This window comes from Plecotus auritus, assembly GCF_963455305.1.
Source record: "Plecotus auritus genome assembly, chromosome: 8".
Classification (NCBI taxonomy): domain Eukaryota; kingdom Metazoa; phylum Chordata; class Mammalia; order Chiroptera; family Vespertilionidae; genus Plecotus; species Plecotus auritus.
The window spans coordinates 144,212,620-144,789,335 of NC_137782.1; the positions used below are offsets into that span (position 1 = coordinate 144,212,620).

Sequence of the window (576,716 nt, forward strand, 5' to 3'; positions counted from 1 at the left end):
AATGTATCAAGAGGCCACATGTTTGATTCCTGGTCAGGGCACATACCTGGGTTGTGGGCTCAGTCCCCAGTAGAAAGTGTGTGGGAGGCAGCTAATCAGTGTTTCTCTCCACATTGATGTTTCTCTCTCTCTCTCACTCCTTCTCCCTTCCTCTCTCTCTCTAAAATCAATAAAAACCGAATTTACAAAAATATTTATTTTAAAAATAATTTACAGTAAAATGAAAAGAAATTCTACTTTGTATTCTATGTAACATAATCATGATACAAGTTGTTTTAGTCATTAGTATGTACCCATTTACATATTAAAAATCTTTTGATCCACCAGTTTCTTCCTTAGTGCATTATATACACACACCCATATACACAAACACATATTTATTTGTTTGTTTCAGATACCTTATCTGTTTTTATATGCCTAGTCTTATAACTAGTTAATGTATGGGAAAAATCTTAAGTAACATTTTAATGCCAGGTTTTTGAAGTCACCTACTCCCTACACATTACAGTACCCTACGACGGAATATTTATTGGAGGGCTTTACTTGGTCATAGACATGTAGAGAAGTGCAGACCCAGGAAACTTGCCAGTGATGGTGCATTGACCTTGAACTAGTCACTTATGTCAAGGGTTCCCCACGATGTCAGTGTTGTCATGGTCATTTCCAAAGGACCATGATGTAATGAGAGAAATAAAGTCAATATAAGAAGTTTTCATAAAACCAAGTTTATTCAATTTTTAAAAACATCAAATTAACATCTTCTTTACTTTTTGGAAGTTAAAAGTCCTTTATTTTATGATATGGTGGTGACAGTTTTGATAAATTTTCCCCCTAATAGATTTACTTGACAAAAATAAAATGATTATATCTTTCGCTCAAAAATTTTCAGGATGCTTAGGGATCATTGGAATCTCAAAGCCTGGAAAGTGGATAATTTACTTCCTTGTGTTCTTCTAGTTGCTCACTCTCCCTCCAACACACACACACACACACACACACACACACACACACACACATCCTCTGCTCTCCTCACCATGGCATTTACTATCCCCAAGTCAATTTTGAAATTCAAGGTCATGCCTGCACTGGTATCCCCATGCAGAGCATGACCGCGAGTTCAGCCACTGACATAGCATTCCTTCTTAATCACCCTTCTCATTCTGAAGGCTTACTTTCCTCTCGGGTGGGGAAAAGAGAAAAACATTTTTTCAGAGATTCTGGCTCTGCTCAAATTCCAGGATAGATTCAACCCAGTCTCCCTCTACCTAATCATCGTAGATGAAATGAAATGATTTCCCATTAACTAGGTCAGTGAACTGTTAAACAACCCTCCCATCCCTGTTTTAGACCATTGTTGTCTCTAGAGAGTGTCCGTTTTTTCTCCATGGGTTTGAAAACCATTTAGAGAAGCAAAACATTGAAAAAACAGCTTCACGTGGGGTTTCTCACATTCCTGTTCTATTGAGCGATGGCTGTGAAGGGGGCCTGGAGGCTGCGGAAGCCTGCAGGAAGAGTAGGGAGCTGTGTTCTTCCTTATTACAGTCATTGTTCTTATTCTACTTTTGTATATCATTTTAGCAAAGGCATAAGATAGAACAAACGTATTGGATTGGAATTTGGGAAAACCGAATTCTGTTCCAAACCCTGGGCGAATCAAAATCTCTTGACGTGTCAAAGTCCCTTCAGTAAATGGGGCAGGCCTACCTGTATTCGCTTCTAATATGTTAAAGTATAATTTTTAAGAGAGTAAACATCATATCCCCAGGGAAAATATAAAATGAATACATGTCAAAGATTTTATTTATTGAGGGGAACATTTAGGATATTAAAACTGGTCCAAAAAGCATTAGCGATTGTGCATGTGTGTGTGTTTGTGTGTGTACTATTTAATTTAAAAAAATTTATAAGATTGCCAAGTTAGATACAAAACTGGTTAATGTTCAACAGGACGATAAAACTGTAATCTTTGTACTTATCTGCTCTATTGGACAGAAATTATTTGCTTCTTCACCACACCAACACTCTCCGTTCTCACAGAGTTATAAAGTCAAAAGAAAATCAAGGCCGGTAGTGCACTGAAAGAAGGCCCAGTAATCTTTTCTGCCTATTTTCAAAAGTCAAACCATATTTCCGACTAACACGTAGAGAAATAATACTGGTTAATATTTCTTGAGCACTTACTATGCGCTGGGTAACACTTGGCATGTATTTTCTCTTTGGATGAGGTAGGTATTTTTTTTTTAAATCCCCATGTTAGAGGACAGAAGATTGAAGCTCAGGATGTTTAATTAACCAGCCTAAGGTCACACAGCTCATAGTGGCAGTGTGGCAATCAAACTGAGGTCTTATTCCCAAATCTTAGCCTGAACGCCTACCTATGATTATTGTTATTTTTAAAGGTCAAAAGGAAGAATGAGTGTGAAAATGCTATAAAGATCGTGAATGTGCTATAAAATAAAAAGCATAATTGTTAAGTCTAGAACTCTACTAAAGAATAAGTCAGTAACAGTTTTTGCCAGCCCAGTGCACAGGGAGACATGTTAATTATGGAAAAGGCATGCTGCACCTAGAATGCCTCTGAGATTTTATCTTAAATCTGTTCTTGCATTGAATAGAGTTTACTTAAGTCAGCCTACTTTTTTCCTTCCTTCTTCCTTTTTTTATTTTTTATTTTTGACAGTGGATTTCATTCTGAGGGTTTCTTCGCCCATTTCTTTTTACATGTGTGGAGAGGTATCCCTTCCCTCATTTCTCCCTGTGTTTTCTTTTCGCGGCCCAGTGGAGTGGAAAGAACACAGGTCTCAGAACTGGATAGGCCTGGCCCTGAATCTCAGCGCCGTGACGAACTCAGTGAGACGTAGAGTCAGTCTGAGACTGAGCCCAGCTTGTCTCAGAGCCTGTCCAGCTGCATCGCAATCCCGTGGGGGCAGAGGGGATTTGCTTATATCACAGGCAGGACAGGGTCCTGAAGGCTCCGAAACTTCAGGTTCTCATGGTGAAGGCGCAGTATTGGTCCCTACCTCAAAGTTGGTTTTGAGCGTTGATATCTAGTAGGACGTCGGAAATGTTCTCTTCTTCCCATCTTCTTCAGCATTTGCCATTCTCCTCTCCTCCTGCCCCCTCCCTGTTTCTGTTTTCTCCCCTCCATTCCTCTTCTCTCCCTTCCTGTCCATCCATCCCCTCCTCACCAGTCCCCTTCCCTTTCCTTTCTCCTCTCATCCCCGCCTGCTCCCTTTCCTCCCTCCCTCCACTTGTTCCCACCTCTCCCCTCCTGTGTCTTCCCGCCCCTCTCTCCCCTTCACTCACTTTACTAATTTAGAGAAACTAGGGACTCTCAGTCTCGAAGGAACTGCTGGGGCCTCTTTCTTTCTATTCCAGCTCTCACTTTATTAATGGAAGAACTGAGAACAGAGAGGTTACACCCAGAGCCATATATCCTGACTCCTGGTGGGTGCTCCCCCACATATCCCTGGGGTGCTCTGGGTCTGTGCTTTCAATGCCATGTCTCCCCTGCCTTCACTCCACAGCTATCAGGAGGCCGGGGAAACAGGGCAGGGAGTCACTGTGAAGAGTAAGTTCTCCTAACCACTGAGACCGCCAAAGAGAATGTGCCCTGGTGACAAAAAGGTCAAACTTCACCAGCAAAAGTGCGCCGGCCTCCTTCGCTGGTCAGGAAACCACAGCCAACACAGATGGCAAGGAAACTCGCAGGCGCTCATGTCCAGCGAGAAGGGCAGCTTTTACAGCCCGTGTTCCTGGGAAAGGAACAGAGTGGCGTCCTGCGGGAGATAAGGCGGCAGAGGAAGAGAGATAATGAACTTGGGGAAGGCGGCCAGAGACCGAGCCCCCACACTAGCCGTGCCTCCGGCGAGGGCCTGCCGGAGTGGAAAATGGAAACGCACCCCAGGTTTCCTTTGCGTGCGCTGGCCCCGGAGGTGTGCTTCCTGCCCCGCCCCAGGCTCTCCCCGCGCTGGTTTTCACTGGTCCCCGTGTTATGTCTGAGCCTTTAGCAGAGTGGTGTTGGCTGGTGTTCAGATATGTGCACTCGGGGAGGGCCGGTGTCCGGTGTCCGCACTGGAGCCAGAGCTCCGGATAGGTGTTGCCCCTACATACCCAGGCCTGGGGCAGAAGGCAGGGGTCTGGGAGGCTTCTCAAAGGGCCAGGGGAGGTAGAGGAGTGGTTGCCAAAGGCTGGGAGCCATGGGGCGTGCCTGCCCATGGGCTCCTTCTTCAGGTGATCAAATGTTCCGGAATTATATAGTGGTGGTTACTGCATACGTTTGTGGATATATTAAAGGCATTGACCTGTATACTTTAAATAGGTGACTTTTACTGCATGTGAATTATATTTTAATAAAAAGAGGTTGACGAAAAGAAGCAGCAAAGGTGAATTTTGGAGCAATGCATAGGGCTGTCAAGGCCAGATGCTGTCCTGCCTGCATATTGAAAATGTTTTAAAGTCTCTCATACACTGTTCATACCTTTCATTCATCTGGTGGGATAAAGGCCCACTGTGTACCATAATTCATAAAGAATCCAGGGCAATAACGCTCTCTTTCCACGCTGCCACCAGTCTTCGTTATCCACAAACCTCCTCCTGGAATCTCTGTTCCCACAGTGCTCGGCTGCCCTCTGCCCCATTTTAACTCTCTGTGCCTTTTATTCCAGAGGTTCACCCTGTCCCCTTAATACGCCTTCTCTCAACCCTGACTGCTCTCTGCTCACCCCCATCATCAAAACCTGGCTCATCTGACTTCGTCTCGGTGTGTATGGCTGGACTTACTGCGCTATTTTGTAATGTATTTATTTACCTACCTGAGCCTCTGCCAGACTGGGAACCCTCTGAGGTTGGATACAGTGTCTTTTCGATTTCTGATTCCCTGTTGCCCTGTGTGGCAGGTGGAAGGTGTAAAAGATCTGTTAATTGAATTTAATCGCCAAGACTCTGAAGAACAGTGCTCTGAGTGTGTCCTGTTGTCTCTGCTAAATTATTTTCCTTAGTGCTAATTGCAAAAAACTGGAATTACTGGGCCAAAAGGCAGAGATGTGTCTCCACGCTTGCCAAAGGTAGTACTAATTTGCTTTCTCAAAGGTAGTACTAATTTGTAGCGCCACCTGAAATGAATAAGTGTGCCAATATTGCTGTCACCTTGCCAGCCCATCATTTTTAAAAATGCTAATTTAGTAGGTGTCAAATGACATTTCCAGGTTGCTTTAATTTGCATTTCTTTCATCACTACCAGGGCCGAAAATTTTCTCAGGTTTTTATTTACTGTTTCTATTTCTCCTTGGGGAATAGCTTGTTCATATTCTTGGCCTATTTATCTATCAGAGTAAAGAAATATAGCTAATAAATTTGAATAAGCTCCTTTTATATTTTATTGATGACCCTATAGTCTGTCATATTTGACATATTTCTTAATCTACCTTTTGTTTTCTTATGTCTTACTGTTTTTCATTGTTCAGAAGTTTAAAATTTATGTATGCTTTTACCTATCTCTTTCTTTATGATTCCTTATAAAGTTTCAAGGAAAAAAAAAGTTCTTCCTTGCAGATCTGCTAAATCTTTTATTCAGTATTCTGTTCTGTACTTTTCTCAAAATAAAAAATTAGCTCATTAATCCATTTGGAATATATTGAGTACTTAGCTATGTTTAAAATTGATACCGCTTATCAAGTATCCCTTGTATCAGTTCTGAGTACATGACTGCGAGTAACAGAAATCTAAACAACAGTGGCTTAGATAAATCAGGGGCTTATTCTTTTCACTTTACAAGAAGTCCAGAGGTTAGTAGTTGTCCTGAAATGTAACTGTGGGATTTTAATTTATAGGGTGACGTGATGTCATGGAGAGATCAAAGCCACTGAAAAAAGAATTTAGTACTTACATTTCCTGATTGAAGAGGGCTCACCATGCCATGCAGGACCACGGGAGATGCATCTGGCTTTGATCAGAAGCTGGAGTTAGGAGAAGCCTAGGACAGTGTCTTTATTGGGTTTTCACGGGAAAGGCAAAGGCAAGGCAGAATAGACAGTTTAGGATTGGCAAGTTCGAATAATTCTGGTGGGCTTTGGGCTGCAAGATCTGGGATTTGCCTGCCCCTTTCTCTGTCTACGCTATTGTCTACGTGTTTATCAGATCTCACTTCTGTATCAGTTAGGTTGAGCTTGATTGTAAGTAACCGAACACTGAAGCCAAACCGCCTTTGACAAGAGAAGCTCGCATCACTGGGGTTGTATTTTGGTATCTCTACCAATTAAGGGAGGGTTGAATTTCTTTATAACCTTTCGGTCTGCTGGGCACCATAGGCTTCCTGCTGAGGCTGGGGTCCTTGGGGTGATCAGATGGCCATCAGTAGCGAGTAAGCCTATGTGTTTCCTTATTCCTGTTCATTCAAGCAAAGTTAGTGTTTCTTTTCCAGGTCTCCCGCCCCACCTTCTCTGCCTCTCTCTTTTCCACCCCTGAACCAATATTGCTCACCTCTGAACCAACAACTATGGCTGGGGGATGAAATTATGCTATGTAGCTTAGACTTGAGTTGCGGCGGGGAGGAGGGTGTTGTAGAATTGTTTCCCCAAAAAACATGTGGGCTTCATGTGGAAGGTATGAGTATCCCCCCGCTCCAACCTCCACCAGCAAATTAGGGTAATTACCAAGAACTGAACTCTGGACATCAAGGAGGCAACCATATGGTCCACCCTAGTTTGGATGTCACTTTTTCCAGGACACCTACCCTGCTGCCTAAGTCCAGGTTGCAAGTTCCCTTTGTGCAGTCTTCTAACATAGGGGATCATACCCCAGTAGATCTGCCTGTTCGATTGTAGGACCAGAAGAAAAAAAGTAGTGTATTTATCCTCCCCTGGCCATCTTCCAGGGAGGAGATATCTTGCTAATGGGAGGACCTGTGACATCTGAGATGTAAGATTTAAGTAGTCTAATAAGGAAGGAAGAGCCATAAAGTGTTTCCAGGGCAGACCCTGGGAGACTGGGGGTAGAGTGGGGTGAGGAGATTAAGGATTGATGTGGGGAGGACAAAGATGTTTATGGGGAATTTTGGAGAGAAATTTTGTGAGTTGTAAAGTATAAACCCCTTCCCCTATGCATTCTTCAGTAAAATATCCTTTTCTTCCTGGCCTAATAGAGTGAATTTATTTTAGGAGGATGAAGAGAAGGGTAGAGGTTTGCATTCGTAGTGGCAGGACAAGAATGAGGGTGGACGGGACATTTGAATTCTGCTGGTCTGTCCTCCTCCCTAGACTCCAAGACTTGTGAAAATGGAGACCATTCTTTCTTGTTTACCTCTTTGCCTAGCTCAGTGCCTAGTACACAGTAAATTTTGTGAGTGAGTAAATGAATGAATGAATGAATGAGCTTGCTATAATTGGAGAAACCTTTGTCTAATCCATTATTAACTCTTTCCAAATTCTACCAGCTAACCTACAAACACTGATAATAACAACCACACTCTGATTTATTGAACAAGTTCTATGGTAAGCACTTTACATATGTTACTTCCTTTCATTTTAATCCTCCCAACCACCCTGTCATTATCCAGATGTCAGCTATTCCTCCAGAACATCCCATATGACCAACGTCCAACAATATCTCTCATCACTCACAGGCACCAAAACCTGGATAGGACAAGAAGGATTCCTTGGCTGCTCTGTTATTTGCTACTCCCCGCCCTAGAAATGCACAGCTCAGTTGCTCTAACAAGACTGGATAAAATGTGAGTGTCTGGCAGTTTGCATTTAACAGTGAAATGTGATAGATTCACGGTTGTTGTAGCAATGGAGACCACATGACCTTAGAGGCAGGCAGAGGCTAAGCCTGTGGTCACGAGTGATGGGAAAAGCCGAGGGTAGATTTGGGAACATCAGGAATCAGACTTTACTCTCTGGCAGGCTCTATTCCTGGAACAGCCGAAAATACTGAGGGCTAAATTCAGACTCCTGGGTGAGTCTAAAAGATTGCCTGGTGAGAAGGAGAAGTGAAAAAGGGACCTTGTTCCTGTTCACATAGGTCCTCTGGGTATATTAACACATTGGGATGTTAATTTTCTCCTTTATAGAATAGGAATAATACTACCTGACTTCTCATCTCTCACAGGAATATGTGGGTGTTTCATGAAGTGATGTTCAGAGTTTCTTTATAGAAAAATGCTACAGAAATACAAATTGTTTTAGTGACTAAATATGTACATGAGCTCAATGTATACTCTAAACTGCTGAAGGAAAGATAATACCCATTGAAGATTACTCTCTCCATGAGTTTCGGATTTGTGTTGTGCACTGAAATCTCCATAGTAATACATTTACAATTCCACAGGTATATCTAATGTATAATAGATGTACTCTTGTAATCCTGGGTGCTCTTAGATGTAGAATTGTGTGCTCGTTGCTGTTCTTAACTCCTTAGATTTCTGACTTTTCAGACAATAACAAGTGATCAATTTGCCAATATTGTCACTTACTTTACAAGTCAAAGGGACTGCTCAAAGCTAAAAGCAGCTGGTAAAGAAAAGGCATCAATAAAATCCGATTTTAAGGTTTTCAACTCTTCTAGATTAAAAAGACTCCATTGTGCAGGAGAAGCGTTTTAATCAAAAGCAGTAGAGGATTTTAATCAAGAGGATAATGACGATCATAATGGTTGTCATTAAGTTTTGGTGGTTAAAAGAAATAAGCTTCAGTTATCTAAAACAGGTCCCCTGGCGTGGGAAGACTATTTTTTAACCATGAACTTTGTTGTAACTAGTTCTAGAGGATTCAATGCTGGGAGACCTGTGTTCTCGTCTAGTGGGGGAACTTGAGAATGTCATCTAATCTTGAAAGGTCTCTGTTTTCTTATTTGTCAAGCAAAGAGGATGGAATAATTAATCTCTACAGTCCTTTCAGCTCTAAAGTGTTATGATTACTTTCAATCATATCCAGAAAACTTGTGCTAATCTTTGGAACACTGCTAAGCAACAGCCTGAAATGAGAACTAAAAGTTAAATGAGACTCACGGGGGTTACAATAATCACTAACGCTGACATTATGGAGTGATTACATGCATCAGACCCTGTGCCTCATACTTTGCATTTATTATCCATTTAATCCTCAGACCAATTGCAGGAAGACCCGAGCCTACATCTCAGACAAGGAATTACAACAACCTGTGGGACATCCTCCTACTGGCCAACTAGTCCTTACTTACAGAAAGACAGATCTAAATCTTGTCAGTGTCACACTTTGAAATAGTCTAGGGAGAGATAGATGATTGCTGGGAATTCCTTATTTTTTAAAGATGTATTTTTATTGATTTCAGAGAGGAAGAGAGAGGGAGAGAGAGATAGAAACATCAATAATGAGAGAGACTCATTGATTGGCTGCTTCCTGCACACCCCCTCCTGGGGATTGAGTCCACAACCCAGGCTTGTGCCCTGGTACATAGGTCGACGCTCAACCACTGAGCCACACGGGCTGGGCTGGGATTGCTTTCAGTGGCTCTTTATGCATCTTATGTACTTGGCAGTTTACCAAGCATCAGAGCATACTTGCAGATCAATTCTTAGTCTTCATCTTACTAGACCTTTTGGTAGCATTTGATGTGGTTAATTGAAACAGCTCTCGAAACAATTTCCTCAACTGGCTTCCAGGACCCTGAACTCACCTGGATCTCTTCCCCCTTCTCTGGCCACTCCTTCTTATCTTTGCTGGATCCGCCTCATCTTCCCAGACTCCCCTTGTGAAAGAGCCTCTTCTCCACCTGCTCTCACTCTCTTGATGATCTCATCCAGGCTCTGAATACTACCTATTTGCTGGTGATGCTAAAATTAAACCTCCAATCCGGCTCTCCGATCTGAACTCCAAACTAATACATTCAACTGCCAACTCAATATTTTCACTTGGACAACTTGATCTCCGACTTAGTAAGAGACCTGAACTTCCTCCTACAAGCCTGTCCCTCCCCCAGTGTTCCCAAATGCAGTAACAGGCACTACAGATTCACCTAGCCAAGACCAGGAGACATCCTGGATTCCACCTTTTCTTTCCTTATAGGCAACATTTAATCCACCAGGAAATTCTGTCCGCTCTAGTCTGAAAAGTTATCCAGAATCTAGCAGCTATTCACCAGCTCGATCACCTCTACCTTAGTCCGAGCCCCTAGCACCTCTCACCTAGACTATCGCAATAATCTCCGACTGGTCTCAGCTTTCACCCATGCCTCCAGCATCTTCAGTCAATCTATTCTCCAAAGAGCAACTTGTGATTCCTTTAAAATGTAAGTCCTTGCAAACCCAACCACCTTTCCTCATACTGGGAACACAATCCCCAGTTCTTACCTTGTCCTAGGAGAGCCTGTGGGATCCTGCTCACAGGTTTCTCTCCATTCACATCTCTTACCACTCTCTCCCTCCCTCCAGCCACACTGGACTTGTTCTTTTCCCCAACACATACAGTTTGCTCAGGTCTCAGCACCTCTTCTCTTTCTCTTCACTCAGTGTGGAAAACCATTCCCCCAGATATTTGCATGTCTCATTTCCTCACTTCATCCAGGTTCCATTCAAATGTCACCTCATCAGAGAAGTCTTTCCAACCTGCTATATGGGAGAGATTCCCTCTTCCAGATATTCTCTCAGTCCTTACCCTTCTTTTTATTTCTTCACAACAGCTAACCTTCCTCTTTGGTTAAAGACTTTTGTCTATTGTGTTTAATGCTGCACCCCAATGCTTACAACAATGCTTGGTACGTAGGAGGTGCTCAATAAATATTTGTGGAATGAATGAATAAATCAATATTATAATTACAAATGCACATTTTAGGATGTGACTAGATAATTCACTCAAGCAGAAACAGTAAGAAAACACCTTGGAAGTAACAATCAAAGGAACAATCTGTTCTTCCTTCTGCCTTGAACAAGTCTGGTTTGTCTCCCGCCTTGCTCAGAAGCTCATGAGAGCCAGCTGCCTGCAAGCCCTTGTTCCCAGTGTCCCATCTGCTGGATTAGCATGCTGCTTCGTGCTCTGATCTCTGTGCACTCCCCAAACCTTGGCTGTATATCCATCTCTATATTCCTGTCTTAGTTCTCCACGCTCTCATGACCTGTTGGGACCCTTTCCTTCCCTCACACACCGTGCTGGTACTATTAAACTTCCACTCATTAAAAGTAAAATAATAGCCCTGGCTGGGTGGCTCTGTTTGTTGGAGCATGGTCATGTACACCAAAATGGGTTTGATTCCGGTCAGGGTACATACCCAGGTTGTGGGTTTGATCCCCAGTCAGGCCGCGTATGGGAGGCAAGCAATGGATATTTCTCTCTTTCTCCCTTCCTCTCTCTCTAAAAAATAATTTTAAAAGATATATCCTGAAAACCTGCTCAAAGTCACTAATCATCAGAGAGATGCAAATCAAAACAACAATGCGGTACCATCTCACACCTGTCAGAATGGCTGTTATCAACAAGTCAGCAAATGACAAGTGCTGGCGAGGATGCGGAGAAAAAGGAACCCTCGTGCACTGCTGGTAGAAATGCAGACTGGTGCAGCCACTGTGGAGAACAGTATGGAGTTTCCTCAAAAAACTAAAAATGGAACTCCCATTTGACCCAGTGATCCCACTTCTAGGAATATATCCCAAGAAACTAGAAACACCAATTAGAAAGGATATATGCACCCCTATGTTCATAGCAGCACAATTTACAATAGCTAAGATTTGGAAACGGCCTAAGTGCCCATCAGCAGATGAGTGGATTAAAAAACTGTGGTACATCTACACAATGGAATACTATGCTGCGGTAAAAAAGAAGGAGTTCTTACCATTTGCAACAATGTGGATGGAGATGGAGAGCATTATGTTAAGTGAAATAAGCCAGGCAGAGAAAGACAAATATCACATGATCTCACTCATTTGTGGAATATAATGAACAACATAAACTGATGAACAAAAATAGATCCAGAAACATCTATCAGAACGTCAAACCTCAGGGAAGGTACAGGAGGGTGGGGGTAAGGGAGAGAGATCAACCAAAGGACTTATATGCATGCATATAAGACTAATCAATGGACATAGACAACAGGGGGGTGGGGGCATGAATGGGAGGTGGGGGGTAAGGGGGGAATAAGGACACATATGTAATACCTTAATCAATAAAGAAATTTAAATAAATAAATAAATAAAAATAAAATGATATATCCTTGGGTAAGGATTAAAAATAAATAAATAAATAAACAAATAAATAAATAGATGTAAAATAAGAGATTGTAATTGCTTTATCCTCATTATCAAATTTTCAATTTATACTTAGAAAAAAAAACAGGTTGTATGTACAAATCTCTTTCACTCTCTAAATGACTATTAGCATTTTAGTTTAACTCAGCTCTGAGTAAGAAACTAACTTTCCCCAACTATGGTCATATAAGATCCACCCTGTCTATTTAATCTCTTGGTCTCCTAGGCAGGAAAAAGGAAAAGAATAGAAATAATATACAATGTAACATTTTATAGTGAATCAGCAAAAAGAAAAAGAGAAGCGTGTAAAGAATTAGCACCATGCTAGTGAGGTTTTGATAAAATTTTCAAATATATATCACTAGTAGAATTTTAAACTATAGCAGTCATTTTGGGTGCTTGAGACAATGACAATATTTTATGTTATAAATATATTCATAGCTTTTTTGCACTTAAAAAAATCTACTCACAGCCGAAACCGGTTTGGCTCAGTGGATAGAGCGTCGGCCTGCGGACTGAAGGGTCCCGGGTTCGATTCCGGTCAAGGGCATGTACCGTGGTTGCGGGCACATCCCCAGTGGGAGGTGTGCAGGAGGCAGCTGATTGATGTCTCTCTCTCATCGATGTTTCTAGCTCTCTATCCCTCTCCCTTCCTCTCTGTAAAATATCAATAAAATATATTAAAAAAAAAAAAAATCTACTCACAGGAAAAACTTACATGCAAAAACATGTTATTGTTGTATAATCTATTTTAGCCAAAATATGGAAAATCATCTGTGAGTTCAATAATGGGGCATAATTAAGTAAATAGTGATATATAAATCTTAATGAAAATTATTTTTCCATTAATAATTACAATTGTGGAAAATATGTAGAAAAATGATTATGATGTAATAGTAAATGAAAAAATACAAAATTAGATTATAAATAGCTAAAAATATTTATGAATATGGACTAGGGAAAGTGAGTAGAAGATAACACCCAAAAAAGAAATTTTTGTAAACAGTGATTGGGATTTTTTTTCTTTTTTAAAAGTACTATTTGAATATGTTTACTGCTATTATGTTTTGATATATTTTTTGTTTTATTACAAAAGGACTGAGAGAGAAAATAAAAGTTTGCAATTACTGAATTCTGGAAGTTTATGTTCTGTTGCAGAGATGTTCATGGCCTACTCAACAACTATCCCCAGTGCCCTTCCTCCTGGCCTGCCTCTCCTACAAAAGGTTGTAAATGCCATATTGGATGTCCCAGCCCCTTTGTAGCCAGTGCTTGCCATGTGAGCCATTCCTAAACAGTGAAATCCACGCGTAAACCTTTGAGGTGCTGCTGCAAAAACAATTTCCTCCCTGATGAAGATGAACAAAATCCTTTTTACCTTTGCCTTTTGGCTCTGACTTTTTGCTAATTTTGGAAACTGTGACAGCCATCTGGCAATATCACCAACTCTTTGAGGAGGGCAGGGTGGAATGAAGGAAGACCCTTAGTACTAGACAGCAACATCCAGTCACTGAACAAACTCAAGGACAGACTGTCTCAAGACTTCCTGATGACTAAACAATAAATGTCCTTGTGGTTTGAATCACTATTAGGTTTTCTGTTACTTGCAACACAATGCATTCTAATTGATACATATTCTAATTGATATAGCCAGTCAAAAGTAAAATTCACTGGCACACAGATATCCAAGTATATAGAAACCACAAAGTGACAGGAAACATCACAACAGGTATACAGATTAATTTAAAAGAATGTTATACTCTTACAGAAGGAAGTGAAAAAACAAAAATCTATTAATGCCCTGCCAGTGTGGCTCAGTGAGCATAGATCTATAATCCAGGACATTGGTCGGCAAACTGTGGCTTGCGAGCCACATGCGGCTCTTTGGCCCCTTGAGTGTGGCTCTTCCACAAAATACCACGTGCGGGCACGCATGTACAGTGCGATTTAAACTTCGTGGCCCATGCGCAGAAGTCGGTTTTTGGCTCTCAGAAGAAATTTCAATCGTTGTACTGTTGATATTTGGCTCTGTTGACTAATGAGTTTGCAGACCACTGATCCAGGAGGTCATGGTTTGATTCCCAGTCAGGGCACATGCCTGGGTTGCGGGCTTGATATCTCATCAGTGATTCTCTATCATTGATGTTTCTATCTCTTTCTCTCTGAAATCAATAAAAATACATTTTAAAAAATCCATATTAAGTACTTATTTGTTGTAAAGTTCCTTGGATCTGTTAATATTTATTGGTAGAAAAATACTATTTAATATTTTGGATTAAAATAAGACAAGAATCCAGACATCATTTTTGGCTTGTAAGCTTTTTCAAGTCTGTATATCTCAGGAAGCAGTCAATTAGGTTATGATATGGCGGTTGTTTTTCTCCCTCTTGAGATCCTTTGACTTCTTTCATTAGCCTGGAATACTGCTAAATTATGTAAGGTGGAGCTCCCTGGGATTTGAGAATGGGGATGAGAATGTGATTTCTTTATTGATCTAGTATCAGGAGTCCCTTCAACTCATCCTCTGTCTGTACTCAATACAAATCTGGTTTTGAAGATGATAATGAGTTATTGAGTTTGCTGAGAAGGGAACTGATTGCCAAAGCTGGAGAAGTTGGTGACAAAATAGCTTGTTATAAATGGATGCTTTATTTGAAACATAGTTCCCACTTATCCTATTTTTTCTAAATGGTAAACGACATAGCAAGTTAGCTGACTTTTAGGTTAAACAAGAAAGCCAGGAGAATAAACTCTGAGGTGGTGAATCCTTGGCTTGATATGGGCAGCTCTGCCCCACAGTGTTATTAAATGATGAGGAGCAGGGATGAAATGGCCACAACTGAGTCATCCCTGTGGTGACTGGTGTTAGTCTGGGTGCTTGGGTTGGCTGGGGGATGAGGGGAGACACAGGGTAAGGAGCTTCCATCGTCCTTTCTGCTTCATGAAGTTCTCCCCTGAAGCTGCTTGAGGAAACGGGGTTGCCATCACTTCAAATCCCAATTATCAGCAAGCAACAGCAAACCCATATTAAAGTGTCTTGTACAAATGTCTTTCTATTTGGTACCCCTCCCCCGCCCCCGCCCCAATAACAGGAAACCCAGGAGTAGGCCAATGCTTCGTTAGCTCAGCTGATCAACATTACCACCAGGCACCTGGTCTCCTTCTCTGTATCTGCTGCTCCATCCTTAAGGTGCCAGTTTTCATCCTTGAGTCCTCATGATTGCAAGATGGCTATAACTCCATCATTTCCAATCCAAGGCAGCAAGAGGGGAGTAGCAGGAAGGCCACTACTAGCCATATATATATATATATATATATATATATATATATATATATATATATATATATATAAAATCTGGAAAGCAGAAAAATTCAAGAGAATTCTGTTTATGATTCATTGGTCCAAATTGTGTCACATGGCCATCCCTTCATGCAAGGGGGCTGGGGAAGAAAATAGCTTGTTACATTGCCAGCCTGAGCATAATTGAGATTCTGTTAGCAAGATGCCACCGCAAAAATGTAAAAAGAATGAAAACATTCTCTCGTGCTTTGTTAAAGATTATTGGGCCACTTTGGGCTCCTTGAGGGCTCCAGAAGCCATGGTGGAACCTGGTAGGAGACAGCAGCAGAGCCCTGGAAGGGGAGCAGTATCCATGGGGAGGAAATTCCCTAGGATAACATCGTGGCCTCTCTCCCCACCCCTTACTCTCCTCTTCCCATGAGAGGAGTAGTGACTTCTCTAACGGGTATTTTGAAGAGAGGAACTGGGCATGCTCAGCTCCTTCCTTTCTCTCTCCACTCCTTGGAGATCTTCTGACTCATCTGTTCCTCATCATGCAGGAAGCTTAGTGGACAGTTCTTGACCCTGTGTGTAAGGGCTGAGATTGTGCAGCTGTGCCTGTGACTGGGGACAATCTGGAATACGCCTATTGTTGTACAACTAAGCCATGTCCTCTAACAGCCTTTCTCAGTTAGAAAGCCAACATTTTTAATCTTCATTTATCTGATACCTGTGTCTAGCTATTAATTATTATTGAACTCAGATGTGTAAAAGGTAGGTAATATGTATGAACAACCCAATACCCCTACATGCATGAGCCCCTGTGTATCCCCACACTGCTATGGCCCAGGGACACTCAAGGCTATAATGATCCACACTGATCAACTTGATATGAAAAATAACATCAAAAGATAACATCCTTTTTTTGGGTAATGTTTGGCTTCCATTTTTGTGACCTTTTCCCTGCCAGGATTATATAGTTGAACACCGCAGGGCCAGCTGGGCTGATATTTGCTTGAACTTATACAAAGTGGACCCAGCATAATTTAGCTAAAGTGTAAAGATGATAAGGGTAGCAAGACCACCCAAAAATCACTTCAAGAATAGATATTTGGAGTTAACAAAAAATAAGCCTCCATTCTTGGATTGAGTGAAAAATAAACTGCACAGGAAAGAAAACAGATTTCTGAAAATCTCCTTTCCTTCCCTCATAAAAAGAACGTTGGTAATCTCCGTTGTTAAACAGCTGTGTTTGGAAAGGGCTCTTATTCATCTAGGTTTAGGGTTATTTAAGATCTTGTACAAGTCATGACCCGTATATCTAAGTCTGATCCAAAAGAAACTCTTACGCTTTAAAAACAAAAGCATTATATTCAGGCAAGTTCATGGCTGGGAACCACAACGAGATTTCCGAGCGTGTTTCCCAGATCTCACCAGTTTTCTGTGTACAAACATGCACGGAACCAAAATGTAGTTTTGTGGCTTCTGGGGAGCTCTCATAATTGAAAGCATATCCTTTCATATCAACAGACCCACCCATGTAGAAGGGTCAAAAAAATTCTCACTGCTTGGCTGCCCAAGAGATTATTGTTCCTAAGAAGGCTTGGAAGGAAGAGAGAGAGAGAAACATGAATGGGAGAGAGAAACATTGAACCCACAACCCAGGTATGTGCCCTGACCGGGAATTGAACCAGCAACCTTTTGGTGCACAGGACGACACTCAACCAACTGAGCCACTCCAAGTGGGCAAGAAGTCTTCTTCTTAACACCCCCTGTAATGTGGGGAGGCCGACTGGGTAGATCAGGGAGCCTTGGTGCGCCCTGAACTGCCTAGCTCTAATGAAAGACTGGCAGCTGGGCACTCCCAAAGGTGAAGGTTATACCCTGGCCACTCAATGCTCACATCACAGAACCTAAAGCAAAGTTGCTGAAAAACTTTAACTGCTCTGAGCACAAGAAGGGAAGCGGATGACACTGTTGGTTCACATTCCAGGTGTTTGGCCCAAATAGAAATATGTTAAGTCTGATTGGGGATCTCCCATCCAGGTGAGACTAAGGAACAGGTAACCTCAAACTTAATGGCTGTAGCCTAAATCCTTGTTCCTTTACTTGTCAAATGCACCCAACCAAGTAAAGTTAACACTAACTTTAAGGTTTTACCAGAGAAGTACAATCACTAGGGGTGACATCATGAGAAACTTATTTTAGAGATTTGACTTTATTTGATTGTGGGAGCCAATGAAACAGTCTCTGTGAGGCTTTGCTTCTGCCTCTGGTACTGGGACTTGAAGTTCGAAGTCAGGCAGTTGGGAAGGAAAGGTGACCCGAAGTGGGGAAGCACAGACACATGTGAGGATGAGGCAGAAGCTAAAAGATATCTGGGCCTCAAATTGGACTCTCAACTACCTACAAGCCTCCAGGTCTGTGATGCAGGTGATCTGCAGGATAAGCTGGTGACTCTCTCCCACGGAGAAGAGGGCACCTGGCCCTGGGGCCAGAGAAGCTGACATAGGAGACCTGGCAGGAGCTGGAGGAGCTGTGGGTCGCAAACAGCAACCAGTGGAGACACCAGACCTGCAATGACATGTGCCAGTATCAGCCTTTGAGCACAAAGAGAATAGGGCTGCTTCATTTCTGCCTTCTGAGTCTCAAACAAAATTTCTCTTCTGACCCAAGCCAATTGTACAAGGAACAGAATGCTGGGAAATGTAGTCCCAGCTTAGCTAAATGGACACAATACACATCCATGATGGAGAGGAAGAATGCAGCTAGGTAAACTGAGGAAACATTCATATCTAACTAGTGTTTCCAGATGGAAAACACTATGTTCTTTACAGTCAGGTAGCAAGATTAAATGAGGGTGGGAAAATGCACGCATTTTCATTTTATACGGCAAAAAGAATCTGAGATACCTGAGATGGAGTCTATGAAAGCTAAAAGTCCAGCATAAATTATTCAACATATTAAAAAGATACTGAAAAAAATTAATAAACGCCTTGAGTAGAATAAAAGTGCTAAAGGCAGATGAATGGTCCTGAGGAAGGAAAAAGCTTCCTTGACGCATCTTTAGTAACAACAGCTCCAGATGAGAGGTCTACACTGACATCCCTTGGAGTGAGAGCGGGGATGCATGTGCACGAGCTAAAACCAGGGAGTTACCTTAACAGCCTCCCTGTGAAGGAAAGGGATTCGGCATCTCCATGTCTCTAGAGAAGGTGCCTCTGCTAAATCATCCCAAGGGGTAAGCTGAGGTATGGACCAGGATCCATGATCTGCCAGTATCATCACACCATTAGCAGCGTGGCGGTCCCAGTGGTGGATTTCTGATTGGCTTCCTAGAATTCTTTTTTTAAAAAAATAAATCCTTATTGTTCAGATTATTACAGGTGTTCCTCTTTTCCCCCCCCCCCATAGCTCCCCTCCACCTGATTCCCCACCCCACCCCATGCCACTGTCTTCATCCATAGGTGTAAGATTTTTGTCCAATCTCTTCCCGCACCCCTCACACCCCCTTCCCCCTAAGAATTGTCAGTCCACTCCCTTTCTATGTCCCTGAATCTATTATATTCATCAGTCCATTCTGTTCATCAGATTTTTTATTCACTTGATTTTTAGATTCACTTGTTGGTAGGTATGTATTTGTTGTCATTTTGTTGTTCATAATTTTTATCTTTACCTTTTTCTTCTTCCTCTTTTTAAAGAATACCCTTCAGCATTTCATATAATCCTGGTTTGGTGGTGATGAACTCCTTTAGCTTTTTCTTGTCTGTGAAGCTCTTTATCTGACCTTCAATTCTGAATGATAGCTTTGCTGGGTAGAGTAATCTTGGTTGTAGGTTCTTGCTGTTCATCACTTTGAATATTTCTTGCCACTCCCTTCTGGCCTGCATAGTTTCTGTTGAGAAATCAGCTGACAGTCGTATGGGTACTCCCTTGTAGGTAACTAACAAGATAGACGTTTTGTCTTTTAGTCGTAGTTTTGCTGCTTTCAAGATTCTCTCTTTGTCTTTTGCCCTTGGCATTTTAATTATGATGTGTCTTGGTGTGGTCCTTTTTGGATTCCTCTTGTTTGGAGTTCTCTGCGCTTCCTGGACTTGTAAGTCTATTTCTTTCACCAGGTAGGGAAAGTTTTCTGTCATTATTTCTTCTAATAGGTTTTCAATATTTTGCTCTCTGTCTTCTTCTGGCACCCCCATAATTTGGATGTTGGTACGCTTGAAGTTGTCCCAGAGACTCCTTACACTCTCTTCATATTTTTGGGTTCTTTTTTCTTTTTGTTTTTCTGGTTGGGTGTTTTTTGTTTTCTCATATTTCAGATCTTTGGTTTGATTCTTGGGGTCCTTTGATCTGCAGTTGAATTTCTGTATATTCTTCATTTCAGACAGTGTATGCTTAATTTCTGACTGGTCCTTTTCCATTTTTTTGGCATTCTCATTAAGGTCCTTGAAGGTCTCACTAAGCTCCTCAGAGGTCTCATCAAGTTTCTCGGCAGTTTTTAGAAGATTCTTGAGTAAACTTATAAATGTGGTTTTGAACTCTATGTCCAGTAGTTTGCTTTCCTCCATTTCTTTCATTTGTGATGTTTCTTTGTCTCCGCATTTTGTTGCTTCCCTGTGTTGATGGAGTGGTTTTCTGTGGTAGGTGACCAGTGGTTCAGCCTATCACCTGAGGTGGACACTCTTGGCACACCCCTTTGTGGGCTGAGTGCAAAGTCTTGATGTAGTTAAGCCTTGATTGCTGTTGGTACACTGGGAGGAATTGACCTCCAGGCCAATTGGCTGTGAGGACCCGCTGTGTCTATAATGGAAGAACTGCTGTGCTGGAGACATGCTTATGGGGCAGGACTTGCTTCAGTGGGGCTTTGGTGCTCACTGAGTCTGCCTCTTGAATGTGTCACTTATGGATGTGAGGAGTTGAAATCTGGTGTCATCTCACACTGACCACTAGATACATTAGCTTCTGGATCTCCCGTGGGGTGCAGGTCAGCTACTGTCTGAGGCCACCCAGCAGGAGCTACAACGAGAACTACAGTTTTCTCCTCTTTGCTTGGGGTTTGGAGGTTTTGGAGCTGTCTGACCAGAGCTGCAGTTTGTTAGGTTAAGCTGTGATAGGGCAGACCATTTATATGCAAAAGCCACTGTGTGGAGCTTGGGTGGGTTTGTAGATTGTGTGGGGTGGGGTCTCAGGGAGTCACTAGGCTAAGGCGTGGCAAACAGCGATGGCTGCCAGTCAGCCATCTCTGCGTCTCCGTGTTTCCAAGTCCCCGCGTCCCCCGCCCCAGCGCAGAAAACAATGATTGCTGCGTACACCTCTGCAAGAAAGCCACTCTCACTTTCCAACCCGATGGCAGACAGCCCAGCTTCTCCTTGTAGTTTCTCTTTGGATTCCTCTTGTTTGGGGTTCTCTGCACTTCCTGGACTTGTAGGAGTTTGGGTCCCCAGCGTCTCCCCAGAGACTGGAGTTCAGAGTAATCAGGAGCTTGTCTCCCTTAGGGTTGAAAAAAGCAGCGCACCCAGTCGCCCGCCACCAGCCCAATTCACGCGCCTCCGTACCTCAGCTTTGCAGCGCTTGTGCACGTCTCAATGCTCTTTTCTCTTTTCTTCTAGTTGTAGAACTTCTACTCAGCCAGCTTTCCTGTGGTTCTGGGTGATAGACGTTTTGTCTTTTAGTCGTAGTTTTGAAATTGTTTTGCGAGGCAGCAGTTTAGGTGTTTACCTATGCCGCCATCTTGGTTCCTCCCCGGCTTCCTAGAATTCTTAACACATTCTCTTTCAGTCTCTCTCCCTTCTCCAACTCTCTCATATTTTTCAACCCCCATAATCTTCCCTAAGGGAAACTAGAGCCCTGAGTCCCATTCAGATGGGCAGAACGAACCAGCCACTCACTTTTATGAAGGGCAGTCCTTTAGAACCAATACTGTGATGACTGCTAATGACAGACATTCTGAAACATTTCGGAGACATTTGGAAGATGTATATTTAGCTTCAGAGGCTTATGTTATTTGCAACTGTCACTTTGTCTATATATCATTAGGCTGTGCATCCGGCTAATTGCATACATACCATCACCCTATAGTGCACTTACCCGTGACCTGCTCTTGTTATAAATATTTCAGACCCATGTGCTTCTTGTCTGAGAAGAGGACGGTGATTCATCCTTTCCTCTCTGGATTGCAAGCCAGGTTGCTCCTAACAACTTGAATAAAAAGCCGGGACTCATTATATTTTGGTTTTCATAATAATATTTTAAGGGGAAAAGAATTTTAATTAATATGAATGACATAAGATATAAATAATGACTGCACATTTGAAAGGGAAATTAATGCCATGAAAATTTTAACTATTAGAAAAAAATTAAATATATGCTTTAATTAGTAAAAAGAGAGGCATCTGTTGACCCTATAAAGCAACAAAAAAATTATCCCTGTATTATCCTCAGAACGTTTTTCTTTCTTTTTTGAAAATATGTTTTTAGAGAGAGTGGAAAGGAGAGGGAGGGAGAGAGAGAGAGAGAGAGAGAGAATCATCAGTTGGTTGCCTCTGGCACATGACTGGGGATCCAACCCACATTCTGGGTATGTGCCCTGACCAGGAATTGAACAAGCGATCTTTCGGTGCATGGGACAACGCTCAACCAACTGAGCCACACCAGCCAGGACAGAACATTATTTTCAATGTTTGCCAGGTGCAAGTGCAATTTAAATGGAATGTATGTCAGTTCTGCAACTTCTGACCAGTGCAAACTGGAAACATCTTCAGAGCACAGAACACGTATCAATTACTGAACATCTCAGCAACATAAAAATACTGAAATGACATTAATACACGCATTGCAGTGCTTAGCCAAAGTAGTCCATGGATTATTTCAAGGTCTATATAGTTCAAATCAATTTCTATCCAGAGATATATTTGGCCACCTTCCTAAGGCTGAAAATTTTTGATACTAAAAATAGAACTTTAAATAAAAACTCATAAGAAATGGAGCCTTGTAACTGCTTAATGTCTCTGAATTGAAAGGGCTTAAGCTATATCAGGTTCCATCTGATATGGAAGGTTTCTTACAAGGTCCAAAGAGCCAAACAAAGCTGGCACTTGGTATGAATGGCACTCTTTAGGGACGGGTCCCTTTCAGGGGTAGAATGCTCGCAGCTCCCTTGGCACGGAGGAACCTAAGACCCAGGCCAGCCGTAGGCAGAGCCTTCATAAAGTGAGTCAGGGGCCTCGGGTATGTTTTTCTGCTGAAAACATAAATCTAAAATTCCACACATAGGGTTGAAAATATGATCCTCTTTTCATTGACTTATGTAAAGTCAAAAATACAAATGTGTCAAGGTACCAAAGTCCAGGGAGCCTTAACATATAAGCAAGACAGAATGTCTTTGCATTATTTTGGAACACAATTACCAGCTTCACTCGTAAAGAAAAAAAAAAAAAAAAAGAAAAGAAAAGAAAAGTTTTATTGTATCTCGGCAGTAGCATAATATTTTAATACTTTAAGATGAGATTTTTGCTCAATAGTCAAGATTTTTAATTAAAGTAAATATAAAATAGTATTTGAGACTAAAATAATAAGCATATTTTGATGGTTTTTAAAAATCTGTTGCTTTAATGTAATATTATGAAGAACGGTCAACATTTGCAACTGCACTGCTTTCTTTGTACTCAATAAAAAAGACTGATTTAAAAAAAAGTGAGTCAGGGATGATAGTAAAGGCTATTAGGGAGCAGATGTGGTCAGATGAGGGGACCACTCTGTCCCCAGAGGCAACTTCCTGGTGACCTTTCTTTTATAAATTGATTTTTAGAGAGAGAGAGAGAAAGAAGGGAGAGAGAGAAACATCGATTTGTTGTTCCACTTATTTATGCATACATTGGTTGATTCTTGTGTGTGCCCTGACCTGGCGATCGAACCCGCCACGTTGGTTTAATCGAGGATTATGCTCTAGTCTAACCAGCTGAGTTTACCCAGCCAGGGATGTGACCTTCTTTCTTTAAAAAGAGCTCTTTGATTAGAACAGGCACTCTTCCTTCCCTCCACTCTTTTCCTTCCTCCCCACTGCCAAACAAAGTAGCTATTTGAATGGTGCTTTGAGTGCTTCCCCTCTCACCTTTAGACACCACCACCTGGATGGGTGAGGCCCATTGTTCCTTTTCCTTCTTTCCCTAGCTCCCCACTAAAGAACACTGATGCAGTTACTGATAAACTATTCATTGGGATTCAAAGGCGTCTTAGTTTAATAAAATAAAACAGGTCCCTCTCAGGGTAAAAGCAAGGCCTTAACTGAGTCTGTGAGCAACTCAACCTTTCCCGCAGCTGCACTGGATCAGGGCAGGGCCCTGGTGCCCCTGTAGGCTTGGAGGGCAACGCAGCCTGGAAAATTCATGTGTGTGTAGCCGGTGTTCTCCACCTGTCTGCTCCATGTGGTACCCTTGGCCTTGAGGGGCATGACCGAAGAGCCTGGACTACTCCTGTTGATGACTTAGGGCAGTGGTCGGCAAATCGCAGCTCTCGAGCCACATGCGGCTCTTTAGCCCCTTGAGTGTGGCTCTTCCACAAAATACCACGTGCGGGCACGCACGTACAGTGCGATTGAAACTTCGTGGCCCATGCGCAGAAGTCGGTTTTCGGCCTGGGCGAGTCTATTTTGAAGAAATGGCATTAGAAGAAGTTTAAGTTTAAAAAATTTGGCTCTCAAAAGAAATTTCAATCGTACTGTTGATATTTGGCTCTGTTGACTAATAAGTTTAGGGGAAAGCAGCACAAGGTGTAAAACTTGCTCACCACTCAGAGGGCTCCTTGGAGGCACCTGTTGTTCATTGGGCCAGAAAGCTTAGGGCAAGCATGTCAAACTCAAAGGCTAACCTCCTGGGCCAATAAATGAGGCATGTGGCCTGCGGGCCTCGAGTTTGACTTGCTTGCCTTTGGGGTTCTGGGTAGCTCTGAAATTAACAGAGGCCTCCAGTTTCAGAGAGAATCTCAACAAAACAGTGTAATACTGGCCACCCCCATCCCTAACAGAGGATCGGGAGATACAGAAGCAGACTCTGAAGCCTCCGTTCCTCTCACAACTTCCTGAGAATCAAGGGACTGACAGGTCAGAGCCAGGCCCCACCTACCCACACGACCAAATTCATTCTCTCTCTCTCCCTCCCTATCCCTCTCTCTCTCTCTCTCTCTCTCTCTCTCTCTCTCTCTCTCTCTCTCTCTCTCCCCCTCCCCCCCCCCCCAAGCCTACCCTGGAGGAAGGAAGAGCTTTGAGTCTCTTATGAGATTTGTTGGGACAAATTTTATTCATTAAAAGTGATCCAAGAGGCATCAACTCTGCCTAAAATGCTAAGGGTTGGAAAAACTATTTGAAATACATGGTTGAAAGTGGTGATTAAAAATATATATAAAAAGCCATTTTCTTCTATTTCCTTCCTCAAGTTGGGCTTCTCACATAAACTGGTTACCTGAATGTGTAATGGCTTAGTTTCTGTATTTTATAAATGTAGAGGTAAAACAGCATCCGAGAGAGAAAAATAGATGGGGGTGAGGAGAAGGAGGTTCAACCCTTTTTAGTTTTCTCCCCTGAGGCTGTTTCACCTGCCCATCAACAGCAGCACCTTGGCACCTGGGGTCCCTGAGCACCGCGCAGGGATTGGGGAGACCAGGGCCGTGGCCCCAGCAATGACCAAGCTGTCGCTCTGGCAGCCTACTGCCTCTCTCCTCTCGGTTTCTCTCCATCAGATGCCCCGCAGCTCTGACTCCCCAGCTGCTTCCCATTTTCCCTTGACTTGCTCGGGAATGACTCATAAGCTGATCTTTTATAAGGGCCAGAGCATTTGAAACACATCAAATGTAGGTTAAATATAACTCCCATAGTTGTCCCACATAAAACACCAATTATATAAGGAAAGAGGTTCTTTCACTCCAGCATTGGTGTGGTACCTGGAAGTCAGATGAAACCTCTCCCACGTTCTGACGTGGAGTTATTGAGTGCATGCAGATGATGCGCCAGGAGCCTGATGGAAGTGATGGCTGCGGTGGGTCACCTGGGACCCCTGAGGTCTCCGCCCCTCCGAGCGTGCAGCCAGCAGCCGGCTTCTCCACCGCAGCTGTTTGCCATCTCAGTATTAAAGCGGGAGAGAAAACACCGAAGTGCCTGCTGAAGAGACGTTCCGGGCTCCTCATTTTTTTATCTTATAAAGTTTTTAAAAAGTTAATTAGTATTTCCTATGTACAAGATAAAGATAGAAATATAACAGCACACATTGACCTCTACCCAGGTTTTTAAATTGTTAACCTTTGGCCACCTGTACTTCAGATAAAAAAAAAAAACAATGGAAGGAAGGAAGGAAGGGAGGGAGGAAGGAAGGAAGGAAGGAAGGAAGGAAGGAAGGAAGGAAGGAAGGAGAAAAGGGAAGAAGGAAAGAAAACATTTTAGTTGGGGTTGAAATGCCTTCCCAATCTCAACTGAGGAGATACTCCCTCTTCCCAAAGGTAATAACTTTTCTTATTGTTCATGTGCATTTTTCCTGCTCCTGCTTTTATAGCTATTCTACATATCTGTTTGTGTGTTTTACATAAAAGAGATCATACTGAAAATGGCTTTTGTAGCTTGCACTTTTCATTCAACATTATGTTTTTAGATGAATCTGTGTTGGAATATGTGGCTGTTGTTTTTGGGGCATTTTAACTGAGTGTGCTGTGTCATTGTATGGTGATCAAGCCACAATTATCGGTTCTGCTGTTGGAGGATATGAACCCGTCCAACCTATTCATGTCACAAACAGAGCTGCAATGTCTGAGTGGCACATCCCTGAAGGGGAAATCGAGACCTTGAAGGGTGTGCATACGTCCCACGTTAGCAGATACTGCACAACTGCCCTTCTGAGCTGGTTGTGCGAATTGACAGCCATCTGTGAATTCAGAGCTCTTGTTGCTCAACATCCTTGCCGAGTCTTGGTATTACCAAACTTTTGGATTTTAATCCTTGTGATAAATGTGAAATGGTATCTGTCTCATTTGATATTATAATTGGCGTATCCCTAAATGCCGGAGAAGTTGGGGATCTTTTCATATATCTATAGGTCTTTAGGGGCTTGTCTTTTATTAACTGTTCATATCCTTTGCTCATTTTTCCATTGGGTTGTTGCCTTTCCCTTGTTGATATATAGTTACTTCTGTTTTGGGATACTCGTTCTTTCTTGGTTGAAAATGAGTTGCAGATATGTCCATGTGGCTGCCCCTCTTGTTGAAGGGGTAACCACGGAGGCTTGGGTTTGGAGTTGGGGATGGAGAGGAAGAGTTAACTTTTCCTTTGGCTTTGTTCTGGGCTATTCAGGCGCATGCAAAGCATTCTTTTTTTTTGTCGTTGTTGGTAATCCTTACCCGTGGATATCCTTCCATTGATTTTGAGAGTGGAAGGGATAGGGAGAGACAAAGAGACACATTGACTGGTTGCCTCCTGCATGCATCCCAACCAGGGTGGGGGAACCTGCAACCAAGGGACATGCCCTTGAACAGAATTGAACCCAGGACCCTTCAGTCCAAGGGCCAATGCTCTATCCACTGAGCCAAACCGGCTAGAGCAGTGGTTCTCAACCTTCCTAATGCCACGACCCTTTAATACAGTTCCTCATGTTGTGGTGACCCCCAACCATAAAATTATTTTCATTGCTACTTCATAACTGTAATTTTGCTACTGTTATGAATCGTAATGTAAATATCTGTGTTTTCCGATGGTCTTAGGCAACCCCCGTGAAAGGGTCGTTCGACCCCCAAAGGGGTCACGACCCACAGGTTGAGAACCGCTGGGCTAGAGCATGCAAAAGCATTCTTCATTAGGCCCAGCCTCGCTCACTCCAGTGCTGCAGTGAGATTGGGGACCGAAGCTCCTGATCAAGGGTTACTTGTTTTGATATCTTCTCTATGCACCTCAGAGGAAGGGGTGGTTTTTAAGGAAGGCGTTAGAATCAGAGACCTCTCACTGCTACTGTACATTCAACTCACCTGGGAACTTCTAAAAATTATATGGATAACCTGGCCTTACCCCAGAGCAATTAAATCAGAGTTTCTGAGGATGGATTCCGGGTATCAATATTTTAAAACTCACCCGATGATTCTAATGTGCAGCCAGTGTGCCGAACCATTGCTTAGACAAACACTCTCTTAATCACATCCCATGATTATTTCCAACACTTTGAACTTTAAGTCAAACACCTGAAGATTAAGAATTATTAATTGGCTATGGGGAGAGGTTAAGAGTTCTTTATGGCAATATGAAATAACAATTAAAACATGTATTTTTAAAAGGCCTGATTACTGTGTGATAACAACAAAGCTTTCAAATCACTTGCAATGTTAAGGTCAAGGAGCTAAGGAGTCTGTATTCCCACTCCCCACCCCCTCCATTATTTGATCTTTGTTTTGGTCTCCTTGGAAGACAAAGATGCTCAGTCTGGAACATTTTTGCAGCTGGAGGGGTGGTCCCTGGGGTCTGAAGCCTTCCTTTGTCTGAGGGCTGCAATGGTGATCCTGGAGGATTTGCAGTATATTTCTGTCCTCATTACTCTCCTATCTATTTTCCAGTTAACCCCGCTACTCAGAATCTTCTCTGCTATGTTGTGCTGCGTTTTAGTTCCACAAAAGACCCCTTTGGCACTGACCATTCTAGGTCCGGTTCTCCAGGGCACCTGTGAGCTTCCCTTTTTTATTTTTATTTTTTATTTTTATTTTTTTATATATTTTATTGATATTTTACAGAGAGAGGAAGGGAGAGGGATAGAGAGCTAGAAACATCGATGAGAGAGAAACATCGATCAGCTGCCTCCTGCACACCTCCCACTGGGGATGTGCCCGCAACCAAGGTACATGCCCTTGACCGGAATCAAACCTGGGACCCTTCAGTCCACAGGCCGGCGCTCTATCCACTGAGCCAAACCGGTTTCGGCTAGCTTCCCTTTTTTAAAGCCTTCGGGAGGTCAGGCCAAACGTCTCTTGCACACGTCACAGGGGAGAACAGAGGTTCTTGGAACATGCTGGGTCTCAGAGGACAAGCTGTTCCCAAATTTCCCCTTTGCATTGGCAGACTGTTCAAATGCAATCCCGGACCCTTAGTGTACATCAGGGGTGGGGAATGTCCGGCCCATGGGCCATTTAAGGCCCTGGAAATCACTTGGTTTGACCCTGCCAAGGCATTAGGGGTAGTTAATGAAATGTTTGACCAAATACAGCAGGCTAATTTTTAAGTTGATAATTTTGTATGGCCCGAGAATGATGTTACAAATATCCAAATGGCCCTTGGCAGATAAAAGGTTCCCCACCCCTGGTGTACATGAACAGAAGGGAACTGGATGTATTTTCAAAAGGATGTGTGGCTGAACTCTTCTAAGAAATGTCTGCTGAAAGGAATTACTATGTGCTCTCTGCCCTATTTTGCTATTAGAAACTCAGTAATCAATTATGGAAGGCCTAAAATTAATTGTCCCTTACCCACCATCTACCAGGTCTACCTGGCTTATGGATTGTTCTTCACCATTCCCACCTCAACAGCATTAATTTAAAAATTCAACTACAGCTATTTGCCTCTTCCATGAGCCTTTATCTTGCCTTCCACTTCATCTCTTAATTTTTTCTTTTCTTGAAAACAGGATGTTCTTTATCTCATGTTACTTGTTTGCTTTGAGATTTGGATTTCTTTAAAAACCTCTTCATCACTCCTTCAGAAGGCTGACCCCACACTGTACACACTGGTGTACCAGGAGGATGTCTCTGGAAGGGAGCAAGAGTGTTTGCTTTTTCTTTAGAAAACTTTCTTAAAATGGGCACATATTACTTCAGCAAGTTGATATTTAAAAATACCGTCACAAATAAAACTTTGGAAAAGTGCACCCCTTGTTGGAATTTACACAATCCCAAGTTGTGGTAAGTGTACCTATATTTGTACATGCATACATACATTCGTGTTTATAAAGCACTTAGGACACTGCCCAGCACACAGTAAACCCAGCACATAGTAAATTAACAAAAGGAAGAATGTGTGCCATCATGTAACTAAAACCGCATTTGCGTTAAACCTTAAGTGAAAGGAAATTCCGAGGGAAGGGTGAAAATACAGTGCTTAGCCCAGCATGGAGCGCATTGCACTGCGGATGGGTAACTTCTGTTCTCTTTGTTCTCATTTGTGAAACTGGAATGAGTTAAAGTCAAGGATCATGCTGAGGTTTAACTCGTTCCAAAGTGACACAAGGCATGATTTAAAGCCAGACCGCCTGTCCAGGTTTTCAGTTATTAGTGGAGGTTGTCTGTCTTTGATTGATTACGTAGGGCCAGGGGTTCTGAACACGTATTGTGATTGTCCCAGGGCTGATGCAGCCCGGCAGATGGTTTGCTGCATTCCCACAATTTTTCTGGTTCTAGTTAAAGCGTTTGGATTTGAATAGCTGTGTGATTGATCTGGGCCTCCTTGGCTGGTCCTGGACCCAGCACCCAAATGGTCTGGGCCAGTGGTCGGCAAACCGCGGCTCGCGAGCCGCGGTTTGCCGCTCTGTTGACTAATGAGTTTGCCAACCACTGGTCTGGGCTATTTCCAGGCCAGATCAGGGCATCCTGTACCCTGAGACTGACAGTAGGCTGTGGGCTCTGACCAGTGCCTTGGTCACCTATGAACGGGAGGTGGGCTCTAAGCTAAGCACCATTGAGGGCGGGAGGTAGGGTCAGCCAGGAGCAGTGACAGTGGGATGGCCTGAGACAGAATCCTACTAAGACTTCTGCCCAGCGGGGAGGTCAGGCTGGACCAGCTCTGACCTCGGCTCAGTGGGTCCTGCTAACCCTGGCTCAGCTTTGGTTTGGGCTCAGTTGAGTGAATGTCAATACTGCTCTTCCAACTTAAAGTTTTTCTTGAAGGCAACCAAAAATTGGAGAGAATTGCATTTGCAATAGAATTTTTGCAAATATATCTTTCTGATCTTAGTGCTTTGTAGCTACATTTCTTAATTATTGAGGAAATTTTTTTCTGAATTATAATCAACAATTTAAAAAGCTTATCAAGTGATTGATTACATTGGTGGTTGGAAATGGTGCTCTTGCTAATTTTTTTTTTCTTTTTAAGTATAACTTGCTTTTGTTGGAAAGGGACATTCCACAGGGACTTGTGAAAAAAGTACAGAAGTTTCTTTTGTGTTCTTAGGCACTAATTCAAAGAATTCAATTGTTCATGGGTCAATAATGCTTCAACTATTACAACTTCTGAGAGAATTGATCCTGCTGGGGTTTCTTTAAGTGTAAGGGAGAATATTTGTATGAAGCTGACTTCAGTGGGGAAGAATGAAGTGTGCATTCATGATTGCTTAGGGAGGGGTAGTTCTGGAACTTTCCTAATGACTCCATTCAGAGTGAGGAGCCAAGTCGGGCCCCTGGGACTACACGCTCATGTCCTTCCGGCCATTCTAGCTATGGAGGGAAGTCCAGGAGCACCGCCTGTCTGGAGACAACCAGTTAGGGTGGGGACCAGTCAGAAATATGAAGTGAAGGTATCAGAAACCCTTCTCGGCTCGGCCTTGTCCCAGGCTTAACTTCTTACTTGGCTTGTTTAGCCTCCTGCAGCCCCCTGAAGAGATGCCCTCTGAGGACCCGGCTTTCCCAAAGGGATAGGAGTTTATTTATAATGACTGCAGCAACAAAATCAGCCAGGCCTACAATAATTGTGTGCACGTTTAATATATCAGATATCTAAACATTTCCGTTTCATTCTCATTTCATTTCAGATCTCCAAAGACATTTCCTGGCCAAAATATTGAGTGTAATATTCAGATATGACCGGGGTACGTCTCTTTTTTATTAAGGACAGATGTGCTCATAGTTAAGAGTGATTTCTCTTATAAGCTGTGCCCACCTGATAGCCTAGCAGAGATTCAACATATATGTGTTAAGCAAATGAGCAAAGAATAAAGGGTAGATTCGATTCTGTTTCAAAGCATTTATCAAGTGCCTTGTATCACCAGGAAGAACAAACACTGCCCCCAAATCTGGCCAATCTCAACCTCACACTAGGTGTGTCATCCAAACCATTAAGACATGATTCCCTCTCTCCTCCATCTAATCAGTTATTCCATGAGCCTGCACTTTAGGATGAATTTTTATAGATTTACAATAGAATCGTCATACCTGTATCAGGGTTTCTCAGCTTGGGCACTGTAGGCGTTTTGGACCAGATGATTCTTTGCTGCGGGAACTGTCCTGTGGGATATTTAGCAGCCTCCCTGGCCTCTAGCCACTAGATGCCAGCAGGACACCCCCCAGCCCCCAGTCATGACAATCAAAAGTGTTTCTGGACATTGCCAAGTGTCCTCTGGGGAAAACATCATCCTGAGTCTATATAAAAGAGTACTATATGGTCATACCATGTTGAGTGATACTAAAATCACAAACCCCTATATAATAACCCCCCCCCCCCCATTTTTTTCTGTTCAGCGAAGGTGTTCTGTAATATTCTCTTCCAAGGAACACACACGGAATGCACTTTTCTCAGAGAAGCAAGGATTTGTTTATGGCAGTGGTCAGCAACTGTGGCTCGCGAGCCTATTGACTAATGAGTTTGCCGACCACTGGGATAGCGGCTTAATCACAAGGAACAACAACAGCCTGTAATTATTGGAATCGAGAGTCTAGGTCAGTGGTCGGCATACTTATTAGTCAACAGAGCGAGAGCCGCAGTTTGCCGTCCACTGGTTTATGGGAATAATAGAGATTGATTGTTTTAGGGCAAAGGTTTGTAGTTTAAAATTTACAAAAAAAAAAAAAAAATACTTGATTTCTTTTGAAACCGAATAATAGAAAAACGAAGACCCAAATGGTCGCAATCCTCACTCTAATTAACTCTAACATTATAAAAGTGAAATTAGTAAGTACACATGATAAAAAATTAACACAAGATAAAAAATTAACACAAGAAGGTAAAAATGGACAACAGACGTCTCCCTCCTTGTGCTCCAATCCTCCTTCCTCTCCCCAAAGCTGACCACTTTCAATGGTTTTCATTTCAGAAACGGAAAGTTTGCAGTATGGGACGTTTATGCTCCCTTTGGGAGAATTGGAGGAGACCTAGGTGTGACCTTGAGGCGGAAACAGGGTGGCAGCTTGAAGCTCATGCCAATTCTGAGCAAATCTGAAGGGAAGACCTGGGCCCTGCTTTCATGAAGGGTTGAAGACGGTTCACTGCTTATCTGCCTCCCTAGGAAGGGATAGTCTTCTTTTTCCCCTGGTGCCCTGGCTGCACATTCTGGAACTTGAGCTGCCCTTCGTTTAAATCTGATAAAGTTTTCCCTCCCAGAGCAAGCTTGCGGAGCCCGCTTTTTTGGCAGAGAGTGCAGCCCCATCTTTGTTCAGGCGGACCTGCCATGGTGGTGCCAGGGGCTCCCTTAGTGCCCCTTTGCCGCAGCACGCAGGGCACCCACCCTCCCCCCGCGCTCTCGTGTTGTTCTGGAGTGAACAATCCGGCCTTTGTGATGCTGCTGAGGTTCCCGGCCAGGCCCTGTGAATGGATGCAGGTTTCTGGCGAGCCGGCACGGTCATGGGGAGAGCAGTTACTGTCCCCGCCTTCCAAGGTGCCGGTGGGTTTCAGCAGCTTCCCTTCCTGAGCTGGCTCCTCAGAGAAGTCCTGGATTTGTGTGATGTCCTGCAGTGCTGGCTCCTCTTTCTCCGAAGAGGCAGGCATGATGAAGCATTCCCTAAGCATGCGTTCCATCCCGTGAATGAGTCCCTTTATGCGTCCTCGCCACTGGCACCCTAAAGTTCAGATGCGCACAAGGAAAAAGGGGCATTTGTATGAGGAAAAGAATATTTCAGGACAACAGCGTGTTCTGATTATTTGTGAACTTTCATGGTATTTCCCCTCGTAACATATTACCATTTGTTCATTCACTTATTCGTGCACTCACAGACATTAATTAAGCAACAACTGTATGCAAGAGACTTTGCTGGGTGCTGGGTGGGATACAGGATCACCAGGGGGAGCAGATCAGAGCGGTGAAGAGCTTGAATTTTGGGATCAGAACACTTGTCAGCTTTGCCTCTTCTGGGCTGTGTGATCTTGAGCAAGTCACTCAATCTCTCTCAGGCTCAGATCTCCCATCTGATAAATCAGAAAAATAATAGAATCAGCTCACAGGGTTATTGTGAAAATTGAGATAGTCTGACAAAACCCATACTACCAGGTATGTTCTAATCACTCATTTGATGCTTACTTTAAAAAGACAGCAACTTGTAGACTAGAATGAAAAAAGGACATTTGTGCCAATAATTACATCTCATGTGATAAAGAACAATAAATGCTATGAGAGAGAAAGGGAAGGGAACACAAAAAGAGTAAGCAGCACCAGCTACTACGATACACAAGCCCCAGGCCTGTGGTGTAACATAATAAGGATGGTTTCCCAGGGTGCAATTGGACATCCACGTGACTCAGATCATGGCCTCTTCCATCTTATGGCCTTTGGTAGCTTCGGAACCATTCACTTCAGGGCACCTGAGTCCTCAAAGAGAGAGTATGTGTGAAATAGCGCTTGGGATGGTTTGTAACTAGGATGACTCGTTATCTGTTGTTGTGTAACAGATTGCCCCAATTTAGAAGCTTAAAACCACTCAGGTTCTGTGGATCAGGAATTCTAGAGCAGCTTAGCTGGGTGCTTCTAGCTTCGGGTCCCTCACGAGGCTGAAGTTATCTGAAGACCTGACCGAGGTTGGAGCAACCTCTTCCAAGACAGCTCATGCACATGGCTTTTGGCAGAAGCTCTCGGCTCTTTGCTGGCTGTTGGCAGGGGGCCTCAGTTCCTTGCCACACAGACCTCGTCATTGGTGTTTGAGTGTCCTCACAATATGGCAGCCGGCTTCCCCCAGAGCCAGGGATCTGAGAGAGAGGAAGAGCACTAATGCCTGTTGTGATCTAGTCTCAGAAGTTCCATGCTGCCACTCCGGTTACATGTGTTCATTAGAAGAGCATCAGTATGTCCAACCCACACTCAAAGGGAGAAGGATTAAGCTCCAATTCCTAAAAGGAGGATTATCAAAGAATTTGAGGACCAAATATATATTGAGCACAGAGCTCCTGAAACCCTTGGGATTTCCTAAGTGATCAGAGCAGATAATGGTGTTTGGTTATTTATAAGAGGCCCTGTCAACCGCACATGAGTTTATTTCAATGAAGTGACTTTTGGAAAGCCCCTAAGGATGGTGGGGCTAATTGCCACAGGGACTGACCAGGTGATTAGAGGACTGGAACTTCCAGCCTTACTCTTTGCAACCTCCAGTGAGGGGAGAGGGACTAGAGGTTGAGTTAATCACCAATCATGTCTACACAAGGAAGCCTCCATAAAAATCCATATGGTGTGGAGTTCGGAGAGTTTCCTAGTTGGTGACCATATCCATGTACACCCCAGGAAGGTGGTACACCCCAACTTCATGGAGACAGAAACCCCTATGCTGGGGACCTTTCTGGACCTTGCTCTATGTATCTATCTCTTCATCTGGTTCTATATATCCTTTAGTACATCCGTTATAATATGATAAACGGAAAAATGTAAGTAAGTGTTCCCCTGAGTTCTGTGAGCAATTCTAGCAAATCATTGAACCCAAATTATGTGAACTCTGATTTATGGCCAGTCAGTCAGAAGTGTGGGTGACAATTTGGGATATGCATTTAGTGCCTGAAGGGAGGGGGCCAGTCTGTGGAACAGAGCTCTTAACCTTGTGGGAGCTGAATGCTGATTCCAAATCCACAGTATCAGCACTGGATCCAACTGCAGGATGCCCAGCTGGTGTGAGACTGGTGTGTGTTGGGGGGGCGGGGGGGTGGCGCGAACCCACATATCTGTCACAGAAGTGAGTGGAAAAGTAAAGGAAAACAAGGCTCTAATTCCCTCTTTGCTTCTCACTAGCTGTGTACCTTTGGGCAATTTACTTAACCTCTCTCAGTCGTGGTGTCCTCATCTGTACAATGGGAACAACAATGTCCCCTTCGCTGGTGTTTGGAGGATTTGAGAAAACATGCATAAAATACTTAGGAAGTAAATGGTAGCTCCAATGATCAATGGAGCCTCTTTATGGTGAATGAAGAGTTTTAACAACTTGCTCAAAATTACGTAGGGAGTTAGTTAGGAATGGGATTGGAATCTCACATTAGAACCAGCATGAACAAAGGCATAGCGGTCAGAAATACCACCTGCGTCTGGAACGGAGGTGGCAGAGGAAGATCTGGGCTGGGAGGGGTGGGGCAACACCAGCCCAAGAAAGCAGGAGAGGAGTTAGAGCTGGAGCCTGATGTGATGAAAAGGGCTTTAAATTCTAGAGCAGGGTGGTGTTTTATGCAAACACATTCTGAGATTCAGTTGCGAAAAGGTGAATGATATAATTAATACAGTGGCCTTTGAATCGGGACTAGGAATACGGTCATTCAGTCACCAAGCTCCGTGGAGAAACATCTACTAAAAAGCACCCAGAGGCTTTTCATCGTTCTCAACCTGTAGTCAGGGAAACAAGGAGACTAAAAAAAGATACCACCAGAGAAACCTATTTTTTGACAACATCTATAAAGGAAAGAAGGAAACCAGCTGCGTATTCTGTGACCACGTTCCCATGGTAGTATGAGTTGTTATGTTCCCATGGTAGTATGTGTCGTTCACACCCACACTGCACGGGTGTAATCGTGTGTGTGTGTGTGTGTGTGTGTGTGTGTGTGTCTGCCAGGTGTGGAGAACCCATCCTAGTTCACATGGTACTACAGTTGGGAGAGAGAGTATAAGCACATGGTCCTGCTGTAGTATCCCATATGGATGGTTGTTGTTTTTTCTCTGAAAACTCCCAAATTCACACTGAAGCCAATACTTCTTTTCTGAGCTCCAGACCTAAATCTGACCTGCTTAGCAGACATTTTTTATTTTGGATCTCACATAAGATCTCAAACCTCACATCCAAATCCAAAATCATGATTAAGAATATTCCTTCTTAAACTATTTTAATATAATCTTCAGCATCTTAGTAAAAGACACCACATCCATCCAGGTGTTCAATCCAAAAATCTGGACATCATTTTTGTTCCTCCTTCTGCCTCAACCAAGCCTTATAGTTTTAATATGCCAGATGGAAGCAGCAGTCTTTTTATAACCTCATCTCAGAAGTAACATATCATCATTTTTGTAGTGTTCTTTCCATTAGAAGTAAGTCATTAAATCCAGACAATACTCAAGGAAAGGAGGTTCCACTTTTGGGAGTGTTCTTAGAGCAGGGGTCCTCAAACTTTTTAAACAGGGGGCCAGTTCACTGTCCCTCAGACCGTTGGAGGGCCGGACTATAGTTAAAAAAAAAAACTATGAACAAATTCCTATGCGCACTGCAGGCCCGGGACGAGTCGGCTGCTAAGCAGGACAGGCAGCGGCACCCGGCGGGCCGGATAAATGTCCTCGGCGGGCCGCATGTGGCCCGCGGGCCGTAGTTTGAGGACCCCTGTGAGGCTGCTCATAACACTCCGCCCCTGTAGGGCAGTCTGTCCAGGTTGCTCTGATCCCCCGCAGTGCTCCAGCCTCCCCAAGGGCACCTCTTCTTACGTTGCAACAACCTAGTGAAAGCAGTTGTCAGTGTTTTCTTTTAATTCCAGTGCTCGGCTTAGGGCCCACCAATGACCTGTTGATCTGAATTGAATTGCACGCCTCTATGCTACGGCCAGAGTATATAAATAGTGCTCTCTACCACCCAGGTCTATAAGTTTGGTACCTATATTTTTTTCTATGTGACTTATAGTTTTGGGTCTTATGTCTACGTCTTTGACCCATTTTGAATTAATTTTTTTACACGGGGACAAACTGCAATCATGGATGGACCTTGAGAACATTTTGCGAAGTGAAATAAGTCAAACAGAGAAAGCTAAGAACTATATGATTTAACTCATATGTGGAATATAAAACTGAAACTTACGTACATAAACAGCAGTGTGGTGGTTGCCAGAGGGAGAGGGAGGGGAAGAGAGCAGTCCTAATATGAGGTGACAGGAGAAGATTTGACTTTGGGTGGTGGGCACATGGTCCTATATACAGATTTTGTAAATTAGTAATCCACACATGTAACCTGTATGTTCATGTAGACTAATGTCACCCCAATAAAAATAAAGATACATAGTGCTGATGGTGGGAACCAAACTGAGTTGCTTTTTGAGATTTTAGCTCTTATGGCAAGTGTGCTGTGGAGTAGCACCTCAGAGGTCATTTTGGGTCAATATAGAAAGTATCAGCTGGAACCTGGGATCTCAAATGCATACAAATGGAAGGTGGTCTGAGAAGTAGTGGGGTAGGCAGTGTGTTGTCGTGGAAAGAACTGAGGACATGGGTCAAATAGACTTGCTTTGGAAGCCAGCCTTCGTTCTAACTCACCATGGGGCCAAAGGCCACTTGTCTCATCAATATGTTAGTGTCTGAGACTTATCACTGAAAGAAAATAGTAAAATCTACCTTCAGTGGTGGTGTCAGAATAAACACAACACCGCACATTTATTTCTCTTCCCTCCCTTCTAAGAGTCTCAAACTTTAGCGTACATAAGAGTCACCTGGGAGATGCAGGCCTGGCCTCACCCCCCCTTCATCTGCATGTTTAATTAGGGCCACAGGTGGTCCGATGAGGTGATCATACAACCACATTGGGAAACACTGTACTAGAGGAATTAGGAACTAGAGAAGAAATGGAAACCAAAGGGCAAGGTCTCAAATGAATAGCAAGGGTCCCTTCCCGGCTACTTGCTTTTCCAAGCGGATGAGGAGGGGTTGGTAGGAGCAGCCAGATCACTTCCAGAGATGTCAGTCCCAATGGCCTGAAGCCAATAAACCACATTCATAGCAAAAGCCTCATTTTTAACTTGAATCAATGTCATCTTGGGTAAGGCCAGATGAGGACACTGAGGGCCACAGAAGTTGTACTTTGCCCACATCTGTCGTTGTTCATTCATTTGTTGATTCTTTGGTTCATTCATTCATGAATTGAATCGCCTGTAACATGAAGTTATATAAAAGTACAGTGCATGTTTTCTGCCCTCAAGGACAGATGTTCAATACGACTATTTGAATCTCTGCAAAGGACAACAGTGCCGAATGAGAGGAAAGGACGCACCAGGCAGTACCGACCAGTTGTAGAGCTGCAGGAATTCAGACGTGGGTCCATCAAGGAGCCTCAGGAAACGAGGCTGGGACTTGAAAAGGGGCTTAAATGTGAACAGATAGAGAGAGGGGAGGTCATTCCACCCCCCCCCCCCCGCCTTCGTTGAAAAGTTCTTTTTTATTTACTGTTTTGTGAATTGTTACATATCCTTTAGCCTATATTTAGATGTGTTCGTAAGTTTTCTTGTTGTTCAAACCAGTACCTTGCACTTCATTGTTGGTTATAATATTCTCTATTTCCTGGAAAAGTTGGGCACACCTCCCTTTCTTCTTTTCGAGGCAATTTTTTTTATAATTTCTTTATTGATTAAGGTATTACATATGTGTCCTTATTCCCCCATTACCCCCACCTCCCATTCATGCCCCCACCCCCCTGTGGTCTGTGTCCATTGATTAGGCTTATATGCATGCATATAAGTCCTTTGGTTGATCTCTCCCCCTTACCCCCACTGTCCCCTACCTTCCCTGAGGTTTGACCTTCTGATTGATGTTTCTCTGTCTCTGGATCTATTTTTGTTCATCAGTTTATATTGTTCATTATATTCCACAAATGAGTGAGATCATGTGATATTTATCTTTCTCTGCTTGGCTTATTTCACTTAGCATAATGCTCTCCATCTCCATCCATGTTGTTGCAAAAAAAAATTTTTTTTTGTTATTTCACCTGCATATTTTCCCCAATACATTTTAAAGCAAATTTCTGATGTTCTAAAAAAAATAATAATCTACTAACATGTGTAAAGCATGTGACTTGATTACATAATTAGGGAAGAAAATCGCTGCGATACATAGTTTTCCTATTTAAAACATTAAAAACTCCTTTCACGCTCCCTGAGGTGGAGGCCTAGCGCCCTGGAGAAGCGTGTGCAGCCACACAGCTGTGTGAGGCTGAGATTTTCTCCGAGAAGGAGCAGTGCTGGTTATCCAATCTCGGTGACTCAGAAGAGTATTATCATCACAAAACCGGGACGCTTCTGTGTCTAGAAGCTTCTATCCCACAATGGCAACTCTAATTAGCAGGATTAAACTGCAGACGGTTGCCAGGCACCGGAATGATAAAGTCAGTGTTTCTCCCAGTCCGATTCCAGCTCAGGTAAAAAGAAAGAAAAGGAGAGACGGGTTCAGCCTGCCTAGTCCTGCAAGTCTCTCTAAATAGCTCCAATGAATTACGTGGGGTTCTGTGGAGATGTGTGTTGGAGAGAAAAGTGCTAATATGTGTGAAGCTCTTGTGATGTGCCAAGGGTTTTACGTATGTCAGTCCTTGAACCTCACACCTGCTCTCAGTTTAAATATATTCTCTACCTGTCTTACCTCTTTCTCTTTACAACAGTTTCATAGGTAATATCCCCCGATGGCTCCTGGACTGTGAAAGGGCACAGGCCGGGCTGAGGGACCCCCGCCCCCTGACTCCCTGAGTGCACGAATGTCATGCAGCGGGCCTCTAATTATTATATAATATGCAATCCTCCTATCTAATAAAGAGGGAATATGCTAATTAACCATCACTCTGTCACAAAGATGGCTGCACTCACAGCTGAGGCCAAGTTCCCATAAGGAGCCTTAACAAGCAATCAGCAGGGACCTGAGGCTACACCGCCCCCACCCCCGTGGGGCTTGACAGGGGACCTTAGGCAGGCAGGGCTTGACAGGGGACCTCAGGCCATGCCCCCCACCCAGCGGGGCTTAACGGGGACCTCAAGGTGCGCTTCCCATCCTGGTGCTGGGCTAGGGGACCTCAGGCTGCTCCCCCCGCCCCAGCACCCAGCCAGGGGACCTGAGGCTATGCCCCCTGCCTGGCGGGGCTTGACAGGGGACCTCAAGGTGCACCCCAGTGCTGGGTTGGGGAACTCAGGCCGCGGCCCCCGCCCAGGGGGGACCTGAGGCTGCACCCCCCTCCTGGTGCCGGGCCAGGGGACCTGAGGCTGCACCCCTGCCCCCCACCTGGTGGGGCTGGACGGGGTACCTCAGGCCATGCTCCCCACCCAGCAGGGCTTGACAGGGGATCTCAGGCCATGTCCCACACCTGGCGGGGTTTGATGGGGGACCTCAGGCCATGCCCCCTGTCCTGGCGCTGGGCCAGGGGACCTGAGGCTACGTTCCCTGTCCAGCGGGGTTTGACAAGGGTAGGACTAGCCAGGTCTGGATCTATCCCAATGAGTGTGTGTGGCGGGGGGAGCGGCCGGGTCTGGGTCTCACGCGACTTTGAGGCGCATGTGGGTGGACGGGGACTTGACTCTGGGTCTCATGGTGTGCCCCAGACTCTGACAGGAGGAAGGTTTTCATATACATTTTACTAATTTTCTTTCATCTCTGACACTTCTATTATAGAGAAAGAGCAAATAGCAATATTAAATTATTTCCTCTAATTAATCCCCTTTTAATGTGCACAAATTTCGTGCACCAGCCACTAGTATAAAACATTAAATTAAGAGCCAAAGGTGAATTAAGTTGCACATTGGCATACAGCAGTCACTGATCTGTTTGATTTTAACATTCTGCCTTTCCTTATCTACTGCGCTGACTAGCACCCACATCAAGTGCAAGGAGACGTGAATACAGACGCACAACATACAGACACCTCTGTCTACATACAAACAGACATAAATATTCTCCAAAACAGGGAGATCTGGGTTTTGTTAAGGAAACAATGACTGAGGTTCTTCCAGGAAAAAGAATACCCATGATACCTTGCAACGTGGTAGTGGCAGGGTAGTGCTGGCCCAGCTTGTATTGGCTGGCAAGCGCTAGTTGTTAAATTTTCAGGAATTTTGTGAACCAGCTGTTAGACCCAGCCATTGTTAGAAATTAAATTATAGAAACGTATGATTAAATCAATTACATTGAAATGTCATGCATACAATTCATCACTTCCTAATTATTTTATTACACTTTACTATTACCTCTGCTCTTGAGGTAGGAAATACTATAGAATGGTATGCTATTGTGTGTACATATATCTTCCCAACTGACATTCAGTGACATTGTTTTGGTATCTCGAAATTGGTCCTGGGAGTTGCAGCTACACTACAGAAATCGGTAAATATTATACACCAGGGCACAGTTTTTCTAGGAGAACTGGGTTTTAAACCTTCTGAGGCAGTAGTACCATTTCCCCCAGCACACTATTGGGCAGTATCTTTGCAGATGTTGTGATGAATTCCCTAAATAAGGAAATACATAGTCCACAAGGACTAATAAATATCTTCTATAGTCCAAGAGTATATCCACTCAACAGAGACTTGCCCAGTAGAGTAGAAATCAGAAAAACAAAGTATGTTGGAACGTTGGTGAGTAGGAAGAACACTGTCATTCACAGACTCTTGTGTGAGCTTACAGTGATCCTGGAAGGTAGCATCTTTGCCCTCAAGGAAGACCAAGCCTAAGTTCTTGTGGTTAACAGTGCCCAGCTGACAGAAGCCCTGGAGTGTGGCCAAGGTTTTTTTTTCTAGAATAGCCCTGGAGTGTGGCTAAGGTTTTTTTCTAGAATACTTGTACTTCCTGGGCCTCAGAGTGAGTTGCCACACAACATTAGCCTCGCTGGGGAGGTGTGTGAACACATTCACAGCAGGTCATGCACGTGGCGTGGTATCTGGCTGGTTTCTTGAACTCACTCTGTATGACTCCTGACTCAGGCACTTCCAGCCCATTGCCCCAGACTGTGCACACCGATTTATTCTGCATAACTGTCACCAAAGGTCTGATTTCCCTCTGTGGGATACGACGTGTGGAAATGAGTAAGACAAAATCATTGGGAAAAGGGTCAGACACAAAACACAAAATCATGTATCTCTTCCACTGCCAAGAGAAGGGGCCATAAAGGGAACTTGAGATTTAAAGGTAAATGTGGTCTTTTGGGGGGTCTCAAAACTTGGTGAGTTGATATTCATGACAGTAATATAGATAAGATTTCTCTTCAATTTTTTGTTAAAAAATTAAAAAACAACTCATGTCACTGTAAAAAATTGAAACAATATTCAAGAGTATAAAGCTAGAAAGGGAGTTGCTTCTTGATACCTGCTTTCTTGGAATATCATACTGTGGTGTAGATCCTTTTAGAACTTTATTTGTGCATATGCACATAAACACTTACCTACATGATTTGCAAATATTTAGGTAAAAAATTGGATCATATTATCTGTACAAATTGTTTTGTGACTTGCTCTATTCACAATATATCTTGGAGAAGATCTAGCCCAAACTTTGAATGTATAATAGAGAATTGTGTAGATGTACCACAATGTATTTAAAGAGCTCCCTATAGAAGCGCTTTGAAGTTTTCTTCAATTATTTGCAAACTAGAGGCCCAGTGCATGAAATTTGAGCACAGTGGCGGGGGCTGTGGGGGACAAAGGTCCCTCAGCCCGGCCTGTGCCCTCTCGCAATCTGGGACCCTGCATGCACCAGTGACCATACTTTCCATACTGGTGAAAGGCATCTTGCTGTTGTATGGGCAGCTACATTTTTTTGCCCTGATTATAAAAAGTAGTACATAACATGATCCTTCTGAGGCAGTAGTACCATTTTCCCCATCTTATGGGTGGAAAAACTGAAGCAGAGAGAAGTTAATAATTGGCTTTGTCACACAGTTATAAGTGTCAGAATCAGGGCTGACCACAAAATGTGCAAGCCAGAGTCCATGCATGTCATCGCTGCATCATCCTGGTTTTTCAGTGTTAGAGTAGCCTTGCCAGGTTTTAATTTTTAAATCTAAGAGACTGTTCCCAATATATAGGGTAGGGTCCCTAGGCCTGGCCAGCGATCAGGGCCATCTGTGGGGTGATGGGTGGGCGGGGCAATTGGGCCCCCCCCCCCCACTGGCAACTGCCTTGGCTGGTGGCCTGGCACCACCCACTGGCCAGCCCCGCCTCCTGATCGCCTGTCGCCTTCCTCTCAGGGGGCAGACACTCAACACAGGAGCTGCCCCCATTGGTGGTCAATGCGCGTCATAGCGACCGGTCATTCCGCCATTTGGTCGATTTGCATATTAGGGTTTTATTATATAGGATAAACTAATCCTATATAATAAAGAGGTAATATGCAAATTAACCCTCACACCCTCACAAGATGGCTGCCTACAACCAGGCCGGCAGGGGGGTTAGTGAGGGACGACCAAACAACTGAACAGCAGGCTGCATGGGGCGACCAGGCCAGTGGGGGTGGGGGGGAGCAGTTGGGGGCGACCAGGTTAGCAGGGGGGGCAGTTGGGGGCAACCACGGCGGCAGAGGGGAGCAGTTGGGGGTGACCAGGCCAGCAGAGGGGGCAATTAGGGACGATGAGGCCAGCATGCAGAGGCAGTGAGGAGAGATCAGGCTGGCAAGGGGGAGCAGTTAGGGGCGACCAGACAGGCAGGCAGGTGAGCGATTAGGAGCCAGCAGTCCAGGATTGTGAGAGGGATGTCTGACTGCCGGTTTAGGCCCGATCCCAGGCAATCAGACATCCCCCAAGGGGTCCTGGATTGGAAAGGGTGCAGGCTGGGCTGAGGGGACCCCCCACCCCATGCACGAATTTCGTGCACCAGGACTCTAGTGTAGTAAATAAGCATCCATATAAACATGCTCCTGTACAGTTATTTCTGTAGGATAACTATCAAGGAGTAAAATTATAGGGTAAAAATGTGTGTGCATTTACAATTTTGATAACTTTTATCAAATTGCCCTTTACCTACTTATATTCAACATTATTTTAAATATCTATTTATATCCTCTTTCTTACAAGCATTTAATATGAACAATCTTAAATTTTGGCCCATCTCGGATGAAAACTTGTGTTTTGTTCTTATTTTGCAATTATTTGACATTGTTTACTTCTCTTTTTTTGTATTTCTTCTTTGAATTGCTTGTTAATGCCCTTTGCTCATTATCCAATTCGTTTGTTTAACTGATTTACGTGACGTCTTTATATAGAACTTTTTATATCTTTATATATTAGGAATTTACTATATCATGATGTGCTACAAATATTTTCTCTCTTCTGTTTATCTTTTAACTTTGTTAAAGTTATATTTTTGGTCATATTAATATTTTTCATTATGTTATAGATAAATCTAATCTGTTCCTTCATGGCTTCTGGGTTTGGGGGTCTTCTTTTGGATATTTTTAGATGCTGATAAGATAATCGAAAGCCTCAAGGACAACAACAACAAAAGGCCTTGAGAGTTTGATCAATGTCATAAAATGATAGCCAGTACTTACTTAATACTTCACTAGATATTCTATTAGGTATGGAAGCAAAACAAATAGTTTTTTCCCAATGGTAAGATATGTACACATATAATACCTTAATAAAAATTTGAAAAAAAAATAGTTTTTTCCAATAAGATCAATAGATGCTCTTTATAGATCAAGGAAGAAACTGCAGAGTAGAAAACGGCATTGAGCCTTCTGTACACTGCAAACATGCAGTGGAGTGGAGTGAGAGACAAACAGGAAACGGAAAGGGTGTCTTGATATGTGTATTTCATCTGCTCTGCAGCCAGAATTTTGCTCTGTCTTTATCTGCCGTGTGAAAAGAATAGAAAGGGAATTAGAAATCTGTTAAATGCTCTATGTTTGAAAAGTAACAACTGCTTTCCAGCTCAGGCTTATCCCAGCTTGTTCTTTCTACACATGTTTTGGGAAATGTGTATAACATTTCTCTAAAGGGACCAAAGTGTGACCTGGTTTATGTTTTAAGTTCTCTAAATGGAAACAAACAATACTGTTATTTTTGGAAGGAATTAGTTATTCTCTCCGAAATTTAGGGTACATTCATTGGTTTCTAAGCATTATTTTGCCTTCACTTAAAATATTAAAATCCTCTGGGGTTAGGTCAATGGGGGGAAAAAGGAGATAAATGTACTACTATTTGTAATACTTTAAACAATAAGAAATAAAAATAAATAAATAAAATAATTTGAAATGGAAAAAAAATATTAAAATCCTTTTGCTCTGAGATAGTGTTTTTGTTTTTTTACTTTAAATGCCATCAATGACCAACGGAACTGTTATTAAATATCATTCCTCAACCAGAGAACTCAAATTTAATTACTTAAAATACTTTGTATTTTACATAGGATTCCCAGTACATGGATATGTAATTGCTTGAAATATCTCATAATAGAATGAGACAAAAGGAAAGAAAAAGGATTCCATCTATAAGAATTACAGTTTATAGCAAAAAAAAAAAAAAAAAAAAAAAAAACTCAGATAAAACTGTGAAAGCAGTTACTATGGAGAGTATTGAGTATAAGAGAAAGGAACATTGCAGGAGGCACGTTGCACAGTAAGATGCAGATTAAGATAATTGGAAGGGAGGCAGCAAACAATACTTCTGTTCTCAGCTGTCTATATGCCATTGTCCAGCAAATGGGCAATGGAGAAAGTGAACTTACTATCTAACACCCAGAAATAAATATGACCTCATGGGCACTCCTGAGAGTTGATGTGGGGACTTGAGGACAGAATATGGGAATGAAAGAATAGACTTTGTCTTTCAAAAATGATACTATTAGGAAGATAAATGCATGAGTATAAGTTTAAAACTCAGAACAGTGCTATGGTGGAGAACATCCGGGTATAGACAAGAGAGGTGGGCATTATGTGAACCTTCCGAACTTACTGAGTGACTACAGCTGTTTGACTATTACTCTAAGTCTCCATCAGCCCAAGACACAGGGTAAGTCAGTCACAGATGCCACCTACATTTTTGATGGAGAGGCGACCTGTTGGGGGGCTGTATTTTGAGAAGACAAATTGTGTCAGGGTGAAGATTATTCTGTGATTTAGGACAGCAGCAGTGGAAATCTGAGAAGCACTGAATCCATACTGCATGCCAGACAGGCTACGCAGTGAGCTCTGCAGATGCAAGGTGTGAGACAACGAAAGTGTCACCCAAACTGGGAAACAATGGGTAGGAAGGAACGGTTTGTTCTGATGGGGGCTGGTGGAAGGGGAGCTGCAGAGATTTGATATCTGAGCGAGGCCTTGGAGGAATGAAAAAATGTTACAGACCTGGGGGAGGTGGGAGGCACAGCCAGTCCAGGCAGAGGGAGCAGCCTGGATAAAGGCACAGCAGCACGAACGAATGTGTCAGCACGTACGTGCCTCCTTGTTCTGGAAAGAGTGAATGGCTCCAGGTGTGAGCACAGGGCGTTGGGTGGGAGGCATGGCTGGCTGGAGAGAGGCTGCCTGGCTGTAAGATCTTGGCAGTCCTTCTGGCAGCAGTGGGGAGCCTTGGGTTTCCAGCAAGGCTGAGACCGATCAGACTTAGGTGAGTGTGCAAAGACCAATCCCAGCAGCTGTGCAGAGAATGGACAGGGCGTGCAGAGTTAACGGCAGGCAGGTCAGTTAGGAGCCCGTTGCTTGTAGATGAGTGTGTGTAAATTCCTCCAGTAGTAAGGCAGAGGCAGTGGAAATAGGAAACAGGAAACAGATGGAAGAAATAAAACTTGGTGACTAATTGGAGATGGAACATGAACGTTTCTGACCCATTGGGTGACCTATGATGTCATTAACTGAGAGGCAGAAATAGAGGAGGGGGAGCATAGGAGGCAGGGATGAGTCTGGCTTGGGACATAATGAAGTTCCAGTTATCTATTGCAGTATAATAACCCCAAATTTGCGGCCAACAATAACCGTTGTATTATGCAGTGGTTGGGGCTCATCTCTGCTCCCCAGTCTGGAGCCTCCCCTGGAAAGACTGTGGATGGCTCCAATGGCTGGGACTGGAAGAGCTGGGCTGCAGGAGCCAAGTCCAGGATGACCTTTTCATTCCTGTGTCTGGCACGTGGTGAAGAAGCCTGGGAGGCAGGGCTCAGCCAGGACTGTGGCTCGTGATGCCCACATTTGGCCTTCCCTGCCTGGCAGCCTCAGAGAAGTCAGACTCCACACGTGGCGGCTTCGTGTACTGGTGAACAGTGGCCTCACTGTGGAAGTCTGATGTCATCACTTCAACCTTGTCTATTGGTCTACCAGGGGTCCTCAAACTTTTTAAACAGGGGGCCAGTTCACTGTCCCTCAGACCGTTGGAGGGCCAGACTATAGTTTAAAAAAAAACCTGTGAACAAATTCCTATGTGCACTGCGGGCCCAGGACGAGTCGGCTGCTAAGCAGGACAGGCAGCGGTACCCAGCGGGCCGGATAAATGTCCTCAGTGGGCCACATGTGGCCCGCAGGCCGTAGTTTGAGGACCCCTGGACTCTAAGCAGTCACAAGCTCACCCAGGTGCAAGGGGAGCTGACACAGACTCTTCTCTCACTAGGTGGAGGGTCACAAAGTTTCAGGCCATGCTTTAAAGCCACCACCACGAGTTGAGGGAGTAAAAACAAGAGGACAAATCTGAGACACGAATAGACTCCACAGACCTCAGCAACTGATGGATATTCGGTTACGGGGGAAGGAAGTCTCAAAGGTGACTGTGCGCATTCATAGTTCCCACATTCTGATATTATTTCTGGGATAAGAAGTCAGACCTGGAGTTGGACAGCCTGTGTTGGAATACCAGCTCCATTCCATATTGGCAGTTTGACCACAGGCAACTTACTTAATATCTCTGTGCCCCATTTTTCCTTCCCTGTTATCCCATTTTAAGGGCGATAACAATAGTAACCTACTTCAAAGGGTTGGTGAGGATTCTAGTTAAGACATGTAACGTTTATAGAACAGTACCAGGCACACAGCACCCTCAGTACGTGCTAGCGGCCGTTATTGTTTACGAAGCATTCCACGTTTATTTTCTCATTCATTGCTTTCACTCACACCGTGATGTAGCTGTCTGTGTTATCATCATTTAACAGATGAAGGAACATGACCCTGAGAGGTGAAGTAACATTGTCAAGGTCACACAACTGGAAAGTGACAGAGCTGGAACTTGGAGACCTGCTTTCCTGCTTCCCTGGCCTTGGCTCTTCCCACGGCAGTGCAGCTGCTCCAGCGGGAGCATGCTCAGGCCCCCTCCTGCGCCCACCCACACTGCGGGATTAGCTGCCTGGCACAGCTACTGTGTTTCTGGCATTGATGTCGTCCTCCTGGGAGACGCCACCACGGCTGCATCAGCCCTCACCCACCACCAGCATGTCTGAAATTTACTAGAAGCAAGAAGCAGACAACTGTGACAGCAGGTGTGATTCCTGTGGGCACCCGCCGCCCTGCCCGCAGTCTGCAGACTGGTGCATTTGCTCTGGTGTGGGGGTGGGTTGGTGGGGAATAGCCCTTTCCCCAAAGCCAGCGAGAACCCAGGACTGGACACATCACTGTATTGTGGGCTCTCTCAGGATCTAGCACCAGAACAGATGCCAGGCCCAGATGTTCCTGCCCCTTCTTACCTGGCTGGAGGAAGAGGCCCAGGTGGCTGGGGGGGAGGTAAATGCTGAATAAAGACAGGCCTGCTTTTTGCCTAAAAATCCAACACAAGCCTGCACCCTGGTGAAGGCTGTCTGCTCCTAGTGGTGGTCCCCGCAGGGCCGGGCCGGGCCTCTCACACTGAGGGTGCTCTGGCCGAGTTTAGTACTTTTCCCAGTCTCAACCCACCCCATCTTCCTGTTGTGGGGACTGGAAGTCAAACAAGGAAGTATTCAGAACAGTGACAGGTTTTCTCTTCCTACTTGAACAGCCTAAGACACTGACACATCTGTGAGAAAATGCACCCACCAACCCATCAGAGACCCTGCAACTGCCTGGAGAATAACAATGTCCGCTGCTGTCTGCTAAAGGTCACCCTCAGGGCCCAGAGGAATTTCTCCTGAATCACAAAGGAGGCACAGATCAAATGCCTGTCATAACACCCTTCAGAAAACAAGGCTCAACCAGAAGTTCCCATTCATCTAAGGAATCTTTGAAAATCCTGCCTTGGGTGGAGTGACATTTGGTAACAATAAAAACAGTTCCCTTGGCGGGTGGCCCTGGGTATGGCCAAGGCTGCCGGGTAGACTGCCCCCTCCAGGGATTGTGTCTCCCTCCCCTCTCAAGCTTTCAGGAAGTTTCCAAGAATGTCAGGAACCCTGTCTGGCCTTGGTGGGTCCCAGCCCACCTGCCTACCCAGGCTTCCTCTCCGCCCACATCGCAAGGGAAGGGGCCTTAGGAACAGCACTTTCTTCTAAAGACCAGTGAGGCTGCTTCACCTTTTCCCACAGTATAAGCCTGTGGTGGGGAACGTTCGAGGGCCTTATGTGGCCCACGAAATCTTTTGGTTTGGCCCTTCCAAGGCATTAGGGGTGAGTTCATTAAATGCTTGACCAAATACAGCAGGCTAATTTTTCAGTTGATAATTTTGTATGGCCTGCGGATGATGTTGGCAGAAAAAAGGTTCCCCACCCCTGGTGAAGCTGACCCGGGTCAGTTTAGGAAGAGTCACCAAGCAGAACTACTCACAGATGTGTGTTTCCAACAAGTTATTTAGGCTCCCACCCCATTCAGATCCTGAGGGGTGTAATCCTGGACGGCAAAGCCAAAAACATCTCATCGGCTATGCAGCAGTGGGTCTGAGTTAGCAAACCTGCTGCTCTTCTTTCATTTTTTTTTTATTATTATAGCAACTAATATATGTAATGTACTTTCAAAGGCATATGCAACATACTTTTTATAATTAACATCTCGCAATTTTTCTACCACCTCTATGAGAGGTGGTAGAAATTTTACCTTCTTTCCTTCTTCCTCATCTGAAAATGTGATTTTGACTTTTTTGGGGTATAGCTGGCAGCACTGAAATAGAATGTGGGACTAACGTAGGAGAGAATTACTGGTTTTGTACTGTGTGAATTTACTGGCAATAATGGTAGAAGCAAGATGAAGAAAGGAACATCTCCCTGGACCATTTTGAGGTGGGGTGCCCTTCATTGCTGAATTCCTTGAGCAACTCTAATACCTTTGGTGTGATTGGTGTGATGAGAAATGTCAGCATGATATTCATTTACAAACTACTCTGTGGCCTAGGAAGGAAAATTTTAATATTTATACATATATTATGAAAATATATTTTATATATGCTGTTTATAAATAATATTAAGTATACAACATGGAAAATATAAATATACTAGTAGCCCTGCACACGAATCTGTGCACCAGTAGCTCGCCAGTAGCTTTCCGCCCACTGCCCCCTCCTTGTAGCTCCCCCTAGCCTCCCTCCCCTTCGCGCGCGCCCCCACCCCCCATAGCTTGCTGCCCTGTCCCCTCCTGTAGCTCTCCACCCCACCCTCCTGCTGATCCATGATCCAGTCGTTATGCAGTCAGTTGTTACGCCTCAGGATGTAAGGGATAAATAGCTTATTCCTCTCTTATTATATAGGATGTTACAAAATAAAAGCATTTGGTAATGTTCTTTTTCCTCCCTTCAAAACACTGTTTCACTATAACCGAGGAATTGGCCTACTTATTTAAACAACTATTTTAAATGTTTATTAAATTTTTGTAGGGTCATGACTTCAAAGATGAGATAATGAAACCATACATCTGAGAGAAACCAAGATGGCAGCATAGGTAAACACCTAAACTGCTGCTTCGCACAACAATTTCAAAACTACAACTAAAAGACAAAATGGACATCATCCAGAACCACAGGAAGGCTGGCTGAGTGGAAATTCTACAACTTGAAGGAAAAAGAAAAGCACACTGAGACTCAGAGGAGCTTCAGGAGGCAGAGGTACTGAGATGCGTGCGCAAATAAGACTGGCAACTGAGTGTGCGGCTGGCTTTCTCAAGCGGGAAGAAGACAAAAGCTCCCAACTGCGCTGAACTCCAGTTCCGGGCAAGACTCTGGGGATCCAGACTCATACGGGGTGAAACTGGACTGTCAGGAAAGAGAAAAGCACACTGAGACTCAGAGGAACTGCGAAAGGCAGAGGTGCCAAGGCGTGCACGCAGAGAGGGTAGGCAACTTAGTGCGCGGCTGGCTTTCTCAAGCAGGAGGGAGACAAAAGCTCCTGACTGCAATGAACTCCAGTTCTGGGTGAGACTCTGGGGACCCAGACTCATTCGGGGAGAAACTGGACTGGCTGGCAGCGGGCTGAACTCCAGGGCGGCTTTCTCTCAGAGGTGCTTGCAGTGATTACTGAGGGACACTGAGACCCAGGGGCCTCATAGGGCAGGATTGACAGGAAACCAATGCTGTCTGCTACGCCCTGAGATTCCGCCCCATCCAAGCTGAGCACAGAGGCTATTGCAAGTCTTGTCTCATAAGGGTGTCTCCAGCACAGAAGTTCTCCCAGTGTAGACACAGCTGATCCTCACAGCCAGTTGGCCTGGAGGTCAATTCCTCCCAGTGATACCAACAACAATCAAGGCTTAACTACAACAAGACTGTGCACACAGCCCACAAAGGGGTGCACCAAGAGTGTCAACCTCAGGTAACTGGGGAGGCTGAGTCACTGGGCCCTATAGGACACCTAGCACACAAAGCCACTCTATCAACTCAGGGGAGCAGCCAAACTGCGGAGACAAAGAAACAGATCACAAATGAAAGAAATGGAGGAAAGCAAACAACTGGATATAGAGTTCAAAACCACAGTTATAAGGTTTTTCAAGAATTTTCTAGAAAAGGCTGATAAATTTAGCGAGACCCTCAAGGATATGAAAAAGGACCAACTGGAAATTAAGCATACACTGACTGAAATAAAAAATATTATACAGAGATCTAATATCAGACTAGAGGATTGCAAGAATCAAGCCAAAGGTTTGAAATACAAAGAAGCAAAAAACACTCAGCTGGAAAAGCAAAAAACAAAAAGAATCCAAAAATATGAAGATAGTGTAAGGAGCTTCTGGGACAACTTCAAGCGTACCAACATCAGAATTATGGGGGTGCCAGAAGAAGACAGAGAGCAAGATACTGAAAACCTATTTGAAGAAATAAGGACCAAAAACTTCTCCCACCTGGTGAAAGAAATAGACTTACAAGTCTAGGAAGTGCAGAGAACCCCAAACAAAAGGAATGCAAAGAGGACCACACCAAGACACATCATAATTAAAATGCCAAGAGCAAAAGACAAAGAGAGAATATTAAAAGCAGCAAGAGAAAAACAGTTAGTTACCTACAAGGGAGCACCCATATGACTGTCAGCTGATTTCTCAACAGAAACTATGCAGGCCAGATGGGAGTGGCAAGAAATTTTCAAAGTGATGAATAGCAAGAACCTACAACCAAGATTACTCTACTCAGCAAAGCTATCATTCAGAATTGAAGGTCAGATAAAGAGCTTCACAGATAAGAAAAAGCTAAAGGAGTTAGTTCATCACCACCAAACCAGTATTATATGAAATGCTGAAAGGTATTATTTAAGAAGAGGAAGAAGAAGAAAAAGGTAAAGATAAAAATTATGAACAACAAATACAATAAAGATTTATTAAATTAAAAAAAAAAGGAACCGCACATCTATACATTGTAAAGCAACTTCAAATCAGTTTCCTTCTCCAATTTGATCCTTAAGATCACCTGTGGCTTAGAGCTGAATATAATTGTTCTTGCTTCATGGATTAGAAAACTGATGTTTATATAGATGAGATGACCTGCTTTGGGGATAGAAACTAGATTTTTCAGTATTTGGTCCAAGCTGCCTTCCTAGAGATTTTTGGCATGCATGCATGCATTCATTCATTCATTCATTCATTCATTCATTTATTTAGCTTCCTGAGAGGGGATTACTGTTAGGTATATGAGTCAAAATGTCTGTAAGTCTAGTATCATTTCACTTCAGACAGACACAGGACCATACACACTGCCCACACGAATTCTTGAACGTTTTGTCTATGTCGATTATATTTTACCTTTCGGTGAGCTGAGATTGTAAGTGCTTGTTATGAGAGGAATATTACTCTGTGGCCTGGTGTGGTGGTTGAAGTTTCTTGTGGCCAGGTGTGCTCCATTTGCATCAAGTCTGCAGCACAGAGGTGACAAGGAACATGAGTGGCATGACAGCTCCTGGGGAAGCTGGGACTTGGTGCTCAGAGGACTCAAGATTTCCAAGCAGGTTGGGAGGACAGTGGTGCTAGACTTGATTGAGCCACCTACTGGAGTAGAGTTGGAATCAATATTCCCAGGTAAGGCTAAGAGGCATCAGAGAAGGGTATAACATGGTTAGGAAAGCACCCCAAGCTCACTCCGGGTGCTCTCCTGACCAGGTCATGTAGGAGACAAAAGGGGGTGATAGAAAGAGGTGGAACCCACTTGAGTGGGAAAGCCTCTCCCTTGTGGGTCCCGGCCCGGTTGGGAGGCCATTGTGTGTCAGGAGGCAGGTGTGAAGAAACAAAGACTTTCGTAGAGGATGCACACTTGGGCCTAAGGTGTGAATCTGACAGCAGTGATAGTCGATTTGTTGAGCCCTGTATTTAAAATGTTTCTGAACTACAATATCTTTAGAAGGGGCCAGGTTTCCATAGTGTGTTATACTAGTAGGTTCAAGCACCGCCTATAGACTTTCCCTTCAAAACATTATTGAGATATAATTCACATGCAATAAAAATTCACCATTTTAAAGTGTAGAGTTCAGTGGTTTTTATTACAAGGTTGTGCATTCATCACCATTAATTGCAGAACATTTTCATCACCTCAGAAAGAAACCTTGTACCCATTAGCAGTTATATTCCCATTCCCCATCTCCTGTCTCCAGGCCCCAGCAACCACTAATCTACTTTTGGTCTCTATGGATTTACCTATTTTGGACATTTTCTGTAAATGGAATTAATACAACTCTGACCTTTTGTGTCTGGCTTCTTTCACTTAGCTTATGTTTATACATTTGTTCATGTTATAGCATATATCCATACTTCCTCTTTATGCCTGAATAATATTCCTTTGTATGGATAAACTGCCTTTTGTTCATTCATTCATAAGTTGATGGACATTTGGGTTGTTTCTACTTTTTGCCTATTATAAACAATGCTCCTATGAGCCTTTGTGTACAAGTTCTATAGTACAAGTTTTTATTTGGACATATATTTTCCATTTTCTTGGATATATACCTATGAGTAGGGTTGCTGAGTGGTATGGTAACTCTATGGTTAACTTTACCTTTTTAAGAACTGCAAAAATGGTTTTTAAAGTAGCTGCACCATTTTTATAATCCTACCAGCAATGAATGAGGGTTCCAATAACACTCTTGTCCTCCTTTTGATTTTGCCATCCTAGGGGTTGTAATGTGATATTTCATTGTGGGTTTGATTTGCATCTCCCTAATGACCCAATGATGTTGAGAATCTTTTTGTGTGTCTATTAGCCGTTTGTATACCTTCCTTGAAGAAATGTTTATTCAAATCCTTTGCCCATTTTTTCAGTTGGATATTTTTATGCTGTATAATATTTTTGATTTTGAAATTAAATTTATTAAGGCAACTTTAGTTAATAACATGTAAGTTTCAGTTGTACAGTTCTATAGTACATCGTATATTGCATTGTGTGCTCACTACCCAAGTCTAGTCCCCTTTTATTACCATATATTGGATCTCTTTTGCCCTCTTTATCCTCCTCCCATCCCCCTTCCCCTCTGGTGATGACCACACTATTGTCTGTGTCTATGTCTGTGTTTGTTTGTTGCTTTCTGTTTTATATCCCACATATGAGCAAAATCATATGGTTCTTGTACTGACTTATTTCACTTAACGTGGTTCTCTCAAGATCCATGCCTGTTGTTGCAAACAGCAATATTTCATTATTTTTTTATGACTGAATAGTATTCTGTTATACTATATATCACCTCTTCTTTATCTAGTCATCTGTTGAAGGACATTTAGGTTGTTTCTATGTCTTGGTCATTGTGAATAATGCTGCAATGAACATATCTTACTAATGAGTATTTTCAAATTTTTTGATTAGATAAGGGATTGCTGTGTCGTATGGTAGCTCTATTCCTAATTTTTAAGGAATCTCCATATTTTTTTCCATAGAGGCAGCACCAATTTACATTCCCACCAGCCATGTATGAAGGTTCTTTTTTCTCCACATCCTCGCCAACTTGTTATTTCTTGTCTTATTAATAACTAGAGGGTCTAGTGCACAGGATTTGTGCACTGGTGGGAGATGTGGCCTGAGGGGATCGGCCTGCTGTGGGAGCAGCCGCTCATCGGGTCAGCCGAGCAGCGGTCCCACTGTGGGAGCACACTGACCACCATGGGGGCAGCTTCTGCATTGAGCGTCTGCCCCCTGGTGGTAGGTGCGTGTCATAGCGACTGGTTGACTGGTCGTTCTGCACGTTCTGTCATTCAGTCGCCAAGCTTTTATTATATAGGATAGCCTTTCTAACAGGTGTTAAGTGGTATCTCATTGTGTTTTTTTTAAAAAAATAAATCTTTATTGTTCAGATTATTACAATTGTTCCTCTTTTTCCCCCCCAAAGCTCCCCTCCACCCAGTTCCCACCCCACCCTCTGCCCTTACCCCCCGCCACTGTCCTAATCCATAGGTGTACGATTTTTGTCCAGTCTCTTCCCGCACCCCCACACCACTTTTCCCCCGAGAATTGTCAGTCCACTCCCTTTCTATGCCCCTGATTCTATTATATTCACCAGTTTATTCTGTTCATCAGATTTTTTTATTCACTTGATTTTTAGATTCACTTGTTGATAGATATGTATTTGTTGTTCATAATTTTTATCTTTACCTTTTTCTTCTTCTTCCTCTTCTTAAAGAATACCTTTCAGCATTTCATATAATACTGGTTTGGTGGTGATGAACTCCTTTAGCTTTTTCTTATCTGTGAAGCTCTTTATCTAACCTTCAATTCTGAATGATAGCTTTGCTGGGTAGAGTAATCTTGGTTGTAGGTTCTTGCTATTCATCACTTTGAATATTTCTTGCCACTCCCATCTGGCCTGCATAGTTTCTGTTGAGAAATCAGCTGACAGTCGTATGGGTGCTCCCTTGTAGGTAACTAACTGTTTTTCTCTTGCTGCTTTTAATATTCTCTCTTTGTCTTTTGCTCTTGGCATTTTAATTATGATGTGTCTTGGTGTGGTCCTCTTTGGATTCCTTTTGTTTGGGGTTCTCTGCACTTCCTGGACTTGTAAGTCTATTTCTTTCACCAGGTGGGGGAAGTTTTCAGTCATTATTTCTTCAGGTTTTCAGTATCTTGCTCTCTGTCTTCTTCTGGCACCCCCATAATTCTGATGTTGGTACGCTTGAAGTTGTCCCAGAAGTTCCTTACACTATCTTCATATTTTTGGATTCTTTTTTCTTTTTGCTTTTCTGGCTGAGTGTTTTTTGCTTCTTTGTATTTCAAATCTTTGACTTGATTCTTGTGATCCTCTAGTCTGCTGTTGGATCTCTGTATATTATTTTTTATTTCAGTCAGTGTATGCTTAATTTTTAGTTGCTCCTTTTTCATATCCTTGAGGGTCTCACTAAATTTATTGGCTTTTTCTAGAAAATTCTTGAAAAACTTTATAACCGTGGTTTTGAACTCTATATCCAGTCGTTTGCTTTTCTCCATTTCTTTCATTTGTGACTTGTTTCTTTGTCTCAGCATTTTGGTTGCTTCCCTGAGTTGATAGAGTGGCTTTGTGTGCTAGGTGTCCTATAGGGCCCAGTGACTCAGCCTCCCCGGTTACCTGAGGTAGACACTCTTGGTGCACCCCTTTGTGGGCTGTGTGCACAGTCTTGTTGTAGTTAAGCCTTGATTGTTGTTGGTGTCACTGGGGGGAATTGACCTCTAGGCCATTTGGCTGGGAGACTCAGCTGTGTCTATGCTGGGAGAACTTCTGTGCTGGAGACACCCTTATGAGACAAGACTTGCTTCAGTGGGGCTTTGTTGCTCACTGAGTCTGCTCTCTGAATGTGTCCCTTATGGATCTGAGGAGTTGTAATCTGGATCATCCTACTCTGACCCCTGGGTACACTGGCTCTTTGATCTCCAAGGAGGTGCTAATTTAGCCTCTGCCTGAGGCCACCCAGCAGGAGCTACGGAGAGATCTGCAGATTCCTCTTCTTTGTTTGGGTTTTGGAGGTGCCCAGATGAGGCCCAGCTGTGAAGCAATGCAAGCTTCTGCAGGGCCTTGGGCTTTCTTTTGGATGTTCTGGGTCTCACTGACTCAGCTGCAGTTTGTTAGGTAAGTTTAGAATTCAAAGGACCAGGCTATTCATATGCAAAAGCCTCTGCGCTCAGCTTGGATGGGGCGGAGTCTCAGGGCGGAGCAAACAGCAATGGCTTCCCATCAGCCCTGCCCTAAGAGGCCCCTGGGTCTCAGTGTCCCACAGTAATCACTGTAAGCACCTCTGAGAGAAAGCCGCCCTTCAGTTTCGCCCGCTGCCAGACAGTCCAGTTTCTCCCCGAATGAGTCTGGGTCCCCAGAGTCTCGCCCGGAACTGGAGTTCAGAGCAGTTGGGAGCTTTTGTCTCCCTCCTGATTGAGAAAGCCCACCTCATACTCAGTTGCCAGCCCTCTCTGCGCTCGCGCCTCCGTACCTCTGCCTTCCGCAGCTCCTGGGAGTCTCCATGTGCTTTTCTCTTTCCTTCTAGTTGTAGAATTTCCACTCAGCCAGCGTTCCTGTGGTTCTGGATGATGTCCGTTTTGTCTTTTAGTTGTAATTTTGAAATTGTTGTGCGAGGCAACAGTTTAGGTGTTTACCTATGCCGCCATCTTGGTTTCTCTCTCATTGTGGTTTTGATTTGCATTTCCCTTATAGCTAGTGAAGTCAAGCATGTTTTCATATATCTGAATGTCTTCTTGGGAAAAATACCTATTCAGGTAATCTGAATTGGGCATTTTTTTATTGTTCAGTTTATGAGATGTTGATATGTTTTGGATAAAAGTCTATTGCATGTTTGTAAATATCTTCTCCATTGGTTTGACTTTTCTTTTTTTTTACAGTATTCTCTGAAGCACAAGTTTTTAAATTGATGAAGTCCAACTTATCTATGTTTTCTTTTGTTTCTTGTGTTTTGGGTGTCATATCTAAGAAACCTTTACCTAATCCAAGGTGATAAAGATTTATACTTAGGTTTTATTTTAACGGCTTTCATGGTTTTCACTCTTTACATTTAGGCCCATTTTGAATTAATTTTTGTAAGATATAAAGTAGAGGTCCAACTTTATTCTTTTGCATGTGGTTACCTAGTTGTGCAGCACCATTGTTGCAAAGACCATTCTTTCCCCATTGAATTTTCTTGGCACCTTTGTTGAAAATCAATTGGCCATGGTTGTATGAGTTTACTTCTGGACTCTTAATTCTATTCCATTGATTTATATGTTTATTCTTATGCCAGTACCACATTGTTTTATTGTAGCTTTGCAGTATGTTTTGAAATTGGGAATTGTGCGTCCTCCAACTTTGTTTTTGTTTTTTTCTTTGTTTGGTTTTTCTGGAGTTCTTGCATTTCCATGTGAATTTTAGGATCAGCTTTCATAGCTGCAAAAAAGGTACCTGGGATTTTTATAGGCGTTGTGTTGACTCTGTAAATCAGTTTGGGGAGTGTTGTTATTTTAATAATATTAATTGTTCTAATACATGAATGTGTAAGGGCTTTCCATTTATTTATATTTAGATAGTCTTTCCTATCTTTTAACAATATTTTGTAGTTTTCAGTGTAAAATTATTATACCTTTTTGTTAAATTTATTTTTAAGTATTTTACTCTTTTTCGAGAGTAGAATAGGAATAGGGCTAGAAGCTCACTATTCTTCCCAGAGATTCAGCCTTTTTTTTTTTTTTTTTTAATTGATTTTATTGATTTCAGAGAAAGGAAGGGAGAGGGAGAGGGGATAGAAACCTCCATGATAAGAAAGAATCATGGATTGGCTGCCTCCGGCATGCACCCCACTGGGGACTGAGCCTGCAATCCTGGCATGTGCCCTGACCAGGAATCGAACCATGACTTCCTGGTTCATAGGTCAGCACTCAACCACTGAGCCACACCAGGTGGACAGAATTTTGACTATAGGCCGACTCTTAAAAAAACTTTCTTGTCCAACTCCACCCACATAAAAAAAACATAAGCTGCTGCTGCTATAAAGAAACAAAAGCAAGCAAACAAAAGCACCTTAAAAATGAAATTGTTTTTAATAGAACTTAACCAGAGATTTAATTTCTATGAGAGCTACAATTAAGATTCTGGCCATAAAAATTGCATTAGGTCATACATTTCTTCAAATCATTTGCTTATGATTGTGAAACAAAGAGCTAAGAACCCTGGGGAACATTTTTGGGTGTCTCTTTCTAGTGCAAAGTTGACTAGAGAATGAGGAAATCATGTGACCTAGAAGGTTACTTAGGAGTAAACATTAGGCATCCTCAGTCTACAGAATGAAAAAAGGCAGTTTGCAGCATCATTAGAAGAAAATTTTATACTGAAGGAATTCAGTCTGTTCGGTGTGGTTATCCATCTTTGACTTCGGTGGGCATGTGGCAGCACTTGGCTCTCTAGCTTCCTGGCTGAAATATTGTAGATCATCTTGATATAATTTATCAACCCAAGGCATTCTCTCCATAAGTCTTAATACATTAGCGATGAATTTGTGTGGTGGAAAGGCTTTTTTCTCCTTTTTTTTTTTTTTTTTTTTTTTTTTACATTTTGATTTACAGTATGCCCTTTGCTTGAGGCCATGTTTCTGGGAGAACAGTGATTCTCACTATTGATTACATGCAACCTATCCTTACATCATGACTATAAATACCCAACAAAATATCCTATTACCAATACATGTATTTTTTTTTGTTTGACACATTAGCAATCAGCCTTGCAAATTTGCTCTTTTAAAAAACAAACAAACACAACTTTTGTTGCATAGTAGATTGAACCAATAGTTTCCAGATTTTGTGACTTCATGGATCAGGAAACTTATGAAAAATTTTTTGGAAACTGACAGAGAGTTGTCAAATATTTTCTTTTGCCAAATAAATACACTACAAGGAAAAAATGCCCTGAAATCTAAAATCAGAATCATTTCACAAAAGAACATTTTTTTTAAAGTTAATACTGTCTTGTTTTCTGCTTACAACCTACAGTTTCTGTTCAGGTCCAATATTGATCTTTTATATGACATCTTTTAGCAGTTATTTCAAAGAAGATTTGTGAGTAACTAACTCTCCTAGTCAAGGAGACAGAGTAGCATAATGATGAAAACCATAGAATCTGGAGCAGAATGCTTGTGCTTGAATCTCAGTTTGGCCATTTACTAGCTATGTGGCCATTGGCAAGTTCCTTAACCTCCCTGTATCTTAGTTTCATAATATTTAATGTGGCAATATTAATAGTATCTACCTCAGAGGGTTGTTGTGGGGGTTAACGCTGTGAGTTAAAATGCACAAAGCACTTAGAACAGTGCCTTGTAAAATTGTATTATATAAGCACTTGCTGTTACTGTTAATCTATGTATGTCTGGAAAAAAGTTCATATTTTGTTCTCATTCTTGAATTATAGTTCAGTTAAGCATGAAAATTCTATGTTGGCCATTTTTGCCTTCAGCATTTTCAAGATATCACTCCACTACCTTCTTGCATCTACTGTTTAGAAGCCTGCTCCCATTATAATTGACTTTCCTTTCTAAGTCAGAATCTCCTCTCTGATTTGCTTTTAAGGCTTTTTTCTTTACTTTTGATGAGCTGTGGCTTTACTCTTGTGTGTCATGTGTGAATTGAATTTCATTTTTCAAAATTCAATCATTGTGTACTTTATGATTAGGTTCTACTGCAAGTGATTTAAAAAACTCTCTAAACCAGAGTGGTTTATACAAGATAGAAGTTTCTTTCTTTCTCACATAAATTAGGCAATCCAGGTGGTACTTAATGACATCAGGGGCTCAGGGACCGTTCTATCTTATCATTCTACCACTACCAGCAAGGAGAGTCTCCACTCAAATGACAATATCTGTATTCCAGCTACTAGGAAAGGGAAAGCACAGAGAAGGGCTACCTCCTTCCTTGAAGGACATTTCGGGACGTTGCACATGCTGCTCTAGTTCTATCCCATAACATACTCATTTGGTCAAGCCAGCTACAAGGGAACCAGGAAATATTGTTTTCATTTGGGCAGCCAATTCCCAGTTAAACATGGGTGATTCTATTAATAAGGTAGAGGGGGAGATTTGTTATTGGCAACCAGTAGTAATCTCTATTAGAGCTATTTTTATTTCAAATTTCTCCCCCTCATAGTCCTTCTATTATATCTTCTGGAACTCTTAATAACAGGCTATTGTTTATGTCTCTTCTTTTTAGGATTTCTTTTTATCTTTTCCTATTGTAGTCTGTGAGGTTTCTTCAGCTCTATCTTCCAGTTTACTGTGTTTTTTCCTTAAGCTACTGTCTAAGTTTTTTTAAATGACATTTTTTTTATCCCTAGAATTTCTATAACCTCCCCTCCCCCACCCACCAATATGGCTATTTGTATGGTATTTTGGCTTTTCTATATAGTTTTTATTCTTTGATGTCTTGAATCATTTTATGCATAATTATCTATAATTATGCTCTATTGTCTGTAATTCGTGGGGCATGAATTCTGCTAACTCCCTTCCCTAAAAGTTTCCTTCTTGCAGATATACCCATCTCATCATGGGTATTTCTTTCCATGGTGGCTCATGTATCCAGGACTGAAAAGTGTTAGAATGGGGCAGTTTCATATTAATCTCTACCAGGGTCCTTCAGGTTTCCCTGGTTCAAACAGTTTTTTGTTGCTTTCTTGGTTTGGGAACTGGCACTGCTCATGAAGGTACATTTGACTCCCACTCCTGTGTGCCATCTGCGTGGTGATCAGTCCACTTCCTCCCCTAATTCTCAGCTAATGGGAGGAGATATCTAGAGTCCTTTTCACAGCAGTAGAGTTCTTTTAGCATCCTGGCTCTATGCTTAGCTCAAATTCCACGGCACGTGGGCCTCAAGTCCCCCTTCCAGCTCAGCTATTAAAATTCCTGCCACCAAGTTCAACTTCTGATTCCACTTCTTCAGTTGCCTATTTAGCCTCACCTCTTGCTCACCACTGTCGTGTTCTGTTTCTGGCACCTGAGGATTTCTATTTCTTGCTTTAGTGCCTAGTTGTACATTTCAAATGTTTTTATGTTTTAATGGACATATATCTGTGTTAGAAATGACGGGTGCTTCCCAAATCAACTTAGTTCGTTATAAATAAGAAGTCTAACGAAGAGTATCTTAAATCCCCCAAAGCAGTAAAATTATAATCTCTCAATAAAAACATTGAAGTCATTTTCCTGATGCTTCTTACATGGGCCTTGGGTGTGTGTGTGTGTGTGTGTGTGTGTGTGTGTATTTTTTCATTTATCCTGTTGGTTGGCATTTGGAAATAAATGCACTGGGCATTGAGAAGCCAAGGTTCTGGTCCTCGCTTTAGTGCTTGCTAACTGCCAACTTGGGGAAACCACTGAAGTCTCTGAGCCTGTAATTAACCATAAAATTGGGATATTAGTATTTTCTCTGCTCCTAGCATTATTATATGGATCACATGAGATAATGGATTTGAAAATGCTTTCAAACTTAAAACATATAATCGTATGGTATTAGTAATAGCAATGTTATTGGCACATTCATTAAGGTAGTCTTAAATATTAAAATATAGAAAGGTCATATTTTTTGTTTGGTTTGGTTTGGTAAGCTGAAAAAATAAATCCTGTATCTTGGTAAGGGCTTTTTATTCTACTAAAATACCTAATAAGGGAATTACTTGGAAAACATTTTTCTTGTGAAATTTAAGAGCACTATCTGTACTGACAGACTGTTATAACTTTAATAGGCTATGAAATTCATCGTAGAGAGATACACCCTTATCAGTTAAAAAAGAGATTTGAACCTGGAAATCATCATTGCATTTTGTTATTATGTGTTTTCTCAAACTATGGGTACTGAAAGTTCTATTACTGTTTTGTGAGGGACCATAAATATTTTTCTAATGCAGAAAAGATGTCCTCTTTTTTAAAGATGTTGAGAACCACCAACCTAGCCTATGGTAGTGGCCCACTAACTAAGCTATTTGGCTCCAGATCCTCTATTTCTTACTAAAACATATTCTCTAAGAAAGAGGAATGTGTTACCCTGGCCAGTTTTCTCAGTGGTTAGAGCATCAGCCTGAGGACCAAAGGGACATGTGTTCAATTCCTGGTCAAGGGCACGTACCTGGGTTGCAGGTTTCGATATCCAGGCCCGGTCGGGGTATGTGTGGGAGGCATCCAATCGATCTGTCTCTCTCACATTGATGCTTCTGTCTCTTTCTCTCTCTCCCCTGCCACCCCTCTCTTCCACTCTCTCTCTAAGAAAAAAAATTAATGGAAAAAATATCCTCAGATGAGGATTGAAAGAAAGAAAGAAAGAAAGAAAGAAAGAAAGAAAGAAAGAAAGAAAGAAAGAAAGAAAAAGAAAAGAAAGAAAGGACTGTGTCAATTCTCAGTGATGTTTGTCAGTCAACTGTGAGGCTTTATTGCAGAGAATTTATTTACTAATATTTAAGTATGTAATTTTCGAATGATTTACTTAAAAGGAAATTAGAAATTGACTCAAAATGGCAGACAGATATACACATCTGCTTATAAAAATACATACAGATATATATAAAATAGAGAATAAAATAGAGTTTAATAGCATTGAAAAACAGGGAAACTTATATCAGAATAAACACATTTTTAATAAATTTAAAAAGCTATTACCAGAGAACAAATGTGTGGAGGAATAAAACTAAATGAAGTGAAATCTGACACGTGTAACATGTGTAGTGATGACTGCTGTGGAGGTAGGTCTTACAGAACTCTGCTGAGAGTCAGTGGATATTAGGAAGGAGAAGGGACCCTGGGACATTGATCACTTTGGGAAATTAGGGAACCGCATGTGGAGCAGCACATCCCTTTTCCCTTCCCCGTTCTGCGGTGCTCAGCAATGGGCAGCTGTGGTACGGATGGATTCAGACACTGGGTCTGAAAAAGCAAGGCAGTGCCCGAGCAGCTACTGACCCCCAGGAGGATCAAAGAGCCTCTCAGACAAATCCTCTCAGATCCTGTCTGACTACATATCCCAGCCCTGTCCCAAAGTCAGGCTGTGATGGACAGAAGCAGCTTCTACTGATAAGGATCTGGAAATCTCATACTCAAAGAAGAGTATACAACCAAGAAGCACCAAACGTTTAAGGAAGAAGTACAATACCAGGTAAGTGAGGCATTGCACTAAAGACTATAATATTATTCTAAGGGGATAAGAGAGGCTGTCCTACCTATACTATAGGAAGAGTCTTGTGTGTTTAGAAAGCTTGCATAGATTTTGGAAATTTAAAATACTAAAATTTTTATAAATTTCAATAGATGGCCCAGCATAATAATGGACAAGGCTGAAAAGCAAATTAATAGAAACTTAGTGTCCCTTAGTGGTAAAGTACCATGGGAAGCATAATGAGAGGAAAGTTAAGAGGCATAGAAGATAAATCCAAGAATTCCATCATTCAGCGAGTAGCTGTTCCAGAAGGAACGAAGAGAGAGAATGGAGGGGGTGGAAATGATAGAAAAGGCTAGAGAATAAAAATTCTTAAGACAACTCTTAAAATTTTGATATATTGTAATTGTCTTTTTTTAAATTCTCTCGTTTATGTAAATGATATGTTTTGAGGTTATTGATAAGAGAAAAAGCAAATGCAAGAGCCTATATGATGATTCTGGAATTTCTCTATGTTCCAAGGGTTATGTCCTTATCTGAAGAAGGAACTTTATCCTGACTTTTCATTAGCTGATTTGAAGGATCGTGCCTGGTGGTCAGAGCATCCGCAGCAGTCAGAGCACCGTCCACAGACTTCCTCCTCACAGGACTCGTGGGGCAGGCCTTGGCCGCCTCTCCGACGTCTGTTTCTGATAAGGGGGTTTTAGTCTCTAACAGCTCTGAGGACTTTTGTTGGCCGAGACCCGGTGAGGTCATTTTGCTCTCTGCTGAATTTCCTTTCTCTGGTTTTTTGGACTGTTCTGATGAGCGTGACCCTGGAGCATTCAGTACGACCTCTGCCTGAGGAGCTGTTGGCCTACTCCCTGGTTTTATCTCTATCTGCATAAAAACTCCATGCCGCTGCAAAGGAAAACAAAGTTGACATTAACCAGGGAATACAAGTTGCTGAGACTATGAACTGAATTCATGTGTTAGATCAAGTCCTGGTGATTCAGGCACTTATATCGCTGCTGCTGCTGCTGCTGCTGCTGCTTTTTTCCCCCATCTCTGCTTCTTCATTGGCTGTTACCTTCGTCCCAAAATTATTGGTGAACTTTTAAACAAATTATGAAATAGGCGCACCAGGAAATGAACAGGAAGGAAAAAGCAGAAAGTCAGAGAAGCAGCACCTCATTATCTGTTATTCTCAACTCCTATTCCTTGGATTGTATAAGACGATTCATATCAAATTTTATTTCTTGCTCTATAGATTGCTATGGATACTATAGAAACTACAGTTCATCAACATGAGGATTTATGATTGCATGCCAACTGTCTATTAGTTCCCACAAAAGACTTAGTTATAGTGAAATACAAAAACAAACATTTGTAGTTGGAAAAAATCCAGCCATTGACTATTATTATATTTGTTTGACTTTGTGAACCTTACTTGCATCCCCCTGCAACACACATGTAAGCATATCAAAAGGTTTATCAAAATGTTTTGCTGTTACCTTAAGTGAATGATTTAATAATTTAAACCAAATTCTAAACACTGTGATCCAAAATTATGACGTCATTTTCTAGTGTTAACTGTGACGTGGTCGAGATTGTATAATAACCATGTTAACGTATTTAAATCGACTTTGAGAAAGATGATTATGACTTAAAAAAGGCTTAAGATTCTATCATAAATATATCCCATCCTAAAGTATTAAGTAATTGATTCTAAATACTGTCTCACCTTACCCCGCATAGGCTCATTGGGAGTTTTCCTGGAATCATATTGATGTATAAAGGAGATACGTTCTATAAAATTCTTTTGAAGTTCTGCAGATGCATCCGGAGAGGCAAGTGGAACTAAGGGGGTGGGGAGAGATTTGTGAAGTCAGGGCAAAAATTAGATTTGTGGATGGATATAAAATCAGCATTCATAATATTCATGCTTTATAAAAATGCTAATGAAACCAAGTTCTCCTAAGTGTGAAAGGTTACCACACACATCTACATAATAAATATGATTCAGCATTCTTTCTCTATGAAAGGAACCAAATCAAAACAATCAGATTAGCCCCACATGTGAAATTACTTGTAATTTAAGAAACTACTATTAATGCAATAATGACTTTAGAAATCTGTTAGATACATTACTTGCACAGATACCAACCAAAGTTTGGGAAAAGCATATGTACAATATATTTTTCAACTTGTTTTTGCTCCTAGGAAGGCTATGAGAAATTTATGCCTAAGTTGCTCCCAGCTAGCACCAGCAGAACGAACTGGGAGACCCTGGGGCTGCTGCAGTTGTAGTTGAAAACATAATTTTTTAAATTTCCCATTGACAGAAGCTCTGAAAATTTGCAAGGGTATTAAACCCTGACTTGAAAATAATCTTTCAATCTGGGGGAAAGGCATATAAGGGATTTTACATTGGTTTCTCTATCCTATGTTTAATATTTTAAATAATCTTTAAAACTCACTTTATTTTTAGCATACAAGGTTATGTAAGGAGTAAGGGTAATTCCCAATTTGGTGACATAAAATTCAGTCAAGCCGCAAAATTTAAAAAATTCTTTCTTTTATAAAAAATATGTACATAAGTCTCTTCAATAAATGGTGTTGGGAAAATTGGATAGATACATGCAAAAAAAATGAAACTAGACCACCAACTTACACCATACACAAAAATAAAATGGATAAAGGACTTAAACATAAGATAGGAAACCATAAAAATACTAGAGGAATCCACAGGCAGCAAAATCTCAGATATATGCCAAAGCAATTTCTTCACTGATACTGCTCCTAGGGCAGTGGTCGGCAAACTCATTAGTCAACAGAGCGGCAAACACTGTCCTAGGGCAATGGAAACTAAAGAAAAAATAAACAAATGGGACTACATCAAAATAAAAAGCTTTTGCACAGCAAAAGAAACCATCAACAAAATAACAAAAAAGCCCACTGCATGGGAGAACATATTTGCAAATGTTATCACCAATAAGGGTTTAATCTCCACCATTTACAGGGAATTCATACAACTTAACAAAAGGGAGATAAACAACCCAATCAAAAAATGGGCAACGGACCTAAATAGATACTTTCGAAAGAAGACGGAAGGAAGGCCAAGAGACACATAAAAACCTGCTCAAAGTCACTAATCATCCGAGAGATGCAAATCAAAACGACAATGCAGTACCATCTCACACCTGTCAGAATGGCAATCATCAACAAATCAACAAACGACAATCATCAACAAATTAACAAACGACAAGTGCTGGCGAGGATGCGGAGAAAAAGGAACCCTCGTGCACTGCTGGTGGGAATGCAGACTGGTGCAGCCACTGTGGAGAACAGTATGGAGTTTCCTCAAAAAACTAAAAATGGAACTCCCATTTGACCCAGTGATTCTACTTCTAGGAATATATCCCAAGAAACTAGAAACACGAATCAGAAAGGATATATGTACCCCTATGTTCATAGCAGCACAATTCACCACAGCTAAGATTTGGAAACAGCCTAAGTGCCCATCAGCAGATGAGTGGATTAAAAAACTGTGGTACATCTACACAGTGGAATACTATGCTGCGGTAAAAAAGAAGGAGTTTTTACCATTTGCAACAGCATGGATGGAAGTGGAGAGCATTATGTGAAGTGAAATAAGCCAGTTGGAGAAAGATAAATACCACATGATCTCATTCATTTATGGAATATAATGAACAACATAAACTGATAAACAAAAACAGATTCAAAGACAGAGAAACATCGATCAGACCATCAAACCTCAGAGGGAAGGTAGGGGAGGGTGGGAGTAAGGGGGAGAGATCAACCAAAGGACTTGTATGCATGCATATAAGCCTAACCAATGGACACAAACAACAGGGGGGTGAGGGCATGAGTGTGGGGGATGGGAGGGTAATGGGGGGATAAGGACATATATGTAATACCTTAATCAATAAAGAAATTTTTAAAAATATGTACATAAGACATTATGTATACCTACCGTATCTATGAAATGCTAACAGAAGGCTGAAAACAGGGTTTTTGTATGGAGAGAGAATTACCTGGCTGGATGATAGAGGTGGAGAGCGGTAGATTCACTTTCATTGTATATTCTGTTTTACCATTTGAATTGTGTATTGTATGCATGTATTAGCTGTTAAATATAAACTTAAATTTTTTCTTTATTTTTTTTCCATCACTATTTAGCCCCATAACCTCTTCTACCTCCGCCCACCTCCCCTACTCCTGCAAACACCACAGTGCTGTTTGTGACCCTGAGTTCCTTCTCCTTTTTCTGTCTTTCTTTAAATATGCCTTTAAAATACGGGAGGATAAATAAGAAGGAAAAATATGTTAGTAAATCACATTTACTAAACATTCATGAATTCAATTCAATATTCAGACACTGATATAAACTAATGTTACCAACAAAAATGAGAGGTCAAATGTATATTACATGATATGAAATGGCTGCCTTTTCTCAATTAGTAGGTCAACAGTGCTAACTGATAATATTTTCTTGATTTTTAACTGAGGTCAGATATTCAAAACTCATTTTCTACTTCATCGTTACCTTTCATTTAGGATTTGCTAGCACACAAAAGAACAGCAGGTGCCAAAGATTTACTAAAATTTGTGGGAAAATATGACATTGAAAAAATTCTAACCATAACATATTTTTTTGCTACCAATTGGGAAAAGACTACTAGTTTTTGGATGCATGCCTTAGTCCAGCACACAGAAACACAGTTTGATAACTTTTTAAGTAAAATAAAGCAGCTCTAGATTTAGGCCTTAATCAGAAGGGGTGAATGAAGTATCCAAAGCATGGCCTTTGGGATAAGAGAGACATGTTTTCACACTTGGCTCTATCACATTTCTTAGCTGTGAGACTTTGAAGAAAATCACTTAATTTCATTGAGATTCATTCCCTCCTCTCTAAGAACCGGGATAATAATTTGCTTTCAGAGTTGTGAGAATTAAAGACAAAATCTCTAGGATGCTGGGGTCAAAACAGAGAGGGTCTTCAAAGTTAGGCAGAGGCCAGCTCTTTGGTATCCTGACAAAAGGGGAAGCATGGAAGGAAAAAGAAGCATGGATCTGATGAACTACCAGAAAACTGTAAGGCTTTAGTGAACTGCTATGAAGTGTTGGTGGCAGCTTGCTGGAGGGTAGGAGGTCAGATGCAGCCAATAGAGAATAGGTTGGGGAAAGCTTTTGAAATCTGTTCTTGGCTTTCCCCCACATTGCCTTGGGAAGACTATTGCTTGCCCCAGGCCTGCAGAAAATGGCAGAAACTGTCTAACCATCTGTTGTCAATTTAATAACATCAAAACAGCACAGAAGTCCCTCTAGGGGTAAGATGGTGATAAAAAAAGGGAGGTGTATGTTGCCCCTTTGGGCATTTCCTCCACCATTCCCCTAGCAACCGTCAATGCTGGGGGATTAAAAATACCAAGAGATTGCCTTCTTTGAGTGATGCCTCTTTCTAAGAGTGTAAAGGGGAAAGAAGTAGCGTCCTGACTTGAGGACTGGTCCAGACAGCAACTGGAGAGGGTCCAAATGGTTTTGTGGGGACTGATGCTCTCTAGCCTGCATCTTATTTTCTTTCCTTAAATTCACTGGAAGACACATAAGCCAGACCTTGTCTTTAGCCTTTGTCTTCACAGGGTTGCTGATTCCCTTCAGGGAACATGACCTAAGATATACTAGACAGATGTTATAAAAGAAAGACAACAAAATTTAAAATATATATAATGTGAAGCAGCATTACTAGAATCTATGCACTAAGAATTTAAAATAAGCATAATATCCTCAAAACTATAGAAGGTATTATAATATGAAGCAAGAATTAGAGGCCATAAAAATGAATCACGTAAAATATTAGAAATGAAAATGCAATAATTAAAATAAAAAAGATGAGAACAACAGCAAGATTCATGAAGTAGAAAATCAGATGAAGAAGCTCTCCCAGAAGGCAGCAGAGAAGGATAAAGAAATAAAAATATAAAATAGAAGCTAAGAGACATGGACAGTAGAAGTACCAAAACTAAAATTCAGGAGACCTAGAAGAGGAAATAGAAAGAAGGAAATACTTAAAGAAATAATGATGATAAATATCTAAGAATTAAAGTTCAGAGACCTCAGATTGAAAGGGCTCACAGATTACCACACAGGTAGCAAGGCCAAGAATAAGTGAGACAGGCCAGTCAGTCCCTTGGGATGCAAAATTTAAGGAAGCACTTGCATGATCCTGGGAGTGAGTGCCTCCTTAAATTTTGCACCCTCAGCTTCTTATTGCCCCACTCTCCTCCCAATCCTGCAGGGTAGATAAGTAAACACTCACATCTAAGACATTTATAGACAGATTTTTATCTGAGACAAAAAAAAAATTCTAAATGCTTTTAAATAGGAGAGGTAGATTGCCAACAAAGGAGTAAGAAGCAAATTTATATCAAATTGCACAACAACATTGGACAAAATGGTAACTTAGTTAATATTTTTTAAACATTAAAGGAAAAAGGACTTTAAGCCTAGAATTATTATACCCAACTAAACTGTCATTTAACTCTGAAGCCACAATAAAAAATATTGCGAGATAAAGAAGGCCTCAAAATGTTTTCCCCTAAAACAGACCTACTTTGAAAAATTCCTAGAGGAAGAACTCAATAGAAATAAATCAAGGAGAGTGCCTAAGGTATATAGAAAATTAAATTATTTGTTTCCTTAAAAAGAGAAAGACTAAAGGACAGAAAAATAAGTACTATACCCATAACAACTCAGAACTAATATTCTGCTGTTTAACATATTAATTGAGAGTCTGGTGAATATTATTTAAAAATAAAAATAGTATAATGATTGCAATGGGGGGAAAAAACCCTCATTATTTGTAGGTTCTATAACTACCTGAATGGAAAAGCCACTAGAATCAATAAATTATGAGAATAAGGGTGTGGCAAAGTAAGCAGGTAAGTGTATAAAAATCAAAAGCATTTTGCTGTAGTAACAGTAAACTACTAAAAAATAAAATGAAAAATAAGATACATTCTCCATAGGAACAAAAAATAACAAAGAATTAGAAATTAACAAAGAATCCAGAAGCTCTCTATCAAAAAAAAATATTAAACTTTTTTTTAACTTAAACAAAAAAGTAGAAATTAATAGACTCCATACACTTATATAGAAGGGGATAGTATATTACTGCAAAGGTGACCATTTTTCCTAAATTAATCTATAATGTCAATACAACTGAATAAAAGTCTTGCTGGATATTTTGAGGAATGTCATGAGTTCCAAAGTTTAAATAGAAAAATAAAGGTCATAAATAGATTGGTCAACTCTGAAAAAGGAAGAGCAAAGACTGGGAACTTTCCCTATCAGATATAAAGACAAACTAAATATTTATGTAGTGAAAACATTTCCATATTGACCAACTGAACATTAACCTAAGGAACAGAGCTCAGAGAGAGAGAGACCCATTTATATAGTGAACCCTAACATACAATGAAGGAGGTCCCACAAGTCAATAATGGGGGTGTAGATTGTTTAGTAGACAGTATGCAGAAAACTCCATGGAGAAAAGTGGAATAGGTCCCCTATTTTATACTGCAAATACAGGTAGGATCTAGGATTAAAGAAATAATTATGGAAGGTAAAATTATAAAATCAAGAGAAGAAAATATAGAAGAAAATTTTTGTGACTTAAGGGTAGGAAAACTTATCATAAACTATCAATGCACAGCCCATAGGTGAAAACCTGATAAATTTAATTACATCAAAATGTAGGATTCCTGTTCAATGAACAACACTATGGGCAAAGCTAGTAGAGAAATAGTAGGATGGGAGGAAATACTTGTAATATGAAAACTGAAAGGGATAGGAAATCGTTTACTTCATTCAGTAAAGAGTGAGTGAGGGCAATTAAAAGATGTTTTCAGACAAAGATAGGTGAAGAGGTGGTCACTTTAAACTCTCACAGAAAAAGCGATTTAAGGACATTATAGTAGTCTGTTACATAGGTGGCCCCAATAAATCAGGCATCCCAGTATTCACATCTTTGAACAGTCCCCTCCTAGTGAATGTGAACTGGCCTTGTGATTAAATTTAACCAATAGGATTTGGCAGAAGTGACATGATGCCAGTTCCAGGTATAAACCTCAAGAAAGCCTTGCAGCTTCTGCTTTTGCACTTGGCGGGGGGGGGGGGGGGGGGGGGGAGTCCTGCTACCCTGCTGGAGAACTTACATGGAGAGACCACCTGGAGATGGAGAGGAGCAATCAGTCCAGTGTCTTACCTGAGTCCAACCCTCAGACAACCTGCCAACTGAATGTGGCCACACAAGCACCCACCAGCAAGACCAGCCAAAGAGCTGCCCAGCTGAGCTCAGTCCAGACTGCAGAATCACGAGCAAATAAAATGGCTCTGCTGTTACGCCACTCATTGGAGTGCTTTGTTATGCAGATAACAGAAATATTTCAGAAGGAAGTCAATTAAATAAATCTAATGGATCATCTTTTATAGAGTGATCTAGAACCTCTCAGAATTTCAAAAGTAATAACTCAAGAAAATTTCTTCCTGGGACTAATAAAAGGAGAGGAAAGAGAACCTGAGCTATTATAGAGAGAAATTTCTTACTCAGTACATTATGCCTATCAGAATTAGACACAACTACCATGTTCACTTATGCAAATATCTGAGTCTTTTAAAGAAGCCCTCTGCAGTGAAGAACATCTAAGTGGGAAAACATCAAAGAAGATATTCAATTTCTTAGTGGTTGGTTACTCTACATAAGAATTCAAATTGGACCCAAACTAATTACTTTAAAAAGAAGCCTTGTTAGATGAGGCTTGCCAAGAAATAAGGCAAAGTCTATGAAGAATGTTTGAAATCCATTCTCTGTTTCTTAGAAACCAGATCTAACTAAAATAGGCATTTTCTAAACAAGGATACAACAAGCCAGTTGGTGCTAGCCATCTATATTTTATAAAAAAACAACAACAACCAACCAACATAAGATTTATTCAAATATACAACTTACTCCTCATATTGGAGGAAACTTAGCAGCTTTTACTTTGACAAATTTTCTTAACATTTTGCTTGTGTCTACTTAAAAAATATGAGTGATACTTTTCTATTAGAAATCCCGTTCTTCTAAATAGTATCTATTTTGATCTTATATAAAAAGATTATTAATGTAAAAATAATAGTATAGATATAGTGGAAAAACAGAAACTTGGACATAACTATAGCAAAAAAGTGGTTATGTTACCCCTTGGTGCAAAAACAGCAACACAAATGAAAACCTAGTTTAGAAAATTATTTTTACCACTGTATCTGAGTTTGAAATTCAAAAGAACGTTAAAATATCAAGTAGTCGATAAACAGCCACAGTATCATATAAATATGAAATACCTCCCTCACAAATTAGATCAGCTTTTCCAATTTATAAAGATTTATTACATAAAACCAAAAGTTAATACTTATTCTTACAGGGACTCGGATATGATGGAGCATAGTCATTTGTTGAATTGACTGTGGAAGGCAGCCAGGAAATTGCGTGGTGGTACAAGACATAAAGGGCACTTTCACTGTCAGCACAAGATGAAATGCCAAAGACCAGGCGTAACTAAGTGGGCTGATGGAACAGAATGACTAGGAGATGACTTATAATTGGCATTAATGCATGTTTATATACACATTTTCCATGTCCACATGCATAAGCTGGCATATACAGACTCGTTTATATAAGTACTTCAAAATGTTACATTAAAATATTTTCTTTTAAAGTCATGTTCATCTATAATCCAGATATCATCTAAAATATGGATAAATTGCAAGCCTATATTGGTGTGTATGTTAGTTGAAATTACAGTATGACTTTATATAATCTGTTGGATGATATGTATTTATCATTAAACTAACCAATAGCATTGGTTGACTCTGGGCATTGTGCTAGGACTTGGGTACAATAATGGTCTTGCCAATAAGAAATACCAATAAAAGAAGAGGAAGAGACAGAAGAAAGAAGAGGGAGGAGGAGGGAGGGAAGGCAAATGGAGGGAGAAAGGAAGACATCTATGCCAGGTTCCCAAAGTTAGATTCCAGTTCAACACCTCATTGGTACAGTACAATCTATAATAATAAAAGCGTAATATGCTAATTAGACCGGACAGCCGAACAACCTTCCGGGCATCCTTCCGGAGCCGGGGCTGCGATGGCCGAGGCAGGTTGCCACGGCAGCAAGGGCTGAGCCCCTTGTACGAACTTCGTGCATTGGGCCTCTAGTTATTAATAGAAATATCTACCGTTTGTTGTCTGCTATGTACTAAACATGGTGATAGGCATTTTTTTTTCTCATGACAAACAAGAAGTAACTGGAGGCCCTAAATAGGAGAGTGATATCATTTATGTTTTTAAAAAATCCTTCTGATGATGGTGTGGGTAACAAATTATAGAGGGAAACGGATGGGGGTGGAGAAGCTGTGGCTGCACTACATTGGCAAGAAGATTTGGGATATATTTTGAAAATTGAAATGTCAAGATTTGCTGATGGGCTGGATGTGGAGGGGAGTTTTAGAATGACTTCTAGATTATCAAAACTTAAGCATCTGGGGGCATAAAAGTGATGTTTATTGAGATGGGAAAAGCTGGTGGAGGAATAGGTTTGGATGGGAGAAATGAGATGTTCTATTCCAGCCACGCTAAATTTGAAAAGGAAGTTAGCTTCTAAGAAGAGATGTCAAGTAGGTGGTTGGCTATGTAGTCTTAAAGTTCAGTGAAGAGGCCAGGGCTGGAGAGAAAATTGGTTCGTATATTAGGTCCCTTCATTTTAAGCTTAATCTTCTGTTCCTTGTTTCATCTACTTTGGGTAGCATCTCTGGAGTGCTCATTTCAGTAATGATATTACACCCTTCTCTTCTACTCCTCATCTTCTGTCAACTGTATATTTACCTTTCTTGTGAAGGCAGGTAACATAATTCTGTTCTATAAAATTTAAATTCTGTTCAGTGTTTATTGTGTTTCTAGATGGATGCTAAAAGTTGAGACTTGCTAAACAGCATTTACAATATAAATGAATGTTGTTCACTTATGGTCCAAATATTGTTGCAGGACTACATTTGTTTCTCAGTGGGTCCAATGCCCAGCACCACTTGAAAACAAATTTCTGGTGTCCATGTCATACAATTCCTCTTTTCTTGGTTAAAAAAATTACTACTCCTGAGAACTTTGTTTATGCTTAGAATAAGAATTTTAAGAGTTCTGAATATATATACAGATATCTATATAGATAGATAGATAGATATATCTATATATATATATAGATATATAGATATCTGTATAAATACAGTTTTTGCAAAACTTATTTAACCACTTCCCCTGTTGTTTTTTTAAATTAAATTTATTGAGGTGACATTGGTAATAGGGTCATATAGGATTCAAATGTATATTACTATAATGCATGATCTGTATATTACATTGTGTGCTCACCACCCATAGACAAATCATCTTCCTTCATCATTTATTTGGCCCCCTTTACGCTCTTCCACCCACTCATCCCCTTCCTTTTAGTAACCCCCATACTGTTCTCTATTTCTCTGAGTTTCCGTTTGATATCCTTCATATGAGTGAAATCATATGGTTGTTAGCTTTCTTTGACTAACTGATTTTGCTTAGCATAATATTCTCAAGGTCCATCCATGTTGTCGCAAATGGTAGTATTTCATCTTTTCTTATGGCTGAGTAGTATTCCATAGCACATACGTATGTACCACATCTTTATCCAGTCCTTTATCGAAAGACACATTGGTCCTCTCCACATGTTGGCCACCCTGGGTTTTTTGTTTGTTTGTTTTTGAGCATCTATAAACATCGCAAAAACTAGTACCCTTCAGACTGCACTTTGAGAAATATTACCATATAGTATTGCCTACTATTTTAATAGTTACAATTTTTAAAGTTTGGTGCAATAAAGAGCAGAATGCTGCTAAGTTTCTGACTTGGAGGCTAGTGTTTACTAATCAGTACAATTTTTATGATGGTATATTAAACGTGTTTGGAGATAAGCTGTCCACGAGGAAGGGATAAAGAAAAAAACATGTCAAGGGCTGCACTTGCATGTCTATTTTCACCTTCTGTAGAGAAGAGGTTTTCTCAGGAGGTGCCAGCAGATCTAATACATCGTAACTTGATATTAGTAACCTGAGATAATCGAGAAGTTTTACCACTGCTAACCTTACCTATTCCACAAGAAGGCTTTTGCAACTTGCTGTGTTTGACTGGCAAAACCAATGGACACGTTGGTTTTTGAAAGTCACTCCTCTGGGTGCTCTTAGTGTCATAAGGTGGTTGAAAGTGATGCTCAGGTTCTTTACCATGTGACCACCAGTTATCCTTTATGGAAAAAAATTAAAAACATAAAATTGGATACTGTAGGCCATTTTTGAGTGCTGTTTAAGGTCTTTTAATGGACAGTCATTTGGTTCCACAAGTCATTGGATATTCTAGTATTAAAACAAAGTTCTGAAATCGAATATATTTTCACAAAGACTGTATTTCTTAAAAGACACCTAAAAATGAAATATCACACATTTTTAGCTAAAATACAGATGTTAAATTCTTAAACTACCTTCTATTAACAGATGGAGTTATAAAAATCAACAAAATAGTTATATTTCTGTTTTATACAATTTTATTATATGCTAGAGGCTCGGTGCATGAAATTCGTGCACGGGAGGGGGGTCCCCTCAACTCAGCCTGCACCCTCTCCAATCCAGGACCCCTCGGGGGATGTCTGACTGCTGGTTTAGGCCTGATCCCAGAGATCGGGCCTAAACCAGCAGTCAGATATCCCTCTCACAATCTGGGACCACTGGCTCCTAATGGCTCACCTGCCTGCCTGCCTGGTCGCCCCTAACTGCCCCCTCCTGCCGGCCTGATCACACTCACTGCCTCTGTGTGCTGGCCTGATCACCTAATTGCCCTCCCCGCTGGCCTGGTCACCCCTTACTGCCCCCCCTGCTGGCTTGGTCACCCCCAACTGCCCCCCCTGCCAGCCTGGTCGCCCCCAACTGCCCCCCCCACTAGCCTAGTCGCCCCTCATTGCCCCCCCTGCCAGCCTAATCACCCCCAACTGCCCCCCCTGCTGGCCTAGTTGCCCCCAACTGCACCCCCCTGCCAGCCTGGTTGCCCCTAACTGCCCCCCCACTGGCCTAGTCACCTCTTACTGCCCCCCCTGCCAGCCTCGTCGCCCCCAACTGCCCCCCCTGCCAGCCTGGTCACCCCTTACAGCCCCCTCCCCCCCCCCCCGCCGGCCTGGTCGCCCCATGCAGCCTGCTGTTCAGTTGTTTGGTCATCCCTCACTAACCCCCCTGCCGAACTGGTCATAGGCAGCCATCTTGTGAGGGTGTGGCGGTCAATTTGCATATTACCTCTTTATTATATAGGACTAGAGGCCTGGTGCACAAATTTGTGCATGGGTGGGATCGGCTGGCCTGCCCCAATCGGGGCGGTTGGGGGTGGGGCTGGCTGGGGGGAGGGGCATGGGCAATTGGCCAGCCAGCCCCTCCCCCTGGTCAATCTCTCGGTCCAACTCCCGGTCGAGGGGACAATTTGCATATTAGCCTTTTATTATATAGGATGTACATATGTATGTCTATAATATTAAACACAATTTAATTTAAAAGTTATGTTCTATACTTTTTATTATGACAATACAAATAATGTATTATCGTCTAAGAGGGCGGATTTCAAAGCTTTTTGTCCATGACCCACACCATGAACTACATTTTATGTCCTATAGGAGCACACAGTGCATACACATGCATAAAACATTTTAGTTTCACAAAACAATACTCTTACTACATGCAGTGCAGTTGGCTACTTCTATATTCTCCTAGAGGCCTGGTGCCCGAATTCGTGCATGGGTGGGGTCCAACTGGCCCACCCTGATCAGAGGGCCCATCGGGGGTGAGGCCAGCTGCAGGGAGGGGGCCACGGGTGGTTGGCTGGCTGGCCCCGCCCCCTGGTCGAACTCCCAGTTGAGGGGACAATTTGCATATTAGCCTTTTATTACATAGGATTTTACTGCTTTTCTGTTTTATTTCACAATGCCTGTTGCAACCCACATTGACTTATAACTAATGACTTCACTTGAAAAACTTAGTTCTAAGTGGAAGTATCTCTGATGTTACTGAATTTTTTATGAGAAACCCTGAACACAGGAAAGGGAGAAGTGATAGGTTCTTCATTAGCATGTAAGACAATTTGATCTCTTAGAAGCTGAGAAAACTGGGAGGGAATTCCTTCACAGTTACTTGACTTAATTCTGACTAAAATGTTTGTGTGTGTTTTTTTAGAAACTGATTGATCAGGTACAAGTGAGAGACCTTGAGAGAAGGCAACTGTGACACTTAGGAGTTCTTGGTTATTATTAGGGAATAAAACCTTAGGTATAACCAAACACGCACCTTAGCTTTAAGAAAGACTTAATAAGTAAAACTCTGACAATGCAATTGAAGCTACATTGATATAAGAAGCAAGAGGCATCTAAAGAACTCTATGTGGCCGCATGGGAGTCAGCTCTGAAATGAGCTTAGTTTCTAAAAAGACAGGCAAGTATAGAAGGGAAGCACACGATCAAACTTGAAAGAAATAATTTAATGCAGTCAACTTGTCAGAAAATTGTCAAGAAGCTTAGCTAGGAGAAATTCATGAATATGCCCAAGGCAGCAAAAGGGTTTTCTGTGGGGGTAAATTCTGTTGCAGCAAGACATCAAGGAAAGGCTAACAGTTTGGAGAAGAGTACACCCTTCGGGACGTTAAGTCAGACCTTCTCCACATCAGGTTCTTTGTGAAGGGAGATTATCTTCACACTGAAAAGGATGGGAGGAACAGGCAGAGTCGAAGAGAGAGTTAGACCTCACTTTGCAACTTGAAATGAGCCTTTAGGACAACGACAAATTGTTACCAGAGGTAACCAATAAGTTTGCAGAGATCAAAGAAATTTAAGAAAGTAGGGACTTGGGGAGAATAGGAGAAACCAGCTGCCTCATTTTTTCAGAACGGGTTAAAAGGTGAATTACAAAAAATAAAACTACTTGGTGTAGGTCCTAGGAATTCTAGAGCAGGTTACTGAAAATAGTCACACCCTACCGTTGTCAGCATGCCTCGCTCTTGCAGCTCCGCGATTACGATGGTGCTTCTTATGCCCAGAGGTCTGGGGCGTGCAGGCCTTCTCTCTCTCTCACCACAATGCTGACTGAGGTCCACCCACCTTACAGATGAGAAAACTGCTGGCAGATTAAGTCACCTCGCCAGGGTCTACCACCTGCAGGCAGCAGAGCTGCCACAGTGCGAACCCCCGCCCACCTGTGCACACACTGATTTCCCTGCCACGTTGCTGCATCAGATCAGCTGGCGAATGCAAAGCCAGAGGAGCACAAACGCACTGAAATTACTTTAAACATAAAAATAAAAGGGCCGAGTGAGCGGCCTGAGGAAGATCTCCTCTGATAAGAGTGCATCTTCTTTTCTCGACCAGATATTTTGCTAACACCCAGGAACTGGGGGATGACTCTGGGATAAGTGAACCACTAGGAACCTAGCACCTGGCAGGCTTCAGTTCTTTTCTCTCTCAAACTAGAGCAAAAACTGTATTTAAAGCAGAGATACTGGTTCACCTTTCAAGAAGAATTCTTTTGAATTTAGAATTTTACCAAAACGGTCTCTTTAGTTTCACAAAGGAAATAATGAACAGTTTTTCTTAAAGTGTGATTGACTTTAAGATCCCAAAGTTAAGTGCCCTGGTTAGTTAATTGGATGAATTTTTACCTCAGCGGGATGAAATCCTACAGTTCAAAAATGTCTTTTATATCGTTTCTGTTTCCGGAGAGTCTGCCCTATCCCTTACAAGTCTGGCCTGTTCCTGGAATAGTGAGAGAGAGTTTGCACCCATACACATGGGCTTGCCTTTTTGATCCAAGCATTTGCTGATAAGAAATTATGATTAAAGGTATAGGTGGAGGTTTGTGGGGTGTGTTTTTTTCACCTCGTGCTCAAGGGGAAGACTAAGAATTTACTGCCCTGTCTACCATCGCTTACATGGAATTTTGAGAGCTGACACAGAGTGATGGATGATGAACTTCGTCAATCTGGGAAAAGCCCTCTAGTATGATTGTTGGGCTCTGGAGATGAGGCCACATCTGGCAGATGGCGGAAGGGGTTTTGCCTAAAAAAAAGATAGTTGTTCCCAGTTCAAAACTTGGGATCCAAAGAGAGAAGGAAGTCCTTCCTCCCTTCCAAGCCTGTCTCCTTTCCTGCCCCAGGATGACCGTGCCTGGGTCCCATGGCAGGGAGATGCCTGGAGATTCCTGATGATGAGGCTCCCTTTAACCCCGGACCCCTGGAAGGCCTGACAGCGGGTGTGCCATGGACCGCTTAGCCACATTTGGAAACCACTATGTTATATCTGTGTTCTCCCTAAGCCGTTAGAAATGCATTAGTAAACATTGCTTAGTTTCTATTCTTCAGGAATTTAAAGGAGAATCCTCAGGGGATACGTAGTAAAAGCAAGTGAGGCATCCTGAAAAACCAGTGAAAAGAAGCAGGAGGTGGTAAGCCGAGCGCTACACCAGCAGCCACAGCGGCCTGGCCAAGACAGCTAGCTGCTTGTGGGGGCGATCTGTGGACCATATACGTGAAGGGCCCGTGGGAAATACGGGCTTTTATTAACACCTTTCTCAGAGACCATCACATTTTATTTACTAGGGCGGCTTAGTGGTGTTAAAAAAACTCAAGTGTTATCACAAACATTAGAGTTACATTCATGGAAGGGATTACTACATCTCTAGTGTGCTGGGGATACCGGGAGTGCGGAAAAATACCTCTTTTTAAAAAAGCAATTTGTAATGTCCCAGCAAGTTATTTCTAAATGGTGGTCTGTGGAACACCAGTTGAGGAGCATATTAAGAGGTGCTATATGAAAGAGGTTTCCATAGCTAAATACTGGGAAAGGGTGAGATAAAGTTAAACAAGCTTATCACAGGATTTCTCAGAACCTTTATATGCTAATGTAAATTGTGAAGCTCTGAGAAAAGTCGATAAAAATACGGTTTTTTAAAAACATTGGACTTTGGAACTTTACTTTATTGAGCACATAAGGAAGGCCTCGTGCTCTGAAAAGTACACTTTGGGAAAAAACTCATTTTGGAAAACAGTTAAAATACCAATATTTAAAACTACCAGACAACCACACTGGTTTTCACTGGGAGTGACTGAGCTATAGCACCATTTTACTGCTGCTAGCACCAATTTTATGTCCCCAGGCAGAACTGTGACGCTAATTATTTCATTTAAAAGTCTTGCAATTAAATACAATCATCCAGTCTGGTGTTCTAAAGATATTATCTTAGCAAAATACATAAAACAACAAATATGTCAATTTAAATATTTAGGCAACTTTATTGTCTTTCCTCTTAAAGCCTGCATTACCATAAACCAGTATGTTTGTTTTTTTTTAAACAAGCTAACTTTATTAAAAAAATCTGTTATCTAAAATAATGGAACAAAATTTACAAGTATGTGAAATGAGCACTTTTAAGGGTTTTTATTGTTGTGTTTGTTTTCTAAACATAAACATTCCCTTCACTCCACACTGGAGTCAGACATGCTTTTAACTCTGTGAGGCACCTTCAGTCTTTGTAACTCCTCATTCACGTCCACTGTCGACCTCTCCTACCTATCCCCTTCATTTCAGACTTACTTTCACCATCTCGTAAAGGGTTAGCTTTTAGGCAGTGGTAAAGCAAAGATTCTACTGATGCTCTGTCACTTGCTGACAGCAGCTCCTAACACTTTTGTTCATATTTTTTTTTTCCAAGAGACATATGAATTAGGAGTAAGAGAAAATTAGTTGGATTTAATTGTGAAATTTTTATGTTTCATATCTCTATTTTCAAACCAGCATCTTTTCCTTAGCATCTCCAAGGTGAGGATGGGTTCAGTTAATAGTCTGGTTTACATTCAGCCGAAACTAGAGCTCAGGAGAGTCATTCACTGACTTTTGTAAAGTATCTGGGAACTTCACTAACCTGGATCTCAGTACCAGGCTTATTTCCCCAGTGTAGGCCTCGTCTGTAAATTTCTTTTAAGTCCACCCTCACCAGTTTGGCTCAGTAGATACGGTGTTGGCCTGCAGACTCAAGGGTCCCAGGTTTGATTCCAGTCAAGGGCATGTACCTTGGTTGCGGGCACATCCCCAGTAGGGGGTGTGCAGGAGGCATCTGATCAATGTCTCTAACTCTCTATCCTTCTCCCTTCCTCTCTGAAAAAAATCAATAAAATATATATTTAAAAAAAATTTTTTTAATCACAAATAATTTTTAATAAAATAGTCTTAAAACTGCCCATGTAAGGGTTTACCACATGATATTAAAGCATATCTGACCTCAGAAATTCCCGCCTCACATCCACACATACTTGTCATGGTGTGCAGTTTTATAAAAACAGTTGTTATCATTGTAAAGAGAACCCTCTAAAACAAACTTCTATTCAAATGTTAAGTTAAATCACAGCCACACCTAACTCACAACTATACCCAAATTTACAAAAGGAACTCTGTGGCTGTGATTGAGTTAAGGATTTTGAGGAGGAGAGATTATCTCAGATTACCTAGGTGCGTCTAATGTCATCACAAAGGTTAGGCAGGAGAGTCAGACAGAGAGAGAGAGAGAGAAAGAGAGAGAGAGAGAGAGAGAGAGAGAGAGAGATATGACGATGCTTTGCTGCTGGTTTTGACCAGGAAGGGGCCATGAACCAAGGAATGCAGACAGCTTCTAGAAACTGGAAACAGATTCTCTCCTCAGAGCCTCAGAAGGAACCAGCCCTGCCTATAGCCAATGAGACTGATTTGAGACTCTAAGCTCCACAAGTGAAAGGGAATAAATTAGTGTTGCTTTAAGCTAGTGTTTAAGTTTGTGGTTATTTGTAACAGTAGCAGTAGGAAACTGATAAATTATACCTCAAAAAAGCTGAATTTAATAAAAGAAGATAATGGAATATATTTACTATAATAGTGTGAATAAGAGTGTGGTTTGGCTAAAGCAGTAGTCCTGGACCAGAGAGATATGACTATGACATTTGCTTACTTTGTAATCTCAGACATGTTAATTTACTTTTTGGAGTATGTTATCTGTAAAATATTTCCAGTGATACATCCTAGAAATTATTGTGCAGATTCAGGGATATAACATATGAAACACTTAGCTCATTCCTAACACTTCATACACTTTCAATAAATGGTAGCTATTATTTTATAGAAAGCATCTGAATTATCCGGTACATGGGAAGTTTTTATATTAGAATATGTTACAAATACTATAGAAGATATTTCTTTAGTAACCTCCAAGCACTACTGTGTGGCTATATATATATATATATATATATATATATATATATAGAAGGAATCTAAGTCATTTTTTTAGAATGAATATGGAATATATATACAGTAGGTCCTCGGGTTAGGTCGGAGATCCATTCCTATGGTGCGACATAACGTGATTTTCGCCGTAAATCAGAACCCACCTACATAAGCACCTACGTCACTCACATGGAGCACATACACAGCAGTAATGAAGTGAAACTGAAAAAAATTTAAAAGAAAGATAATTCCTGACCTTTACTTGTGGTAAATAAATAATAAAAAACATAAAGCACATATGTACATACATCGAAATGATGGAATTTTTATTTTATAAATAAATGGGAGATGGTGACGTAACCACGAAATGACGTACGTCGAGTCTGACGTAACCCGAGGACTGTCTATAATGAAATGTATGTAACGTATATTAAATATGTGTGTTTGTATATGGTTTGTATGCAAAAGTTATATGAGAGTAGTTCCAGGCTACTGCTTTCAACTATATATATAAAAGGTTAATATGCAAAGTGTCCCCTCGGGAGTTCGACCGGGATTTTGATCGCTCATTATGATGTGCACTGACCACATGATGTGACCAGGGGGAGGCGGCGTGGAATGAAAGAAGGCCCCGGCCGGCAGCCGGCAGCTGGGGAAGGAAGGCCCTGGCCCGCAGCTGGAAGGCCCCAATCAGCCCTGATCGCCAGCCAGGCCTAGGGACCCTACCTGTGCATGAATTTTGTGCACCGGGCCTCTAGTTGGATTATAAAAAGTATTAGTCTGACATATGTTACATCCTTTAAGTAGTCTGTGACTAAATTATCTTGCAAAAGAGCTTCTGAATCTAAATCTTAGTTGTATATAATGAACATCTGTCCAACCTGATTTTTTGACCCTATCTTGGGATCTATGTAGGGAACTGGTTCATTGCATGTTCTTGCATTTGTGTTAATGAATTTAGCATAATATACACGGCGTCTCCTGACACATGGTTTTGAATGTGGTGTGCTCTTTCCAGGTTCTGGTTCTTTTTCATGTTTGAGTTCTTCTTTTTCAGTTATATACACTATACCAGCATCTTCTATTTTATGCTGTCTGAAAAACAGAATAAAATAGTAAATCATTTATCTCAATGAGCATTTTCAGTACTGAGTTATAATTATATAAAATAAGAGTTAAATATATTTCAAGTATCGGTCAAGACTATTTAGGCTTTATTATAGTTTATAAGGGGCTCCTGCTATTAAAATTTGAGAGGGTATCTTCTCACTCTAAATTATATGAGATAAAGGGATTTGTGTGAATAATGATTATGTATTCCAATATACCAGTGCAGTGTATGGACTCTCGCTGAGAGGAGAGTAGTAGTGATTTGATCACACTTACAAAGCATGTTTGTAGTATTTTGTCATGTGGCTGTTACTTACTAATCGTAACCCATCTTTAAAAGTTAGTGACCTAGTAAATTCTCCAATCTGGATGAGGAAGACTATTAATTTTAAAAGCTCACCTGGAAAACTTATAAAAACTACCAAATGACCAAAAGAATTAAGAAAAGACCACTGTGCAGGCATCTAAACAATTCAATTTCTTATCACTTGTTGCTTCTAATAACTACACAGGTATTTTTTTAAAAAATGAAGGTTACTAAATTCTTTAAAATAAAGGAATGACTAGAATGAAATAGTTTATAGATTTTTCTTCTTTTAAGTAAGTTGTAATAGACATTATAAAAGGGAGTATTTTAAATGTCATGTACTTGAAAAGTAAAGGTAAGAATGGAACATATGAATTAGAATACTTTTACATAGAAGCTTTTAAAATATAATCCCTTAAAATATAACCCCTACCTTCAAACCAAATCCAGGTCCATCTCCTCTATCAAGTCCTTTTCCAGTTAAACCCTCCAATATATTTTCATTGCATTTACAATAAATGCTGCCTTCATACCGTGGCTCTGAGGTCCTGGGAGACCCTGTCCAGCTGAAGTCTTCAGTTGCACTCAAGACCCTCCCCCCTCACTTCTCCAGCCAGCCCCTCTTCCTTCAGCACCAGTCTCTTTCCCTGCAGGTATTTGCATATACTGCCTTCCCTCTGCCTGGACTGGCTTGTTCCCAACTCCTTGCACACCTGCCTCCCTGCACACCTGGTTCACTAACATTTACGTCTCAGCCTGGAAGTCATCGCAGAAGCGTTTCCCAAGGTTTCTCCTTCCTCACTCCATGTAGTCTCCATTTTAGTATTTCGTTCATTTCTTTCATAACACCACAATTAATTATTTATGTACCTACTTGTTGTTTGCATGATTTTGGTAAGCACTACAATACCTTTTACTAATCAATAAGTTCCATGAAGGCAAAGATTGTGTTTCATTTGTCATTAGGTCCCCAACATCTGGACCATTATATATTTACTAGAAGCCCAATGCACGAAGATTCGTGCTAGAATGGGCTTTCCTTTCCCTGGTTTCTGGCACCGCCTTTCCACTCCGGCCCAGCCCCTTTCCGCTCAGGCCCGGGAGCCACCTCTTTCCGTTCCGGCCCCGCCTTCCCATGCTGCCCAGAGGCACTGAGAGACAGGGGAGGGGCAGAATGCCTGCGTCATCACCATTGCAAGCGTCCTGCCCCCCGTCACTCAGCGCCTGTGTATGCAAATTAACCTCCATCTTTGTTGGGTTAATTTGCATATGGCTCCTGATTGGCTGGTGGCGTAGCGGAGGTACGGTCAATTTACATCAGGCATCCTCAAACTACGGCCCCGCCGGCCGCTGCCTGTCCTGCTTAGCAGCTGACTCATCCCGGCCCCGCAGTGCGCATAGGAATTTGTTCATAGTTTTTTTTTTAAACTATAGTCCGGCCCTCCAACGGTCTGAGGGACAGTGAACTGGCCCCCAGTTTAAAAAATTTGAGGACCCCTGGTTTATATGTTTGTCTATTATTAGGTAAGATATGCAGAGCCATTAAAGGATTTACTATTGCTAGTGAATCTCCTGGAATTGTTTTGCTCTGGCTTTGTTTTAGCGGTACACTCCCAGCCCTTATGCTAATACACACAAACACCATTCAGCATCCTGGGACCCTAGTTCCCTGCATCCCAACAAAAAGTGCTCTCTGTAAAGGATTTGGAAAAGCTGATTCCTGGTAAAGTGTAAATAACTTCTAAGGCAGTGGTCGGCAAACTCATTAGTCAACAGAGCCAAATATCAACAGTACAACGATTGAAATTTCTTTTGAGAGCCACATTTTTTAAACTTAAACTTCTTCTAATGCCACTTCTTCAAAATAGACTCGCCCAGGCCGTGGTATTTTGTGGAAGAGCCACACTCAAGGGGCCAAAGAGCCGCATGTGGCTCGCGAGCCGCGGTTTGCCAACCACTGTTCTAAGGCTTTTCCAATTACCTTTCCATAGACGGAAACATTTATTTAAAGGTTGTGATTGAGTCATCATTGTAGACTTCTGACATTCGTTTTTTTCCATCTGCTTCTCATAGCTGTAACCCAGCAATATGCTTGTACTGGACCAGGTCTTCGGAGGAAAGGACTGTGGCCGTTTACTTGCATACGTAAGCATCCACCCAGTTAAGTACTCGTGGTGTGAGTAACTATACATCAATGTCAAGTATATGATTCTGTAATAATCTCTTATTAGAAGGAAAACACAGTTAAAACCTGTGTTCGAATAACTCGAAGTAAATCAGAGCTGGAATTCCAGCCATTTACTGTCTGAGCCTTGGTTTCCTCATTTGAAAGATAAGGACAATGATACCTATTGTGAGAGATGTGAGAATAACATTGAATAATTCATTCCTTCAACAAATATTTATTGAGTCATGCCTCTGGTGCTGTTGTGAGGCACTGAAGATGCAGGAGTGATCTAACAAAAATCCCTGCCTTCACAGAGCTTACATTCTAGTGGGGAAGGCAGATGGAAAATAAAATAATAAGTAAAACACATACAGGCATACCTCAGAGATATTGCCAGTTTGGTTCCTGACCACCACAATAAAGCAAGTATCGCAATAAAGCGAGGTGTAACCTTTTTGCTGGTGGAGGGTCTTGCCTTCAATTTGTAAGAAATACAACCTCTGTGGAGCGCAATAAAGTGAAGCACCATGAAAAAAAGTATGCCTGTATTCTGTGAGATGGTGTTACGACAATACTAAAGAAAGGCAATACTAAAGAAGGGAAGCGGGAGAAGGGAGTGTGTGTATATAGGAGGTAATTTGCATTTTTTAGGTAGTGTGGAGGCTGCATTATGAAGGTGGCAAATGAGAAAGACGGAAAGAGGGAAGAGAATCCCAGCAGGGTGAACTTTAACTGCCAAGGCTGTGCCGCAGAAGCGCACCTGTCCTCACAGTGGTGCTCAAGGTGTGGGCCCTGGAGAAGCAACATTGGCATCAATTGTCAGCTTGTTAGAAATATTTCCTACCCCAAACTACTAAAACATAATCTTTGGGGCAGGTTCCCAGGAACCTGTTTTAACCAGCTCTCTAGGTGATTCTTATATACGTTCGAGTTTGAGAACCACTGTGTGGTGACAAAAATACAGGCTTTAGAAGCAGATAGTACTGGCTCCACATCATAACGAGCCATGCAGTCGTTCTCAAAATTTAGGATCCATCAGAATCACCTGGAGGCCTTGTTCAAACCCAGATTGATAACTGTGCCCTGCTCTTAGCGTTGCTGAGTCCGTATGCCCGTGGTGGGGAGCGTGCAACAATTGTATTTCTAATACATTCCCAGGTGATGCTGGCCTGGGGACCACACTTTTTTTTTTTTTTTAATATATTTTATTGATTTTTTACAGAGAGGAAGGGAGAGGGATAGAGAGCAAGAAACATCGATGAGAGAGAAACATCGATCAGCTGCCTCCTGCACACCCCCCACTGGGGATGTGCCCGCAACCAAGGTACATGCCCTTGACCGGAATCAAACCCGGGACCCTTCAGTCCGCAGGCCGACGCTCTATCCATTGAGCCAAACCGGTTTCGGCTGGGGACCACACTTTGAGAACCATTGCTGATGACAGCAAAGAGGCCTGTGTGCTGGAGCAGAGTTGCGTCAGAGGGCAAGTAGTAGATAAGGCCAAGGAAGGGTAAAGGGGCACAGTGTGTAGGCCCCATAAGCCATTGTTGGAGCCTTAGCTTTTTCTTTGCAAGGGCCAGTGGAGAAGCATGATCTAATTTGTCTTGTAAAAAGCCCACTTGAGTGATGTGTTGAGAAGGCTGGAAAGGGACAAGGAGCGAAGCAAAGGCCATTGTCTGCCCACGTAAGAGACTTCGGTACTTAAACCAGGTGGGATGATAGTGTAAGGCATTGATCGTGGTGGATTCTGGATATATTTTAAAGATAAAGCCTACATAATAGGGGGGGAAAGGAGGACCTATGTAATACTTTCAACAATAAAGATTTTTAAAAATAAAAAAGAACTGAAAATAATAAAAAATAAAATTACATTTATATCCTATAGAATTGGCTAGCAAATTAGATGTGGTTTGTGAGAAAGAGTGGATAATTCAAGATGACTTCAAGAATGTTAGGCCAGGCAATGCCTGTAAAGAACCTGACACACAGTAGATGCCCAGTAAACAGTGCGTTTTCAAAAGGAGTACTGGAAGTGCTCAACTACTAGAAATGAGACAGTGATGGGGGATTGCCCCGAAGGAGGAAAATATTTTTTGGAAGAACTAGAAAACCAAACCCAGCACTTACTGCTGCTGATCCTTCTTTTCCTCCATGGGCTCCTAAGACCTGACACGAGGCAGCGAGGAGCCTCAGGGTCGATCAGGGACTAAGCTCTGCCAGGAAAAGGGCATCGGAGCCGCGATTGTGACTCACGCGTTGCTAAGCGACGGAGGCCTTTGGGAGCTCGGCCTGGGAGCACGGTAGGGGTGTGGGGGGGTGTGTGTGGTGTGGGGGGGTGTGTGTGTGAGGGGGAACCCGGTGCTCATGCGCAGTAACCCGGCTCCGGCTCCGGCTCCAGCTCCAGCTCCAGCTCCAGGCTCTAAGGGTAGCTGGCGTGTTGCGCTGGCCGGCGGGGGAGGCTGGCCGAATCTCTCGGCTTCCTTCCCGGACCTACCCCAGGCTGGACACCCTGCGTTTGAACTTGGCCTTCCCGCAATCTGGCCAGGAAGCGTATTTATCAGGGCCCACCCCACCCTTGGGATCAGCGAGGGGCCGTTCTGGAGCCTCTCCTTGGCCCTGGGGCGGCGCTGCTGGTGTCCCTGTGCCCGCAGCTAGAGTCTGTCTGGACCTCACCCCGGCGCTGCGGGAGCGGGCGGCAAAGGGCGGGCAGGCAGGCAGGAGAGAAACTTGTTTTCCTGGGAACCATTAAACACTGTGCGCGTCATGATTCTCTGCTCCTGGGCTGCCTAGTCTTTGCACGAGAAAGCTTGGCTCTCAAGGTTCACCATTTCTGACAAAACCCTTTTCCCAGGCCCTGCGGCAAGCATTAAAATAGAGCAGGGGAACACTCAGGTCTTGCAAATGAGACTCCCCGCAGTGTGTGCATCTGCTCCAGCCCCAGCCGGGTTCAGAATCGGGCCAGGGGACTGCAGGCTCTCGCAGCGGGAGGGCCTTGTTCCTGCAGCGCTTATCCAAAAGAGCAAGCCCCGGGGAAAAGCAGTTGATGACCTGCGTCCACCTTCTGGCCCTGGAATTTCTTACCTCATTTCACCATTGCCTCCCAGTTTCCACTACCAGAGCCAAATGTCTTTGGCATCTGTCATGGTAACTCATGCATTTCCCTGGATAATGGGAGAAGAAAGATCCTTATTGAGTTGAATTCTGCTATGTGTTGGGCTATGTGTGTGCGTGTGTTTTGTAACCCAGAGTCAGTATTAGTTTGTCTTTACGTTTACCTTGAAGAAATGTGGGAGAGTGGAGGTTGGCCCTAGGACTCATTGTACATATGTGAGCTTAAGTCCTATGAGGAAGAAGAGTATATGAATAGAGGTAAGACTTGAATGTGTGGGAATGTGTGGTTATGTACTAGTATATGTGTGTTTGGGGATTAAGGGGTGGGTGGGTAAATAAATATGAAGACTGTGTTAAACACTGCATACAGTCATCCTCAATTTCCCCAAATCTTACTTTATATAAGTAAGTCCCTTATATAAAATGGCATCATATTTGCAAGTAGCTCCACATATCCTCCTGTGTACTTTAAATCACCTCTAGATTACTTATAATACCTAATACAATGTAAATGCTATGTAAATAGTTGTTATGCTGTATTGGTTAGGGAATAATGACAAGGAAAAAAAGTCTGTACGTGTTCAGTACAGATGCAACAATCATGACCTAAATACATAGTGCACGTCAGCAAAAAGGTAATATTTTTTATTTGCAATTGGTTGAATTCTGGGGCTAGAAACCTGAAGATATAGAGGGCCAACTCTGCTTACCTGGTTTTATCCTAATCATTATACTGTGAATAGGGGCATATGCCCTGGCTCCACCACTTAGGAGCTGGTTTGCTTGGGCAAATGATCGAACTTCGTTGTGCCTCAATTTTCTCATCCACAAAATGGGATCAGTGCTTGGGGTTGTTGTGAGGTGTAAGATGGTTTACTACAGTCAGAGTATTGAAAGGAGTGCCAGACACCTAGTCACTCCTTGGTCATTATTAGCTACTATTTTATTGAGCAATTTGATTGGCATATTTTACCACATGTCTTACTTAAGGCTTAGTCAACGATCTCATCATTCCCTCTAATTTCTATTCCAACCTTTACCAAGCTCCTCAAGCTCCTAAAACGACTCACCATCAGGGACAATCTCAACTACTTGATAAGAAGAAATGAGGACTTTTCTCAACTTTCTCCCTCTCAAAACAAACTCACCTGCAGCCATACAGAATGACAGCTGTTCAGTTTTATTTTAAGTCTTGGAGTATTAGTCTAAACTATAAATATACTTTTGTCAATCTCTTTCCAACTGTTATGCAGTTTTATGTGTGTATATTTATTGAGGGATATAGGAAACATTAAAGATATGTGCCTACCATTGTCACAAATTAGATATGGATTCAAAACAGACATACAGGAAATAACTGAGGGCAGCAAAGATGCGTAACCACATTGTATAACCAGTTATCACAAGTGTTAAATTTCAGTAGTGATGATAATACAGTATTATAAAAACTAGCCAATTATTTATGATTGCTACCTCCTCTGCCAAACAATGTAGATTTTAAAATAATACTTTCATTTTAATGTAGAAAAAGCGCTGGACAGCTATAACTTTTTCCCCCACTACTAACTACTGATCTGACCTAGGAGAGACACTTGAACCTCTCTGCTATAGATTCTCACTGGTAAAAAGAAGTAGCCAGATTACATCTTCTTTGTGATCTCTTCCATCTGTAAAATATATTGATTCTATTGGAAAATTTATAGCTGAAAGGCAGTGCACACACTAGCCTAAATAATACATGCAGTTTTCTAATTTGTGTTAGGTAATTTGGATACGTGTCAGCAAAGAGTAATTCAAAGTAGTTTACTGATAACTGTGCAAGTTAAAAATACCAATGCTATTTGAGCTAGAACACCATATGTGAGGAAACAAAATAGGATGGAAATGGCTCATCCAAAATGTTATAGATGCAGAAAATTGTCACCACTTTTCTTTGAACCGTAGGAAAATGCCAAAAAACCCCACGAGTGGTACGTCTGTGTAACCTGACAGGAATGCTGAAGCCCAGGCGGCCCCAGCTCCCTCTCAGTCATTTCTTCAGCGATGTACTTGTGATACAGGTAAGGACCTCAAAGATACAGCATAAACCAAAGCTGTCTTTATTTTCTTTTTAAAAAGATAGTTTATTTGCCGGATACACATGTGTTATAAGGATTATGTGAGAAAATACATGCAGAAAACTTACCTTGCACATAGTAAGCACTCATTAAGCGTTGGCTGTTAGTACTCTTCCTGTTATAATTAGTACAGTAGAAAGTTCAAGTGCATACATTACATTGTTTTTATTTCATTACCTTAGGTTATAAGAATTTTATCAAACTAAAATACACATTAGGGGGCAATGAGAATGACAGATGTTAGCATTAGATTTGCCTATCTTTGAAGATGGATAGGTTCAAATGAATTACAGGTATAAAAGGGACCCTTAATTTTCTTCTGGTGTAACTTCGAAGCTGAGTGATTTTTAAGAGAGAGAGAGACATTACAGAACAAATAATCATGAGGTATTGCATCTCCTAAAAGGTAAAAATCTCTAGTATAAATCATATAGATCACTTCTGATATATGTGATGCTGGACATGTGCATGGGCATATTTGCATTTGTTCATATAGCTGTGTAAATAAAAATTGAATTTTATGAAATCTTTTGAGATAACATATAAATACAGTCAGCCTGAGTTACTCCAAAATCATTGTTAGAAATCTCTAGTTTTGATATTCACCTGATTGAAAGAAGAAGCCTGTATATACTTTATGAATTTGGAGAGTTCTAGCAGAGTGATCATGTAATAAAGATTGGTTGAATGAATAGCCACAGGCATATAGCTTCTTGTGGAAGGAACATTGCAAAATGAAAGATTGTTGGAGTGTCACCATTCTCAAAAGGTTAGGAATTACTAGTTTAAGCTGTCTAGTTTTGATGGTGTGTGTGTGTGTGTGTGTGTGTGTGTGTCTTGTAGCAACCTTTAAAGGCTATTTTCCTTGTTCATTTAAAGAATTCCAGATCTATGTGATCATCTTCCTTACAGGCCATCTTATAATCTAATTATTGAGAAATATAACATGTATTGAGCATCTTGTCTACCCTGGCCTATTCTCACTGGACCATGAGATTTTAGTTTATTCATTTGAGATCCTTTGCACCTAGAAAAGTACCCTGCAAATAATACGCCCTATTAATGAGATTGACCTAGAAAAATTCTTCCTTGTATCCTACAAAATACACACAACTTTTAATTTGTAAGTGTTTTCTTATGGACACAGATAATAATTGTGTCAACAAATTCCTGAGAATCTCCACATTTAAAAAATGGTAATTAAAACTTCATTTTAAGCTAAGCAATTCAGTTCTTCAACGTTTGCCCATAAAATCTGCCTTTGATCCCTTTTGATGGTACAAATTGCCATGGCTGTTCTTTCCCTCAGGCAGGAGAACTAATATTTATTGACTTTGTGAGTTAGACCTTAGTTTGAATCCTAGCTCTGTTATTAAAACTCTGAGGCTCTGGGCAAGTGATTTAAATTCTTTGAGCTTTAGATTTTAAATATGTCTCTTGTTAAGCTTTAAAAAAAATAAATGAATAAGATCCCAAAAGAGTAGGGGTAAAGGAACTTATTTTGTAAGGTTGTTATATTAAATAATATATGTGTAAAGCACCTGGCACAAGGTAGGCACTCAATAAGTATTATTTCCCACCACCCTCTGCCACCCTTACCCATTGTCAGAGCACCAGCTGGAGTGTGATACAGTTAGGACTTGTTTTGGGTCCACTTCTCTGTTTCTTAGACCTCATTGCCTCTACATCTAGTTTCTCCACCTCTTTAAATCGTGGCAATAAAAACTGAGTGTAGCCCTAACTGGTTTGGCTCAGTGGATAGAGCATCGGCCTGCGGACTGAAGGGTCCCAGGTTCGATTCTGGTCAAGGGCATGTACCTTGGTTGCGGGCACATCCCCAGTAGGGGGTGTGCAGGAGGCAGCTGATCGATGTTTCTCTCTCATCGATGTTTCTAGCTCTCTATTCCTCTCTGTAAAAAAATCAATAAAATATATTTTTTAAAAATTGAGTGTAAAATTCTAAATGAGGTCTTCCTAATGTCAACTAGACTGGAAAGATTAGGAACACTACGGTATGAGAGTGGGTGCAAATAACAAGAAAGACAAAAATTGGCCCAAGTTATGAGTCCATGGCAAATGAAAGCTTTTCAAGACAGGAAGGCTGTGATAGGGGCAGAACATGATAACTGTTCAGTGATGGTGGGGTAGGGGGGTGGAACATCACAATACACAATGCGTTTTGACCAATGTGCAGTAGTTAGAGCTGGCGTTTAGGTTCTATGGTTGGTAAAACAGAAAAAATAGCAATCAAGAATAAGCACGCAAAATCACCACCACTCAGACTCATGACCTTACATAGTGCCACAATTTGAGACAAAGCTAATGAACTGATAGACAATGGTGATTCTTTTTATATGAATGGGTGGATCTATGATAAATTTAATAATGCTTTCCTTCTGTAACAAAGTGAAGAGTTGGGAGATAACTTGAGCTTCCATTTAAAGAAAAAGAAAGGTTTTGACTGAAAGTTAATATATATATACACCTAAAAGGAAATCACAGTTGAAGTTTTAAATAGAAAAGTGCAATACTTTTCATTAGTAAGGGCTAGTTTAGTTCACCTCAAATACCCAATGGTATTGCAAATAAACACTTTACAAGTCATCACTTTTAAACTATTATTCTAATCTATCTTCCCCCCTAATGTAATTATAATGGTATTATGTGCTTCAAGTTATAGTTAGTTATTTTGATTTTTATAAGCTTTTCAAGAGTTTGGAAACTTAGCCATATTTTTATTCTCTTATAAGTCTGGGAGCAAACTACTTACCTGATTGCAGTTTTCCCTCCCTCCCTCACTCCCTCCCTCCCTCCCTCTCTCCCTTCCTTCTTTCCTTCCCCAACTTCTGAGGCTTTAATAATGCATTGTAAGATTCAGGAAAAGAGATCTTATAGGATTGTCCCCTGTTTTAAAGAGAAGCTAGGCAACATTAGAAGGAAATCTGGCATGTCTGCAATTTTTTTTGCCATGTAGAGAATAGATACGGGAAATGCTACCGTCCTTACTCTATCTGGATTATGGCTAGTCAAACTCATGGCCTGGGGGAGCCTTGTGAGCCATTGTTGTTGCAGGTAATGAGTTACCACAATGAATACAAACCCGGGCTCAGGTATTGGAAACCTAGATTGGGCAAGTCTGACCTCTCTGAGTCTCCGTGCTTTTGAAAGGAGCAGTTTCACACAAAAGAGCTTTGTTAAGCTGCCCTTCATTAAATGCATCAGTTCGGCCTTGCTAGTGAACTAACATCACCTTCTTGGGGTAGTTCCATAGTACAAGGCAACGCCTGTAAAACACAGTTTGCATCAGCATGTATTTTGCATCAGCCTCTTCTGCAAAACTTTTCATTTTGCTTTTTGTTTATATTTTCTATTTGTTGAGCCTTCTATGAATCCTTATCTTAAGCCATATTTCATCTCTGTAAGAACATTAGGCTGAGAAGCTCATCCACAAGATGATCTGCTCCCAATTCCCATTTCCCTCCCTGAACATGGGCCTGAATAGTGCAGACCATAGGATCAAATAATTACCTTCAGACTTTTGCTTTAACTGGAATGTGGTTTGATGGATGAGAACAGAAAACCTCACTAATGGGAAAATATAGTAATTCTAAGTATGTTATTTCCCTAATGATTGCTTCTGGTTATATAAAATAAAATATATAGAAACCATATAATTTTATCTTGAGCATACTTCATGGGGTTATATCCTAAACTTATTATTTTCTATCATATATAGTAATATGAGACTTGTGATTTTTTTTTCTTATGGTTACTACTCTTTAAACTTTTTATTTTTACCTTCCCTAAGAAAAAAATGTTTATACTTTTTTACTTAATTCCAGGATAGTCTTCTTTCTGAACTGAATGCTGTATAAATAGAACTAAAATTTTGCTTCCCTTTTTAAATACTCTCTTTGCTTCTCATTCATATATGAAAGGATATAGCCAAACTGTGCCCTGGAGTTGAAACCACTTCTTAGCGACATGGCTTTGAGCAAGTTTTTATCTTTCTGAACCTTAGTTTCCTCACCTGTAATGGTAATAATTACTGTACCTGCTTTCCTCAGAGTGCTGCTTTTGTGAAGCTCAGAGACTCCCTGGCACATGTAGGTACTCAGCCACTTGTTATCTATTAGCATTATTAAGAATATAAATGTCTTAAAGGTTGAGATTGTCTCATAAGTCTCTGTGTGCCGAGCCCCAGGCACAGTCGGGGCGTCTGGCAGATTCTTAGCTGTTTTGTGAATGAATGGCAGAAGCATCCAGTCAGTTTTGTTCAGTCCCTGCTCTTCCTCTGCCAGCCCACTGCTTTCTCCTCCTCTGGAACTGGTCACTGAGAGTTATGGGGAGACTGGACTCACTGGAGTGTCCTGAGACCTTATTGTTTAGGCAGGAAAGACTTCATGTTTTTCATCAGGCTGTGTATTTTTTCTCCGGGAGTTTCTCAGCCCCGTCTGGCTTTGGACTTCACACTCTCAAAGGGCATAAATCTCAGTCTTAACTCTGGCCCCACTGATCTCACAGCCCCACAGCTGGCTCCTCTGGTCCAGTCTGTTCATCCTCGCTTCTGTTTTACTCTGAGTATGGATATAGTTATACTTCTGCGAACTGCTTTCCCTCCTATCTGGGGAGAAGAACTTATTTTAGCCTCAGTTCTTGGGTTAGAAGGAAATCGTTGCTTCATTTCCGGTATCCCTCTCTCCACCCACTTTCACTGCACTGGAGAACAAACTCATCAGCAGACTGTCAGAAATGGACATTGTGACTGGGACATTTCACAAGAGGGTTGCTCATTGTATTCAAGGTCAGTGCTCAGAGATGTGCACACCCTTGCCCTCTCTAGCTCAGCTGGCCTGGCCATCTCAACCCTCTTGTTCTACCTGCAGCTGGATGCAGCCGATGGACCTGTCATTCATGACCATACAGCTATTTGGAAAGAGGGTAAAACATCTTAGGGATGGTGCCTAGGAAGTAAGAAGGCTCACCTTGGCCTACTACCTTAACTTAATTTCTGTAATCTAGCTTTTTCTCATGTTCTCCATTGTCGCTAGATCCTTGTTCCGTTAATGAAATCCGTACTTTGTTGCTACTTAGCTATCATTCTTGTCTGTATGCTCCTTCAGAGAGAATCCCAGAATGCGACCAAAGCCACATGCAAAACCAAATTCTTCACACCATTCTTCATCTAGACCAAGCTACTTCACCAAACCTTTATAGCCAGCCACCAGAAGGATCTTTCTCTAAATTTGGCTCTTTTAAGAGAATTAGCCAGTTCTAACCACCTCCCATTCACCCCACTGATGAGGAAGAGGTTCCTGCCCTAGGATTTTGGGGGTGGCAGAACACATGACACCCAACACTGGCAGCAGTTTATTAGCGACATATACTCACAGCCAAGGGGCGTGGGACACCATGCTGCGCGGGGCCACATGAGAACGAACAACAGAGGCTGTTGGAGGCAGGCTTGGTAGTGGTAGAAAGGTGAGGTCACCTCTGGTTTCCACTGGAGGATGTGATTGGCTTGTGAAATAATTTTGAAGGCTGGCGAGGAACTGAACCTTGCTATTTAGGGATGAGCAGGAGGTGCATCTGGTCCCCGGTAAGGAGGGTGGTTAGGGGATCTTCTCCGTGGGAGCCAGTGGGGGAGAGAATGAGCCATTTGAGGCCCTGCAAGATGTAAGGCAACACAGAATATCAGGCCTGGATGTTAGGACTAACGCTATACAGGCCACAGTACCATGACATCATTTGTTTATTACCTGGGAATTTTACTCTAGATCTGTGATTGGGAATGTCTTGTTTCCTAGTCAAGTTGTGAGCTACTCAGGGACAGCCAGCACTTAAAAAACAATGCACGTTATGGTTTGGAAAGACATGATTTGCATTACAATGATCTGTCATATCTCAAAGTGATGTTTTCAAATTTAATCATACAAATGCCATCTAAAACACCCACATTTTGTCATTGGACAATGTTAGTTTTAATTTTTCAAAACGTTGACTCCTAAAGGACGTGCTGGTCGAATTTGTACTTGTATTGGTAAAGAGTTTGCACTCATGGCTGGCAACAATGCCCATGTATACACATCCCGCCAAGTTAAAACCCTGTGATGTGCCCTGGATGGACAGCTCTAAACATTGAGAGCCACCCACATTTGATGACATTTGGAAATAGCTAATGTTTTTTCCCCCATTCTGTTTTCAAACAATGGGTGAAACAATAAAATGAATGGGGCATTGGCATTCTTTTTAAAACCGCAGTTAAGCTATAGCTTAAATCTCAGAATGCTGAGGTGTCAGATGTATTATTCAGACTGCATATTGGAGGCACTAGTGGGGCCCATTAGAGGTTTAGTGTTGCTAAATTGAAACAAATTGGTATGAAGGAGGGATGAGGAAGAGGTCATAGACAGATTGAAAGAATTTACAGTATGTCCTCTCAATTTCTAAAAATCTAATATTAAATTTTTTATTCATCTCAATTTTGGTCCATTAAGGTAATTTTATTTTCTACTTTATTAAAATATTTGTTAAATTATATGGAACCATAAATGCAAAGCTCTTTCCCTTTTAAAATTGTTATATACAGTTAGGCAAATGACAAAGTTTCGACATGCAACTGATTTTTATATTTTCAGAGTAATCCATTATGTCTCTGACATAGAATGTCTTTTCTTGTATTTTTTACAAATAGTCCTACAGTGCAGAAAAACGGAGTGACTGGATTACATCAAGTATAGACAACATTTTTGGAGGAGTTTCTCTGTAAAAGGGAAAGAGATGTGGTAGCCAGAGGGGTCAGAGAGGGAGACATTAATAGCATGTTTGCGGACTGATGGGAAAGAGAAATTCAGTGGGAAATGGAAATGGATGATGTAAGAGTGAGAATTGCAGGAGCGGCGTCCTGGAGGAAGTGGGATCCAGAACAGATTGCAATTTTCCTATACCCTCTTGGGTTTCCTATAGTTTCCATAGCTAAGTGTGTAACTGTATGTGTGTGTTGGCTGCTCTTCAGAATGTGGTTTTTATATTTCAAGTAATTTTCCTTAATCCATATATTTTCTTTTAATCTGCACATATTCTCCCCAAGTGGCTCCCTGCTCTTCTTTCAAAGATCAACTTTTATTACATGCCATGGAGGTCATAGCATATCTTTCCTGAAACTTTATTGTTTTCTTATAGCTTTTAAAGATACGTACTTCCCCTGATTCCAAAGGATAATGTTCCATTTACCTTGGGTATGGCTTTTTTTTTTTTTTTTTTTAATTTCAGGGCTGATTTTTGTTTCCGGTTTATTCCGCTTTTCATGAGGAGAGTTTGGTTATACACGGCATTTGCTGACAGAGTGTATCCTTCTCAGATCTAAGGCCTTAGAATGGTTGATCTGCCCTAATCTAGTATTCTGATCTCTAGGAAACTTAAGTATTTGTTTAAATTATGAAATACATCATACACTTAAAAGGATGTGTAAAATAAGTTATAAAGCATAAATAGACATCTAGGAAACTCTCTTGCCTTGACTTCCATGCTGTAAGTAATGGGACTACCCACTGTGCCACTCACTCCCTGTGTCCTCTCCCCTGTGTGCTGTGCTTTAGGAATTATAATACGGAGAAAGAAGGGCAGTTAGGATCAGAGAAAAGACAAGAAGGTAGATATTTCTTTTGCTTCATAAGAAAACAGTACCCGAGGAGTAGAATTTTTGCTCCATTTTTTTTCTGGTTGATATAGATACTGCATCTAAAAAACAATGTTATGTTGTGTCTGTCCACTTTATGCCAAGTGTCTGGTTAAGCATGCTCTTAATCCAGATTAATCTGACCAGAATTCAGTAGAAATTCTGCTTTAATGCTTGCAAATGACCAGGTGATGGACGTTAATCCTGGCTTTTCAGAATTGTTTTGAAATAGAAACTCCATTTCCAATACAATGAATCTACTGAATCTTTCTCTGTGCTGCTTCTAGTATTTGTAAAATGAGAAAGTAGGGGAAAGTCATATCGGAGGTTTACATTCATTGCTACTTGTAGCTTCCATTGTGCCAACATAGAAAATAAAACTAAGACAAGAAAAATGTAGTTGGAGGATGAAAGAAGTATCTTGGACATCCAACCAAGCGTGTGTACAGACCTTCAAACAGAGGAGAAAGCAGAAAGCAGGCTCTCTGGGAGAAAAACTCGTTTTCTGTAGGAAAAACTGCTAATGAGATCATAGGATAACTAGATTTTTAATTCTAAATTTAAAAATTCTTATCAGATTTGTTTAAAATTATTCGAACCAGTTAAGAAAAAGGAAAATTGCCTCTTTCACACAATTCTAAACGTTAGGTTAAAATCTGCAAGACATGCTTATAACACTTTTTAATTAAGTCACATATATTTGTATTTTGTCTTGCATATTTTTCATTTTGGTAACATCAAAATAGAAACAAGAGACAACTGAAAGTCAATTACAGAAATATTTTAGCGACCATGGACCCTTCTAGGGACCACTATGAAAAATAAGAATCTATTTCCAATAGTACTTTTCACAGAGTATGCGTTGTTTCAATGCAAATGGCTAAAGGTAAAGTAGACATACCACACTGGCTTGACAGAAGTAATCAAGAGGATAGGAAATAGGTTTAACAATTACAGAAACTTAGAAGACTCCAGGTATGAATTCAGTGTCTTTGTTGTTATTTCTTTGAGGCAGAATTCTTCTCAAAAGATGTTTTATGGAGAAGCCTAATATCTGATAGAGATGAGAGTAGGGCTGCTCTGACTGGAGCAGGGATGAGGGCCCTCGCCTGCCCATCTTTCTCGTGGCCCTTCTGCAGCTGCCCTGGTACCACCTCCTGGGATGCCTCTGGCTTACTGGAATCCTGCCAAAGTCCCGATTTAATCCAAATTATGGGTTTAGGAGTTGAGGGTACCTAGGCACTCAGGAAATTAATGGGTGGGCTGGGCCCAGATGCAGGTCTTCTGATCCCTAGACTCTTTTTTTCTGCCATACTATGCTGCCTATTTTCAGTTCCTGAAATTAGTTCCAGACATGACAATCTTTTCCTTTTAACCAAGTAGTGAGCTTTCTATGGAGGTCAAGGAGAGCTACTATATGAAATATATTTGTGGACTATATGCATCCAAATACAAAGCTAATTTTTGGAAGTAGATTCTGTTTTTCTGTCATAGCTAAGTATGAGTATAGAGATACATGTTTCTGAAATTTTCCTTTGGTAGACAAAATTGAAAATATTTAGTTGACACAATGGTGACCAGTTTCGAGCAAAGTCACATTCACTATTCCCCACCTGCCCCGACTGCTGGTTTCCTCCTGCAGTGCTTCTCTGCTCTTAGCACAGCACCTGCCTTGCAGACACAAGCTTTCTCAGGCTTCAGGGTATTCCCAGAAATTCACAGTCTCAGATGAAATTTGGATTGCTTCTTCTAGAGCAGTGGTCAGCAAAGTCATTAGCCAACAGAGCAGCAAACCGAGGCTCGCGAGCCGCATGTGGCTCATGAGCCGCAGTTTGCCGACCACTGTCTAGAGCTTAGAAGCCCATACCCTTCCTAATAGAAAAACCTCATATCTCTCCCACATCCCTGTTGCTTCTATGGACTGGCCCACCTGGTCAAGACTGTCATTTACATATTCCCTCCAAAATTCTATTGAGCTTTATTTCATGAGTTAACTTTGTAAAAAGACAGGCTTTTTACCCTCCGGTTCCCTTTCCCATCGAACCTGAACGCCGATCTTGGTAGCCGTAAAAGGAGGAAAAGTAATACTGAGGTTGGCCTCACAGTGCTTATAATCTGTGGGCTAGTTTCAAACAAGGTTAAAAAAAAATAAAATAAAAAGACAGCCTTTTAAAATTTTATTTCATTTCTTTAAATTTTTTAAATTAAAAAAAATCAATTACAGTTATCATGTTAGTGTCAAGTATACAACAGTGATTAGACATTTATATAATTAGGAAGTGATCGCCCTAATAAGTCAAGTACCCATCTGACACCATACACAGTTATTACAATATTATTGACTATAATCTCTATGTTGTAGTTTACATCCCATGATTGTTTTTATAACTCGCAGTTTGTATTTCTTATCCCCTTTACCTTTTCCTCCATCCCCTCAACACCACCACCTCTGCCCCACTTCCATCTGGCAATCGTCAATTTATTCTCTGCATCTAGGTTTTTGTTTGTTTTGTTGTGTGTTTGTTTTTTAGATTCAACATATAAGTGAAACCTTATGGTATTTGTCTTCCTCTGACTTATTTCACTTAGCATAATACCTCTAGGTCTATCCATGTTGTCACAATGGCAAGATTTCATTCTTTTTCATGACAGAGTAATATTCCACTGTTATAAATGTACCACATTTTCTTTATCCAGTTGTCTATTTTTTAAAAAATATATTTTATTGATTTTTTTACAGAGAGGAAGGGAGAGGGATAGAGAGTTAGAAACATCGATGAGAGAGAAACATCGATCAGCTGCCTCTTGCACACCCCCTACTGGGGATGTGCCCACAACCAGGGTACATGCCCTTGACCGGAATCGAACCTGGGACCCTTCAGTCCGCAGGCTGACGCTCTATCCACTGAGCCATACCGGTTAGGGCTCCAGTTGTCTATTGATAGGCACTGAGGTTGCTTCCATATCTTGGGTATTGTAAATAATGCTGCAGTAAACATAAGGGTGCATATATCTTTCGAATTAGAATTTTGGATTTTTTTTTTAATAAATATCCAGAAGTGGAATTGCTGGCTCATGTTAGCTCTATTTTCAATTTTTTGAGAAACCTCCACACTATTTTCCATAGTCGCTACACCCATTTACATTCCCACCAATAGTGCACGAGGGTTACCTTTTCTGAATATCCTCAACACTTATTTGTTGATTTATTGATGATATTCTGATAGGTGTGAGGTGATATCTCCTTGTGGTTTAATTTGCATTTCCCTGACAATTAGTGATGTTGAGCATCTTTTCATATATTTATTGGCCATCTGTATGTCCTCTTCAGAGAAATTTCTATTTAGGTCCTCTGCCCATTTTCAAATTTGAATAGTTTGGATTTTTTTTCTTTTCTTTTTTACTTATTTTATTTACTTATTTATATTTCTTTTGGTGTTAAGTTATATGAGTTCCTTATATATTTTGGATATTAACCCTTTATTAGATATATCATTGGTAAATATATTCTCCCATTCAGATTTTTTGTGCTGATAGTTTTTTGCTGTGCAAAAACTTTTAAGTGATCCATTTTCATTCTTTTGCATGTATCTGTCCAGTTTTCCCAATACCATTTATTGAAAAGACTATCTTTACCCCATTGTATATTCTTGCCTCCTTTGTTATATATATGCACATGAGTTTATTTCTGTGCTCTCTATTCTGTTCCATTTATCCAAATGCCTGACTTAATGTCAGTAAAAATATAGTCATTTTTATATAAATATGAAAAATAATTAAGTTTGCTTTTATAAATAATACTCCCGTAATTCTGATATGTTGCTTGCAGACAGGTGTGGACAGGTGGAATGTTGAGACTCCTGGTTGATAGTTACTGAAGTAGATACCTACCTTTTGCTTAATATTTTTGTTTTTTAAAATGTCTCATTCTAACAAAACTAAGTGTATCACAGTTTGTTATTATTCAAATGTGACATATGAATTAAAACTTCTTTGTGTAAGTCCATATGAAATTTGACATATTAAGTTTAATGTTAAAATGTATCTGGCCTCTACACCACATTGCCTTACCATTTTTTTCTCTTGTTTTCTACCCATTCATGAACACCTACTTTTAATAATTATTTACAACATTTCTCACGCAGTAATAGAATTTAGTTATGTATTAATCATTAAGCAACCTTAATCATTATTTGTGCAGCTAGAAGATTGTGCCAGCAAAGTGTGATTTTCTTGTAATCTGAGCTGGGAGGGGAACTCACAGAACATAGCAGGGTAATAAAAAGTGACATATTGGTGTCACATCGGAGATCATCTTTTTCCAAAATTACTTAGCCTTTTTATGCATAAAGACATACTTTTTTTTTTTTTTCAAACTTGACTGTGCAAGAAATGCCCCTTTTATTTTCTCTAAATGAAGTTGAGCCCACTTCAAGCCCCACCTGTCTGGTGGGTGGGAAGTTAAGTGTGCCATCCTGGTGTTTCACACCCTCTCGCAGAACGACCATGTCAAGGTCCTCATGCAGAGAGAGCATTAAGAGAAGTCTCCAGTCCACACCAGTTACCACGACTACTGTCCAAAGCACCACGGTCCTTTGTAATCAGGATACTTTGCAGCACTTTTGGGGACAGGAATCTGGCTGGGAACCCCTAAGGCTGGGATCCAGCTCTTCTGATTGTACCACAGGTGCTCCCTTCTCAGGCTTAACCATCCTACAGAGGTGCCCATGAGGAGAAAGGTGCAGGTCTCCATCTCTTAGGAAACCCACATCCTTTCGTCCCTTTGCAAAGTATTGAATAATCTTCTTGTCTCTTTGGCTTCTCTTTTACCTGCCAAAGGCCTATGTTTGTCTTTCCCCTCAACTCACAATGCAATGCTTTCTTTAAAATGAAACCTTCCAAGGAAAGTTGTCTCCAGGGGATCTGGCACCAAAACCCTCCTGAGGTGGGGGAACACAAAGACTTGTCCACCTTCCTTGAACCAGAAGTGGGTAACACCAGGAGAGCAAAACTCAAATGAGTATCACAATAGATTCTCCTGTATAATATTTGACACACAGAATACTTAACGTGATGATGGTGTTAAAGTAACAGGAAAGTTTTTTATTTCTTTACGTGAATTTTGAAAGTTTTAAAAATATCTTTGTCATTCCCTAATGTGTTGTCATATATATGTGGTATCAATATTATCATCAGAGTTAACCTTTCAATTGAACAATGTCAGCCCACCCTTTATCTCCTTTTCTCAATTCTGATCTTGCAGCAGGCTATAGGAGAGGGGCCCAAATTCTTTCTCTAAGCCATGGAGTGCAGCAGTGGACATTTCTTCCATAGATAGAATGGTGGTTTCTAACCTGTATCCCCAAGGAGGACAAGACGCAGGAGGGAAAGTGAGACCAAATGTGCCGTGTTCCAGGGTGCCCCAGCCCCATTTCAATCAAGCCGGTTGTGTCTTTTCACCTTCTTTACGAATTAAATGCCAGGTAAATTTCTTTTGAATGAAAGATTTCATTGTTTTAAAATGTTGGAAGTCATTAAAGGATCTATACAAGTATATACCTACAACATTTGAAATTATCCAGTATTTTGAGTTAAAGGTCTTCCTTTTTCAGTAGTGTAATTCTGTAGTATAGAAATAAAACTTCCCCTTAAAATACTTCGGTTGCTTAAAAATCATTTACATGTGAAAATCCCCAAATGATAGGCCAAATTTGGGGGATAGTATGACTATTGAGACTCTCAGTTGTTCTGGGTAAGGGATATCCACCGTGGAGAGTTGTTGATACAAATCTTGCTGCTTACTATACTGAAATTGTGGGTTCTCAGTCAGTTGCCATCGCTCATCTGTTCACTATACAGAACAAAGTAGTTCTCAGAATGCATTAAGGAGCGCTAACCCAAGTACTGAACCACGTTCTCACTTCATCAGAACTTAAAAAGTTAACTCTTTCTTGATACTATTTTTTGGGTTATATTAATCACCATATACGTTTATATCTAACTACTGGTTCTTTTTGAGTAATTAAAATTACTCAACTTTAATAACATTATTTTGAAGGTTTTATTTATTTTTGGAAGGTTTTAGAATTGAAATCAGATAACAGTACTTAAAAATACTTTTTAAATGGTTAACTTTATTATGTCTAGCCTAGCCAAATAACATGTAAGCTATAACATTCATTAGTTTCCATGAGACAAGTTTAAATTAAATATTCATATTAAATATTTTATAATGACATTTTTATTTTAGATACTAATTTTTGCTTGTGAAAAACATAGTTGAGTAAAGCTATTTCAGTGTCAGGTATTTTTAGTAATTTATACAGATTATACAATGTAGCTTTCAGACCAGAGTTCCTTTTCTTACTACTCTGCTACTATTACCCTACTACATAAGAATATATAGTGTCTATTATGCAGTCTATACATTATCATTTCTATTAGTATCGAATACTAAAATTAGAATATTCAAGTTTAGAGATGGTTTTTTCATTAGAAAAGTCCGTGCGGTCAATGCGAGAACTAGGACTTCCAACCTTGCTCAGCCAGGATTTCCTACAAAAAATAAACAAATAAAAATTAGCATGTAAAGTATATATAGACTAGCTAAAATGATCCTACAATGGGAGTTTATATGCAAAAGTAACTTAGTAAAAGTAATGTAAAATATAAATTTTTCAAAATTTTATAATTTTAGAAAATATAAGATATCAGAATACCATAGAGTTTAATATATAATTAAATATGGACAAATAACAAATTAAGCACAGTCAACTACTGAGATTTCATATTGAGGTTATTTCCCCCCTTTTAAAACATCCAAGGCTATTACTACCTAGCCGTTGAGCTATACACAAGAGTTAAAAGTGTTTTTTCTCATTACCCAGCACATGGTAGGTGATATACTAGTATATAAATACACACACGCACACACACACACACACACGGGAGGGAGTAAAGTGTAGGAAGATATGAGAATGGATAAAAGAAAAAATGTGATTTTCCATGAACATTGTTTATTATCCAAAAACCATCTCTTACCATATGTATTAGCAAACCATATGTATTAAAAGGCCAAGTTAAATGTTGTGAAATTAGTGATATCCATGTGTCTAATTTATGCATTGTGTACTTACCCAAGATGCTTCCTATATAATTAAGGCTTATTTTAATGTACTTGATAACTCAGATACTACTGTTAATAGGTAGAAAGTTTCTAGTAAATTCTTAATAATTAGTTGGGATGACAAAGTAAGTGGGACTGCAGGTTAATAATATGAGGCCACTTATCCCAGCTGTTGTAAAAACATTCCATGACTTTCCTCATATCCCCAAAATTCTTTCAGGTTGTGAAACTAGAGTTGTGTACAGCTGTGAATAGCATATTAACATCTCATATAACCTTGAATTTAAATTATTTTCTAGGCTCAAGTTGTCTGATTAGCTGAAAATTACTGCTAGGCAAGAGATTTCTAATGCTTCAAATTGCCATTGTGCTATGTAACATTTTCTGTGGTTCTTATTTGTGACAGTTTTACTGGGAAAGGTGACTTTTCTTCTTTTTCAGAAGCTAAGCCATGAACACAGTAGCACATTTTACTTTCTTCATCTCATTTAATTGAAATCTTGAAATTGCATATGTTTAAGAATAAAATTTAGTTATTATGAAAAGGAGCTGATAACTTCAATTTTACAAGTCAAATCTCCTTGAAACCTTCTAGAAAAGCCAGAAATAATAGAAGCTAACATTTATTGTGCACTGACTGCTCAGCAGTATGCTAAGTTCTTTACATATTCTATTTCCTTTAGTCCACCCATGGCATTAGGGTTGTTTAAAAAAAAAATAGTTGGATGGTTGTCATCTCCTGAAATGGAGAGGCTGTGAGAAGATCAGATTTGGGGGAAGAGTGGAAGTTCAGCTTTGGAATGGAAGTCTGAGCTGTCTATTAGACAGCTAAGTGAGTTGTTGAGTATGCAGTTGGATCCATGAGTCTGGCTGGAGAAGGTAAAATTTGAAATTTGTCTGCAAATAGAATTGAAAGCCATAAGATTGGATGGGATAGCCAAGAAAATGAATATAAGTAGAAAAGGGAAGCAGTCCAAGGACTGCACCTTAGGTACACCCAGTGTTAAGAGCTCAGGAAGAACCATCCAGTGAGGTAGGAGAAAAGCTGGGAGAGCAACGTGTCCTGAGAGTCAAATGAAGCCTCTGGGAACAGTGAAGCGTGAGGTGGGTCAATGCTGCTTGCAGGTCAAGTAAGGTGAGGACTGAGAATTGACCATTGCATTTAGCAACCCAGAGGTCACTGATGGCCTTGACCAGAGCAGTTTTGGTGGATTGAAAGCCTATTTGAATGGGCTCAAGAGAGAATGAAGAGAGGAAATGGAACCAGTAATTGGATAGAGGGCATAGAAGCTGCAATGGTCTAATCCAGTGGTTGGCAAACTCATTAGTCAACAGAGCGGCAAACCACGGCTCGCGAGCCGCAGTTTGCCGACCACTGGACTAATCCATCTGAGCTAATAACTCAATGTATTTAACTAGTTGAGAGCCTGCCTATCTACCTATATGCAGCTGGTCTTTGACATCATCAAAACTTCACCAGTCAGACCTATGACCAAGGCGGAATCTATGCCACTACTGGGGGCAGAATGGTCATGCTGTTAGGTGATTCAGCTCCACTGTGTGTGTTTGTGTGCATGTGCTCATGCCACTTGGTGCTATGGCTCCACACTAGCCACCCCTGGTGCTAGGAACCCCTTTGCCTGACCTGCCTACTCACTTAGGTATTCTGGTCACCAGCCCTAGAACCCCAGTCTCATGTGCTGCTCTTAATGGGTGTGGCGCAGGTCTAGAGAGGGCAGAACAGTTCTTCGAAGCAAAAAAGAACTAGTCACAAATTTTCACATAAATTTATATCTAATTAGTGAGGACTGGATATATACACAGTCAAACAGTACCAGTTAATTCAATTACATAAATATCTAAGTAGCACTGTATGCAAGGCATATTCTAGATATTTGGATACATACACAGATATCCAAAGTGAGGTTTCTTCCCTTGGTTACTTACAATCTACTAGAAGACTTCGGAGAATACTAAAAATAACTGATAATAAGGCAGGATGCAATGTGATCTTTATATAAAGGGAGAGAGGAGTTGGGGGGGCTAACTTCTGGTCAGGGACATCTCTGTGAAAAGGCATTTGAGCCAAGTTTTAAAGAAAACACTATGGAATTTTTCAAATCTTAGAATGGGAATTCTAATTCAAGCATGACAGGGAACCAGTAAACATAGGAAGACTACTGATAACATTAACTGATTTAAAAATGTAAAACTTTTAAATGGTCTTTATTTAGATTTTGTGCTTTGCTTAATTCAGTTCCTGTATATTGCTTGTTAAGTTTATGCATAGACATAGCCTATTTTTCTTTCTGTTTTGAACAAGATGCCTCTTAATCATCATGTTCTTAAACTGGTACGTAGGTAAACTATTGCTCTCTTATATTGTAAACAGATGCCTTACTGAACTTCCCTGGTAATGTAAGTTTTTCTTTTCTTTGGGGTTCCCAGGTAAACCGCTTTTTGTATTTTTCCTGAATTCATCCTGTCAGTCCGTTGGTATCACATCGACTGGAAAATTTCAAATTGCTCTTTATTTTAGGCCATCTAACCACATGTTGGCTATTTACATGCCTCCCAGAAAATTGCCACAGTAACTATGCAGAGAAAGAACATTAGCAGCATTCACCCAGCCCGGGGGCCAGCCCGCAGGGCCATAATACACCTCTGGCTCCAGCATGTTCTTTCTACGTATAGCTTTAGTGGACTCAATAAATATTGAATGCATGGTTGGATAGATGGGTGAATTACATTTGCTCGGAAGAGACTGAGGTCTAGTATTTCTACTGTAAATCTGAATCTGCTTTGTCTGCATATATCTTTCAGATATTTTTATTTAAGAAACATGATCCACTGACTGGCTTTAAAAGAACAAAAGTAAGAAAGCTCAACTAATAAAAATGAAAGAATAGCAATGGAAGTTGGAAAATTCTATTAACAGAAGTCATATTACTTGATAACCATGTTCTCTTTTTAATATATTTTAAATGTTATGTATATATTTTGAAAATTAAACCAATTTTTAGAAAGTCTATTTTATTCCTTTACCACTAGTACAGTAATAACATAAGAAGGACTTTCATTATAGATGCATTTCTTACATGTGTGATGAGGATTCTCCACAGTTGTGAAAACAATATTATAGGGCATGCTGAAGGACAGATCTTGCATATATTACTTTTAAGTCCTTCAGGCCATCTTTGCATGAAATAAATGAATAAAACACAGTGCTGATAAATGGAGGGAAAATGTATGCATTTAATAAATTAACTGTGCCGTGTTTTTCTGTTCCTATTTAGGCAGTCACCAACTATATTGGCCCCTCAGGGCGCCCACAGCATTTTAATTCTTTGGTGCAGATGGCACACATTTAGCTATCAAGTGCAGTAAGTGCCACTCATTTATGGCCTTGGCAGTCGGCAGAGGCCAGCTGCGGCCTTCTAAATGCACTTAGGCTTCTGCCTCCCAGAGGCCTTTCTTAGACAGCCCCTATCTAAAAGGACCCACCCTCAACCTGTTGTGTGCATCATGGGCATTATCACATTCTATAATTGCTATGTGTATGTATTCACTACGTGCCCACTCCACATTAGAATACAACTTCTAAGGCAGGGTTGGAGTCTTATTCACTATTTACCCCCTACATTTACCACTATGCCCAGTGATAGTGGGCACTCAATAAATATATACTGAATGAATGAATATTGTCACCTGCCTCCCTTCTTCTAGTCTATAGCTGCCAGACATGGAAGGAGGGAACATTTCTAGGGTCCTACACAGTCCACACCCAGAAAGGAACCCTGAGCACGACCTTTAACTCTGATCTCACCTTACATGAAACAAAACCCTTCTCTGTGTGTGTTTTTTTTTACATTCTTTGAAAGGTAAAGAAATAGTTGCTCTTATTATAAAAAATGATAATTTACTCATGACAATCCCCTATGAAATAACACAAGTATTGACTAGATTTATCCTCTTAAAGGAAGTTGGAGACCTATAGATCTGACCTAACAACATGAATATAAGAATGTGAACCAAGTTTATTCATAGGATCGGTTCATTTACTTTTGCCAGCCCCAAAATTTTACTGTATTTGTGCATGTCAGTTTACTCATTATATAAACAAGCATGAAAATGACTTCACCCGGAGTTCAGAGTGAGTATGACACCACCAGAGGAGGCCCAGTCCAGCCCGCAGACCCGGTCACGTGACATGCTGCCTGCTCAGTCAAGTTCAGTGCCCGGGTGGTTGTATATGCTCAGGACATATTGTGGTTATCAAATACAAATCCTTAGACACTTTTCCTATTATCCCAAAGATGTACAAGTACCTACTATTGTATTTGTTGTATTAATTCAGGATTTTTAAGCTTTTTAAAGAGAAGAATCCTTTCTTCCAACATAATCTTGCACAAAAGCTTAATGTTTATAGTGGAAGTGAATTGCTTCTCTGAAGCAAAGGAATGGTTGGGAGGTGGGGTGCAGAATCTCCCCCAGCTGTACCTCGAGCACCTCTGGGGAATCCCAAAGGCTCTGAAGAGCTCAATTGCCCTATTAGCCCATCACTGAGCAAGGCTATCGGGGAGTGGACTACGTGGGGAATCCATCACATGTGGAAGTGGAAATCAACATAAGACTGTCTTTTCTATAATTCAAGTCGGTTAGTGTCTCCTACAAAATGTAGTAAGCTCCTGAGGCGATATAAAAATTCCATCTAACTAATATTCTCCTCTGAAACAAAGAGGTGAAATTAAAGCACTAGAAAGCCACTATTAATAATTCATAGCAGTTCTATTTCCTGGGACTAAAGTGGGGCAGCATAGTCCTTTTGGACATCTCTGCAGCAGCAGTATTAATGTGGCGCAGAGCGAGAAGGCAGACAGTAGAAACAGTCAGCTAAGGAATAAAAGCTAACGTGGTGCATGCCAGAAAGTACTGAGTTGCCTGCCCATTTCAAGCTTTCAAGCTAGCATTAATAATGGAAGGATAGTACATAGTATCTTTGCTATTCTACATTCTTTAGCAAGTTTTCTTATTCAGTTACATGTGGGCAAATAATACCATATACTTCTTTATCAAGATAAGCATTTAATGGTATTTGGATATGATGTCTAAAACTTCTGTCAGATAATAGCCCACAATAAGTAAAGACTTCAGTGATTATCAAGGGAATCACAGGACACCCATCACTAACCTGAGACCAGATTCCTCATCTTTAAAATGGGGATAATACTTCACTGTGTTATTGAAAGGAATAAAGAGAATGTGTGTAAATCGCCTAAGACAATGTCTTACACACAGTAGGCCCTTAATAGCAGTTATTACAGTGTAACTGTTCTCTGCCTTTGCCTGTGTGGGTGGGCACCCTGTTTTGCAAACTCTGTGACCCTTAATCAAAGTCACACACTTGTAGTGCAATTCCACTAGGAATACCTCTGGGTCTTGGCAGAGCTACTTCTCAGCTGCAGTGGGAAATGGCATGTCATGATCCTGAGCTGAGAGAGTCTAGAAGAGCTACCTCCAGGCAGGAGTTATGCCCAGGATTCTGAGAACCAGCAACTGAGTCCAAGGGCCGGGGAGCAGAGAAGCAGGGAAGAAGGCATGACCGAAAGCTCTACCTTGTCTGCCACACACCAGTTTCCAGACCAGCAAGGTGACAGATACACTCTTCTTTACGCTTTATTTATGAAGTGGGAAGAAATTAGATGTTGGCACAGTGGTCACAAGATCATTCTGCTTGGATATGAATCCAGCTACCATTTCTTAACTGATCATCGTGGGCACGTTCCGTAAATTCAGAGCCTCATCTGTACAACAGAGATTATGTTGCCAACCTCACGGAGTTGTTATGAAGATTAAATGAGATCATCTGTGTAAAGTGTTTAACACTATCTAGAAAATTATAAACACTCAATAATTTTTAGCCCTTGTATCAGTCAGGGGGCAGGTAATGAAAGCCACCCTAGCTATTTTTGAATGGAATTTCACATAAGGAAGTAGGTTCTTACAAAATCACTGAAAGGGCTGGGAGAACAGATTTATATTGGGCCTGTTGGAGCAACTCTGTAGAGTTGGCTGCTAGAGTACCAAATGTTAAAGTGATTCTCACGCAAATATGATGTGGGTCAAAGATTTTAATTTAGTGCATTAACTAATGAGGGAACCTAGAGAATGTTATGTCTGGTTCAGATTGTAAGTATGTATATGTATGTATATACACACATGTGTATATATACTGTATATAAATACATACAATCAGGAATGCTAAACTCAACTTGCTAATAGATGTAGCACATCCATTAGAATCTAAAAGTTTCTGAGCATTCCACTTGACCAGTGGTCGGCAAACTCATTAGTCAACAGAGCCAAATATCAACAGTACAACGATTGAAATTTCTTTTGAGAGCCAAATTTTTTAAACTTCTTCTAACACCACTTCTTCAAAATAGACTCGCCCAGGCCGTGGTATTTTGTGGAAGAGCCACACTCAAGGGGCCAAAGAGCCGCATGTGGCTCCGCGAGCCGCAGTTTGCCGACCACTGCACTAGACAATACCCAGAACCTCCCTGAGCGATGCCCTGTAATCTCTATTTGTAAGCCTTAGACAATTGTTTCCTGATAGGCCCACTCGGGGAACTGCTGGGAATCAGGAGGCTGCCCTCCAGATCACTGCATTTTATGAACATGCTACCCTAACTGCAGTCCAGGCATCAGGGAGCCCCCACCAGACTCGTTGGCTCCACGTAATGCCTGCTAAATCCTCACGCCAACTAAACGGAGGACTCAAACACTTCTGCTTCTCTCCCCACCTCAGTTCCAAATTTCACAGGAGGACTTCTGATTGATGAAGCCTAAATCGTATTTGAAGGCTCTAGCTGCAAGGGAAATCAGGAAAACAGCTCCTCGCTCTCCCAAGTCTGCAGTAAAAGGAAGGTACCACAAAGAGCTTGGAACAGAGGTTGAGCAAGACAATACACCACCATATCTACCACTGTCATTATTCACTTAGCCAGAACTTCTTGAAATTCTACACTATGGTAAACGGAAGATTAAAAATGTTTTTTGCTGGCCTGTATCATAGCAACATTTTTATGGGCTCTGTCAGATCTTGAGTTCTTTTCAGCATGAGAACAGAGAGCCCAAGGAACACCACCATTGAAGGGTCAGGTAGCAAAGGAGAAGCAGACAGAGCACAGGTCCAGAGAATGATCAGGGAAGAGGGAGAGGACCACGAAGAGGGGCATTAGGAAAACTAAGGACACAGTATTTTAAGGAGAGAGCAGTCAACTCCAAATGCTGCTGAGACTCAAGTGAAATATGAACTAAAAAATGCTTTGCAGACCTTCGCAGGATCAGCTTCAGTGGAGTGATGGGGGTGGGGGTGCAAGCCATATTAGAATGGTTTTAGGAGTGAGGGGGAAGTGAACAAATGGAGAAGCATGAACAGATCAGTCTCTCTAGCCGTCTGACTCTGAAGGAGAGGAGAGACACGAGGCAGCTTTATACAGCTGTAAGGCTCTGTTCCTGGCAAGCCACGCCCACCTCGATTCTGGATCCAGTGCCTTCCAATAGTTACGGGCACCTTGTCTGAGAACAATATTTGAGCAAGATTGCTTTAAGGACACACAGTTTAAGATGTTTTTTATTCCAGATATGTTAATATCTGCTCCCACAGGAAGCCAAATGAAAAGGAGTTGGCCAGACTCCCCTGTATTTTCCGCCCTCGCTCTGACCTCTTCCACCTCCTTCCCAAATGCTCATAAGCAAATTGAGTTTTTGGGGTGATGCCATTAGCTGATAGACGGCTACCAGATAGTTTAGAGCCAAAGTGTGACCCACCCTGAGCAGAGGTCATTATTTTAGACTTTTTAAAAAGCCCTGTTCCTGGTTCTATTTTATCCCTCACCCTTGGGTGATTGTTTTTAGATCCTTTTTCACTTTTAAATGCACCTCCTGTTACAGTTTTACGTATCCTTACAAATCACTTTAAATCCTCTTGGCAACAAAGAGAGCTATAAACATAAAGCTGTGAGGTTATTTTTCTTCTTCTTGCTGATACTGTTTCTCTGATTTTATACACGAAATTATTGGGAAGAGGGATAAAGATGATTGGGAAGAGGGATAGAAATTTATTTATCGAGTTTTGCTTCACAACCGACTTTCCTAGACACTTTTTCCATTACAGTGAGGCATGCATCCCTCGGAGGTCATCAAAACATGTATCCTCAGGCCGCCATCCGGGCTACAGCTTTGAACTTGGGGACTAAGAGCTCTCAGCTGCAGCCCATGGGCAAGAGCTGTTCAGACTGGACCACTCAGCTGAGCAACACTAGGTGCTGAGGGAGGTCCCGGGCAGCGCTTTCCTGTGGCTGCTGGGGGAGGAGGGTGGCTCCCAGGCCGGGTCAGGCTAGTGGAAGAAGGGCAGACAGATTCATGCACAGGCTTTTCAGACATTCATAAAGCATCTCTCTCACAGCCACTTGGAAAATAATTTGTACAGAATCAAAAGAATAATTTGAAGGCAGAATGGAGAGGTAGCTAATGACACAAGAACCACTAGAAAAAAAGATTCACCAGGTGGAAAATCAGAAGAAAAATTTTTAATGTGCCAAAGACTGTTGAGCTGTGTTTTAAAGGGATCGTCTGTGAAGGAGCATACTGCACTACAAGTTGATAACCCTGAAGGTGAGGGCTGTCAGCATGCCTTTAAATATTTGACAATAATTCAAAATAGTGAAACTTTCCTTTCTGGGTATGTCTCATCATCAGGGAAATGGCTTATCTTTTCAACCTCCCAGGGTTTTTAAAAAATTATTCTTTTTAGCGTCTCATTTTCCCGTAGAGAGGGTATTTTATCTTTAAATTCAGGTATGTTCCTCAGTTCATAGGGAGGCTCACGATAGGAGGTAAGAATGCCATTGTAATGTATCAGCTCATAAGTGGTCACCTGCAATTGGTATTTGAATATTATACTCTGAATTTTTTTAGCGTTAATGTGTTATATTAATTTCAGTCTGTAATACAAATAGAGATTCAGAAAATAGCCATTTCTTAACAAAATGGTTTTCTTTTTGTACTCATAAAAACCCATGCCAGTTTATTTCCTTATTTTCTAAAAGTAGACAATAAAATAGAAGATGAAGAAAAAAATATCTTTCTAATATTAATGATTTTTTTTGCAGGTTGTTAAAAAAAAAGTCATTGCTAAATCCCAATAAATGTGTTTCTGCCTATACTTTTAAAACAAAAATTGAGTGTACTGTTGTCACCCTCATAAAAATTTGAATAGTGTGTGCTTATTGACTGAATTAAAACTGTTGTTTTTCATAAAGAAATCTATTAACAGCTTGATGAATCGCAGACAAATAAAAAGGCATCATCCATATATTCAAATCGCTGTCTAGTGGGAGGTAACAAGGTGAAAGGGAAGGATTAAAGGCTGAAAGAAGAGAAAAAGATTTTATGGAAGAGGTTAAGAAAAACTCTTCATAATTATAATATTGCATTCTAAGATATGCTCAATCTCTCTGACACCGCTAATAAAATGATCAAAGAATGTCTAATCACCAGAATCAAAATGCAGTTTAATTAATCATATTATGTCTCCCTCTTTTGAATTGAAAGCTACTTCAACAGTAGATAGATGGCTGCCATGTTTAGTTTTCCAAATGACTTTCTGATGAGGCAGCTCAAACAAACCAGAGTGACTGATAAGCTTGCATTTGAATAGAATTGAAAGTCTGAGGTCTCAGAAGTTACAACGAAGAAGTGAAAGCCAGAAAATGGGTCCTACCACAGAAGAAACTTCACTCCTACTCTGAAGGATATATGCACCCCTATGTTCACTGCAGCATTATTTACAATAGACAAGATATAGAAGCAACCTAATTGCCCATTGATAGACATTTGGATAAAGATGATGTGGTACATTTATACAGTGGAAAATTACTCTGCCATGAAAAAGAATGAACTCTTGCCATTTGCAAATACTTGGATGGACCTAGATGGTATTATGCTAAGTGAAATAAGTCAGACAAGAAAAAAAAATACCAGATGGTTTAACTTACATGTGGGATCTAAAAAAACAAAACAAATCAACAGACAAAACAGAACCAGACTCAGATGCAGAGAACAAATGAATGATTGCCAAATGGGAAGGGGTTGGGGAGATGGGTGAAAAAGGTGAAGGGATTGAGAAATACAGATTGCCAGTTCTAAAAATAGTCATGGGAGCCCTGGCTGTGTAGCTCAGTTGGTTAGAGCCGTGGTCAGCAAACTGTGGCTCGCGAGCCACATGCGGCTCTTTGGCCCCTTGAGTGTGGCTCTTCCACAAAATACCACGGCCTGGGCGAGTCTATTTTGAAGAAGTGGCATTAGAAGAAGTTTAAGTTTAAAAAATTTGGCTCTCAAAAGAAATTTCAATTGTTGTACTGTTGATATTTGGCTCTGTTGACTAATGAGTTTGCCGACCACTGGGTTAGAGCATTGTCCCCATATACCAAGGTTGCAGGTTCGATCCCTGGTCAGGGCACATACAAGAAGCAACCAATGAATGCATGTTTCTCTCTCTGTCTCCCTTCTTCCCTCCCACTAAAAAATAAATAAATAAATTTTTAAATAGTCACAAGGGAATATAGCCATTTATATTGTAATAATTATGTATGGTTTCAGATGGATACCAGGCTTATCAGGATGATCACTATGTAAATTACATAAATGTTTAATCACCATCTTGTACACCTGAAACTAATATAATGTATGTCAACTATAATTGAAAAATTTTAAAGATTATATATATTTTTTAAAAAGATAGTCACCAGTCTAGTTTTCTTATCCACCAAATGCTTGCTTCCAGTGGTCTCACTGGAGTGACTAGCTCAGTGTAGTTGGTTAGTCACTTGATTTGGTCTGTTAATAAGAAAGTATTTATTCAGTGCTTTTTCTTAAACATTCATAGGGTTATATGGTGGGAAACTAAGACTAAATCAAGCATAATTGTGCAACAGCTCAGAATTAGTTTCTTGAAAGATGACCACAAACAGGGTGACCTGCTTACGATGGAGGAAAATAAAGGCTGGAGCTAGTACAGGACACAAAGGAGGATTGGGATAGGGGTTGAGAATTGTCTGAAAATGTTAATACTGATTTTAAGTTCCTCGTCATCCCTAATGGTAGAATTTGCTGGTAACTTATTGTTTTATTTATAGCCCCTCATCCCCTCCCCCAACAAACATGGGAGTTGTATTCTGTGATTTGGAAAACTTGGATATTCTTCTGTTCTTTCATAAGAGACTTTGATTTACCAATTAAGTCAAACTTCTGAGGCAAGAATACTCAAATTAACATAAAATTTATTTCCAAGAGAACTGGGGTCTCCTATGTAATGAATTGTGAGTAAAACAAATAGCAATAGTCACTTTAGCTCCTGTGTGGGACACAGGATGAAAATAAATAGTAGTTAAGCTTGCAAATTATGTTGCTTGCTTCATTCATTCTAAAGAAGACAATAATTAGATGATGGGGTATAATTATTATTTTGAAAACTCTTTCTTATTCAAACAAATTTCATTGAATTTGTGTAATGGGGAAAAAAGTGGAACGTGGCAAAACATTTTTAATAAACATCTAAGCCGAAACCGGTTTGGCTCAGTGGATAGAGCATCAGCCTGCGGACTGAAAGGTCCCAGGTTCGATTCCGGTCAAGGGCACGTACCTTGGTTGCGGGCACATCCCCAGTGGGGGGTGTGCAGGAGGCAGCTGATTGATGTTTCTCTCTCATTGATGTTTCTAACTCTCTATCCCTCTCCCTTCCTCTCTGTAAAAAATCAATAAAATACATTTTTTAAAAAAATTTAAAAAAATAAAATAAACATCTAAGTTCTGTATTACCTCAATCTACATTTAATGCCTTAGAAAATGACTCCACAATCAAGATCTTCCTGGTTCTCTCAATAGGTGTTACAACACTCTCATTTACAAGAATATGGTTTTGACTTCGGCTTTTTAATTTTGCTTCATGATACCAGAGCATAGAATTAACTTCCACATCACAAAATATTGAGCACAAGGGTTTCCCCAAACTCCAGCTCTGGTGATGTCTGTCACATGATGCCTCTGCTACCCTAATTCCAAGAAGATGGCAAGTCTTAATCAACTGAAGTTTGGCCCCTGACATCAGCCTGTCCTTATCTTTCCATCTTTAGGCTAATAACTGGCAGCTCTCAGCCTATTGACTGAGACATCGGTATCCACGTAGCATATGACAGTGCCCAGTACACGTGCACTGTAGTAGCTCCATTGACTTACTTTGTACACGGTACTTAATATGATAAACTGAATTAAATAAATTATCTAAATATGATCCAGAAATCCCATTTCTGGGTATTTCTATAAAAGGATTGAAATCATGATCTCCAAGAGATATCTGCACTTTCCTGTTCATTGCAGCACTACTCGCAGTGGAAACAACCAAAATGCCTATTGATAGATGAATGGACAAAGAAAATGTGACATACAAGGACTGGTGGTTGTCAGAAACTGGGGGAAGGAGAAAATGAGGAGTTATTAATCAACAGGCATAAAGCTTCAGTAAAACAAGATGAATACTTCCTAGAAATCTGTTGTACAATGTAGTACCTATACAGTGGTTCCCCCCCCCCCCCACTTTATCCATTGTTTTACTTTCCTTAGTTTCAGTTACCTGGGATTTCAGTTACCTTGGGTCAATTGCGGCCCAAAAATATTAAATAATTCCAGAAATAAACCCTGTTCTGAGTAGCGTGATGAAATCTCTCTCCATCCTGCCCAGGCCATTAATGATCCTCTGTCCAGCATATGTGCTCTATGCTCCCTGCCAGTTAGTCACTTAGTAGTCACCTCAGTTATCAAATCGACTATAACTGTCTCACAGTGCTTGTGTTCATGGAACCCTTATCTTAATAATGGCCACAAAGCATAAGAATAGTGATGCTGGCAATTCGAATATGCCAAAGAGAAGCCGTAAGTGAAAAGGTTAAAGTTCTTGACTTAATAAGGAAAGAAAAAACATCTTATGTGGAGGTTGCTAAGATCTATGGTAAGAACAAATCTATCCATGAAATGTCCAATAATTAAAAATTGGTTAAATAAGTTACCATATTTCCATATGAAGGAATAATAGATAACCATTAAAATTATGAAGATTAACTTTTACTAATATGCACAGTGTTTCTAATATGGTATTACGTTTTTAAAAAGCAAGTTACAAAACAAGATGTGTAGTATGACCCCACTTTTGTAAGAAGATATATATGTATATATATACAGGAAAATATTTGAAAGATGTACATCAAAATGATAATAATGGTTATCTCCTGAAATGTGGGTAGTTTTTCTTTCCCTTTTTCTTTGCTATTTTCAAATGCCTCCAATAAATATGTATCAATTTTAAATTAGTAAAAGATTATGAAATTGAGGAAATGCCTTTGGAAATAAAAACAAATTTTCTTCTTTTTTGTCCTGTTTGAAATAATGATCTGAACAGAGAGAAATATAAAATGTGGCTTTTGTGATCAAAGTCATTAGAATGAATGCCGAAATTTTATTAACAAATCTCTTGCTGGGAGGTAATGATATCCAGGGGCAAATACGATCTTCTATTTTACCAATGGCATCAAATCTTTTCAGTGGGTTTAGTAACTCCAGCATGGTAATGCAGAGCGATCCCCCCTGTGCCTCCGCCCCCGCCATGTATAAGTTACTTTATAATATTGAAAACTATTCGACTAACATATTTACCATGTACAATTCACAAAAGAGAATAGTAGCTAAAATACCTGAACTAACATTTAAGACACCAGACATTTTGAGTGGAAGACTCTTATGGATTAAAATAGGTTACTGGGCAGGATGGGAAGAGATCAACCAAAGAACTTGTATACATACGTACATGCATAACCCAAGGACACAGTCAATAGGGTGGTGAAGGCCTGGGGGAGGGGTGGGCTAGAAGGGGTCAATGGGGGAGAAAAGGGGAACATATGTAATACTTTCAATAATAAAGTTTAAAGAAATAATAATAAAATAACAAATGTCACAAAAAATAAAAAATAAATGAATGAAGCAGAAAAAGTAAATAGGTTATTGGGGCTATGGCTGGATGGTGAGGCATCGTGTACAGCTTGCTAAGGATTTAGACTTTTCCTGTAAAGACACAGATCAAGTTGTATTTCAGAATGAAAATTCAAGGTGCCCATGGAGGACAGATTAGAGGGAGTAAAAATTAAAAACAGAGTACATTTATAATTGGGACATTTATAATAGTAATGTCTTTAAAGGAATTTTTCCTAACAAAGAAGGGTGACTATGGAAGCTACTTAAGTTTTAGCTTCGATTTTTTTCTCCCGAAAAAGGATATATAAATATAAAACCCATAACAACTATGTAAACTACTATAATATATACAGTATAGGTTAGGGATATGCTTTTGCATTTTATGATTTGACTAAATATTAACTAATAAAAATATATTAAATCAGAACTTATTTTGTCCTTAACAAATCGGCAAATCTAAGCAGAGCTTGGATATTCGTTATACAACAATACGAGCTGACATTCCAAATTCACCTAAATGGAATTCACTTAATATGTTAGATTCTGTAAATCTGCTTAATCATTTCTTAGAGCTTCTATAAATCTGCTTAATCATTTCCCTAGAAAGGGGACTGCTCAACCCAAGGCTGACCTGCACTCTTGAGAGCTGTCAGTCTCTCCCTGTGGGAGCCCCAGGAAGCATCGCTCTGGGGTGCAAAAAGAAAGCCCTAGAAGGCTTCCCCATTCCTGTCATATTCCAAGGTTTTAGGGAAAATGTTAAAAAATGGTTTTCTTTCCTGACCTAATACCAGAAGCTAGAAATAGTCAAGCAGTACTAGCATCCTTTCAAAATTAAAAACTGTTGAAAACATATTTGTGAGATTTCCACCTCTGTCAAATAGTCCCACAGAGCTAGTCCTGGATTCGTGTTTGGGAGTGACATAGGGAGATACACGGCAGATAATGAGATAATGGTACCAAAAGGTCTGCTTTGATTTTGTTCACATTGTTCTGGCTCTCTAACTCATACAATCTAAGGGCTTATATAAAATTTAACATGAATAGGCACAGAACAGCCCCAGGATGGTCATTCAGTACAGCTAGATCATTTTAACTCAGGGTCAGAATGAACTTTATGGGAGCATTTACTAAGACCAAGGTTATTTAGGGGAGAAGGTTTTTTTCTCCTTTCATCTCTTACCTTGCACAGAACTTTAAGGTAATGTTAGGAAGCCTGAAACACAGTCTAGAGGATTCAGGACCATCTCAGTTTAGGTTGCCATGACATCCTATATCATAAAGAGCTAATATGCTAATTAGACTGGACGGCGGAACGACCTTCCCAATGACTAGTGGGCGCGAGGCGGGGCCGTGGGGCTGTGAGGGCCTACTCTTGCGTGATTTTCGTGCATCAGGCCTCTAGTTTTCTATAAGTAAGTCCTGTGTTTTCTCTTGCAAGCGAGAACGACATTGAGAATGTAAAAATGATCCACACAAGGATAAGTTATTACCCAAATTTAATTGACAGGATGTTTTTCCTTTTCCTGTTCTGGGACAAGAAAGCTAAATGCTAAAACAAAGTGGTTGAAAAAATTGGAAGTCAAGACACTGTGACTTTATTGTCTGTGTCTCTGATTGAAAGTGAATGTGGAGACTGGATTTAGTTAAAGGATATGGAGAGCACCACTGGTGGTCTATAATGTGGCAGCACAGAAGAGTTTGAATCCTTATGGCTTCTTCCCCCACCCAAGCTGCCTTTTACATAAAAACTTAGTTGGAAAAATTTGACATTCTAAATTTAAGCAATTTTCAACAACAAAAAATAATGTTTAACTTCTCCAGATTTTTCTTTTCGTTTCAGAAAGACAATAATTTTATAGTTTCAATATAATGCTGGCCTTTGTAGCACTCAAGAGACAGAGCCAGACACCGGTGCATGCTGCTGACTCCTGTTTTTATTCCAGAAACAACCTTCGTAACTGTTGGCAGCGCAAGGCTTGCCTCCCTCCCGCTTTGGCTGGGGATGGCGGAGGAGGCAGGAAGGCTGTAGGGATATCTGCTCGGAAGTTTTCAGGCATAAAGGTTTAGAACTGTTAGCTAATGACTTCAATGAGATTTTAAGTTCGAAATCAGTAACTACAAAAACCCATAGATTCTGTGCCTCCTGAGGGCTGTATACCTTCCTTTGGATTGTTTTATTTTTGGCATAAAGAAAGAACACTATTAAATAATGCATAAGTAATTGTATTATGTCTTCCAAGGGTACATTTAAAACACTGTTTAAATTACAGACAGGAACATAAGATTTAGTAGTTCTCTCTGTTGCATGCCAAACAGAGATGTTCATAGTTCATAATTTATTCAAAATCTGTTTGGACAGGCTCTAGTTGTATTAGATTTGAATAGTCAGTTTGTCATTTTGTTGCTATAACAGCAGCACAAAGATAAAAATAGCCCAGTTTTGTTACAGAGACGTCTACCTACCACAGCTCTTACCTTGATCCTTTCTAGGCTTCCTGCTTCCCTACCCTCAATTCTTTGCTCTTTTCAGATGAGAACAAGCTGACCCTGGCTAAGCATCTCCCTGTGAAAAGGCTCATGACAAACGCAGTCTTTATAAAAGACTCCACAGCTGAAATGTGAACCCAGAGATTTTAGGGTCCCCACAGGCGCTTGTGTTCTAGTGTTGAAAATCTGTTGTGAAAAATCATTAAACCTATTTTCTCTGTGTCACTCATTCATTCTACACCAACAAATGTTCATGGAGCACTTGTTAATTTGCAAAGCAATTTTAGTGATTCAAGAATGTGGAAAGTATAGTCTCTGTCTTAGAGGAATTTTCAATCTTGAAGAAAACAAAAGAACCCTGTAATGTGCATTTAACAACAAAGTCAGCCTGGATCATCTATTTACTCTTTCTTTGCACAGGTGAGGGAGTTAGCAACACAGAGAGGTGGAATGACCTGTCCTAACCACAATGCTGGCGTAGAGATCACTGGGAGAATGGAAAGACCCCTGGCTGTGAAACAAGCCACTTACTTCACCACTCTGATCCTGGACAAATTACTTAACCCACTGAGCTAAGCCAGACTTCAACGGGCTAGTCTGGGTTAAAAGGCTTATGAGAATGAGAACAGATGGCCTTCAGCCGGAAGTATAAGGCACACTTACAACATATGAATAAAAGTGAACTGATAGAGCTTCTCCATGCCTCCCTAGTTCCTCACAGACCCTTGGCCAAAGTTCAGTGGCCAGTGCAACCCTCAGGGAGTGATAAACCTGCTGGGTCAATGACCCCAGAGCCACAGGCCCACAGCCTTCCCTACACAAAGTTAGGCACGATGGTGTTCCATTTCTTACTGCCTCTTTAGACAACACGTGGAACAGCCGCGCCCTGCTATACCTGCTCACCTTCAGCTTCCTCACCTGTGATATTTAATGATATACAGACTCTGGTGGTTTAATCCAAGCCTTGGGCAAGACGGCCTGTGGAGCGTGCCTGGCTCAGTGCCTGATGCAGAGCAGGAGCTTCACAGGTGGCTTTCTTAGCTGAGGAACTGAAAGGAGGATTCAAGTTTCCCGGCTCTCCAGCCTAATGCTCTTTTCCACACACAAATGATGGCGACTGCCATTATGTAGGTATTCACTTTGTGCCAGTGGGATGACACATCAAAGGGTGATATGAAACTATGATTACTTGAAGAAAGCAGTCTGTGTCTAGAAAGCCTAGGCAGTAAAATCTTGGGCATCTCTCATGGCAGTATTTTTTCTGATATGTCTCCTCAGGAAAAGGAAACAAAGGAAAAAAATAAACAAATGGGACTACATCAAACTAAAAAGTGTTTGCACAGCAAAGGAAACCAACAAAATTAAAAGACAGCCCACTGAATGGGAGAGCATATTCATCAAAGATACATCTGATAAGGGGTTAATATCCAGAATTTATAAAGAACTTACAACACTCACACCAAAAAAAACAATTCAATTAAAAAATAGGCAAAGGATCTGAAAAGACAAACATATGACCAACAGACATATGGAAAGATGCTCAACATCACTAACCATCAGAGAAATGCAAATCAAAACCACAATGACTTACTACCTCACACCAGTCAGAATAGATATTATCAAAAAGTCTGTTGACTAGGGAACCCTTGTGAACTGTTGATGGGACTGCTAATTGGCACAGCCCCTATGAAAACAGTATGGAGATTCTTTAAAATATAAAAAAAAAAACTAAAAATATATCTACCATACAACCCAGCAATTCCACTTCGGAGTATTTATCCAAAAACAAACAAACAACAACAAAAAACAACAACACATGAATTTTTAAAAATGTGTACCCCCATGTTTATTGCAGCATTATTTACAATAGTCAGGATAGGAAAGCAACTTTGATGCCCATCAATAGATAAATGAATAAAGGAAAATGTGATATATACATGCAATGGAATACTACACAGCAATAAAAAAAGAATAAAATCTTGCCTTTTGCAACAGCATGTATAGACCTAAGTGAAATAAGCCAGACAGAGAAAAACATGTGGAATTTAAAAAACAAAAACAAAAACAGATGAATAAAAACAGGGATCAAAGGGATGGTTATCAGAAAGAAGGGGGTGGGTGGATGGGTGAAAAAGATAAAGGAGAATATCTACCTATATATATAAAAGCCTAAGTGATCGAACAACAGGTTGACAGGTTGCTATAACGTGCACTGGCCACCAGGGGACAGATGCTCAATGCACAGGATCGTGTTCCCTCCTGTCTGTATCGGGCCTGTGGGGATGGGGCTGAAACCGGCTTTCCAACATCCCTCGAGGGGTCTCTAGATTGCAAGAGGGTGCAGGCCAGACTGAGGGACCCCATTGGTGCATGAATCCGTGCCCCAGGACTCTAGTAGTCAATAATGTTGTGATAAGTTTACAAGGTGACAGATGATTATTGGAATTAGTGAGATAATCACATTACAAGGTATAAAAATGTCAAATCACTACATTGTACACCTGAAACTAACATAAGTAATATAACATTGTCTAGTAACTATACTTAAGTAAAAAAAATTTTTTTAAGGGAAGTTCTCCTATTTTTCTGGTCTGTGTTTGCTTTTAAGGATGCCTTGAATCCTTTATGGAATGAATGGAATTATGTGTAAGGAGATGGATAGACCAAGTTCCTTAATCATAGCACCTAAATGAAAATTTTCATGTACTAAAACTGGAGAAAATACAAAGAGGAAACCACACTTATTCAACCCTGGCCTTAAGACTTTATAGTCCACAATCTCATTTCAATTACTGAAGCCTGCAGGATGATCAACATCAAAGTATTACAAGTATTTGCTATAGTTCATATGCAAACTTTTGAAAATGAAAGCGGATCTCAGTTGAAAAGTTCAGGTACGGAGGAAGAAACATTTTAAAGGAATTAAATGTTGTGGCTCAGGCTCAAAGGAACTAGGGTGGGCAGGAAATAAATGCTTTCCATATTGTGTCTTAGGCAGTGTCAGGGACTCGAGTTTTCTGTATGTGTGTTTTTTGAACACTCCTTGAAATCAGTAAGTGTAATATGAGCATTACTTGAACTTTATTTGAATTTCAATAGCTACCAACAGATGTGCTTAGGATGACTAGGGCCCCGATTCCAAAACAGCACAGTACTTTAAATCTATTTTAGACTCTGAAATGAGAGCCGATTCCAGGAAGACAGCTCCGAACCTTTTCCCCAGCTGCGGAAATAACTCCTCTTGCTGCCCCTCTGACTTACAAAGGAAGCTGCAAAAGGTGTTCCTTTGCCAATAATCATTTTACCATATAGCCCACAAATGGAAAAATAAACTGTTGGCTACTCTTCAGAAAACGTATTCTCACATACCCCAGAACCAGGTAGATAAAGAAAACCATAGTTATTTTAACTCCTTTCTCATTCTCCAAAGTGATTTTTCATATTTTTATTACTTCAGCAAGCTTATAAAACAGGGTTTATCTATTAACAATTAAGTCACTATTAAATTTCTACAAAATAAGTAATTCATTCAAGGCTCTGAGAATGTTCCCCTCCCCGCTTTACCCCTGCTAATTTCTTGGGCCTTTGCTCCATTGGTTAATTCCCACTTGCCTAAACGAATTCATTCTCCCACCCTTTGGTTTCTACCCTTCACTTTAGGATGTACAAACCCCTCTCAATGGAAAGTGAAACATCTAACCTGAATTCACCTCTGCTATTATCTTATTTCTTCCCTTCACACCCAAGCTTCCCGAGTTGACAAATCTCTATTAAGTCAAATGGAAACTCTGACTTTGCTTTTAGACATAAAAACAATTACTTCATTAGGTGTCTCTCTGTGCCAGGCACTCTTATAGGCCTTTTTTTTCTTGATCAAAAAATGCATGAATAATTCATGTTCATTAAAAAAAATTAAATAATACAGAAACAGATCAAGACAGCATCAATGCATCCCCTGCCCAAACACCCTATCTTCTTTGTCACAACCATAAGATAAGAATTATTGACCCTATTTTACAGATGAGAAAATTGAGCCTGAAAAAGGCTCAGAGTGTACCCCCCAGTTTTTAAGAGTGAGAGCTTTTCGGTCTGACTGCCTGGGTTCATATCTTGACCTTGCCACTTACTTTATGTGTCCATGAGCAAAATTACTTATTATTTCTGCACCCCAGTTTTCATATCTGTAAAACGGAGCTAATGATAGTACCTCGTTCAAAGGGTGTAGTGGGGATGTAATGTGCCAAACATAAAAATATTGCTGTTTCTAAAGAAAAAAAAAAGATTTTTAAATGACAGCTGAGAAGATATACTAGGAATCAGGGCAAAATGCTGTTCACCATTCTGCCACTACTGTAGAGGAAAAAAACTGTTTTTAAAGCAGCTGGAAAATATTGCTCAAAAATATGCTCTTATTGCAATGATAACACCATCGATGCACTTAGTTTTTAAAGGTAACACTTTTTTTAAAGATTCAATATTATTTCAATGTTTCATGATTAAATTTTATTCATTTGATACGGTATCAATTTCATTATTTTTATTGTTATCTCAGTGTGCTAGAATGAGTATGTATGTTTAACATTTAGATATAAACACATTTATAATATGTCTACTATATTTCAAAGTTTTTGTAATGGCTCTGTGTAACCCTAGGTCAGTGGTCGGCAAACTGTGGCTCGCAAGCCACATGCGGCTCGCGAGCCGCGGTTTGCCGCTCTGTTGACTAATGAGTTTGCCGACCACTGCCCTAGGTGATTTGAGTCATTCCTGCCATCTGACTCTACCACTCTGGGGCTAGTCTACCCTGCCAGCACGCTACATAGACAGGTAGCCTCTTATAGTTTCAGTAGGCACCATAATTTATATTTGCTCTCTATGAGTGAAGTATTAGAAAATGATTAAATAATGGGCATTAATTTTCTTGGTAAGTCATTACCCACACCCCAGTAACTCAAATATTTTCTTCCCACTTCTTATACGCTGCTTCTGAGAGGCAATAGATGTTGATGGCTGCTGTACAGCTACTTGGTTAATTCCTCAAAGCCTCTTACTTACCATTCTCTTTCCAAGCACAGTTTAATGGACTTTCTATGGGAAACAGGAAACTAACAACATGTTCATCTCCTTCTCTTGCCTGCCAACATTCTTTCCAATCTTAAGAAAGTAACATTGCATTGAGGCCCTCGGCTTTCTAAAGAGGTGGCTGGCCCAAGGAACAATAGTTCTATAAGCTAAATCACTAAACAAACACACTTGTTTAAAAAATTTAAGTCAAGAGTAGGAGATCCCTTTCAAAACAAGTAAGAACTGAACAATAACACTTGAGGAGTGAAAGGACAATAAGATTAAACAATTCACAGGCTCTCTTCATTCATCTTATATTAAGTTTATCTTTTAAAACATCATGCTTTTTCTGTTTCCCAGAGAACTTAGTAAACACTTCATTATTATATGATTATACTCTTCCCAAGAAGAGCACATTTTTCTTTTCCTTTTTCTTTCTCTTTCTTTTCCTCTCCCTTCTCCTTTCTCTCTTCCTATCAGTTTCTGCCTCTGATTGGCTAGATATTTCAGAGATTGTATATTAGCTCTCTTTATTCTCCCTTAAAAAATTTTTTTATAGCAAGCCCCAGGTATTTTGTTCTTTTCAGTAGTTTCTAGTACAGAAAATACTCTAGGACGGAAACAGAATGGCAGACCCCAAAAGAAAATAACATGTCACAGTCATATTATCACTATTCACGTTCCAATAAAAAAAAAAATACATGTTCTTTATTTTTGATCAGTTCATATATGTGTAACTTTCTTCTAAGCACCTTGAGGAAGAAAAAGTAGTATAATACAGGATCTGGGACATTAAGTAACATGAAATTCTAAAGGCATCTGCCTTCTTACTAACTGATTTAGCCAAAGATGGCATTGCTATATAATTAACCTTGGTCCTAGAGTACAGACCCAGCTTTGAATCTCCTGTCATCAGTTTACATTACCTAATGCCCTGCACTGTTGCTACTCCCACATCATTCCCCCTCGTTTCTCCAGGATTTTACTCCTGGCTCATTCTCACTTCTCTCTAGTCTTATCTTTCAATATGCATAGAGGTGATCCTACCTTCCCCGACCTTCTGGTTCATTGACCTCTTCCCTTGTAATGACCTCATTCTCTTCTTGCCTCCCTAGACCCCACCTGGGATGAATGAGTAGGATGCTGGCCAATGCCCGGCAACCTACTCTCAGACCACTATCGTTCATCCTTCCAACTCACTCTGGTACGTGACCCCAGTGACCCTTCAATTTCCTGGGTCTTCCAATCCATTGATTGGGCCACCTTTTCACTGCCCCTCATTCTATATGTCCTCTATTCCTCCAGCTTAAATTCTAAGATCAATTATTGTAATCATTCTCTTGCCCTTCTCATTTCAGCTCTAAATCCAACTGCTTACTCATTCTGCACCTGTAAACTGAATGGGGCTGGGGAAAAAATTCACAGACATGCTTAGGTGCCTCACTTCAACTTCAAGACCTTAATGCTGCCATACATCAGAGTCCAGTCATTCTACCATTCTCTAGACAAGTATTCCATACCTTCTTTCTCTTCAAAAAACACGCTGCCTCTCAACCTCATCCTCACTCTCACCTAATAATCTTGCTCCTACCTTATTGAGAACCCTGAAACAATCAGAAGAGAATTTCACAGATTCTACTATCACTTTGACCCACTGGCCAGGATACACACCCTCATACTTTGCCTACCTGCTGGTTCCCATAGATTAAGTTGTCAAGCTCCTATCTAAAGCCAAGTTCTCCTCCACTCAGGAACTAGATTCCATCTGCTCTCACATACTCCAGGACATCCCTCCAATGATTCTCTTTAATTTTTGCTCCCTACTGAATCATTCACCTCAGCATGCACACATAATTCTTTTTCTCCTATTTAAAAAACATTTTTTGACCACTTTATGGGCCATCATCCCATTTCTTTGGAGCAAAAGTCCTCAAAAGTCGTGTATACTTGCTGTTTTCATTTTGTCCCTTCCCATGTTATCTTAAACTCATTACAGACAAACGGTCACCCTACCACTCCTCCAAAACAGTTCTTGTCAAGTGATGACCCCGTTTCTTTATTTCCTTTTGGCGTAAATTCCTCAAAAGAATATTCACCATCTCCAATTTCTTTTCTCCCATTACCTTTAAAATATATTCCAGCCCAGCCGGCGTGGCTCAGTGGTTGAGCATCGACCTATGAAACAGGAGGTCACGGTTTGATTTCCAGTCAGGGCACATGCCCAGGTTGCGGGCTCGATCCCCACCAGGAGGCAGCTGATCAATGGCTTTCTCTCATCATTGATGTTTCTATCTCTCTCCCCCTCTCCCCTCCCCTCTGAAATCAATAAAAATATATTTTGAAAAACTATTTCAACCCCTACCACTCCACTGAAAGTGCTCTTATTGAGTCATCAGTGACCCTTTGATTGAAAATCTAATAGTCAATTCTGAGACTTCATTTTACTTGATCCAACTGCACCACACATCATGCAGTTGAACACTTTACACATTTGGCTTCCAGCGCGTTGAACACTCTCAGATTCCCTCCCGCCTCACTGGTCTCTTCTTAGTCTCCTTTGTTGGTTCTTCCTCTTCTACCACACTTGAACTTTGTAGGCCCCAGAGCTCAGTCTATTAATACTCACACCATTGGTGATTTTATCCAGCCCTCTGGCTTTAAATATCATGTATACTGATTATTCCAAAGTATGCATCTCTGTCCCAGACCTTCCCTGGGCTGCAGACTCATCATGCCTACTTAGTATCTCAACTCTGTTGTCCAACAGTCACCTCAAATTTAACATGTCTAAAAGCAAACTTCTGGTTTTCATGCAAAGATCTGCTCCATCATAACCTTCCCTATTTCTGCTTCTGGCAACTCCATTTTACCAGGTATTCAGATCAAAATCCATGGATTCAGCCCTAGCTGGTTTGGCTCAGTGGAGAGAGCATCGGCTTGCAGACTGAAGGGTCCCGGGTTCAATTCCAGTCAAGAGCATATGCCTGGGTGGCGGGCTCGATCCCCACAAGGGGGCGTGCAAGAGGCAGCCAATCAATGATTCTCTCATTATTGATGTTTCTATTTCTCTCACCCTCTTCCTTCCTCTCTGAAATCAATAAGAATATATTTTTAAAAAATCCATGGATTCATCTTCAGCTTCTCTTTCTCTTATATCCCATATCCACACTGGTTCTACCATCATACTGTATCCACCGTGGTCTGAGATATATCATCTTTCACCTGGATTATTTTGATAGCTTCCTAAAAGATCTCCCTACATCTACCATTACACACACACACACACACACACACACACACACACACACACAGTTTATTCTTCACTGGGGAAGCATAGTGATCCATGTAATATTTTGAGTCCTCTGCTCAAAATCCTGTAATGGTTTCTCACAGTATCATATAAGACCCTACTTCATCTGGCCTCTCTCATTCACTCTTCTTGAACACTATAGGTATGCTCTTGTCTTAGGACCTCTGCTTAGCTCTTCTCTCTTCCTAGAATGCTCTTCTCTGAAATATCCATTTAGCTAACTCCCTCATCTCCTTTGAATCTTTGCCAAAAACTTACTCAATAAGGCTTCCTCTGACCACCGCATTTAAAACTACAATCTGTTCCCTACTCCCTACTTCCAGAACTCTCAAATCTCCTTACTCAACTCTACCTATTGTTTTTTTTTCCATAGCACTTATCACTGTCTAATGTTTTATTGTTTGTTATTGTTACTATTTGTTGTCTTTCTCCTCTGGCAGAAACTTTATCAGGGAAGAAATCTTTGTTCAATTCACCAATATATATCCTAAGAGTCTAAAACAGTGCCATGCATGCTACAGGCACACAGGAAATATTTGTTGAACATTTAATAAATATAGAAAATACGTTATGTGTTCCTTGAAGGTATGGCAGTATTTTCCTCCATTTAAGCCTCAAGCTATCTTTGTGGGAAGATTTTTTTCAAACTGATTCAATTTATTTGTTTCTGTCTATTTAGTTTCCTACTGCACTTTAGTCAACATTGATGATTTACACACATGTCTAGCATGTATAATGGGATTCTTACAAATATGAAAAATATAGAATACCCAATAGAAAAATGGGGTAATACTTCACAAAAGAAGATATTCAAATGGCCAAGGAACACATGAAAATGTTCTCAAATTGTTAGACAATGGGTAAATGCAAGTTAAAACCACCTTGGATAACATCACACACCCACCAGAATGGTGAAAGTAAGAAGGGGAGAGGCCAGGGAAACAGACTCGGGTGAAACTAAAGAATGGATGTTGCAAGACTGAGAGGTGGCCATCAAGATACTGACAGGTGGGTGTCGTGAGACTGAAGGGTGGGTGGTGCAATGGCTGGTTTGTGTGAGTTCATCTTTTGTGAGGAAAATGGATGCTAAGCAACCACTGGTCAGGCTGCCACCAACATGAGCATCCTGGATGGGGTCCAGAGAATCCCTCTCCCCTAAGCCCCAACCTCACTACTCCCGACCATGCCCTGGGAGACCCAGAAGCTCCGAAAGGGAACAGGTGACACAGGTGATAATGGAGACAGTGAGGGCAGCTTGAAGACCGTTGCAAGCCTCCCACCCCAGCTTTCAGAGGAGGGGGCGCACCCCAGGGCCCCGAGGACTGTGGCCACACACCCCACATCCTAGTTGATGGGGGTCACAGTCATGCAGTGGCCACAGTGGGGGCAAGAGGAGGCCCTGCTGTCCGTGGAGGCCCTGCAAGCAGCCTCTGCCTCTTATAAATGGCTTTCAGTGAGGAGCCACCAGCTCTGGTGGAGAGAAGGCCCTAGAAACCTTGGCACAGAGAGGTCGGGGTCTGAGGTGGTGACTGGAGTGAAGGCTAAGGAAACAAAGGCTGAAAGATGGCTATCTTCCCACAGCAGTGGATGAGGAGGAGAGGGCTGAGGTGGTGGAGGTGAAGCCAGGAGGAGAGGAAATGCAGTGATGGAGGAAATACAGTGGTGGAGGAGGTGCAGGGAGACCAGCAGTGGGCCGCCTGGTCTGGGTGATTTATGCAACTCCATTGCTCTTCCTGGTCACCTACTGCTGCCTGCCACGGGCTCTGCCCCCACCCCTCAGGCTGCTGCGTGCTGGATGAACATTTTCAAGTCTACTGTCAGCTCCATTTCCTGGTTTTTGGTAAACAAGGATCTCCAGAGCTGGTGATGGGCCCAGGTTTCCTGCCTGGACATAAAAACCTTTCTATTCCTCCCTTAAAAGACCTAAACCCCTTCCTACCACTGCCACCATCACTCAGGAACCCTAGGGGTTGGTAACTGAGAGCCTGCGAGGAAGGGATACTTACTTTACTCTGTCAGTGGTGGTGGGAGGAGAAATACTTTTCTCGGAACTGGGGCAGGAGAACAGAAGGTGGTGGAAGTAACGATGTTGCCTAGAGAAGGCTTCTTTAAAGAAATAAGGCAACTTGAATGTTTTCTCTCGTTTCCATAGGGCCTCACTTATATGGAAGATTAACACTTCTCTTATTTCACTAGTATTTAGTAATATCCTTTTATTTTCTCTGTTTCTGGTTACTGGGAAGATTCAGCTATATAGAGTTTATTTTGCTGTCAACTGGGACTATTTGGAAAACTCGGTCTCTTTCCTGTACAATATAGACTTATGCAAATATTCATAACAGTTTTCAACTGGTTTCTGTTAAAACTGTATCTTTACATGCATATCAGTATAACCAACAGACACAGACACTGGAACAGTGGGGGCTTGCCCTCGGGGGTGGGAGTGGCGGGGGGGGGGGTCAATTGGGGAAAAAGGAGACATATGTAATACTTTAAACAATAAAAAAAAAAGAAAAGAAAAAAAACTGTATCTTTAGAAATATAATTCAAATAACCTGGTCTTGCTAGACTCTGAGGACTTTGGAAATTGTCTTCATGGAAAAATAACAAAAATTTGTGGCTCTAATTGTCTTGACAATTTACTCTTTTCCTAAATAGCAAAAATACTTCTGAGATTCCTCTGTAAAATTGGAAGAGTACCATTGGCATATTTATCTTTCCTTATAGGCACAATTGCAAAACAAAAGCATGCCAGTCTGAAAACAAAAACAAAAACATCTTTTTGATGGAAAATAACAAGGATGAAAAAGTACACAGAGAAACCAGAATGTTCGTACACTGCTGGTGAGAGAGTAGCTTGATACAAACTTAGGAAATTGTTTGTCAGTATCTATGCACACCCTCTGATCCGGCTCTGGAAATATACTCAATAGAAATACATATATTCACAAGGACATGCCTAAAAGTGTTTGTAACAGCACTATTCTAATAGTTCACACTGGGAACTGACCCACTGTCCACCACTAGGAGAAGAAAATCAACAAATTTTTAAATATTCACACAGTGGGATATGATGAGAATTAAAGAACTATGCCTCTATGCAGTAATATGAATGAATCTCACAAACGTGATGTTCGGTGAAAGAAGCCTGACACAAGAGCACATGCTGTTTAATTCCATTTCTATATGAAGTTTAAGAACAGGTAAAACTAATCTATGGCAGTAGAAGAGATGACTACCAAAAACGGGGAAGCGTGTGAGATTTTACTCTACTTACAAACTAACAAGTTAGCCTGCTCCCATCATGGATGCTGAGTCAGAGATAAAGGACATTACAACACAACAGCCAGTGTCAGTGCTTGTACCAGCTTTTTGAGCCCTAATTCCTAATTCTGCAACATAGAGAATATGTAGGTGACACACAAACACATAATGAATTGCATTACAGGAGAGGGCCCCTGGGTTTGGGGAACCTGAATATTTTGTAATGGGAAGTAAGCATGCCTGTCCTTTTCTGTGAAGAGAGAGATTATTATACTGAACAGTATACTGAACAGTACACCTGTACTTGGTTCCATAAGAGACACAATCTCTTTTTTCAAGGCTATAAGCAAACTTGCCCTTTGCTCTAGAGAGAAACACTATCTCTATCTTCCAAGGCTACTCACAGATGTCCTTAAAAAGATACTCTGAACAAATTTAGCATCTCTGCTCCCAAGCTGTGCAGAAACATCAGAGACCCATGAGAATTGTCTCCCAACAGTGTGGATGGTAGGTACCTATTTCCTGGGAGGGAGTATGAGGATGGATTCTAGAGGGCTGGTGGTGGTCTGTGTCTTGGTCTGGGTGCTGTGTACACGGAGGTATTTAATTTGTGAAAGTTCTACATGTGTATTATATGTTAATAAAATATGCTTAAGAAAAACAAAAATTAAAAAGAAACCCAAAGTAACCAATGAAAAATTTTAAAACCAAAAATTCCATCATTTTTTTAGAACATCTATGCTAGAAAATGATTGGCCAATTTCAAAATATGTTTGAGATATTTTGGAGTAGGCCATGAGTCCATATATGAGAATTCTAGTAGATCATTTACTATGCCACATTCAAATGGCTAAAACCCATTTTTTTAGAATAAAAATGTAGGTATGGGCCATCAACTTTTAGTAGTTAGTGCCCCTGCTCACTTTATCAACAGACCTTTATCTGAACTTTTTAGTTATAAACAATTCATTAATCAGGGCTTGTGATGGTTCATTTTCAAAGCTCAGTTCTTTCAGCAAAATAAAGGATAATATCCACATATTATTTAGTTCTGTTGTTCAGCAAGGATGATGCCATCCTGAGAATTAACCCCACCATATAGTACTTGCTTTTTAAGATGATATGTATCGAAGTTTCATATCTTTTCTCCTCAGGCCTCCCACTTTGTGGTATAAATATTTCACTTGATAATTAAACGTTAAAAGAAGAATTTCAAACCACACATTTGGGACATAACATTGAAGACTACAGTATTAATAGCAACAAAATCTGTAAAACTTCTGTAATGAAATCATTTGGTTTGGGCTTACTTGAGCAGTCTTTTCATGTCTGTATATAGCAAGGTATTTGGGGATAATATAGATAATGCAGTGTGGAAAATGCAGGGGTTTTATTTTTATTTTACATAAAAGATATAAAAACAATTAGGAAAAGATTAACTTATTGCCTTTGAAATATAAGGAAGATTTAATTACTTTTTTATAATTCCTACTATCAATTCATATTGTACATTATAATTTTAAATGATGTCCATATAGATGGCTTGCCCTGTAGTTTCCAATGGCAAAATTTTCTTTGCTGGTAGAAGCATAAGAAATATAGGGTACTGCCCTGGCCAGGTGACTCAGTTGGTTAGAGCATTGTCCCATATACCAAAAGGTTGTGGGTTCGATCCCCCATGCTAGAGGCAAACAAGCGATGTTTCTCTCACATCACTTTCTCTCTCTTTCTCCCTCTCGCTTATTGTCTTTCTTTCCTCCTCCCCTCTCTCTAAAATCAATAAAAACATAGTCTCAGGTTAAGATCTAGAGTAATAAAAGCGTATTATGCAAATCGACCAAATGGCAGAACAGCAGAATGACCGTCCAGACAACCACTCTATGACACGCACTGGCACCAGGCCAGCTAAGGTGGGTGCGGTGCGATTGGTCCGGGGGCCCCACAGAGGGAGGCCCAGGCCAGCGGGGTGATCAATATGGGAGGGGAGGGGGTTCCGCAGAACCCGGGGAACGGGGGCGGGGGGGAGGGGGGCGGAGGATGCGGGCAGCACCAGACCAAGGCGGTGCAGGCAGGGGGCAGGGCCAAGAAGCCAGGACCAAGAAGCCGGGGCCACGAAGCCGGAAGCCAGGGGAAGGGGCTACCCTTGCAACGAATTTCATGCATCGTGCCTCTAGTAAAAAGTAAGAAATCATATTTTATTTTATACAAAGGAATCCAAAATCCAAGTTTTTAGTCTGTCATACCAAGATTTTCAATGTTAACATTAAACCAGAGTCTAGAGCAGCCGTGGGCAAACTACGGCCCACGGGCCAGATCCAGCCCGTTCGGCTGTTCTATCCGGCCCGTGGAGCCAAAAGAGCAGAGGGTTCTCTTGCTCTCCCCTCCGCTCCTTTACTTTGAATTTATATTAGTTCACACAAACACTCCATCCATGCTTTTGTTCCGGCCCTCCGGTCCAGTTTAAGAACCCATTGTGGCCCTCGAGTCAAAAAGTTTGCCCACCCCTGGTCTAGAGCATTAAACTAATAGTGCTCTGAGTTACAAGTTAGGGCACCAGGGTTTTAAGAATGCTCTACCATAAACTGTAGACAAACCACTTAATGCCAAAGGCAGTTTTCCTTATCTTTTTAATAACAGGTTTGAAACATCACTTCTTCTAAATCTGAAGATTTACCTGCCCCTTAAATATAAGCTCCCCATAGGTTCTGTGGCCTCCACTGGCTTGCTTCCTGGATGACCTCAGCCACTGCCAGAGTTTCAGCCATCACCTCAGAGATAAAACTCTAAACCTGGAATCTCGAATCCTAAATCCCGATCAGGGGCCGACATGTCCATTGGCACACTGTCTCCAGGACTGCCCTCTTCCATATCTATTTTCACGTCCACATCTCTTGTCTACATTCCTAGAGATTTCCAGATTGCCCTTCCTCAATCTGACCTTTCTCTTCCCAATCACACTGCTCACAAAGTGGTAAAGTCCCTTTTGCACAAATATCCTTGTCAGTGCACCACTGCCTGCAGAAGAAAATCCAAACACCCTAGTATTGCATTCAAGATCAGCCACAACCACGCCCCTGCCTAACATTCTTGCCAGAGGCCACTCACTTGACACTCTTTTCTGTTTATTCCTCAAGCAACCTATGTACTGTTCTGCCTTTGGTCATGATGTTCCTTCATCTGGGATTCTCTTCCCCACATCCCTACCTATGGAAATCCTACCATTCCTTCTAAATGCCAGCCCCTCCAAATAACCTATAAAACCTCCTACCTCCCACAGCACACACTTGGCAGCAATTATTTCATGCAAATTTATACTGAAGTTCTTTCTATATGTTAGTAGTTTTATATATGTCTTTTTCACCCAACTAGATTATTTAAGAGCTGAGATCATACTTTAGTTATCTTTTTCTTCTGTGATAAATAAGACACAGTACCTGCCCTCAAGTAGCCTATAGTGTAGTATAGTGTGATAAATGCTAAAATAAGTGCAAGCATAGGGTGCTATGGGATACATAAGAGGGCTAGTTCCCTCCCCTGAGGGTTAGGGGTATGAGGGAAGTCTTATACTATTATAAGAGGTGGCTTTTAAGTTACTTTTAGACACAAGCCTTTTCAGAGTAGGGATCTATCGTTTCATCTATGTATCTGCAGGGCATTATCACTGTATCTAGCACGAAACAGACACTCTAAAACTACTTAATAAATGTGTAAATAAAAGATACCCAAGTCCTCTATGGCTATAAATATGTCGAGTAGGAATCATACTAGTCTTCTGTAGTACTTTTGTATTCCACTTATTAGTCAAAATATAGTAACTGTCTGATGAAAACCTAATTTTAGAAGAACACACACGTATTTTTAGGCTTCAGGTTTTGGCTGCCCAAATAGTTCCTAAGAAAGAAGAGCCAGAGGAGAGACTAGTCAAACCCACACAAGTACCTTGGTTCTATCTCAGAAAAGAGGAAATGTGGCCAAATGAGTGGTTCTGCAATTATATATATGAACTGTATCAAAACCGTGATATTTGCTCATTAATCTCTACATTCATATGCATTAAGGAAAAACATTCTTTATTACAGGCCTTAACAATAAGCTGTACTAACCATAGCTTTCATTTATTAAGGCCCTACATCAGAGCACCACTGTCTAAGCACTGTATGTGCAATTATCCTTCTACTTCTCATATAACTCTGCAGTTTGCAGATGAGGAAAGTGAGACTATGCTGAGATTATGTTACTTGTATCTGGCCACTCAGCCACGCAAGGAGTGGTAAACCCAGGGTTCAAACCCAAGTCTGACTCCAAAGTCGGATAACTATACATGAATAGAAATGCTATCTTTTGTTTTGCAGTAAAAAAATTATTAATCAAAATAATTTACCAAATGGCTTAGATTTTTTTCCATTTGTACACAAATTACCTTAGCATTTAAAACTTTTACTAATTTTTATGATTATTCATGAAAGTTATGACACAGAATAAGTGCAAAATGTAAGTACAGTACTGCCTGGCCAGTGTGGCTCAGTTGATTGGAGCATCGTCCCATACACCCAAAGGTGGTGGGTTTGCTCCAGATCAGGGCACATACCCAGGTTGCGGGTTTGAGCCCCAGTTGGGGTGTGTGTGGGAAGCAACTGATCGATGTCTCTGACTTTGTCTCTCTTCCCTCCCTCCCTCCCTCTATCCCTCTCCATTCCTAAAACATCATATGCATTGTAAAAGCAGCATTGTCGCTTTTTTAAAAAAGTACAATACTAACATGTAATTGCTTATGTTTTTCCCTTTGAATATTATAAACATGACCTAATTTCTTTTGCAATCCAAATACCACCCACAAATGAATATAAGGTACACTGGCATTTATGACACATCGACTGTTGGTTCAGATGGTTTTGCTAAAGGCACCGTCACAGCTGAAGCATTTTTTCAGGTGTTCAGAGGCTCCAACAAGTTTTCTGCTTCAATTCCAGAAGTAACCAGCGGAAGACATTGCACTTTGTCCAGCAAGACCAAATGGCAGAGGTCTTTTGGGGTGGAAACAGGATTATGTCACTGTCTGGAAATCTTTGATAAACTTGGCTCCTGATCAGTAGCCAGCTGGGGGAAGAATGCACAGCCAAGCAGCGCATGTGAGGTCCCAGAAGTGTGATGAAAAGAGAAGGACAAAATGGGGAAACTCTCAAGGAGAAAGCACAATGGGAGAGAAAAATAGTCGTAAGAGCAATTTTCAATGTTATAATTTTGTAAACCCAAAGGAACACTGGTGTGAGACCCAAGAGACAGTCATTTTTTTAAAAAACAGTTCCAGCTTGCTTTCTAAAATAAAGTTGTGACTTCTGGGGGAATTGTGGTTGAAATTTATTACTCAAGATTTGAGGGAAGTGGACTAGAAAGTCTTAGGTCTCCTTTTAGAGCTTTGATCCTATCATTCTAGGGAGGCTGCACATACACCTGGGGCTTTACTATTATTTTGAAATATGGTTAAATTCAATAAAGTAGAAATAGATGGATGCCTTCTTAACTTGATAGAATACACATTGGTGCTATAGTGACCATTGCACTTTCTGAGGCCATAGTAGGCAACATTCCCAGTAAAATCAGGAACAAAGAAGGATGCTCACTTGTCACCACTATTACCTAACAGTGATGGATGTTAGACAATGAGATTAATAAGAGAAAGAAACTGGACAGATATATATTTAGAGAAAGAAATAAAACTATCACAATTTGTGATTGTTATAGAAAACCTGAAATATTCAACTGAAAATGTACTATAAACAGTAAGAAAATTTAGTAAGGTAGCATGAAGCAGAATTACTGCATATCAATAAATTTCCGATGAACAAACATAGTGGGTTAGAAAGTGAAGTAGTACAAAAGCAAGAACCAAAGACGAAATATCTAAGAAAAAACTTTGAGAAATATGTAAGATTTATGAATGCAATTTTAAAGCATTCCTGAAGGACACAAAGACTTGTATAAAGGGAATGGCATACCAAGTTCTTATACAGCAAGACTCAACCTCATAAAGTTGTCAGTTCTTCCTTAGTTAATTTAGAGATATATTGTAATTACAATAACAAAGCCAAAAATTGAGGAAAGGGTGGGGAAGAAAATTAGACAAGCAATTCTAAACTACGTATCTTTTTAACAAGTATTCAAAAAAAGAATTTCAAGAATACCTAAAAAAAAAAGAAGAAGAAATGAGAGGACCATTCCTAATGCTCACTATAAAATAACATACAGCAACAATAATTAAAAGCATAGCCCAGGGGAGGATCCAAGATGGCAGCGTAGGTAAACACCTAAACCGCTGCCTCGCACAACAATTTCAAAACTACAACTAAAAGAAAAAAACGTCTATCACCCAGAACCACAGGAAAGCTGGCTGAGTGGAAGTTCTATAATTAGAAGGAAAGAGAAAAGAGCATTGAGACGTGCACAAGCACTGAAAAGCTTAGGTATGGAGGTGCGCAATCCAGGCTGGTGGCAGGCGTTGCTTTTTTTCAACCCAAAGGGAGACAAGTCCCCGATTACTTTGAAATCCAGTTTCTGGGGAGACACGGGGGACCCAAACTCCTATGGGGAGAAGCTGGACTGTCTGCCATTGGGTTGGAAAGTGAGGGTGGCTTGCTTGCAGACCTGCGTGCAGGAATAATTGTTTACTGTGCTGGGGCATGGGACACGGGGACGTGGTGGTCGAGACGCAGAGCCGGCTAACTGGCAGCCATCACTGTTTGCCACGCCCTAGCCTAGTGATGCCCTGAGACCCCGCCCCGCACAACCTACAAACCCACCCAAGCTCCAAGCAGCGGCTTTAGCATATGAATGGCCTGCCCTATCGCAGCTTAACCTAGCAAACTTGCAGCCTGGGTCAAACAGCTCCAAAATTTCCAAACCCCAAGCAAAGAGGAGAAAAGCTGTAGTTCTCACTGTAATGCCTGCTGAGTGGCCTCAGACAGTAGCTGACCTGAACCCCATTGGAGATCCAGAAGCCAGTGTACCTAGTGGTCAGTGTGAGACACCAGATTTCAACTACTCACATCCATAGGTGACACACTTAAGAGGCAGACTCAGTGAGCACCAAAGCCCCACTGAAACAAGTCCTGCACCATAAGCGTGTCTCCAGCACAGCAGTTCTTCCATTATAGACACAGCGGGTCCTCACAGCCAATTGGCCTGGAGGTCAATTCCTCCCAGTGTACCAACAGCAATCAAGGCTTAACTACACCAAGACTTTGCACTCAGCCCACAAAGGGGTGTACCAAGAGCGTCCACCTCAGGTGATTGGGGAGGCTGAGCTACTGGCCCCTATAGGTCACCTACCACACAAAGCCACTCCATCAACACAGGGAAGCAGCCAAAATGCGGAGACAAAGAAACATGTCACAAATGAAAGAAATGGAGGAAAGCAAACTACTGGACGACATAGAGTTCAGAACCACATTTATAAGGTTAGTTAAGAATCTTCTAAAAACCTCTGAGGAACTTAGTGAGACCTTTAAGGATCTTAATGAGAATGCCAAAAAAATGGAAAAGGACCAGTCAGAAATTAAGCATACACTGTCTAAAATAAAGAATATACAGAAACTCAACTGTAGATCAACGTACCCCAAGAATCAAACCAAAGATCTGAAATATGAGGAAACAAAAAAAAAAACCCAACCATAAAAACAAAAAGAAAAAAGAATCCAAAAATATGAAGATAGTGTAAGGAGCCTCTGGGACAACTTTAAGTGTATGAACATCCGAATTATGGGGGTGCCAGAAGAAGAGAGAGAGCAAAATATTGAAAACCTATTAGAAGAAATAATGACAGAAAACTTTTCCTACCTGGTGAAAGAAATAGACTTACAAGTTCAGGAAGCACACAGAACCCCAAACAAGAGGAATCCAAAGAGGACCACACCAAGACACATCATAATTAAAATGCCAAGGGCAAAAGACAAAGAGAGAATCTTGAAAGCAGCAAGAGAAAAACGGTTAGTTACCTACAAGGGAGCACCCATATGACTGTCAGCTGATTTCTCGGCAGAAACTATGCAGGCCAGAAGGGAGTGGCAAGAAATATTCAAAGTGATGAATAGCAAGAACCTACAACCAAGATTACTCTACACAGCAAAGCTATCATTCAGAGTTGAAGGTCAGATAAAGAGCTTCACAGATAAGAAAAAGCTAAAGGAGTTCATCACCACCAAGCCAGGATTACATGAAATGCTGAAGGGTATTCTTTAAGAAGAGGAAGAAGAAGAAAAAGGTAAAGATAAAAATTATGAACAACAAAATGACATCAAATACATACCTACCAACAAGTGAATCTAAAAATCAAGTGAATAAAAAATCTGAAAAACAGAATGGACTGGTGAATATAATAGAATCAGGGACATAGGAAGGGAGTGGACTGACAATTCTCAGGGGGAAGGGGGTGTGAGGGGTGCGGGAAGAGATTGGACAAAAATCTTACACCTATGGATGAAGACAGTGGCAGGGGGTAAGGACATGGGGTGGGGTGGGGAATCAGGTGGAGGGGAGCTATGGGGGGAAAAAAAAAAAAAGAGGAACACCTGTAATAATCTGAACAATAAAGATTTATTTAAAAATAAATAAATAAATAAATAGTAGTAATGCAAAAAAAAAATAAAAATAAAAAAAATAAAAAATAAAATAAAAGCATAGCCCGGGCGCAAGAATCCACAGATGACTCAGATGACTACATGGAACAGAACAAGTCTAGAAATAGACCCCAACGCATACGGAATTGTGTGTCCAGTAAACACGGCATCTGAAATCAGTGAAGAAAAGATGGACAACTAAAAAATTGTCTTTAGACAACTGGAGAGACATCCTATCTAATAAAAAAGTAATATGCAGATTGACCATCACTTCAACACACAAGATGGCTGCCCCCATGTGGTCAAAGATCCTGACCCCATGTGGACACAAGATGGCCAGCAGGGGAGGACAGTTGGGAGGAACCAGGCCTGCAAGGGAGGGCAGTTGTGGGTGATCAAGCCTGCTGGGGAGGGCAGTTAGGGGTGACCTGGCCGGCAGAGGAGGGAAGTTGGGGGTGACTGGGACTGCAGGGAAGGGCAGTTGGGGGGACCAGGCCCGCAGGGGAAGGCAGGGGCAAACAGGCTGGCAGGGGAGCAGTTAGGCATCAATCAGGCTGGCAGGGGAGTGGTTAGGGGGTGATCAGGTTGGCAGGCAGAAGCCATTAGGGGCAATCAGGAAGGCAGGCAGGCAAGCAGTTGGGAGCCAGCAGTCCTGGATTGTGAGAGGGATGTCCGACTGCCCGTTTAGGACCGATCCCAATTGGTGGTGATGAACTCCTTTAGCTTTTTCTTGTCTGTGAAGCTCCCAACCTCCAAGGGGTCCCAGATTGGAGAGGGTGCAGGCTGGGCTGAGGGACACCCCACCCCGTGCACCGGGCCTCTAGTTTTTAATAAAATTAAGTTGGGTTCATGCCTTATGCTGTATACCAGATAAATTTCAAAGGAGCAGGCCTTTCTATTTAAAATCTGGAGGCATAAAGAGATTAATACATGAAAAAATTTAAAGATATACATGGTTAAAAAAAAATTCCACAGAAGAGTCAAAAGAAAAATGACAAACTGGGAGTACATAAACTCATATCAAGCAAATTCTTAGAATGGTGATAAAGGGCTGCAAATCACTGATCCAGGTATTTGCCAAAGAAGGATGTTAACTTCAGATTATTTATTTCACCTGAAGTGCCAAGTATATATTTATTCTGTCAATTATAACCCTATTTTCTACTTTAATGGGGGAACCAATAACCACCAAGCCACCAGGAAAAGATGGGTAAGACAAGTCTGAAATTGTCTCATGGGATACCAGTGACGGCAAGGTCACCTGGGGATTACTAAATTCTGGAAGGCTACTCTGTTCACAAGCCTGGTTGTTTCCATCTTGTTTGATGCTGTGTTGTAACTGCTGCAGACAGCAGTGACTGCAGCATGAAAGTCACTTCTGTCGTGGTGTGCACGGGTTTGCACAGATTAACTCAAATGTGAAGAATACGGTAAACCTACCGTTACCTTCACCAAGCACACCATAGTCATGACATCTGCATTTCTACTAGGCCCATTATAGCTCATTTCTCCATATACTATTATTTCATCTGAAATATTTTCGTTCTCTTCAAAGCAATACATTTGATGAATAAATCTGGTATTATTGGAATATGGTTGATCTCTTGAACAAAAACTTTATTTGATCATTCAAGAGAAGAATATGGACTACCTCCACTTCTCCAAACTCTATCTCATGGGGCGGGGTTGGGGGGGGAATGGCAATACATTTTAGCAATCCCTTCACTGTTTGACTTCAGATGGAAACAACACAACAATATCAGAGGTTTAGATTAAAGAAGTTTGAGAGAGAGCCCAGGGTTATTGCACCTTTTCGGTGAATTTTTTCAAGTCAAGTCTACCTCCTGAGCACGTGAGTACATATTTCAAATGTCTTTTGTTAGTAGAAGGTTTCTTTTTCTTAGGTTCAATATCATACTTAAAGCAGCTGGAAATTTTAGAATAGTCCAAGCACATACTTTGTTATAAGACCGCTATTTCCATGGTAATTTGGATGAGGATCAGCTGGCATATATTATAGTTTCCTGTGATATGTCTAAATTAGAGATTGATTCAACGTTTATACTAATTGAATTGACTTCATTTCAAAAATGTTTTTCATGGCTTGTCATTCACAGGCATTTTGGGGAGGGGATGAGTACTCCACTATGGTAGTCCTTTCTCCAAAGGTAAAAAGAACATACAGTTTGGACCATTCAATGGCACTTAATCTCCAGCTAACCAAATGAAGAGAAAAGAACACACAAAAAAGGCTGCTAGATGAAAAGCGAAGACATTACCAAGAAAAACAAAATGAGAACAGAGATTAATCCCCTCAGCCTAAATGTTTTCTCTCTAGAATTACTAAAATAAAGTGCTAAATCTGGGTTACATGGCAAAGGTGACATTGCAGCATAAGCCACTGGAGCCAGAAAAACATACTCAAGGTCAGACTGTTAGGTAGTAGAAGCCTAGGTCTAGCCCTCAGGTTTTCTGACCCCTAACATCGCCGTTATCCTCACCTCATCTGCTCATCTCATCAGAGAGTTGCTCTTGTAAACTGCACCCTTTGTAATAGAAGCCTCAGTCTTGGGAACTTTTTCATGCTAAGGCAGGGGACGCTACCATGACAAATTTCAGGGGACCAATAAAAATGGGAAGTTGGAGAAAAAGTTACTGATGTCCTTAGGTATGATAGAGGGGTTCTGATCAGAGACAGCCTTCTCAAGTAATTAGGAAAAGAGACATCTCCAGAGTGGAGAGAAGAGCGAGTTCTCTAGGCCACAAAAGTCTGATGTGTTACTTTTTGGAACAAGGCAATTTTCTTTTTTGATTCACTGTTTGCTAAGAAAGTTTCGGTACACATGCAGACGGATTCCTGAATGAGGTATATTTTCCACTCGAATTTAATAAACTGGTATCTAGTTTATTTATCATTCTCTTCTTAGTTAAGGGCTGGCATTTCATGCCTCATCTGAAATGAAGTTTCTAAAAATGCAACACTGCGATTGTGGTGACCCTTTCTCCCGCCTCCCTGGTCAGCCCTGTGGAGTCTCAATCCTACCCAGCTTCATGAGAGTAACCCCAGATCCCTCTCCGCCATCCACTTGGTCACATAGGGAGGAGCACACCTGCAGCTTCCTTCTGAGCAGAAATTCCTACCCCTAATGATGGAACCCTCAGCCCCTGGACCACTGCAGTCAGACTTCCTTCCAGGGGACACTCTGACTTTCATTGGTGAGCATATGTACACTTTATGTTACAAACACTTTAATGTTAGCAGATATTTATAAAATACTGAGCTCCCACAAGAGATGAATTCTAAAAACAAATGCATAGGTTCAGAGGTAAACATGTGACACTTAGAAATATTTACTGGTATCTTCTTTCCTGAGACATGTTTGGCTCTTGGGTGAGCTGTGCCTGAGCCCCTCTCCTTAGAGCTTGTCTGCCATACCACCTTCTCAGGTCACCGTGGGTGGTAAAGTAAGGTTCATGTTAGTTTTAGCTCAGCTATGATCACTCTGTGCCCTTTATAAACTTGGTAGCTTGGACAACCCCCTAGAGTTTCTTAGTGATTATGAGCTCAGTGTTTCTAACAGGGACATATGGCGCAGCCTCAACTACTCCTCTAGTTCCTATCAGATGCTAACCATCCTACTCCAGGGGTGAGGAATAGGGGGAGTAGAGGGGGAATGGATGCTTTCCTCCTTAACCTTTCCAGGAAGCATTTATTTACATCGTTAGCTTCATTCTAGACAAGGAAATACATGGGTGGTGGGAGAAAGCTCTGATGACTTTATCAGTTCCATTTCTGTTTTTAAGCTGGCTAAGTTTGCTTTAAGCTAACAGAGTAAGACAGAGGCCATTCTTGCTCCCTCTATAGGTAGTTACAGTATGGCAGAATCCCTTAGAGACATTCCTGGCAAAGCAGCACAGTCCATGAACATCAGGAAGGCATGCTGACCTCAGGCAATCTAGCAAATTATGGTTGATGCCAGGGAAAGAAATTAGACCAGAAAGTAATAATGAAAATATGCTTAGAATGCTTGTAAATGAAGAAATATACTTCCTAATAACCCATGAGTCAAAGAAGAAATCACAATGAAAATTAGAACATATTTTGAAGTGAATGTTCATGAAAATGTATGAGATATATTAAACCCATTTTAAGAGGAAAATTTATGTCCCCAAATGTATTTAATCTAGAAGAAGAAAAGCTATAAGGCAATGAACTAAACATCTATAATAAAAAGTTATTAAAAGAACTTAAATCTAAAAAAAATAAAAGACAAAAATAAGAACAGCAACAAGTAAAATAGAAAAAAAGCATACAAAAGAGAAGACCAACAAAGATAAAACTTGGTTCTTTGAAATGACAAATTTATGGAAAATGATAAAAAAAATACAAAGTAAGCTTAAAAAATTAATATCAGGAAAAGAAGGGATATCATTGCAGAACCTACAGATATTAAAAGGTAAGAGAATATTATAACAACTTTACATCAATAAATTATATATTTGTAAACAAATCAAGTTTTATGCTTAATATTATGCACATACTATGTGCCTGTTATATTTCAATTTAAAAAATCAAGAAAATATGCATTTTATAAAATCTGGCAGCACAAGAAGAAACAATAGGTGAACAGTTCTGTATCTATTTTAAAATTGAATCAGTAATTAAAAACCTTAACCCAAAAAAATATTCTAGGTCCAGTTGGTTTTGTTGGTTGATGCAAACCAAATACTTAAGGAAAAAATAACATCTTACACAAATTCTTCTAGAGCATAGAAAAGAGAATAGAAAACACCCTCCAGCCCACTTTATGAAGCCAGCATAGCCTTGATGAAAAAGGCATTAGTAGAAAGAAAAAAATGCAGCCCAATTGCATTTATAAACATAGATGCAAAAATCCTAAGCAAAATATTAGATAAATGAATACAGAAATATGTAGGAAAGAGAGCTAATATGTAATGATTAAGGTAAGTTTATTTCAGAAATGGAGGTTTAGTTTAACATTCAAAAACTCAGCCAGTAATGCAACTAATCTATAGTGACAGAAAACAGATCAGCAGTTGCCTGGGGCCTGTGTGGAGGGGTGGGTGGGAGGATGGGACTGCAGAGAGAATTGAAGAGGAGCATGAGGAAACTTCCAGAAGGGAGGGATAAATATACTCATTACCCTGATTTCAGTAATGGTTTCACAGGCATAAACATATGTGGAATGATCAATAATATTAAAAATATGTGCAGCTTACCGTATGCTATCACACCTCATTAAAGTTGTTTTTAAAAATCAGTGTAATTTATCACATTTACAGAAAAAAGAAAGAATCCACACAATTATCTCAGATTTAGACAAAAGTCAACTTCCATTCATGATTTTTAAAAATAACTCTTAGCTAACTGTGAAGGCAATTTCTTTAAAATGATAAAGAATATCTTTTCTAAAACTCCTATAGCAAAATATCATAATTCAAGGTAAAATGTTGAAAACTTTCCATGTGAGGCTGGTAACAATTCAAAGATACCTTCCCAGTACCACTTCACCTCCTGCTCCATTATGCCCCTCCATGACCTGGGTGACATTGACCATGACATCAGGTCTGTTTCACTAAGCATATTAACACTATTCCTTTTAGTGTATGACTCAGAAAGGGCAGGGATAAGCCAGTCAATGCAATCCAACCCTCTGCTCCCAGTGATTGGGTCAAAGGCAACACAAGATTTAAATTGGTCCAGTCAAAGGAAGCCAAGAGTTTTGTATGGGAGAATAGAAGCTCTCCATTCCTACGGTGAGTATAGTACAAGGATGTCATGTCGGAAATGGTGGCAGCCATTCCTATCAATGAGAGAGCCATCAAAGAAGACAGAGTGGAAAACAATCACAGAGAAATAGAGTGCGGTGAAGAATTACTCAGTTGTGTGTGTGAAAAAATATTCCCTTTATTTTTTGAGCCAGATCACTTCTGATTCTCTGATATCTGCATCCCAAAGCCCCTTAACTAACTGGCTGCATAAAGTACCATAATTAGTACAAAGCAGTGGGTAGAATAAGGGAGACATAAGTAAAAAAGAATGCAAGTTCTAAAAGAAAATACAGATAGTAGAAAGTCCTGGTAGAAAGTCAGAGACCAAAAATTTCCTAAAAGGACTGTTATGATTAAATAATTTATGTAAATCACTTCACACAGAGCCAGAGGCACACCAAGCTGTCATCATTATCTGCAGACAGCAAGAGCAAATAGTGCAGCAGGCTGTGTGGAGTGCTCAGGGAGCCAGGAAACAGGCGTTTATAGCAAAAGCACTTTCTTATGATTTGAAATTATATAACTCTCTTGAGTGGGTAGTTTTAGAGTTGAGGTACCAATGAGTGATAACAGTTAGCTTTTACTGAAAACCTACATTTGCAACTTTATATACATCTGTTTTTCATAAGGATCCTGGAAGATAGGTATGATTCGAAACTAACAGAGCAGGAAACAAATTCAAAACTGACTTAGCAGCATTTAAATGGTGATACCTGCACTTTGACCACAGATCCCACCTCAGACCCTCGTTATACTCCATCTCAGGCCGACTCTGTAATGTGAGATTAGACTCAAAGATGCACGTGAATAATAGCACTTGAGAGAATTCACGTAACAGAAAGTAACTGCATTTCCTGGGTGCATCATATATTTTAGCATTTTTCCTTTCGTAAATCTCGGACCCATTTCATAATATGGATTTAAATAACAAAGCTATGTACTGGACAGAACTTGACAAATGCACAGATTAAGCAAGAGAAATATTTTTTGGATAAAAACCATCCTATAGTATGTCAGTCATCTGGAGAACATCTTCCTAGCACAAATGAAACTAATCTGGCTTCTTAAAAACATTTTTGGGAGATTTCTAATAGCACTTACAGCTAGATCTAGGAAAGCATGAGCTTTCGAAAGAACAGATAATTGGACAGCGTTTAGAGCTATTATAAGATAAACATGGAGACGGATAAACAATACATGAAAGAAAAAATAAAATTGTGGTTTTTTTTCTTCCACAGAATAGAGGACTAGACTAGCAAATGAAAACTCTCCTAGGTACAGCTATATTGAAGGTTTATCTTTTTTTAATTATCTTTTTTTTTATAGTTTTTATTTTATCAATTTCATAGAGAGAAAGGGAGAGGGAGAGAGAGATAGAAACATCAACGATGAGAGAGTCATCCATCTTCGGCTTCCTGCCCACCCCCTACTGGGGATTAAGCCTACAACTCCAGCATGTGCCCTGACCGGGAATCGAATCACCACAATCTCCTGATTCATGGGTCAACACTCAACCACTGAACCACACTGGCTGGGCAAAGGTTTATCTTTTAAAGATACAAATCAAGAGCTCTTCAAATCATATATATTATCCAAAAGTTATTATAAAACAGAATAAACAAGTAATATGAATAATTAAATAACAATTCATATCTAATTATTTTTCCTAATAACATTCTAAATGGCTTAGTGAACTCTACAATCAATATATTACATAACATGCTGTGTTTCTAAAAAAAAAAATAATAAGAGAATAACAACTTAATCTGAGTCATAAGGTATATATGAAAGAATGTTATTGAATTTTATAATTATAGTATGAAAATTCATCTGCCATTCCCAGTCTTTGGATATCCAATGTCACTGTTACATGATGCCATCTCCCATAGAAGCGGCACTGCCATGGTGAAAAAATAATGCTAGTAAAACTAGTAAAATTAGCCTCTTATCTGGAACTCTAACCCAGTTGGGTTCATGTGTAATGGCCTACCTGGCTCCGTGCCCTTTCTTCTCTTTCTCTCTGAGCCGAATCTGTTAAATTAATCCTGACTTATAGCTATGCATGTGATTCTGGGGCCAACTCCAGCCCTTAGCAGGGGAGATAACATAAGAAATGCTTTGTCAAGATATTCCTGCCTCTGCCCTCAATTTTACTACAGTCCGCTATGACTGGGTTCCTTGCCTTGTATACATTTCCAATGGCTGGGTTTCTTACTCTGAAGTCTCCATCTCCTTGTTATGGGTCCTTAATACTTAATGGGGGACATTCTAACAATATCCAATACTCAATTCCTGTTGGAATTAATCCTTTTTTTAAATTATTACCTTGCTATTTGGGCCACTTCCTAAGTAACTTAGAACTTGGTCTATTTTAGGACCAGATTTCACCAGTCCACACCATCTCCTCCCCCACACCACCAATTGATGAACTATGAATCTACTTTTCAGATTCATGGGAGGCAGTATGGCATACTGGTTAAGAGTGTGGTTTCTGCAATCAGGTTCTCCGGGTCTGAAAGGTAGCACAGCTATGTATGACCTTGAGGAACATTCTTAATCTCTGTATACCTTGGTTTCTTTATCTCCAGAATAAAGACAAACACAGCACCTGCCTCACATACGAATAACCTACAGATAATGCATAATAAATACCGTGTCTGGTAAACAATGAACACTCCATAAATGTTAGCTGTCGCTACTATTATGGTTCCATCTTCCCTTCTAGAGAATAATAGGCGACATTACTATCTTTACACCTTGCTTAAAGTTCAAGATTTGCCTGATCCTGTATGTCTATGCATTTCTGATCTGCTTCCGTCCTTGTATGATAAGTCTTCCTTCCTAATTTCTAGTAAATGTGATCACTTTCCCAGAGGAAAGTAATAAGGGATTCATTACTTTCATCTATCGTACTTTCCCTTCAAAGAGGAAGAAGCTATTTTTCAAGTTCTCTACATCTATGAGATGTTACTTTTCTAGCCACTCTGTCATCATGGCTTATCTTGACGAGTGCCTGGGATTTAGCCTTCTGAGCAGATGATTTGAAAGTTTTGCAAAATCTAGCCAAAAGAGTAGTAGTTTTGCATACTGGCCTACTTAATTTCCACAAGGTTGCTTAGATCCTCAACCCTGAAAATTTAAAGCTATAACCTGAGGTAGAATCTGAAAACAAGACATATATAGACTTAGATCCCCTTTTTACAGTTTCAAATACTTGTGGATTTTTTTATAAAATATGAATAAGTATAAATGTTTATTAAATATGGATAAGAAAATGACATAGCATTCACTTATATGATTTGCTCTTATTTTAAGCAATATTGCTATTATTATTCATATACATGAAAATACCTTGGGTTGATAAAGTCTTAAAATATCACCATTTATTTCTGAAAACTTGGGTGACATGTGTGACACCTTCAGACGCAGGGGGCCAGAATTAGTGTGCATATTTTATAAGTCAAGTGAAAAAGATGATAGATAGAAAGTGAGTGATTTCCTCCAAACTCGTGCAAGGAAAGGCTGAACAAGAACCCCCGTCCCTAAACACCTAATACTTAGCTAAACTGCCTTTGGAAAAAGAAAAACATGTTCCTCATTCTCTGAGAAAAGATACTCAAAACACACATAGATATTAAGGCTGGATTTAAAACTGAATATATCCCTAAAGGTCCAATTTGGAACCCAAAGCAGTCAACTTCCAAATTCAACTCACATTCAACATTTGTACCTAACGGCTTGCAGACAGACCTTCAGGAAATATGTATCTTCACAAAATAACAAGCTCTTACCCAATTTCATAGACTCAGGCAGCTTTTCATTATTCCAGCCAAAGGTATTAATAAAAATTCTAAATCGGTTTAGAAAAACGGTATCAATTTCTTCAAGCATCGAAGTAAGTGTGCCACTAAGAGTTAGCCTGGGTAGCAGGAATGCTGAATAACTTTCAGTGTCATTTCTGCAACTCTAACTCAGGAGTAATTTTACACTGTGCTTCCATAGTTTCATAAATGTTGATTCACCATAAGGGGCGAGGGAGGGGGGGTGGAGAGGGCTTTAAGGAGGGGTGTAGCTGCTGCCAAATCTAAACCTGGGTAAGAAAACCAATTCGTGAAAGACTCTGTGTTCCACTCCCGGGGCTGAACTCTGTCACCTCTTCTAGTATTTACTTCTCGGTTTCACTTAGGGATTGATTACTCAAACTCATCTTGTGACCCACGGCCTATGAATTACCCTGCTGTTGCTTTACAGGAGTAGGTCACAGAAAGAACACTCACAGCTGTTTAAAATTAACACTTCTTTCTTATCAGAAATGGCTCCTCTCTTTTCCTGACATCAATACATGATTGAAGGTTCTGTACTGTAAATTCTTTGTCCCTCCTGACTCTGCCCTTTCTTGCTGCCCACAGCCAGTAATCACAAGGAATTGTCTGTCGGGAGAAGTGGTAGCTTCACAAATGCACATAAAAATTCCAGACGCTCATCATCTTTAAAAGATGGGCCCAGACTGATCTGGGAGAATCCATTTCTACTCACTTGGGTATTGAAATATTTTTTGTTTTGAATTTTGAATGTGGGATTGTCTACCATCTCCCGAAGCAGCCAGTACATCATGTGAATGTACTTGGGCCGCACTGGTGCCACTCCGGGATTTCTACAGTAAATACAAATAATTGAGACCTGCCTGTTTATACAAGACTTCATTTTCTCACCAAATTCCCCATATTTTCTCTGAATATTTATACTAAGTAGGCACCAAAGTAGCAACTCTGCTGGAGTAAAACATTAGTTAGATTCAGTAGAGAATTCACTTCAACACCAGCCTACCCCCCACTCCCTGGATTTTCTGCAGTGAATTTTTGTTGTTTTTAATCCTCACCCCAGGATATTTTTCCATTGACTTGTAGAGAGAATGGAAGGGGTTGGGGGGGTAGTTTTTTTTTTTAATATATCTTATTGATTTTTTACAGAGAGGAAGGGAGAGTGATAGAGAGTCAGAAACATTGATGAGAGAGAAACATCGATCAGCTGCCTCCCGCACACTCCCTACTGGGGATGTCCCCACAACCAAGGTACATGTTCTTGACCAGAACTGAACCTGGGACCCTTCAGTCCGCAGGCCGACGCTCTATCCACTGAGCCAAACCAGTTAGGGCTGGTAAAGTTTTATTTAAAGGGACGAACGCCTGCCAAATTACTAGGAAAATTGTTTCCTAAATTAAAGATCAACCAATTAGATTGTATTAGAACTGAGTGAGAACTAAAGTTCTTTTAGTCAACTGGTTTTCAGCTTTCTCCCTTTAAAATTAATTCTCACAGGCCCTGGCCAGGTGGCTCGGTTGGTTGGAGCATTGTCTTGTACACCAGAAGGTTGTGGGTTTGATTCCCAGTCAGGGCACATACCTAGGTTTCGGGTCCGATCCAGATTGGGGCACATACGAGAGATGTTTCTCTCTCACATCAATGTTTTAATCTCCCCGCCCTCCCTCAACATATCCTCAGGTGAGGATTAAAAATAATAATAATAATTCTGACAGGAAGTAAAATCATGCAAGACAGGTCAGTAGTCTGGGCTTAGCCAGAAGCAGAAGTGGCTCTGCAATCATTTCTAACCCAGTGTGGTAGAGGCAAGTTCTTCAGACTATTTAAATTTATACCACCATCTAAATTCTAGGCTCATAAACAAACCACGCTCGCAAACTCCTGAAATTCTCTCGGAATAGCTAACAGGAAAAGTGGTTTGGAAAAAGTCCAGAAAAGCTCACACCCAGATTCATTCCACAATTTTTGTAAATTACATTTTTGTAAAGAGGTAGGCAGTAAGTAAAATCCTAAAGATAGGCTTTTTGTAGTTATGTGAAATATTTTATTTCTAATCTAACAAGAAAAGAGTAGTTTTTGCTTATATTAGATGTTTTCAGTTCTCACCACTGAAAAGTTAGTTGATCAAACTTGATGTTGAAAATTCAATGAAATTCTACTTAAAACATTAAAATTGGACTGTCAGATTAATGGGACTGATTCCAACTTTTGTTGTTTTTCCCAAGAGAATCCCACTATGTTTGCTGTTACTGAGAGAGAGACAGGAAGGTACACGCGGATACTCCAGTGTGGGGGGGTTCAGATGTGACTCCCAAAGTTGTGGTGCCTGGGCTATTAAGGCTCCCAAGGAAAAGGGAAGCTATTCTGCAAAACAGAAGAATTTGGGGAGGGACAGTCAACAGACAAGGCTGAGCAGGAAAGAATGGTGAAAACCTTGTGTTTTGCAGGGGGATCCTTACAAAAACTCAAAATGCTTGGTCAAGGTGTGTGCTGTAGAAACCAGGAAGGGCGGAGCTTTACACCAGATTGACATGGTAAATCAAGGCGGCCTCCAGAGACTCAGGGTGTGGGGAAGGGTGGGCAGGCCTAAGATTTAGAAATAGTGGGAAGAGCTTCAAATTTTCATGGGATAAGGGGCTGAACAATAATAAAAAAGTATCCAACAATGAACACTAAAACTGTAACTAGTTGGGTGTAATTGCATTATTTCTACATGGAGTTAAAGTCACATTAATGAGACTCTGAAAGGAAAGATCTTATTGTAATTGAGAAGATTCTGGAGAGATGAGGCACTAATGAAGATGAAAATTCTAATATTCCAATTAGTAAATAAAAGAGGTAACTCAGACTTCAGATATTCATTTATAATTATATAGGAAACCATTTCAAGTATGTTTTACGTATTTCAATTCAGACACTCTCTCTTTACTCAAACTGCTATGTCAAACCACCAAAAGTAATTGATCTCATTATTAAAATAGAAAATAACAAAACTTGCTATTTTATGAAATTTTAGGTTGAATAAACACCTGTCATTTAAAAAAATTAAGTGTATCTAGGAAAAGCTGTAACATGGTTATATTTAACTTTATATATTTATTTAAAAGAAACTTTGTGGAATGTATTAAGATTGATTTAAAAAGGAAAATAAAACATTAAGCTAGTGTAAGTGCTTTGAAGTTTAAGTATTTTCAGCAAATTAAAAATTCTAGGTTGAAAAATAATAAACAAAAGTACTTTAGTCCAAGAGCACCAGTCTGTTTTCAATCATTTTATAAATTATTCAGTGGAAGCTTAGAGAAATGATTTTAATTAAGAAAGATCACACTTGGGTATTAATATGATAAAATATTCTGACATAATATTTAAAATCTATGTGGTGATAACAGAAACAAAGAATTCCTTGGCAATATAAAAAAATAAGTTCAACAGAAAATTTGATTTCTGGTGTTCCATTGTTCTATAACTCAGGGCTTCAATTATAACAATAGCAAATATCTATTTTAAATGCTTCCTAGGACCAATGGCTTTGGTAAAAATCCTATGAACTACTAGGTAGGAGGTAGAGCATTCTATGTACAATTGGGTGTTTGATCTATAACTGTTCCCTTTTGTGTAAAAGGCAATCCATCCATGTGATTATCCAAAGAGCATTCTCAACCTATCAGCCTTAGCCAGAGGAAGCTACAAATTTTCCAAAAGATTCCTGCATCTCTCAAAATAAGTAATACTTTAGGCAATGCAAAGATTAAGTAAGACAATGTTTTCACAGTCCAAAGTGCTTCTGCTAAAAAACTAACATGGCCACACCAATACCACTAGTACTACACCAAATTTATTTATTCATTCATTCATTCACCCACAACGAATACCTACCTACCAAGTGCCATGCACTATGACTGGCAGTGGGTAAAGCTTACAATCAGCCCCTTATCAAATATAAACATATTATGCCCCTGATTAAAATCCTGATGGATACAAATTAGCTAAAAATAAATTAGAAAAAAAGGAATAAAGCAGAATTTCTGGCATCATGAAAGCTATGGGTTTGCTCAGTTTGAATTTTCAAGCACTGATTATGTCCTACCCTTCTGGTCCATTAGAGATGTAAGTATTAAAGTTGAAGAAGACAGAGTACTGTAACGCAATACATAGAGAAACGGTAGGTGTCATTTCATTATTTAAAACACAAAGAGTAGGGGGAACACTGGTGAGACGAATTAAATTTATTCTTTGGTAAACAAATCACTTCTAATATTTAGAAGTTAAATATAACCAATTAATTATACATGAAACTTTGAACATCTTAGTTCTCAAAGTAAAAAACAAAAATTATGAACTCAAACACAAAACCAACAACACTGCCCACACACAGATCTAAATACAGGAGACACCAAAGCGGGGCTGCGTGGCCTTTTCAGCCCCGCTAAGCAGGTCAGGCCCACCACAGCCTCAGCGGAGCTGGACCAACAGCAGTTAGGCTTGTCTCTTCTAAATTCCTTGTAACACACGTGTCACAACAGGTCCTGGACATCAGATGTAAACATCACTGCAATGCTATACACTAACGGTGCATCTAGAATTGAGAAACTATTTACAAATTTATTTAATTAGACAAATTTGGATATAGAGTCCCAAACCTTATTTTCACCATCAGGAAAATGTTGCATTCTCTCTCTACAGAAGTATTTCTCAAACTAAGATCCATGGATATATTATTAAAGGTCTTCAAATTCTTGATGATTTTTTAAATTTTTTTTTAATTTTTAGGATAATCTTCTAAAAAAAAAAAATTAACAACAGTGTGTATCTTTTGCATGACCCAAGCAACTGCATAGTGGAACAATCGTTTTATGCAGTAGTTTGCGGTCCAGCTGAGTCTATTCCAGTTGGCATCAGGGAAGGCTGTGTGACTGGAAGGCCCTGGGGTTCAAACAAGGAGAGTGGTGGGAGAGCCCAGAATCATCTTTGCACCAACTCCTATCAACTTATTAGAAATACATATGGTCATAAAACGCCAAAGAGAGGTTTTTTATACCCGACTGTAGCAATAACTGCATCTGATACCTAAGTTATTGAAAGGCTAACTTTAATTCAATTAAGCTAACTTAATCATCAAGTGATGAAGCTTTACAGAGTTGCCAAGTGATACATCTTCAATACACTCTTTCGAAACTACTCACTGAAAGAGTCTGATCAAAGATGAGGCTTGATTAGCCTAACTTCCCATTAGAGACTTAAAGAGGTTAATATTGTTCGAATACCATACTTATGCAAACAGGCATTTGTTGAATAAGTATTTTCAAAATCCCAATACAGCAACAGGTGAACCACAGAACGAGACTTGTGGTAACATCTTTCTACTGTAATTCCCCAAATCAACAGCTATTTCAGCAAAGCAGCATCACCCATCCCATTAAGTCCATGTTGATCTGAACTGAATTGTAATGTTCATTTGAATTATAATGGTTTTGTAGTCCTATTTACATTTCATTTGTAAATTTGTTTTGATTTTAGTATGAGTTATAAGCATAAAGTAGTATATGTAATTTTATGTTTGTGCATATTAAATAGCATAATAGCAATGTTGATAAAGTAAGCTATTTAAGTAACATTATAACAACAACTAGAGGCCTGATGCATGAAATTCATGCAAAAGTAGGCCTTCCTTCCCCCGGCTTCTGGCACCGGCTTCCCTCTGGCACCCGGGACCTGGGCTTCCCTCGCAACCCTGACTTCGTCCAGAAGGACGTCCGGTCTAATTAGCATATTATGCTTTTATTATTATAGATTTCAGTCAACCATAGAAGTCCACAAAGATTTTCTTTTTCTTCAAGAGATTGGGTTACATCCCTCAATTTGAGGAGCTCTGCTTTATGAATACATTAGTTTTATCTAGGATTTCAGAGAAAAGGCAGTGTATTAACGTGGTTCTCTGATGGCAGCTTAAATTTTACTTCTTGATTTGAAAGGAAGTTTCTGTGTCCTTGCTTCTGCTTTATTCCCTAACTTCAAAGCTCAAATTGGAAGACCATCTGGAGTTGGCCTGAAATGGTAAGACACAATCAGGAAAAGGAACCCCTTTTGTAACAGTCACTATGTTGAATTTTAATTGCTTTCAATTTTTGTCTAAACTGTCAGTTTCTGTAGGGACAGGGCAACATCAAAGCCTGGGAGGCTTAATAAATGTTTGACAAATGAAGAAATGGACTGTTCCAAGTCATTTTCTCAACTCATCTGGTTCAAAGAAAATTCATCAGAACAATTTCTTAATATAGGTATTTTAACTATAAGAAATACTCTTATGAGAAGTATATTTGACTTGTATAATTTTGTTAACCAGTGTCACCCAAGTAAGTTCAATTTAAAAAAAACACAAAGAAGTGTATTTGGGCCTCCTGATGCTTACCACAGGCTGTGTTCTCACACTGATTGTACAGAAATAGGAAGCAGAGTAAACCTACCCCATATACACTTCAGCTCAGGCCCTTTGCCTGGTCTGTATTGTGAATGGGGAGACACTGAGAAAACATGTTATTTGCAGATTTTTTAAAATTTCCTATAACTTTTGTGATATTATACTATGTTAGTACAGTTTTGATATTTAAAATCTTTTCTCTTAAAATATTAATTTTTATTGCATGTAATAATATATATAAAATTTTTTCTTAAAATATTGTTTATTGCGCCGAAACCGGTTTGGCTCAGTGGATAGAGCATCGGCCTGCGGACTGAAGGGTCCTGGGTTCAATTCCGGTCAAGGGCATGTACCTTGGTTGCGGGCACATCCCCAGTGGGAGGTGTGCAGGAGGCAGCTGATCGATGTTTCTCTCTCATCGATGTTTCTAGCTCTCTATCCCTCTCCCTTCCTCTCTGTAAAATATCAATAAAATATATTTAAAAAAATAAATAAATAAAAAATATTGTTTATTGCATGTAACTTTATTATATTTAAAATCACTTTCTTGAGATTAATGTTTATTGTATGTAACATTATATTTACAATCATTTTTCTTGAAATATTAATGTTTATTGCATGTAAAAATAAAATGCATATGGAAAAATGGAAAAAAAAAGAATGTATTTGATGTTGACTGATCAAATAGTCACAAATGATTAGTAATTATCAATATCCTTGGAGACCAGCACTCTGTAGGAGGCTAAATGATAATTCTGAAATGACATGAATAGTATATTCAAATTTACCAAAGAAGATAAACATGAGCAATTTTTATCTCCTGTCCACAAAAAATAATCTATAAAGAGGTAATATGCAAATTAGACCAGGACACTGTAATGGTTACGACCAGCTCAGGAGGAGGAGCCAGGTGCGGGAGAACAACAGACAGGGCAGCCCACACCCAGCCCCAGAGCCGGAGAGAACAACACACAGGGGGCTGGAGCGGAGACACAAACCTGCAGGGGGGCCTGGCCCCCAGCAGCTCCGTGGCATCCGTGGCCTCGGCATACCAGCAGTCCTGCCTCTGCTCGGGAGCTGCAGAGGAAACACCTTTTCTGACCGCTCATTGGCTAAGCTTGCGGTACACCATTTGCTTGGGTACTAAGAACCCAAGAAGGTGATGTAGGGTTTTTCCTCCTCACTCCTGGAGGAAAAAACGAAGCTCCGCTGCTGGAGGGGCTAAGAAATGTCATATCCTGCCCTAGCTGGTTTGGCTCAGTGGACAGAGCCTCGGCCTGCCAACCGCAGGGTCCAGATTCGATTCTGATCAAGGGCATGTACCTAGGTTGCAGGCTTCTCCCTGGCTGGGGCCCAGGTCAGGGCTCATGCAGGAGGCAACCATTCGAAGTGTGCCTCTCACATTAATGTTTCTCTCTATCTTTCCCTCTCTCTTCCTCGCTCTCTAAAAATCAATGGAAAAATATCCTCAGGTGAGGATAAAAAAAAAAAAAAGAAATGTCATCAGCAGCAGGGTGATGAGGGTGGAGCCTTCCCCTGAGCCATCAGTAGGACATCCCCTGAGGGTTCCTGGACTGTGAGAGGGGGCAAGCTGGACTGATGAGCGGTCAATGAGCAGTCATGCCCCCCCCACCCCAGTGCATGAATTTTATGCACCAGGCCTCTAGTTAAATATAAAATAATGAATGCATCAACCTAAAACAAGAGTAAAAAAGCAATATAGGCCCTAGCTGGTTTGGCTCAGTGGATAGAGTGTCAGCCTGAGGACTGAAGGGTCCCAGGTTCGATTCCAGTCAAGGGCATGTACCTCGGTTGCAGGCTCTATACCCGGCTCTGGTGGGGGTGCATATGGGAGGCAATCAATTGATGTGTCTCGTTCACATTGGTATTTTTTTCTTTGTCTCTTCCCATCCCTTCCACTCTCTCTAAAACTCAACGGAAAAATATTCTCGAGTGGGGATTAACAAACAAAAAAAGCAATATGGAATTAAAATGCTGCATATTTAAAAGCAGCATTAAAATGCATTATTTAAATTTATTTTTAAAATCTACTAGTTCACAAAAACAAAAAGATTGCCTACCTCCCCCAAATACCATATTCTAAGAAAACAATTTTTTTTTAAATTTCTGGGTGGTACTAACCAAGAAGCCAGGAAACATTCCTAGCTTCATTCTTAAGAACTGATGAAATACATCTGCAAAAATAAACAGCCTGAAAAAGCTGAGCTTGCCAAAAAAAATAAAAAGTGTTTGTCATTTCCTCAATACTTTTCTTTAATAAAGGAGAAATCAAATAAAAGCTAATAAACTTTATATTAGGGATTGCCTCAGTGAACATATACGACCCTCCCCCACTACACACACACACAATCACATGATAGAGTGTCGGCACACAATCTGACAAATTATTAATCCTATAAAGTTTGATTTATGATACAGAATATTGCTCAATACTATTTGCAAGTAATTGTTTTTCTTCTTACTTTTTTCTATGACTTGGACCTATTCAGAGCCCCGGAAAATTTTCTCCCTTTCTTCCAAAGTCTAAACATAAATTCTTATCAGCAGGCTGTCTAATGAGTTAAATCAATCACTGAGCCACTATTTCAATTTGTGTTCCTGCAGCAAAGAGGCTTTGGAACTAAGAAAATCATTTCTGTTGTGTCCTGCTATTCTGGACAAAAACTCATTTCCTGCTCAACCCAAGGGGTCACATGATGATGTCAAGCTAATGGAAAGTCACGTAGAGATCAAGATCCCACAACTAAAGACCCACAAATAAACACATATGCGCAGCACACACACAGACTAAACACCATTCTAGGATTTTAAAAATAAATTGTAATAAACTTTGGAAAGGAAATATAGATGAAGACTGTCACATAAATTGAAAATAAGACATCCAAGATTAGGGACAGTACGTTTTGAACATCAGGATCAGAACTGAGAGGGAGAGGAGAGAGGACAGAGAAGAGAGGGAGGAGAGAGAAAAGGAGAGTGAGATAGCTACTTTAGAACTGTAGGGAGAAAGATAACTAAAAGATTTCTTTTTAACTTGGAGACCAAAAAAAAAGAAGACTTATAGGATGAGGGCAACTAGAAGATATCCAAGCTTGACATCTCCTTGAACTGGAAACTTACACAAAACAAATGAGGAACATAACCCACAAGATACATTTTATGGATCTGTGTGAGGTCCTGGAACATTCTGTGTTGTAACAATTTTAGGATTTTAGAAATTCCACAGGAGAGCAAGTTGATTAGCCTTCTCTCTTAAATCCACATTTTGGCCACTATTCTAATCATGTGTTCAAGGTTGCCTAATATAAAATGCACACGAAGAACTTGAAAGCTAAGTTTCAAAGAACAAACTTAAAACAATACCATTATAGGACACTGACCCCCCAAAATTAGAGAAAAAATCCAAACTGACAAGAGGTATGGTTTATATATTTCATGTCCTACTTTGGAGTACTTCAGTATAAGTTAACATTTTCATTACTGCAGAGTTCTATTAAACAGTAAATCCAGGCTACCAAAAACCTAGCAACCATTATCTTTTTAAAAAATATTTTTTTCTTGATTTCAAAGAGGAAGGAAGAGGGAGAGAGGGATAGAAGCATCAATGATGAAAGAGAATCATTGATCGGCTGCCTCCTGCACACCCCCTACTGGGGTGTGTCTTGACTGGGAATCAAACCATGACCTCCTGGTTCATAGGTCAATGCTCAACCACTGAGCCATGCCAGGTAGGCTAGCAACCATTATCTTTCATTTAGGTTCATGCCTACATTGATATAAATGTATGCAAGATGCCAATGATGATTAATTTTATATGCCAACTAGTTTAGACTATAGAGCTCAGTTGTCTGGTCAAATACTAGTCTAGATGTTGCTGTAAAGGTATTTTAAAGATGTGATCAACATTTATAATCTGTAGACTTTAAGTCAACAGATTGTCATCCATATGTGGGTGAAACTCATCCAATCAATTGAAGAGCTTAACGGCAAAGACTGAAGTTTTCAAGACAAGAAGGAATTCTGCCTTCAGACTGCAACTTAGAAATTCTGCCTGAGTTTTCAGCCTTCAGACCAAGACTGCAATATCAACTCCCACCTGAATTTCCAGCCTGTCCTACGGATTTCGAACTTGCCAGCTCCCACAGTAATAAATCAATCTCTCTACCTCTATCTCTACCTCTACCTAAATGTAGTATGTGTTTGTATAATAATTTATATAAATTTAAATGTATACACATATAAGTAAGAATATATTATATATACATACTAGTGGTTCTACTTCTTGGGAGAATCCTGATTAATTCAGTGCCCAAAACCATAAAAAATAAACGTATTGTTTTCATCCTAATTATTCAAATTTTATAACCTGAGGGAAACACTGGCTATCAAATTCACATGGTTTTCAAATCGCTTAAGAAATCTGCATTAATACACAGAGTGCCTTTGAATGTGCCCTCTATGGTTTACAGCTTTCATTACACATATTTAGAGTTTAAAACAGATTGCACCCCCTACAGGGGAACATTTAATTTGCATTTCTAAATTACATTTTGGAGTAAGTGAATTTTATTTACTCCATAAGTATGGAAAAGGTCACAGAGAGGATTTCATTTAACTGAAGTGAAATAAGTGGTACACCTGTTTCAGGAACAAAAAAGAGACAGTGAGCCCTGACCGGTTTGGCTCAGTGGATAGAGCGTAGGCCTGCAGACTCAAGGGTCCCAGGTTCGATTCCAGTCAAGGGCATGTACCTTGGTTGCGGGCACATCCCCAGTAGGGGATGTGCAGGAGGCAGCTGATTGATGTTTCTCTCTCATCAATGTTTCTAACTCTCTCTCCCTCTCCCTTCCTCTCTGTGAAAACATCAATAAAATATATTAAAAAAAAAAAAAAGAGAGAGAGAGAGACAGTGATACCAGCAAGAATTTATATAACGCTAACAGGCACCTGGTATAAATAACAGATGCCATCTGTGAAAAGTTTAAGACTCTTAGGCCTGTCAAAGCATAGAGAGTAAATTATCTTGTTTTCAAAGTGCCTTTTAGTATATTAGTTTTTAATCAAACACAATAGAGATATCACTAATTGTACCTTTAGCTAAGTGACAGGCAACCTAATTAAATGAATCATATAATAACACGTTTTGGGTGGAAACATTTTAGAAACAGCATAGGACTTGTAAAAACAACTTTTTTGTTGTTGTTCATCCTCACCTGAGGATATTTTTCCACTGATTTTTAGAGAGAGTGGAACGGAAGGGGAGAGACAGACAGAGAAACATTGATATGAAAGAGACACATCCATTGGTTGCTTCCCTCAAGTGCCCCAACCAGGGCCAGGGATTGAGCCTGCAACAGAGGTACATGTGCTTGACCAGAATCGAACCCTGGACCCTTCAGTCCCCAGGCCGATGCTCTATCCACTGAGAAAACTGGCTAGGGCAAAAAAAAAATGTTTTTAGTTGGACAGGAAAACAATTCAACGTCATTTTCTAGGCACAGCCAACAAATAACTGATATAAATTGAAATTCATGACATGTGCCTCTAATTCACAGCATCGTCCATTATAAGTATTTAAGAAAACTATTTTCAAGTAAATAAATTACAATGACATTTTGAGCTCAAGGTCCAAACTTAAAATCCAAATGCCTTCAAGGAGAGGGGAGTTAACAAAAATGTGGGAAGTACCAGGTGTAACGGAGAGGAGAGGTGAGCATGCCCCATCAGAATATAAGTTTACATGAAAACAACACAATAACTACTTTATTCCATCCCAACAAAATATATCAGTCCCAGGTTGAATTCAACAAACAGCTGCCAGTTTGTGATCCTTGAACTAGACAACAGACATAAATTAGAAAAGTAAATACATGAATTAGTAAAAGAGAATATAACCATAAATATCTAGAAAACATATATACTCTAAAAAGGGGTTTGTGTTTGATAAGTACATTACTCATAATTATTGGTATATATTTAAGCCTAAAGCAAAGCCTGTAGCACATGAAAAGTGCAAAATTAGCTGCAGATGAGTATCCCTGACCTAATTATGTGAGACACACTGGTAAATCTGTATAGATTCAAGTCTCTAGGGAGAGAGTTAAACTCTGAGGAGTGAAGGAGAATTTCAGGAAAAGGGATTTAGTAAAGGAATAAAATTATTTGGAAGAGATCACTTAAAAGGAGATACCTGGTGAGATAAATCCAAGTCACTACAGGAGATAGTGCGGTGGGTCCTCACTCTCTCCAGAGCCCTGTGTGGAGAGGAAAACATCCCACAGCAACAATGGTGTGCCCGCTGCCGATCTGTGAAGAGCAATCAACTCAGGCAAAGAAAGGGGTACAGGGTGGGTGTGTGGTAGGAGTGGGTGGGAAGAGGAGATATATACAAGGATATGCAAAATTTTTCTGAGAAACCAAGGACAGTAACAAAAAACAGCCAGTTTCCCTATCAAGAACTAAGCCATTTCTTCCTCACAGCTGGCCTATGTGCTTGTCTCTGGGTGTTCTCTCTTCAATGCTAACTAGTTTCCTCTGGTTCTTCATCTTGCCTTTGACTAAAAACGCCCTCCCTCTCTAGGCCCAGATGATGTCTCACAATTTTTTAGCTCAGCACCCATCACACCTATAAAGTTGCTTGGGAAAACACACTCCCAGACCCAAAATAGCAAAGAAACTTCATAGACATCAAAGGGACTTAGCAGTCCAAACTAGGAAACCAGAATAGACAGAGTAGGTTGCTTCTACCTAGACCAAGTTAATGGAAGAAACAACAATGTTTAAGGGGATACACATAGAGAATAACTACAAAAATTTGGGGGGAGGGGACTAAACGAAACAAACTCTGGGGATAAAATACAAATAAAGAATGTAAAATTTATTGTAACTTTACAAAGCAACAGGAAAAGAAAAAATGTCATTAGAATTTGTAAATAGGTTAAATATTTTAAAAAGAAAAATAAAGTTAAATGTTAAGAAAATAAGAGTCTTTGATGTTGATAGTACCCATCACTCTACAGATAGGATTTGTACCATGTTTATATAATATATTGCAATAATATAGTTTCCTGATAAAAGAAAAATATAAATTTATCAGTACACTTAAGTTTTGAATAGCATGCCTCATGGAAGAAAAAGCTGGGTTGCACAAAAGCTTTAACTCAATAAAAGTATATAGTGAAATTATTTTCATTTCCAATTACTGACGTCTTACTTCCTGTAGAATTGACTAAAACCCATTACACAGTGTTCCCAAAAGAAAATGCTGATGGAGTGAAAGATGATCAGTCTTGAGGTTTCATGTATCATGCCTATAAAAACTCTGGTTTTAATCTTTTGAACACAGTACAAATAAAATCAAATTAATGGAATATATTACTCTGTATTTAACAATTTACTTTTGACCATACATTTTTATTATGGTATTCTTTGGCATATCAAGTTTTAAATACTTCAAGACTCTCCTACATTTCCTTCACATTTTATTTGACTTCCAATTTATAAGGCCTTTATCAACTCCAAGATGTGGTATCTATATATTCTTTCAGTTCTTGATTTAATCTTTTACATTTAACTCTTAACCTAGACAGGATTTATTTGGTAGAAGGAAGAGGACTAATGTTATTTTGTTGTTGTTGTATTTTTTCCAAATAGTTACCAATGGTCTCGGCATTGTTTATTAAAATAACCCAACTTTATCATATAGTAAGTGCATGTATTAGAGTCCGTTTCTGAACTTTCTATTCTATTTCATTGGCTTAACTGGTCAATATTTGTTAATAGTATTACAATGCTAAAATTACTGTAAAAAAAATAAATTTTTCATTCTTTAAGTTTTAAAAGCATTTTGTCATTTCTTTTAAAAGGAAATCCCTGAGAAATAATGATTACCATGTCAGTTAGCATGCTCTATGCTGCAAAACACTGGAAGCCCAAGTCAAAGAGGCTTAAACAATAAAGGAATTGATTGGCTTTCATAACTATAAGTCCAAAGGTAGATCAAATTTCAGTGGTGCTTGAATCAATTGCCCATCAATGTCATTAATAACCCCTGTGTTTCCATCTTCCAGCTCTGCTATCCAATGTCAAGTTCACCCTTCAGCTCATAGATGTGGGATGGCTAACAGATGCAACCCAAACCACTGCGTCCTGGCTCACATCTAGCAGAAGACAACAAGGCACCAGAGAATCGTTTGTGTGTCATTAGCCTGAATTCTCATTTTTTTAAAAATCAATCACAACAATGAAGGACAGAATCAAAATGATCTAATTGGATTAATCGGGCACACCCACAGACCTGGAATGGAATAGATGTTGGTAGATAATCACAGTTTTCACTACAATTACAATTGCTTTAAATGCATTAGTTAATCTGAAATGAATTGATATCTTGCTAATATTGAACCTTTTTATCCAAAGAAATAGCCCCTCTTCCCATTTATTCATGTTTTCTGCTTTTCTAACATGTATTTTAGTAGAGGCTTGTATATATATGAAAAAAGTCTATTTTATTCTAGAAAATTTTTATTGCATGATTTAGGATTTTTTTAAAGTGGCTTAAGCAAAGTAAGAAAGTTTAGTGGTACCCAGCGAATCATGGTACCCAGGGAATGTGGGGCCAGGACCAGACCAGCAGCATCTTACACCCACCCCTTGTATCTGGGAGTTGGTAGGGACACATGAAGTTGAGAGAGGAGTTCCCTAAAGAAAAAATGAGAACAAATTTCTTGTCACTAATGAATAAACAACTCAAGGAACAGTTCTACCCATAATATAGCAATCATTTTTTAAAGTGTTTGAGAGTTTTTAATGGCATAATAAATACTTTGCTATGTCATGATAAAAATCAGTATGAAGATTGGATAAACACCCCAACAATAGGGAAATAAAGAAACACCGGTAAGTCTACATGATGGGATTTTACATGGCCAATAAAAAATCACGTTTAGAAGAATACTTAAGAAGTAGGAAATGCTTTCAGCTCATTTTTGTATGAGTCATGGTCCTTCCAGGAAACAGATGGCACACTCAAATGGGGTGATTGAGCAAGAGTGACTACAAGGATCGGGCAGGACTAAAGAAAACCAAGGAGAGATGGGGTGCTTCATTTCCCAAAGAGGTTGGAGGGGGCACGCCACCTGTCCACTAAGATAGTTAACAATGGCTGACTCTGGCAGATAGAATTATAATCAAGTCCCCCCCTCCTCTTCTTTGGTACTTTTTTTTTTTTGGTTGTTCTAAATGTTCTAAAATGAGTATTGTATTAATTAGGATACAGAGCAGTTTAGATGCTAACAGAAAGACTTAAATAATGGATTATTAGGTGTACCAGTTAATAATGTGGATTTTTTTCAATAGATGGAGTTACACATATGTTGATATATATGGGATTTGATATGTATGCTATTTTGTTGTATTGACAACAAGCTTCAAAACTTCATATGTCAAATTTGCTGACGGTGTTAACATCATAGATATTTTTACGCTTAAAAATGTCGAATTTCGTGCCAAAAAAGAGCATTTGCGGGAAGTTATAATTCATTATTTTGAAGAAAAGTGCTGCTGAATACGTCGGGAAGCTTATGGTGAACATGCTTCATTTCAAGATACTTTGAATCCTGTTTTAAACGCTTTAAAAGTGATGATTTCACCCTAACTGGTTTGGCTCAGTGGATAGAGGAGGGTGTGCAGGCGGCAGATGATTGATGTTTCTCTCTCACTGATGTTTCTAACTCTCTAGCCCTCTCCCTTCCTCTCTGTAAAAAAATAAAATATATTAAATAAATAAATAAATAAAAGTGATAATTTCGATGTGAAAGACAAAGAACGTCCAGGTCAACCGAAAAAGTTTGAAGACCAACAGTTACAAGCATTACTGGATGAAGATGCGTGTCAAACTCAAAAACAACTTGCAAAAAGATTAAACATTGCTCAGCAAACAATTTCTGATCATTTGCAAGCAATGGGGAAGATTTTAAAGGAAGGAAAATGGGTGCCACATCAACTGAACGAAAGACAAATGGAAAACCAAAAAGTCATCAGTAAAATGTTGCTTCAACGACGCAAAAGTAAGTCTTTTTTGCACCAGAATTGTGACTAGCAATGAAAAGTGGATTTATTTTGAGAATCCCAATTGCACAAAATCATGGGTTGATCCAGGTCAGTGGTCGGCAAACCGCGGCTCATGAGCCACATGCGGCTCTTTGGCCCCTTGAGTGTGGCTCTTCCACAAAATACCACGTGCGGGCGCACACGTACAGTGCCATTGAAGGAGTACCCTAATTAAGTTAATAACAATGTACCCACCTATATAGCTTAAGTTTAAAAAATTTGGCTCTCAAAAAAAATTTCAATCGTTTTACTGTTGATATTTGGCTCTGTTGACTAATGAGTTTGCCGACCACGGATCCAGAGTTTGCCGACCACTGATCAACACTGACTGCAAGGCCAAATCGCTTCAGAAAGAAGACAATGCTCTGAATTTGGTGGAATCAGGAAGGTGTGGTGTATTATGAGCTTCTAAAACCAGTGAAACCATTAATACTGATCGCTACCGACAACAAATAATCAATTTGAACCATGCTTTGATCGTGAAATGACCAGAATGTTCCAGAAGACACGGCAAAGTAATTTTGCTTCATGATAACGCACCAATCACACACTTCAAAACCAGTTAAAGACACGTTAAAAGATCTTGCCTGGAAAGTATTAACCCACCCGCTGTATTCACCAGACCTTGATCCTTCAGATTACCACTTGTTCCTATCGATGGCACATGTACTTTCTGAGAAGCACTTCAAAACATACGAAGAAGTGGAAAATTGGGTCTCTGAATGGTCTGCCTCAAAACAAGAAAAGTTCTATTGGGACAGTATCCACAAATTACCTGAAAGATGGGGAAATGTGTTGCTAGCGATGGACATTACTTTGAATAAAGCACTTTTGATGTTTCTCTTGAAATTATCGTGTTTTCTTTGATTACAAAATCCACTATTATTAACCAGTACATCTAGTAAATGAGTTGGCATTTTTTTCTCTGTCCTGCAAACATCTGGACAAGCTGTCCACAGCTAATGATCACTTGACAACCATCCAAGGCACCTGGTTCTTCTATTTGGTTGCTCTGCCACACCCTAAACATATGGCATCTATCTCATGTTCCAAGAGAGGTGCTCCAGCTCCTGTTTTCACATTCACGTTCCAGCAGGGAGGAGGAAAGAAGGGAGAGGAGGGCATGCCCTTTCCCTGTAAGGGCACAATCCAGTCATAACCCCAGACACTGCACACACTGTTTTCATTCACAACCCCTTGGCCAATTTCTTTCTTTCTTTCTTTCTTTGTTAATCCTCACCCAAGGACATTTTTCTATTGATTTTTTTTAATATATTTTATTAATTTTTTACAGAGAGGAAGGGAGAGGGATAGAGAGTTAGAAACATCTATGAGAGAGAAACATCGATCAGCTGCCTCCTGCACACCCCCTACTGGGGATGTGCCCACAACCAAGGTACATGCCCTTGCCCGGAATCGAACCTGGGACCTTTCAGTCCACAAGCCAACGCTCTATCCACTGAGCCAAACCGGTTTTGGCTCCATTGATTTTTAGAGAGAGTGGAAGAGAGGACAGATAGAAATATCGATGTGAGAAAGACACCATCAATTGGTTGCCTCCCTCAAGTGCCCCAGCAGTGCCAGGGATTGAGCCTACAACTGAGGTGCATGCCCTTGAACAGAATCAAACCCAGGATGCTTCAGTCCACACAGGCTGATGCTCTATCCACTGAGCCAAACCAGTTAGGGCTAGGCCAATTTATTTCTATGGTCACCTTGACTTTAAGAAGGCTGACAAATACAGTCTTATGAAAGAGGGCCATATGTCCAGTTTAAATTCAGAGCTTCTATTTCTAAAGAAGGGAACAGTTGGATATTAGGAGACAACTGGTTGTCTGTATCCCAATATGTATGAGTTTAATAATAAGCAAATTTTCAGTTTAAAAAAAAAGGAAATTAAGAGTTGTTGCTGTCTGGTAATCTGCATACACCCAGGCCAAATACAGAGATATCAAAAGAGGATCTTATCCTTCCAGAATAATCTATATATTCAGGATTGATTTATAAAAATACTTTCCCATTCTATGTTTAGGAGTAAATATATTTTCTTCATGTAAAAATTCCTCCCTATCACTCCAATGTATTATTCACAATAATAAACTTGCAGTAAGGGCCAGCCAGTCAATGTTCTTTATCAGGGGTCAGTTAACTATAACCTGCAGGCCAAACTTGGTTTTTATGAAGCTCACAAGCTAAGAATGGTTTTTATATATTACAATGGTCAGGAAAAAAGAAAAAAATAATATGGATAACACATAAAAATTACGTGAAATTCAGATTTCAGTGTCCATGAAGTTTTATTGGGACCCAACTTCATTCATTTGTTTACATATTGTCTATGGTTGTATTTGTGCTAAGGTGGCAGAGTTGAGTAGTTTTGACAGAGACTATTTGGCCAAAGGAGCCTAAAATATTTGCTCTCTGGTTTTTCACATTAAAAAAAAAAAAAAGGACTGAATCCCATCAACAAGTCAGGAAATAGGCCCAGTTTTTATGGAGCATATATTTTGGAGCAATATAAAGAATAAACGAATAAATATAAAAATATCTAATGGCAACAAGTGCTATGGTTAAAGATAAGGTGATATGACAGGAAATGACACTAGATCTACTTTGATTGGAGTGAGCAACAAAGTCCCCACTAAGGAAGTGATATGTGAGTGGATAACTGAATGACAAGGAGACAGCCATGTGAAGATAGTGACTCCCCAACCTTGAGGCCAATGGGACAGGTGCACAGCAATGGGGGAGAGTGACAGAGTACACATACTCCCTGTGCCTCTACAGTTTGTCAGAGCCAATAGCAATCTCCCTGGAACTTGACAGCAACTGAAAAGATCATTGTAAAAGACAGTATCAGGAGGGGAGACAGGCTGAAAGATTGTACCATTTCCCTTGGTTTGCAACCCCACAAGAGGTAGCAACTAGTCTGAAAAATGCCCCTTTCCTCCCACCTTTTGTCTCTAAAGTATGTAAGAAAAGATGTGTGTAGCCAAGTGGAAATCAGTCACAGAAACCCACCTTGCAATGTGCAAGGTCCCCAAACTGTAGACAAAGGAGCTGAGAAATGACTGCAGTTCAATTTCCCCACCACCGCCCCCTCCTCTCATCCTGCTTGTATTCCAGGAGTGGAAGCTAACTTTATCTCCACACGCATCCCCTGTTGTGGGTTACACACACAGTTGGTGTGGCCGATGATTTGCAGAGATGAAGGAAACTTAACCCAGGCCATAAATTCAGTTGTGACAAATGTACTCACAAATAAACCATGTGACCACACTAAACAACTTCAGTTTCAAAAGCTTTGCTTAAGCACCTGACTTTTGTGTTGTCCTTTTGCAGGATTTATATTCAGGGGTAGGCAAAAGTAGGTTTATAGTTGTGAGTACATGAGTTTATTCTTGTATAATTATTTATTCCTATATTATATATTTTTCCATTTGAACAACTGTAAACCTACTTTTGCCCACCCCTGTAATTTATACATACTAGAGGCCTGATGTATGAATTCATGCACAAGTGGAGTCCAGCCAGCCCACCCTGATCAGGTTGATCAGGCCAGCTGGGGGGAGGGGCCATGGGCAGTTGGTGGGCTGACCCCGCCCCCGATCAAGGTGGGAGTGAGATGGGGTGGGGCCGGCCAGGGGGAGGAGCCATGGGCAGTTGGCCAGCCAGACCTGCCCCCTGGTCGAACTCCCAGTCAAGGGGACAATTGTTAATTAGCCTTTTATTATATAGGATATGACTATGGATGGAGGGGATATAATTTTTTAAAACCAATATTCCTATCAAAGAACTCAACACCTTTTTAAAGAAAAACAAGCTTCTCAAAAGAGGAGAAAGAAATGTAATTAGAAATGTATTAAAATCTAAAGACCTTTTTTAAACTTGTTTCCTAAGAAACCAAAAATAGAACTGACAAGTACAATTTCCAAAGAAGCTTAGATCTACTTACTCTATTATTAAATTTTCCAGTTCAAAATTTTTAGAATCACTAATTTAAGGAGTGAAAAAAGCTCTTACATGAAATAAAATTAAGTTCCCCAGTTAATTTTGTTTGTAATCCTTCTGCTACTGAAAATCGACTTTCATGAACAAAAAGTGCCAGGGTTACTCTCAAACAGGTTAATAATATATTTAGTAACCAACAACATACTGCAACCACAAATGCTACCAAAGACAGTTAAATGTACTTACTAAAAAATATATAAATTCAGTCATCAGTAATTAAAACTCTTAGTAGAGAGACAAAAGTTAATTCATTCTTCTATCACATTCTCTTATTCCACGCCATACCTTCAGCACTGGGAGGAAATCAGTCACTGGAAACTGAGCCCATGTATTTCTTTATTTTTAAAGCTCTTCTAAGTAGTTTTACAAAATGAAAGGATTCATATTTGAGGCTGGAGAGAGCAGACATGAAGAAGGCCACCAGGAAACTGTGGGACTCTGAGATAACCCTCGAGCCTCAAAAGACACATGTTCAATCTCACACCCTCCAATTCCCAACCGATAAGCTATAAAAAGAGGAGCAGTAAATGGTTAACCATGAATGAGAACCCTCCTCCCACCTCTGACTGCATAGCTATTCCATTCCAGGAGTCCCAGGGCTTCAAATTAAAAAGGACCAGAGACCAAGTGTATAACGTATACCCTTCTTCCTTGTGCCTAGCCAACCTTAACCTTTCCTTTTCAAATCCCTCTTCTTTTTAAAGCCATATTCACAATCCCTGCCCTCAAGACTCCTCACAGTCAAGCCAGAGATATGAGCATGCCTCCAACCATCTAGGAGATATCTATGCTGTCATAAAAAGTATTTTAATAAAGTATTTTAATAACAGGACTTGGAGATAAAAGTTTTCTTATTGCCTAGAAATGACAATGAAGGATCATTAAGTATCACCAAATTCTAAAAGAAATGAACAACTGGAGCCCGTATCCTTCTTGGGGTTTCTTAGGAGGAGGATGAGCAGCTGCCCCCCCTTTTAGACTTTAAAAGAATATGAGAAGCAGAGGCAAGTCATCGGCACCTGCAAGGGCAGCCTCATGAGTGCCATGATCTTGAGGAACACACTACCTTGTTTAGCAGTGAGCACAGAGTTCTAAGAATATGAAAACCAACTGTTGATACATTTAACTGAAAGTCAGATGTAACTGTACTAGGGAAGTGAGGGAAGGAAGGTGTGGTATAATCAGTAAGAGAGTTACGTTGTGTACAGAGAGGTTATACAGAGGCTAAGTGGTACAAGAGTTACGTCTTAGGACAGAGCTCATCTGTCCTAGTAGAAAGTCAATAGATTCATCTATCAGAACACAAAGTTAATAGATAATGTCTAAAGTAATGATTTTCAGAGATACCACTTTAAGTATATTATTTTGAAATTGGGAGAAATACCCAAATCTAAAATAGTTGTTGAGGGATGGGATAGGTTGGAGGGGGTAGCTGCTGGGTCTTTTTCTTTTATACTTTTAGAACTATTTAACTTTTTAAAACATGTGCAGGTATTATTTTATTAAAAAACAAAATCTACACTAATAAAAGAGTAATATGCAAATTGACCATCACTTTGCAACGCCCACCAGCCAATCAGGAGTGAGTATGCAAATCAACCCGACAAAGATGGTGGCAGCCCCACCCCCCAGCTGCTCTGGGCCTCTGGGTAGCACGCATGCCAGCACGGAGCTGCCAGGTGGAGCGAGACACCTGCTATGAGGGGGAGGGCGGCGGAGCGGAGGGAGCGGTGCTCTGGCTGGAGCGAAGACTGAAGGCTCCGGCCGGAACGAAGGCCTGGGTCCCGGGTGCCAGAGGAAAATGGGTGCCAGCAGCCAGGGGAAGGAAGACCTATTGCATGAATCTTCGTGCAACGGGCCTCTAGTTAACTTATAAAAGCAGAGGCAGTATTTTTCTTTAGGTAAAACCTAATAATTTTTGTGGGCCTTTCCCGTGTGCTGTTTGTCAAAAATGCCAGGAATAACATGGATATAGATATAGTTGCTAGATCATAACAAGTCTTAAATTCCTACAGGTTGAAGATTTTTTATCAAGAAGTCTAATGTGGGGACCAAAGAAAGGTGATTCTATGTGTGTATATATATATATATATATCGGTAATGCCCACAGATTAGAAACTGAAGCGAGTGGGGAGAGGGTAAGGCTTTCATGGGCATGCCCTAATAAAAGAAACAGAAAACAAAACAGGCAGACCAAACACAGTAGAGAACACAGTGGCCATTTGGTTTGGCACAAATGGCACTACACATGTCAATTGGCTCTGGAAGATTTACTACTGAAATTACAGGCTGGAGTCATTTAAAGAAGGTCCACCTCTGCTAAATAGCTTCTAACTCACCATAGGGAGGAAAAATAAAAACAAAAACAGTAAGGGAGGAGGGGTGTAGAACCATCAAAAATGATAAAAAAGCCAAAACCGGTTTGGCTCAGTGGATAGAGCGTCGGCCTGCGGACTGAGGGGTCCCGGGTTCGATTCCAGTCAAGGGCACGTAACTTGGTTGCGGGCACATCCCCAGTGGGAGGTGTGCAGGAGGCAGCTGATCAATGTTTCTCTCTCATCGATGTTTCTGACTCTCTATCCCTCTCCTTTCCTCTCTGTAAAAAATCAATAAAATATATTTTTAAAAAAATGGTAAAAAAACAAAATAAAAAAAATTCTTCTGTAACATTTCTAATTGTCTCTGGGCAGGAAACCCACGTTTTATAAATCCCAACAAGCGTGTAGGAATGGAAACTGGTGCCAAAAGTAAAGCTCTGGCTCATCTTCCCAGTGTCTCCCTTGGTTACCCATAGCCTATGCTATTTAAGTGAACGCATGCAATACAAATTTTGCCTTTGTCATCCTCAGCCACCCAGAAAATGGCAATACTTAAAAGTTTTATTCCTAATAGTTATAGACACAGCCAGACTAGTCTTATCCCTTTTACATTTTCCCCGAGATACTTTATATTCATTTTCACTGCTCTTCCTCTTTATTAAATTCATTAAGTTTCTTAAAGTCAGTGATTGCCATACATATATATTTTAAAATAACTCGGCAAATATATAAAATAATTGATCCTACTACTTGTCTAAATATTATCTTAGTAATATTTCTGAAATTATATTAATAATGCTACCCTTGGTAATATCCAATTATTTTTATGGTCCCTCGTTCACCATCATGTAGCTTTCTTACTTGATTAGACATTCGGATGCAGCAGATCTGGCTCAGTGCTTCTGGGTAAGGCATATTTTATGGAATCAATGGTCAGAGTGGAGAGTTTGACAAAACAGTTTTGAGAAGTCTACATCAAAATATAGAAACAATTTTTATTATAAACAATAGTAATATTAAGGGTAAAGAAATGAGATGGAGTGAGGCTCTGAGCTGGCTTGGGGCCCAGGAATAGGATGAACATTTCTTTTATTGCACATTATGTGGTAATTTTTTTAAGTTGGCTTATTTAAAATTTGTGAAAATATCCCAGATTCAAAACAAATGCATCAGTATAGACTGACAAAAGGCCATTTAGTCATTACTCTGACTCTCTTTAGGTTTCTCCTATTCAATAACTCTCTATTGGATTCTCATGACAGTCTGAAGTACTATAAATAAAATTATGGACATCATGACAATTTATTCCAAAACTTCAGTACAGAGCTGTGAAAAATAACATTTTCCTACATAACCATGATACTACTATCACACCTAACAGATTTAGCACTAATTCCTTAATGTTTGTGAAAGCCAGGCCATATTCCAATGCCCTCCAACAATACCTCAAATGTCTTCATTAGTTTCTATATGTGTGACTATCTTTAAAATTACAACTCTGAAAACTAGATGTAGTTGTTCATTATGCTATTTCCTCACTTTTGAAAAATACTGTATAATGCCCTAGAGAATTACATCATTACATCTTTGCCAATATGTCTATATATGTAAAAGAGAAGTTTCTAAAGCATGCTGAAAGCCCTGTACTGTTGAATATTGTTATCAACTATTTGAACAATGATATAGAAAGGATGTTTATAACATTTCTCAGTTGGCAAGCTAAGAGGAATAATGAATATGCTACATAACTGAATCAAAATCCAAAAATATTTGACAAAACTACATAGAACAAGAAATGAGTAGAGATACATCAGAAATGTTAAAAGAAATGAGTGGAGATACATTAGATATATGTTTATGTTCAGCAGGAGCTGGAAACAAAAGGTCACAGGTCAATAGATGTAGTAATTATGAAGGGACCTAAGGATTACCGTCTGGCTTTTGTGAAGGTAGACCAAATGCAATTGTTGAAAGCAGTAAAAGGAACAAAGCAAAACCAAAATAGAGTCCCTTGTTAAGAGAGGTCACTGCCCTCCTCTGTGAGCTACATCTCTCAGCCTTGTCAGGTGAGTGTTACCATAGGCTGGTACCAGGATGATAAATGTAAAGCTAGGAAATGGGAGAGGAAGGTGGTATGGAAGGTGGGGTACAAAAGCCAAATTGCCATAGAATCTTGATTTTATGTTTGCATTGTTATGGAAAAATGCAAGAAGTCTAAGCTCTATGTAGTCTGAATTATTCCCCTGTTCATGAACACCTATGGTTCACTTTTGTAGCTTCACCTTGGTCCATATTTAGCTGGCCAATATCATCCCTGCTCAAAGTGCTATCCATGACAAGCAAAATCCACATTTTGTAGGAGCTTATTAAAAATACAGTCCTGGCTGATGTTGCTTAGAGCGTCGGCCTGCGCACCAGAGGGTCTCGGGTTCGATTCCTGGACAAGAGCATGCACCTGGGTTGCAGGTTTGATTGCCCGACCATGGTTGGGGCATGTGCGGAAGGCAACCAATCAGTGTGTCTCTCTCTGCTCTTGTTCTCGCTCTCTCCCACTATCTCTAAAAAGCAATGGAAAAAATATCCTCGGGTGAGGAAAACATCCTCGGGTGAGGATTAACAACAACAAAACAGACTATCAGGCACCTCAAACTTACTGAATGAGAATTCTTTCTTTGACCTAAATCCCTAGGTGATTTAAAAAGCACTGAACAACCCTAAAATGGGCATAGCTGATTGCACAGAATGAGTATTTTATGTAGGCACCAGTGAGTATAGGACTTGCATCCTTTCAAAATCGCATATGCCAGTGGTTCAACACAGATTGCTGGACCATACCCCCAGAGTTTCTGGTTCTGTAGGTCTGGGGAGGCCCTGAGAATCTGCGTGTCTAACCCTCTCAGGTGATGGTGTTGCTGCTGGTCCAGGAATCACAACCACTGGCTTACACTATCTAAAAATAACATGCTGCATATTCTGGGAATGTCCTTTCAAGTGCACGCCCAGTAAAAGGGGAAATACTGAGCTAGTAAGGAGGAAAGAGAAAAAGAAATGGCAGCAGATGTTTCACTTACATTACAGGAAAGGAGCTGTTGACACTCCTTTGTACAAAATTGGGTAAAAAATAGCTGAAGAAATTACTATAGCAACAACTGTGTCATCTGCAAGGTCTTTCTCTACCAACATTATTCAGAAAAGGAAACCCATCTTGCAGAAATTCTATTTCAACATTGAGACTTATAAGAAACAAAAACCATGGGAAATATATCCCATTCATTAAACACTGTGAGATAACATTACAGCTTCAAGACAGATCCAAAAGTGACTCTCACAGGCCTAGATTTGGATTTTTTGGTCAAGTAATGAAACAAATATGAGTTTGTATCCAAATGACTCTATAGTCAGAAAAAAAAGGGAAGCTGAGAAATGTTGAGAATACTTATTATAAATGTTTAATTCTTTTAAAATCCAAAATAGCTCCTTTTTAAAACAAAGACTCTCAAAATGATACATAAAACAATATAAACCAAAGAGCTCCACCTAGAGTTTGAGAAAGGATTATTTTACTTACACATAACAAAGCACTATTTAACTAATATTTTACTTACACATAACAAAGCACTAATGTAACAGATAACATATCTTATCTGTTACATTAAAATATACACTTTTTTAACGTAATCTTTATAAAAAGGATAACTTCCTGAAGTGTGAAATGCTGTTAACTAAAGGAGAACTGAGTTTTTTATAATTCTGTCTGCAACCTATTTTTCTTCTAAAATTTTGGCAGTTATAATCGTTACTGTGAATGATTTAGAAGCCATTATCTTAAGGCAAGTATTTAAAGTATCATGGAGAGAACGGCTTAAAAGGTTGATTCTTACCTGAACTTGCTGTGTGACCTTGAGCAACTCATCTTCCAGCCCTGAGCTTTGTCATCAATGGGGGTTAGACAAGATCAGTGATTTTCAGGCCTGGCTGCATATTGGAATCACCTGGGAGCAATGGAAATAAATTGATGCCTGGATCCCACTCCTAGAGATTCTGATTTTAGTTGTTCTGCTGTGGGGCTCAGCATGAAAAAGCGCCCCAGGTGATTCTAACAGGCAGATTGGTTGCATCAGATCAGGTGACCTGCAAACTCTCTTCACCCAAGTGTCTACTGCTCTAGGTAGTGACTTTCCTGCTTCAGGTACCTCAGAGTCACCTGCAGGGCTTGCTAAAGGTCTGGAGTGGGTCCCAAGAATTTGCATTTTTAAGAAATTGCCATAATGCAGATGCTACTGGTCCAGGAGTCATACTTTGAGAGTAACTGTTCTAGAGGATGACTTCAAAATTACATTTCTAAATCCCCCAAATTATTCTCACTCTACTTCATCAACCCAGAGTATAATATTGTTAGTCTCCCTGATTCCCATCTCTTCCTCCAGTTCCCAGCCCACACTACCAACAGTTAACATTAACCCCACATCCTGTGTCACTCCTTGGCCTGAAATTCTTCAATGCCTCCCCAAAGCTGACAGAAAGAACTAACGTGATGTGCAAGGCTTTCCACAGTTTGACCACAAACTACCTTTCAAGCCTCAATTTCCAATAGTCCCTGTCATCTGTCTAGGCCCCAGTCACTTGTCCCCTTGCACCTGACTTTCCCTTCTCCCGAATGTCCTTGGTCTGCCTTCTCTTTCAAACAGGCACATCACCGTTCATTCTGTGTGCCAGCAATCTGCGAGGCATTGGGAATTCGAGGAAGAACGGAACAGACAATCCCTCCCCTTCAGTAGTCTTGAGAGGTATGATAAACACTGAGTGGTGAACCCAATACCAGTCTTAATTACTCCCCCCTCCCTCACTGTATAGAATATAAATTTTATTTTCTGTATGTTTTGATATCTTAAAAAACAAACAAACAAACAAAAAAAAAACACCTTTCTGGCTGGGGAAGACTGCCCTTTCTGGGAGATCGTAAATTCCGGAAGATACCAAAGAGCTCAGCCCCGAGCATGACTTTAATATGCAAACCAGTAAATCCAGAGCCCTACCTCCTCCATCAGGCCTGTGCATCCCAGGTGGCAATATTCCTCTCTATTAACATCCCAGGGCCAGGGACCAGGCAACTAGGGACCACCCCTATAGGCCAAAACCCTCTGGAACTACTCAAACTAGCCCACCTAAACCACTTACCCTGCCCAGCCCTGCCCTGCCTTTTCCCCAGAAACCCCAAAGAAGGCTCCAGCCTGCACCTCGCCCCTCACTCCCTTCTGGCCACCCAGGTGTTTCCCATGAAGCTGCGTGGCATGCCATGCCTTGTCTCTGGGACTGTGAGTATAATAAACTCGTTTGCTCCTGAGCCTGTCTCCTCCTGCAGCTGCACCTGCCCATCTGATAAAGAAACACAAAACACCTTCCTCACCGGTGGCTGGAAACGCTCACTCTAGCAGGAGCAGGCCAGGAGCACACATATGGAAGTGTGCTGTGGGCTTCTGGAATGTTTGCATTCCAGATAAAAGAGAACAGGCCCAGAGCCACCCCTTCCTCCAGCCTTGAGTGCGGGTGTGATGCTGGAAGCTGGAGCAGTCATTCTATCTACAACCATGAGGGAAGGAACAAGAGGATCAGCCAGTTCCCGGATCCTGACGCTGGGAATCAGCTGACCAAGGGCAACCTCCACTGACCTCCAGCCCTCCTTATAGCCAAGGAGAACAAAGCCCCGTCTGCCTGAGGCACTTGTTCATCAGGTTTTCTGTTACTCACAGCTGAAGGCATTCTCTTGGGGTAGAGGTAGGGGATAATAAGTAATTCCTCGTAACAGCTGTGCTAAGTGAGGTGAAGAAGCAGAGCATGCGGTGAGAGGACTTAACAGGGTGAGTGGGGAACAATCTCAAGGTGTGGAGACAGAAAGAGGCATCCATTCCAGGAAGAAGATGGAGCTGCTGCACATGTCCTGTCCTGAGGGAGGAGGAGCCTGGGCAGGGGGCGGGGGTGCACGTGGAGGGACTGAACACGTGAGAGGGAAAGCAGTAGAAGAGGCCAGAAAGACAGGCCTGCCCTGCTCCCTAAGGCACGGGGAGCACCCTTGCACGTGCACAACACACACACACACACACACACACACACACAGGAAAAATTTGTAGGACTATGGTGTTATGAGGACTGGCAGGGCTTACATATGTTACTCCATATAACGCCACAGCATTTGAATTTTTTCGAACAACCATGTAAACCTTTTGCAAATTAAAAAAGAATTATCACATTTATTTTGTAGTGAGTAGACTGAAATAGGTTTCAAGCTTTTGGAAAATTAAGCTATCTTTTTGAAAATAGTTCGTTTCATATTTGTGTATTGTAGGTTAACTTTAAGAAACATGAAAGTAATACTAAAAACTGTAATTTATTTACAGTATCAACTTTTTAAAAAGTAATTCGTTTAATAACTGCTGAAACTTGGACACAGCTAAGATGTTCTTCAGTAGGTGACTGGATAAACTAATTGTACATCCACGCAATGAAATTTTATTCTGTGATAAAAAGAAATGAACCAAACCCAGGGAGTGTACAACACAAAGGTGAACCAAAAGGTACACTATGGACTCTGGGTGATGATGTATCGATGAAAGTTCATCTTGGTTTAAAAAAAGAAGTACCACTCTGGTGAGTGATACCAATAATGGGGAAGGCTATGTGTGTGGGGGGCAGGGGGTAAATGGGAAATCTATGTATCTTCCTCTCAATTGGTTATAAACCTGAAACCTCTCTAAAAAAGCAAAATCAGCCCCAGCTCGTTTGGCTCAATGAATAGAGCGTCGGCCTGCGGACTGAAGGCTCCTGGGTTTGATTCTGGTCAGAAGCACATGCCTGGGTTGTGGGCTCCATCCCCAGTAGGGGACGTGCAGGATGCAGTTGATCAATGATTCTCTCTCATCACTGATGTTTCTATCTCTCTCCCTCTCCCTTCATCTCTGAAATCAATAAAAGTCTATTTAAAAAATAAAAAAACAAAATCCTTCTTTTAAAAAAAGATAAATGTTATACTTCAAACAATAAATAAATAAATAAATAAATAAATAAATAAATAAATAAATAAAAATAAAAAAGAGAAATGTTAAAAAAAAAAAAAGTAAATGTTCCACGTTATACAATAATCATCTATTCAAAACCTGTTTTTTGGAATAAATTCCAAAACCACACACACACACACACACACACACACACAGCTATCAAGTAACAAAAAGACACAGAGGAATCTAAAAGGCATATTTATTTCTAAGTGAAAGAAGCCCATCTGAAAAGGCTATACACTGTATGATCCCAACTATATGACATTCTGGAAAAGACAAAACTATGAAGATAGTAAAAACATTAGTGGTTACCAGGAGTTGGAGGGGAGGGAGGGAAGGATGAACAGGCAGAGCACAGGGGATTTTTAGGAGTGGAACTAGTCTGTATGACACTATAATGGTGGCTGCAACTCATTATGTATTTGTCAAAACCCACAGAATATACAACACAAAAAATGAGCCCTAATGTAAACTATGGTCTTTAATTAATAATGGTATATCAATATTGGCTCATTAGTTGTAATAAATGTATCACATCAATGCAAGATGTTATAACAGAGGAAACAGTGGGGGAGGGGAGGGCAAGTGTGAAGGATTATATGGGAACTCCGTACTTTCAATTTTTCTGTAAACCTAGAACTGCTCTAAAAAATAAATTCGATTAATTTTTTAAAAAGAAATTACTGCATTATGCATTTATTTTATTAAATATTATTCTTACTAAATTCACATATTTAAATATAAACTTTAAAGCAAAAACCATGCATTTAAGTAATTTTAATAAAAATATATTCCAAAGGAAAATAAATGACTTAGTATTTGAGGTCTAAAACCTGATGTAAGAACTCCAACTCTACTATAGGTATTTTTCATGTTTCTACTTCCCCAGTAGAGTAATTTATATTAATTAGGTTACACTAAAATTATTTTCCAAAGTTATAGCTCCTCAATGAATGTTTGTTCTCCTGAAAAATGCCCAAGTCTTCTATATTTCAGAACATCCAATGGAAACCAGACACAAACAGAACATCCAATGGGTACTTTCTTACTAACCCCATCTGTTTGTGTAAGAAGGACCTTACGAATAAGGTATAAAATATTAGTAAAGTGCTTTGGTATTCTCAGGTGAAAAGTCATAAAAAACTAACAACTCTGGTTACATAGAAAGTAATGCCACTAATGGTTTGCTAGAGGAAAGTTATTTTTTAAAAATATTAAATAACTTTGAATCTGACACTACTGAATTGTTCACAAAATCCATTGCTTCATTCCAATCCACTAGTGTAACAGCTGGAAATGGTGAAACAGCTGGGGAAGGGGTGGGAGTTGGGGGGAGGGAGTCCATGGGGTAAAAAAAGAGACATCTGTAATACTTTCAACAATAAAGATAAATTTTTTAAAAAGATAAACAATGGCATTTCATCGTTAAAGCAGAATGCTGTTAAAATTTCACATTTCACACAAATGCTAAATATCTGTGGAAGAGATAAATACAATTATATTGGTGACTCTATTCTACTTCTAGCTCTTAAAGCTGTGAACACATCGTAACTACATGTATATTGTTGACTCTGTATAGAACCACAGAATCTTAGTTGGACAGGATCTTCGAAGTCACATATGCTAATTTACCATCATCCAATGAGTTATAGCTTCTGTAAACCCCTGACTTGTCTGAAATCTACACTAGGGGTCAGCAAACTTTTTCTGTAAAGGGCCAGATAGTAAACATTTTAGGCTTTGTGGCCATCCGGTCTCGGGTGCAACTACCCAACTCCTGGTAGTAACACAAAAGCAACAGCAGACAAAATATGAATGAGTGGGTGTGGCTGTGTAAACCCTCATTTACAAAACTGGCAATGGGCCAGATCTGGCTCATGGTTGTAGTTTGCCAACACCTGATACAGACTCCTAGTTACTGATAAAATTCCACCGTTAGATACATTAGGTGCCTTTACAAGAACATTCTTTATCAGGTGAAATAAGTGAATTCTCTCATGGCCACAACCAAAATGATTACCTCTGGAACAACAGGGAACATCTACCCTTCAGAAGGAAACCATCGTTATTCCCTCAAGTATTCTTTTTTCCAGCCTACATATCCGCAGTGCCACCAAGCATTCTTTGTATTATGGCGTATTTGATCATCCTCTTTTACACATACCCCAGTCTGTGAATGATGCTTTGAAGTGCAGAGTACAGATGCATGACATACAGTTTGAAAAATATGTAGCAACCAAGATGTAATTTGACTTTTAGAATGTGGCTCACTGTCTCCAAATTCAAATGTTTTCAGTTTTGTAGGGGGATTTTTTGGTTGTTGTTTTTGTTGTGTGTGTTTTTTTTTATTTTTTTGCAAAATTACTATTTAGTCTTTAAGAAAAATATATTTTGTGTAGATTTAGTCAAAGGTTTATGCTCAGTGTCATAACTCTACACATTAATTTAAAATGATTGCCAAGAAACAGAAAATATTTTTTGTTTAATTTTGGAAAAAAATAGGTTTAATAAAACAATGAATTCAAAATGGTTTCTATGCATCAAAAATGTTGGCAGAATCTACCTCTACAACTCAAAACATATAATGCAAATTGCTAAAGAAAGCCATCAGTCATTGTTTCTGAGAAAAAACACAGACGGGGAAGAAGACACACACACACACACACACACACACACACACACACACACACACACACACACCCTGCAGTGCATTCTTGGATGCTGCTAGCTCCTTAGCAAAAACAAAGTAGGACTGTTATAATCATAGCCAGGCTGCCTGTAAATGTTGATCCCTGTTGAATTCCACATTTCAATAATTTGGGAAGATATCACACCTGTATTTTTAAAGGCAATTTAACTTTGATTTCTGTGACTTACTGTCATAACATTCTAAAAAATAATAAAAAAATTAAAAAGGGTTTTTGGTAACTAGCAGAAAATAAGGCAATATTCATATAGCTTATAAATGCACCACATTTAGTCTGACCTTACAACCTATTTCCGTAACTTCTCTTACTGTGTTTTAATTTTTTGGTAATTCAGTACCTTAAGCACTGTACTGCACATAGTAGATGCCAGAGGAATAGATTCATTCTTTAAAATCTAAATATTTTTCATTGTAATGGCATTTTATCATGTTTGCTAAAACATGATAAAATGTTTGATTTACATTTTCTGGTGTCGGGTTCCTGCTTGCCTGTCATCACATGAGCTCTCCCTGCAAAAACCCAACCAAGTACATGGTTTCAAACACTGTCCACATACTGATGACAACCAAGTTCAGAGAACACAGCACAATCCTTTCCCCTTCCTGCCTTCTCCTGCCTTGACTGTGGATGTTAGGTGCTGCTGCACTTTTCCATTTCTGACCAGGAGGGAAAGGCCAAGAGAACCACAGAGTCTGGTCCTCATATCACTGAGCTACTGAGCCAAAGGCCAGTAACCACCTACCCCTAGACTTCTTGTTACTAAGAAAAAAGAACCCTTAACTTGTTTTATCCATTTTAAGTCTGGTTTTCTATTAACTTACAGCTGAAAATATTCCTAGTTGATACAAAACTATAACCTGAAAAAAGATATTTCAACAAATCAGAAGGAAAACAGATGAAGGAGAAATCAACAACACAGAAAAACAAAGGACATTATAGCCAAAGTGGCTGCAGAAGCAAAAAAACAATTGGAACCCACAGAAGACTTGGGGTTTGAAGGGACAAGGGACTGCAGACAACAAGACCTATTGATTTAACATTTGGAGGTTCCCCAACAAGAAGGCCAACTCTCCATCAGTCACCACTGTTCCTCGAGCCAACAAGTCTACAATTACATGTTGGAAAATTTCCTTAGAAGTCTGTTTATTCTTGGCTGTCTGCTCATATTCATGAGTAAGTTGCTGAAAATATGACTGTAAGGAAAGACTGCAGTATGAAAGAGAGGAGCAAAACAGAAAACAAAGAAAAGGCAAGGAGAGGTAAAAGAAAAGGAAGTTAGAGGAAACAGAAACAATGCAAAAAGCAGAAGAAAACTTCAAAAAGAAACACACACACAATATCCTCAGAGAGAGATGAAAAAAACAAGATGCTATAAAGTAAAAAATTAAAATATAGCAATAGAAAGAAAAAAATTAATAGGGGAGAATGGAAGACAAAGTTGAGGCTGTTTCCCAGATAACAGTTTGGAAACTAGTGAGAAAAGTTGAAAATTAGAGGATCAGGTCCATATAGAAGTTTCAAAAGAGGAGACCCAAGAAGAGAGAGGGAAAGAAAATTGTCAAAAAAGGGACAACTCTCTTCTTCCAAGAGCCCAGCATTTAAAGTGAAATTAAAACATGGACAGCGGACAGTGGAAATGCAGAAACAGGGATAAAATGAACATCTTAAAAACTTTCTGAAAGGAATAAACAGGCATAACTCTCACTCCGTTGTGTGGGAATGATATCAAATCTCTCAACAGCAACACAAGAAGCTATGGAGCTATGCCTTTAAAATTCTGAATGGGAGATTATTTTTGGCATAGATTTTTATAACAAACAATTAAGTATGAGAGCAAATAAAGGTGGGCAATAAGACAATTTTTTTGTTCTCTCGTGCACTTTTCCTTGGGAAGTTTATAGAGAACTATGTTTCAATAAAACAAGGGATTAAATCAAGAAAGATGAAAACGTATGATTGAGGAGACAGGAACCCACTCCTGGTGTGGAACAGGCTTAAACCAAGACTATGAGGAAGACAAGCTCCCAGGGATAGGGTCACTGATATGGGATGCACTTTGACATTTGGAGATAGACCTGCTGTGGGGTTTAGAAAAATATATTAATAGGTTCGTAGTACTTCTGTTAGAAAAACATAGGAAAATATTAAACAATCTGAAATTGCCATTTTATAGGTAAAAATGTTGTCAAATATTGGCAGTTTCATATTATTCAGGCTTACAGATGAATAATATGATACAGAAAATTTGCTTTAAATAATCGAATAACAACGACAAAGTTGGAGGAATATGGGAAACAAGAAAGTCAGAAATTAAATGTTACTGAAACTGGGTAATAGATACCTGGGGTTCATTGTCCTGTTCTCCCTATTCATGTATATATTTGAACATCCCATAATAAAAAGCTGTAAAAGAGAGTCATGACAACACCAAAATATGAAAAATTTTCAATATCTTTCAGGAAGAATTTCCTCAGGTGAAGTCCACTTCTAGACCCAATGGACACGGGGGTGGGGGTGGGGGTGGGGGTGGGGGTGGGGAGTCAGGGAAAGAGCCGATCCACACTGGACCCTCAGTCACAGTGGAGCAAGAGACATCAGGGATGTTCCACACCCGCCACTCCAGCCCTTCCTTTCTGAGCGGACTCCACCGATTCCAGAACCAGTGAAATGAAACAGTGCCCGAGAGCTGTGACACATTGTTAGACCCAAAATCCACTAAGGCAACCATTTCTCACTGCCCAACCACTGACTCCCAGTTAATTTCTCTTCTTGTCCAAACAAAATTCCAAAATTCATCATGATAGTCACTCCCTTGTAAATACCCTCAAGTCCCTGCTCTCTCACCTCTGCTCTTTGCAGTTGGCAATACCAGCCCTGGATGAACCCCGACCTCATGCCTTCTCGGCATCGGTATTGTGAGAACTACTAAACATTACCAGGGAAAACAAACCTAAACCAACGGACAGGCCTGATGTTATATTTATTACTGCAAATTGTAAACGGCAATTTTATTATTGTTGCCATCCTAAATGTAGCTAAGTTACTTTAAAGAAGCAACATGTAAAACTGACAGCCAACTTTAAGACAACACAATGAGAGACAGAACACTAAATGGTATATCCATAGAATACTGGGGAAAAAAATACCTACCATGTTAGAATTCTATACACAGCAAAGCAGGTATTTTTCAAGAATGAAAGTAAAATAAAAACATGTAGAACTAACAAAAACTGAGATAACACATCACCAGCAGGCCCATCCTATCTAATAAAAGAATAATATGCAGATTGACCATCACTCCAACACACAAGATGGCTGCCCCTATGTGGTCAAAGATCCTGCCCCCATGTGGACACAGATGGCCACCACAAGATGGCCAGCAGGGGAGGGCAGTTGGGAGGAACCAGGCCTGCAAGGGAGGGCAGTTGGGAGGGACCAGGTCTGCAAGGGAGGGCAGTTGGGGGCGATCAAGCCAGCAGGGGAGGGCAGTTAGGGGTGACCCAGCCAGCAGAGGAGGGAAGTTGGGGGTGACTGGGTCTGCAGGGAAGGGCAGTTGGGGGGGACCCAGGCCTGCAGGGGAGAGCAGTTGGGGGGACCAGGCCTGCAGGGGAGGGCAGTTAGGGGCAAACAGGCTAGCAGGGGAGCAGTTAGGCATCAATCAGGCTGGCAGGGGAGTGGTTAGGGGGTGATCAGGCTGGCAGGCAGAAGCAGTTAGGGGCAATCAGGAAGGCAAGCAGGCGAGCAGTTGGGACCTAGAAGTCCTGCCTAAACGGGCAGTCGGATATCCCTCGAGGGGTCCCAGATTGGAGAGGGTGCAGGCTGGGCTGAGGGACACCCCCCCATGCATGAATTTCGTGCACCGGGCCTCTAGTATTAAATAAAATACTTTAAGAACATATTTTAGCAGAATGAAAATATTCCTACACAGAAGACCAAAGAATTAGGAAGGGAAAAAAAGCAACAAAAATGTCAAATATATGGAAGTCCCCCACTTCAAAAAATATTTACTTTAAAAAATATTAATGTCCTGTCAGGTTTAAAATACATAATTAAAACACACAACTGTAGCACCTAAATAAATAGGGAGATGAATGGACTTAAAGGATGCTAGAGCCCTGGCCAGGTGGCTCAGTTGGTTGGAGCATTGTCCAGTATACCAAAAGAGGTTTGCACGTTCGATTCCTGATCAAGGCACATACCTAGCTTAGGAAGAAACTCAGCAAGAAGAGCATATGATGACAACTATAAAATCATATTGAAGGGTAAATTTAAAAATCTGAGCAGCCCTAGCTGGTTTGGCTCAGTGGATAGAGCGTCGGCCAGTGGACTGAAGGGTCCCAGGTTTGATTCCAGTCAAGGGCACGTGTCTGGGTTGCAGGCTCGATCCCCAGTAGGGGGCATGCAGGAGGCAGCCGATCAATGATTCTCTCTCATCATTGTTTCTACCTCTCTCTCCCTCTCCCTTCCTCTCTGAAATCAATAAAAATATATTTTAAAAAGTAAATAAATAAAATAAAAATCTGAGCAAATGAAAAAACATCCATCTTCTTAGATGGGATAATTGAATATCAAGCTTAATATCATAAAAATGTACAATCAAAAAGCAAGTTAAATTTGAGTTCCTAGCCCTCACCGGTTTGCCTCAGTGGATAAAGCATCAGCCTGCGGACTGAAGGGTCCCAGGTTCGATTCCGGTCAAGGGCATGTACCTTGGTTGCGGGCACATCCCCAGTAGGGGGTTTGCAGGAGGCAGCTGATGGATGTTTCTCTCTCATCGATGTTTCTAACTCTCTCTCCCTCTCCCTTCCTCTCTGTAAAAAAATTGATGAAATATATTTTTTTTAAAAAAATTGAGTTCCTAAAAGAGAAAAGGAATATTAGATAAATGCTGAGAAAATATGAATGAACTATGTATGGATAGTAGTTAATACTAATGCATCAATATGGATTAACTGTATCATACATCATACTAATGTAAAATGTTAATAGGGAAAACTGGGTAGAGAATAAGTGGAAACTGTTCTATCTTCACAATTTTTCTGTAAATCTAAACTTGTAAAAATAAAGTTTATTTTAAAAAGCATATTTATAAGACAATCTGGTAAGTTTTCAATAACACAAATGTAATTCCAATTAAATGGATAAAAATATCTTAAAGTTTAGAGAGAAAATACCCAGCAAAACAAATAAATGAATGAAAAAAAAAGAAGATATACTAGAAAGCCACTTTAATTAAATCAATATGGAACATTACTCTAGGCATATAATCAGTAGAACAGAGAATCCAGAAATAAAACCCAGTTGATATGAGATTTTAATATATATGACAAAAACGTATTTCAATTCAATGGAAAAGAGTGATTATTTAATAAACGGTGCTGGCACAACTGGCTATCCATCTGGTAGAATATAGTCAGTCCCCAATCTCATAAAATAAAAACAAATTCCAGATGGAGTAAATAAGCAATGTAATAAATAAAGCATCAAAAAGTGAGAAGGAAACCGAGGAAACAACTTTTACAGTCTGTTTATTAACCGGAAAGAAAAGAGAGCCATATTTGAGTTTATAAAAGTTAAAAATGCAAATAATAGTAAAAAGTCATATATTACTCTGTCCCCAATCAGATAAAAGAAAAATTTGACAGGATAAAGAGAAAAATAATGTAATTTGTTTAGAACTGTTTTGAAAGCAGTCTGACAAATATTTTTAAATTAATAGTACACAGACACTTCAACCAACAAATCACACTCCTGGGAATCTACCCCATAAAAATAAAATCACCAATAAAATGTTTATTATAGTATTGCTCTTATGGCCAAAACAAAAACAAAAACAAAAAAAATGAGGAAACAAGATGAGTTCCCAACAATAAGGTAATAAATAATGGTACATTTATACTGTAGAATAATAAGCAGCTATTTAAAAGAATACATTAGAGCTATACCATTTGACTTGGATAAATTTTTCTGGGTGTATTTTTTAATGATAAAGGTGAGATATAGAGAAGTGCATATACAATAATCCCATTTTTAAAAAACAAACATTGATCACAGCCCAAAAGTACGTGCCGGCCAGTGTGTGTGTGTGTGTGTGTGTGTGTGTGTGTGTGCGTGCGTGCGTGCGTGTGTGTGTGACGCATGCACATGAAAGGTGAACATGGAGCAAATACAGAAGGAAATGCAGCAGGTTGCTAGCACAGATGACTGGTAGTGTGAGGGGGTGGGGGAAGGGCAGGGATGCGCAGAGGGTGGGAAGAAAAAATAAGCAGAATGTGTAATACGATTGCACTGATATTAATCAGAAACCTGCTACAACAAGGGTTAGGATATAACATAATTGGCATGAGTGTCCCTCCTCCACAGAGTCCCCATCCTCAATCTCCCTCCTAGTCATTTGACATTTCCTTGTACAGTGAACTATTAGTCCTATACAATATTAAATCCTATCAATCCTATTCAAAAATATTGTTTTCCATTAACATTTAATAAAATTTGAATTTTTGTACCCCACTTTTCAAGTTGGGGTGCAGTTTTACACACAAGCACAAGTAAGTACCTATAAATAAAGAAATTAGAAAAATAAGGAGTTGGTAGTTATACATTTATTGATGAATGTCCATCAAATGATAAAACTAATTACAGAAAAATATGCTTTAAGTATTCTATTTCAGCAAAAGCAAGCAAAACCCTAATTATAAATGTATTCTTAAATACTTTTTTTGTGCTTAATCCTCACCTGAGGATATTTTTTCCATTGATTTTTAGAGAGAATGGAAGGGAGGGAGGGTGTGGGAGAGAGAAAGAAATATCAATGTGAGAGAGGCACATCGACTGGTTGCCTCCCACACACGCCCTGATTGGGGCTGGGGATCAAACCTGCAACCCAGGTACATGCCCTTGATCAGGAATCAATCCCGAGACCCTTTGGTGCACGGGCTAACACTCTGACCACTGAGCAACACTGGCCAGGCTTAAATACTTTTAAATGAAAGTGAAAGCTTCGGAAAGTTGGCACAGGTTACCCAAAGGGAAGGAAGCAGAGGAGAAGGGGCAGATTACCAGCTTTGCTTTTATACTCTCTGTATCTTACTATTTCACCTATTACAATAAACAAAAAAGCATTGCTTTTTAAATCTGAAAATATTAAGCAGTGAAAACAAAGATAAATTGCAAACAATGAAAGAAAATAAATTGGGTATTAATTAGCACCACCCTCATAAGATCCTTGTAAAATTACATAAGATAATCTATGTAAAGTGTTTAGCATACTGCCTAACATATTGCATATGCTCAATAAATGTTAGCTATTTATTTATTTTTTTTTTTACAAAGACTGCAGACACCAGTAGAATTTACAAACCTAAAAAGATAAGGCCTTTGAAAATGACAGGGCACTTTTTCCTGTATTTCTGAATTTGGTCTCCTTTGGTGGGCAAGGACTCATTATGGTAACCATGGAGCTCATTAAACATACTTTCACTGATAGTAACAACAAAATTACAATTAGATTTTTTTTTTTTTTTTAGAATTTTTATGCTTTTATTTCAGCCAAACTGATGACATGTTGGAAGTAAGATCTCAAATGCTCCACAATTAGATTTTTTAAAAGATATTTAAACAATGAAAAGGAGATGATAATCTTTTTGCCTTGAAGGCTACTTTAAGAACTTCAAGCCTGGCTGGTGTGCTCAGTGGTTGAATGTTGACCTATGAACCAAGAGGTCATAGTTCGATTTCCAGTCGGGGCACATGCCTAGGTAGTGGGTTTGATCTCCAGTAGGGGGCATGCAGGAGGCAGCTGATCAGTGATTCTCTTTCATCATTGATGTTTCTATCTCTCTCTCCCTCTCTCTTCCTCTCTGAAACCAATAAAATATATTGGGGGGGTGGGGGGTGGGGGGGAAGAACTTCAAGCATCTTAAGGCATATGCTTCTATCACAACCACTTCAGATGAGAGATACGTGGATCCTGGATATTTCCCACATGTCAGAGGAGAATTAAAACACAATTCATAGAGATTGGGGAGTGGTGCCAGTGATCTTTTTGAGAGCCTGTTCACATGGGAAATCCATTCCTAAATGCAGAAATTCCATTCCCAATTCTGAGAATGTCTTTGTTGGTCTGCCTAAAAGAGCATGTTAGTGTAGTTATAATCTGCAAACCGAATTTGGCACATCGATACTATGTTCCTGTTATCCAAGGAAACATAAAATAATTCCATAAACTGCATGAGTGTGTTAGTGTCTTGCTACTTACATGGAGTTGACTTTCTCCTCAGGGCCTTGCACTTGACCTGTAACTGTGCCTTTGCTGGTATTCTTCACCCAGCCAACCACTCCTATCTTCTTAGCCTCACCCTCTGTGTACTGGTTTCAGGAGAGAACAAGGGAAAGAAAGTCCATCACCAAAAGTCAGAATTCATAACACTTGATTCTAACATTCAAAAAGCACTAAGCTGATAATTTTTTTCCCAAAATTGTACAACTGACCAGCAGTAATTAATACCTCTATTGATAAGAAACTTCACTTAAGTGGAATTTTTGTTAAATTCCACTTTCAGTAAAGATAAGCATGCTGTGAGAAAATAAACTGATCCTGGGAATTACTTCCAAACACAGTTTTTATGTTGTGTTTGGGGATTCATAAAATTCAGTTGCATTCCCTTGCATCAGCTAACACAAAATTACATTGTTAATCTGAGTTTCAAATGATGACCACTCTAAAATTCTCAAACACTAAGAGAAAATATTCAGTTATAAGCAATAGAAAAGTACTGGATTAAAATATTCTGTTGTTTTCTGAATTATAACAAGTGTTGTAATTCTCTAGGTAAATTTATTTTTCCTATTATTCTTTTTTAAAATATATTTGTATTGATTTTAGAAAGGAAGGGAGAGGGAGATATAGAAACATCAATGATGAGAGAGAATTATTGACCAGCTGCCTCCTGCACTCCCCATTCTGGGGATTGAGCTCGAAAACTGGGCCTGTGCCCTTGACCAGATTCGAACCCGGGACCCTTCAGTCCACAGACTGATGCTCTATCACTGAGCCAAACCAGCGAGGGCTTCCTATTATTCTTAATAGGTTGTGTGTTTTTCAAGTTCTTTTCTTGGTTCCAAATTCACTTATGCTACTGGCAAATAAAAACCTAGAAATATTTTTTTTAATTTTGTTTAAATTTATTTTTAGAGAAAGAGAGGAAGGGAGAGGGAAAGAAAGAAATATCGATGTAAGAGCAAAACATCGATGGGCTGCCTCCTGCACGCCCTCTACTGGGGATCGAGTCCAAAACCTGGGCATGTGCCTTGACCAGGAATCTAATTGCAAACCTTTTGGTGCACTGGATGGTGCCCAAAACCAAGCCATACCAGCCAGGGCAAAATCCAGCAAAATTTTTATTTTGAGTCATTTTAACTACATCATACTAAAATTCTTGTGGACCCATTCTAACTAGAACTTTTTAAAAACATGTTCTTCAGCCGAGACTGGTTTGGCTCAGTGGATAGAGCGTCGGCCTGCGGACTGAAGGGTCCCGGGTTCGATTCCGGTCAAGGGCATGTACCTTGGTTGCGGGCACATCCCCAGTGGGGAGTGTGCAGGAGGCAGCTGATCGATGTTTCTCTCTCATTGATGTTTCTGGCTCTCTATCCCTCTCCCTTCCTCTCTGTAAAGTATCAATAAAATTTATTAAAAAATAAATAAATAAAAAAATAAATAAAAATAAAAACATGTTCTTCTGTTTGGAAGCCAGGGTGACCACGATCTCTCTCTGCGTTCCAAACAATATGAAGCAACACAATCCGAGATGGTGATAGCTAGGGTTGATGTATGAGCTGGTTCTGAAAATAAATCAAGCTCTCATAGGTAATAACGAAGAAGGAGACAACCTGATCTCAAAATGTGGAGCCCTATAGGTGGGACCTGTTAGAGTACTCAGAGGTTAGGGACAGAGACCTAATCTAGTGTCTGCCAGCTCAGATAAATCGGTGAAAATACAGGTCACGTTTAACTTTTAGGAAAGGAGTCTGATAACAAAATAAATTTTTAAAGGCAACAAGTAGCTTTAACTTCTAAAAACCGGGGACACTACCTTATGCAACATGAGCGTGTTTCATTATGCAATTTGAGACACGTGCCTTTGGGTAGAGGGCTTCTTCCATCCAGAACAAGTGGAAGATCCCATATTTTGTATTAATATACCTAGTCAAAAGGTTTAACTTAACCACCTCAAGAGAGGTACTTTGAAATTCATAGAAAATATTAGCTAAAGGCTAAGAACACTGTAATGTTTTTAATAGACTACTTTGTAAAGACAGCTCTAATAAAAATCTCAACCAGTAATTTGTATGTGAAGAAATAAAAATACATTTTTATTTGCTGTCAAGGATGGAAAATAAGCAATAGACGAGCACTAAGTAGAAAGCTGCTTTATGTTTGTGATTAGAAATAACTGTGGGAGAAAAAAATGCACCCCCACACACACCAAAAGCAGATTGTATTGACTTACCATTCTGAAGCAGACACCTGTATAAAAGATAAAAATAAAGTCAGCTTGTCTACTTTTTAAAAAAATTATATATTTCCTAACTTAATTTTCATCTATTTATTCAATAGTAAGTAAATGAAATGAACAAAATTTTTAATGTCTGAATATATTCAAAATGTGTTGTAAAAAATTATTTTATTTTAAAATAAAAAGATAAAGGAAAGATTACTTTTGGGAAAAATTAGTAATCTGAATATTTCATTTTATTTGAATATTTCTTTCAAAGTATAATAAAATGCCAAACGGTATATTTAGTCTATTTTAAAATGCTAACTAAAATCAAATGCTTATTACAAGGTCAGTTGAGTATATTTGACATCACATTTACCTATCCTCAGCTTTTAGAATTTCTTCTTTAAAGACAAGGACCAAATCCAAGTTGAAATGTAATAAAATGTTTGTTTTAATGTTAATTTTACATTCTGGAAAAGGCAAACTACAGGGACAGGACTCATCAGTTGCCAAGGGCTGGGAGGGGAGAGAGGAGCGCAAAGGGGCACCAGGGAACTCTGGGGGATGATGACACTGCTCTGTATATCTCAACTGCGGTGGTTACATGACCGTCTGCATGTTTCAAACCTCATGAAACTGTTCACTAAAAAGGGTGAATGTTAGCCCGGCCTGTGTTGCCCAGTGGTTGAGTGCTGCCCTATGAACCAGGAGGTCACGGTTCGATTCCCGGTCAGGTCACATGCCTGGATTGAGGGCTCGATCCCCAGTGTGGGGCATGCAGAAGGCAGCTGATCAATGATTCTCATCATTGATGTTTCTAGCTCTCTCCCTCTCCCTTCCTCTCTGAAATCAATAAAATTATTTTTAAAAGAGGTGACTTACTGAATTTAAATTATATCTCATTTGAAAAAAAAATTAGAAGAAAAAACTTTGGAAATCACAGGGGATTAATCAGGCAAAAGATATTGCTTCAATATACAGCAATTGAGCCTGGTTAAGAAAATACAGGATTTCAGTGGATTAGGTAATTTTATGTAATTCTATAAGTGGATTTATAATAAGAGATATCATTTGTTTCCTGATGATAGTGTATTGTAGCACCAAAAGAATGTAAAGAAAAAGAGTAGTAAAGCAATAAAGACAAGATAATCTCACAAATGGAATTTTTGTAGGGCTATAAAAATATTTTAAATGCTACATATAAAAGGTGGAAGAATTGATCTGAAAGGGAATCTGTTATATAGATGGAAGAAGACATTAGCTAGCAGATATAAAAAAAAGTGCCAGAAAACTCAAGAAAATTTTCAGACCATCTAGAAGAGAGACAAAACAGGAGAGAAAACAGCATAACTGGGTAAGTGTGCAGTCGTTTACCCTAAGAGTGAGAAGATCCTGGAAGGTCCACGTAGAGTTGAAGGGTTTGGTCACCACTGAACTGTGCATATTCCCCTCTGAGTTCCTCAACAGTGATGCACTGCCTGAGGTTAGCATCATGAAAAGTAAGTGCATGCAACTGAAGTAAACAGAAATTGGAAACATCTGGTCCAGCTCTTTCCTGCTCCAAGAGTGGTCCATGGACCAGGAGCACCTGAGAGTATTTTGCTTTCCTTTTTGTGTGTGTGTGACTTTTTCAAAAAATTTAGATATCCTATCTAATAAAAGAGTAATATGCAAATTAACCATCGCTCCGCTACACCCAAAAGCCACGCCCATCAGCCAATCAGGAGCAAGTATGCAAATTAACCCAACCGAGCTGGCTGTGGCCACAGAGCGAGCAGGAGGCTTGGGTTTCCCCGGCAATGGAGGAAGCCAAGCTTTCTGCACACCCTGGTCAGCCCAGGCCTCCACTCAAGGCTACAAAGTTTCAATTATAAAAGATAAATAAATCCCATCAAAAATGGCTGCGGCCACGGAGTGAGCAGGAGGCTTGGCTCCGCTACAAAGTTTCAATTATAGAAGATAAATAAATCCCAGATCCCAGGGCCTCCGCTTGGGTCGCCGGGGGGCGTGGCCAGCCTGCAAACCACCACAGGCCCCTCACCCAGGCCGCCCCACACCCCAAGGGAACCCCCACCCTGATCTGGGACACCCTTCAGGGCAAACCAGCTGGCCCCCACCCGTGCACCAGGCCTCTATCCTATCTAATAAAAGAGTAATATGCAGATTGACCACCAATCCAACACACAAGATGGCTGCCCCCATGTGGTCAAAGATGGCTGCCCCCATGTGGACACAAGATAGCCGCCACAAGATGGCCAGCAGGGGTGGGCAGTTGTGGGCGATCAAGCCTGCAGGGGAGGGAAGTTGGGGGCGACCAGGCCTGCAGGGAAGGGCAGTTGGGGGGGACCCAGGCCTGCAGGGGAGAGCAGTTAGGGGTGACCAGGCCTGCAGGGGAGGGTAGTTAGGGGCAAACAGGCTGGCAGGGGAGCAGTTAGGCATCAATCAGGCTGGCAGGGGAGTGGTTAGGGGGTGATCAGGCTGGCAGGCAGAATCGGTTAGGGGCAATCAGGAAGGCAGGCAGGCAAGCAGTTGGGAGCCAGCAGTCCTGGCTGAGGGACACCCCCCCCCCATGCACGAATTTCGTGCACCGGGCCTCTAGTAATTCATATAATATGAAATACCCCCTTTTAAAGTGTTCAGTGTATACTAAATATACAGTGATATTTAGTAGATTCAGAGAGTTTTGCAACCATCACCAGTAGCTAATTGCAGAACATTCCCATCACCCCAAAAGGAACCCCTCCCTAACATTTCCCTTTAGCATTCATTCCCCATTCCCCACTTCCCCCATCCCTCGGGGACGTCAGGGCTAAGGCCCCTGCGATTTCCTTGGCCTTTCCCTCTAGGTTTTCGGAGGGCTGCTAGAGTGCAAATTATAGTCACCCTACAGTCAGGAGTAGGGAGAGCACAAGGGGAAAACCTTGGCTGGGGACGCTCCTGTCAAAGAGCTTTCCTGCGAGCCTCAACCAATGACCTGCTGGTGTTAGTCCTTCCCACCTCCACCTGTGAGAGAAGAGCAGTCCTTCTCCAGTTTGGGACCACACCACTTCCCCGACTTCCTGTCACTCCACACCAAAAACCCTGCAGTCCAGATCATCTTGCAGTACTGTAACCAGGACTAAACAAGTTGTGCTCCCTCTAGATTTTATAACTTCTTTCTGGAGGAGAAGCTTCTTTGCCCTCATGATAGTTCCTTCTTTGAGGAGGAATATCCATCCATGTGCCACCCTTTGCCACTCTCTACCCTGTTTCTGATTCCTCCTCTGAGATAAGGAGTGACTAATCTAATGGGTAAATTTGGAAGTAGAACTGTGCACAGCCCACGTGCACCTTTCCCACCTTCTCCTGGGAGTGAGTTACCCTCAGAGGTCATGCCTTCTGCTCTGCCCACAGGAGGCCTGCCAGTGCCTGGTGGCTGTGTCTACTTTGGCAGTACAGATTATAACAAGGTGCACTTCCCTGAAGAAACACACCACATCCCCAAACCCTGCTTTATTATTTTTTTAAAATATATTTTTATTGATTGCAGAGAGGAAGGGAGAGGGAGAAAGAGATAGAAACATCGATGATGAGAGGATCATTGATCGGCTGCCTTCTGCACGCCCCTTACTAGGGATCGAGAGAAACCTGGGCATGTGCCCTGATTGGGAGTGTAACCTGGACCTCCTGGTTCATAGGTCTATGCTCACCCACTGAGCCACACCAGCCAGGCTCTGCTTTATTCTTGGTCTAACTTGTCAATCAGTAACTCACACAATGAAGAGAGGTGTTATTTATTCAGTCCCTCAACCACAACCCCTATTTTAAAGCCTTAGAAGGAATTCGCAGCAAGAGGTGTCAGGACCTCCAGCCCATTAACTTTGTGAAGCAATGAACCACACAGGAATTAGCATTCAAAGCTCCATAATCCACTTGGAATTCCCCCAGAATCTTTCTGAGAGTCCTGATCCCTAGTTTGAAGCACACTGTGCAACCGAAGGAGGCACACAAAGGAAACAAGAAGCGAACGTGGGACAGATTTTCTGCAGCCTATCGGCACTGGCTGGAGCAGAGCACTCGGGACGCGGCCTGCGTGGGAGATGTTCCCAAGGGCTTTTGTGGTCTCTCTGCATCGCTTCCACCTCCTCTGCTAAAGAGCAAGGAAGCTGATATGACACGGACAGGTTTTTGACAGACACACTGCTCTGGAAACTGGGACAGACATCAGCCCCTTCAGTTATGAAAGACTCGAGCGTGACACCTGCTCAGCTGAGGCTCAATCAGCTGCAACGGCACCTCCCTCTGTGGAAAGGTGTGTCCGTGAGAAACTCTGAGGTGAATACTGCAAAGGAAACACTATTTTAAATCTACAAAGAAATACTGGTAGTCAAGAAATCATAGGATGTCAGCCTCCTTTCATGCAAAATCAAGTTTTCCTATTGTAATGTACCCCTTTATGCTGAGATCTGACTGCAGGTGTCAATTTTGAATGCAGACAGTCATACAGTCACCACCTTACAAAGCAGCCCTTAGTGATTTTAAACACCTTAGTGGTTAGAAAGGCCTTCTTTATATGGAATAAAATTCTGCCTCATTTCAACCTTTCTCCATCCATCCAGGGTCTGTCACCTGGGGCCACACACCACGGCATCTTTCAAATAGTTAAGCTGGCCACCACTCTAAGGTTTTTTCTCCAAGTCAACTATCCCAAGCACTTTAATTTGAGACACTTCTAAAGTCCCCACCACAAGCACAGTGTGTAGGGGATATAAAAACAAGCCACCAGCCTGACCTTCAAAATACTGTCCTTATTGTCTAATGAGAGACACAGACATGAGTACATAAATAACTGCAGAGGAAAGCAAAATGGGTTAAAGTAAAATCAAGAAGTAGAACAGAACTATAAGTGAAACGCTATAGGAACAAAGATGAGAAAAGGAATTAGAAGCCACTCCTAACACCAAGCTAACAGTCAAAAACACACTGGTGCATTTCTAAAGCACAGGGAACCCAACAGATGGCCACAATCCACGTGCACGGGTGCCATTAGCATTCACCTGAGAGCTGGTAAAACATCAAAGACTCCATGCACAGCTTAATCAATTTCCCTCTCAAACTTTCGGAATATATTAGTCTAGATGTAACTGTAATGAAACATAAGGAACTTTAAAAACCATGCCAGTTACAAATGCTCTAAAAACGCAGGTGGTCAGCCCACTGATCCTCATCTCAAAGCCCCCAACGCAACAGAAGCTGGGGCGGGGAAACATGGAGCTCCTCAAAAATGTGGAGATTAAAAAGTAGGGGGGGCCGGGCCCTCCCCTCCCCCTCCCCCCGCACCCCTCCCCCCGGGCTTCCAGACCACCACCCTCACCCCGCCCGGCCCCGCTCTCCAGCGCATGCGCGTCTCGCCGCCTCCCCCCACCATCCCCCCCCCCGCGTCCCCGTCGCGGCTGCTGTGTCACGGCCCAGCGGAAGTCCCGGCCCAAGACGGGGAGCCCCTCTCTCAGTCCTCTCCCCTTCCTCTCCTCACACCTCCCTGGTCTCCCACAGTAGGGGGTCCCCTACCCTGCACTCTCCCGAACACCTCGTAGTCCACGGATTTGAGGGGCCCCGCGGTAGACATGGCGGCGAGCCCGCTGCGGAGGAGCCGGAGCGAGAGGAGCGGGGTTCGGGGCGCGGCGACTGCGGCGGCCGCGAGCAGGAGGGAGCACATGGGGCCGCGCGGCGCACCCCGCGCCGGGTCACGCGCAGGACGGCGGCAAATGAGACCGCGGGCCCGCGAGCGAGGGCGGCGGGACCCCGGAGGACAGAGGCCGCTCGCCCGGCGCCTCGGGTCCCGCCCCTCCCTCTGCTGGGACCCGACCCGCCTCAGTGTTTGTAAATAAAGGCCGGTGCTGCGCCCAGGCGTCAGTCGCTCGGTACCCCAAAATGAGTGCTTTTGAAAGGAAAGATCTGCTAATTCGGTGATGCAGAGTCTTTGGTTAGTGAGTTTTTACTAAACGTGTGAGCGTCTGCCAAACCTGTCGGGATTTTGAGCCCATTCTTAAGAGGATGTCTGCATCCTCCCCACCGCCTCTATTGAGTCAGAAAGACTTTGGGCCTGAATCCATATTCTACATGAAATCTGGCATATTTGGGGATAAGACACTTTTTAAAATCTAAATTCTTTTATGTTAGTGGAAACAGAAAAGAAAACTTATCTCCTGTTTACTATTATAACATTTTTGTAGTTTTGATTATTGTTCAGCTACATCCCAATTGCCTAGAAGGTTAAAGCAGTTTATGCTTAGGACATTTTACTTCCTGGCAAGCTAATATGGAGTCTTAATTTAAAGCAACCCATCTCTCCAAAGAATCTGGATACAGCTATTGATCAGCTGCAGCCATGTAGAATTCCAAATCCTTTCACTCGTGAGAATCTGCATTTCTCAACATATTTGTTGGCTTCCATACCTTTACATATGTCTCTGCATCTGGTCAGAGAGCTAAAATAGTCCTCTGCAATCTGATTCAATATTATGTGCCAGTTCTATTAGAGAACACCACAAATCATCTAAAACTTGTTTAGAATGTGGTTAAATCATTTTAAAGTAAAATATATTCTGAAAGTTCTAATTTGGATAATTTTAAGTAATGCGGTTCTTGGTTTATTACAGAGACCTCACAATTTGTCTTCCTCTCATCTCCCTTCCAGTTCATTCTTTTCAATACCGTATCTTCAAAGTCTCTCTACACTACATTCCAACAAAATCAAAGGCTTCAGCCTTCACTAACCTCTGATTACCTGCTTAACCCCACCCTATAGGTTATAGGTAACCTATAATCAAGACACTTTGAATTATTCTGCTCTCTGAACACAAACTGACCTTATTTAAAAAATATATTTACTCTGCCCTAGCGGGTATAGAGCGTCCGCCTGCGGACTCAAGGGTCCCAGGTTCAATTCCAGTCAAGGACATGTACCTTGGTTGCTGGCACATCCCCAGTGGGGAGTGTGCAGGAGGCAGCTGATTGATGTTTCCCTCTTATCGATGTTTCTAACTCTCTATCCCTCTCCCTTCCTCTCTGTAAAAGTCAATAAAAAATATATTAAAAAAATATATTTACTCTCGGATCTACTTTATGTAGACTACCTCCTGACACTCCCAAATCTTCCCCTATCCTGTTCCATGGCCTGTGCAAGTATTTACCAGATTTCATCCTAATTATTTAGTGTCTTTCCCACTAGTACTGTGCCTTCCAAGAAGTAAGATCTCAAGCTGGATTGAGGTCCTGTCACTATCACTAATCCTGCCACTGCCTGGAAAAGTTGACATTTTCCTTTTCATAATTAATCTTTGACTTTTCCCCACATTTACCCAAGAGTACCCCTGTCAATTATTATGTAGCGTTATTGTAATTTTAGTAGTGCTATAGCAACAATTGACATTGCTTAGACAAAAAATGTACTGTGTCTGCCAACAGCAGTACATCAGCAGACAGAAATTTTTATGTACCATTTAAGCATGGAATGCCAACAATATGTTATTTGAATACTTTAGAAATTTTAAGCAAATGTTACTAATATTTAAGCTAATTTTAAATAACAGAAGGAAAATTTTATAACTCTAACACAACCTTTATCATTTTTTAGTATTCTCTTCATATATTACATATGCATAAATATGTATATGTATATATGTATATTTATCTTTTTTTTTTTCATTTCAGAGAGGAAAGGAGAAGGAGAGCAAGATAGAAGATAAAAATATCAATGATGAATGAGAATCATTGATTGGCTGCCTTCTGCACGCTCCCTAACGGGGATCGAGCCCACAACCGGTACGTGCCTGACAGGAATCGAACCATGACCTCCTGGTTCACAGGTTGATGCTCAACCACTGAGCACACCTGCTGGGCTCTTCATACATATTTTTAAGTAGTTAAAAATCATAGTATAAATTTAATTTTTATTCTTTCTTTTTCCATGTTATAGTTTTTCCAATGAATAGTTTAGTAGTTTCATGATATTCTATTTTTACTGAATTTATTGGGGTGACATTGATTAATAAAATTAAGTTTCAGGCATACAATTATACATCACCTGTTTATTGTACTATGTGTTCACCACCCTAAGTCAAGCCTCCATTTATCCCCCCTTTATCCTCTTTTACCTCCCCCCACCCTACCTTATGGTACTCTGAGTGAATATAACCATAAATTTACCTACCAAGTCCCTATTGTTATACACTCAGGTTATTTCTAATTTTTCACTACCATAAAAAAGTACTGTGAAGGAAATATTCATACATAAATTCATTCATATTCGTGTTGCTTACTTCCCATATTATTCAATTATTTAGAATAGAAGTCAGAATTAAAAAAATCAAAGTATATAAGTATGTATTGTTCTTGATATATATATGGCCAAATTGTTTTTCAAAGGGCTGTGCTAATTTAAATATACCACTACTGGCACTATATGAGTATATGATTTTTTTAAATATTTTTATTGATTTTTAGATTGAGTGGAGAGAGACACATTGATGTGAGAGCGAAAATCTATTAGCTGCCTCCTGCATCTCCCCCAACGGTGAAATAGGTACAGACAATACCGTCTCTGTGTCTAAATCAGCGATCACCAACCGGTGGTCCGCAGAACACTGATGATCCGTGAGGTCTGAAAGGTTGGCGACTGCTGGTCTAAATGACATTGGGACAGAGGAGGCATCACCTATAAATCTCTAAATCATCCCCACAAAGGGTTAGTTGGGAATGATTTCTAACGTGATGTCTCAGAAATTTGATATTGAAGTATAATTGATATCAAGGACAACCAAAATTACTTTATCCATCAACATATTTCTATTCCTGAAATATTTTTGTAACCATTAATTATGTGGAAAGAACTGGACTCAACAGGATAAAAATGATTAAATTTCACAACTGAAGAGGCCTCAACAAACCAACTCGATGCTTCCTTCTTGGAAGAGATACTTTATAGTAAAGAAATGGTTAGGTAATTATTACTCAACTGGATTCAAGATCATTAGACATCAGGCTGTTAGTCAACTGAGAAAGTAAGCTGGTTTCCCAGAAGAGGCTTATATCTTATTATAAATTATCAGAAAATTGCTTAAGCATTTTTATCAGGGAAGCATATTTCTTCTCAGAGGATATTCTGTCCTGGGTTTGAACCACTTTTTCTTTATCACAGTCCAAGTTAATATTAAAAACTCAGAAGTACATTTAACATTAAAGCTTCTTTCCTCCCCCAGCTTGATATTTTAAAATCCTGTTACATATTTCCATAATAACATTTCAAAATAAAATTTGAACACAGATTGACTATTAAATACTATAGAATTATCTTTAACTTTCTCATGTGATAATAGAATTATTAGGTATATTTTTTAAAAGGCCTTATCTGTTAGAGGCCTTAACTGAAATATATAAGGGTGCTATCACATATTTTGCTTTAAATCTTTGGGAGTTACCTGGATGGTATGGCTCAGTGGTTGAGCATCAAACTCTGAACCAAGAGGTCAGGGTTCAATTCCTGGTCAGGACACATGCCCAGGTTGCAGGCTTGATCTGCAATGTAGGGTGTGCAGGAGGCAGCTGATCAATGATTCTCTCTCATCATTGATGTTTCTATCTCTCTCTCCCTCTCCCTTCCTCTCTGAAATCAATAAAAATATAGTTTAAAAAATATCAAAAATAAAATCCTTGGGAGTTGAGGGCAGAACAGTTTAGACAGAATAAACATCAGGTGGTATTTATTAAGCTGGGTCATGGGTACATGGGGATTCATTATACTATTTCTAATTTTGTACAAGTTTGAAATTTTTATGTAAAGTTTTAAAATAAAAAAAATAAAAGTCCATTTTCATTCTGTAAAATATGTGACCAGTAATCCTCAAAACTGTCATGGCCATGAAAAAAAAAAAAAAAAAAAAAAAAAACACAAAGAAAGCCTGCAAAACAACCCAGAATTGCCCTAAGGAGATGGGATGACTAAATGTAAGTGTATTCTGGATGGGATTCAGAAATGGAAAGAGGACTCCAGGTAAAAACCATGAAACTCTGAATAAAGTATGGACTTTAGTTAGGTATCAATACCGGTTCATTATAACAAATGTACCATATTAATGTAAGATATTAATAATAGGGGGAACTTCCTGAACTATCTTCATAATAATTTTATAAATCTGAAACTATTCTCTCTCTCACTCTCTCTCTCTCTCTCTCTCTCTCCTTTCCTCTCTAAAATCAATAAAAATGTATTTTTTAAAATCTCTTAAATCCCATTAAGAAATTAACTTGTAGGGTGTCTGAGAGATAGAAGCAAAATTGGAAGCAGTCGAATGGAATAAAGCGGAATCATTCTAAATGAACTGAATTTTAACCAAACTGCCTTCTGAAAAGGGAGGATGAAGTGGAAAGCTTGATTGGTCCTGGGAGTCTAAAGGTAAAGGATGGGAACAGACTTTGAGCTCAATCACTGGTCCCTGAAGAATAAAGAAGAAAAGACAACTCAGCTCATCTATTTCATGATGCCTTTGGTGGAACACTGGATTGGTATAAAACATCCACGTAAATCTCTGTCTAGCTTGCTTTCCTTCTGCAGGGCTGGAAAGTTTAAAGCTATATCTCCCAGACATTCCTGCAATTAGGATTCTTTGCATGACAGAGACTCTGCCATCAGAAGTACCGTGCTACATGTGGAGGTGAGCAAGGCAAAGGCTCTCTGCTTTTCCTTCTGAGATAAGCACAGTTACGGGGGGAGCTTCGTTTTTCTGGGCATTGTTCATTGAGGTCACCATGACTGTAGCTTCTTGGGCACCTAGAGGCAAGGTGCAGGGCACCGTTTTACTAGTTAATATTAGCAAGTGTGATAGGTTGTGGAGTGGCAACTTCCTGGATGTGGCAGTTTTAAAACCAGCAGCTTCTCAGTTCAGCACATTCCCTGATTGCAGAAGAATCCGTAGCTTCCTTGGTGGCCCAAGGAAGTGAGAGTCGATCCTGAAACATTAGCCTCAAAGTGTTCTCCACCCCAGTGCACATTAGAATCACCAGGGGAGCTTATTGACTGTACACATATACATGCCCAATATGTGAATTCAATATGTGAATTCCACAATCACTACAGTATTCTTATAAGCAACCCAGATGCTGGTGATGCGAAGCTAAAGTTAAGAACCACTGATCCAGAGACTCTTTCATTAGTCTTCACAACAACTTCATAACCCAACCTGTCTAATACCCAATGTTAAATCCATGTCTGTTTAAATGTCTAAGATGGATTATTTTTTCTATAACTGAAGCTTGGCCAATGCCTGGGGGCAAAATCTTCACAATCAGAGTAAATCAAAGTTTAAGCAGAATGAAAGTTCAAATATGCCATTCCTACTGTCAATAAAGGAGCATTAGCATTGTCAGTGCTTACAAAGAGAAGAAATAAAGATTATAAGAAAGAACAAGCTAAAAATGCTAATAAAACTAAGCCTAGAGTTTTGAAAAATAAGTTTTTGTCAAGAGACTATAGCATAACGGCTTAGGTAACATATATTCTGTAAATCAGCCATCTCCTGCTTATTTATATTTATTTTTAGTGCTTTGCAGCTATAATGTTTTATTTTGAAAAAAATTGCTGATATAATAACATTAAAAATAACCCTTCCAATGCCCTGTTTAAATGAACCATAATTTCTAGTCGACTGCTGCCACCTACCAACTATCCCAAGGCAAGGCAGGTCATGTGAATATTACTATTCCAATCTTCCAGCAAAGTCAGTACCACTTAACTTTTCTCTCATTTCAGTGCCATACTTCAAACATACTTTTAGGTGCATGCTAAACCCTTAAATGCTAAGCAGTTTAAGTGTTAGGGGTCTTTACTCAACAGATCACTTAAATATGATTTTATCTTGATCATCAATTACTATTAGTTATGGATGTTATAGGAAATGCAAACTTACAAGAAAATTCATTCAGTAAATGTTGATTGAACTCCTACTATATAGTAGGCATTATGGGTTACAATATACTTATCTACTGCAGCCTTTAAAATTAGACTTTTTTTCAGTTTTTATTGATTTTTTAGGGAGAGGAGGGGAGAAGGGGAGAGGGAGAGAAAAACATCAACTGGCTGCCTCCTGCATACCCACTACTGGGGATTAAGCCTGCACCGCAGGCATGTGTCCTGACAGGGAATCCAAACGGCGACCTCTCAGGGCATGGGCCAATACTCAACCAACTGAGCCACACAGGCCAGGGCAAAATTAGCCTTCTTCAAAGGGCATGTGCTTCAGATATAGCTTGTTCTATAAATAAAGTGATGATTGCCATAGTGAGAGTGACTCAGTTGGTTGAGCCTCGGCCCATGCACCTTGAGGTCACCAGATCGATTCCCAGTCTGGGCACATGCTGGGAACCATGTTGCCAACAGGCAGAGAAAGCTTGCCTGAGAATAACCACGACAGGGAGGAGAGCCAGCTGAAAAAGAAAAATCAAGTGCTGATGTCATTGTTTGAGCGCCAGGATCTAGCCGTTCCTGAAAGCAGGCACTCTCCCTAGACTTTCCAGTTCCATGGCCCATATATTCACTTTTTTGGGGGGCGGGGGGTGGGGGGTGGTGGCGCTTAAATCAGCTGAAATTGGGTTTCTGGCATGGCAATAAAATGAGCTCTGATAAATGTAGAATTATATCAAGAGGCCTCCTGAACTAAAAATGGTAATAAAACTAAGCCTAGAGTTTTGAAAAATAGAGCTGCCTGCAACCATATCTCCCTCCTTAGAAAAAGCTTGTCTGCAATAGAATAAGAATTGCACATTCTCTGACATCAATTGAATTCCTGAATCAAGTCAACCCTGAGGCCAGCCTCCAGATGAATAAGACAATAAGTCCCATATTTTGCTTAAGCTGGCTTGTATTAAATCTCTGGCATGTAACTAAGAGTCCTATCTTAGTTGTATTTGTCCTAACAGGAATGAGATATCAAGTTCCCTAAAATAAAAAATAATAATATCCAGTATTACTGATGTTGTGCCAAAATGGGGACTCCCACACATTGCTGGTATTTGGATACAAACATTTTGTAAAGCACTTTGACTATAGATCTCAAAAAGCCTTAAAAATTACTTGGAGGAGGAAAAGAAGGATAAATAAATAGAACACAGGGGATGTTTAGGGCCATATAACTATTTGTTTAATACTATAATGGTGAATACATAGTATTCACATAGCTCTCTGGCCACATAGCTCTCTGATGTGGTGAGCACTATGTTACTCTGGAGTTACCTTGCCCTGGAAGATCGCCCTTTTCAGGAGATAACTTCCAAGAAGGCTTAGGCCCAAGTACCTTGCACTCCTAAAAAATCCTCAAGAGCCCCCTAGGATCTACAAAGTCCAAGCTTCTTGGCATGGTATTTAAGGCTTCCATTATGTGATTTAAATACTGTTCCAGACTCATTTCCCATTCACTGGGTCTATTTTTTACATTTTGAAAATACTAGTCTGTTCCTCCATCATTGTTCAAAAAATAGTCCCTTATGAAAAGGTTGAGGCTGGAATGGTCAAATCAAACCACAGTTTCATACATCATTCCTGACATAGACCAAATAGAAAGCAAGTTAAAATGTGACATGGTTTGTACAATTGGTAGAGCGGAAAAAATGAGGATCTGTTTCTATGTAATACAAGAGACATACTTCTGTGACTAGCACAGGGGTTCTAACACTGACCCCATAAAGAGGAAACCAAAGGGTGATTTTTGGCTCTACAGTGAACTGAATCTGAAAAGCCATGTTCATGTAAATGGTCATTTAAATTTTTTTACAGTTTTAGAATAAACTCTTAGGCAAATCACAGAAGACTAAACTGTGATTACAGAAAAGAGTATGTTATCCACCTAGAACACTTAAAACAAAATTTGCCGCTGACAAAGATTGGGAAGTAAAAGGGGAGAAGAGCAGGTAAAGGGGACCATCCGAGCACAAATGTCCTCAAGAAGAGATGCTCTCTTGGTTAGTGGAACAGATAGAGGTTCAAGGATATTGTCTGAAATCAAAGAGGTGACTGGAAGAGAAAGCAGCGATCAGTGACAAAATTATCTTGGGAGGAAGGAGGCAGAACAAGAGGGCTAAATTTGCAACCATCATATCTAAATCAAGAAACAGCACATTTAGAGATTTCAAGGTAATCACAAAAAAATCTAAAAACAGAAACTGTTAAAGTTGTTTCCTCTGGAGAATAAGTTAAAAAGACACCATGAGGAAGCAATCAGTCAATCTAGAATATGGGACATTCCGCAAGACAACTGACTTAGTTTCTCTAACTAATCAATGGCATGGGGGGGTAGGGGGGAGGAAGTGAGTTACAGAGTAAATAACACTTAGGAGAGAAAACAACTGAATTCAATGTGGAAACTTCATTTGGGATCCTTATTAGAACAGTTTTGAAACATTCAGAAAATTTGATCATGAACTGGATATAAGATGATATAAGAAAATTCATTTTGATATAATAATGGCATGGAAGTTTGATTTTAAAATATCTTTTGCAGTGAAGTATTTCTAGGTAAACTAGCATGATGTCTGGGATTTGTTTTTAAATACTGAAATGCCACCCCTTCCGAACCCCCAGAATATAGGGGGATAGAGAAACAGGGCTGGCCAAATGTTGATAACTGTAGAAGCTGGGTTCATGGGGTTCACTGTACCATTCTCTCCACTTTTATGTATGCTTGAAAACTTCCAACATAATATACTGTCTTGTTTTTATTTTATTTTTTTAAGCAGGTTCCTCTGAGGAGTGAGATAGGGTGGGGTGGGGTGCAATAGTGCCAGGAAGATTATTTTACATTTTTTATTTGCTGAATGAATATTTATTGAGTCCCCACAATGTGTGAGGCACTGTGACCTAGTGGAGTTCACATTCCAGTCAGGGGAAAGAAAAAATAAACCATGGACATAATAAATAAATTTTAATGTGTTACAAGTTAATAAGTGCTATGAGGAAAGAAGAAAGCAGGGTAAGCAGGAGCAGGAGTGAGGCCAAGGTCACAGTTTTAAATAGCATGGTGCCTGGGAAGGGCTCATTGAAAATGTGACATTTGAACAAAGACTTGAAGGAGATTATAAACCCTTCTGAATTGTTGCTTGTAAATTATGTCCCTGGATTACTTTGATAAAAAGAATTTTAAAAGATTAAAAATTAAATTAAATCTCCTTCCTCACTTCTCCTTCTCTCCATATCAAAATCCCTCTTTCTTCTTGGGGCCAACTTCAAATAACCATTCGCGAAGTCTTTTCATCCACAGCTAGCAGCTACTGCTCTTTTGTGTTCTCCTGTACATTGCTAGTGACTCTAACAGGTATTTCTTCCACCTAATATGGCTCCTTATAGCGTTACTAAGCATCTTCACTTTCATTATTTTATTTATACCTCACAATAATTTTAAGTGGTTTTTATTTCAATATTATTATTATCCCACCTTATTGCGTGAGAAAACTCTGAAAGGCTCTGAAAGAATAAGTGATCTGCACCAGACAACATCCGAATCCTAGACCACACCTTCTGAAGACATTATTACTCCTCTGCCTCATTCCACTACCTCTCCATAATTAGTTGTTTCTAAGAGTCATTTCATGTTAAAATTATATTTGAATCAAAGTAATATTACACACGATAGTAAATCAGATAGTTCAGAAAAATCTTAGCAGGAAACATACATCTCCAACTAATCAATCCCCAGTCTCTATACAAGGACACCCTTTTTCATCATTTCTAGTTTTAGTTCTGGTGGTTATCTGTGTAACTTCAGATAATATTTTCACATTGTTATATAGTGATCTTATCACCTTTAGATATTATCTGCTGATTTTCTACCATAAAAGGGGAGGATTTAGCTCATTTGAATTGATCTAATGTCTTAAGTTAGGTTCCTCAGGACACCGACTCTGAGGCAAAGACTTGCATGCAGGAGGCTTTGGGGACAACCCTGGAAGAGTGAAAGCCCCAGGGTTGAGCTGTGGGAGGAGTTGACCTCCTGTGCACTTGAGACAGAAGCCTCAGCCCACCCTAGAAGCTCTGGGCTGGGATAGCCCTCCACTGTTGTCCTGAAAAGAAACAAGGGTTTCTGGGCCTTTATACCTTACCATCAGCCAGTCATTGGATGCAAGCTGAGGAACATAAAATTGGGCAAAGTATCTCTTGTCAGCTGAGAACAATTCCAGAAAAAAAGGACTGAGAGGTAAGCTGTCAGCAGCCAGTACTCCTGGCAAATGGAGAATGAACATTTTGATCCTGAAATGAGCAGAGCAGAGCCAACCTCTAGCCAGACTCACTAAGAAAAAAAGAGAGAAGACTCAAGTAAATAAAATCAGAAATGAAGGAGGAGAAGGTGTAATGAACACCAAAGAAATACAAAGGGTTATACAAGAATACTGGGAAAGGCTAAACGTCACCAAATTGAACAACCTAAGAGAAATGGACAAATTCCGAGATGCACACACTCTCCTACACTGAACCATGAAGAATTGGAAAACCTAAATAAACACATCACTAGTAATGAAATTGAAACAGTAATCAAAAACTTCCCCCAAAACAAAAGTCCAGAACCAGATGGCTTCACTGGTGAATACTACCAAATATTCAAAGACGACTTAATACCAATCACTCTCAACCTCTTCTAAACAACTGAAGAGGAAGGAATGCTTCCTAACTCATTTTATGAGGCCAACATTACCCTAATACAAAAAACAGGCAAGGACATCACACACAAAAAATTATACATCAATATCTTTGATGAGCATAGATGCAAAAACCCTAAACAAAATATGAGCAAATTGGCCCTAGTGTGTTTGGCTCAGTGGTTGGAGCCTCAGTACATGAACCTTAAGGTCCTGAGTTCAATTACAGTCAAGGGCACGTACCTCAGTTGTAGGCTCGATCTGAGTTCGATAGGCAACCAATTAATGTGTCTCTCTCACATCAAAGTTTCTCTCTCTCTGTCTCTCCCCCTCCCTTGCTTCCACTCTGTCTAAAAATCAATGGGGAATATATCCTCAGGTGAGGATTAACTAACTAAATAAAATTTTTTAAAAATTCCATACTCCTCATTTAAAAATGAGAACATTCGTCCTGCACCAAAGCCTCGGTTTAAGAACCCATTGTGGAGGAGAAACCAAGATGGCGGCATAGGTAAACACCTAAACTGCTGCCTCGCACAACAATTTCAAAACTACAACTAAAAGACAGAACGGACACCATCCAGAACCACAGGAAAGCTGGCTGAGTGAAAATTCTACAACTAGAAGGAAAGAGAAAAAGCTCACAGAGAATTGGAGGTATGGCAAAGGGGCTTTGTGCGCGCAGAGAGGAAGGGCGGCTGAGAGCCTGGCTGACTTTCTCTGGCGGAAGGGGGAAGGAAGCCTCCGACTGCACTGAACCCCAGTTCTGACTGCACTGAACCCCAGTTCCGGGCGAACCCCTGGGGACCCACGCTCTTGTGGGGGGAGTCTGGACTCTCGGGCGGAGACTCGGGAGCCAGGGAAGGCGGAGGACTGAAAGTGCGTGCGCGCGCCATTGCGCACAAAGGCTGCGGAAGTTGCCACAGGCTTTCCCTAGTGGAAGGGAGTCAGAGGATTCTGACTGCACTGAGCCCCAGTTCTGACTGCAGTGAACCCCAGTTCCAGGCGAGCCCCTGGGGACCCACGCTCTTGTGGGGGGAGTCTGGACTCTCGGGCGGAGACTCGGGAGCCGGGGAAGGCGGAGGACTGAAAGCGCGCGCGCGTGCCAGTGCGCACAAAGGCTGCGGAGGTTGCCACAGGCTTTCCCTAGTGGAAGGGAGTCAGAGGCTCCTGACGGCACTGAGCCCCAGTTCTGACTGCAGTGAACCCCAGTTCCAGGCGAGCCCCTGGGGACCCACGCTCTTGTGGGGGGAGTCTGGACTCTCAGGCGGAGACTCGAGCTGGGGAAGGCGGAGGACTGAAAGCGCACATGTGTGCAAGGGCAAGGCTGACAGGAAGCCAAGACTGAGACTCCACCCCATCCAAGCTGAGCACAGAGCCTATTGCAATTTGGCAAGTCTAATCCTATAAGGCTGTCTCCAGCACCGAACTTCTCCCAGCATAGACACAGCTGATCCTTACAGCCAACTGGCCCGGAGGTCAATTCTTCCCAGTGATACCAACAACAATAAAGACTTAATTACAACAAGGCTGTACACACAGTCCACAAAGGGGTGCACCAAGAGTGTCCACCTCAGGTTAACTGGGGAAGCAGACCCACTGGGCCATATTGGAAACCTAGCACAAATATCTACCTTACCAACTCAGGGAATCAGTGAAAATGCGGGGTCAAAGAATCAGATCACAAACAAAAGAAATGGAGGAAAACAAACGACTGGATATAGAATTCAAAACCACGGTTATAAGACTTTTTAAGAATATCCTAGAAAAGACCGATAAATATAACGAGACCCTCGAAGATATGAAAAAGGACCAACTAGAAATTAAACATACACTGACTGAAATAAAAAATATTATACAGAGACCCAGAAACAGAATAGAGGAACACAAGAATCAAGTCAAAGAATTGAAATACAAAGAAGCAAAAAACACTCAACCGAAAAAGCAAAAAGCAAAAAAAAAAATCCAAAAAGTTGAAGATAATGTAAGAAGACTCTGGGACAACTTCAAGCGTACCAACATCAGAATTATGGGGGTGCCAGAAGAAGAGAGAGAGCAAGATACTGAAAACCTATTTGAAGAAATAATGACCGAAAACTTCCCCCACCTGGTGAAAGAAATAGACTTACAAGTCCAGGAAACCCACAGAACCCCAAACAAAAGGAATCCAAAGAGGACCACACCAAGACACATCATAATTAAAATGCCAAGAGCAAAAGACAAAGAGAGAATATTAAAAGCAGCAAGAGAAAAAGTTAATTACCTACAAGGGAGCACCCATACGACTGTCAGGTGACTTCTCAACAGAAACTATGCAGGCCAGACGGGAGTGGCAAGAAATTTTCAATGTGATGAATAGCAAGAACCTACAACCAAGATTACTCTACCCAGCAAAGCTATCATTCAGAATTGAAGGGCAGATAAAGAGCTTCACAGATAAGAAAAAGCTGAAGGAGTTCATCACCACCAAACCAGTATTATATGAAATGCTGAAAGGTATTCTTAAAGAAGAGGAAGAAGAAAAAAGTAAAGATAAAAATTATGAACAACAAATACATATCTATCAACAAGCGAACCTAAAAATCAAGTGAATTAAAAACCTGAGGAACAGAATAATCTGGTGAATATAATAGAATCAGGGGCATAGAAAGGGAGTGGACTGATAATTCTCAGGGGGAAAGGGGTATGGGGGGTTCATGAAGAGACTGGACAAAAATCATACACCTATGGATGAGGACAGTGGGGGGTAGGTAAGGGCAGAAGGTGGGGTGGGAAATGGGTGGAGGGGAGCTATGGGGGGAAAAAGGAGAAATAATTGTAATAATCTGAATAAAGATTTATTTAAAAAATAAATAAATAAAAATGAGAACATTCATCTACATAATCACAATACTATTATATCTAAAAAGAATGACATAAATTTAATAGTGTCATCTAATATAGAGTCCATATTTAAATGTTCCCAATGAGGAATTCTCTGAGCACCAGCCTCCAGGGTCCTTTGTTGTTCTGGTTGGACTCGGCTGGGAGGAAGAGGGCAGTGCAAGGCAAGCGACTGATGGTGTGATGACTCCCCCAGAAATTGGAGCCCATTTTTGCTGATTCTTAAAGTATTCTTTTCCTAATAAGTAATATTATTAAATGGTTAAGAATAATCAAAATTCATGCTTAAATGATGTGATTTTTACTTGCAGTTTTAGCAAACCCATAAGAAGAAAATCAGCCCTATCCGGTTTGGCTCAGTGGATAGAGCGTTGGCCTGCTGACTGAAGGGTCCCAGGTTCGATTCCGACCAAGGGCACATGTCTGGGTTGTGGGCTAGATCCCCCCCCAGTAGGGGGCATGCAGGAGGCAACCAATCAGTGATTCTCTCTCATCATTGATGTTTCTCTCTCTCTCTATCTCTCCCTTTCTCTCTGAAATCAATAAAAATACATTTAAAAGAAAAAAAGAAGAAAATCAAACCTAAATTATTTTTAAGGTAAGAGATAAAACAAATCATAATTTTTGGATCTAATCCTTACACAGGCAGTCCTTAATTCTCCAGGCTCTTAAGGATGCTGGCATATAAACCATTCTAGTATTTTTATAGTCAGGGATCCTAATTCATCAGGTCTACCTTACACCTAGAATGTAGAATTTATTTTTTATTTTTGTTTTCTTAAAGGTGGTTTTGTCCAGACTCCAGAAGGTTGTGAGATCATATTGTGCCCCCTTTTTTTGGGGGGGTGAGGGGGTCTACAGTTATTGGCAGGACCCTGGAGCCTCATGTCAGCTTCTTGTGGAGAAAGTCATTCTCCATGACATATGTTTGGTTCTTTTCATCCTCCTGGAGTCACCACTACTCTTTCCTACCACTCTGTTTACTACTGACCACTCCACCAAAGGCTGTTCTCTATACACTTAGGACTTTTCATTTCTCTTGAAAGTAGCAACCCACTGAGACATGCCCAGTTGAACATTCTGGGTCAGCTGTGGGATTTAAAATCTCTATGGCTCACAAATAAATGTAATGGAACAAAGAAAGCACGTGTCCTGCCATCAGAACTTCAAATATAATGGAGAAGGAAGATAATGCATCAGCTTCACATGGCTTGCCATAGCTGTGGTCTCTGTCTGGGAAGCTAATGCACCCATTGATTAGTCGTCAAGAGAGGCATCACTCTCAAATTGATCCCTGGCTTGTGGTGGCAGACTAACATTGTTTTACCGGCAATAACCATAGGAACAGATCCTGTTGCTGGGAAGGCATGGCAGTGGTTGCCTTGACAACACAGCATGAGAGCTTCTAGTTCCCTCCATAATTTCCCTGAGAAGATAGTGATTACTTATCAGTCCTACATAGGATCTAGGTTTTGCCTACAAGATAAGGATTGTTAACCCATAACTCAATTACTGAAAGTGTGTCAGTACCAGGAAATTTCATCTAGATTCAGATGACAAACTTTATAAAACAAGTTTAAAGACATGAAAGGCCAGCTTGATGTACTGGTCATGGGAACCGTAGGAAGGACTCAGCGAGGCCCAGGGAACCTGGAAATGGACTCAGTGGCCTTTGAGGCTGTGCTGTGAACTTCACCCTGGAGGAGTGAAGGGTCCTTTACTGGGTTCCTCCCAGGAGAAACTCTAGAGAGATGTGATGCGGGAAAACTTCAGGAACCTGGCCTCAGCAGAAGTCATATGATAGAAAGGCTGTGAAGTGGAAAAGGCTAGTCAATGTAGAGAAAACTACAGCCTTGTTTCAGATCTCAATCTGAAGAAGAAAACTCTTCCTGGAGTAAAACCATGGGAATACAGTGCGTGTGGAAAAATCTTCATTCACCCCATCAAAGGCACACCAGCTGTCACACTGGACACAAGCCATCTGAGTATCAGAAATATGGAGAGGAGCCATATAAATGCAACGTATGTGGCAGAGCCTTTGTTTATCTCCAGTGTTTTGAAAATCATGAAAAAAAATCACGATAGATAGAAAACATAAATGTAAGGAATGTGGGAAAGCTTTCATGTGGCTCCAAACCCTCCAGATACACAAGATAGACATACTGCAGATGGTCCTTATAAACATAAGGTGTGGGGGAAATCTTTAGTGGTTAGACCGAAGGGTCACAAGTTCCATTCCCAATCAAGGGCACTTGTATCTCAGTTGCAGGTTCCCTAGCCCCAGTAGGGACGAGTGTGGGAGGCAACCAAACCATGTGTCTCTCTCACGTTAATGTTTCTCTCTCCCTCCTTCTCTCTCTCCCCCCACTCACCCCTCCCTTCCATTCACTCTAGAAATCAATGGAAAAAATATCCCCCAGTGATGATTAAAAAAAAGATTTAGAGTATCATTGTTCAAAAAAATTTGAAATGTCCTAAAATCTTATAAATCACATATGAAATGTGACAAAATTTTCCAAATTGACAAATCCGCACAATTTGCATGGGATTACAAGTATGCTGTAAAACTAAAATAAACTTTTTTAAGTTATCAAAATGAAACAAAACAAATTTTGATCAACCCTGGGAGGGGAAACATTGGATTCTCTACAATAATACAAAATCTCTCTAATACTACTTTCTTATGAAGAGGACATCAAAGAAAATGCATCCCAAAATGTAGGAGGAAAGAACCATAAAAATGTGATAGGCAGGTAATAAACAAAAAAAAAAAATATTGCTGATTTGGGGATATTTGTGACGTTTTTCAGCTTTTCAAAATTCATGGTTTGGTGTGATTTTTCATTCTAATGAAATATTCACATATGAACTTAATTTTGCATTTGTAATCTTGTGTTCTTTTTCATAAAGAGAATTCTCAAAATTGTATAAGGTTTAAGCCACTCCAAATCTAAACCTGGTCAGATTTCAATGGTTTTTTGATGGGACTCCCTTGACAGAGGCTCAACAATATCACCAAAGAGTTTTCTTTCCTTCTCTCTGCTCTGACATCTATGGTGAGAGCATCATCCTAATGCTGGCTTCCTCATTGTCACAAAATGACTGCAGTAGTTTCAACACTCATCCAGAAGATCAGTGACACCTGGCTTTCTATTGTTCTCTCAGAACAATTAAAAACCTTTGTAAACAGAAGCACCTAGTGATGAGCCTAAATCGGTCTGAGTCACTAGTTGGCTTAGTTTTGGATGACCTAACAACTCACTGTGTCTAGGTATGGGGTCAACCTCCACCCAGAACCTCCTGGCTGTGGGTAGTGAAGGTAAACCCCCTGGCTGGGGAGACAAACCACAATGTCCAGTGGAAGATATGAGAAGGGTGAGATGGTTATTCATTTATTCAAAACCATCTCCCTAGAGCACACCTGGGCTCAATTCTATGTCAAGTATCAGAAATCAGGAAGACAGGAGAGGGAATAATGGCGGCGGAATAGACAGACGTGTTCCGAGCCTTGTCCCGGAGCAGAAACAAAGAACAGCTGAGGGTCGCACAAGGAGTGTTTGTTGGCTGGTTGGGAGACAGCTGAATTCCAGAAGGAGGTGGGGGACTGCTGAACGGGGTTCCCCTGACCTGGCAGCACCAACTGTGGCTGGGTCCCCTCCCGGAGCTGCGGGGTTGGACGCGGAGTCTGCGCCATCTTGATCCGGAAAGTGGAGCTTATCTGAAGCCTGAGAATCCACAACGGCGGCACCCCAGGAACAGCTGCGAGCCCCAGAACAACGCTCCCCAACTGGCGCAAGCACACGGGTTCAGAGGAGCTCTACACTCCACCACGGAAAGGTCAGATTTCGCCTGGGATAAGGCCGGTGACGAGTGCCACAGAGAAAGAAGGCTCTAACACTGCCTAGAGAGGCCATAGATAGACCCGGAAGTTAATCCAGAAACACTGCCACCCAGGGGCTGAATCACAAATCGACTCTTGTGTAATCAAAAATAAAGGAATACGAGAAATTAAGACACACCGCCTGCTTAAAATCAGGACTGGCTTACAACACCGAAGAGCAGTGGATCGCAGGGAACTGCAATACTGTCTGGACTGAGAAACAGGCGTGCCAAACAGAAAAACAGAGGAAGTGAATGACCTTCACTACTTCACATTTTATTTTTACCTTTTATTTTTTTATTTTTTTTTATTTTCATTTTTTGCATCTTTTAATCAAGAAACTTTTTTTTTCTTTTTTCATCACTTGATTTTACCTTTTTAATGATTACATTTTTATTTTCAATCCGTATTATTACTACTGCTATTTTATCTTTTTTTTTTTTTTTTTTTTTTTGAAAGTGTCATTTTATTTTCTCTTCATTTTATTTTGGGATTAGGGCTCTACATTCTATTTTTATCTTTCCTTTAGCATCGTTTTACTCTATCTCAACTCTACCTTTAGGCCATCACTCTCTTCCTAACCTCCCCCTTTTCAGTGTCCTGTTTATATTACCCTTTTACTGCTTTAGATTTTCCCTATTCTTTCTGTTTACCCCTTGTTAAAATTTCACCCTACTTACATATCTAATCTCCAATCCTCTGCTCCAAGTCCACATACACCTCTCCCTTCGCTGTCTGAGCTATCCATAAACTTGTCCTTCTCTCTGTCCTTTTGTTGTTGTTTGCTTGAATGTAGAATATATCCAATTTTTATGCTTTTTTGTGAGATTGTTTTGCTTATTCTTCTTTTGTTTATTTTTTTGTTTGTTTTGTGCTTCAGCTTTCCCTTGCCTCACTCCATATTAGTTGGTGTGGTAGTTTGTACTAATCCCCAGGCACTTGTTGCTGGCATTTTCTGGGATTAGTGATTGTTCTATTGGAGTTTTATCCCCAATATATATAGTCTGTTCCCCTTTCTCTCTTAGTCACTTTCTTGTCTCTCTTACTTTTTTTTTTTTTCTCTTTACTTTCCCTTTTCCCAATTTCATTTTCACACTCCTTTTTTCTTTTTTTCTTTCTCTCTTTCTTTCTTTCTTTCCTTTTTCCTCTTCTTCTTTCTCTCCTATCACCTAATTTGCCTTTCTCTGGTGGTCACCTTTATTGGAGGTTATTAATATCGTGAATACATTCCTGTTCAGTGCCTTGTGAGTTGTACCTGGTAGTGCTGTATTTTGTGCCTTTAAATCAACCCAGGAGAGAGAGAACTACATAACCAGACACCCAGAGAAGAGAGACCATGGGGAGACAAAGAAGCAGCCCGCATATGAAAGAAAAGCAGGCATCACCAGAAAAGGAAGTAAACGAAATGGAGGCAAGCAACCTTCCAGAAAAAGAATTCAGAGAAATGGTCATAAGGTGGCTGAAAAGAATGGAAGACAAATTCGACAATATGAGCAAGAACCAAGAGGAAATGAAGAAGAACCAAGAAGAAATGAAAAATGACATCGCTGCTGTAAGAACTCAATAGAAAGCATCAAGAGTAGACTAGAAGAAGCAGAGGACCGCATCAGTGAGCTAGAAGACAAGATGGAAAAAAATACCCAAGAAAAGCAACTTCTAGAAAAAAAAATTAAAAGGCAGGAGGAGAGTCTAAGGGAACTTTGGGACAACACGAAACAAAACAACATCCGCATAATAGGGGTTCCAGAAGGAAAGGAAGCTGAGCAAGGAATAGAAAACCTCTTTGAAGAAATAATGACAGAAAATTTCCCAGATATAGGGAAGAAAAAACACACACAAATCCAAGAAGCTCACAGAGTCCCAAGCAAAATGAACCCCAAAAGACCGACACCAAGGCACATTATAATTAAATTGGCAAACACCAATGACAAAGTAAGAATCTTAAAAGCAGCAAGAGAGAGACAGAAAGTTACATACAAAGGAACCCCCATCAGACTAGCAACTGATTTCTCAACAGAAACTCATCAGGCCAGAAGGGAATGGAATGAAATATACAAAGTCATGCAAAGGAAGGGTCTGAATCCAAGAATACTGTACCCAGCAAGGCTGTCAATCAAAATTGAAGGTGAAATCAGGAGCTTCACAGACAAAAAAGGACTAAGGGAATTTATTACCACCAAACCAGCAATGCAAGAAATACTAAAGGGTCTGCTGTAAAAAAAAAAAAAAAAAAGAAAGAAAGAAAGAAAGAAACAGGAAGCGAAGAAGTAACACAGGGGTAAAGAATAGGAATGGTGACAAATAAGTACCTATCAATAATAACTTTAAATGTAAATGGATTAAATGCCCCAATCAAAAGACATAGGGTAATGGATTGGATAAGAAAACACGACCCATATATCTGCTGTCTACAAGAAACCCACCTCAGAAAAAAAGACGCACACAGACTGAGGGTGAAGGGATGGAAAAAGGTTTTCCAGGCAAATGGAACTGAAAAAAAAGCTGGGGTAGCAATACTTATTTCTGACAAATTAGATCTCAAACTGAAGGACATAACAAGAGATAAGGAAGGCCATTTCATAATACTAAAGGGAGCAATCCAACAAGAAGAAATAACTCTGGTAAACATATATGCACCCAATACAGGAGCACCCAAATACATAAAAAAACTCCTGGAGGATATCAAGGGAGAGATTGACAGCAATACAATCATAGTAGGGGACTTTAATACCCCACTATCACCACTGGACAAATCCTCTAAACAAAACATCAGCAAAGAAACATCAATCCTAAATGACTCACTAGACCAGATGGAATTAATTGACATCTTCAGAACATTTCACCCCAAAGCCACAGAATATACATTCTTCTCAAGTGCACATGGGTCATTTTCAAAGATAGACCATATGTTGGGACATAGGCAAAGTCTCTTCAAATTCAAGAAGATAGAAATCATATCAAGCATCTTCTCAGACCACAGTGGCATAAAACTGGAAATCAACTACAATAAAAACAACCCAAAGAAATCAAACACATGGAGACTAAACAGCATGCTATTAAACCATGACTGGGTTACCAGAGAGATCAAAGAAGAAATAAAAAACATCATGACAACAAATGACAATGAAAACACTACAATCCAAAATCTATGGGACACAGCGAAAGCAGTCCTGAGAGGGAAGTTCATAGCTCTACAAGCCTACTGCAAAAAACAAGAAACAGGGGTAATAAATTACCTAACCCAACAACTCAAAGAGTTAGAAAAAGAGCAACAAGAAAAGCCCAGTGTAAGCAGAAGGAAGGAAATAATAAAGATCAGAGCACAGATAAACGACATAGAGACCAAAGAAACAATACAAAAGATCAACAAAACCAAGAGCTGGTTCTTTGAAAGGATAAACAAGATTGATGAACCTCTAGCCAGGCTCACCAAGAAGCAAAGAGAGAGGACCCAAATAAACAAGATCAGAAATGAAAGAGGTGAAATAACAACAGATCCCGCTGAAATACAAAGGATTGTTAAAAAATACTACGAACAACTCTATTCCAACAAACTGGACAACCTGGAGGAAATGGACATATTCCTAGAAAAATATAACCTTCCAAAACTCAATCAGGAAGAATCTAAACATCTCAACATGCCAGTAACTATGGAAGAAATTGAAGCAGTCATCAAAGAGCTTCCGGCAAACAAAAGCCCGGGGCCAGACGGCTTCACAGGAGAGTTCTACCAAACATTCAAGGAAGAACTAAAACCTATCCTCCTCAGACTATTCCAAAAAATTCAAGAGGAAGGAACACTTCCAAGCTCCTTCTATGAAGCCAGCATCACCCTAATACCAAAACCAGATAAAGACAACACAATGAAGGAGAATTACAGGCCAATATCCCTCATGAATGTAGATGCCAAAATCCTCAATAAAATTCTAGCAAATAGGATCCAGCAGTACATCAGAAAGATCATACACCATGACCAAGTAGGATTTATCCCAGGAATGCAAGGATGGTTCAATATCCGCAAATCAATAAATGTGATACATCACATAAACAAATTGAGAGATAAAAATCACATAGTCATATCAATTGATGCAGAAAAAGCATTTGACAAAATCCAACACCCTTTCTTGATAAAAACTCTCAACAAGGTGGGAATAGAAGGATCATACCTCAACATAATAAAAGCTATATATGATAAACCCACAGCTAACATCATACTCAATGGGCAAAAACTAAAACCATTTCCCCTAAGAACAGGAACAAGACAGGGATGCCCACTCTCACCACTCCTGTTTGACATAGTACTGGAAGTATTAGCCACTGCAATTAGACAAGAAGAAGAAATAAAAGGCATCCAAATTGGAAAAGAAGAAGTAAAGCTGTCCCTATTTGCAGATGACATGATATTGTACATAAAAAAACCCAAAAGACTCCATCAAAAAACTAATAGACTTAATAAAAAATTCGGCAATGTAGCAGGATACAAAATTAACACCAAGAAATCTATGGCATTTCTATACACCAACAATGAACTTACAGAAAGAGAGACTAAAAAAGCAATCCCATTTTCCATCGCACCAAAAAAATTAAGATACTTAGGAATAAACCTAACCAAGGAGGTAAAAGACCTATATGCGGAAAACTACAGGACACTGAAAAAAGAGATAGAGGAAGATGTAAACAGATGGAAGAACATACCATGTTCATGGATTGGTAGAATCAACATCATTAAAATGTCCATACTACCCAAAGCAATCTATAGATTCAATGCACTCCCCATTAAAATACCAACGGCGTATTTCACAGACCTAGAAAGAACTCTCCAAAAATTCATCTGGAATAAAAAAAGACCCCGAATAGCCACAGCAATCCTGAGAAAGAAGAATAAAGTAGGAGGGATCTCAATACCAGATTTCAAGCTGTATTACAAAGCCACTGTCCTCAAAACAGCCTGGTACTGGCACAAGAACAGACATATAGATCAATGGAACAGAATAGAGAATCCAGATATCGACCCAAACCAATATGCGCATTTAATATTTGACAAAGGAGGCATGAGCATACAATGGAGTCAAGACAGTCTCTTTAATAAATGGTGTTGGGAAAATTGGACAGATACATGCAAAAAAATGAAACTAGATCACCAACTTACACCATACACAAAAATAAACTCAAAATGGGTACAGGACTTAAATATAAGACGGGAAACCATAAAAATACTAGAGGAATCCACAGGCAGCAAAATCTCAGACATATGCCAAAAGAACTTTTTCAGTGATACTGCCCCTAGGGCAATGGAAGCCAAACAGAAAATAAACAAATGGGACTACATCAAAATAAAAAGCTTTTGCACAGCAAAAGAAACCATCAACAAAACAACAAGAAACCCCACTGTATGGGAGAACATATTTGCAAATGGTATCACTGATAAAGATTTAATTTCCAACATCTACAGGCAGCTTATACAACTTAATAAAAGGAAGATAAAGGATCCAATAAAAAAATGGGCAACGGACCTAAATAGAATCTTTTCGAAAGAAGACAGAAGGAAGGCCAAGAGACACATGAAAACATGCTCAAAGTCACTAATTATCCGAGAGATGCAAATCAAAACAACAATGCGATACCATCTCACACCTGTCAGAATGGCTATCATCAACAAATCAACAAACGACAAGTGTTGGCGAGGATGTGGAGAAAAAGGAACCCTCGTGCACTGCTGGTGGGAATGCAGACTGGTGCAGCCACTGTGGAGAACAGTATGGAGTTTCCTCAAAAAACTGAAAATGGAACTCCCATTTGACCCAGTAATCCCACTCCTAGGAATATATCCTAAGAAACCAGAAACACCAATCAGAAAGGATATATGCACCCCTATGTTCATAGCAGCACAATTTACAATAGCTAAGATTTGGAAACAGCCTAGGTGCCCATCAGCAGATGACTGGATCAGAAAACTATGGTACATCTACACAATGGAATACTATGCTGCCGTAAAAAAGAAGGAATTACTACCATTTGTAGGCACTTGGATGGAATTAGAGAACATTATGCTAAGTGAAATAAGCCAGTCAATGAAAGAAAAATACCACATGATCCCACTCATTTGGGGATAATGAAAAACATTATAAACTGATGAACAAAAAGATAGTTACAGAGGCAGTAAAGCATCAAACAGACTGTCAAATTACAGGGGTAAGGTTAGGGAGAGGTGGGGGAAATAAGAGATCAACTGAAGGACTTATATGCATGTATATAAGAGTAACCAACGGATGCAAAACATTGGGGGGTGAGGGCATGTATGGGAGTGGGGTGGGGGTGGGGGGCAATGGTAAGATATGTACACATATAATACCTTAATAAAAATTTGAAAAGAAAAAAAAAAACAAAAAACAAAAAACAAAAAACAAACAAAAAAAAATTTTACACGGAGCTTCCACAAAAAAAAAAAAAAAAAAAAAGAAATCAGGAAGACAAAGATTGAATAAGAACTAGATACTTGCCATCTCTTTCTAACTGGGACAGGCTCTTCATTTTAAAAGACCATTTTGGGTTTGAGATATTTTATTCTAACACTACAAAATGAACTTAGAATCTACAATAAATTCCACTTTTAAGTCTCCATTTATTCAGTAAATATTTAACACATGCCTACTGCCTACTCATCATGGAGTGGGATATAAAATTTAGTTTCTGACATCATGAGTTAAAAAGCTTGTCGAGATGTCTTAAGTGAAAAATTAAGATGATAAAATGTTTAAATAGCTAAAATAAATAATATCTGTTCAAGATGGCAATAGAAGAGATACTTCAAGATAATACAGATGAGTTGTACAGGTAATAAAGCTACAGGAGTTTAAAAGAATTTCATATATATATAATTATATGTTTGTATTAAATATAATATGAATATACATTTATATGGAAGCTATTCCTTCTCACTGAGAAAGTAAATGGCTGGCATTGTCGTAAAGTGTATTCTTGAACTTCCACTTTCAGTCCGGATTTGCTAACAATGATTATAAATAGGAAGCAGATATAATTATGCACTTTGGCCCATAGGGTTACTTTCAGTACTCAGTTCTCTTGTAGGACAACAAACTTCCCTGTGTCACAGATGAGACAGAAAGCACAAGAGATGCTACTGAAGTAGGCTGAGGGTGGGGACGGAAGGCGGCATTTGTTGAACACAGTCCTAGTCTGTATGTCATGACCTTGTCTCTTAGTCACTAGAGAAAGTGAAGTGGTACACTGTAAAGAATATTAGTCCAGGAGCCAGAAGACTTGGTTTCTATTCCTAATCTGCTTCTACTTTACCTGACACCTTGGGATACCTGTCACTCTTCCTTCACAAGCCATTTATCTATATAGTTGCCACCTCTCTGCTCAGAACCCTTTTTTCCTTGTATTGGCTGGTTTTGCCCTTTGTTGATAACTATTTGCCCCTCTGGCAGCCTCGCCGCAATATTCCATGCACTGAGAATTGTTTAACCTCTGTCACTAGCTCTAAGTTTAGCCTTTGGATTCATTCATTGCACAAATATTTTTTTGAGCACCTATTATGTGCCAGGCACAGCGTTTCAGATAAAAGGTTGAACAAAAAACATGTTTGCCCTCATGGAGCATTCAGAGGAGGTTATAGTGGAAAAGGGGAGTCATAAATGCAGGCCTTTTGTCCTTTAAATTCCTAGGTGAGTTAAGTTAGCGTAAGTGATTCTAGGACTTCTTCAACTCTAAAAGTCTCTTCTTCTGCTTTGACTTTGTTCTATTTTGTGGAAGTGTGTCTTATATTTTGACAAGATAGAAAACCAGAATATAAGTGTATTAAAAATAACTCAAAGTGCCCTGACCGGTTTGGCTCGGTGGGTAGAGCGTCGGCCTGCGGACTGAAGGGTCCCAGGTTCGATTCTGGTCAAGGGCATGCACCTCTGTGGCGGGGACACCCCCGTGGGGGGTGTGCAGGAGGCAGCTGATCGTTGTTTCTCTCTCATCTATGTTTCTAACTCTCTATCCCTCTCCCTTCCTCTCTGTTAAAAAAAATATCAATAAAATATATTTTAAAAAAATAACTCAAAGTGAGGATAGATAATATTAGTTTTGTATACAAAGAAAAGCATATTATTGAAACCCTGACTTATATATATGTATATGTGTGTGCTTAATACAATTAAGTACTGTTTTATTTCCAAATAACACTTAACTAGAAGACCCTAAAAACCTAGATTCAGGTTCAGAGTTCAACAGAAATCACTTATATAAATAATTAGATCTTTATGCTCACAGAGGTAAAACTACTAAGACAACTTTCAGAACTCAGGATAGGCAACTGCTAAGTCTTTTTCACACTCCAGGGGACCCATATTTGACCACTCACTGTGTGCCACCTGGACTCCAGCCCTACGAGGTGCCTGCTGTGCCCTCTTTCCCTCCCTCCCTTACCCATCTCCAGGCCCACCAGTTCTTCAGTCCCTTCTCCAAGACTCTTTGCTCCTTTTTCCCGCTGGTTCAGGAAAATGAAATTAAACTTAGATCTTCCAATTGAGTTTCTATATGAAAATCTACCACTCTTCTAAACTAGCTAATATTTTCTGTATTCAATGTCTGCAAAAAATCCATTTTTGATCTTTTTAGTATATTGCTGACTGGATAGATATTTAGACAGAGCATGGGGCTGAGTGTCAGGAGACCTGGCTTCTAGTCCTGTCTCTACCATTGACTAGCAGTGTGACCTTCCTTGAGCCTCTCAACCTCTCTAAGCCACCATTCTGCAATCTGCAAAATAAGGGAGTCAGACCAGATATATTATTATTTATTGCTAATTACACAAGTGATAAGAGCCTAAATTCTTCGTATCAATGTTTCATACAGTATAATTCAGATACGTTTAAAGTCCTCTTTGAACTTCCCCTATTTTTCTCAACCCTAGTTCCCTTTTCATCTCCCCATTATCTCTTTGGCAAATCTTCTTCAGAACTTTTTTACACTTACATAAGTGCCCTACAAGGTTTAATATCTTACATACAGAAAACTAAGCAGCCTTTGTGTAAAGAAACTATAGGTTAACTTGTGTTCAAATGTATGATTTTCCATATGGGAACATTTTCATTTCTGGGCCTTAGTGAATATTTAAGAAGGAATGCTAAATCTAAATTCAAAACACTTATTAAAATGCAAAACTCACAATATCTGCTATGAGGAACTCATAAAATATAAATGTTAATAAAAAAGAGAAATGTCAACATGAATGACATTTTAAAACCTTTAGTTTTGTAAAAAGTTCAGGAAAAAAATTTCTAGAGGTAAATATGTCTTTTTATTATTAGAAATTATTTTTATCACCCCCATTATTAACTCTACGATAGCCTAATTAGTTTGTCAGGTACATACTGTTCTATTTATATGAAACATCAAGAGAACTGCATTTTTGGCAAATTAACAATGCCATTTCCTAAACTTATCCAATCTCTGAGAAAATGAGAAGAATACCCCTTTGGATGGTTAATTTCATGAGTCAACTTGGCTGGTCAAACATTATTCTGAATGTTTCTGTGAGGGTGTTTTTGGATGAGATATTAAGATTTCAGCCTGGCCAGTGTGGCTTAGTGGTTGAGCATCAACCCATTAACCAGGAGGTTACAGTTCGATTCCTGATTCAGGGCACATGCTGAGGTTGTGGGCTCAATCCCCAGTGTGGGGCATGCAGGAGGCAGTTGATAGATGATTCTCTCTCATTATTGATGTTTCTACCTCTCTCTCCCTTTCCCTTCCTCTCTGAAATCAATAAAAATCCTATATAATAAAAGGCTAATATGCAAATTGACCAAACAGTGGAACAATGGGTCGCTATGATGCACACTGACCACCAGGGGGAAGATGCTCAACACAGGAGCTTCCCCCTGGTGGTCAGTGTGCTCCCACAGGGGGACCACCGCTCAGCCAGAAGCTGGGCTCTTGGCTGGCGAGCTTAGTGGCAGTGGCAGGAGCCTCTCCTGCTTCTGTGGCAGCGCTAAGGATATCCGACGGATGGGTTAGGCCCACTCCCCACATCAGTCAGACATCCCCCAAGGGCTCCCGGACTGCAAGAGGGCGCAGGCAGGGCTGAGGGACACCCCCCAAGTGCACAAATTTTGTGCACCGGGCCTCTAGTATATATTTAAAAAAACACCATTAGCCCTAGCCAGTTTGGCTGAGTGGATAGAGTGTTGGCCTGCGGACCAAAGGGTCCCAGGTTCGATTCTGGTCAAGGGCATCTACCTCGGTTGCAGGTTCCTCCCCAGCCTGGGCCCTGGTTGGGCCTGTGTAGGAGGCAACAAATCGATGTATTTCTCTCACATTGATATTTCTCTGTCTTTCCCTCTCTCTTCCACTCTCTCTGAAAATCAATGGAAAAATATCCTTGGGTGAGGATTTAAAAAACAAAACACTATTAAATACCACATTTATTTTCGTATTATAAGTATTTTGTAGATATTTTGACAAGGTTGAACAGATTACTCCTGATCCCCAGTGTGTGTCTTCTATCAACATTTGATTAATTTTTCTCATTAACTCAACTGTTTTCTTCCACAAATTAAACAATATCAAAAACCTCTTTAATTAGAAATATATTTCTACTTAATAAAACTGGCCAGATTTGCTTTAAAAATACATGGCCATATTTTATGCTCTCTTTACATATTATAAATAACTAGAGGCTCGGTGCACGAAATTCGTGCACGGGCGGGGGGTGTCCCTCAGCCCAGCCTGCACCCTCTCCAATCTGGGATCCCTCTCATGATCCAGGACTGCTGGCTCCCAATTGGTTGCCTGCCTGCCTGCCTGATTGCCCCTAACCGCTTCTGCCTGCCAGCCTGATCACCCCTAATCACTCCCCTGCCATCCTGATTGATGTCTAACTGCTCCCCTGCAGGCCTGGTCGCCCCCAACTTCCCTCTTCTGCCGGCCTGGTCACCCCTAACTGCCCTCCCCTGCTGGCCTGATCACCCACAACTGCCCTCCCTTGCAGGCCTGGTCCCTTCCAACTGCCCTCCCCTGCTAGCCATCTTGTGGTGGCCATCTTATGTCCACATGGGGGAAGCCATCTTTGACCACATGGGGGCAGCCATCTTGTGTGTTGGAGTGATGGTCAATCTGCATATTACTCTTTTATTAAATAGGATAGAGGCCTGGTGTACAGGTGGGGGCCAGCTGGTTTGCCCTGAAGGATGTCCCGGATCAGGGTGGGGGTTCCCTTGAGGCATGGGGTGGCCTGGGCGAGGGGCCTGTGGTGGTTTGCAGGCTGGCCATGCCCCTGGGTGACCCAAGCGAAGGCCCTGGGATCTGGGGTTTATTTATCTCCTACAATTAAAACTTTGTAGCCTGGAGTGGAGCCAAGCCTTCTGCTCGCTCCGTGGCGGCAGCCATTTCTGTTGGAATTTATTTATCTTCTATAATTGAAACTTTGTAGCCTTAAGCAGAGGCCTGGGCCCGCCAGGGTGTGCGGAAAGCTTGGCTTCCTCCATCACCGGGGAAACCCAAGCCTCCCTCCTGCTCTCTCCGTGGCTGCAGCCATCTTGGTTGGGTTAATTTGCATACTCACTCCTGATTGGCTGGTGGGGCGTGGCTGGTGGGCGTGGCTGGTGGGTGTAGCAGAGTGATGGTTAATTTGCATATTACTCTTTTATTAGAAAGGATGTTTTATACCAATAAGAATATTTAAAATAAAATTTCATTACATCACCTAACATGGCTATACCAATAAATGCATGTACTAGCAGCCTCTTTCTCAAATAGCTTGTGTAAGATTACTTATTGTGTTAACTACAACTAAATAAAATTTTAGTTAAGATACTTTAGGCACATGTAACAGAAAACGATTAGTGCTACCTTTATAAAAAACAAAAAGAGAGGATTTATTATAAGGACACAGACATCTCATAGGACCCAATGCAAGAATTCAACCAGGCCCCAGAAAAGAACTGGAAGTAAAAACTAAAAAAGTCACCGGAACCCAGGCAGTTATCTTCTTTGAACCTAGTTTATCCTCCTCCTCCGGCAAAATAGCTTGGTCTTCTCTATTCACCTGGGAGGGAAACAATGGTCACACCCAAACTCAGGACTAAGCAAACCCACTTCCTCTCTCTAATTCAACCAAACAGTAAGTCATCCCTCCTCTCTTGGAATGAAGTGACCAAAGAAGCAGAGGAAAGCCCAGGAGTTGTAAAGAAATACATGTCTTTCCACTTAGAAGTATGTTACAGTGTAAGAATAAGTGAAACCAACTTAATGACACTTTCATTTGGACAACTTCCATGCCAAAATATACCTGTCAAATGAAATTCTTCCATGTTTTACTTATATCCTATGGGTTATACAAACAGAGCTAAAAATATTCATTGCTTAAGATAAGCAAAGCACTTAAGCTAATAATAAAACAATTTGTGCTTATAACCTCTATTTGGCAAAGGCAAACAATTTAAATGTTAAAGAGTCACTGAGCTGATAATTATCTGTTGTTTGTTAAGTTTTACTTTCCCCTGAGGGTTTGCTAGTCCACTGCCTGAACATATCAGTAAGTAGGGAACGTCTTGCATAGAAAAAAGTATATCGCTTTCAGATATGAATTCAAAGTTGTTTTAAAAAAAAGTATTTTAGGTACAGTTATAACACGAGTTCCCCCTTAGTGATGAATAATTGCTAGACTGAGCTCTAGGAATGCCTGAAATCCAATTTTCCCCCAGCAGATAACAATTCATGTTAAGTAGGCTCTCTCTAAATATATTCTTCTAGTCTCATCTTTCAATATTATCTGCTAAATTTAACCACAGATGCTTAAGTTACATTTCTTTTTCCATAAATGGTGTTAAGCAAAAGTATTCTAAAGAAGGGAAGTGCACTGTGAAAGGTAGAATTAAATCCTAATTTTATTTCTGGTTCTGACACTGGAGGACTTCTTATTGCAGCTGTTCTGTAAATTTTGTACAGTGGCAGTGCCTCACAGCACTGTTGTAAGAGCAAAATAAAATGTGAAAACTGAGCAAATATAAAAATTGCCATGATGGTTGGTACTGCTGTTAGTAATATTGCTCTGGTTATGGGAACACAGATATTCATTTGCTCAAGACTTGAGTTTCAGAAATTCAACCATTAGGGCAAGTAAATTAATAATGATATCTACATTTGCATAATGCTTTATTGTTTATAAATAATTCCTGTAAATGTTGCTCATTTAATCCTCACAAATATTATAGAACAGATGTGTTACCATCAGAGGCTCTGAGGCGTCAAGTGCTTTGTCCAAGTTCATTCAACTGGTAGTAAATCTAGGGCTCAAAGCTAGATATAAGCCATGTCTTTTGACTCCAGGTCTAGCGTTTTCCCTTTTTTGTAGTGGAGCTTATCTAATGTTTAAAGACACAGAACAAAGAAGAACAAATGTAAGTCAGATGATTTTGTGGCACAGTCGTTACGTATGGGCCCAGTGACACATATCTGGGTTTAAATTAGAATTTGTAAACATGGACCTCAATTCCTCATCAAATGGGGTCAGCAGTACCTACTGTACATGGTTAGAGTGAGAAATACACAAACACATGGAATGTGAGGGTGTATAAATATATATTTATTAGTGGTTGGCAAAGTGATTGGTACAAAACAAGTACACAAAAATTGAAAATTTCATGCCTTTGGGGAAAGTTGTAAATAAGTCAGATTTGGAAAAGGTATCAAACATGGCTTGACTCACATTTGAGGAGACGGTGAACACCAGGTAGCAACAAATATTAGTTACAATTTTGGGACGTTAGGTCATGTGTTAAGTGCTGATGGTAGTGGACTTTAGGTAATAATTCATTCAACTGAGGATACATAAACAAGCCTAGAAGGACATTTAAACAATGTCCTTAAACAGAAAATAAAATATGTAATTTTCTCATGAATGGAGATGCTGCATATCACGTTCCAGCTACCCCCTGTTAAATGTTTTATTCACCAGTTATGCGTGAAGAGCAAAACCCATGCACGACAGATGGCAGCCCAAATCTGACTTCTCTAAAACGGTTTTCCTCCCACTCATAGGAGCCCAGGGATGTACTGACTCAGTGTTGCAGATGAAGCCTCAGCACTGACTACTATTTCACAGTGTGACTCAGAGACCAACTATATTTCTCCTCGTTGGTGAGAGCCAAGCATTAAAATATGGACTGAGCCGAAACCGGTTTGGCTCAGTGGATAGAGCGTCGGCCTGCGGACTGAAAGGTCCCGGGTTCGATTCCGGTCAAGGGCATGTAACTTGGTTGCGGGCACATCCTCAGTAGAAGGTGTGCAAGAGGCAGCTGATCGATGTTTCTCTCTCATCGATGTTTCTGACTATCTATCCTTCTTCCTTCCTCTCTGTAAAAAATCAATAAAATATATAAAAAAATAAAATAAAATAAAATAAAATATGGACTGAATTCACGGATCTAAAGGCAATTTATGAAAAAAAATAAAAATAAAAAAATAAAGGCAATTTATGTGCAATTTGGAAAAATCCATTTGACACCCATTAAAGCCATGATAGCAATCAAGGTTGTAAAACAAAGTAGTTAGCCCTAGCCGGTTTGGTTCAGTGGCTAGAGAGTCAGCCTGCAGACTGAAAGGTCCCAGATTCTGTTCTGGTCAAGGGCACATATCACAGTTGCAGGCTCAATCCCCGGCCCTGGTCGGAGCACCTGTGGGAGGCAACAAATCAATATGTCTCTCTCACATCGATGTTTCTCTCTGTCTCTCCCTCCCTCTTCCACTCTCTCTAAAAAAAAAATATATATATATATCAATGGAAAAAATATCCTTGAGTAAGTATTAACAAGACAAACCAAACAACAACAACAAAAAACCTCAAAGTAGTTAAATTTATGTAGCCAACACCAACCAATTCAGGAAGCAGGAAACTGCAAACAAACCCTGATGCCTCTATTTTCCTTTTATCCCCAAACCTTCCAATCATAGCAGGTTCACTTGCTAAACAACCCTTACGTCCATGCACTTCTCTCTGTCTTAGTCTAAGCCAACGTCATCTATTTCTTGGTCTCCCCACATTTAATCTAGACCCTGTTCATTGCAGTCTGAGAGAATTCTGCAAATGCAGACTTCATCCTGTTTCTGCCATCCCAGCCATTCCTGCTACTTAAAAGCCTTAAATGGCTTCCTTTTGTTCCTGTGATAAAGGTCCAAACACTTAATATGGTCATTAAGGCGCAATGTTCTTAGTTACTACAGTGCATTTAGTTATCAGGGTTCTTAGTTTCCAACAACAAAAATTTACTTAAAGAGCAAAAACAATTTATTAAAAGAAAATGGCCTCTAGGAAGAAATGGACTCTGGCCCATTCAGACAAGAAAGAAGTTTACAAAAGGATGTAAGCCACCAGGATGGTGGGGGGGGGGAGCGCGGGGGGGGGGGGGAGTGAGGAAAGGGGTGCTGCAGCTTGCACTGCTAACACCCTGGAAACCACTGCTGGAGACACTGTCACGTCTGCCAAGAGGAGAAGAGAATTCTTCACTGTTCTGCTCCGGCTCCAGATCTATACACTGGATTGTTCCTGATATGAAGGGCCTCAATAAATATTTCATAAATTAATGAAGTAATCTTCAGTATGAAAGATTGTGCTTTAAATAGTCTAATTCTTGCGCCTTTAATAACTAAAATAGGGGAATTATGGTTCCTACTTCCTTATCAGACAGGGTCTTCCCTAGTTTCCTTTTTGTCCAACTAGTAAAATGGCCTGTTATCATAAAGTATCTGAGCCCCTGCCTAGATTGAGCTAAAATTTTAAAATTTTGCCCAAAGTTTCTGCTCAGTTAATTTTTCTAGGTAATTTTTTGGGAGCTCATTCTATGGCATATACGTAGAAAGCTAACATTCAAAAAAAAAGTTTAAAAAAGAAAGCTAAAGTTCTCAGGCTTCGTGACAACCAGAAAGTTTAAACCACAATACACAGCAAGCCTTTCCGTTTAAATCTTTTGCCTTTGTGCTATATTAAAATATGCCTTGAAAACAGGCATAATGCCATGTGGTGAATAACATATGGTACCTGACAGTCCCTATTCGTATGGAAAATATGCTAATGAGGCCTGTCCACACACAAAGTAAAAGTGAAGTCAGATTTGTTTTTTCTTTCTTTTTTTTTTTTTTTTTTTAAAGATTCAAACCCTTGTGTCGAGGGCTGACTTTCAATAGATCGCAGCGAGGGAGCTGCTCTGCTACGTACGAAACCCCGACCCAGAAGCAGGTCGACTATGAATGGTTTAGCGCCAGGTTCCCCACGAACGTGCGTTGCGTGAAGGGCGTGGGGGCGGCCCCCTTTCCGGCCGCACCCCGTTTCCCAGGACGAAGGGCTCTCCGCACCGGACCCCGGTCCCGACGCGCGGCGGAGCGGCGAGGCGGTTGGGCGCGACGGCCCGCCGGCGGGGACGGCGGGGGACCGGCTATCTGAGGCCAACCGAGGCCCCGCGGCGCTGCCGTATCGTTCCGCCTGGGCGGGATTCTGACTTAGAGGCGTTCAGTCATAATCCTAGATTTGTTTTTTCTATATGGGTTTATCTGGATTCAGCATCTAAAAATACTGATTTCCATTGTCACGAAGGGAATAATGTGGAAGCTGAACAGAAATGGCTGGTGTGCAAGGTCAGTTACAAAATAATTCACCGGAGGAAGACAGGCATAACCCGTGCCGGGGCTGGTCAGAGTCAAGGTAACGTTAAGGGCTAATAAGAGGCGTTTAGGGAAGCCCCTGTGCCTTTTCAAAGGAGTCCAAGGCTCAGCTCTACCCAGGCCCACAGAACTCATGCCAACCTATGGGAAACAGACTCAACATCCTCCAGATGTTATTTCCACTCGTGGATTGTGTTTATTTGTCTGTTTTTTGGGCTTGTGCTTGTTTTTACTGGCCAGAGTTCTATCAGGCGTAACACCCCTCTTTATTTATTTATTTTTTAAAATATATTTTATTGATTTTTTACAGAGAGGAAGGGAAAGAAATAGAGAGCTAGAAATATCGATGAAAGAGAAGCATCAATCAGCTGCCTCCTGCACACCCCCTACTGGGGATGTGCCCGCAACCGAGGTACATGCCCTTGACCGGAATCGAACCAGGGACCCTTTAGTCTGCAGGCCGACGCTCTATCCACTGAGCCAAACCGGTTAGGGCAACGCCCCCTCTTTATAACAAACATTTTATAATACTGCCTCTGCTATCCTGAAATAAAATGCATGGGTAATATAATTTACCCAAAACATTTGTAAACCAACATAATAACCTATACTAATAAAAGGGTAATATGCAAATTGGTCATGACACCCTCACAGTAACAACCGAACAGCAGGCTGCATAGGGAGGTTAGCAAGGGACGACCAAATGACTGACCAGCAGGCTGTGTGGGGCGACCAGGCCGGCAGGGGGGGCAGTGAGAGGCGACCAGGCCAGCAGAGGGGGGCAGTGAGGGGTGACTAGGCCGGCAGAGGAGGGCAGTGAGGGGCAACTAGGCCAGCAGGGGAGGCAGTTGGGGGCGACCAGGCCAGCGGGGTCAGGCTGAAACCGGCAGTCAGACATCCCCTGAGGGGTTCCGGAGTGGAGAGGGTGCAGGCTGAGCTGAGGGGACCTCCTCCTCCCATGCATGAATTTTGTGCACCGGGCCTCTAGTCTAACTATAAAACAAAGGATAACTAAAACACACTTATAATAAAATAATACATATCAGAATGTAAACTCTTAGGCACTCAGAGGCTCAGACCTATGGGTACTTTCACTGTGAATCCAACAACCACAAGTATGATCAGGTACTGGAGATGCACATACCATGGACCCTGTTGGCAGAGCCATGAGTTTTCAAAATAATGAATGCTTCTTAGTAATGTTCCCAGCAAACAATGTTTAATCTTCTCTTGGCTCACATAGTAGCTACATTCCTAGAACATTTAATGAACTTAAAAATATATAGAACTGTATATAAAACTAGGGGCCCAGTGCACAAATTCATGCAATTTGAAAGAAACTGTGGGCCGCGAGGCTGCTGTGGGCACAGGAGCGGGTCTCAGCTCCTCCGCGCCCCTGCCCGGCCCCTCCCGCCACGGCCCCTGGTCCCCTGTCTGCTAGCAGCCCCACTCCTGCCACCACCGCTCATACCCGCTGACGGCGCGGAGCAAGTGGGGCTGATACCAGCAGCAGGTGTGAGCAGGGCCAGCACTGTCAGTGGATGCGAGCGGCGGCTGCTGCCCTGATAACCCCTCAGGAGCAGGGGGAGGTGGAGAAGCCCTCAGGGGTGATGGTGGCCAGCAGCGCTTGCACCTACTGATGGAGCTGAGTGATTGGGGCCAGCGCAGGGAGACACAGCGGGTGGGAGTGCCGGGCAGGACCGCAGCGCGCGGGAGCAAAGAATTTTCAGTAACCACCAGAGGCTCACCCCGATGACAGCGACTGGTGCCCCGCCTGGGTCTGGTGCCCCTGCTCAACTGCTCCACCTCCCGCAGCAGCCAACACTGCTGCCGCCTGCTGCTGACACTGCCATGTTCTGCATGCACCCCCTGGTGGTCAGCGCACATCATAGTGACTGGTTGTTCGGTTGGTCCACTGTTCAGTCTATTTGCATATTAGCCTTTTATTATATAGGAGGATGGAGTTGGGTTCTAGGCACAGATCATTATAAATGAGTTTTATATCTACATGAAAGTCCTGTAGAACATTCAAAAGTCTCATTCAATTCCAGAACAACTTTTTGCTTTATGAGTTTGTTTTGTACATTGCAGAACAGCTAGCATTTCTAGTCCCAGCCCACTAAATGCTAGAGCACCCTCCATTCATTTTAAGAAGCCAAAATGAGTCCACACGTTTTGCAAGTCCCCCATGGGTATACAGTATCTCCTCTGTTGAGAACTGCTGGGCTGAAGGATTCAGTAATCAGTTTTCTGACTATGATAGTATCACCGTGAAGCTATCAGTATGTGACATTCTAAACCTTCCTTTGGCTGTTACAATTCTTTCCAGCAGGCTCAGAAACAAAATCTTTCTTAACTTAAGAAAAAAAAAAAAAGCTTATGAGAACGATACAGGAACAGCTCACTGAACTGAAGGATGAGCTAAACAAGTGTACCATTTAGGATTAAGTTCCACTAAACATGATAGAAAACCCATAGCAGTGGCTTAATCAAGATAGAATTTTAATTCTCTCTCCCATAAACTGAGCCTGGGGACAAGAAGTCTAGAGTTGACATAACAGCTCTGCCCCAGGGGCATTCTGCTCATCGCACACACCTTAGGGTATGGCCCTGGTCCTCAAGGTCCAAATTGGCAGCAGAATGCAAGAAAGGATGAAGAACCAGGAAAATCTCAACTATCTTCCAAGGAAGGTTCTCAGAAGCATCATAAGACAATTCCACTTATACCTCATTCTCCAAAACTTGGTCACATGGCCATGTGTAGATTCAGGAAGGCTGAGAAGATGGTTATTCTGGGTGTACATGTGACCAGCTAAAAATTCCATTACTAAAGAAGAGGATGGATATTGGATGATAACTAATCATCAATGCCTCACTTGGGAAAAGGGAGAACAGGGCAGCTCTGCAGTCCCAGTTGACAACATAGTTTGTGCATATTCAGTGTTGATAGCACGGGGAGTTCATGACTATGTTGTGCTGCATTCCAGCTGTGCTCTTGGCTGTTTAGCCTTCCTTGGTATAGTTAGCTGAATAATGGTTCCCCAAAGATATCTATGTCCTAATTCCTGGAACCGGTGAATATGTTCCCTTACATGGTAAAAGGAACTTTGAAGATGTGATCAAATTAAGCCTCTTGAGATGGAGAGATTATCCAGGATTATGGGATATGCTTAAAGTCGTCACAAAATTACTTTTAAGAGGGAAGCGGGAGATCAGAGGGAGAGATGTGTCCATATAATCAAGAGGTTGGAAGGATAAGAGGAAGAGGCAGCCTCTAGAAACTGCAAAAAGGCAAGGAAATAGATTTTTCCCCTGAAGCTACCAGAAAAAAATGGATCTTCATTTTATACTTCTGACATCCAGAACTATAAGAAAATAAATGTGTTTTGTTTTGAACCACTACATTAATGGTAATTTGTTACAGCAGCAGTAGGAAACTAATACACTTGATAACTGATTATTTTCTGAGCCTGATTCTAAAGCATTCTCATAAATTTCATGAACTCCTAATAAGTATGGTCTCAGTAAATCCCTTTCCTGTTGAAGCTAATCAGAGTTGGTTTCTATTATGTCCGACAAAGAACCCAGCCTGGTACAACCACAGACAATCCTGCTAGGGGCTACCAATTAGAAAAGTCAGCATCATCAGCAGCCTTTGACTCCTTTACCCAGGAGTCATATTCCCATGAGAACAAAACCAATTTTCCAGATTAGATCACTTGCCTACTCTTGTGGTCAGAGGACTAAGGTCCTATGATTGGCAGCCCCATCAGAACAACAAAGACTAGGGCAGGGGCAGGTCACTCAAAGTAATAAGGCAGGAGCACTGGAGATCTTGCTCCCCGGCATGTTGTCAGTTTGGCTCAAATAAACTCATTTTTTTAAAAGTAAGAAGGCAAGTGCTTTCATCAGAATAAGTAGAAAAATAATAATGGCCAGTCAAAACCAACATATTTTTATTAATTTAATATTTCAGAGACTCATCTATGAGCCGATTGCCAACTTCCAGTTAAATATGGCAGATTACCTCTTTTTTTTTTTCTGAAATTCCACCAAAAAATGATTTAAACCTTCAGGGCAAATAGGAAATGAATAATGACAGACAAAAACAACAAATTTTTGAAAGCTGGGAAACAGATGGAAGACTGTTAACAGATATTGCTGAGCAAAAAATAAGCTAAAACCTAAGTACCTACAGCTATTCTGAAAAATTTAAGGACTTAGAAGCATGAGTACTTCCTATGCATAAAAAGAAGCATTTTGTGCCTCATTATTAAATGTGGGTAAATAGAGAATTTGATGAAATTCTGTCTTATAAATACATAACATGTTTGAACAAATAAGTTAGTATACCCTACTTGCCTCTGGAGAAAATTGTTAGGTTATTAAAAATATAAGTAGATAACCAATAACTATGAGATATTTGAAGCAATTCTCTAATATCAACAACAAATCCTAGAGAAAATAAAGATAATGGAAGGAGCAGAACAAAACTATTGAAACCTGTAATTGATATCATCAGAGAGCAAAAATTTATGTTCATGAGACAAGAAGAGAATGATAGTTTTAAAAAAATAATCAGAAGAAAACATTTATGAAAAATAAAAATAAGGTCTTGAAACAAACAAAACAATAAATGGGTTAGAAGATAAAGGCAAGGAAATATTCCAGATAATAAAATCCAGAGATAAAAAAGATGGACAATGGGGGGTTAGGGGAGTGGGGAGGGAAATAAGAGGCTTAGGTTCATTCCAGAATGTCCAACATCTGCCTGATAGGATTTCCCAAAAGAGAACAAACACGGAAAAAAACACTGCAATGCAGACATGCAATTTCAGATCAAAAGAACCCACTAAATACCAGCCCACTGAATAATAAAAGACTTATACCAAAGTCACGGAATAAAAATCTAAGAATCAACTTAAAACTTCTAGGAGATTGCAGAAGGGGTGATTACAAAAAAAGGATAAGGAATCAGAACAGACATCAAACTTCTCAATAGCAACAGAGTTCAGAAAACAATAAAGCAATACCTTTCCAGTTCTCAGGGGAAACCATTTTCATCCTAGGATTCTATCCCTATCCTTACGTAACAATAAACGGTGAAGATAAACACTCAAGGACACCCAGGCACCTTTTCTCAGGAAGTACTGAAGGATGGGTGTCAGCAAAATGAGGGACCTAACCAAAAAGAAGAAAACATGGAAGTGGGGAAACATGGAATGTCCCACATAAAAATAATAAAGGGTCATTGGTTCTAGGATGACAATCAAGGCAGTGACAAGTCCAGACAGAGCAGGAGTTCAGAGATAATAAATTGATTACCTGAAATGTTAATTGTATTGATAAGCATCTGAAAATCTAATAAAGCATTTGGTTACATTGATAGAAAACTGATAATATGAGAAGCTAGGCAATTCTTAACTCCAAAGAAAACAAAACATTGTACAAATGAAGGGAAAGTAGTCAGAGTATATACTACCCAGCTTACCAATGACCAATACTTACATAGTAAATACCAAATAGTGGGTTAACTAGAAATTGGAATAGAATTATATTAAGAGGATGAAGGGAAGTATATGTCTGTGGGGAGTTAGTAAAGTATAAAATTTATAAATCAAGAAATAGCAGTAGCTATAGGCATATTATATCAGAAAAAACTGCCAAAGATTTAAAAGCCTCAGCTGGGGGCAAGAAGGTAGCACTGCCTTTTTCTTTCTTTCTTTTTTTAAATATAAGCTTTGTAGTATTATTTAATATTCTATATACCTTACTATTTTGATAAACAGTTATAGAACCAACGAGAATAAATTCAGAGATTTTTCACATTTCAGCTTTGTATCATGCATTAATGCCTACACTAATTTTGGGCAAATTCTCTTATGAGATCCAGCATCTGCTGAGTTTAGTTAATCATTGCTCCATATGCCTTGTTGCTCCTCAGCAACCAATATTTGAATTTTTAAAGAACTACGCACAATGGGAAAAACAATCTTTTCTATATTTGTGTGTGATTATTGAATATCCCAAAACATAAAATAGGATTTTAAAATATTTGTTTCCCAAATGTTCGTTTATATCCCCCGTATTTACTGCACCACCTCTGCTTGGCACTTGAAACCAAATGAGAAGTCTCCCTTGCGTTGCTCTGCCTTGACCTGGTTCTCATCCAGTCGCCTTGAAGGTTGTGATTTCATTACATCATTCAGGGCTTTCTCTGCTCTAACTCCAAATTTATATAATTTCCACATTTCACCTTAAAAGTTACCAAATATTCAGTGTTGACAATAATATTGAACATAAGTTTGCTAACAATAGATTTAGGTATTGCAGAAGTTTATAAACTCAGGACCTATGCACAATCTAGAATAAATACACTTTTGCATAATAAAATGTCCTTTTCTGAGAGATAAAACAAAGTCTGTCAGTGACTAAAGTGACAGTAAACAGCTATCTTAGAATTGAATTAAATATAGTGGACTCAGTATGCAATTCCTTTTCTTTTTTAAGTATTAATTTCATTACATTGGCATTTCCTCCTCAAAATGTTTCTAATTGATAAATTCTGCCATGAGAGGGTATTTTATATATCAAAGCTTTCTGAAGGAAAGAGGACATATTCATTAAAATTCAATTCAGTGAAGGCCTGGGGTGGGGCCGGAGCCTGGAGGAGAGGGCAATGGGGGAAAATGGAGGACATCTTAATACTCTCAACAATAAAGATAAATTAAAAACAAGCACAGAACTTATGTTGAAGATTCACTTTATCAAATTGCTGATTTTAAGAAAACAGTTGGAAAAAAAAAAAAAGAAAGCAGTCGAGAAGCAAATAAAATGTTCTCAGTCCACGATTTTTCACTTCCAATTATGACTCAGCCAAAAACAAACTCTGGCACTTGTACAGATTTAGAACTGGAAAACAAATATGAGAATTCTGGCTAGAAAGCAAAATGTGAGAACAGTAAGAAAAATTTCATCACCAAGAAAATCCAAGGGTCAGGTTGCACAGTTGTCTCATGAAATCAATTAACCTAGACAGTATAGTTTATGGTTCAAGTAGAAATTCATGTCTTTGTGTCAACCCATGAAATAGAGGGAAAAACACACTAGAAAGCTACTTTTCCTGAATTATTTGGATAACTATAATTTCCATTTAATTTTGCTAATTGAACTAATTTTTTAGTGTAGGGAAGGTTTGGGTGAAGCATTTGTCATAGACTGCTCTCTAATATTCCTAACATAAGAATCCACAGATAATATGGAAGAAAACTGTTCAAGTATAGATGACAGGTGGAAAATAAAATGCCTTCAGGCACAACATGCAATATAACTACTGTTTTCTTTTTCGGGGGTTCTTGTACTTTATTTATTTTTTATGTTTTTGTTAATCCTCATGTGAGGACATTTTTCCATTGTTTTTTTTCTTTTCTTTTCTTTCAGAGAGAGAGTGGGAGAGGGAGAGACAGAGAGAAACATTGATGTGAGAGAGACACATTCATTGGTTGCCTTCCCCACCTCAACTAGAGCCAGGGATTAGCCTGCAACCGAGGCATGTGCCCTTTACCGGAATCGAACCCAGGCCTCTTCAGTCCGTGGGCCAATGCTCTAGCCAAGTCAGGTAGGGCATACCTACTGTTTTCTTAACAACAAAAAAAGTCTGGATCTGGATAAGCAGAAATGCTTTTTGGGGAAAATAAGTAACTTGAACTGTCCCAGAAAATCCAGAATGTGTCATTGAAAATACACATCATTATAAACACAGGAGAGACACCATTCAATCACAGAATACAACAGGGTTCCATTTTATGCTCATTTAATCATCTAGAATTCAACTGCACATTCTCAGCAATTTAAAAAAAAGAGAGAAATGTAAATGTAAGTAGCATAGGCAAATGTGCTTTTGCTAAACTCAATGAGCACGTGCCCTTGCTGATGGATACAATCAAACCTACATTGCTGTATTGATGTTGACAAACATGTGGAAAGAATGTATGATTTTATTTAAACTGTATCCTTGACCACAGGCAAAGAAGTCAAGCATCACTGGTGTCACCAGGCCACGAGTGGCGATGCCTTATTTGCTGCTTACTAGCTCGACGATAACTAGCTCCACCAGTGGCTTGCCTAGCCCCACTCTCTAATAACACACTAACCCTCTTCAAAGCAGGGCCTCCCCCTGTGGTCAAGCTGACGGAAGAGGGCCAGTTTTTTCACTCTGTTCCCTGCAGAGCCTACCCAATGGATATGTCAGTTATATTACTCCAGAAAGAGCACACATTTTGAAAATAGAGGAATCTGGATTTGGATAATTTACTTAACTTCTCTAGGCTTCAGTGTCTATGTCTATAAAATGAGAGAAATAAAATCTACATTACAGTTGACCCTGGTTCAACACAGGGGTTAGGAGCACCAAACCCCCAAGACCAAAATCCGTATATAACTTTTGACTCCTCAAAAATTTAACTATTGCCCTGGCCAGGTAGCTCAATTGGTTAGAGCATCATCTCAAAATGTCAACGTTTTCAGTCCCACCCCTGGTCAGGCACATACAAGAAGCAACTAGTGAATGCGCAGGGGTCCTCAAACTTTTTAAACAGGGGGCCAGTTCACTGTCCCTCAGACCGTTGGAGGGCCGGACTATAGTTTAAAAAAAAAACTATGAACAAATTCCTATGCGCACTGCGGGCCCGGGACAAGTTGGCTGCTAAGCAGGACAGGCAGCGGCACCCGGCGGGCCGGATAAATGTCCTCGGCGGGCCGCATGTGGCCCGTGGGCTGTAGTTTGAGGACGCCTGGATAAGGAATAAATAGATATTTGTTTGTTTGATTGATTGATTATATTTTTATTGATTTCAAAGAGGAAGAGAGAGAGATGATGAGAGAAAATCATTGATTGGCTGCCTCCTGCATGCCCCCTACTGGTGATCAAGCCTGAAACCCTGCATTTATCAGATTATCTTTAATACCTGAGTGATGGAGTTAAACTCAAGGTTAAACATTTAGAGAGAGTTGGAAGACCAACTTTCCCTGCATATACAACTGTGGAACTAGCCTTGGTTGGGAGAAAGAACTCACCTCCCACATCTTGGGGGCAATTTTGTCCTCCTAGCAATTGAAGAGTTTTCTTCCAGAACTGTGCCTCAACTTTTCTGGGAGAGGTTTTTTTTGTTTTTGTTTTTTATCACATTATGGTAGCCAAGTTATTTCCATTAAATAGAATGGTCACTGCATATTTAATATATTAACAACTTTTTTAAAAACCCATTTTACATTTTAAAAATTTGTTCTCAACTTCAGAAATATTTTTAAAAGAACAAGTACTGCCAAATACTACTTTTAATTATAGTAATAAGCAAGGAACTAATAGGGGGTATTCAGTCAAAATGTAAGAAAATGCTTCTTCTCCACCTCACTTCTACATTTTTTTCCTCAGCCCCAAACATATTCTAATACAATACCTTCGATTTATTCATGACAAGGTGATAATTAGTATGTAGAACTAGCAAAATAGGTCTGGTGATTTTTGTTTGATATGCAATTTCTTTGGTTGGGAATATTGCATTAAATAACAGTATGGCAAATAAAATGACTTGGCAAGCCCACACAGTGAGGGAAGTATTTTCAGTAGCAAGTTGCCTTTATATGGGCATATTTCTACATTCTAAAATAATATCTCTATTATCTTGGTTAGGGTTCATCTCTTTTAAATCTATAAGAAATATGCGATGTCTGAGTGTGTGTGATGATTCATAAATTTGAAATAACATCTACTCTACTTCAGTTCTGGCATAAAATGTGTCAGTGAGGCCTGAAATTAAGAAAATTATATTGCACCCAGCCAGTGTGGCTCGGTGGTTGAGCATCGACCTATGAACCAGGAGGTCACGGTTCTATTCCCAGTCAGGTCACATGCCCGGGCAGGCTCAATCCCCAATGTGGGGCGTGCAGAAGGCAGCTGTTCAATGAGTCTCTCTCATCACTGATGTTTCTCTCTCTCTCCCTCTCCTTTCCTCTCTGAAATAAATAAAAATATATTAAAAAAAGAAAAGAAAATTATCGTGGTCCACCTTGCCAAAAAAATGGTGACATCAATATACACAGCCAGAGTAGAAACGTCTTGGCAAAAATGAGTTCAGAAAACAGTTCTACGCCAGCACTGGCTGTACCATGTCACCTAGATCTTTGTCATTGATAATAACACTAGTAACATCTACTGAATACTGCTCTGTTCTTTCAGTCTTGGCACAGTCCTGTGACATGGGTACTACCATAGTACCTATTTTTTAAAAAAATATATTTTTATTGATTTCAGAGAGGAAAGGAGAGGGAGAGAGAGATAGAAACATCAATGATGAGAATCATTGATTGGCTGCCTCTTGCATGCCTCATGTTGGGGGTGGAGCCCAAAACCCAGGCATGTGCCCTGACCAGGAATCAAACTGTGACCTCCTGGTTCATAGGTCGACGCTCAACCACTGAGCCATACCAGTCAGGCCACAGTACCTATTTTACAAATGAAGAGAGGTTAAATACATCCCTAAGATCATACAGCTAGCCAGTGGTAGAGCTGGGATTTGAATCCAAGTCTCTCAGATGTCCACTCTCCTGACCAGGACTGGCTACATAATTTGAAGGGCCCATTGCAAAATAAAAATGTGAGGGCCCTTGTTCAAGAATTTTTAATAATTTCAAGATGGTAACCAAGCGTGGAGCCCTTCTGAGCACAGGGCCCTGAGCACCGGGTTGTACACTCATGAAGCTGGCTGTGCTCAGAGCTGTATCACTTCCCTCCATCACGACTCAACCTAATTCAGCAAATACTTTGTCCAAGCCACAACTCCACTCTAAGAGGTCCCACGGGGGTTCGTGAGAGACTCCCATTCTGCCTGGACACAAACAACATTTATTACTCAGTCAATCCTTTTGCTTGCTGAGATTTCATATGATGTTCAATAGCAAAAAATACCCATAATTTTATGTTTTGAATATCAAGCCTTCTCTTTGGTTGATCCCTAAGACCTCCCTTTTAATTAGACTGTTTCCTCTTTAAAAAAACACACACAAAACCTGTAGCCGTTTCCCACTGTAATTTTAAGCATAGAATATCACAGTCATGCATTGCTCCTTCCTGCTGTGACTGTTTGCAGGTGCTTCATCCTAATGATGGGAAAAGGCCTCAGTCTTGTAATTGTAGGGCCCTGATTAATGAACTCTGCCTCTCAGGATCTTCTTTTGAAGATCTTTCCAAACCTTTCATTTGGCACCTTCATTCAAGTGGAATGTCTGAAGCTTGGTGGATGGCGTGTTTTAGTGTAAACCTTTTACTGTCCAACACAGGCCCTGAGAACAAAGGGAGTTTGTTTGCAGAGGGTACAGAGTAATTGGGACATGAAGTTTACATTTCTAGGGGCAGGACTGGGCTGAGTGTGTATATCTGTGGAGGAACCAGGGGGCAAAGGGGAGGTGATGGAGGTGGAAGACAAAAGACAGAGAAAGCATGATCTCTGCCCCTGTGGGGACTGCTATGGAATTTGATGCCTAGCCCTAGACTCTCCCATCCTCACATCCTTTTTACTGTAATTTCCTTTTCCACAAGAAACGTTGGCTATTCCTGTATTTAATTTCTTCTTAATATGGATCAAGGAGGCAGAAATCACAGGCAACTTCCACCTGGGACTTCACACTTTAGGACTTAAATGTGGACTCCTGGGATTGCTGCCTCCCTACCTTTTATGGATAAGGTTGGATGAGATTATAAAAATTTGTAAACTTGCCATAAAAAGAATAAGGCACAAGCAAGTATAGAACAGTAGTTTTCAATCGTATCAGACCCACTATCCCCTTTTTTATAATGAAACATCCACTTCACTGTCCTGAAATGAAATTCATATATGATATAATCTACCCACAGACACACAAAAGTTTAACTAACATAAGGCTCTAAGTGTAATATAAAGGAGAAATAAAATTAGAGTTAAGGTTTATGTTCAAATAATTATAAATAGGTTTTTCACCCACATCAGTGCCCGGAAGGATATTTGAAAGTTGGACAGGGCCCGGTCGGCATGGCTCAGTGGTTGAGTGTCGACCTATGAACAAGAAGGTCATGGTTCAATTTCCGGTCAGGGTACATGCCCAGGTTGTAGGCTTGATCCCCAGTGTGGGGTGTGCAGGAGGCAGCTGATCAATGAGTCTCTAAAAATACTAGTATGTTTTTTTTTTTTTTTAATATATTTTATTGATATTTTACAGAGAGGAAGTGAGAGTGATAGAGAGCTAGAAACATCGATGAGAGAGAAACATCGATCAGCTGCCTCCTGCACACCCCCAACTGGGGATGTGCCCGCAACCAAGGTACATGCCCCTGACCGGAATCGAACCCGGGACCCCTCAGTCCACAGCCCGACGCTCTATCCGCTGAGCCAAACCGGTTTCGGCAATACTAGTATGTTTTTTAAAAAGAAAAAAAAAAGAAAGCCTTAGCTGGTTTGGCTCAGTGGATAGAGCATCAGCCTAAGGACTGAAGGGCCCCAGGTTCAATTCCGGTCAAGGCACATGCCCGGGTTGCGGGCTCGATCCCCAGTAGGGGGCATGCAGGAGGCAGCCGATCAATGATTCTCTCCCATCATTGATGTTTCTTCCTCTCCCTCCCTCTCCCTTCCTCTCTGAAATCAATTAAAAAAAAAAAACATTTAAAAAGAAAAAAGAAAGTTGGGAAGGACAATTTCTTTGTTCTATGGAATTGTTGCACACATCTGTCAATCCTGGCCCCCAGCTACCAGTTGGTATGCCTTCAATTATTGTGATAACCAAAAATGCTCCCACAACCCACAGAACACATCCTAAAAGGTGATACTGCCCCTGGTGAAAACCATTGGTCTCAGTAAGAGTGCTGTGTACCTTGGTTGGGATTTCCATGTATCAGCACAAGATACACTTGTCATAATCCCTGGCGAAGAGCTCCAGGGCCTGGCAAGCCTGAAGTCAACAAGTGTGCCTTTTCTATTTGTATACAACTATATTTAGGCCACTGGTTTTAAAATAGTACACACTTACACACCCCTTATTCATCAAGGTCTCTAACCACGTGGAGTGATGAGGCCTTGTTCAGGGAGTGGCCATGCTATGCATGTACTGATAGTTATGTAGAGTGAAGTAGAAGCATTTATTTTGTGCCATATTTAAAACGCAGGAAGGTGGAAATGATGGGTGTGTCAATGTGGTAAGTTGCTAAGAAGGGCTAGTTGGCTTTGTACGTTGTTTCCTGGTTCTGGCTGACCCTCAATTAAAGGAGACTCTGAATTGTAAACATTTTTTCCCTGGCCAAGGACAGGCACTAGTATTTGCTTCTTTTTCTGTCTGCTGAATTCAAAATTGAGACCAAACAGGGATCCAAAGGGAATAAGTCCCCTTACCAATATGCCCTTGACATACATCCCTAGTTAGGATCAATTGAAATATTTACAGACACTTATAAAGATACTGAGTTCTGGCCAAAAAGGGGAAAAAAGTATGTTGTGGAAACTTCTGTAAGTCATCCACCAGCATTTACCAAGAGGTCAGTGTTTTGCTGCCAGAATAAGCTAATATTTGAATGGAAGAGGAGTTTTAAACAATCTAAGGGAATACTTAAACAGCAACATCACTCTACACCATGACCTATAATATTACATTTGCCCCTTTTCATCCAAGAGTACATTTGCTAGCTTAACCCCAAGTATGGTTTCTGGGTGGTAGCCCATCCTGTATAATAAAAGCCTAATATGCAAATCGACCGAACGGCAGAACCACTGGTGGAATGACCGGTCACTATGATGCGCACTGACCACCAGGGGGCAGATGTGCAACGCAGGAGCTGCCCCCAGCCTGCAGGCCCAGGCCAGCTAAGGCAGGTGCCAGCAGGGCCTCCCTCCCCCGCCCCCACCATCGCCCTGCTGGTCGCCCCACAGAGGGAGGTGACCGGAGGTGGTGGCGGGGGGTGGGGCCCGCGAACAGGCAGCACCAGTCCGGCCAAGGCAGGTAACCAGCGCTCCCCCCCATCACCCCACTGGTTGCCCCACAGATCGGCCCTGATCACTGGCCAGGCTTTGGGACCCTAAGAATTTTGTGCACTGGGCCTCTAGTTAAGAATAAAGTGGATTTCAAGTCTACATGTGTTTCAGGAAACCCTGATGACAGCTACGTGGCTCAGCTTCTTTGCCCTGAGAGGCTAAGTAAAGCTCAATCGTGAGATTCCAGCAAAGCAGATTTTAAGAAGCCTATGTGATCAACTGCTATTCTTATTGTGTTCATGCAAACAATCAGGCCAGATTGAAACTAGACTTAATACAGTAAATAAATTGGTCTTAATTTGGCTCTTTAATAAAAATGAGGGTAATTTTAGAGGGAAAAATTGTGTTTCAATAGACTCTATAATACACAATTGTGAATACTGGATTCTAATTCAAGTAATTGTCTTCTAAGTTTTCTTGTTGTTCTCGCTTTTGCCCCAATAACACTGTCTGTCTCCACCAGTTTACAAGCTGTACTAGTACTCAGGGAATACCACCTCTAGACACCATTGCCACCTCCTTCTGTGACCAGGGCTCACTGTCTCTCTGACAGAGAGCAAATGCAGTCCAGCAGGATGAGACTTTTCATCTGAAACTAATCTCATAGATATGAGATGATAGAAATAGCAGTGGGGAATGCTAGGGGAAGAAATAGAATATTGGGGACTAGCTATGGTTATAGAAATATTAACCATGCTCTGTTAACCATGATTGCTTTGTTCTGATTAAAGAAAGCACATTCTAACCTAGCTGGGAGTTGTACACCCCTGAGACCTGGGAGTCAACCTTGAATGTGGTCCATTCTCATTCAAGAACTGCTAATTGATCAAATAAGATGAAGTTTGAGTCTTGGCCATTGAATATAGCCCGCATTGCCTATTCCCCATGCCTGTAAAACCCATTTTGCTTGCCCATTCATATTTCTTTGGCCTACTTCCCCATTTTTGCCCCACCCAACATAAGCAGCTGGCTTATGAGGGGGGTGTAGAGCAAATTTTCATGGATGTCTACTGCTTTCCCAGACTACCAGCATTACTGCAATAAATGTTCATATATGATTTTTTAAAAAAATAATAAAGTGTATTTGAATCAATGGATGGGAGAGGAAAATTTATTCCAAGTGTATGTATTCATTTGATTTCTTTACTCAGCTTAAATCCACTTATATTACATTGCATGTGCCCTCAGCTCCCTGATCCCTATGACACTTTGAGATAGTCAATCGATCATGCTGAGAGATAGCACTTTAAATTATGATAGTAAACCTCAAGTAGGCCTTAATGCTGCTGTCAATCGTATTCTATTTCCCTACTCTCCCAGGTGACATTTCATGCTTCTCCTCTGTGCACAAATTCAAATGCCCCCTCACCACCCATTGTCGTTCTCTGCTGATGGCTTTGCTTCCTATTTCACTGAGGAAATAGAATGAATCACAGGACAGCTCCTACAAATACCCACCCCTGCATCAGGGCCCCTGTCCTGGACTTTTCCCACATGGCCATAGATGAACTCTATGCTCCTAGAAAAGGCCACTTGCTCTACTTGTAAACCAGATGCCACTTATTCCGACCCACTCATGGACATCACTTTAGTAAATCTCCTCTCAATTCTTTCCTTTTTACTGGAACTTTTCCATCAATCTAGAGACATCATTTCTCCCACCTTTGAAAAACCCTCCCTTGACCCCACTTCCTCCTCCAGCTATTACCTTCATTTCCTTCCTTTTTTGGGATTATCTATATTCATCATCTCTAATATCTCCCTTCCCATTCTCTCTTAAAGCTTAAATAATCAGGTACTTACCAATCCATTCCAATTAAATTGCCCTTATCAAGGTTACCTTGACCTCCCTATTGCTCTATTAAATGGCCAAGACTCAAGCTTCATCTTACTGGATCAATTAGCAGACTGTGATCACTCTTTTCTTCTTGAACCACTTTTCCACTTGGCTTTCAGGAACAGACTTAGCTGGTCTTCATCTTACCTCTGTGGTAGCTCCTTCTCAGTATCTTTTGTTGGCTCTCTTAATTTCTCTGACCTCCCAAACTTGGAGTATTCCGATTCCGTCCTTGGACCCCTTCTCTTTTCTCTTCACTCGATTTTTTGGTGATTTCACCTAGTCTACTGGCTTTAAATACCATCCAGTATATGCTGTGTCCAGCCTGCATTTCACACCTGAACTCCAAGCTCACATATCCAGCTGACGCCTCAATATCTTCACTTGGATGGCTAGTAGACACCTCCAATTTAACAAGTCTAAAACTGAGCTGACTCCCCTGGCAATGGGCAAGGAGACACCTGATTGGTGGTGTTGCTCTTATATCAATCAGGGGCAAAGCAGATGTATAGTCCTTAGTTCATCCCAGCTTGATGCCTCTGTCAGTGGCCAGAGCTGTTTCCTGCCTGAGGCACATAAAATTATTATTCCTAGGTCTTGGAGGGGAAAAGATCAGAAACAGTGGTCTCATAATAGATTATTAATATTAACTGAGGCTTAGGAAGGGATGTAGTTTTAAAATGTTTGTGTAGATGTTGTGATTACTCTAGTAACTTCTAGATAACAGTAAGTAAGTAGTTCTAGCACAACTCCATTAAGAGTGAACATGTCACCTAACAGTTTTTGTGGCAGTGGTGCAATAGGACATGGATATATGTCATTCTGCACATATAACTGGATGCTATGAGAAAAATAAGTGGGTCACTATTGGCTTTCAAAAAGTTGGGTGGGGGTCTAGTATGGTAATATTGGAATTATTACAGAGGGCAATTACTGTGAATCATGTATTCTCAGGAGCCAGAATGTGTTCGAATTTAACTGTCAGTGTGGTCTTAGATGCATTTAACCTGTCTGTTTCTCGCCTGAAAAGTGAGTTTTAATGATAGTGCATATGAGTTGTTGGAAAAAAATAAAACATGAGAAGCACTTAAAATGGGGCCTGGCACAGTTTAAACTGATCCTATATAATAAAAGCCTAATATGTAAATTGTCCCCTTGGGTGGTCATTCCACCAGGAGTTCGACTGCTTGCTATGATGTGCACTGACCACCAGTGGGCAGCGTGGAACATGGTGGGCATTGGCAACACGGCGCTGGCAGCAGGCAGCAGTGGAGGCACTGCTGGCCCCCATGGGTCCCAATGAGAGCAGACCACGGCAGGATGGTGGAGCAGGTGAATGGGCGGCGCCAGGCCAAGGCAGGTTTGAGCAGGGCCTGATTGCTCAGCTGATCAACTCACAGAAGGTGAGTGGTGGGGGGCGGGGCCAATGCCCAAAGCCCAGGTGCTCAGGGAGCTGGGCAGGGGGCCCGCCCAGATCCATCACCCCGAAGGAGGGATGGTGGAGCAGGTGAGGGGGCGTGCCAGGCCAAGGCAGGGTGCCAGGCGGGGCTGCGGGGCTGCAGGGCTACGGGGCTTCAAGGCTGGGAGTGTGAGCTGGGGCCTGATCCCCGCAGGCCACCCTGAGGGACCCCACCTATGCATGAATTTGTGCAACAGGCCTCTAGTAATATAAATAAGCATTTACCTTTTTCTGGGTTTAGAAAAACAAACAAACAAATAAATAACTGAGTTGATCTCTTGCTGCTTCCCTCCCACCAAACTCTGTTTCTCTTCCACTCTTCCTCAGGTACTCAGGACAAAACCTTGAAGTTATCCTTGATGCCTCTCTTTCTCTCACACTTCAGATCTGACCTGCCGGCTTAACTTTAGCATATATCCAGAACGGGACCCCTTCTCACTCCTTCCAATTCTACCACTGCTGTCTCTCACCTAAACGAGTGCAGGAGCCTCCAAACTAGTCTCCCAGCTTCCACTTTTGACACCAACCAGACTCTTCTCAACACAGAAGCCAGAATGATATTCTTAAAATACAAACAGAGAGAGTCACTCTTCTGCTAAAGAACCCTCCAATGATAATTTTAGTAAAAGGTCACCTCCTTAAATTCCTTTAAAGCCATGCATGCTCTGCTCCCTGCCCATTCTCTCTCCAACTTCACCCCTTGCTTCTTTCTTCCTTGCCTGTTCCATCCCAGCAGCACACTCCTCACCCTTTGCTGTTCCTTGAACCTTCCATGCACCTTTGTATTCACTGTTCCAGGAATGTTCTTCCCTCAGACACAACTCACTCACCTCCTTCCCTCAGGTGTCACCTTCTCAGGGAGCCCTTCCCTGTTTGCCCGTCTGTGATTGTTCATTTCATGTATCAACCTGAGTGGGCCATGGGTGCCCAGACATTTGGTCAAACATTATTCTGGGTGTGTCAGTGAGGATCTCATTCTGGATGAGACAAACCTTTGAATTGGTAGATTGTTCTCCCAAATGTCAGTGGGCCTCATCCTAACGTTTGAAGGCCTAACTAGAACAAAAAAGCTGGAGTAAGAGGGAACTTCACCTGCCTGACTGCTGGAGCCCTTGGACTGGAACTTACATTATCAGCTCTCCTGGTTCTTAGGCTTTCAGACTCAGACTCAAACTCTACTACTGGCTCCCCTGGGTCTTTAGTTTGCTGACTGCAGATCTTGGGACTGCTTAGCCTCTATAATCATATGAGCTAATTTCAATTTCTTATATATATTCAATTTCTTATTATATATACTATATATTTATATATAAAATTATATACATATAAAGCCTATTGGTTCTTTTTCTCTGGAGAACCCTGAATGATACACCAAAATTGTAACTCCTAAGTAACCCCATTTTCTCTTCCCTGCTTTATTTTTTTTCCATAGAATTTATTGCCATCTATCAGAACATACATTTATTTTACTTTTTTTGTTTGCCTTTATCTGCCAATCAGACTGTCAGCTCCTCAAGAGAAGGATTTTGTCAGCTTTAGTCATTGTTAATGTCCTAGCACCTAGAAGAGTACCTGACATATATGAAGTACTGGATAAATATTTATTAAATGAATGACTGCCTACTATATGTAAAGCATCAGCTTTAGGTGCCAGTAGAACTTCTGGCTCCTCATTTATACAATCAGGATAATAATATACTTCATTGGACTGTTATGGGGATTAAATGACTGAAGATTTACATATTGCTTGGAATAGTGCCTAGTATAGTACTGTAGTAAGTGCTATATTAAGTAAACTAAATTTTCATACATGCCTTTAAGAGGTTCACATATAGTGGAGAGGAAACATATCTGCAAAAAAGTATAGAGTGTGCAGTGATAGCACGGAAGATGGGAAGGGTCCATTTTCCCTTAGGGTCAAGGAAGCCTTCCCAGAGAAGGTGATATTTAATGTGAATCTTGGAGAATGAAGAAGTATTTACTAGGCCAACAAGAAGGGCATTCTAAGTTGAGGACACAGAAGAAATACTTGAATCAGGAGATTCAGAGGTACAAATAAAACTGTCCTCCCACCTTCCAGAAAGTGATGATCAAGAGTTGTCTCAATATATCCAGCTTGTTTTTCCTACTTTATGCTTTAATTTCTTTATTATGTAAGGGAAGGCATTGGTAACACTGAATATTAAATTGTGGTATTTTTATTATGTAGGAGAGAAAGTTTTAGCAATTGATACACCTTGGGGAAATATTTCTCCCACTCTGTTTGATGCATTTGGTGAAAAGAATCTGCTAGCATTAACTCACCTTAATATTCTTAAAAGAATCTTCAAGTTTCTTATAGTTCACTGATATTTCTAATATCTTATCTGCTGGCATGGTTATTGATAACCCTTTTGCTTAAAAGTGTTACATTGGAATTCATTTGTTTAGGAAAAGCACACTGATTTCAACTTTACCATATGCTTTATTCATTTAATTCATTAGTTAACTGAAAACAGATCTTATTTTTGTTACAATGCTAAAATTATTATTACTAATTATTTTAAAAATAAAACATCCCTAATGTCCATTTAAATGTTTTCCAAGAGACTTTTTTTCTATTAAAAATATTATACCGGGACAACATTACTTTACACACCTTTGACTAAGTCCTTTCAAATGAATGACTTAGAAATCAGTGAAAAGGCCACTTTATTCACTTACAATGAGAAGTTGAATTCTCACAGGGACCAGAATATTCCCATTGGCATAATTTGTGCATTTTCTCCTTGAAGTCAAGGCAAACAGAGGCAAATTCATACTCAGAAAGTACTTCACTGATTTTCCATGAGAAATCCCTGTCATGGGAACAGAAACTTCAATTTCTGTATGACTTGCTTAAATGGGTGTCAAATCATAATCAGAATGTTGGTAAGTAATAAGAATAAAGATCGGTCATCAAACATGGAACTGGACCAAAAGACTCTATGGCAGGCAGAATACAGGCCTCCAAAGATGTCCACACCCTAATACTCAGAAACTGTGAGTATGTTACCTTACATGACAAAAGGGACTTTGCAGGTGTGATCACATTGAGGATCTTGAGATGAGATTATGCTGGACTACTGACGTGGGCCCAATATGCTGGACTACTGACGTGGGCCGTAAGCATCTTTATAAGAGAGAGGAAAGAATGTTACAGGAGGTAGGAATGTACGTGATGGCAAATAGCAAGAGAATGGAGTGACACCAGGAGGGGGCTATGAGCCAAAGAATACAGGAAGCCACTAGAAACTGAAAAGTCAAGGAAATGTATTTCCCCTGAAGCCTCCAGAGGTATACAACACTGCTGATACCTTGATTTTAGCTCGTAAGACTCCTGACCTTCAGAACTATAGTAGAATAAATGTGTATTATTTTAAGCCATTAGGTTATGGCAATTCATTATAGCACAAAAAACAAAAAACAAAACAAAAAAAAACCCCTAATACTGACTCTGAGGCATTTTAGGATTAGATTCAGCAGTGAGTTAGTATTAAAGTCAGCGATGACAGGTAAAACCCCCTAAATGTCAGTAGCTTGAACAAGATATAGGTGAACAAGTTACAATCTCTCAGGAAAATAAAGTCCATATTAAACAATCCAAGACTGATCTAGCAGATTCAGCATCGCCAGGTACCCAAGCTCCCTCTATCTTATTGCTCTGCCATCCTTAACACATGATTTCAACACCACAATTCAAGATAGCTGCTTAATCTCCAGCCATCACATGTACATTCTAACCAGCAGGAAGAAGGAAAAAGGTAAAAGTAAGCATGCCCTTTCTTTATAAGGAAACTTATTGAAAGTAGCAAATACCATGTTAGTTTGCATCTCATAGACAATCATGTAGCCACACCTAGTTTCAAAGGAAGCTGGGAAATATAATCCTTATTCTGGGTGACTTTGTAGCCAGTGAAAAATAAACAGTCCTATTTCCAAGAAAAAAGAAGAGAAGAAGTAACAGGTACTGCTTATAATACCTACCACAGTATCAATCTCACTTGAGATTACATTACAAAGAATCAAAATCCTCAACAATCCATTAGCTATCACCCCTGCACCCATCTCCACCAGAACCAGAAATAGGCAAGCTAAGACTTCCTTTCCTCTACTCTGAGTTTAGATGGGTACTGCTTCTTTGGTCTACATGTCTTTTTTTATCTAGGAAAAATCTAATCAATTCTTTTTTAACTGATATCTTTAGAAATATTAATATATATTCAATCAGGTTATTGACATTTTAGCTGGCCCAAGTCAGTCTGTCTCTCTTTCAGGTAATTACAGTTTATTCTCAAAGGGCAGCCTTATTTCCTTATTCACAAGTCCTTGGAAGGTATTTCTCGATGGCCCTACAAATTATAAAGGGGAAATGTCTGCCAAAGGGTTAAAGCCTGGTGCCAACAGATAAGTTGCACTCTTTTCTATGGTCATTAATCATGATCAGCCATTCCAATTGTGGACAAAAAGGGGCCACATGATAACCTGACTAGCTCAGGGAAGGCCTGCATGGAGGTCTAGCAAACTCAGAGACCTAAGCAACCACAAAGGATGGTCTGAAATTAAAAAAAAAATGTTTAAATATATTTTTATTGATTTCAGAGAGGAAGGGAGAGGGACAGAGAGATAGAAACATCAATAATGAGAGAGAATCATCGATGGGCTACATCCTGCATGCCCCCTGCTGGGGATGGAGCCTAAAACCTGGGCATGGGAATGGAACCATGACCTCCTGATTTGTAGGTCAACACTCAACCACTGAGCACACTGGCCAGACTAAAATTTTTTAACCAAAAGTATTTTATTGGTGGGTATTCATGTTCTGGGTTTCTATCTTCCCTGACAAAGGTCAATCTTTGCCTTAACTGCGTCTGTCTATTCTCTTTTTGCATCTATGATAACGTATCGTTGGAATGTCAAGGTAATTTTCCTTTCCTGGACCCCTCAAAGCACAGACACTGCTCTGAGGAGACCACAGATCCCCTCGCTGTTATTGAGTTAATTGTTAACTGTTAACTATCATGCAGCTACCTAAGTAAAAGAAGTATGTGTCTATCATTTTACTTTTTATCCAATCCCAGAGGTTTCCCCACTTTGCTTTCTCCCACCTCCCTAATCTATTACCAATGTAGTTCATGTACCCCAATTATGTCTCCTCCTTTGATTGTAATGTATAAAACAAGGTGCAAAACTGACATTCTCCGGGGTATTATCTCAATTTGTTGAGATTCTGCTTCCCAGCAATTGTTGACAGTTTGGCTCAAATAAACTCACAAAAATTCTTCACAGGTTTGAATGTTCCTTACATTGACACAATCATAGAACTGTCTGGAAACTGCCCCAAATGGAGCAAAATGTGATCATATAGATGGTTGAGTATAACTCGAATACCTCTACTTGAAAGACAATTTCAGGCCCAGCTGGCATGGTTCGGTGGTTGAGCCAGGAGGTCACGGTTGGATTTCGAGTCAGGGCTCGATCCCCAGTGTGGGGCATACAGGAGGCAGCTGATCAATGATTCTTTCTCATCATTGATGTTTCTATCTCCCTCTCCCTCCCCTCTCCGAAATCAAAAATAAAAATATATTTTAAAAAAAGAAAAGAAAGACAATTTCAGGGTTGGCCTAACGAATAGGTGAAGTGAATATCTATGTTCATGAAATTACAACATGGTAGGTATAATTAATATCCTCATTTTTCTGATGAAGAAACTGAGGCCTAGAGAAATTAAGCAATTTGCCTAGAACTAGGGTTATTAAATGTCAAAATGAGAATTAAAACCTTTTAACCAGAGTCTGGGCTTTTAACTATTATATAATTGATATTATTGGACAAATACGGAGGATGTTTCTACTCTAAAATATTGGCCCACACCCTAACCGGTTTGGCTCAGTGGATAGAGCGTCGGCTTGTGGACTGAAGGGTCCCAGGTTCAATTCTGGTCAAGGACATGTGCCTTGGTTGCGGGCACATCCCCAGTGGGAGGTGTGCAGGAGGCAGCTGATCGATGTTTCTCTCTCATCGATGTTTCTAACTCTCTATCCCTATCCCTTCCTCTCTGTAAAATATCAATAAAATGTATTTAAAAATAAATAAATAAATAAATAAATAAATAAATAAATAAATAAATAAAAATATTGGCCCATTATTTTTCAAAATGCCTGAAATTTCAAACATTCTTTTGGTCTGGAAAGCATATTGCCTTGGCCAGTTAGTTCAGTTGGTTAGAGCATCATCCCAACATGGCAAGGTTGTGGGTTTGATTCCCCAGTCAGGGCACATGCAGAAGCAACCAATGAATGCATAAATAAGTGGAACAACAAATCGATGTCTCTCTCTCTCTCCCTAAAATCAATCAATAAATTTTTTTTTTAAAAAAAGCAAATATATGGGAAAAGTAGTTAACTCTTTCGAGAACCCAGGAGCGAAAATCATCATGTTCTTTCTATCTACATGACCAATACTTAATATTTCAGGCCACCCTGTAATACCCATCCAGGGTAGGCAGTTAGACAGACATGGGCAGAGCAAAGATGGTGAGCCAGGTACTGAAAGTCACCAGGGCAGAAAGCAGTGGGTGCCTAGCAACGGGTAAAATTGGGAAAACAAGGACCTCCCCACAGGGTGACCTTTTCTCCCCTAGCATATGGCTAGTCATGCGGTTTAAACCTCCTGACCTTTCAGGTCGCTGGTTGTGCAGTTCGGACCATCCCCTGACCTTTCATGTCGTTGGTCATGCAGTTGGGACTTCTACAGTTTTTGTACTCAGGACTCTTCCTCACTTCGCCAGCTGATATTCTCACTGATCAGCTTGACTTGGGCTTTAATCTTCATAAACTACCTGAATACCCAATACACACAGCGGTCCCTTACTGGTCTTTGTAGAAGCCACTTTTCCTGCCTGGCATTCTTCCTTATCCTTCCTCCCACTTTATTTGGCTAATACCTTCTCATTCAAGTCTCTGCTTAGCAGTAAATTCCTCCAGAAGGCCTTTTCTTTTCTTTTCCTCCCTCCCTTCCTTTCTTTTCTTTTTTTTTTTTTTGTTTTTTGTTTTTTGTTTTTAATGTATTTTTATTGATTTCAGAGAGGAAGGGAGAGGGAGAAAGCAACTCTCTCTGAAAATCAATGGAAAAAATATCCTTGGAAAGCTACTGAATATTCTATTGAGATCTTCTTCTGGGACCTCCCCTAAAATCTCCTTAGAGTGGAGGACCCAGTGCACCTGGGAGCACATCCATGCCTTCCCCTTCCCCCTTCTCCACACCGTCCCGGCATGTTACTATTAGCTTCCTCACTCTCAAGTTCCAAGGGCCCTTCCTTTACTTCTATAACTTGTTTGCAAAGTCCATTTCTTCTAGGAATTACTTCTTCTACCTCTGTGATTTACTCAATAAATGTTCTCTTACCATTTGGACTTGGAATTCTTTCCTAGCCAGAACCCAAGTACTGAGGTTGCTGAACCCAGGTTTGGTCCTACCCTACCGGTCAGACAGCTGGTGCCATTCCCACCACCTACAACAGTTTAGATTCCCCGAACTTTCAAATTGATGATCACGTGGTACAGACCCTCCCCTGATCTTTCCTTCCTGGACATGTCACCAGTCATGCGGTGGACCTCCTTAGAGGAGAAACAAGGGGGCCAGAGAACAGCCTCATAGAACTCCTTTGAATAACTACTCCCTTATACATTAAGCCCTCAGGACAATGAGGTTCTGATCCACATCAACAAAGCCTCAGGTCTCTGACCACAGAGACAGAGTTTTAGTTAAATTAGAGTTAACATCTAGGCCTCACTTATGTTTTAGCTCCAGTCCCAGAAGAGCAGCAAAACCAGACAAAATGACACCATGACTGACATCAGGACCAGATGCAATGACTAATGACACCCTACCCTGGTGCTGACCAATCAGTAGAGACCATGATCCTGAAAGGACACATCTGAAAAAGCTGATGAATTCTATTGAGATCCTCCCCCGAGACACCCCCCCCCTAAAATCCCCGCCTTTGGAAACTGATAAAACCCTTAAGATAAAGGACCCAGTGAGCTCTCTCTCGCTCTCTCTCTCTCTCTCTTTGCCCCCCCCCCCCTACTGATTGATTGGCGGGCACCAGAGCACGAAGTCATTATTCAATGCAGCTGGTCTTGACACCATGGCTGATTTTGTTGCTTATATGGGCCTGGAGCTGAAATATAACTGAGACATAGATGTTCTCTAGGCAGGAAAGGTCAGGAGGTCCAAACCTCTTGGCCATCAATACGCTAGGGGAGGAAACGTCACCCTGGGGGTGAGGTTCCACCCTACAATAGATTGTCCACTGCTAGGCACCTGGGGCTTTCCAACCTGATGACCTTCTGTACCAGGCCCATCATCCTTACTCTGCTCAGGTCTGTCCAACTGCCTACATTTATAAACCACATGACCAATGATATACTAGGGGAGGAAAGGTCACCCTGGAGGCAAGGTCCCACCCTACAATACTTGTGTTCCAAGGCTTTTGTGTGTGTGTGTGTGTGTGTATCTGTTTTTAATCCTCAACTAAGGATATGTTTTTGTTGTGTTTTTATTTTAGAGAGAAAGGAAAGAGGAAAGGGAAAGAAGGAGGAAGGGAGGGAAGAAGGGAGGGAAAGAAAGAGAGGAAAAGAAATAAGGATTTGAGAGAGAAACATCTATCGGTTGCCTTCCGTATGCGCCCCAAACCAGGGATGGAACCTGCAACCTAGGTATGTGCCCTGACTGGGAATCGAACCCGAAACCTTTAAGTGTATAGGATGACGCTCCAACCAACTGAGCCATCCAGTCAGGGGGAAAAACTTTTTTTAAATAAATAAAATGTAATCAGTGGATCAAAACACTATTATATATGCACTGTATTGTGAGAAGCATTAGTGAGGGGGAGAGGCTAAAAACTGAAAAAGAAAAAAGGGTTTGGATTCCACTCCTGAGAAAGCCAGTTAAGCAGCAGGAGCCTCTGGGCAGAAGTGGAAACTGAACTGGTCTTGGAAGGAGGAATGTATGGGGAGTTGGGAAAGAAAATTCCAGACAGGCAAATGCCATGAGCAAGGACCCTGAACACACTTGGCATATGTGGAAAATAACTGAGTAGCTTGAGGAGACCAATTTACCTGGAGTAAGACGTCCATACAGGAGAGAGTAAATAAGTCGATTAGGTCTATTTTACTGTAGCCTTAAATGTCAGGCTGGGACATCTGACTTATTCTGAGCGCAATGAGGAACCATTTACAATTCTAGGGACGCGAGGAAAGCAGTATTTATAAATGTGTAGAGAGAATGACAGATGGGTTTCTCAAGCAGCCACATGCACACTACATCACCTGGGGTACTGTTAAAGTACAGATTCTGATTCGGCAGGTCTGGGGTGCAGGCTGAGAGGCTGCGTTTCTGACATGTGCCCCAGATATGCCCAGATTGCTGGTCCTCAGACAGACTGTGAGTAGCGGGGGATTAGTGTATGGTTCTAAATTCAAGACATCCACTGAGCTGTAATACTGAAACAGAAAGAGAAAGCATGCCATAAAAAAGAAAAAAAAAACTTTTTACAAATTTATTATTCTAGTCTGTTCATTTGTTTGCAAGGAACAAACATTTCTCACTCAACCCGCTGAAGTAAAAAGGGTGACTCTAGCCCTGGCCGGTGTTCTCAGTGGTTAAGAGTGTCAGCCCGTGCACCTAAGGCTCGTGGGTTCGATCCAGACCAGGCCTGGGTGTGTAAAGGAAGTGGTCAAATGATGCATCTCTCTCACATAGATGTTTCTCTCTCTCTCTCTTCCCCAACTCCCCTCCCTTCCACTCTATCTAAAAGCAATGGAAAATATCCTCCAGTGAGGAGTAACAAAAACCAAACACACACAAAAACAAAGGCAGTGTCTCTTGAACCCAAAGAAATATTTTCCATCCTGGTTCTCATTGCTCTCTCTTTCCTAGAACCCAGTCCTGTTGGTACACCTCCCCCCAAAACACAACACACAAAACCAAACCACCAACAAAAACAAAAAACACCTAAACAAACAAACAAACAAACAAACAAACGAAAAAGGGTGTCTCTAAAAAGAAACATGGGAGAATCTTGCAGAAAGCAATGCAGAGTATGGCAGAATGTCTCCAGGAAATGGAAAGGCACTGTTCTCTCCATCCAGCTGATTCTATGCTTTCCTGTCTCTTCTGCTTACTCATCAGTTCGCCCATTAGGACTCTCAGTCCTGACTCTAAGTAACTGCCGCTTCAAGCATCGACTACCATCTTACTGCAGGGTCTTAAGTCTCAGTTCAGCTTATCAGGAAAAGATCAGAATGGACCCGTCTTTGGACTGGTCCCCAGGATAAGGAGTCCTTCTCTGGTTCAATCATCTGTTACTGTGGCACAGTCTTCACATAATATTTCAGTGATGAAATGAAGGAGAGTTGGAAACAGCAGGCAAATTGGCCAACAGGATGCTAAACTGGAGAGACTCTCAGGTTCAGCTGAGGCCTCTAGATGTCTAGCAATTCCCATGCTCTAAAGGTAGGTGTTTCTCTGAACAAGTTAAAACATTGAGAAACCAGTTCTGCCAGCCTTAAGCCTTCATTCACTTCCAGACTATATGAGTTGGTGAACAATTCAGAGATTGAAGAAGCAGGTGCTGAGGTTTGTTCCCAGCTTTTCTGTGCATTTCCTCTCCCTACCTCCTGTGCAAGAGATTGAAGAGGGGAGCTCATATCATTCAAATGTGGGGGTTTTCAAGAGAATCATTTGGAGAGCAAGAACCACTTTAGAATTTGGGGGTACATGGAAAATGGTATCTCACTTTGAAAAGTCTAAATGTGAAAGGCTGTGGCTACATCAGCCAGGGATAGCAGAGCAGCAGAAGGGAGGGAAAGACAGAAGGAGAAAGAGATGCAGTCCCAGGAGTAAGCTGCACTCACACTGATGGGAGGTTGCGGGCGACGGACCTGGACAAAGGGGGATCCTGCAGGAGGAAACTGGCCTGTATTAAAAGGGCCCCCACCCCTTTTAAGGGCAACACCACCTCAAACTTCTAACGTGGACTAGACTTTTTACTATTTGAGAATTACCAGGAAAGTATGAGACGGGCCCAAGATTTTATCCAAGGTGTGTGGAAGGTGATTCTTCAGAGCTGGTTTAAATAGAGAATGGGAGTGGTGGTGGAGGGGTCCCACCAGCGCCCTTCTAAGTCCAACATGTTCTTTAGACCAGTTACAAATGCAAAATTATGTCACTCCAATGGTGTTTGCAGATTCCAGGCGCTGATTTACTTCAGTGGGTTGAGTGAGAAATGTTTGTTCCTTGCAAACAAATGAACAGACTAGAATAATAAATTTGTAAAAAGTTTTTTTTTCTTTTTTATGGCATGCTTTCTCTTTCTGTTTCAGTATTACAGCTCAGTGGATGTCTTGAATTTAGAACCATACCCTAATCCCCCGCTACTCACAGTCTGTCTGAGGACCAGCAATCTGGGCATATCTGGGGCACATGTCAGAAACGCAGCCTCTCAGCCTGCACCCCAGCCTGAAAACAGAACTTGAAGTTGAAAAATATATATATTTTTTAAATCCTCACCTGAGGATATTTTCCCATCAGTTTGTAGAGAGAGTGGAAGGAAGAGGGCAAGACAAAGAGAAACACATCCATTGGTTGCCTCCTGCACACACCCGACTAGGGCCCCAGGGCCAGGGAGGAGCAACCAAGGTATGTGCCCTTGACTGGAATTGAACTCAGGACCCTTCGGTCCATAGGCCAATTCTCTATTCACAATTCTCTATTCACTGAGCCAAACTGGCTAGGGCTGGAGTTGAAAATTTGTTTGCTTGTTAACTTATACTTCTTTCTTTGAGATAAAACAGTGCTTCATTTGTGATTTAGAACCCAACAAAAAACTCTCTAGAAGCTCCAATGAAGTAGATCTGTAGAAAAGGGACTTATGAATAAAAAAAGAATGACAATGACAGAAGGAAAGAAATAAATATTCTCACTTCTATAAAAGCTGCACATGGTTTGCTACTGAAAATTATGACGGACTGGAGAGTGGAGAAGCTAGCTGAATAGTAAGTATCATGTAAAGTAAGCCCTCACTTAATATAGGTTCTGCGACTTGAAGCAAAACGGTATAAGGAGAAACTGAAACCGTACAATGAATGGATCCGGCCTGCCTGTAACTACTCGAGCCAATAAACCAGAGACAGGGTTGAATCATATGTAAGCATTTATTCCAATAATGCTGGCAGTATGCGGGAGAAGCAGATCATCCATGAAAATCTGCTCTGTCCATCCCCCACCCCCATAAGCCAGCTGCTTATATTGGGTAGAAGGACAAAGATTAAATGGGGAAGTAGGCAAAAGGAATAAAAATGGGCACAATAGTTACAGATTACAGGCAATTTGGGCTGGAGAGTTGCAAAGGGCTCCATGGACTCCATTTTTGGGGTTTTTTTTTTTTAGCAACAAGGTTGTTAATCTTTCCATGATAATAGTGTGGATGAAAGGGGCCACATGTTAACCTGACAAGCTCAGGGGAGGCCTGCATGGCGGTCTTGCAAACTCAGAGACCTACAGTAACCACAAAGGATGGTCTGAAATTAAACTTTAACTAAAAGCAGTTATGGTGGGCAGTTACATCCTCCAAACCAGCTAGGGCAGAAATCTGGACTTTTTATGTATGGTGATCAGATTTATGTTCTTTCTGATGATGTCTTGTATGTGTAAGTCCTTCCAAATGCAGAACAAAACGGTCAGCTTACACCAGTTTGCTGTCCATCTCCCTTACAAGCTCAACCCCAGGAGGACATGGACCATCCTGATTTGGCCACCATCATCTCCCCAGAACATGAGAGACAGTCTGGATATTTCTGGGATGGTTGGAGGGTTGGTTGGAAACTCTCACTTGGTAGCACTCAGCAGAGCATTATGATTTTCACAAACAATTTCCCAGGACTAACTCAGCTACAGTTGAGCCTTTTTCATTCAAGCAACTGTCTTCTCTGTCCTTCACTGAATTTCACCGACCATAAAAACAGAGCAGAACGAGACCGTATCAGGCCAGTCTTATCTCCTAGCTAGAGGGAATTCCCAGGCAAGGGAAATAACCATGCCACCGGAGTCAGGAGTTCTAGTTCCTCTGATGGTTGGTTTCAGGTCAACCTCTACTCAACTTAAGGTCATGGTGTATTTTTGTTGAACATTTATCTTTTAGGGCCATAACTGTGAAAATGGCCACACACAAAAGAAGGATGGTACCTCGTTCTCTTGACCCAGATGTCCATTATCTGGCTCAATTCAATGTTCATTTAAACCAATATCCAGTGAGCATCTACCATGTGCCATGCACTGTACTCAGAGAAAATATGACAGAGAATTTATCCTATTCAAGCTATATCCTAGTCGGGAGACCAACAAGCCAATTATTACAATACAGTTTGAGAAGCAGGAAAGCAGAGGTTGAAGATGAGGTTCACAGAGGGACATTGAAGCCTGTTGTGGGATTTATTGGTGGTGGTGGTGGGACTTCCTGAAAGAAGTTTAACCTACTGATATCTTCACTGACAAAGTCAACCTTTACCTAACTGAGCCTATCTGTCTTTTTGCATCTATGATAACATACCCTTGAAATGTCTGGGTAACTTGTAACTTCCCTTTTTCTGGACCCCTTAGGGCACAACCTAAAGTTCTGAGGCACCAGGACAGATACCACAAATTCCTTCATTGATATCATGTTAATTGTTCCTGCACCCACCTAAGTATGTATCTATCATTTTACTTTTTATCCAATCCCAGGGCCCACACCCCGCCCCTGCTTTGCTTTCTCCCGCCTCTCTAGTCTATCACCAATGGATTTCATGTAACCCACCTACATCCCTCCTTTGATTGCAATGTATAAATATTGACATAACCCACCATTCTCCAGAGCATTATCTCAATTCATTGAGGTTCTGCTTCCCGGCATTTGTGGACAGTTTGGCTCAAATGAACTCACAAAAATTCTTTACAGGTTTGAATGTTTTTATGTTAACAATAGGCAGTTCTTGGATAAGGAGAATGGACTAAGGAGGATGGACCACAATTACAGGTTAACTCCCAGGTCCTGGGGAGTACACTCCCAGCCAGGTTAGAATGTGCTTTCTTTAGTCAGAACACAACAATCACAGTTAACAGAGCATGGTTTCTTATAACTATAGCTAGTCTCCACTATTCTATTTCTCCCTCCCACCCCTAACAAAACCAATTTTACCATACACCAGTTGATATAAACAAGAATTAAATTCCTATGGCATCTCATCGATGTTGTAGCAAAACATTATCCAAGGACCTGTATTTTGAGATCATCAGGTAAAAGAAGTAAGACCCCAGCCCCACTCTTATCATGAACACAGGAACCCAGAAGCTGAAGAGGGAGGTCAGCCATACAAATGCAAAGGTCTGCATTCCCCAGCATGCTCCACCCTCAGGGAAGGAAACTTCTCAGATTCCACGGGAATCATAGATTCTTAACCTGTGTCCCAATGTTTTCCTTTGTTTACTAAACATTTTCATGCTAAATCCTAAGTTAATGCATTCCAAATTTTGTTTCTTACAGAGCCTTCTATGTGTCTGGCACTGTTCAAGCAGCTTCTCATGGAACTTATATTTGAGTGTGTGGCAGTGCAGGTAATAAATTACACATCCAAGCACCCAGGTGATTATTTTGATCAGACAATTTTGGAAACACTAACTTCAGCTATTCCATAGTTGAAAGCAGTCACAGCAACTGATAGCTGAGAACTAAAGTTGTCGGCTCACAGGATATAACACAAGCAGTGTTAGTAGACAGAGCGCACCTGAGATGTAGCACTGAATGGGTAAGAACTTGTCCTTCCATGTTCCCTTTGAAGTTAGAAGGCCACACAACATACTTTGGCCAATGGAATGTGAATGGAAGCGATGTGAGTGGAACTGATGTGCTACTCCTGGGCAGAAATTTTAAGAGTCAAAGTATAACTTGGCACATTCCCTTGTCCCTGTTGTGAGGATCATGGAAAAACCTGTGAAGATTCTGTCATCCTAGTTCCTTACGTGGATACAATATGAGCATTACTCTCTTCCAATCCAAGATGGATATGTAGTATGAGTGAAAAATAACCTGTTGTTATTTCAAGGCACTAAGATTTTCAGGTTCTTTGTTATTGCAACATAACTCAGCCCATCCTGATTGACAGTCTTCAAACTCTACAAGCTTCTAAGCTTTGCAAGAAGACAATGATATCTCAAAAGTCACTTTTGAAGAGAGGAGTTAATGTTGTTAGGTAAATTTTCTCCCTAGAAAAGGAAAACTTGTAGTGCCAAATTTAACATCTCCCAATTAAGTTTATGTTCACAGGACATAGATTCCAGATCCTTATCAGATCAACCATCTTGGTAAAGAAAAAACTCAGACTTTCTTTCCCTTTCAACCCTGACTCGAAAGTCTCTGACCTGGTGTTTGACAACAGTAGTCAATAGGCTTGGGGAGGGGGTCGATGGCGGAAAAAGAGGGACATGTGTAATACTTTCAATAATAAAGGTTTTTTTTAAAAATAGGCTTTGGGAACATAATTTTGCCTGAAATAACTACACTAGAGATTGGGGAGTAGCTTTTGCTAAATTTGATAGGTGCAGAGACAGTGCTATAATAATTTTGTGTGTTTTATTGACTTTTTGTACCCTCTAGAAATTCAAAGAGAGACTTGATATTACTTCTGTCTAAGCTACAAGTGCTTGCAAAAAAATTCCAACACTCCCTAACCGGTTTGGCTCAGTGGATAGAGCGTCGGTCTGCGGACTGAAGGGTCCCAGGTTCGATTCCGGTCAAGGGCATGTACCTTGGTTGCGGGCACATCCTCAGTAGGGGGTGTGCAGGAGGCAGCTGATCGATGTCTCTCTCTCTCATCGATGTTTCTAACTCTCTATCCCTCTCCCTTCCTCTCTGTAAAAAAGTCAATAAAATATATTAAAAAAAAAATCCAACACTGTTTAATCCTTAAGAACCCCTCTAATTAAGAGTGAGTGAGATATGAAGTGGAAAGAATGAATTCTGGACATTAATTTCTTTGAAGTTTAAACCTTAAGGGCAAGAGAATTTGACTTTAGACATTAATTTCCTTGGATTCTAATTTGTAAGGGGTTTTCATCTTTAGACTTTAATTTTCCCTGGGAATTTGATAATGGAAGAGTTTATGGTCAAATCTGGAGGGTCTCTGTGCCGACCGCATTTTATTATTGAAGTATTATAATGGTGCCACGTGATTTCATTGCAAGCCCTCTCTACCTGAGATCAGACAACATTAATGAATATAATTGGTATGGAAAACAGACAAGGAGATAAATTTTCAGATTTAGAATTTCTATAATTCACATACTATTTGTAGTAGTTATAAAACATGGTCTGTTTTATGTCCTGTTTAGCAGCTTCTCTCTCATGCAGGTTCTTGGTCCTGGAGGGGAGCTCAGGTGGGCTTTGAAAAGTCATGGAATCTAGACCATTCTAGCACCATCTGATCATCCAACAGTTCCTTTGTGTTCACCTGAGAAATGGAGCACACACAGCTTCTCCCCAATGTTGACTGCTGCCTCAGATGAAGTCTCTAAACATGACACACCCAGGGGAGCTCTGTCTTTTAGGGGCATCTTTTGGTCAGATGTCTTGTCTTGGCTCCCTCTGCTTCCTCCCACATATAAATCTTGCTGCTATCATGATGTGTTCCCACCTATCTATATTTGGGAGCTCATACCTTGCTACCTAAACTCATTATGGATGCTGTTAATGAATTTTAGCACTTTCTATCCAACTTGCTCTCTGTCTTTGTAAGAAGATATGGGAATATTAAAAAAACAATGCCACTCCTAACTTCCCAGAATTCCCTTCGCTTTTTTCTTGATCCATCCATGGTGCAAAGATAATTATATGCTCACCAAATACACTTTAAAAAAAAATATATATGTTTTTTAGTGACTTTTAGAGAGAGAAGAAGGGAGGGGGACAGAGAGATAGAAACATCTTTTAGAGAGAGGAAGACATCAACTGGCTGCCTCCTGCATGAAACTGGGAATTGAACCATCGACCCCTTCGTTCCTGGGTCGACACTCAACCACTGAGCCACACCGGCTAGGCCACCAAATACCTTTTCTTATCTCTTCTACCTCTCCTGCCCCACAATTGAGTGTGGCCATGTGACTAGGTCTAGCTAAGGAAACATGAATAGAAGTAACAGGTGTTACTTCAGGGCAGTGAGATAGATCCCTCTGCATCACCCCCTCATCTCTCCCTTTCTGTTTCTCTTTCAGCTCAAAGACTGAGGCAGCCTGGATCAATGGGTCTCAGCATACAGCATAGTTATCTACAGCAGAGTCTGCACCAGCAAGAAATAAATTCATGTTTTAAGTCACTATTCTTTTGGTGTTGCTGCTACAGCATAAAACCAGACTACCTAGACACTTGCACACCTACTTCCTCTATTAATTATCCATTTTTCCTCTGTAGATATATTCAAGTATCTCCTAGCCAAAAAAAACCAACAAACCAAAACACAAGAAAACCTTTCCTTGAGCCTACTGTTTCTCAAATTATCATCTATCTCCCCTCTCACTCACTGATACATTTCTGGAAGGAAAATCTATATTTGCTACCTCTGCTTTCTCAGCACCCACTCACTCCTTAATTCCTGGGGATCTGGCTTCTGCTATCATCATTCTCCAGAAATTAAATTTTTTAAGATTACCAATGATCTACTTGCTAACCCACACTCAATCCTGCCTTCTCTGGTCAAGTGGTTTTAATTTTTTTTTATTATCACAGACCCATTTGAAAATTAGATAAAAATTATGGATCTTATTCTCAGAAAAATAACATATACATGCATACAAACTTTTCATAAATGTCAAGGTTTTTTTGTTTTGTTTTGTTTTATTATCATGCTCTCCCAAAGCCCATCCATAAACAGCCTAATCATCTCTGTGCTCTGGGTAAAGAATTCTGCTCTGGTGTGTACTTAAGAAAGAAACAGAAAGCAAAGAAGTTTATTCATTCCCACAAAAAAGTCACGTGGAGCATTCTTTCACTTTCCGATATATTTTCCTATGTCACCCTAAAGTTTTGTCTCCCCTCTATTTTTTGCACTTCTGTAAACGGTAATGTAATTTGCATTGCCATCTATTTCTTTGTCTTCCCCCTCCCCCCCACCTCTTTCTCTCATCTCTCTTCATTCAGTTATGGAGTACTTGCAGAGTACAAAACCACAGTGTGTTTCTTATCCCAAAGGAAATGACAGCATAGCTGGGAAAGAAGCATGCTTACATAAAAACCTGAGTAATAAAATAAGAATATGAATAAGTAGGAGACATATTGAACTATTTCTAAGGAAAGGTCAGACACTGCTTTCTGTAAGATAGGGAATGTAAACTGGACCTTGAAAGATGGGCTGGTGTTTTGTTTTCTATTGATTTCAGAGAGGAAGGGAGAGGGAGAGAGAGAGATAGAAACATCAATGATGAGAGAGAATCATTGATTGGCTGCCTCCTGGATGCTCCACACTGGGGATCGAGCCCGCAACCCAGGCATATGCCCTGACCTGGAATTCAACTGTGACCTGGTTAATAGGTCTTCACTCAAGCAACGGAGCCACGCTGGCCGAGCTGGGCTGGGTTTTTGATAGGTAGATAGGGAAAATGATGTGACAAGTAGAATAGGAAGCATTGTGTGAGCAACAAAAAATATGTAAAAACTAGAGGCCCAATGCATGAAATTTGTGCAAGGGGCTTGGCCCTCGCAGCTGTGGCGGTTGCCTCACCCTCGCAGCCCTGGCTTCATCCGGAAGGTTGTCTGGAAGGATGTCCAGCTGTCCGGTCTAATTAGCATATTATGCTTTTATTATTATAGATAAATGAAATGTTGACGTAGGTTCCACATGGATTGACCAGAGAGAACACAAAGTTAGATAAAAACAGAATAGTCAGGTGGGGCCAGTCTTATGTTAGCCTTGAGTACCAGGTTAGAGTGTCTGGGCATTATTTTGTGGGCTATTTTAAGAGGGAGACACTGAATAAATATTTTTGAGCAAAGGACTGACAGCATCAAGTGATCTTTTAGGAGATTAAAAGATCTCCTAAAGGCCAGAAGGAGAAGAGTTAGGATAGTGTCTCCAACAATCCATAATCTGAACGTGTGAGCTGCAGAACTGAACTGCTTGAGGAGAGTGACATTAGCAACAATGGCAGAGCTGATGTAGCAGGCGTGAGGGCGCGTGGCTTGGATAGCCCTTCAGCTGGGAGAATGTGGTTAGCTAACAATAGCCTCTGGCCGCAGCACCTTCGGGTCCTACCACAGCGGCATTCAAGCTGCGGTCACCATCCTCCCGGGACGCTTGCCTATGACTGAGCATGGCGATGTGACTAGGGTCTAGCGGGGCCATTTCTGGCCAGTGCAGGACTTCTCTACCAGGCAGCCTTTGCCCCGGAGCTTCCCATTGGCTCAGACTTTCCTAGATCTCCATCAGAGTCTGAGGCTCTCTTTGTCCAATCCTGTTTCCTCCCTTTTCTTCCACAGGTGGCAGGTCAGCATCGGGGTCTGTAGAGCTTTCCCTAATTAATCCTCCTTCCTCCTCCTTTACCTCTCATAGGTTTCCCAACTACTGGGCGGGGGCGGGGAGGATCTTTGGAAATACAAAAAGTTACACATTGTTCAAGTGAAAATTAAAGTGATAGCCTGAACTGTGTCTAATAAAGGCATTTCTAACTTTATTTCATGGGCCAGAAAACTAAGAAATGTGATAATAGTGATTTTTGGATTGAGAACAACACCAAGGTCACACTGCAGATTTGAATGAGATTTCTGCATCCTGAAATCTTTTCTCTGATTTAACTTGAGATTAAGTACAAGACGAAAGTAGCTATTTGGACATATTTTTATTTTGAGAAACCAATTTATTTTAAAGAGAACGTTTTCATCTCACAACTGAAAGTAATAATGGGGTAAGTGGGAGGAGCCGAGCAGTTTTCTGAGACAAGTACTGCAGCTGGGGTTCAGCAAATATGAGAGTCAGTATAGACACTAGAACTATGTCTTTCAGATAGCAAAGATCCCTGGAGCTTCTTTGAAATACACTTTATGTCTGTGTTCATGAGACACTTCTGGAAAAATGGAAAGATGCTCCTGTCATGGCAGTGTTGAAAAAATATATCTGAATATAAAAAAAACTGTCTCAAAATACACCAACTCGATATTCAGAATTTAACGGAAACACTAGATGACAGACATAACACTATCAGCTAAACATAACCACTCTTCCTGTTTTGTTTGGTGGGGGAGGTTATAGTGCAATGTTAGAGTGTATTTTGTGTGTGCGTTAGGCTGGGGGAGAGTAATTGGTCACTGAGTTTCAGTTGTTCAGGGGTAGAGTAACTTGGGAATAAAATTGTTACACTAAAGTAGCTTTGAGCTAATATATAACTATTTGGTTAAATGCCTAATCATTTCATTCCTATTTTTAACTGCTACCCAATACAACAGTTTCCTTGAAACATTTCAATAATACAAATTCAAATTGTTGCCTCTCAGTTCTTAACCCCTGCCTAGCATGACCTCTCCCCTGCCAGTTTTCTATTTTACACATTTACATTACGATTCCTAACAGTAGCAAAACTACAGTTATGAAGTAGCAACGAAAATAATTTTATGGTTGGGGGTCACCACAACATGAGGAACTGTATTAAAGGGTCGCGGCATTAGAAAGGTTGAGAACCACTGGCCTACACCAGTGGTCGGCAAACTGCGGCTCACAAGCCACATGGAGCTCGCGAGCCGCGGTTTGCCGCTCTGTTGACTAATGAGTTTGCCGACCACTGGCCTAGACTATATAAACAGTGTGGTTTATGCTAAACACCTGCTTTCCTTCTGGGAACCTGGACTTTTGCAGGCAGAGGGTGCCTACACGATCAGACCCCAGTAAACAATCTTGGGCGCCGTGTTTCTAATGGGCTGCCCTCAGCAGAAACATCACAAATATGTTGCTGGCCATTTTCATTTCTGGGGGAAAAGCATGCTCTGTGTGGCCCCTCATCGGAGGAAGAAGACATAAGGAAGCTGCCCGTGGATTCCTCCGGACTCCAGCACTGTGTTTCCCCTTACAGTCCAGAGCTGTGTGTTACTCCATCACTGTGATCGATCTTAGCTGGGAGTAAAATTACATGCTGATTCCAGTGAGTCTCCGAGAGACTATCCGAACAGAGAGTGCTAACCTGCCCTGGTTTTCCTTCTCTCTTGCTATCTTTGTTGGTTTCTCCTGCTCTGTCCCACTTGGAGGCCTCAAGGCTTTACTGTCTTCTCTTCTTTATAGTCTTTTTCAGGTGATCTAATTTAGTCCCTTAACATTAAATATAATATCATCTATATGCTGACAACTTCCAAATTTCTATTTCCACTAATTCTAGAAACTGAAATCCAAGCGCCTACTTGAATCTTCACTTAGGATCTTGTACTGCGGTTGTTTGTTTGTTTCTTTGTTTGGTAAGACTTTTCCATTTATGTTCAAAAAGGATTAGTCTAAAATTTCCTCACTCCATTTGGGGGTCAAGTTTGAATTAGCACTAGTTCCTAACTGCAAACTACCAAAGCATATTTTTAACCTTCATCATTTACCTCTAAAGCACCTCACTGTTCACCACTGGCTCTCTCTTCAATGTACTGGTTATTTTTGTTATGACAATGGCAATGACGTCCAGAGTTATCTTTGTAAATGACAAGGCTCCTCATGTGATGCCCCTGCCTCATTGCTTACAGGATAAACCGCAAACACCTTGGGAAGGCATGCATGACTATTTGGAATCTGGTCTCAGCTTTCCTTGTTGTCTCTTCTCTTGCCATTATCCACACTTTCTGTGCTCTCACCACACAGCAGTCCTTGCTTCCTAGTCTACCCAGGCCTACTGAAAACGCCAGGGCTTTCTACACACTGATGCCTCTGCCTGGGGTATATGTATCCACCTGACTTCAGGACCCTAATGACACTGCTCAGCTTCTCCCAAATATTTGGTGACTGCCCATAGCACTGTATTCATATAACTGAAATAGCTTTGGGGATAAAAATCTAAAATTCTTAACCCAACTTACAAGGCACGGTATGATTTAACTCTGTTTACCTTCTCAGCCTTATCTCCCTCTTTCCCCCTCCCTCCCTGAGCACATAGGTCTTTTCAGAGCTTCTCAAACAAGCCAAGTTCTTCCGCCATGTCAAACTTCCACTCGTACTGTTTTCCTAGCTGGATCGTTTCTAACTCCTTCTGAACACTTCATGCACCAAATGCTGCTTCCTCAAAAAAGTCTTTCTAGGTCCCCCTGTTCTACACAATCAGAGCCCTCTTCTTCCTATTAAAGGATTTATTGAAATTATAATTAAATACCTGGAGAATGAGTTGTTTGATGTCTGCCTGCTCCACTAGACAGAGAGCTCCATGATACCAGGAATTAGACCGAAATGGATCTTTTAGGAAAAGAAATATTTTATGTTAAATTTTAAATTGTGCATATGTTTAGCCTATAAATCTCTTCTTACCTGAACCTGTCTATATTTTATTTACACACACATAGAAAGCATAGTGTGAATGGTTTGTGATATGAAAGTTGTTAAATTAAGGGGGAAGCCCTGGCCGGTTTGGCTCAGTGGATAGAGCGTCGGCCTGTGGACTGAAAGGTCCCGGGTTCGATTCCGGTCAAGGGCATGTGCCTTGGTTGCGGGCACATCCCGGTGGGAGGTGTGCAGGAGGCAGCTGATGGGTGTGTCTCTCTCATCGATATTTCTAGCTCTCTATCCCTCTCCCTTCCTCTCTATAAAAAATCAATAAAATATATTAAAAATATAATAAATAAATTAATTAATTAATTAATTAAGGGGGAAAATGACAGTTCCATGTTTGGATTAAAGCATTACTAAAACAGGGGCAACAGAAGCCTCATGGTAAGATGATGACTCAAAAGAACTAGTTTGGCAGAAGCTGAAGTTTATAGCTGAGAGTGACTATAGAAACAGAAGCCACCATCCTCCAAAATTAACACAATTATTGGATGAGGCATTAAGTATTTCCATCTGTGTAAGGGAGTTTGAATTATAGTCAGTCCTCAATTAATGTCATCAACAGGTTGTGCCTTTAAGCGAACCAATATTAAAAAAAAACCACAATTTCACCATAGGCTAACTGATATAAACAAGAGTTAAGTTCCTATGGTATCTTATCAACATTATAACTAAAGGACATTGAGGACCTGCAGTAGTTTCATCTAGAGAGTAAGAAGATTCCAACTGACATTTAGTTACAATTTTATCTGTTTGTTTGTCAATCCACTAGACAGTGAACTCTTTGTGGACAAGGACTGTGTCATTCATTTTAAGATCTCACACTTGGCACTCAGAAGGCAGTCAATACATATTTACAGAATTAATGGATATATATTTCACGGCAGAGAATTAAGGATTTAACAACAGATCAGATACAGATGATTATTCTCAGAACTAGCCCTAGCTGGTTTGGCTCAGTGGATAGAGCATTGGCCTGCGGACTGAAGGGTACCAGGTTCAATTCCAGTCAAGGGCACATGCCTGGGTTGCGGGCTCGATCCCAGTAGGGGCATGCAGGAGGCAGCCAATCAATGATCCTCTCTCATCATTGATGTTTCTATCTCTCTTCCCTCTCCCTTCCTCTCTGAAATCAATAAATATATATTTAAAAAAAATATTCTCAGAACCAGAAACAGATCTGATAAAGTTATTGACAATGAGGTAGAGAGACAAAGATTTGAGAAATATAAAAAATATGAAGATCAGAATGAAAAGGTACAGATGTCTAATAGGAATTATATAAGGAGAGAACAAAAAAAAGTTGTGAAAAGATAATAGATGAACATTTTGTCGACTAACAAATGATTTGAATCTTTTAAGAAACACAAATCCCTTGCAAGATTAAGAAGAAGAAGCCCACATCATGTTACATTGTAGTGAAATGGCAAAATGCCTAACAAAAACTGTAAAATAATAATGGAAAAATCCATTCTTTTAGCTATGATAACTTCCTTGTTAAAAACTGAACTCCATATTTGAACTTTAGTTCAAATGAAGTGAAATGGATAGTATGACTGGATAAAAAGGATTTTTGGATGACATATTCAAAACTTAAAAATCATACAGGGACTAGAAAAAGTCCTCCTTTCTCAGATCCAATATTCGGGTGTCTTTTAATAACTGTAACAGCAAGAGTCTGGATATTTTATTATACTAGAATGACTCATTTTTAAAGATTATGCTCTGGCAACAGAGATTCATTCACTTGCCAATATATCCTCAGGCCTAACTACATCACATATAGAAAAAAAGTAAGGCAGGAGATGCATGAAACTAACAACCTATCATTTTGTTCACTGCTAAGAAGTGAATTATCAAGTAGTGGACCATTAAGTACATCAAAGACAAATATTTGATTGATAACTACCCCTGCCAATTCCTCCACAAATATTTTCCATGAAGGGATATTGTATTTTCTGGGTCTTCTAAGAAGGGTGATTACAGTCGGCTTCTTCAGGGGTCTGATAAGAAGCCAATGTCTCCCTCAGGGTCTGACTGAAAAAGTAATGAGCTGTTATCATTGGCAGAGTACTCTGAGCTCTAAGAGATACAAAATGTTTGGAAGTTGGTCTGATGAGAAAACTGACCTCTGATTTTGGGTTATTGTCTTCAGGGATGAGAAGACTATGTCACCCAGAGAAACTTAAGGTCTCCTCCAACCTTCTCACTTCCAGGGGTTTCAATAGTATTTTCTATTAAACTTCACAAGAATAACAGAAAGAGATTTCATCTCTTTTGCTCCAATAATTTTTTAAAAATATATTTTTATTGATTTCAGAGAGGAAGGAAGAGGGAGAGATGAAAACATTAATGAGAATCATTGATCAGCTGCCTCCTGCACGCCCCCTACTGGGGATCGAGCCCACAACCCGGGCATGTGCCCTTGACCAGAATAGAACCTGGGACCTTTCAGTCCGCAGGCCAATGCTCTATCCACTGAGCCAGACCAGCTAGGGATCCAATAATTCTTTTTAAAAATATATTTTTATTGATTTCAGAGAAGGAGGAGAGGGAGAGAGAGATAGAAATAAATGATTAGAGAGAATCATTGATTGGCTATCTCCTGCATGCCCCACACGGGGGATCAAGCTCACAACCTGGGCATGTGCTCTGACCTGGAATAGAATCATGACCTCCCAGTTCATAGGTTGACGCTCAACCATTAAGCCACACCAGCTGGGCTCCAAGAATTCTTTATTCTTTGCCAGTACAGACATCCACTCCCAGGAAACTTGGCTTCATCTGGAACTGCTTCTTTGAAATAGTAAATCCAAACATTCCTGTTCCTCCAGATCCCATGCTCAGGCTAATCCTTGTACCGCATCAGGATCTGAGTCCTTGACTTCTACACTCTCTACCTATCTGTCCTTTTCTTCACTTTGACTTTGTGAGAAACAGTTTGCTACCCAATACACCTTTTTTAGTGTATTGATTTTTTAAGCTGATCATTTTTTAAGAAACAAAAGACTCCAGAAGAATCTTTGACCTTCTCCCCCTAACTACCTAAAAAAATTTAGTAGAGGACCTGCTCCAGGAAGAGAGATATTATTATAGATAACTATAGTTTAATCTGAATTAAGTGTGATAGACAGGAAAGAACCTAGCCAAGTCTTTAATCAAAGTCCTCTCTGTGTCCCATTGTTAAAGATGGTCCAACAATCAGTTGTTTACCAAACATTTGCTTTTCCATCTCCATGTGAATTGCCTTCTCCTTTGAACCCTCAAACCACAACCACCTCCCCCCTCCCCTCCCACCCTTTAAGGCCTCCCCCGCTACTCCAGAATGGCATATAAACCTCAACTGCCCAATTTGTCTTTGGGTCCCACATTTTTATGGAATCCCGTAAGTACAAACCTAAAAATGTGGTCATTTTCTCCTGTTAATCTTTCTCATATCAATTTGATTATTAGACCAGCCAGAATAACTTAAAGGGGTAGAAGGATGTTAACCACTCTCTATCAAATATTCTCAATTATCTCTATTTAGAGAAGAGAATCCAATGAGATCATGTAAGTAAAGCACTGGTGAGAGAAGTGCTCAGCAAATGGTAACTAACACCACTGCCTTCACCACCAACAACATACATAACATTCCCTTACTCCTTTGTCATCCTATCATACCAGCCTGTAGGTACACAAACTGGGCTGCTAAACGTTATTGGAGAAAACCACTATATTGTACAGACAGATGATGGTGTATTATACTTCCAACCTTCAGTGTCAACAATTCTGTTTCTATAATTCGTTTTTTGAATTTTGAGACTACTCTAAACCTCCCTCAATCTCCTCAAATCTCCTACCCATTCTCCTTCTCTTGCTTCACAGAAAACAAAATACAAAACAACAACAATAACAACACCCCCCCACCCCAAACATACACACACCAAAAACAGGAACCATTGGAAAGAACTTCTCCAATTTCCAGCTACCAAATCTGTAAACCTTTCTGAATTTGCACCTCCCTTCCTTGCTTTTCTCCTCTGGCTATGGAAGTAAACTGGATAACTACTAAGGGCCAGACTCCACGTTCTCTTCCATTCTCTGTCATCTTCACTCACCTCTCTTCAACCTCTCTCTCCACTGGCTACATCTAGTCAATCTTTAAACATTTAAATACAGTCGACCTTCAAAATTTCTTTTTATTTCAGCTAACTCCTTATATCTTTCTTGTTCTTCTCTAAGTTTCTTAAAAAATATTTTGTTGATTTTTAGGGAGAGGAAGGGAGCGGGATAGAGAGATAGAAACATCAATGAGAGAGAAACATCATCGATCCACTGCCTCCTGCATGTTCCCTACTGAGGATCTAGCCCAAACCTGGGTGTGTACCCTGACCTGGAATCAAACCAGTGACCTCTTGGTTCCTGGGTCAATGCTCACCACGGAGCAACACCAGCCAGGCTCACCCAAAGTTTTTTAAAAACATAGTCCACATTTGCTGTCTCTATTGGTTTACCAGTTCTTCCATTTTTCCATTGTCATTGTCATCTGGATTCCATTCCTACACTCCACTGAAATTATTCTTTTAAAAAATATATATATGTATTTATTGATTTCAGAGATGAAGGGAGAGGGAGAGATAGAAACATCAATGAGAGAGAATCATTGATCAGCTGCCTCCTGCACGCAACTGGGGATCGAGCCCACAACCTGGGCATCGAGCCCACAACCCGGGCACGTGCCCTGACCAGGAATTGAAAGGTGACTTCTTGGTTCATAGATGAATGCTCAATCTCTGAGCTATGCTGGCTGGGCCACTGAAACTCTTCTTAGCTACTTTATCAGTAATTCCAAGGAACCCTTCTCAGTTCTCATTCCATTTGACCCATCAGGACCTTTTGTGGGGTTACTTCTTCTATCTGAAACACTGTTTCCAGGAATGCCACTTTCCTAGACCTCCTCCTACCGCTCCCACTGCTTCTTGAGCACTCTTTGTGGTCTCTCCTTTTTCTCTCTCAAACCCTGAGTCCCTCAGAGTTTGGTCAAGGACTCTATTCTTTTCATGCTGCTAAATTAGTTAAACAAGGAGATCATTAGACTGAGGTGGCACTAATGCTTTGGCAGCCTACTTAAGCAAACCAAAATCTAGGTGTGCCTCAAGGTTATGAAATCTAAATACCAAGGACAATCACAAACAGCCCACTAGGCTTAAAGCTATAGCCAATCAAATAGTTTCCTTTATTGGCTTCAACACCTTCTCTACTGTCTTCCCCTGGGCCGGCTCTTTGGCCCCTTGAGTTTGTAGCAAAGGCCAGCTTAGGAGTACCCTAATTAAGTTAATAACATTGTACCTACCTATATAGTTTAAGTTTAAAAAATTTGGCTCTCAAAAGATATTTCAATCGTACTGTTGATAGTTGGCTCTGTTGACTAATGAGTTTGCCGACCACTGCCCTGGGCTATAGCTCTGCTGGACTAAATCCCTGAAAGGCAGACACCTGGAGCTCTTTAGTGCCATCTTAAAGGTCAAAAAGAAGCATTTGGCACACAACATAGTCCAATGAATAACTACTCCCTTCTTCGGAATGAGGGTGGCTGAAGATGAGGGCTTCAAGGGGTCAGAGTAAAAACAAAAAAACAAAAAACACACCTATAAATATCACGTGGGGTGAACGCCGCGCGGGGGACAGGCCGACTGCCTGGCCCCTGCGGCTCCGGGGAGGCGGCCGCGGGAAGGAGCGCGCAGCCCCGGCCCGAAAGGACAATGGCTTGGAATCCGGCCTCGTGTATCCGGTGGGGCGGTCGGGCGCTCGGCCGGTGAAGCCCGAGGGTGGGGGCTCCGAGCCGGGCCCACCGGAGGAAGGCGCGGCCCCCCGGCTCCCGCCCAGCCGCCACCGCCCCCTCCGCCGTCGCCCCGCCCCGGAAGTGACTTGCGGCCCGTCCGGAACCTCCGGCCGGCGGCTGCAGCGTCACCAGCCGAGCCGGTGCGGGCCGAGCAGAGCGGCCGCTGCCGCCGCCAACGAACCGGGAGCGCGCGGGGCCAGCAGCGCGCCGGCCGGGGGAGGGGGCCCAGCGGTCGGGCCGAGGGCGACGGGCCGCCGGCGGCCGCAGGGCGACGACGCCGCGGAGGAGGCGGAGCCCGGAGAGGGGTGGGGGCTCGGGAGGGCGCGGGGGGGAGGGAGCGGGCGGGTGTCCCCCGGCTCATGGAGCCGGCGGAGCGGGCGGGCGGCGGGGACCCCCCGGAGCCGGGCGGGCGTCCCGGGCCGGGCCCGCGGTCATTCGTCCCGCAGAAGGAGATCGTCTACAACAAGCTGCTGCCCTACGCCGAGCGCCTGGACGCCGAGTCCGACCTGCAGCTGGCCCAGATCAAAAGCAACCTGGGCCGGGCCGTGCAGCTCCAAGAGCTGTGGCCCGGGGGCCTCTTCTGGACCAGGAAACTCTCCACGTAAGTGCGACGGGCCTGCGGGGTGGGCTCGGGGCTGAGGCTCGGGGAGGGCGTCCGCGGGCGGGGGCGGCTCTTTGTCCGCTCCCGATGGCTGGACCAGCTCTGCGGTGCTCGAGCGGGGGTCCCCCGGCAATCGCCACAGCAGCTCGGGAAAGCACTCAGCCCTCCTTCCTCCCTGCCACTTTCCTACGGGACGTCCCCGGTTCTCACCAGCCCTCCTCGTCCTCCCTGGCTGCTTTCCCCCAAGGGTTCGGATTGTTGTCTTCCGACCTGCGGGGTCCCCGGGGAAAGAGATCAGCGGTTCCCCCAAGGGTGTTCCTCGGACTTGTGCTCCTGTGCGCAGGGGTGCAAGGAGGACTCGTCCTTGGGGGAGCAACTCTTGACTTCTAGTTCCTCCGGTTCTTTCTTCCCCCATGATCGCCGCCGCTTCCTAGCTCTCCATTCGCGTCTAGTAACTTTCTGAATGGGAAGGAAACCGAAGGGAACTTCTAGTTCTACTTTTTGGGGGGCCTGCTCAATCTTTGTGGGTTTGATGGAAAAGACTGGTTTAAAATCAGCCCTCTTCGCACACTTGGGCTGTATCCTAGACGTTAATGTCGAGAAGGGTGAGTCTTAGGACTTGGGGGAAGTGTCTATTGCTCCTGTTCGGAAATGTACGGTACTGAGGAAGATAGATGGAGGAGAGAGCTGTCAGGTTGTCCTGAAGTTACTACGATCGGGCGGGTGTTAATTTTGAGTCGCTGAGATGAATGTAGATTGCCGAAATCAGTTTCAGGAGTCCTATCCTTTTGTTACTTTTATTTATTTATTTTTGGCATAACCTGGCTGCGAACTAGAGTGCAACCGAAATTAGGGGGAAACGGGTAAAATACAGTTGCTCGAGGCAGGTTAGAGACTTTATTTGCTAGATGGACATCTTTACTGTGTTAGAAAAACTTTTTAAAGGATTTTGCTGTATCTTGTTTAGTTAACTGGACACGAAATCTGGTAACCATTGCATGTTCATGCATTGGAGGTATGAATGGTTGAACACATAAGACGTCACTTATCCACTGTTTATCCAAATCTGCTGAGTGAACTGGGTAATGACTCAGGGTTTTGTAATGAAATAGTTTTTAAATTTCCTCCCAGGACTATGACTATTATTAGGGAGTCTGACAAATTTCTCCCATCCGCTTCAGGTGTTAGTGGTGGGAGTGATTACCTTTTTAATTAAAAAGCAACAAAAAAACCACTTAAGTTGCTCTTTTCAAAGAGTGACCATAAAATGTCAAGGTTAACAGCTCTCCTTTTGCTTAGAGAGTCAAATTTATGGTGTTCAGATCCATAGGAGACTTGGGGGGGGGGGGTATCAGGGGGAACCCAACGGGGAGAAGAACCACTTTAAGTCAAAATAGAAGAATGCTTTATAAACTACTAGAATTAATAGGATTTTTCAAGTGCGCCTCCTAGCTGTTTGTTACTCAGGCACAGTAAAAATCGTTACTCTGTCAGTTCCAGTAATTCCCCACTTTAATCACTTGGATTAGATTTGCCAGAAAAGAACCATTTTGGGGGACACAAACAACTCCTTTTAAATGCACAATATATAAATATACCAATGTGTGAATGCATGTCTAATTTGGATTTCTGAATCTAGAACCTATACACGCATAGTGAAACATTGTTTTCTGACATTTACTGTTACTAAACTTGGCAAATTATCACCTAAGGTTTTATTATTTTTGGCTTATTTAGGTATAAGTAGCTTTTGCCTAGGAAAGGCTAGAACTACATTGGACACCGTCCTTGGTGTTTAGGGCAAGATTGAAGTTATATGGCTTAATAACCTATGAACCTGAAACCATTTATATCTAAATTACCAGTAAGAAATGCTATCAGAATTTTATTTTGGGACAGTGGTTAAATGCTGAAAACTGATTCTTGGGATTGCACTATGAGACATTTTGAACTTGGTGGGACATGTTGTGATCTTGGGTGAATTTTTTTTTCTCCTAAGTCATGTTAAGGTGACCTGTTTATATCTGTGCTTGTTTATTAAGCCTTGTATGTGTTGCACAAGTTTACATCTAAATGATGCCAGAACATGTGATGATAGCTGAGTAGTGATCATATTTAGTACTTTGTAGAAGAGTGGAAAGTAGTAATGAAAATAAAATCTTATTTCTCCCACTAGCTCTCTGTGACTGTGCAAAGTTACTTTAATCATGTGTTTCAGTATTCTTGGAAGAGAAGTGGGGGTTTGGATTAAATAATTCCTGAGAAACAGTGCTCTGTAATTTTATGATATTTTTTATCTGAAGGGAACTTCTAGGTTCTACTTTTTTGGGGCCTGCTCAATCTTTCTGGATTTGATTGAAAAGATTGGTTTAAAATCTTGTTAAAGATTTATCCTGTAGAGCTTCAAATAAGCCAGTGTGTATCTTTCTACAAGGACAGTGAGCAGTTTGTAGAGTATCAAGTACATTCCTAAAGAAGACCTGAATGTAAATGCTGTTCAAAGGCACTGGGAGTGGGTCCCCGACCAGAAGTGTACACCCCTAATCTAGCCATCACAGACCTGGGTGGGGTAGAGTTCTGGTTTGAGAGGCACTCACGCTCTCCTTTTTTTACTTTTTACCTCATTTTAGTAGTTGTCATAATTCTGTTTCAGTCCATTTCAAGACTTCTGGGTCTGTTTAGCATCTCTGGAGAAAGCTTGCTTCTGTGTATTTAAAAAATTGGTCCTGTAATATGACACAACTTCCTGCATACAGGTTAAAGTATCAGAACCTGTTCAAGAGAGATCATGTGGCATAACATATCACAGGACCATTTTCTAAGAAGTGAGGAAACAAGAGAGGCACAAACTACTTTGGTGGTCTTTGGAGAACGATAGTAAAGATAGCTCATGGACACTGAGTGAAAGGTATTGGTGATTCCTGGTATGGCCAATGTAGAGAATGGAATTGAAGAAAGGTAATCCTGAAACTTGCTTTTTTCTCCCCTTGCCCTTCTGGACCTTTCATGAGAAGCACTGAGGTCTAGTCCTAAGACTGTACCTGGCTTTGACACCAACATTATCATCTCAGTCTTTGCCTAACCTCTCTTAGCTTTAGAGTCTTCTTTTGGAAAATGGGAGTTTAGACTACTAGTGGTGTTTCACACTTAAAATTTAGCAGAGGTCTTAAGCAAAATCTTAAGCACAGAATTGGATTCCTCCGGCCAAATAAGACTACACTGATTTTTTTCTTTGTAACACTTCATTGAACCCCTGATGTCTACTTAGGGCACCAAAACATACTGTTTAAAAAGGAAAAAAAAAAAAAAAAATCACTGGACTAGTTTCTAAGGGCCTTTCCAGCTAGCTCTCTTGTTACTTTCAATTGGCCTGAAGGAAGGGCAAAAGGAGGAACAATTAGTGAATGGGCTACTATTTCCTACAGGCTTACTCCATTCATGATTGGTTCTTTCTTTCACAGAATTTTTATTTTAGTGAAGTGGGCTTGGTGTATTATGAAGCAAATTTAGATGTCTTGTTTGTTATAATAAAATGTTATGTTCTTTGCTGTTTTACAATGAAATTACTGTGTTATACTGAGGAATCATTTCATTTGTTAATGAAACTGTAGCTCCCTTGTTTTATTATTAATAACAGTCTGTAGTCTTCCTCCTGGGCAGGAATTGGATTATCCCATTTGAAACCACATAATGTATTACATTTAGTCAAGATATGAGTTATCAAATAAACTGACTGACTCTTGTGGAAAGTAATAATGTGAACACTGGAGTGCCCAAGTTCATACTATCTCTGTTGGGGAAGAAAGTAGAAATGCTATCCACTGAATCTCAGTTGCCTAGTAACATGATGTACTGAATAGGGTATCTAATGTTTGAGTATTGAAATTACAATAAATACACACGCTTTTTTGTTGTATAAGAACCTTGAAATCTTGACAGATTACCATATTCGTCAGGGAGAAACAGTTGGAGAAAGTAGTAGAAAAGATTTGTTTTTATTAAATGACCACACTCAAAATGGGAACCAAAATTTCTTTGTAGTGAGAAAGTTGTTTTTCTGAAGAAAAGAACAAAATAAGTGAATTAAGTGATTTTGGGGACATGAATTTTTCTGATAAAGTTGTCTAATAGCACACACAATAAGTTGTCTTTCACATTAGATTTTTTAAAAATTAACACTTTATTTTTAATTTTTTTTAAATGCTCACTCGAGGGTATTTTTCCATTGGTTTTTAGAAAGTGGGAGAGTGAGAGACGTTGAGAGAGAAAAATATCTATGTGAGAGAGATGCATCAATTGGTTGATATACCCCCTATTCCTACACATGCACACATTTGATTTTTCATAAGTGTCATACTTGGGGCCCTTCCCTTTTTCCAGGGACCGCTCTTAATCATTCTTTCAAAACACCTTATTAGCTTTCACTAGTTAACTGTCTGTTTCTGCCAGAATCTCATTTGTCAATATATATGATTTGAACAGCTTTCTAATATTCTTTTTGTTTTTTGCTTAGACATTTTTTTCTGTTATGGAAACTGGCAAGCATACACAAAGGAAGACAATAAAATGAACTCTATGAACCCATCATTATCAAAGTTAAAAAAATTCAGCAATAATCCATTGCCACTTTGATTAACCTCATGAAGTTATTTTTTTTGCAAAATTTGTGATTTTACTTCTAAGTTTTCATTTGTGTTTTGTCTAAGGTTGACTACAGACAGACTTCATGGACAGTTTTAAAAATAGCTTACTAATGAACATTTTTATATTATGACATTCATTCCCTTCCCCCCCTTTAATTTTGGAGCTATAGAATAAATTCTGGGGTAACAAGGACTCCCTTGAATTATCTTCACTTTAAAAACATAAGACACTGATGTTGATAGGGTTAATAGATAGTTGGATACAAAGTTGTAGTCAGGAGTCTTTGAACAGATTATTTTCTGAGTGCCTTGTGTGGATGGCACTTTTTGGCTGTCAGTGAAAGACTTCTGCCCTCAGGGAGTTCCAGTGTGCTCTTGCTCTTAGTCACATTTTTGTTTATTTGGGACAGACTAGTTAAGGTGTGTAACTCCATCAAGAAATTTGGGAAAATATGAATTTTAAAGTTAATTGCTTTAAAAAAATTTCTCATTCTGACCAGTGTATTTTAACACAGTACATTGAGAAAAGGAAGTTAGTAAAAAAAAAAAAAAAAAAATTAGTACAGCATTACCATAGTTCTGAGATCTGAATATATTTAAAACATTAAAAAAAAAACATTTAAAAAACATTTTTAAAAACATTTGTTTTTGCAGTGTTGTAAATAAGTTTTTTTGAACTGCGTGTTCATAATTGAAGTGAAATGATGGCAGATTCTTGTTTTTTAAAGGATGCTTATTTATTAGTAAACAAGTGCACAACTTGTAAACCTATCCTCATTGTGGAATCTAGATGTTAACTTTCTAGTAAGCAGACTTATTTCTGGTGAATCTTCCTCTCCCAATACAAAATCCAAATCTATTTCCCTCTAATCTTTGCAGAAAATTAGATCAAATATCTCATTCTTACTGTGTAAACAGCTAGCCGAGAACAGGTAATAAAAGCAACAGTGAGCAAACAACAGAAAACCTTTACATTTACAGAGATCACGACTGGAATGTTAAAAGCAGCACATACTATAAATATTCTCATTTGGAATCTTGAGGTTGGTTACTTCCATATTTGGCCTCTGCTCAGCATTTCTTTCCTTTTAGTGCACTCGCTCTTGATCCCTTGTTCCTGCTTTTCTATTCTTCATGTACACATCTTCCCTCTGCTGTGCGCTTTCTTCAGATCAGCATCTTCCGTCCGTATTTACCGCCTTTCCTCTACTTCTAGCATTTAGTGCAGTGGCATATACAATCATAGGTCCTCAGTAATATTAGAATTAACTCTTTTTTGTTTGAAAACTAAAAGCATTTAATACTGGGTTCAAAAGAAAGTATATTTTTAACCAAAGAAGTGGAGAAGCATTTTGGTTATGGAAGAAATTGTGTTTCATAACCAACCCAAAGTTAATTAGACAAGAAAGCCGATTATATTGGTTGTATCAGCAAGTTTGACTGAGATCTCACTGTATGATTAAATATTTATTATTAAAAATGTAGTTAGATGAACTATAGAATTTTTGTAGCCGTCATCACCTGTTTCATAATACCTAGACCCCAAATTTTAGAGTTTAAAAACATAATAAAGGCTTTTCTCCTTAAAAAAAAATTTTTAAGCCCTGGTTGGTTTGACACAGTGGATAGAGTGTTTAGCCCATGGACTGAAGGATCCTGGGTTTGATTTCGGTCAAGGGCAGGTTCCTCAGAACACCCACTTCTGCCTCTCAAGCTCAGTGAGACTCATCCTCTGCTTGGGGCTTTGCTCAAGTCGGGAGTTTTCAAATTACATTGAATGGTACTTTTAAATATTAAAATGGAACGTCATCTTATCATTAAAACTCACTGGAAAGGTTCTATAATGTGCCCAAAATTTCTTTTTCAAGGACAACAAAGGAAAAATCCCTGTGATGGCAAATGTTCCTAAATTTGTTGTATGAATGAGTTATACTTGTCATAGTTGTTCAATGAAATGTTTACTATAATAACAAAAAGAAAATAGTAATGCAAGGCTAGAACCATGTATCAGATATATATTAAAAAACAAAAAATTGTTTATTAATTTTAGAGAGAGCAAGGAAAGGAGAGAGATAGAGAGAGAAATATCGATTTGTTGTTCACTTATTTATGCATTCATTGTTTGCTTCTCGTATGTGCCCTGACCTGGGATCAAACCCCCTACAGCTTTGGTGTATGGAGATGACACTCTAACCAACTGAGCTACCAGCCAGGGCAAGGCCTTTTCTCTTGCTAAGAACACTATTGCAGCTATGAAATGGGTTTGAGAATAGTAATGTACTTTAAATAAGTTGGAGATTGCTTAAGAATTGTTAAAAATGCTTTGTAATCTAATGGTATACAGTCTAAATGGAATGTGTTGGTAATATTTGAGCTGTTCATTTCATTGTCTGACAATTTCTTTTTTAAGCGAAGGATTAAGTCGTTTTTAAGAGCTAGACATTTTATGAAGGCAGCGTTTTGCATATGAGTGTTTATATTTTGGGCAGATTCCCGAAAAGTTTAGTTGGGACAGCTTGTGTTCTGAGGGAAGGTAGGTAACTTCCTAGAGATCCCAATAAATAAAATGTTGTCAAGTTTCTGTCAATATACCAAACAGAGGCCCCCATTATGTGTATGGCAGGAGAAAAATTACCATTTAACAAATCCAAGAATGATTTAGAAATGTAATCTTTTTAAAAATTCATAATTTAACAAATATCTTAAGACTTTTCACATTGTGGTTTGTTTGTTTTTTCTTGTGGGGGGTCTCACTGTTGTTTTTTAATCTCTGTTCATTTGTGAGTGTGTTTAATAGAGAATTTTTCAAATTGTGGATTATGACCAGAGGGTGTGTGTGTGTGTGTGTGTGTGTGTGTGTGTGTGTATAATTTAGTAGGTCTTGACCCAGTTGTTGTATTCTTGGGGAGGTTTTATTTGTTGGTTGGTGAACTGAATTAGAATTATTAGACTGAATTTGGAAGTAATAAGGGGGAATGTTTATGACTCTGTTTCGTGTGTGTGTGTGTGTGTGTGTGTGTGTGTGTGTGTGTGTGTTTATTACTGTGGGTTGTGGCCAAACAGTATGAAAGCTCCTGATTTTACAGGTTTCTTTCTTTAGTTTAGATCATATCACCACACCCATTTATCTATAATAATGAAAGCGTAATATGCTAATTAGACTGGATGTCCTTCTGGACGAAGCCACGGTGGCAGGGGCCGAGCCTCTTGCATGAACTTAGTTCATTGGGCCTCAAGTTAAGCTATAAAGATATAAGGGATGAAAATGAAAAGTTGCAACAGTTTAAAAATATTAGTAACCTGAGGTATCTTACAAAATGTCAGTATTATAGACACTACCTGCCGTATGTTGAGGGCTCAAAATGTACTAGCACTGTGCTAAGGGTTTACATTCATTATTTCATTTCATTTTCACAAACAACCCTATGAACTGTAAGTATGTTTATTCTCCCAGTTTTACCCCTGAAGAAGTGAGACTTAAGCAAGGTTATGTAACAATAGATTTGCCTGATGACCACAGGACTCTTGCTCTTAACCACATGGTCAGAGGAAGGAAAATTCCTGGGCTGCCAGCAGTCAGACATCCATCTCACAGTCCAGGGCTCTCACAGTCCTGGACCCCTCACTCCTTACCTCCCACCACCGCCGCTGCACTCACCAGTCATCAGCCTGGCTTCTGGCTGAACCAGGGGGCAGCTCCTGCATTGAGCATCTGCCCCCTGGTGGTCAGTGCACGTCATAGCGACGGTCGTTCTGCTGTTCGATCAATTTGCATATTAGCCTTTTATTATATAGGATTGCTTGTTGCCAATGCCTGACTTTTAAATGACACTCAGTAAAGCATTTTAAGAAATGGATGCCCACTTAAAGAAATGCATGACTCCAGGGAGAACCAACTGGGGAGAAATGAATAGACACATTATTATTAGATGTTAGTAGTGAATGACCATTACTCTAAAATTGTCATGTCAATTTGAGTGTCAGGAAATTCAGTATGCTGAAACTCCAAGTGAGCATTGTTCAAGCTGAGGAGGATGGGGATACAGAGAAATGTACACCTCAGACCTCCTTGCCCATATGCAGCCTCCCATTAGAAATACTGTACTTGATAAAGATGAGAGGCCTGTTTTCTACTGTGTTTTGGAAACCTACTTTTAATGTTTTAAAGGCAATTTGCTCAGTTTGGTCAAATATTTATTGTTAGTTTGAAAGTGCTTTTTTCTTTTTTCCTTTTTAAAAATAGAATTAGCTCTGGTGAGCTGTTTGTATACTTGCATATTCAATCTGTTGAAAAAAAAAATGTTTCTCAAAATGTCTACCTTGTTTCGTTTCTGGTTAGAGCTGAGGGTTAAATAGATGTTGTAGAGGGGTGGTCCGTGCCACCAAATATCTTTCAGTCATCTAAAGAAATACAGTAATGTGTACATAAACAACTATGGTATGAGAGAATATGAAAAATACTCAGTTTGGTACAAGCTATTAAGGGACAGAGGACAGAGGTAGCACCTTAGTTTGGGAATGAAGGAAGACTTCATGAAGGAGGGAGTCTTAAAGGATACATCGATTTCGAAGGATATGAACAAATAATTATATATTAAGCAAACATCTTAAGATTTATTTTGCATATAACTAGTTAAAGAAATATAAATTGTAACAGATTGTATTAATATTACATTTTTAATGACTTAAGTAGATTTTTTAAAGCATGTATTATGCTCTAGTTAATCTGCTAAGTGGTGAGACATCTGGAAAGCTTATAAAAAGCAATTGGTGAGGAGAAGGGAGTCCTAATACATGGTGACAGAAGATTTGACTTTGAGTGGTGGGCACATGGTGCAATATACAGATCTTGTAACAGAAATCCTCACCTGAAACCTACTACTAGATGTTCATGTTGAACAATGTCACCTCAGTAAATTTAATTAAAAAAAAAAACCTGGGACCTGGAGCCCCTCCTCCCCATTCTAGAACAATTAAATGAGAATGTTTTTCATGTATGTTAATCAGTTGTCCATCACCATAGCTTTGTGAGGACACCCAGGTTTTATGTATACACTTAGGAGGTTAAATGACTTGCCCAGGAGACTAACAGAGCAGTTTGAATTCTCAGTCATCTTGTAGAACTGTGCTCTTCCTGCTTCTTGGCTACTATGTTGAAGTCAATAAATCTGTCTATCTAAAGTTTATTATAATGTTGAGAGTTGCAAAGCAAGCTAGAATGGAAACGTAAGACATCCTCCATTTAGATAGCAACTAACTTGCCTTTGTTTCATACCAGCAGTCACTTGGAATTAATATTCTTTATTGTTTTTTTGTTTGTGATAGTATATCCCCTTTCTTGATCCTCTGCCTGACCTCTTTGGAGGGGAGATGGAGGAATAAGAAACATTCTCTTGTTTGTATCACGTTGCCACAGAAGTACCCTGTTCTTGCTCTGTTCCTCTGCCTGGAGATGTCTCTTGAGCCTCTTTCCCCAAATCCTTAAGTTATCTTGGCCTGGGGTTGCCTATTCAGAGTGATGACAGCTTTCTAATCTTTTTTCAGTTCAGTGATCACTATATTTGGTGAAACTTTGGCTTTGAAAGACTCAGAACTCTAATACTTCATTTGTCCCCTTATTTCTATATATTTCGTTTGCCAAGTATGTGTCTCCTCACATCTGACTTGTGAGTTCTTGGCCTAAAGGAACTATTTGAGTCATAACTGTCATCCTGTACCTGTCATTTGCTCTAGAAATGCTGTTTGAAAAGAAGAGAGGTGGGTTTATGAGAAAACTCTTCATTTTTTTAAAAATATTTTTTTCTTGATTTCAGAGAGGAAGGGAGAGGGAGAGAGAAAGATAGAAACATCAGTGACGAGAGAGAATCATTGATCGGCTGCTTCCTGCATGCTCCCTACTGGGGATCGAGCCCACAACCCTGGCATGTGCCCTTGACCTGAATCGAACCTGGGACCCTTCAGTCCTTAGGCTGATGCTCTATCCACTGAGCCAAACCAGCCAGGGCAGAAAACTCTTCATTTTAACATTCACTTACTGTTTCTAGCTGTGAGAAGCTGTTATATGCATTTTCAATATTATATGTAATGATGTAGGACTTAGTCAAAGTAATTAATTCCCGATCCTCTAGTTTTCTCTGCTAATTTTGCCCTTTTTTTATTTTTTATTTTTCTATTTGGTGACACCTTAGGAACAGAAAGAAAAGACTGGAACTGACATAGCTACAGCAAAAATGTGTGATGTTTATTTTGGTAGAAGGAAGAGTTGAAGTTACTGTCTGAAATTAAAATGTAAAGTTCAGGGATTTCACTGGTCATGGTAGTTTTCCTTTCTGTGAAATATTTGTCATTTAGCCTTAACTGTCAGGTATTAAGACATTAAAAACAATCCTTATCTCACCATTTATTCAAATATTTTACATATCAGTCTTTTATTTTTATTTTTTTTAATATTTTTTTTTTATTGATTTCAGAGAGGGAGGGAGAGATAGAAACATCAATGATGAGAGAGAATCATTGATCGGCTGCCTTCTGCACTCCCCACAATGGGATCAAGCCCACACCTGGGCATGTGCCCTTGACTGGAATCGAACCCGGGACCCTTCAGTCCATAGGCTGACACTCTATCCACTGAGTCAAACCAGCTAGGGCAATTTTATTGTTTTAAAAAATGTAATTCCTGCACTTTTCCTTTTTTAAACAATGTGCTTTTTTAAATTTATTGATTTTTTTTTTTTTTTAAATAGAGAAAAGAAGGGAGAGGAAGGGAAAGAGTAAGGGGGTGGGGGGACAGGGAGAGAGAGAGAAACATCGCTTTGTTGATCCACTTATTTATGCGTTCATTGGTTGCTTCTGGCGTGTGCCCTGACTGGAGATTGAACCCACAACCTTGGCATATCAGGGCTGATACTCTAACCGACTGAACTACCTGGCCAGGGCTCCTATACATTTCTTTTAGAGAAACTTCTAATTTTTTTTTTTGTTGTTGTTGGTGTTAAGAATGAATGGAACAATATTCCTTCAACCACCACTATTTTTTTCTGGTACCTTACAGGAAGGTTGTTGCTTTTAAAAAAAACACTAGATTTTCTTATGTAGTCTAAAACTGTTTTTAGGTGGTTGTTTTGGATGTTTTAGGTATGTATAGTCGTAGCATTAACACCATTCTATTCTATCTTTTGTTACCTAGTTTACTCTTCAATCTAAATTCAGAATGATGCTAACTAATAACAGTAAGGATAGTCATTATTGTTGTGAACCTGATTTTAAAGGAAGTGCCTCTTGGAGGGGGGAATGCCTTAAGTCTGGAGATTGGCTGTTTAATCAGATTCATATGCATGTTTTTAAATTTTGTTTAATATTTAATATTTTCTAACTAGTGTTCTGGTGCACAAAATTCGTGCATGGAGGATGGGGGGTGTTCCTCAGCTCAGCCTGCACCCTCTCCAATCTGGGACCCCTTGAAGGATGTCCTACTGCTGGTTTAGAGGGATCAGGCCTAAACCAGCAGTCGGACATCCCTCTCACAATCCGGGACTGCTGGCTCCAGCCACTCACCTGCCTGCCTGCCTGCCTGCCTGCCTGCCTGCCTGCCTGATTGCCCCTAACCACTCTGCCTGCTGGCCTGCTCGCCCCCAACTGCCCCCTGCCGCCGGCCTGCTCACCCCCAAATGCCCCCCTGCCAGCCAGATCACTCCCAACTGCCCCCCGTGCCAGCCTGCTCACCCCCAACTGCCCCCCCTGCTGGCCTGCTCACTCCAAACTGCCCCCGGCCCTTGCTGTCCTGATCACCTCCAACTGACCCCCACTGACGGCCTGCTCACCCCCAACTGGCCTCCCTGCTGGTCTGCTTACCCCCAACGGCCCCTGCTGTCCCATCCTGGCCTGATCACCCCCCTGGCGACCTAAGGTCCCAGCCCCTCCTTTTTTTGTTTTTCTTTTTTTTCAGCACCTCTTTGAGCGGAGGCCAGGGCCAGCTGGAAGCAAGTATCTAGATCAGGGGTGGGCAAACTTTTTGACTCGAGGGCCACAATGGGTTCTTAAACTGGACCGGAGGGCCGGAACAAAAGCATGGATGGAGTGTTTGTGTGAACTAATATAAATTCTAAGTAAAGGAGTGGAGGGGAGAGCAAGAGAACCCTCCGCTCTTTCGGCTCCGCGGGCTGGATAGAACAGCCGAACGGGCCGGAGTTTGCCCACGGCTGATCTAGGATTTATTTATCTTCTATAATTGACTTTGTAGCCTTTTTTTTTTTTTTGAATATTTTTTTTTATTAATTTTGACAGAGCGGAAGGGAGAGGGATAGAGAGTCAGAAACATCGATGAGAGAGAAACATGGATCGGCTGCCTCCTGCAAGTCCCCTACTGGGGATGTGCCCGCAGCCAAGGTACATGCCCTTGACCGGAATCGAACCTGGGACCCTTCAGTCCGCAGGCCGGTGCTCTATCCACTGAGCCAAACCGGTCAGGACTGACTTTGTAGCCTTGAGCGGAGGCCAGGGTCAGCCAGGGTGGGAAGCTTGGCTTCCTCCATTGCTGGGGCAACTCTAGCCTCCTGCTTGCTCCAGCTCTGTGGCTGTCTGCCATCTTGGTTGGGTTAATTTGCATACTCGCTCCTGATTGGCTGGTGGGCATGGCTTGTGGGTGTAGTGGAGTGATGGTTAATTTGCATGTTTCTCTTTTATTAGTGTAGATTTTATTATAATCAGACTTTTTGGCTATAATAATGTTCACATGTTAGAATTGACGTTTTTCTTTGTTGACTAATTTATGATCAGGTGTTCACAGAAGATTGAAAAGAAGGCATAGTTTTGTAAGCTTAAATTTTCATTTGTGTGTTTTAAAGTGAGTTTTTTTTAATGATTACCTTCAGTCCAAGTCAGATTGAAATATTAGACACAGTAATTGATTTTGTTGCTGTTATTCAGCACATACTTTCATCAGGAGATACATAGCCCTACTTCTCTCTTTCTGTGAGTTAGTAGCCATCCTATATGCATTAAAGATTGCAAAATGGTGATAACATTCATCCTAATTAGTTTGAGCTTATCCTGAGGTACAATTCCTATATGAGAGGCAGGATAGGTGCTCTAGTGGTTTTCTTTCTTTATCAGTATTTAAGATGATCATGTCTTGGTTACCTAGCATTCTTCAAAAGTGAGATTTGTGGGGTATTCTTTTGTTTGTATTTATAGTTTTTAGTATCATTATGAATTTAATGGATTTAAACATCCATTGCAATTAATTGTGGTTCACATTCTAGTGCAGGGGTGGGCAAACTTTTTGACTCGAGGGCCACAATGGGTTCTTAAACTGGACCAGAGGGCCGAACAAAAGCATGGATGGAGTGTTTGTGTAAACTAATATAAATTCAAAGTAAAGGAGCAGAGGGGAGAGCAAGAGAACCGTATAGAACAGCGGGATCCGGCCCGCGGGCCGTAGTTTGCCCAAGGCTGTTGTGTCATTTTTGCTAGTGAGAACCACATAACTTGACTCCTTTGCTGTTTTAAGTAGGATTTTAGCAGTCTTTGATAAGGGATATTTTTGTTAAGATATATGAATGCATTATAGTCTAAAAGCATAAACTACAATTTAACAAACCATTCTCTTATTGGACTGTTTAGATTTTTCAGGAAATTTTTATTATTACAAATGTGCAGTGAAAACTTTGGTATTTTGACTTTGATATCCTAAATTTTTACTTAGGGTCTGTTGTTAGATAGGTGGATCTTTAAAAAAAAAAAAAATCCATAAATACTTTTAAATGCTTTCAGTTAAAATATTTGAATTCTGGTGTGTGTTTTTTTGTTTGTTTTGAGGAAATAACACTTAATCATTTTTTTCTTTACAAATACTCAGAAAATCATGCAAGGCTACAGCATTGCATGCAATTCCAGGCCACAAATCTGCACACTCATTTGCAACTGGTCCTGTGAGGGCAGAACCTTTCATATCGCTTTTATTGTTTACTCTGACCCCCTTATTTTCAGAATAAAGAAACTCGGCCATCTTTTCTCTGGGGTGACTTTTTTTGTTGGATTACTACCCCTGGATATACTACATTCTTTCTGGCTTTGTAAATTTTCAAGTTAAAATTCCATTTTTTTGTCTTTTGAATGGAACTACCCCAAATAAAACATTTACTTAAGATTAAATATCATTGCCAATTGTCTTGCATGTTTTATAATTACAAATAGTCTTAATGTCCCTCTGAAATGATGCTAATTTTACTTTATTGATGGATATAGATGGATTAGAAATCTAGTGAGTGCCTTGAGTAAAATTAACTGGTGAATGACAAAGCTTGTATTGAAAAGCAATATTTTTAGCCTCTAGCCAAACTAATTCTTACAATCGTGTTGTATAATTTTATATTTTACTTTAAACTTCCTTGTAATGTGCAGTAAACTATCCAGATGTAGAATAGAAAAGACATTGACAGTATTGTAGATTTTCTTAAATACTGTCCCTGGGATTCCACAGTCTGTCTTTATATAAGATTAAAAATTAAAATGCTTAAGCCCTCGCTTGTTTGGCTCAGTGGATAAAGTGTTGGCCTGCAGACTAAAGGGTCCCAGGTTCGATTCTGGTCAAGGGTACAAGCCAGGGTTGCCTGCTCGGTCCCCAGTGGGGGGCGTGCAAGAGGCAGCCAATCAATGATTCTCTCATCATTGATATTTCTATCTCTCTCACCCTCTCCCTTTCTCTCTGAAATCATTAAAAAATATTTTAAAAAGAAACATTTAAAAAAATAAAAAATTGAGCCAAGAGTCCCTTAATTATAAAAAAAATTAAAACGGTTCATTAATACACTATAAGGTGGTTAGGAGGAAGCAGTTGAAAAGTGCTTTTGTATTATCTTTTACTGTTATTTCCCCCCTCCCCTTTGTGGGAGGATAGTTTAATTAGTCCGTTCAAAAGTTCAGTCATGACTGTTACCAAGGTTTTTAAGTATTTTGAGGCATCTAAGTAATTTTTTGTCCTAAAATATAACATGAAAATTAATTGGAAAAAGGAATGAACCTAAATATACAGAAAACAAACTGTAATAGTTTTTAAAATGAAGATTCTTAGTCTTCATTCTCAGTATTTTGTTTTTAAATTACCTTTTTTTGGAAACAGCTTTTTTTTTTTTTCTTTTCTTAAATCCTCACTCTGGGATATGTCCATTGATTTTTAGAGAGGGAAGAAGGGAGGAAAGAGAGAGAAATATTAATGTGAGACATAAACATCAATTGGTTGCCTCTCATGATTGTCCTGATTGAAGATCAAACCCACAACGTAGGTATATGCCTTGACCAGGAATCGAATGGGTGTGTGTGACATGGGTATATGTCCTGACGCTCCAACAAACAGCCACCTGGCCACGCGAAATGACTTTATTGCATATAATACTCCCAGTATTGTTAAGAAATGTTTTTACTGCTTTTTAGAGAGAGAAAGGGAGAGAGAGAGAGAGAAATAGAAACATCAATGACTTAAATATGTTTTTATTGATTTTTACAGAGAGAGGAAGGGAGAGGGAGAAATAGAAACATGGATGAGAGAGAAACATCAATGGGCTGCCTCCACTTGCACGCCCCCTACTGAGGATCAAGCCTGCAACCTAGGCATGTGCCCAAGTGGGGGAGGAAGGGGCAGAGGCACTTTTTTTGAGGTAACTTATGACTAAAGGCCAGTTAAGACCATGTAACAATAAGAGCAATATTTTTTGTCCCTTTTTTTGTGGTGGGGGGGAAGGGGTTAATTCTCACTGGATGATATTTTCTCAACTACTTTTTAAGAGAGAGTGGAAGGGTTGGGGGGGGGGGGAGAGACAGACAGACATCCATGTGAGAGAGACTTATCATCCATGTGAGAGAGACTTGTGTGTGACTCCTCCCCCCCGCCCCCCACCATGTACACTGACCCAGGGCTGGGGCTCGAACCTGTGTGCCAGGTATGTACCCTTGACTGGGAATCGAACCTGAGACCCTTCTGTGCATGGGCTGGTGGTCTAACCACCAGCCAGGGCAAGACAGCCATGTTTTTCATTGGTTATTAAATGTTGATGAGACTTTTGAAGCCTTTTGATTTAAAAAAAATATACTTATTTGGCAGTCTTAATGAAAATACAGAATAATTCTTTTCCTCATAACAAAAAGTGGATATAAAATGATTAACATCAAAGACATCTGGGATAGTTTTACAGTACATATTTTTTGTGGCAAGAAGTATACATTTACTATCTTAACAACTTTTAAGTGTGCAGTACAATATTGTTAACAACATGTACATTGTTATACAACGGGTCTCTAGAACCTTTTAATCTTGCATGACTCAAACTGTATACCCGTTGAACAACTCCGTTTCCCCTTTCATCCCTGTCCCTGGCAACCATGATTCTACGTTCTGTTTCTATGATTTTGGTTATTTTAAATACTACATATAGGTCGACTCCTGTAGTATTTATATTTATGATGGGTTTATTTCACTTTTTAGCATAATGTCCACAAGGCTTATCTATGTTGTAGCATATGACAGAATTTCCTTCTTTTTAAAGGCTGAATAATATTTTGTTGTGTGTGCATACTACATTTTTAAGTTCATTTATCTGTTGATGGATATTTATGTAGCTTACACACTGCAAGGAACATGGATGTGTCACCATATCTATTTTTAAAGGCTATATTGATTTTTTCTCTTGCAGATATATTCGACTTTATGGGAGAAAATTTAGCAAAGAAGATCATGTTCTTTTTGTCAAGTTATTGTATGAGCTGGTATCAATTCCAAAACTGGAAATCAGCATGATGCAGGGATTTGCTCGTCTCTTGATCAACTTGTTAAAGTAAGTCAATTTTTCTATGATTTTGGATTTTTTCAAGATTTTAGGAAATGAGAACTTTATACATTTATTTACTTATTTAAATATGTTTTTATTGATTTCAGAGAGGAAGGGAGAGGGAGAGAGAGATAGAAACATCAATGATGAGAGAAGCATTGATCAGCTGGCTTCTGCATGCCCCCTACTGGGGATCAAGCTGCAACGCAGGCATGTGCCCTTGACCGGAATCTAACCCGGGACTCGTCAGTCCGCAGGCTGATGCTCTATCCACTATGCCAAACAGGCTAGGACGAGAACTTTATAAGTTTAAATCATGTGTTAACCTTTTAATTAAAATTCCTTGAAGCTTTCTTTTCTCTAGCACACATTGAACTCTGTGTTGTCTGATTGTTTTATTTATACTAATTATCTTTTCTTATATAGGCTTTAAGATCCTTGAGAATATAGGGATCATTTATTCTTCTGCTTATCCCAGGGCACCAATCACAATGCTGGAAACTTTAAGTGAAGACAGTTAGTGTGGGAAAATAGGAAATTCATCTATAGTGATGGGAGCACAAACGTAAATGCCCTCTTGTACTAATTGCTCTTTGAGGTTTGAGCAGTAGCAAGAATCTGGGGCATTGCTCTTCCTACTACCTACTGTATTATATTCTGCCAGCGAATTGCTGTGGATGAGGAAAAGCAAAACCCACTGTGATGACAGCAGCATTTAACAGTTGTCCTCCCTGAGTAGTACGTGTAATATACACACACCTTTGCACACATTCATATGTATGTATTTACCTTTCCTAATTAGGAAAAAGGAACTTCTTTCAAGAGATGATTTGGAGCTACCTTGGAGACCACTTTATGACATGGTGGAAAGAATATTATATTCCAAGACAGAGCACCTGGGATTAAATTGGTTTCCTAAGTAAGTATTTCCATTTAAAGAACTTCTTTGGGAGCACTGGGGGGCTTTTAGCGATTTGATCTAAGTTGAGAAATACTGGGTTGAGATAAGCTAGCAAATGTACATTTTAATATACTCAATTCTATGTAACTTAACTCCTAAATTAATTTTTGCCCTCTTTAAACTATATCTGAAGCTGTACTTAAGAATTTTCCGCCAAAATATTTCTAACAGCTAACATCATCATAATGGTCAAAGAAAGCAAGAGATTTTGTTTGAAATCTATTATCTTGTTATTAAAAGTAATCCATATTTGGCATTCTTCACAAAACATCCACATGTATTTTAATTCTTTAAGTAAAATGAATGCCTTAAGAAGAGGAGCTTTGCATATTCCAGGGGGCACACACACCCAGTTGAAGAAGCATCAATTTTAGCGTTTGACTTTTCTGAGAGCACAAACTATTCAATGTACAGTCCCTAGTTTGTTATTTTCTACTAGTGTTTAGGCATACTAAGGTTATAAATCTCTGGCCGATTATGGCTTCTTGTACATGCATCATGACTCTTCCAGAGCTCTAACTTTGGTATGTTTTGTTTTTATTCTGAATTAACTGCTCTTTTAGTTATTTTCCTTTTTCGCTTTTATAAATTCTTTAATGATTCTTTAATGATCAATCTTCTTTAATGATTGATTTCTGTGGTTTCACTCTCAAGCCTACACATGTTGACATTATCTTATTACTTCTTGTAGCCTCCCCAGTTCAGTTTATTTAATCTATGATTAATCCTCAGGCTTCACTTAAAGTGAGCAGTCTTTTTTTGTAGAATTTTTTGAAAATCATGGCAGATGGCAGATTTTAAGAGCTTTTTGGGTAATAGGTAAGTAAGTAGTGAAATGATGTAAATGGAAAGAGTGAAAAAGAAAATGACCATAGTTGATCCTGAACTTAGGCCCGCCCTAATTGGATTTTGGAGAGTGATCACAAATAGAGTGGTCAGAAGTCATTTATTTCCTGAAGATTTCATGTATTAAAACAAGGAAACCCATTTTTCAATCATAAAACTAGAAAATTCATCATGAAACTAAATGGTACAATATTCAAATGTTTGTATAAATAATATGAAAACCCAAAGTTTAACATAAAAGCTGTGTTGTAAAGATTCCTTATGAGTTTTTGTTTGAAGGAGCATGCCATAGACTGCATTGGGTGTATTTAAAATAGGAGCCCATTGAAGTTTGTACTAGAATCACCATTTCATAGATTTCAGGGACCTTTAAACTGTGTTCAAAATTAGCTCTCTTTCTGAGAATTTCCTAGCTGATTCTTTTTGGCTGTCTCTGAAAGTCTTTGGTAAATTAAGACAATTTCTTCTTCTTTAATAAGTCATTTCCTGCTTCTTCATAACCAAGTTCCACACTTTTTGCCCTGGCAGTTGTACCTTTGCAAAGGCAGCCACTTCCTTTCAGGTCCTGTGTGGCTGTTTTCCTGGAAGTTTTGTTAGAGCTTATCACTAAGTATCAGGCAGTGCTTATAGTTCCTCCCTGATTCTTGATACTATGCTTATTACCATGCCTTTCCCTGAAGCTTCACATCATCCTTGCCCCTGTGGAAACCTCTTTCTTAAAAGTTTTTCCATGGCTATTCTTGGTGTCTTAAAGAAACATTTTGTCTCTGCTGAAATTGTTGTTTGTTTAAAGCAGTGATTCTCAACTCTAACAGACTCAGCATCCCCTTTTCTATTTTGTAGTTAACTATTTTAAATGAAATTTGTAAGTAGTATAACCTATCTATGCTCATTATCTACACTCAGTGACATAAATATAAATGTCTTCATTACGGAAGAGAAATAATAAAGTCATTTATTATGAAAACAGTACAGGGTGGGGCAAAAGTAGGTTTACAGTTGTTTGTATGGAAAATAATACAAGAATATGCTCTGTATTTCATATACTCAAAACTGTAAACCTACTTTTGCCCCACCCTGTATGTTTGAAACATGCAGATTATTACACTAAAAGACACAGTATGATATTCAGATTTTGCATCTACTTATGATGAGTTTGGATTTAAAAGAAAAAAGTTTAGAACATATAGTATTCTGTATAAGAAGTACAAGAACTTGAAAGAATAGCATTATGAGTAGACATTAAAATAAAAGCTAGTGCCAGGATAAAGAATAACATAAGATTTAATTAAGTATGATGGCAGAGAAAAGGAAATAACTTTAATTTCAGGCTACTGAACTGAGAAAAAAGGAAGTTCCTATTCTCACAGATCCGCTGGCCTGATTTGTAACATAGTGTCATAATTTTCTATGTAATGATGTTGGTGAAGTTATTTTGTATCAGGAGACATTGTTTTTAACCATTTCTACATGTGAGGAATTAAGAGACAAAGGATGACTTGGTAAAAGAAACATTAATATGTGAAGGCAGAGAGAATTTGTGCAGTAGACTTCTGGGGCGAATATCAGAGTAAGATTAAAAACTAACAAGCAATGCCAAAATGAATAAATAATGTCAATATATAATTTTCACAAGATAAATTGCCCTTTGTGCCATATGAAAAAGGTTTACAATAATTTACAGCATTTTAACAAAGTTATCAATGAAATTCTACATCCTTGTGTTTTGTGTGTCTTATTGCCAAGGTAATGATACTTTATTCTAAGACTGTTAAGACAGTCTTAGTTATATATTTGTATGCTACAGCTACACAATGGTATCGACAAATCAAGTGTTGCAATTGGAATTGCCACAGTGGTGTGATTTTTCTTTTCTTTTCTTTTCTTTTCTTTCTCTCTCTCTCTCTCTCTCTCTCTCTCTCTCTCTCTCTCTCTCTCTCTCTCTCTCTCTTTCTTTTCTTTCTTTCTTTCTTTTAGGAATAGTGAATAACCCCTTATAGAAATTTCAACAGAACAAAGTAGTACAGCCTTGTTCATTGGTTGTATTCCCAGAAGAACCAGTGTTCATTAAAACTGCAAAAAATACTAAATGTTTAAAGCAGTGAACTTTTAGGTAGAGCATTTGAAGGTCTTGCACCAATTTTTTGTTGTGTCTGGCTATTCCATGAATTGCAGGATATCTAATATACTTGGGTTCTGCCCCAATAATCGTGATAATTAAAAATGCCCCATGCATTTCCCACATGCTCCCTTTATATGGTTAAAGGCCTGGGTTTGCCACCTCTTATCTTCTATCCAGACAATCAAAAGATTTCTGCTTGCTTAATCATTCCCTCCTCTTTTCTTATCACTGGTCCAGCACTCTTTGCTTTCTCTTTTCCTGTTTTTAAATCTCTAAGGCACTGGTCTTCTAGTATCCAAATCATTATGTGTTTTTCCCCTGTGTTGGGCTTATTAGGTAAAATAAAAATTCTTCCCTATATGTCTCTTGACTAAAATTGATACCGTAGGCAGATGAATGAGACATACTGGTCCAGTGGCTTGGACTACTCACACACAAGGCTGTGAACCTCCACTAAACAGCACACGTTGTGAAATTGAGCTCTATTGCTGCATCCCCTTTTTAAAATGGTAATGTCTTCCAGTTTGAAGGGGTCAGAAAATATACTGGGTGGTTGATTGTTGTATGTGCCCTGACCGGGGATCCAACCCGTAGCCTTGGTATATCAGGACAATGCTCCAGTCTAACCAACTGAGATGCCCAGCTGGGCCACACTTAGCCTTGATTTTAAAATCAGAGGAACCGCCCTAACCGGTTTGGCTCCGTGGATAGAGCGTCGGCCTGCGGACTGAAAGGTCCCAGGTTTGATTCCGGTCAAGGGCATGTACCTTGGTTGCGGGCACATCCCCAGTAGGAGGTGTGTAGGAGGCAGCTGATTGATGTTTCTCTCTCATCGATGTTTCTAACTCTCTATCCCTCTCTCTTCCTCTCTGTAAAAAAGATCAATAAAATATATATATTTTTAAAAAATCAGAGGAACCTGGTAGTCCTGTTCTTTAGACAGAAAGGTTAGATAGAGAACAGTGGAGAAGTTATATGATAGTACTTTTGCTTTCTGTTCCTCTGTCTACTGAATTTCTAAGGGAGAATCATTTAAAACATTTAAAAATGTATTTTTCTACATAAAATTGTATTTAGCACACGAGAATAGCAAGTGTTTATAGTCAAGGAATAAAATTAAGAGTTTACAAACACTTTATTATAGAAAATTTCTTAAAGAGCCCTTTAATATGGCATACTTTTGAAATTGGTATTTTGAGTATTTTCATCTTTAGATGTGTTCTGACACATTTTGAAACAATTTTGTCAGCTGGCTGCATGTGTTCTTACTAATTTTAGAATACTATTTTTATAATCAAAAGTGAAAGGTTACTTCACTTGTTAACTGTTTGTCTTTCAAGTCTTAAACTCATGTGCCTTAATGTGTTTATCATTGAAACCACTGCTTTAGAGAACAATGCATGGCAAAGCTTTCAAGATCCTTTTCCTTCTTTTCCCTTACCTTCCTTCCTCCTTCTGTCTTTCTGTCTTTTGCTTCAGGGGCAAAGACCCTTTTTACTCTCATCTGTTGGTACTTTCTACTGGAGAAACAATGTAGGTTTTTTTTTTTTTTTAAATATATATATACAGTAAAAAGATCAACATTGGAAAAGAGCTAGGTAGTTGTGAACTTATACTTGCAACATAAGAATTGCTTCTTGTTTACTTCATAAAAGAAGCATTTGAATCTTAATTGGCATGGTTGTATTTCACAAAACAGAGTTCCATATGCTTAATTGGAGTAGCATATTGCGAGTTACAAATGTAGGCAGCATACTAAGGAAGGGTATTGCTAGTAACAAAATGTGAGGGTGATTATGCATAGATTAGCTTTTACAAAATGGGCACGGGCAATTCATATTTGGATTATGTATGTAAATTTGTTTATTTAGTCTTATCACTACCAGGTTTCAGAGTTGTTTGGTGTTAAAAGGATTTACATATTTGTATCATGAGTAGTTTGGGCCTGTATAACTCATTTTACTTTTTAAAAATATTTTTTAAGTATATCTATTTTTCTTTTAGGTATATTGTTCTAAGGGGATCCAATCATTTTTCATATTAATTTGTCTCTGGAAAAATTTTATATTTTCTTTTTCTGGTACTTGTTCTTCATGGCATTTTAATTGATGCTCTTATCTTTAAGATACAGTTAAATCTTTTGATCCCCCTTCAACACATGGCAATAACATGGTCTTAACCTCTGTTGGGAGTTTGATATATGTGGCCACACGTCTAAATTCAAGTTACTGGTAGTAACCACAGATTGATCTCTAGCTACAGAATTTAACATGATAATGAAGTAATATAAGTAATTTCTCTGAGGATCTGTTGAAATTTAAAATAGTTTACAGCTTTGTTAATAAACTGATTATTAATATGGTATTTACAATGATTTCTTAAAATATATTTTTATTGATTTCAGATACAGTGATTTTTTAACAAAGTATTTGAGGAACATTTTATGTGCTTTTAAAAAAGTTCTACTTTAACTTTATTTGGAAATTAGCGACTAGGTGGCTGATTTTTATTAATGACTATGATCATGTTTCTTCTGAAAGTTGTCTTTGTGGCCCTGGCTGGGAAGTACAGTTGGTTAGAGCAGCCTCCCAATATGCCAAGGTTGTGGATTCAGTCCCAGTCAGGAGACATACAAGAGTCAACCAACGAATGCATAAATATGTGGAACAAATCAATGTTTCTCTCTCTCCCCATTCCCCTCCTCTCTCTCTCTAAAATCAACTTAAAAAAAAAAAATGAAAAGTTGTCTATGCTGCAATGATCTCTTCTTGGAAAGCAATTTAAAAAACTATTTAGTTCACCTTGATTAGGCTTGCTGTTACAGCAGTTTTGCATTTTTAAAAAATATATATTTTATTGATTTTTTTTTTTTACAGAGAGGAAGGGAGAGGGATAGAGAGTTAGGAACATTGATCAGCTGCCTCCTGCATACCCCCTACTGGGGATGTGCTTGCAACCAAGGTACATGCCCTTGACCAGAATAGAACCTGGGACCCTTCAGTCCACAGGCCAACGCTCTATTCACTGAGCCAAACCGGTTAGGGCATGTCACAGCAGTTTTGCATGCTCTTTTTACACAGTGGTCAGGATTAGGACAACTTTTCTTTTTTAGCTAGGTGTTGGTTTGTTTTTTAAGATTTTTTTAAATTGATTTTTAAAGAGCGAGAGAAACATCGATGTGAGAGTGAGACATTAATCAGCTGCTTCCTGCACGCTCCCTACCGGGGATGGAGCCCGCAACCCAGGCATTTGTCCTGACCTGGAACGGAATCAGCAACTTCTTGGTGCTCTGGTGTCATACCGGCCAGGGCCAGACAATTTCTTAACACTTGGCATAGAGGCATACTTTTTTTAAAAAAGTGATTATAATGGAAAATCAATGTGAATGCTACATCACTGACGATGATGTTATACTTTATATATATTTGTTATGGTAAAATTATCTTGACCCCAATTTCTGTGAAGTGGCTGTGAAAAATGACTACTTGCTGATTTACTAAGCAATATTAGATATTTTTTTATTTAAAATTTTTTTTTATTAATTTTGGAGAGGGAGAGGGAGAGAGAGAGAGATAGAACATCGATAATGAGAGAGAATCATCAATCTGCTACCTCCTGCATGCCCCCTACTGTGGATCAAGGCCGCATTTGCCCTGACCAGGAATTGAACTATGACCTCATGATTCATAGTTCAATGCTCAACCACTGATCCATGCCCATTGGGCTATTAGATCTTAAAAAGATTAGATATGAGATGGAAAGTATTTGACTGATTGACGGTGAACTTGTTTAGATTTAGAGAAAGCAGGTAAAATTGAGTTATTGTAAATTAATGTTAAGTACATTCTTAAGAAAAAAAATACTGTATAAGCAATTACCATTAAATTATAAGTAACTTAAGTCAGAGAGGTATATAGAATATACCAAGATTATAGTTTCCTTTGTTTTTAGTTGGAAACCAAATATGACTATTCTAAAGTTAAATTTTAGTTCAAGAATTGTCAAGTGACACTAAAAATACTTCTGGCTATGGGCATTCCACCTCTCCCTCATCTTGAACATATCATTTGCTGTACATTTCTTTGGATTCAAAGTGAATATTGTCCTAATAGTTAGGTAAGGGAGGAGGTAGGAAGAGAAATATTTAGGTTTGTAGAAGTGCACTCTCTTAGTAATTAGATTATCTGGAGACCAAATCTGGTTTTCTTTGGGCCTCCCTGCTCCATCTATCTATCTGTATATAAAAGCCTAAGTGACCACTCGACCGGCCGACTGGTAGCTGTGATGCGCACTAACCACCAGGGGGCAGACGCTTAATGCAGGAGCTGCCAAGCTGCGGTGACTTGGCTGCTGCGGTTCTCGGGTGACACATCTTGAACCAGAAGAGGAGGGAGCCTGATTCCGGGGCACATCACCTGAGAACCGCCCTCTCACAATCCAGGACCCCTCGGAGAATGTCAGAGAGCCGGTTTTGGCCCAATCCCTGCAGGCCAGGCTGAGGGACCCCACTAGTGCACGAATCCGTGCACCGGGCCTCTAGTATCTCATATTTGCTTTATTGATGTCATCATAGGGATCATAAAGAATGTCATCATAAGGTAATTGCGGCCCAGAGAAGAAAATTGACACACTCATTTGTTGAATCTGGGACAAGAGCTCAAGAACTGGGACAACAATTTACTTTCTGCCCTAATAAGTAGGGTGACCTCTGGGGAAGGAATTTCCTGTTTTGATATGGTTTCCTAAATCATAAATTAATAGCTACCCAGAGGCAGGAGGATAGATATAAAAACAAAATGAGCACAAAAATTATTATTTTTTAAATATGTTTTTATTTATTTCAGAGAGTAAGGGAGAGGAAGAGAGAGAGATAGAACATCAATGATGAAAGAGAACCATTGATTGGCTGCCTCCTGCCCACAACCTCGGGCATGTGCCCTGACCAGGAATCAAACCAGTGACCTCTTGGCTCCTGGGTCGATGCTTAACTGCTGAGCCACACCAGCTGGGCCAAAAATTAATTCTTAAGGAAATTGAAAATATGAAGTATTTTTGGCTGTGTATGAAATAATAATTATTGTTATCATTTATTGTGATTAATTCTGGGCAAGATAGCTACTTTCTTTATGTTACCTCATTTAATTTTTATAACAGCCTTATGAGAGGTAGGTATTGTTGCTCTTGTAGGAAAAACTGAGGCTATAATATTACACTAGTACGTAGCAGAACTGGTATTCAAATTCAGATATGTCTGACGCTAAGCCAAGCTGTGAACCACACTACATGATATACTAGGGCTTTCTTTTCAACTTAACATGCCTTTATAAGAGGAAATAGGGTATGAGAAACCCATTCAAAACTTAGTCCATCTGTATGTAGATCCCTTCTGATTTAAAAAGAGTGTTTTGATTTGTTATCACTTTAGTATTACAAATTTCCAGCAATTGGAAAAGTTTGTAGTGATAATTCACTCCCTCTAAAAATTAGTAAAACATAGTCTAGTAGCATCTAGCCTTAACCTTTTATTTTATTTTTAAACAGAAACATTGTTTCCTTCATCTTGAGAGATTACAAGAATCACAAAAGGTCACTATACAGATATCACAGGTTAGAGAGATTGTACCCTTTTCTGGATAAAGAGCATAAGTCCAATGGCACAGCCTTATATATAAGGAGGGGTTGAAATTTACTTTATTTAGATGAATTAAATCACATTCCCACATACCCTATTCCTCTTAGTGAATTGAGAGCTATCACGTATTATAATTAACCTCCTATTCTGAAGAGTGAAGGGAACTGGACAAAACATAGCTAGCTATGCAGCTTTTTATGACTTGCTTTCTAAAATTATTTCTCCCATTACATGAAAGTTTGTAGAATATAAAAGTTACCAGTAAAAATAGCAGGTTTTCTGTGTTATACTCTCAATGAGTTGCCACAGAAACAATGAAATAAATGAAAAGTTATTATGAACACAAACTTCAGAAACTGTAGAAATTATAGATCTTCTGCTTATATCCTTGGGCAGAAAGTTTACCATTTTAGAATTTTCTTTTTTAAATGTGTTTAAGTTGATCTGATATTTATTTTGGAACAAGATGGCTCTTTAAACCTTGCTTATTAATTTGTTTCTAAATGTGATTCTTCAGTCCAAAGTAAAAGATCCAAAGATCTGTGCTCTTTATTTCCCTGAGAGAAAATGTTTATTGAGCATTGTAAGTAAGTAAATAAATCAAGTATAAATATAGATGAACACATACCATTGTTATAAGTCCTTTGGCAATGCCCAGAAGAAAAAAAAATCATAGCCATGGTCTTTAGGGAGATTTATTTATTTATCTCTCTATTTACTTATCAGAGAAGGGGGAGAGAGAGACATTGATGTGAGAGAAAAACATTGATCAGTTGCCTGGGCCAGGGATTGAAGCCTCAACCTTTTGGTGTGTGGGCTGATGCTCCAACCAACTGAGCCACATCCAACAGAGCTTGCTTAGCTATTTTTATGAGGGAAGGTAGAATCTCTCTGATATTCAGAGGAAATATCCATGATTGCTCGCTAGCCATATGGTCATATTTCTATTTTTGGATTTTGAGTTGTAGTCTGGTTTCCTCTTCAGTTAATTGTTTTCTGAGTAGTTTGTAAACTAAAGAGGATTTATATTGCTTCAAGTAATAAAATTTGTTTTCTCTCTTGGTTATATGATACATTGATTACTTGTTACAGAGTTTTGTTTGTATTAGTCCTTGAAATTTCTTTGCAGATTAGTTCTTAAGCTTTCAGAGAAATTGGGTAGACTTCTGGATTTAAGAATTTCAAGAAGCTTAATGGGAAAGTGTCAGGTTGGAAGTACTGCCTGAAAATTACCCTTCCCCCAGTAACTTTTTCCTTCAGATTTGGGGACTTGCTTTATTTTTATTTGTGTACATCATACTATAAGTAGTCACACATTTATTTTAAAATTCCACTTCAAAATTACCTAATGCTCCTTGCTTTATTATTTGCATTTGACATTTTTGACTGTGGTCCAGTTAATATTTTAAATATTCCATTCTCTTCATGTGTGTTTAAACCAGTAGTCAACTGCTCTGTTGACTAATGAGTTTGCTGACCATTGGGATAGGGGCTTAATCACAAGGAACAGCAACAGCCTGTAATTATTGGAATCAAGAGTCTAAGTCAGTGGTCGGCAAACTCATTAGTCAACAGAGCGGCAAACCGCGAGGCTCGGGAGCCGCAGTTTGCCGACCTCTGGTTTAAACTATTAATAACACAGAAATGTTCATTATAAATTAATATACAAATATTTGTTTTCCATATTCACTTGAACCACCTACAAGTTGGAAAATAAGTTGCTGCTTTTAATGTTACTCAACTAATAAAGTGCCATGGAGTGTTATAGAACTCTCATCAGTTGGTTAGAGAAAAGGAGTTTTGGCAGTTGCTGATAGGAGCACACCAAATTTTGTCTGCCATTTTGATATAAAAGCACTTGAATAAAAATTTAAAATTACTCTCTGAAGTTTTAAGCCACTGAGCATATTCCTTGATGTGTTGAGAAGTTTGGTCATTGCTGCCTACTCTGTAACGATGGAATATGATTTGTCCTTTTCCTACTTTTCTTCCCTTTAGTTTACAGCAGAGAATGAGCAAAGGAGGGCAAAGGAAAGAGTAGATTATGGGGTGTAGGTAGTTAATCCTTACACTTCTGTCTTTATGAAAGAGGAAGATTAGCAATTGCATGTACACAGATACTATCTAAGTTTATAAGCATATCTAGAGAGTCTTTTTTCGTTAATTGAATTAAATGTGTTCTTAAAATACACTGAACTAATTTATCAAATGGCTTTCCCCCCCTCCCCCCCAGTTCTGTAGAAAATGTTCTCAAAACACTCGTGAAAAGCTGCCGACCGTAAGTAGCTCCTCAATTTATATAAAGCCTCATGTTGTTTCTATGGGCCTTTCCCTGTCTTTAATTTGCTTTGAAGAGAAAATTAAAGGTATAAAAAGTTTCTGACCTTGTGATGTTAGTCACTGACCTTGTGATGATAGTCAACATGTCATTTCCAACTCTTGAACTGAAATTTTCAGATTTCGTTTATAAATTTAGAAAATTTTAAATGGTGTATCAGTCACCAACTATAAAATAAGAATGCCATAATTTACATATGATCACATATGTTTTAAAGGTTATCCTAAGTTATTGTTACTTAGATAAAAAAATCTTTTTCAAAATGGGCATTGTAGGGGAATTGGATTAAAATTGAGTGTAACAAGAAGGTGTGGTCCATACATTTTTTCTAGTGTGTTCTCTTTAAGTAGAATATTTGCCTTTAGCTTCCATATTCTCCTATTTAAATATAAATATGTATAGAATTTAGTATTAATTAATATTTGTCCAGTTCTTTGGACTTAAAAATATTTTCTGACTCTTGTTTATCACATTGTTCTGAGACTACTTATCCTACTATGGATATGGGGAACTCTTTTGAATGGAAATCCCTGTGTTTACTGTATGCTGTAATAAGAGTTAAAGTTATTTCACAAATCAGATTGCTTATCTACTATACTCAGTCTTGGGCAATTGTATATTCAGGATATAAAATGTCTCCCTTTTAAGAGGCTTAAGTTGTAACTTGAGTCATAAGCCACCAATGAGCAATGTCATTTTGTACTAGGCAATTACTCTCTTGGCCTATGTGTTTCTTCACTGGAAACTTAATCATCGCTGGGGTATTTACTGGTTTTTAGGTTGTTGGGTAATTCATAGAGCACCCAAGCTTTTATTTTGGATCACCAGGCTAATAAATAGTTGACTCTGAAAAATTAGAAAGGGGAATTGATGTATGAAATCTTTGAAGGCAGAATATTTTCTGCATTTTTCTTTTAATTCTAACCTGTTTAACAAAGCCCAAGCATATAAATGTGTAATAAGTTCAACAGAAATAGTATGAGAATGTAATTTTATTTTCACATCAAGGAATGAAGTGTGATTCTAATTAACACAAGTGTATAAAATGTAATAGGATTTAATAATATGGTGTGTAAATCTAATTTGAAAGGGTTTTTTAACTTTTTGGCCATACCCAAATCAGAACTTCTCATATGCTTTTTGTTCTTCTAAACCCCTTAATAGGTATTTGGAAAATTATATCTGGGTCCTCTTCATCCCTTTACCCTCATTTTGTGTATGTGTGTGCATACACACACACACACACACACACACACTCACACTCACACTCACACTCTCTTCCGATTTTGATTTTGTAAATCTCTATCCCAAGGATGCCCCTGCCCACTTAATAGAATTGTACAGCGTTAGACCCTGTAGCACCAGATCATCTAGTCCAGTCCTTTCTTCTCTATAGGAGGACTTTGTGGTCAGTGTGGATAAATGGTTTGGCCACATGTGCTGAGCAATTGATATTCTCTTTCTCACTTTAGTTCACTGTTATTCATTTTTTTATATAGACAAAATTTTTTTTTATTGCTATTACATGGTACACAGGAAGAAAATGCACAACCATGTTGAAATTTGTAGGTGATTTGAGTGACTTTGTATTTTACTGAGTTTTTTCAACTTTGTAGCATTTTTCTAAGTCCCCTAGACAAGAAGAAAATTTACCTTAATGTGTTTCTTATAAGCTAACATGCTCCTCCTCCTTATTTTGTGAATCATGTATTTATGTTAGAGAGTTTTTAGCCAGTGATCAGATACATGAAAACCTTCCTTTTTATTAGATATTTTCCAGCAGATTCGACAGCTGAGATGCTAGAAGAATGGCGGCCTTTAATGTGTCCTTTTGATGTAACAATGCAAAAGGCCATCACTTATTTTGAACTATTTCTTCCTACCTCCCTTCCTCCAGAATTGCATCATAAAGGTTTTAAGTAAGTATTTACATATCATGAGAAATTCTAGAAAATAGCAGGAAATACAGATAGAGGCAAACTAGTAAAGCAATAATAAGTAAAGAAAAATTTACTAACTCAACCATTATGTTTATTATACTTGAAGTGTGTGAAAGCTAAATCATTTAAATATGAGATTATAAATACAGAATAATGCTTGTATGTCAAGCCAAATAGGATGAGGGCTTTAAGAGAGAAAGAGTATTACATTAAGAAAGAAGTGGAAATACCAAGAGACAGTGATAGAAATGTTAAATTGCATAGAGTTTTGAGGAAGGAAAAATGTTTTCCTAAAACTAGGTTTTAACCCTTACCACATGTAGTTTCTCTCGGGTCTTTTTTATATAATCTCTTCTTTTTGTAGACTTTGCACCATTTTTAGGAACTTTTTAGAATGAAAAAAATTAGACTATACTTTGAAGAACAAAGAAAAGGTATGAAAAAAAAAAAAAAGACTAGAAGGATAATAGTAATTACCACTGTGTTATGGGTTCATACTTAGTTTCCCTCCCCCTCTCCCATCTTCTGTAGTGAAATGTCAAATCTTTTTATTTCTTGTAAGTCAGAAATTTTGTGTATAGCTGAAAATTTAATTTTAATTTAATAAAACTAAAAACTTTTAGTATCTTGGGCATTTTTAAAGATTTGTTTAACAATATTCTAACATTTTCTTGCCCCTACATTCTCTTCTATTTCTTTAATTTGCGATAATTTCCCCCACTGTAATTTAATTGCACTTAACACTTTGTGGCTAGTTTCTTTTGTGGCACATTTATTATAGTTCTAGGTAATGGCGTGATTACTAATGGGGTTCGTAAAGACAAGAAAGTAAGGGAGAGTTATAAGAACAAGTAGTATTAAGAAAACATTTAATGGGAAAGGAGAAACTTGTAAATAGTGCTAGATAGGGTGGACAGTAATTACTTGACAATGAAGTAGAAGTATTATGAGATTATTCTTTTTAGAATAAATACATTGGAAGGATAATATTCAGACAAAAATGGTCCTTTGTGACATTAAGTTTGTAACTCAGTATTATTTTTTTCTAGGTTGTGTAGTTATTAGTAAGAATAATAGATTAAAAAATACAAATACAAAGAAAATGGCTTTGAACCATTTTCTATAAGTCACTTGCTATTCATAACAGTATTTTTTTTTCCCTTCAGACTTTGGTTTGATGAATTAATTGGCCTTTGGGTTTCAGTGCAAAATCTCCCACAGTGGGAGGGGGTGAGTATCCCATTTTTTCTCCTATACTTTTTAGTTTGGAAATGGTATATGAAATAATTTGATAAGTAACTTCAGTTCCCTAGAATGGGCTATTAGCAGTGTTGTAACCAGTTTTTATTTATTTATTTATTTATTTATTTATTTAATATATTTTTATTGATTTCAGAGAGGAAGGGAGAGGGAGAGAAACATCAGTGATGAGAGAGAATCATGGATCAGCTGCCTCCTGCACGCCCACACCAGGGATCAAGCCTGCAACCTGGACATGTGCCCTTGACCGGAATCGAACCCGGGACCCTTCAGTCCGCAGGCCGACGCTCTATCCACTGAGCCAGACCAGTTAGGGCTGTAACCAGTTTTTAAAATTTTATTTGCTGTATTTTAACAGCAGTAGACATTTCTTTATTTGATTTTATTAATATGTTGAAGTAAGCAAGTATAATGGGAAATGCATGAAACTCTAAGACCCTGCTTGTTTCCTTTTGTATCCTCACTAGCATGGTGCTGGGCACATAGTAGATGTTTACTGGATTAAAGTTTCTTTCTTTCTTTTTTTTTTAAATATATTTTATTGATTTTTTACAGAGAGGAAGGGAGAGAGATAGAGAGTTAGAAACATCGATGAGAGATAAACATCGATCAGCTGCCTCCTGCACACCTCCTACTGGGGATGTGCCCACAACCAAGATACATGCCCTTGACCGGGATCGAACCTGGGACCCTTCAGTCCGCAGTCCAACGCTCTATCCACTGAGCCAAACCGGTTTCGGCTAAAGTTTCTTTTTTATTGTTATTTTTAAAATATATTTTTATTAATTCCAGAGAGAGAGAGAGAGAGAGAGAGAGAGAGAGAGAGAGAGAGAGAGGTAGAAACATCAATGATGAGAGAATCATTGATCAACTGCCTACTGGGGATGGAGCCCGCAACCCAGCATGTGCCCTGATGGGGAAACGAACTGTGACCCCCCGGTTCATAGGTCCATGCTCAACCACTGAGACACACCGGTCGGGCTGCTATTCATTTTAAATGGGTGACAGGAATCAGAACTTAAATTTTGAGATTTTAAAAAACAGTTATATATATTAAATCAAGTTATGCTTATACTGATTGCTGAAAAGAACAAATGAATAAGGAGTTTGACTGTGCCACTTAAAAACAACAACAAATGTATTTACTTAATTTTCTTTTTTTGTTTACTTTCAGCAACTAGTAAATCTCTTTGCACGATTGGCTACAGATAATATAGGGTACATAGATTGGGATCCATATGTACCAAAGGTAATTAAGAACATTTGAACATAAAACATACAATAGCATTGATAGCACTTTTATGTCATTAAGAAGAAGTATATTTTGTATGTTGATTCTTAACTTCACAGTATATTTTAGGACATTAATAAAAACACAATTTACAGAGTAGATCCTTTATTTTCAAAAAGTAATTGGGTCATATCAAGATATCAAAAATATGTGATTTTTGTCTTACCTATATAGGAAATGAACTATAAGTTTTGAAATGAATAAAATAGAAAATACTAAGTATATCATTCAGGGTGTCATACATTCATACTTTGCAACAAATTTCATGTATTATATTCGATTGCTATTCTAATGTTTTCCACTTTTTAGATCACATTATGTATTTCCCTAGATTAAAAACTAGAGTTTCTCTAGGTGCATTGTTCTTAACATTGCATCCTCTGTATTGTTTCACCTGCAGCAGAATCACTTGTGGCACTTCAGGAGGGCTTGGAATGGGACATCCAGGTGATTCTGAAGCACATAGTGAGATTAGTGTAGAGCTGGGGACCAGCAGAAGGCAAATGCTCTGTATGTCTTTGCTTGTGCTGTCTTCCTCTGTTGCTGGCCAGTAGAAACTAAGGAGGAGAAGTAATTTTTCCCTACCTTTGGGCCCCCTATCTGTTAATAATAACAGATTTAAAACACAGATTTAATTATATTAGAATGTAATTACTAAATGACAGATTAAAATGCAAATTCTTGGGGGAAGGGATATCAAGTCAGTGTTAAGAATTAAAGAGTGTGGAATCCGCCAGAAGATATTTCCATTTTGTGCATCCTTGGCATGGAATTAGAGCATAGGAAAATAATTTTTGTGCATTTAGAGAGACAGAAAGGAGTCAAAACATAGCATGTTTAACTTCAGGTATCTACGGTTTGCCTTTTTATGTTTTACTATCTCTCCTTTGTTTTTTGGGGTACATGGATATAGCTGTATTATGTCCACATGCCTGTGACCTCAGAGTGTCATTTTTAAAAGTTGTAGATATTTTCTATAATTTTTAAAGAATAAAGCACAATTCTAAGCAGTATGTAATTTGCTTCAAAACTGATCAAATGAGACCACATCCAATATCACTAATATACAACATTTAAGTTATTTAAGGGAAGTTATTTAATAACTGTACATATTTATTTTTAACTCTCTTTTTCTTAAAGATATTCACAAGAATTTTGAGAAGCTTGAACCTCCCAGTGGGAAGTAGTCAAGTGTTAGTCCCAAGATTTTTAACAAATGCTTATGATATAGGACATGCTGTAATATGGATCACCGCTATGATGGTTTGTAATACATTATATTTGTTTTATGTAGTTCATCCAAATTTTGTGTTAACCATACAAAATATATATATACTCACATACGTCTATATAGTGGCTTAGTTGATCACTTGATTCTTGGATATTTTCAGACCCAGAATGTATTCATAATGTACCATTTATTAATGTCTGTAACCAATGGGCCCTAAAAATAGAATCTGAGTTCAGAGTTTTGAGAAATTCAGAATGTCTAACAGTTTTACAGGCCAGGAACTAGACTCATAGATAAAAGGACTTTCTCAAAGTCAAATTGAGGTCACAGGCACGTGGATATAATTGTTAGAATTTTTAAACTTTTGTTGGTATTTTGCTGTGGAATTATGGTTTCTTAGTGGTTGTCCATTCTAGAGTGGGGAACAGGAACGTGGATTTCATTTCAGTGGGGAGACAGGCTCCTAATGTAACTGACATTCTACCTTAGGTCTGTGGTTTTTCTTGAAAGAAGATCGCCTTGAGGCAGATAGGAGGTTTCAGGCCTTTATCCCCAAGGCCGTTCAACTTGATAAGATGAATACTAGCTTTTTACCTCTTCCCTCTAACTTATGTTGTTGTTTGGTTTGGTTTGTTTGTTTTGACAATAGATTAAGAATTTTTTTGAGTCAAAATGTGGTCACATATAACAGGTTTAATCATTTGAACATTTACATTTAGAAGTAATAAGATACGTTAATGCATTTATGTAAATCTTACATCTTCATTTCCTGCAATGAGAAATTCACTTCTTAAACCATTTAAGGAATGTTTTTATGCTTGATTTTACCACTCTTGATTATTCTACGATGATAATCTTCATGATAGAAGTTATTTGATTGCACAAGAGTAAACGATACTGTTATCCTAAATTGAAAAAGAATATCTTTTCAATTTTTAAATTTGTTTTCAGTAAGTTGCCCTTATTTTTAATAGAATGTTTTGAATCAATTATGTATGAAGTTCATGGGGGAATGTTTTTTCACTCCTATTCAGAGGTAGAATTGATTTTTGTCATCAGGATGAATATAAACCACAGAGTATAATGGGATTACTGGTCTTTTTACTCTTATATCTGAACAGGGTGGACCAAGTAAACTAGTGCAAAAGCACTTGACTGGTTTGTTTAACAGCATCACATCTTTTTACCATCCTTCAAATAATGGGCGCTGGCTGGTGAGTATGTTCATTTTTCACTCTAGGTTTTGGAATTTTTTGAGATATGGCCACATGTAACTATTACATGTTAGGTAACTTGTACTGTGTTTTCTGTCCTTCATATCATCTTTGGCTATATGTAAATGATTACATTCAAATTAAGTTACTGAGTTCATAGGACATATCTAAGTATACTAAGGTAATACTGGTGTGATAACTAGTGACAAAATGCTACATTCTGGCAACAAAATAGTAACAAAAATGCCACCAAAGCAGGGAGTGATCTTTTCAGTTTTATTTGTTTGTCACTTTGTGTGTGTTTTTTTTGTTTTGTTTTTTAAGTTTTCTGTTAAAATGGCTTTTCATGTAATGGAAGGTTAACGTGGTGCTGGAAGTTAAAGCAGAAATTTGAAATATATTTGTATTGATCATTATCAATATTTAATTGGTTAGAGTATTCTGTCTATATATACTCTGCAGGTCTTTGTAATAAAAGTATTAGAGCTGTTATCTTAAAAAATCTTTATTTGTGAGGGTACAGAGGAACTATGAATGTCTATCTGTGAGATGGAACCTACCGTGGACTTTTTGCTTCTGTATCCCCAGAACAAGTTAATGAAACTACTTCAGCGGTTGCCAAACAGTGTTGTTCGAAGATTGCATCGTGAAAGATACAAGAAGCCTTCTTGGTTAACTCCTGTGCCTGATAGCCATAAGCTTACTGATCAAGATGTTACAGACTTTGTACAATGCATTATTCAGCCTGTCCTCTTGGCTATGTTTAGCAAAACTGGTAGTTTAGAAGCAGCCCAGGCTCTGCAGAACCTTGCACTCATGAGACCTGAGTTAGTAATACCCCCTGTACTGGAAAGGTAAGTGTAGCTTTACATGCCGGTTGAAGCCTCAGCAGTGGCTACAGTTATTCTGATTATCTCTTCCCTCTCCTCTTCTGTTCTGTTTGCTTTACTTTTCTGCGGGGTCGCTATTGCTATCGTGTGCTTATATCTGTTCCTGGAGGAGAAGCAAGAATTTTAACCTAATGATTTATGACTTCATAAAGGTTTATTTGAGAGAAAATTCAATTGACACGACATGGATAAAATAAGTATTTTATATTATTTGCACATTTTAGTTACTCAAGTGCTTATAAATTGAGCTCTGGCTATTTTTTTCATCAGAATGCGAGTCTCACAATGTATTGAGAGTATGGCAGTAAAAGTGGTTTTGGATTTCTGTTATTAGAACCAGTGACACAGAAAAAATTATATTGTCTTTATTGTTTTCATATGTTGTATAGTCGTAGGTGTGTTTCCACAGGGTAGACCTTACTGCATTCATTTTGTTTCTTGTGTTGAACTAGTAACAAAATAGTTCTCCATTAGCTGAATCACTGTCACAATATAGGCCTGATGTGCTTCCCAAGACAGTGCTACTCTGAGTTGTTTTGAGAGTGGGTTACTTCAGCTTTCTGTTATTCCTCTGCTACCTGAACTTGAGCTTTATGATTTCTCTCTACATACCTTTGTCAAACGTGGAAGAAGATCAGTTTTTAGATCCCAGCAGGATCTAACAGATTGAGTTCCATAAAACTCAGATTTATCCTAGGTCCTTAGTGGGAAGAGCAGAGTAGTTTGTAGCTTGTTATTCCTGAATTCTAATAAACATTGACCATTAGATTAGATACACTCCTATTCGAATGTGGAAGTGGATTAAGGTGGTTGAAATAATGCAGAATCTACCAGTTTATGTTCCTTTTCACTGGAATTTGCATGGAGAAAGGTGGGAAGATGGCAGGAGATTGGGGAAACATATACCTTTATTTGTGTGATTCAGTTAACCTTTGAGAGCATATATTCTCTCAAAATATTTTGCTAGCTACAAACTTGTAAGCCAAAATGCAGTTTATGAATTTATTATACTTAATGTATCATGTATGGTTATCTGTGATGGAAATTTTTTAAAATTCTGTTTTCAAACTGTAGAACATATCCTGCACTAGAGACTTTAACAGAACCTCACCAGCTCACAGCTACTTTAAGCTGTGTAATTGGAGTAGCCCGCAGTTTGGTATCAGGGGGCAAATGGTTTCCTGAAGGTCCAACACATATGCTACCTCTGTTGATGAGAGCGCTGCCTGGGGTGGATCCAAATGACTTTAGTAAATGCATGGTGAGCATATTTATGATTCTGTTTGTATCTAAGTTATAACTGCGTAAGTGGACATCCTGTTAATTTTTTTCAAATACTCTTAGGACATAGTTCAATGTAAAGTTTGTTCATGATAACAGAATTATATCTACAGATGCCCAGGTTTAGGTCCGTGGATGGTTAGTTGATATGTATAATGTGTTCCTTCATAAGTAACTTGCTGTAACCTATATTCATTTAATGATCATTTAATGTTTTAAAGCTTATTATATACTTACTATTTTCCTTAAGCAGAGACATTAAAAAGCATGTGGTCATTTGCACTTACCTTCATCTACACTGGTGAAAAGGGGGCAGAATACACATTACTAAGTGTAAACTGCCAGATCCTGGCCGTACATACCTGTCCTGACATTGCTCCTCTTCCCTGGCCTCTAGCTTCTGCACCAGCATTTTCTGCTTACTCTTAGTTATGGTTACATTTTAGGAGGGAGGCAAGGTAACTTCTCAGTGACAGAAGGTTGGAGAACTTTATGCTTAAACCTAAATAAATAGCTATGCGAAAATAAATGTAGTATGATTTCATTACTAAAGTAACAGCTAGTTCATTTTGAGGAACCTTTAAAAGTTCAATTCTAAGTAAAATATTTTCAGAAAGATTGTAGGATTCCCTGAAGATAATTTATTTGGGTAGAATACAATATGCTTGTGTTTTGAACTAGAATTATGTAAGTAATGTTAAATTTGTTGCATTTTCCCAGATTACATTCCAGTTTATAGCAACATTTTCCACTCTGGTGCCTTTAGTAGACTGTTCATCTGTACTCCAGGAGAGAGATGACCTCACAGAGGTAAGGATGCTTTCTGGTTGCAAAGGAATTGAGTTCTAACTCTTACTGTATATGCATAGCAATATTTGCTAGTTTAAAAGCAACTTTGGGCCTGGCTGGTGTGGCTCAGTGGTTGAACATTGACCTATGAACCAGGAGGTCATAGGTCTGTTTCCCTTCCTCTCTCTGAAATCAATAAAAATATCTTTTTTAAAAAAGAACAACAACTTTGGATAGGTGCTAACAAATTAAAATTACTGTCTTGTGACTTCAATGATATAAATAGAGGGCCTTGACATCACTGCTGTTTTGACACCCAGGGGTATATTTCCATTTCTTTCTTTTTTTTTAAAATATGTTTTTATTGATTTTAGAGAGGAAGGAAGAGGGAGAGAGAGAAACATCCATGATGAGAGAGAATCATGGATCGGCTGCCTCCTGCAAGTCCCCCACTGGGGATCCAGCCCACAACCCAGGCATGTGCCCTTGACCGGAATTGAACCTGGGACCTTTCAGTTTACAGGCCAATGCTTTATCCACTGAGCCAAACCGACTGGGGTGTATTTCCATTCCTTTTTTACTTTTTAAATGTTTTGTTAAGCAAATAGTGGTTTTTGTTTTTCCATTTTCTTATCCTATATAATAAAACGCTAATATGCAAATCTACCAAACCGCGGAACGACAGGTCACTATGATGTGCACTGACCATCAGGGGGCAGACGCTCAGTGCAGGAGCTGCCCCCTGGTGGTCAGTGCGCTTCCACAGGGGGAGCGCTGCTCAGCCAGAAGCTGGGCTCACTGCTGGCGAGTGCAGCAGCGGTGGTGGGAGCCTTTCCTGCCTCCACAGCAGCACTAGGTGGGCATCCCCTGAGGGGTCCCTGACTAGAGAAGGTGCAGGCTGGGCTGAAGGGCCCTCTCCCCCACCCTACCCACCCCCCCTCAAGTGCACAAATGCTTTGGGCCTCTAGTGTTAGTAATAAATCTGTTGAGATTAACATCTAATGAAATTTTCTTTATCACTGTCTGGTTCTTTTATTTATTTTTTTTTAATATTTTTATTGATTTCATAGAGAGAGACAGAAAGACTGACATCAGTGATGAGAGAGAAATCATTGACTGGTTGCCTCCTGCACACCCCTACTGGGGATTGAGCCTGCAACCCAGGCATGTGCCCTGACTAGGAATATATAGTGACAGTTTGAAAAACGTAATTGATAATAAAAATGGCTGCTTGACTTCTGGGTTGGTCCTTATAAAATATGTTAATTCTTATTTTGGTTCCTGGAAAGTAGTAGATTGAGTTATTCTAAATTGACATGTGATAATGGTGCTGTATTTCACAGTATATAATATAAGAATTTAGTGTTATATCTATTTCGTAGACCATATTTGAGTTTTGTTAGTTCAAACAAGAAAAATAAAAAGCTACTTTTAATTGTTCTCCACATGAATGTTGTAGGTGGAACGAGAACTGTGTTCAGCCACAGCTGAATTTGAGGACTTTGTCTTACAGTTTATGGACAGGTGAGCATGTACCCCAGACCTACCCTTTATCTGAATTCAAAACAATGATTGTTCTGTCCCAGCAATTTTAGTCTCTCTCTATATTGCAACCGCTATTTCACGACTACCCAAGGTGGTGCTTTTGAAGTTATAAAAGGACAGTTGATTTGTGAGTCATGTGCAAGTTATGTAGCTGTCATTTGAACAGTCATAATAATAGAGGTTTATCTGATCATCAAAAAAAATGTTAAACCGGTTTTTGGTTACTAAAATTATACTTTTCTTTCTATTTTTGCATTATGTAGATGCTTTGGACTTATCGAAAGTAGCACATTGGAGCAAACAAGAGAAGAGACAGAAACTGAGAAAATGACTCACTTGGAGAGTTTAGTCGAATTAGGTCTGTCTTCTACGTTTAGTACAATCCTCACACAGTGTTCCAAAGAAATATTTATGGTAAGAAAAATTAAATTCCAATGTTGTAATCTTATTTGATGTTTTAAAAATTGAACCTTAAGTGTCCTAGCCAGTTTGGCTCAGTGGATAGAGCATTGGCCTGCGGACCAAAGGATCCCGGATTTCATTCTGGTCAAGGGCACATACCTTGGTTACAGGCTCCTCCCAGCCTGCACCCTGGTCAGGGCACATGCAGGAGGCAACCAATTGAGGTGTTTCTCTCACATCCATGTTTCTCTCTGTCTTTCCCTCTCCCACTCTCTCTAAAAGATCAATGGGAAAATATCCTCAGGTGAGGATTAAATACTTTCCCCCCTCCAAAAATTGAACCTTAAGCTACTTAAAGTGTATAAATTAATGCCAGTTTATCCTTTCCATGCTAAAATTTGAAAAAGCTAATACTCATACTCCATATTAGTACATTTACCTACTGGCTAGAATTATTTGTATAACCCCTAAGTCAACACTTGCAGTGGCAAAAATTTGAGTTGCACATGTTTCCAGCTGAGGTCAAATAAGGTGACACCCTACCTTTTTGCTTTAGCTCTCAAACTGTGAACATGTTCTTTTTGTGTCTCTCTAGTTCCAGGGTTTCACATTTTTGTGATTTTGCTGCTTTAAATGGCCCCCAAGAGTAGTGCTGAAGCACTGTCTAGTATTCTAAGCGTAAGAGAGTTGTCATGGATCTAACGGAGAAAATAGCATGTTTCATTATTTTTTTTTAAATATATTTTTATTGATTTCAGAGAGGAAAGGGGGGAGAGAGAGAGAGAGAGAGAGAGAGAGAGAGAGAGAGAGAGAGAGAGAGAGAGAGAGATGGAAACATCAATGATGAGAGAGAATCACCGATCGGCTGCCTCCTGCACGCCCCACATTGGGATCAAGCCCGCAACCTGGGCTCATGCCCCCAACTGGAATTGAACCCGGGACCTTTCAGTCCACAGGCTGACACTCTATCCACTGAGCCAAACCAGCTAGGGCGAAAATAGCATGTTTTAGATGAGCTTTGTTCAGGCATGAGTTATGCTGCTGATTTTAGTTCCATGTTATGAATCAAGAGTATATATTAAATAAGGTGTCTTTAAACAAACACAGTAACACAAAATTCAGTTGATGAAAATGTGTACACAGAGCCTTGTAGGAACGTGATCCTGTGTGTCCCTTAGGCACAATGATGTTACTAGCTAGCAAATTAGTATTTGATAATTCTGTGTTCACAGCAACTATGTAGAATATAACTACTACAAATAACAAGAATTAACTGTTTTTAAAGTTTACAATTAAATACTATATAGGAGAATAGTTTTGGAAATGGTTTTTGTTATAACATGATAGAAATCCTATCTAATAAACAGGGAATATGCTAATTGACCATCACTCCATCACAAAGATGGCTGCACCCACAGCTGAAGCCAAGTTCCCATAAGGAGCCTTAACAAGCAATCAGCAGGGACCTGAGGCTATGCCAGCCTTGGGCAAACTACGGCCCGCAGGCCGGATCCGGCCCGTTCGGCTGTTCTTTCCGGCCCGCGGAGCCGAAAGAGCAGAGGGTTCTCTTGCTCTCCCCTTCGCTCCTTTACTTTGAATTTATATTAGTTCACACAAACACTCCATCCATGCTTTTGTTCCGGCCCTCTGGTCCAGTTTAAGAACCCATTGTGGCCTTCGAGTCAAAAAGTTTGCCCACCCCTGGGCTACGCCCTCCCCCGCCCCTGTAGGGCTTGACAGGGGACCTCAGGCCTTGCCCCCTGCCCTGGTGTCAGGCTGGGGGACCTCAGGCCATGCCCCCCACCCCGGTGCCAGCCAGGGGACCTGAGGCCATGCCCCCCGCCTGGTGGGGCTTGACAGGGGACCTCAAGGTGCACTTCCCGTCCTGGTGCTGGGCTAGGGGACCTGAGGCTGCTCCCCCTACCCCAGCGCCAGGCTGGGGGACCTCAGGCCGTGCTCCCCACCAGGTGGGGCTTGATAGGGGACTTCAGGACACGCCCCCCACCCCGGCATCAGGCCGGGGGACCTCAGACCGCACCCCCTGCTCAGTGGGTCTTGACGGGGGACCTCAGGCCGTGCCTCCCCCCACCCCAGCATCAGGCCAGGGGACCTGAGGCTGCACCCCCCTGCCTGGCTGGGCTTGACAGGGGACCTCAGGCCGTGACCCCCACCCAGTGAGGCTTGACAGAGGACCTCAAGGTGCACCCCCAGTGCTGGGTCGGGGGAACTCATGCCACCCCCCGCCCCAGCACCAGGCTGGGGAACCTCAGGCCCCGCCCCGCGCCCCCCCCCCCCCCCCCGCTCCAGGACCTGGCCAGGGGACCTGAGACTGCGCCCCCCTGCCTGGCCGGGCTTGACAGGGGACCTCAGACTGCACCCCCCACCTGTCAGGGCTTGACAGAGGACTTCAGGCCGCACCCCCCACCCTGGATCCAGGCCGGGGGACCTCAGGCTGCACCCCCCACCCCAGCACTGGGCCACAGGACCTGAGGCTGCACCCCCCTGCTTGGCGGGCTTGACAGGGGACCTCAAGGTGCACCTCCCAGTGCTGGGTCGGGGGAACTCAGGCCGCACCCCCGCCCAGGGGGGCTTGACAGGGGACCTGAGGCTATGCCCCCCTCCCAGTGCCGGACCGGGGGACCTGAGCCTGCGCCCCCCCCCTGCCTGATGGGGCTTGATGGGGGACCTCAGGCCATGCCCCCCACCCAGCACGGCTTGACAGGGGATCTCAGGCCATGTCCCCCACCTGGTGGGGCTTGACGGGGCACCTCAAGGCATGCCCCCCTGCCTTGGTCTGGGCTGGGGGACCTCAGGCCACGCCCCCCGTCCTGACGCCAGGCCAGGGGACCTGAGGCTACTTCCCCTGCCCAGTGGGGCTTGACAAGGGTGGGACTGGCCAGATCTGGATCTATCCCAATGGGGGCAGAGGCCTGCTGGGTCTGGGTCTCACATGATTTTGAGGCACATGTGGGTGGGCGGGGACTTGACTCTGGGTCCCATGGTGCACCCCAGACTCTTAACAGTAGGAAGGTTTTCATATACATTTTACTAATTTTCTTTCATCTCTAACACTTCTATTATAGAGAAAGGGCAAATAGCAATATTAAATTATTTCCTCTAAGTAATCCCCTTTTAATGTGCACGAATTTCGTGCACCGGGCCACTAGTCTATATATAAAAGGCTGAGTGACCAGCCGACTGACCAGTAGCTATGACATACATTGACCACCAGGGGACAGACGCTTAACACAGGAACTGCTGAGCGACAGCAACTTTGTAGAGTGCTCTCTCGCACTCTGGGACCCCATGGGGGATGTCAGACTGCCGGTTTTGGCCCAATCCTCGCAGGCCAGGCCAAGGGACTCCACCTTCCGGAGGGACCCCACTCACTCCGCAGACATCCTTGGAGCCCTGGCACCGCCCCAGGTGCAGCCAGTCAGGGAGGGATTGAGGGAGGTTGACTCCAAGGCATGTCTGGCCTGTCTCGCCCAGTCCCACCCCACCGGGCACCTTCTAATGAATTTCCTTTCAATATGCACAAACCCATGCACCAGGCCTCTAGTCATATATAAAAATCTGGCAAACTAGGATGAATTCAGTATTGGTTAGTACCTGTTATGTACAGTATGGTCTTTAAAACCACACTTTATTTCCATTTCTGTTTCTTCTCCATCTGAAATTATCACTGTTCAATTTGTTTATCCTGGTTAAAAACTAACCTGTCTTACAGCTGCATGAACTATTTACTAAGATTATAGGAGCATAACATATTAACATAAATAATCTCTTATTTAATCGAAATCTTTTGAAGGGAGTTGTTTATAATACTGAGTACTATTAATCCATGTGGAGAGCTCAATTTTTCATTCAGCAATTGAAATCCTGTGACTTGATTGTAAAATTAAATAGATGTGGTTGTCAGAATGACAAAATGTAAGTATTAGATATTCTAAAAAATTTATTGTGTTACATTGGACTAGCCAATAAGATAATTGTATTTGCTTCCAAGAGTTGTAATTTTGTGTTAAGTGTTTCTGTGGCAAATAAAATCTTGTGCTTCAATTGTTTTGTTCATGTTAGGGTCTTGTGTAAAGATTGCTTGTAGATATGAATGTAACATTAGTAAGCAAATCCTTATAAATTCTGATGGCTAAAAATTTCATACTTGGTTACATTTAATATAGTCTGAGCATCATTTAAAAAATGTTTTATGTTTAATTTTGCTTAAAATTCTGATTAGACATTTTCTGTTTTTACCTATCTTAAAGGTGGCCCTTCAGAAGGTTTTTAATTTTTCGATTTCACATATATTTGAAACAAGAGTGGCAGGCCGTATGGTGGCAGACATGTGCCGTGCTGCTGTAAAGGTGAGTTTGGGTTTTTTGGACTGATGAATTAATGAATCAGTAACCAACAGATTTATGTGACTAATTTTTAGATATGTTTGTTTTACTTAAAATACATAGTCCTTTCAGTAGCTGCTTACAGCCCTTATTTGCCACTGAATATAGTGCTAGTGTATACTTTGTGACTGTTAAGTATTTGTACCTTTCAAAAAACTTATTTATATGCATATGTTTTCAGTGCTGCCCAGAGGAATCTTTGAAGCTATTTGTTCCCCACTGCTGCAGTGTTATAACTCAGCTTACAATGAGTAAGTCATATAGTTACCATTCTGTATTTACAATTTTAAATGAAATTTTATTCTGTTTCTAGAATTCTGTTGATAAAAACAGATCCTTTAAGCTATGCAGTATCTTAATTTTGTAGTTTTGGGGAAAATTGCTCAAAATAAGGTATCACCCTGTTGACAGGTAGATTAGAATTTTACTTTATTAAATTAATATTTTCATACAAGAACCATTTAAAAGTTGCCACAAAAATACCATTTATTTTGTGACTAGAGGCCTGGTGCATGAAAATTCATGGACTGAGGGGGTTGGCCCTCAGCCCAGCCTGCCTCCTCTCATAGTCCAGGAGCCCTCAGGGAAGGGAGGCGACCTGGCAATCGGGGGAAGGTGACACCCCCATCACACCTCTGCCGGCAGCACAAGCCTCAGCCAGTCCTGGTTACCTGAGCCTCAGGCAGCCTTGGGCGGCTGAGCAGCCACTATCCGAGGCTTACCTGTGCCTCAGGTGGGCCCTGGGCGGCTGGGGGGCTGAAGGGACTGGGGGACTCCAGAGACAGGCACTCCCGCGGGGCTGAGGGGACTGGGCGCCGCCATCTTTAGGGCGTGACAGACAATTAGCATATTATCTCCTTATTGGCTGTGGGTGCTGCCATCTTTGAGGGTGTGGCAGCAATTAGCATATTCCTTCCTTATTGGCTGTGGGTGCTGCCATCTTTGAGGGCGTGGCAGCAATTAGCATATTCCCTCTTTATTAGATAGGATATGTGCATGGTCAGACATTTGGCTGCTGTGTTTATTTTCTGAATTGTGAGTTTCCACCTCCTCTGGAGCAAGAAGGAATTGAAAAAGTCTCCCTAAAAGAGACTTTTTCAGCTGTTGGAAATATTAAATGTAAATATGTAAAAAAATGATTCGTTTAGTTGCATACATAGATTTTTTTTTCCTCCCCTTTGTACTATTTTGCCTTTTTTAGATGATGATGTATTAAATGAGGAAGAGCTAGACAAGGAGTTACTATGGAATCTTCAACTTTTGTCTGAGGTATTGTAAATCTTTGGAATAAAAAAATATAATTGTGAAAATGTTCACTTGCTCTTAGTATTTATTCTTTTTTGAAAGTTTGATATTAAACCATGAAAGCTCATAAGTTTTAGGTATTCTTTTGATTTAGTGGCAGAAAGTCAGATAATGTCACTTTCTAATATCAGGAGTATAATTATTGATTACCTTATGTTCAGTATTAATTGACTTTTGACTGATTAATTTTAATATAGGTAACTCATTAATTGAAAAGGTTATTGGATTTGGGAATTCTTTTTTTCTCTATGTTCTAAATTTGGCCATTAATCAGACTTGAGCATTTTTTATGGGTTAGTTCAGGAACCAAAGAACAGAAATTCCATTATCTCTTAAAGGAGAGGGACTCTTTTGGAATGGATGTTACTATGCCATGGCACGTGAGAGCCTGGACTCAGAAAATGAGTTTGACCTTTAAAAAGAATAGATTGTTAGAATATAATGAAAAAGTAATGCCTAAAATGAATTATTTTAAGAAAAACACTGTTAATGCTTTTAAGACTTCTTTCATGGCCAAACATTAACCTTTGCATTAATTATTGATTCTTAAATCTTTTACCCCAAATATCTTTGGGCTAAAAAATCTTTCTCTTTTTTAGATTACTCGAGTGGATGGGAAGAAGTTGCTTCTTTATAGGGAGCAACTTGTAAAGATTCTCCAAAGAACCCTACATTTAACCTGTAAGCAGGGTTACACTCTGTCCTGTAACCTTTTGCATCACCTTCTTCGTTCTACCACACTCATCTACCCTACAGAATACTGCAGTGTGCCGGGTGGCTTTGACAGGCGTCTCTCTGAATACTTTCCTATCAAGGCAAGCATTTTTAATAATTTAGGATTCAAGGATATATTCGGTTATTTTCCTAAGGAATTCAAAGTGGTTTTTTTTTCCTTGTGTATGAAGGTGTCACTTCTTTATTTTAAAAGTAGATTATATTAAAACTTATTGGGTTGTTTATTTTGAAGATCTAATTGGCTTTTTAAGTGATTTGTGAGTGAGGCAGCATTCCACCTGGCACTCCCTGGAATGTTTTAAATGTGTGCAGCATAGTATATAGTGCTGGAGCTCCTCTAGTTTTCTTCTTTTCTGTTTTGTGTGAGATGACTTGTTATGCCACATCTAACCTCTATAATTCCATATGATTTTATCGGGTAACTCAGTAGACTCCCATAAGTCCACTGTTACTCTTATAACTAAACTAATCTTTGAGGGGCTCTTTAGGAAGACCTTTTCAGGAGTTATAATGAAGGGATAATACGTTGTCATGCCATTTTTGTGTGCATTATTCACTACCTTAGGTTTGGATACATATCCTAACATTTTCAATTCTGTATATATGTTCTTTTTTCAACTTCTCAACCGGCTGAACAGATGCTGTTCTTTTCTAGGACTGGGGTAAACAGGGGGACCTTTGGAATCTGGGAATCCAGTGGCATGTTCCTTCTTCCAATGAAGTGGCGTTTGCCTTCTTTCTGTTGGACTCTTTTCTTCAGCCTGAGCTCATCAAACTCCAGCAGTGTGGGGATGGAGAACTAGAAATGTCTAGGTTAGTTTTTTGTTTTTTTAAATAATTAATTGGTGTTAGTTTTTATGGTTTCAGACTAAAAAACATCTTTTTTTGTGCCTTTCCTTCTCTCTATGGATGTCTGCTGTATTCATTTTCAGTGAGTTTTGAACATCGACACGAGTGTAATTAGGAACCATTTAATATAGCATTGTGTAACAGAAAATTTGTCATAACATTTAAACATAAATGGTTTTTGTCCTTGCTTGTTTTTAGTGCTTTTTACTTAGCTGTTTCACGTGTGCATCTTTGAGAAATGTGTAGGTATGTCCCCTCTGAAACTAATGCCTGCTTTTCTAGGTTCAGCCTAGATTTATTAGTTTGTTTCTTCTCGGTAATTCATTATTGCTGTTAATATTACTTAAGAGAAATATCTCTGTGAGGTAATTTTTTTCCCCTTTCCTATGGGCTTTAATAAGAAACTTATTTGAAATCATTAGACTTTTATAGTTTGGATGTTTGACAGTTCCTAAAATAATAGTAGGAAAATTACTGTGTGTCAAATATCAGGAAACTTCAATAGCAAATTCAGTAGAAATGGGATTGGAGGAAGAAGTATAATTGACTTCATGTCAACTATATAGTTTATTGCACAAAACTGCCTTTTGAAGTGAACGTTTAGTCTATTTTTAGATGAGATATGCTGGAAGATTTCATGTAATACTGTTTTCTTGTGGTAGTGAACTTTAGGTAAATAGGTGATTAAATTCAGAATTGTTTCACAAAAGCACAATCAGTCTTTGTTACCTGTGATTATTTAGAACCTGCTTAAATATAAGCACATATCTTATTACCAGTAAATATCTGTTTAATTACCTTGAACTATTAAGTGGGTAGATTGTGGTGGTTGCCATTTTTCCCCCCTTAATTTTGTATATCCCCACTTGATGAAGTTTTTGTACTTCCCCCTAGATTCTTGGCTTTTTATTAAATAGGGATTTGGAGTCTTGTAAAATATGAAAATACCTTTTATTTTTTCTAGAGATGATGTTCTACAGAGTCTGACTATAGTGCACAACTGTTTAATTGGCTCAGGAAACCTCCTACCTCCATTGAAAGGAGAGCCAGTTGCTAACTTGTAAGTAAAAATAACTACTTTATATATTTTGCTGTTTTTCCATTTGGTATATATTTTAAGACTTAGTCACATAATGATTTCCTGGTTTTATAATTATTGGTGGTGTTTGTATCACTTTAACCTTTTTGTCATTGATAGGCCAAAAAATACCTGAGGCACAACTTAGGTCTGTAAACTTTAAGGCTTATTCTGATATTCATATGGTGCCAGGATAACTTTGAATGTTCATGAGTTTTAAATATTAATTTAGAGATATTTAAGTTTATTTATTAGATTACTAAGTTAATTAAGAAATACTTTGCTTTAAAAAGGAAAGAAAAATACTTTTTTTTGTCTGATGTCAACATTAATTAAAGATTTTGTAGCAAAAAACGGGTGTTTTTTAAAATAAAAATTTGTCCAATGTTATTCATTATGATTTTGAACTTTTTAGATCTATCAAGTTGCTTTTTTTAAAAATTTAAGTGCTTTTCAGAGTATTATTATTTTGAATGAGTGTCTTGATTTAGTCTATTGTTAGTGCTACCATTTAAGTTGAAAAATTGAGTTTAATGGACATCAGCAAATATGTAACTTGAGCTCATGTAATAAGTAGATAGCCACTAGTTTCAGTATACCATCTTAGATCATTTTCTGTCTACATCAACATCTCATTGCTGAACAACTTAATGAAAATCACATAAAAATGAGTAAGTAATCCCTGCCTGCTCAAAAAACACGAAGAGGAGAATTATTTGTGGATTTTACAACAAAAATATTAAAAAGCTTCAAGGAATTGTTTTAAAATATGACTTGCTTGTCTTCCTATATTTTGTATAATCATTGTTTGGAATCATGCTTTTTCATAATTCCGATTTATTTCCATCTAAAAACTGTTTTTAGACATTGAATGTTAGCTTGCTCATTAGATTTAAGAGGGAGAAGTGGGGCCATTTCAAGTAAGGGAATCTGTTTCCAGTTTACCTAGGAATTTGCTGAATTCTTTTAAAGAACCTTTGTTTTTCATTAGTTTTATAGTTTGATATCAGAGCAGTATTACCAAATTAATTTTTATTATGAGAGATTGATTTTTAAATTATTTTTTAAATTCTCACCTGAGGATATGTTCATTGATGTGAGAGAGAGAAAAGCAGAGATGGTTGCCTCCCATAAACATCCCCACCAGGGTTCAAACCCACAACCTAGTTATGGTCCCTGACTGGGAATGGAACCTGGCAGCCCGTTTGGTGCTTGGGAATACCTGGCGGAGCACAAGAGATTGATTTTAAGCAATAATTTTAAATGAGATGTAAAATTAAAATCAACGGTTTTTATTTTCCTGAAGATTTTAACAGTGTATAATACAGTAAAATTTTTATTTAATATATAATGAGTTTATTACATTAGTAAATTTAGCTGTGCTTGAACTTGTTGACAATGAGAAGTGTCCTCATGTAATCCAAAAATTTATCTAAGAGCAAAAGCATGTATAATCTATGTATATGATGAGAGGAATTTTAGTGGAGTGATTATTTAGATGTACTTCTTGAAGGGTCAACTAAGGAGGCTTGGAGGGTTTTTGTTATGGAAGTTCCTATCATCATGTAGCCATATTATGCCATGTGCACTATAATAGGGAATTGACACAAATAATTTATCTTTTTTGTGTATATATATGCATATATATTTTTATTGATTTCAGAAAGGAAGGGAGGGGGGAGAGAGAGAGAAACATCAATGATGCGAGATAATCATTGATCGGCTGCCTCCTACACGCCTCCCAACTGGGGATTGAGCCTGCAACCCGGGCATGTGCCCTGACCAGGAATTGAACCATGACCTCCTGGTTCATAGGCTGACGCTAACCACTGAGAACACCTGCTGGGCAAGAATTTATCTTTTGAAATAAATGTGCATCCAGACAAAATTGCCATATATTTTGCTATTATACACCAATTAGGTTTATATGTAATGAAATGCATTTTCAATAAGGAAAAGAATACCATGTTATAAAAATGTTATGAATGCCATGGACTATAACTAAATAATTTGTTAGCCTGCATTACTATTCACTATAAACTATAAAATTGATCCTGAGTATCCTTTATAGATTTTTTTCCAGAAAAGCTGAAGAAGAAAGATCATTTAAATGGAGATGTTTTGTTTTTGACTTTTCACTTTTAGTGTGAAAATGTAATATAATGAAGTAATAAAAATTATTTAATATAAATACACAATTATTAGATTTTTAAATATATTTAAACGTATACATATAAAATGTTTTCTTGTATACAGGGGTGGGCAAAAGCGGGTTACAGTTGTTGGTATGAAAAATACAATAATAAATAATAATACAAGAAAGCTGTTTCCCATACTAACAACTATAAAACTACTTTTGCCCACCCCCTGTATATTTAGTAATACATAACGAAATAAAATATGAAATGATGAAAAAGTCAATCATTTTAGTTATTGAATAAAACACATTTTTAGGATTCTTTATAGTTACATACATCTATGCAGGATAATGATTAAATGAAGTTGAATTAAAAATGAATGAACAGCCCTTAGCTAGCCGTTGAATTGCCAAAACACAGAGTTTGTATAGTCTTCCCTGGGCCTTTAACTCATTCTTAACAGAATCCTTCCCTTTAAAACCAATTTCTTAACTGGTATCATCTTTATCTGAAATATTAATTTGTTTTGGTAATATTTCTTTTCTTTATATAACATTTTGGCTTTTTTTGGCTGATGGTAAATTCGTTCTCACCAAAGTATCATAAAGTTAGCTTTTTTAATTTCTGAAATGCTTTTTTAATAAGTCAGTTGTTAAAAATCTTATAAATGTACATTGATTTGCAAACACTAAGTAATTTCAGTTGATGGTGCCATTGTTCTGTGATATTAAATCACACTGCCTGGTGTGAAGAAAGAATATCTGTTGCACAACTCTCAAATTATCAACAGCACATCAATTTGAAACTAGTACATAAAAACAACAATAGGAAAGTAGTTGCTCTATGGGAAATAGAGTAAAATGTATCAGGTCATGGAGAAAAGGAAAGGCATAAATGTGACAGATGCTTTAGTGTAATGCCTAAGGTGCTAACATTTTACCGATGTTAATAACAAATAATTTTGCCTTTGTATTATGGGACAGTATGCATTTTTCAAAATACTCAAGCAGTTTTTGGAAGCACATAGCAACTCAATTTTTTAAAATTTCAACTTACGCTTTTCTTTTTCTTATATAAATTTCAATTAGTTAAAATATTCTAACTGCTTTATTGATTGATTGATTGGTCAAACCACTCATTATTAAGTTTGCCTTGCGCATGTATTAGTAGTATTTGTCTTCTGGAAAATTGAAAAGTAGTGAAAAACTTAGTTCTGAGTTTTTCTGTAAGAAAATCTAACCTAGTTTCTAATAGAGCATATGGGATGATCTTAAAAATCCTATTGTTCAGGGGAATGGCTACTAAATATATGAACTATGCTAAGTGATTAGAGACTGACAAAAAATAAACTACTTAGATAAGTTGATTATCTTAATAAGTATAAAATAAATGATATACCTAATGTATCTGCATTGTAATTTTTGGTCTTTAGCAGTGTAGGGGGTCACTAAATATCTTGTATATACTATACATTTTACTGTTTCAAATGATGGGTAAATTACGGTTCCTTGAGGGTAATTAAAGGATACATTTTTTAGTTTAGTACAATTTTAATTTTTAGCAGTTTTATTATACTAAATCTGCTGAATTACTCTTACATTGGAACCTCTTTATTTCGCCCTTGGAACCTTTAGTTGATGATTTAATAGAAATATTTGTGATATAGTTTATACTCATAGTTCTACCTTTATAGATGTGGAAGTTGGAGTATGTCTTTGCAGGGTCACAGGAATTTTGGACACTTGCCTTTAATCCTCAAATCATCATTAATTTCTCCTTTTGCAGTCCACTCATAATCTTTTAGGTCTAACCAGCTCTATCACAGATAGTAAAAAACTAATAACATCTGTAAAAGCAGGGTTACTCAAGGTAGAGGAGTCATCATTTTTCATCTCCAGTATTTCTTCTTTACTTTGTTCCCCCTTTTCTCTGGTAGATCTGTAAGTCATTCTTAGTTAGATCATTCTTAAGATCTCAGCTTTTACTAACTTTTCACTCAAGAAAAATTCATACTTAAGGTCTAAGAGTTGAGACCATTTCATTAATATGTGAAAGGATGTGTTGTTATGCGATGAGGGGCAGGGCTAGCTAACCTCTCTTGGCACCTCCAGGGAACTACCCAGCTCTGCTGGGGGAGCCGCACACAGAAAAGGAAACAGTTACTACTCCACGGTGAGTAATCCTGTTTTCTCCTTATTTCACCTTCTGACTGTTTTCTTTGATTTTTTAAAAGCTTATGTGTCAGACATGAAAATAGTTCTTATGCTCAGCATAAATTTTCAACCTAGCACTGTGTAAGATTTCTCTTTCTTTACTTAGCAACCTGTTATGCACATGGTAGAGGAAGAGCTAGCTTTTCATTTGTGTCTATTGCTATTATTGATGCCTAGGATTGAATTGCATAACAGAACACAGAAATAGGCTAATTGTCTCTTGTGAAACACTTCATAATCTTGGCTGGAATAAATATCTAGTGGCTTGGTTTTATATCTTTAGGATTGTTTTCATTTGGGAGGGGAGTGATTGTTGGAAAGGGTAGCTTGTTCTTTCACTTATAGACAGGAAGAGTTATTACTGTTTGCGGTTGTGTTACGACAGCTAACCTAGCTTTCATTTGCATATTTGATTTGTATATTTTGCTTTTATGTTATTAGTCACTGCTTCCCTTTTCACCATCTTTTTCCTCCAGTGATTGTTTTCAGTTCTACTCTGATCAAATCTAAAGAAGATTGCCATCTAGTGGTATAAATCACATAGTTGTGGAAACTTACAGGTCCCATCCCCTCCTCCCACCTCCGTCCGGTGGCACACATATTGAATCTTGTTATAAATTAGATGGCCTGGTACTATTTAGTTGATTTAACTTTATTATTTATAGATGGTATTATTTATAATATGTTGTGTTGAAATTACTTGTCAGAATTTTATTTAGTTCTGTGTCAAAATACTCCTTGTAAAATGAAACAGTGAATGTGAGTAGAATGAATTTCACTTGGGGTGGGAAAGTGATGGTATTTGATTTAAATTATATATATTGCTACTATGGCTTTAATCAGAACACATATCTATAAGTTGACAGTACTTTATTCAGCTAAGATTGTGTTCATAACTAAAAGTTACAAGAGCAGTGTTAAGTAACAGAGTATGGCTGCACATGACTTATAAAGTGGCCACAAGAGATAAATAGGTCATGACTAGAGATTTCTTTTAGAAAATTATTCTTTTAAAGATCAGAAGAAATAAATTGATATAAATACATTTTTACACTTGCAGAGAAACATTTACTGTAAAACATGTCAACCCAAATGGAGTTCAATAAACTTATTAGATAAGAAGAGATCAGTTTAAGCTGAATCTTAGATAAATAAGCCTAAGAGGAATTAGTGATGGATAAGAATAAACAAAACCGAAATATATGTCTAACCAGATGCCTTCTCTACATTTGAGTTTTGTAGATGTATTTTAATTTAGATTTTAAAAATAAAAGCCTAAGTAATTTTTATTTAAATGTGTTACTTAATACTATAGTTTACAATCCCATGCAGGCTGATATTTTAAAGTAATTATAAAAACTGATCATCTTTCTTCAAAATTTTTAATAGGGAAACTATAGAGTAACACATGGGTTTTAAAAATTGGTATCAGGGCTTGTAGTTGAGACTTGTTTTAAAAGTGATTACAGTGTAATTGATTACTAGGATCATAAATGCATACAAAAAAACCATTTCAAATTACCAATTAATAGGGTGTGGGGTTTTTTCCATTTGTTTGAGAGGTTCTTCCCCCATCCCTTTGGATATAGTAAAAATTGTTCCGAGGTTTGCTGTAGAGGTTGTTTTTTATGTTACTTGTAAGACTAATTTTGTAATAATTAAAATGTATGCTTGGTTCAATATTATTTGGTACTAGGTATGGACTGGGTAAGGTACAATTGTATTCCTACTTTAGTAAACTACTTATATTTATAGCAGCAGTGAGGAGACATCCTCTCAAGTGACAGCTCATAGACAAGCACCTCCCCATCCTCTTTCCAGGGGAGGTCAGGCGAGGGTGGTAACAGTCTTAATGCTTTTTGCTTGTTACTGCTTAAGCACAGCCTTTTTCTTTTTGCCAGTGAAATCTAATTTCAGTAGACATGGACTCCCTTTTACATTCATTGTAAAGGAATCTGATTTTATTTTATTTTATTTTATTTTTTAAAGATTATTTTCATTTATTTATTTTTTTAAAATATATTTTATTGATATTTCACAGAGAGGAAGGGAGAGGGATAGAGAGCTAGAAACATCGATGAGAGAGAAACATCAATCAGCTGCCTCCTGCACACCTCCCACTGAGGATGTGCCCGCAACCAAGGTACATGCCCTTGACCGGAATCGAACCCAGGACCTTTCAGTCCGCAGGCTGACGCTCTATCCACTGAGCCAAACCGGTTTCGGCTGATTTTATTTTTACTAACTAAATTCTGGGTACATATCTATTTTTCAATCCTACACAATTTTACAGAATGCTCAAGTTTCCAAACTTTAAACAATGAAAACCAGATTTTTTAAAAATATATTTTTTATTGATTTCAAAGAGGAAGGGAGAGGGACAGAGAGATAGAGACAGAAACATCAATGATGAGAGAGAATTATTGATTGGCTGCCTCCTGCACATCCCCTACTGGGAATTGAGCCTGTAACCCTGGGCATGTGCCCTTGACTGGAATTGAACCCCGGGGCCCTTCAGTCCGTAGGCTGACACTCTATCCACTGAGCCAAACAAGCTAGTGCTGAAAACCAGATTTTAAGAATTAGAATTTGAACTTGAAAATCTCTGAGAAGCAAATTAGCATTTTATAGTATAACCCATTACCATTCTTTGTTTATACTCTGTAGGCTTGGTTTTGAATCTTGTGATGATTCTGTTTTCATCCTAGGCACTAGATGATGGGGAGGGACATACTTATAATTGGCATTTTAGTAATCTTGATGTTATTACTATTTAGATAAATCCCAGAATTTAAAACTCTGAAATATTAAGGTAAAGATAACTTAATTCAACTTATAAAAATACACTAGAGATGCAGTGTGTTGATTTTAAAGTGTTTTCTTCATTACAAGGCTGTGTAATTCATGAGTGATGATTAATAACTGTAAAATTTATGTTTGTTACTACTTAGCCCTGTATTAGATATGCTTATCCCGTTTTCTTGGCATTTGTGCCTGTGTTTCTCCTCTTAGAAAGTAATATCTTTTTGTTTGTAAAAAGTTATTGAATTCAGTCTCATATTTTGATATAAAATGTTGAAAATTAAAGTATTTTTAACGTAGAAAATTTAGATTGCAGTTATAAAAGTTTGTATTTTCCAATACCTGTTCTTACATACCTAAAAAGTGACTTTTCATTTAATAGATTTAACCAGCTCAGTTTGTTCCAGTAACATGTTTCTTTGTGACAGATCTTTAACTAGGAAATGCAGTGTTTTTTACCTCTGAACATCTTCTGAAGTAGTGGCATTTTTCTGCAGATTGGTAGGAGAAATCAGTTTGGCTGGTTTTAAGAGGAAGGGTAATGATTGTCTAAAGAAGCTTGTCTGCTATATATTCTACAATAAAATTTGATTGTGGGTTTTTGGTGACTACTTTTAACCCTTACTATGCTATTACAAATCTGACTCCCCTTTGTATAAATGTATAAATGTTTATCATCAGACTTAAGCTTTTACACTTGACTATAGACTATCAATACAACACTCATTTGGGCAGTGAATTCCCCCCTAAAGTCATTAAATGTAATTAACATTTTCTTTTAAGATGAATGCTATTGTCCTTACTGATGAAACAGATAGCACCAATCCTCAGAAGGATAGAATAAAGAAGTACGGAAGATGGGAAATCTGTGTTTGTTAAAAGAGCATCACCATCTTTGTTTTGATTTAAACATTTTAGCAATGACATTTTTCTCTTTAACCCTTCTTATTGGTATTATTAATAAATACAAGCACTCTTGTTTTTATACAGGGTACCAAGTATGGTGTCCTTGGAAGAGACAAAGTTGTATACTGGACTTGAATATGGTATGTGAATTCTAATCTGAGTAAATCTGCATAGTCTATTTTTTGTCAATTTTTCTACAAGGGTTAAAATGGAATAATTTTGTAGTTGTAATTTTCCTAGGCTCCTTTTTATACATAAAAATGAATATTAATTACACAATAGTTATATTTGCTTTTTCTGGAGAAACTAGAAAAATATTATATAAGGATAAGCTAATATAAGATAGAAATTTGGGTCAATAAATATTTGGATATTTGCAGAAGCAGACTTTCATATACTGTAATATTCGTTTATATTTAGAATTGTTTTAGAACTGATATACTTGATAGGAATGAGAATATTATAACCTTTACATAGTCTGACTATCTCTCTATTTTCAACCATAGTTAAATTTTATATAAATATTTATGCAAAACATTTTATTTTGTTCACTTAATGTTCTGAATCTAACATTGGTAGAAATTTGACACACTTCCTTATTGCTGGATTAACGCTGGAGTTAGTTGCATACATTAATTGCTAGAGTAATTTTAACTTGTTTGATTTGGGTCACCCATAACTAATTAGAGAATCCTTTGCATTTATGGTCTCTAGTTAGTGAATAGAGTCTTTGAAATATTGGCAAAGATGGGTTTTTTCCTCCCTCTTCCTTGCCTATCTAAACAAGTTTTATAAGCAGGTTATTGTAAATGTGAAGGTTATTTTATATCATGCCTAGTCATTAATCCAACTATTATAAAGGCAGAATCACTTGTTTATTTTCTCCTGGATTCATTATCTCTTCTTTAAACAAACAGTTGATGTAAACTTCAACAGTATGGGAGCATTTCAGTGTCTCTAAAATACCTTCTCATTTTTCTAAAACAGATCTATCCAGAGAGAACCACCGAGAAGCAATCGCTAGGGTCATAAGGAAACTTCTTAGTAAGTACATATATGCTTTTTTTTTTTCTTTTTTACTAATAAATATTTAGGAATTTAATTCTATAGCATATGTGCTTTTATTTAACATTTTTCATTCTCACTGGTGAGAATATCAGGCGGTGTTTTTTTCCTTTAATAGACTTTTAACTAATATATTAGGAGTACTGTAGTAATTCAAAATTTTAACCAATATTTTAACCAAAATCTGATTTCGTCTCCTTTTATAGACCACATACTTAATAATTCAGAAGATGATACCAAGTCCTTGTTTCTTATCATAAAGGTACAATTGTCATTTAATAGTTTCATAATTATTAATATGACCGAGTTTGATGTAATGACTTATAAATATAAAATTTGAAATTCTTTGACACAGATTATAGGAGACCTTTTGCAATTCCAAGGATCTCACAAGCATGAATTTGACTCGCGTTGGAAAAGCTTTAACCTAGTAAAGAAATCAATGGAAAATCGGGTCAGTATTTTTCCCTACAACTCTGAAATAATATTTTTAAAGATGTGTAATATTGATATAATCACCTGATTTAGTGATTATTAGGCATAGAGAGAAAGTTGACAAAGTAAAAATAGTAGATTTTCAAATATGATACCATGATATAATCAAAAGGATCCTAGGAAAAAATGTATTTTTTTGGAACAAGCTCTTCAGTCTATTTCCACAGTCTCTGAACTCTCAGTGGGAATTTGGAGCGTGGTAACTTGGCAATGGCATTGAAACTGCCTTGTAAAATACTGAAGTACTGAGTAAAAGATAGGAATTGTCCAAAGGCACTTTGTATAGATCAGAGAAAAATATATCTCATGTTGTATTTATGCTTCAGGAAAAGTCAGTACAAGTTTCTCTCAGAGCATGGAAGAAAGAATACTTAAGTTAGCCATTTGATGTTCTTGGCAGTTTTCTTTATAGGAGACTTTTATTTAAATTGAGTCTAAAAAGGTTGTGTTAGCTTCTTATTTAGGTAAGAAGTGCTAGACAGAAGGAATCCTATATAATAAAGAGCTAATATGCAAGTGGTCGCCATGCCGTAATGGCTCAGACACTCAACACTGGGGAGAAAGGAATGGGGGGACCAGCCAGGCACAAATGAGCTCGCAAGAGAGGAATGGGGACTGGCCAGGCTGCGGCCCGGAAAAGGGACAAGCCTCACACCCCGTGGTCCCGGTCGCCAGTGGCTGCGCCTGCACCTGCAGCCCAGGAGAGGGACAAGCCGCCCGCCCCATGGTCCCGGGCACCTGCGGCTGCAGCCAGCCCCTGCAAAGCCGGTCCGGGTCCTGGGTGCCTGCAGCCAGCCAGAGGGAGGGAAGCCCGGGTCCCGGGTGCCTGGGACCGGCCAGAGGAGGGAATCCTGGGTCCCAGGTGTGGGGCAAGGCAGAGGCGGTTAGAGGCGATCAGGCCAGCAGGGGAGCAGTTAGGGGCGATCAGGCAGGCAGGCAGAGGTGGTTAAGGGCGATCAGGCAGGCAGGCAGGCAGGCGGGCATGCGGTTAGGAGCCAGTGGTTCCAGATTGCAAGAGGCAGTTGGACATCCCCCGAGGGGCCCCAGATTGGAGAGGGTGCAGGCCAGGCTGAGGGACTCGCACCCCCCTCCTTCCATGAATTTTGTGCACTGGGCCTCTAGTAGTATATAAACGGGCAGGGAGATGTTACAAGCATGGCTTGCTTTAGGAAACTGGCTGTTGGGAAGAGTTGTAGGTGTTACACCAGGTCATTTATAATGTTTCCCCAGAAAGTGCTTCAGTTTTATATTCAGGGGTGTCATTAAAGATTTTTAACTAGATCGGGCTTGAATATTAGAAACAGCAATATTTAATTTAATGAATTTTGAAAAGCTCTGTTACCACTGTGAAAAATAAGCAGTAGAGGAATGAGACTGGAAATAGGGAGGGTGGTTAAAGTGTTTTACTAGCCCAGATGGAGAAATACCCTGAATCTGGTCACTGGCGTGAAGATGGAGATAAAGTGTTTTGAAAAAGAAGGAATTGTGGGGACTTGATGACCAATGTGACTGGGTAGAAGATTGGGGGTGAGGGAGAGCTTAAATGATAATTTTCAGAAAAATTAAATATATTATATTCTGTAGTAAACACACAGTTACCTAGGGAGTCTCTTAAAAATGTAACTGAGTCCAGAAGTTTTCTTTATAGGCTGTTTGTATACTTTGACCGAATAAGAACCAGCTCCATTGCTTTCCCATGCATGGATCTATTCATAAATTATCAGAAAAATGGGGTGTTGGATGAGCCATTTAAAGGGAATATTCCTATTGTTATACATAAAATTGATTGAAATAGTACATTTTAAAATAAACCTGATGGCTTTAGAATAAATGAATTACCTCCACTACTCACCAGCCTGCCATGACCTTCTTTGAACTCCTTTTTCATTAAGGATTTCAGGACAATCCACTGTTGTGGTCATTTAGAGAAAATGTTGAAGTGTTTTTTACTTTTTCTTTCAGCTCCATGGGAAAAAACGACATATCAGAGCACTGTTGATTGACAGAGTAATGTTGCAGCATGAGGTAAATACCTTTTTAAAATCAAGATGACTTTTTTAAATGACAGTTTTCCAGATGAATATTTAATTATTTGTGTTACTTCATAATTAAATGAGCTTTTAGTACAAACTTTTGAGATTTGATTTACATTGATTTCTTTTTGTAGCTACGAACACTAACTGTTGAAGGTTGTGAGTACAAAAAGGTACATCAAGATATGATCAGAGATCTTCTTCGTTTATCTACAAGTTCATACAGTCAGGTAAGGCCTAGTCTAAACACCACTCTCCCCCACTCTCCCATTTTATTACATGCAATCTAAATATCCCTATTTTAACCAGGGAGTTTAAATTTATTGACATAGAGAACATCTTTCAAATTGTAAATATATTCATGCTAATTTTGCTAGTCTTTTAAAAATAATTATTTTTGCTGTGCGTAATTGCTTCTCCAATTAAAAAAAATTAATTGAGGTTGATGGATAGTGCTAGTGTAATGTTGCTACCACTTAATTAAATCACATCATAAAGGCCATGTAATCCCTCCTAGGTGCTATGTTTGGATTTTAGAAAGCTGCTACCATGTGAATTATGGGGTCTATCCTTTAAGGTAGTATGGGACCAAGAGATTATCTCTAATCATGGAAAACTGAAAAAAGTAAAAGATTCATGTACAGCTAATTATTCTGTATTTATAAAATAATATAAATTGGGAAACTAGACTCTAACCCAGATATTTCACCTAAACTTACCTTGGAAAGGGTTTAGAATATGTACTGTGTGTTGTTTTTATATTTACACTGAATATTTTGCTTATGTTATAAAATATGTGGAGATAACATATGTATTGAAAATGTTAAGTTCTGTGTTTTAGAGAAAATCAGACTTTTCATCAAGAGTAACTCGGAATAAAGAAGTTTAATATTCTGCTGATTATGTTACTGATCAAATGCATACTGGTTCCGTTCAGTCTCTCCTTTATAAAAAATATTTGTACTGATGTAACCTAAATCGTAGATATGGTTGGTGGTCATGCTTTTCTTTTGATAAAAAGATAATTATTTGTTTTTGTTAAGGCATTGCTTTGATATATTTTTCTATTATAGTATTTAAATTTTTACTTTATGATAATTCATTTAGAAATTTTTGTAGTTTGTCTACCATTGAATAAAAGTCCTCTGTTAATGATACTCTCTCTAGGTCAGAAATAAGGCTCAGCAGACATTTTTTGCTGCCTTGGGAGCATATAACTTCTGCTGCAGAGATATCATTCCCTTGGTTTTGGAGTTCTTACGACCTGACAGACAAGATGTCACGCAACAGCAGTTCAAGGTACAGTTATTTTTTGTTTTGTTTTACTATAACAATTTTCAAACATACAGAAAAGTTGAAATAAATAATTCTTCAGTGACTATCTGTATGTCCACCATTCAGGTACTGTCTTTACCATTTTAAAGCTTTATTTACCTTATCTCATATCTATTTCTTCAGCCATCTTATTTTTTTATGTATTTCAAAGTAAGTTGAAGACATCAGTGTACTTCACAGGTATAGTTTATTTTTTTTCTCCCTAATTATTTACTTAAATTGTTTATCAAAACCGTTTAGGGTAATGTGACCACTGTGAAGGAGGGCCTAACATAGTGAGTTTGAACAACTGAGAGAAAGCTTGTGTGATTAGCACAGAAGAGGAAGGAAATGATGCAAGATAAGGAAAATACTACCTCTCATAGGGATGCAATCTAGAGTATAGGTGATATATAATGATCATTTATACCATCAGATAGAACTGGGGCTGATTGAAAGTGATTTATGAAGGAGAATTGATAAGACTTGGTAGTTGAATGTGGGGGGGGCTGAAAAAAGGAAGTATCTAAATCATTAAAGTTCTGCATTGTACACCTGGTTGTTGGGTACATCAGAGAGAGGAGACTAGATTATAAATTAACTAGAGGCCCAGTGCATGAAAATTCATGCACTGGGGGGGGGGGGGGGGAGGGTCCCTTAGCCCGGCCTGCCCCCTCTCACGCAGCGGGAGGCGACCCAGAGATCAGGGGAAGGTGACACCCCATCACACCTCTGCCTGAGGTGCAGCGCAAGCCTCGGCAGGCCCTGGTTACCTAAGCCTCGGGCGGCCCTGCGCAGCTGGGGGCTGAGGGGACTGGAGACTCCGGAAGCAGGCTTGCGGAGCGGCCAGGCCCGCCTAGGGGCAGGCCCAGCCTTGCCACGTGCCTGCCACCTCGGCAGGGATGAGTGGACTGGGCACCACCATCTTGTGGCTATGGGTGCCTCCATCTTTGAGGGCATGGCAGTCACTTAGCATATTCCCTCCTTATCGGCTGCAGGCGCCACAATCTTTGCGACAGCGTGAGGGTCAATTAGCATATTTCATCTCTATTAGGTAGGATTTGTTTGGACAAGTTTAATTTAATGTAGTTTCAATAAACTAAGAGGCAAGGCAGTTAGACATCTGAGTTTGGATTTAAAAATACTGTTTCAGTGTATATTAATGATAATTGAAATCTTTAGACATGGGTACGAGAGCCTAGGAGGAGAGTGAGGCAGGACCAGGAGGCAGGTGTTGGGAAAACTTCATTAGAAGCCTAAGAAGAAGAGGTAACTGAGAAGGGAAAGGTAATAAATACATAATAAAATAAGGAGGAATTACAGACGATAACGAGACTTCTTTCTAGAAGGAAGACTCATCCAGTGCTGTCAGTTGCTTTCTGGAAAGAGTTAAGATGAGAACTAAAGTTAAAGTTCCTTAAACTTAGCCTGTAAAGACAGGTCGACAAACTATAGCTTGGGCTCAGTCACTTGCTTTTATAAGTTTTATTGGAACACAGCCATGTCCATTCGTTTATGTATTGTCTATAGCTATTTTATGCTATAGTGACAGGTGAGTAGTTTCCACAGAGACTGTATGGCCAATTATTTACTACATGATCCTTAATGGAAAAAATGGGCTGTGCGCCCACTCCCCACCCCACTCCCCACCCCAATGTAGAAGGTATAACTCACTGTGAGGTATGTTATTGATCTTGTTGGAAGCATTTTAAATGTACAAAATCAGATAGGTTAAGTAATATCAAAATAGAAAAATGTCTGTTAGATCAGATCAGTATAGGTGAGCTTAACAGTGACCTTAAGAGAACTTGTAAAGATGAGTACAGCATCAGGTGGGTAAGAAGTCTGATCGGAGTTCAGGTAGGGTGAATGTTTTGGTACTAATAGTTCTTTTCATTGAAAAGGGATACCTATTGAACTTTTATGACTAGAAAATACACAGTATAATTAAGTAACCTAGTTTTTATATACTTAGGAAAATACATGGGAAAGATATGTTAACTACTTTAGAAATCATTCTACACATTATGCTCTAAAATGCTGAGTGATATATGTAGTTCATGATCTTTACAATATAGTTGTAGTACATGAGAATTGGGATGGAAGCTTTGTCTTAAAAACAAAATCCTTTCACTTTTATATTACCCTAATAGCCATTTTTTTGAGCTATTAAATGACTTAGAGAAAATATTACTGAATGACACTTAAATGTCAAGTTCAAATTTCTAAAAGTACCATGCCAAACAAATATGTGAACCTATTTTACTAAACGGAATCAAGAATTTAATCAGTGTTTAGTACATTTAAAACCATCGTGTAGGTGAGTGGCTTCTTAGCTCCCATATTAATTTTTTCCTGCAGGGTGCCTTGTATTGTCTCCTTGGAAATCACAGTGGCGTATGCTTGGCAAACCTTCATGATTGGGACTGTATTGTACAGACTTGGCCAGCAATTGTTTCTTCTGGTCTTAGCCAAGCCATGTCCCTGGAAAAACCATCAATAGTGAGACTGTTTGATGACCTTGCAGAAAAGATTCATCGTCAGTATGAAACAATTGGCTTGGACTTCACAGTAAGCATAGCCATTTTGTAATTCAGATTTTAGTGGAAATACTACCCTGTTAAAATGCTTTCCTATTTTTCTTATCTTTTTTTCTGTAATAATGTTCTTGATAATTAATTTTTAAAAGCATTTGGTTTGTTTTCTTTGTGGTCTTTACTGTAGATAGCAGGGTGGAGTAGGAGGTTGGAGCATGGCCAGGAGTGAGCTAGACTGCTCTCTTCCAAGGGGCCACAAAGGGTTATTACATTGTTGTAATTATCATTATTCCCTGTACACGCTGTGGCCTCATTTTTCAAAGAATTGATATTTTAGAGTGCTATTCATACTGGCCACTGGGTTCATAATTTATAGTGAAGAAAATAGGAATGGAATGATTTGACAAATGAAAAAGTAGAGAATATCAGGTTCCTGGGTGCTCAAATGGAGAGATGTAGCAGTAGATCATCTATCTACAAACCTTCAAATGCGTATTAGGCACCCATTGGAATCAGGATGGCTAAAGGAGATGTGAGCACAGTTGAATGCTCCTCTTCTCTACAGTGGTTATGTTGGCTTAAAAATCACTGCTCTAAATGTATTCCTTTTTTATGACACAGTTTTGCTATTTACAGTTGTCGTTAGATTAAACTGCTAAAAATTTTTTTTAATTGAAATGTAATTCACATTCAAAACATTCACTCAACAATAGTGTATTCACAGGGTTGTACAACTATCACTACTCTAATTCCAGAACCTTTTCCTCAGTCCAAAAGAAACTGTATACCCAGCATCAGTTACTTCCCTAGTTCCCCCAAACCTGTAGCCTCTGAAAACCACTCGTCTACTTTCTTTCTCTGTGAACTTAACTATTATGGACATTTCATATAAATGGAATCATACAATATGTGGCCTTTTATATCTGGCTTCATTCACTTAACATAATATTGTCAAGATTCATCCATGTTGTAGTATGTGTCAATACTTCACTTTTCCCCCCTGGCTTTTCTTTTTAATAAGATTCCCAAGTCATGTGTTGGAATAGCAGAATTACTTCAACAATCAAAAAACCCCTCTACCAACCAGATAATGCCTAGCTTAGAAGAAATAAAAGAAGGACTTAGACGCCAACAAGTAAAGAATGCTGATGCCCTAAGGTAATTAAACGTGCCTACTTGTCAAAGGAGATTACATTATAGATAGTGGGTTTTAGATATCTCTAAAATATAGGTGAACCATAACTATGTAATAAAATTTACACATTGATTCTGTAAAAAATACAAAAATGTTAGGAAATAATCATTGTGAAGATCCCGGATTGACACTTCTAGCTATGAAGTTGGGAAACACCATCTTAAAGTAAACTTAATCTTAATATCATATCTTTTTTCAGTGTGAGTTCTCTTTGATTTTTAAGTACAAATATTAAAAACTAAAGTTCAACACATTTATCTTTCATAGCACTTATAAATAATTGCTTTTTGATCAGATTTATACAAATTTGTATCAGGATATCAGTAACCTGTTTCTAGATTTTTTAATCCAAAGCACTTCAGTGCTTCAGTGATAAAACTCAAGCAGGGGCCTTCCTATCTTGATTTGTTTCTTTGCCTTATGAATATGCTTATTACTTTTTTCCAATATCTCTATATAAAAATAATAAACTTTTATATAGTAGCCTACCTTATGTATATACTTGGAATGCCACATGAGGACATGTTCGGACACTCACAAATTGACTTTTGAATGTCCACTCAGGAACAGTTGAGTTGCTCTGTACCTAGCATAATACTTTTTTTTGTTTTCTTTGTACCCTTCATGTTCTTTTCCCAGTGTCTCTGTTCATCCATTTGCTTTTACTCTGGTTTGCTTCTCACCAGTGAGAGGGTGAATCTAGCCAGAATTTGAATTTATATTATTACTTTGTCTATGTTCATCTTAGTACTTTGTTAAAACAATACCTCACCTGAACTTTTTTTTTTAAGGAACTATGAAAATTTGGTAAACACTTTGCTAGATGGTGTGGAGCAGAGAAATCTGTAAGTACATAAATTTTTTAATTCTCAAAGCTTTTATTTTAAATACTATAGGAGTTTTCTGTCCTGGAGGCCATGAAAGACTGTATCACAAAAATATTGTGGTCTGATTCATGAATTTACAAGACTAAGAGGGGAAGTTTGGGGCTAATGATAGGAGGGATGTTCTTCAGTATACCTATTTTAATTTGGGATACTTAAAAATTTTTCAAATTCAGTTGTGTTTTTTTGTTTTGTTTTTGTTAAGTGGTTTTATGAGCAGTGTGTTTTGTTATTTTGTCTCCCCCCCCCCTTTTTTTTTTAGGCCCTGGAAATTTGAGCATATTGGCATTGGGCTTCTGTCTCTACTCTTGAGAGATGACCGAGTGTTACCTCTTCGTGCCATACGTTTTTTTATTGAGAATCTCAACCATGATGCGATTGTAGTTCGAAAGGTAGATATTTTATTTTAGTTACAATCTTGGGTTTGAGAATTTTTACCTCACATGAAGCCTTTAAATTCTTCACAAACAAGACTCAATAAATATCTTGGAGTGCATTGATTTGAAGTCTTCTACTTTGGGTTGAGAGATGATAACTCGGCTAATAAATACATGAGGACATGTTCGGACACTACCTTTTAGCACTGGAGATATAGCAGGGAACAAGTTTACAGGTTAATGGGAAAGATTGACTTTGAGAAGTTAATTATATGAAGTGGTACAGGAAGCGAAAGATGTCTGAGGATACAACTTTTTGGTTTTACTCGCAAAGTATTCGGGGTGGGGTACAAGGTGGGACTGACCTAGGCTGGTACATGGGAGAAAGATCCTTAAGAAATGTTTTGGCTGAGATTTGAAGAATGAGCATGTATTGGTGTAATGAAGAAAAGATCAAAGTTTTCTAGGCAGAGACTAGCATGAAGGATGAAGGTTCAAGAGTAAGAACTGTGAGTGACTCCTTCCAGGTCAGATTTAGCACTCACATGTGCCACCAGGTATCACTGGGTGAGGTATTTCTTGATTCTTGAAAGAAATCCAGCTTCTCCTTTGATTAAGGCAGGCAACCATTTAAGAGATTTAAAAAGTTGACACATCCACCTTGTTTCGTTTTCAGATGGCAATCTCAGCTGTTGCTGGTATTCTTAAGCAGCTAAAAAGGACCCATAAAAAGCTGACCATCAACCCCTATGAAATCAGTAAGTACTACCAAATGTAATTAATAGTGCTTCTCAGCAGACTTGGAAGTTTCTTTCAAAGTATATAGTTCTTGATCTCAAATATTTTTCTATACAACTATAGAAGTGTAAAATTATTTTAATACAGAGTTTAAAATCTATACTTATAATAGGGTAATATGCAAATTGGTTGGGATGCCGTCACATAATGATCAGCAGGAGGGTGGGGCAGCGAGCTACAAGCAGGGGAGAGCTACAGGAGGGCGGGGCAGCGAGTTACAGCGGAGAGCTATGAGCGGCGGTGGGTGGGGCAGCCAGCTGAGGCAAGCGGCAGCGAGCTACTCACGCATGGATTCATGCGCAGGGTCACTAGTATTATAAAGGAAAACAGTTGGCTTCGTAAAAACTAGTGATATACATGGTCAGTCTTGCCTTGTGCCAATTGTAATAGAGTCCTTTTTTGAAGACCGAGTCACACTAATCCTATTGATTAAAAGTTGAGAATAATTATTGCACACATATTTTTAAGTTCATCAAATGTAATTTGTCTTTTCCTCAGGCGGATACCCTAAATCCACCCAAATTCTTGCTGGTGATAGGCCTGATAATCATTGGTTGCATTATGATAGCAAAAGTGTACCAAAAACTAAAAAAGAATGGGAGTCAAGTTGCTTTGTGGAAAAAACTCACTGGGGATACTACACCTGGCCACAGTAAGTACAACTTCCCATGCACCGTATTATTAAACTGATTATCTTTGATATAATCTGTTTTATCTTTGAACTTCTGGGGATGATCAGAGGCATTTGAAGCAGTTAGAAGGACTTGACCACCAAAAATACACACTCTTCAGGTTTTTCCCTCTTCCTCTTTTTCTTGACTCTTGCCAATGCTATGCCTTGATCCTGCCTCTTTTCTTGTTTTTCCACCGAAACCCTTAGACTTCCTTAGGCCCACCATTATATGTCTAAGGTGTTTGTTAATAGCATCTCTTAATTATATTCCTACCTATTAATACTAAACATGCCAAAACCAGCCCAGAGAAATGCTTGTTTTATCTCTTATTGTTGACTCCAATAACTTCTTTCATAAGAACACAGTGATCTGATAGATTTTTTTAAGGCCAGGACTGTTAGTGATGTACTCCTATCCCCAAACATGGCATCTAATTAGAGTTTCTTAAAAGTACCTTTAATGCATTCTATTCACGAAACTCTGATATATTTTCTTGTGTATTACAATTTAAACTCTTACTGTGTAGGACTATGGTTGTTTATGCTGGTGTGGAAGAACAGCCCAAGCTTGGCAGGAGCAGGGAGGATTTGACAGAGGTAAGCATTCCATTTTCACCATGATAGCACTTACTCTGGTTCAAATGCAACTTACTTGTAGCCAGATCCATTTCAAATTCAGTTCATTTTTCTCCCCAATTTGTATGTTTCAGTATAGCAGTGGGTTAAATACCAGTAAATGTGTACTCCCTTACTCCACCCCACCCATCTCCCTTATTCCCCCCCATTCTGTTAGAGCCAGGTGGCTGGAGTCTTTTTGTATCTAAGGTTACTCTCAAGTTACTACCCCACTTGGCACTCACTTGGGCACTACTGTGTATAGTTATCGGCTTGTTTTTTTGTACCATTTCTGTCTAAAAAGCTTCTTGAAAGCAAGGATAATGACTGGCTTTTGGTTTTTTATTGTATGTAAATGATAGTTACCCAGTACATAGATGTTTATAGATTTAACTTAGAACTCCTTAGTCTTCACAAATCATTTCTCAGCTTGAGAGTTGACTTGAGGGCTTTTAAGTTTATGTCTTCCTCAATTAAGTTACTGGTATAGTAGATGCATTTTCTAATTCTGAACAAAGTTTATCTTTTAACTTCTGATGCTATATAAATATGGAAATATTTTGCTGGAGTTGGGTGTGCAATTTGGGGACTTCTTCTAAATTTCACAGAAGATGGTACAGTAACATAAAGCCTTCATTTCCTAAGCAGAAGATTTTTTGGTTTTAATTCACAGTTTGAGAAATGGAATCCATACTTGAAGATGAAGGAAACTTAGCTACTCTTATGGATTTTGCATTTTTAGGAAGTGATATTACATGGATTTTAGAAAGCCTCTATGAGAATTAAAGATTCTTTCTTTTTTTAAAACATATTTTTATTGATTTCAGAGAGGAAGGGAGAGAGAGACAGAAACATCAATGATGAGAGAGAATCACTGATTGGCTGCCTCCTGCAGGCCTCCTACTGGGGATTGAGCCTGCAACCCAGGCATGCGCCCTTGACCAGAATCAAACTTGGGACCCTTCAGTCTGCAGGCTAATGCTATGTCCACTGAGCCAAACCATCTAGGACTAAAAATTCTTTAGAACAAAAATAGTAGCTTACTGTTAGGTATCAAAACTTTATAGATGAATTTTAATGTTTTCAGAATTGTTTTTAAATACATTTTAAACACTAAATGTTCTTTTCCTTTAACTTTACAGGCAGAACAGATCATATTTGATCATTTTTCTGATCCTAAGTTTGTTGAACAGTTAATTACTTTTCTATCTTTAGAAGACAGAAAAGGAAAAGATAAATTTAATCCTCGACGTTTTTGCCTCTTTAAGGTAACTTATTTATATGCCTTCTTCATAAAGCTTAGTGACTGTCAGTTTGTAGGTTTATACGTTTTAAAGTATTTGATCAAAGTTTGAGTTTAGTCATCTCTTATTTTCATTTAAAATGGCTCTGAAAGTTATGCCAATAATATTGATCTTGCCTTATTGTCCTAGCACTCTATATTAAAAAAGGCTTTTTTCCCCTTTATCTTTGTAATTAGCAGTTGAAGCAAACAAAAAACCCACAAAACTAGATCCATTTGATGTTCATGTTATTTTTTTAAAGGGTGTGTATGCTATTTTTAAGGTCAGAAAGATTATTAATTTCTGTTTTATTTATTAACAGTACCTCTAAGTTAAAATGATAAGAATACTGTCATTTTACATGGCACAATAAAATATAAAGTTCTAGAAGGGAGACTGGGGTTTTGTTTTAAGCACAGTAGTAATATAGTAAACAAATGGAGATGGTAGTCATTTAAGTACTGAGGAACTTTATCTTTGTTTTTATAGGGTATATTCAGAAATTTTGATGATGCCTTTTTGCCAGTGCTGAAGCCCCACTTAGAACGTTTGGTTGCAGATTCACATGAAAGCACCCAGCGATGTGTTGCAGAAATTATAGCTGGTTTAATCAGAGGTTCTAAGCATTGGACATTTGAGAAGGTGATGTATTTGTACATTCCCTATTAAAGCTACATTTTCCATTTATGTAGTAAGTCCCAGCACATTAAGTCCATTTCCATTCATAGTTGATTCATTCAACAAATATTTGCTGAGTTCCTAATAGAGGTGAAGAACCGCTTCTATTACTGAGTAATTTGTATGAGTAAGTATGCAATGAGGAGAACATGAATAAGTGCTTCCAAATTGCTTGAGTATCTTTATTATTATTTATTTCTTTATTTTGTAATATATTTTTATTGGTTTCAGAGAGGAAGGGAGAGGGAGAGAGAGGTAGAAACATCAATGATGAGAGAGAATCATTGACCAGCTGCCTTCTGCACGCCCCTTACTGGGGATCGAGCCCGAAACCTGGGCATGTGTTTTGTTTTGTTTTTTAAATCCTCACCCAAGGATGTTTTTCCATTAATTTTCAAAGAGAGGGAAAGACAGAGAAATATCAATATGAGAGAAACCCATCGATTGGCTGCCTCCTACACAGGCCCGACCAGGGCCCAGGCTGGGGAGGAACGTGCAACTGAGGTAGATGCCCTTGGCCGGAATCGAACCTGGGACACTTCAGTCTGCAGGCCGACACTCTATCCACTTAGCTAGACCAGCTATGGCTCTTTTTTTTTTTTTTATGCTTTTTTCATCTAATGTAATAATGAAAGCAAAAGTATTCATATTTCCTAAGATAGCCATAAATGCACTCTTGAACTTCTTACTGGAACAGTGTTTGATACTCTAATGTTTAGGTTGTATTTATGTAATGTTTAGAATGACATATTAATAAAGTAATCTGTTAAAACAAAAAAAAAAATTGAAGTGTTCAATTCCATATTGCTTTTGAATATAAGTCACAACCCCTTGGTATATAGGCAACATTCAATATCTTTTAAATTTTGAATTATTTGCCAACATTAGGGGAAAATCAGGATATGTCATATAAAAATATTTCTGTTTCCCTTGAAAAATACGAAGGTCCTGGAATGCTGGTTCCACATTATTTCATTGTATCTGTTGCTGGTGCTGCTCCTGGGCTTCTCCTTCATGCGGCACTCTCTAGTTCTCATTAAACCCCTTCTCGGCCCCTTTCCCCATCTACACAGCACATTTGGTCTTACAGGCACTTTGAATTTGACACCCTTCTTTTGAGTATCCTGCTTTTTAAGTGTAAAATTTAGTTCTATATATCTGCCCTAAGGTTAGTTTCTTAGCATAATGCACTAGGCTGAGAATAACCAGGTAAAATGTCTGCAATGCCTGAATATAAGGTAGGCCACCATTTCCTCAAAGAAAACACACAAATATTGTTTTGGGCCAACTTAATTACACATACTTTTAGGAGGCATATGAATGCTTTTTAATTTGTTAATTTAGTTATATGTATTAACATCACTTATTAAAAAAAAACTTTGTTAATTTGTATTATTGCCTTTTTCCTCTTCACATATCATGAATCAATTTTATTTGTTTTATTTATTTTTAAAATAAGCTATTGATTTTAGAGAGGAAGGGAGAGGGGGAGAGAAACATTGATCCGCTGCCTCTTGCATACCACTTACTGGGGATCAAGCTGGGCATGTGCCCTGACTGGGAATCAAATTGGCGACCTCTCAGTGCATGGAGTGACACTCAGCCAACTGAGACACCCGGGCCAGGGCTCTTATTATTACTTTTAATCAGTGCCTGATGCTACCACTGGAAACTTATCGCAAGCCCTCCCTCCCCATTCGTCCTTTTGACTCAAGTGCAGTCCATGGACATCACTTGGTAGCTTGTTAGGAAAGGAGGATCTCAGGTCCCACCCTGATCTAATGAGTCAGTCTGCATTTGATCAAGATCCCAAGGTGATTTGTATTCTCATTAAACTGTGATAAGCATCTCTAAATATATTTACAATCTCTGTATAACTGAACATTTCTTAAAGGCTATTGATAGTAATTCAAAACTTGGTATTTGAAGATTATACTTCAGGCTAATAAGAAATTGTCTTAAAATGTCATATCTTGCCTAACCGGTTTGGCTCAGTGGATAGAGCGTCGGCCTGCGGACTGAAGGGTCCCAGGTTCGATTCCGGTCAAGGGCATGTACCTTCGTTGTGGGCACATCCCCAGAAGGAGGTGTGCAGGAGGCAGCTGATCAATGTTTCTCTCTCATCGATGTTTCTAACTCTCTCTCCCTCTCCCCTCCTCTCTGTAAAAAAATCAATAAAAAATATATTTTTAAAAAATGTCGCATCTTTCTAAAGTAGGATTCAATTAAATGACCTCAATAAGCACAAACTTTTTTAAGTGATTATAGTCCTTAGTCACAGAATTTTTAAAAAATTATTACTGATTTTTTAGATAAGGGAGAGAAAGGGAGAGAAACATTTCTAAGAGACATCATCAATTGGCTGCCTCTTGTACACCTCCTACTTGTACACTGGGGATCGAGCCCACAACCTGGGTATGTGCCCTGACTAAGAACTGAACTGGCGACCTCTTGGTTCATCCACTGAGCCACACCGGCTGGGCAAGCACACAAAATTTTGAAATGATGGAGGGTTTTTTCCAGCCCAGTATGCTATATTATTCAAAAATTTAAAGAGAGAACTTCTCTTTAAGAGAAATTATATGATTTTGTAAGGAATCATATAAGGGGTCTCCTTTTCTGAATAATTTTTTGGAAAAACAAAGTCACATTATAACTGGGTGTGTGTGATGATAATATAGTGAAGTTACTTTTCTGGATTATTTAGGTGTTCTAAGAAGTAACTTTTTTAAAAGAAATAATTTAAATGCAGTATCAGTTTGTGTGTTTATATGTTTCCTGGAAAAGAGCCGAAGACAAATGTTCTGAGTATTTTCCCATGCATTTTGCTTTGGGTAGGTGGAGAAGCTTTGGGAGCTTCTGTGCCCTCTGCTTAGAACAGCGCTGTCCAACATTACAGTGGAAACTTACAACGACTGGGGAACTTGTATAGCAACATCCTGTGTGAGTTCTGCTTACTTCTGTGTCTAACTGATCTATTCAAACTTTTATACCTTGTCTCAGAATCTGTGAATTCTCATTATACTTCCTGAATCTTGAAATTTTGCTCATAGTTGTGTGATTTTAAAATAATTGGTAATGGTTCTGTTTAGTCTTTCAAATAAGCCTTGAGTGATTATTAATAACCTTAAGAGATTATTATATCCTCTCGGCCATAGTAATACATTGTTTTAGAATAGATGACAAGTCAAATCATATGTAACTTAACATGTAGTAAAAGCCAGATTATGCAAGGTTATCGGTGTTATTTTTAACACTAAATATGTACATAACTTGTATTCTCTGATTTAAAGAAAAGCCATTTAGCTAACAATTTTCTCACTGTTTATCTTTTTAACATGAGCTATGATAACATAATTTGGATTTGACTCACTTGTGACTTTTAATTCGATTTTCTTCCTCTATCCTTTTATTTATAAATAAGATATATATTTATATTTCTAAAATGAAAGGATCTGACTCATTTACAGCATTGTAGGACTTCTGTTTTAATCATTACTTTATATTTCAACACAGGAAAGCAGAGATCCCCGGAAACTTCATTGGCTTTTTGAGCTGCTGTTGGAATCACCATTGAGTGGTGAAGGTGGCTCCTTTGTAGATGCATGGTAAATAAAAAAAAAACTTAAACAGTTAAGAAAAGATAGCATGTTTGTGCTTGATGTATGAATGGGAATGAACTGCCTACATTTCATAACTAGAGTTAACCCTTGAACAACATTGGTTCAAACTGTGCTGGTCCATTTTTATGCAGATTTTTTTTCTCCCCCAAATAAATATACAGTCAGTCCTCTACATCCCCATCTTTCACATCCGAGGGTTCAACCAACCTTGGATGGAAAATACTGTTAGGAATTCTCGGATGCAGAGGGCCAGCTGTGTGCATTGTTCTGTGCCATTTTATATAGGGGACTTGAGCGTCCGCAGATTTTGGCATCCACAGGAAGGTCCTACAGCCAATCCCCCTACAGATACTGAGGGACAATTAAAATTTGGGGGAAGTCTAAAGTTATATGGGGATTTTTGACTGCTCAGGAGTTGGCACCCCTACTCCCCCTGTTGTTCAAGGGTCAACTGTAAATCTTCTATGAGATACGTGATCTATTTCCATACGACATGATACTAAGTACAGTTATTTCTCAATAGGGACAAGAAAAAATGGAAGCAACCTGAGCAATTCAAATATAAGTTAGATTCAGCTTTGATCACTGTCAAATCTATTATATCAGGACTGCCTTTTGTGCTATGACAGTAGTAGCTTCTTTCTCATAGCTTCTCATTGTTCATTCTTTCCCATGAGGAAAGAAGAGAGTAATCTTTTAAGGGAAAATATACTTGGTGGTGTATAAGGAGCTGAGAACAAATTAGTAGATAAGAGAGAGAAATATAGATAATCCTGTTAACATGAAGAATAATTGATTATTTTTCTTAATTAGTGGGGAAATTCTGATACTTTAGAGATTAACTCAAATAGTATTCTGGCACTAGCCATTTTGGCTCAGGGGATAGAGTGTCAGCCTGCGGACTGAAGGGTCCCAGGTTCGAATCCAGTCAAGGGCATGTACCTTGGTTGTGGGCACATCCCCAGTAGGGGGCGTGCCGGAGGCAGCTGATCGATGTTTCTTTCTCATCGATGTTTCTAACTCTCTCTCCTTCTCCCTTCCTCTCTGTAAAAAATCAATAAAATATATTTAAACAAAATATACTTTACCAAAAAAAAAAAAGTAGTATCCTGAAATCATTATTTCTTTTGATTATAGTAGTGGGGATGACAAGAGAATACAAAGAAAATGGTGCAGGAAATATAATAAAATCTTCATAAAGATGCTCTTTTGAATTTGGAGAAATGCCTATTCAAGTCTTTTGTCCATTTTTGAATTAGGTTTTGTGGTTGTTGCTGAGAAAATGAGACAATTTTCAGTGAAACACATGCATCATTAATCTATACCTTCAGTATGTAAAGACTCTAACACAGCTCTCCTGTGTTTTCATTTTAGTCGACTCTATGTACTGCAAGGTGGCCTTGCCCAGCAAGAGTGGAGAGTGCCTGAGCTATTGCACAGACTGTTGAAGTACCTGGAACCCAAACTCACCCAGGTTTACAAAAATGTCAGGGAAAGAATAGGGAGGTAGGTATTATTTTCTCTGTGGTATGGTATACCTCTTGAGCTCTTCTTAGTGAATTTTAATATCTAGGAATGCATACTGATTACGTTACTATTGAGTTTCATAGTATGCTCTTCTTCAGATTTTGTTTTATATGGTGGTGTACACACTAGACAAGAGGCTCTGAATGTAAAATAGGGTGGCAGTGGGCTCACCAAGCCAGAGATGAACAGTTGGCACACCCCGTGTTTATTACCTCAGAGTTGCAGGCACAGCACAAGAGATCTTCTCTAGGAATTGTCTTGGGTGGGTTATAGCTTTTGAGCCCTAGTTTTATTGAGAATGTGGGATCTCTTCTTACGGTACCTGTTTCATTTTATAGTGTGCTGACCTACATATTCATGATAGATGTTTCTTTGCCAAACACCGCGCCAACAGCATCCCCTCGTGTTCCTGAGTTTACTGCTCGAATTTTAGAGAAATTGAAACCCCTCATGGATGTGGATGAAGAAATTCAGAACCATGTCATGGAAGAAAATGGAATTGGTGAAGAAGATGAACGAACTCAGGGCATTAAACTCTTAAAAACTAGTGAGTGGCTAAAATTAGTAGATACTCAAAAACAGACATTTATATTTTCTTAGGGCTTTTTTCCACTCTTTTTATTGTGGTAAAATGTATATAACATAAAATGTACAGTGGCATCAAATACATTCACGTTGTTGTACAACCATCACCATCATCTATCTTTACTACTCTTTTCATCTTGTAAAATTGAAACTGTACTCATGGAGCGATAACTCGTCATTCTCCCCTTGCCCAGCCCCTGTACCCACCATTCTACTTTCTATAAGGTTGGCTATTCCAGTGGTCGGCACACTCATTAGTCAGCAGAGCCAAATATCAACAGTACAACGATTGAAATTTCTTTTGAGAGCCGAAAACCGACTTCTGCGCATGGGATACTGAAGTTTCAATCACACTGTACGTGCGTACCCGCATGTGGTATTTTGTGGAAGGGCCACACTCAAGGGGCCAAAGAGCCGCATGTGGATCGCAAGTCGCAGTTTGCCAACCACTGGGCTAGTCTAAGTGCCTCATATAAGTGAAATCATACATGTTTGCTTTTTTAATTTTGCGTAGTGTTTATTCATCTATTGATGGACATTAGGTTATTTATATTTTGTGCTATCGTGAATAATACTGCTATGAGTATGGATGTGGAAGTATCTGAATCTTTGCTTTCAATTCTTGTGGGTATTGAAAATGAATTGCTGGGCCATATGGTAATTCTGTTTAACCCTGGGGAGGCACCACGTTTTTCATGGTGGCTGCACCATTTTACATACCAGTTCACATTTCTTTCACATCCAGAAAACACTTATTTTCTGTCTTTATAACTATAGCTGTTCTAATTGGTGTAAAGAAGGTATCGCGTGGTTTTGATTTGCATTTCCCTAATGATTAGTTGTTGAGCATCTTTTCATTTGCTTAGTTGTCATTTTTTATCTTCTTTGAAGAAATGCCTATTCAAGTCTTTTGCCCGTTTTTTAATTAGGTTTTGTTGTTGAGTTGTAGTTCTTTATATGTTCTAGATATCAATCAAATAAATCATTGTCATATCTAATGTCATGAAGTTTTCCCTTAGGTTTTCTTCTAAGAGTTTTATAGTTTTGTCCCTTACATTTAAGGTATAAGATATGAGCTTCATTCTTTTTGCTCATGGATATGCAGTTTGTCAGAGCCATTTGTTGAAAAGACTGTATTTCTCCATTGAATAGTCTTGGTACTCTTGAAAATGAATTGGCCAATTGTGTGAAGGTTTCTTGGCTCTCTAGTTTATTTCATTGGTTTATATGTCAGTCCTGATGTCAGCACTGTCCTATTTTGATTATTGTAGCTTTGTAGTAGGTTTTGAAATCTGGAAGTGTGAGTCCTCCAACTTAGTTCTTTTTTTTTTTTTAATATATTTTTATTGATTTCAGAGAGGAAGGGAAAGGGAGAGAGAGATAGAAACATCAATGATGAGAGAAAGTCATTGATCTGCTGCCTCCTACATGCCTTCCCACCCCCCCACTGTTGATTAATCCTGCAACCCGGGAATGTGCCTGACTGGGAATTGAACTGTGATCTCCTGATTGATAGGTTGACACTTAACCACTGAGCCACACTAGCTGGTCCTTTTTACCCCCCTAATTATCTTTGTTATTAGTGGTGTCCTGTTGTCCTGATACCTTAAAATTTTTCAAGGATTGTGAATATAAACAACTAACTTAGTTGTTGTTTTTGCTACATTGGGATTGCTATTTTTTGTTTGTTAATCTTCACCTGAGGATATTTTTTCTATTGATTCTTAGAGAGAATGGAAGGGAGGGGGAGAGACAGAGAGAGAAAAACATCGATGTGAAAGAGACACATCGATTGGTTGCCTCCAGCACGCACCCCAACTGGCACCAGGAATCGAGCCTGCAACCAAGGGACATGCCCTTGACCAGAACTGAATCCATGACCCTTCAGTCTGAGGGCCAACACTCTAACCACTGAGCAAAACCAGCTAGGGCTACATTGGAATTATTGAAGGCTAGTTTTAATTTGTATTTAGCATAGTTATTTGGTAGACTTGTTAATAATTTGCTGATTTATTCTTTGAGAGTGGCTTTAGTACTCCATAGATTAGTTGACCCCCCCACCCCCCTTTATTGTGAGTCCTGTCATACTGCTGGACAGTGTCTCATTTAAGAAGTAATATAAACAATCTGTAACATTGAAGCACTGTCAAAGTGGCTGCACCACAATACTATTCTACTTCATGGTCTAATTGGATAGCGAAGACTGATTCTGGGTATTCATTTCCAAATAGTATTGAAATGGCTGATGGCGAGTGCAGGAAGATCCTTCTCTACAGCAGTCACAGAACAACTTCAGCTTTTACCTTTGTTTTTTAAGGTAAGTTAATGGCTAAAATGAGGAATGCATCCTTTTTTGACCTTCAAAAGGAATTTATATTTATCATCTGATGGCTGATAATTTTCAGACTGTGTATGATTTGGTTGTATCTTCAAAAAATAGAATAGTCACAGGAAAATCATTAGGTGATAGTGGTTTCATATTTGTTGAAATAATCTTTTAAATATTAGATAAGAGGAAACATTGTTTCACTAATAGTCAGTTTCCAAGTAATAGTTTAGGAAAATACTGATAGCTAAAAAGAAAAGCCACAATGAAATGTTTGAATATAGCTCTTTCTGACTTTTTAATACTTAATATATAACAAATCTGAAGATCAAAATGTTCACTATATTGTATTTATTTTACAGTGATAAATGACATTATAATTGGTTTTAACAAATATCTACGGGAAGATATTTGTATGGTGACTTCGAAATTGGTTTTAACAAATATCTACGGGAAGATATTTGTATGGTGACTTCGAAATTTTATTTGATGAGAGGTATGACCTGAGGTGGTTTTAATTACTCCTCTGGTCAGAGGGTGAAGGTGATAAAACTAAGATCAAAAAGAGGGCTCAGAAAGAGCCTGTCTGAAGTTTGGGTAAGGACAGTGAAGACTTGGTGAAGATTCCATTTGTTAGGGGTATGCAAAGAAATTTCATAATACTAAGCTTCGAATCTCTCACCTAAGTTGGTATATTCCTTAGTGTGTTATAGAAAAACAATTTATTTTTAGAAATTAAAACTACTTAAAAAAAAAAAAACAACACAAGAAAATACATTTAGAATATTTGAGAGGATACTTATTTAAGGGTTGGGGAAGACAAAGAAAAGAAGCTAGAGTGAATGTACCTTGTTTTATTAATTTGTCTTTAGGACCCTATAAGCACTTTTAAAATTAAATGGAAGGAAAGTACCTTAAAAAAAGGCAAAATGAACCTTACCTCACTGTATCTGGTTGGTAGGATTAAAACACAGAGCAGTGGATTTTAAGAGCACAGAAATTCATACATGCCTTGTGGATAATATCCTTATTAATAATATTGGAGTGAAGCTATTATATGTAAGGTATAATAAAGAGCAAATGCAGTAATAATTGTAGGAACCAAGATTTTTAGCATGAGAGACGGGATATATAAAAATCCAAGCTGTTTAGTAAAATCCCTGTAATCCTAAATTTGGAAATATCATTTTAATCTCATGATCCATTTCTATTTAGAAAATATGCTTATACCCTAGCAATGTCCACCAAAAAGGCCCAGAACCACTAATCAACCTAATAGCAGTCAATACCCTGGTGTCCAGATTATGCTTTCCAAGTGTCATTTCCCACTAGAAGAACCAGAGTTGCTTGGAGAAATGGCTGATTTCAGGTTTAGACCAAGAAATGTACAGGATAAACCCCGGTCATCTTGTCATACCAGAAACCCAGGATGTTACAGTTGTGTTAAAAGATGCAGTAGCCAGTTTGAGCACCAATAAGAAGGGCAACTATAGTGGATCAAAGCCATTAAATTTGTTGAGATTCAGTGGTTCATAATGATACTTAAAAAAATTATTGTTCACTTTTAGAGGACAAGAGGGAAATCATTCTGAGGGAAAGTAAGTTGGTTGCCTGTGTACTAATTGGCTGTTATTTTCCAATTTTTGTCTTTGGTTTGTTTTATTCTCTAGATTGCCCCAGTGGAAAATGACAATAGCTACGATGAACTGAAAAGAGATGCAAAGTTATGTTTATCACTAATGTCTCAGGGGTTGCTTTACCCTCATCAAGTGCCTTTGGTACTTCAGGTGCTAAAACAAGTAAGAGTTAATACCAAATATATATCTATATCTTTTTGTTGGGATTTTGGCTTATTCTAAGAATTTCACTAAGTCAGCTGCAGTGCACACCGTACCTGATACTTGTTTCCATTTTAATTTTTCTTTTAATATGAGTGAGTTCATGTACTGACCCAAGAACCAGACCTAGATTATGTGCCTGGCTCTGTCACCAGCTTCTATGACCTTGGGCAGATCACTCAAGCCCAGATATTCTGTGTACATAGAGAGTTAATTATTGAAGCACCTTGAATACAAAGTGCTTAATGAGGGAAGGGGATGGTCATTTCCTTTTACCATTTCCCCCTTACGTTATTCACTTACGTTTCCTAGCCTATGATAGAAAGACCTAAGTGATTATATATTTTCTGGTAGCACTTTTTAGTATACCGTGTGCTCAGGTTTATCCAGGGCATGCATGTGCTGTGTAATATAAAAGTGAACATGTCCCCATGGTTTTCAGATTTTTAAGTTTAAACAACACCAAAAAAATATTTTTAACAGCACAATATTTTGGTATTCTTTTTGTAGTAGAATTTAGTAGTTCTCAATCTTTTTTGCTTTCAATACCCTGCTACTATGAAAAGTAAAATAAAATAATATGCAACCCTTGGAGAAGTTAGTCATGAATTATAAATAATTCTCTCTTCTAAAATGGACTTTTATTGTGTATTCCTCCCCTTTACTCTCCACTATTCATATATTCTGAATACCTTTACCGAAATAGCTCATACAGCCTTTCATTTAGAAGGAGCTGTAAGATGAGGTTGCTCTAACCGCATAAAATAGGTAGAATTATAGTAGAAGATTTTATTTGTGTGTCATTTCTATGTCTGTCACCTCATGTTCTTGTCAACACTATTTTCATTGTTTATACTTCTCTTTCACAGACAGCAAGAAGCAGTTCTTGGCATGCTAGATACACAGTGCTGACCTACCTCCAGACCATGGTATTTTACAACCTCTTTATTTTCCTAAACAATGAAGATGCAGTTAAAGGTATCAGGTGGCTGGTCATAAGTCTTCTGGAGGATGAACAGCTAGAGGTAAAATTTAAGTTAAAGCAAATAGAAATTTAAGAAATTCAAAGAAAGCAACATCGCTCCCCTTTATGTAGTATTTACACATTGATAAGATGTGTTCTATTAAAGTATAAATCACTAAAAGTAACTAATTGTAGCGTAGCTCTCCTGGATTAGTTTTGATACCCTATTCATGATTTCCTGTAATACAAATGGAAACAAACATTAGGCAGTTCTTATCCTGGTTTCTGTTTGCAGTTGGGCAGGTAACATTTGTGAACCAAAGTTTTCTTATCTATGAAATTGCTGGTGGTAATACTCTGTGTATCTTACTGATTTTAAAATGACTAATAGGAATGTATATGAAGGTAGTTTCAAGAGAATAAAAAGTTACACATAAATGTATTATCCGGTAAATTTAGGGAAGGATTGTTCCCTTTTATTTTCTTCAGTAGAGGAATCAAAGGCAACTTTTGTGGTGTAATATTAATATTTTGTACAATAAGATAACATTAATTTGTTGAAACAGCCTAACATAAGAAAAGCATGTAGTGATAAATGTGGAGTAAGATATAACTTCCTAAATTGGCTTTAGGTAAAGAAAATGTAATTGACATTTTCACTTTATTTTATGACTTACTGGGTTTTCCATGTAGTGGAGCACTCCCATTAATTATACATTTTATTTGAGAGCACTAAAAATAGATTGTACCTATAGGAAACTGGGAGTGGAAATTTTTCCGTTTCCCTGATGAGCCTGTTCATTTCCCAATCCAGCTTCCTTGTGTTCTTTGAGCAGAATTATCTAGTCCCTAGGGTACTCCCACCGTGGTGATAACAACTCCGACAGGCTTCAGTGAAAGTAGTTAGCTACCTATAAAATTGTACAAACTTTTCCTTGTATTGTTTTTAACTAAAGAATGGAAATTGCAAGGTGGGAACTCTAAAGTCAGTGTTTACTAACTTTACTGTTTTCTGGACCTTGTTTTAGAACATTTTTATATGTTTTATATTTTCCTCCATGTAATAGGCTTAAACGTAACTGTTACCGTAAATATAACGATGACTTTTATTAAAACTATCATTTTTAAAAGTGATGTTTACTATCTAATAATTAAATACAGCTCGTACGATAATGTTGAAAACAATTTTGTAGTACTCTAAATGAGAAATGTTTAAAGAAAGCTTTGTAACATTTAAGGAGACTTAGCAGTAGGGAAATAATTTATAGAGTAATTTAATTTTGTATAAAATAGTTAAGCATTTACCTGAATGTAGTGGCTTTTTTCAATTTTGAGGCTACAGATCCTTTGACAACCTGATAAAATCTCTATTAAGAAGCTGCAAGAGAGCATTTACACAATTTGCATACAAATGCCAGGGAAAGTCCCCACCCCAGTTCCCATACCACCCTCCAGCCTCTGATATTCCAGCAGGTTTGGGATCTTCGCTCTAATGCAAGTGATTATCTCTGCAGGTTCGAGAAATGGCTGCGACCACCTTAAGTGGTCTGTTACAGTGTAACTTCCTTACCATAGACAGTCCTATGCAGATTCATTTTGAACAACTTTGCAAAACAAAACTACCGAAGAAAAGAAAGCGAGACCCTGGTTTCGTAGGAGATACGATTCCTTCTGCAGGTAACAATACTGGTAGAAAACACACAGATTCTTTGGAGAATTAACCAGGCTTACTCAACAAATATTTATTGAATACTTGTATGTGCCCTGGGTCTGTGCTGGGTACTGGCAATAGTTTCTCTGCTCTTGAGCTTTGCACATAGAAGGCAAGACCTGGCATGTAAAAGCTGAGCCAAATCGCTACGGCTCCCCTTTTTCTTAACTTCAACCCCTTATCCACCATGTTGCATGTGTACCATATAGTATACTTACAGACACAAACTATACACACATCTTTATTAAAATACTAGAGGCCCAATGCACAAAATTCGTGCAAGAGTAGGCCTTCCTTCCCCCGGCTGCCAGCACTGGCTTCCCTCTGGCACCCAGAACCCGGGCTTCCCTCCCAGCCCCAGCCCCCGGCTTCGTCCAGAAGGACGTTTGGTCTAATTAGCCTATTACGCTTTTATTATTATAAGTAATGGAAATTGAAAGCACTTTAACTTCTATTGCTAAAGAAAGAATACAGAGTCTGTAGTAAACAGACACATTGCAGTTCTGTTTGTTTGTTTTTAAAGACCAGTTTATTGCCCTGGCTGGAGGGGCTCAGCAGTTAGATGTCAGCCCACACACCCAAGGGTCAGGGGTTTGATTCCCCGTCAAGGGCATGTACTTAGGTTGCAGGTTCCATCCCTGCCCCAGTTGGTGTGCATGCAGGAGGCAACCAATTGATGTGTCTCTCTCACATCAATGTTTCTCTCTGTCTTCCCCACCTCCCTCCCTCTTACTTTGTAAGAAATCAATGGAAAAAAATAATCTTCCGGTGAGGATTAATAACAACAAAAAGAATAGTTGATTGATTATTAGAGAGAGGGAGAGAAATATTGATGTGAGAGCATAACATCGATCAGCTGCCTCCTGCATACCCCCTACCAGAGATTGAGCCCACAATCTGGGTTTATGCCCTGACTGGAATCCAGCTGGCAACCTCTCAGGGCATGGGACAATGCCCAACCCACTGAGCCACACCAGCCAGGGCTTGCAGTTCTCTGTTGAGTGTGTTTACCTATGAATCAATGCATTCTGAAAAGTGTGGTTTAACTTTGATTGCAGTTTGTTTTAGCATCAGGGATTACACTTTTGTATATGATATAAATTGATTTTTTAAAAGCCATTATTTTGTTTGTTTTAGCAAATATAAAACACATTTGGATGTTTTTAGTTTGTCCTCAAACTCATGTTTTTCGTGTTATGAATAAAGATTCATTTTAAACACAAATTTACACATTGAAAATAACTAGCATAATCTAAAACTAATTTTATTTCACTGTAAAGAGTGCAGTAGATTCCTATCAATATTTGCACATTACTTCTGTTGTCTTTGCAGAGTTGGTCAGACGCCATGCTGGGGTGCTAGGACTTGGTGCGTGTGTTCTTTCCAGTCCTTATGACGTCCCCACCTGGATGCCCCAGCTCCTTATGAATCTGAGTGCACATCTGAATGACCCTCAGCCTATTGAGGTAAAAGCTTCCCGGTTGGTTTCTTTGCACACACATTATCAAGAGATGCTTTGCAAAACACCATTTATACTGATAATTCCCTACACACTCTGGACCTTCTGCTTTCATACAGCCACTACTACCACTGCAGGACCAAGCCTGCTTATCAGTAATCATTAAAATCTTGCAGAGACCTTGCTTTCGTGTAAATTTTTTATCCTTTGGTAGCAAGGAAATTACTGTAACTTCTGTCCTTCCCAGTCCAATGAAAGTAGTGTCAGTGTTGTCAGTATAAATATTATACTTCTATTTTACTAGCATGTTCTATTTAGGAACTGTCCAATTAGGAGCTAATATTAAACAAGAAAGCCTGGTGGTATCATTTACTGAGCACCTATGGTCCTAAATTAAACAACTCAGAAGATGAATGACTTTGTCCTTTCAACTTAGTAAATAGATGTTACGTGTATATTGAAACTGGTTTACTGATGTGGTGCAAGTTGCAATAGCTTGTCCAAGTAATTCTAAAGCGAGCTTGGTGGCTTTGGGCTCGTTGGTTCTGTAGCATTCGGTGAGCAGTGAGATCTGAAGTCTAGAGAGTTTGTTACTAAGCTGAAGGTATCCTAAATATAACGCTAGTGGTTCAGAGAGGTCAGAATAATATGTATGTGGGTTGTTCACTCGACAGATGACTGTAAAGAAGACCTTATCCAATTTCCGAAGGACGCACCATGACAACTGGCAGGAACACAAACAGCAGTTCACCGACGACCAGCTGCTTGTTCTCACCGATCTCTTGGTATCACCATGCTACTATGCATAGGAGGGTAAGTCAGCAGGGCTCTGGGTTTAAAGAAGTCTGACATCCGCAGGCAAGTGTCATTGGTTCACTGACTCAGAACTAGGTGCTCCTAAGTTTGTTCTTTTTTTGCTGATATTCTTAGATGTCATTGTTTAGATAAAGTGTTTTTAAAATATCATTTACATAAGTTCCCAGAGAATTTTTCCTTGATTTTTTGCTTCAGTTATTAAGCAGACAAGTTATGTGACTGCTTTTAGATCTTCATAAGTGAGTAGGCTTAGTAGTCTAGAAATGGTAGACAAAAATAATTATTTTTTAAAATATATTTTTTTATTGATTTCAGAGAGGAAGGGAAAGGGAGAGGGAGATAGAGATAGAAACATCAATGATGAGAGAGAGTCATTGATTGGCTGCCTCCTGCACGCCCCACTCTGGGGATCAAGCCCGCAACCCAGGCACGTGCCCCAACTGGGAATCGAACTGTGACCTCCTGGTTCATAGGTCAACGCTCAACCACTGAGCCATGCCAGCTGGGCCAAAAAAAAAAATTATTCTTTGTAGCCTCTTAGTGGGGCCTGGGCATTTTGGGTTGCCCTGAGGGCTCTAGGTTCTATATTGTAGTGAGAACATTTCATCAGGATTCTTAAATATTTATTATCTATTCTTATTAAAGAGGGAGGACCCAGAAGCCTTTCTACTGGGATAGGAAGAATAAAGAAAAATTCACTTACTGGGCTTGACTGAAATTTTTTTCTTCCCTGATACAGGTGAGTAGTCCTCACTTCAAGCTCTTTTCATCAAAAATTCCAGATCCTCAGGTACCATCTGTGGTGGCTCGCTGCTGGTTTTAACTCTCTGCCTTTGTCGAGCTCTCATCATTCTGGTGGTTTCTGTTTAGTCTCATTTAGTCTGCGTTCCACAGGTTCTCAGCTGCCATTTGATTTCCTAACTTGTCCGGAACTGTTTCCAGAATATTGATCACTTTTTCTTTGAGGCATCTGACAAAATCACAATGTCTCAGACTAGAAATAATTACCCAGTATGATCATGGCATCCAAGACCAGACTGAGTCTAGGAACTCATTAAGAAACAGTTTACTTGGAATGTAGAATGCCCATCTGTAAAACAGGTCCTCTCATTTCATTCATCTCAAATTACTTTGAATTCTTTCCAAATGGCTGTTGGGTTTAGATGGTAGTAGGGCTGTGGGCCATAAATCTGAAGCTTGGAGAGCCAGGAAGATGGAAGGAAGAGAGGACAGGTCTGGAACCTAGCCAAGGACCTGATGGATTGCTTGACAAGACACAAAAGTGAAGCTGGTGTCCACCACGCGCCTCCCACAGACTGGAGTTTTTTGTGCTGAGGAGAAGAGAACTGTGGGAAAACTGGGGTTTTGTGAATACATTTTTGATGGATTGTTGTGTGTGTATACAATGTATGATTTTGAAAATAAACATCAACAACAATAAATACCCTGACTGGTTGATTTACCTGTATTCTTTACAAATATTGTTTGACCCACTTTTAAAACTGTTATACTTCACCTAATAGAAGATTGCTGTGTTTGCAAAAATTCTGTAATTTCTGATTTTTTTTTTTTTTTTTTTTTTTTTTTTGCCTGCAGAATCGTTGAGAGACTAAGAAGTCTTGATATTTAATTGACTTGTTTAATAAATGTTAAATAGATGTAAAGGACTGTATAAATTGTAGAGATAGCTTTGGCAAGACTTTGTACAGATGCAACCTTTTACACAACACCATTGTGTAATTAATTTGTAAAATTCACATGTAGCTCTTTATTATAGTGATTTTGGCTTTTGTACCAAATTGAATGCCATTTTTTGCATTTTTAAATTATTTTCACGTTACAAAAGCTGAGGTGTGGGGTTTTGTTTGAGTTCATTTAATGTTAGAATGTCTGAATTTTTATGTAACTTTTTTGTGTGCATCTCAATGCAAACGCCATGTTTGCCTTTGACAAGTTTATAGAATGCAAGGTATCTTCTAGACAAAAAAAAAAAAAAAAGTAATTCACAAGTTTGTGAATGTCATCTTGCAACACACTCTGTACAGTCTTCCTTAAAGGAACACTACAGTATATTTTTTAGAATCTACTTGTTGAATGACTCAATGCAGACCTAAGCACAGCAGAGGTCCTGGTACAGATCAGCACACACAGGCATAGTCCCTGTATAGAGTAGTGCCAAACTGACAATTTCATTGTGTAACTAGTTTAAAACCCAATAAATGGATTGTTTTTAACACCTGGCTTTTGTCTTCATTAAGTGGACAGAACAGTTCTGTAGGCAGTGACTCTATAAGATTCCTTTGGATCCATAGATCTCAATCCATAAATTCATGCCCCCTGACCAAAATGAGTTATCTAGGTTGGATCTGTCCACTAGAGTAGCTAATAGCTACATGTGGCTATTTACTTTTAAATTAAATTAAAAATTCATTTCCTTGGTCTCACTAGACCCATTTCAAGTACTTATTAGCCACTTGTGGCTAGTGGTTACCCTATTGAATAGCACAGATCAATGTTTTCATCAGAAAGTCCTATTGGGCAGCCTGATCTAGATGATTGATATGTCTAAGAACCCCAGAGATTTTGTTAAAATAAGAATTTTAATTCAGGCTCCTAGCTCATGATATTGATGCTTTGTCCTGAGACCACACCTTGAGTAGTGAGGCTTTATATTAACCACTTCAGCTTTTTCTAAGCTATATGAAACTGTCTTAGCAATGTTACTGAAGTGGAACTTTAAAAAAAATAGGATACTGAATCCACAGTGTTCCTCGATCAGAGTTTCTTTGGTTGGGACTCACCACCAAGATCTTTTTAAAGCTTCATAATGCTTCATTCGTGCAGCCAGGATTGAGAACCACTGGTGAAGTGTTAAGGTAGGTTTCCAGAAAGGAGGGGGAGAGGGGTGAGAGGTGAGGAGAAAGCTAGCATCTTTGAGGTAAGCAGTAATAATCTTTAATTTCTGAATTGGATCTTTTAAATACAGACTTTGAAAAGTGTGTTTCAAAATTTAGGAGGAAAATTTACCCACCTGTTCTCTTAATGTGAATAAGTTTTGGTGCCCCCCCCCCAAAAAAAATTACAAATAGTTTGTGAAAGCTGTTTTCAAATATTTGAGAAGGCATTGCCAAGCCCTAAGGTTGCAGGCCATTTAAACAATTAGTAGTATGTCTAGAAGGAAGCAGTGAGAAATTTTGTTTGACTGAAAAAATTAACTTTTTCTACATGGTCTTCATAGTTAGTTTATGGACAATGGCAATTTATTTCTCTTGCTAATATAATTGTGAATATTCCCCTGTTGTTGAACATCAAGGTTGTTTTATGTTTTCCCTACTACAAATTACACTGCAATGAACATTTTGTTATCGTCATGCTTCAGACTTTTTCCTCAAGTATTTCCTTAGGATAAATTCCAAGAAGTGAGATTTTTAGGTCAAGAATCTAAAACATTAAGTGGCTCTGATGTTTTCCTTAATTTGCATTGACAGTGACAGTATATTAGAATGCTGGTTTCCCTGAAAATCGATAGCCATTCATATTTTAACATGTCAGCCCTGCTTGTTTTTGTTTTTGCAGATTTTCCTCTTTTTTACTATTTTTTTTTACTAGTAAGGCTGTGTTCTTAACACTTGGCTGGCACATTTGATAGACAAAATTATAGTAGCTTTGCTGATGGTACGTAGTAATTCTGGAACTTTGGTGGTTTCTGATTTCCTCTTCTAGATCTCTGGAATCCTTTACAAGCTGTAAATTTATTTTTTCCCCCAGTAACAGATAATTTCTCCCATGGGTGTAACTGCTACTTGCCAGCCCAAACCTGTCATCTCCTGGCATGGCCAAATGTCTGGAGCTGAGCGGGCAGTTCATATGGAGAGGGATATAACTTTGGAGTTTCCACTCAATACTAATGTCTTCTTTTCCTTTTGATTATTTCTAGGGCCCAGGGTCACCGCTGCTGACAACCTAGATTTGAACTGCTGCATTGCATGTGTTTGGGAGTGGAATATTACATGGGTATTGATGGGAAATTTGCCCTTAGGAATAAATTCATTTCTAAACCAAATTCTGCAAGCATAGTCAACTCCTGGACTGAATGTCTACTTCACAAATTATCCAGCCTTTTTATTTACAATGAAAGCACAGGGGAACTGGGAAAGATAAGTTATATGCTTGAGTCAAATTCTTTGGTACTTGGTACCAAACAGTTTAGCCACAATAGGATTTCAACGGCAATATTCACTTGAACTGAGTTTTCTGGCATCAGCGTGAAGGAAAGGGCATTCAAAGAGCATTCTCATTTCTAAATACTACCCCCTCCCCCCACCTCCACCCCGCCAGGTTAGAAAAGTAGTAAGTTCCCAGTCACCCAGAATAGGATGTTAGTTGAAGGCCCAAACTAAAATTAAACCCGTGAGTTCATTGTTTTGGGCGTATGGACCTATAGAGGAATGAGGATGGTAGTTTGGGGTTTGTGTTCTTGCTCACTAAACTGCCTAGCTGCATGCCTACGGCCATTGCTTTCTATGATTTTTAACGTTCATGTCCGTGGTTTCTTGGCTTGGTTATTTGCATGGGTACTGCTGTTTTTTTGTTTGTTTTACTTTGCATTTGTTTCCTAGTAATTGGTAAGGTCCTTTAGTAAATTCACCAATACTTTTTGAAAGAGCTGAAAGAAGAAAAGATGTAATTCTTTTTATAAACTTGATTTGATTTAAACGTTACGACTTGATTTACAAGTTCTGAGTCTCAAAGTACGAAACGGAACGATGCCAATTTAGGAGAAAAGGTATTTAGCTGCAGTCCAGAGAGCCTGGCGGGCCCCAAGGCCGGGAATGCAGGCGGAGGGCTGGCAAGAAGCCCACCGGCCCATGCCACGGTGCGTCCCTCTGAGACCAAGGTCCCTTGGGTCGCGGTGTGCTGTTGCGCCCCCACTCTTCAGGTTTCTACCCAATCCGCCTGCCCCTCTTCCTGTCGGCCGGCCGTTGCCTACATAAGGGAGCCCGGAGGACGGGGAGCAGCCGGCCCCAGCGCACGAGGCCAGCGAGGTGGTGAGGGTGCGAGGGCAGGCGGGGTGCCAGGCCTGGGTGTCCGGTGGAGGGGGCGGCGCCCTCCGCAGCTCGGTGACTGCGCCTCTGCGCCCCCAGCTCCTGCAGCTCCGGGATGCGCGGAGGCGGCGGCAGCGGCGATGGCGATGGTGCCTCCAGCCCTGCATCCTCCCGGGCAGTGGGTGGAGCTGGGGTCTGGGATGCGAGATGGAGGAGAAGGGGCGGCGCTGCGGCCACCCTGCAGGTGAGAAGCTGCGGGCCCTGGAGGAGGCGACTCCACGGGAACAGGGAGGGTCAGGCACGGGGAGCCGGTGGGTTAGCAAAGAGCGCGCTGTGCTGGTCCCAGCCCGGCCCCTGCGCACCTGCTGTCCTGGCGCAGCCTGCGGAGCAGCCATCTGGCCCCTACCCGGGCCGTTCCCACGCTCCGTGGGGCCGTGGAACCCCTCCCCCAGCGCCCGTGGCCTGGCCTGGCCTCCTCACCCCACCAGCCCTCTCCCGACTGGTTCACTAGCTTCCCTGGCCAGGCCTAGGCCCTTACCATAACCTTCTCCACCTCGGGACCTCCTACCCATTGCCAGCTCCGGGCAGGGGTCGGTCCTCACCCCCCTTCCATACCCAGATTGGGGTGTTCCACAGCCTCCCCGTGCCCCTCAGCCACTGACCCCGCCCCACCCCATCCGCTGCTCCCGGCCTCGATGTAATTCAACTGGGGACAAAGAGCTTGAAGGGCTCTGAAATCAGATAAATCTGACTTGAATCTTAGTGACCGTGGGCAAGTCATCTTCCCTGAGGTATTCCGGATCCATACAAATACACTTACACAGAGCTCTGCTCTCCGAGGGTTAGACTCTGAAAATGCCCGCCCTCGAGGAATGCAAGGCCTTATGAAAAAAAAAAAAAAAAAGTGAGTGGGAAGAATCCAGATCATGAGTGGACTTGGGAAAGCGCATATAAAATGTTTTAATATACAGTAAAATATTAAGACAGCACATCAAATTATCAAAGACTCTTCACACATCTTAAGGAGAAATAATTGCCACTGTACAATAAATTTTTTCTTACCATATTTTACTTACTACTTTAGGATCCTTCCTCCTAGTTGTAACAAGATGCATGTGATATGAATTCATTCCATGTTTATTGTAGCTAATATGCCTGCTTAAGGCAGGTGTTCCAACTTAACATTTTTCTGGTTTTATGACTTTAATCACATTGTCCTCCAAGACCTATTTATCATCCCAGAGATACAGAGTAGCTTGTATGCTTGCATTGAAAACCTTTATTTAATATTTAGGCATAGCAAATAGCTATTTCTTTACCTCCCTCCCTCCCTCAAATCACTGACTTTTATAATTCTGCCTTCATAACTTCGTCCCAAATTGTGATCTCAGCCTCCTCTTATAGTCCCAGAGTTAACACTAATAGTAGTTACTTTCCTTCCATTTCCTTTATTTCTCCTCAAGTTTCTCTGCCAACCCCTTTACTTCTATTCTGTCTTCTGGTTTTCCTCCCCAGCCTCTGATTCCTAACTTTTTTCCAAATTATCCCAATAGGAGTGATTTATAATTACATTAGGGGCCCTGTGCACGAATTCATCATGCACCTTGAAAGGAACTGTGGGCCACGAGGCTGTGGTGGGCACAGGGGTGGGTCTCCGCCCATCCTCCATACCCCCTCTTGGCCCCTCCTGCCGTGGCCCCGATGCCCTGTCTGCCGGCAGCCCACTGCCGCCGCTTGCACCCGCTGACGGCATGGAGCGATTGGGGCTGGTGCCAGCAGTGGGTGTGAGCAGGGCCGGCGCCATCAGTGGGTGCGAGCTGCAGCTGCTGCCCCGATTGCCCCTCAAGAGCAGGGGGAGGTGAAGACCTCAGGGGCGATCTGGGCTGGCAGCCACCGCTTACATCCACTGCCGGTGCCTGGCACCAGTCCCAATCACTCAGCACCGTCAGTGGGTGCAAGTGGCGGCTCCAGCGTCAGGTACGGGTGCAAGCGGGGCCGGCACAGGCAGCAGATGCGAGTGGCGGGCCGGACCGGGGCACGTGGGAGCAAAGAATTTTCAGTAACCACCGGAGGCTCGCCCCAATGACAGTGACCGGTGCCCCACCATGGTCTGGCGCCCCCCGCTCACCTGCTCCACCATCCCGCTGCAGCCAATGCCTGCCATGTTCAGCACTCTGCTGCCTGCTGCCCATGCCTGCCATGTTCTATGCACGCCCTGGTGGTCAGCGCATGTCATAGTGACCGGTTGTTCAGTTGTTCCGCTGTTCAGTCTATTTGCATATTAGCCTTTTATTATATAGGACTAGAGGCCCAGTGCACGAAATTCGTGCATGGGGCGGGGGTGTCCTTCAGCCCAGCCTGCACCGTCTCCAATCTGGGACCTCTCGAGGGATGTCCGACCTCCCTCTCACAATCCAGGACTGCTGGCTCCCAACTGCTCGCCTGCCTGCCTTCCTGATTGCCCCTAACCGCTTCTGCCTGCCAGCCTGATCACCCCCTAACCACTCCCCTGCCAGCCTGATTGATGCCTAACTGCTCCCCTGCCAGTCTGATTGCCCCTAACTGCCCTCCCCTGCAGGCCTGGTCACCCCTAATTGCCCTCCCCTGCAGGCCTGGTCACCCCTAACTGCCCTCCCCTGCAGGCCTGGGTCCCCCCCAACTACCCTTCCCTGCAGGCCCAGTCACCCCCAACTTCCCTCCTCTGCTGGCCTGGTCACCCCTAACTGCCCTCCCCTGCAGGCTTGATCGCCCCCAACTGCCCTCCCTTGCAGGCCTGGTCCCTCCCAACTGCCTTCCCCTGCTGGCCTGATCGCCCACAACTGCCCTCCCTTGCAGGCCAGGTCCTTCCCAACTGTCCTCCCCTGCTGGCCATCTTGTGTCCACATGGGGGCAGGATCTTTGACCACATAGGGGCAGCCATCTTGTGTGTTAGAGTGATGGTCAATCTACATATTACTCTTTTATTAGATAGGATAGAGGCCTGGTGCATGGGTGGAGGCCAGTTGGTTTGGCCCGAAGGGTGTCCCGGATCAGGGTGGGGGTTCCCTTGGGGCATGGGGCGGCCTGGGCGAGGGGCCTGTGGTGGCTTGCAGGCTGGCCACGCCCCCTGGCGACCCAAGCAGAGGCCCTGGGATCTGGGATTTATTTATCTTCTATAATTGAAACTTTGTAGCCTTGAGCAGAGCCAAGCCTCCTGCTCGCTCCGTGGCCGCAATCATTTTGGTTGGGTTAATATGCATACTCGCTCCTGATTGGCTTGTGGGTGTGGCTGGTGGGTGTAGCGGAGTGATGGTTAATTTGCATATTACTCTTTTTTTTTTCCAATAGGATTATACCATAACTATCAACCTTAACAAAAAGGTACACAGAAGTGTATGTGTGTGTGTGTGTGTGTGTTTTCAAATGTTGGTTTCCAAGAACTTTGAGTTGGGAAGAGATTGCAATACCTACTTGATAGGATTATATTGAGAATGACATAAAGTTTGATGACTTATGTAAAGCTTCTAGTGTAAGTGCCTGGCATATACTAACCACCCAATAAATTATAGCTGCTGTAACAATCTTCTGATCTGGGGATCTTTCCCTTGATCTCGTTCTGTTCTGTTTAGCATGGTGGGAGAGAGTGTGGGCTTTAGAGAGTAACTGCAAACATTCAAATTTATGCTCTACCACTTTAAGTTAGGTACTCTCTGACTCAGTTTCCTCATCTGTAAAATGGAGATAAGTTATATTAACCACCCCAGAGTTACTGTGAGGATTCAATAAGTTAAGAGTGTGGAGCACTGAGAACAGTGGGTGGCACATCACAAGCACTTAGTGCAGTTAACATAATAGTAATGATACTGATAGTTATATTCCCAATCTATAATTCAGCATTATTTTTAATCTATTAAAAATGTATAATTTGTTGAAAAAATTATAACTATACAGAAAGTGAAATTTGCCCCTCATCTGCTCCAAATCTTTTTTCCTCCTGTCTCTCACCCTTGACTAATGTTGGTGCCTCATCATCTCATTTTCCACTTGACAACTCTTTCCAACTGTCTCCTAGTCTGGGGTCTTCATAAATTCCATCACCCCACTTCTTCAGTATTCCCCATTTATTCAATATTTTTGTTAGCATCCTAACTCTAGGTTCTTTATTCTTCTAATTTCCCTGAACCAAACTCCTGCTTCCCTCTGCACCCCTGTTTATTTCCCTAATTCCAAAGAGGAAACCCTTCAGGTGGGGGTGGAGAGAGGAGTTTGCTATAAACATTAGTATCACCTCTCTGCTCTTCCTGCCTCCTCAAATTGGGGTTTCTCTTCTACTTCTCTTTTCATCAGTTAACCCCAATCCTCCAATTAACAATAAAAAATAGTAAAAGTGTATCTTTTTCACTACGTAGGCATTAAAAAGTGTTCAGAAACAATACAATCTTAAGTGAAAACAAATAGCTACCCATTATTATTTTTTAAATTCTAATATTAGGAAACAAAAGGTCAGGATTTATATCCTCTCTGAACTTTTATAAGGAAAGTACAGAAAAGTTGGTCTCACTTCCCAGTGGAGAAATTCATAATATTGTCATGATCTGCACCCATGGACCACTGAGAATGTAGAAGAGGTGTTCTTCCTTCACGGAGGACACTAGTTGGCTATATGGATCTCCCCAGGACTGAACTTGTCTGATGCTCACTGACACAGCCGTATCTGTGATTGAATGCTGAGAGGCTTCTGATACTGTGGGTGGTCCATAGCTGCTTCCTGGAGCCCCAAGTGGCCCCTCCCTGACCTAGCCCCTTTTCTGCACCCCATGATCCAGCACCTAAGGGGTTAAGTTCTGACACAGCTGGAGGTCTCAGGGGCTCAGCTTGAGTTTTGCCCCTGGACCTCCCCAGTGCCATTATTTGTTCCTAAAAATGCTGGATTAAAGCAAATACCTTTTGGTTGTCAAGAGCATTGCATCCGTCTCCAAGGAACAACTTAAGCTGTTCCACTTAGAAGCATATTGGGAAGCAGGGTGGGCACCAAGCCACTCAGGGCTTTGGGACTTGGGATAACAGAAGATTTGTGTGAGTGTACTTTAAATCTCATTGTGAAATGGGGGAAAGCTTAAGAAAAACAAAGGAGCAAGAAGAAAAACACGTTCTTCTATTAAAGTAGAGGCTGTGTCTTACCTTTTTACCCACAGCGCCTAGCATAAAGCTGCATATAGTATGCATATGATGAATGTAAATTAAGTGAATGAATGCATGAGTGGGTTGGGGGCATGCCCCCTGCTCTGTCCTGAAGATATGATTGTTGGAATAATGCTAACTCATATTTGCATAGCAGTTTAAAGTTTACAAAGTGGTGCCTTTGCACCTTGTAAATCTCAAATATAATTCTGATACCCTTCATTAATTTAATTTCCCCCCTCACATGTAGTCCTACACAGAGTTTTTTCCAAAGGACGGTATGGAGTTGGCCAAGAAATCACAAGAAGGGAGAAGAAATTGTAAATAATGGCAAATAAAGGATGCTTCTTAGGAAAAGAAATAGGATTTGTTAGCAGCCGGTGGGAGTGATATAAAGGGCTCCAGTCTACTTCAGCAATATCCTCTGCTTCTATTTTAAGCATGTGCTGGTTTTGCCCCAATCCTGCAAAGACTTACACCCTTCTTGTAGTCTGTCTGTCCCCTACTCCTTGCCTTCACCATTCACCCAGCGAGCTCCTCCTTGCCAGGACTCCCTTCAGCCTCTCAGCCTCCACCCTGGGCTGGATTAGGTTTCCCTTTCTTACTTCCACAGCACCTGCTACCATCTGATTTACAGCGTTGGGCTGTAATTACATAGTTAGGTTGATCTCCAGCTAGACTGTGATCCCTTTGGCCAAGAGGTTATATTCTTGTGTCTCCAATGTCTGGCACTGGAGTGTTTCTAAAAATAGCATCTGGACACCCTTCAATCAGAATCTCGATGGACGAGGCCTAGGAATCTCCTTTAAAAAAAAAAAAAAAATATATATATATATATATATATATATATATATATATATATATATATATATATATTGGTTTCAGAGAGGAAGGGAGAGGGAGAGAGAGATAGAAACATCAATGATGAGAGAGAAACACTGATTGACTGCCTCCTCCTGGGGATCAAGGCCACAGTCCAGGCATGTGCCTTTGACTGGAATCAAACCCAGGACCATTCAGTCCGCAGGGCAACGCTCTATCCACTGAGCCAAACTGGCCAGGGCTCCAATTTTCTTTTTTTAACCTGCTCTCGAGGTGATGCTTAAGGCCGGTTTGGAAACCACTGTCATAAAAGCTCAGGTTAGCTGGATGAGTGTAATAAAAGCTCAGGTTAGCTGGATGAGTGTAATAAAAGCTCAGGTTAGCTGGATGAGTGTAATAAAAGCTCAGGTTAGCTGGATGAGTGTAATAAAAGCTCAGGTTAGCTGGATGAGTGTAATAAAAGCTCAGGTTAGCTGGATGAGTGTAATAAAAGCTCAGGTTAGCTGGATGAGTGCAATAAAAGCTCAGGTGAGCTGGATGAGTGTACTTGGAGGTGTTTGTGTCTTGTTGGTGCGGGGCTTCCTGTGCACTGGGTCACAGCCGACACATGCTGTGCTTTTGAAAAGATCATGAGAGCGCTCTACTGGCTACATTAACCCCTTTCTGTTCCAGGGGATGCGTTTTCGTGTGCAGGCCTTTCTTCCTTGGGTCTCTTTTGTCACGTACCGCTCATCTGTGAGCTGAGGCCCTGACTCCCCTTCCCACAGAAGGAAGAGACCTTTCTCTCTGAAGATGAACTCCACGGACCACTTCCCGGACGCTCCCAACACCACCTGGCCCCCGCCTGGCGCCCCGGGGGGAAACGGCACTGCCCTGCAGGAGGGTCTCCACGTTCTGGTCCACACGGCCACGTCGGTGACCTGTACTTTCCTGCTCGTGATCATCTTCTGCCTGGGCTCCTATGGCAACTTCATCGTCTTCTTGTCCTTCTTTGATCCAGCCTTCAGGAAGTTCAGAACCAACTTCGATTTCATGATCCTGAACCTGTCCTTCTGTGACCTCTTCATCTGCGGAGTGACGGCCCCCATGTTCGCCTTCGTGCTGTTCTTCAGCAGCGTCCCTGATGCTTTCTGCTTCACCTTCCACCTCACCAGTTCCGGCTTCATCATCATGTCCCTCAAGACAGTGGCCGTGATCGCCCTGCACCGGCTCCGCATGGTGCTGGGGAAGCAGCCGAATCGCACGGCCTCCTTTCCCTGCACCCTGCTCCTCACTCTGCTTCTCTGGGCCACCAGTTTCACCCTCGCCACCATGGCCACCCTGAAAACCCGCAAGTCCCACCTCTGCCTCCCCATGTCCAGTCTGATGGCTGGAGAAGGGAAAGCCGTCCTCTCTCTCTATGTGGTCGACTTCACCTTCTGTGTTGCTGTGGTCTCTGTTTCGTACATCATGATTGCTCAGACCCTGCGGAAAAATGCTCAAGTCAGAAAATGCCCCCCTGTGATCACAGTGGATGCTTCCAGACCGCAGCCTTTCATGGGGGCGCCTGCGAAGGGAGGTGGAGACCCCATCCAGTGCACCATGCCCGCTCTATACAGGAACCAGAATTACAACAAACTGCAGCACGTTCAGACCCATGGATACACTCAGAGTCCCAACCAGCTGCCAACCCCTGCAGCCAGCCGGCTCCAGCTGGTATCAGCTGTCAATCTCTCCACAGCGAAGGATTCCAAAGCGGTGGTCACCTGTGTGGTCATCGTGCTGTCGGTCCTGGTATGCTGTCTTCCACTGGGGATTTCCTTGGTGCAGGTGGTTCTGTCCAGAAGTGGGAGCTTCATCCTTTACCAGTTTGAGCTGTTTGGATTCACCCTTATATTTCTCAAGTCAGGATTAAACCCTTTTATATATTCCCGGAACAGTACAGGGCTGAGGAGGAAAGTGCTCTGGTGCCTCCAATACATTGGCCTGGGATTTTTCTGCTGCAAACAGAAGACTCGCCTTCGAGCCATGGGCAAAGGGAACCTCGAGGTCAACAGAAACAAATCCTCCCATCATGAAACAAACTCTGCCTACATGTTGTCTCCAAAGCCCCAGAAGAAATTCGTGGACCAGGCTTGTGGCCCAAGTCATTCGAAGGAAAGTGTGGTCAGTCCCAAGATCTCCGCTGGACATCAACACTATGGTCAGAGCAGCTCAACACCCATCAACACTCGGATGGAACCGTACTACAGCATTTATAACAGCAGCCCATCCCAGGACGAGAACACCCCATGTAACTTACAGCCAGTAAACGCATTTGGGTTTGCCAGTTCATATGTTGCCATGCATTACCACACCACTAACGACTTACTGCAAGAATGTGACAGTGCTTCAGCCAGGCAGATTCCCGTCCCCTCTGTTTAGAGCGATGGAGGCTGGAGCATCTTGTGTAAACTGGCACTAAGGGATTTTTTATTTTCACTTTTGTGAGACTAGTTGTAGATCAAAGCTTCAAGTTCGCAGTTACGATTTTCTTTTGTCGGATTTATTAGCATCTATTGGTTTGCCTTGTGGTCTCTTGACATTTTAAGGTTTAATGTAAAAGTTTATTATTTAGAATTTTACCCTGACCTGTGTTCCAATCTTTTGTACTAAACTTTTAAATAGATCATGCTACTATGTTAAAGTAGAGAATGATCATTTGACTCAATGTTATGGGTCTTTGAAGTATATATGAGCTAGATATTTTAAAGAATGTGAAGGTGTATAATTTTTACTGAGGTGTTATTTTTATTAATTATAAATTTTGATTTTTGAAGTGTTGAAATGGGGAAGAATACACTTTTTTTGGTAGCAGACTTATTTGAATAAATAATACATTGTTAAAGCAGAAAATCAGAAATACATTATCTATATAATTATCCTTACAAAAAATACACAGTTATTAGGTACTTTCCTAAGACAGTCAACCTAGAATATACTATTATTATTATTACCATTTATTATTATAGATATTGTTATATTGTGTCAATCGAATAGCTTTATAGAGCCGTGGTGGTGGTTTTTTGTTTGTTTTTAAGAAAGATGTTATTGCCCTAGCTGGTTTGGCTCAGTGGATAGAGCGGCGGCCTATGGACTAAAGAGTTCTGGGTTCAATTCCAGTCAAGGGCACATGCCCGGGTTGTGGGCTCGATCCCCAGGGCGGCATGCAGGAGGCAGTCAATCAATGATTCTCTCTCATCAATGGTGTTTCTATCTCTCTCTCCCTCTCCCTTCCTCTTTGAAATCAATTAAATATATATGTTATCCCTTGGTAAAAGTGAATTATTCTGTTCTATTTACTAGAATCCTAATGAAGAGGACTGCACCTGTGGTAGCGGTATGCTGCTCCTGGGAGAGTCGGTGCTAAATGTGTTCATCTCAGTCAGGGTTTTGTTATCTGGGAAGCAATATAGAGTGTTACGTGTTAGATTATGTTTATTATTACTTAAGAAGGCATAAGGATGTTAAAAAAGTATGTTTTCATTGATTTCAGAGAGGGGAAGGGGGAGAGAGAGAGAGAGAATCATTGATCAGCTGCCTACTGCACACCCCCTACTGAGGAGCGAGTCCACAACCCAGGCATGTGCTTTGACCCGGAATCGAACCGTGACCTCCTGGTTAATGGGGCAACCCTCAACCACTGAGCTACACCAGCCAGGTTGGGAATTTTTAAAAATATATTTCTATTGATTTATTTTTAGAGAGAGAGGGAGGGAGAGGGAAAGAGAGAGAGAAGTATCAATATGAGATGCAAGAAGGGAACATCAGTTGGCTGCCCCCCGCATGCCTGCTCTGGGGATTGAGCCCGCAACCGGGGCATGTGCCCTGACCGGAAATCAAACCAGCAACCCTTTGGTGCACTGGATGACACCCAATGCACGGAGACACACCGGCCAGGGCGGGAATGGGAATGTTTTGATTTATGCTTTCCTTCTGTGTGAGATGGTTCGTTAATAATCTGATGAAGAGTAAGTAACTATTTAGAAATTTTTTTTTGTCTTTATATATTATTGTGATAGAAAAATCCTTAAGATCTCTTTTTATTAGTAAACTAATTGTGTTATTCTCTCCCATTAATCTTAAACTGGAGATGGGCAGTAAGGAAAAATAGATTATTTCTATACCTAAAACTAACTTTATTCTATACAGTACTCTGTGATTCCTAGCATAACAACTGTAAACTCATATTTTTATGAAAAAATGTTTTCATTTACAATTAGCACTTGAACTTGTTATAGTTTTAGAATTGTAACTGCTAGACACAGGATGAGCATCAAGATACAAAATCTGTCTTTTAAAAAAAATCTATCTTTAGAAATTGTTATATTCAAGAACAGTTATTGCAAATTGGAAGGCACTTTACTCCTGTGGATGAAAGATAGTGTTTGTAGCATTCTCTCCCAGGCTGGTTCCAAGTACAGAGGTCAAGCGGGGCATGGAGAAGACACAGTGGGCACTCAGCTAGAACTCCGCTCAACCTCATCTAACGATGCTTCCCTTTCAGTATCAATCATTTATTTCTATTTCTGAGACTGAAGTATGATATATGGGTTTCAATTTCTTTTCTTTTATTAAATTTTTTTTTTTTATTGATTTCAGAGAGGAAGGGAGAAGGAGAGAGTGATAGAAACATCAATGATGAGAGAGAATCATCGATCAGCTGCCTCCTGCACGACCCCTAATGAGAATCATAGGCCAGGCATATGCCCTGACTGGGAATCAAACTGGTGACCTCCTGGTTCCTGGGTCAATGCTCAACTTTTTAAAAAATTCACCTTTCAATACCCTTCCTTTCCTTCTCTTCCTTTTTTCCTTTATTTTTGTTATGCAATTTTATAATAGCAGAGCAAATATCCACTCTTTTATTTTTGGAATGGAATGCTATTTCTGGAAGTCATTATGGCCTGTTTCAATTGTGCTTTTATATTTTAAATATAACACTGTTTTCATTTATAAATACTCTCATGAGATAGGTTAGTTTATTATCTCTTTTTAAACAAAGGATTATGATATCTAACATCCTCTTCCAAGATCATTTGAAGTATTTTGGCAATTTAGGAATTGGACTTTTTGTCTAAAATCAGACGCTTTTATTTATTCCAATAAGCAGACAGCTTTGTAACTAATAACATTAATGAAGAAGATAATTCACACTTTTAAAGGTATGTATCTCTTTTTTGGTCAGGGATTTCAAATGTGAGTCAATAAAAGATTTTTTTAAAGTAATGTCTACTTGTAAAATTAAAGCTGACAGGTCTCCTGTGTGGCACTGGAGATGACCTGCTCATTTGGGGAGGTACACATTATAGTATAAAGAAAACTAAGCATGTGCACAGGTGGCATTCAGTCTCTTTATGCTCATCAATAAATTATTGATTTAATTTGCATGAAATACATAGTGGGCTAGATTCTTAGCCCTCCTCCATATCTATATCCATTTGTAGATATAGATATAGATGGACATATATAACTTCTCTCTTCAGAAGGGCTAAAATGAGAATTAGAAGTAATGATAATTCAGTTGAATATGATGAATTACCAGGTTATATTAATTAGTTCTCTTGATGCTTTACTGTGATGCATTTCAAGCACTTTATAATTGTTCTGAAGTTAATCACTAGGCCAGAATTGTATTTCTGATGCTTTTAATGTTCTTTTAAAATAATGTTTGGAAAATAAAAATATTGATAATTCTAACATTGCTGAATATCAGATTGCAATAGTATGACTTTTCTGTCCAATCACTTAAAAACTATCAGAGACTAACAGTGATCATTATTGCATAATAGATAACAATGTATTACCCTAGCCAGTTTGGCTCAGTGGATAGAGTGTTGGCCCATGGACTGGGCTCAATTCTGGTAAAGGGCACTCAGTTATAGGCTCCATTACCAGCCCTGGGTCGGGGCATGTGTGGGAGGCAACCAATCGATGTGTCTCTCTCATATCGCTGTTTCTCTCTCTCTGCTCTCCCCCTCCCTTCCACTCTTTCTGCAATCAAAAAACAAAAAACCAATGTACTGAAGCTCAGAGTTATTTTCCTTAAAAGATGAAGTAATTTGCTTGATCACATTTTGTAGCATGCATAAATGCTCAAGACTAACTAAGAAGAACTCCAAAGGTTAATTATTTATTCAACTAAGTTTCTCACCTGGCAGGAAAAGTCCTGACTAATCATTTCAAAAACTTCTTTAAAACAAGATTAAAATCTGGAAAAAGGATACAGAGTTTTAGAATTTTTAGTTTATCAATCAGAGTTTGCTTTTAAGAATCAGAAAATATTAATTTAAGCAGAAAAGGACTGAATATAAGAAATTCTATGTCTACTAAATCATTAGAAGTTCGGGGCTCTGACAGAGTTCCAGGGAAGATTCCATGATCAACACTGACCAGATGGGAGAGCTGCCACTTTTGCTGCAACTGGGAGGGGAGAAGTCAGGAGGCCTCCTTCGGCCTTCAACGTTAAGGGCACCTGCTGAAGTTGTTATTCAGCGATCAGGAACCTGTTGCCACTGCTGCTACCTCCACAACTAAACCTCTCGACACCCCCAAAGCAAGCAGCTGACACCAAAACAAGGCTGCAGAGAAAGTTTGGCACCGTGCGTTTAGTTGGTGGAACCCAACTAAACCCTAGCTGCCTGCCAATTTGGAAATTGTAGTTGCACTGTAAAGGTAAACTAAAAGGAGGTTTGGAACAGATACTGAATTCCAATCTCTTCTGTCCACAATGGGCCACCAGTTTGGTTCTTAACCCTGTATCCACACCCCTAGGCATTCTTCCAAACAGCAGCAATGGCAGTAACTCCATTTCCCACTTGAAATAATGCAACTGCTCTCATTGAAGCAAAACATGCCTCCTTACCTCCAGCCTGGCTGCTTTTTTTTTTATCTTCTGTATCTTTGGTGTTCTGCAGTTTGTCTTGGGATTTGTTGGACTCCTTGAATCTGTATCCTGGTATCTTTCATCAGTTCTAGAAAATTCTTTTTTCAAATACTGTTTCTGCCCCATTTTCTCTACTTTTTTTTTTTTTTACCTTGTCTTTTATTTTATTTTTTTCTATGTCTTTGTTTCTCTGTCGTAATGACATTTTGATCAAAGATGGACCACACATACAGCAATAGACCCATAAAATTACTAGTATGGTAGAGCTAAGCACTTCCTAGTTATGTAGCCATTATAATGTCATGGCACAATGCATTACTCATGTGTTTGTGGTGATGCTATGTAAACAAACCTACTACACTGCCAGTCCTATAAAAATATAGCCCATACAATTATGTACAGTATATAATGCTTGATAATGATAAATGATTATGTTACTAGTTTAGGTATTTGCTATACTTTTTAATCAGTATTTTTTATTTTTTAAAATATATTTTTATTGATTTCAGAGAGGGAGAGAGAGAGAAACATCAATGATGAAAGAGAATCATGGATTGGCTGCCTCTTGCATGCCCCCTACTGGGGATCAAGCCCGCAACCCTGGCATGTGCCCTGACCGGGAATTGAACTGTGACTTCCTTGTTCATAGGTTGATGTTCAACCACTGGGCCAGCCCGGCCGGACTTTATCGGTATTTTAGAGTGTACTCTTTCTACTTATGAAAAAATTTGCTGCAAACCACTATGCTGTGTTATGCTGGCAGCAGTCTCATACATCTTGTGTTTACGGTGTCTCTTTTTTAAAAATAAATATATATATTTTTTTGATTTCAGAGAGGAAGGGAGAGGGAGAGATAGAAACATCAATAATGAGGGAGAATCATTGATCGGCTGCCTCCTGCATACCACCCCACCCTCTTTGGGATCAAACCTGCAACCGGACATGTGCCCTGATTGGGAATCAAACCATGACACTCAACCATTGAGCCATGCTGGCCAGGCTACCATGTCTCTTGATGCATCATTATCTCTTACTAGAGGCCTGATGCACAAAATTCGTGCAAGGGGCTCAGCCCTCACCGCCCCTGCTGCCTCAGACCTCGCAGCCCTGGCTTCGTCCGGAAGGTCGTCTGGACAGTCGTTCTGCTGTTTGATCTAATTAGCATATTAGCTCTTTATTATATAGGATGCTTGATTTAATCTCATGTTATTTTGTTCATCATGGCCCCTAAGTGTGCAAAATCCACTGTTAATGTTGCCAGTGAGAGGCCATATCCAACGATTGACCTGGAAACAAAATTAAAAATGATTAAGGACTAGGAAGGTGAAAAATCAGCTCACCAATTAGGCCTGTCCCATTCCACCGGAGCTATGATTCTAAAGAACAAGAACAAAGTGGCAGAGCTGTTAAAATATCTGCTTCAGCCCTAGCTGGTTTTGCTCAGTGGATAGAGCATGGGCCTGCGACTGAAAAGTCCCAGGTACAATTCCGGTCAAGGGCACATGCCCGGGTTGTGGGCTCGATCCCCAGCGGAGTGTGCAAGAGGCAGCCGATCAATGATTCTCTCTCATTGATGTTCCTATTTCTCTATCCCTCTCTCAAATAAAAATATTATAAATAAAAGAGAAAATAAATTTAGTGTAGTCAGAGTAGTGTGTGTAAAGTCTACAATAGTGTGCAGTAATGTCCTAGGCCTTCACATTCACTCGCCACTCACTCACTCACTCAACTTCCAGTCCTGCAAGCTCCATTAATGGTAGGCACCCTATGCAGGTGGACCATTTTACAAATTTCATACCATTTTTTGTACTGTACCTTTTCTATGTTTAGATACACAACTTACTTTTGTGTTACAATTGCCTACAGTATTCAGTACAGTAACATGTGGTACAGGTTTGTAGCCTAAGGCTATCAGGCTATACCAGTGGTTGGCAAACTCATTAGTCAACAGAGCCAAATATCAACAATACAACGATTGAAATTTCTTTTGAGAGCCAAATTTTTTAAACTTAAACTATATAGGTAGGTATATTGTTATTAACTTAATTAGGGTACTCCTAAGCTGGCCTTTGCTAAAAACGTCCTCAATCTGATTGAGGTATGTTCACTGAGGTCGACCCCTTCCAACTCTCCCATCTACACTCGTCTTGTATACTTGTTTCGTCTATCTCCTCTCGTTCATCCTCTCTGTATGTCCAAACCATCTCAACATACCTTTCTCAATTCTTGACACTACATCTTCTTTCACTCCACAACGTTCCCTAAAATTAACTTAATAAACTTTACTTAAAGTTTTAAGTCTTAGTTAAACTATAGGTACGTTGAATAAAACTTGATATCATACTTAATAACGATATTATTTATTGATAAAATTAAATTCCTTACAATTTACCTTACAATACCCATAAAATTAAATCATGACAATGACTGACAAACACTAATGTGAACAATGGCCTTGCATCTCCTTGGAAAGTTTGGGTAAGTCAAGTTTGTATGTTGTTGTTTTTAATTTTAGGCACGATTCCAGGTTCTCATTAATAAGACGACCTCTCAATTTACTCTTGATAAGGTTCATGCTTGAAAATGATTGTTCGCATAAATATGTAGACCCGAATAAGGAAAGAACAGCAATCACTAGTTTTTTCAGTTGATTATATGAGTCAGGAATACTATTCCAGGTGTTAAAAATCAACATATCTTCCTTCTCCAGGTCTTTCAAAGCAGACCACTTGTGCTGTTAACTAAGTTCACATTTGTTTTTCTCCAATATTTCTATATCAGCACAAAGACGTTCAAATTTCGAGCTCCACAATTCTTTGTTTTTTAAATCCAGCAATTGCATTTCAAAGTTGCCAATGTCAATATTAAAGGGAGAAAAATTTAATTCTGTTACAGTAGCATTAAGAGGTTTTTTAACAAAGGCTAACATCGCTTTGCTGTTTCTGAATTCCTGAAACCTGTTGAGAAAAGCTTCCCTCACATTTAAAAGTGATGTTTTGAATTAGCAAATGTCAGTATCAGAATTATTTTCTTGGCGATGTTTCAACAGGCTTGGAAAGTGAATCAAAGTTTCTCTTTCAAAATCTTGAGCAAAAAGAGATAATTTGTTTTCGAATGAAATAACTTCTAACATCGAAAAAATTGTGTTTCCTTTCCCCTGTAGTTTACGATTAAGCTGATTTAGATGAGACGTAACGTCTACCATGAAATAAAATTTTTGGATCCACTGATCGTTCGTTAGTTCTGGATAGTGAACACCCTTCTCAAGGAGAAATGCTTTAATTTCTGTTAATAAGGAAGCGAAACGTTTCAAAACGTTTCCTCTTGATAACCAACGTACCTTGTTATGCAGCAGTTTGCGTACTCACTCTCCATTTCAAATAAAAATTCTTTAAATTGGCGATGATCAAGAACTTTAGCTATAATGGAGTTGATAATGTTAATCACCAATTCCATAACTTTGCAAATTTCTTCTGGAAATGTCTGCGCACAAAGCGCTTCTTGATGAATGATGCAATGGTAAGTAAGTACCTTGTGATTAATTTTTTCTTTCAAAATAGCAACAAACCCGTTTCTTACGCCGGTCATACTTTTCGCCCCGTCTGTTGAAATTGAGACAATTTTACCGAGTGGAATATGATGTTTTTCAATGCACTCAATTACAGCATTTTCTATATCCTCTCCACGTGTTTGACCTTTGAGTGGCAATAATCCTAAAAGTTCTTCTTTAGGACCTGTAGATGAAATAAATCGTACAAAAAGTGAAACTTGTGCTGTATCATTTATGTCACAAGACTCGCCAACTGCTATTGATAAAGCTGAAACCAATTTAAGATCTTCGACTTGCTGGTTGGTTATATTCGAAGACATTTTGACTGTTCTATCTTTCACTGTTTTAGCAGACAATGGTAACTCTTTAATTTTTTTTAGAATATCTGCTTTGTTCTTAAAATCCCGAAATAGCTCTTCGGATGCATTTATAAAACAACTTTTTATGTATTCACTGTCTGTATATGGTTTTCCTCTCTTAGCAATCTCTTGACTAACCACAAAACTTGCAATATTAATATTGTTGGAAGATTGCATCCAGTAATTAAATACAGAACTTGATTTTTCTTGACTTTTCTGAAGTTCCTCAACTGCTTTCTTCCTTGCATCACCGACAGGATATTTAGTACTAAATGACACGTGTTTAGTTGTAAAGTGTCTCTCCAAATTTGATTTCTTGTTATGCGCCAATTTTTCCTGACAAATAAGACAGGTCGGAAGGCCATTTAAGTTTTGAATAAACGCGAAAGTCTCGGTATTTTCTTTGAAGCCACACCCAGCTGGGCTCAACTTTTTAAAAAATTAAATGAGTTGTTCTCATTTTAGCCCTTCATGTCAAACAGGGCACCTAAAAAAAAGTTTCATTTTATAATAATAAAGCCACCAACACAAAATAATTACAATTCTTAAATTGATGACAAAAATACCTGTAGGATTTGCAGCTGGTTGGAAAAATACAGGTAACTTTATGCTTCGAGTAGGTACTTTTGTTACCTGCGCGCGATTTGCGGACGCGACTAGCACTAACCACTGCACATACTGCTGACTGGCTCACTCAACTCGTGCATGAATCGCGTGCGCCTCCCCCGTGCTGTGTATCCCGCAGCCCGCCTGTGCTGCGTCTCCCGTCACCTGACCCACCGACAGCCCCACTTCTTCTAACGCCACTTCTTCAAAATAGACTCGCCCCGGCCGAAAACCGACTTCTGCGCATGGGCCACGAAGTTTCAATCGCACTGTACCGTGTTATTTTGTGGAAGAGCCACACTCAAGGGGCCAAAGAGCCGAATGTGGCCCGCGAGCCGCAGTTTGCCGACCACTGCTCTAGCCCAATAAACAGATAATTCTGCTTTTTAAAAACTACATGTAGCTGGTGCCAAGATAGGTTCAGTTTGTTTGCCTGTGTTCCGTGTTATGTGCATGTTTGCCCTTTTGACACTTTCCGGAACCTTCAGCTGCATGGAGCATGCTGATGAGTGGGAGACCTTTTAATGGACTCCCAATGTGGGAATCCTGCTTTCCATGCAAAGCCTGATGTTTTGCGAAGTGCCGCTTGTTCAGATGCCAGAGAGACCTTAAAAAGTGGAGCAGTTCACAAAGAGCGCTTTGTGCTGCCTCCTGTGGCTGCGGCACGAGTGGTTTCATAACCTGTGTAAGTGCTTCAGGCTCGGCACGTCAACTCTGATGTTAGCAAGGGCTAATGAAAGCTTTTTGCTCATTTGTTTGGCTTCAGTAACCAAGTATGTCAATGAAATTATAAGATGCATTTTTATTAATCACATCTCCAAGGAAATGTGATTCCTATGCCTGGGAATTGTGTTCTTCACAGAGACCATTAAGTTAGACACTTTCTTGGATGAGTCCAGAGTACCTCAGAACCAGAATGTTTTCAACCCAGGGAGTTGGAGACTAAAGATTCCTTTCTTGACCTTAGAAATCACCGACTTGACTTTCCAACCATTGTAAAACTGAGGAAAATAATTATTTTTTCCCTTCAAGCATCAAACACTGAAAAATAAGGACTGTGCCCTAGCCAGTTTGGCTCAGTGGATAGAGTGATGGTCTGCAGACTGAAAGGTCCCGGGTTCGATTCTGGTCAAGGCCACTTACCTCAGTTGCAGGTCTGATCCCCAGCAATGGCAAAATATCCTTGGGTGAAGATTAACAACAACAACAGAAGGACTGGTAGGAAACCCATGGGAATTGAGGTAGTTGGGAAAGATTTTATAAGGTGTGGGTGAGAAAGAAGCATCAAGGTTCATGCATTTATTCAGCAAATATTTGCTGAAGGTAAATTTTATGTGGGTATGTAGTGGTCTATGGTTTCTTTACCACCCCTGCCAAACAACTGAAAAAAAGAAATTGAGAAATGGATTTTTTTAAAGCCAATCACCATATATCATTCATATATATGAAAGACTTCTATGTTCAAATGGAAATGCAAGCACTGGTAAATAAAATCACCCAACACCAGGAAGAGTTTAAAAATAGATTCTAGTATAGCTGATGTTTTATTTTCATTTGAAATTTCAATCACAAATCCCACTCATTCAAAAGTTAAAGCTTTATTATTATTATTTTTTTTAATTTTCCTGTTTAGCTAAGTTCTTTTATGTCAATAACCTGGCCTGATTATGTGCTAGGAAGTTTAAGCATGGTCAGAAATCAGGTCAGACTGACTGAAAAAACGACTGTGCCAGGGACTGAACACAATGCTTGCTATTCAGTTTAGCTGAGATAATTTGTGGTCTTCTGTTGCTAAGTCTCTTTAATCAAGGACAGAAGGATATAAACTAGAGGTGGCCTACAAGCCCCATCTAGTGGCGTATTGAAGAAAAGCAGGTAAAACAAAAAAAAAAGGCTCCATGTCAAACTAGATGAGCTACTAGTTTTTTCCCCTGAAACTCTAATCAGGAGGATTAGTATGCGTGTCCTTGTTAGAAGTTCCTAAGTCAGTGATTCTCAATCACTTCAGAATATATTTAAAATAAAGAGAATCAGCCCAGCCGGCATGGCTTGGTGGTTGAGCATCAACCTATGAACCAGGAGGCTACGGTTCAATTTCCGGTGAGGGCACATGCCCAGGTTGTGGGCTCAATCCCCATTGTGGGGCATGCAGGAGACAGCCAATTGATGATTCTCTCTCATCATTGATGCTTCTATCTCTCCTCCTCCCTTCCTCTCTGAAATAAAAATATATTTTTAAAAAAATCACTGAGGAAGTGCATTAAAAATGCAGATTCATAGGCTCTGTCCAAAAGAATCTGATTTAGTAGGTCTGAGATAGCACCCACCTTAATAAGAGTCTCCACTTTGAAAAAAACTTCTCAAAATGCCTTAGGCATATCATAGCTGAACCTTTCCCCTGTCTATTAGGAATTCAGCCTACTTATTATTTTAAAGTAGGATGGCTGCTTAGTAGAGGTAGCAGCAAACAATTTAGAGATCAAATGAGACTACACAGATTACAGATAAGGGATCCAAGACTTACAAGAAATATGGAGATAGCTGGCTTAGTTCTCCCCTCAAAGAAATTGAAGCTGTTAGCCAAGACAGAAGGCTGACTTATTTTTTTACAAAGTTTTATTTAAAAATAATTATGATATGTATTTTTAAGATCTTCTGAGCTAAACTATTCTAATACAGTTTTTTAGATATTCCCCCACCCCCAACCCCGTCCCCACTTACAAGAGAAAGCATTTGGCCTAATTATTCTCAAAGTGTCTTCTAGCACTAACCTTTCACAATTCTAACTCCCTCCCCTCCTACACCATTAATCTAAATGTGAGGGTAATTCTATTTGTCTTAGTTCACTGATATAATAAATATGATTTTTAATTTATTAAATAAATGAATGTTAATGGCTTTGGTCTCTTATCCTATTACGTTAACAGGAGACAAGGGCACTATTAGAAGATAAGCTAACACTTACTGGGAACCTGGTGTCAAGTCCTGGGGCTTGGCTTTTGAAATACAGTAAGATTAACCACTGACACAAGCACCTCCTTACAAAAGAGGAAGTGATGCCCAAAGAGGTTAACTGATCTGTCCAGGATCACACAGCTAGTAAGTTAAAGGCAGTATCTGGGCCTAGGTTTGTATTTAAAGTGCATGCTCTTTCTGTATGTGCGATTTTCTACTAAAATCTCCAAACAGCCTTCCAGTAGCCAATTGTATTAACCTTTTCTCAAACGAAAATATCTTTGACCAGAACTACTGAAAAGGAGAAAAAATAAAGTATTTTATGGCCACTTTTATGTCCTTAGATATGTATGTCTAAAATAAAACAAGATAAATTTGTGTGCCAGAGGGTAGTAGAGAAAATAAAGAAACTAAATGATCTGCCATTGACTATATGACAACATTGCTGTGGACATTTTATTCACTTTAAATACTGTGCTGTAAAACTGTCCAGAACAAGATCTGTGGTACACGGTAGGCAAGTACAAAGGACAGCCAGCAGAGTATGTTTTGTTAGAGTGAATCATTCTAAGTCAAGAGAGAAGAATCACTGACTGTGTACACCAGGAACATACTTTGAAGGAAACACACTCATATCAAGGAGAAAGAAATAGATAAATGTTCTGAGAGAGGGGCAACCTATTATAATTAAGTTTCTTGGGATTAACAGAAGTGAAAACTTGTATGTGAGGCTCTACTATGTGCCCAGTTTTTAGTTCAATACTGGGTAGAGAGCAGTTGCAAAATAAAAATTTGTTGAAAAGGATTTCAGTCACTAGAACACAGTTTACAAAGTCTCCCATTTAAACAACCTTACAATTTCTTCATTATCTTTACTTCATTAACTAGTTATATATACTATAATTTACATAATAAATCTATTATTTAAAAACTTTCAATAGGTACAATTATGGCATTTCATTAGGCTGGAGTCTAAACTGCTTGGATGAGATTTACTTTGGAATCACATTATCCAAGCAAAGAAAAACACAACCAGTTCATAAGGCAAAACAAAAATGAAAAATGTGAGACAAATGCCTGCCTTAGAAGTTTATCAATAACCTCTTATATACACACATATATTCACAAAGTGGTTGAGAGTCCTTTTATCTGATCCTTTAGATGAGGTTCAGTGGCTGAGAACTCTAAAATGAGACACATGGTCAGAAACCATTAAGATTTTCAATGATCTTTTCTTTCCCTGAACTTTATTACCCTTTAGTTGGGGAGAGAAAGAAGTCCATTTTCATCTGCGGTATCTAAGATTTTACAGATCACTGGAGATTCAACCTAAAGAACAACAACAATAAAGTTATTAAAAAGTTGCTAAGATGAATACTTTCTTTTTTTATTTTTTTATTGATTTCAGAGAGGAAGGGAGAGAGATCGAGAGATAGAAACATTAATGATGAGAGAGAATCATTGACTGGCTGCCTCCTGCACGTCCCCTACTGGGGAGGATCGAGCCCGAAACCCGGGCATGTGCCCCTGGCCGGAATCGAACCTGGGACCCTTTAGTCGGCAGACCTATCCACTGAGCCAAACCGGTGAGGGCTATGAATACTTTCTTTATTCAGTATTATTCTGCTGAATAAATACATACATATAAATTTGTTAAATGTATACAAGCCCTTGTTTTGGATAAACTATCCAGTTATTTCTACAAATTAAGCTTTTTGAAAAACCATTTTTAGTCACCCATATAAAATACCAAAAAGGCAGAGGAGAAATTTTTATCTCTAAGTAAAAGAGATGACAGAGAGTCCTGGTCAGTGTGGCTCAGCTGGCTGGAGCGTTGTTACATACACCAAAAGGTGGCAGGTTGGATATCCAATCAGGGCACATACCCAGGTTGCAGGTTTGATCCCCAGTCAGGGCACATGCGGAAAGAATCGATGTTTCTTTCTTTCTTTCTTTCTCTCTCTCTACCCCTCTTCCTCTCTTAAAAAAAAATCAATAAAAAAAGAGATGAGACAAAAAAGGAGTAGAGGACAAGAATAAGAGAGGAATACGTAGTTAAACATAGCTAGGTTTTACACAACAAAAAAGAGAAGATTATGGCAAAATAATCAGTGTAAACTTCACGAAGGCAAAGGAAAGTGTACCCAAAGAAGGGCCAGGTGTTGAAATTATCATATGTTTAAGATAATTATAATAAATATGATGGAGGAAATAGTGGGAAAGGTAAACAACATGTACGAATAGATGAGGAATTTTGGCAGAGAAAAGCAAGCCATAAAAGTTAAAGGAAAATGATAGGAATATAAGTTCGTTCAAAGAGCTGGATGGGAAACAGCAGAGGAAAGTATCAGATGACCACAAAAAGATGTAAAAAAATGTTCATGCCAGCCTTATTTATATAATAAAAAGTAAGAAAGAACCCAAATATCTATCTATAGAAGAATGGATAGATAAGCATATGTGGGATACTTATACAAAAGAATATTATTTAGTAATAAAAAGACAATGAAGTGCTGATACATGGAACATGGCTGAGTCTGAAAGATGCTGAGTTAGAGGCCAGGCATAAAAAAATTTGTATGCTATATAATTACATTCATATGAATTAAAAAAAATAAGAGACAAAACTGATGAATAGTGTCCAAAATCACAAAGGGGTATCTTTGGGGATTCAGGAGTATTGACAGGGAAGGGGTATAAGAAAATTTTCTCAGTGAAAGACACTTTGTTTTGAATAAGAGTCACATCCTATATAATAAAAGCCTAATATGCTAAGTATCCGATCAACCAGTCGGCTGCTCAACCAATCAAAGCGTAATATACTAATGATATGCTAAGGCCACTCAACCGCTCGCTATGACGTGCACTGACCACCAGGGGGCAGATAGTCGACTGTTCGACCAGTCACTATGACATGCACTGACCACTTAGGCAGACGCTCTGACCAGTAGGTTAGCTTGCTGCTGGGGTCCAGCTGAGCGAGACAGGCCGGACATGCCCTGGAGCCCTCCCACGGTCCCTCCTTGGCCCTGATTGTGCACCGGTGGGGTCCCTCAGCCTGGTCTGCACCCTCTCGCAATCCAGGACCCCTTGGGGGATGTCAGAGAGCTGGTTTTGGCCTGATCCTGCAGGCCAGGCTGAGGGACCCCACTGGTGCATGAATTAGTGCACCAGGCCTCTAGTGTGTATATAAAATTGTCAAAACTCATCAAACTCAACCCTTAAGATCTTTGCATTTAATTTTATGCATATTATACCCCAATAAAAAGATAACAGTTTTTATAGAAGTAGTATTAAATGTTAGAGACTACTGAAGGTCTTTCTAGACTTAATGCTAAAAAGTAAAATGTGACCCCAAACTGAGTTTCTGAGTATTATTTTTTACTTACCCCAAGGATATACTGACAGGAGTGAGGCTCTAGCATATATACAGTAACAGCATGAGGAGAATCTGATTCTTTACACCTAAAATAGAGAGTACTTTAAGGTACTGCCCAAACCATACAAAATTAATTTTAATTGTTTTCCTCTTACGCTTTAAAAATTCCACATAAGTGGACCTGTATAATTCAATAAAGAATTGAATAATATTTTATTATTTATGATTTAATAATTGTTATAAAATATTTATGATTATGAATAAGTACAATTATTCATAATTATATTTTACATTTATAAAAACTTTTGCCCATAGGTAGTAGATTAAAGAGAAAGGCATGAAGCATAATTTGATGGTCCAACTTACTTTAGTTTTACAGTCACCTGTCTTGGTTTGTCAGTAATATCACAAATATCTCCATTCCCATAAAAATGTGACACCATCCTGAATCAGAAAAACACACATGCTTTATTAAACTAAAATTTTACTAATTTAGAGTAATTGTGATGGATAGGAGGAGAAGACAGAGGTTCAGTTGTGCATTAGTGAAAAAAAATCTGACTAATAAAATATTCTTAAAAAATACCTATTTTTAGGGCTATGTCACAGAGAATCTTTCAGATTCTATAAAGAGAATATAAAGTTGAGATACTTTGTAGTGGTTTAATAAGAATGATCTGCAACTTACATATTATTTATCTGTATACAAATGGCTACGGTTTAATTGCTTTTAAAAACATTGTTCTTTTAAAATTAACCATTTCTCCAGTCCTGTATATTCCAATAATTACAGGCTGTTGTTGTTCCTTGTGATTAAGCCCTTAGGGGAACAGTTTTCCCTTCTTCCCATCCTCCATCCTGCTCCACCCATTAAAATGCTGTAGGGCAGGTGTAAAAAGATAAAGCCTAGGTTAATATATAAATTCCAAACAAGCAGGATCCAAAGAAAGCTTTAATTCTGCTAGCTTCAAACTCCTGTGCTTCACTATTTGTTGCCATGAGCTATTTTCACATGAAACATACACAAACATAAGAAAAATCCTTCTGTTTAGTATAGTTTAATTTTTCTAATACTTAAATGCCTATCTCTTAATTTTGCTAACTTTGGTTTTGGTTAGCCCAAGAAGTCAGCACATTCTGAAAACAGTCTCTCTGTATTGTCTGTGCTAGGAAGAACAAAGTTAATACCCAAGAAGGGGGAAAAAACTGAATTAATTTAAAATTCACTGGGCAATAGACTATTAGAAAAGCTAAAGCTTGGTTATTATTGGGAAACAAGAGGTTAATTTACTTCAGCTATAACAAGATATACCTATTAGCACAAAAGACATGAGGTAGATTTTTAAAAAGCCACTGTTTAACTATTTTCAACCATTACTTCACAAAAGTTAAATAACAAAGGGAAATGCTAGAGTATATTTACATAGACCTAAGTAACTTAAAGAGGTAAACATTACATATGAAAGATGCAAATGTTTTGTAACAACCTCAGACCTAATACTTGGTCTGATCTGAGCCATTGTTAATAACACCACCACCACTCCTTTTTTAAAAAAATATATTTTATTGACTTTCCACAGAGAGGAAGGGAGAGGGACAGAGAGCCAGAAACATTGATGAGAGAGAAACACCGATCAGCTGCCTCCTGCACACCCCCCACCGGGGACATGCCCGCAACCAAGGCACATGCCCCCGACCAGAATCGAACCCGGGACCCTCCAGTCCGCAGGCCGATGCTCCATCCACTGAGCCAAACCGGTTTTGGCCCACCACTCTTATTACCATAGCATCCCGCATGGTTAAAGGCAGCAGCCAAAATTTATTGCATGCTGTTGCCTGAATTACCTTATTTAAATGTCACAATAATCCTTAAGGCAAATACAAATAAATAAGAAAAGTGAGGCTTCCCTAACCGGTTTGGCTCAGTGGATAGAGCGTCAGCTTGTGGACTGAAAGGTCCCAGGTTCGATTCCAGTCAAGGACATGTACCTTGGTTGCGGGCACATCCCCAGTAGGGGGTGTGCAGGAGGCAGCTGATCTATGTTTCTCTCTCGTCTATGTTTCTAAAACTCTCTATCCCTCTCCTTTCCTCTCTGTAAAAAAATCAATAAAATATATTTTAAAAAAAAAGAAAAGTGAGGCTTAAGAAAATTATGAAATTTGCTCAAGGCAGTTAAGTGAAGAGCCAGAATTTGAATCCAGGGCAGTCAACCACAGAGACTTGCCTTAACTATTACACTAAGTCAGTGGTTGGCAAACTGCGGCTGGCAAGCCACATGCGGCTCTTTGGCCCCTTGAGTGTGGCTCTTCCACAAAATACCACATGTGGGCGCGCACGTACAGTGCGATTGAAACTTCGTGGCCCATGTGCAGAAGTCGGTTTTAGCTCTCAAAAGAAATTTCAATCATTGTACTGTTGATATTTGGCTCTGTTGACTAATGAGTTTGCTGACCACTGCACTAAGTTGTTCCCCCCACCTCCAAAAAAAAAAACTACCCTAAGAGATGTCCCTGAAAAAAACTGATCTACTTGAGGGTTTAAATGTTATGTTTTTCAATATTCTGAATTTTAAATATTCTACTAATCGATCCAAAGGCAAAAAAAGTTCATCTTTACCTGACTGTCTGGGTACCATCATCTAGAAGGTGATAGGCTCTAGCAGTGTTCTTCTTAGCCCATTCAATATGCTCTTCTTGGTTCCATGTCCCGACAACCACAGAAGTTTTCCCACTCTCCTTGTCCTAATATATGAAGAAATATGTATGATAGTGCATGCTTGATATCATCAAGTAGACATTTATGCTGATGGTCTATAAGCTGTAGTCCCTATGCTCATATGCACACTGGAAACCTATATTTACTAGTGGTAATAATGTTTTAGTCAAACTTGACCATTAGAAATTTGAGCTGGTTATCTTTTTTATTCCTTATTTCCCTGGAAAAGGAAACTACTTTCTAATCAGACTAGCTTCAGACATAGTTATTTTTGACTCTTCAATTTCCTTCTTCTCCTACATCTATCATTCCTGTCAATTTTTTTTTCCGGGAGATGTTCTCAGCTTCAGACTCTTCCTTTACATTTCCACTGCCAACATCTCCCCACAACCAAGAGTTTAATCTCTCATACCTAGATGATATGACCACAGACTACTGTAATTCTTAAATCTTTGGCCACTATCTCTTACCCTGAACCCTTGCAGCTTCACTCTGCCTGTTTCCATGTTCTACTCCTTCAAATGCAAACCTTCAAATGACACTACTCTTCACACTGCTCATTTGACACCAAGTTCATTTTTGCATCAAGACTGTTCAGAAAACCCCTTTCCCATTCTGCTTTTATTATTATTTTTTTATATATTTTTATTGATTTCAGAGAGGAAGGAAGAGGGAGAGATAGAAACATTAATGAAGAGAGAATCACTGATTGGCTGCTTCCTGCACACCTCTGACTGGGGATGGAGCCTGCAACCCAGGCATGTGCCCTGACTGGGAATCAACTGTGACTGCCTGGTTCATGGGTTGATGCTCAATTATTGAGCCACACTGGCCGGGTTTATTTTTTTTTTAAACACTAACTACATGTTGTCTTATATGCGGACTTCATTCTCTCTCCTCCCTTTTCCTTCCCCGAACCTCTTCCTTTCTGTGTTCCTTTCCTTCTTCCTAATTATACAGGCACTGTGATGGGCAATAATATACACCTGATTAGTAGAATTAAAAACCCTGACAGTGGCAAATGAAACAGGCCTGGAGCTTATTGCCTAGTGGCAGAGAGGGCCATTAAACATTATTTTAGCAACCAGACTGTAAATTCCTAGACAGACATAGATTAAAAGGTTAGAGATGAAGCATTCTGCCTGGGGTTGAATTTTAGTTTCACCACTTATTTCCTATGTGATTTTAGCCAAGTTACTAAATCTTTGTTTTTGTTTCCTCATCTTGGAATAATAATACTCACTTCTTAAGGGTTATTATGACCATTAAATGAGATAATTATGTGTAAAGTACTTAGAACAGGGCTTGGCATACAGTATATAGTGAGCACTACATTTGTTAACTACTATTATTTTTATATTTTCCAAAGCTCCCAGCAGAGTCCCTCAGAATGTTCCAGGTTATATGATCTTGACCAAAATAAGGTTGATAAAAACCTAGTGTAGGCAAGTGAATGGGAAAACAGCCACTGTTAATGGGAATGTAAACTGGTCCAACCCTTTGGAAGGCAATTGTTGAGAATGAATATACTTTGCCCTAGCAAGTACATTGCTAGAAATGTGCCCTATGAATATACTTTAAAAAGTTCACCAATAGAACTATTTAAAAATGCTCACTAATATGGTATCACAGCAAAACTGAAAGTAACTTAAAGGTCCATCACTAGAGGTCTGGCTAAATACATGTGGGTGCAGACATAATCCTCTGTACTTGCTGAAAAGATCAGTTGTTGCTGATAAGGAAAGATCTCCATACTACTTAGTAGATCCTTTCTGTATAAATAAAAAGGTTATACCAACATTTATGTATATGCATTTTTTTTTTCTTGTGGAGGGTTAACTAAGAAAGAGTTAACAGCAGTTACTTTTGGGGAATGGAAAAACGATGGAAGAGAATTTTACTTTTCATTCTAAATTTCTGGCATATATTCCTTTAATTAAAAAAAGCCATGGGGGTATTATCTGGATTGTAGCTAGATTATACGTATATTTTATCTTATTTCTGTATAAACAAATATTAGTAAAAATAAAACATTTACAAAGCAGCAAGAAGAAATGAAAAGAATAGTGAAATCAAACTTCTCAGGCATAAGTGAATAAAAAAATGTCCTAGTTTATAGATGCCTCATAAATTTGGAATGATTTAAATGTGCAAGGTGAGTTGATGATCTTTCCTGGTATGATCCATCTTGGAATTTAAAGTTGGCTTAAAACATCTCAGGAAGTCAAATATAATATTTTCTAATTACTAGTTATTTCTTCTTTTTGGAAATAAAAAGAGCCTTTTAAAATAGCCAGGTCAATATTTATTAGTGTTTGTTTGTTTTTTTAGTTTTTTAAAATATATTTTATTGATTTTTTACAGAGAGGAAGAGAGAGGGATAGAGAGCCAGAAACACTGATGAGAGAGAAACATCGATCAGCTGGCTCCTGCACACCCCCGACTGGGGATGTGCCCGCAACCAAGGTACATGCCCTTGACCGGAATCGAACCTGGGACCCTTCAGTCCACAGGCCGACGCTCTATCCACTGAGCCAAACCGGTGAGGGCTAGTGTTTGTTTTTAACATCTACTAGTTGAACGTATCAAACAAAGTACACGTATGTATGACAAATAAAATTACTGGGGCTAAACTTCAGAATTTAAGCAGCTTAGCTCAAGTATGGGAAATATGCCAATTTATGAAATTATAAATAAAGGGAAGAATAAAAAAGCCAACTTGTGTAATCTTAAAATTTATTTTATTTTAAATTTGGATGATATGGTGCCTTCTTTTGGCTGAGAAACTTGCTGTATTTACCCTATTTTACTAACTCTAGTGATGATGCACTATCTTACCATTCACTTTCTTAATTTAAAGATGAATTATAGCTGTATAATTTTTCAGCGATAAAAAAGAATGAAATCTTGTCATTTGTGACAATATGGATGGACCTAGAGGGTATTATGCTAAGTGAAATAAGTCAGACAAAGAAATAGCATGTGAATTCACTGATATGTGGAATCTAAAAAAAAACCCAAAATGAATAAACAAAACACTGGGAATAAAAAATAAAATTTAAAAAGTTACAAAACAAAACACTAATTTCTTCTTTATTTACAAAAGCTGGTATTGGAGGAACCCCAGCTAAAGGACAGCAGGGGTTGTCCCAGTGGTGTGAAGGGTGGAGACCAGAAGAGTGAGTTGTTAACTTGGCAGATCACCTTCATGAATTTTTGAATGTGGAAAGGCAGTTCTGGTACTTAGTTTAGGGTCCTAAGTACAAAGGTTACCTGAGGTATAGAATAAATTAGTATGACTTTGAACGTTGGCAGCCAGCAGCCAGCAGCCAGCGAGGAGAGGAAAGGCAACAGGGATGCCCAAAAGGGAAAGTTGGATTGAAAAGAAAAAAAAAAGATGAAGAAGAATTATAACAATGACTAATTTCTCAGTCAAAGCTAACAAGGTTAGCCTCCCTAGCTTATTATTCTTCCAGGCTCATAGTAATACAAAAATCTGAGCAGTTAATAAGCAATGTTCCTTTATGATGATTGACTGAGTTAAACAGTGACTTTTATATTTTCCAGAATTTAGACAGTTTAATGAGTATTTTCATATTAAAATCATCTCGTAATTAAAAGTAATACCAACTCCTGGTTGTTTCCCCATAAAAATGTTTAAAACTAATACATCAGTGGTAGATTGACATAAATGCTGTTTTATACCTCATGGTATTGATGGACATGTTTGCCATAGCAGAATTCATATTTCCACCAACCAACACCCTACAGAAAAGAAAACAGATCAAGTTATGTACAGAGAAGGGGGGACTGGGGCCTGTCTCAATGCTGCCACACAATAGTAATAGAAATATATATATATAATTTAAAACACCTGAAATAGCAATAATATGGTTGAAAATTAAAATTAAAAAATTACTGACAAAATAATAGACAAATGCAGAGAACAAATGCTGTACTGCTTTGATAAAATAAAATGAAAATTCCCCTTGTAAGTGCATTTCTCACTGGAGCTATTGGTCAGGGACAACGTTTTACCTTTGTAGATGTTAATTCAAGTTTTAAATGTGATTGCTATATAATCATCGATGCCTATTCCAGTAGTCAACCAGAATCACATGTGTCTCAGTTATATATATTGTCTGTCAAATAAAGGTCAAGTTTTAGCTTGTGAGTAAAGAGAATGATAATGGCTCTGGATTAGAGTATAGTAAGATGCAGAGAGAGAATGTCCATTGAGAGGCTTCCAGAATGTTGCCATTTCTCTATATAGACCAAAAACTTTTTCAGTGTTGCTAATGTCCCTTGACTAAATAACATGCAAATAAAAGCTGTAAACTAAATATTTAAATGGAACATTCACTTCTCACCCCGTGAAAGCAGTAAGAACCACTAAGGAACTCTTTTATAAGTTGGTCATCTGTCAATTTGGATATGTGGGTTGTTCCAACAGTGAGCATAGGCTGAGAACCAACAGCAATGGGTTTGTGGACTGCTGGAAATCTCTCTTCTTTAGTTGATTGCAAATCTTCCTAAAATTAAACACATGTATTTTTAAGGCTTCTTTGCCACACTTAGTTTTTTTCAGTTATGACTTACATTATTATTTTTATACTGTAGAAAACTTGGAAAATAGAAGTTGTCCATTTATTTTTTTAATGTGTTTTTAAAAAAATGAATTTTGCAATTCTTGAAAAATGTTAGTTCCATTTACTCATTAGAGGTATGGTGACCATTATTCCCATGCAGGGATAATTTCCATTTCATATATTTTGTATCATTATTATCTTTTAAAAATATTTGTATTGACTTCAGAGAGGAAGGGAGGGGGAGATAGAAACATCCATGATGAGAGAGAATCATCAATCGGCTGCATCCTGTATGCCCACTACTGGGGATCAAGCCTCAACATGAGCATGTGCCCTGACCGGGAATCAAACCGTGACCTCCTGGTTCATAGGTTGATGCTCAACCACTGAGCAACACTAGCTGGGCTTGTTTCATTATTTTTATAAAGTATTTTGCTACTTGTTAGATTTTGTGTTTCTCCATTTAGCTTTAAAAAATGTGGTTACTTTAAACCATCTATTTTGTGTGTAGAGGTTGTTCAACTAAAGGAATAAATGTCTGTTAAACTAAAAAAAAAAAATAAAATTAAAAAATGTGGTTACTATGGGTAAAGAATAACAAACAAGGTAAATAGAAACTGAGTGGGAGCAAATATGTATATTAGTTATAATTATGCAATTATAGCAGGGCCTGGAGGAACCTACAACTTAGTCAAGGAAGATACCAACTAATAAGGGTGCGGGTACCAGCAGATTCACAGAGGTAGGGGTAATTCAAATAGACTTTAACAACAAATTGGAACATAAAGACTTCACAAAGAGAAAACCCTTGGTTAAGGCTTAAAGCATAAATAATAATTTGTGACTTATGTGAATGTCTGTGTATGTTTTGTGTCTGTGTATGCATATACATGTGGACTTGAGGAAGAGGTAAAGCAAAGATGTGAGGAAGGTATGGTATGATATTTAAAGCTAGAGAGATAAGCAGGCACTATATGGTGAAAAACTATACAATCCCAAGATATTTGGACATTCTGTTATAGGTTTTGGGCAAAGACATGGAGCGATCAGGTTTTTAAGTAATTACTTACTTCAGCAGTGGCAGGGAAGAGGGAAGAGTAAGAACGAATCAGGAGGTGAGGAGCCAACTTAGGAGCTGCAAGAACCCAGGCCAGAGATGAAGAGAATTTAAAGTAAGGGAGTGAAAGAGGAAGGGTGGAGAGAAGAGGATAGTTCTGAAAGAGGTGAATGAGTTAGAAGCTGGGTACTGACAGTGAATGAAGAGGAAATGAATCTAGACCAGAATTGAAGAAGTGAGTGTACCAATTAAAACTGAATAAAATAATTTAAAAAATTAAATACAAAAAGGGTTCCTAGTAAATGTACAGTGGACATGATACCTCCTCTTTCACCTGCTGGAGGGGCTATTGACCAACTGTGGTTCTTTTTATTTCAGCTTGGAAGTCATTGGGCAGTTACTATAGAAACTAATGACCTTATCCTGTCTCCCTTTCAATATTAAGGAAGAACAAAGATTGCCAAAATGGCTTCTTATCTTTGAAAAGGACCTTGAATTTTATGTATAACTCTTTCCACATTCAGAGCCTACTATGCCCCTGGCACTAAATGCTGAGCATTAAGAACGAAACATAGTCCTAAGGAGCTAAGGTCTAATAGACTAAACTATCTACCTAATAAAAGAGTAACATGCTAATTGACCATACTTTTGCGATGCCCACCAGCCAATCAGAAGTGAGTATGCAAACTAACCCAACAAAAATGGTGGGTTAATTTGCATATGCAGGCGCTGAGTGGCCGGGGATGGGGTGGGACGCTTGCATCGTCGCCAAGGCAACAACGCAGGTATTCTGCACCACCCCAGCCACTCAGGGCCTCTGGGCAGTGTGGGAAGGCAGAAAGGCGGCTCTGGGCCGCAGTGGAAAGGCTGCTACGGCCAGAGTGAAGGCAGTGCTGGCAGCCAGGGGAACGAAGGCCTATTCTTGCACGAATCTTCATTCGTGCATCGGGCCACAGTAAGGTTAGTGAAGAAAAACAATATTGCACAGTGAAACCTGCAGCTGAGATAAGGACAAGTAGGAAGAATAAAAGCATGACCATTTATTATTGCTTCTTGTTGGACAGAAAATCTACTGTCATGTTTAAGAGAAATTATTACAATAAAAGCAAGATGACAGTACTTTGTATAGTAGGGTTTATTTTATTTTATTATTTTTTTAAAAATATTTTTTTTTATAGATTTCAGAGAGAAAGGGAGAGGGAGGGCAAGTGGTAGGGTTTAGAACTTCATAAAATAGACTCCTGATAATCTAGCAATCTCTATATTAACACAGGCGGAATATCAAACCAAAATTCTGATAGACAGATTTATATTTTTGTTTAAAAAGAAAAAAAATTATTTATCTTTATAATAAAGCTTGATCCATTTTTAAAAGGCAAACCATAGGCCAAATATCAATTATTAAAAGAAAAGCTATGTGTAATACACTCAATTTATTGAATGTACTCTATAATCTAGAAAAGGAAGTACTGAGAAAATACTATTAGATAATTCTCATACCTCTTTATTTCTCCTGAAAGGCACCCTTAGAATTTCTTCCTGCTGTTCCAACTGTCTCAGGGTGAGGGGCTTAAATGGTGATCCTGGCAGTGATTGGCAAAATATGTCATTCACGGGAGATGCTCGGAATCTGTTCAGTAAGAATACAGCATTAATATGGCAACTTTAAAGCATGTGCATTTCATGCTTAAAATATTAAATCCACATCCTACCTATATTTAGGATGATTGCACAAGAGTGGTGTCAAAATGACAACTTCATATTCACAAGTTGTAACTTCGGCTACTGAAAGAATTTCATGCTTAGATTCAGGATGACATATATACATCACAGTACTTGATCTGGGCCGGTTCTGTTTCAAACTACAAGGTGTACCATTTCCCATTCCCACAGGATAGTAGGGTGTCATCTGACCTTCGATATTTTTAGTGGGAATCTTAAAAAAAGAGTATAGAACAGACTTTTCATTAGAAATGGGGGTAGGAGTGAAGATGGGAGAAGCACTTAATCTGAAAGGAAGACAACTATATTTTATTTACAAACTAACATTTATAAAGGTAACTTTTATGTATTTCTATGAGTTCTCCCTCCAATAGTCTTTTGACTCATAAGTTCTTATTTGAGGAAACACATTTTCAGAGCTAGTTTAATACAGCAAAAAAAAAGAAATTTTTATTTAGTACTAAAAGGAAGATGTTAAATGCACATTTACATAAAAGGCTATAATATCATGTTTAATATGAATTATTTTTAATAGTTCTAAAGAAAGAGACTTAAGATAAAAATGTAGGAATATACTATATGGAGCTGGTCAGAGCTTTCTTTACTAAACTCTCAGTGCATGGCTGTGTTAGAGCTTAGATTCTAGAGATTTGTAGTTTGATTTGTCAAAATGTGGAGTTACATAATAAAACACTATCTTCTAAAACAGGAATCGAAATACTGTACTGTTTATTAATCTGCTTATTCTTTTTCCCTGTTATTAATATTAATAGACATATTTTTCAGCACATAAACTCTTCAATAAATCTATTTAAAGCCAGCAAAAGATAAATGGAGAAATTTTCATGGAATGGGGGAACAAGGGGAACACCTCAGAAGACAAGGACTATTAGGGAGTTAGCTCCCATATTATCATCTACATAAACACAAGAAAAACCTAAAGTAAGGGCTTTAGAGGCAGGGAGCTCATCTTGTATCACTTTGGTACCCTGTCAGCACATGTCCAAACATGCAATAAATAAATGTTTCCAGAGAAAATTATTTTGAGATTTCTTATATGTTATTTTCATGCGAGTGTCTAGAATTAGAGTCCTGGGTTCAAACCTAAGCTTTGAATTTACTAGTTTGCCATTTGTAAAAGTAGAATAATAATATACAGCGTGGGACAAAAGTAGGTTTATAGTTGTTTGTATGGAAAATAATAATTAATAAATAGTAATATAAGACTAAACTGTTTTGTGTACTCACAATTATAAACCTACTTTTGCCCCACCCTGAATATACTCTAAGGTTGTGGGAGAATTAAGCATTACCTTTTGTTACATGCCGGGCACAACACTTGCCTTATAAATTAGTACTCAATAAATGTTAATTTTCTTCCCTTACCCTTTTCCTTTATAATTTCACACTTTGAATTTCATCTTGCTATCCTCCAGAGCCACAGTAAATAAATATTATATCTCAAAGGTAGTCTGTAAAATTAAAATCTTTTAAAATAGCAATGCTATGTGTTTCTACATTTAGCTTTACCAATTCTCCCCAAAGCCACCCTTTTAAATTATAGGCATCCCTTTTAAGTAATTTTTAAGGCCTGCTGTCATTTCACTTTATTCTAATAAAAGTATCATTCTGATATAAAGCCATTTAGAGAAATATCCTCTATCAATTTAACCCTGGAAATTCTCAAGATTCAGAAAGCATTCATTGAACTACAGGGGCATTTAAAAATTGTGATTAAGCACCCTAAAGAATCATTCTTTTTAAATAATCCAATTCAGTTATCAATTATGCATTCACATTCAATAAACATTTATGAAGTGCCTCTGTTATGCTTGGCACTCTGCTTTGCCCTGCAGGGGGTAAAGAGATAAAGACAGTCCCTGCTTTTAATATGCCTGTGGTCTGGTACCTTGTTATTTATATAGTTTTAAATTTATCTATCTATCTATCTATCTATCTATCTATCTATCTATCTATCTATTTTAGAGAGGAAAGGGGAGAAAGAGAAAGAGATAAACATTGATTTATTGTTCCACCCATTCATGCATTCATTGGTTGACTCCTGCATATGCCCGACCAGGGATCGAACCTGCAACCTTGAAGTATTGGGGCTATGCTCCAACTGAGCTACCCAGCTAGGGCTACATAGATAGTTTTATCTGTTTTACCCACAGGAGATAGAGACCAAACACAAAAGCTCTATTGTAAATGTTTCCATAGTTAAAGAGAGGGAACCTTGCTAAGCACAGAGGTGATATAATGATACTATAGAAACTTTCCCAGACATGCCTTTGGTAAAGTTGCTTATTTTTGTATGAACTTAAAAGTAAATAAGATTATCATAGTGTAACTTTTCTCAGAAAAACCTAACATATTGCAAATTTCTTTCACCCAATCTTTTGAGATAGTTGATACAGTTAAAGAACACATGGGCTATATTCTGTCAATGAAGTTATATAAATTCATGCCTAACAGATGTTAAGAGAGAAAAATCAACATTTGTCACTTGCCTCTCTTGATTTTTCCTTTTCTTCTGTTTCTTGTTCTGTGAAATAATACAAGAGTAAGGTAAATATAAAGAATGACAGTGACTATATACAAGACACAAATGATTAAATTTTCAATCAACTCTGTAATCTTAAACTTCTTTCTAAACATGCATGTACTTTTTATCTTACTAGTCTTACCAAGTTGAAATTGTGTTATTTGAAAGGACAGTCATATTTAATCTTTGCCTAGGAAATACTCTATTTGATGCAAAAAACCTGGTCACAATAGTATTCTTTTAAAGTATTTTTATCTCAGTAAAAAGTTTAATCATAAATTAGTGATCAATTTGAATACAGATTAATAAAATATTTCACAATTTGAGGGATACATCTACATGTCTATTTCAATATATAAAAACTTTGCTTAAACCAAGCAAGACTAGCACTACATAACACTAACATGTATATCTTATGAGATTTAAAAAAACATATTAATAGGTAAAAAAAGCATAATGTTTGTTAAAGCAGAAAATAATGAAAAGATCTTTTTGAAAAAGTTTTCTAAGGAATTGCTCAGAAATTTATTTTAGTGTTTTACAATTCATAGTCTCCAACAAAATCTTTTAAATTCCATTTACTTTATATCAAATTCCAGCGTTACTATCAAGTCAGTATAGACACAAACCTTTTTCAGGTAGAAGGGTCTTAGCCAACATATTCCCAAGGTAGTACTCGTGAATATTTACCTTCTATATTTAAAAATAAAATAAAAAATATGAGTATTTTGCAAATATATTTTTCAAAAATACAAACTTAAAATGTTAATGTTAAAATGTTAAAAAATAATGTTAATCTCATTATTAGAGTTCTCCTTTTATAATGTTCCATACTTTGTATTTTCTTTTTAAAATTTTTAAATTGATTTTTAAAGAGAGAAAGGAAGGGAAAAGGGGAGGGAGGGAGAGAAACAATGATTTGGCTGCCTCCTGCACGCCCCCTACCTGGGATCGAGCCCACAACCAGGGCATGTGCCCTGACCCGGAATCTAGCTGGCAACCTTTAGGTGCACGGGATGATGTCTGACCAACTCAGCCACACCGGCCAGGGCATACTTGGTATTTTGAAGGAAAACATACCTGACCACTTTCTTTCTCTTCATGGTACTGCCGAATATGTTTTCCATGACATACTTCATAAGTCCAATAAGACTCAATCTAAGAAAGAAGGATGTATTTAAATACACAAAACCCGCATAAACTCAATTGAGTTACTTTTTGATACTTAAGGTAGATAAGATTTCCCCCAAGATTTAGAGTAAGCTTTCATTAAATGAAACTTACTATTATGCCTCAGAAAAAAATGAAATTTCTGAAGTCTATTCATGGTTTTCACTAATTAGCTATATGTAAAAATTCTGTGAAGAAAATAGCAATAGAAAAACCCACAGGCTTAGGGATCATTTTTCCATATAGCTTACAAGATAATAATTAGCATTTTTAGTTAAAATTGTATATAAGGAAAATTTCTTTTGATCTGAAAATTGATCTGAAAAACATTCAAAACTGTTTGATAAGTGATATTATTTGATATTGGTATTACTGGGTGTCTGCTACATACACTATACGGAATTTAAATGAACAAAATACTATTAAGCAATAGCTTAGATTTACATCTGAAAATTTGATACAACATAAAAGAAATGAATTATATGCAAGGGCCTACTGGCTGTTGAAAATTTATTTTCTAGTTATCAAGTAAACATAGAATACATACTCTGTAGGAACAACTGCTTTGTTTAAATAGTGGCTCCAGTAGCTCTCTTGGATTAGGACCTTTATAATCCTTTTCTTCTTCCTATGAAAGAACTAGAGTTTAATACTTGCAATTATTATAGAACTTCACCCAACTCTACTGTTGGTTGTTAACTCATTGGTCAAATCACAAATGCTTGGAAATAAAAAGGAAAAAAAAGTCAAATTCTATATAATAAAAGCCTAATATGCTCAGTGTCTGGTCATCCATTCAACCAATCAAAGCGTAATATGCTAATGATATGCTAAGGCCGCTCAACCGTTCACTACAATGTGCACTGACCACCAGGGGGCAGACAGTTAACCAGTCGACCAGTTGCTATTATGTGCACTGACCACCAGTGGGGCAGACGCTCTGACCAATAGTTTAGCTTGCTGCTGGGGTCCGGCCAATCGGGACTGAGTGAGACGGGCCAGACATGCCCTGGAGCCCTCCCGTGGTCTCTCCCTGGCTGGCCAACCTCCGTGTCCCTCCCTGGCCCTGATTGTGTACCAGTGGGGTCCCTCAGCCTGGCCTGCGCCCTTTCACAATCCGGGACCCCTTGGGGGATGTCAGAGAGCTGATTTCGGCCTGATCCCGCAGGCCAGGCTGAGGGACCCCCACTGGTGCTCAAATTCTTGCACCAGGCCTCTAGTCCTTTAATAATAATCTATTGTATACCACTTCTTTCAAAAGAATTGAAGTATAAAATATGGAGCCATAGAATAATCTTCCATTCTTTCTTCTCTTAAGAAAAGCTTTCTGAGCATCAGTTTACTGAACAATTCTTATAGACTATTTCAGAATTTTTAAATGATTTCGCCCAAATTCTAGCTAAAAAAGCCTCAGAATAGTTGAATCTTGTAGAATATATTGAAAATTTTAAGGTACTTCTTAGTTTTCTAGGTATTTTTACACTTCAGATTTGAATGCCAAATATATACATATGTGTATGATTGTGTGTAGGTGGTTTGTGTCTTAAGTAGGTTTAAAACAAAATTAAACAGCTGTCACCAATTTCAAATCTGAACAAAACTAAGAAGCACTCACTGAGTTTAATATTTCCATTTCACAGATCATGAAAATATTACATAATTAGCTCAATAAATTTATTGAGTGGAAGAACTGAGTTTCAAATTTTTTTCAAGGTTTCATAGCTAACTATAGCCTATACCTCAGCCTCCTGGCTCCTAGGCTGATGTCCTTTCCATTTTACCATGCTGCCTCTCCTGTTTCATCTTGAAAGAAGTCATTGCCTTAAAGGATGGATAAGAGGCAGTTAGTTAGGGCATTTTAGGAGGAAGAAATGGGCATGAGCTAAGGCAGTTAGAAAGCATAAGGTGCCTACAGATTTATTAGCAATTCTCTATTAAAAATGTCACATATATATTTAAAAATTATATCTTGTTACAAAACCCTCATTTCTATAAAGGAAAGCAAGAATGGAGTTAGATTTTTATTCAAAACATCAATAATTGGTGGTTAATTTTTCCAAGTTGAATTGTAAAATCAAAGACTTCAGGATAACAGAAGTGACTACTTAAAAAAAAACAGGATTATTAAAAACCTGCCATTCAATTTTAAAGTATGAAGTTGCAATGTTTTAAATAAGTATCTTTGGTGACAGGGATTATCAATATACTTATAAAAACATACCTCATCCCCACCTGTCACAAGAGGAAGAATGCATTTATATTTTTCTTTATGTGTAGTTGTCATGATGACATAATTATCTTCTTTATACAAAACTCCAGTTGTGGGCTAGACAGAGAACAAAAAATACACATTACTTTCTCTGGTTAAATTGCATTACACTGATAACTTACAGTCCTCAGTCAAACTTATTCATCACTTCAACAGAGGATTTTAAAACATATTTCCAAAGGAAAAGGGAAAAGATTATATGTATTTTTAAATGGCAAAATGAAGATGACAAACTTTATCCTGGTGTTACAATATAACAGAAAACTATAAACAAAAAAGAAAGTTTGAAATATAAAGAAAGAAGTAGTAATGCAACAAATTGAAGTTAAAATATGGGTTAAAAATATTAAGAGGCAATGTTCATGGATACACTATCACTGAATACTTATTACTTCTACTAACAATTACTACCTATATGTAAGAATCTACAGCACTTTATAAAAGTACTTGCAATTGTGTTGGATGGGACATTTGAACAAAATATAGTGCCGTATTTTTCACATTTGGATACTGTACAGATAAACTACTTCTAAAAGAAAAAATCAACATGGGTCATTTGTGCCGACTTAAATTTTTTTTAGTATATACCATGGGTCAGCTAATCTCTCTATATAAAAGCCCAGCGACCAAACGGCAGAATGACCAGAATGACTGGTTGACCAGTCGCTGTGATGCAGGAGCTGCCCCCTGGTGGTCAGTGCACTCCCACAGCGGGAGTGCCACTTGGCTGACTGGGATGAGCAGCGTTCCCACAGCTGGCCGATCCCTGCAGGCCATGCCTGCACCAGTACACAAACCTGTGCACCGGGCCTCTAATCTTTTCTATAAAGGGCCAGATAGTAAATATTTTCGGCTTTGTGGGCTGTATGGTCTCTGTGTAACTACTCAACTATGCCACTGTAGTAAGAAAGTGCATAGGCAATATATAAGCAAATAGGAATGACTATGTTATAAAAAAAATTTATTTATAAAAACAGGTGGTGGGCAAGCCCAAAGGTGTAATTTACCAACTCCTGATACATATCAACAAAACTATCCCTAAATCTTTCTATACTATGAAGCAAAACAAATTCACAAATCAATATGAACCAATGTAATTTAAATGAACATTTCATTTATAACTGATATTATTTTTTTAAAAAAAATCCCTGTGATAGCAAATGTGTCACTAACTACTAAGGCAGAGATTTCAGTCTATAATATGTGTTCTATGATAATTCAATTCTCTCTTATCTTTTCTATTCTTACAGTACTATGAAACCACTATACTATTTGGCTATACTATTAAGTACCTTTGTTCTCTTCTCAAATTTAACAAAAACAACATTTAACCACAATAAAACCAGTACTACTTGACACCAATGTCATCTTAAACACAAATGCAAATTAGGGCATTGTTTTCCCAAGACAATAAATTTAAATGAAAAAATAGCAGTAAATATGAGCTGTATTAACTACATGAAAGTATAATTTTAAGTCCTTTACAGTTATTAACTCATTGCTCCTCAAAACAAGTGTTCTATCCATCTTACAGAAAAGGAAACTGAAGTCCAGAGTTTAAATAATTTGTCCAAGGTAACACAGCTAGTAAGTACAGTTTCCATGTCCTGTGCTCTTAACTGTTTTAATATATTTGAATCAGCTTTTGTTAACTTTTTCTTAGATTACTATATAGATTCCTGGTTTATGGTCAAGGATCCTTTTTTTTTTTTTTAAAAAAAAATAAATTTATTGGAGTGACATTGGTTTATAAGATCATATAGGTTTCAAGTGTACATTTCTATAACACATGATCTGTGTATTGCACTGTGTGCCCACCACCCTAAGTCAAATCATTTTCTGTCACCACATATTTGGCCCCTTTTACCTTTTACTACCACCCCACCCCCTGCCAGGATCCTTTCAAAAAAGATTATTATAAGAGGGGGAATGAAAGTTAGAGTTGCAAAGTCAAATTTACACTAATGGAATCCTTAGAAACATTTATTTAGTTGAGCCAATAAACTGCTGTAGCACAATGCCTTTCAATGTTTTACAATATTCAGAATACATGATAGTGAGTTCTTCAAACATGACTCACATTTCTTAACATTGGATGGTCTGAATTATTGTAAAATCATTGCTGTACTGTAATGAAGGCAGATATTTGCATGTATATGTATTCACCTTTATTTGTGAAGTATCTGCAGCTCTAATGTTCAGAGTTGAATTCTATAGCAATATTGACTTATTTGCTGACATGTTCACCACAATGCTAACAATGGAAAAGGAACTGTTTGCCGTGTGGTGTGGCTCATTTGATTGAGTATCGCCCCATGCACCAAGAGGTCACCTGTTCCATTCCCAATGGGGCACCTGCCCAGGTTTCAGGCTTGATCCCCAGTAGAGGGTATATAGGAGGCAGCCAATTGATGTTTCTCTCTCATGGACTTTTCCATTTCTCTCTCCCTCTCCCTTCCTCTCTGAAATCAGTAATAAAACAAAACAAAACAAAACACAAACCTCATTTCTCTGCTTTTTGTTTTCAAGGTCTAGGGAAGGGGTAACAAGAAATAGAAGCCATCACTATTTTGTGTGAAGATGCAAAGACTTGTCTTTCATTAGTTCAGGAAAGGCTGCTTTCCTCATCAATAAAACAGATCAAGAAGAAATTCTTATATCTGAAAATTCTTTACTGAACAGAGAGTCACTTATTGGGATGATAAAGAAAAATTTGTAACAAACTCTACCCTTCTTTTTTTGTAATGGAAATTACTGGGAAAAAGTAACATTTTAAAAACTTTTGTGATTTTCTAAGTTAAAATTTTTTTCGATCTACTACTAAAATGCTTCCTTCCGATTTTATGAAATAGGCTCTTAATTTAAGCAAATAAAATATAATAAATTCTGCATGTATAGAATTACAGATGGTGTAAAAAACTTGTTTTATGTAACTTAAACCTTAAAGTATTTTCATTGTAACAGGTAATATTAGTGACTTGACAAAAATCAGATTTTAATATAATGACACTACACAAAGGGGCTTGGTACTTTAAGGTTAAAGAACTTTACAAATATCTAGACAGGGGAGAAATCCCTAATGTTTGACATGAATCTGGAGGAATTAAGATAGAGAATGAGAGACAGAACCATCCGAAAGAGGCTGTAAAATAAAGTCAGTGGCACAACTTGTCAACATATATAACATGCTTGGAACCATGGAGTAAGTCACCACTCTTCCAAAGTGCAGTGTTTGAGGCAAGTTTTTGAGTGGGAATACATTTCTATATTAACAACAGAAGTAGAGAAAATTAGACTTATTTTGTAGTCTTATTCTGAAAATCATGAACTCCATGAAGTAATGAATAATTGAACACTTTAATGACCTAGAAGTGATTTTTCAGAAGGAAAATATATACACAAAACAAAATTTAATGCTAAAAACCAGTAAAGAATATAATAATTAATGTAAACAATTTAAAAATGTTTGGTGCTTAATACTTTTTCCAAAATTTGGAAGCCAAATTGTAATGATTATGTATTTCTTGATATATATGAATGGGACGATGATTTAAAGCACAAAATACTTTTAGACCTAAAAGAAATCCGGATCTAATGCAGTCCCTTCCAATTTTAGATGGCAGAGAGGTAAAGGCCCTCTCCCTACTTCTTGCAGCTGCTTAGTTTTACACAAATGTCCAACCAACTGGCCCATAAAGAAACAAATGACAGTGCCAGGTGAGGAGAGCTGCAGTTTCAATTACATAAGTAGGAAAGGGAAGCCTTAAGAATATAAAAATATTTTTTTAAAAATCAAAAAAATCAATGATGTCTCTTGGGGCTTATTTTTGCCTGAGGGCTACAGACCTTTTGCCAACTCATAGAAAAATCTATCTAGATTTTTCTGAAAGTAACTCAAACTTAAAAAAAAGAAAAAGTCTCCCCAAATCTTCAACTGTCCCCATCTTAGATTATGCATTGCCAAAGAAAAGTAATTAAAAACAAAATTTCAAAATAAAATTGATAGATATGTGAAAGGTTGGTATAGCATTTCCTCTTTCTAGCTAGCTAGTAAACAGCAGGGCCAGGAAGAAAACTGAATAATAACTTGGTAGTAACCTCTAAAAAGGCTAATTTAAATCATCCACTTATAGATTGGTAAGTTTGGTAGGGCTATATATCAGCATGAGTTTTTAAATTAAAGAAAAACAACAACAACACAGGTGCAAGAGTATAACATTTTAATGACCAAATTCTTTAAACATTTGTCATGTTCATTCCAAGTGTGCTGTCTGGAAACAATAACCCCAACCCTGCTAAAGTTATGTCTGACTTACAACTGTTGTATATTATCAATACAGGGTGAGGCAAAATGAGATTTATAGTTATTCCTATGGAAAAGAATACAATAATTAATAATTACACAAGAATAAACTCTGTTTTGTGTACTCACAACTGTAAATCTACTTTTGCCCCACCCTATATTTCATGGCATTAACCCAAAGATAAACCTGGCTTCCCAGAGAAATATTTACTTAGATAAATTTGAACTGCCAGAATAAGAGAACTGAAAACTGGGGGGAGGATGGGGTGAGGAAATAAAGCAGGTGTGAAATATTAGCAAAAACTAACATTTGCAAATAGAAACTGGTTGTGGCAATGATGACATCCTTTATCCTGTTACATCTTGTTTCAATGAAATAGTAATAGGACAATATACTAAAATAGTTCCCCAAGTGGAATCACTATAGGTAACTGGAGTAAGAAATTTTAAGAAGTTTTCCGTTTCCAAGGACTTCAGTTTGAAACAAATGAATCAATCACTACAGGGAAAGTATCAGATTTTCATTGGCTTACAGTGGATAGGAAGACTTTTCAGCAATCACTCCCCAAAGAGAAGGACTGCAGAATTTCATTACGGTGAGGTTATATATATGTTCATTATTGGAAAACTGGTCATAAAATCTCACGTTCTGGGATCTTAATTAACAGTCGTAATGCATCAAAATTGTAAAGGATATTCTGCATTGAGCATCGTAAGCACCTCAGGCCAAACTGCCATCTCAAAACCAGCTTTGAAGGGAAACGAGCTGTGCACATATGGATGTGTGCGCATAAAAGAGAGAACGAAGATGAATGAGAGGGGGAACTCCTCTCTGCAGTAACCAGGGTGTGCGGGCAGGGCGGTGTGCAACAGCTGTAGTGACTTCCCAAAGAGAAGAGAAAGTGCACTCCTGACGTGGTTCTAGGAAGACGTCCTCCCCGGAGAGGGAGTGTTGGTAAAGCAAGTCTAGGGAGACAGATTTAAAAAGTGAGCAGCTGACCGCTGGATCCCCGATGCTCAGCATGGAGGGCACATCCACATCATGTGTGCGAGAAACACTTGCTGTACAAATGAATGAATGAATGAACGCGGGGCACACCGAGTTTTGGAGGGGGGAAGGAGGCATGCGCCTGCACAGGTGGTTCTAGGAGAACAAGCGTAGAATACCGAGGGAAGGGGCCGAACCCTGAACGCCGGGAGGAAGCGAGATGGCTACGGACTCGCGAGGGCACTGACCAGAGAGAACTCGGTGCCGGGCCAGTTGACTCGGAAAGGGATGTCATCGCTGAGTTGGGGGAGCGCTCGGGCGCCGCCGGACGCCTCTAGGAGGCCGCAGAGGACCAATAGCACCGGTCCGCCCGGGACCAGACTCCGCGTGCCGCCGCCTCCCTCCTCCATCCTCCACCGCCGATTTCTCCAGCCGCCAACACAACCTCCTCTGCCACAGAGGAGAGGAGGGGAGGAGGAGGAGGAGGCGGCGGGACTACTTAAACGCCCAGGCAGCCCAGGGCCCAACCGCCGCCACGTCTCCTTCCGGAGAGCCGGGCTACACCGCCCCTGTTCCCTTGGGCCACCTGCCACCGTTTCCGGGGCAGGCGGAGTATCAACATCCGGGGTCACCGAGCAGTCGCTACGGAAGCCGGGATAGCGGCTGGGCTTTGCTGGTTTCTCACAACCGCAGTTTCGCAAGGGAATCGAACCCAGCGGCCTCCCGGGAGGGGACGTCTGAAGACCGGGCCTCGGACCAGTCTGTTCGGCGGAGAAGTGACAGCACAGAGAACCGGTGAGTTCGGGAGGAGGTGGCGCGGGAATCCTGTGAGTGGCCCGGTTCCTGTCCTTAGACGAGAAAACTGGAAGTAGTGCCAAGGGAGAAGGGACGGTGTTCCTGACTGCTTTTCCCTCTCGCTGCTTTTCTTTTCCCCTGTCTCCGCTCCTAGCATCTGCTCGCTTCCTCTTCCCGCCGGAAGCTTCTCTCCGCTTCTTCCGCGGTGGGCGGTGGTCCTCCGCGAACTAACGCGGGCAGTTTGCTCAGCCTCTGCAGCCCTGGGTTAGGGATGCCCGCGCTGAGGAAACCTGTCACAGTATGAGAACACGGTATTCCTCCGAGGTTGGCATGGACCAGCCTCTCCTCATGGGGAGAGCAGCTGGGTATCGCTGTCCCTACATTTTTTTTTTTTTTAACCCCACGTGGGGCTCCTTCATCCCGATGAAATGTTGGATTGTTGTTTTATCAATGAAGCTAAGTTTCCTTATGTGAGGTTTCAGGGCTAAGTGAATGTGAGGTTATGAATCACATGAGGTTAAGACACATCTGCCTGCATTCAAAATAAGGCATAAAGTTTGGGTCTCCTACGCCTCCTTTTAAAAAATGCCACCGTTTTAATTTCTAACATAATGGGTTACGCAGTGTTAGCCAAAGAGCACCTATCATTGTCTTTCTGGTGGTGGGAAAAGCTAAATCTTTTTCTAGATCTGCTAAAGACTGTTTCTCTCCCCAATCCCGAATTTGAACCAAATCACAAAGCAGGAAGAGTAGTTTATTTATTTATTTACTTATTATTTTTTTAAGTTCTTTATTGTTTAAAGTATTACATGAGTCTCCTTTTTCCCCATTGACCTTCCCCACCCCCCAGCATATGCCCTCACCCCCCTACTATCTGTGTCCATTGGTTATGCTCATATGCATGCATACAAGTCCTTTGGTTGATCTGTTACCCCTTCACCCCTCGCCTTCCCTCATAGGTGGGACAGTCTGTTCCATGCTTCTATGTCTCTGGTTCTATTTTTGTTCATCAACAACAGTTTATATTGTTTATTATATTCCACAAATGAGTGAAATCATGTAATATTTATCTTTCTCCGACTTGCCCTTAGCACAGTGGTTGGCAAACTCATTAGTCAACAGAGCCAAATATCAACAGTACAACGATTGAAATTTCTTTTGAGAGCCAAATTTTTTAAACTTAAACTTCTTCTAACACCACTTCTTCAAAATAGACTCGCCCAGGCCGTGGTATTTTGTGGAAGAGCCACACTCAAAGGGCCAAAGAGCCGCATGTGGCTTGCGAGCCGCAGTTTGCCGATCATGGCCTTAGCATAACGCTCTCCAGTTCCATCTTGCAAATGGTAAGAATTCCTTCTTTTTTTGAGGAGCATAGTATTCCATTGTGTAGATGTATCACCGTTTTCTAATCCACTCATCTGCTGATGGGCACTTAGGCTGTTTCCAAATCTTGATTCTTCCTGATTGAGTTTTGGAAGCTTGTATTTTTCTAGGAATATGTCCATTTCTTCAAGGTTGTCCAGTTTGTTGGAGTAGAGTTGTTCGTAGTATTTTTTTACAATCCTTTGTATATCTGGGGGGTCGGTTGTTACTTCACCTCTTTCATTTCTGATTTTGTTTATTTGGGTCCTCTGTTTCTTGGTGAGCCTGGCGAGAGGTTCATCAATCTTGTTTATCCTTTCAAAGAACCAGCTCTAGGTTTTATTGATCTTTTGTGTGTATATATATATACACACACACACTTGGCCTCTATGTCGTTTATTTCTGCTCTGATCTTTATTATTTCCTTCCTTCTACTTACTCTGGGCTTTTCTTGTTGCTCTCTTTCTAATTATTTAAGTTGCAGGGTTAGATAATTTATTACCAGTTTTCTTGTTTTTTTGAGGTGGGCCTGTAGAGCTATGAACTTCCCTCTCAGGACTGCTTTCACTGTGTCCCATAGATTTTGGATTGTTGTGTTTTCATTGTCAGTTGATTCCAGGATGCTTTTTATTTCTTCTTTGATCTCATTGGTAACCCAATCATTGTTTAATAGCATGCTTTTTAACCAATGGTCAAATTTTTAAAATCAGTCTTAAAGAAATGGCTCACATTCATGCTTTAAAGTATTCAAAGTTGACAGTACAACAATCTTTGTTTCCCTAAATGATAAACTTTCAAAATAATATGTTCTTATTGGTATTGATTTTAGAGAGAAAGGAAGGGAGAGGGAGAGAGAGGTAGAAACATCTATTAAAGAGAAACATCGATTGCCTGTCTCTTGCATGCCCCCTACAGGGGATCAAGCCCACAACCTGGACATGTGCCCTGACCGAGAATCAAACCAGTAACCTCTTGTGTATGTGTTGACACTCAACCACTGAGCCACACCGGCTGGGGTGATAAACTTTTTATGTGTGGAGGTGGTATTTATAAAATGGTACTTATTTATAGTTCTTGGTAGATTGAACAGTGAATGTGTTGTTTGGGAGTGGGTAAAGGAAATTTAAGATTGGCCTGGAGTAGGAGTAGAAACACCTATTTTAAAAAATCCACTCAATTAGAGATTTATGTTACAGGTGCCTTCTCTCAATGGAGGGTTTATACTCATACTTGAATTCCTAATACATAACACCTAACTCTTTGTATTCTGAGAAATGAGAGCCTGAGTTGTGTGTGTGAATAGATCACAATGAGAGAAAATGTTTTGAAAGTGAGTTCCAAGGCCAGTAAAGAGAGACTTAGTTTTACTAACAAAAGTAAGCTCTAGGTAATTGGTACCTTTGTTATGATTCTTGCTGATATGGAGGCTCCAAACCCTAGCTTCTCTCTAATTCAGTACTGTTTAACTTCCCCACTTTAGTTATGTTTCTCTCCATCTCAATGAAAATGAATATCCCTGTTCCTGGGCCTTTTGGAACAGGGCCTCCCTATTAATGTTGATGGCATGCCACATATATATTCACATATTTTCTTGTCTAATTTCTTTTTTAAAAAAATAGTTTTATTGATTTTTATAGAGTGAGGAAGGGTGAGGGAGAAACATCGATGTGTGAGGGGGACATCCATTTCCTGCTCCTGTACATGCCCTACTTGGTATTAGTTTGCAACCCAGCCACATGCCCTGACAGGGAATTGAACCAGCATCCTTTTGGTGCACAGGACTACACCCAACCAAGCCACACTAGTCAGGGTTCCTCTAATTCCTAACTGAAAGCTGGAAAGGCATGTAAATGAGGATCATAAAGTAATTCCTCCCCCTTGATATTCTGTTATGTATTAAGTGATAGAAGAATCATGGGGAGTCACAAACTCCTTTGGACCTAACCTTGTAAAATAAAAGGCTAGATCTTTGAATTCACCTATGTGATTGTGAGCTACAGCATGTGAATCTTGGATAGGCCCATTATATTTGTTGGAATCTCTATATATATCTATCAAAATTAACTCTAGCTTCTTTATGTCATAAGTTATATACTATTTCATTATACAAAACATTAACCTTGTTTACCACCTGAAGAAAAAAATGCAGGGTAGTTAAGATGGTTAAGTTCCGATGGTTTTTAAAATATATTGTAGAAAGATCTTGTGCTTGAGTCAAAGAAACCTGAATTTCTGCTATTTATTAGATGTGTAACTGTATGCAAGTTACTTATTCTGGGAACAAGTTTAGAGGTGTTATCGAGAAAATGCTTTCATATGTAAGTGCCTGGTATATCCTTATGTGATATTCATTAGCGAATGTCAGTATTTTTCTTGTACAGGACAAATGAAATGCCTTCTGGAACACTAATATTGAAAGTGTTGGAAAATATTTAAAAAGCTATATAGCTGAGTAAATTACCAAGAAAAGTGTTAATAAATAAAAAAACATGAAAAGGACTACTGTTCCTACTATGTAGGAGAGTTTTATTTATTTTTGTTTTCATATTTACTTATATGTCTCCTCCAGAAAGCTTATTTCTTTTCTTTTCTTTTTTATTTTTCCCATCACCATTTATGCCCTCTAAACCCTCTTGCACCTCCACTCTCCTCCCCCACTTCCCACAGTCACCACACAGGACAGCTTTATTTTTATTCTGTACTATTAGTCATGCCTGGGTTAAAAGAATTTTTATTGCTTCATATTAGATTTAATGTGATACTGAAATTCTTTTCATATTGAAAGCTTTTTAGAGAGACTATATCCTTTTGAGAAAAATAATCTGATGAGTTTGAATCAAGGCTAATTCTACATGAATTAATAATGTATATTATTATACATTTCCTACTGAGTGGCACCATCACCACTAATTCAGCAGAAGCCTTTGTTTAGGTGACAAGACAGAAGGGTAAAAAAATCTGTATAGCAAATGATTGGCCTGGAGTAGAAGTAGAATCATCTATTTTAAAAAATCCACTCAGTGCCATTATTTTTACTTAAAAAAGTTTACAATTCTAAAAGACCTTAAAAAGACCAAACTTTCACTTAATATGTTTAATTTATATTTAAAAATTTTACTATAAGATTAATACAAAGTGAATGACAGACTACATTGTTAGTGGATTTATATTATGTAATTTGTGCTTTTGTAACTGAATGAGTTTTTTTCCATGTAGTAAAATGCATTTATTCAAAAAGGAGACTTATAGGCAATTTTTATATTAAACATGCTAATTTTGGGGGGGCTTAAATTGGAAGGGATATTATTTAATAACTGAACAAGGAAATTTCTAATCAAAGCTGAAATCTTATCTATCTCTATATAATAAAAACCTAAGCGACCGTTATGGCGGAACGACCAGAATGACTGGTTGCTATGATGCGCACTGACCACCAGGAGGCAGATACTCAACGCAGGAGCTGCCCCCTGGTGGTCAGTGCGCTTCCACAGGGGGAGCGCCGCTCAGCTAGAAGCCCGGCTCACACTGCTAAGGAGCAGCGAGCTAAGCGATAAGGAGCAGTGAGCAGGTGGGTGGTAAGGAGTGAGGGCTCCCAGACTGTGAGAGAGATGTCCAAGCGGGCCTAAGCCGGTAGTCGGACATCCCCCGAGGGCTCCTTGACTGTGAGAGGGCACAGACCGGGCTGAGACCCCCTCCCTCTTAGTGCATGAATTTTGTGCACCGGGCCTCTAGTTACTATATATTTCCAATTACACTATTTTAAGCTTATATATTTTAAACCATGGTAACAGAATTATTGCATAGGAATATATTGAAGGTATACCTTATTATATTTATTAGACTTTTGATTTAATGCTCTACAACTTCAAAATAGTATTATGATATGAAACAATAAAATTATTTTTACTCTGATTAAAAAACAAGCTGTGAAATTTCTTGTATTTTTCTACAGAACTCACTTCTCATGATTAAGTGTTCAATATACAGTTAGGAGATCATTAAATTATTAAAAATTGAATTTTTTCTTTAACTATACCCTATACTTGAATATATATGTGTTTCAGGACACTTGGAATTAACTATGAATTTTGATATCTTGACTACAACATTAAAAATGAATAAGATCTTCAAGTAAATATGTTTCCAAATCATATTGTCATTGTGCAGTGCAACTATTCTTGAAGACTAAAAGTTCTGCTTCTCTGGAAAAGTCAATGATTAGGTCTTTATAAGCAGTCGAGGTTCTGTTTTCCTTCTAAACGTTCTTTTACTAATTTTTCCAAAGAGAAAAGATGCTCATCTGCATCTTCTGGCACAAGATTCCTAATAGAATTTGCAAGTTCAAAAAGATATTCTGTATTTCTTCCACTTGGACCAGCTGCATTAAAGATTTGTTCAGCAATATCTTCCAGAGGTGCAGGACCAAGATAATTAGGATTATCATGTGTTCCAATATATAGCAACACATTGAATGGTTTTGTAGTGGGATCTTTTGGATAAAAAATGACTGTTGTGGTCCTGTAGCCTCCTTTCTCTCTGAAGTCAAGGTACGCTTTTACTTCTTCTTCCTTTCCAGCTGGCAGTCTGTAAGCAACACCCCATACACAACCCTATTGAAAAATGAAAAGAATATATTATTTAGTATTTACAAGGTAAAATAGGTGGAAGTACATTGTGATGTAAGAAAATTTCATGTTTATTCTTAGAAATCAATGCAGTTTACTTAGTACATCAAAGAGGTACATGCTAAACAATAAAGGAAATCATTTTAAATTCCTCAGTCTGAAAACATTATTGCACACCAGGATAATTATCTTTGTTTAAATTTTTGAAAATGTTTTTTATCTAATGAGACCGAAATGAAAAAAGATCAGGTCTTCATTTGGTCATTAAAACTGAGGTTCTGAAGCTTTAAATCCATAAGCATTTCACTGATGGTAGGGCAGTAGTTTTCAAACTGCTGCATGCAGTGTTAAAGCCACCCTGAAGCCTACCTCAGAGGCTATCTGGATATGAGTGTTGGGGTGCTGGGGTTGGGGTGCTAGGAGCTGAGCATCGCTTATCTTTTTACATATTAGGTGTTCCTCCCCCCCCCCCCCAAAAAAAAAGGTTTTAAAAGCTCTGTAGTAATCAACTACTTAAGGGCTGAGTAGTTTATTTGTTCAACTCTTCACTGCCTAAACTTTCAAGTATCCTTTGTAAATTACTCCTTTGAGAATACTACATAACAACCTCTTTTGTCAAGAGAGCCCATGAACAAAGTGTCAGTAAAAAGAATGTATTGTAGCTACTAATATTTTTTTTTACTATAAATAAAATACCTGATACGTTACATTTATATTTTGTAATACAGATTTTCTATCTTCTCGAGCACTTTTATTAACTTTATTAAACTTTAGGTTGTTAAGCATCCTCTTGAATGAATTAACATTCTGTAGAAACAATACCATTTATTAACTTTAATTAAGATTTATAGTTACTAGTTTAAAGCCTTTATTTAGATGCCATTCCTAATGTAAATTATGAAAGCATTTCATAATTTTACCATTAGTCATCTGCTGTTGCTAGCTGCTGATTTTTGTATGTCAAAGTCCTTTCCACGGGTAAATCTTTAATTTCACAGTATTAAACTTAACCTATACCTCAATAAAATGACTGAAAATATTTTAGAAACAGAGGACTGTTGAGTAAATAAAAGTTTCCTAGTGCTCCAAACCTATTAAAAAACCTGTTGTGCTATTGATAAATTTAGACAATAAAGAAAGTAATAACTCCTGCCTGGGTTTTTTGCTGAAAATATAGGGTGTACCCCAAAAATGTATATACACATTTTGAATAATTATAAAGGGAGTGTTTATTAAAATAAATTTCATTTTCAAAAGTGAGCTATCAGCTGTTACAGTATGTATACATTTTTTGGGGGTACTCCCTGTATTAGACTCCTAGCAAATGTGAGGAGAGCTTTAAGGGTTCCATTTCATTCTTAATAGTAGTTGGGCCAGCTCCATTCATGTAAAAGAGGACCACAAAATTCTCAATCAACAAACTCATTAAGAAAAATAAATGAGACCACATGCTATTTGTTTTTATTTTGTTGTGTATCTTGCATTCTGCATCCAACTTTTTTCAACAGATGAATAAAGAGGAATTCTAGATCTAGTGCAGTTGAAATTGTAACGATTTTCAGTACAATTTCATTTAAAATTGAGAAACATCTCAACAACTTATGCAACTAAAGACTATACAAAAAAAATTTATACTATACCCCAGGATCTTCAATAAGAGTCACAACTCTTCCAGGCTGTTTTTTACAAAAAGTAAAAAAAAACAAAACACAAAAAAACAAATAAGTAAAACAAATATTTTTTCTCTTAATTAAAATTCATCAACTAACCAAGCATTAGCAAATTATTGTTGACATGGGATATTTAATCTTCATTTGCTCATACTAGACACTTTTTTAAAAAGCTCTTATGTTTTATAATAACTTTTAAAGTGAATTAAGAGAATCTGCTTTATCCAGACTATCTTGGCCTTTATAAGCCATTCCCTTCAACTTGCATATATTAGTTACATATTATGTTGACTTAAGATGGAGATATTAAAAAACACACCCATAACTAAGGCTGATCTAGAAAAGTTAGGGATTTAGTAAATGTTCACAATTATCTTGTGTTAAAATGTTTCCTCTTTTTTGAAATTGAAATTTTCTGATGTGAAAAAATTTTCACATTTAAATAAATCTTTCATTTGGTTGAGAAATGGCCAGTTTTTTAAATATATAAATGAGATGCTTGATTAAACTTAGTAAGAAAATTAAGTGAAGCCAAAAAGAAAGCACAATTTCATAAAGTAAATAGCACTTTGCAGATTATATATATATATATATATATATATATATATAAAAGGCTAAGTGACTGTCTGACCATCTGGTACATATGACACACTGACCACCAGGGGGCAGGTGCTCAACGCAGGAGCTGCTGAGCTGCGGCAACTTGGCAGCGGTGGTTCTCAGGTGACACACCCTGAACCAGAGAGGAGGGAGCCTGATATTAAAATATTTCTTCTAATTAATTTCCTTTCAATGTACATGAATCCGTGCACTGGGCCACTGGTGTAGAAATAAGTCTAACATTTGTTTAAAAATATTTCATACGGAATGATCACTGACTAGGAGCACGTGTTGCTGTAAAAATCATAGTCCTATATAGCAATTATGTTATTTTGATTTGATGGGTACTTCTGTAGGTTTTTGTATCATTTGTCAGGCAGTTAATACTTATATAAGGTTGGTGATACATTGTTATGAAAAATGTGAAGTGAATAATAATGTTTTTTTCCAGTTTTTTTTTAACAGAACAGCATACTTAGAAAATGCTTAGTACTGCCCTAGATGGAACTGGCTTAGTGGATAGAGCATCGGCCTATGGACTGAAGGGTCCGGGGTTCGATTCCGGTCAAGCACATATGCCTGGGTTGTGGGTTTCATCCCCAGTAGGGGGCATGGAGGAGGCAGCTGATCAATGATTCTCTCTTATCACTGATGTTTTATCTCTCTCTCCCTCTCCCTTCCTCTCTGAAATCAATAAAATTATATTTTAAAAAATGCTTAGTACCTAGACTCTCCTTTAGTTTTCTATGATAGTTATTTAAATAGAAATAGGTGTAAAACTATTACAGTTTTAAAAGTGATTGCAATTATTCCCCGCTAACTTTCCTGCCTTATTTTTTAGTAAATTTAAGTAAAAAGAGATACTGGCTTTTATGGCTGTCTTCTTTTAAAGAATCATGTTGTATTAACTTGACAATTTCTTACCAGTCTATTCTCACAGTGTACATATCTCAATGTGTTATGTAACAAACATAAACATTTGGTTGAGACTAGAGTAGTAAAATATGCTATTAAACCTTATTCGTAAATATTTATTAAACATTTTTTTATTGATTTCAGAGAAGGGAGAGAGAAACATCAATGATGAGAGAGAATCATCAATTGGCTGCCTCCTGCACGCCCCTGACTGTGGATTGAGCCCTCAATTTGGGCCTGTGCCCTGTGACCTCCTGATTCATAAGTCACGCTCAACTACTGAGCAAGGCCTGCTGAGCTTACTTGTAATTATTTAATATTTGGTCATTAAAATTAGAGCCTAGGCTAGTGGTCGGCAAACTCATTAGTCAACAGAGCCAAATATCAACAGTACAATGACTGAAAATTACTTTTGAGAGCCAAATTTTTTAAACTTAAACTTCTTCTAACGCCACTTCTTCAAAATAGACTCGCCCAGGCTGTGGTATTTTGTAGAAGAGCCACACTCAAGGGGCCAAAGAGCCGCATGTGGCTCGCGAGCCGCAGTTTGCCGACCACTGGACCCTAGGCTAAGGCTTTTCTCTTCAGAATGGCAATTTTAAGTGTTCATACCTGACTACTCAAAAGGTATTTTATTTAACTTAGTTCTTTAAAGTATTAAATATTGTTTTATAACATTCTTGGAGATACTTTGGCCATGAAGTTTCTGTTGGCCTATAAATATGCATTTGCTCTAAGTCACTCCTCTGTTTTCAAGTCACCTACCTTAAAGTCAAATTCTTAATTAATGAACTCTAGTTGAGGTAGAATGACTTCTAACTGAAGCTTTTTGTGATTTTAATCTATGTCTCTCTACTAGCAGGTGCAAGCTACTATAGGCCCCACTCAGCCCCTCTTTCCAGGACTGTAGGTATTTCTTTGGAATTAACCCCAATTTCTTTCTGCATCTAATTTCTAACATTTTAGATATCATGCTTTTGGGCCAATATTAATTTCTTTAAAAAAACTAATCAAGCTCGTACAACTTTCAGAGTATTTTATTATGTATTTATCAGATTATGTTATGTGAAATAAGCCACTCAGAGAAAGACAAATACCATAAGATCTCACTTAAATGTGGAATTTAATGAACAAAATAAACTGAGGGACAAAATAGAAAAAGGCATGGATACATGGGATGGACTGACAGTTGTCAGAGGGGAAGGGGAACAGGATGCAAGAAGGTGAAGGGATTATCCAAAGAACAGATATGCATAACCCACAGACACAGACAACAGTGTGATGATGGTGGCAAAGGGGAGGAAATGGGACATCTGTAATAGTATCAACAATAAAAATAAAGAAAAAGAAGAAAAACAGTAATCAAGCTATTAAAACTTTCAGAGTATTTTAAAGAAAATATAAGCAATAAAAATTTTTGTGCTCTTCCAATAGTTAGGAGGTTAATTAAAACAAGTGTTCAAGTTATCCATAGTTAGTCAAATTTAGAGTTCCTTACGGATTAGTTGTTTTCAACCAGCACAAGGCTGATTTCCATAAGCAGTGAGCTGCTACTATTTTTCTGTACAATTATGAGATGAGTGTCTGCATGACTGACTGAAAAATAGATCAAAGAACTTACATTTCACATTTATAATTTAGAGAACCTTCCAGAAACATTGAAATAATGCTGATATATTAATGGATACTATGTTACTCAAATAACAAATCGGGAACTCATTTAACGTGTAACCAAAGTGATCAAAGTAAGTTTCTTAATAACCCAAAGTAATTTTGGAAACGAGTTCTTCTGTGTCCTTAGGTGTCATAAAATAAATCTTTGGAAAGATACAAAAAAAACCCAGAAATAACATACGTTTAAATTCAAACCAATGAAAGTCTGCCAAAATGCAGAAATGCCAACAAATTTAATGGCCAGAAAGCTGAATTTCCAAGTTGATTTTACTATTTCAACTCCGTGGTGACTCAAAGATGGATCTTCCCGCCTTTTTTTTTTTGGGCAGAGGTTGCCAAGATAGGGGCCCCCTGCCAGCACGTCAGCCTTGTGCGAGCCTGTGTGTTTGTGCCCATGTTTCTTGCCTGCTCAAGAAACTAACCGCCAGCCTCTCAAGCAGCTTCGGAAGGAGTATCCTAGGTTTGGGAGAGGTTGGAGTCAGGTGGCAGAGGAAGAAGCACAGATGAAACAGCATTATCCCTAACCCACATGCTTGGCTCTGGGAAGCGTTGGGGTGTGGGTCCCGCGGCGATGGGCCAGCAGGCGGGGAGCAGCGCTCCGGGGACAGTAAGTTTGGGGGACGGGCTAGGGGCTTACCTTGCCTGGGACTCCGCGGTGGTCTGTACTGCCTTGCCAGAAACGCCGGCTGTAGCCTGTGATGCATCCGACCAGCTTGTCCTGATAGGGGAAGTCCACCTTCCAGATCAGGGACCCGTAACCAAAAACCCACATTTTTCCGCTAGCACCTCGACGGTGACTGTGGAGGCAGAACGGGTCTGGATTGCGGCTTGCCGGACGCGTTACCGGCTGCGCTTGGCGCAGGCGCTGATAGCCGCAATCCCAGGTTGGTGGCGCAAAGCATACTGGGACTTGAAGTTCGAGGTGCGTTTTCTGGCTCTATTTCGGTCAACGTTATTATTTTATTTCCTTGCTTAGGGTAGCAAGAAGCGTGGACCTTCTGTATGCTAATATTCTCCTGCAGCCTTTGGTAATCACCTTGACCTTCCTCTGGTGCGCGTGTGCAGAGAGGACTACAATACCCACAATCCTTTCTGGGATGTGTGCCTCTGAGGTTGGAACTGTCTACTTTTTTTCGAACGGGGCTGGGTAAGGAGAATGGAAAAGGCAGGAGTCCTGGTCGGTGTGGTTTAGATACCCAGAAGAGATATATGTGTATGGCAGTTGGCATGTAGAAAGACATTTTGTTCTACTTTGCAAACGGGATTTCTGCCCATTTAACAGCAGCCAGAAGAGTGCAAACTGGGAATGTAATCCATATTTGACTTTACACTTTTAAAAATTACCTGTCTTTTTACTTTTCAAATAGAAGCAGGAAATTTATCACAGAATTTTTATGCTTGTGAAAGAGCTATTATTAATGCAATGAAATTTGCTTATGTATTTAAATTTTATGCGAAAACGACCTTATTTGTCTTTAGTATTCTCAGCAGCTCAGATTTTTGTAGGCAAAGGTTCTCAGCTCAGGTGTACAGGCTTTGGAAGCTATCTGGGGAACCTCCTGAAACTGCTTACAAAATTTGGGGTCTACGGGTATTTTTCTGAGGAGAAACTTTATATCTTTCATGAGTTTTTCCAACAGGTCAAGGATCCTAAAAAGTGTTATGATCTGCTGGTGAGAGCTACTGTTTGAAAATACTGTTTAGGAAGCTCACTTGGATTATCACAGCTGTGTTTCAGTATGTGAAAACAAAAGCCTTACCAAATGATTGTTCTTTCTTGAGGATTTCTATTTCATGATCTTTAGTTTATTAAAAATGCTAAACACCCAGGTTCAAAGAGTTATTTCTGCTCTTAAGAAATCAGCAGGAAACTGCTACAAAGAAAAGCTGAGTTTAAGAATAACCAAGTCTTTTTATATTTTCTCCAAGTTGTAGTTTCACATTGCCTGGGATGGTTAGTTCCCCTCCACCCTCCAACATTTTTGAAAAATTTCAAACATACAGAGAAGTTGGAGGGGAAAAAAAGAGTACAATAACCATTCATATTTCCTCTATGTGAATCCAATAATTAACATTTTGCTACAGTTGTTTTATTTCTTTTTTTTTCTGTATATACTTTTTAATCTGAAATATTTAGGGTAAGTTATACTAGTATGTGTTATGATTTTTCACTGCTAAATACTTATAAGAATAAAGACATTCTCCTAATAACAGCATCATCCATTATTACATCTAAGAACATTAACAATAATAGTCATCAAATCATCAAATATCTCTTCCATGTTCAAATTTCCTTAATTATCTCTAATTGCTTTTGTAGCTATTTTTTCCACCAAGCAGGATCCAGAGGTTTATACATCACATGTGATTTTTTTTTTTTTTATATTCTCTTTTGGCCTAGAACATAAGAAGGTTTGTATAAAAGAAGGGCATAAAGAGTTTATTCATGTTAACTAATTGGTATAAGGGTTGAAGGGAATGATCCTGTATTATATAGTACATTACTTTTGACTCTCCGTCCCATTAGAATCTCAAAGATATTTTTGCAAATTATTGCCTATAATCTGGATTTATTAATGTCCTAAATATGAGAAAAGTCAGTAAAATTTGGAAAAAGATGCATACCTTCTTTACTCAAATTCTGTTTTTATTGTCTTTGAAGTAGTGTTCTTTTTTTAAAAATTATCTTTACTGTTGAAAGTATTATAGATGTCCCTCCCCCCTTTTTTTCCATTGACCCCCTCACCTCATACCCACCCTTCCCAGGCCCTCACCATATTATTATTTGTGTCCATGGGCTATGCTCATAAGTTCTCTGGTTAATTTCTCCCACCTCTCCCACCCCTACCTTTCCTCTGAATTAAAAAAATATATATGTTTTTATTGATTTCAGAGAGAAGAAGGGAGAGGGAGAGAGATAGAAACATCAATGATGAAAGAGAATCATTGATCGGCTGCCTCCTACATGCCCCCTAGTGGGGATGGAGCCTACAATCTGGGCATGTGCCCTGACTGCAATGGAACTGTGACTTCCTGGTTCATGGGTCGACATTCAACCATTGAGCTACACTGGCTTGGCTGGAGTAGTGTTCTTGTTCGTGTTTTTTTATGTGGTTTTCCCATATGGAAATTAAAAAAAAATTATTTATTGTTGAAAGTATTACATATGTCCCCTTTTCCCCCCATTGACTCCCTCCAGACTACTCTGCCCCCCACCCCAGGCCCGCACCACCCCCTTGTCTGTGTTCATGGGTCATACTATATGCATACAAGGTCCTTGGTTTATTACCTCCCACCCACCTACCCTTCCCCACCTTCCCTCTGAGATTCCGCACTCTGTTCCATGCTTCCATGTCTCTGGATCCACTTCATTCATCAGTTTATTTTGTTACTTAGATTCCACATATGAGTGAGATCATGTGATACTTGTCTTTCTCTGACTGACTTATTTCGCTTAGCATGATACTCTTCAGGTCCCTCCATGCTGTCTCAAAGGGCAAGAGATTCTTCTTTTTTACTGCTGCATAGTATTCCATGGTATAAATGTACCACAGTTTTTTTATCCACCCATCTACTGTTGGGCACTTGGACTGTTTCCATATCTTAGCTATTGTAAATTGTGCTGCTATGAACGTAGGGGTGCATACATTCTTTCTGATTGGTATTTCGGGTTTCCTAGAAGTGGGATCATTGGGTCAAATGGCAGTTTCATATTTAATTTTTTGAGGAAACTCCTTATTGTTTTCCATAATGGCTGCACCAGTTTGCATTCCCACAGCAGTTTACTAGGGTTTCCTTTTTTCTACATTCTCGTCAGCACTTGTCATTTGTTGATTTATTGATGGTAGCCATTCTGATAGGTGTGAGGTGATACTTCATTGTCATTTTAATTTGCATCTCTCTGATGATCAGTGACTTTGAGCATTTTTTCATATGTCTCTTGGCCATCTGTATGTCCACTTTGGAGAAGTGTCTATTTAGGTCCTTTGCCCATTTTTTTTTTTTAAATCATCACCCAAGGATATATTTTCATTGAGTTTTAGAGAGAGTGGAAGGGAGGAGAAGGGGGGTGGGGGAGAAGAGAGAGAGAGAGAGAGAGAGAGAGAGAGAGAGAGAGATTGACATTGATTGATTGCCTCTCACACACACCCTGACTAGGGTCAGGGATCGAGCCTGCAACCGAGGTACATACCCTTGACCAGAATTGAACCTGGGACCCTTCAGTCCGAGGACCAACATTCTATCCACTGAGCCAAACAGGCTAGGGCCTTTGCCTATTTTTTGATTGGATTGTTTGTCTTCCTTCTGTTAAGTTGTATGAGTTCCTTACATACTTTAGATATTAACCCTTTATCAGATGTATCATCGCCAAATATGCTCTCCCATACAGTGTGCTCTCTTTTTGTTTTTTTGGTGGTTTCTTTTGCTGTGCAGAAACTTTTTATTTTGATGTAATTCTATTTGTCTCCATAGTTTCCTTTGCCTTAGGACCGTGGTCGGCAAACTGCGGCTCGCGAGCCACATGCGGCTCTTTGGTCCCTTGAGTGTGGCTCTTCCACAAAATACCATGGCCTGGGCGAGTCTATTTTGAAGAAGTGGCGTTAGAAGAAGTTTAAGTTTAAAAAATTTGGCTCTCAAAAGAAATTTCAATCATTGTATTGTTGATATTTGGCTCTGTTGACTAATGAGTTTGCCGACCACTGCCCTAGGAGATGAATCTGTAAACATATTGCTACAAGAGACCTACATCAAAATGTTTTTTCTTGCATTAGATGAATATACTTATCAGTTGCCCTAAAATATGTATGTGTGTGTGTGTGTGTGTGTGTGTGTGTGTCTGTAACTTGGATGTAATGGCCTTGGCTAGAAATTAACATAGTTAAAAAAAGTATAGCTTAATATTCAAAAGTCTCCACAGTTTGGCTTCAGTTACTTCTATAACTTAATTTTTCTACTGTTCCTTGTTTACCTAATCATCCTTACAAAGTGAAATAATTGTTTCTCTTATTTACTGTCCTTTACTCAACCTCGATTGTTCATTTTTGTAAGTTTTGTTATGTCTTTGTTTCTGCCTATTGTCAAATCCTCCCCATCTTTCTTTTAAGGCCAAGCTTATATCCCTCACCAAGTTGAGGTAGTTCTCCCTTCTTTGACTACTATGGCTCTTTATCTGTACTTCTCTTATGGCACTTTCTGCTTTTTATTTAGAATCACATGTGTTTATAATTTCTATGTAACTGTACATAATATGAGGAAGAATCTGTGTCTGTATCATCTTCACATCCTCCACATTGTTAATCATCTAGTTCAGTGATCGGCAAACTCATTAGTCAACAGAGCCAAATATCAACAGTACAACGATTGAAATTTCTTTTGAGAGCCAAATTTTTTAAACTTAAACTTCTTCTAATGCCACTTCTTCAAAATAGACTCGCCCAGGCCATGGTATTTTGTGGAAGAGCCACACTCAAGGGGCCAAAGAGCCGCATGTGGTTCGCAAGCTGCAGTTTGCCAACCACAGATCTAGTTGATGTTCAGTAAATAACTGTTAACGGAATAATTAAATATTCTGTAATAAATATCTTCACTTTCCTAGTAATGGGCCAGTTGACCTGATCAAATTCATCCATAGCTAACCTTAGCTATTTGGCTTATAGTAGAATCAACCTGTGCAGTTACAGCTTTATATTTAAACTAGAGGCCCGGTGCATGAAAATCGTGCATGGGTAGGGTCCCTAGGCCTGGCTGGCAATCAGGGCCAATCTGTGGGGCAACTGGTGGGGCGATCAGGGGGCCCGTGCTGGCACATGCCTTGGCTGACCTGGCGCCGCCCGCTCGCTGGCCCTGCCCCCCACCCCCACCACCACCACTGGTCGCCTCCCTCTGCAGGGCGACCAGCAGGGCGATCGGGGGGCCTCTGCTGGCACCCACCTTGGCTGGCCTGGGGCCTGCGGGCTGGGGGCAGCTCCTGTATTGAGCGTCTTCCCCGTGGTGGTCAGTACAAGTCATAGCGACCAGTAGTTCAGCTGTTCGGTCAATTTGCATATTAGGCTTTTATTATATAGGATGTGACCATGTATAACTTTAGATTTAATATTGGAAATACTGTGTGGTTTCTTTTAACCTCTTTCCTCAAACCTTTCTTTTCTGGATAAATTATTTATAATGTGGTTCTAGAAAGCTTTTCATCTGTATCAGACTAGACATGTTGCTGGTATTTCCTGAATTATCCCCCAATATCATTAGAAAAACTAAGAGGAAAGATGGGGTCAGAATGTCACTGAGAGGGACTATCCCTTGGGACATATTCCCCTGAGAATTCTGCATCTTAGCCCAACCCACCTCATAGGGTGACTAACAAGAAATTGTCTTTGTGAGAGTTATATATTGAGAACTATATTGGGCATTGACTTGAAATGAACTTTGAAGGGAGATGATGAGGTAAAGGGCAATAATGCTGTGAAGAAATTTCTGGGCTGGTATAGGAAAGGTGAACTCATCTTTTTTTGATGCTTTTAATGCGTCTTAATATATTCAGTTAGTGGCACTGTTTTATCAAAGAAAGAGAACCTGAGTGTTTAGCACCTTCTGCAAAGAACCACCTGTGGCAGGAAAAGTGGATTTACCTACTTATCCTTGTTATTTTCAATGTCCTTTACTTCTTTTCTAACCTTTTTGGGTTTAGCTTTTAGCTGTAGAGGACTATAAATTAACTAGAGGCCCGGTGCATGAAATTTATGCACAGGTAGTGTCCCTAGGCCTGGCCGGTAATCAGGTTCCCTGCCTCCCGGCTTCCTTTTCTCCTCCTTCCCTCACTCCCTCAACACCCGCGCTGCTACCGCCGCCACCACTGCAGCTGCAGGTCACCTGCCATGTTCCGCTCTGCCCTTTGGTGGTCAGTGCATGTCATAGCGAGTGATCAAACTCCTGGTCTCCCGGTCAAACTCCCGAGGGGACAATTTGCATATTAGACTTTTATTATATAGGACTCTTGAGGCTGAGCATTGCTGGTCACTAAATTGCCATCTCTGTATGCATTTGGGATTAACTGGAGGTGGTTAGCTCTCTCTCATCAACAGAGTTCTAGTGAGTACATTTTAATGGGGGTATGAGTAGGTGCAGAAGCCTGCAGGAAGGAGCTGCTCAGGCAACATTTCCAGAGAAGGAATGCTAGAACACTTACAATTCCCTTGCTATCTTTAATAAAAATATTCCAAGGAATCTCAACTCATCAGAGAGACTTCCTGGGTTAGACTAGCAGAGGCTCTGTCTTGACAGGTTTCTTTCTCCATCTCAGACTCTTCCTCAGCCCTTATGTGAGGGATGTTAGACAGGTCCACTTCGATCTGCTAATCTCTAGGAGTTCAGTGTTTTATTGATGCTAGTATTTTCTTCCTGCCTTGTTTTGTAGACTGGTCAAAAGAATGGATTTTTCAGAGGCTTACTCTGACACATGCTCCACGGTTGGACTTGCTGCCAGGGAAGGCAATGTTCAAGTCTTAAGAAAACTGCTCAAAAAGGGACGGAGCGTTGATGTTGCTGATAATAGGGGATGGATGCCAATTCATGAAGCAGCTTATCACAACTCTATAGAATGTTTACGGATGTTAATTAATGCAGGTAAGGTAAATTCAAGGTATGGGAAGGTGGGCCTGCAAGCTGGATTAATAAACCAATGGTGATATATGGCTTATTTGTTTCGCTTTCTATAACCATAAAATAACTGCCTGTGCATTGTTAAGGATGATAAGATTGCCTGCCGTGGGTTGTAAATGTCCTTTATTTGGTAGTTTCAGTGCCTGGCCCATTTTTTATTGTCTGAGCACAAATGCTATGTTTAAGCATTTGGTAGTTCTGGTCATCATTTTTCTTCTTTTTCCAAACAAAAGGAGCAATGTTACTGATATTGATGGTATTAGTATTTTGCTTGAATTAGTCTTTCTTTTTTATACGTTACCGTTTCGTTAATTTTGGGAATCTTTCCAATTACTTTGACTTTGTATTTGCTGAGGACACAGAGAACAGGATGGACAAGGTCCTTGCCTTTATGGTGCTTATATTCCTGTAAGGAAAACATATAATAAAGACCTAAACAGTTAACCAAGATAATAGCAAAAGGTAAAAGTATTGTAAAAAAATAAAAAAACAGTGTCATAGGACAGAGAGCAATCCTGTGCTACTGCACATCTCTTTCCAAGTCTGTATTAGTTGACTTCATGTTTGTTACTGAAAACCAGCTATTTGGGAGTTTTTACACCACAGAAATCAGCCAGTGCTACGGACAGTGCTATAACTAGGTGTTTTTCCCCTCCCTGAGGCAGTTATACATTTGTTAGCACACTACCGAGTGAGGGGCTCAGTAAAGGAGCCTTAGTGGAAAATTCTGACACTCAGGAGACAGGAAAATTCTGACACTCATGAAGGCATGAATTTGAATATTTTTTTCTTGTCAAAAAGCCCATTCCCTGATTCATCTCTCCCCACATCAGGCAGCGCTAAAGAGCAGCCAGAAGCCAGGCTCACGGCTGGTGAGCACATTGGTGGTGGTGGGAGCCTCTCCCGACTCTGAGGCAGTCGGACATCCCCGAGGGCTCCTGGACTGCGAGGGGGCACAGGCCATGCTGAGGGATCCCCCGATTGCACGAATTTCGTGCACTGGGCCTCTACTATAGGATAATTCTCTTGCCCCCTGTAAAAAGTGTCTTATATAATTTCTACTTCCTTGAACTTCATCTAATATTAGTAAACTGGCAGAGATTCCTAAAATGTACCTTTTATTGGTTCACTACGGTCTGAAGGTGCTCAGGCTTACACAAAAAGAATGGAAGAGTCTGAAATGATTAGAAAGGCTTTGCTTTACTGTCTTTATTTATTTATTTATTTATTTTAAAGTACAACTTCCATTTATTTTTCCCGCCAGATAACTTTCCTTTATTCTTTAAAAATTTAGATCCTTACGTGGGCTTTGGTGGAGGTCGTGGGGCAGCACCCGCAGTTCTAAATTGGGGTGGGGGTGTTTGGTCCTTCCGGGCATCACGAGAACAATTTCTGACTATCTTGCTGTGAATGGCACAGCTCACATCGTAATGCAGCTTCACATACAGCTTGGGAAGCACATAGGCGTCGAAGACACTCGCTTTGGAGATGTCCCTAACGGCTGCAGCCTCTACTATGTTTCAAATGACAAACTTATTAATTAATTGCCTTGTCCTTGGAACACACCGGGCGCAGTTGGTGCAACGAATAGGCTGCACATGGCCTCGGCCTTTTTTGGCACGACACTTATTCCTTCTTTTCTTGGTCATCTTGGAAATGAGGACCCCTTACTGTCTTTAATTTAGATCCAGAAACTAGTCCAAGAATCTTGGTCTCCTCATTCAAGTTGGAGAAGAACATTTAAATGTGGTATGGATTACTTAGAAATTTAACATGCACATGTATGCATTTTTCACTTTGCTTTATTTAAAGTGTTAGTACAAATAACAAACTTGCTTGTCTTTATTTTTCATTGTTGGACGTTTGGTGTCATAGATAATGAGATTTCAAGAAGCTTATTTTGGAGGGCAGTAAAGCTCTTCAGTTGCAATTCATCATGCCATTCAGTATTAAACCATTTGCTGACTGAAGGTCACTTAAAGTTTTGTAATTAGTTATAGCATATCACTAATAAATATTTTCATTTGGCAAATATATGATCTAATTCTTAGTATTTTTTATTAGTTAATGTTAAGAAAATATGCTTTCATATTGACCATGATAACAGATACTAACAATCCTTAGATAAACAAAGCAGCATAGCATAGTGGTTAAGAGTTGTGTTCACCCCTAACCAGTTAGGCTCAATGGATAAAGCGTCGGCCTGCGGACTCAAGGGTCCCAGGTTCGATTCCGGTCAAGGGCATGTACCTTGGTTGTGGGCACATACCCAGTGGGGAGTGTGCAGGAGGCAGCTGATCGATGTTTCTCTCTCATCAATGTTTCTAACTCTCTATCCCTCTCCCTTTCTCTCTGTAAAAAATCAATAAAATATATTAAAAAAAAAAGAGTTGTGTTCAGATGGACCTGGGTTTTCCTGACTCCTCCATTTTATTAGTGTGACCTTGGACAGGTTGTTAAATCTCTGAGTGGTTCAGATTCTTCACCTGTAAGATAGAAATACTCCATCATTTCAGCTCATGCCAGAAACTAAGTCCTTCCTTTTTCTTATGCCTCTCCCAGTCAGTTAGCAAATGTGTGTGTGTGTGTGTGTGTGTGTGTGTGTGTGTGTGTGTATGTTGTGTATGTATATGTCTGAATGTATACACACAGTCACACCATTTCTAACCACTGCCATAACCATTAATACCTTGATCACATCATCTCTTGCCTGGATTGCTACACTGGCATCCTAACAAATCTGTTTCAGCCCGTGCTTCTTACCCATCGTACCACAGTCTAATCTTAGTATTATTGCAGGGTTCCTTTTATAGTATGTCAGACCATATCTCTTTCTTCAAAGCTGTGCAATAGTTCCCCATTTCATTCTGAGTAAAAGCAATGAAGTTTCATAGTGTAGATGTGTAATATTTAATCATTCTATTAATGGACATTTTGTTTGTTTTCTAAAAGTTTGCTATTATAAGTGATGCTTCATGTATCTATTATCTATGTCTGTCTGTCTGTCTGTCTGTCTGTCTATCTCTCTATCTATCTATCTATCATCTATCTTTGTGCACATAGGTGAGCATTTCTGTATGATGGAGTTTATTTTTTATTTTTTTAATTATTTTTTTATTTTATTTATTTTATTAAGGTATTATATGTGTGTATGATGGAGTTTAGAAGTGAAATTGCTAGTGCAAGAAGTGTTCAAAGTTAAAATGTTGATAGATATTACTAAATTATCTGCAATATTAATCAGAACCTAAGTTTAAACTAGTTTACACAAAAGAAGAGAATGCAGTAGAGTAGCTCATGTAAATGTTAAGTCTGAGTGGTAGGTCTGTGCAGGCATTGCTGGATGCTAGTACTCAAAATGATGTCATTAGGACTCCGGGTCTCCATTTCTCTCACCCTGCTTTTCTCTATGTTGACTGTATTTTCAAGCAGGCCCTCTCTTTGGAAGTTTAGGCGTACCTCATATTTAAAGAGATTTCTATATATTCTGGATATTCTTTGCTGTTATTTGTGTTGCAGATATTTTACTTTTCTCCTAGATTTTAATTTTTAAATTGTGTTTAATTTCTTTGTAATGCATTCAAATCTCTTCCTTTTTACTCACTTTCCCCCTTTATCTTCAATATGTGATGAAGTCTCTTAAGAGAATTTTGCACATGAAATTCCTTGTGGAAATAGTTTTATATCTAACGTTTTCTAAATAAAACATAATGAAATTATGTACATTATGCAAAGTGCTTGACTACAAATCTATCTGAAATTGACATTTATCATCCTTTGTAATTGGCACATCTTAAATGTCCCCTTCACCTATTTTTGCCCATCCCAAATTCCTCTCCCCTCTGGCAACCAGTAATCTGTTCTTTGTATTCATAAGTTTTTTGTGTGTATGTTTTTTGTTTTGTTTGTTCATTTATTTTGTTTTTAAGATTTCACTTGTAAATAAAATTATATGGTGTCTCTGTTATTTCACTTAGCATAATACCTTGAAGGTCCATTCATGTTGTCACAAATGGCAACATTTCATTCTTTTTTATGGCTGCATAGTATTATATTGTGTGTGTGTGTGTGTGGTGGGGGGTGTGCGCGCGTGCACACATATGTCACATCTTCATTGTCCATTCATCTATCATTGATTCTTGGGTTGTTTCCATATCTTGGCTATTGTAAATATGCTGCAGTGAACATAGGATGAATATATCTTTTTGAATTAAAGGTTTTTTTTCTCCTTTGGTTAAATGGCCAGAAGTGGAATGTTTTAAATCACCTCAATGTTACTATTTGAATAGCTAGGAAGTAATAGAGATGAGATCATTTCTCTCATGGAAATTTAGAAATAAAAAAATAAAATTTATTAATACTTCAGTAAATCTTGCTTAAGCAAATCTTTGGTGTATCCTCTTCAGATTTTGCATTTGTGTTACCTTTCAACTCCTGCCACTCCCTTTCCCTTACCCATCAAAAATTAAAGATGAGAAAATGAGTGAGTGGGCTAAAGTTATGTGTAAAGAATACCAGAGACCTGTTCACACTATGGCCCCTGTAAAACTTGTTTTGACTTTTTTATTTTTATTTATTTTATTTTATTTTTTTTAATTTAAATAAATCTTTATTCAGATTATTACAATTGTTTCTCCTTTTTCCCCCCATAGCTCCCCTCCACCCATTTCCCACCCCACCTTCTGCCCTTACCTCCCCCCCACTGTCCTCATCCATAAGTGTATGATTTTTGTCCATTCTCTTCATGAACCCCCCATACCCCTTTCCCCCTGAGAATTATCAGTCCACTCCCTTTCTATGCCCCTGATTCTATTATATTCACCAGATTATTCTGTTCCTCAGGTTTTTAATTCACTTGATTTTTAGGTTTGCTTGTTGATAGATATGTATTTGTTGTTCATAATTTTTCTCTTTACTTTTTTCTTCTTCCTCTTCTTTAAGAATACCTTTCAGCATTTCATATAATACTGGTTTGGTGGTGATGAACTCCTTCAGCTTTTTCTTATCTGTGAAGCTCTTTATCTGCCCTTCAATTCTGAATGATAGCTTTGCTGGGTAGAGTAATCTTGGTTGTAGGTTCTTGCTATTCATCACATTGAAAATTTCTTGCCACTCCCATCTGGCCTGCATAGTTTCTGTTGAGAAGTCAGCTGACAGTCATATGGGTGCTCCCTTGTAGGTAACTAACTGTTTTTCTCTTGCTGCTTTTAATATTCTCTCTTTGTCTTTTGCTCTTGGCATTTTAATTATGATGTGTCTTGGTGTGGTCCTCTTTGGATTCCTTTTGTTTGGGGTTCTGTGGGCTTCTTGGACTTGTAAGTCTATTTCTTTCACCAGGTGGGGGAAGTTTTCGGTCATTATTTCTTCAAATAGGTTTTCAGTATCTTGCTCTCTCTCTTCTTCTGGCACCCCCATAATTCTGATGTTGGTACGCTTGAAGTTGTCCCAGAGTCTTCTTACATTATCTTCAACTTTTTGGATTTTTTTTTTTTGCTTTTTGCTTTTTCGGTTGAGTGTTTTTTGTTTCTTTGTATTTCAATTCTTTGACTTGATTCTTGTGTTCCTCTATTCTGTTTCTGGGTCTCTGTATAATATATATATATATTTTTTAATAAATCTTTATTGTTCAGATTATTACAGGTGTTCCTCTTTTTTTCCCCCTAGGTCCCCTCCACCTGATTCCCCACCCCACCCCATGCCCTTATCCCCCGCCACTGTCTTCATCCATAGGTGTAAGCTTTTTGTCCAGTCTCTTCCCGCACCCCTCACACCCCCTCCCCCCTGAGAATTGTCAGTCCACTCCCTTTCTATGTCCCTGATTCTATTATATTCACCAGTCCATTCTGTTCTTCAGATTTTTTATTCACTTGATTTTTAGATTCACTTGTTGGTAGGTATGTATTTGATGTCATTTTGTTGTTCATAATTTTTTATCTTTACCTTTTTCTTCTTCTTCCTCTTCTTAAAGAACACCCTTCAGCATTTCATGTAATCCTGGTTTGGTGGTGATGAACTCCTTTAGCTTTTTCTTGTCTGTGAAGCTCTTTATCTGACCTTCAACTCTGAATGATAGCTTTGCTGGGTAGAGTAATCTTGGTTGTAGGTTCTTGCTGTTCATCACTTTGAATATTTGTTGCCACTCCCTTCTGGCCTGCATAGTTTCTGCCGAGAAATCAGCTGACAGTCGTATGGGTGCTCCCTTGTAGGTAACTAACCGTTTTTCTCTTGCTGCTTTCAAGATTCTCTCTTTGTCTTTTGCTCTTGGCATTTTAATTATGATGTGTCTTGGTGTGGTCCTCTTTGGATTCCTCTTGTATGGGGTTCTGTGCGCTTCCTGAACTTGTAAGTCTATTTCTTTCACCAGGTGAGAGAAGTTTTCGGTCATTATTTCTTCAAATAGGTTTTCAGTATCTTGCTCTCTCTCTTCTTCTGGCACCCCAAAAATTCGGATGTTGGTACGCTTAAAGTTGTCCCAGAGGCTCCTTACACTATCTTCATATTTTTGGATTTTTTCTTTTTGTTTTTCTGGTTGGGTGTTTTTTGTTTCCTCATATTTCAGATCTTTGGTTTGATTCTTGGGGTACGTTGATCTACAGTTGAGTTTCGGTATATTCTTTATTTCAGACAGTGTATGCTTAATTTCTGACTGGTCCTTTTCCATTTTTTTGGCATTCTCATTAAGGTCCTTGAAGGTCTCATCAAGTTTCTCGGCGGTTTTTAGAAGATTCTTGAGTAACCTTATAAATGTGGTTCTGAACACTATGTCGTCCATTAGTTTGCTTTCCTCCATTTCTCTCTTTCGTGACATGTTTCTTTGTCTCCGCATTTTGCTGCTTCCTTATGTTGATGGAGTGGCTTTGTGTGGTAGGTGACCTATAGGGGCCAGTAGCTCAGCCTCCCCAATCACCTGAGGTGGACGCCTTTGGTACACCCCTTTATGGGCTGAGTGCAAAGTCTTGGTGTAGTTAAGCCTTGATTGCTGTTGGTACACTGGGAGGAATTGACCTTCAGGCCAATTGGCTGTGAGGACCCGCTGTGTCTATAATGGAAGAACTGCTGCGCTGGAGACAAGCTTATGGTGCAGGGCTTGTTTCAGTGGGGCTTTGGTGCTCACTGAGTCTGCCTCTTGAATGTATCACTTATGGATGTGAGGAGTTGAAATCCGGTGTCTCACACTGACCACTAGGTACACTGGCTTCTGGATCTCCAATGGGGTGCAGGTCAGCTACTGTCTGAGGCCACCCAGCAGGAGCTACAGCAAGAACTACAGTTTTCTCCTCTTTGCTTGGAGTTTGGAGGTTTTGGAGCTGTCTGACCTGGGCTGCAAGTTTGCTAGGTTAAGCTGCGATAGGGCAGGCCATTCATATGCTAAAGCCGCTGCTTGGAGCTTGGGTGGGTTCGTAGATTGTGCAGGGCGGGGTCTCAGGGCCTGACTAGGCTAGGGCGTGGCAAACAGCGATGGCTGCCAGTAAGCCGGCTCTGCAGCTCAGACCCTGTCCCCGCGTCCCGTGCCCCAGCACAATAAACAATTGTTCCTGCACGCAGCCCTGCAAGCAAGCCTCCCTCACTTTCCAACCCCACGGCAGACAGTCCAGCTTCTCCCTGTAGGAGTTTGGGTCCCCCGCGTCTCCCCAGAAACGAGTTCGGAGTAATCGGGAGCTTATCTCCCTTCGGGTTGAAAACAGCAGCGCTTTCAGTCACCCGTCACCAGCCCAATTCGCGCGTCTCCGTACCTCAGCTTTTCAGCGCTTGTGCACCCCTCAATGCTGTTTGCTCTTTTCTTCTAGTTGTAGAACTTCCACTCAGCCAGCTTTCCCGTGGTTCTGGGTGATAGACGTTCTGTCTTTTAGTTGTAGTTTTGAAATTGTTGTGCGAGGCAGCAGTTTAGGTGCTTACCTATGCCGCCATCTTGGTTTTCTCTCTCTGTATAATATTTTTTATTTCAGTCAGTGTATGTTTAATTTCTAGTTGGTCCTTTTTCATATCTTCGAGGGTCTCGTTATATTTATCGGCCTTTTCTAGGATATTCTTAAAAAGTCTTATAACCGTGGTTTTGAATTCTATATCCAGTCGTTTGTTTTCCTCCATTTCTTTCGTTTGTGATCTGATTCTTTGACCCCACATTTTCATTGATTCTCTGAGTTGGTAAGGTAGATATTTGTGCTAGGTTTCCAATATGGCCCAGTGGGTCTGCTTCCCCAGTTAACCTGAGGTGGACACTCTTGGTGCACCCCTTTGTGGACTGTGTGTACAGCCTTGTTGTAATTAAGTCTTTATTGTTGTTGGTATCACTGGGAAGAATTGACCTCCAGGCCAGTTGGCTGTAAGGATCAGCTGTGTCTATGCTGGGAGAAGTTCGGTGCTGGAGACAGCCTTATAGGATTAGACTTGCCAAATTGCAATAGCCTCTGTGCTCAGCTTGGATGGGGTGGAGTCTCAGTCTTGGCTTCCTGTCAGCCTTGCCCTTGCGCGCACGTGCGCTTTCAGTCCTCCGCCTTCCCCAGCTCCAGTCTCCGCCTGAGAGTCCAGACTCCCCCCACAAGAGCGTGGGTCCCCAGGGGCTCGCCTGGAACTGGGGTTCACTGCAGTCAGAACTGGGGCTCAGTGCCGTCAGGAGCCTCTGACTCCCTTTCACTAGGGAAAGCCTGTGGCAACCTCCGCAGCCTTTGTGCGCACTGGCCCGCGTGCGCGCTTTCAGTCCTCCGCCTTCCCCGGCTCCCGAGTCTCCGCCCGAGAGTCCAGACTCCCCCCACAAGATCGTGGGTCCCCAGGGGCTCGCCTGGAACTGGGGTTCACTGCAGTCAGAACTGGGGCTCAGTGCAGTCAGGATCCTCTGACTCCCTTCCACTAGGGAAAGCCTGTGGCAACCTCCGCAGCCTTTGTGCACACTGGCCCGCGTGCGCCTTCAGACTTCTGCCTTTCCCAGCTCGAGTCTCCGCCCGAGAGTCCAGACTCCCCCCGTAAGAGCGTGGGTCCCCAGGGGTTCGCCCAGAACTGGGGTTCAGTGCAGTCAGAACTGGGGTTCAGTGCGGTCGGAGGCTTCCTTCCCCCTTCCGCCAGAGAAAGTCAGCCAGGCTCTCAGCCGCCCTTCCTCTCTGCGCGCACAAAGCCCCTTTGCCGTACCTCCAATTCTCTGTGAGCATTTCTCTTTCCTTCTAGTTGTAGAATTTTCACTCAGCCAGCTTTCCTGTGGTTCTGGATGGTGTCCGTTCTGTCTTTTAGTTGTAGTTTTGAAATTGTTGTGCGAGGCAGCAGTTTAGGTGTTTACCTATGCCGCCATCTTCTTGTTTTGACTTTTTTAGAAGCGTCTTAAACTATGAGCTCTCCTGTCTATAATTGTTTTAATATTTCTTGGAGTCTTTGCTTTTTAATTCCAAGAAATAGAATTGATATTTTCTAGTTGATTGTTTTTTATTCTTTCATAGATTCATCCGAAGACTACATTAGGAGAAAAACTTTTGAGGGCTTCTCTGCATTACATTTTGCTGCACATCGAGGACATTGGAAGATCGTACAGATTCTTCTAGAAGCTGGGGCAGATCCTAATGCAACTACTTTAGAGGAAACCACGCCACTGTTTTTAGGTGAGATATGCTATTTGTGGTAGAGATGCAACTTTTTATTTCACTTTTTTTTTTTTTTTTGCTAGAGAAACTAAGCTTAAGTCCACTGGCATGGCTTGAGTGTCGATCTATGAACCAGGAGGTTTGGGCACATTCCCAGGTTGCAGACTTAGTCCTTAGTGTGGGATGTGCAGGAGGCAGCCAGTCGATTCTCTCTCATCATTGATGTCTTTATTTCTCGCATTCTTCTGTTCTCTCTGAAATCAATAAAAATATTTTTAAAAAAGAAACTAAGCTTAATTCCTCTTATTCACACAAACTGTATACTTAAAGTATGTTCTTTGACAAATGTTATACTGCTATTCTTTGATTCAGAAATCAAAAAGATATTTTTAAAGGTTTCCCTCTCATTTTACATCCTTGGGCGATAGCCTCTGGGAATATCTTTAAATGTATATTTAAAGTTGTAAAATCTGTTCTGAATTGTCATCATTATTGTTGTTCTTGATTTTGTTCTGAAGACCAGGCAGAATATTTTATGTTTGCTTTTTTGCTTTTTATTAGCATTAAGATATTAAGAAGATTTTATGGGAGAAATTTCCAGCTAATCTTTTTTTTTTTTTAATATATTTTTATTGATTTCAGAGAGGAAGGGAGAGGGAGAGAGAGATAGAAACATCAATGATGAGAGACTCATTGATTGGCTGCCTCTTGCATGCTCCCTACTGGGGATGGAGCCACAACTGGGCATATGCCCTTGACCGGAATCGAACCTGGGACCCTTCAGTCTGCAGGCTGACGCTCTATCCACTGAGCCAAACTGGCTAGGGCTCTTTTTTTTAAAAAAATATTTTTATTGATTTCAGAGAGGAAGGGAGAGAGAGAGAGAGATAGAAACATCAATGATGAGAGAGAATCATTGATTGGCTGCCTCCTGCATGGGATTGAGCCCACAACCTGGGCATGTGCCATGACCCGAATCAAACTGTGACCTCCTGGTTCATAGGCCGATGCTCATCCACTGAGTCATGTCTGCTGGGCTCCAGCTAATCTTTTAATGCCAGTTAATTTGTTGCCTATGGATTACTATTCAAACTTCTTCAATTATGGACTATTTTTATTTTTATTATGGACTATTTTTTAATTCCTTGAGGACAAAAGCCAAATTCTGAAGGGTACACTTTCTTTAAAAAAAAAAATTTTTTTTTATCGATTTTTTAAGAGAGGCAGGGAGAGGGATAGAGAGTTAGAAACATCGATGAGCCCACAACCAAGGTACATGCCCTTGACGGGAATTGAACCTGGGACCCTTCAGTCTGCAGGCCAATGCTCTATCCACTGAGCCAAACCAGTCAGGGCTGAAGGGTACACTTTCAATACCTGTCTCTTTTCCCCCTTCCTCCCTTCGATCCTATTTGTGTTTAAGGACATTGTGGCCCATACAGTTTAGTGGAACATGAGAAAATTAAGAGAATAAAACTTTTGTTTAGAATCAGTGTATTTGGACTAGTTTTAATCCTGGCCCGTGTAATTTGTATGTTCATTTGTTTACTGAATGCTACAATTTCCTTACTTATGAAATGAGAGTAATAGTATATACCTACTCTTTATTGGGCTGATAATAAAATAAGATGTCTTTGAGAGTAATTATTTTCTTTGTGAACTTAAAAATATAATTCTTAAAAATTTATGTAAACTTTATTATTTCTAGTGTATAGTTCTATGGTTTTGATGTTTGCATAAAATTGTGTAATGGCAACAACAATCAAGACCCTGAACAATTCCATCATCCCCCCAAATTCTATCATGCTGCCTATTTTTAATCAATCTTTCCTGCCCTCCCTTTATCCTTGACAACCACTGATCTGTTTTGATCCCTGTAGTTTGTTTTTTTTATAGAATGTCATAAATATATATGAAATAATACATGTAATCTTCTAGACTATCTTCTTTTTCTTAGCATAATGCTTTTGAGATTCACATTGTTGCTTATATCACTAATTTATTCCTTTTTATTGCTAAGTAATGTTCAATGATATGAATATTTCACAGTTTACCCACTTACTAGGTGTTAGACATTTGAATTATTTTCAGTGTTTGATGATTGTGAATAAATTGCTACAAACATTTGAATGCAGATTCTGTCTGAATGTAAGTTGTTTTTTTTTTTTTTTTAAAATATATTTTATTTACTTTTTACAGAGAGGAAGGGAGAGGGATAGAGAGCTAGAAACATCGATGAGAGAGAAACATCAATCAGCTGCCTCCTGCACACCCCCAACTGGGGATGTGCCCGCAACCAAGGTACATGCCCTTGACCAGAATCGAACCCGGGACCCTTCAGTCCGCAGGCCGATGCTCTGTCCACTGAGCCAAACTGGTTAGGGCTGAATATAAGTTTTTATTTCTCTTGGATTAATGCTTAGGATTGTTGGGTCATGTGGTCAGTGAATGTTTAACTCTGGAAAAAATTTGGAAGTTTCTTATAAAGTGACTATCATTTTGCAGTCACTTTGGTAACGTTTGAGAGTTTCAGTTGCCCCACATTTTCTTCAACACTTGGTATTGACACATTTTTCTTTTTATATTTTAGCTATTTTAAGAGATTTAATTTAGCGGTATCTCATTATAGTTTTAATTTGCATTTTTCTTGATTGCTAATGATGTTGAGCATTTTTTTATGTGATTATTTGCTATCCCCCCCCATTAGTTTTGTTTAGAAGTTTTGTTTTGCAATGATTTCAAATTTACAGAGATCCTATATAATAAAAGGCTAATATGCAAATTGTCCCCTTGACAGGGAGTTTGAACAGGAGTTCGACTAGAGGGCGGGGACGACTGGCCAACCTCCCATGTCCCCTACCCCTGGCTGGCCCAGCCTGATCGGCTCTGATCGGCTGGACCCCATCCATGCACGAATTCGTGCACCAGGCCTCTCGTGTTCAATAACAGTGCTAAGGATTCCTAGTTACCTTTCACCCAAATTTTGTTTTTGCCACATTCACTTTATCATTTTATTTTGCTCTATACTATTTACCTATATAACTAGAGGCCTGATGCACGAAATTCGTGCAAGGTGCTCAGCCCTTGTAGCTGTGGTGGCTTGCCTCGGCCCTCGCAGCCCTGGCTTCATCCGGAGGTCGTTTGGCTGTCCGGTCTAATTAGCATATTACGCTTTTATTATTATAGATATTTAACCCTTTGAGATTAAACTGTAGATATAATTCTTCTCTACCCATAAATTCTTCAGTGTACACTTCCTAAAAGCAATGAAATTCTCTTATGTAATTGCTATGATCAAAATCAGGAAGTTAACTTTTTGATACAGTATTATTTAATCTATAGATCTTATTCATTTTTGCCAGTTATTCCACTAAAGTCCTTTATAGCAAAATAATAATAATTATTATTATTTTTGTTCAGGATCCTATGCATGATCACTTGTTACATTTAGTTGTTTTATGTCTTTAGCCTACTATAAATTGGAACAGTTTTTCAGTCTTTATCTTATACTAGAGGCCTGGTGCACGAATTTGTGTACCATTGTGTTCCCTTGGCCTGGCCTGTGGCATTGGGCCAAAACCGGCTCTCCGACATCCCTTGAGGGGTCCCAGTTTGTGAGAGGATGCAGGCCAGGCTGAGGGACCCCACCAGTGCACTGTTGTGGCTGGGAAGGGACGCAGGAAGTTGGCTAGCTGGGGAGGGACCGCAGGAGGGCTCCAGGGTGTGTCCGGCCCGTCTCGCTCAGTCCCGATGGGCCAGACCCCAGCAGCAAGCTAACCTATTGGTTGGAGCGTCTGCCCCCTGGTGGTCAGTGCACGTCATAGCAAGCGGTTGAGTGGCCTTATCATATCATTAGCATATTACGCTTTGATTGGTTGAACGGCCGACCAGTTGACCGCACACTTAGCATATTAGGATTTTATTATATAGGATGATTTAAAAAATTTTCAAGAGTTTGGGCCAGGGAGAAACCAAGATGGTGGCATAGGTAAGCACCTAAACTGCTGCCTCGCACAACAATTTCAAAACTACTACTAAAAGACAGAACGGACACCATCCAGAACCACAGGAAAGCTGGCTGAGTGAAAATTCTACAACTAGAAGGAAAGAGAAAAGCTCACAGAGAATTGGAGGTACGGAAAAGGGTCTTTGTGCGCGCAGAGGGAAGGGCGGCTGAGAGCCTGGCTGACTTTCTCTGGCGGAAGGGGGAAGGAAGCCCCCGACTGCACTGAACCTCAGTTCTGACTGCACTGAACCCCAGTCCCGGGCGAAACCCCGTGGACCCAGGCTCATACAGGGGGAGTCTGGACTGTCAGGTAGAGAGAAAAGCACCTGGAGACTCGGAGACCCGGGGGAGACCCGGGGGAGACCCGGGGGAGCCCTGGCAGGCAGGGTTCCGGAGGCGCGCATGCCAGTGTGCACAAAGGCTGCGGAGGTTGCCACAGGCTCTCCCTAGCAGAAGGGAGTCCGAATCTCCTGACTGCACTGAACCCCAATTCTGACTGCACTGAACCCCAGTTCCAGGCGAGCCTCTGGGACCCGCGCTCTTACGGGGGGAAATCTGGACTCTCAGGTGGAGACTTGGGAGCCGGGGAAGGCAGAGGTCTGCAGGCGCGCGCATGCCAGTGCACACAAAGGCTGCGGAGGTTGCCACAGGCTTTCCCTAGTGGAAGGGAGTCAGAAGCCCCTGACTGCACTGAGCCCCAGTTCTGACTGCAGTGAACCCCAGTTCCAGGCGAGCCCCTGGGGACCCACGCTCTTGTGGTGGGAATCTGGACTCTCGGGCGGAGACTCGGGAGCCGGGGAAGGCATAGGTCTGCAGGCGCGCACGCGTGCAAGGGCAAGGCTGACTGGAAGCCAAGACTGTCTGCTCCGCCCTGAGATTCCACCCCATCCAAGCTGAGCACAGAGGCTATTGAAATTTGGCAAGTCTAATCCTATAAGTCTGTCTCCAACACCGAACTTCTCCCAGCATAGACACAGCTGATCCTTACAGCCAACTGGCCTGGAGGTCAATTCCTCCCAGTGATACCAACAACAATCAACTTAACTACAACAAGGCTGTACACACAGTCCACAAAGGGGTGCACCAAGAGTGTCCACCTCAGGTTAACTGGGGAGGCTGACCCACTGGGCCATATAGGAAACCTAGCACACAAATCTACCCTAACAACTCAGGGAAGCAGTGAAAATGCGGCGTCAAGGAAACAGATCACAAACGAAAGAAATGGAGGAAAACAAACGACTGGATATAGAATTCAAAACCACAGTTATAAGGCTTTTCAAGAATATCCTAGAAAAGGCCGATAAATATAATGAGACCCTCGAAGATATGAAAAAGGACCAACTAGAAATTAAACATACACTGACTGAAATAAAAAATATTATACAGAGACCCAACAACAGACTGAAGGAACACAAGAATCAAGTCAAAGAATTGAAATACAAAGAAGCAAAAAACACTCAACCGCAAAAGCAAAAAGAAAAAAAAATTCAAAAAGTTGAAGATAGTGTAAGAAGACTCTGGGACAACTTCAAGCTTACCATCATCAGAATTATGGGGATACCAGAAGAAGAGAGAGAGCAAGATACTGAAAACCTATTGGAAGAAATAATGACCGAACTTCCCCCACCTGGTGAAAGAAATAGACTTACAAGTCCAGGAAGCGCACAGAACCCCAAACAAAAGGAATCCAAAGAGGACCACACCAAGACACATCATAATTAAAATGCCAAGAGCAAAAGACAAAGAGAGAATATTAAAAGCAGCAAGAGAAAAACAGTTAGTTACCTACAAGGGAGCACCCATACGATTGTCAGCTGATTTCTCAACAGAAACTATGCAGGCCAGACGGGAGTGGCAAGAAATATTCAAAGTGATAAGTAGCAAGAACCTGCAACCAAGATTACTCTACCCAGCAAAGCTATCATTCAGAATTGAAGGTCAGATAAAGAGCTTCACAGATAAGAAAAAGCTAAAGGAGTTCATCACCACCAAACCAGTATTATATGAAATGCTGAAAGGTATTCTTAAAGAAGAGGAAGAAGAGAAAAGTAAAGATAAAAATTATGAACAACAAATACATATCTATCAACAAGTGAACCTAAAAATCAAGTGAATTAAAAACCTGAGGAACAGAATAATCTGGTGAATATAATAGAATCAGGGGCATAGAAAGGGAGTGGACTGATAATTCTCAGGGGGAAATGGGTATGGGGGGGTTCAGGAAGAGACTGGACAAAAATCATACACCCATGGATGAGGACAGTGGGGGGAGGGAGGTAAGGACAGAAGTTGGGGTGGGAACCGGGTGGAGGGGAGCTATGGGGGGAAAAAGGAGAAACAATTGTAATAATCTGAATAAAGATTTACTTTAAAAAATAAAAAATAAATAAATAAATAAAATAAATTTCCATTGTTTAAGTAAAAAAATAAAATAAAAAAATAAAAGTAAGAATAGAAAAAAAAAGAGTTTGGGCCATTTATTTTGCAGAATTTCTTTCAGTTTTGGTTTTCTGATGTTTTTTCTTGATAAAGTTCAGGTTATGCATTTCTGGCAGGAATACCACAGAAGTGAAATGGTATCTTAGTGCATCTTATCAGGAAAAATATGACCCATAACTGGTAATGTTAATATACAAAAGTATTTTGAATATGAAATGTATCATTATGAAGACGGTTTCATAGATGCCTTGATGTTATATGGTTGAATTCTCCACAGGAGAGATTGCTTTTTTATGTAAAGTTTCTTTCTTTTCCACACCCACATTTAGCCCGCTTTGGATATTATGTGCAACTACATAGTAAGCTTTCACTGAGGCCCAGCTATGTGCAATCTCTATACTAGTTGTCTTCAATGAATCCATACAGCGAAGTGAGCAAAATGAATTAAGTCTTGTAAAAAGAGATAAAATTAAAGTATTAAAAGAGGGAAGAATAAGTCACCCTGGATAACAGAGGAAGATATCATGTGCCTCTAGAGCAGGGATCGGAAAACTTTTTTATGCCAAGGGCCATTTGGATATTTATAGCATTCACAGGCCATATAAAATTATCATCTTAAAAATTAGCCTGATGTATTTGGTCAAACATTTAATTAACTCACCCCTAATGCCTTGGCAAGGCCAGACCAAAGGATTTTGCAGGCCTTATACGGCCTGTGGGCTGGACATTCCCCTCTCCTGCTCCAGAGTGTTGAATTAACTGTAACAATAACATTTATTGAGCATAATGTATACCAATTTCTTTGTCAGGTGTTTTACATAAATTAGCTAATGTAACTTTTAAAAATGATTTTTATTGATTTTTATTTTTATTTTATTTATTTATTTTTTTTATTTTTATTTTTAAAATATATTTTATTGATATTTTACAGAGAGGAAGGGAGAGGGATAGAGAGTTAGAAACATCAATCAGCTGCCTCCTGCACACCTCCCACTGGGGATGTGCCCGCAACCAAGGTACATGCCCTTGACCGGAATCGAACCCTGGACCCTTCAGTCCGCAGGCCGACGCTCTACCCACTGAGCCAAACCGGTTTCGGCTTTTATTGATTTTTAGAGAGAGGAAGGGAGAGGGGGAGAGAGAGAGACACTGATGTGAGTGTGAAACATCTATCGGCTGCCTTCTGCACACCCCCTACCGGGGATCACCCAGCTTGTGCCCTGACCAGGAATTGGCCAGGGCAGCTCATTTAATTTTCACCATGATTCTGTGAGATACATATTGTTACTATTTCCATTTTTACAGATGGAGGAAATTGTAAAAACACTGTATTTAGGGTCAGAAAAGCTGTATTTGAGTCTTTATCCTGCTATTGTTTATATATTAGTTAGAATAGCATTTCCTGAATTGATTCATTGAGCGTAAATAGATGTTCATTGACAAAAGGGCTTTTTATGAACATGTGTTTGGAAAATGCTGTGTACTGTATTCCCTAGTGTAGGAAAACAAAAAACATTAGCCATGTAGTTTAATGTATACACCCAGTCTGAAGTATCCCCTGCACTTTGTTACCTTATTTTAGTATTTTCATAGCTCTTATCACTGACTGCAGTTATTTTATTAGATTTTTTTTTATATTGACTGTCCCTTCCACTAGAAAGAATGTTCTATAAGAGCTGGCCTTTTACTTATCTTATTTGTTGTCATACCCCTCAAAATCACATCAGTGCCTGGTATGTGGTAGGCATTCAGTAAATTATTTGTTGAATGAAAGAATGAAGGTCTCTGAAGTGGCCTCTTATAAAACAACACTTGTTTTAACTTTAACCCAGCATTTTGAAATGTATTTGACCATAATATTCTTTTTCTTTATGGAACATAAAGAACAGTAATATTTTATAGGACTATTTGAGAAATGCTAGTTTGGTCACATAGTTTCAAAATATAATAGTCCCATTTATGAAATTTAGTATTGTGCTTACTTATGTAGGTATTTGGAGAAAATTAGAAATGCAGAGTTTTTAGTGATTTATATTTCACTAGGGGCCCGGTGCACGAAATTTGTGCATGGCGGGGCAGGGGGGTGTTGTCCCTCAGCCCAGCCTGCACCCTCTCCAATCTGGGACCCAAATGGGCAGTTGGACATCCTCTCAAAATCCAGGACTGCTGGCTCCCAACCGCTCGCCTGCCTCTGCCTGATTGCCCCTAACCGCTTCTGCCTGCCAGCCTGATCACCCCCTAGCCACTCCCCTGCCAGCCTGATTGATGCCTAACTGCTCCTCAGCTGGCCCGATTGCCCCTAACTGCCCTTACCTGCCTGCCTGGTCACCTCCAACTACCCTCCCCTGCTGGCCCAGTCACCCTTAACTGCCCTCCCCTGCAGGCCTGGTCCCCCCCAACTGCCCTCCCCTGCAGGCCTGGCCCCCCCCACCCCCAACTGCCATCCCCTGCAAGCCTGATCCCCCTCAACTGCCGTCCCCTGCTGGCCTGGTCCCCCTCAACTGCCGTCCCCTGCAGGCCTGGTCCCCCTCAACTGCCATCCTCTGCTGGCCTGGTCTCCCTGAACTGCCCTTCTCTGCTGGCCTGGTCACTCCTAACTGCCCTCCCTGCTGGCCTTATCGCCCACAACTGCCCTCCCTGCAGACCTGGCCTCTCCCAACTGCCCTCCTCTGCTGGCCCGGTCACTCCTAACTGCCCTCCCTGCTAGCCTTATCGCCCACAACTGCCCTCTCCTGTAGGCCTGGTCCCACCCAACTGCCCTCCCCTGCAGGCCTGGGTCCCCCCCAACGGCCCTCCCTTGCTGGCCTGGTCTCCCCCAACTGCCCTCCTCTGCTGACCTGGTCACCCCCAACTGCCCTCCTCTGCTGGCCTGGTCATCTCTAACTGCCCAAAACTGCCCTCGCCTGCAGGCCATCTTGTGGTGGCCATCTTGTGTCCACATGGGGGCAGCCATCTTTGACCACATGGGGGCGGCCATCTTGTGTCTTGGAGTGATGGTCAATTTGCATATTACTCTTTTATTATATAGGATAATATAGTTAGCTTGCAATTTTTTTTATGTTAAGGTAGAGTTAAGATAATTCAAACCCATAATGACCTTTAATCACTTATTTTTAATAATAGGATTTATTTAGTTTTTTTGACAGCAAACTTACCATTTTAATTATGTTTTGTATTAGCTAATAGAGTAATTTAACTCAAACAGGGGGTTTAAACCCAAGGAGATTTTTGTCCTGTAGTACTTTTTCATGCACAAGTGTTGCATATATATATATATATACACACACACACACATACATATACATATATATATATATATATATATATATATATATATATATATATAATGGATTTTAGAGAGGAAGGGAGAGGGAGAGAGAGATAGAAACATAAATGATGAGAGAGAATCATCGATTAGCTGCCTCCTGCTCACCGTCCACTGTGGATGGTGCCTGCAACCTGGGCATATGCCCTGACCGTGAATTGAACTGTAAACTCCTGGTTCATGGGTCGATGCTCCACCATTGAGTCACGCCGGCCAGGCTATAAGAGAATTTTTTTTTTTTTTTTTTTTTTTTTTTTTAAAGAAAAGCACAGTCTGCCGAAACCGGTTTGGCTCAGTGGATAGAGCGTCGGCCTGCGGACTGAAGGGTCCCGGGTTCGATTCCGGTCAGGGGCATGTACCTTGGTTGCGGGCACATCCCCAGTGGGTGGTGTGCAGGAGGCAGCTGATCGATGTTTCTCTCTCATCGATGTTTCTAGCTCTCTATCCCTCTACCTTCCTCTCTGTAAAATATCAATAAAATATATTTAAAAAAAAAAAAAAAGAAAAGCACAGTCTTAGCTTTTGCAAGAACATAATGTCAAAGAATGGACATATGACTCTTTAGTTAGGTGAACTGGAATCCAGGGCCTGCTCTGCTGGTAAATAATTCGACAAACTTTAGCAATGTGCTTTGCTTACCTGTGTCTTTCTGCCTCTTTTAAATAAACATAGTGATCCATCTTTTAATATATAATGGAAGAGAGTCTTTTATTAAAACAAAATTCAGACTATTTCATGGTTTGCAATATTCTATAGATGATGATCTCTAGGTGAGTAAGAGTGGCTGGACCAAGTGGACTTAAAATGAGAAAGGGAGACTGTCCATCTAGTATAGCTTCCTCCCCATCTGTAGTTATCTTTCAGGACTGTTCTTCACTGAAACTTTGCTGTTTGTTGTCCTTCTTCTCTAGAGGAAGTAATATTTCCGTGCATGTTATAGCACCTGTCCCGATGGCCCAGTTATTACTGAGACTGTTGCTAGGGGCTATAAATATAAAACCAGAGGATCAAGGGATAGAAAATGAGTATAAAACTATGGAAACTTGCCAGATGACTGGGAGAGTCCTTGACATCAGTCATGGGTCATTATAATTAAAGATAAGGTTAAATGCAGAGAGTTAAAAGAGTAGTAACTCCACAGTTTATAATGGGAACATTTTTCCTACACACAACTCATCAAGATTTTCATAAAAATGAGTTCAGAAGGCAACTCTTTAGTTTGATGGCAGTAAGAAATTAGAAAACCACAAGAAAGGGAAATTCACGAAACTGCTCCTTATCTTTCTATTTGAAAATTGTCCTTCTAGAACACCTTTTGCTTAGCATGTAATTTAAAGTTTATATTTTAATAAGGAGCCCGCCCCTTATTTATTTTGCCCTTGTATCCTCCTTTTCCCATTCCCTTTCTCTTGCCTCATAAATGCATACATAGTAAATAGTCTAAGGATAGATTTATAAAACTGCTTTGGAAATACGAATATTCTTATTTATAAATAAAGCAGATTCTAAGTGAAAGTCCAGCTAATTATATATAGGAAATAGGTTTTCTTTTTATTTTGCTATGTATAAAATAACACTGATAAATTGGAGGCTCAAATCCAACCCAGTGTGACTTCATAAAACAATTTCTGTGGGAACTGCACAGCATGCAGTTATGGCTTTTGATGGATTATTTTTCATGTTTTTTCAGTCTCTGCTTATTCTATATAACCTTCGATGTTAAACATAGCAGTACTTTTTAATAAGAACAAAGTGTTTTATAAACAGTGTTATGTGAGGCTGTCTATTTCAATATTTAACTGTAAAATGTGTCATACTTCAGCTTACGTGGCATATCCTGTAACTCTGACTCTGCTTATGTATTCCAAAAGTGAACAAACCACCATGTATTTCACTTTTCACTGCTATTTTCTGGGATCAATAGTCATTTATAGGGTTGTTTTTTGAGGAGCTAGGACTTTTGAGGTATAGCATTTATATATTTAATATCCTATATAATAAAAGCTTAGCGACCATAACGGCAGAATAACCAGAACGACCGCTCGACCAGTCACTTTGAGGTCCACTGACCACCTCTTGGTCTCTCCCCCCACCCCCCGGCCAGCAGGCTCTGATCGCTGGATGGCAAACGGCAAACCAGAGTTGGTGGCAGGGGATGTGGGCAGTGCCAGGCCAAGGCCCCCACTCCACCGGTCGCCCCACACACAGAGGCCAACCCGCAGCGGAGGTGGGAATGGCCGGCCTCTTGGTCCCTCCCTCTGGCTGCCAGGTTCCCATCGCCCGATGGTGAACAGGAACCGGGTGGGTGGCGGCAGGGGGCGGGACTGGCGAGTGGCTGAACAGCCGACCTCTTGGTCCTTCCCCCCTGCCTGCAGGCTCCGATTGCCACATGGTGAATGGGGAACCAGGGTGGGTGGTGGGGGATGCAGGAGGTGCCAGGCCAAGGCCCCACCCTGCTGGTCGCCCCACACACAGAGGGCAACCTGTGGTGGGGGTGGGACCACGAGCGGGTGGGACTGGCTGACCTCTCGGTCCCTCCCCCTTGGCCATCAGGCTCCCATTGCCCGATGGCAAACTGGGAACCTGGGTGGGTGGCGGCGGGGGGAGAGGCCGGCTGCTGGCAGCTGGGGAAGATGACCTTGATCACAGGCTAGGCCTAGGGACATACATGTGCACAATTTAGTGCGCTGGGCCTCTAGTATATTATATCAATTAAACTTTATCTTTGGAGTTACTTTTAGATTTTTCAGTAGAAAGAGTAATCATATTCCTCAAGGAGTGTAACATAAGCATTTTTACTTGAGGCCATATTAGTTCTTAAAAATATGGGTTTGAATTTTTCCAGATCAAAAGTATAGCATTCAGTAAAAATTTACATTTAAATAATTTTACTTTCACGTTTTGTTCACTTTTATCTATTTTTATATGGTTTTATGTTTTTTCCTGTAACTTTTTATTATTTTATATTATACCCTCTTCATACAATTAAATATATTTATACAACCTGTCATTTTATTAGTCACTAGAGGCCTGGTGCACGAAATTCGTGCACTCGGGGGGGGGGGTCCTCAGTCTGGCCTGTGCCCTCTCACAGTCTGGGAGCCCTTGGGGGATGTCCAACTGATGCAGAGGCATACTGACCACCAGGGGGCAGCTCCTGCTGTGGGAGCACACTGACCACCAGAGGGAAGCTCCTGCGTTGAGCGGGATCGGGCTGAAACTGGCTCTCTGACATCCCCTGAGAGGTCGTGGATTGTGAGAGGGCGCAGGCCAGGCTGAGGGACCCCACTGGTGCATGATCGGGGCCAGGGACAGATGCGGGATGTTGGCCAGCCAGGGAGGGACTGTGGGAGGGCTACAGGGTGTGTCCGGCCTGTCTTGCTCAGTCCCGATAGGCCTGATCCCAACAGCAAGCTAACCTACTGGTCAGAGCGTCTGCCCCCCGGTGGTCAGTGCACGTCATAGCGACCGGTCGACCGGTTGACAGTCTGACCCTGGTGGTCAGTGCATGTCATAGTGAGCGGTTGAGCGGCCTTAGCATATCATTAGCATATTATGCTTTGATTGGTTGAACGGATGACTGGATGACCAGACACTTAGCATATTATAGCATACTAGTGGCCTGGTGCACGAAATTTGTGCATGGGGGGTGTCCCTCAGCCCGGCCTGCACCCTCTCTAATCTGGGACCCCTTGGGGGATGTCCAACTGCTGGTTTAGGCCTGATCCCTGTGAGTTTGGGCCTAAACCAGCAAGGATCGGGCCTAAACTGGCAGTTGGACATCCCTCTTGTAATCTGGGACCGCTGGCTCCTAACCGCTCACCTGCCTGCCTGCCTGCCTGCCTGCCTGATAGCCCCTAACCACTCTGCCTGCTGGCCTGCTTGCCCCCAATTGTCCCCCCTTGCCAGCCTGCTCACTCCCAACTGCCCCCTCCTGCTGGTCTGCTTGCCCCCAACTGCCCCCGTGCTGGCCTGCTTGCCCCAACTTCCCCCCCCGCCATCCTGATCACCCCCAACTGCCCCCCATGCCGGCCTGCTCTCCCCCAACTGGCTCCCCCGCCAGCCTGATCACCCTCAGCTGCCCTCCTCTCCTGGCCTAATCGCCCCTAACCACCTTTGCCTTGGCCCCACCACCATGGCTTTGTCCAGAAGGTCTCCAACTCTAATTAGCATATTACCCTTTTATTAGTATGGATTAGGCTTTTATTATATAGGATGTTTAATTGATAGGTTTAAATTTCTAGCTTTTAAAGATGAGAAAATCAGTATTTTCATATTGTTCTTATGTAATCCTTTTTCTTCCTTTCTTCTCTTTCTAACTTTTGTTAATTATGTCATGTCATGTTTGCATTGTCATTGGAGATAACATTTTGCATCCTGTTCTGGAATCTTACCAGGTGTACCAGTTAATAATGCGGATTATTTTCTATAGACAGAGTTACACATATGTTGATACATAATTCCTTCATTTCATTTTCTTCTTACTTCTATGGTTAAATAGCTCAAAATTTTACCACCAGTTATTTTGCCATAGTTTTTCCAGCCTTGCTTGGTTAACTAAATTCTTCCTTTAATAGTGTTCTCCGAAAGGACCCAAGGAAATCATGTTCCCTGAGTTCTTCTTCTTGTTTTTTTTTTTTTTTTTTTTTTTTTTTTTTTTTTGCTTATCTCATTTATTTTTTAATAAATTTTTATTGTTCAGATTATTACAATTGTTCCTCTTTTTTTCCCCCATAGCTCCCCTCCACCCGGTTCCTACCATACCCTCTGCCCTTACCCCCCCACACTGTCCTCATCCATAGGTGTATGATTTTTGTCCAGTCTCTTCCCACACTCCCACACCCCTTTCCCCTGAGAATTATCAGTCCACTCCCTTTCTATGCCCCTGATTCTATTATATTCACCAGTTTATTTTGTTCATCAGATTTTTATTCACTTGATTTTTATATTCACTTGTTGATAGATATGTATTTGTTGTTCATAATTTTTATCTTTACTTTTTTCTTCTTCTTCTTCTTAAAGAATACTTTTTAGCATTTCATATAATACTGGTTTGGCGGTGATGAACTCCTTTAACTTTTTTTTATCTGTGAAGCTCTTTATCTACCCTTCAATTCTGAATGATAGCTTTGCTGGGTAGAGTAATCTTGGTTGTAGGTTCTTGCTATTTATCACTTTGAATATTTCTTGCCACTCCCATCTGGCCTGCATAGTTTCTGTTGAGAAATCAGCTGACAGTCGTATGGGTGCTCCCTTGTAGGTAACTAACTGTTTTTCTCTTGCTGCTTTTAATATTCTCTCTTTGTCTTTTGCTCTTGGCATTTTAATTATGATGTGTCTTGGTGTGGTCCTCTGCACTTCCTGGACTTGTAAGTCTATTTCTTTCACCAGGTGGGGGAAGTTTTCTGTCATTATTTCTTCAAATAGGATTTCAGTATCTTGCTCTCTCTCTTCTTCTGGTACCCCCATAATTCTGATGTTGGTACACTTGAAGTTGTCCCAGAGGCTCCTTACACTATGTTCAACTTTTTGGATTCTTTTTTCTTTTTGCTTTTCTGGTTGAGTGTTTTTTGCTTCTTTGTATTTCAAATGTTTGACTTGATTCTTGCGTTCCTCTAGTCTGCTGTTAGGTTTCTGTATAGTATTTTTTATTTCAGTCAGTGTATGCTTAATTTCTAGTTGGTCCTTTTTCATATCCTCGAGGGTCTCGCTAAATTTATCGGCCTTTTCTAGAAAATTCTTGAAAAACATTATAACTGTGGTTTTGAACTCTATATCCAGTCATTTGCTTTCCTCCATTTCTTTGTCTCTGCATTTTTGCTGCTTCTCTGAGTTGATAGAGTGGCTTTGTGTGCTAGGTGCCCAGTGGGTCGGCTTCCCCAGTTAACCTGAGGTGGACACTCTTGGTGCACCCCTTTGTGGACTGTGTGCACAGTCTTGTTGTAGTTAAGCCTTGATTGTTGTTGGTATCACTGGGAGGAATTGACCTCCAGGCCAGTTGGCTGTGAGGATCAGCTGTGTCTCTGCTGGGAGAACTTCTGTGCTGGAGACAACCTTATGAGACAAGACTTGCTTCAGTGGGGCTTTGGTGCTCACTGTGTCTACCCCCTGAGTGTGTCCCTTATGGATCTGAGGAGTTGTAATCTGCATGGTCCCTCTCTGACTCCTGGGTACACTGGCTCTTGGATCTCCAAGGAGGTGCTAATTTAGCCTCTGCCTGAGGCCACCCAGCAGGAGCTACGGAGAGATCTTCAGATTCCTCTTCTTTGTTTGGGTTTTGGAGGTGCCCAAATGAGGCCCAGCTGTGAAGCAATGCAAGTTGCTGCAGGGCCTTGGGCCTTCTTTTGGATGTTCTGGGTCTCACTGACTCAGCTGCAGTTTGTTAGGTAAGTTTAGAAATCAAAGGACCAGGCCATTCATATGCAAAAGCCTCTGCGCTCAGCTTGGATGGGGCGGAGTCTCAGGGCGGGGCAAACAGCAATGGCTTCCCTCCAGCCCTGCCCTAAGAGGCCCCTCGGTCTCAGTGTCCCGCGTTAATCGCTGCATGCACCTCTGAGAGAAAGCTGCCCTTGAGTTTCGCACACTGCCAGACCATCCAGTTTCTCCCCGTATGAGTCTGGGTCCCCAGGGTCTCGCCAGGAACTGGAGTTCAGAGCAGTTGGGATCTTGTGTCTCCCTTCCGCTTGAAAAAGCCAGCCGCATACTTAGTTGCCAGCCCTCTCCACGCGTGCGCCTCCATACCTCTGCCTTTACTTTCGCAGCTCCTGTGAGTCTCAGTGTGCTTTTCTCTTTCCTTCTAGTTGTAGAATTTCCACTCAGCCAGCCTTCCTGTGGTTCTGGATGATGTCGGTTTTGTCTTTTAGTTGTAGTTTTGAAATTGTTGTGCGAGGCAGCAGTTCAGGTGTTTACCTATGCCACCATCTTGGTTTCTCCCTGAGTTCTTGTCTATTCATAATTGAATGATGATTTTATATTTGGACTAGAGGCCCAGCGCACGAATTTGTATGCGGGTACCATCCCTAGGCCTGGCCTGCGATCAGGGCCATCTTCCCTGGCTGCCCGCAGCTGGCCCTGCCCCCCCCCATCCCTGGTTCCCCATTTGCCAATGGGCGATTGGAGCCTGCCAATTGGGGGGGAGGGACCAAGAGGTTGGCCATTGCCACCCGCTTGCTGTCCTCGCCCCTGCAGCAGATTGCCCTTTGTGTGTGGGGTGACCGGCAGGGTGGGGGCCTTGGCCTGGCACCGCCACTGTCCCCCGTCACCCACCCCCGGTTCCCCGTTTGCCATCGGGCATTGGGAGCCTACCGGCCCAGGAAAAGGACCAAGAGGTGGTCAGTGCACCGCATAGTGACTGGTCCAGCGGTCGTTCTGGTCATTCCACCATTAAGGTCAATTTTCATATTACCCTTTTATTATATAGGATAGTTTGATTGGGTATATAATTTTTAACGTTTATTGATTTTTAGAGAGAGAGGGTGTGTGTGTGTCACACACACTCACACACACACACACACGCATGCAAGTGAGAGCCCAAAACCCAGGCATGTGCCCTTGACTGGAAGTTGAACTCCTAATCCATGGGACGATGCCTAACCAACTGACCCACACTGGCCAGGGCTCTTCCTTTTGTTGTGACAATATTTTTCCATATCTGTTCTGTGTCAGTTTTTTCTGAGACATGGTGCACCCTCTCAAAATATAGATCCATATTTTATTTATTTTACTAAATCTTTCTGAAATTATCCTATCTAATAAAAGAGTAATATGCAAATTAACCATCACTCTGCTACACCCACAAGCCACGCCCACAAGCCACTCCCATAAGCCAATCAGGATCCAATATACAAATAAACCCAACCTTGATGGCTACGGCCACAGAGAGCAGAAGGGAGGCTTGGGTTTTCCCGGCAATGGAGGAAGCCAAGCTTTCCGCCTGCCCTTGCCGGCCTAGGCCTCCACTCAAGGCTACAAAGTTTCAATTATAAAAGATACATAAATCCAAACAGAAATGGCGGCAGCCACGGAGCTGGAAAAGCAGGAGGCTAGGGTTGCCACTGGCGATGGAGGAAGCCAAGCTTTCCACACACCCTGGCCGGCCCAGGCCTCAGCTTAAGGCTACAAAGTTTCAATTACAGAAGATACATAAATCCCAACAGAAATGGCTGCCGCCACGAAGCAAGCAGAAGGCTTGGCTCCACTCCAGGCTACAAAGTTTCAATTGTAGAAGATAAATAAACCCCAGATACCAGGGCCTCTGCTTGGGTCACCAGGGGGCATGGCTGGCCTGCAAACCACCACAGCCCCCTCGCCCAGGCTGCCCCACGCCCCAAGGGAACCCCCACCCTGATCCAGGACACCCTTCAGGGCAAACCAGCTGGCCCCCACCCATGCTCCAGGCCTCTATCGTATCTAATAAAAGAGTAATATGCAGATTGACCATCACTCCAACACACAAGATGGCTGCCCGCATGTGGTGAAAGATCCTGCCCCCATGTGGACACAAGATGGCCGCCACAAGATGGCCAGCAGGGGAGGGCAGTTGGGAGGAACCAGCCCTGCAAGGGAGGGCAGTTGTGGGCGATCAAGCCTGCAGGGGAGGGCAGTTAGGGGTGACCAGGCCTGCAGGGGAGAGCAGTTGGGGGGGACCCAGGCCTGCAGGGGAGAGCAGTTGGGGGTGACCAGGCCTGCAGGGGAGGGCAGTTAGGGGTGACCAGGCCTGCAGGGGAGGGCAATTAGGGGTGACCAGGCCTGCAGGGGAGGGCAGTTAGGGGAAAACAGGTTGGCAGTGGAGCCGTTAGGTATCAATCAGGCTGGCAGGGGAGTGCTTAGGGGCTGATCAGGCTGGCAGGCAGAAGTGGTTAGGGGCAATTAGGAAGGCAGGCTGGCGAGCAGTTGGGAGCCAGCGGTCCTGGATTGTGAGAGGGATGTCCAACTGCCCGTTTAGGCCCGATCCCACCAGGATCGGGCCTAAACGGGCAGTTGGACATCTCTCGAGGGGTCCCAGATTGGAGAGGGTGCAGGCTGGGCTGAGGGACACCCCTTCCCCATGCATGAATTTCGTGCACCGGGCCTCTAGTATCTTTAAATATTTGTTCTATTACTATGAAGATTTTCTTGGGTTCCAGTTATTCATATGTTGAATACCCTATCTGTTTTTCATATGTTATTTCTTATCTAATGTTCTTTCTCTTTATTTTCACTTTACTTTTTCTGTTTTTTGAAATCTTCTGTTTTTTTCAGAAATGTTTATTCTCTCTAGTATTTCTTGCCTTTCTTCACAACTTAACTTTTTTATTTTTAAAATGTATAGCAAAAGGTTTAACCACAATTTTCATCCCCTTTGTGACAGTATTTTATGATGAGAAGTTTTTTTTGGGGGGGGTCTACTAATGGTTTGTTCTGTATCTTTCTCCCTCTTCTTTGTACCTTTGTGTGGATTCATGCTTGTTCCTTTGTGATAACTCATCTGGAAACATGAGTTTTTGCTCAGTCAGCTGTTTTCAGGAGATTTTAAATGGTAGGGAGTTAAAGCCACATTCCAGACTAGCTAGTTTTCCTTTTGACTCAGGCTTTTTGGGTGTGAGTGTATTTAGCTATTACCTTTCACCAGTTACTGGACAATACAGCTTCCCTTCTGTAGAAGCAGAGACCAACTACTCTTAAAATATAGCTTCTTTGGGTGATTCTTTGTTTAGACCCCACTCTTTCTGACTTGCAGACTTCACCTGGGCCCAGAGAAGTCCTGCTGTCAGCGCATGGATCTATCCTCTGCTGAGAACTTACGTTTTGCATCTCAGAGGGAGCCTCTCACCTTTGAGAAGTTTACTTAGCCAGCTCTTTGTTAGACATCCATTTGAGACATGGTCTCTTCCCTTCCTCCCACAAATACCCAGAATTGACCTCCATTTTCTGGGGGGATGTAATGTAATATAAATGGTCTTAGGCTCTACAGTAGCGGTTCTCAACCTGTGGGTCGCGACCCACAGGTTGAGAACTGCTAGCAGGGTCGCCTAAGACCATCGGAAAACACAGATATTTACATTATGATTCATAACAGTAGCAAAATTACAGTTATGAAGTAGCAACGAAAATAATTTTATGGTTGGGGGTCACCACAACATGAGGAACTGTATTAAAGGGTCGCGGCATTAGAAGGGTGAGAACCACTGCTCTAGAAGAAGTAAGTTTAACATTGTGCTATCCTAAATCAAATATTTCTCTTCACTCTGTTGCTGGGGAGACATGGGAAAAATCAATATATAATAAGATATTGATATGCTTTTTGTGTTTTAGGAACTTTCATGTGTTTGATGGATATGTTTTTCTGGATATGGTTTCTGATGTCTATCTAATTGGCTATTAGACTTTTCTCTGTCAGAAACCACGAGTCATGCCATGTTGTCAGTGGCATCATGTAGAATTGGATTGGGGTATTCCTGACATCTTTTTTGTTACATTCCTATTATAATGAATTTTATGATGTCATGGTTTTCCTCATCCAAAACATCTTTAAGATTAAGATTGTTAGTCCTTGGGCAGACATGAGGTACTTTATAAGAAAGAATGTAACTTTATTATACTATTAGACAAAACTTTTCTAAATATCAATAAAATATTATGTTTCAGGTTAAAGATTCATGGCTGAGATTCATTCTAGGAATCTATCTGAATATATAGAATGGTTTGAAATTATGTACATATTCTTAATGGAAAAGCCCTACTTTATAATAATTTTGATTACAAACTTTAATTATGAAATGAATAACTGTGGGCAATCCTGCATACCCAGTGACATTCTTTAAATAATTCTACATCCTTGCCAGTCACATTGCCAAAGTGAAGGGTTGCAAACTAATGTGTTCTGTCAATGGAGTTAGAATAGAACTTGAGTAGTTCTTCTGTCTTGGATATAGGTAAAGCCTTGGAAAAATATAAATCCTGGAGTCACATAGAATAAATTAGCAACACTAGGAAAAAAAAATCCCTGTTCATTGCAGTATAGTTTCTTTTCTAGTGCCACCAGATGTCAGTATAACCACAGGACTGGAGAAGTATTGCAATAGATAAATGATTTATGAACATTCTTTTTTGCTTCATGAAAGAGGTAGGGAATAAAGTTTTATATGAATTAGGAATATAATGCAAAGATTATTGTTGAATTGTGTAGAAAAATGAGGAGTATAATGGAGAATAGAGCTCATATAGAACTTAAAAAAGAAGAGATACAGTTAAATATCCTATATAATAAAAGGCTAATATGCAAATAGACCAAACGGCGGAACAACTGAATAACCGATTGCTATGATGTGCGCTGACCACCAGGGGGCATTCACGAAACATGGCGGGCATCGGCAGCAGGCGGCAGAGCACAGAGCATGGCGGGCATCGGCCGCAGTGGGATGGTGGAACAGCTGAACGGGGGCACCAGACCAAGGCGGGGTGCCAGTTGCTGTCATTGGGGCAAGCCTCTGGTGGTCACTGAAAATTCTTTGCTCCTGTGTGCTGTTGTCCCGCTGCCAGCACCAGAGCCGCTGCTTGCACCCGCTGTCGGCACCTGGTGCCGTCCCCTATTGCTTGGCGCCATCAGCAGGTGTGAGTGGTGGCTGCCGGCCCCGATTGCCCCTCAGGGCTTCTCCACCTCCCCCTGCTCCTGAGGGGCAATCGGGGCAGCAGCTGCTGCTCGCACCCACTGATGGCACTGGCCCCACTCTCACTTGCTGCTGGCACTGGCCCCAGTTGCTCCGCACCATCAGTGGGTGTGAGCGGGGCTGGTGCTGTCAGCGTGTGGGAGTGGTGGCGGCAGGAGGGGGCGCTGCCAGCAGACAGGGGCCTGGGGGCTGCAGTGGAAGGGGCTGGGGGGACACGGAGGGTGGGCCAAGACCCGCCCCTGTGCCCACCACAGCCTTGCGGCCCATAGTTCCTATCAAGGTGCACGAATTCGTGCACTGGGCCCCTAGTTCATATATAAATTAAATGTACTAATGGAATATGTAGGTGATCTCTGACACTCACCAAAACCAGCAACTGAGCTGATGAGCAGTCTGTGGTTACATCTAGTTTATAGATGTAAAAGTCCGCTCACTATGATTTGCATTCTGTATAAAACTTACCTACAGTAGTTCCAAACACAGTCACATTAGGCATTATCATTTTTCCAAAAGAGCATTCAGGATAATTACATTAAAAAAACTCATTTTTTAATGAATGCTCTATTAAATAATGATCATTGTTTACTATTCCTAGTTAGAGTTACCGTTACATATAAGTGATAGGTCTGCCATTTTTTTCTCAGATGAGAATCCTACATTGAGTCCATGCCTAGTCTTCATGTGGCCTTGTGATTACTCAATGTGTTACATGCCTCAACGCAACTGAGTGTTGACTTTGGTTAGAAGTTTTGTGTGGGTCAAAGCCTGTTTCCAGTTTTTTAATTTCTTTTTTAAAAATATATTTTGTTATGGTATGTTTTCTTCTTTTTACCTCTAATTTAGGGAATGTAAACACTTGTTTCTTCAAAGATATAAAATGTCCCCTAGAAATTATTACAGGGAATGATGTTCTCATGTCATTCTTGCTATCTTAGACTTTTGTTCTTACACAGGTTTCATCAGTGCTATAATGACCTGTTTTGAAAGGGGCAGTGTCCCTACCCTCAGAGCTGGTTTTTCTTTTCTATTCTCAGTTGGAGTTTTATAGACAATACCTGTTTGGATTGAAGGATGGAAAGCCTTTTTCCCATCTCTCGGGGTGCCTTCCAAAGCGGGGTATTTTATTTCATTTTTATTCTTTATCCTTGATTTTTGGTCTCTATTTGATGCCAGAGTAATACCAGATCCTACGATTCTGCTTTATTTTTCTCTTTGGTAATCCACAGTACCTTTCTAGGTTTGTTCTAGAATTACTCATTTCCTTTCTTTCCTTGAATACTTACCCAAAGCCATAGGAGCCATAATTAATGGCCTGGCTCCCAGTCCCAGTAGCCAGACATGTATGTTGGAGGTAGATATGCTTAGGATTCTAGGATAAATTCCAATTTAGTTAAAATCTAAACTCTAGACCAGTGCTATTCAATAGAACTTATAAATATCCTGTATCTGCACTGTTTAATATGATAGTCACTAGCCACATGTGGCTCTTGAGTACTTCAAATGTGGCTGGTTTGATTGAGGTACTAAAATTTAAATTTAAATAGCCAAATGTGGCTAGTGGCTTCTCTCTTGGTGAGTGCAGCTCTCCATACATCCTTTATTGTGCAGTAGTCCTCTTCTATTTTTGAAGCATTTGTCTCCTCTGCCCTAGCATGCAATACCATGTGGGTTCCATGAAGAGAGACAAGGGAGCAAAAAATCTCCAGCTTAGGCAATCAACTGTGCTCATCAATGGGATGGTAGAAGTTGTAGCTGATTTTCCCTCACCTGCAATTGATTAGGTGATCATCAGGGATCTGTACTTTATTCTTTCTTTTGAGGGCTTATCATCTAATTGGGGCTAGTTAGTATAATAACCAGAATTCAAGGAAAACTGTAAGTGCCATAAGAGGCACAAAGTGTTATGAAGGTGAGCCTGTTCCTAATTACTGTTATCTTTCTGTGTTAAGATTCATCTACTTCCTTGTCTCTTTTCCCTCTCCCTGTTTCTTTAGATTTTAAAGCATTTTTTAAATTAACATACAAATGTGACCTTAAAATAACATTTTAAGAAAGTAGGACAGTGTTCAGTTAGATTTTTATTCTGATATTTTTTTTAAATTCACACTTATACACGTCAGGAATATTTCAGATACTCGGTATGTGTTTTTGGAATTCCCATTTGAAATTCTCTTCAAAATTGGTGGCAGCTTTTTTTTTTTTTTTTTTTTTTAACTTCATGGACAATTTCAAAAGTATAGAGAAAAGTGTAATAAATTGCCATGTACCTAACACCCAACTTCAATAGTTATCACTTTCATTTACATAACCTGTGAAATTATAGCAAGTATAGTGACTTCTTCTAAAGCACTGTGGTTTGCTGATTTTCTGGGATCTGTAAGTCAGTATGGCTTTTTAAAATCAAATTTTGGAAAATCCCAGCCATTATTTCTTCAAATATATTTTTTTCTGTCTCATTCTTACTCTTCCCCTTTTTGGATTACACGTATGTTGCACTGTTTGATGTTGTCCCATAGGTCTGAACGGTTGATTTCTTCCTTCAGACTTTTTTCCTGTCAGTTTTTTAGATTGGATGATATATATCAGTGTCTTTTACTTTCGCTGATTTTTCTACTATTTCATTTTTTCAGTTCTAGAATTTTCATTTGGTTCTTTTTTTTTTTAAACTTCACTTCTCCATTGAGATTCTCTATGTTAACATAACTGTATACCATATATATTAAAAATAAAAAATTTGGCCCTAACTGGTTTGGCTCAGTGGATAGAGCGTTGGCCTACGGACTCAAGGGTCCTAGGTTCGATTCCGGTCAAGGGCACATACCTTGGTTGCGGGCACATACCCAGTAGGGAGTGTTCAGGAAGCAGCTGATCGATATTTCTCTCTCATCGATGTTTCTAACTCTATCCCTTTCCCTTCCTCTCTGTAAAAAAAAATCAGTAAACTATATTAAAAAAATTTGAACATATTTTCCTTAACATTTTAAAGCATATTTATAACAGCTGTTTTTGTTGATCTGTTCAATCCAATATATGGGCCATCTTGGGGTCAGTTTCTGTTGCCTACTTTCTGACTTGTATATTAGATATTGTGGATAGTATGTTATAGAGACTTGAATTCTGTTATCTTCCTCTGAGAAATGCTGATTTTTACTTTCTTAATAGGCAGGTCATTTACTGGCTTATCACCTTGAACTTGTTTTTAGGTTTGGTTTTATGCTTTGTTAGACTAGATCTGTGGAGAGCTTTAAGATGTTTCCCAAGCCAATTTAACTTGGTGGGACTCAACTCTCAACCTCTGCCTCCTCCTGATCTTGTCAGGACTTCTTTGAGGTGTAATTAGAGCAGATCTCGAGTTGGCCTTATCTGAGATATGATCTAAGGCCTAGGGCTCTGCCTTTTGGGTGTCTCAGCTGGATGCCCAGGGTATTAATGAGGTTCTATGATTTCACAGAAGACCTGAATAGAACTTCTAAGAGTTCCATTGTCTCTCAGCACTGTTTGACCTCTAGTTACCTCTGTTTCATTTTGAACCCTAGTGGTTCTCTTGTAGGCTTTCATCTTGCCTTACAGATGTGCAGCCCAGATCACAGCCAAGGGTCTTTGGAGAACTTCCACACTGGGGGCCTCCCGTCTGCATGGTTCTCTTTTCTCTGGGGCCTTGTCCTCAGATTTCAACTACGTAAACTCTAATTTCTGCCTCCTTAGCTCAGTGGACTGCTGTGCTCTGCTTGGACTATTTCCTCTGCATGAAGTACTCTTCCCTCAACCTTACCCTTGCTCTGCTTAGACTTTAGCTCACTACATAAACCATTATCAAGAAATGTCCCCAGGCAGAGAACTGAGGCAATCACAGTGCTTGCCTTATGTGTTTTCCTTCTCTCAGGACTCGACCTTCTGCCTGTTGTTTAACGCCAGAAAAAGTTGTCTCTATATATTTTGTCCACTCTTCAGATAGTTTATGGTGGGATGGCTAGGTTAGTACCAATTTTGTTGTTATATCCAGCAGTGTAATTCCAAAGCCTATTCAGTTTGGAGAGGGAATGTTTTTTTTTTTTTTTTTTTTTTTTTTTTTAAATAAAACAATCTTATTTAATTTAGACATTTTCCCCCCCATTCATCCATTCAATGATTATTGATTGCCTATCTCCTGTCTATGATTGGCACTGGGCATATAAGGGGGATGAGATACAGTTTCTTTCCTTAAGAAGAATACTTCTTTATGGATTAGGTGGCCAACAAATAGGAAGCTTGAGTCTTTTTTTTAAAAAAAACTTCTATTGATATATAACATATGTTGTTATATTATGGTTCCTCCTCCTCCTTCCAATGTGGTAAATCTGTTATAAAAGGCCCATGGCTGTAATGCCGTAACGACCACCAGGAGGTGCATTGAGCACCTCTCAGTCCCTTCCCCTGGCCCGTGAGCAGCAGCTCTCGCTGCGGGCAGGGCAGGGCGCAAGCTACTAGCAACGGAGGTGGAGGGCTACGAGTGGTGGAGGGTAGGGCAGCAAGCTGCGAGCAGTGATGGGCGGGACGGCCAGCTGAGGCAAGAGGAAGTGAGCTATTCTTGCACGATTTCTTGCGCGCTGGGCCTCTAGTTACTGGGCCTCAAGGTGATAAGGACAAAGAAGCTTAATCCATCTTTTCCTAAGGAGAGGCTTTGGTAGTAGATGCAAACTCTAAATAAACTTTTGTAAACCACCATTTCTTAATTATTAACCATTAAATTTGTATTATTTTGAAATAATTAGTAAGAGCTATAAAAATGTTATTTACCTGCTCATGTGTTTGTTTCACTAGAGATCCAGAAATCAGATATCTTAATGTATTTATGATATTAAAGTGAAAACAACTTTTGTCTCTGACTTCATAGTGTACTTAATAATCAAAACACATTTTTCCAACTTTCATTTTTATAAGGTCAGGTTAACTCATGAAAAACAAACTTATCTTCATCCTGCTTCATATATCACCACTGACAACCTGATAATCTTCAGCTCAGGGTTAGGCTATAGAATGATTTTTGCCAGCAATCACTGATAATGATATATGAATTGGATAGGAAACAGATTTTCTTCCTTTTCTATTATGACCTCCATCCAAAATTAGATTGACTTTAGATAGATTATAGAAAAATAACAGCTTGAAAAACTGTTGTTTTTTTCCCCTAGTAAAATGCCCTTGAATGTTAACTTAGAAATAAGATTTATTGAACAACTTCTACAGTGGTACTATCTCAGCCATGGTGGTTAAATTTCTGAAACCTCCCGGGTAAGAAAATTCGTCAGTAAAGAACTTTTGACAATTCTTATGAAGGAAATAAGTATAAATTCAATATGTAAAATTAAGAGAATATCAATGGCATGTTATCTTCAATAATAATGAGTACATTTATTATTTTATACTTTTAAGTATTTTATTTTTCTATTGTTACATCTGTATTAGCATTTTTCAAGTCTGGTCCTTAATCTGAATGTTTAGTGCCTCTCTAATATTTAACTGAGAATTGATGATTCCTGCCTCCGACTGCAGTAGAAGATTCAGAAAAACTAAATGCTTGAAATAAAATAAAAAATCTTATTTGTTTTTTCTTTCCTGTTACCAAGCACATGAAGTCAAACTTTATACACATCTCTGCTCTGTCTTTGTATAGATGCTGATATTTATCCAAACTTATAATTCTAACAAGTCATTGTAATATTCTCATTCATACGTACAACATTTACAATATACCTCATTTACCTAATGGTGTATGGTTATGTGTGTAACATTTTATTAAGCACTATATAGCTCTCTTCTGGCTTTTTTTTTTGTTCATTAACTCCTCCAGAGTAGTACTGCCACCTTCATAGCAGAAAGTTTTGTGGTAGGTAGCATTCTTGAAAGTTTGGCCCCACGTATTTGTTCTGTCAACCTAAATAGCATTATACCTATATTCACCTTCACTAGGATTTATAAATTGTTACATGTACATGATATTAGACTACACATATCTTGTACTAATGTTAAATTAGATATATGTAAAATAAAGTAGAATAATTTCTTGCAACTAGTAAAAGGGCACATGATTTTTAGGTATTTATTTATTTTTAATTTAATAAATCTTTATTGTTCAGATTATTACAATTGTTCCTCTTTCCCCCCCATAGCTCTCCTCCTCTAGGTTCCCACCCCACCCTCTGCCCTTACCTCCCCCCCCACTGTCCTCATCCATAGGTGTACAACCTTTGTCCAGTCTCTTCCCGCACCCCCAACACCTCTTTCTCCCTGAGAATTGTCAGTCCACTCCCTTTCTATGCCCCTGATTCTATTATATTCACCAGTTTATTCTGTTCATCAGATTTTTTATTCATTTGATTTTTAGATTCACTTGTTGATAGATATGTATTTGTTGTTCATAATTTTTATCTTTACCTTTTTCTTCTTCTTCCTCTTCTTAAAGAATACCTTTCAGCATTTCATATAATACTGGTTTGGTGGTGATGAACTCCTTCAGCTTTTTCTTATCTGTGAAGCTCTTTATCTGACCTTCAATTCTGAATGATAGCTTTGCTGGGTAGAGTAATCTTGGTTGTAGGTTCTTGCTATTCATCACTTTGAATATTTCTTGCCGCTCCTGTCTGGCCTGCATAGTTTCTGTTGAGAAATCAGCTGACAATCGTATGGGTGCTCCCTTGTAGGTAATTAACTGTTTTTCTCTTGCTGCTTTTAATATTCTCTCTTTGTCTTTTGCTCTTGGCATTTTAATTATGATGTGTCTTGGTGTGGTCCTCTTTGGATTCCTTTTGTTTGGGGTTCTGTGCGCTTCCTGGACTTGTAAGTCAATTTCTTTCACCAGGTGGGGGAAGTTTTCTGTCATTATTTCTTCCAATAGGTTTTCAGTATCTTGCTCTCTCTCTTCTGGTACCACCATAATTCTGATGTTGGTACGCTTGAAGTTGTCCCAGAGACTCCTTACACTATTTCAACTTTTTGGATTCTTTTTTCTTTTTGCTTTTCTGGTTGAGTGTTTTTTGCTTCTTTGTATTTCAAATGTTTGACTTGATTCTTGCGTTCCTCTAGTCTGCTGTTAGGTCTCTGTATAATATTTTTTATTTCAGTCAGTGTATACTTAATTTCTAGTTGGTCCTTTTTCATATCCTTGAGGGTCTCGCTAAATTTATCGGCCTTTTCTAGAAAATTCTTGAAAAACCTTATAACTGAGGAGAGAAACCAAGATGGCGGCATAGGTAAGCACCTAAACTGCTGCCTCGCACAACAATTTCAAAACTACAACTAAAAGACAGAACGTCTATCACCCAGAACCACGGGAAAGCTGGCTGAGTGGAAGTTCTACAACTAGAAGGAAAGAGCAAACAGCATTGAGGGGTGCACAAGCGCTGAAAAGCTGAGGTACAGAGATGCGCGAATAGGGCTGGCGACGGGTGACTGAAAGCGCTGCTGTTTTCAACCCGAAGGGAGATAAGCTCCCGATTACTCCGAACTCGTTTCTGGGGAGACGCGGGGGACCCAAACTCCTACGGGGAGAAGCTGGACTGTCTGCCGTGGGGTCGGAAAGTGAGGGAGGCTTGCTTGCAGGGCTGCACGCAGGAACAATTGTTTATTGTGCTGGGGCGCGGGACGTGGGGACATGGTCAGAGATGCAGAGCCACGGAGCCGGCTTACTGGCAGCCATCGCTGTTTGCCACGCCCTAGCCTAGTCAGGCCCTGAGACCCCGCCCTGCACAATCTACGAACCCACCCAAGCTCCAAGCAGCGGCTTTAGCATATGAATGGCCTGCCCTATCGCAGCTTAACCTAGCAAACCTGCAGCCCGGGTCAGACAGCTCCAAAACCTCCAAACCCCAAGCAAAGAGGAGAAAACTGTAGTCTTGCTGTAGCTCCTGCTGGGTGGCCTCAGACAGTAGCTGACCTGCACCCCATTGGAGATCCAGAAGCCAGTGTACCTAGTGGTCAGTGTGAGACACCAGATTTCAACTCCTCACATCCATAAGTGATACATTCAAGAGGCAGACTCAGTGAGCACCAAAGCCTCACTGAAATAAGTCCTGCACCATAAGCGTGTCTCCAGCGCAGCAGTTCTTCCATTATAGACACAGCGGGTCCTCACAGCCAATTGGCCTGGAGGTCAATTCCTCCCAGTGTACCAACAGCAATCAAGGCTTAACTACACCAAGACTTTGCACTCAGCCCACAAAGGGGTGTACCAAAGGCGTCCACCTCAGGTGATTGGGGAGGCTGAGCTACTGGCCCCTATAGGTCACCTACCACACAAAGCCACTCCATCAACATAAGGAAGCAGCAAAATGCGGAGACAAAGAAAGATGTCACGAATGAAAGAAATGGAGGAAAGCAAACTAATGGACGACATAGAGTTCAGAACCACATTTATAAGGTTACTCAAGAATCTTCTAAAAACCGCCGAGAAACTTGATGAGACCTCCGAGGAGCTTAGTGAGACCTTCAAGGACCTTAATGAGAATGCCAAAAAAATGGAAAAGGACCAGTCAGAAATTAAGCATACACTGTCTGAAATAAAGAATATACAGAAACTCAACTGTAGATCAACGTACCCCAAGAATCAAACCAAAGATCTGAAATATGAGGAAACAAAAAACACCCAACCAGAAAAACAAAAAGAAAAAATCCAAAAATATGAAGATAGTGTAAGGAGCCTCTGGGACAACTTTAAGCATACCAACATCCGAATTTTTGGGGTGCCAGAAGAAGAGAAAGAGCAAAATATTGAAAACCTATTAGAAGAAATAATGACAGAAAACTTTCCCTACCTGGTGAAAGAAATAGACTTACAAGTTCAGGAAGCACACAGAACCCCATACAAGAGGAATCCAAAGAGGACCACACCAAGACACATCATAATTAAAATGCCAAGGGCAAAAGACAAAGAGAGAATCTTGAAAGCAGCAAGAGAAAAACGGTTAGTTACCTACAAGGGAGCACCCATATGACTGTCAGCTGATTTCTCAGCAGAAACTATGCAGGCCAGAAGGGAGTGGCAAGAAATATTCAAAGTGATGAACAGCAAGAACCTACAACCAAGATTACTCTACCCAGCAAAGCTATCATTCAGAGTTGAAGGTCAGATAAAGAGCTTCACAGACAAGAAAAAGCTAAAGGAGTTCATCACCACCAAACCAGGATTACATGAAATGCTGAAGGGTGTTCTTTAAGAAGAGGAAGAAGAAGAAAAAGGTAAAGATAAAAATTATGAACAACAAAATGACATCAAATACATACCTACCAACAAGTGAATCTAAAAATCAAGTGAATAAAAAATCTGAAGAACAGAATGGACTGGTGAATATAATAGAATCAGGGACATAGAAAGGGAGTGGACTGACAATTCTCAGGGGGGAGGGGGTTTGAGGGGTGCGGGAAGAGACTGGACAAAAAGCTTACACCTATGGATGAAGACAGTGGCGGGGGGTAAGGGCATGGGGTGGGGTGGGGAATCAGGTGGAGGGGAGCTAGGGGGAAAAAAAGAGGAACACCTGTAATAATCTGAACAATAAAGATTTATTTAAAAAAAAAAAGAAAAACCTTATAACTGTGGTTTTGAACTCTATATCCAGTCATTTGCTTTCCTCCATTTCTTTCATTTGTGATCTGTTTCTTTGTCTCTGCATTTTTGCTGCTTCCCTGAGTTGGTAGAGTAGCTTTGTGTGATAGGTGTCGTATAGGGCCCAGTGGCTCAGCCTCCACAGTTACCTGAGGTGGACACTCTTGGTGCACCCCTTTGTGGACTGTGTGTACAGTCTTGTAGTTAAGTCTTGATTGTTGTTGGTATCACTTGGAGGAATTGACCTCCAGGCCAACTGGCTGTGAGGATCAGCTGTGTCTACGCCAGGAGAACTTCTGTGCTGGAGACAGCCTTATGAGATAAGACTTGCAAAATTGCAAAAGCCTCTGTGCTCAGCTTGGATGGGGCAGAGTCTCAGGGCTGAGCAGACAGCCTTGGCTTCCTGTCAGCCCTGCCCTATGAGGCCCCTGGGTCTCAGTGTCTCTAGGTAATCACTGCAGTCACCTCTGAGAGAAAGCCGCCTTCGAGTTTCGCCCGCTCCCAGACAGTCCAGTTTCTCCTCGAAAGTGTCTGGGTTCCCAGAAAATCACCCGCAACTGGAGTTCAGTGCAGTCGGGAGCTTCTGTCTTCCTCCCACTAGAGAAAGCCAGCGGCACACTCAGCAGTCAGTCTTCTCTGCGCACACTTGCACGCACGCCTCCAGACCTCTGCCTTTCGCGGCTCCCCTGAGTTTCCGTGCGCTCCTCTCTTTTCCCGACAGTCCAGACTCCCCCTGTATGATTCTGGGTCCCCAGGGTCTCGCCTGAAACTGGGGTTCAGTGCAGTCGAAACTGGAGTTCAGTGCAGTCGGAAGCTTACGCCTTCCTCCCGCTACAGAAAGCCAGCGGCACACTCAGCAGTCAGTCTTCTCTGCGTGCACTTGCGTGTGGGCCTCCAGACCTCTGCCTTTCGCGGCTCCCCTGAGTTTCTGTGTGCTCCTCTCTTTTCCCAACAGTCCAGACTCCCCCCGTATGAGTCTGGGACCCCAGGGTCTCGCCTGGAACTGGGGTTCAGTGCAGTCGGGAGCTTCCGTGTCTCTCCTGCTAGAGAAAGCTAGCCAGGCACTCAGCCGCCCGTCCTCTCTTCACGCGTGTCTCTGTACCTCAGCCTTTTGCAACTCCTCTGAGTCTTTGTGTGCCCCTCTCTTTCCTTCTAGTTGTAGAATTTCCACTCAGCCAGCTTTCCTGTGGTTCTGGATGGTGTCTGTTCTGTCTTTTAGCTGTAGTTTTGAAATTGTTGTGCAAGGCAGCAGTTTAGGTGTTCACCTATGCCGCCATCTTGATTTCTCCTATCGATTTTTAGGTATTTAGAGGCATGCAAACTATTCCTTCAAAGGATCTACCTTACCAGCAACTTGGGAGCCATTATTATTTTTTAATTTATTTTTTAAATTAAGTGTATTGGGGTGACATTGATTAGTAACATTGCATAGTTTCAAATGTACAATTCAATAATAATACATGTGGATATCGCATTATGTGCTCACCACTCAAAGTCTAGTCTCCCTCCATCACCATAAATTTTGCCCCTTAAACTCTTTATCCTGCCCCACTCTGGTAACTACCCATCTGTAGACTATCTGCGTTTGTTTGTTGCTTTCTGTTTTATATCCTTCATATGAGTGAAATCACATGGTTCTTTTCCTTTTCCATCTTATTTATTTTGCTTAGCATGATACTGCCTCAAGATCCATCCATGTTGTTACACATGGCAGTATTTCATCCTTTCTTATTGGCTGAGTAGTATTCTATTGTGTGTATGAACCACATCCTCTTTAATCATTCATTGGAAGATACTTAGGTTGTTTCTATGTTTTGGCTACTGTGCATAATGCTGCAATAAACATAGGAGTTTATATATCCTTACGAATAAACATTTTCAAAAATTTCAGGTAGATCCCAGGAAGAGGATTGCTGGGTCATATTGTAGCTCTATTCTTAATTTCTGGAGGAACCTCCATACTGTTTTCCAAAGTGGGAGTCATTAGTTTCAGTTACTATAGTTAAATAAAGTGCACTTCTTTAGCAACAGTCTTCAGTTTATCTAGAGTCCCCTTTTAATTCAAATAAGCAGAGTTTTTCTGTATTTTTAATTTTAACAATAATTGCTGTTTATGATCTCAAAAATATCTAAGATGCAGAACTTGCACTGTTGCTCCTTCAACCATCAGTAACTTTTGCCATTTAATTTTTTTTAAAAAATATTTTTATTGATTTCAGAGAGGAAGGGAGAGGGAGAGAGAGAGATAGAAACATCAATGATGACAGGGAATCATTGATTGGCTGCCTCCTGCACGCCCCACACTGGGGATCAAGCCTGCAACCCGGGCATGTGCCCTGACCAGGAATCGAACCAGTGACCTCTTGGTTCCTGGGCCGACGCTCAACCGCTGAGCCACACCTGCCTGGGCTGTCATTTTTGATCAAATGGTAATGACAGGAAACCTTTCAATCCTTGTGAGACTGTATCTCCTGACCTGTTAATCCCATTCTCCCCTCAATAGCATTTTAACAAAATGGAAGCATATTGTCTTCATTGTTAGACAGAATAAATGTTTGCTTCTTGCTTCCATTTACTCTCTATATCTTTTAAAATATAATTGGAAATAATTTGTACGTGCACAGAAAGGATGTATATATTAATGGGTTTAGCCTAAGACAATTGTGATAAATGTTTTGGCATTGCATAGGGAGTATGTGTTTTGATTTGTTGATAGGAATGATCACAGCATTGTGAGTTTTGAGGTGAATAAATGATGAGAATATCACCAAAGTGTCCAGCCCTACAAATATGACTTTCTACTGACAGTAATTTTTTTTGACTGCTATATTGCAGCTGTTGAAAATGGACGGATGGATGTGTTAAGGCTGTTGCTTCGATACGGAGCAAATGTTAATGGATCCCATTCTATGTGTGGATGGAATGCCCTGCACCAGGCTACTTTTCAGGTAACTTCTGAATTTATTATTTCATCTTCATGTAAATTGTATGTTTTACCCTTTTAAAATGACAGTTCTATACAGTTTTTACTTCTCACTTGTCTGTGATTTATGATGGTTAGTGCAATACAGAACAGGCAGTCTAAATGCTAATGATCATTATGAATAAACCAACTGCTCTAGTAGTATCAGCAGCTTTAGGTGACAAGGATTATCTAAGGTTTCAAATGTTGATAGCATAGTTAAGAGACCATCAGAATACTTGGGATATAAATTGATAAGGAGCAATGACTTATTCTGTCTATAGCAGTGTGTTTAGAAACTATGATAGCTCCTTAGTGTTTGGGCTAGCAAACTATTTTTGCAGGATTTTATAAGGATTATAATTCCTAGAGATCAGTGTTTCATCTATTAATGTTTAATGGGTTTGTGAAGGTATAGAATAATCTGATAGTTTAAGACTTCCTTCCCAAAATCCAACTTTCTAAAAAGAGGTTTTCCTTTATAGAGGATAAAAACAAACTGAACAAAACGCAACAATAAGAAAAGAGATACCTTCTATTTTCTTTGTTTTCTCTTATTTAAAATATGCATCTGTGCTTTAGGAAAATACTGAGATCATAAAATTGCTTCTTAAAAGAGGAGCAAGCAAGGAATGCCAGGATGACTTTGGAATCACACCTTTATTTGTGGCTGCTCAGTATGGCAAGCTAGAAAGTTTGAGCATACTTATTTCATCAGGTAAGATTAACCTATTAGCCTTTGCACTTTAAAGATCATGAGTTTTAACTGTATGTCTTCCTAGGAGGAAGAATTCTTGATCAGATATAAATCAGGTTGTGAAATTTATGGTTCTATGTTAGTGGTAAATAAGAGTACATACAAGTCTATTTATTTACATTTTTATTTATTTTTATTTTCGTTAATCCTCACCTGAGGATATTTTTTTCCTTTTTTTTTTAAAGAGAGAATGGGAGGGAGGGAGGGAGGGAGAGGAAGAAACATTGATGTATAGAGAGACACATAATTGGTTGCCTCCTGCATGTGCCCCCATGGAAGCTGGGATCGAACCTGGAACTGGGTACGTGCCCTTGACTGGGAATTGAACCCGAGACCCTTTGGTGGATGGCCGATGCTCTAACCCAGCCATGGGCAAACTACGGCCCGCAGGCCGGATCCGGCCCGTTTGGCTGTTCTATCCGGCCCGTGGAGCCGGAGGAGCGGAGGGTTCTCTTGCTCTCCCCTCCGCTCTTTTACTTCGAATTTATATTAGTTCACACAAACACTCCATCCATGCTTTTGTTCTGGCCCTCCGGTCCAGATTAAGAACCCATTGTGGCCCTCGAGTCAAAAAGTTTGCCCACCCCTGCTCTAACCACTGAGAAACACTGGCCCAGGGCTACAAGTTGATTTATAAGCCTGGTTACTTAGTGTCTATTACTGATATAATGCAATGTACAGCTACTAATTTATCTGAGAAGAACATAATGATCTATCACTGAAGCAGGTTTATTGGAAGCGGAATCATGGGGCTGTCCTTTCTTAGAGGGACCTGAGCAGTTACAACTTTCTACAGTAGAAGACTATATTAAGATTAATTAATTTATTGTGTAGCTATTTTGTATATTAAGATCAATTGTATGATTATTTAAATGGGTTTATTTCTAAGTATGTTTATATTTTATTGTGTTAATAGCAACATAAACCTTCTGAAGGCTTCTCCTTGACAAACATATATTCAGCATTGTCAGAGAAGATGATGTTGGGGTGGCATTTTTACTCTGACACTTCTGTGATCGGAAACATTTGTTATGTAGGGTTTTTAAATTTCTCCAAACACCACTTATGCCCTCACGAGTGCTAACCTGACAAAGCACCTTAGTTAGAGCAGAAGGGAAATACACTAGTTTTGCCATCAGGCAAATTTAAAAGTTTTTAAAAAATTACATTAAATATAAATGTTAAAAATACCTTGTGCTTTTCATATACCTCCTATAATACCTGGGCTTTTAATAAATTACCTCCAAATATACAAAACAAAGCTTATTTATTTTTATTCATTTTTTTTTTTTTCAGAGAGAAAGGGAGAGGAAGAGAGAGATAGAAACATCAATGATGAGAGACAATCATTGATAGGCTGCTTCCTGCATGCCCCCTACTGGGGATTGAGCCCGCAACCTGGGCATGTGCCCTCGACCGGAATTGAACCCAGGACCCATCAGTCCACAGGCAGATGCTCTATCCACTGAGCCAAACAGGCTAGGGCACAAAGCTTATTTAGACATGAGTTTTAACTATGTGTTTTCTTATTTGTGTTTTCTCTTTACAAGTCTTCTAATACTCAAGTTGAAGTAGGAAACAAAATAAATATTCATTTAGTGCCAAATTAAGATATCTGTTACATATATGAGTCTATAAATCTTATAGTTGGGGGGAATTTCCAAAATCATTTATTTTTTTATATTATTTTTTCAATCACCATTTATCCCCTCTATGCCCTCTTCCACCTCCACTCACCCCACCCCAACCCACCTCTCCATCACCACACTATTGTCCATGTCCATGAGTTCTCTCTACCCCCTGCCCCAGTCATTTATGTAAACACTAGAGACTGGTGCACAAAATTCGGGGGGGGGGGTCCCTCAGCCTGGCCTGCACCCTCTCCAATCCGGGACCCCTTGGGGGATGTCCAACTGCCAATTGGACATCCCTCTCGCAATCCGGGACCGCTGGCTCCTAACTGCTCGCCTGCCTGCCTGATTGCCCCTAACTACTCTGCCTGCCGGCCTGATCACCCCAAACTGCCTCCTCCTGCCGGCCTGTTCGCCCCCAACTGCGCCCCCTGCTGGCCTGATTGGCCCCAACTGCCCCCCCACACCGGCCTGCTTGCCCCCAACTGCCCCCCCCCCCCCCCCGCGCTGGCTTGATTGCCCCTAACTGCCCCCACTGCCATGTCCCAGGCTGGGGACACATGCAGGCAGTGTCAAGTAAGCGCTGGGCGGGGACGCACATAGGCAGTGTCACATCAGCGCTGGGCGGGGATGCATGCAGGCAGGGTCATGGTAGCGCTGGACAGGCCTCTGCCAGGGGCCTCCCCTAGGCCAGGCGGTGCGGAGGCCCTCCTGGTGATGGATTGTGACCGCACGACACAAGTCCCCAACGCTGCAAGTCCCCGCCTACCCATGCCTACTGCGCACGCAGCCTGCTGATCTGTTGTTAGCATGAGGGTGTACTGACCAATTTGCACATTACCCTGTTATTAGTATAGATGTGTTTTTAGATTAAGAATTCCAGGCCCTGAGTGTGTAAATGTCTTGCCAAAGATCTAAAAAACATTTCTTGGCAGAATTAGGACTTGGACCCAGGTCTTTTGACTCTCATTTTCCTTATTCTTCTATATGTTCTTTCTGAGGACTGTCCTGTTCATTTTATGGCTCCCAGTCCCATAAATTCCATTATTAGTGTATAACTAAGATTTAGAATAAAATAAGTTAAACTGCATCTTAATGACTTTCCTCATGCCAAGCCTGTTTCCTAGGATGCTAAGCACCCATTGTTTTGCTTTGTTCTTTTTTTCTTCTTCTCTTCTCTTTGAATAGTTATGAACAGCAAGTTTAAGGGTATGTAGGTATATTTGTAATGTAACTATTCCTAACCCCTTAATATGACTTTTCTTTTAGTGAATTGTGTGTCATTTTTTTCTAAATTTTCTACCTATAATTTCACAGGGACTGATTTCCTTATTCTTTCTGACACTTTGAAATTGTCAATCAAAATGAAACATTGCTTAAAAAAGAAGTTAAGTAGGCTTCTTTCTTGACTTAGTCTTTTCTCATTAATGGTGTCCACTGTTTAGCATCACCTTGTATTAAAATTCTACTTGTCTACACATGTTGAATGTTTAGTTGAAATTTCTGAAGGTTTCATAAACTCATTTATGTTTTGCAGTTTTTACCCATCTAATGGCCTTGGTTTATTAAAGGTGTATATATGGATAAAAAATAGTTCTTTTCCCCTTGGTAATGATGGTTTTCCCACTGAGATACATTTCAAAAATTTAAAAATTCTCACTATTATGTAATAACATCATAGGTAGCATATTTAACATGTTAATTGTCAATAATAGAAAAGTTTGGGGAAGTGGCTATTTTCAAAACCTCTACAAATATTGAGGTTACTTTCAACTTCATATCTTTATATACTGATGTCTAAATAATCTATTAGATGTATGCTTTTAAAAAGTCAGCTCAGAAAATCATTTAAAAATATCTTTTTCTTTTTATTGTAGGCTGTGGCATGCATTGGTCATGAAGAAAGAGGATATAATAGTCAATATTAGTTTTAAGGCATAGCCCCCATGTATATTATATCTACTTGAACTTTTAAAGAAAAATATGTTTTTATTGATTTCAGAGAGAGGAAGGGAGAGGGAGAGAGAGAGAGAGAAACATCAGTGATGAGAGAAAATCATTGATGGGCTGCCTCCTGCATGCCTCCTACTGGGAATCAAGCCCAAAACCTGGGCATGTGCCCTGATCAGGAAACAAACTGTGACCTCCTGGTTCATGGGTCAGTAATCAACCACTAAGCCACACTGGCTGGGAATTTTTTTTTTTTTTATAAAGCGTAGCCTGAATTTATTAGTGACATCTACAAAGGTTCATAATTTAGGTTTTTTTCTTATCTTTTTCAGCAATTATCAGAAATATTATCCATTTTGATGGTTTCCCTTTTACCTTTTTAAATCGTTTATTGGAACCACAGAGTGCTTGTTGGAGGAGGAATTGGGATGAAATGAAGCCTTTGCTAACTAAGAATTTTGTTTTAATGTAAAAGTGAATTCTAAAATATTAATAACTTGTTTTCTTGCCAAAATAAAAGCAAAAACAATTTACATGATTACCAACAAGTTAGGTAAATCAATATGTTTATAAAACAGTATCCACTGAGGGGAGGAAATTAGTTGTACAGTTGACCCTTGAACAATGTGGGGATTAAGGGCTCTCACTTCTCTCCATGCACAGTTGAAAATCTGCATATAACTTTGACTCTCTCAAGACTTACTACTAATAGCCTACTATTGGCTGACAGCCTAACTGATAACATTAAGTCGATTAATACTTATTTTTTCTTTTATGTATTATATATACTGTATCCTTACAATAAACTAAGCTAGAGAAAGGAAATGCTATTAAAATCAAAAGAGAAAATACATTGCCCATACTGTATTGTATTTATTGATATTGTGGCATTATATCATCCTATATAATAATAGAGGAATATTCAAATTCTCCATTACACCGTAATGTCACAGCGGATTGCAGGAGGCTGCCTGAGCATGCGTGGCGGGACATTGCTCCGGGGCGTAGCTCCAGAGACAGGGCGGAAGCGGGGAGGCGCCCGGAGGAAGTGGGACCATCCCATGGTCAGGAGGGCAGGGGTGAGAGCCCGTAGTGCCCCCCTCACCAGTCCTTCACCACCCACCGCTCGTACTCAGAGCGCCCTGGTACCCACCTGCCAGGGGAAGGAGCACAGTGCAGCAGGTGGGAGGCTTCCACGCTTTACTCTGGTGCCATGATGGGGCGGAGCCGCCACGTTGCTCTGGAGATGGGGCAGAAGCGGGGAGGCACCCGGAGAAGGCGGGACCAGCCCGAGGTGACTCAGACTGAGGGTGGGGCTTGAAGCGGCCAGAGAAGGCCAAAGGGGTCAGGGGCTAGGCCAGGCACGCTGGAGCTCTGCATGGAGAGGTTAGGGTGTCAAGGCAGGGAGGCGGGTGGGTGGGCAGGGCGATTTCGCGCGCTGGGCTCCTAGTCTGTTTATAAGATGGAAAAAATCTGCATGTAATTGGACTCAAGCAGTTCAAACTGTATTGTTCAAAGGTCAGCTGTACTATGAAACCCTTTTAGGGAAGCTGCTTTGAAATTTATGTTTATTATCATGTTTTTTTTTTTACCCCATAAATGAGGATCATCTGTTAAATGTTTTATTTTGTATTAGGTGCAAATGTCAATTGTCAAGCCTTGGATAAAGCTACTCCCTTGTTCATTGCTGCTCAGGAGGGCCACACAGAATGTGTGGAGCTTTTGCTGTCCAGTGGGGCAGATCCTAATCTCTACTGTAACGAGGACAGTTGGCAGTTACCTATTCATGCAGCTGCACAAATGGGCCATACAGAGTAAGTGTTAAAAATGGAAACTACAAATGATCTCATGATTAAAAGGTAATAAGGAATAAGTCTTCTGGGCCAGACCTATTACCTCCAGACAAAATCCTTGCTATTCTCTTCTCTACCAAACTGCTAATTGACTATGTCCACCCCCACATCTGATTCCCATGCCATCCATAGTTCCTCTTAATCATGGACTTTCCTAGTGTAAGGCAGGCACAGTGGCTGGAAACGGGGTGACCCCAGCAAGCTTTCTCAGGGTGTTAAGTCTTCCCCCTGATTTCGCAAGCTATGCCCATACTCTTCTGCTGTTCTCTAGTTTTATCCAAGGCATCTTTAGTTAACTATATGATAGCTTTATTCAACATACTTAGCTTATCTCCTTGATCCCAGAAAATTTTTGAGTTTGTGACCTCTGTTGGAGTCTAGTAGTTCTTTTGTGTGTTCAGGACAGTTCTTCCATCTTGAACCCTTTGATTAGACTTCTGTTTATCTAACCTCAGGTCCAAACCAGTACTTTTTCCTACTTATATTACTCTTCTTGGTAGCCAAAAGTTCTCATGAAATTTGGGGTATTTTCTGGAGAAAGACTAAAATATCGTTGGAACTCTGAAATTGGGGGTTCCAGGAATCTTGGAAGCTAATAATCTGGTTATACAGCCAGCAGCTTATCCGATCTAATAAAAGAGTAATATGCAAATTAACCATCACTCCACTACACCCACAAGCCACGCCCACAAGCCACGCCCACCAGCCAATCAGGAGCAAATATGCAAATCCAACCAAGATGGCTACGGCCATAGAGAGCAGGAGGGAGGCTTGGGTTTCCCCGGCAATGGAGGAAGCCAAGCTTTCCACCTGCCCTTGCCGGCCTAGGCCTCCACTCAAGGCTACAAAGTTTCAATGATAGAAGATACATAAATCCAAACAGAAATGGTGGCAGCCACAGAGCTGGAAAGAGCAGGAGGCTAGGGTTGCCCCAGGCGATGGAGGAAGCCAAGCTTTCCGCACACCCTGGCCTGCCTTGGCCTCCGCTCAAGGCTACAAAGTTTCAATTATAGAAGATACATAAATCCCAACAGAAATGGCTGCCGCCACGGAGCAAGCAGAAGGCTTGGCTCCGTTTCAGGCTACAAAGTTTCAATTGTAGAAGATAAATGAACCCCCGATACCAGGGCCTCTGCTTGGGTCACCAGGGGGCATGGCCAGCCTGCAAACCACCACAGCCCCCTCGCCCAGGCTGCCCCATGCCCCAAGGGAACCCCCACCCTGATCCGGGACACCCTTCAGGGCAAACCAGCTGGCCCCACCCATGCACCAGGCATCTATCCTATCTAATAAAAGAGTAATATGCAGATTGACCATCACTCCAACACACAAGATGGCTGCCCGCATGTGGTGAAAGATCCTGCCCCCATGTGGACACAAGATGGCCACCACAAGATGGCCAGCAAGGGAGGGCAGTTGGGAGGGTCCAGGCCTGCAAGGGAGGGAGGGCAGTTGTGGGCAATCAGGCCAGCAGGGGAGGGAAGTTGGGAGGGACCAGGCCTGCAAGGGAGGGCAGTTGGGGGCAATCAAGCCTGCAGGGGAGGGCAGTTAGGGGTGACCAAGCCGGCAGAGGAAGGAAGTTGGGGGCGAGCAGGCCTGCAGGGAAAGGCAGTTGGGAGGGACCCAGGCCTGCAGGGGAGAGCAGTTGGGGGAGACCATGCCTGCAGGGGAGGGCAGTTAGGGGTGACCAGGCCTGCAGGGGAGTGCAATTAGGGGTGACCAGGCCTGCAGGGGAGGGCAGTTAGGGGTGACCAGGCCTGCAGGGGAGGGCAGTTAGGGGAAAACAGGCTGGCAGGGGAGCAGTTAGGCATAAATCATGCTGGCAGGGGAGTGGTTAGGGGCTGATCAGGCTGGCAGGCAGAAGCAGTTAGGGGCAATCAGAAAGGCAGGCAGGCGAGCAGTTGGGAGCTAGCAGTCCTGGATTGTGAGAGGGATGTCCAACTGCCCGTTTAGGCCCGATCCCAGTAGGGATCGGGCCTAAACGGGCAGTCAGACATCTCTTGAGGGTTCCCAGATTGGAGAGGGTGCAGGCTGGGCTGAGGGACACCCCCCCACACACACACGAATTTCGTGCACCAGGCCTCTAGTCTTAATATAAATTGGCACTGAATAGATTTTTAAAATATATGCTTACAGTTTTTAGAGTCATAATTCTACAAGTATAACTTCATAGCTATTGTTAGCATAATTTAATTTAAAAAAACAGTAGTGAAATTGTCAGTATGTTTGCATAGAACATATTGTGCAATTTGGTTATTATGCCAATAGGTGGCATGGTATTTTACCATTTCTTTAAAGAAATTTGTAGGCATGTTTGTGTCTCCTCTAAGAGTGTTTTTCCAACCCATTTAAATAAATTAAACACATTATTAAGTTTAAAACATTTAAACAAATTGTTTATTTTAACACAATATTTAGGTTTTAAAATTTGGTATTTTTCTTAATTCTTAATTGTTTATTTAAACATAAATCTTAGGTACAATTATATTCTGAGTTTTAAATTGATACCAAAACTCTCTTGGGAATTTGTCCTCATTTATTCTCAAATTTGAGAATTCTGTTTGTCACTGATGATTTCCTCCATAGAATACCTCTAAGGTAAGTCCTATGAATATAAGTTCTTCAATACTATTATTATCTTGGGCCTACCTTACATAAGGAAAAGTATCAGAGAGAAAGAATGTACTTTGGAGTAGCCCTGACTTTCTTTCCCCAGAAAGAGGGAGGGTTTATTGGCTTTCATGATCTCTAGTTTCATTTTTAATTTTAGAAAAGTAGACTAGTCTTTTTTCTCCAGCTGACTGCTGGAGGTAAGTTTATAATAGAAAAAACTCGTTTTAATGATTTCCTTTATTCTCTGCTTATCAACCATTTTCTTTATAAATCTGCCTCAGTGTTTAAAGAGCTCATATTCTTTTTCAGAGAATAGGATGTTTTAGCAGAAATACTCATTTCCTCCTGATAAAAATACTATTCATTTCCTGTTACTTGCCAATTAAAAAAAAATTCCTATGAAATAGAAAAATAAAACTTTAGTTTGTACTTTAAGAAGGAAAAAATTACTTCTTGATACAAGTTTATATTTACTATAATGAAGTTTGAAATAATTGATTAGAACATAAAATACCTCTCTATATAAAAGCCTAAGTGACCGAACAACCAGTCGACTGGTCGCTATAATGCACTCTGACCACCAGGGGGCAGACACTCAATGCAGGAGCTGCCCCCTGGTGGTCAGTACACTCCCACAGCAGGAGTGCCGCTCAGCTGACCGACCCATCTCAGCGGCCCACCAGCCTGGCGGCAGCCACTCACTCCTTTAGTGGTCCTGCAGGTCCAATCTCCAGAGAATGGGCCAGGCACTGACAGACCACCAGCCTCCTGGAAGTCGGCCTTGGGCACTGTGGCCACTTCCCCTCCCTAGACGTTCCGCAAAAAAGAAACGATATAAAAGCAGCCACCAGGTGGCTTCTGACAACTGGTGCGAACGTCAGCAGGACGGATCTGGGTCCTGGGCCTGTAAGGGTGTCCCACTGTCTGCCTGGAGGGCTGATTGCATCCCAGCCCCCTGATCCACCTTGGGACGCAGGGCTCACGGTTGGCGAGCGCCGCTGTGGTGGCGTGAGCCTCTCTTTATTGGGACTGAGTGGCCACAAGCCTGCAGCAGGTGCAGCGGGGCCAGGATGAGTAGGAGCGGCAGGCAGGAGCAGCAGGTGGTGTTGGACTGCCAGTTTCCGCCCAATCCCTGCAGGCCATGCCGAGGGACCCCACCTGTGCACTAATTTGTGCACCGGGCCTCTAGTCTAACATAAAATTTGAATTTTAGCAATTAGGGCCATGGTAGTAAGGTAAGAAATTACTGAAAAGTAAGAAAGCACAACCTGTTACCTACTTTCTTATAAGAACACTAGAGGTCCAGTGCATGAAATTTGTGCACGGGTAGGGTCCCTAGACCTGGCTGGCGATCAGGGCCGATCGGGGGCCTTCTGGCTGCCGACCGGGGCCTTCCTTCCCCGGCTGCTGGCTGCTGGCTGGGGCCTTCCTTCATTCCGCACCACCCCCTGGTGGTCAGTGCACGTCATAGTGAGTGATCGAACTCCCGATCTCCTGGTCGAACTCCCGAGGGGACACTTTGCATATTAGCCTTTTATATATGTAGATTATTTAATTCTGTTCCATATCTATTTAAAGACTTTTGTATTAAGCAACAATAATAAGCATAACATTCTGGAGTATATAGCCTGTGATAACTTAGTATAGGTGGAAGCTATACTGAAGACAGACTTTTATTAAATAATTCAATGGTGACTCTTAAATGTGTGCTGTAGAAATGTTACTTATATTTATGTGCATGTAAAAATATTAAATGCTTTCATATTCATGTATTTGCAGAATCTTGGCCTTGCTCATACCACTTACTAACCGGGTCTGTGACACTGGGCCAGACAAAGTGAGCCCTGTTTACTCGGCAGTGTTTGGAGGTCATGAAGACTGCCTAGAAATGCTACTCCAGCATGGCTATAGCCCTGATGCCCAGATGTGCCTTGTCTTTGGATTTAGTTCTCCACTCTGTATGGCTTTCCAAAAGGAGTATGTATATTTGCTATTTTTTTCAATATGGAGATGCATTTCCAACAGATTTTCTTTTATGATGAAGTTTAATATCTCTTAGTGCTAAATTGTTAACTTGAAAACAAACAGAAAAATCCCCCTATGATGTACCTTGTTAAAAGTACAGTAAAAATGAGGTGATAATGTCAGATTTTTTTTTCCTTCCCTCTTTAGATCTGGATTATATTTTCAGTGTAGCAGTTTTAGAGAATACTTTCACTGTATTAAATAAATATAGGAATTCTCAGATACCCTTGGTCTCCAAAACAATTCAAGTGAAGTGGCCCTATAGAACATAATTGAAATCTGGTTTGATGACTTTAAAAGAGCTTATCAGCTATTTTCTTATGTGTGGGAACTTATAATTGGACCAAATTATAATTAGTAAGGTAGTTTTTTAGTAAGAAAAGTCATTGGAAGATATTATTTGTAAGCCTGTAGGGAAAAAGTTAAAACATCAAAATATCTGTTTCCTAGTCTTTCTAATTGACTTTTCATTTGCCTGGGATCCATGGCAATAGACTTAATTTTAATACATCTTTGCCATTTTTACCTACTTTGTGGAGAATTTAATTGAAGAGAAACCTTTCTCAAGGGCTAAATTTAAAAGATGATAGTATCATAATCACATATGCTTGCATGCGTATATAAAGGAATTGACTTAAGTATAATTCATAGCACAATTTTTTCACAGTAGAAAAATATCAAGGTTAATTTTCCTCTCCCTACCATCCTTTCTTTATCTAGAAAGCAATATAAATTAAAACGTTAGTCTCTAGACTACATTTATATTAGCTTAATGTCTAGCTCTTAGTTTGCATGTCAGTCACTGTACATGTAATGAGGAAAGCATTTGGTTATTTGGGGACTCTTACAAACTTTTCTGATCAAGGAAGAAAACTTACATTCTCCTAGTAGGTTTTGTTTTAGTATATCAAGAGGGTAATATTATAGCTTGGTGCTTGGAGAAAAAAAAATTGAAAAGTGTGTTAATTTTTTGTTACATTTTTTTCAATAAGTATGCATCTTAAAATTTGGATTCTCTACAGCAGCAATTTTCGACCTTTTTCATCTCATGGCACACATAAACTAAAATTCTGCAGCACACCAGAAGAATGTTACATTTTTGTTATTCTGACAAAAAAATGATTATAGTTTTGATTCATTCACACCAGATGGCTATTGTTGTGCTGGCTGTGGTCATTTTTTTATTTGACAGTCTAAGGGAAGAGAGGTCAGTGCCCTGACTAAATAGTCAGGTATTGTATGTTACAAAAATTCTTGTGGCACACCAGTTGAAAATCGCTATTCTACAGTAACATACCTAAATTAATTAAATTAACTAGAATCCCCATTTTTAAAGCAAGGATAATTTAATATAATTTTCATTTGAAATAACTATTATGTTCTCTTGCTCCTTAATGAAATAGTGTATGAATTTCCTATATTCCATTTAGCAATTATTGAGAATTTGAGTTTTGGTCACAATAATGGTACCAGAAAAATCGGAAGACTCTACTTTCCAAAATTCAAATTTGGAGAGATTTGGTAGTAGATAATGAGATAAGTTTAGTGGTATAAGTTTTGAAATTTTTATAGCAACAATGTGTTATTAAAGTAATGTAAGATTGCTGTACAGAAAGATTTAATCAACATCATACTTATCTAAATATTTTTATTGACTTTTAGAGAGAGATATCGATGTGAGAGCTAAACATCAATCGGCTGCCTCCTGCAAGCCCCCTCCCAGGGATTGAGCTGCAACCCAGGCATGTGCCCTGATCAGGAATCCAACTGGCAATCTTTTGGTACACAGGACTATGCCCAACAAACTGAGCCACACCAGCCAGGGCAACATTTTTGATTCTTTTTTAAAAAAATATTTTTTTTTTATTGATTTCAGAGAGGAAGAGTGAGAGGGAGAGGGAGAGAGAGAAACATCAATGATGAGAGAGACTCATTGATCAGCTGCCGCCTGCATGTCCCCCACTGGGGATCGAGCCCACAACCCAGGCATGTGCCCTTGACTGGAATCGAACCTGGGACCCTCCAGTCCGCAGGTCGACGCTCTATCCACTGAGCCAAACCAGCTAGGGTCAGGGCAACATTTTAAAAAATGTATTGACTTTAAGTGTTGATGAGTTTAAAACTTTTGTTTTCTTATTTGTGTGTTTTTTTTGGTATTTCTCTGAGATCTAGATATTTAGTATTTGTGGCCTTTCTTGCACTGTTGGCCTGTTGAGTTCTAGTGAACTCTTCTATATGCTTTTACAAATAGTACAGTTGATATCATAAGGTAATAAAAATAATAGATGTAAATAATTGCTCTGGATTTTATGATTTTATTCAGCTGATTTAACTTTTTAGCTCAGGATTAGCATTCTGAGACATTTTTCCTGGGTATCCCTTTGAGAGGATGAGCTTCCATTTGAAACAGTGACCTTTAGCTTTTCTCGTGGAAAGAGGTCTCCTCCATCACTGCACAAAAGCAGTCTTTGTCCCTCGGGGCTAAAAAGTTAACAGCTACAGTAACATGAAAGCCATTCTTTCAAGGGCACAGTTGAGTAATTCAACTGAAATGAGAAAAAGACTCCTTTACCTAGAATGTGTAAAATAAGAGAAGTTGAGAAAGTTCAGGACAATTTGAACAAATATTAACACCTTTTATATATGACTGTAGGAAGAGATCATGGCTTAACAAACCCGATTTTGTCTTTTGAATTGATACTGATCCTTGCTAGCACATTAGTTTTATAGAAATTGTGTGTCCTTTCTCATCATCATAATTACACATAGGACCTAATGTCTTTATTTTGTTTCCAGCAAACGGCTAAAAACCATTCAGTAAAACTTATATGGCCTTTGATTATTCAGCTAATAAGTTGGTTAGATATTTTGTAGGCTAATTGAATATAAAATGCTCAAGCTGTTTGCCCATTTTTGTTTAAAATAAATTTTGTTATATATTGAATTTTCTTTTACTGTGCTTCTTTGTTTTCTGGGCACTGTTTCTGTGCAACTTTTTAAACTTCAAAGAGAAAAATAATGGAAAATGTACAGGTGCCCCAAGATAAGGTGCAGACATTGCTTTTTTAGGTTTTAAACTTCTCCCTTTTTTCAGTATTTGATGATTTTCACTGTTTATATAATGTGCAGTCTCTTAATGTGTCACATTTAGTTCGTGATGTTTATATTAGCAGACATTTGGTCCTGTCCAAAATGTCCACTGAGACATTTGGTCCAAGCCAAAAGGACCTTGACTTTTTTTTTAAGTTCATTGACTTTTTTTTTTTTTTGGAGAGAGAGAGAGAGAACGAGAACATAACATTGATTTGTTGTTACACTTATTTATGCATTCATTGGTTTGTATGTGCCCTAACCAGGGATTGAACCTGCAACTTTGGCATATTAGAACGACGCTCTAACCAACTGAACTACCTGGCCAGAGCAAAAGTTTCTTAAAATTTGGGCCTGTCCAAAATGTCCATGATTAAAAAACATCTGTGGGTTCAGATAGCCCATAATATTTATTTATACTTGTGGTTTCATACATAAAAATACTACTATGTTTATTGATCCAGTAATTGGTTTTGACTGTATTATCAATGCTTGTATAATAATGCTTCCTGCCTTGGTAGCCTCGCTGGTAATGACACGTGGATATGTTAAATAGGTGGGTGTGGATCAAATGTCTCTTTGGGTATTTTGATACAGGACCAGATACCAAGGACCATATGTCTCTGTGATTGTTTTGCGCAGGACCAAATGCTCTGCAAGGGTTAAATAGGATGCACTGTTTTCTTTTTAATCTGTTTATACAATTTATTATTTAACCAAAGTTTATCTATGCACTAGGGTTTACTGTTGCTCAGTAACATGTAATAATGAAGGTCATATAGAGCACTGAAGTTGCTTGTGTTTCTGGAGCTTATACACACACACACACACACACACACACACACACACACACACACACACACACTAGAGGCCTGGTGCATGAAAATTCGTGCACTCGGGGCGGGGGTCCCTCAGCCCGGCCTGCACCCTCTCACAATCTGGGACCCCTTGGGTAGGGTCCCTAGGCCTGGCCTGAGATCAGGGCCTATCAGGGCTTTCCTTCCCTGGGCTGCAGGCAGCTGGCCCCACTCCCGCCGCTGTCACTGCTTGCCATCTGTGCAGCGCTCCCCCCCTTCCCTGCCACCGGTGGCCTCCCTCTACAGGTGACAGGCTGGGGTGCAATGGCTTGGCTGGCCTGGGCCTCCCTCTTTTCTTTGCTGGGGGGTGGGGCCAGCCCTGCGAGGGGCTGTCTGCCTACCTGATCGCCCCTAACTGCTTGCCTACCTACCTGATCAGCCCTAACCACTGGTCTGCCTACCTGATCACTCCTAACCACTCTGCCTGCCTGCCTGATTGCCCCTAACCACTTGCTTGGGGGCGGGGCCAGCCTGGTGAGGGGCTGTCTGCTTACCTGATCTCCCCTAACTGCTTGCCTGCCTACCTGATCACCCCTAACCGCTGGTCTACCTACCTGATAACCCCTAACTGCTGGTCTGCCTACCTGATCACCCCTAACCACTCTTCCTGCCTGCCTGATTACCCCTATCCCCTTGCTTGGAGGTGGGGCCAGCCCGGTGAGGGGCTGTCTGCCTACCTGATCACCCCTAACCGCTGGTCCGCCTACCTGATCACCTCTAACCGCTGGTCTGCCTACGTGATCACCCCTAACCACTCTGCCTGCCTGCCTGATTGCCCCTTACCACTTGCTTGGGGGTGGGGCCAGCACTGACTTCCGGTTGGTCAGCCTCCAGTCGTTACTGGTCATTATGACCCAGGGTTTTTATATATTAGGATTTGAGACCTTCAGTCTTCTCAGAAGCTCAGGGAATGCTGACAAATTTTATGATTTTCTAGTTTATGTTTATTATTCACCATATTATAGGTAGTTTTGTTGGAAATGTGTTAATAAATGTAGCATTAAGCAGTTTTATAAGCCTTTTAGAATGTGGTTTGTCTCTTCTAACACAAGGCAATATGGTAATTGGAAGAAGTTTAGCGCTGAGTTTTCCAAAGTGCGTTTTTGTACAATACTAATTCTATAGATCATTAATAAATATTACGTGGGATAAAATAGTTAATTAAGTTTGGGAAACATAGGGTTAAGTAATGTTAAATAGGTTTCTTTCTTGAAGGGCTTTAAAAATGGTGGTGCTTTGTGAATTCCTGAGAGAGGAATGAATCTACAAAAATTTGAAAAGTTTGATCTTATGTTTACAATATACTACTCCTTTGTTTATTAATTTTGGGGGTATTTTTTACTTTTTATTATGCTTATTTCAGGTTAATAATTGAATTCTTTGCTTTAATTTTAAAGGTATTTCTTCTTAGGTATCTGGAGGTTTTAGCATATAATTTGAAAATATAACCAGCATACTGTTTAAAAATACATTTACCCTGTATTTCTTTTTTGGACTCACTCTGTACTATAGGGTTTCTCAAATATTTTCATTTTGGAGCCTTTTTTATATGGATCATTTTTAGGGACTAATGTTTTATGCAACAAATATTTATACAATGCTAATTCTGTGTGCCAGGAAGGTTAAGTGACTTATTCCGAGTCCCATAGTTAGTAGGTAGCTGAGCAGGCTGGCTTCAGTCTGTGCTCTTACAGATTTGCTATGATACTTCTTTTGATACATCTTGCCAGTTAGCTCTCTCAAAAAAGGGTTGCACTTATTTTCAATCAGTTTAACCAGAATTTACCGATATTGGATGATAAAATATTAAAAAAACATTAACAGCTTAATAGATACAAAATGATGTACTTTTATTCTGTAAAAGTACATGATAAAGTAGATTAATTTAGAAATAAAGCTATAAGTTAAATGTTTGTTAATTAAAAACAGCTTTTCTAGATGATTATATTTTACCATTAGAAATTTGAAAGTAAAGGGGACATTGACTAAGGTTATTGCTAAAGGAAATGGTATTTTGGTGATTCCTAGAATGAGTCTTTAGAGACAGATCACATTGTTTAATAACTTGGTATGGCAAATATTTTGTAGTAGAGATACTTAATTGTATAAAAATATCACAGTTTTGAGAAGTTTTCTATTTGTCAATGATAATCTTTAAAATTATTTATTTAAGATGAATGTTTAGAATTCTAAGGGCACTATGTGCTTATAGTTAAAAATTAAAAACCATGCAGGGGGGTGGAAATTAAAAAGTAAAACCCTCCCTTGTCCCTAGTTCCCTACTCTCAAATGTACTAGATATGTAAAAATCATCCACTATCCCATCTGCTGTTCTTATTTTCCAGCTGTAACTACTAGTAATTATTTGTAACATTTATTTTTTATGTAAAAGTCTAACTTCTTTTCTCTATCTCTCTCTCTTTTTTTTGATGGAGCTGTGAATTTTTTGGAATTGTGAATATTCTTTTAAAATATGGAGTCCAGCTAAATGAACTTCATTTGGCATACTGCCTGAAGTATGAGAAATTTTCAGTATTTCGTTACTTTTTGAAGAAAGGTTGCCCATTGGCACCGTGGAATCATATGTCTGAATTTATAAATCATGCAATTAAAGCACAGACAAAATATAAGGAATGGTTGCCATCTCTCCTGCTTGCTGGATTTGACCCACTGAATCTTCTATGCAGTTCTTGGTAAGAAATCCTACAATAGTGGACCTTACCTTTTTGAGTGAATATACTATATTTAAGTTCCCTCAGTTTCTTGAGATCTGGTGTTGGGATGAGGGTGTGTGTGTGTGTATGTGACTGATGGCTGGATTGGGGGGCTGCTAATAGTGAGATTGAATGTAGGGATAGATTCCTAGAAAAAGGTAGGCTGTGACTGGAAGGGAGTAGAAAGGGATTATGCCTATGGAATATAGAAGCAAAAGCAAAGTTTAGATACATATTCTCATCTCCACTTAACTTTTTATTTAGTTTACAGCAGGTTGAGTCCCTGATTTTATTCATGCCAGTAAACTCTTCTGAGAGGGATATTTCTTCTACCTAGACTACCGCTCATGCTCCCGTTAAAATTCCTCTGACAGGATGGTTGTAGCTGCTTTGTAGACTTCTGGTATCCCCTAGTCAGCTAGACTGAGTACTCCTGTTCTACAGCATTTTGTTGATTTGAACGTTGTCTCCCTTAATAAATACTAGTTTCTGAAGTAGCTGAGGATAAAACTTGTTTACTTCAGGTAGTTTCTCAGAAGGGTAGCCTCTACGAGTGATTATATGCAAGTTGGGTCAGGATTTTTCTTGGGCAAGAAGAGGAAAACCGTTCCACAGCCTCCAGCCTTTACAAAAGTTGTCAGTGTCTAGTCAGGGCTGAGAAGGTCGTTGTAGCAGTGAGAAAACTCTTTTGACCTGATAATTCAAGTGGGAAGATAAAATACAACTCCCTAGGAAAATAGAGGACGGGTATTTTATAAAATTTCAATAAAACATTCTAAAAGGCTTAAGTTTTGTGCTTCAGAAACTATCATTTACTAAAATAATGTTTAGACATATATTGAGGTTTTCTGTGTCAGCAGAAAAGTATTTTGATATCTTGTTATTTATCTTTTCAAAAGAGGTTCATCCAGGTAACTGAATGGTCCCTACTTGTAAATTTAGTTTGGATTGCTGGAGACTCTGTCTTCCACCTGGTGGCTACCCCATCTGTATGTGAAGAACAGGTCTTTATTTGGCAATATTCAAGTATTTCACCTTTTTATTATATCTGCCATTGTAAAGAATTCAGTAATTTTCACTAAGCAGAGGTTTTCTGCCTAGGGCTTTGTTGTAGGTGGTTTGAGGAATATAGAAGCAAAAGCAAATTTAGATACACATTCTCATCTCCACGTTACTTTTTGTTTAGTTTACAGCAGGTTGAGTCCCTGATAGTATTCACTCCTTTTTCCAACAGCTGATTAATACATAGTTATCTGTCAAATGCTCATTTGTGCACTTCCCTCTATATCTTTTCAATACATTTTCACTGAAACATTGTATTTTTAAGATAATTGAATGAAAAAAAAGATTATTGGCAGTTTATTTAGAAATCTTTGATTTTAAAAAGTTATTTGTATATCTATACTGTACTTGTCTTATTAACAGATACACACTCTCACACACATGTAACTGAGATATAAACACTCGCTAATGAATGCTATGTCTAGCTGTTAACAAAGCTATTTAAGTACCCATAGTATTTTATTAGTGAATTTTATTGTTGTGTTTGGGCACCTGACAGCTAGCTGCAGTTGCCCCTTACCATTCTAGGATTTACCCCCTGACTCCAGCCCCAAAAGGCGGGTGCCTGTGGACAGACAGCCTTGACAGTGTGTCCCCTTTACTCTCTTCCATCACTTGGTGCTTGTCCCCAAGGCACCACTTTCTTCTCAGCCACACTCTTTGAGTTCTCCTACTGAAGCTACTAACTCAACTCCATATTATTTGACTGTTACTTTCAGTTCTCTGGTTTCTAGTATATGTATTTCTTGTTTCTAGTTTATTTCTTTAACCAACACTTAGAATACTACCTAACACATGGTAGGCATTATTTTAAGTTCTTTATAGTAACTTATCCTATATAATAAAAGCCTAATATGCTAAGTGTCCGGTCATCCGTTCAACCAATCAAAGTGTAATATGCTAATAATATGCTAAGGCAGCTCAACTGCTCGCTATGATGTGCACTGATCACCAGGGGGCAAACAGTCAACCAGTCGCTATTAAGTGCACTGTCCATCAGGGGGCAACCAGTAGATTAGCTTGCTGCTGGGGTCAGGCCGATCGGGACCAAGTGTGATGGGCCAGACACTCCCTGGAGCCCTCCTGCAGTCCTTCCTGGCTGGTCAACCTCCCGCTTCCCTCCCCGGCCCTGATTGTGCACCAGTGGGGTCCCTTGGCCTGGTCTGCACCCTCTTGCAATCCATGACCCCTTGGGGATGTCAGAAAGCTGGTTTCAGCCCTATCCCGCAGGCCAGGTTGAGGGACCCCACTGATGCACGAATTCGTGCACCAGGTCTCTAGTTTACTATAAAATACACTGGATACTATTATTTTTATTTTACAATTGAGATATAGTAATTAACATACTTGCCAAGCTCACACAGCTAGTTAGTAGAGCTTAGTTTTGAACCCAGGTTGTCCTGTTGTGTGGCTCAAGTCTGTCTTTCTAACCACTGTGCTATGCTACCTTAGCCCTGTGTATCTATGGGGATATGGTGGTTATATCATGTGATTTCAGGTATTTTAATCGTTTGCCTATCCTGGGGGGACCTGTGCCATCTTACCTTGCTCTGGTTTGCTCCTCAATTAGGAAGAACCTATGCAGGGGGAAAAATTAAATATTGCCCTTTTTCCTTTCCTTCTCAGCCAATTACATAGTCTACTGGAAGGAGAGGGAATTATTTAGATTTATTCTCCTAGAAGGTTTTGTAAAATATACTCTCCCATTCAGTTCTGAGAGGCCTCCTTTCCCCCAATGTGAATAGCCCATTTGATAATCTTTGTGGTAATAAGCCATTAAATATAGTATAAGCTCTATTTATTGGATCGGTTAGGATATAACGGAATTAAGAACCCATAAACTACAAATTTCTTTGAAGTAAATTGTAAAACTTGCAGCTATCTGGATTGAGAATGCCAATTGCATATAGTTTACTCAGAAGGGGCAACTTTATATTCATTAGAAAATTTCACTTAAAAAAAAATGCTTAACATGGTCAAATTTTTGTTCTCTGATATTTTATTGAGTGAATAAAGCCAGTGTTTACACTGAATATGATAAATGTTTTGCTTCCTTTGATCAAATTTACATTCATAGATAGAGCTGTTATAAGAAAAATTCTTCCATAAAATTCCAATATGCTGTTAAAGTGGATTTTGGTTATATCTTATTTATATCACATGTAAGTCAGTTGCTTAATCTTTGTCATGTAAATTATAAATGTCTTTCCTAGGTATTTTTTGTCTTAAACGTTCTTTAAAAATGTGTCTGGCTGAATAATTGCCTATCACAATATAATCTACAGAGTTGAAATATTTTTTCAACTTTAAATGCAACACTAGGTGCCTCCAACTGAATGTATTAAGTAATAGAAAGTAAATGTCATCCGTACATTTAGTTGATGAACTGTCATTCATTTATGATTGTACAACTGCTTCGTACAATGTAATGGTCAGCGTAGTACAGTAACAATACATTTTTAGTGGCATTATCAGCATTGGTAAAATTAGTTATTTTATCTAAAGTTGTGTAAACAGATTTATTTCTTGTGTGTATGTGCGCGCGTGCGCGTGCGTGTGCGTGTTTAGATAACTGAATAAAAATGACTTAGTATTTGGTCCCAGTGTGACTTAAAGCACATTAATACAGAAAAATGAAACCATTACAAAAGAAATAAGGAACCAGAACCCAGTAACCTTTGGTGTGGAGTTCCTAGAAAACAAAGGACATTTTTTTGCCCTTGAATATACTTTATCATTTTATTTGTTCTAGTATTTCCTCAAAGTTGTGATTTCATTGAAAGGTTCTTGAGAAGTAAATTTTTTCCCCAAGGCATTTGTGCAACACCGAGTTCTTTGTTATATAGAAGTTTGTGTATTAGAGAATTAAGAATTTGGGAAATAATTTTCATACTTTGATCAGTCATTTCTGATTAGTCACTTTGACCCTGAATTATAAAAAGTAAATTGTTTTTGAGATGACAAGTTTAGAGCATTTTATTCAGTTTCTTTTTTTTCTTTTTACTCCCCCCCTTTCTTTAGTCCTTGCTCAATAATGAGTCCAAAAAATAAACAAACTAAAAAACGACTTTGAAAAGACTTTCTCTTTTTAAAGTAATTTCTAGAGGCCCTAATCATTTTCTTTTTCTTCAGACAGTGTGATGGCAGGGGAGTACCTAATTGAGTAATTGTTAGAATGTATAGTTCTCATTAAACTTTGACCAAATTTCATGTTATCAGACCTAATGAAAATTTCAAACCAGTTCTAGTAATATCAAACATTTATATAACATTTTATAGTTTTAAAAGTATGTTTACTGTATTTTCTCATATTATTTTCACAATTAGTCCCCTGAAATAGGTTGAGTATTATTCTCATTTTAGAGGACCAGGATCAAGGGCTTGAAGAATTTCAGCAACATGTTTGTAAGTAGTGGAGGTAGTATTAGAAATCAGAAACTGTCCTAGACCAGAGCTCTTTCCATTAGATTCAAATGCTTATAAAATTTGGGAAGTCTCTTTTGGGTAGGTTGGTAGGAAATCTGAAATTATTTTGTAGAAATAGAGGGAGAACTGTTCTGAAGATTTGCTTTTGGTTCTTAGAGACAAAACTGATTCTGCTACATTCTTTAGAGCTGAATCTATAATGCAGAAGGTTCTTAGAGGAGAACAGTTGCACATCCCTGGGAGTTGGGCAGAAGCAAGCTGTCTCTCCCATATATTTAGTTTAGGGATGAATTTGGGTATTTGGGCTTTACCCTTTCAGGACTTTTAAAGCAAGATGGTCCAGTTGGGAGAAGATAATGGCAAATCTGCTGAGGATACTGGTTGCTGTCTCTGTCTTTTCTTGACACTGCTGCTGGGGAGTGGGAAGGAAAGTTCCTACCCTCTCTGAGAGTAGAGTTTCCTCTTGTCATCTATTAAACGACTCACACAGAGTCAATTCAGTTTGCTTTAAGAACCTATAGATGATTATTCATATCCACTGAACTTGCCTCCAGTTACGTGAATATTTTCTGTGCTGCAGTTTTCTGCCTTCCATAGTAAGGTGTTGTAAGAATAGCTTTGTGGTGTTTATTTTCAGGATGAATCCTTGATGTATTTTGTGTCTAATGGTGCATTAACATCTTGCTAATACAGGATTGACTCAGTCAGTGATGACACCCTTATCTTTACTTTGGAGTTTACTAATTGGAGGAGACTTCCTCCAGCTGTTGAAAAGAAGCTCTCTGCTCGTGTTTCAAATTCCTCGTGGTCTCTACAGCAACATATTGGTAAGAAAGTACAATTTTTAGAGACACATGACTATGTTTTCTTCTCTTCCTTCTTTAGCTATATTGTAATTTTAAGTAATGAGAGTTGTTGGAGAATATATTAAGTAGAGCATCATTTGCATTTTCTTTTGTGGAGAAAGGATGGGACTGGATGGGGGGGGGATCATAGTAATTTCCTTCAACAAAAATTATATTTGATTTTATAAGGTTAGCCTAAAAGGCATATAAAGAAAACGAGGTATTTGCTGATATTTTTATTTAATGATATTCTTTTAATTTTAGTAAGGATTATGTAAACAAAATGAGTCCTAAAAATCTTGTTAGTGGATGTTTAGTTTGTTAGAAAAAATGCTAAACTTAATTTTCTTTTCCAGGATGTGTTTGTATTTGTGTTCTTTCTTAAATATTTTATCATTTCTAAAAGGAAGTATTACCATCCTTTATTTCTACCTGTCCTTACTGAATGCATGCTGATGTGTTGGTATAATATAAGTATGGAGGTGAGCTGGGTGAAAATTCTGTGAATTGATTGGTATTTTATATGACTGTTTTAAAACAAATTCTCAATTTATTATCAAATTGATATTTTGTGACTGTTTTAAAATAACTTCTCAACTTACTTTAGCTTAATTAAAAAGTTTTTAAGCCCTGGCTAGTATGGCTCAGTTGGGCACCATTCTGTGCACTGAGAGGTTACTGGTTCGATTCCTGATGAGGGCACATGGCCAGGTTATGGGCTCGATCCCCAGTAGGAGGCATGCAGAAGGCAGCTGATCCATGTTACACACTCACATTGATGGTTCTCTCTTTTCCGTTCCTCTGTCTCTAAAAATCAATATAATATTGTTTTAAAAAAGTTTATAAGCTAATTAAAACAATTACAGAGCATGTAGTAGGAGATTTTACACAAGGAAACCAGTTTAAACATAATATATGCAAAATATTCCTATTTTGTTATTCAGATTTATTTTACTTTCACTTCATTTTGTTAACCAGATTATGAATCTTAAGTTAAGAAAATTATATCTTCACTGCTATTTTTACATGAAATGTAACTGCATAAAACATGTTGAATAGGCTTTTAACAAGTGAGCTTATGCATATGTAGAAATACCTTATTTCTCAGATAATTACATTTAAGTAAATTTTCTCAATCAAAAACAGAAATTCAGGAAAATATGCTCTTGAACTGAGATGTATTCAAACTGTTGGAGAGGTTTCTGTTGAAGAAAAAGTAATCTGGATTTTCTGAGCCTTCTAGTACAGAGTTTTTTAAATGGTAAAGTTGGAAAACTCACTGGCATGCAATTCTTAATGTTGAGAATTGCATGTGCTTTTACTAATTATGTATCTTTAGCAGTAGAGAACAGTTATCCATTCGGAATAGATAGACTATGGGGCAATGGACTTGGGAACAAAAAATCAGAAGAGGGAGCATATGCCAAATGGGAAAATTATTGCAGCTTATCAGTAAAGATATGTGAGAGTTTACTTGGAAGACTTTAACATACAGCAAGTTTGTCCAGATGAAGGTAAAAATTGTGTATGAGTACATTACCCTGCAATAGACTGCATCCACCAAGGGCTTCTTGTTTAGGCACTAGGTAGAGCTTGTGTAAGGTAATAATCATCATCTTAGATCATTTGAATGTTGGCAGAGGGCAGGCCGGAGATGCATGGTTGTGGGAAGTATAGATATGTGGGTATGTGTGATGTATGGGCAGTTCTGGCTATTGTAAAGTAGGCATTAATAAGCATGATGCATTAAGAATTGGGTTTATTTTGATCATTGTTTTGATTTTAATAAAACTTCCTATAACAAGTATCCTATTTTGGATCGTTCTTCTGTCCGTACATACAACCAAATGAACAAAATTGGAGAATTCCATATAAGAATAAAAAGTTAAAGGTTGCCTGTCTGCTAGTAGATCTATAGATAAATTTGATTTAACATACTAAATTGAAAATGATTGGGTCAGAAAAGTAACTTAAAATTACAGCATGATTTCAGACATCATTTTCTAACTATGATCAGTACCACACTCCAAGAAGAAAGAGATTTATTTAACAAATTGAAATCTGGTTTTAACAGGTTTTCATGAAAGTGTGTTTTACCTACAGCTTCTGGGCTTTTTCATACTCTAAATGCAGGGCATGGCTCCATCTTCTCAGCTTCGTGGCAACACATCTGGGAATGCTATGTATCAGTGAAACTGGCACAGGAATTTTGTCTGATTTGAAATACTGCATAAATGATTATAAAATTCCCTTATTCACTGGCATAATAAACTAAGATGGCACTGTTGGGTATATTATTATCTGTGTTAATAATCTACAGATGAAAGACTGCTTCAGTTCAAATGAATATGGTTTAGACCAGCTGTGGGCAAACTACGGCCCGCGGGCCGGATCCGGCCCATTCGGCTGTTCTATCTGGCCAGCGGAGCCGAAAGAGCGGAGGGTTCTCTTGCTCTCCCCTCCGCTCCTTTACTTTGAATTTATATTAGTTCACACAAACACTCCATCTATGCTTTTGTTCCGGCCCTCCGGTCCAGTTTAAGAACCCATTGTGGCCCTCGAGTCAAAAAGTTTGCCCACCCCTGGTTTAGACCTCTAATTGTTCATCAGGCCAGTGATCTATTGTGCTCATGGCGGGGAGGGGGGTTCAAAATGGTGCAACTAAAGTTAGGGCCAAAATCTGGAATAACTATGCTATTTTCTTTTTATTATTATTATTATTACTATTATTATTTGGAAAGATTTCCTAAAAATTTCAGTGGCTTAGACGATGTTAGAGAATTATTTTGTGTTTAATCACAGTTTAAAGAACCTTAGGCTTAAAGTCAAATCACTTGATTCTGGTATCAGATATGTTGTTGATTGACAGTGTCAACATGGGCCGGTCACTTAAGCTTTCCATAACAAATGTGTACTGGTCCAATTTGGCTTGATTGCAAATGATTAAGCTTCCACACATAGCCTATATAATAAAAGCCTAGGTGGCGTCACGCGATGTCGTCACAAGATGGCCACCACAAGATGGCCAGCAGGGGAGGGCAGTTGTGGGAGATCAGGCCGGCAGGGGAGGGCAGTTGGGGGTGAACAGGCCAGCAGGGGAAGGCAGTTGGGAGCGATTGGGCCGGCAGGGGAGAAGTTAGGCATCGATCACGCTGGCAGTGGAGCTTTTAGGGGGCAATCAGGCTGGCAGGCAGAAGCAGTTAGGGGCAATCAGGCAGGCAGGCAGGCAGGTGAGCGGTTAGGAGCCAGCAGTCCTGGATTGTGAGAGGGGATGTCCCTGTGGGATCAGGCCTAAACCAGCAGTCGGACATCCCCCGAGGGGTCCCAGATTGGAGAGGGTGCAGGCTGGGCTGAGGGACACCCCCTTCCCCTTGCATGAATTTCGTGCACCGGGCCTCTAGTATTAGCATAAACAAACAAATGGTTTATTTAGCTTTAAAGGGAGGGTTACCATGATGCAGTCAGATGACCAGGAAAGGCTTGTCAGTGCTGCAGAAGGCTGTGGGGCAGCAGAGGAGCTCACCTCAGTCAGCCCAAGGAGTTTGTAAGTGAGCATAGTCTGTCAAAATGGAGAAGCTGGAGAAGCACTAAGGATCCCTTATACCTGAGTGAGCAGCTCTCTTATACCTGCACAGCCACCCTTTATCTTTATTCTGGGTGTGTAATAGGGATCTACATTAATAAGAACATGCAGAATGAAGAGATGTCAATTTAATAGCCAACCTCACTTTTACCCATGCACTTGTCAGTTACTCTGTCAGTCTCATCCATCTGTGCCCATGGCATGCTCAGTGTTTGCAGCTGATAGGCTACTCTCTAGTATGCCAACATACTTCTGTCCTTACCAGGGACATTTATGACATTTGTGATTTAGGACCAATTATTGTTCTTGATCTCATTGGGTAAAGAGACTTCCTTTTTTTGTCAGGGGTGGGGTACGTCCAGCCTGCGGGACATATAAGGCCTGTGAAATCATTTGGTCTGGCCCTGCCAAAGCATTAGGGTGAGTTAATTAAATGTTTGACCGAATATAGCAGGCTAATTTTCAAGTTGATAATTTTGTATGTCCCTCGAATGATGTAAATATCTAAGTGGCCCTAGAAAAAAGGTTCCCCACCCCTGTAACAGGTAATAGTTGAACATCGTTAACCTACTTGTTGAAATTGAACCTGCTTACTCCTTTGGAAAACTAGGAGGGGGGTGGTAGTTGCAGTTTGGGTATGCTCTCCATATGTATTCTTGCTAATCCCTCCAGTGCTCCCTTCACCAGTGTTTTCCCATCTTAGGAGTGAGAGTGATGATTCTTCCTTTAAGTTTACAGAACAGGGTAAAGTTTAAATGGACATGAAAACACTGGAAATAAATGTGCTATGTATTATAGATTACTAGTATGTAGTCTGATTTATAATGGGGAGTCTATGACTCATGGTTTAAGAAAATACTCATCTTTTTTTAGACTTAGGTTTATGTACAAAATCAGATAATTGTTTTGCATTTTTTATTTGGCATTTTGAAACACTTGTGGTTCAAGGAGTTTCCCAGACTTTAGTAAATTAAACTAAACTCAAACCAATAAGCTTAAAGTAAATTGTAAGATGATGGATTAACTTTAGTGGTTTAGAAGATATTAAAGATATTAGAGAATTAGTATGTCCCAGGCCCTATGAGGATTTACAGTTTAAGGAACCCTCGACTTGGAGTCATACCAGCTGATCTGGTATCAGCTGGACTCTTGATACTATTTGTCCTTGTTGCTGTGATCCTGGTCTGCTAATCATTGCTACAGTTCATGGGGATTTATATAAGATTTCTTGGATTAATAAAAGGCATTACATTTGATTCACATAAAACCATTAGCTATTATTAGTACTTTCCATGTCCGTGGACATTTTCTTTAGTGAAAACTTTTCATCATGGAAAATGAAACTGCTATTGTATGATTCTTAATTAAGTGCATGTGGACTATCCTTTAATTGGTAATTAGCTTAGGCGCAGTGGTTTTAGTATGTGCATTCCCACTCATGTTTTGGGGTCAGACACACTTGAATTTGAATGTTAGGTCATCTACCACATGTTAGATGTATGACCTTTGGAAAGTTACTTGAACCCCTGTTTTCTTATTTCTGTAGCGTAGGGTAATGAAGATTAAAAGAGAATGTGTGTGAAGTGTATGGGCATATGGCATGCACTTTTCTCTCTGTGTCAATTTTGAAATTTCATTCTATGTCATGGACAAGAAGAGAAAAACTTTTGTAAGCTACACATTTATTCACTTAACTAGAGGCCTGATGCACGAAATTCATACATGGGGTGGGGGGTGGGGGGTGCGTGGGAGGGCGGTGGTCCCCGCAGCCCAGCCTGCACCCTCTCCAATACGGGACCCCTTTGGGGCAGTCAGACATCCCTCTCACAATCCTGTACCGCTGGCTCCTAATCGCTCACCTGCCTGCTTGCCTGCCTTGTCACCCCTTACTGCCCCTTTGCTGGCCTGGTCGCCCCTAACTGCCCCCCCTGCCAGCATGGTCGCCCCCAACTGCCCCCCACCCCCGCCAGCCTAGTCACCCCTCACTGCCCCCACTGCCAGCCTAATTGCCCCTAACTGCCCCCCCCGTCAGCATGGTCGCCCCCAACTGCACCCCCCCGCTGGCCTGGTCATCCCTAACTGCCCCCCCCCCTGCCAGCCTGGTTGCCCCCAACTGCACTCCCCCACCGGCCTGGTCATTCCTAACTGCCCCCCCCGCCGGCCTCGTCGCCTCTTCCTGCTCCCCCTGCTGGCCTGGTCACCCCTAACTGCCCCCCCCCCCCCGCTGGCCTGGTCGCCTCTTACTGCCCCCCTTCCCCGCTGGCCTGGTCACCCCTAACTGCCCCCGCTGATGGCCTGGTCACCCCCAACTGCCCCCCCCCCGGCCTAGTCACTCCTCACTGCCCCCACTGCCAGCCTAATCGCCCCTAACTGCCCCCCCTGCCGGCCTGGTCGCCCCAACTGTCCCCCCTGCTGGCCTGGTTGCCCTACACAGCCTGCTTGTTCAGTCGTTTGGTCGTCCGTCACTAACCCCCTTGCCGGCCTGGTTGCCCATGCAGCCTGCTTGTTCAGTCATTTGGTTGTCCCTCACTAATCCCCCTGCTGGCCTGGTTATAGGCAGCCATCTGGTGAGGGTGTGAGTGTCAATTTGCATATTACATCTTTATTATATAGGATGTGCTAAGTCTGGATGGAGACGATTTGCAAAGAAACAGAGTAAAAAAGGGATGTAACGTTTGTTGCTGTGAGCTATTATTTTTAAGGTTAGTTCATCCGTTTTTTAAGTACCAACTGGTATTGCCAGATATTTAGAATTTGAACATTTAATTTTATATGGCCCTGGGTATTTGCATGTGTGGCCAGCAACTGGAGAGAGAGGAACCAGGTGAAGACTGTTAAACAGAGTTTATTGTGGTTATCCTGGCCCAAGCAGTCTTTCAAAAGACTGAGTAACATATCACTTCTCTTTTACTACATAGAGATGAGAGAAAAAAGGCATTTACCTTAATGTTTAAAATTTTTTCATCTTCCTTGTTTGGTTTGTTTCTCCAGCTGCTGTTCCATCCCTGACCCACCTTTGTCGTTTGGAAATTCGGTCCATTCTAAAACCAGAACACCTACGATCTGATAATTTTATCTGTCAGTTGCCACTTCCCAGAAGCCTACATAATTACCTGTTCTATGCAGAGGTCCTGAGGATGAATGAAGTTCCCGAACTGGCAGTTATTCAAGATGGAGAAATCAGCGAAGCTACTTAACATTTACTCTGTCTTACTCTGAGAACCACCAAGACTTAAGAGGCATGGAGTACAAAGTCTTCATGATTTTATAGGCACAAAAGATAATTTTTGTTTGAGTGGTTGGTTAGGTTTTTTATGCGTGGTATTAGTTCGATGCAACTAGGGCCTTTCTGGTAAAAAATATTATAAACCCAACTTACATTACTTTACTACAATTTCATCACCAGTAAATTTAATTTGTGATCTTCATTTATCTAACCAGATGGTGCTTCTAGTGCTAAACATGGCATATTTCCACCTATGGTTCTGTGTTTATGTGGGGCTATGAGCTTAGAATGGAATGAATTAAAACTTCACTGGAAGTGTACACACAGTGGTGGAATTTATTATTATTATTTTATTTGAGGTTGAACATCTCATATTTATAAAAGAATTATCTTATATTTCATTCTTATCTCTTCAGTCACTTTTGTGAAGAATTGATATTGGTTTCTCACAGGTAAACTCAGGAAAGAATTAAAAAAAAAAGAATGTAGAAAATGAATCATTTTGCTCTTTTTGTTTTTTTTTCTTTTCTTTTTCAGTTCCTTCATAGTCTCTTTTCCTAAAAAAGACTCTTTTTCTGCAAAGGCAAGAACAGACCTAACCTCAGTTAAAAAAAAAATTAGGCTGTTATTGGGATAAATAGGCATTTTGTCACATTTAAAATACTAATCAGGAGACTGGGAGGGCAGAAAGCTATGTATTGCTGTGTCACTTAGTATCACATACAAACATTCAAGCTCCATTCAGCCTCCAAATCAGAGGGCAGCTTTGATCCTATGAAGCAATGATTGCCAATTCTATTAATATTATAGTACTTTTCTTTTTTATTATCTACATAGGTTGTCAAATAGTCCGTGAAATTTAGACCTCAGAGTCCTAGGTTAATGAGACACCGCCTCATTGATTTTACAGTTGCTCATTCTGAATCTAGAGTCAGAGAGGACTGAACACTGGATCAAGTGAGCTATGATAACAAGCTCTGGGGACCAACTTTGAGAGAAAGGTTATGAAAGCATTACCGTCATGATAGACAACTAGATGGGGTCCAAAGGAGGTCAAGTCTGTGTCCTATTATGATCCTATGGCTTAAAATAGATGGGAATGGGTCAGCGGGTCCATCTCTGATGGTCCTTTGCTGTTTGATAAAAGCAGCAATGAAGGCAGGCCAAGTGATGGAGGTATTGTTAATGTCCAGAGGACCAAGTGATGGAGGCATTGTTAATGTTCAGACTGAACTCAGCGCTGGTTAGAACTATAGTTGCTGCCTGTGGAATGGAGATAAAGTTTGAATGTGTGTACACAGGCAGAAATAGGGTAGATATGGAAAACCAGGTGGAAATTCTGATACTTAATAAATTCCAAGAATGTATTTACTATGTAGTATTTTTAAAGTGTTGTCCTAATCTTTATATTTCCAAACTCTAAGTCTCTGATTTTTAGTATAACCAGTTTTTTCTTAGGGCTAAATGTACATAAAATGTTTACATTTGAGGGTGAGTCTTTTCATGTGTTTTTGTTCATTGTTCAATATGTAATAAAAATTCAACTCTTCATAACTTATCATTGAGCTCTTATTCTTAAAAATTTGAAAATTAATATTTCAGAGACATTTAAAGCCCTTGGTATTAAAACAAATGATTTTACTTACTGTGTATAATATCTTTCAGACAATTTTATAATAAAATATTTATGAGTTTTATGACCTATAGCAAGGAGTCAGTGAGAAATCTGAAAGTATCTAATGGTGGGTTAGTTAGAGTTACAGTTTCTGATCAAAATGAGACATCTAGTTAGTGTGATGCTTAGGCTTTGCCCTGTAGGCACAGTGCTTCAATACTGTTTAACATGGTGAGCCTAGTGAGGAACCCCATGCAATAGTTCTTTAATGGTGGTACGTATTACCAGAGTAAGACACAGATCAGCTGTAATGACAGTTGTCAAGAGTTCACACTTTCTTGATCTGATGTTACCTTTAAGTATATTTCCTGCTTATCCTTCCTGTTACAGGATATCATTTGATGGAAGTGGTAACCTGGACGCAGTTTCTTTAAAATTTCCTCTCCCTTTGCCAAGTAACAAGTGTCAATATGCAGCTTTCTATTGGCCCAACTTCCCAGAGATCAGTTATACTCCTGTGTTGCATGATCACCTATGACTGATAATCCTTGATAGGCAGTCTGTGTCATATTTATATCATACCAGAGGCCCGGTGCATGGATTCGTGCACTGTTGGGGTCCCTCAGCCTGGCCTGTGCCCTCTCGCAATCCGGGATCTCTCGGGCGATGTTGGACTGCCGGTTTTGGCCTGCCCTACAGGCCAGGCTGAGGGACCCCACTGGTGCACGAATCTGTGCACCGGGCCTCCAGTATGCATGTAAGATCTTTGGTTAATCTCTTTCCGCCCTCCCCCCTACCCTCTTCCCTCTGAGATTCATCAGTCTGTTCTATGTTTCCATGCCTGTGTGTTGAGCATCTACCCCCTGGTGGTCAGTGCTCGTCATAACTAACGGTCGAGCAGTTGAACAGTCACTTAGGCTTTTATATATATACTAGAGGCCTGGTGCACGAAATTCGTGCATGGGGAGGTGGAGGGGGGTCCCCTCAGCCCATACTGGACCCTCTCCAATCCGGGACCCCTCGGGATGTCCGACTGCTGGTTTCGGGTAATATGGGATCGGGCCTAAACCGGCAGTTGGACATCCCTCTCACAATCCAGGACCACTGGCTCCTAACTGCTTACCTGCCTGCCTGCCTGATCGCCCCCAACTGCCCCCCCTTTCCGGCCTGGTCACCTCTAACTGCCCCACCACCACCGGCCTGGTTGCCCCTTAGTGTCCACCCCTGCCGGCCTGGTCGCCCCTAACTGCCCCTCCTGCCAGCCTGGTTGCCCCCAACTGTCCCCCCGCCCGCCTGGTTGCCCCCAACTGCCCGCCCCCCCCCGCCGGCCTGGTTGCCCCCAACTGCCCACCCCCGCCGGCCTGGTCTCCCCTACCTGCCCATCCCCGCCGGCCTGGTTGCCCCTCACTGCCCCCCCTCTGATGGCCTAGTCGCCCCTCACTGCCCCCCACGCCCCTGCCGGCCTGGTCGCCCCACGCAGCCTGCTGGTCAGTCGTTTGGTCGTACCTCGCTAACCCCCCTGCCAGCCTGATCGCCCCATGTTGTTCAGTTGTTACTGTGAGGGCGTCATGACCAATTTGCATATTACCCTTTTATTAGTATAGATTAGAGGCCTGTTGCATGAATTCATGCATGGTTGGGGTCCCTCGGCCTGGCTGGTGATTGGGGCTGATCAGGGCCTGTCTTACCCAGTCCTGACTGGGCTGATCGGGGCTGGGAGGTTGGCCGGCTGGCCCCAGTTGGGGCCAATCAGGGCCTGCTGGCCGGGGGTAGGTACCACGGGAGGTTGGCCGGCCGCGGGAGGTTGGCTGTGGGAACGCACTGACCACCAGGGAGCAGCTCCTGCATTGAACGTCTGCCCCCTGGTGATCAGTGTGCATCATAGCAGCTGGTCGTTCACCTGGTCATAAAGGTTGCTTAGGCTTTTATGTATATAGATAGATAACCAGTTAGTATCTCTAAGTCTATTCTTTACACCTAAGTCCATCTGTAACCTGTGTGAAAATTGCAATGTTTATGCATCTTTAAGTATTGTGTCAGGTACAGTTTGAAGACATATGAGTATTTTTTTGGTTAATCATCACTTGAGGATATTCCCCCCCCCCCCATTGATTTTTAGAGAGAGTGGAAGGGGGGGTGGGAGAGAGAGAGAGAGAGAGAGAGAGAGAGAGAGAGAGAGAGAGAGAAACATTGGTGTGAGAGAGACACATTGATTGGTTGCCTCCTGCACATGCCCTGACCCAGGCTGGGATCAGGCTTGCAACCCTGGTACATGACCTTCACCGGGAATTGAACCCAGACCCTTTGGTCTGCAGGCCAACACTCTTAACCACTGAGCAAAACCAGCCAGGGCAACGTGAGTTTTGTTTTGTTTGGTTTTGTTTTTTAGTTAATCCTCTCCTGAGGATATTTTCCCATTGATTTTTTTTTTTCTTTTTTGAGAGAGTGGAAGGGAGGGAGAGGGATAGAGAGAGAGAAACATCGATGTGGAAGAGACACATGGATTGGTTGCCTTTGCATATGCCCCAAACAGGACTGGGGATTGAGCCTACAACCAAGGTACATGCCCTTGACCAGAATTGAACCTGGAACCGGCTAGACTATATTTCTTAATCAATCATAGAAATATATGTTTGTAGAGGACCTAACTCTTTGGTACAATTATTACCAGCAGGTGTCTACTCTATTTTGGAAAGACTTAAATGGTGAAAATGGTTATAGGGCTAGTAATGTGGCTGTTTTCAGTTTCATGGTCATTGTTTTAGATCTAACAATTTGAAGGAATAACCAGTAAGACTATGCACTGTCTTCTAATTTCCTAAGTTCATCATATATATAAAGCAAGTGGAAGCTGAGACCAGTTGCTTCATTCATATACTCAATTTAACAAGAATCTCTAAGCCAAAGGGATCTCTAAACTTTTCCTCTGAACTGGGAATATCTTAATGGTACCTAAGGTATTATGAATTCCTCCGAAATTTCCTGTACTAGAGCACTTGCCTCTTCCCAGCTCTCTTATCCCAAGTAGCCAGTTACATGTAACAGATATCAAGACTAATGTATAGGTGAGATCCCAAACCAAGAGATCTCATTACTCATGATGTTATATGACCTGGGGTAGTTATCTGTAAGGTAGCTAGGAGTGGTGTTCCTGCATCAGGAAAGGAGTGCTACATTCTATGAGCTAATGTTGTCTTTCTGAGTCTATACCTGCACAATCTTGCTACGATAAGGCCGTGTTTTATTACTTAAGGTAAATATGGCCTATGTTTGAGGGCTTAAGAGTTTTACAAGCATTATTTAAAAAACTAGAGGCCTGGTGCATGGATTCATGCACTGGTGGGGTCCCTTGGCCTGGCCTGCGGGGATCAGGCCAAAACCGGCCTGGTGCATGGATTCATCCAGGGTGTGCCTGGCCTGTCTCGCCCACTCCCGATTGGCCGGACCCCAGCAGCAAGTTAACCTACTGGTCGAAGCGTCTGCCCCCTGGTGGTCAGTGCGCATCATAGCGACTGGTTGAACGGTCGGACACTTAGCATATTAGGCTTTTATTATGTAGGATGACTAATTTTTGGCCTGGCCGGTGTGACTCAGAGGTTAAGTATCAACCTATGAACCAGGAGGTCACGGTTCCATTCTTGGTCAGGATACCTGCCCAGGTTGCAGGCTTGATTACTGGTGTGGAGTGTGTGGGAGGAAGCCAATCAATGATTCTCTCATCATTGATGTTTCTATCTCTTCCTTTCCCTTCCTCTCTGAAATCAATAAAAATATATTTTAGAAATGATTAATTTTTAGAAATTATTTTAAAACTATTATGCTTTTAAAATCGTGATAATTTTACAAACATGCTTTCCCCCCTCCGTATCCTTTTTCATTGTTTTAACAAAACATTTAAGGGGAATTGAATATTCCTCTGTGCAACTGTTGAGATTTCTTGTTGTACTTTCTTTCCCTGTTTCTCTGTTTGAGGTAAATTAGTCTGTTTATCCTCATCTGTATTTATTATTGTTATTAAATGACAAGTAATTATTAAAACACAATACCTTGCCATAAGTAAACTGTTTTTTGTTGTTGTTGACGGAGTCAATCAAAACCTGTGGTTTTAATGAGACAGGGAATTGATTATGCTTAGTATTTTTGTCACATATTGGTAGAAATATATATGGCCATATTTGTAACAACACGCCAGTAATTTATGCTGAGGGGAGGCCAGTATGAATTATATTTTTTAATGGAAATACATACTTTGGGCACAGATGCTAAGTACATATCTTTTGCAGTTGCTTTAGTGAATAAAACATTTAAATTTTAAATAAAAGGTATTTATTAACCTGTCCCTATGCTAATGAAAATCTGTAAATTTTTTTCATATAACTGTAGCAATAATAGCACATTTAAAAAATATATTTTTATTGATTTCAGAGAGGAAGGGAGAGGGAGAGGGAGAGAGAGATAGAAACATCAGTGTTGAGAGAGAATCTTTGATTGGCTGCCTCCTGCACGCCCCCTACTGGGGATTGAGCCCACAACCAGGGCATGTGCCCTTGACCGGAATCGAACCCGGGACCCTTCAGTCCGCAGGCCAATGCTCTATCCACTGACCCAAACCAGCTAGGGCCAATAATAGCTTTAAGCTTTTCATTTTAAAAGAAAAATATTTTAAAATTCAGAGGAAAAAAAAGAAGGAAGGGAAATGGAGTGATAATCATTATCCACCCAGTATTAACCTATATTTTGGAATATTCTCTTAATACCTCAGTTTTTAAAAAAATCTGCATACAAGTTTGAGAAGTATTTTTTTGTCTTAGCCAAACCACCTTTACAATTCTGTAATATGATGAAGTCTTTTCTTAATCCTGTTAATGATATCTGTATCCAAGCACAAGCCGTGAGATATCATAAATTCTGAATTGGTAAGAATGAGAAATAATGAGGCAGTTCTATGCTGAATTTTTTCCCCTTAGAAATCTGCATAAAGCAAACAATCCCTCCCTCCTAATTGTAAAGAAAAGGTGATATCTTTGTGAACCTGAGTTAGTCATCTGGTCTCAGCCCAGGATAGTCATGCAATTGCATACCCTTTGCATAACTATTATAACTATGTATTGTACCTATTTTTAATGAAGGCATTAAAAATACCATTGTTGCAGTAAAGTTTAGTGTCTGCTTGATTTTTCTTTCTTGGCTTCTTTTTCATGCATAGCACTAATAGTGAAGCGGAACAGGTGGTAATTGTCACTGGCACACTGAGACTTGTGAATAGCATCTGTTTGTCTCTTTTACCATCCGATGGTTAGCATAACCTTCTCTTCACTGCTCTCGTGTGTGTATGATAAAAGTCTATCATGAGTCATTAAAAGGTGCTAATTCACATTCTTTAACATGATTGAATAGGTAAAGAAGAAAGTCCATCTGGTGACTAAATATGACTATGATTTGAATCACACAATTAAAAAGGTATAATACTTGTGAGGTTATATTACAGAGTATTGGATCAAATAATGTGTGTCAAAGATAACGACTTCAAGCCAGAGTAGTTCCATAAATAGATGCATTAGTTAGTGGTGGTATAGTCCAGATTTTGGTTTTCATACTTAAAAAAATTATTTACTTGGCTTTAACAATAACACATTTAAATTCTTATGGTTTTCACCTTCTTGTAATTATTTGGTTTTATTAAGCCCACTTTTAAATGTCATAGTGTGGTATTTGTTTATGTATATTGATATAAGTGCATACTTAATTACTCTTTTTATCTTTTTATTATGGAAAAAATAGAGAATTGTATAATAAACTTTCATGTATCAGTCACCCAACTATTTCCTTCCCCCCACCAATTTTCTCTGTCCCATAGCCATTTTGAAGCAGATTCCAGACATATCATCAGTAAATATTTTAGTGTGTATCTCTAGAAGTCAAGGACTACTTTTTGTTGTTGTTGTTAATCCTCACCTGATGATATATTTTTTTTTCATTGATTTTCAGAGAGAGTGAAAAGGAGGGAGAGGGAATAAGGGAGAAGAAGGGAGGGGGGAGAGAGAGAGAGAGAGAGAGAGAGAGAGAAACATTGATGTGAGAGACACATTGATTCGTTGCCTACCACGCATGCCTGACCTGGGCCAGGGCTGGGGAAATTGTACCCAAGATCCTTGGATACAAGGGCCGAGGCTCTGTCCACTGAGCCACACCAGTCAGGGTGTATTTCCTTCCTTAAATGCTGAAAATTCGACTTCTCAGTGACGCTAACAGGTGCCAATAGATTTGTTTGTTTATTTATTTTTTATTTCAGAGAGGAAGAGAAAGGGAGAGAGAGAGAGATAGAAACATCAATGATGAGAGAGAATCATTGATCAGCTGCCTCTTGCACTCCCCACACTGGGCATCGAGCCCACAACCCAGGCTTATGCCCTGACTGGGAATCGAACTGTGACCTCCTGGTTTATAGGTCAATGCTCAACCACTGAGTCACGTCATCCTGGCACAAGTGCCCATTTATTTTATACAAGATTCACATACAGTTTCTACACTACAGCAATAATACTAGTGAAAACAGTTAGATTGTACACCCCCATTCTTTTTGTTATTTAGTATATCTCACTAGGGATGCATAATCAAATTGCTGTGTTTTAAAGTCACTTGAGTGTACAGGATTGTTTGTTTCATTTTGTCTTTTAGGAATTTTTAAAGTAGTTTTGCTTTATAATTATGAGAAATATTTATATAGTTCAAAGTTAAATGTAGAGGGGAAAAACATAATATTCACAGCAATCTGACTTCTATCTCCTGTTCATCCTATTTACCCCCTCTCCCAAAGGAAGCCTTTTTATAGTTTATTTTAAAATTTATTTTAAACATAAGCATGTATTTTCAAAACCCTTCCTTAGATAAGCAGAAGAGTTTTCACCATCTTGCTTTTTTCACTTTATAAAGATATAGTTCCATAATGTATAGAGACAGCCCTCATTTCACAGCATCTGGGCTGATACACCACAGTTTATTCCACCTTTCCCGGATTGATGGGCATTTGTATTACTTCTACTTTTGTGTTATTGCAAATGGTGCTGCAATAAATAACTTTGTGCTGTTTGCATTTTCACCAGCATAGCATTGGAAGATTCCTAGAAGTGGGGTTGCTGGTTCAAAAGGTAAATTTGTATGCAAGTTTGCTAGATATTGCAAATTTCCCTTCCATAGGCAAATTATGTGTATCAGTAATGTATGAGAGTACCAGTAGAAAACGTCAAACTCAGGGCTATTTGCCAATCTCATAGGTGAAAAATATATGTCAGTACAATTTCACTTTGCATTTCCCTAATGTGCAAGATGAACATCTTTTCATATTAGTATGGAGGAATGTATCCAATTTTAATGATTTCTATGTGATTATCCAGGTATCCTAACAACATTTGTTAGAAAATCCATCTTTTGCCAAAACCGGTTTGGCTCAGTGGATAGAGCGTCAGCCTGCGGACTGAAAGGTCCCAGGTTCGATTCCAGTCAAGGGCATGTAACTTGGTTGCGGGCACATCCCCAGTAGGAGGTGTGCAAGAGGCAGCTGATCAATGTTTCTCTCTCATCGATGTTTTTGACTATCACTCTTCCTTCCTCTCTGTAAAAAATCAATAAAATATATTAAAAAAATATTATTAAAAAAAAAAAAGAAAATCCATCTTTTCCCTACTGTTTGAGATACTATTATTAATTGATACTACATTTCTATATGCTCCTGTCTTTTCTGTTGGTCTGTCTTCTACTTACTCACCTCCACCAAACTTTTAATTATAAACGTAATTGACCAACTCTTCCTTACTGCGTTTTTCTTTGACAGTTTTTTGGAGGCTGTTTTCCCTGGTTGGTTCTTTCAGGTAAACTTTAAATAATTCTTCTACATCCAGTAAAATACAGTATTTTTATTGGGGCAGTGCTATGTTAATTTATAGAGAATGGACATCTGTATGATGTGTTTTTCTATGCAAGAACATGGTTTGTTTGTCTTTCCTGATGTTTAAATCTACTTCTGCGTATCTCAGAAATATTTTATGGTTTCCATGTATATCCTCTAACTGGGTTTGGTTTGTAAATATGAAAGCTGTTGATTTTATACAGTATTATAACCTACCATTTCACTAATGTCTGTTTTTAGTAACTTTCCCCCATTGAATTCCATTGATTTATTATCATTGTTTTCCCAAATATATAATCATGCCATCGATAAAGAGATGTTTTCCATCTTCCTGTTCATTCTTAAACCTCAGTGATTTCTCCTCTCTAACTGTATTGGTTAATATTTTCAACCTTTGAAGAGCTTCCAGATTGGTGAACACCTTGAGGTGCTGGGAGAGTGGTGCACCTGAAGAAGGTATGGAAGTTCTGTACCTTCCCATGTGTGTTGCCCTATGCAGCTCTTCCACTTGGTCTTCCTGAGTTATATTCATTACAATAAATAAGGAATAGGGAGTAAAGTGCTTTCCTGAGTTCTGTGAGTTATTCTAGCAAATTATTGAACCTGAGGAGGGGGGTCGTGGGAACCCTTGATTGATGACAGGCCTCCATTGGGTCTGAAGTGGGGGCAGTCCTGTGGGACCTTCCATGAACTCCAGGTGGATAGTATCAGAATTGAACTGAGTTGTAGGACACCTGCTGTTGGCCAGAGAATTGGTTGATATGGGAAAAAGAAAAACACATTTGATGTTAGAAGTGAAGTATTCATAGTATCAAAAAGAAAAAACACAAGTTTAGGTAGTAGAGTAGAATGAAAAAATGTGGCTCTGGAAATTAAATTCTTCCTCCTCCTCCCAAGTTTTTGTTGCTGCTTTTTGTAATTGATTGTTTAGTTACTTTTCTTAACTAATTTTGTAGTCTGTATTTTTTGTTGTGTGTGGCCACTAAATTCCGCTTGGTTAGCTTAGTGGTCAGCTAAATATTGAACAGAGATTTTTTTTTAAAACCACATATAACCAATAAGCCTCCTAGTCTTTTCTTATTGGCTCTGTGAGCATATTGGGGCATGCTTTCAACACTCATCCATGCAATGACAACTCTGCATTAGCCTTCACTTCTTGTTGCATAGATATCAGCTGGAGATGGGAGATTAGAGCCTATTAATCCTTTCCTGAGCATGCACACACTAAATATCCAATCAACATTCAACTTTCTCTCATTTTCTCATAATTTTTAACGTGTTTGAATCAGGATCAAGTTAAATTCCATATGTTGCAATGAGTTAATTTGCCTTTTAATCTCTTTTTAAAAATCAATAGGTCTTCTCAACATTTTAAAGGACCTGTTTTGTACAAGGGCGATGGAGTTTGTAATGGAAGATAGATAGCTTTAAATGACTTAGTAGGAGAAAGATATTCATACACAAAGACTATAAAGCAAAGTCTGATGTGATAGGATTTGGATGAATAAATTGTTGGGAAATTTGAGAAAAGGAAAAGGATATTTTTATCATCTTTAAGTCATAATGAGAGAGGCCTATGCTGGGCAGAAAATAGACAAAAATAAAAAATGGCAACCTCCACACCAGGTTCCAAAGGACTTCATTGATGTCAAGACTGATGAGCCAAAGGAATAAAATACCTGTGTGTTTTTAATGATTTTCCTTAGAACAACTACATGTGAGATTATTTATTGATCATTGCAGCCAATTTGAACTTTCATTCTCATAGTCTTTAGTTCTTTATCTGCAAAGATTCCTAAGATAATTTGTATCACAAACTCAAAATTACTGAGGAGTCCTTTAGAATGGAGATTTTACTCTGGGGGAAATGGATGTGAGAGCAGCTTTACTATAAAAGAATAACCATACATATTTTAAGGATGATTCAGACAGAGGGGGAAACTTCAGCAGAAGGACCTTTTGCCCATTCAATATTAGTGTGCAATGTGTTTGGCAATGCAAGATCAGAACTAAGCTTTATTGTTCCTGTTTTCAAAGACTGCAAATAACACTGGTTTTGACAACCCTTTGACTATCCAGAATATTTAGCAATCTAAAGGAGATGCTTTTAACTGGTTCAGAAGGCAGTTTATTCATTTTGTTCTATTTTAATCCTTTAATGGTCCACTGCAAGAAATAGGAGATATTTATGACCTGTGACTAATACCTCGTAATTGTGATGGACAATGACTTCTGTCATTTAAGAGCTACTTGAGGAAGAAGAAAGACCTTCAGTGATCAATAGGGCATTTTAAAAAAATCTAATAAGCTGCTATTACTGCTTTAGTAATAAAAATATAATGGCTTGTTAGACATAAAAATTGCATGAAATTTATTTAAAGACAATTTTGGGGTCAGAATGGGAAATTTACACCTGTGATTATCCTGTTGATCAAGGTGAAAATGAATAACTTGCTTTTAGTAAGAAATGTAAGAGGGCATACCTATATTATTATTTTTATATGTTATGAGCCTTGGGAAATTTTAGATACTGGTGGCGGCTGTAATTTCAGAGTAATTATTTATGGTGATAGCTTTTCTTTGCATATTGTACAAATAGGATGGCTTTGAAAAGCTATCGACATAAATAACTACTCTGAAATTGCAGCCACCACCAATATCAACAGAAAGTAGTTTCTCCCCTCCTGGTTTCACTACCCTAAAAAATTAACTCATTCTTTGTTAGTATGAGGTCCTCAGTTGACTGCTCTATCTAACAGAATCCAGCAAGGTCTCAGAGAAAAGATGTTTTCTCCCCTCTGATTGGAGGAACTTTACGGGTCCAGTTGCACCAGCACTCTATTATTTCAAACAATAGTAATGGAGATGAACTTTGAAACAACAGTCTGCTAATTCTCCTCTTCTGGACACTTGAAGCGTATCAGACTGCCCAAGAAGGGAGATACAGCTCCCTACAGAATATTCCATTGGATAATAAAATTCTTGAGCAGCTTGATTTGAGTTGATGATCTATGGCAGTGTGTATATTTTATTTTTATATGCCATGAAAAAATAGAGCAAAAATAACTCAGGGCATAAGGGGTTGTCAACTATTATTACCTTTAATGAAATGAAAGTCTCATTGGTAAAAGATGGGGAATTAATGACTTAAGCAATAAGCCAACGTCACTATATCCTGTACAAAAAAAAATGTCAGGTACATCTCCCTTCTCAATAACTTTTCTCCCTCTGGCTTAGAGGAAATGATTTAGAAGCTGAAGAAATGCCCAAGTTTATTAGGGAGAATAATGTAGTTATACAAAGGGCTGGGAATCCTGAATCCCTGCTGTTGTATATGAAATAACTGTGAGCTCTATTGAAGGTGCCAGTACAGTATAGTGTACAAGGTTGCCAGTGGCAATACTTGGCACCCAAAGACCATTCTAAGCTCATAAACCTGAGGGTCCTTATTAGAAGGCCCTAATTTAAATAGTTGGTACAGCATTGCTGGTTGCTGGCTCCTGTTCCCACCAGGCAGAGGATATTCCCTTAAAAGGAATTGCCTAAAGGGCCATATCACTTTCAATCATTTTCTTAGACTGGGTTCTACACAGGATGTCCATCAGGAGACTCATATGCAAATGATGTCTGAAATTTTCACTTTCTACTTAGCTCAGAAAAACCTAGCTAAGGAACTATGGTCATGTTCATTTTTTCACCAATCATACTATGCTAGTGTATGATTCATTCATTATTCGTTGTCACTAAATATATATAAGCAAAAAGTATATCTTAAGTTTTGCCCTCCCTCTTTTTTAAAATTTATTTTTAAATTACAGTTGACATACAATATTATATTGGTTTCAGGTGTACAACATAGTGATTGGACAGCTATATACCTTATACAGTAATCACCATGATAAGACTAGTCACTATACATAGTTATTAGGATAGTATTGACTACATTTCCTGTGCTGTACATTATATTCTTACTAGAGGCCCAGTGCATGAAAATTCATGCACTGGAGGGGGTCCCTCAGCCTGGCCTGCCCCCTCTCACAGTCCGGGAGCCCTCAGGGGTGGGAAGTGACCTAGCGATGGGGAAGGCGACACCCCCATCACACCTCTGCTGCTGCCACTGCTGGCAGCGCAAGCCTCGGCCGGCCCTGGTTACTTGAGCCTCGGGTGGCCGGGCAGCCACCATTCAAGGCTTGCCTGCACCTTGGGCTGGCCCTGGGCGGCTGGGGGGCTGAGGGGACTGGGAAACTCTGGAGGTAGGCGTGCAGAGCAGCCGGACCCGCCTGGGGGCGGGCCCGGCTGTGCTGCGCCTGCTGCCCTGGTGGGGCAGAGGGGACTGGGCACTGCCATCTTGTGGCTGTGGGCGCTGCCATCTTTGGGGGTGTGGCATTCAATTAGCATATTCTCTCCTTATTGGCTGTGGGCGCCGCCATCTTTGTGAGGGTGTGATGGTCAATTAGCATATTCCCTCTTTATTAGATAGGATGACTTATTTTATAACTGCCAGTTTGTACTTTTTATTAAATTTATTGGGGTGACATTAGTTAATAACACTATATAAGTTTCAGGTATACAATTCTATATATAATACAGCATCTGTATATTGTGTTGTATGTTCACCCATTCACCATATATTCTCTCCCAATGTTCCTTCTCCTCTGGTTACCACCATACTTTTGTCTGTGTCCATTGATAAGTGATAGACCTCCCTTGCCCAGGCTACCAGGTTCTTTCACCTGTCCCAAACCTCAGTCCCTTAGGCCTCCCTTGCCTGGAACGAGGGCACTGTATTCAAGGCAATGTTGAAGGTAAAGAGGGCAGAGGTGGTTGAGAGGGATATCAGGAATTAGGAGGCAGTGGTTCCTTATCTCCAGAAGATACTGTCAGGAAGGGTAGATGAGAGGTGCACTTGAAAGATAGTTTAGAATCCAGATAATATGACCCACAGGACCTTACAGGATAGCTGTAATGATCTTTCAGTAAATATTTACTGTACATCTACTTGCATGATACTTTTTGTTTAACTGGCTAGTACCATGCATTACTATTGGGTATAGTTGAGAGAGAAATATTCTGTTTATTCCAACATTGGATTAGTATGTATTATATGAGATAAATTTGTTTTAGTGAAATTGATCAGAATATACTCAATTCTAAAGTTATACTTAATTTTTTTTATATTTAGCTTTATAATTTAATGTTTCAATATACACACATATACCCAATATACCTAATGGAAAAAGCTCAAATTAACCATTTGTGTTTTCTGTTTGTTTTATTAATTAGACAGTAAGTTATGCAATACTTAATTTGATTTAATTTTGAATAATTCAGAAGGCACACTGTGACCTTGCGTAGCCTCAAGGCAGATCAAATGATTCTGTAGACATATTGGCATCCTATATAATAAAAACCTAATATGCAAATTGACTGAATGGTGGAATGACTGGTGGAACGACCAGTTGCTATGACGTGCACTGACCACCAGGGGGCAGAAGCTCAATGAAGGAGCTACCCCCAGCTCCCAGGCCTCAGGCCAGCCAAGGTGGGTGCCAGCAGGAGTCGGGGGGTTGCCCAATCATCCCGCCAGTCTGCAGAGGGAGGTGACTGGCGGTGGTGGTGGGGTGCAGTGCCAGCAAGCAGGTGGCGCCAGGCCAACCAAGGTGGGCGCCAGCGGGGGCCCCCAACCGCCCCGCCGGTCGCCCTGCAGATAGGCCCTGGTCGCCAGCCAGGCCTAGGGACCCTGCCCATGTACGAATATCGTACACCGGGCTTCTAATATAGATATTTTACCCAGGTGTAAGAGCATACATAGTAACTATGATATTGGATAGGATAGGAAGTGAAAGTACCTGGTAACAGGGAATTGCAAATCACAGAATGCTGAATATATCTAAAGTTTAACTTATTTGGGAGTGGAAAGCATATGATCCAGCACAATTAAGGAAAAACACAACTTGTATTGAATTCTTGTATGTACTGAACATAAGATATACATAAAGCACTTGGTCCTGCTGACAAGTTGCACAGTAGGCCTGGAGAGCAGCAACTTCACCAAGAATTTTCAATGTGCCAAATAAATTAGACAAGGACCCAAATAAGCAGGCTGTGAAGAGCTAAACCATGAGGGTGGCAGGAAGAAGTGCCTATATTAAGAATTGGATAGCGTGAAGGAAGACCAACTGCCAGAAGGAAGGAAAAAACTGCAAATTAATTTGCTGGCAAGGACATAATCTTATTCTGGTCTGCCTGAAGCAGACATCTTTACTTGGTGGTGTACCATTTGTTTCTCAAGTTTATAGTCATTTTGGAAAGTAGCAGAATACTTGAGTGTTCTGGAACTTTGCTCATTAAATGTTTTGTGTAGAGTGTGGTATGTTGAAAAGTTTGGGAATCTGAGGGGAGAGACCAAGATGGCAGAGCAGGTGAAAGCTACACTCACCTCCTTTCATGACCACATCAAAGTTACAACTAAATTATTGAACAGTCAAACTGGATAACCAACCAAAGACTAGCTGAGTAGAAGTCTTATAATTAAGGATAAATGGAAAAAGCCACATCAAGATTGGTAGGAGAAGTGAAGATGCGAAACTGCTGGCCCCATCCACACCCATGTGTGGCGGTTGAGAATCCAGAGGGATATCTGAGTTGCAGAGTCCCCTGTGAGAAGCAAGTTGTCCCTCATTGGCCTCCCCAGCCCAGAGTGCCAGTGCCAGGAAGAGGAGGCCACATAACATCTGGCTGTGAAAGTCAACAAGGATTTCATCTGCCTGGGTGAGATGAGAGGCTACTGGAAACCCAGGTGTCCTTAAAAAGATAGTACACAAAATCCTGCTTGCAGAGGCACTCACCTTGGGCTCTAGCAGAGGGACAGTACCTCGGAAGGTGCCAGAGTCATACAGGGAGAGATTGAGTTGTGTGTCTTCAGGGAGAGGGTTGAAGGAATAGCCACCAAAGTCCCTGTGTTGAGTCTCTCTCCTATACCACCCGTACATGTGGTGTTTCCTGGTCAAGCACTGCCCCCGCCGCTGCCCCCAGCATTATCCTGGGGAGCTGCCTAGCTCCACCTTGATGACTCCTAGTGTCCCTGCTGTACTCAGGTAGTGCACAGGCTCTAGGTTCTGCCCACGGCCAGCCTGTGCTTGCATTGCAATCTTTCTGGAAAAACTCTTGAGGAATTCTGAACAAGTTTGAGGGGTGGCAGATACACAGGGAGAGACTGAGTTGTGTGGCTTTAGGGCGAGGACTATCTTCCAGCTGTGCCCTCCCTCCACGTGGCTAAATCTTAATCTGCATTGGCATGATGAACTTCATTAGCTCTACCCTGACAACTCGCTGAGACCCTGCCCCATGAAAAAGTGCTGCGGCCCCCAGGCAGATGGTGGCTGGCCTCAGTTACCTTGAGACATTTGCTGAGTGGCCTCAGACCCAGCACTGGAGCTAAGTTTGAATCTGTAATAGCCTGGTGAACACTGCTTGCCCTTACCTGGTGACTCCCTGAGAACCTTCTTCACACAATTCGTGTACTGCTGAGGATCTTTCAGTGGCTGATCTAAATGGGCAGCTGGCTGCCAGTGGTGGGTCTTGGGGTGCACTGGGCCTTTTGTTGACCTGCCCCAGGCCTGATACTGGTGGTAACCGACTTCAGTACACAACTTGGCCTCTCCCATATGCACCCAGGGCCAGCACAGGCAGCTACCAACTATGGATTGTTTTGTAGCTCCTAACCAGTAATCCAGACCAATCATAGGTAATTTCTGACATTGACTGGCACGAGAGTCCCGCCTAAGAAGCCCCAGAAACAACACACCCCGTAGCTGGCTTCAGACCACAACAGAGCATGACCCAATTAACGCCACAGTGGTACACCCAAGAGAGGTCTCAATAGGCACCAGGCCCTGCTGGGGCAAGTCTGCTTCATGGGGTTGTGGTCTGAACAGAAGCTTGTACATTGCGGTTGTAACCAGTCCTTACAGCCGGTCAGTCTGAGGGTCAGCCCCACCCATGGATGAGCCGATAGCAATCAAGGCTCAACTATAGCAGGAGGGAAAACATATCCTACTGGGATTCAGGATTCCCAGCCCTTGGTATAACTACATTATTCTCCCTAATAAACTTGGGCATTTCTTCAAGAATGACTTATATCATGCACCTTTCATTTCATTAAAGGTATTTCAAGTGCACCTCTCATCTACCCTTCCTGACTGTATCTTCTGGAGATAAGGAACCACTGCCTCCTAATTCCTGATATCCCTCTCAACCACCTCTTCCCTCTTTACCTTCAACATTGCCTTGAATACAGAAGTTCCTGCAACACCTGGCTTAGATGACCAGGGAGACTGTGCCACTGGGCCCTACATGTCACCTTCTATATAAGGCCACCCAACCAAGACTGGGAAACACAAAAACAAACTCGGAGAGGCAGCCAAAATGGAGAGACAAACAAGACCCAAATAAAAAAAAACAGGAGAAATCTCTAGAAAAAGAATCAATGAAATGTAGGCAAGCAATCTACCAGATACAGAGTTCAAAGAAATGGTTATAAAGATGCTCAAGGAACTTAGAATTTCAACAGCTTAAAAAAGCACATAGAAACCATAAAAGAACTAGTCAGAAATGACCAATACAATACATGAAGAATACACTAGAAGGAATCAACAGTAAATTAGACAAAGCAGAGGACTGAATCTGCTATTTGGAAGACAAGGTAGCAGAAAACACCCAATCACAGAAGCAAAAAGAAAAAAGAATTTAAAAAAATGAGGATAGTTTAAGGGATGGCTGGGACATAACAACATCAACATCATAGGGGTACCAAATGAGAAAAGAGTGAGCAAGAGATTGAGAACCTATTTGAAAAAATAATTACTGAAAACTTCCCCAACTTGGTGAAGGAAAAAAGCACACAAGTTCTGGAAGCACAGAGGATCCCAAACAAGACAAACCCAAAAAGTGCATGTGCTTTTTAGTAGCATGAATTTCTTCTTTAGTAGTGTCTTTAAGCAGATAAACAAAAAATTGCTAACACATTGTAATTTGTAGTGCAATTCAAAAGTAGAAATCGAAGCCCCGAATGGGGCTAGTTCTATTTTGACAGATAATTGTAAGCTAAATTCTGAACTTCCCTTAAGCTATTTGCTTATTTATGCAAGTGTTTCATGAATTTACAATTTCTTAAATATGTTATTTCACTTAATACTTTCATATTCAGTGAAGGCTAAACTAGACCACAATAGTAAACAAATTAATAATATGATTATTCTACAGAAAAATAAGTGGGTTACTGAGTTGTCACGAGTCAGGTAAAGAGCATTTCAAAAGAAAGAAATAGCACAGAGCCCTGGAGGTAGAACAGCTTCAGGAATGGAAATCCCTGTGTGATGGTCCACGTGAGGGAGGGCAACACTGGAAAGAGGCAAAATTGAGCATGGGGCCAGAGGCCAGATCAAGCAAGGCCTAGAAGGCCACAGAGCAGTTTGGGTTTTATTTTAAGGGTGATGGGAAACCTTTGAAAAGTCTGAGGTAGAGCAGGGATATGATTTGATTACAAAGATCTCTCAGTCTATTGTGGGGAAAATGGATTGGAAAATGGCCAGTCAAGAAGGGAGTAAGCAAAAATCAAACAAACAAATCATCTGTAGGCACAGACAACAGTATGGTGATTGCCAGAAGGAAAGGGGTGGGAGGAGGTGGAAGAGGGCAAAGCGGGGATAAATGAGGGCAGAAAGACCTGACTTTGAGTGGTGCACTCATGGTGCAGTATGTAGGTGATGTGTTATTGAGTTGTACACCTGAAACATATATGGCTTTATTAACCAATATTACCCCAATACATTCAATAAAAAATAAAGCAAAGTGCATCAAAGTAGTCAATAGCATATTCATGTCCCAAGTAGCAAATTGTGACAAAGAATGTTGTTTTGAACTTTATTAATTGAGCAGGTTTATTTAATTTGGAAGTGCATTTTGGTTTATAATTTTAGAAGGACTATAAGCATAAAGAGTTTGTGTATAGATTCATGCTTGTACATATTTAAACACCATCATAATAAAAATAATTTAAGTCCCCTTTCTTAACCTCCACCCAAAAAAAGTTGGTACCATGGTGGCTTGGGCCTGGCTGTTGGCATTGGAGATGGAAAGAAGTGTATGGTTTTGTGGTAAATTTGGAGATGGAACCTACAGAAGTTGATGATGAATGGGATGTGGATGATGAAGTAAGGGATGAATCAAGGATGAATGCCATGCATTTTCATCCATATGCATCCTTTCCCCCTAGGTTATTTTTGCTTTTACTCAAAACGGAGTCTTACAGCTCTTACTGAAAAAACACACACATTCAAGGCTTTAAAAAGTATTGTGAAGCTCTTATGTAGAATTCTGAACACGTGGCTTTTGGCCAAAGGCAATAAGAATTAAAACATGAACATTGGGTGCACAGCTAGCCAGATTGTGGGATCATTTAGAAAAGTATATTGAAAAATGCTTCTGTCTCTTGAACTACTTCTGATTGTAATATAATTTCTACCAGTCCAACTAATTTTATATGCACAGAATGTGGTGCAACTCCACAGGAAATATAAATTTTTTACTGACTAGCAGCCTGTAACTGCTTTAAGTGTAATTACACATTTTTCATTTAAGATCAATTTCACAAAATCGTTTTTATGACCTAAAGCTGCCTTCCTAATAATTGGGTGAGCTAATTTATGAGGTTTTGCATGTGTTGGTACTGGTGTCATTCTCGCCTGGGTTTAATAGAAACAGGCTTGATGTGGATATGGGAAAGATTCTCTGGTTTCATATTTATTTCCCTTACGTTGATCCAGTGAATCTGCTTTTGCTTCTCAGCATATGCTGTTCTGTGAAAAGCCCATGATAACCTGTTCGTAACACAGCTCAGTAGACAAATGAGGATATTTTCCATTTAGTTCTAAAGAAAATGCCCCCTCAGATCATAATTAAATCTGATCTCATTCACTTGAGGTAGCATGAATAATTCATGGAGTTTAGGCATAATCAGGTTCTAGGCTTTGGGAAATTTTTAGTTGATGTGCAAAGGTTAATTTTTTTTCATTAAAGGGAAAGATCCTGTAGAATTGTCTTCTATGCCAAGATCCAAGTGCCATGGAGATTCCATTAAAGGAGTGTAAGGGTCGTGGGGAGCCGTGCCACTTCACACGGAGGGAAATGTACTTGTGTACACACTTAATTCAATATGCTTATTTTAACCTGAATTTCCTCTGTTACTTAATTATGAGCAAGAAGCCTGACTTCATTGAGTGAAAAGAATCTAGAATTAAGGGTGCATCCCCAAACTGGGGCTCTTTGCCACATGGGCCATCAGAGGAACTTGGCACTTGGGAGTTTGTCCTCTGGCTGTGCTGGACCAGGAATCCTAGAGAAGTAACCAGCAGGTTTGCCCAACCAGCTCTGTGTGGACTCTGACCCCATTGTCTCTATTTTTCCTTTTATAAAAACTTTTTTTAAAATTTGATTTCAGAGAGGAAGGGAGAAATAGAAACATCAATGATGAGGGAGAATCATTGATCGGCTGCTTCCTGCATGCCCTCTACTGGGGATCGAGCCCATAACCCTGGCATGTGCCCTTGACTGGAATCAAACCCAGGTCCCTTCAGTCCACAGGTCAACACTCTATCCACTGAGCCAAACGAACTAGGCTCTATTTTTCTTTAGCAGGGACAGCTTGGATGTTTCAGTCTTATGTCTACGAGAGATATAGGTCTTCCCCTCTTCTTAAGGATGCCAACAGGGGATCGTTATAGATGGGAAGTATGCAAATTATAAGGCTGCATGGTTCTTGCATTCAAAAGGAGCTTGCAGTTTAATTTGGAGATAAGACAGCTACATGAGAAGCTGACCAGCAGGCTAACAGTCTGTGATGAGTGGCACCAGCAACGCTGATGCTCCCAGGAAGAGGTCACTTTATATTGGTAGGAGTGTGTAGGGAAGGCCCTTGGGAATGGTACTTTGGGTAGGTGGTGAACAGAGGGGCTGTTTGAATCAGAATAGCTAACAATCTTGGGGTTTAATTATCAGGTCTCTTAGCTTATAGAAGGTTACAGTAAGGAAAACGAGGTCTTTTTCTTGTCCTAACACCCTGGGTAGGAGAAGCAGCCCCTGTCCTGTTGCTGGCAAACCTTGCAGTGACCTCATCTGAGACAGATCCTTGAAGGTAATTCTCTTTCTCAAGATCTGCTCCTTCGACTCCTTGTTACTTTCAAGGTAAAAATAAAGTGAGGTCTCGGCCTAATGGAAAGAAATAGCTTAGATGCCAAAGGCATTGCAGGTCCTGGAGGAACTCATGTAAGAGGGTGTCTGATGGGGAGGCTGGATGGGGAGACTTATTTACTTACCTGTTACTCTGGGCTCAATGTTCTGCCAGTAACTTCTGGAATCGGCACAAAAAACCACAAGAACTTCCTCTGCTTTACTTCCGCTGCCTCCTCCCCATGTTGCTCATCATTCCACTGACGCCTGTAGGGTACATTTTGCCTGATGGTCTCACATCCTAGGCGTTTGCTCAGAATGCAAAGGAACCACTGGCTGATACCTGTTCTGCCTTTTTTTTTTTCTGAGTCCATCAGAAGGAAGAATGGTGTGCTCTGCCCTGCATTTTCCATGACGTCCTCATCCCAGCCCCTGCGCGGATGCCTCCTGCCTCTGTGGACAGCCTTGGCCGGCAGCCTGGGGCGGCGCCGAGGACGTCACTCAGAGCCAGCAGAAGGTGGCACTTGACGGAGGCTCAGGGTTTCCAGCAGGGCTCTGGCATCTCCAAAGTAGGCAAGAATTCTGTTCCAAATCTGATCTCAGACTTGGAACCAGGTCCTAGAAATTCCTTCTGGCCACACCCCAGGGATGATGGGGGAAACATGAGGAATGTCACAGCAAAGCAGTGGCCCTCTCCTTGCTCTGGCCCAGTGCCTCAGAGGAAAGGTGTGCTTCCCCCGCTAACCCGAGACCCAGCCAATGTTGCTGTGAATAGTTATTACATTCCCTCCAGCCACCATCCTTCCAGCTCATTTCCCCAGCAGTAAAGATTCTGTTTCAGCATTGTCTTTTTTTTTAAACCAGCCTCTGGGAATTTCCTATTACTTCTCTTCATTGTATTAGTTTCATGCTTCAGCTGTTTATGCTTCTATAACTGCATCTACATTTTTGTCTCCAGTCCCAGGCTGATCTCAAACAACATCATCCGTGTTAGAGCATTAGGAGGAAAAAAGAAAAGCGCCTAGTAGATTGAGTGGCAGAGAAAGAATGAGACAACATCTGGGCCATCAAAAGCCCCTACTGCTCAAACCTCCTGGTTCGAAAATGAATTTATAGTGAGCTTGTTCACATAGTTTCGTCTGCATGCGTCCTCCAGCCTCCTTCCGAGGTTTGAGGCAATGGTAAAACGTATTTTCTCCAGTTTGGTTTTCTTCCTGATTAGAGTCCTTTAACAGCCCTAAGTTTCTTCGGACTTGTTGAAAAGGGGTGAGCTTTGTTTCTTGAAACTGAGGAAGGAATGTGCTTAACTTCTCTTAGCAACTCGTCAGCTGCTTTTACTCGAAGGTTCAGTCCGAGGGTGGCTCTCAGAGTGAGAAAATTTCTCCTGAGAGGACATATAGGTGGGTCTGCAGTGCTGCAAAGGCATGTCAGTATCTGAGAACTATGACATGTCATTGTTTTCACCGCTATTGGATAGTAATCCTGTGAAAAAGAGGATCATGTAAGAGAAGTAGTAAAATGTAGAGGAGTGCTTGGGATGATAAGCACCAAATTCAGGTTGTTGGTCACCTCTGGGAAGGGAGGAGTGAATGTATAGAGGAGCCTACATGCATTTGTGATTTTATTCTTAAGTTGGTGAGTGGAGACATGGGTGCTCACTCTGTTATCCTTGATTGCTCTCTTTTTTCCTTAATGAGCAAGTCATTCATTACTAAATGAAAACATTTTAAATAATGCCCAGGTTTTAGAATGCACCTGAATTCAAATATTTTTTCCTGTCTTTATTAGAATGAGCAAATATCTTTAACCCTCTGAGTCTCAGATTCCCTATCCATGAAATGAAGATAGTAATTTCTTTTTCCACAGGGTTATTTTAGGATCACATGAGATAGCTCAGTATCTGGCACATGCATTGAGCATCCAATTAAAATTATCTGTGATACTTCTAGAAGGCTCTTGAGACATGCTTGTTAAATTTTAAATGAAATAATGTCAGTTGGGAAGAGGAGTAAATGGATGAAGAGAGTCAAAAGGTACAAACTTTCAGTTATAAGTTAAATAAGTTCTAGGAATCTAATGTACAGGATGGTTACTGTAGGTAACAATACTCTATTGTACATTTGAAAGTTGCTAAGAGAGTAGGCCTTAAAAGTTCTCATCACAAGAAAAAAATAAATATAACTGTGAGGTGATGGATGTTAGCATATTATGATAATCATTTCATAATATGTACATAGATCAAATCATTTTGTTGAACACCTTAAACTTATACAATGTTATATGTTAACTAGTGGCCCGGTGCACAAAATTCATGCACATTAAAAGAGAATTAATTAGAAGAAATATTTTAATACTGCTATTTGCCCTTTCTCTGTAATAGAAGTGTCAGAGATGAAAGGAAATTAGTAAAATGTATATGAAAATAATTTGTAAATTTATTAATAAATAAATAATAACAACATGATATAATAACAAAGACATGATATAAAAACAACAAAAACATGATATAAAACAACAAAACCATGATATAAAAACAACAAAAACATAATATAAAAACAACAGTGATGCAAACAATGACTGATAAAGTGATTAAACTTATTCTAATATCTCCCTGTATACCACATTAAGAGTGAAAATACTTTCAGAGTGCTTGACTAATTTCCCTTGTGATGAATTATTTACAACTTTAACTGTAATGTCACATGCTCTTCAAACTCGAGAGAAAGCAACATATAACTGACCATGTCCGAAAACGGGTTCAGGTAGGAATATTTCTACTCTGTCTAGAGTTTGTCCTTGTGATTTATTAATAGTCATCACAAATGCTGGCATCATGGGAAACTGTCATCAAATTAACTTAAATGGGAGGCCAGTGTCAGATGGGGACAAATCAATTCTTTGAATCAAAACAACCTCTCCCTCTGCAGATCCTGTTAATACTTCAGCTTCAATAATGTTAGGTTGTAATCTACACTAATAAAAGAGTAACATGCTAATTGATCCTACCTTTGCAATGTCCACCATTTAATCAGGAGTGACTATGCAAATTAACCCAACAAAGATGGCGGGTTAATTTGCATATGTAGGCACTGAGCGGCCAGGGGCGGGACACAGGCGTTCTGCACCACCCCAGCCGCTCCGGGCCTCTGGGAAGCTTGGGAAGGCAGAAAGGCGGGCCGGAGCGAAAAGGCGGCTCCAGCCAGAGCAAAGGCGGTGCCAGCAGCCAGGGGAAGGAAGGCCCATTCTTGCACGAATCTTTGTGCATCGGGCCTCTAGTCTTTTGATAATAAATCTAGTACCATTATAAAGACCCTATTTACTATTAAGATTTCTCAGTAGCATGATGATTGCACACACTTTCAATTTTAATTTATGACACAGCATTCCTGAAGGAGTAATACTATTAAGAAATTCGATGGGAAAATTTTCCTTTTCAGCATCATCTGTTGAATCAATGGAATCATCACTCAAATATGTGTTAAAATCTCCATCGAGTATATCTAAAATTTCTTCATTTAATTTTTGAATGTGCTCATTCTTTGGACAAAGAATTGCATGTCTAGATATATTTTTAATATTATTTCCAAAGGTAGCTTCAATAATAGATCCATTACAAATCATTTCACAGGAGATTTCAATAATACCCATTCCTAAATGAAAACTGCTATCAAGTTTGCCATCTCCAAGTTTTACTAACCATTCACTATAAGCAGAATCCTCTGATCTCATATTTGTTTTAAGAAACAACTTTCTGAAACATCCCCAAACAGTACAGTACTTTAAACTCACTTGTACTATGGCTGATCACATAGCATGCAGTACAATACTGAGACATTGTCGAAAATTCCCTCCGAGAAGAACTTTCCCACCAAATGCAACATTCAGATTCATAATTTCTCTTAGTAATCTGTCTATGGTGTTTATAGCATGACTGGATGCCATGGTGCATTCATCAATAATGAGAAGTTTGGCCTTTTTAATGGTTTTAGCAACTTCACTCTTTATATCGAATCTAGAAATTCAAGTTTAATTTAATGGAATTGGTAATTTATATTGGGAATGAAAGGTTCTTCCACCGAGAAGTAAATTTGTAGCAATTCCTGTAGTCACTGTGGGTAAAACAGTACCACCACGACCTCTAATATAATGTATTAAAACTTTATAAAGATATGTTTTTCCACTACTACCTGGACCATCCAAGAAAAAGCATTTGGGGTGTACAGTTTGATCTTTGATGGCTGAAGTTATAGTCTGAAAGGCAGCTTCACCTCAGCACTGGGTGGGGATGCATGCAGGCAGCGCCACGTCCCAGGTCAGGGACACAGGCAGGCAGCTTCACCTCAGCTCTGGGCAGGCCTGCATGTGCCTCCGCTGGGGCGGAAGTCTCCACCCCCATCCCCGCCCACCAGCTCTGGTTGTGACTGGGACACCGTTAGGACCAATTAGCATATTACCTCTTTATATATATAGATTATATCTCAATAAAACTGGAAAAAAAACCAAAAAAATGTCAGTTGTCAATAGCAAATATATCATTAGTTTCCTTCTTACCTACCAGACTGCCCCTTCTCCCCCAGTCTATTCTACACTTTGATGGCTGTTCTTGCTTTAAAGTTTCAGTGGCTTTTGGGTTACTGCCAGCTAACTTCAAGCTGAGTCCTGCAAACAATCCCTTCAGCCCACATCAAACCTATTGCGTACACTACCCTGCCTTTCCAGCCTTGCTCAGCTCCAGCCAAGCCCAGTGATGTGTCCTACCAGATCCACACCTGTGCTGCTGCAGCACAGCCAGGTCAGGACAGCCTTGGAGTGTGCAGCCTCCTTGTCAGTTTGACCTCCCAGGGGAGAGATGAGGGATCAAGGAACCTAGGACGGTCTCCTGTGCACACTGCAGAGGAGAATAATGGTAAGAGCAGTGTGGTAGCAAGAAAGCAGATATCAGGAAGCTGGAACAGAGTCAGGCAACATGCTGCCTTTTTGTAATAGGTTTCCTAATAATTCCCTCCTACCATGAAATGGAATAATAGCTGTGAAATCAATTATGAACATCATGACTTATTTTTCTAATTAATTAAAACCACGTGGGAATTCAAAAGTCTAGTAAATAAATCTTTCTGTGCTGCCAACCTTACCCAAATATTCTAGAGCCCCAGGATCCCAAGGTTCAAAGCCCAACTCCACCTTAACACAGAGAACTTAAGTAACGTGTGACCTTCGGTAAATCACTTTACCTCTGTGCCTCTTTCTTCTTTTTTTTTTTTTTTGTTTTTTTTGTTTGTTTTGTTTTTTTGTTTTTGTTTATTTTTTTCCTTACTGTGCCTCTTTCAAATGGGGGGAATAAGAGTGTGTATTGCACAAGTTTGTTGTGAAGATTGTGAATGAAGATGTGTAAATCAAATAGTGTTTAATAATGGAAAGTGTGCAATGATGATTAGCTATTATTCTCTACCTAATTTGGACTAGAAAAGATTTTCAAATAAGTTGTTGGTATCTAAAAACACAAGCATGAACGCTATGGAGGTAATCATTTTGCAATACATAAGTGTGCCAAGTCAACACTGTACATCTAAACTTATGCAATGTTATATGTCAACTAGAGGCCCGGTGCATGAAATTCGTGGATGGGAGGGGGGATGTCCCTCAGCCCGGCCTGCATCCTCTCCAATCTGGGACCCCTTGGGGGATGTCTGACTGCCAGTTTAGGCCCGATCCTCTCCAATCCAGGACCACTTGGGGGATGTCTGACTGCTGGTTTAGTCAGACATCCCTCTCGCAATCCAGGACCACTGGCTCCTAACCACTCACCTGCCTGCCTGCCTAATGCCCCCAACAGCCTTCCCCTGCTAGCCTGGTCGCCCCCAATGGCCCTCCCCTGCCAGCCTGGTTGCCCCAAACTGCCCTCCCCTGCCAGCCTGATCGCCCCTAATGCCCTGCTGGCCTGATTGCCCCTAACTGCCTCTGCCTCGGCCCCCACCACCATGGCTTTGTCCAGAAGGAAGTCAGACATCCGGAAGATGGCCGGTTGACCTGATCTAATTAGCATATTACCCTTTTATTAGTATAGATTTTATCCCAATAAAGCTGGGGAAAATTAAAAGCATCATTTGATTGTGTTTTAACAGGATCACTGTTAAATAAACTGAAGGGGATCTAAAGAAAAAGCAGGAAGACCAGTTAGGAAGCTTTTGAAGGAATCAAGGTGAGGAATCACAGTGCCTGGGACAGGGTGGTAACAGCTGAGGTGGTGAGAAGTATATATGACAGCAGATAAATAATCTGCTTTGTGGTACCCACCTTCATCCCAAACCAAGTGCCTACGTGTGTGCATGCACACCAGTGTGTGTGCATGCATGTTTGTATGCCTATTTCTGAGCTCTGTTCTATCCAGTTTATCTATGTGTTTCTTCCTTTGTGAGCACCATATTTTTATAATGCTTTGTGATATGTGCTAATACCTTTGTGATATGTGCTAATCCCCCCTTTTTGCTCTTCTTTTTCAAAGTTAACTTGGTTATCTATGGTCTTTTATTCTGCTGTGTACATTTTGGAATAAATTTATCAAGTTCCTCAAACCAGAACTTTGGAATTATACTAAGTCTGGAAATAAATTTGGAGAAAATTGGCATTTTTGCTATGCTATCAAATTCATGAACATGGTTGAGTTCCCCAATTTATTCACATCCTTTTAAAAATATATATATATATATTTAATGATATCAGAGAGGAAGGGAGAGGAGAGAGAGATGGAAATGTCAATGATAAGAATCATTGATCGGCTGCCTCCTGCACGCCCCCTACTGGGGATCGAGCCTGCAACCTGGGCATGTGCCCTTGACCAGAATCAATCCCAGGACCCTTCAGCCCACAGGATGATGCTCTATCCACTGAGCCAAGTCAGCTAGGGCTATTCAGCATAATAATTCAGAAGCAGATATGGATATCTCAATCCCTTGCATGTTTAAATTTATTGCACTGCAGCTAAATGTTGTTTTCATTTTTGGTTCATAATACATACTTGTCTTTACTGATAATATAAACATAAATGTTGTTTTCAATTTTGTTTGTATATTGCATACATTAAGGATTTAGAATTATATATCAATGCTAAAATTCACCAGATATTTAAATATTTAAACACAAGACTGTAAAAGGAATCTGTTTTCAATTTTCTTTATTTACATCTTCTCTTAATGTAAAAGGATGCAGAAATCCATCAGTTTTCCAATAATTCAGAATTATAACTTTTCAGGTTTAAAAAAGATCATTCATTTATATGCATTCATTTATATACATTACAGAGAAGAATAATTGTGAATTTTTGTGGGCTACTCAAATAACATTTTATGTAGTCACATTGCATTTTAGTAAATATAAATATTCAAATTTTGTAGTAATTTAAAAAATTTCTAGCAGTAGTGACTATGTCTCTGCCTAATAAAATACGAAGCCTTACCATTTCTAGTTGGGGACAGTGCAGTGTAACACTGGCATAGGATTTGTTTGTAAACCATACATAGGAACACACACAAGTTTATTCTCTGTGACATGATATTCTTCTGTTTAGGAATTTGATATGTTCCAAGGAAAGAATAAACTGCATGCCATAGATGTCTACTGAAAAATTAGAAGCAGCTTAATTGGCCAAAACTAAGGAAATTATGGCATACCCACTCCATGAAATGGTAGACAGCCATTGAAATTTGAAGACTATATAGCAGTTGGAAAAGTACATATGCTGCTACGTAAAGAAGGACAATCTATAAAAACTGAACAAATACAAGGATCTTGACTATATGTTTAAAATATGTGTCTTTGATCAAGGAAAAAATGAAATTAATAGTTACTAGGGTGTTGAGATCATGAGAGAACCCTTTGTTCTCTAAACTTTTTGTTGTAGAAATACTAATAGCCACCAACGCAATTGATATAAAAGTTGTTACCTAGTGTTTCTATCAATTACCTCTGGTCGATGTGGTTAAGAGTTGCAGATCTTTCTTCAGAGAAGATAGTTTCTGGATTAGGTATGGATCGATGCAGGCATTCATTTTCGGGCTGTGGAGAAGGCAGAGGGATTTTTTTTTCCCCCTCAGGGATATTTAACATTACCTCTGCCTGGGAGATGATACTGACCAATATATATGAGACAGTTTCATTAATGCTCTTGTAATCTGTGTTTGTTCAGAAGAAAGGCTTCACCCGTCAGTTTCCACTGGGGAACTTTTAGAGCTTGAATGTCAGAACCTTCCAATTTAGACGTTCTTTAATTTGTTATGCTTCCCTTTATGCCTGGAACTGCATCTTTAATATCAAGGCAGATGGTGTGTAAACACTCAGGAATTTTACGCCCCCATTTTGCTTGGTGTGCTGGTAGGATATTTCTTCCAGAGTATAGATTTTCTTTGTTTTGATTATGACATAACTGCAAGATTTTCATCAACCATTTTAGAGGAATTTGGGTATATCCTTTCTACTTGTGTTTGCACCTAAAGCAGTAGTTTCCAGCTCTTATTCCTCCTATTTTGATACATATTTCTTTATTCTTTCAACCAACTTTTGCAATATTTTCTATAGGTATTTCAATACAGGAGAACAGACATTCTGAATCTGTGAAAAATAAATATATGCCAAATTATGCTGAAAGTATTTTGATAATGTGTTCTGAATAATGAAACAGGGTGTGTATGTTTTTTGTTTTTTTAATAATAGAAAATAAGGCTGGGTTATTTTAGGCCAGGTCTTTTGGATAGGATGATTTGATTTGGGACCCAGGTCCAAACTGGTCAACCCATTGATGAAACAGATTAGTATTTATAAGATTTAATTGTTTTTCACAAAATTGAATAGTTAACTTTCTACAACCCTACCGCTCATTTTCAGTCCTTTAAAAGACAAATATTTATTAGATACTCATTATTTACCCAGCATTGTATTTGCATCCATGAGATACAAGACATGTAAGATATGGTTTTGTCTTGAAGAAATTTAAAAAGCCAGATAAAGGGACAAAACTAACTTGCATGGGAAAATTTAATACAAAACTATGTGCTCAAAAGAGAACAAAATTTTCCCATCTTTGGCCTTTTTTGAGGAGGAATTTTCCCAAGCGCACTCCAAGTTTCTCCCTTTAATTCACTCCACGTCCATTGTGGGGGTGACCCATGTGATTGGTGACCATGTTCTAGCTGGTTCCATCCTTCCTCCTCTTTGAAGCTAGCTGGTTCACACAGAGCCTGGGCTCTCCTCAGTGCTTCTCTTCCAAGGTGTATGTTTGACCTGGGTATGTATCCATCCCCTGCCCTCACCCAGAGTTGCCCGAGATTGGGGGCAGATCTGACTAAATAAATCTAAGGGTTAGTCTTAGCAAAACCACTTGGTAATAGGGTTGATATTTGGTCTTAATATTTATTCTTTGTTTTAATCCTCAGTTTCTACAGAAACCAGGTTAGGAAGAAATCAGAACAATATATGATACTGGAAGCTAACATCCAAGGGAAATAATGTGAACTGTGAGTGGTAGAAGAAGTCATAAGAAGGATTCATTGGATTTGGATCTTGAAGGCTGACTAGGACTTGGAAAATAGAAAGAAGGTAGTCATTTTTTTTCAGCTTCATTTACAATCTCTTGAACTTTTAGAATGATGTAGAAGGGAGGAATAAGAATGATTTTTTTTTTAAAATTGCAGGTGACCTCATGGCACCAGGAAAGGGATTTTCAAGACCATCTCAAAAGAAAAGAAATTAAGAAGAGAATTACAGACTTGTAATTTTTAGGTTTATAGATAGAAGCAAGATTTTGTTCATGACTGGTCTAACTGCATAGTGTTCTCTAAAGATGTGTCATTGGTTTTCAGCAGGACTGCTGGCTCATGCTGCCCCAAACCAGGGACTGGAGGCCAGGAGCTCGGCTGTGCACAGCGACTTTATCCATAGGCCATGTGCCTGGAGGCCTCTTGGAATTGCAGTCCCGGTGCAGGTAGAGGCAGTGACCAACCGGTTGGTGGGCCTTGTCTCTCTACTCAGTTTTACCTCTTTCCAGACCTGATCAGAGGGCCAAAGGCCAGGAGGTAGTTGCTCTCAAGGAGAAAATATTCCCAACCACCAATGCACCACTGTTCATTGGTAAATAGAAACAATTCCTGGGGAGGAAAAAAAAGAAATTTAAGAGAACTCAGAGTGCATGAATTCTAAGTTAGAGAATATAGCCCTTACCCAGCGAGATCAGGTCTGCCTCCTCCTCTAGCATCTCCTTGCAGAAATTCCACTTAGTGCTGACCTGCTGCCCAGTATCGTTTTGTGATTTATTCACAGCCACATCCTGCAGCATCTTGAGTTCCTGAAATAGAAATTCCTGCTCAGTAACTGTCTAATACAGAGCCAGTAGCAGGTACTCCAGGCCCTCTCTTCTCTTTTTAAATCTCTACTACTCTCAGCATTACTTTTGGTCTCAGTAGATAATTTTGCCTCTCCCTTTAAAAATGCGTGAAACTGAGATCCAAGGTAATAAAGGCCATATAAGACAAACCAACAGTCAACATCAGACTCAATGGGTAAAAACTGTAAGTGTTTCCCTTAATATCAGGAACCAGACAGGAATGTCCACTTTCACCACTCTTATTCAACATAGTGCGGGAAGTCCTAGCCACAGCAATCAGACAAGAAGAAGAAATAAAAAGCATGCAAATTAGAAAAGAAGAACTATCACTATTTGCAGATGATGTGACACTGTATATAGAGAACCCTAAAGATTCAATCAAAAAACTATTAGAGCTGAAAAATGAAAATTTAGTAAAGTGGCAGATACAAAATAAATATCCAGAAATAGGTTATATTTTTATACACCAATAATGAACTATCAGAAAGGGACCTAAGAAGACAATCCCATTTCCAATTGCATAAAAATAAAAACAAATAATCTAGGAATAAATTTAACCAAGGATGTAAAAGATATGTGCTCAGAAAATTATAAGACACTGAAGAAAGAAATTGAAGCAGATACAAATAAGTGGAAGCATATACCGTGTTCCTGGATAGTAAGAATTAATACTATTAAAAAGTCCATATTACCCAAAGCAATCTATAGATTAAATACAATTCCTATCAAGATACCAATGGCATATTTCACAGAACTAGAAAAAATATTCCAAAAATTTATATGGAACCAGAAAAGACCCCGAATAGCCATAGCAATCTTGAGAAAGAACAAAAACGTTGGAGGAGTTATGCTACCTGATATCAAATTATACTGTAGGGCCGTAGTAATCAAAACAGCATGGTACTGATATAAAAACAGACATATAGATCAGGAACAGAATAGAGAGCCCAAAAATAAACCCACATCTATATGGTCAATTAATATTTGACAAAGGAGGCAAGAAATACAGTGGGGTAAAGAGAGTTTATTCAAAAATTGGACAGATACATGCAAACAAATGAAATTAGACCACTTTCTTCTCTCTCTCTTTCTCTCTCGCTCTCGCTCTCTCTCTTTTTTACGTAAATGCTCCTCTGTGGTATATTTTATTTTATTTTTTTTTGTTTTGTTTTATTTGTTTAAAGTATTGCATATATTAGTACATATATCTCCATTTTCCCCCTCATTGACCTTCCCTCAGCCTCCCCTACCTCCTGTCGCACGCCCTCATCCCACCCCGCCCCCAGTGTCTTATGTCCATTGGTGTGCTTATATGCATGCATACAAGTCCTTTGGTTGATCTATTTCCCTCCCTCCCCAACACTCCCCAGCCTTCCCATTGTAATTTGACAGTCTGTTCGGTACTTTACTGCTTCTGTATCTATCTTTTTATTCATCAGGTTATAATGTTCTTTCTTTTCCATAAATGAGTGAGATCATGTGGTATTTTTCTTTCATTGCCTGGTTTATTTCACTTAACATAATGCTCTCCAGGTCCATCCATGCTGCTGCAAATGGCAAGAATTCCTTCTTTTTTATAGCATCGTAGTATTCCATTGTGTAGATGTACCATAGTTTTCTAATTCAACTCATCTGCTGATGGGCATTTAGGCTGTTTCCAAATCTTAGCTATGGTGAATTGTGCTGCTATGAACATAGGGGTGCATATATTCTTTCTGATTGGTGTTTCTAGTTTCCTGGGATATAATCCTAGAAGTGGGATTACTGGGTCAAATGGGAGCTCCATTTTTAGTTTTTTGAGGAAACTCCATACTGTTCTCCACAGTGGCTGCACCAGTCTGCATTCCCACCAGCAGTGCACGAGGGTTCCTTTTTCTCCGCATCCTCTCCAGCACTTGTCGTTTGTTGCTTTGTTGATGATTGCCATTCTGACAGGTGTGAGATGGTACCGCATTGTTGTTTTGATTTGCATCTCTCGGATAATTAGTGACTTTGAGCATGTTTTCATATGTCTCTTGGCCTTCCTTCTGTCTTCTTTTGAAAAGATTCTATTTAGGTCCGTTGCCCACTTTTTTTATTGGATCATTTATCTTCCTTTTATTAAGTTGTATAACTTCCCTGTAGATGTTGGAGATTAAACCTTTATCAGTGATAACATTTGCAAATATGTTCTCCCATACAGTGGGGTTTCTTGTTGTTTTGTTGATGGTTTCTTTTGCTGTGCAAAAGCTTTTTATTTTGATGTAGTCCCATTTGTTTATTTTCTCTTTAGCTTCCATTGCCCTAGGAGCGGTATCGGTGAAGAAATTGCTTCGGCATATGTCTGAGATTTTGCTGCCTGTGGATTCCTCTAGTATTTTTATGGTTTCCCTTCTTATATTTAAGTCCTGTATCCATTTTGAGTTTATTTTTGTGTATGGTGTAAGTTGGTGGTCTAGTTTCATTTTTTGCATGTATCTGTCCAATCTTCCCAATACCATTTATTGAAGAGACTGTCTTGACTCCATTGTATGTTCATGCCTCCTTTGTCAAATATTAATTGAGCATAGTGGTTTGGGTTGATATCTGGGTTCTCTATTCTATTCCATTGGTCTATATGTCTGTTTTTTGTGCTAGTACCAAGCTGTTTTGACATCAGTGGCTTTGTAGTATTGCTTGAAATCTGGTATTGAGATCCCACCTACTTTGTTCTTTCTGAGGATTGCTGTGACTATTCGGGGTGTTTTTTTATTCCAGATGAATTTTTGGAGAGTTCTTTCTAGGTCTGTGAAATATGTCATTGGTATTTTAATGGGGAGTGCATTGAATCTATAGATTGCTTTGGGTAGTATGGACATTTTAATGATGTTGATTCTACCAATCCATGAACATGGCATGTTCTTCCATCTGTTTACATCTTCCTCTATCTCTTTTCAGTGTCGTGTAGTTTTCCGTGTATAGGTCTTTTACCTCCTTAGTTAAGTTTATTCCTAGGTATCTCAATTTTTTTGGTGCAATGGTAAATGGGATTGCTTTTTCAGTCTCTCTTTCTGTAAGTTCACTGTTGGTGTATAGAAATGCCATAGATTTCTTGGCGTTAATTTTGTATCCTGCTACATTGCCGAATTCATTTATTAAGTCTGTTAGTTTTTTGATGGAGTCTTTTGGGTTTTTTATGTACAATATCATGTCATCTGCAAATAAGGACAGCTTTACTTCTTCTTTTCCAATTTGGATGCCTTTTATTTCTTCTTCTTGTCTAATTGCAGTGGCTAATACTTCCAGTACTATGTCAAACAGGAGTGGTGAGAGTGGGCATTTCTGTCTTGTTCCTGTTCTTAGGGGAAATGGTTTTAGTTTTTGCCCATTGAGTATGAAGTTAGCTGTGGATTTATCATATATAGCTTTTATTATGTTGAGGTATGATCCTTCTATTCCCACCTTGTTGAGATTTTTTATTAAGAAAGGGTGTTGGATTTTGTCAAATGCTTTTTCTGCATCAATTAATATGACTATGTGATTTTTATCTCTCAATTGGTTTATGTGATGTATCATGTTTATTGATTTGTGGATATTGTACCATCCTTGCATTCCTGGGATAAATCCTACTTGGTCATGGTGTATGATCTTTCTGATATAGTGCTGGATCCGATTTGCTAGAATTTTGTTGAGGATTTTGGCATCTATGTTCATGAGGGATATTGGTCTGTAATTCTCTTTCATTGTGTTGTCTTTATCTGGTTTTGGTATTAGGGTGATGCTGAATTCATAGAAGGAGCTTGGAAGTGTTCCTTCCTCTTGAATTTTTTTGGAATAGTCTGAGAAGGATAGGTTTTAGTTCTTCCTTGAATGTTTGGTAAAACTCCCCTGTGAAGCCGTCTGGCCCTGGGCTTTTGTTTGCCGGAAGCTTTTTGATGACTGCTTCAATTTCTTTCATAGTTATTGGCCTATTGAGATGTTTAGATTCTTCCTGATTGAGTTTTGTAAGGTTATATTTTTCTAGGAATATGTCCATTTCTTCCAGGTTGTCCAGTTTGTTGGAATAGAGTTGTTCGTAGTATTTTTTAACAATCCTTTGTATTTTGGTGGGGTCTGTTGTTATTTCACCTCTTTCATTTCTGAATTTGTTTATTTGGGTCCTCTCTCTTTGCTTCTTGGAGAGCCTGGCTAGAGGTTCATCAGTCTTGTTTATCCTTTCAAAGAGCCAGCTCTTGGTTTTGTTGATCTTTTGTATTATTTTTTTTGGTTTCAATGTTGTTTATCTCCACTCTGATCTTTATTATTTCCTTTCTTCAGCTTACACTGGGCTTTTCTTGTTGCTCTCTTTCTAACTCTTTGAGTTGTAGGGTTAGGTAATTTATTACCATTGTTTCTTGTTTTTTTGCAGTAGGCTTGTAGAGCTATGAACTTCTCTCTCAAGACTGCTTTTGCTGTGTCCCATAGATTTTGGATTGTTGTGTTTTTATTGTCATTTGTTGCCATGATGTTTTTTATTTCTTCTTTGATCTCTCTGGTAACCCAGTCATTGTTTAATAGCATGCTGTTTATTCTCCATGTGTTTGATTTTTTTGATTGTTTTTATTGTAGTTGATTTTCAGTTTTATGCCACTGTGGTCTGAGAAGATGCTTGATATGATTTCTATCTTCTTGAATTTGAAGAGACTTTGCCTATGACCCAACATATGGTCTATCTTTGAAAATGACCCATGTGCACTTGAGAAGAATGTATATTCTGTGGCTTTGGGTTGAAATGTTCTGAAGATGTCAATGAATTCAATCTGGTCTAGTGAGTCATTTAGGATTGATGTTTCTTTGCTGATTTTTTGTTTAGAGGATTTGTCCAATCATGATAGTGGGGTATTGAAGTCTCCTACTATGATTGTATTGCTGTCAATCTCTCCCTTGATATCCTCCAGGAGTTTTTTTATGTATTTGGGTGCTCCTGTATTGGGTGCATATATGTTTACCAGAGTTATTTCTACTTGTTGGATTGCTCCCTTTAGTATTATGAAGTGGCCTTCCTTATCGCTTGTTATGTCCTTCACTTTGAGATCTAATTTGTCAGATATAAGTATTGCTACCCCAGTTTTTTTTTTTTCATTTCCATTCACCTGAAAAACCTTTTTCCATCCCTTCACCATCAGTCTGTGTGTGTCTTTTTTTCTGAGGTGGGTTTCTTGTATACAGCAGATATATGGGTTGTGTTTTCTTATCCAATTCGTTACCTTATGTCTTTTGATTGGGGCATTTAATCCATTTACATTTAAAGTTATTATTGATAGGTACTTATTTGTCACCATTTTTATTCTTTACCCCTGTGTTCCTTCTTCGCTTCCTATTTCTTTTTTTACAGCAGACCCTTTAGCACTTCTTGCATTGCTGGTTTGGTGGTAATAAATTCCCTTAGTCCTTTTTTGTTTGTGAAGCTCCTGATTTCACCTTCAATTTTGATTGATAGCCTTGCTGGGTACAGTATTCTTGGATTCAGACCCTTCCGTTGCATGACTTTGTATATTTCATTCCATTCCCTTCTGGCCTGATGAGTTTCTGTTGAGAAATCAGTCGCTAGTCTGATGGGGGTTCCTTTGTAGGTAACTTTCTGTCTCTCTCTGGCAGCTTTTAAGATTCTTACTTTGTCGTTGGTGTTTGCCAATTTAATTATAATGTGCCTTGGCGTCGGTCTTTTGGGGTTCATTTTGCTTGGGACTCTGTGAGCTTCTTGGATTTGTGTGGGTTTTTTCTTTCCTATATCAGGGAAGTTTTCTGTCATTATTTCTTCAAACAGGTTTTCTATTCCTTGCTCAGTTTCCTCTCCTTCTGGAATCCCTATTATGTGGATGTTGTTTTGTTTCATGTTTTCCCAAAGTTCCCTTAGGCCAGCTCTGGGCAAACTACGGCCCGCGGGCTGGATCTGGCCCATTCGGCTGTTCTATCCAGCACGCGAAGCCGAAAGAGCAGAGGGTTCTCTTGCTCTCCCCTCCGCTCCTTTACTTTGAATTTATATTAGTTCACACAACACTCCATCCATGCTTTTGTTCCGGCCTTCCGGTCCAGTTTAAGAACCCATTGTGGCCCTCGAGTCAAAAAGTTTGCCCACTCCTGCCTTAGGCTCTCCTCCTGCTTTTTAATTTTTTTTCCTAGAAGCTGCTCTACTTGGGTATTTTTTCCTACCTTGTCTTCTAGCTCACTGATGCAGTCCTCTGCTTCTTCTAGTCTACTCTTTATGCTTTCTATTGAGTTCTTTACAGCAGTGATGTCATTTTTCATTTCTTCTTGGTTCTTCTTCATTTCCTCTTTGTTCTTACACATATTGTCGAATTTGTATTCCATTCTTTTCAGCCACCTTATAACCATTTCTCTGAATTCTTTCTCTGATAGGTTGCTTGCCTCCATTTTATTTACTTCCTTTTCTGGTGATGCCTGCTTTTCTTTCATATGTGGGTTGTTTCTTTGTCTCCCCATGGTCTCTCTTCTCCCGGTGTCTGGTTATGTAGTTCTCTCTCTCCTGCGTTGATTTAAAGGCACAAAATACAACACAACCAGGTACAAAGCACAAAACACTGAACAGAAATGTATTCATGATATAAATAATCCCAAATAAAGGTGACCACCAGAGAAAGGCAAATTAGAGAATAGGAGAGAAAGAAGAAGAGAAAAAAGAAAGGAGTGCGCAAATGAAATTGGGAAAAGGCAAAAAAAAAAAAAAAGTAAGAGAGAAAAGAAAGAGAATAAGAGAGAAGAGGGGAACAAACTATATATATGGGGAGAAAACTCCAATAGAACAGCCACTAATCCCAACAAATGCCAGCAACAAGTACCTGGAGATGAATACAAACTACAACAACAACTAACATCAAGTGAGGTGAGGGAAAAGAGAAGAAAAAACAAGCAAAAACAAAACAAACAAAAAGAATATGCAAAACAATCTCACAAACAAGCATAAAAAATCGATATAATCAACATTCAAGCAAACAACAACAAAAAGGCAGAGAGAAAAACAATTTTTTGGATAGTGAAGACAGAGAAGAGAGAGGCGTGTATGGACTTGGAGCAGGGGATTGGAAATCAGATATATAAGTAGGGTGAAATTTTAACAGGGGGTAAAAAGAAAGAATAGGGAAAATCTAAAGCGGGAAAAGGGTAAGAGAAACAGGACAACAAAAGGGGAAAAGTTAGGAAGAGAGTGATGGCATAAAGGTAAGTTGAGATAGAGTAAAATGATGCTAAAGGAAAGATGAAAATAGAATGTAGAACACTAATCCCAAAGTAAAAGAGAAAATAAAATGACACTTTTTTAAAAAAAAGGTAAAATAGTAGTAGTAATAATACTGATTGAAAATAAAAATGTAATAGTTAAAAAGGTAAAAATCAAGTGAGGAAAAAAGAAAAAAAATAGTTTCTTAAGTAAAAGATGAAAAAATTTAAAAAAAGTGCAATAGTGAAGGTCATTCACTTCCTCTACTGTTCAGTTTGGCACGCCTGTTTCCTAGTCAGGACAGTATTGCAGTTCCCTGCGTTCCACTGCTCCTCAGTATTGTAAGCCAGTCCTGATTTTTAAGCAGGCAGTGTGTCTTAATTTCTTGTATTTCTTTATTTGTGTTTACACAAGAGTCAATTTTTGATTCAACCCCTGGGTGGCAGTGTTACTGGATTGACCTCTGGGTCTATAGGTCCTCTCTAGCCTGTGCTTAGATCCTGCTTTCCCTGTGGCACTCAATACTGGTTTGTGGGAGTGGGTTGCGCCAGAGCTGGTTCTCTAATGGTTATTCCCCGCTCTGATCCCCAGGTTCCAGAAAAACAACTTTCCCCTACAGTCTCTTAGGGTGTCTCCAATTGGGTGAGCCTATGTATTGGGCTTAGTAATCAGAAGCAAGGATTTAAAGAGGAAAAAGAAAAAAGAAAAAAAAAAAAAAGCCAGCGTAAGTGTGCAAACTCCGGGACTGCGCGCAAGTCTGTGCAGTCTTTTTTCCCCCTTGGGTCTAAGCAGCTGGCACACTTTTGGAATTTTTAGGCTGTCCTTTTGCGTCAGATCAAAATGGGTTGCTTTTTGGAGTTCCCTTCTGTTAGCAGCTCTGAGGACCTTCTTCCACATTCATGGATCACGCCAGCCCCAACAGCCATGGATTCTTCTAGGTGCAGACTTCCTCCGGTCCTCCAGCTCCTGCAGTGCGCGTGTTTCTCTGTCCTGCCGGGACCAGAGACCTCACCTTAACCCAGGTGAAATCTGACCTTTTTCGTGGTGGAGTGTAGAGCTCCTCTGAATCCACATGTTTGCGCCAATTGGGGACCGGTGTTCTGGGGTTCGCAGCTGTTTGGTGGGTGCCATAGTTGTATATTTTCAGGCTTCCAATAACATCCACTTTCCCCTTCAAGATGGCGTGGTCTCCAAGAGGGAACCCAGCAGCAGTAGGGGCTGCCCGGTCAGGGGAGCCCTGTCCAGCAGTCCCCCACCCTCTCCCGGAGTATAGCTGTCCCTCAACTCTCCAACAGACACTCCCCGTGCGACCCTCAGCTGTTCTTTCTATCTGCTCCGGGACAAGGCTCGGGACACATCTGTCTATTCCACCACCATTTTTTTGATTTCCTCTAGACCACTTTCTTACCCTTATACAAGAATAAACTCAAAGTGGATTATAAAAACTTAAATTTAAGACTTGAAATCATAAAACTCCTAGAAGAAAACATAGGCAGTAAAAACTTGGGCAGTTCTTGTAGCAGTATTTTTTCAGGAAAGAAAAACAAACAAACAAACAAAAAAACAAATGGGACTACATCAAATGAAAAAAGTTTTGCATAGCAAAGGAAACCATCAACAAAATGAAAATACATCCCACTGGATGGAAGAACATATTTGCCAATGATACATCTGATGAAGGGTTAATATCCAAAATTTATAAAGAATTTATAAAACTCAACACTAAACAAACAAACAATCCAATAAAAAAATGGGCAAAGGACCTGAATAGACATATCTCCAAAGAGGACATACAGATGGCCAATAGACATATGAAAGGATGCTCAACATCAGTAATCATCTGAGAAATGAAAATTAAAATCACAATGAGATATCACCTCATTGTGCTGGCAAGGATGTGGAGAAAAGGAAACCCTTGTGTACTGTTGGTGGGTTTGCAGATTGGTGCAGGCACTGTGGAAAACAGTATGAAATTTCCTCAAAAAAATTAAGGAACTGTCGTATGACCCATTGATTTCACTTCTGGGGATATATCCAAAGAAACCTGAAACACTAATTCAAAAGAATATATGCATTCCTATATTCATTGCAGCATTATTTATAATAGCCAAGATTTGGAAGCAGACTCATATGTATGGAAAAGGGTTAGGGAACTGGATAATAAAGGTGAAGGGATTAAATACTCCCCCCATCCCCAAGAGAAAACACAGCTCATAGACACAACAGTATAGTGATTGCCAGAGGAAAAGGGGGGTGGCAGTGGTAGACAAGGGTAAAGAGGGATTTATGGTGATGGGAAGAGACTTGACTTTTGATGGGGAACACAATACAATATACAGATGATGTATTATAGAATTATACACCTGAAACCTATATAATTTTATTAACCAATGTCACCCCAGTAAATTCAATAAAAATTAAAAATAAATTAATTAATTAAAAAAAGAAGTGTCATTGGACCAAATCCACTAGTCAAACTTACCAAAGTCTGTGGAGAAATGGGTCAGTTGGCCAGAGGACACTAATGCCTTCAAGTGCTACCAGGTGAGAGCAGGAGGGGCTGGCTGCTGCCTCCTACGGCCACTCAGCATCTTCAGGGCTGCCCACTGCTTCGGGGTCTTTAGGATAGACACTGTGACTCAGATGCCAAACCTGGAGCACAGCCTTCTGAGGGCATGTTGAAGGTGGAAAATCAAGTAAGGGGTATGGATCTTAGTCCTCCTGGTCAGACTTTGGGGTAAGTGCCTGCTCCTTTTTTTAAAAAATTTTTTTATTGATATCAGAGAGGAAGGGAGAGGGAGAGAGAGATAGAAACATCAATGATGAGAGGGAATCATTGATCGGCTGCCTCCTGCATGCCCCCTGCTGGGGATTGAGCCCACAACCCGGATTGTGCCCTTGACCCGAATCAAACCTGGAACCCTTCAGTCTGCAGGCCGATGCTCTATCCACTGAGCCAAACTGGCTAGGGCAGTGCCTGCTCTTAAAGGCCACTGCCAGCTCCAGGACAGAGCTTTTTGTTAGAAAATTGAAGTTACCCAAGTAGTTCCTAGAGCTTTATACAACTTGAAGATTTGAATACAAACAACTAGAAAATGTCTATTATCTCCAAATTAACCCTCCTGCTGTGTTTTCAAAAGGATCTGAGATCCCCATTTACATGCTGCCACGGTAAAAAGTCTCTCTAAGCTTATTTGAAATCTGAGCTGATTGCAAAAGGATTGATTTCCTGCAAATGTGGCAAAATGACTAAGAGGGATTCAGGACTGCAAAGGACGTTGACTTGAATGAGAGTAAAGATTCCTTAGCATGTCCTGTGGATTTCTGTGTTTTCCTGCTGCTTCCGCGTCCTCTAGGCTCCAAATGTCCTCGCCTTCCCTGCCCAAACAAATGGCCAAATGTTGGAAGAGGCCAGTTGGAGTCCTGCTGTATTTATTTTGCTTTATTTATTTGGTATTTAGAGTTAAAACCTTCCAGTAGATGAACTGTATCTAGGCCTTTTCATGTCATATCGTGAAATGTGTTGTTATGCACAGTTCATTCCATTAAAAAATGAAACGTATAAACCTAAATTAAAATGCATAGTGTGGGTCCCTCAGAGGGGGCTTCTGAAGCACTCAGGCATAAAATGTTGCACTGATTTCTCGTTAACCAGAAAATTAATTTTAGCAAGCGACCCTTCCTGAAGCCTCAGGAAGGAGCTGGGGCGTTGGGAGCCTCCGAAGCGGCGAGGTGGGTGCCTGATATTATGTACATTTATCTCGGTTGCCAGGAACTCTACGTTGCCATCTGTCACAGCTTTTGCCGGAAGCTACCTGTGGTTTAAAAGGCTGGAAAGGTCTGGGCAACAATGGAGCTTGGAGAAATAATGTGGAAGTAAAATATTTGCAATTTTTCATGAACTCTCCTCTTGACATGCTGTGTGAGGTGTTCACCTCTCCTTCTCAGGTTTCATGCTGTGAGGATGCTTTTGTGATGATTTTTAAAAAAATGACAAAACCAACTTTCTGTGGTGGACACAGTCATAACACGGTGTGTAGAAGTACAGACCTTCTATTTGAGCTGGTGCTCTAGATAGAGAAGTGAATTGCTCACTGGGTGAAGAGCTCTCCACAAGAGGAGGCTGAATTTGTCCAGTGACGCTTGGTTCCTCTATAGCCAAAGGGAGTAAGAGAACTGAAGTAGTCATCAGTACAGTTCAGAAAAATCCTCTTTTAAGCTCCATTTCCAGTAATTGTTTCAATGCAGTGGCACTAATACTGAAATCTGCCCCTTCAGTCTTCTGCAACTGCATTCTAAAGAAACAGCTTGGAGAGTCCGATTTTAAATTGTGGCTATTCAATGAACTGTGGACCACTAGGGCCTTAACTAGATATGTGAAAGGGAAATGGAAATTGCCCAGGTGAATGAAAATGTCACAGTAAATCTGTCGTGTTTTTATTTCAGCCTTAAAAATCAGAGTCTAATGCCATATAATCCAATAAATAAATAAATAAATAAATAAATAAATAAATAAGGCAATGAGTTTAAATGGTAATTGGCCAGCAGTTCTAAAAGATCAAGTTTGGGTCAGCTACTTCATTATTTGCTCTGTGACTTTGGTCAACTTAACTGTTGTTTCCTGGTTTTAAAAAATGAGGAGTGAGGAGGCTCCTATGACATGTAAGTCTCCAAGCCCAGTGCTTGGCACCTTGGGAGGTTCAATATTTCTGCCTTTCTATGTCCACCCCTGTTCCTGTCCACGGGTTATGGTTTTAATATGACAGGGTTGAACAGTAGAAGTAGTAAAGTATCATCGGAAATCATACTTTGCTGTTTATGTAAAAACAAAAAAATCACAATATTAAAAAAAATGTTCCTTGATATACCAAGTAAATAAATTAATTATGGAGCCTCATCACTATAAAAATATTTTTTACTTGGTTGCATGATTTCAAGATGTGCTGGTCTGGCACATAGACTCTGGGCACTAGGAAATGGGAAGACTTAATCTTGGGGCTCCCTCTACTTCTGACTGGCGTTCTTGGGCAGCCTCAAGTAAAACAAAATAGGATAAAAGCGTTTGCCAGGAATGAGCTCTCTTCCTCCTTTTTGTACTCTCTCTTTCTGGATGGAGACAAATGAGCCGTGTCCTTGAAGGGCTTCCAGTGTTTAGATTGGTGATAGCAGGAGAGTAGTACTTCATGAGTCCATGAAGGCAGGCTCCTAGGCTGGGGTTCCAGGGTCCACGGGGATGGGGAGGGAAAGGAGCGAAGGCGAGAGCCCTTGCAGAGCAGAAAAGGTAGAGACTGGTGAGCTGGAGAGCACGGCCCATGTGACTAGTGCTCTAAGTTCTACCAAACTGATTTATTTTTTTTTTTTATTTTTTATTTTTTTTCAAATTTTTATTAAGGTATTATCTGTGTACATATCTTACCATTGCCCCCCACCCCACTCCCATACATGCCCTCACCCCCCAATGTTTTGCATCCGTTGGTTACTCTTATATACATGCATATAAGTCCTTCAGTTGATCTCTTATTTCCCCCACCTCTCCCTAACCTTACCACTGTAATTTGACAGTCTGTTTGATGCTTTACTGCCTCTGTAACTATCTTTTTGTTCATCAGTTTATAATGTTTTTCATTATCCCCAAATGAGTGGGATCATGTGGTATTTTTCTTTCATTGACTGGCTTATTTCACTTAGCATAATGTTCTCTAATTCCATCCAAGTGCCTACAAATGGTAGTAATTCCTTCTTTTTTACGGCAGCATAGTATTCCATTGTGTAGATGTACCATAGTTTTCTGATCCAGTCATCTGCTGATGGGCACCTAGGCTGTTTCCAAATCTTAGCTATTGTAAATTGTGCTGCTATGAACATAGGGGTGCATATATCCTTTCTGATTGGTGTTTCTGGTTTCTTAGGATATATTCCTAGGAGTGGGATTACTGGGTCAAATGGGAGTTCCATTTTCAGTTTTTTGAGGAAACTCCATACTGTTCTCCACAGTGGCTGCACCAGTCTGCATTCCCACCAGCAGTGCACGAGGGTTCCTTTTTCTCCGCATCCTCGCCAACACTTGTCGTTTGTTGATTTGTTGATGATAGCCATTCTGACAGGTGTGAGATGGTATCGCATTGTTGTTTTGATTTGCATCTCTCGGATAATTAGTGACTTTGAGCATGTTTTCATGTGTCTCTTGGCCTTCCTTCTGTCTTCTTTCGAAAAGATTCTATTTAGGTCCGTTGCCCATTTTTTTATTGGATCATTTATCTTCCTTTTATTAAGTTGTATAAGCTGCCTGTAGATGTTGGAAATTAAACCTTTATCAGTGATACCATTTGCAAATATGTTCTCCCATACAGTGGGGTTTCTTGTTGTTTTGTTGATGGTTTCTTTTGCTGTGCAAAAGCTTTTTATTTTGATGTAGTCCCATTTGTTTATTTTCTGTTTGGCTTCCATTGCCCTAGGGGCAGTATCACTGAAAAAGTTCTTTTGGCATATGTCTGAGATTTTGCTGCCTGTGGATTCCTCTAGTATTTTTATGGTTTCCCGTCTTATATTTAAGTCCTGTACCCATTTTGAGTTTATTTTTGTGTATGGTGTAAGTTGGTGATCTAGTTTCATTTTTTTGCATGTATCTGTCCAATTTTCCCAACACCATTTATTAAAGAGACTGTCTTGACTCCATTGTATGCTCATGCCTCCTTTGTCAAATATTAAATGCGCATATTGGTTTGGGTCGATATCTGGATTCTCTATTCTGTTCCATTGATCTATATGTCTGTTCTTGTGCCAGTACCAGGCTGTTTTGATGACAGTGGCTTTGTAATACAGCTTGAAATCTGGTATTGAGATCCCTCCTACTTTATTCTTCTTTCTCAGGATTGCTGTGGCTATTCGGGGTCTTTTTTTATTCCAGATGAATTTTTGGAGAGTTCTTTCTAGGTCTGTGAAATACGCCGTTGGTATTTTAATGGGGAGTGCATTGAATCTATAGATTGCTTTGGGTAGTATGGACATTTTAATGATGTTGATTCTACCAATCCATGAACATGGTATGTTCTTCCATCTGTTTACATCTTCCTCTATCTCTTTTTTCAGTGTCCTGTAGTTTTCCGCATATAGGTCTTTTACCTCCTTGGTTAGGTTTATTCCTAAGTATCTTAATTTTTTTGGTGCGATGGAAAATGGGATTGCTTTTTTAGTCTCTCTTTCTGTAAGTTCATTGTTGGTGTATAGAAATGCCATAGATTTCTTGGTGTTAATTTTGTATCCTGCTACATTGCCGAATTCATTTATTAAGTCTGTTAGTTTTTTGATGGAGTCTTTCGGGTTTTTTATGTACAATATCATGTCATCTGCAAATAAGGACAGCTTTACTTCTTCTTTTCCAATTTGGATGCCTTTTATTTCTTCTTCTTGTCTAATTGCAGTGGCTAATACTTCCAGTACTATGTCAAACAGGAGTGGTGAGAGTGGGCATCCCTGTCTTGTTCCTGTTCTTAGGGGAAATGGTTTTAGTTTTTGCCCATTGAGTATGATGTTAGCTGTGGGTTTATCATATATAGCTTTTATGATGTTGAGGTATGATCCTTCTATTCCCACCTTGTTGAGAGTTTTTATCAAGAAAGGGTGTTGGATTTTGTCAAATGCTTTTTCTGCATCAATTGATATGACTATGTGATTTTTATCTCTCAATTTGTTTATGTGATGTATCACATTTATTGATTTGCGGATATTGAACCATCCTTGCATTCCTGGGATAAACCCTACTTGGTCATGGTGTATGATCTTTCTGATGTACTGCTGGATCCTATTTGCTAGAATTTTGTTGAGGATTTTGGCATCTACATTCATGAGGGATATTGGCCTGTAATTCTCTTTCATTGTGTTGTCTTTATCTGGTTTTGGTATTAGGGTGATGCTGGCTTCATAGAAGGAGCTTGGAAGTGTTCCTTCCTCTTGAATTTTTTGGAATAGTCTGAGGAGGATAGGTTTTAGTTCTTCCTTGAATGTTTGGTAGAACTCTCCTGTGAAGCCGTCTGGCCCTGGGCTTTTGTTTGCCGGAAGCTCTTTGATGACTGCTTCAATTTCTTCCATAGTTACTGGCATGTTGAGCTGTTTAGATTCTTCCTGATTGAGTTTTGGAAGGTTATATTTTTCTAGGAATATGTCCATTTCCTCCAGGTTGTCCAGTTTGTTGGAATAGAGTTGTTCGTTCTACCAAACTGATTTAAATGCAAACCCATTAGAGTGACATCTGCTGCTGGATTTGGCCTCAGGTTGCCAGGACACAGGTTCCAGTGTGGACAGTGGGCTGGAAATGCAGGCAAATCTAAACAAGGTGCTGACCGGCCTCCTCTGGGTGTTGTTCTTTTGTGGAGGGGTGTCCCAGCCTGAGTTGTAGTTCTTTTTTCTGTTTCTAAAGAATTGGGCCTCATGAGAGCCTCTCATCCTAGAAAATGGGCAGAATCAGAGTGGCCCGAGATTTCCCTGAGTCAGCATGTGATGCTGATGTGCTCAGTCACACCTTGGGCTTGTTTTTAATTCAGAATTGGGTTTTCCTGCCACTGGCTTTTGTTAGAGTGCAGTCAATTCCAATAAACATTTATGAGGATAAATAATTATATTTTATGCAAACAAATGATCCTTCTTTGAAAGTCACTTTTAAAAAAATGCATGCTACTTCTTTTCTCAGTACATCAAGCTAATAAAAGTTGGTGTGTCATCAAAATTCCCTTCATGACTGCTTATTGTTCCCTTTATGTTAAATTTAGAAGATTGTTCTCCATTTTGTTTCTCCCCTCCCCTATTACAATTTTATACTCTTTACCACTAGAATAATGGTTGGTTTACGTATTGCATATTATGGCAAAAAAAGCATTATGATGGCTACTTCCAAGAGAGAATAGTGTCCATTAAAAATGTGTGCACACTCCAAATCCAATGACACATGAATTACTAGCTCATTAAAACTGGAGTTTAATATTAAAACAGAGTTTTGTGACTCCAGGTGTCTTCCTGGTCAAACGCTGTAACACTTCCCTGGCCCATTTTAGGTATCCATCTGGCTTCCTTTTCAAGGAGGCCTGGTTGCTGCTGAGGAATTTATGCAGAAAGTAACAGGAGAACATTCCCCAGCCCCCTTCTCTCCCTGTGAAGAAAGAACATAATGAAACTCAGACTTGTCACCTTGACGCACTTACTGAGCATGCGCATGTGAATGCAGGAAGTTGTCTGTAGGGAAGAGAATGGAGATGCTTTCAGTTCTAAGAGTCTAGAAGGGCGTTAGGAAGAGAAAGTTATGGGATGAAGGATTGGAGGGTGAGTCACTGTAGGGCACAACCCTTCTGAAGTGTTTTGCTAGGAGGGACCCTGAGCAGATAATCAGCATTTACTAAGCATCCTCAGTGGGCGGTCCATTCTATACCACATACAATAGTCGCTAAGGAGCGTGCAGTCCTCTGGGGGAAACATCTAAAGCCAACTGAACCCACAGGATGACCCAGGTCCCCCAGACACTGAAGTGGTGTGGAAGGCTCCCGCTGATGCTGCGGTTTTCTGAAAGAATCCCTCTGAAAGCAATGTGAGTTTAGCTTGCATCCTGTATGCGGGAGTAGGCAGTCTGGTACTTCCTGGCGATAGGGCACAGCTCTCTAGAGCAGGCGTCCTCAAACTACGGCCCGCGGGCCACATGTGGCCTGCCAAGGACATTTATCCGGCCCGCCAGGTGCCGCTGCCTGTCCTGCTTAGCAGCCCACTCGTCCCAGGCCCGCAGTGCGCATAGGAATTTGTTCATAGTTTTTTTTTAAACTATAGTCCGGCCCTCCAACAGTCTGAGGGACAGTGAACTGGCCCCCTGTTTAAAAAGTTTGAGGACCCCTGCAGAGTCTTTCCTTCGTCTTCTCTGACAGGTTCTAAAGATGATAGCATTGAACTGGGCCAAACCTTGGGTTCAGAATAAGCACCTGCATACCATCCCTCTAAAACTCGAGAGAAGACGATGTGGGAACACAAAACACATACTTCTGTCAGGTGATGCAGGTCTCAATCCGATTTGGCCACTTACTGGCTGTGTGACCTTGGGCAGATTACTTAATCTTTCTGCTCTTTGGTTTCCTCATCTACAAAATAGAATTAGTAATGCCTTTTAAGGGTTATTGTGAGAAGAGGATGCATATAAAAATACTTTATTCCAGTAGTTGGAATAAAATAGGTACTTAAAAAATAGTAACTCTATTACTTTTATTATGGTGATTTCCCATCATAGTAATTCTAACATAACAGTTAAACTGATTTGCATGTGCTATTTAGATAAGCAGTTTGGTCTGGTTATTTAAATCCATTTTTTATTCCATATTTAGTTTGAAGTATAGTTCATGTTGTGTATATTACTTTCAGTCTTTATGTGAGAAACACTCAGAAAATGATTGCCAGCAATGTCTAATAATTATAAGATTTTTGACTTTATGTTTTAAAAAATAACCAAACTTATAAATATCTAAGTGTAATATTTCCCTTTCTTCTGAAGGCAAAATATTTTTCATTTATTTCAGTTCAACGTCTGAAAATAAACACCACAGTGTAAACATACAGCAAGGCTGTTTTGAGCTTAAAAAATCAGTGAAAATAAATTTAATTTCAGGGAAAGATGAACACACCCCTTAAACTCCTATTTGAGAAAATGCATGTCCTAGGGGTAAAGATGTTGAAAAGTAGCTAGTCAGAATGGCATGCTGTCTCAAATTCTGGCTAAAAATGATGTTATCATCATCATCTTCATCATCATCATAATTTGTCTTTGGTTTCCATAGAAACAAGGTTTCATCCTGCAAAAATATCAGGGGTCTTAATTCACAAGTGGATTTGCTGGCTCCAGGGAGAGCTGCTGATTGGTTGAAAGGTGTGTTGACATCTGTAAGAAGCTGCATCCATTTCGCATGGGACCCACACTGCCTGGTTCTGGTAACAGGGTAAACACTTCCCTGGTGCAGTTTCCACCGCTTCCTCCCCAGCTGGTCTCTGCTCCGGGGCCATTCCTCCCTCTGTGAGCTCCATCACCCACCTTTCCTCCTCCATGTTGGCCCTGTCTCCCTAGCACTGCCCTGTCTGTGGTTTGGTCTCATTATTCACTTTGTCTAACTGTATTCTCCCACCTTGCATTTCTGTGTTTTTCTTGGGCCACTGGATTCTTGCTTCTGTCCCTGGAGGTCACTGCAGTCACACTCTGAACTGTTAGAGAAGACCATAGAAATACCAAGCACGCTTCCTAGAGAAAGGGAGGGACCCCGTTTATTAACACTAGTGGACTCCGGAAATAATTTCCAAATCAGAGCAAAGAAACATGCAGAGAGCCTGTCTATATATATCCCGCTGGGGTCTTTGTCTTGCAGATATGCCCCCTGCCCCCTTCATGGCCATGCAGGAAGGCCCCCAGGTGTCAGGCCACATCCCATGGTCCGTCCTGGCACCAGCATAACAACCCTCCCTCTCTGCCCCTCCCCCCCCCCCAGGGTAGTGCATTGTTCACAGTTCCATGGCCTCTGCATTTAGATAACAAGACCAATTTCCTCCTCAGAACCACCTCTGGTTTGGCCCTTGACCTGCTTCACCTTTGGCTGAGCTTCAAGTCCCTTCCTGTGAAAGGAACTCCTTCACACGAACTGATCACCATGTGAATTGATGCTCTAGTTTGAGCCTTGCCTTAGTCAAGAGGGTAAAAGATGGTGGTCCCAGAACTCCTAAGGTGGCGCTAAGAGTGCCCGTTAAGATCCAGTGGACAGCTGTGCAGCGAGACTGACCTAGGTGTGGAAGCTACGTAAACCCCCTTTCCCTCATATACACCAGGAAGAAGACCGTGGGAAAGGTAGGAAGGATAACTACTGGCATTTGGTGGCATCGATGCCCTGTAGCTGAAGACTGTCAGGAACACAGTTGAGCCTATTCATGTGTCAACTGTGGGGCATCTCAGGGAAAGGGTGTTCAGAAGGACTTGTAGGAGTTGGGGCTTGTGCTGGTGATTTGCCGGGAGGTATTAAGGAAGCAGGGCTTGGTTCTGATTGGATACTGTCAGGAAGTGGGAATAATTTGACGATGGGCTATCTTAACCTCCTTATCTATAGAGAGGGGGGACTAGAGCCAGGCTGAAGGTGTTATTGGGAAGGAAGCAATTACCCGTATTCTTTGGGTGGGGGGATGTTTTGGTATTTGTGAGTTGGACAGTGTTCATGTTTCATTTGTGTTCACATGTATGGTATGGTCTTGTCTGATATGGATGTTCCATAGATGTGTTTATATTCAACAGAACACTCAGGCCTACCTGTGTGTGCCAGGCCAGTACCTGGATGGCAGGGGTGGCTTTTGTTCTTTCTCAGTATTATCGTGGTTTGAACCTTTTAATTTGAATATGGAAAGCTGTAAGATCGGGGACATCAGGGTGACACACACATGTTTGTATGCTTGTATGTGTGTTGTATTTTATATGTACATAACAGTCACCTAGGTAGTTATTGAATATGTGTTGGTATGTGTGCTAAGTACGAAGTTCTCTCCTTGAAAGCAAGGGAAATCCACATTCTCCTCATTAATTGAAGGAAATTCCGCAGTCTCACTTGTGACCCCATGTGTTACCCTCAAACTTGCAAATGAGCAAATTAGGAAGCTGGGATCCTGACTTAAAATTTTCTAGTATAAGTTGGGTGACAAGCTCAGGCATCCTTGATGTTGTATAGAACCAATTACCTCCATAGACTGTGATGGGATCTTGCGGGTACAGAGTTGCAGCGTTCTTTGCTAAAAGGCAGAAGCCCTGTAGATAGTCTGAGACAGGCAGCTTCCACCAGGCAGTCACTGGGCTGGGGAACGGTGTTGGCAACATAACGTGTTTGTGCAGCTAAATTTATTTAGCCCAGCGCCATTTGAAAGATAGCCGCCTGGGCCGCAAAGGAAAACTTAGACCTGCAATGAGTCATTGCACACCAGAGTGAGTTAATACCATAATATCACTGAGAAATCATTTCTAATGATGGCAAATTATGTAACGCAACAATATGCTGACTTTAATTCCAGTGCCATATGGCTTTAGGTTTACTTTTATGCCTTTGAGGGGGTGGGATGGGATGTTTTAAAGCTGTTTGCATAGAGGAGATTATAAAAGCACACTGTTATTTTATTAGGAGGATGGAAATCTCAGTAAAATATATTCCTAGGATAGAAAATGGAGATGAAGGAAGAGGATATAGCAAATGCAGGATGAGTCTTATTAGTTTGTAGTCCATGAGAGCTGTGGGGTATTTATGGTTTCTCGTCAGTTCCCGAGGCAGCAGGTGGCTTCAGATTGCTCGGCTCCCACTGTGGGGCTGTAGCAAACCTGTCTGTGGGTACTTGGCTTAGGAGTGGGTGAGGAACACGTCAATCTGAGTCAAGAACCTTGGATGAATCGAGTGGTAATCATTCTAGCACCAGCTTATATTTTCTAGGTACTTACAATGTATTGGGAACTGGGCTAATGATTTTCTTACATAATCTGACCAATTCTCATAATAAAACTGTCAGGTAGATATCACTAATGTTCTCATTTACAGAATTTGTACACTGAGGCTTTGAGAAGTTAAATCATTTGTCCCAAGTCACATAGCTAATAAGGACAGGGCTTAAACTGATGTAGGTAGAAGAGGAAATGGAATTTTTGGACTGGAACCCAGATTCTTTGTTCGCTGGAATCAAAGAATGAATCCACAGACAGAGAGTAGTATAGCCAAGGTGGAGATTTATTGAAGAACAAGTACAGACTTCCACATGGGGAGGGGGAGAGGGTCCCCCTGAGTTCCTTTTCCCTATGGCTTATAAAGGCTGCAGAGCCTGGTGCCTTGATATCCCCTCTGATTGGTCACTATTCCCCTGGACTGGTTACTACAGTAACTCCTAGGCTCAAAGGTCAAACCCCACATGTGACATGTGAAGTTCTCCCCACCTCCTTCCTTTATTTTGTAAATATAGACCGTTTGCTGTTCCCAGCTCCCTCATTCTATGGAAATGTACCTGTTGCAGCTTTCCAGCTCCCCCATTCTGTGGAAATATACCTTCTGCTGCTTTGCAGCCCTGTGCTTCCTCCATGGTCCCCCTAATTTCCAAAATTTCTAAAATTTCCTAAACCTGTCCTATTTTACCCCTAAAATTCCTGTTTTAGTATCATTCTCTCTCTTCCTTCCTCTCTGAAATCAATTTAAAAAATATAAAAAATACATCTTTCCCTGCAATTAGATTCTGAGAAACCACTGATGTGCCTCAGAAATACTTTTCTGAAACGTTACACTGGAGTCAGTACAATCCTGAGAGTTGCTAGGTTTAGCAAATAAAAATACAAGGTGCCAAGTCAAATTTGAATTTTAGATAAATGACAAGAATTTTTTAGAGTAAGTATGTCTCATGAAATATTTGGAACATATTTTTACCAAAAATTACTTGTTTTTTTATTTAATTGGGGTTCTTGCATTTTATTTGGCAGCCGTGTTTTTAGGGAGACTCCTCATACTTTGGAGAATTTTTTCCCCTTTTCTTGGTTTGATTGATACTCAAACAAATACTGTTCTTTGTTCTCATGTTCCATTGCAAAGCCACCTGAAATCAAGTTTGCGTGCTCAACCCCTCCCAGAAATTTTATAGGAGAAAGCCTTGTATATCGAAAGGAGCAAGTGTTTTGGCTGGCGATGGATTTCTCACTGCCCAGCTCCCTCGTACTTTCTCATGCTCTGGTTGGTGGCTTATCCAGGCAACTTTATCATCATATCATTCATTATACTAGTTCTTCTTTGAAATAAATGAGCCCATAAGTCAATCTTCTTGGCTTGGAACAAGAGAGGATTTCAAAGGCCTCTTTTGGAAGAACTATGGGAAGCCTGAGAACAAAGCATTGTTGCTGGGGAGGGAGGAGGGTGTGGTGGGATGTGGAGAAAGCATTCTGCAATATTGGTTTTGTCAAATCGGAGCCAAGTGATTATGAACCAAGGTTTCATCAATAATGCATTGTTATTTTGAAGACATTAGAGGTAACTAAGTGTTACTAAGCTTTATGATAGTTCTGACATTTTAATGGGCCCTTAAACGAAGTGAGTTATGAAGAAGCATACTTTGGATGAGGTCATGGACTCTTTAAGTTTAGGAATCAATAGAGATAGCCTGTGCTTGCCAATATGGCTAAAGCTATGCCAGTAATTTGTGCTGTCAGGTTATTATGATGGAACAAGGAGAGCCCGCCTTTCTCTTACTGCCCACCCCCTCCAACAGACATCATGAAGACCAGATAGAGGGCAAGGATCCAAATACTGAAAGCCTCATCTTTTTCAGTTCTTAAATGGAAAATGTTCTTATGTTGATCTCTCATGAAGTTATTATACTAAAAATAAGAAGATGGAGATGGTGTTTTCTGTCTCTCTTCCTGTCTTTCCCTTAATGATCTGATTGTTTATTTTACCTGCAAACATCTGGGTGGCTCCAAATATCAAGAGTGTTGACTAGTGTTTTAAAACGTAAAAAAAAAAGCATTTTTTAAAATATGGAACATTTTGTACAAGACCAATATGTATGCAGTACAGATAAAAAGGGGAGCTTTTCATTTGAAGAGGAGGCCAGAACTGCTTGCTCAGTTCCTCCCACTCTTACTTGAGGTATCTTTGTAGAACCTCTGGGGTTCTATGGAACTCAGTTTGAAAATCACTGGTATAGTCCAACTATCTGATTTATTTAAACTTTTCTTTTAGCCTCAGGTTGTTTGAATATTTGCAGTCATTAAGATGGTTGTCAGCAGGGCCAACCCTTGTTTCTTTGTGGCAGGATCTGCAGAACAAGGCAGCTGGGGCTCCATCTATGAAACTCTTGTTTGCACAGTGCTCAGTGTTCATTGTGCTGTTGCAGATAGAGAGGTGTGGAGAGATTTGCATTTAATGGGTGGAAAATGGAGCTTGTCACTCACTGCAACTCATCCTCTTGCATTGGAGGGGCTCTAAGTACTTGGGGTTTGGTACTTGTAACTGAGAAAGAAGGTAAAGAGCCTGGAGCACAAAGGCAGTTGGAAGATGGGAGAGAAGGTTTGCAAGCTCCTGGGCAGTACAGTTGAGGATCCTGCAAATGGAGGCTTCTTGGAATGCCCTCTCCAAGATGTGTGCTAGCTTTTGACCTCTTTCACAATTCAGGAATCATGTTTTTAAATCTGTACCATACTTAATACCTGGTATCAGAGAAATAAATGAACGAGCAAAGCAAAATATATCTAAGAGGTTTAGCTGGTGTGGCTGGGTTGGTTGGAGCTCGTTCATGCACTAAAATGTTGTGGGTTCTATCCCTAGTGAGAGTGTGTACAGGAGATAACCAATTGATGTTTCTCTCTCATCTCTCTCTCTCTCTCTCTCTCTCTCTCTCTCTCTCTCTCTCTCTCTCTCTCTCTCTCTCTCTCCCCCCCTCTTTTTTCTCTCTCTATCAAAGCAATAAGAACATATCAGGGTAAGAACTTTTTTTTTAAATAAGGTTTTAAAAAATTTAGGGTACATACCCTTCAGCTGAAAACAACAGGAAAGACACCTAAAAGTGGCTTAAAATTAGGAATAGATGTCCTCTCACAGAACACATTCTCAGGTAGGGCAATTCTAGAGTTGATTCATTCCATGGCTCAGCATCACCTAGAGCCCAAGTCTTGCCTTTTGTCTGCTCCGCCATCTCTAGGAGTGCGCTCTGACTTGTCCTCACATGGTTGCAAGGTCCCCGACATGTTCCAGGCATTACATGCAGGGGGCAACTTTCATGGAAGAAGAGGGATCTTTTGTCCTGTATGTCTCTTTTGGTTCAGTGAGAAAAACTATTCCAACAGAACCCTTGCAGATTTCTCCTCACACATCATTGGCCAACACAATTAGGTAAATTCAAGCCTAAAACAATCATATGGAAAGAAACTATTTGGCTTGGTCAATCATGATTCGCCACCGGGCCTGAAGAAAAAAGGGAAGACATTTCAACCATTGGAAACTACCAGAGGCCCCAGGTTTGTCATTCCTTGCTGTTTGTTGCCAGTAATCCACTGAATTATTGCAAAAAAATTTAAAGTCAGGTTATTGTGAACTATTCTTAATAAAAAATTAATAAGCTGAAGAACAATTTTGAGGAAAAAAATCTGCATTTTATAGTATATAACAAAACAAACTCCAGATGATTTGAGGCAAATATAAAAAACAAGCAAAACAAAACACCTCTTCATAAATTCTAGAGAAACTTGAAGAAAATAGTAGTTCTTTTAGAGGAGGAACATAAATTCTCTTAGTTTTGCAGCAATAGGAAACAATAGAAGAAATAACACACAAGTATTGATATATTTGAATGCAAAAAAATTGTGGATTTTTGTATAAAAATGAGAAAGCAAACTAATAAAAATGGACAACTGGCTACAAAAACATTTTAATAAAAGATTACAAAAGGTTAATATTTCTAATCTATAATTTTCTATTCAAATTTGTAAAAAAAAAGTGTACATTAAAACTAGGATAAACATAAAATACCAGAGGAGATCATTCACAAGAGGGGCAATTAATAGTAATGGATCAAACATATAAAAAAAATACAACCTCATTAGGAAACAAAGAAATTCAACTGAAAGCAAACTTCAAATGCAATTTTATGTCTTCTAGTAAAACCTTAAACAATTATAATACAATTATGGTTGTAATATAGCTGATACACTAATTCATTGCTGATAAACTGGTATATTTTTATTTTTTGCCCTGGTCAGGTGGCTGAGTTGGTTGGAGCATTATGCCATACACCAAAAGAGTGTGGGTTTGATTCCCAGTCAGGGCACATACATAGGTTGTGCATTTGATCCCCAGTTGGGACGCTTATGGGAGGCAACTGATCAATGCTTCTCTTTCATATTGATGTTTCTCTCCATCTCTATCCCCCGTCCTCTCTCTCTAAAATAAAAAAATGCCCCCCAAAACATTAAAAATTAAAAAAACCTGATATATCTTATTCAAGTAAGTATGACAATATATAATGAGACTCACAAAGATGTTCATACTCTTTTTACCAGTAATTCAAATATAGAAAGCTTACTCTAACCAAATAAATCAAGAAAATCAAGAATCCATATGAGAAAGGTAATCAGTGCAGTAAAAGCTCTAGTGGAAAAAAACGAAAAACCACTGAAATGTACAACACATGGAAATGGTTTAATAAAAATGGTCAAATATTATTCAAACATCTAAAATGTTTACTATACATAGGAGTTCTGGTAAAGGTGGTACTTGGAAACTCACACAACCACATCAAAATTACAACTAAACTACAGAACAACCATCATTCAGAACCGCCTGAAATCTAACTGAACAGAAGTCCTAGAACTAAGCATATAAAGAAGAAGCCACATCAAGACTGGTAGGAGGGATGGAGGCAAAGGACACGCTGGTCCCATACCCATGTGTGGCAGTTAAAAATCAGAGGGACATCTTAACTGCGGAGGTGCCCCCTGAGGATCCAGGGGTCCCAGCCCCACACCAGAACCCCCAGCCTGGGCTTACAGTGCCAGGAAAAGAAGTCCCCATAACTCTGACCATAAAAACCAGTGGCGTGCTGCAGGGACTCTGGGACAGTGTTCGTTCTCGTGATTAAGGAGAGACACTTGGCTGGAACGGACGTTTGCCCTTCCTCACCTCCTTGCTTTGAATGCTGACAGGATGCTTATAAGCACAGCTGCATTGTGTGACCATGAAGTTACCAGAATAGTGTGAAGAGGAAAGGCAGAAGTAGCCCAGGTCCTTGCTGGCATCATGGATCCCTTGTAGCAGCCCTGCCCCTCCTACCTACAGACTTGTTAGGGAGGAATAAATCCTGCTTAAACCACTTTATACCGCATTTCTAACCGATAGGGAATGCAGCACCCACTTGGAGTTCGAGACAAGAGAAAAGATAAGGCTGGAGTCATAAACCATGCTAAGAAATTTAAGCCCTATTTGAAGAGCAATTGGAAACCTTGGGCAAATAACTTAATTTCTCAGAACTTCCGTTTCCTCATCGGTAAAGTGGGAATAATAATGTTTGCCATGTGGTTTGTAAAGATTAAATGAGATAATGTAGGTAAAATGTTCAATAGTGTTGGTGTTGTATTGCAAATCAGTGAGCTGGACAAGACACCTTAATCAGCCAATTAGTTAGGAGTCATCTTTATTGCGCGCAGGTTCAGAGCAGATTACCTCTGTCAAATTCTGAACCCCCAAAGGAGGAAGCATTTTCTTTTTATATTCTTTTAGGTCCTTATGTAAGTTATTTTTACAGACAATTTGTAACCTTGAGTATATATCATATCTAACCAACACCTGTCAAATCTATACAGACAATTTTGTAACCTTGAGTACATATTATATAGACACCTGTAACCTTGGATGAACAGACACTTGGCATGAGAATATGGGAATTATTATCAGTATTAGTGTATCAGCCCCTTTAGATGGCTAGCTTGCAAGGTCAGACAGTTAAGTTTATCTTTTCTATTATTCAAGCTAAAAACAAAGTTATTTTACAGTCTAAATATAACAGAGTTGACCTACAGAATAAGAGACTAAGAATAGCAGAGTAGTTCAAATAGCAGTTTCAAACAGCAGTTTTCCAAAGGTGGGATTACTATGCTTCATTGGCACTTAGTAGGCAACTTAATAACCTATAGCTATTTGAATGATGATAACAGTGGTAAGAAGAAAAAAATTTCAATGATCTGTACAACTCTGTTTTCTGTGGCTCCTTTGTTCATTCATTCATTCACCCACCAAAAATATATTAAGCAATAATTGTGTCAGAGTCTATGTTAGGCCAGGGGAGAGAAATGATCCTTGCTCTCATAGACTATAACATTCTAGTGGGATGCGATAAAACAAGCCAGCAAACTGTGAAATGATAATTTCAGGTTTGGTTGAATCATTCTCTGGGTTGTGTAGTAAGTTGGTGACAGAGACCTACTTCTTGAAAGTGGGTTTTTCATAGGCAGAGAGGGGAGTTTCTAATGCATTTAAAAATACCAAAGAATCTAAAAACACCAAGGAAAGCACATGTGGCAAAATGAATGTACTTTCTTCTCGTGTTTAAGTATGGAGTGTAGCGTGGGGAGAGAAAGGATACTGAGGGAGAGTAGGGGCACCATAAGCAGCCCTCGTAGGCCCTTCGTGAGGTTTCTTCTTGATCCTGAACACAGACCACAGCCTGGCGGCACTTTCTGGCCAGGGAGCCCAGCTATACATTAACCTACAGGAAGTAACCTAGATGAGCCCAAACATTTTGTAGGAAATAGAGAGAATTTTGAGGGAGTGAAGACGATGTTCTGGAATGTGTGAGTTCTGGAATGAGCCAGTCTGGGCTCAAACTGAACTCCATTGCTTAAGAGCTGTGTGGTCTTAAGAAAGTTATTTAATGGTGCTAAGTCTCCATTTCCTAACGGTATAGTGAGGAACGATAATAGTAATTATCACCTAAGGACATTTTGAAGACTGAATGTACTAATCTATGCAAAGTGCTGATGCATAGTAAGCACTCCATATATATTAGTTAGTTTCGTTGCCTAGTGGTAGAATTTTTTTAAATATATATTTTATTGATTTTTTACAGAGAGGAAGGGAGAGGGATAGAGAGTAAGAAACATTGATCAGCTGCCTCCTGCACACCTTCTACTGGGGATGTGCCCACAACCAAGGTACATGCCCTTGACTGGAATTGAACCTGGGACCTTTCAGTCCACAGGCCAACGCTCTATCCACTGAGCCAAACCAGTTAAGGTGACTAGTGATAGAATTTATCCATCAAACACAATAATCAATTTTGGAGAATTCATGATTTCTTTCTCTTTTTAAAAGAATGTGAATTATTTTAAAAGAAACTTTCTATTTTAATATGAATGTTTTTGTCCACTCAGATCTTATGAGGAGGCTCTAAAGATTACTGCCAGTGGTTTGGTGTTCTCAGAAGCAAGTTCTCTAGGTGAGCTGGGATGTATGTCATGCAGCCCAGGAGACTTGGATTCACATAGCAAATGCACCCCCCTTTAGCCCTTTCCTGGGGTTTTCATCGGACACCAGATCATCTCACCATGATCTGTGAGCTGCTATTTCCAGGTGCTCATATGTTTCTTCTTTAGGAGCTTAAAGATGGCCGGAGTCACTTTGCAGAAGCTAGGGGCTTTCCCTCCCTTCAAACTCATGCAATGTGCATTCACTGAACAAATATTTCCTGAGCACTTACTGCATGCTGGCAGTGTTTTGAGAGCACACAGTGCTCATCTCTCTGGCACCTCTCTCAGAGAGGTCATGAGTTTGTGTGGCCACTTGATAGCTGATGGTTGTCTATAGTTGATACAAAACTGGCTATAACCAGATGAACAGCTTGCTTGCCTGGGAGTGGTCATCGAGTCCTGGTGGTTGACCATCTTTCCTGGATTTCATCAATTGCTGAAAGATATCAGCCTGTAAGTAAACTTTTCTTGCCTTTATGAGAAAATACTGTTGCACAAACTTTCCTGCTGTGACATCAAGATTTTAAGACCCACCTTCTCCTGATTGGCAGCTCTCTGAGTCTTTGTTTTTCCTGGGAGTCACTTTTTCCTTCTGTAGCTGAGCCTCCTGCCATCTTTTGCTGTTAACTGGCTGTGAAAACCATTTCTCTTGTGTGTGGCCAGGGCAGAGCCAGGAAGATGAACCAACCTGATCTTTTTTCTTAATTAATAGTTTTGAGCTGTGACGGTAAAAACACTTTTGTCATCTCTGTATGAGTTGGTCCTTCATTAAAATAGGTTCAAGTGGACCTGGTGTAAATATGAATGTTAAAACTGAACAAACAATGAATTAAAAGGAAATCTAAAATAAAGATAATTTAAGCATTGGAGTTCCTCAGGAGGAACTTCCTCGTTCTGTAGTCTTCTATCAAAGCAAGAGAAGATGAGCAGCTATTTTAACGCAGGGATGATTTCTACTGTGAACAACAGAAGCCTGAGCTGCAGGCTGATTTTTCTCAGACAACAAACTGGCATTAATAGCTCAGTGGTTCAATGATATTAGTGCCAAACATGCCTTTCTCTTTTACTAGGACAGTAAAACGTCCCCCAAAGGCCCCTCCCTGGACATTACCAGGACTGGGCCACATGACTTCCCTTCCAGGCAAGAATGTCTGGAAAAGTGGGCAGTGTGTGGTCATGACTGGTTTACACCAATCAAAATTCATTCTCTGGGATGGGACATATTTTTACCCCAATAAAAATTAAGGTTTTATTAGCAAGAAGGAGAAATAGGCAGCCAACCATGTGTGCCCCATAGTTCGTTTTTCCTTGTCATTTCTGTTATCAGGAGCCACATGGAACTGGATGTTGGGAAGTACTTAAGAGGATCACTGTTTTTAATTTTATTCTCACCGTGACTCAGAGCACAGCAGGAACCAGGAACACCCACCTTGTATGGGATGGAATGCTCTCATGTTGGAGTTGGTGTCTTTAAAGGGGCACTACCTCCTGCAATTCACTCCCACTTGGAGACCAACAGGCTTACCTCATTCCCCACCCTCCCTCTAAACTTGATTCCAAAACCTTTTGATGGCTGCAGAGCAAACAGCAGACTTTTCTGTTTGTCACAATCATGCACACCTTTTGGGGCTGATAATAGAGGGGAAAATAGGTTGTCAGAAATAGATGACTGTTTCATCCAACAGATGCTCTTTGTGTTTAAAATGAAAAGCAAAACAAATCTCCCAACCCTGAACATGAAGAGAACCAGAGATAATTCATGATGAAAGGATTTAAAGTTAGTATCATAGTTCTACCCAGCAGAGGGGAGACTCAGTGTTTATCATTGGTGGGAGGTAAGTAGAGTGGTTGACATTTTATCTCAGCTTTGTCTTATGTTCATATTCTCTTGTCCTAGAATGTTTTCTCCCTGGGTAGCAATAAATTAGAATTAGGACCAGTTGGTTTGTAGTCTTGTTTCAGGGTTTGTAGACTGGAGCTAGTTGCAGGGAGGTTAGACAGGGGATATTGAAGACACATTTGTCAGCATTGCTTCCAAGGGGAACCCTTCACCAGGACCCCCCTTGCATTCAGTACAGGCAAGAACTGCCACCTGCCATGTGCTGCACATGGTTGGCTGTTTGACAGTTTTAACAGCCTTTGGTATGAAAATGTTGTTTCATACTAGGACCTAGGAAGGATTGTTAATCTTGACCCCTTCTTTTCTTAAGTAATTTCCCCTCCCCTGCTTTGGGGCAGCCTTGCTGGACTCAACCAATGGAGTTCTATGTAAAAACTTCTTTATTTTTTTCTATTTAGTGGATAAAAAACTTTATTGGCCACTGAAGTTTGCAGTTATATTCCAAATGTCCAAATGGCCCCATTATTGATGTTGTCCTGAGAGGGGGTGGGAAGTTTAATTCTGTGGCTCTTATAGAGTCAGTTCTGGGGCTGTTAAAGATGAGCCAGCAGCAGTGTATGAAGGTGGGGCTGAACCCATCTCAGGCCGGAAGCATGTTCATCTAAATTGAAATCTAAGGTGAGCTGTCAACCTTACACCCAAAGACAAAGACTCAGACCCTACAGTTAAGTTAGAAATGAGTGAAGGGTTTGAGGGAATTCCCCAGGCAAGTGATCCATTCCCAGGTTTAAAAGCATAGAGGGGAAAGGAGAGGTAAATGGTGATGGAAGGAGACTTGACTTGGGATGGTGAGCACACAAAACAATATACAGTTGATGAATTACAGAATTGTTCACCTGAAACCTATATAATTTTATTTACCAATGTCACCCCAATAAATTCAATAAAGAAAATAATAATAAAAAATGCATAGAGGAAGTTTTCATTCAGGGTTTATGCTCTAACCAACTCACAGGAGAGTGAAAATGTAAACTCAGGTTTTTGTTTTTGTTTTTAGTAAGGAAGGTTTGATTGTTGTCATGTTTTTTATGCATTTAGTAGCAGTAAGAAACATGGAATTTATGCATTGCTTTTGGCTGTAGGTGATATTTTATTTTTAAAATATATTTTTATTAATTTTTAGAGAGAGAGGAAGGGAGAGGGAAAGAGAGAGATAGAAACATCAATGTAAGAGAGAAACATTGGCTGCCTCCCACACGCACCCTGACCAGGGATGGAATCCATAACCTGGGTATGTGCCCATAGAACTGGCGACCTTTGTGGTGCATGGGACGACACTCAGTCAACTGAGCCACACCGCCAGGGCTTGAATGCAGGTAATTTTAAATGAAAAATAAAGTTGGTTATGTCCCCTCCCTCCCTCCTTCCCTCTTCTCCCTCCCTTCCTCCCTTCCTTCCTTCCTTCCTTCCTTCCTTCCTTCCTTCCTTCCTTCCTTCCTTCCTTCCTTCCTTCCTTCCTATTATGCTTATAGGTTTAAGAGCTTTTAATTTACTATGATAAAAATAATTGAAACAAGGTGACTGAAAGGCAAAAAACAAAAACAAAATCACACTTACTATCTTCTTGACTCCCTCTCATTTGTCTCAAATCCTTCAGCTAAGTTTTCCCTTATCTGCCTTGCAGGTGAAAACCCTAGAAAGGCAGAAGGAAGAAATCCTCTTTCTATAATTCCAGAAGTTAGTGTTTCCATCCTTAATGGAACTGACTGAATTCCCCCA

General features: G+C 40.0%; 7 protein-coding genes and 1 pseudogene across 15 annotated transcripts; 3 read left to right on the top strand and 5 right to left on the bottom strand.

Moving 5' to 3' along the window:
* Window positions 1-65,213: 65,213 nt before the first annotated feature.
* On the bottom strand, window positions 65,214-89,830 carry CIMIP6 (ciliary microtubule inner protein 6; the record flags this gene model as incomplete). The annotated part of the gene is made up of 5 exons (XM_080684958.1): window positions 65,214-65,603; window positions 66,427-66,542; window positions 76,916-77,069; window positions 84,975-85,188; window positions 89,805-89,830. 5 exons carry the CDS (start codon window positions 89,828-89,830, stop codon window positions 65,214-65,216), a joined length of 900 nt encoding a protein of 299 aa, XP_080541084.1.
* Window positions 89,831-104,017: 14,187 nt separating this feature from the next.
* Window positions 104,018-283,231, bottom strand: ACYP2 (acylphosphatase 2). 2 transcript variants are annotated; one of them, XM_080683725.1, is made up of 5 exons: window positions 282,961-283,231; window positions 277,161-277,240; window positions 197,299-197,315; window positions 195,045-195,154; window positions 104,018-107,138 (listed from the first exon to the last, which is right to left on the bottom strand). In XM_080683725.1, exons 3-5 carry the CDS (start codon window positions 197,299-197,301, stop codon window positions 107,024-107,026), a joined length of 228 nt encoding a protein of 75 aa, XP_080539851.1. In that variant the 5' UTR covers window positions 197,302-197,315; window positions 277,161-277,240; window positions 282,961-283,231; the 3' UTR covers window positions 104,018-107,023. The 2 variants fall into 2 exon arrangements, with proteins under 2 accessions (XP_080539851.1, XP_080539850.1); XM_080683724.1 differs by lacking the exons at window positions 277,161-277,240; window positions 282,961-283,231 and adding an exon at window positions 202,837-203,135.
* A 282-nt stretch (window positions 283,232-283,513) lies between these two features.
* PSME4 (proteasome activator subunit 4) lies at window positions 283,514-372,419 on the top strand (the record flags this gene model as incomplete). Of its 2 annotated transcripts, none has more annotated exons than XM_080684664.1 (47): window positions 283,514-283,755; window positions 301,085-301,225; window positions 302,022-302,138; window positions 313,014-313,058; window positions 314,888-315,037; window positions 316,225-316,288; window positions 317,493-317,567; window positions 318,750-318,872; window positions 319,962-320,054; window positions 320,643-320,908; window positions 322,019-322,205; window positions 322,946-323,035; window positions 324,474-324,538; window positions 324,823-324,973; window positions 329,230-329,328; window positions 329,546-329,615; window positions 330,566-330,633; window positions 331,269-331,484; window positions 332,060-332,217; window positions 333,218-333,313; window positions 341,475-341,530; window positions 342,378-342,434; window positions 342,662-342,717; window positions 342,811-342,909; window positions 344,913-344,975; window positions 345,118-345,213; window positions 346,151-346,282; window positions 348,659-348,868; window positions 349,856-349,992; window positions 350,821-350,874; window positions 351,176-351,305; window positions 351,967-352,048; window positions 352,587-352,740; window positions 353,289-353,358; window positions 354,519-354,644; window positions 355,149-355,301; window positions 358,176-358,280; window positions 358,854-358,945; window positions 360,335-360,466; window positions 360,826-361,034; window positions 363,304-363,389; window positions 365,069-365,197; window positions 366,106-366,261; window positions 367,715-367,877; window positions 369,244-369,377; window positions 370,045-370,183; window positions 370,926-372,419. In XM_080684664.1, 46 exons carry the CDS (start codon window positions 283,514-283,516, stop codon window positions 370,177-370,179), a joined length of 5,532 nt encoding a protein of 1,843 aa, XP_080540790.1. In that variant the 3' UTR covers window positions 370,180-370,183; window positions 370,926-372,419. The 2 variants fall into 2 exon arrangements, with proteins under 2 accessions (XP_080540790.1, XP_080540791.1); XM_080684665.1 differs by having other exon boundaries at window positions 370,832-371,652.
* A 2,850-nt stretch (window positions 372,420-375,269) lies between these two features.
* GPR75 (G protein-coupled receptor 75) lies at window positions 375,270-384,114 on the top strand. Of its 2 annotated transcripts, none has more exons than XM_080683298.1 (2): window positions 375,270-375,475; window positions 381,981-384,114. In XM_080683298.1, exons 1-2 carry the CDS (start codon window positions 375,372-375,374, stop codon window positions 383,614-383,616), a joined length of 1,740 nt encoding a protein of 579 aa, XP_080539424.1. In that variant the 5' UTR covers window positions 375,270-375,371; the 3' UTR covers window positions 383,617-384,114. The 2 variants fall into 2 exon arrangements, with proteins under 2 accessions (XP_080539424.1, XP_080539423.1); XM_080683297.1 differs by having other exon boundaries at window positions 375,345-375,475; window positions 381,886-384,114.
* A 6,344-nt stretch (window positions 384,115-390,458) lies between these two features.
* ERLEC1 (endoplasmic reticulum lectin 1) lies at window positions 390,459-420,919 on the bottom strand. 3 transcript variants are annotated; one of them, XM_080683304.1, is made up of 15 exons: window positions 420,574-420,908; window positions 414,987-415,091; window positions 413,313-413,393; window positions 412,676-412,753; window positions 412,225-412,288; window positions 411,561-411,595; window positions 409,041-409,264; window positions 408,829-408,958; window positions 406,053-406,214; window positions 405,388-405,447; window positions 401,584-401,708; window positions 399,333-399,410; window positions 398,977-399,052; window positions 396,842-396,916; window positions 390,459-391,851 (listed from the first exon to the last, which is right to left on the bottom strand). In XM_080683304.1, the coding sequence occupies exons 1-14, from the start codon at window positions 420,733-420,735 to the stop codon at window positions 396,845-396,847; spliced, it is 1,452 nt and encodes a 483-aa protein (XP_080539430.1). In that variant the 5' UTR covers window positions 420,736-420,908; the 3' UTR covers window positions 390,459-391,851; window positions 396,842-396,844. The 3 variants fall into 3 exon arrangements, with proteins under 3 accessions (XP_080539430.1, XP_080539431.1, XP_080539432.1); XM_080683306.1 differs by lacking the exon at window positions 390,459-391,851 and adding an exon at window positions 414,505-414,586 and having other exon boundaries at window positions 396,015-396,916; window positions 420,574-420,919; XM_080683305.1 differs by lacking the exons at window positions 396,842-396,916; window positions 398,977-399,052; window positions 399,333-399,410.
* Window positions 420,920-420,969: 50 nt separating this feature from the next.
* On the top strand, window positions 420,970-514,483 carry ASB3 (ankyrin repeat and SOCS box containing 3). 2 transcript variants are annotated; one of them, XM_080683299.1, is made up of 11 exons: window positions 420,970-421,120; window positions 432,943-433,078; window positions 439,378-439,586; window positions 449,048-449,206; window positions 483,022-483,134; window positions 483,731-483,866; window positions 489,123-489,300; window positions 493,732-493,929; window positions 500,360-500,617; window positions 505,820-505,953; window positions 512,546-514,337. In XM_080683299.1, exons 3-11 carry the CDS (start codon window positions 439,391-439,393, stop codon window positions 512,749-512,751), a joined length of 1,578 nt encoding a protein of 525 aa, XP_080539425.1. In that variant the 5' UTR covers window positions 420,970-421,120; window positions 432,943-433,078; window positions 439,378-439,390; the 3' UTR covers window positions 512,752-514,337. The 2 variants fall into 2 exon arrangements, with proteins under 2 accessions (XP_080539425.1, XP_080539426.1); XM_080683300.1 differs by lacking the exon at window positions 432,943-433,078 and having other exon boundaries at window positions 420,973-421,120; window positions 512,546-514,483.
* CHAC2 (ChaC glutathione specific gamma-glutamylcyclotransferase 2) lies at window positions 424,984-432,815 on the bottom strand. Of its 2 annotated transcripts, XM_080683307.1 has the most exons (3): window positions 432,604-432,815; window positions 428,748-428,783; window positions 424,984-427,092 (listed from the first exon to the last, which is right to left on the bottom strand). In XM_080683307.1, exons 1-3 carry the CDS (start codon window positions 432,736-432,738, stop codon window positions 426,709-426,711), a joined length of 555 nt encoding a protein of 184 aa, XP_080539433.1. In that variant the 5' UTR covers window positions 432,739-432,815; the 3' UTR covers window positions 424,984-426,708. The 2 variants fall into 2 exon arrangements, with proteins under 2 accessions (XP_080539433.1, XP_080539434.1); XM_080683308.1 differs by lacking the exon at window positions 428,748-428,783 and having other exon boundaries at window positions 425,086-427,092.
* LOC308255603 (small ribosomal subunit protein eS26-like) lies at window positions 440,921-441,271 on the bottom strand (annotated as a pseudogene). The gene has a single exon. The product of its transcript is annotated as a small ribosomal subunit protein eS26-like (transcript).
* Window positions 514,484-576,716: the final 62,233 nt, after the last annotated feature.

Coding starts and splice junctions, on each gene's coding strand:
- ACYP2 (XM_080683724.1), bottom strand. CDS start 202,984: ATGTGCTCCCTCCTGCTCGCGGCCGCCGCAGTCGCCGCGCCCCGAACC. Junction 107,139..195,044: donor GAGGAGAAAGTCAACTCCAT/GTAAGTAGCAAG, acceptor TATTTTTTGTAG/GAAATCCTGGCTGAGCAAGG.
- GPR75 (XM_080683298.1), top strand. CDS start 375,372: ATGGCGATGGTGCCTCCAGCCCTGCATCCTCCCGGGCAGTGGGTGGAG. Junction 375,476..381,980: donor GCGCTGCGGCCACCCTGCAG/GTGAGAAGCTGC, acceptor CCCTTCCCACAG/AAGGAAGAGACCTTTCTCTC.
- ASB3 (XM_080683299.1), top strand. CDS start 439,391: ATGGATTTTTCAGAGGCTTACTCTGACACATGCTCCACGGTTGGACTT. Junction 439,587..449,047: donor ACGGATGTTAATTAATGCAG/GTAAGGTAAATT, acceptor ATTCTTTCATAG/ATTCATCCGAAGACTACATT. Junction 493,930..500,359: donor TGTATGGCTTTCCAAAAGGA/GTATGTATATTT, acceptor TTTTTGATGGAG/CTGTGAATTTTTTGGAATTG.
- ERLEC1 (XM_080683304.1), bottom strand. CDS start 420,735: ATGGAGGAGGGAGGCGGCGGCACGCGGAGTCTGGTCCCGGGCGGACCG. Junction 413,394..414,986: donor TTGTGACAGGTGGGGATGAG/GTATGTTTTTAT, acceptor GTTCTTTCATAG/GAAGAAGAAAAGGATTATAA. Junction 411,596..412,224: donor GACCCTTCTACCTGAAAAAG/GTTTGTGTCTAT, acceptor ATTATTTCACAG/AACAAGAAACAGAAGAAAAG.
- CHAC2 (XM_080683307.1), bottom strand. CDS start 432,738: ATGTGGGTTTTTGGTTACGGGTCCCTGATCTGGAAGGTGGACTTCCCC. Junction 428,784..432,603: donor ACCGCGGAGTCCCAGGCAAG/GTAAGCCCCTAG, acceptor TGTAAAAAACAG/CCTGGAAGAGTTGTGACTCT. Junction 427,093..428,747: donor CTCTTATTGAAGATCCTGGG/GTATAGTATAAA, acceptor ATTTTTCAATAG/GGTTGTGTATGGGGTGTTGC.